Source organism: Prionailurus bengalensis, chromosome B1 (assembly GCF_016509475.1).
Source record: "Prionailurus bengalensis isolate Pbe53 chromosome B1, Fcat_Pben_1.1_paternal_pri, whole genome shotgun sequence".
In the NCBI taxonomy this organism is placed as follows: Eukaryota; Metazoa; Chordata; class Mammalia; order Carnivora; family Felidae; genus Prionailurus; species Prionailurus bengalensis.
In genome coordinates, this window is record NC_057344.1 from 117,270,560 (window position 1) to 117,808,311 (window position 537,752).

The following is a 537,752-nucleotide window of genomic DNA, read 5'->3' on the forward strand; positions in this document are numbered from 1 at the left end:
GTTATTAATTTACTCCTGTTACATTGGTGAGGCCTGAGGAAGCTTGAGTTACAGGAGGAATGGAAATTGTTTTTAGTGTATGATTTAGCATATTGAAAATTTTGATGATTTCACCTCTCTCTGATATATAAACACAAAGCAGAGAAAAATCTTGGCCTGGATTTAAAAGCACAGAAGGGTCACCCTTCCCCCTGTGCAACCCTCATACCTAGACACGCATGCCTGTAAGTACGCACGCATAACACTCTGTCTCCCCATCTCCCGCTCGCACACACATGTGACTGCATGGCAAATAGCAGTGGATAATTACTGAGGAGGTTCTGGCTGACGGTGAAAGCCTGGCTGCCTGAGCATCAATCAGATCCACAGCCTCTCCTGATGATTACCCCATCAGCTTCAGCCTCAGTAAAATAAACGAGCCATTCATAGGTTTCTGGAAGCTTCAGCCCCAGCACTACCTTCTCAGATACAGCGGTTTGGCAATTGGGGATCTCCTTGGGCTCTCACAAAGGGTATCACATTTCTGACCACTTTCCCTGTGGTTGGATTTATTCTTCCTCCTTTGAAGGTCATAATTTCTGAAATGCCAACGTCTCCCTTTTCTTCCCTATTTCTTTACCCTCTTGTAATTTGAAGGCAATGAGGCCCAAGTCATGGAAATTGTTAATTGCACCCTTTAATTTCATTGAGCAAAAGAACGGGTGATGGCTTTGGCTGGGTCTGCTAGGAAGTTCATGTCCTGTTTATTTGGCCAGGCATGGCTGGAGTCCACACTAAAAATCTGCTCCTCTTATGGAGATGCCTCCTTCCCAGGATGTCAGCTTAATACTCATATTTTTATTTTTTAAGCCACTGGGCATCTGGGCATTTCATTGTCCAGAAAGTTTTTCTAGAAAACTAACTTAGGGTTGGGGTGGGGGAGGGGGAGGGGTATCATGTGTTATATTAATTCATTCCAGACACCAACAGTTTGAAAGTGAAATCTCTGGGCATTTGTCAGCACTGGTTCCTAGTGAGTGTATCATTTCCCCCAGGGCATCAAGAGATCAGACCCAGTGAGACAAGGATACTAAAATTCTTGTCAATGGCTCCATGCCCACTATTTCTTGTCCCCTGTGGCTTTGTGCCACTGAGTCCTGTAATACAAACCTTGTCTTGCCGGCTATCTTTCCTTACCAACTCACAACTGAATTTCCTGCACCAAGTAACAGGAAAGTCAAAGAACACAAATCTTTTCCAATGCCAGGATCTGTTTAAAGCCCTGTTCCCAATGCATTCAGTCTCAAGGACATAACTCTCTCCCCTCAGCCCTTTCCAACTGCCCACCTGCCAGACAACCCAAAGTAAAAAGTCCCCTTCTTGTTGTCTGACTTTCTGTCATTTCTGTGAGAGGGACTTAGTGCTGGAAAAGTGACTCAAGGAAGTGGAGCCAGAGGGAGAGAGTAAGTGAGCCATGACCTCACAAACTCCACGGTAAACCCCCGAAGACCCCAGAGCTGTAGTTACCAGCAAAGGCCACCCCAATGGCCTTTGCACCAATGGGTGCAGCCTATGCCACGTGTAGTGGAGAGCCCACATCCAAGCACGGGGTTGGCAGAGAGTGTGTGCTGTCTAGGTACCTCTGTGTCAGGACAGACTGCTTTAGTTCCGCCATGGAAACAACCCTCCACACTGGGATCAGGTATCTTCTGTTGAGGCCAAAATGGAGTTGATAACAATGGCTTCTTTGGTGTTCTGGAAAGAGAAGGCTGTTGGCATGGCTCACCCATCTCCTCTGGTGAGGGACACAGCTCCATGTTCCCTGTTTCCCTTTCCTCCCTCCCGGCATCCAGTGTGATAAACAAATGGAATAGCATCATCCATTTCACCTTGAATGAGCTCTCTTATCCTCCCATATCGATGTCACTGACATTTGATTCTGAGGTATTACGATAGATGATAAACGACTTTACCTTTTATAGAGGACCTAAGAAGAAAGGATGGGAAAAATAAGTAGGCTCATTGTTGACAGAAAGGCAGCCTATTCACCAGCATACTTTTCCTTCCTTACAAATAAATGGCCTCGATAATCTGGCAAAGCACAGTGATAAAGGTTGGGGGTGGGGGCAGGTTGGGGAGTATCTTAGAGTTTGAGAGACTTTATTTAAATCGTCTAATGTGGTGCCCCTAAGCTGAAAGGTTTTCTGGCCTAGTGTCAATAGTGGTAATGTTAATTAATGGGTGAGGTTCCTATTTCATGTTTCTCTTCCTAATCAGTCTTAATCATATTTTGCTCATTCATGATCTCATGTAACCTAGTGGTGAGATACACAATATTCTTTGTTTTCAGACTAATAGTGAAAACAGTTACCAAGTTATGGATATTTCCAGTTATGGCTTCCCTTGCCTTATTTTGTGGAAACTGGTCTAGAATTTTTCCTGGGACAGAGAAGTTACCTCATAAATAAAGAAGTGAGCTCTGAGCCCAGAAGATGCCATGATCCTCCCGTCTAAACGAATTGTTTGAGCAGGAGGCTTTATAGGGTCATAGGAAGGAACGGGGTTCCAGAGTTAGCCCGGCCAGGCTGCATTTCGCAGCTCTACAACTCACTGACTCTGTGACTCTGGGCAAGTCATTTGACCTCTTTTGAAAGTCAGTTTCCCCGTCCATAAAATAGAGGCAATAACACCTCTCTTGTGAAGATTTAATATCTAATTTAGGATAAATTCCAGATACTCCCTTCCTAACAACTGCACTTCCTAAACATTTATTCTATTCTGTACTGTTCTCTGTTTCATATTTTAAACTCAGTTTTGTCATGAGCACTGAACAGACAGGATAGCTATGTGCTTAGAAACATTTTCTACAAAATTCCCAAGGTTAAGAGAGAGGACGGTTAAATATACCCCTCCCCAAATTGAATTGATAATATTAGGTTTCTCTCCATTTGCTCTCAGATGACTGCTATATGTATGTACTTTATGTCCAAACTGCACTTATCCTCTAAATGCCAGATTCAGTATATCCAATAGTCTCTTTGACATCTCAATGGGATGTCTAATTGGCATCTCAAACCTAAATAGCCAATAAAGACACTTCTGATCTTCCCTCTTAAACATGCCCCTCCCCCTGCCTTTCCCATCTCAGTTACTAGCAACTTCATTCCTCTATTGCTCAGGCCTAAAATCTTAGATTTGTTCTGGATGCCCCTTTTCCTCTCACCCCACATGCAATCCATCAGCAGGTTCTTTTGGCAATCCCAAAAGAATATACCTGAACAATATTCCCAGATCTAATGACCTCTCACACCTTCGTTGCTATGATCCTAATTTAAGCCACCATCCTCCACTCGCTGGATTATTGCCTCCTAACATATCTTCCTGCTTCCACACTGTGCAATTGTTCTCAACACCACCGTCAGAGGAATCCTTTTAAAGCCCAGGTCATCTCATGGCATGCTAAGCGGCTTCCATCTCACTCAATGCAAGCCAAAGTCATTGCAAATAGCTCTTAATGTCCCGTTTGATGTGGCCCCTCAGTATGGCTCATTCTGCTCCAGCTGACACTGGCTTCCTACCATTTCTCAAAACTCACTGGCACACTCCCATGTCAAGACCCTTGTACTAAGCAGTCCATCTGCCTGAAGTATCTTCACCAGATATGTGCATGCCTCATTCCTTCACCCCTTTAGGTCTTTACTCAAATACCACATTCTCAATCAGACTTCCCTACCCACTCTACTTAAAATTGTAGCCTCACTCTTATTTCTGGAACCCCTTTCCTGCCTCTTCCCTTCCTCATTTTTTCCATAGCCTTCATCACCATGTGAAGACGATATATTTGATTTCTCTATTATCTGTCTCCTTCCATTAGAATGTTAGCTCCCTGAGGGCAAAGATACTCTGTTCAACCCTGTGTCCTCATCACATATTAGGCATTCACTAAATTGTTTAAACCGTTGAATTGATGAATGAAACCCCCAGGATTTCTTCCTCTCTCATTCCATACCTATTTTTTTCTTTATCCCATTCTATACTTACCCACCAGACTTTTACTTCTGGCCAAAATGGGGTAACAGGAGCCTAATTTACACTTCCAATTTGTAAGAGGTTGGATATCTACCCAAAGGTATCAAGTCCTAATCCCTCGACTAGTAAATGTTACCTTACTTGGAAAAATAGTCTCTGTACCTGTAATTAAATTAGAATTTTGAGATGAGGAGATCACCCTGGATTATCTGGGTGGGCCCTAAATCCCATCACAAGTGTCCTTATAAAAGAGAGGCCAAGGGAGTTACCACAGGCACACAGAGGAAAAGGTGCTGTGCAAACAGACACACAGATTGAAGTGAGGTGGTCCAGAAACGACAGGACGTCCACCAGAAGCTGGAAGAGATAAGCACTAGATTCTCCACTGGAACCTTCAGAGACATTGCAGTCCTGCGTTTCGGATTTCTGGCCTCCAAACTGTGCAAGAATAAATTGCTGTTGTTTTAAGCCACCTAGTTTGTGGTGATGTGTTACACTGGTCCTAGGAAACTAATACACACCTCAGACTAACACACTGAACAAAAATATGTGAAAAAATGGCTTTCAGATATTGGTCAATGGACAATGCAGGACATTGATTACTGAGAGAAGGTAATCAATTGCCCCCACTTACTTCCTAGAGGTTCCTGGACTGCAACACAGGGAGAAGAAACAGTGGCTTCCCTGAGTTCAGGAGTCAGAATTGAGAATTTGGGGAGGCATAGGCTAGAATTCATAAGGCAGCAAAGACAACAGGAGAGAGCTTCACAGAGACTCCAGAGATGTGCAGAGGTTTCACTTGCAGTCTTCAGCTGAATGCTAATCAGCATGTGCTTTTAAGAAAACTACCAAAGCCAGGAAAAAAAAAATCAGAAAGAAAAGTGGCACAATTCCTTGAGCTCATAAAGGTTACAAACAGTTCATGTTCCCACCAGCCAATGGAAAACCTCATAACTAATGGGGCATCGGGCAGAGTACTCAGAAAGTTATTACTCAGTAGTAAAGGCAAACTCAGCCCTAGATGAAAGGCTGCTCTCTGGTACCACCTAAAAAACTTGAAAGCAAGCCTCAAAAGGATCAGGATCTTTCTAAGTAACTTAACTAAGTCCTAGAACAAAGCTCAACACTATATAAAGGAGTATAAAAATATCCAGCACCCATAAAAAGGTAAAATTTACAATGTTTGGCATCCAGTAAAAAAAGAAAAAAAAAACAGCATAAGAAAAGCAGAATTTTGTACCCATAATGAGAAATATCAGTGACTTGAGATGATTCCAGAAATGATACAGATGATAGAATTAGTGCACAGAGAAATTAAAACACCATTTTTAAAAATTTAGTTGTAGTTATTAATATGTTGCTATGGTTCATATGTTTAAGAAAATAGAGAAAAGTATGAGCATGTTAAGGAAAGATATGGAAGATATACAAAAAATACAATACTGAGATGGAATATATACCATATAAAAGCAAACTAGGCACTGTATAATAAAAAATTAACGATCTCAAAGGCAACAACAGAAACTATTTAAAATGAAACACAGCAAGAAAATAAGACTAAAAAAACGATAGCAACTCGAAGAAGTCTGATATACATGTAATCCCAAAAAGACAGAGTAGGAGAGTGCAGGGGGGAAAAATGCATTTAAGGAGACAATAAACAAATGTATTCAAACGTAATAGGTGCTCTTGGGTGGCTCAGTCCGTTAAGTGTCAACTTTGGCTCAGGTCATGATCTCACATAGTTCATGGCTTTGAGCCCTGTGTCAGGCTCTGTACTGACAGCTCAGAGCTTGCAGCTTGCTTCAGATGCTGTGTCTCCCTCTCTCTCTCTGTTCCTCCCCCACTTGCACTCTGTCTGTCTCTCTCAAAAATAAATAAGCATTAAAAAAAATTAAAAATTCAAATGTAATGAAAACCATAAGCCCACAGATCCAAGACGCTCAACAAACACAAAACACAAGAACTGTGAAGAAACATATGTCAGGCACACAGAATCAAATTCCTTAAAACCACTGGTAAAGAGAAAATATTAAGAGCAGTCAGAGGAAAAAAGACATGTACAGAGGACAAAAATATGGATGACAGTAGATTTCTGTTTGGTACAGCACAAGCCAAAGGTCAGTGGGTGACCTTCTTTAAAGTACTGAAAGGAAAAAACAACAACAACAAAAAAAAACTTGAATTCTATATCCAGTAAATATATCTTCTGAAAACAAAGGCAAAATAAAGACTCTTAAAATATATAAAGCCTGAAAGAAAAAATACACTAAGCCTAAAAGGATTCATTATTGGCAGTCCTGCTCTACAAAAAGTGTTAAAGGAAGTCTTACAGGCAACAGGAAAACAATACCAGAGGGAAGTCTGGATCTAAATAATGGAATTAAAAGTGCTAGATGGTAAGTAAATGGATAAAGTATAAAATACTTTTTCTTCATTGAAAAGATGTCTTTTAAATATGGTTGTTTAAATCAAAGATAATATAGTGTGGGATAGATGACATTTGTAGAAGTAAAATGTAGGACAGCAATAGCACAAGGGCAGGGAGAGGGAAATGGAAGTATCCTCTTATAATTTCTTAAACTATATACTATGTAATATATTGCTTAAAGTTAGACTATGATAAGATATATGCTATAAACTCTAAAGCATCCACACACACACCACAACGAAAGCCAATGAAATACAACTAAGAAGCCACCAAAGAAGATAAAATGGAATAATAAAAAATCCTCAACTAATCTAAACTAAGGCAGATAAAAAAAGGAAAGAACAAAGAAGGTATGGGTAAAACAGACAACAAATGGTGAGATGGTGGATTTAAATCCTGCCAGATCAAAAATCAGTTTAAATTTAAATAGTCTAAATGCCCCAATCAAAAGAGAAGTTTAGGGACACGTGGGTGGCTCACTCGGTTGAACGTCTGACTTCGGCTCAGGTCGTGATCCCATGGTCTGTGAGTTCGAGCCCCGTGTCGGGCTCTGGGCTGACAGTTTGGAGCCTGGAGCCTGCTTTGGATTCTGTGTGTGTGTCTCTCTCTCTCCCTCCCCTGCTTATGCTCTGTCTCTCTCTCTCTCTCTCTCTCTGTCAAAAATAAACACTAAAAAAAAAAAAAAAAAAGGAGGTTAGTTGAGATAACTGTGTGTTACCTACAGAAACCTCTCTTCATAATTTTTTTTTTAAATGTTTATTTATTTTTGGGAGAGAGACAGAGACAGAGACAGAATGTGAGCTGGGGAGAGACAGACACAGAATCTGAAGCAGGCTCCAGGCTCAAAGCTGTCACAGAGCCTGATTCAGGACTCGAACCCACAACTGTGAGATCATGACCTGAGACTAAGCTGGAGGCTTAACCAACTGAGCCAGCCAGGTGCCCCCAGAAACCTCTCTTTAAATAGAAAGACACAAATGGCCTGAATATGAAAGGATGGACAAAGATACACTAGGATCTATTTCCCACTGTGCCATCCCAGATTCTAGCCCTGGAACAATCACTGGTCTATTTCTTGGTGTCATCTGAATCTGGGACAGAGAGGGATCTAGAAAGATGTAGTTTGGAATCTCCTTGCTCAATTTTGGCCTGGAATGCACACATCAGAATGCACTCAGTATCTGCATCTTTACAGCACTTTCCATATTTATCACGTGAGGGTCCTCTTTCCTCAAAGCGTATTGAGTTATGGGCTCTCTCAGGTGACAGGGCACAGGGGCACACTCCAGTATGTTGTAAGGATGCCAAGAAAAGTAAGAGCGAGCAGAAACAGACACAATTGACACACTGGCTGCTTTCAAGAAAACTAGAATGTCTTCTAGAACAAATTGGAAATTGTAAAATTAAAAGTCTTGGAGAACATAATTACTCATTAGAAGAGAATACAGCCTGGTCTGCTAGGCATCTCTGGCTGCCTCTTCTGATGCTCTGCTTTTCTCTGCCTTTCCTTCTACTGTGCTGCTAATTCTGCATCTCTGTTCCAGCTCCTCAAGGGAGAGGCTCTGGTTGGATAATACAAGTCACCATCTGTGTAAAGTTCTATGTCAGTCAGGGCCCAGGAAAGAAAAAATGCAACCCATGCCACATGGGGCAATAGAGAACAGTTAATAATATGGGGAACTAGTTATAGAGCGACTGGAAAACCCCAAAAGGCAAAAAGGGACAATGAGACAATACTGAGAGCTGTTAGAGACTTAAAGGAAAAAGAGGTGTTTCCAGAGTCCAAAAGCCCAGGTTCAGGCTGCCTAGAAAATGCAGTTGCCCAGGTCAGTCCCATATGATGCAGAGCCGAGAATGGGACAAACAGGGGTGGATCCAAGAGCAAACACAAACAGACATATGAGCAACCAAGTTGCCCTTATTGGGCAGACTTCTTACACTGACCAACCCATAATGGATTTTCTGTGGATCACATGCCTGTCCCCCGGGTTTTGGTGAGGAGGGATTTGAAATCATGGCTTGACATTGGAAATTTGTATATTTAAAGTAATCGTTGATGTGGAAACGAGGCTACATTTGTTTAAAATCCCATCTTTTTCTTAGGAATTATTGGTATTTATGAAAAGCAGTAGGCATTTTTTTTTTTAAGATTCTCAGTGGGGCTCATTGTTAGAACTTTATTTTTCATCACTTCCTGCCATGATGCAGGTTATCTGGGCAACTGTAGCTCAATCACTTCCTCTTGGCTCTATGCCTCAGGCAGTACCTGCAGGGCAGAGCACTACCACGGTCATGTGATGTCTGACACACCAGCACCTTTGGAGAGGGATTTTGTGATGTGGAGGCTGTGGCATTCTGAGTTCGGCCATGCAGCGAGGGGGGCATTTGTGTGGAAGGGCTGGGTTCTTCTCCCAGTGTCCTCATCTGACAAGATGGTTATTATATAATCTCTCTGAAGGATCTCCTTTTGTTTGTTTGTTTGTTTGTTTGTTTGTTGGGATGGTTTTTGAACTAAAAAAAAATTTAGTTTATCATTTTCGTAGACTGTGAATCTTAACTTCAGTTTGTGTGAAATTCTGGCAGTTTTTCAAAGGGAAAGATAAAGAGTTTCTTCCTGAGTTCCTCTTGCAGAGTTTCTTTTTGTTCTGTTCTTGATTAATAGGTCTATAAACACATTCATTGGTATGTTCCTTTCACGCAATGGAAAGAGCTTTTAACCTCCAGCGTTGAATATATTCCTTGCTTTGGGGCATGAAGTCTCCTCATCTGTACTGTTTTGCTGTTGTTGTTGTTCCCTGGTAGAATACACATTCCCTAAGGGTGGGGATATGATGTTATTTGCTGCCGTACTCCCAGTGTCTAGACTAATTCCTGGCACATAGTGATTTCCCGTATTTGTTAACTAGATTAAGTGATTAATATCAGTTACTTTATGGAAATAAGCCCTGTGTGGTTCCTGAGACAGGAGCCCCAAAATGAGAAGATGTTGGCTTCCTGAGGACGATGGCACAGTGCATTAGTCAGCTGGTATTGCCATAATAAAATGTCACAGTTTAGGTCACTTAACAGAAATTTATTTTCTCACAGTTCTGGAGGCAGGAAATCCAAGATCAAGGTGCTAAAATATTTAGTTTCTGGTGAGGCCTCTCCTCCTGGCTTGCAGATGGCTGCCTTCTGGCCTTGTCCCCAGGTGGCTTTTTCTCTCTCTGTGCATTTGGGCAAGGAGAAAGTTCTCTGGTGTCTCTTTTTAAAAGGACACCAGTCCTATCAGATTAGGATAATATATAATCTCATTTAATTACCTTCTTAAAGGCCCCATCTCCAAATATAGTCACATTGGGTGCTGGGCTTCAACACATGAATTTTGTTATATTTGGAATAGTGCAAACATATGAATTGTTTGACATTCAGACCATAACACACACACGTGTGTGTGTATGTGTGTGTGTGGGTGTTTCCTAGTAAATGTCCAAACCAACATACATCTGATCTACAACACCTCAGAAAAACGGAACACTTTTTTACACAAAGTTAATAATAGTTTACATATCAGGCAGTATTCAAATTTCTCTGGTAGTCTTACTGTTTTATGTTATAGTTGATACATTAAATTAGAATCCACACAAGCTCTATAAATGACATTTGGTTGATATGTTCTAAAGTCTTTTCCAATTTAAAGTCCCACTTTCTGATTATTCTTCTTTTTTTATGAAGTTATTTGTCGGAGAAGCCGAGTTGCTTGATCAGTAGTTTCTCAGATTCTGGGTCTTGCTGAGTGTATTCCCATGGTGTTGATTAATGTGTTTCTTTGGTATCCTTATTTCCTGCAAACTGTCACTTAGGTCTGGTGCTTGAGAGAAATGAAACATTTAATTCCTAAATTAATTTCTTGGAATTAAGTATTTCTTTGTTAAGTGTTTATAGTGCTCTTATAAAACTGCACTTAATGAAAATGCAGGCCAAATGCAGCATAAATGTCATAAATGCAGCAATTCATATGAGACAGAAGGAGACTTGAAAAAAACTTCAGAGGTTTGTGGGAAGACATTGCAGTATACGTGTGGTTGCCTTGATGCCAATAGAGCTTCATTACAGTCGCACATTTACCCCACAAGCATGAGGCCCCCAAGAACACAGGGATCAGCCTAGCAGGAAATGGAAAATGGGAAGCATCAGGCACAATGAAAAGCTGTCAAATAAAGCCATTATCTTCTCAATTTGTATAATCAGACATTGGATAAGGAAAGTCTGCTCTAACATGGATGTTCCCATCTTGCCCAACCAGAATCCCAGGAACAATTTTGTATCAGAGTTCTTTTCACTCTCAGAATAACCAACTTCAATCCAAAGAGTGAATTTTACATGAGCACTGAACAAGTTTTGGAATCGCTGGACACAGGGATCTAAACTGACTTTTACTTGCGGATACCTCTACTCAGTTCCAAAGCTGTGGGGGAAATTTTAACTTCCTATGCCTAGAAATGTTTTCTATGTACCCACAGACTGACTTCAACCCCCCGGTTAAACAACAGCTCCCATTTGCCTCTGTGAAGTATTCTGAAACACTCTAGCTTTTTCGTGAGTGTTGATTCACCTGACATAGAAACTCAAACAGAAGGAATCTCCACTGCTAAACATACACCTGCTTTAGAAAGCAAAGTTCAATTGAATGGAAACACAGATGATGAGTACTGGTTTTGAAAACACGGGAAGCCCATTCTTCACTAGCACTGAAACTCAAACAGCAATGGATGCCTTTTCTTGGCTGACTTGATCTGGAAAACACTGTAGTGTCAGTTCTGTAGAAACTCAGAAACGTGCAGACAACAAGCTGTCTCCTGCTTCTAAAAGATGAGTCTACCTGTGTGGTGACATTTACGATTTTCTTCTAAAATTGAAGAACAGAACAGGAACAACAATATCTATACTGAATATAGTTTATAATGCAGTTGCTTTTATTCTTTGTGGTTCTTTGTCTTTTGTATTTGTAAATATGAAATTTGTATATAATGTGAGTAGGTCATAAAGTGTAAAATGGTGATCTCTCTATATTTTTTAAAGACTCTGAATGGAGTAATTCCAATAATCAATAACCTGTGCCTGAAAATTTCTATCCACATAAACTCATAAAGCCCCGGGGTCCTTAATGAGACCAATAAAAAATGTACGGCACTTTAGGTAGACTATAGCTCATCCTATTGTTCATTTACTTTTGTTTTTTATTTTGTTTTATGTGTTTAATAGATTTTGGAATATAGAAGAGTTTGAAACTCCAGGCACACGTCAGGTTTTATTCCTAATCTACACAAGTTAGAAGCAAAACATAATCCGTTGGGCTGCCCTCCTGGGGGGATCCTGGTTAATGTTTCCAAGTTTGTCTAGAAACAATTAGCCTCATTGCAGAACACACTGGCTTTCTAGTCTATACCAGATCTTACCAGTTTTGTTAACAAGCAACAGGTTATCAAAGAGGAAAAATCTCCCCTCCAGTGCCCCAACATGCTTCTCAGAGAGTTAGAGCCAGCTTATCTGATATATCCGGAAAGAAGTCTTTCCTGGTTATAGCAAAACCAGTGTCCAAAGGTCTTGTATTTAGAGATAAATTAGGCCCCTAACAGAGGCTCTTTGGGGAAAATTTTCTCTTTGAACATCCATTAGAGAATGATTTTATTAATGATTTGCTCTATAGGCCACTGTTTTTTCCAGAAGGTCACAGAAAATTTTTTTATGTTTTTTAAGTACAGAAAAGTGATAAAACATAAGTGTATAGTTAATAGATAATCATAAAACAAACACCCACATCACATTTCTCAGATCAAGCAATAGACCACTGCAAGACCCCAGAGGCTCCCGGTGTGTCCTTTCCTAGTCAGAGAGCCCTCCGTCCCCACTATCCTGACATTTATTATGATTACTTCTTTGGTTTTTGTTAGGGTTTCACCACCTATGTGTTCAGGCATTCCTGAAATCATAACTTAGCATGCCTTAGTTTAGAACTTTATATAAATGTAATCACAAGATATGTATTATTTTGAACTTCCTTCTTTTGTACATTATATTTATAAAATCCACATTGTTGCCTATAACTATAATGCATTATTTCCTCATTGCTATATAGCAATCCGTTGTCTATAGCACCACGTATTTATCCATTCTACTTTGGGCAGAGACATTTAGATTGCTTCTAGCATTGAGCAATCATGAACAACACTGCTTCAAACATTCCTATACATATATTCTGGGGCATGTGTGATCTGTGTCCCTGGGACATGAAATTCTCTAGAAGGAAAACTAATAGAAGGCACAGAAGATATGTATCTTCACCTCTGCCAGACAATCCATTGTACTAAGTAATTGTACTAACTTACACTTTAACCAGCAGTGGCTGAGAGCTCATTTTTGCCAACAGTGGCTCATGAGATTTGCTTTTTCTAAAAGCTTCCACCTTAACTTTTAATAAAACAAGATTATAAAGCTTAGTATAGTGTCCTCACTGTATACCTTCTTTGCATAGACTAACAGAGCACACAGCTGCATTAATACAATAGTACTAATGCCCTCTCCATACAAGTGACAAAGTGGTCCAGCTCCTGATTTCATTTAACATGGTTCCAAAGCTCTTCACCTTCTGAGACCTTCTCCTGTACACATTCCTCGCTTTGTTCATGTCTCTCTTCAAATGTTAGTCTCAGAACTCAATACTGTCTTTTCCTAATGAGCCAGCGGGTATGAAGAATCGAGTTCAAGGAGAAATTCCAAAGCACCATGGAGATATTTCAAAATGCAGGCTCTTTGTCAAGTGAGCAGAAGAAGCGAGACATGGTGACGCCAGTCTTTGTCTGCAGGTGAATATCATCTGATTGCTTAACTATTAGGAAGTTCTAGGTTTTCCCTTCCTTTCAGAGGAACTAAAAAGTATTGGAGCTGCTGGTGAAGGCAGCTGTGAATGTGCTCCTGCAGGCCCAGCAAACTGCCAGTCTTTGCCACCTTCACTCGGTAAAGTCTTACCCTGCCTGCCACTCACCGTCTCTGAAGAAGGGGAGAATGGCATCTGTTCTACTGCTGCTCAGGGGACTTCGAGCAGAGTATGATTGTGCTTCTTATATAAAATAATGCTGGTGAGACTCAGAAAACTGCTTGAGAGTTAATGGGGAACATTCACTCTGAAGTTGGAAATACAAATAGAAAAATGTATATATTTCAAGTGTTCTAGCAGTAAGGAAATGACTACTCTTTCTCGAGCACATGCAATTGCTGGGCACTGTGTTAAGCAGTTAATACACGTTCTATTTCACCTTCCCAACAATCTGAGACCTGAATGCTCTTTCCCCTCTCTGTTTTCCCATGATCACTTCAACCTGGATCACTCCTACTCATGAGTTCACCTTAAAGTCTCTTCCTCCACGGAACCCTCTTGCCCTGTTGGTGGGAATGCAAACTGGTGCAGCCACTCTGAAAAACAGTGTGGAAGTTCCTCAAAAAATTGAAAACAGAATTACCTACGACCCAGCAATAGCACTACTTAGGAGTTTATCCAAAGGATACATGAGTGCCCCACTGTTCGAAGGGGCACATGCACCTCAATGTTTATAGCAGCAGTATTGACAATAGCCAATGTATGGAAAGAGCCCAAATGTCCATCAACTGATGAATGGCTAAAGAAGATGTGGTATATATATACAATGGAATACTACTTGGTGATGAAAAAGAATGAAATGTTGCCATTTGCAACAGTGTGAATGGAACTGGAGGGTATTATGCAAGTGAAATAAATCAGTTAGAGAAAGACAGATATCATATGATTTCACTCACATATGGAAGTTGAGAAACTTAGCAGATGACCATAGGGGAAGGGAAGGAAAAATAAGATACAAACAGAGAGGGAGGCAAACCATAAGAGACTCTTAAATACAGAGAACAAACTGAGGGTTGATGGGGGTGGGGGGTTTGGTGGGTGTGGAATATGGATGATGGGCATCAAAGAGGGCTCTTGTTGGGATGAGCATGTGACGAACCACAGGAATCTACTCCTAAAGCCAAGACTACATTGTATGTTAGCTAACTTAACAATAAAAAAGAAGAAAAAATTATAGACCCAAACATCACATCAAAAATAAAAATGCTGGGGCGCCTGGGTGGCGCAGTCGGTTAAGCGTCCGGCTTCAGCCAGGTCACGATCTCATGGTCCGTGAGTTCGAGCCCCGCGTCGGGCTCTGGGCTGATGGCTCAGAGCCTGGAGCCTGTTTCCGATTCTGTGTCTCCCTCTCTCTCTCTGCCCCTCCCCTGTTCATGCTCTGTCTCTCTCTGTCCCAAAAATAAATAAACGTTGAAAAAAAAAAAATTTAAAAATAAAAAAAAAAAAAAATAAAAATAAAAATAAAAATGCTGGCTTAAAAAGTAAATAAATAAGTAAAAATAAAAGCCTCTTCCTCCAGGAAGTCTCCCTGACCCATAAGCCCAGGTTGAATCTAACTCTCATGCATTTCCATCGTACCCTGTGCTTCTCCGCTATAGAACTTCACATACCATATTACAAGTTCCCCTTTGTCTATGCTTCTCGGCTAGATTGTAATTTCCAAGGTAATGGAGACTATAATTTGTTTATAGTTGTAAGTCAGCATTATCTCAGTCTACGGTCCATAATGGAGGCCAAAATACAGATGGGTTGAATAAATAAATAATTTTCTCTCATCTTAGAACATAGGAAGCTAAGGCAAGATGGGAGTACTGCTCATCCTGAGTTCCCAAGCCTGTGCTCCTTACAAGCACAGGAGCAAGTCTCCCAGCAAGTAGCTTCTCTGCGACAGGCTAGGTACTATACTGAGTACTTTACCCACTGTATCTCTCTTAACCCATACACTAACTGGGAACTAGGTCTCTCCTACCCCCCCGTACAGATGAGGAAACTGAGGCTCAACGAGTTTAATGCTTTTCCCAAGATCTCACAGCCATTAAGTCTAGAGCCAGGAGTTGAACTTCTGAGGTTGCCTCCTACCCATCACTGCCCCCACCCCTACCCCCACCCACCCCACCCACCTCACCCACTCCACCACATCCACCCCTACCCCCCACCCCCAACCTATCCCCACCCTCGCCCCCCCACCATTCCCACCCCCAGCCCACCCCCACACCCACCACCCCCACCAACATCTCCCCTGGACAAACTGGTTGCAGAGTTTGGCTTTTGCAGAGGAGACCGGTGTACATGGAGTAGGGAGTATGCTTTGGAATCGTGGCTGGAATTACCCTCAAATTCTTTCTTTTCATTTACTAAGAACTCTTAGATAAAATATACCAACTGAGCAATCTGACAAGTCACCAAACAGTAAATCAGAAATGTGAATAGAACCACAGTGAGTGGCTCAGAGTGGGGCTCTCCCAGTCAGCCAGTCTGTGTTCAAACACAAAGCTGTCCCTCCGGGGTTGTGTAAGGTGGGCATGTTCCTAAACCTCCCCAGGCTGCTGTTCCCGGTTTTCCAACAAGGGATGACAATGGTATGCCTGTCATGAGGTTCTGTGAGGATCAAGTGAAGTAACACACATAGAGCCATTTACACAATGCCTGGCACATACATGGACTCATTAAATGTGGGTGGATTCCTTAAGGATGCTTTCATTGCCCGTAACGGAAAACTTTGATTCAACTAGTTTAAAGAGCAGAGAAACTTAACAGAAACCATGGGGGAGGGGAAGGAAAAAAAAAAAAAGAGGTTAGAGTGGGAGAGAGCCAAAGCATAAGAGACTCTTAAAAACTGAGAACAAACTGAGGGTTGATGGGGGGTGAGAGGGAGGGGAGGGTGAGTGATGGGTATTGAGGAGGGCACCTTTTGAGATGAGCATTGGGTGTTGTATGGAAACCAATTTGACAATACATTTCATATATTGAAAAAAAAACAGGAGAAAGTACCACGTCAAATAATAAGACCAAAGCTCAGGAGGCTCCACTGTTAATTCAGGGTTAATTCCCCGAGGGCTATACCCACTCCAGCCTCCACCTTGACACCTCCCAATGGGTCACTTCCTCCCAGAGGTTAATCCCTGCCCTGAGCCCCCATACTCCAGATAGTTCTGAACCTAAATCCAGTGTTTGACTTTACCAGAAGGCTAAAGAGATGCTCTCACTTACGCAAACTTCATTAGCCCTGTAACACTGGCTCAGACGGATTACTGAGACAGCCCCACGTCCCTGTGGATTCAACCACCTGTTTATGAGGTCACCCTCCCTCTCATCACCAAGAGCAGGCACTACAAAACATCCTCCTACTTCCCCTTCCCATCTCTTTTTACCCCCTTCTGAGATCCTAGAGTTTATGCTTCTCGGGCCCATCAGGGAAGTTCAATCTTCCCCGAGATCAGCTCCTGTGTATGATGCAAATGTGAATTTCCTACAGGGCCCTGGTCTAGGTGTTTCTAGGGAACTTACTCATCTGTCTCTCAGCCAGGGTGTGTGAGAGCGAGAGTTAGTGGCACTGTACCCAAAACTTACATCTTTTGAAATAGTTTTCATCAAAAAAAAAAAAAAAGAAGAAGAATGGTAGAAATGTCACACATTGACACAAATCAATAGGATGGACATCTTAGCAGAGGTAAAGTCTTAGCTTTTTCTGTAGACTTTATCTTTCCCTTGCTTCCTTTTTTGTTTTGTTTTGATTTTTAATTCTTATTTCAAAAGCAAAATCTCAAACCCAAAAAAATTAAAGAGAGAAAAACAGAAACAGGGAAGCATAAAAACATCCACAATTACTAATAATCCTGTAGCATGCATATATATATGTATATATATATATATACACACACACACATATATGTGGAGATATATATATATATATATATATATATATATATATGTCAATGGGGGTTTTTTGTTATGCAAATCCCTTTTATTAAGAAACCGAAAATCTTACCCTATATTCAGTTGGGTGACTGCTTTTCTAACTAAGTGATATGGTATTCATTTTTTTATGTTAATAGATACAGGCCCTCAAAATAGATTTCAATGGCTGCAGAGTATTGCATTATACAGATGTACCATAAGGTTAGTTCAGAGAACTCCAGCTGTGGGACAACGTTTTGCCATTACGAAGAGCCTCTTGGTATACATGACGAGTCAGATGCATTCTTGGGTTTGTTCTTAAATCCCAAGATATAAATGGGCACCAGCACTTCCAGCTATGTGACTTTGAATAAGGAATCTCCTTTCTCTGACACTTGTTTTGCTCATCTTAAAATGGAAATGGAGCTTATCCCTCGGTGTCACAGGACTGACATCCACGAAGGAATATAAAAAACCACAAGGCGTTTCAGAAATGGAGCTGGTGTTATTATTTTGATGATTACCTCTGCACGTATGTGAGAATATAAATTAAGATGATGACCTTGAGGGCCTCTCTGTTCACTTGTGTCAACTTCAAAACTGATCTGTCACTTCATCTAGACGAGTGAATTTGCTGTGTTTTGAAGACATCTCACTCATATGGTTTCTCCCCCGTATTTCTAGTGCTTCAGGTCCAAGATATCTCATTTTACGGGCCCAGACTGTGTTCACTGACCAAGCTCATGCCTTTTCCTCTAGAAATCTCAGTGTGTGAGCTGCCTAGGGCACCCTTGACTAATATTTAACCTAGCAGTACAAGTCATAAGTCATTGTCAGAGGCTGCGTGGATTGATCTGGAATGTAAAGGTTTATTTATTTACTGGCTCCCTAACGTGGAGGTTATGTTACCGGTGATGTTGTCTTGCCATGCGGGAAATGTGCACACTCTTTGAGGCTGAGGCTTAAGTCAGGGCCATGATATTCTGACCCCAGTGAGGGGTGATTTTCCACAGCAGCAAAAAAAGCTTTAAAGATACAATAGCTGCAGGAGTCCTGGCTTACCCAACCAGAAGCTAAAGCAGAGCAGAGCCTCCAACATGAGATTTTGTCACTCCCTGAGCCTTCCTTCACACCACACATGTGCGCGTGCACACACGCATACACGCACAAGCACACACACAAACATGCACACACATGTGCGTGCACACACACAGGCATGCACACATCTGTGTGGCACTCTTTTTAAAGACTTCGTCTTCCATGAACCTCTGGCCTCTTCCATCCTCTCCGTTATCCCAGCCCCCTAAGTTCTTTTAGCACCTCAGTCTGTGCCATACACATTGCTAATTCACTGTGAACTGTCATCTCTGTTACTATTTCGTGTACTTTGGGTTAGTTTCCACAAACAGATACGCTCTCTGAGGTGAGGGCTGGATATACTTCAGTCTCCCCACCCTGAGCCGGAGTAAAGCACAGAGGTAGCATTGCTCAAGCAATTCTTTGGATAGGTTGATTCAAACAGAACTGGCTGCTCCCTTATGGCTTCAATTTCATTCAGCCAACACTTATGAAGGGCCCATGTGCTCCAGGCTCAGAAAAGACATTTGTGGACGAGGGCAATTCCAATCACTTCTGAGTCCCTTGGAGAAACCACCACCAAATGCTCAAAATGCTCTACTGTGTTTAGTCAGCATCTAAACATCACAAAGACAGAGAGCTTTGCTGGGACCCACTTTCTCATCTCACAGTGGAAGGTCTGGCCCAGAGAAACTAAATGATCTGCTCAAGGTGACACAGGTATTGTTCAGGAATTGAAATCGCAGCCCTTTATGCAAAAAGCTATGAGAGCTTTTGTGTTCCTCGGTGATGGGCACTGCAAAAAATACATTGTTCAGTAAAATAGTCACATGTGAAGATTCCATCAGTAGAGACTCTAAGCATTTAACTTCTTCAGTTGTGTAGAAAATCCTAATTAGTCAGAACTTTCTCAGGGAATTCTTTTTCATGGCAACGTAAGGGAAGAGAATCCCTCAGGTAAATAAAAATTGACTTCTAGCTTTCTCTGGGTGGTCACAGTGGTGCTTGATGGAGAGCAAAAATAATTCCTGTTTAGGGCAACAATACACAGCTCACAAATCTCACTTTAATTATACGTTTTCTACCTGCAGCACGCGGCATGTGTTGGCAAGCTAAATATTTTCAGCCTTGTCGTGCCAGCTTAGTGTCGCAGGTCTGGCTCCGAACAATATCTTGTGCTTTGGGAACTCCGTAAAAGCAACAGCAACATGGGCCAATTTCCCAGGAGCACTGAGTTACGAATAATGAAATATTTTTATTTGCCAAAGTGTGTTTACTAAGCACGTAGTGTGAGCAAAGCACACAGTCAGCAGATACAGGGGAAGACAAAGAGGTCACAGGAGACATCCTCAGGAACAGGGCTCTACCACAGGGAGAGAAAACTGGCTTAGACCTTGAACATACTTGTCTGACTCACGCAACTCAAAGGTCAAGAGAGAATTCTGGCTTTAAGTGAGGCTTGATCTAGTGGCTCAACCAAGTCTCTAAGGATCTACATTCTCTCTTTCTCTCTGTTTTCCACAGGGTCAAGTTTATCCATGGGTTCCAAAGTGCTTTGAAAGCTTCAGATGTCCCTCTGATGATGGCAAGTGGTGGCCACAGCTGCAAGACTGTCACTCTCATGCTGTACCATCCAGGGAAGGGAAAGTCTTTGTGTTAACTCTCTTGGCAATAACCTGGAGGTCGACAGGGTTTGACTAGCTTGGGTGGAGGGCCCACATTTGGAGCAGTCACCGAGGCAAGGGGAAGACTCTGCTTGGCCTGGGTCTGTGGTAACAGGTTGGGTCTGAACCACTAACTACTTACTAATTGATTAGGTAAGTGATCAGCATCTATCCTGGAGCTAGGGTGGACTAAGCCCCACCCAAAGCACGTGTCAAGAAAGGGGAAAGAGTGTTCCACCTAATTAGCAACAGGCTTCTGTTGTCTGGAGGAGGAGAAACCGGAAAGGAGGAAGCAGGAACAAATGCCTCCCCCACCTCAACACAAACAAGTGCCCAAGAGGAAGCATGAGGTGAGATCAACATGAAGGTGCCCCTGACCAGGAGCTGTTTGTGGCCCCATAGACGATGCCATCACTGGCCTTGTGCAAGCAGCCCGCAGTGCCACATCGGGCATGGTGAGGGTATTCGCTTGTGACAGGGTGGCCTCAGCTTTGGTCAGAGGAGTAATTTTGCAGGAAGGCAGCTGGGCTACAAAAGATGCGGTCAACTCTCACTGAAGTGGTCGAGGCTAGGAACTAAAGAGCAAGCTGGTCAGAGCTGTCTGAGGACACTCAGATTTGGGGGCCATTAGCAGGGTCAGAACCCAATTGTTCTACATCTCACAGCACCTGCCTTGGCTCCTATTCTTCAGTACACATTAATAGCAAATTCATAATGTTGGCTCCTAGGTGTGTTAGGAAAAGGTGACATTGTGTGCAGTTCGTCTTAGGGAGGGAAGCAGCATAAAAACTGGAAAGAGCTTTGAAGTGGAAGCTGAAAGGCTCAGCTTCTAGTCTGGCTTACCTACTAATTCACTTGAGGCAATATCAGCATGTGGGGTCTGGAGTCAGGGACTTCACAGTTTCTGTTAGACCTTGGGCAAATTACTTAACCTCTCTGATCCCAAATTTCCTCCTCTATGAAAAAGAAATAATAATCCTTATTGTTGGTGTGGAACCTTGCTACATCTCAGTTTGTTCTCATGTAAACAAATGAACGCATGTTTGAAATGACAGTTGTTAACTGCCTGGTGGATATCAGAGAGGTGGCATTATATCTGTGGAACAGAGAACCACTGGGAAGTGAGCGTACTTAACTGAAGTTAAGTGGGGAAGGTGTGGAGGCAAACCCAAGCCTCTAGTTCCTCGGGCAGGTGGGCAGGCTGCCCCCTCATCCTGGGAGGACAGGACAGGCTATGGCATAAGGCTGTGTGCTGACCTGACAGGATCCAGGGCTGGCAGGGGAACCGAGGGGATCTCCTTGCTATTATGTGAAGATTTCCTGCTTCATTACTGGCTACTGTTTTACTCTAAGAGTTTGAAAGTCAGATGCATCAGCTCCTGTGTGGAGTGAAACTTTTCTCAGGAAATTTTTCAAACAATGACCAGGAAAAGTCCTCCCAGGCTCTGGTGTATTTGTCCTACAGGAGGTTCTTGCCCCGCCTAGGAGCACACCAATCCCTTCCGCACAAAGTGTGGCATGTGGCTGGTGCAGTAGAACCCACGGTTTGGGCGTAATTTCAGGTTCCTCCTTCCCTGTGGCTTTGGACAAGTTATTGAAGCTCTCTGAGCATCAGTTTGTTTCCTCATCCACAGAGGAGGGTGTGTGCAGCAATCCCTGGCAGGGTGGTTGTGGGGATCAGCTCGATGGAAAGTACTTCTCTCCCTTCCTGGAACACAAGGTCGGGGAGCGGGGCGTTATTTGCACAAGCTCTGAGAGGTGAGGCGTTAAATGGGGATGTTTCAGGCAGAAAGAACCATTGCTGTCTTTAGAATTTGGGCTCCAAAAATTATACTACTTTTTTCTTCCTACACTTTAAAAATATTTTATTTATTTTTGAGAGACATAGAAACAGAGTGTGAGCAGGGGAGGGGCAGACAGAGAGAGGGAGACACAGAATCCGAAACAGGCTCCAGGCTCTGAGCTGTCAGCACAGAGCCCGACGCGGGGCTCAAACTCACGGACCCCGAGATCATGACCTGAGCCGAAGTCAGCTACTTAACCGACTGAGCCACCCAGGTTCCCCTATACTATCTTTTAAATAAGAAATTTCTTTAAACTGAGAAATATTTAGTGTTGCTGTTGCTTGATAGGTGTCAATTTGTCAGAGAGCACGGGTAGTATTTTGAGACATGGCCGATGGGTTGGTGGTCAACAAGACATACTTGCTGGTGAAAACATGGTTTACAAGATCCATCACAGGATTACTAAGAGGGGAGAATCCCAAGGAGTCATTTGAATGCCTTGTCCACAAGGCTTCCCTACCCCTCCCATTCGACACTGCCTTGATTACTGAGCTTTAAAGCAGCATTGTCTGTACAACTGACTAGAACTGTCATGGCATTATCGTGGTTTATTCAAAAGAATTTGAACTTTAGAGCCCAATGCCACTTACTAATCAGTGTGATTCTGGGCAAGTTGTTTAAAGTCTCTGGGCCTCAATTATTTCACCTATAGAATCAGGATAAAAATATGTCTTTAAAGACTGTGCGATGTTTAAATAAAACAGTGTATCTCAGCAGCTTGGACCACAGTGAGTGCTCCGTAATCAGTTATTATTCTTTTTTTTTTTTTTTGCATTCTTGTGGCTTCCTAACTTTTTCATAACTTTTCTCTGGTTCTTTGCCAGGGTGTTGGGTGTATTCAGTTTGTCCCTGTGTCACCTTTTCTAGAGTCACACAACATGAAAAATGTGTAACTCATTTCGAACACGGTGTCTTACCCTATTGGTTAATTAATGATTTTAGTTAGTTTGGGTGCCAAAGGTTTATACTCTTTAGGAATCTGAGGCTGTCATCCAGGATGTGGTTTGAATTCCCCATGCCTTTTGACTCATGGGTATGTTAAGATGACTGAATGTTCCAAGGTAAACAGTCATGGTCTCATAACCACCAGTCAGTGGGTTTCTTTGCCCTAGCTCTGTCTCCTGAAGAGAATGTGTCATGCAGTGCTGTTTCTACTTACATTGCTTTGTCCATCTTGAAGGACCCCCAAATCCTTTGCTGGCCAGATCTATATCTAAGGTAGAGACAGCTGAACGTGTCTACCAGGGGCTGAATTGTGTCCCCCCAAAAAGCATGTGGTTAAGAAGCCCTAACCCTCCAGTGTGATGGTATTTGGAGGTAATTAGGTTTAGAGGAGGTCATAAGGGTGGGGCCCTCATAATGGGATTTGTGTCCTTATACGAAGAGACACCAGAGAGCTTTGCCATGAGATGATACGATGAGAAGGTGACCATCCACAAGCCAGGAAGTGGGCCTTCCTCAGGGAACCCAACTGGCTGGCACCTTGATCTCGAACTTCTCAGTTTCCATAACTGAGAAATAAATTTCTATTGTTTAAGCTACATAGTCTATGGTATTTTGTTAGAGCAGCCTGATCAGACTAAGACAATGGCAATCCATATTTCTCCCCAAGCCAACTGTATGATGAAAATGAGGAACTGAAACCCAAATACTGTTCTTTTATCCCAAAATTGGCTGTTGGAATAAAATTTCATTGCATATTGATCCTGTTGCCCTCAAAATAAGAGACATATTTTACATTTAAAATACATGTGCTATGCCTCATAAAGTAAATGCTACACATTCAAGGCCCTTAGTGTTTGGAATCAGAAACTGGTATAAGACACCAGTAATAATAACAATAATAATATAACAATGATAACATTGGTAATAACAGTAACAATGATAATACCGATAATAATAGTAATAATGGCTTCTATTTCTTGGATGACTGTTATGGCCAGAGGCTGTGTTAAGTGCTATACAAATATTATACTATTCAAATTAATCTGCACATAAATCCTGAAGGAAGATACTTAAGATAAGGAAACCTAGGATCAGAAAGACTAATTTGCCCAAGGTCACACAGCTGGTAATAGGCAGACATGGGCATTACTGCGTTGTGAAAAAAGGCTGTGACAATGATGATTATGAGAAGCCACTTGGAGGACCTGGGTGGCAGGATGAGGATGAGGCACCATCAAGTAGAGATGAATGAGCACATGGTTAGTGCCAGTGGGGGCTGCTGTCCCCGTAGCCACTTCTCCCTGAATCCGTCCACATTACGCTCCCTGAGGCAAATGCAGGCCTACAGGAGAAAGGACCAGGCTTGACAGAGAGTAGACAATGTGGGCTTTGTATATGTGCAGCTACTGCTCATGATGGCATCATCGTGGTGACAGGACCCAGTGATTCCGCCATTGCTCTGGAGCTTATAGAGGTCTCACTGAAGCACTCGGGGCAGACACTTCATTTCCTTCAGCCTGAGGCATCTCATTCAATAAACTTGTTCCATCACCAAAGAGGCAATAATAAATATGCCTTTTCTTCCTCTGCCTGCCCAAGAAACTTGGCTTTGTGAAGCCAAAACCACAACCAATAACAGAAGGTTGGAGGGGAGTTCTTTTTGATGTGCACTTGAAGTGCAGCAGGACATTTCAGATTCTATGTGGATAGTCCTCTACATCATGCCATTGGCCATACCACATTCCTGGTCTATAGGGTCTCCCCTTCTTTGTAATGGGATCTGTGAGGTCCAATATAGAAATATGGTCACCTTATGAAGTCTGAGTCGGTCAAAGTCATGATTCTTCATTTGAGGATAGCAATGTGGGGACATACTGCTCCTCCTGCCCCAAACAGGCTGGAAATGACCATACAGACACTGAGTCAGCACTGCTCCCCTCAGAGGCCATGACCGGCCACCCTTTTCTGTCAGCATGACTCACTGAGGGTGTCCATCTTTTGGGTCTCCTGACCTGTGCCCGGGGCACTTGCCAGGCATGTTTTTAGCAGGTTTGTCAAGTCTGGCTTCCTGCCCAGAGTCTCCACTGAAACTTTGTCTCACCTCCTATGATCTGGCTGGAATCAGGAAGAGCTAAACTTGGCTTGGTGGCCCAGATCCCAAGTGCCCTCATTTCACAGGACATCCGGCTTTTTGTCTGCCTTCCTGCCCATGCCCTGTGAAGTTGTTCACAAGCTCTGCTGCCCAAAAAACTCCCATTCCCTTCCCTCCAGGCTCTCTCCCTATGAGCTAAAGGAGAGGGCAGAGCCAGGTTGATAGCACTTTATTGTAGTTGAGGACATTAATTCATAGCATCCCTCTCTCCTCTAGATGAGGAATAAACTAAAAAGATCCAGTCATCAGATAGAGACCAAAACACCAGTTGTTTCACTGCAAAAGTAAGAATTGAGAAGACAGCTTGGACCTGCAACCCAAATGACTCCCTCTTCATTGAGCCAAGAGATGTTCCTAGCCAGAGCAGCTGGACATGACAGGACTGCGTCAATCTCCCCTTCCCAGGGACAAGGTCTCCTCCGAGGGGCCTACAAGATGGAGAAAGACATGAAGGAGGCAAAAAGAGGAGCCCTGTTAATGTCCTCCAAAAGGCAATTGTGGACTGGAAGTCTGGCCTGACACCAGACAGAGGGAAGGGAGAAGAAAGAAGAGAAAATGTAGTGACTTCCTTTCTACTTCAAAGAGCACAGAAGTTCCTAAATTGGTGGCTGGTTGGAACCCAGGGAAGGGGGAACAGCAATCACCATCACCCCCTATGTCCCTACACATGCCCAAGAGTTGTATGGACAGGCAGTGAAAAGGAAGGCTCTGGAGGCAAATGAAAGTGACAAGGACCAAAAAAAAAAAAAAAAAAAAAAAAAAAAAGAATAGAGGAAAGAATAGAAGAAGATATGAAGGAAAATATTAGGAATATGTAACATCCTAGAAAATAAGTCAAAGATCCAAACATCTGCTACCTTGTAGACAGTTTTTAGATTACTGAACATTGTACACCGTGACCTAAATGCACTAAGGTCACAGAGCAAGGAGGAAAGGGGAAGAATGGTTGACACTCTCAAGAAACAAATTGTGTCCTCAAAACTATACCTTTCATGAATTTTGTTGAGACTGGAATATTTTTTTTAATTTTTTTTTAATGTTTATTTACTTTTGAGACAGAGAGAGACAGAGCATGAACGGGGGAGGGTCAGAGAGAGGGAGACACAGAATCTGAAACAGGCTCCAGGCTCTGAGCTGTCAGCACAGAGCCCGATGCGGGGCTCGAACTCACGGACCCCGAGATCATGACCTGAGCCAAAGTCGGCCGCTTAACCGACTGAGCCACCCAGGCTCCCCGAGACTGGAATATTTTTTTAATGAATGATGCTTTTTGTTAAAACAGTTAAGAGCCTCTTAGAATATAAACTAAGATCGTATTTTCATTATTCAATTAGTTTGGGATTTTAAAATTGCTAAAATAACCAGATTAACCATTTTTTTCCATATGGCACTTTTCATTTCCTTTGAAAACGCTGGGAGTTTGAAGTGGCATTGTCAGGTCAAAGGGAAATCATACACCTTGTACAAAATAGCCAGTGATCTCATATCAGGAGCTGCCAACCACTCCCACCAATGAGAGGATTTCCTTCATGCCCAAGGAAATCACAGATTTTGTATAGTAGGAGAACAGGAGAGTGGGAATCGAGCCAGTATTTAACAGTGTGTGCTCACAGGCCTCCCCAGAGCTGTTCTAATAAGGCCACACAAACTTTGGAGCTAAAATGAACTTGTTTAGGACAGCTGGCTAATCTTCTTGGATTAATCAAGTTGGAACCAACTTGAAAAGATACAGACCTGGTAAGAATAGCAATGCACACTTGACAGAATGGCCCATTAATACTGTTTTTAAAAATACCTAGAGACTTAAGATTTTTATAAAAATAACTTGGTATTCTTTGCATACAAGTGTGATCCATTAAAGGAGAAATTTATGGCAGCTCAGTTCCGCAGTGATCTCATAAACATGTGAATAGAAAGACATTTGCTTTTGAATATAAAGTAAAATCTAGCACATCAAAGTGGAAACACTTTGCAAAGTTTTCCTCCCAGAATTAGCACAGCACTTTGTGAATGTGTTGTATGCAGAGGGACTTTCTTACAATCTTAAAAGAGAGCAAGAATTCAAGGTTTTTGATTCCCCTCAAGTACTGCAGACACAAAGTACATTTAAGCATATTAAAAGGGCAAGGCTCAGGATATTCTTTGTGCGTTGCTAAGTAGATGGGTTCAAGTGGACCACTGGATTACACATACATGATTACATTGCATACAAATTTATTTATTTTTATTTTCTTTCTTTCTTTTTTTACATTGTATAAGATTTTAGTACCCACATCGCTGGGGTCTCTCTGTCCTTTGATAGCTTTGAGGAAGCAAGCAGTCATCTGGGGGAGCCCCCTGCCCCAAGGAACCATAGGATGCCTCAAAGAGTTGAGGGCAGCGTTCAGCCAGCAAGAAAATGAGGCAGATTCAAGGAATTGCATTCTGCCAACAACTAAAGGAGATTGGAAGTAGATCCTTCCACAGCTGAGTCTTGGATGAGAACACAACCCTGGCTGACCCCTTGATTGCCACCTTGTAAGACCTTATAGCAGAGAATGCAGTTACTCCATGCCTACATTCTTAACACAGAAACTGAGATTAAAAATGTGAGTTCTTTTGGGGCGCCTGGGTGGCGCAGTCGGTTAAGCGTCCGACTTCAGCCAGGTCACGATCTCGCGGTCCTTGAGTTCGAGCCCCGCGTCAGGCTCTGGGCTGATGGCTCGGAGCCTGGAGCCTGTTTCCAATTCTGTGTCTCCCTCTCTCTCTCTGCCCCTCCCTCGTTCATGCTCTGTCTCTCTCTGTCCCAAAAATGAATAAAAACGTTGAAAAAAAATTAAAAAAAAAATGTGAGTTCTTTTAAGCTGCCAAGTTTGTGGAAATGCTGTTAAATGGCAACAAAAAAACCCTGATAGAATCTATTTTGTACAGTGGAATAACTGTCAGTCATTGGTGTCAGAGGATATCTTTAAGGATGTCCATGAAAAAGTCAAATGAGCAGTTACAGTTACAGTGATGCCCAAGTATCTAACTCAAACTGGGACCTGGGGCCCCTGGGTAGCTCCATTGTTTAAGCATCCAACTCTTGATAATAGGCTCAGATAATGATCTCAAGGTTTGTGGGATTGAGCTGACAGCACCGAGCTTGCTTGGGATTCTCTCTCTCTCCCTCTCTCTCTCTGACCCTCCCCTATTCACACAAATGCATGTGTGTGCACTCTCTTTCTCCTCTCTCAAAATAAATAAACAAACATTTAAAAAAAGACTGGGACCTATTCATTGCATAGACTGTGAGAAGGCTAGGCACTGGAAGGTCTTCAGACTCTTGTGACAATATCCACCTTGGAGACACAGAGCTCTATACACCCTGAAAGACCACACAATAGACCCTACTATATGTTCTCAGCAAGCTTGGCAATGTCATAGAGAAAGTCCACTTTCAACATAGTTCTTATTAGACCAAAAAGACACCTTGAAAAATTAACCGTAATGCAAATGTAGAAACAGTTGGTACATCTTATTCCTTGAAACAAAGAACAGAGTTCGAAAAACGGAGAGGTTCAAAGGCTATTACTTTTCTTCTTTGTTAGCAGCTAAATATGATGTGAGGAAATGAAAGTAAATGGAGAAGATAATATTACTTAAAGCAACTTTTCTTCATATTTTGTTTTCTGCCTCTGGAGCATGACCTCTCCACATTACTGGCACTGCGAGAGCAAGAGGCCCTTTGCAGCAATCCGGTACAGCTGAAACAGCTGTGAAGAGCCACCCATGACAGGGAGAGCAAGGGCAGAGGCCCAGAGAGCCCCTAATCTCACTTTCCCTGGGGGAAAATAACCAGACATATGGCCAGACTTCTCTTCTGACCTGAGGGGAGATATGTTACAAAGCTTGACTGCATTCAATTTCCAAAGAAGAACCAGGACCTTTGATTTGTAAAGCTACTCTCCTTGGAGAAGATCAAACTGTATGTAATGTGAGGCAGAGTCGGGGGAACTAACTGGGATCACCGTGAATCACAAACAGTGCTAAAGGTTGGGACGAGCACTGTTTTGAGCATTGTTGGGAAACCCAAGTACAACCTCTAGCTCTAGGATGGCTAATAGGTCTCCGTGTTTCATGCTACCTCAAGCCTACTGGGAAGGATGGCCTGACTGTGCTCTAGGGAAGGAGCCTAGAGTTGAAACTGCTAAGGGAGAATCCAGGGATGCAAGAGTGTTGGAGAGGGGCTGGGGCGGACCCCGTGCTTGGAAAGCCAAGGGTGCAGGGAGCCAGGGGTGCAGATCTAACCCAAGTATCCACTCGACACAGGACTGCTCACTAAAGTAGCCCTTCAAGAAGGGACCAAACTACCTCCCAAATGATGTTAACGTCTGTTGAAAAGCCCTCTTTTATTTAATGAACACTGTCCAGGCTAAACATGGACCCCTTTCCAAGCACAATAAGGCAAGATGTTTTTGTGTTTACCCAGAAGTCCCTGGACATTTGTGATATTTATGAGGCATTCTCTCAGCCTTTAATTCTAAGCAACACAACTGTCACTAACATTTAGCAGTTTTAGGTAGCAGTTGGAATAAAGTGCCGTTTTAAAGCAAACCCAAAGTAGAAAATAATACACCATGTTTTGTGCATCAGAAGGACTGCACGGTTATTTAGGGATAAAATTGCAAGTTATTTTTCCAACATTGACATTGGTCTGGCCACAAATTTACCAGATTGCCCACCTCCTATATTGCTCATAGGCATTTTGTCTTCTGTGGTAAGCTTCCAGAACAAAGCTGAGTTATCCACGACGGCATCTAAACTTTGACTTTAGCCCCACTGTGATAATGTTTTAATTACCAAAAACATAGAAAAACAACCCACTGATATGAACTGCATGTCCCCCCAATTCTAGGACTCCTGTTAACGCCCACTGCTAATTCCCCTTCAGGCACCCCCAGAGCAACTGGGAGGGAGCAGCAAACTTTGTTGCCCTTTTTCTTATATTGTTGTTGTTTTTTTTTAATGTTTATTTATTTTTGAGAGAGAGAGAGAGAGACAAAGAGAGATAGAGGGAAACACAGAATGCGAAGCAGGCTCCAGGCTCTGAGCCTTCAGCACAGCGAACTCCCAAACTGTGAGATCATGACTTGAGTGGAAGTCAGATGCTCAACCAACTAAGCCACCCAGGTGCCCCTTCTTATGTTATTTATACATGAAATGTTTTGTGTAAAGAAAGATTCCTATATGTTTGTAATGGAAATGTACATGATTTCTTTCCTATATGTATTTCGAAAGGACTACCAACTACTCAAGTCTGGCTTTTCTGGGAACCTAACCTTGTGCATTACAACCCAAGCCTCCAGGGAATGTTTCCATGGTTCAGTGGAGCAAGTGAAAGAAAGGCAAGAGGCCAGCAATTACAAACGGATTGTGAATCATTTCCTGCAGCATAATTAGGCTTCTGGAGTCCCTAGAGGGCTGGTCTCCAGAGGCAGTCCAAAGTCCGGGAGAATCAGTGTTTATGGTTTATCCATTCAATAGAATACTATGCAGAAGGTAGTAAGAGTATGTTCCACTTCAGGGAAAGCTATTCATTAAGCGATGTTAATTATAAGCCTTTGCCTTTATAGGTTTGGACAGCAAAGGTACAGATAAGACGAAAATCTGTGAGGTTGTATAACAGAGTAGGCAGTGATGTCTACTTCCAGGTTGAGATAGGAGTCTTCCTTTCTTCTCTCCATTCCTTCCTCCTTCCTCCCTTTTTCCCTTCTTTTGGAATTTTCTCAATATTCCACAGTCAGCATTTATTATTCTGGCCATCTTAAAAAATGTTCAGTGAGTTCTCTGACCACAACTAAGTGCATGCTCAGACCCTGAAGACTCTTACTGCCCCTGGGCCGGCACCATGGCCCTGCAGAGTCTCTGCGACTTGCCCCTCTGGCTCTGCAGTAGATAAGAGAATTTTAAAGATCAGCCCTGGAGCTGAGTCACAGCACTGGTAGCTCCTATCCAAGCAACTTTCAGAAATTTGGTTACTCGATGACCCTCAGATTTCTTGTTTATAAAGTAATACTACCTACACTGGAGCACTGCAGTCAACTGAGGGAATCAAATACATCATGAGGCCAAGTGGGAGAGCAAATGCAGAAGTATTTGGCAGGCATAAACAATCTGCAGTTGTTAGCTCTTAGCATAATTTCCTTGCTGTCCACACAGGAATAGAAGTCAAGAGGACCCAAGCCGTGCGGCAGGTTGTTGGCTCCTTATGAGTGGGTTTGGGGCATGTGGAAGTGTAATCATTCATTTTTGATAGATGCTGTTATTTAAATCAGTTCTCCTACTTGTCTCAATAACATCTTTCGAGTTATTGTTCCCCAATCCAGTATTTAATCAAAAGGGCTTTCAGAAACACTAGCTGTGAAACGTGAGCATAGTGGTATGCATGTAGAAGAACATTGTATGAAATATCTGACATGTAGCCAAACATAGTCACTGGCAAGTGTTTGAGAATTCTAGCACCAGGGCAAAGCAGCACATTGAAAGCCAGATTCTCTGAAAATCCCCAGGACATCCCTGGGTGAAACTGGTCTTCTGCCTGGGATTAGACAGAACACAACCATGTTATGAAAAATCATGACTCAGAATTGCCCTTTGATGGTGAATGATTGACCCCAATAAAGAATATTAGCATAAATGACTAAGCTTCACTGCAAAAGGGAAAAGAATGTAAATGCATCTTGCTTCTTCCCCCTCTATTCCCTGCTCTCTCACAATGCAGAGGTAAGTTGTTTCATACTTAAAGCTATTGATGAAGTCCCGAAAACATACGCAAAGAGAGGTAAAGAAGTATAGTGTCTGTCTACTTGACCACACTGACAAATGTTGGCAGCTGTGGGGATGTCATTTTTAAAGAAAAATTATTTTAAAGAAAAGTGGCAGAAATTGTGCAATAACAACTCATAAATCCTTCACCTAGATTCACCAGATGTGAACATTTGACCTCATTTGCTTTCTCTCTCTATTCGATATATTTGCTATTGTAGCACTGTTCGAGAGGAAGTTGTGAATCTTATTTTTTATGAGTCATTCATTACCCTGAAATTTATTCCCCAAAAGGTAAAAAACACTTTGGAGTTTTCAGCAGCATTTGAAACTTCTTCAGTTACCTTTTCAAACAGCTGGTAGAAGATCTCTTTACAATGGTGCTTTTAGGTTCAAAGACTAAGCCAGCCTGTTAATATACCCTAAAAAAAGTTGCTTAATCTTTCTCAAACACAGTTTCCTCATCTGTTGCAGGAGGCAATTATATCTACATCCTTGTTTTGCATTGAGGATTAAGTTAAATACCATGGAAAACACTTCATAAACTTTAAATTTTCTATGTATTCCCAAATGTTATGATTCACAATACCAGTAGAATAACATCAACTCAGGTTCTCCTAGTTATGAATTAACCCTAAAACCATGTTGAACCTTTTTAGGTGTTTGATGTTGCCTGCAACAGTGCTGGTGTCTGTGGGTACTCAGTAAACCATTAGGGAAGTCAGGGAACCTCTGAATTTCTGTGATCCAGAACTGCCATCTATAAAGCAGTGGTTCTCAAACATTAGTCAGCGTCAGAATCACTGCAGGGCTGTTAAACCCCACCTCTAGCATTTGATTCACTAGACCTGGGGTGGACCTGAGAATCTGCATTTCTAACAAGTTCCCTGGTTATGCTGAAGCTTCTGGCTCCAGGACCACACTTTGAGAACCACTGCTCTAAAGCATAGTCAAGCTGGGCAGATATATTTCCAGGGGTTTGTATGGGGGTGAAAGCTAAACTCTATAGAAAACCTTTATTCTCTTAAGCAGTGCTTCAGAAAACTTAATGCATGTACAAATCACTTAGGGACTCCTGTTATATGTGGATTTTGCTTCATTGGGTTTTGGGCGGGCTCATGATTCTGCTTCAAAAAAGGCACAGGTGAAGCTTTTGCAGCTGGTCTGCTGACCATACTTTGAAAAACAAGGCTAAAAAGCACAGCTCACGGCTATGCATTTGATTTCTATTTAAAAGAGTAAGAAAGGATGTTCCCTATTTATCCCTAAATATCCCAAACTTCCTGCTCTCAGCCAGTGGCCCCTCTTCAGAGTACTCGGGCAGTGAGTTCAGCCCCAAAGAAACCAAGGTATGTTTTGGTGTTTTGTTTTAATCATGTTACTTGATAATAGATTTAAATGAGCTTACAAAAGCACATACAATATAAAAAGATAGGTGAAAAACTTCTGCTCTGCATTCGTGGCTCTTGTCTATAAAAGGGACAAAATGGGAGGAGTACTATTTTTTTAATGTTTATTTTATTTATTTATCTGGAAAGAGAGAACATGGGCAGGGGAGGCACAGAAAGAGAGGGAGACAGAATCCCAAGCAGGCTCCATGCTGTCATCAGAGAGCCCTATGTGGGGCTCGAACTCACGAACCTGGAGACCATGACTTGAGCCAAGAGTCAGATGCTTAGCTGAGTCACCCAGGTGTCACTGGAGGAGTACTATTGACCCATCATTTAAAATGCCATGTGAATTAAGTCGTCATTCTCTCTTCAAATATACATAAAAAAAAAAAGTCATCCCCTCAAATTTTGCTTTTTTTTTTTTTTTTTTTTTTGAGAGAGAGCTGGTGAGGGAAGGGCAGAGAGAGTGGGGGATTGAATGAAGCAGGCTCTGCGCTGATAGCAGTGAGCCCGATGCAGGCTGGAAATCATGAACTTCAGGATCACAATCTGAGCCAAAGTCAGAGCCAAAGTCAAACTTTAAAGTTTATTTATTTTTTTAATCTCTACACCCAGCATGGAGCTCAAACTCATGAGATCAAGAGTCCTATGCTCTTGATCTGAAGTGGGGCTCATGTTTTACCCAAAGTGGGGCTCAAGCTCACAAACCATGAGATCATGACCTGAGCCGAAGTCAGATGCTTAAAGACTGAGCCACCCAGGAGCCCCCAAATTTTGCATTTTTGATTGGTGTGGGATGGAGGCAGATCTATTTCAGAGGCAGGATTATTAAAATTTGTCAGTGATTCAAATACATAGAAATAAGTTTTTTTTTTTAATGTGGCATATTTTCAATGTGACCTTGATAAGATATTGCTTTTGTTCAGAGAAACAGTGATTGGCAATGGGGAGCAGGCTTCAGTAGAAGAGAGAAGGTGTGGGGAGGATTAATATCATACTGTAATTAATGCAGTTGGACTTGGTAAATGTGGGGCTCCTTGGGTTTTTCCCGTAATAGGTTGCAAATATGGGAGTGAGTGTGGGGCTCATGGAAGCCAAGGGAGAAGATTTCAAGGCAGTGGGTGCTGTGGTCACCGTTGCCAAGTGCCTGGTGTAACAATATGTGTGAACTGAATGATGGAATCATGTACAAAATGATGAGCGACCTTTGAAAGCAATCTTTGTAGACCAGTGATGTTGAAGTTCAGAATTAAGGAATGAGCTAGTAGTGGTAGGGAAGCATTGGAGGACTGGTCTCATGTACATCACTCTTTCTAGAGAGTGGAAATGGAAAGAGTAAGGAAGTTTAATCTCAAGCCAACACTGACCAGAATCACCTAGAGAGCTTGTTATAACACGGATTGCTGGGCTCCGCCTCCAGAGTTTCTGATTCTGTTGTTCAGACCTGGAGCCTGAGAAGCTGTGATTTTAGTGTGTTCCCAGAACTGATGCCGCTGGGTCTGTGGGGAGTGCTGTTTGGAAGTCCTCAATTCGGAATTGTTGATTTAGATCAGGCTTTTGCAACTTTGCCCTGTTGACATTCTAGGCCGGACAATTCTTGGTTGTATGGAGCCATCCTATGCTCAACAGGATGTTTAACAACATACCCGGCCTGTACCCACCAGATGCAAGTAGCACCCCCAATTTGTAACAACCAAAAATGTTTCTAGGTGTTATGAAAACGTCCCCCAAGGGTAAAAATTGCCCCCAGTTAGGAACGACTGCTTTAGATAATTTAACGCCTCTGAAAAACACTGTCTGCAGGTAAACCTAGAATATCTGAAGGGGTTAGGTCTGGAAAATGTGTGCATGAGACAGTGGAACAGAGCCTCCAGGCTAGTAATCTGTGCTCTTTCAAGTTGAATTCCAGATTATAAATGAGGGCTCGATTATTATTTTTTAGTGAATTAATCCCAGAAAATCAACTTGGGACCAATCTGTACTGTAATCCCAAGTTGTTTTCAGGTTTCTGCATCCTGGAGCCCTGAAAATCATATCTAATAAATTATCCCCAACTCATGAATGTGCCTCTGTCTTCTAAAATACAGGCTTCCTGGATCACTGCCTCAGCTTTATTTAAGTGCCCTCAATTAAGACTTCCTTATTCTGAAGGCCCTGCCATTTGCTAGACAAAGCAATGTTCTGTATCAGGTTAGCAGATTTAAATATTCCACACCCATAAATTTTGCTTTGTTTTGTTTCTTATGTGTGTCTTATAGGCGGCATATAATTCACTCTTGCTTTTTTATCTAATCCGACAATTTCTTTTTAATTGGGGTATTTAGACTATTTATATATAATGATTATCGTTAAGTTTGGTTTAAATTTATCATCTTGCTCTTTGTTCTCTATTTGTCTCATCTGTTTATTGTTCTTTCTCCTTTTTTTCCCCCTGATACATTATTTGAACATTAAAAGAAATATTTTATTAAGATGAAACACACCTTGGCACCTGGGTGGCTCAGTCAGTTAAGTGTCTGGCTTCAGCTTAGGTCATGATCTTACAGTTGGTGAGTTCAAGCCTCTCATCCGGCTCTGTGCTGGCAGCGTGGAGCCTGCTTCAGATCCTCTGTCTCTCTCTCTCTCTCTCTGCCCTGCCCACGTGTGTTCTCTCTCTCTCTCAAAAATAAAAATACACTTAAAAAAAAAAAAAAAGATGACGGGCGCCTGGTTGGCTCAGTCATTGAGCGTCTGACTTCGGCTCAGGTCATGATCTCATGTGCGTGGGTTTGGAGCCTGGAGCCTGCTTTCGATTTTATGTCTCCCTCTCTCTCTGCCACTCCCTTGCTCTTGCTCTCTCTCTTTCTCAAAAATAAATAAACATTAAAAAAAAAAGATGAAACATACCTGACCTAAAAGTACTCATTCGCAAGTGAGCAATTCAGTTGTATCAGCTGCACTCAGAGTCGTGCAGCCACTACATCTATTTCCAAAACGTTTTAATCACCCAAAAGAGATCCTTTACCCATTAAGCAGTTATTCTCTGTGTCCCCTCTGTCAACCACCGATTTACTTTCTGTTTCCATTGATTTACCTATTCTGGATATTTCATATAAGTGGAATAACAGAATCTGTGACCTTTGGTGTGTGACCTCTCTCACTTAACATCATGTTTTTGAGGTTCATCAACATTGTGGAATGTATAACAGTGCTTCATTCCATTTAATAGCTGAATAATATTCTGTGTATGGATGCACCCTAATTTGCTTATCTATTTGTTAATGAACACCGTGGCTATTTCCACCTTCTGCTATTAGTGAATATTGCTGCTATGAAAATTTGTACATGTATTTGTTTAAATACCTGTTTTTCAATATTTTGGGTATATGCTAGGAATGGAATTTTGGGGTTGCAGTCATTCTATGTGTTTAACTTTTTGAGAAATTGCCAAACCATTTTCCACAGTGGTTGTACTATTTTGCATTCTCACCAGCAATATCCAACTTCTTTTTTTTTTTTTTTTAATTTTTTTTTTCAACGTTTATTTATTTTGGGGACAGAGAGAGAGACAGAGCATGAACAGGCGAGGGGCAGAGAGAGAGGGAGACACAGAATCGGAAACAGGCTCCAGGCTCTGAGCCATCAGCCCAGAGCCCGACGCGGGGCTCGAACTCACGGACCGCGAGATCGTGACCTGGCTGAAGTCGGACGCTTAACCGACTGCGCCACCCAGGCGCCCCTCCAACTTCTTTATATCCTCACTAACACTTGTAACTTTCCATTTTCTTTATTATCACTTAGGTAGTGGGTGTGAAGTGGTATCAGTTGTGTTTTAATGTGGATTTCCCTAATGATTAATTGTGATATTGTGATTTATAATAAATATGTATCCAGTCTTCAGTCTGTTTCTGGCACAGACCTAAAACACTTAAGTTTCCCAAGTAATGAGAGTGATAAAGATGTCTTTTGTCATGTTAATGAGATGACTTTGGGACCCTGTCTAAGGATAGGGGCTGGTTGCCTGGAGAACCATCAGTGAAATTAGAGGGTTGGAAAGTTGTTCAGTCTCCTCTCCCTGATCTCCAGGGAGGGGAAAGGGGCTGGAAGTTGAAATGGTCACCAATGGCCAATGATTTAATAGGTCATGGCCATGTAATGGAGTCTTCATAGAAACTCAAAAGTACTTGATTTGGAGAGCTTCCAGGTTGGTGACCACAGGGAGGTGCTGTGGGGGCTGGGGAGGGGTTGCCGTTGGAAAGCCTGGAGAGGGAGGACCAAGAAACTCCACACCCTTTTCCTACACCTTGCCTTTGCATTTCTGCCAACTAGTTGTTTTTGAATTGTATCCTTTTATACTGACCTGGTGAACTAGTAAGTAAAATGTTTCTCTGAGTTCTGTGATCTACTCTAGCAAATTAATCAAACCTCAGGAGGAGGTTGTGAGAACCTCTAATTTGTAGCCAGTTGGTCAGAAACACAGGTAAAGAGCCTGGGTTTACAACTTGTGTCAGAAGTGAGGTTGGGAGGGCAGTCTTGTAAGACTGAACACTTAACCTGTGGAATCTGATGTATTCTCTGGGTAGGTAGCATCAGAATTAAGTTGAATTCTTGGACACCCTGCTGGTGTCTCAGAATACCAAAAGATTAATTATGCTGAGCATTTTTTTTCATGTGCATATTATTGATATTCAAATGGATTTTTTTTTTTAAGAAATGTCTATTCAAATCCATTTCCCATTTTCTAATTGGGTTGTTTGTCTTGGTGAATTATAAAAGTTCTTTACATATTCTGGATACTAAACCCTTATAAGATAAACAATTAGCAAATATCTTCTCCATTTTATGGGTTGTCTTTTCACTCTCGTGATTATGTCTTTTAATGTACAAAATGTTTTAATATTCACGGAGTCCATTTAATCTACTTTTTATTTCATTGCTCATACTTTTACTGTCATAGCTAAATTGCCACATCTGAAGGTCATGAAAATTTACCTGTATATTTTCTTCTGAGTCTTATGGTTTTAGCTCTGACATTTAGGGCTTGATCAATTTTTAGTTAAATTTTTTTAATGGTATGAGGTATGAATCCAATTTCATTCTTTTGCATGTGGATATCCAGTTGTCCCAGTACCATTTGTTTGAAGAGGCTATTCATTCCCCATTGAATGGTCTTGGAGCCCTGATTAAAAAGTGGTTAACCATTGCTATGGGTTTACTTCTGGACTCTCAATTTTCTTCCATTAGTCCATATGTCTGTCCTTATGCCAGTACCACACGTAGCTTTGTAGTAAGTTTTGAAAATGGGAAGTATGAATCTTCCAAATATGTATTTAGGATCACTTTGCTTATTCAGGGTTCCTTTAAATTTTATATCAATTTGAGCATTGGTGTTCCAATTTCTTAAAAAAAAATCATTGGAATTGTGATAGAGACTGCACTGAATACATAGATCACTTTTGGTAGCATTTCCATCTTAACAATATTATACCTTTTAGTCCATAAACCTAGGACACCTTTCTCTTTATTTAGATCTTATATTCTTTCAGCAATGTTTTGTACTTTCCAGTATATAAGTCTTTTATCTCCTTGGTTAAATTTATTTTTATTTTCTTCTTTTGGATGCTATTGAAAATGAAATTGTTTTAACTTTCTTTTCATATTGTTCATTGTTGATGCCTAAAAAATCTACTGATTTTTCAGTGTTGATCTTGTGGCCTGCAACTTTGCTGAATTCATTTACTAGCTTTAGTAGCTTTTCCGTAGATGCACAGGGTTTTCTATACAGAGGATCATGTCATCTACAAATATAGTATGTTTTATTTCTTCCTTTTCAATACTGGTTTTTTTTTTTTTGAGAGAGAGAGAGAGAGGAGAGAAAACACAAGTGGGAGAGGGGCAGAGAAAGAGGGAGACACAGAATCTGAAGCAGGCTTTACTTGTCCTATGTTTCTGAGCTGTCAGTGCAGAGCCTGATGTGGGGCTCAAACTCAGAAGCTGTGAGATCATGACCTGAGCCAAAAGTCGCATGCTTAACTGACTGAGCCACCCACATGCCCCTCAATACTTTTTATTTATTATCTAATTGCTTTAGCTAGAATATCCAGCAAAATGTTGAATGATTGATTTTTTTTTTTTTAAACCACCTTTGCATTCCTGTCATAAATCCCTGTCATGGTGTATAATTGTATAATGTTTTTAATGTGCTATTGGTTTTGATTCACTAGTATTTTGTCAAGGATATTTGTACCTGTATTTAGAAGGGGTATCAATCTATATATTTTTTTCATGATGTCTTTATCTAGTTTTGGTATCAGAATAATACTGGCCTCATAGAATGAGTTAGAAAGTGTTCCCTCATTTTTATTTCTTGGGGACTTTGAGAAGATTTTATGTCAATTCTTTTAATTGACATAAATTTAAATTTTAATTTTAATTTTAAATTCTTTAAATTTTTTTGTGAGGTTTTGATTATTACTTCAGTCTCTTTACTTGTCATATGTCTGTTGAGATTTTATTTTCTTGAGTTCTTTTTGGTAATTTGTTTGTAGAAATTTGTCCATTTCATTTCAGTTCTAATTTGTTGGCATACAATTGTTTATAGTATTCTCTTATCCTCTTTATTTCCATCAATTTGGTATGATGTCCCACTTTAATTTCTGATTTTAGTTGTTTGTGTCTTCTCTCTTTTTTTCGTTAGTCTAGCTAACTGTTCTTAAATTTTGTGGGTTTTTTTTTAAGTTTTTTATTTTGTTGATGCTGTGTGTTGTTTTTCTCTTATATTTTATATAGCTTTGCTTCAATCTTTATTTTCCTTCTGCTAGTTTTGGGTTTTATTTGAACTTATTTTTCTAGATTCTTCATGTAAATTCAGTTTCCTTTTCTTAATGTTTATTTATTTATTTTGAGAGAGAGAGCATGAACTAGGAAGGGGCAGAGAAAGAGAGAGGGAGAGAGAATACCAAGCAGGCTCTGCACTACCAGCACAGAGTCTGATGTGAGGCTTTAACTCACAACTGTGAGATCATGACCTGAGCTGAAACCAAGAGTTGGATGCTCAACAGACTGAGCCATGCAGGCACCCCTTTAGTTTCTTCATGTAAATTGACTTGGGATCTTTTAAAATATTTACTGTTGTTTTTTAATATATAACATTTACTGGTGAGATCTTTTAAAATATTTACTGCTATAAGTCCCTCTGACTACTGCCTTTGTTGTATCCCATGTTCATGAAAGGTAAGACTTAATATTGTTACAATGTCAATAATCTCCAAACTGTTTTTTTTTTTAACTGGTCTTATAGAATGAGTTGAGGAGTGTTTCTTTTCCCAATTATTTAAGAGTTTATAAAGACCTGATTTTAATTCTTCTTAAACATTTGGTAGACTTCACCATTGAAGCTATCTGGGCATTGGCTTTCTGTTGTGGAAAATTTGTAATTATAAGTTCAAACTATTTACTTGCAATTGGTATGTTCAGGTTTTCTATTTATTTCTTCTTGACTCAGTTTCAGTAGTTTGTGTCCAAGACTCTGTCCATATAACTAGGTTATCTTATTTGTTGGTATAAAATTGTGCAGAGTATTATAATCCTTTCTATTTCTGTAAGGTTAGTGATAATGTCCCCTCTCATTTTGATTTTTTTATTAAGTCCTTTTTTCTTGTTCAGTCTAGCTAGATACTTATCAATTTTCTTCATCAAAGAATCCACTTTTAGTTACATTCATTTTCTATATTATTTTTCTGTTCATTTTTTCAAATGTCCGAATCTTTATTTCCTTTCTTCTACATATTGTGATTTAATTTGCTCTTTTTTTTCTACTTTTATAAGGTTGAAGTTTATATTATTGATTTCACTTTCTTCTTTTTTAATATGGGCATTTAAGCAGTGTTTTAGCTGTATTCCATAAGTTTGGGCGCATTGTATTTTCATTTTTATTAATCTGAAAATACTTTTTCCATGATTTCTTCTTTTAGCCATTGATTATGAGCATGTTATTTAATTTCCATATATTTGTGAGTTTCCCAAATTTCCCCCTGTTACTAATTTCATTCCATTGTGGTTGAATGACATATTTTGTATAATTTCAGTACTTTTATACTTACTGATACTGTTTTATGGCCTAACTTATAGTCTGTCAACATCTCTATGCACCTGAGAAAAATGTATATTCTTGTGTTGTTGGGCAGAGCGTTCTATAGATCCATGTTAGGTCTGGTTGGTTGACAGAATTTTTCAAGTCTTCTATTTCCTTGTTGATCTTAAGTCTAGTTGTTTTCTCCTTATTGAAACTTTATCCTTCTGTTCCACAGAATGGATAATCTCAAGTGATCTCTTTTCACGTTGACTGTTTCTCCTGTGAGCTCAGATCTGCTGTTGAATATCTTAGTGAATTTTTCATTTTAGTAATAGTACTTATTATATTCAGAATTTATGTTCTTTTAAAATGCTGTCTACTTATTGATATTCTCTATTTATTGAGACCCAAAAGTTTCTTCAAAGAAAAAAGGCACTGGAATTTACTAAATTTTTGTGAATGTAGATCTTGCAACCGTGGAACTTTAGTCCTTCTAACAGTTAATGTTAACAGAGATAGAGGCCCCAGGTCCCTCAGTGTATTATCATTAAGTCCTTCTTACTCAAATGGGACCCTGGAACTTAGTGACCATCACCTTTTGAGATGGTTAGAAGTACAGAATCTCAAGTCCCACTCCAGATCACTGAATCAGAAGCTGCATTTCAATAAGATCTTTAGGTGATTCCCACGCACATCGGAGTTTAAAAAGTGGTGGGCCAAAAGTCCTGGAACCCACCATGTTTTCAGAGCCTTCAAGGTACCATATACTACTTTTCAGAATAGTAGTTTTGCATTTATTATACATGACTTGATAAATGTCCATCATCTCTAGATTACAAACGCATAGGGGAAGTCTGCTTCCTATTGTACACCACAGTCACACACATAGTTAAGTGCTATCAAATCTGTCCATAAAATCAGTGAAGTGGACCCTGGAATCTCATACTTACCTGCTTCCTCCAACCCTCACCTCAAATAGGTTTTGCAAGAGGTTTATCTTCTTAGTTAACCTACTCAGAAGACCTGAGATTTTTTTGGATCTCCTAGGGATGATTAGGAAGGATCTCTGAAATCAGGAAATATCTCTGAGACAAGGAAACTGTCGTTTTTCTTTCCCTTTTGCTAAAGTATGTACTTATCTAAAATTTGAGTTCCTTAGCTGATAAGCGTTCTCTGCATATTGGAAAGAAAGAAGCCATTGGGCACATTTTTTATAATTCTGCAGAATGAATTTTTTACTGATTTTTTTTTAAGACAAGTATAGTTGAAACACAAAGTTACATTAGTTTCAGGTATACAACAATGATTTGACAATTCTATATCCTATGCTATGCTCATCACAATATACCTACCATCTGTCACCATACAACACTATTAGAATACCATTGCCTATATTCCACATTCAGTAATTTTATCTCCACGACTTCTTCATTTCATGACTGGGAGTCTGTATCTCCCACTCCCCTTCACCCACTTTGCCCATCCCCACCTTTCCTCTGGCAACCACCACTTCTCTGTATTTACGAGTCCGATTCTGCTTTTGGTTTGTTTATTCATTTGTTTTCTAGAGTATACATATAAATGGAATCGTGATATTTGTCTCTGCCTTTTTTATAAGTTTATCTTGAGAGACACAGAGAAAGTGTGAGCAGGAGAGAGGCAGAGAGAGAAGGAGAGAGAGAATCTCAAACAGGCTCTGCACTTAAAAATTTTTAAACGTTTGTTTTTGAGAGAGAGAGCATGAGCGGTGTGTGTGTGGTGGGGGGGGGGTGTCTTGTTTTTTCATTTGGAGCATATTTCTCTATCTCTACATTTTGCTTGACTTTCTGTGTTTGTTTCTAGAAGTTAGGCAGAATAGCTACTTCTAAACTTGAAGGAATGGTTTGTGTATGGTCATTCTCTGTGTAGACTGTATATGCTTGGCAAGTTTGGCTGGCTTGAACTGTGGCTGGCATGGGCTGGGTGTCCCCGGGCACTTTGTGCTGGAGCTGCCCTGGTCGGATGGCCAGAGCTGAAGTCATGGGCTGGGGGAAGTCCCAGGGCTCTCCACACAGAGGGTTCCCTGGCAGGACGGCTGAACCTGAAGTGGGTACAAGCCAGTGTGTCCTGAGGCTTTTTGCAGAGAGAGCTCCCTGCCTGAGCAGCTGGAGCTGAGGTAAGGTATGGGGTACAGGGTCCTGGAGTGTTCAATGCATAGAGCCATCCTAGCAAGCGGTCTGGGGCCAATGCTGTATGGGTCTGGAGTATCCTGGGGTACATTTTGCCTGTTACTTTGGTGAAACAGCTAGGGCTGTAGTGAATGCTGACCAGGGGTGTCCCGGTGTGTGCTGTGCTAGGGCTGCCTCAGTGGGACTGCTAGGGCTGGTGTGGGCTAGGGGCCCAGGGCCCCTGAGGTGGTAAGCTGGCTTGGGCACTGGACTGCATTCATCCATGCTATCAATGTGAATGAGGAATGTTAGCCATGCCCTGACCTGCCCCTCTGACCTGGGGAGACTTTCAGTAGTTCTCCCACCATTTGACAGCTTTCTAAGGCTGGATCTTCTGTTATTTTTCTTTTGTTTTTATTTGAGTTCTAGTTAGTTAATATACAGTGTAATAGTTTTGGGTGTACAACTTAGTGATTCAATGTTTCCATACATCACCCAGGGCTCATCACAAGTGCCCTCCTTAATCCCCAGCACCTATTTCATCCATCCCCCCCCCCCCCACCTCCTCTTTTTCCCCCCATGGTTTTTCTTAAATTCCACCTATGACTAAAATCATATGGTATTTGTCTTTCTCTATTTCACTTAGCATCATACAGTCTAGCTCTATCCATGTCATTGCAAGTACCAAGAGTTCATTCTTTTATGGCTGAATAATATTCCATTGTATATACATACCACATCTTCATCCACTCATTTGTCTATAAACATTTGGGCTCTTTCCATAATTTGGCTATTGTTGATAATGCTGCTATAAATATTAGGGTGCATGTATCCCTTCAAGTTAGTACTTTTGTATTCTTTGGGTAAATAACCTAGTAGTGCAATTGCTGGATCATAGGGTAGTTCTATTTTTAACTTTCTGAGGAAGCTCCATACTGTTTTCCAGAGCGGCTGCACCATTTTGCATTCCCACCAATAGTTTCAGAGGGTTCCCTCTTCTCCACATCCTTGTCTAGGGCTGGATCTTTTGTATACTAATTGCTCTTTAAGTTTATTTTGAGATAGAGAGCAAGCGAGCACGAACAGGGGAGGGGCAGAGAGAGGGAGATCGAGAATCCCAAGCAGGCTCTGTGTTGTCTGTGCAGAGCCTGACCTGGGGCTCGATCCCACAGACTAGGAGATCAAGACCCGACCTGAAATCAAGAGCCAGACGCTTTAACTGACTGAGCCACCCGGGCACCCCTGCTAGGTGGCTCTTTTAAACGCCAGATTTTCCTCTTTGTCCTGCAACAGGGGAATTTGTTGAGGGGCCCCCAGGACTATCCCTCATTACATTTTGCAGTGCCAGGATGGGGGTTCATTACCTTGTCAGGAAAACTTTTAATCCTGAATGATGTCCTTAGTTTTGTTTCCTTATAGTTGTTTTCTCCATCAGGAAAGGTTATTGGAATACGAGTAAACTACCATAAACTAACAAAACCAACACTAGTAAAAAAAAAAAAGGCTTTTCACTTCTAATTCCTATATATTGATATATTCTAGTTTATCCTGCCTTCCTATAAAAGGACTTGAGGCTAATGTTGAAGTGAGATACAAGGGAATGTAACTAAAGCAATTTGCTAAGGTATGACGTGCCCTGTGCGTGCTGATGAAGAGGGTCTCCTGTTTCATAGCCCAGAAAGCATCCCGATGTGGGTCACTTCCAAGCAGTAAGAGGGGTTCTACGATAGATGGCCTTCGTGAAACCTCAGACTGCTCCAGTATTCTCCCAACTAAAAACAAAACAACACTCAAGCAATAACAGACAATAGGTATCATTAACAGTGCTTTTATTTACAAAGAATTATTTTTATTTGGCTGTTTGGAAAACCACTAACATTTTTCACTTTAGAAAACATTAAATAATAAACAAGATGTTATACAGTACTTTGGATAACTTCTGTCAGTTTAGTGCAATCCATTATTGGCACCTAAAAGTGACATTTTCAATTATTTCCCCCTTTCCTCTTGTGCAGTTAAATGACCACAAAGGAAATGAATCATTAAAAATGGATCTAAAGCCATACCATCTGGCCCCTATTCAAAGGCTCACAGATTTACATCCCTGCTCCCATCCTGCCTTCACCAAGTGAAATGACTAAAGATACTCTGTTGGTGATTTTTGTTTTTGGAAAAATAGGTAAATTTGTGGAACTTGGGAGATTCCCATTGACAAATGAAACTGAATTATAGTGGCTGGGTGAAGCAAGGATCCTGAAACTGGTGTTGAGCATAGCATAGCACTCTCTCTCAGTGGCCAATTTGTCACATACATTGCAGAGAGAATGCACCAGATTAAAACAAAACAAAACAAAAAACAACTCTCTAGCCTCTGTTCCTTGCTATGGTCTCTTTAAAAACCTGAACTATCATCCACTGAACAGGTGAAAGGGTTATACTTTTACCAAAAAAAGAAATGAACCCTACCACATTAGGGCATCATTGAGATAGGGAAAAAAACAAAAACAAAAACAAAAAACAATATTTTTAAAAGAGTATGATGGACAGATATTTTACTGTTTTAATCCTGTTAGGTTTGCCATGAAGGGAGAGATCTTTCAGTGAGCTCCCCATTTGATGGGGTTTCCCCCCCTTTTGATTCTCCTCCATTAGGAGGCTAAGAGGTAAATGCCTAAATTAGACCTTGGCCTCATCCGAATGAGTAAGTTCCGAAGATTTTCATTACCTAGTAATAGGATCAAAACAGCTTTTGGAAGATTCTGTAATCTGTCACTCTATCTTGATGTAAGAACATCTTTAACCATCTTAAATAAACACATTTTTATCTATTTTTAAACCTTCGAAGAGGGTGAGGGAGAAAGAGAAAAGAGAGGGAGAGAAAGAAGAGAGACAGGGAGAGGGAGAGAAAGAGGAGAGGGAGAGAGATTAACTTTTTTTTTTTTAACAAAGGATTCTAATTTAACAATTGTCCCTGCCAGGAAATGCCCCCTCACACTCCAGTCTAGGCCTGTTTCCTCTTGTTCTATTCTTAGCGCATATGGAGAACAGCTGGTCACCATCCTCTCTGTACCAACCATTCATACACTTGAAAACCAGCAATGGTTTGCCCCTCAGTCTTCTCTTCTCCACGCTGGATAATCCCAGTTCCTTTAATTTTTCATCATAGATCTTTTTTTCCAACCCTTTAATCATCTTTGTGATTCCTGGCAAAAACAGCAGAGAATATTTTGATTACTTAATCAGGAATGAAGTAAAAGTCTCAGGACTAAGTTGCCTTTTAAAAGTTAGGTATTTTTTTCATATATAGGTAAAATCGGCAGGGAGGAAATGTGATTGGGGGAGGGGGGTTCCCAGATTTTATTGCTCTATTGTGTGCGTGAATCCCATTCCGACACATCAATGCGTCCAGGCACAGGACCTGCTCCCTGACCCCTTCTGACAAGACGGCACATACGTTAGGAGCTAGACCTGCCTCCATGTATGCGGATCTAAAACCTGTATGAAAATCTGTCCCAACGGAGCTTCCCCCACACTTCCCCTCACCCTTCCATAAACAGGATCTTTTCTCTGAAACAAACAGAACTTTTACAACATGTTTTACTGATTACCAAAGAGAGCCATGTTATTATGGTAAAAACTGTTGGTTTTAAAGTATACCCTGGAACAGTGAGAGTTTTATATGTAAACTTCAGCTTCTTGTCCACATGAATGGTTCGCTATCCTGTATCGTGATCAAACTCAAGGCCATGAAAAAATTCATCCCTCCACTACCACACCTGACATCTCTTCCAATTTTCTCTTGCTGCCAAAATAAGGTCATGGAACTGGATGACATTTCACCGGGTATTTTTTAATTCAAGAGCTCGCAAGCTGCCTTTTCCCTTGCAACTAGAGTCTGTATATATTAGGAACACGTAACTACTTAATATCAATAGCACATTTACACGAAACACAATACTACTAACGAGGGATTACGTGTCCATTCTACGTCATGTCTTTAAAAGAAAAATACAGATAACGAGAATAAATGCATCTTGATAAGTTACACGCCCTTCTTTTATAAAGTGAATGGCAGTAAAAGTCAGAGTTCAGGTCAGGCCAGAGCTAACAAGCCAAGGGGAGAAACCAATTTCACAAGCACATTGTACAACATCTCTTAGGGGAAGTCAATACTACTCATGGTACAACACTGAACAGATAACAGAATGGCCATTTGCACAGATTTCCTTTGAAAACTTCTCCCATGGTTTGCTACTAGGAACACCTGTAACCAGAAGGAACGATGGCACAGGTCACATGCCAGGGCCCTTCCCAAAAAAGACACAGGATGGAAAGCAACACCGAAAGCTGGCTTGGATGTGTCTACAGGTGCCCCCTATATTCCAAGGAGGGTGTCACTATTCACCGGAATTGCACAAAAGCAGGCCAGCAAGGTGTGGGTCACCCACCAGACTTTCTCTTGACCCACTGACCCATTCTTCTCCTAGGCCTGATAAGAGGGAGGAGAGGACAGGAGGTGAAGATTGGAAAAAGAAAAGAGCCACAGGGGGAGTTCATTGCTAGTTCGGGAGTTGCTCGCGTTCTTCAGAGCAGTGGCCTTTTCTCAGGCTCACATCATCCAATCCAATCTCCCCAGTGTGGCCACGCCTTTTTTCACCTCTGAAGATGACCTAGGGAGAGAATGCACACACCAGTCAAGCCTCCTCTGCCCCTTCCCAATGCCCATTCGTTTCACAAAATAAAGGCAAACGTTCCCCCAAAACCAAACAGTAAACTTACTCGACAGAAGGAAAGACTAGAACATAGCCAGGGTCACCTGAGGCTTGCCTTTTGGTAGAAACTGAAATTATGAGTAAACTGTTAATCAGATACATGTCACTCTTTAAAAAGCCATTCTGAATGACAGACTACTTCAGTTTAGGAATGTTTATGAAGCGGACACTTTGTGAAAGATTACCAAGGACAGAAGTAAATGAGACAGACATAAAGATGTAGAAAGAAGAGCCAAAACTCTGGAAGATCATAATCATGCCGCCTATCGTGGACGTTTGCTATTTCCTCCTTGGGTTAGGCTGACTTTGTTGGCCTAAAATGGACTCAGACCAAACACCACACTGAAATCACAGTGTTGTTTTACCTACGTAAAGAACAAAAACTTTCTGGGGCGCCTGGGCGGCGCAGTCGGTTAAGCGTCCGACTTCAGCCAGGTCATGATCTCGCGGTCCGTGAGTTTGAGCCCCGCGTCGGGCTCTGGGCTGATGGCTCAGAGCCTGGAGCCTGTTTCCGATTCTGTGTCTCCCTCTCTCTCTGCCCCTCCCCCGTTCATGCTCTGTCTCTCTCTGTCTCAAAAATAAATAAAACGTTGAAAAAGAAAAAAAAATTTAAAATTTAAGTGAGAAATTGCTTGTAAAGCACTTTAAAAAAAAAAAGAAAAAAAAAAGAAAAAACCTTTCTTGTATTTTATCTTCTGTAGATCATCCTTGCTTTTTTAAAAACAGAAACCTTCCTGTGCTAGGATTTGAAATGCCTTTTTTTTTCCAGACAATGTTACACTTTTTTTTCAAAGAGTACAATAAATCTAAGACTGATAAAAGCTTATATAAATGGAGTCTATCCCTTTTAACATAGTTTCTCGAAACTGTATCTGTGGTCACCTACGCATAATCTCCTAATAGCAAGGTTTATGAATAGGAGCATAAAGATGCTCCTCCAAAAACATTATTTCGGCGGGATGCTATAGTGCATCTTATTGCCACCTATGACTTGATTACTTAAGATAAAACTTACATACTCAATCAAAGCTTTTCCCACATCCTCTCCTGAATAGGACTTCCCAAGCATATTGTTCTGGGTTCCCACCCAAGGCTGTTTAACTATGATCTCTGAGGCAAAGGGGGGGAAAAAAAAAGACTTTAAAGAAATACTTCAAAAAAGAAAAAAGAAACACTTTAGGGTAACTCTGAAAAATAAAGGAGTTGAAGAAAAAGGAAAAGCAGCAACAGTTAAGCTCACCCCCTCTGCCCTTTCAAGTTGCTGTTAACTTTTTTTTTTTTTTCCTTTTCGATTCCTGAATTTTCTTCACAAAAATAGGGGATTTTCACCAAGGCTGCTGGGGGGAGAGTGGCAGTGATCAGAGGTTGCAGCGAAGAACATAAGCAGCAGCAAAAGGGATTAAAGGAAGAGGCAATGAATGAACGGAGCTCTCACACCCAGAAAAACAAAGCTTTGTGCCTGAATTAATGAAGAGAACAAGGCTGCTTCAGATTCAGATCCTACAGTTCTCCTCTGAAAGGAAAACTTCCCAGGCTCTGCCTCCTTCGCGGTTCTACTTACGCTCTTGACGTCAGCCCCTCGCAAGGTGATCTGTGTGTGCCTCCAGCCACGGCCACCATTTCTTCCCCACAGGGCTGCTCCGTGGGCACCGTGTTTTCTCACAAACACCTGGAGCGTGCCGGAGTGCAGCCCAGTCACCTTGTGCCTGAACGACAGGCACAGGTCCCCTGAATGCATGAGGTGGCCGAGAGGTAGCACCAAGCGAGCGGCCTTTCCCCCTGGGCCTTTGGCTCCCGAGACTGTCAGATATTGTCCACCTGGAATGGGAAAAGCAGGGCTGTGTGTGTACGTGCCGACATCCCTTTCTAGCACAGACAGCATGGATGGCGAAACTTAAGTAAGATTTACTTTGCAGAAACTGCAAACTGGGATAGTCCCTTGTACAGAATTCCACATTTGCGGGGGTGGAGAGGGGGATCTTATTTCTATGCCTACTTTAAATTCTATGGTTTGTGTTTACAGAAAATACTTGGCTCCTGGAGAGTACAAATTATGGCAAGGACACGATAGATAATTAGTAATCCTAACACCATGAATATTTCCTGCTGAGTATGAGCAGACATACACGGGAAGACACAAGCTCCCCATCTCCTGATCCTCACCAGCGTCTGATTATGTTGTCAAGCTGGCTGGCTGGCTGACTCTAAACTGTCAGGGAGAATTTTCTATGTGGATAATTAACCTCCAGGCAGCAGAGCAGACGGTGATCTAAAGGGGCACTGGATCTGTTTATTCTCTCTTCTCTCCACTTTTTTTTTTTTTTAAATCTCTAAAGCAAGAAGGGTCCTTTGCAAAGGTCAGTTTTGCTGTTTTTCTTACATGGGAGTACGTCGAATCCCAGGAAGATGCAGAGGTGTTCTGGAAACCTCTACATCTTCCTGGAGCATCAATTTTTTTGTAGGTAAGTAGCTTAAGACATGTTTATATCAAAGCAAATCTGTAACATGATACATAATATATAGAATGTTTATTACATTTACATGTACACAAATTAATAAACACTTTCAATTTGGACAAATCAGTCTGATGATGTCCTCAGATCCCTAGGGCTACAGAGTTTGCTTCCCCCTATTGTTAGAGTAACCACAATAGTGGGGGGCGGGTAGTTTAAGGAGCAGTGAAGTGGGGGGATATTGCTTCCCAAGAGAGGGAAAGTTGCAAGTAGTATTTGGAAACAGTCCATATACAAATGACATCCCCCCACCAGCTGTTTTATTACAGCCAACTGAAAACCCTGTGTTTCAGCACTGATTTGTCCGTAAGAAATATGTGGTTGGAATGCTGACCACATGTACCTGTTTTGGTAGAGACACTACTTATTTCTCAGTTAAAAGATAAACCATCCTTTCTTATGCTTAATCTGTGTAAGACAAGATTATTTGGGGGATGTCCTATTCTTCAAGTGACTGCTCTACTAAGTTCCCTCTGAGCATTCAAAGGACCAAATAGGCAACTAGCATATACTTCCCGGTGCCAGGCTCTTTAAAGGGAACACCTTCAGCCCTGCTAACTGGTCTCTGAAGTGAACATGAATTTGGCTTGTTGTGCATCTGCAGAAACTAAGGCTTGGAGAGGTGAGGGCACCCAAGGGGTCATCTAGCCAGTGAGGGGCAGGGAAACACTTTGCGCTCAGAACTGCCTGGCCTCCTATGCAGCGCCTGCTGCTCTCAGACTGAAATCCCTGGTTTACGGGTTTCTGTCCCCCAGCAGACCATGAACTCGTTGATGTCAGGACCAACCTTTCCCCCAAACCACCCCATTTTACATTCCTGCCACATGGTAGGGCTTTGAGGTCATGTGTTGAATAAACGATATTCCAAGAACACAGCAAAAACCTGAGGGGAAATAGGTCCTTGAGGCATGTACTTGACTCAGCGAACACACACATATTTCTTTTCCTCCTGTCCCTGTGCCTTGCCAAATTAATACAAACAATATTTGGGGCCAAAACATTTAGCTGGGGCTTACATGTCTCCCCGTAAGTCAGCTTTGAATCATCACAGGTATTTGGGTTAAGACTAAGATATAAGGTTATTACAGTTAACCTGCAAATTTTAAGAAAACAAGGATTACCTTAAGACCCTGTGGAATGTTCGCTAATATCTCTATGCCAGACACTGCAGGCAAACCACAACATCCTGACGAGAGTCAACTAGTCCTTTTGCACAGGTATTTAAAGCTACAGCGTAAATCACGGTGAGCGAGGCCACCACTGCTCTTCCTCTATAGAGTTGCTCTGGGGGAACCAGGTTTTTGTTTTACGTTAAAGGATTCTTTCCCTTTTTAAAAGGAAATGTTACCAGGGTGCGGTGGTAGCTAAGGGAAAAATGGATCTCGTGCTTCAAACAAGTTACCTATTAGATAAAAATTTCACTTCTGATTCCAAAATACTGGTTTAAATATAAAACTATATTAGACACTTTCATGGTTTCAGTTTAAAGCATTATAGTATCGAAAGTGGTTTTTTTTTTTTTGAGAAACAATAAATGCTGCAGAACTTGCCAGAAAGTTAGGCGATAAAATTTGAATGTACTTATTTGTAACTACACTGGTTTGTGCCTTTACAACTTCAATTTACAAAGACAACAACATAATGTCCATTACCTTACCTATTAATTGTGTGGCCAAAAGAAAATGAGGGGGAGTTTGGCAGTTTTACTTATACATCATGGCCTTGCTGAGAAACCAGCCCAGCTAGACAACTAAGATCATTACAGTTTGCTGGGATTTACCTCTCAAATACAAAGGGCTTAATTTTTTTTTTTTAAATTTTTTTTTCAACGTTTATTTATTTTTGGGACAGAGAGAGACAGAGCATGAACAGGGGAGGGGCAGAGAGAGAGGGAGACACAGAATCGGAAACAGGCTCCAGGCTCTGAGCCATCAGCCCAGAGCCCGACGCGGGGCTCGAACTCGCGGACCATGAGATCGTGACCTGGCTGAAGTCGGACGCTCAACCGACTGCGCCACCCAGGCGCCCCAATTTTTTGTTTTTTAAAAAAAATTTTAACGTTTATTATTGAGAGAGACACAGAGCGTGAGCAGGGGAGGGGTAGAGAGGGGGAGACACAGAATCTGAAGTAGGCTCCAGGCTCTGAGCTGTCAGCACAGAGCCCCATGCAGGGCTTGAACTCATGAACGGTGAGATCGTGACCTGAGCCAAAGTCAGACACTTAACCGACTGAGCCACCCAGGCACTCCAATTTTTTGTTTTTTAAACAGAAGTAATACAGTAATGCCCACTGTAGGAAAAACAGAAGTACAAAAGCATAGAGAAAATTTAAATAAGCCATGATCCCAAAAGCCAGAGATAATTACTAACATTTTAACTTCTGAACATTGTCCTATGGAGATATATGAATGCTAATGCACATGAGTATAAACATTTTCCCAGTGTGGTAACTTCCTTTTTTTCATGAAATATATTAGCCATTTTTCTATGTCAACAAATAGGCATTCTTCATAGCTCCAAGCATGCCATTAAGAAGTTGGCCAGTTTCTTCGTGAAGAAAGTTTAAGTTTCAAATTTTTATTTAAAAGTTTTTTTTTTGTAATTTCAAGTTTTTATTTAAATTCTAGTTAGTTAACATACAGTATTAGTTTCAGGAGTAGACTTTAGTGATTCATCACTTACACCCGTGCTCATCATAGCAAATGCCCTCCAAATTTTTACTTTTAAGATAAAAATAGCACAAAACAGTAAGATGAGCAAAAAACAAAAAATCTGAAAAATATAAAAAGAACCAAGTTCCCTTTTTATCTAAAGAGCTTTACAAATCAAACATGCACAAAACAAAGGGCATCATAGAAAAAAAATTACTTAAATCCTGTGAAAAGTTGACCATCTTTTCCTATAAGAGAAAGTCAAATTAAAAGGGGAGGCCTTGTCACATTTAAATTTGGCAAGGATAAAAATAATTTAGGGGCAGCTGGGTGGCTCAGTCAGGTAAGTGTCCCCGTCTTGATTTTTGGCTCAGGTTGTGATCTCACGGTTTGTGGGATTGAGAGCCCCATCGGGATTCACACTGACAGTGTGGGGGCCTTAGAATTCTAACCCTCTCTCTCTGCCCCTCCCCTGCGTGCACGTGCTCTCTCTCAAACTTAAAAAAAAAAGTAGTTGGGTAAGATCTATTGGGAATGGTTCTTAAATATTATTGGCAGACGCATAAATTGCTACAACTCTTATGAAGGGCAATTTTGAGAACTTATCAAAATTCAAAATGCTAATTCCCTCTGACCTAGCCATTCCAATTTAGGAATTTATCCTACAGATATATTCAAGCGTATATGAAATGATACATGGACAATCTTCACTGGAGCACTGTTCTGCTGAAATGTGCCTCAGTGGATGGCTGGTTAAATACAGTGTGGTACATCGAAGAAGGAATGGAGTTAACAGCCATAAATAAGAATAAGGGTGTTCTGTTTACAGAACAATCTTCAACAATAGCTAATACTGTTTTATTGGTAACTGTGGGCCAGGCACTGCTTTAAATATTTTACATATGTTTAATAGATATTACCATCTCCACCTAAATAACTTGCTCCAAGTCAAAGCTAGTGAGTAGTGGCACTGGGTTTCAGCCCAAGCCTTTGGGCTTCAAAGTCCATGTGCCTCTAAACTCTTCAAAGACAGTATCTTCTGGGGTACCTGAGTGGCTCAGTCAGTTAAGCATTGGACTTTGGCTCAGGTCTTAAGCTCACAGTATGAGTTCAAGCCCTACCTCGGGCTCTCTGCTGCCAGAACTGAGCCCTACTTTGGATCCTCTGTCTTCCCCTCTCTTTGTCCCTCCCGGCTCATGCGTACTCACTGGCTGTCTCAAAAATAAGACATTAAAAAAACGAAAGGACACTATCTTCAAATGACAAAAGCAAGATGCTGTTGTATAGAAAAAGATCCCCCTGGAAAGATAAGCAAGAAACTAGTTGCATCTGGAGAGGGTAACTGGGAGCCAGGGCTGGGAGAGGGAGCTTGTATTTTCACTGTTGATTTGTTTTTCCATGTTTGTGTATTTCAAAATAATATTTAATGCTGCAACAGACATGCTTGCATGTACATGCTGGCTTACTTACTATATATTTAAGTGAGTAGTGATCAGTAGTAGAGCATTGAGTCAGCTTCCTTTAACCCTGATCCCCAGAGATTGGGGTTTCAGGAAAAGCCCCCACCCCCATCCCGGGGTCAAGCCTTGACATTTACAGAAGGGTGTGTCTTCAGGGCCACAGCCACATGCCTGCAGCACATCACATCAGTCAGCAGCACAATCTTCTCTGTCCCTTAGAGGCATGTATTAATTCCACTATCTCACAATTAGGTTGAAGACTGAATGTGATAAACAAAACCTAATGAGCACCAGGAAGAAGAGCCAGCAAATGAATTTACTTTGCAGCTGTTTCTCAAAGTTGTAAGTGTGTTTTAATTGAGGGTTTTCTTAGAGATATTAGCATATGAGAATATCTGCAGATCTGGATCTTGCATAAGAAATGCACATTAAAATCAGTCGTAACTGTGGAAATCCAAATATATATTCCTTTACAAATGGCATAATCTAGATAGAAGCAAGTAAACAATAAGCTTGGTAATTAGGCAATACAAAGGAATCATTTATTAAATTGGTTTTATTCTGCTCTGGTCTTAGCTTGTGATACACACACACTCACACCCCTGAACTTCCTAGAAGAAAAATAGGCATTTTTCATACTAAGCTTTAATAGTATTTCCATCAGTATTTGGTTAGATTTTCCCAACATATTCTAAAAAGTTTGTCTGCAATTCCACCATGACATATGCCACGCATTGCTGTCCCTTCTTTCACTCTGCCACCCTTTGGTCTTCCATCCACTTTCCAAGCCAGAGCCCTGCTGCTCAGTAATCTCTTTGGGATGACCTGGGGGCATTCGAATCTGAGTCAGAGGCTCTTGGAGGCTGTGTATGAGGTTTTCTAATTCAACCCTTATCCACTGCTCAAAACAACCTCTTGCTGTACGTCATCCGAACACCCCCACCAGGGGAGACCTCCCTATTTCCATGACATTCTGTTCTTTTTAGACAGCTCTGTTGATTGCAAAGTTCCGAGAGTGAACCAAAACTGATCTTCCTGTAGCTTTTACCTACTGATCTGACTTCTCATCCCCTTGTTGTTGGTCAAGTATTTGAAAAGCAGTCTTGCTCCATCACTTCTTCCCCAAGCTAAACATTTTGGTTCTTCACTTGTTTCCCATAGGCTTCAAGCTACCTTTCCATCTAGGTCATTTTCTTATGAGTGACCTACAATTATCTCTATTCTTTTCAGATGAGAAAGAACCCACCAAAGTGGATTTTCCACTCTGGAAAAAATATCCTATGTCTATGGAAATGACAGTGATGACACAGATTCCATTCAAAAAGGCTTTCACCTCTCTTATTTGAGTAACTTCCCTGTGCATCCTAGCTATCAACAGAAGGGAGGAGGGAAGGGACAAAAGCAGAGAAGGAACATGTTTTACCTGCTGGCCCCTTACATGAGCCAGTCTGAGCTGGACTGGAGATGAGGGCCTGAGAAGCTCCCCCTGATTGTCCTGAAGTTACCTGCAGCTCGTTATAATACTAAGATTTCTTCTTAGGGGCAGTTTTATGCCATCTTTTGAATATACGATGTATGCACCTGCATGCCTACATGCTAGGTGTGCACAGTTGAACCAAAAAATGCCTATGCAAGCCTCCTGCCCCTTCCCCCTAATACACTGAATGAAAGCTTCCTGTACTAACCCCACGGGGAGACAGTGCCTTGAAAGCTAGCTCCCTGTATCCTTCCTTGGAACAATAAAAAGTTCCTAATTTTCAACATTTCCTGAAGTTTTCAGTCTGACCCCTAGAATCTGTTTACACTAAGGCACTTCCTCCCCTTCCCACACGTGTGTAGTTGGTTTCTAGACCATGAGCCATACCTTGCACTCACTCTCCATATATTTCACCCTCTTAAATATCGCCTATTGATCTAATGTTTTAGAGCTAATTTTTTTCAGCACACACTGCCACTTTCTCCTTGGGCTCTGAGTCATTCTACTCCGTTTGGCTGGTATGCCTTCAATATGCAAGTTCAAGATCCAATTCATCCAAATTGGTAAAACCTGGAGCAACCCCAGAAGCTCATCCTCCAGGGGCCAGAATCAATCATCAAGAGCTACCCAGTCACCCAAACAGCCATCACTTCCTTTCAGTTTGTTCTGTTCTGTCATAGCCAAATGGCCATTCCAAACGTTTTTGTCTACCATTCTAATCTCCAATCCTCTCTCTCTCAGAGGGCAAGTGGAATTTGGGGCACAACAAATTTAAACATCAACATAGGTAATGACTAATAAAAAGTGTTTAAATACTATGCTTTAGAACCAATTTAGTATTTTAATTCTGAAAATCAAGTATTTTACATAGATTTTCTACATAGGATGCCTACATGGAAGTATAATGAATTCTTCTGAGTTTAGCATGAATTATTCTCACAATGTACCTTACTTGAAAGAGTTACTCGTTACGGCCATGAACGGTGTGTACCAGCCTGTCACACGTGACTGCTAAAGCTCCCTCATCCTGTAGCAAACTACTTCAGGTCAGTGGTCAGTCAAAACTACAGTCCTGACGTCTGCTGATCATAGACAGTGCACCTGCCGGAGAAGGCTGAGGCCACAGGAGGTACAGGGACACCTGGAGGGGAAGTCCCTTGTTTAGCTTTGTGGCCTGAGGAAATGTATACCACCTCTGGGCCTCAGGATCTCCTTTGTGAAACAGGACAATATTACCTGCTTCACAGGATAAGAGTAGATTAAACAGAACCAATGAGATGATGAATGAGTCAGGACTACAGTAGATATTAAATACATGGTTTCTCTCTTATTCACAGATATTTGTGACATTAATAATAACGTCATGCCCTGGGGTGCCTGGGTGGCTCAGTCGGTTGAGCATCCGACTCTTGGTTTCGGCTCAGGTCATGATCTAGAGGTTTGTGGGATCTGGCCCCACGCAGGACTCTGTGCTAACAGCAAGGAGCCTGCTTGGGATTCTCTCTCTGCCCCCTCCCCTGCTCTTATTCCAACTCTCTCAAAATAAACAAACAGATAACGTCTTGCTCAGAGTCACCTTAAATGAGAAGAGTGTTTGCGGGAGGCAGGCGGGTGGGGGTCACTAAAATTTATTTTATAGCTAAGAGAAATCTAAAAACCCATTTAAGCTTATTGAATATTCATATTTTAAAAGCTTACTTCAAATTTTCATTTAAAAAAAATCTGTTATATTGCTACTGTAGAGCTACTCAGGCACCCCAGGAAGCATGCAATTTAAAAGTCTTAATTTTCCAAGCAGCTATGTCTAACTCAACCTTTCTAATAACATTCTCTTGTGGAATAAATGGTAGTAATTTGTAATTAATTTCACCAGCATCTAAAGTAGACTGAAACTTTTTCCAGAGAAATATTCACAACTTCACAGAAATTTCCAGTGTCTCTTTCTGCAATGTGTCAAATCTTTAAAAAGACCTAATTGAGAAAATAACTAGGGACTACCACCATGGCTGATGTACCATGATATTACTTCTTTCATGCTCGGGAATGGGGCACTATAAATAACTTGAAAATTATATGTTAGAATGAGTCTAAATGTTTTACTTACCAACCTCTGTGAGGGAAATTAGCTGGCCTTTTAGTGAACTACTTGTCTTCCCATAATATTATTCTCGTTTGTTGCTAACAAGTTTAGTTCACTTAAAAAAATGGAATATGAAATGCTAAACGAAATCTTTCTTTACTGAATAAAGAGGGTAAACACAGAGGCATGTTACAGTGTTCTTGATTGTCAGAACCAGGACCCTCAGAGAGGATCAAACTGCTCTGTATTAACTGGTTTTACCTGCTGGATCTCTAACTGGTTCCCAGTGCAAGTCACTGTCTTTTTCTCTGATCCATCCACAAAGCCCATGGTCGAAATTACAACTGTGTATCAGAACACCTATGAGAAAATGACCAGAAAGATGAGTAGACCGCAAACCCAATGACTAACAATAAAAACAAATTTGTTCTCTGTCTGTACACATGTTCTCTTCCAGCCACATAGAACTACCCCACCAGATATTAAAGATCACACGAATCCTGACTTAGAACGATTGTGCCTGTGTGTTCAGCTGTAAGAACAGAACACGCCAATGTTGCCAAATTATGACCTTGTTACCTCATCAGTTACAAAACATGATTTCCTCCTCACGGTTGAAGTGCAGCTTTAATATTTTTTTTAAAAGAAGATAATGATGATATATCATGATTTTCACTTAACAATTGTGGCACCGCAAAGGAAACCGAGTTGTAAAAAATAAAGTATGTTTTTTCCCAGACATAACTAAATAATCTACAATTTAAAAGCCATTTTCATGAAATGGAAGGAGACACTAAAATGTCATTGTAACACTACAAAAATGTATCTACCTGGATCATCCTTCGCTTCATCGTCTGCACTGACTCCTCTTTCAATTTCAAATATTTCAAACAAGTCATTTGAAGGCTGCCGTGGAACTGCAGGAGAGAGAAGTTTGGTTTGGTTTGGGGAGGTATTGAGAAAGGGGCATGCCTTTAATCACAGCGTAGGGGGAGAAGACCTAGGCATTTCATTCATCAGAAGAATCCAAAATATTTAATTAAAAATATTACATGGCACGTTAAGATTCACGCGGTTTGTTCTACAGGCACTTCTACTAAATTTTTTTTTTCCACGTTTTTATTTATTTTTGGGACAGAGAGAGACAGAGCATGAACGGGGGAGGGGCAGAGAGAGAGGGAGACACAGAATCGGAAACAGGCTCCAGGCTCCGAGCCATCAGCCCAGAGCCCAACGCGGGGCTCGAACTCACGGACCGCGAGATCGTGACCTGGCTGAAGTCGGACGCTTAACCGACTGCGCCACCCAGGCGCCCCCAGGCACTTCTACTATAACACTTATCTGAGTACAATTTTTGAAAATGTTTTTCAAGTGTTTCTAAAAGTCAACGTAAAAAAATTAAAAAGTCTTTGCCTGAAGAATACGTTTTAAAAGAGCTACCCGTTTCTGGCAAAATATTCACCTCTGTCAAATTCTAGAATTTGTTTCTATGAAAAGATACATTATGAACTCTTAATTAAGGCTGTTTTTTAGTGGAAACTGCCTGCAACTGCAGTGAATGGTTTGATTTTCTAGCCACAGCATCAACTCGTCTCCAGTGAATGCTGCCCGCGGCTGAACTCCATCCACAATTCTTACCATCTCTAGGTTCCCTGGCTCCTTAAAGATCAGATCCAAACTCCCTGGGGAAGGATTCACAACTCACCCCCTAAAACACACATCACTGTCTAAACACACCATTCGTTTTCATATCTCTGACTCCATTCCCAGCTTGGGATCCTCTTGTTCCTACTAGTTGACCTGCCAAACTTCCCCCTCTTCCTGCAAAGACCCAATGCAAACATCCCTGTCTGGGTAAAAACGTTCATGCCTCAGACGAATCAAATTCTTTCCTTTTGTACCCCGCAAAGACTCATGTTCGCATCTCTATTACAACCTTCCATAGAGAACTGTAGTTCTTCACATATATGCACGTCTGTCCGAGGTCCAGGATGGCATCAGTCACGTCCTATTCATATGGCATTTCCAGGGCGTGACCTGGAGACAGGCCCTCAATAAGTGTTTACTGAATGAATGTGAAAATCTTATCAGAAACTCACATTTTGTCAACCCTTTTCCTCAAGTGAACCAACTGGGCCAGAGCTGAAGAATCCATTTTTAAAAAACGGAGTCATTTAAAGCATTAGTTATTATTCAATATACATTTGTCCCCCATATGCCAAGAACCATGGTAGCCAAGGGGACAGGCAATAGGGTGAACAAGACCGACAAGGACCTGGCCCTCAGGGAGACTGCATTCTAGCTAGACAGGCCAACATTAAACATGTAGCTAAATCCACACTGCAATTCTAAATTCTGATGAGGGCTGCAAAGGAAAACCACCAGAAGATGTCACGAAGAGTAACTGGGGTGGGGATGGAGGGGGTATGTGGGAATGTTGGTGGAGGGGAATTCCTGGCCAAAGACCAGGGCATACTCCCTTTTCTATGCCAGAACTTAGATTCATTAACTATATTTTTATAAGGCAGGGAGTAAAAGATGTAGAACACCAAGGAACAGACATTAGTCAGAAGGGTTCTTTTTCAACAATGTTCCTATTATTTTTAGCAAGAATTTTTTTTTTAATTAAGTAACTATCCCATAATATTCACACTGATGGTTTTTATTTTGCTTACTGCTTTTCAAGTTTTTCCCTTTTTGTTTCAAAAGTCCAAACAGCGGATACCCATCTCCTATCCACACACACACTCACATATACCCAGCCTGAAAGGGATGGGAGAGAAGCCAGTACATAGACCAGCTCTAGGGATATAACCTGATCACAGGTGCCCTGGGCTGAGGTAACTGGCTATCCTCTTAAGTTTTTTTTTTTTTAAACACTTATTTATTTTTGAGAGAGTGAGACAGGGCATGAGTCGGAGAGGGGCAGAGAGAGGGGGAGACACAGAATCCAAAGCAGGCTCCAGGCTCTGAGCTGTCAGCACAGAGCCCAACGCGGGGCTTGAACTCACAGACTGTGAGATCATGACCTGAGCTGAAGTCAGACACTCAACCAACGCTCCTGCTCCTTCTCCCCTCTCTGTCTCTCTCTCCCCTACGAGCCACCCTCTTTCATAGCCAAAGGACTAATAGCAACAATATCCATTTTATAGCTTTCCTTTCTTCCTTTGGGCCTCTAAGAGGGAGATTGCCTCTTATTTACTAGAAATATTATAAAGTTGTAAGCAATTATGCTTCATTTCTCATTATATAGAGAAAGTGTAAAAAATTCTATAGAACAATCATTTTTTGTCTCTTGTTGTAACTTACACAACTCATCTCTGGACTGGAATAGCTCAAATCTTCTAATACCGTATTATGGGACTGCTTTGTGGCTGTTTGTCAGCCCCCTTTTTTTCCTAGATGAAGGACACTCAAATGGTAAATAGAGTCTTGGTGTAGAGGGGGAGGCTGGTACAAAGGTTTCCTGGCACAAGGGGCCTATTTTTTGTTGTTCTTAGAAGCCTCTTTATTACATGTGATCTTAAAACTGTAATACATATATTACAACATGGGGATAACTTCTAGTCACTGATATAACACCTGTCATAGAAAGCTTGCAATTAGCTTTCTTATAATATAGATGTTTCTAAGTGAATTCATCAATTCATTCTTTTTTTTTTTTGAGTGTGTGTGTGTGTGTGTGTGTGTGTGTGTGTGTGTGTGTGTTTTACTCTGTTGATTGTTTTATTGATGATAGTCTTTGGATCAGGTACTCAATTCCCTCCATCACTTCATTCTTTATAGGATGGGTGTCACTGCATTCAATGCAGTTTGCCCTAGATAAAACTGTTCTCCATGGCACTTGCAAGGTGTATTCTTAGAAACCTCTGTATTGATAGGGTGCCTGGTTAAACATCTGACTCTTGACTCTTGATTTCGGCTCAGATCACGATCTCACAGTTCATGGGTTCTAGCCCTGTATCGGGTCCTGTACTGACAGCATGAAGCCTGCTTGGGATGGATTCATTCTCTCTCTCTCTCTCTGTTCCTCCCCTACTTGCTCGCTCTCTCTCAAAAATAAACCTTAAAAAAAAAGAAACCTCTGTATTACAAATGTACTTAAACACCTCAGGCTTATTTAGTGGGTATCACTTCCATCCCTGATATAACACCATGTGAACACAGCTTGCAAATATCTTTCTTAAAAATATATTAGAAGTGTTCTTTTTTTTTTAATTTTTTTTTTCAACGTTTATTTTTATTTTTGGGACAGAGAGAGACAGAGCATGAACGGGGGAGGGGCAGAGAGAGAGGGAGACACAGAATCGGAAACAGGCTCCAGGCTCTGAGCCATCAGCCCAGAGCCCGACGCGGGGCTCGAACTCACGGACCGCGAGATCGTGACCTGGCTGAAGTCGGACGCTTAACCGACTGCGCCACCCAGGCGCCCCATAGAAGTGTTCTTAAATGATTTGTTGCATGCATTAAATAATGAGGGTTATTTCCACTCTCAATAATAAACTGGTCATAAAGAGAGATCAAGGGGTTCCTCTCTAAGGAAGCACCATTTACACCAAGAAGGAAAGAATATGGAAACTTCCAAGCAAAAAGCAAAGTGGTGGTGTGGGGGAAGAGGGAGTGTTTCAGACAGCAGTTACAAAGAAGGCGCTCAGAATATCCAGAGAAAGGAGTTCATGGCGTCTGGAGGATGCTGAGAAGTGGGGGGATGTGACTTGGGATGAGGTTGAGGAGAAAGGAAGGGAGAAGATCACACATTTGGATGGTTCATTAATGTTCCATTAATGCCAGATGTCCATAAATAGTTCTTGGAAACCAAGTGCCAAAAACAGTAACTTCAGCAGGTGACCAAGCACACCTTCAGTGCAGGTCATTGGGAAACAGTCCAAGGAATTCAGAGACCTAAACACTCCGCGGCTATTAGTTCTCACAATTGTGTGTGCTCTTCTCTGTAACTCTGCCAAATTGTTAAACTATTTCTCCTTCCTGACACATACACATATGGATTGCTAAGAGTCAAGAGAAGGTTCACTACCCTGCTACCTGGTATTTTACGCTTTATGTGACAACACTAGGTGAAATAAGTTGTGGGACAAAATCACTCAAGCAGTATGATCTTAACGATGTACAAGAAAAAACAAGCAAACAAAAAACAGACTAGAAAATAAGAGAGACAAAACACGCCCTCCCAAGCACATATGGCCAATTAATTTACAATGAAAGAAGCCAAGAATATACAGTGGACAAATGGCAGTCTCTTCAAAAACATGGCATTGGGCAAACTGGATGGCCACAAGTAAAAGAATGAAACTGGATCCCTATTTTACATTATACACAAAAAGGAACTCAACACGGATTAAAGACTTAAATGTAAGATCTGCAAGCATAAAACTCCTAGAAGAAAATACAGGCAGTAAGTTCCTTGGCACTGGTCTTGGCAGTGATTTTTTTTTGGATCTGACTCCAAAAGCAAAAATAAGCAAGCAGAACGATACCAAACTAAAAACCTTCTGCACAGCAAAGAAAACCACCACCAAAATGAAAAGGCCAGCTACTAAATAGGAGAAAATATTTGCAAATCATATCCAATAAGAAGTTAATACCCAAAATATATAAAGTACTCAGACAATTCAATAGCAAAAGAAAAAAAATTCAATTACAAAATGAGCAGAAGATCTGAATCAACGTTTTTCCAAAGACATACAGGGGCCAGCAGTTACGTTAAAAGGTGCTCAATATCATCGATCAACAGGGAAATGCAAATAAAAACCTCACACCTGTTAGAATGGCTGTAATCAAAGAGACAAGAAATAACAAGTGTTGGCAGAGATGTGGAGAAAAGGGAACCTTTGTGCAATGGTAATGAGAATGCAAACTGGTGCGGTCACTAGGGAGGTTCCCCCAAAAATTAAAACTAGAAACACCATATGATCCAGCAATTCCACTTCTGAGTATCTATCTGAAGAAAATAAAAACAGTAATTCAAAAAGATATAAGCATTCTCATGCTCACTGCAGCATTATTCACAACAGCCAAGATATGGAAACAACCTCAGTGTCCACTGACTACTGAATGGATGAAGAGATGGCATATATACGCATATATACGCACAGAGTAATAATCAGCTATAAAAAGGAATGAAATCTTGCCACTTGTGAAAACATGGAAAGACCCTGAAGGCATTATGGTAAGTGAACTGAGTCAGAGTAAAACAAATACCACATGCTCTCACTCAAATGTGGAATCTTAAAAACAAAAACAAGCTCATAGATACAGACAACGGATTGGACAGATTGGTGGTTGCCAAAAACAGGTGAATGGGTGAAAGAGCTCCAAAGTTATAAATGTCCAGTTATAAAATAAGTAACTCTTGTGATGTAATGTAAAGCATGGTGACTACAATTAAAAACACTGCACTGCATATCTGAAAGTTGCTAACAGAGAAAATCTTAAAAGTTCTCATCACAAGAAAAGATTCTGTAATAAAGTATTATGATGGGTGCTAACTAGATTTATAGTGGTCATCATTTCAACACGCATTCAAGTATCTACTCATTGTGTGGTACATCTGAAACTAATATAAGGAAATATGTAACTAATATAAGGAAAACTGGCCATCCAGTTTTCCCAATACCATGTTTTTGAAGAGACTGCCATTTGTCCACTGTATATTCTTGGCTTCTTTTATTGTAAAGAATTGTTTATAAAAAGAAATGATTTCTGGGGGCACCTGGGTGGCTCAGTAGGTTAAGCATCCGACTTCAGCTCAGGTCATGATTTCAGGGTTTGTAGGTTCAAGCTCCGCATTGGGCTCTGTGCTGACAGCTCGGAGCCTGGAGCCTGCTTCAGATTCTGAGTCTCCCTCTCTCTGTCCCTCCCCTGCTCATGCTGTCTTTCTCTCTCAAAAATAAATAAATATTTTAACAAATTAAAAAAAAAGAGTTATATGAACATTCTTTAGTTTATGTTAATTTTGATCATATTTGCTCTCTCACGTCCACTTTCATGTCCCTCCCACTCATTCTCCATGCTACAGCCAGAATGGTGTACCTGATCTAAAATCTTCCAAAGGCTTCCAGCTTCCACCAGAATAAGGTCCGAAATTTTTACAGGGCTTTAAAAGGCACTGCATCTCTAGCTGCATTTGGTGCCCTTCCTCCCACACCCTGCTTTCCTACCTGTGAGTTCTAGAACTAGAAGGATGTTTTTGTTCCACACCCTTTCACTCCCTGGGGCACTCGCTCACAGTAATGCATCCTGTGTGTCACAGTGCGAGCATCACCTCTCAAGAGATTTTCACCCATCTGTCCTTCCCAGGAGAGCTTAGCCAGCCCCACGTCCTCACACAGCTTCCTCTATTCTCCTTTAAAGCATTCAGTACCTGGGGAAATTGTTAGATGTCTGTCTTCACCTCCAGGATGTAGATCCCATGAAGGCAAGAGTATGCTCATTGCTTTACAACAAGTTCTTAGCCCAGTGCCTTGTACTCAGTGGATTGCGTTTCTTGACTGATTGCGTTAAAGAGTGAATAGAATAGATGGAGGATGGATGGACAGAGGGTAGCAGAATTGTATTGTTAGCATTTCTCCTATCCTTTTTTTAATCTCTAAAATTATACCATTTTAATTCTAAAAATTAATGGTCCAACTAGAAAGTATCAGATACGTATTTGTTTTTATAAAATATATTACATATTTAGATTGACTATTAGCTAAAATACAAAGCAGGGAAAAATAATTAGAAAAATCATGTATAAGTGTCTATCCTGGTTATACTTTTATTTTTAGGCAAGGTTATTTATCATTTATTTTAATTAACGTTTTCTTCCTTGATTAAAATAACTCTCTTGAATCAAAGAACATGTTTAAATTCACAGATATATTTCAATTTCATAGCCTCGCATTTAATATGGGTACAAAGACTCTATTGAAAGTCCTCTTTGAACAATCAAAATACAAGTAACAGACATGTAGTTGCTATGGGGTAGGGGTTTGTATGTGTGCGTTCACAGAATTCTCTTTTCTTTCAATGTTTTAGGTACTTTTTTTCTTCCATAACAGAAATCCTTTTTTTAAAAATTTTTTAATGTTTTAATTTATATTTGAGACAGAGAGAGAGAGGGAAAGAGGGGGGGGAGGGGCAGAGAGGGAGACACAGAATCTGAAGGAGGCTCCAGGCTCTGAGTTGTCAGCAGAGAGCCTGACATAGGGCTCAAACCCACGAACCATGAGATCATGAACTGAGCCAAAGTTGGCCACTTAACCAACTGGGCCACCCAGGCACCCCAAGAATGTTCATATATTCTGTAAAAGACTCATTTCCTAAATTTTTCCCTTCCATTGACCAATGTTTTATTCACCAAAAAATATCACTTGCTCGGTGCTTCTTACAATCGTCGGCATGAACTGAAACAAAGGGGGTGTGCAGGTAGTGAAGCACACAGACAGCTGGATAAATACGTGGCTGGGTTGTGCCCAGCGACCTAGTACTCTTTCACAATGGCTGGAGAGCCCAGGAGCCTGTGAGAAGAATCGGCCACACAAATAAGCAGGAAATCTCTTAAAAGATACTTTGGCCCAGCACTTTCTATTAAATATATTTTCCCAAGGAATATGACATTAATGTATAACTTGCACTCATAAATGAGGTTTCCCAAATAGTCAAGTATACTGTTACCCCCCCCCCAAAAATGAAAAGTAAACACAGTGAAGTAAATGTAAATATTATCATACACACCTCCCACTGCCAGACTTCTTCCAAAGAGTGAACTATAGCAAAATGTAAGCACTATTTATTAAAGGTAGGTTTGCAAATTCCATTTCTGTACAATGGTGGCTACCATGACATTACCCAGGCCAGTTCTGGCATTTGTTGCGGGACAAAAAGATTGAAGATAACACGGTCTTAAATTCTTTCTATGGTGACGGGTTTCGTTCATTGGAAGAGAATGGTACATCTGTAACTTTCCTAATATTCTTTTTTCGTTTTTAAGGTTTATTTATTTTTGAGATAGTGAGAAACAGAGTGTGACTAGGACAGGGGCAGAGAGAGACGACACACAGAATCCGAAACAGGCTCCAGGCTCTGAGCTGTCAGCACAGAGCTTGACACGCGGCTCGAACTCAGGAACTGTGAGATCATGGCCTGAGCTAAAGTCGGATGCTTAAACTATTGAGCCCCCTAGGAGCCCCACTCTCCTAATACTCTGAAGTCTCGTTCTGGAGGCAAAACCTAGGGGATTTTTAGAGACTACAGAGTGGAGATGAGTGACGGGGGTTTTATGAAGCAGTCTCCTGCCTCTCTCCCCCCACCCGCCCCCTTTCTTTCCCTCTCCAGATGAAGAACATACACATTATAGCTTTAAATAACCAGAAAGAAGCAAATAAAAGGACTGGAAAGGAGTTTCTGAAATTTCCTTAACCACTTTAGAGAAAATTCTTAGCCATATAACTGATCACTAGCAAAAAGAAAAGAGTTTCTGGGATTCACAGAAATAAGCCCTTGTCTGCCAAAGCTTTCATCCATAGGAAGAATCTAAAATGTTCAAAACACAGCCCTTTGGGATGAGAGTAAAGAGCAGAATTGGGAAAAATTAAATCTCTCATGAAAGTGGAACATGGACACAGCGACAGCATTCAGCAAGGAGCCCAATTTACATGCCTCACTTATTTCTCCTTCAACAGTTTCAGAACACCTCAAAGCACTGCCTGGTGCAATCCAGGGAGAACAGAGTATCTAAAAGATGGTTCTTTTCTAAGTATGACCACAGGATGATAACACAACTTTTCCCGAGCAAGAGAAAGCATGACAGGTTCTGTTCTCTTTCCCTCTTCTGAGCCAAGGAAGCCATAAAGCATAGCCCTGTCAGGAACACTCCAGAGCAGGCAGTGAACAGACCCAGCGGTGGGTGAGCAGGCCACCCAATGAGTGAGAAGACCACCCGGTGGTTGATCAGGTTACCCGGTGGGTGAGCAGACTACCCGATAGGGCTGCTGGCACTGAGCACAGCACGAACACCCAGGGAGGTGCAGAATCCCACCTGCTCTGCGGGACAAGTGTCAATGCCCTCAGGCCAAAGAAATCACTTTAGAGGAAAAAAAAAAAAGCTTTTATTTTTGGTATGCATCAGACACGACACCTGTTTCCCACCCAGACAGACTCATCTCTCAAAAGGCTGTTGTCACTATATGCACAGCTAGGAAGTCGAGGGGATCCTGTCTCTCTTTTGACATCACAACTGTTCACCTGGTCACTATCAACACCTAAATGAAACAGGATATTCCAATTACTTGGTAAAAAGTAAAGGATATGCAAAGTAGCAGCTTTCCTTTTGTATTTTCTCTACTCACCTAATAGCTCTCACTTGCAAGCCAATTTGGTTCAAAATGATCCAGTTAGCCAAAAATAGTATTAAAATTATAACGAACCATAATAAAAGGCTTCAGAAAAATACAGACTCAGAACTGAAACAGAAAATAGGGCTGTATTTTTATGAATTAAGTAAATGGTATTATTATCATATAACTGAATTCAACAACATCAACAGAAGTAGTAAGAGCAATTATGTATTGAGTTCTTATTATATGCCAAGCACTATGGTATGAGTTTTACATGCACCCTGTCATCTAATTTTCTCAATGAGGTAGATACTATTATTGTCCCCATTTATAGGTGAGGAAACAAAGGCATGGGAAGATTTAGTGATATGCCCCAAATCACAGAGTGGCTGAACACAATACTTTTCATTACAACACTACAGGCAACTGTATATACAACTTAGCATTTTTTGATTTCTGACTTTGGTCACGTTCACCAAGAATTCATTTTGTCCCTTCCAGAGAGAACTATTTCTCCTTTACCAGCCACATAAAATCAAATTAAAATATAAATCAAAAATCTTGAAAACTTTCAGAATTCACAGCCCCAAATCCTGACCAGTAAGCAGTGACAACTCATTCCTTCAAAACACTAGCAGGAATTTAATCCTCAGGGAGATGTCAGGCATCTTCTCAGGGTCTCTGTGGGCCTTGCTGTTTACCAGACAGCAAACTAGTTTGAAGACCTTTTCGCCTCTCAGCAGAAACAATCTTTTTACTCATTACCACATAGAATCAGAAGAGAGATCCTATTTTCATAACTAAGAACAATGCGATGGCACCAGCCACAGACTCTGTAAAAACCCATAGAAGGAAGAGAAGGAAATGGTACACAGCAGGCAGCAAAACAGCAATCAAGAAAATGGAAACAATTTTCTTCTTACTGCATGGTACTTGGAATTTCAACACATTCTCATGGTCTAGGATAACATAGAAACAATGAGTCTGGCTCTCTGATAAGGCCACTCATAAGAGCAACTGATACACATTACATTATATTCTGTAATCTTTATTCTGCGACATTTTCCTTCTTTACGTGGCCCAGATGCTATATGCTACATTTTAGGCACAATTGCTATATTTGAAACATTCCACATCTGGCTAATTCTGTCTTGGTTCCACTGGCTGGAGCTACCATTAAGGCTTAGAGAGCCCTGTTATTCAGTGTGGTCAGCAGATCAACAGCATTACCTGCAAACTTGTTAAAAATGCAGAATCTCAGGTCCTCCCCTAGACCAAATAAACCCAAGTTTTCACTTTAACCAAGTTCCATGTGACTTATATACACATTGAGGACAGAGAAGTACTTCCTTAGAAAGTCTGATTTAGCAAATGTGTGGTGAGGATTAGGAATCTACATCTTAAATAAGCACCCTAGGTTACTCTGGTTCCAAGGAGCTTCTGACAACACTTTGAAAAAAAAATTTGCTTCCTGGTCCAACTGGTATCATATTCCTTGTGGTAATCCAAGCTTTCTAGCTAAAACTGGACATATCTGACACACTCAATTCTAAAGACAATTCTGAAAGGTTAAAAATAGAATAAAACGTTTAATGCATCTTTAAAAACCAGGATGTTCTAAATAAAATTATATGATTGAAAATGAGAATCCCATGGGGTATTTTTCCAAAACACATAACTCACTCTCTTGCTGGGGAGAGTGGATTCTATGACCACTGACACCTCTCTGAAGGAATCACTCTGGGAATACATTACAGCGACCAACAGCAGTGGGAATGGGACGATGAAACATCACTAAGGACAACAAAAAGATACGGAAAAGTGTGCCTGGGTGGCTCAGCTGGTTAAGAGTCCCACTCTTGATTTTGGCTCAGGTCATGATCTTACCACTCAGGAGATAGAGGCCCCCAACCCCCACCCCAGGCTGCTGATGGGCTTGAGCCTGCTTAAAATTCTCTCTCTCCCTCTTCCTCTCATCCTCCCAGGCAGGAGTGTGCACACACTCATTCATATACTCATATGTGTGTGTGTATGTGTATGTGTGTGTGTATATATATATACATGTATGTATACATATGTATGTATACATATGTATGTATACATATGTATGTATACATATGTATGTATACATATGTATGTATACATATGTATGTATACATATGTATGTATACATATGTATATATGTATACTTTTTAAAATATTTTTTAAAAGACAAGGAAAGTTACCCCAAATATCATAAACTGGATAGATTCACAATTACTAATTTGTTTTTCTTCCAAACTTTTATATTCATCCAGACATATGCAGACATGTATTTTATACCTAATTGGGGTCAAATGATATGTACACTTCTGTACATTCTTTTCACTTAAGCTTTTTATAACATCAGCATTTTCCCAAGGCATTAAATATTTCTCAAAAAAAAAACCACTGTTGCATAATAATTCATTGTATTACTAGACTAGAATGCATTTCCCCCTAAATTCCTTTACTTCAGGTTCTACATAGAGTTTTTATTTATTTTATTTATTTGTCTTTTGCTTTGGGATAGCTCCTACCTGCTCTGATACCAGATTTTTGTCTTTGGTGCTAGGTCTCCAACTTTCTAGAAATTCCCTGCAGCATATCTCTGGGTCCAAACAGGTGTCCCACCAATTAAATCTGCTTTTCTTGCTCTCAGTCTGCCCAGCATCTTGCTGTCTCCCCAACCCTCTCCCCAACCTCCACCAGGCTCTTCCAGAGTCAAAGATAAACCCATTGGTCTCAGAAACTATGCAGATGAGATAATGTACAGTAATTTGTCCAAAGGTGTCTAACTCATAAATAATAGAGGTAAGAATCGAAATCAGATCTTCTGATTCAATGTATATTCTCCTTAGCAGTAGTTAAAAACTCCTCAATTTCACATCTCAATCTTGTTTTCCTATTTCCTTTCAATCAATGCCTTTTCACTATTTCCCTACATCATACTCAAAAAGAGGTATATTAGAGTTTTCTAGACAATGTTTGTTTTCAATGACTATAGTAAGGTGTATCAGGGTAACAGAGAGACCATAATCTGAAATCAACTTTGATCATCTGGAGACAAACTATCAGAACCAACAAGTTAAATTTAGCTAGTTCAAGCATTTGAAGAATAACACAGATTGAAAAAAGTTGACTACAGCATAAAATTTTATTTCATTCCACTCAATAAATATTTTTGAGTGCCTACTATGTACCAGGCATCGTGTGACTATTTTTGAGGGATAAAACATCTGGGGATAAAACAGCTGCCCATAATCTGCACGACAACATACTTGGCAACAGAGGGAAATGATTTAGATTAGAAAAATATGGTTAAAGAAACTCTCCTTGCAATCAATATTGGGTCATATCTGACTATCTTTGGACCCCATAGTTTGAGACAGATTTGAGAAAGAAGGTTCAAAGGGCAACCCAAAAAGACTAAAAGTGGGTTGAAAAACAATATTTCTAAGAAAAGGTTTATGAAACAGAAATTACTGAGCCCAAAAAAGAAACAGCTGAGTCATTTCCTGAGCATGTTCTTTTAATACATGGAGTATGGGGTCTGGAGACATTGACCAGCTGTGTCCATCAGCCATAATTACCTGACAATACTGAAGTGGTGTGAACTGTAATTTCAAGAATTTATATTAAAGAGAGAATATCCCAACAGTAAGGCGGGTTACTGTGAGAGACTTTAGTTACCATTAGAGATTTTGAATGTAAGGGGGATGATTTGTTTTAAGCCTCCTAAGGATATCACTCTTGAGTAATTAACTGATATTCACCTAGCTGAAAGATTTTAGGCCCCAAATTAAAATGTGAAATGGCTATATTATAATTCTTCCATCCCGATTGCTTATTTGAAGTTAAAATTTTTCTTTTTATGTTTTGAACCTCTTTCTTTCTAGGAGTAGTAATGGGACAAAAATTCCAGCTTCAACGGTATTTTGTTTATATCTACAAGAAATGTTGTTTTTAAAAAATGTGTGTGCCCTCTTACAGGCCAACTTTCAAATAATAAAGGTATAAAGCAAAAATTATTTGAGCAAGTCTCAGAAGCTAGGAAATAAAGGCTTTGACTCATTATCTCTAAACTGACATCATCTTTCTTCTCAATTTGCATTCAATTTTCAGGTTTAATATTCCACTGAATAGAATTCCAATCCCTAAAATGAAAGGATGAAGGGAGGGAAGAAAGAGAGGGAAAAATGGTGGAAGCACCACGGCAAAAAAAAAAAAAAAAAAAAGAGAGAGAAAAAGGAAAGAAACAATGTTTTAATTCATAAATACAGATTAAACGTGTTGTTACACTAAACTAGCTTTTGTATGGATAACGCACAATGATTATTTCATGTTAAAATGCTATCAGTGATCAATTCATTCCTTTGTTCCACAAATGGTGTTCAAGTGTCAATTATGTGCCAGGCATCATTCTAGGTTCTTGAGATACACCAATGAACAAAACAGACAAAGATCCCTGTCCTCAAAAAGTTTGTATTCTAGTAGGGAGATACAATGGACATGATAAATAAGTAAATAATACGGGATAGTAGAAGGTGATAAATGCTACTAAAAAGAGAAAAACAGTAGAAAGCTGTGCTGGTGGTGGTTGGTAGAGGTCACAATTGAATACAGGGGTCAGGGTGGCTTCACTGATAAGCTGATACCTGCGTGAAGAAGTGAGAAAGTAAGCCGAGCTGAGGGCTAGGGGAAGAGTGTTCTAGGGAGAGGGATTGGTTGCAGCAAAAGTTCTCCAGTCTGAGGATCAGTGAGGAGGCACAAGTGGAGTCAATGAGGGCACAGTTGAGGAGATGAGAGCCTCTAGGACTCTGTGACACACTGGGAGGGCTTATGGTCTTATGGAACCAATTGCTTGCTGATGCAGAGCTTTGAATGACATCTCATTTATATTTAAATTTTTAAAATGTTTATTTTTGAGAGACAGAGAGAGAGAGAGAGAGAGAGAGAGAGAGAGACAGAACATGAGTGGGGTAGGGACAGAGAGAGAGGAAAACACAGAATCCAAAGCAGGCTCCAGGCTCTGAGCTGTGAGCACAGATCCTGACGCGGGGCTTGAACTCACAGACTGTGAGATCATGACCTGAGCCAAAGTCGGATGCTTAACTGCTTAACAGACTGAGCCATCCAGGTGCCGCATCATTTATATTTTAAAAGATCCCTCTAGCAAGGTACCAAGGGTGGCTCATTCAGTTAAGTGGTTCAGGTCATGATCGTGTGGTTTGTTAAGTCTGAGCCCTGTATAGGGCTCTCTGCTGTCAGCACAGAGCCTGCTTTGGATCCTCTGTCTCCTACTCTCTCTGCCCTTTCCCTACTCATATTCTCTTTCTCTCTCTCTCAAAAATAAACATTAAAAAATTAAATATAAAAGACCCCTCTAGGTGTTGGGTTGAGAGGAGACAATGGAGGGACCAGGGTAGAAGCAGGGAGACCTGTTGGAAGGCTCCGGTGGTGTAGGTCCATGCTTTCTCACCCATAAAGCTGAAATCCACAGACTGTTTCTGTAACTCATCAGGTGGCAGAAGTAACCTACACTTAAGCCAACTGTCTTTGGCAGCCAAATTAGTGTAAATATTCCTATGTTTCACTGTAGAAACATTAACCTGCCTTGGTATACATATGTACCTTATTACTTCTCTAAAATGTAAAAAAAAATCTGTATTCCACAAATCATCTAGATGAAGGAATTCAGACCTGTACTCCAGGGGAAGAATGGCTTGGGTTAGGGTGGCCGTGCTGGAGATGGTGAGAGGTGGTCCCACTTTAGATAGTATTTGAAGGTAAGGCTAACAGCATTACCATACAGATTGAATGTGGGTATACAAAGAGTAATTTAAGATGATTCTAAATTCTTTGGTCTTAGCAACTAGTAGGATGGAGGTGACATCTCCCGAGTGAGAAAGACCATGGGTAGAATGTATTTGGGCTGATGATCAGAAACAAGTAGATGTGCGGAATTTGACACATGCATTTCTGTCCAACTGGAAAGGTTAAACAGGCAGGTGGATATACAAATCTAGAGTTGGGGGAGAAGTTGGGCTACAGATGTATTTGTATTATAATTTTTTTCCTTGATTTCCTTTTAAAATATCTTTAGTCTTTTCTCAGGGGGAGAAAAGACACACACACACACACAGAATAAAGAAAAGCTCTGTTAAACAACCTTTTCCATTAAACAAATATATATCTTTCAATGTAAAGAAAAATACAATTGAAGTATAGGGCTGTTTGGAGATTGCCTAACAGCAGTTGTAAATAATATCACCTGACAATTTATGAAATGAGAAGAGCCAAATTCTATTCTCAGATCCGTGGAGAGAAGAAGGATGGTTTCAAGAAATTATTTTGCCAGATGTAAAGAAAATATTCAACGAAGAGATGGTGTTGAACTAAAACAGTGCTAAGGTTCCTCTCTGTTTTCACAGTGAATAAACACTAGTTGTTTGCCCTGAGTTAAAAACTTAGAATCCTCCCCTTTTTCAGAAAATATGCTATAATCACAAGAGAGCAAATTAAGAAGTGTCCAAAATACCCTCCTACGTGCTAACAGTAACCAGCAGCTATAGCTGAAGATGAAATGAGGGTGAAATCTAATTTGGGGCAATAGTGTCTAGAGGCAGCAATGCTATCTGTGGAATGCAACCACCTTGGCATCCGATCAAAGTAATTCTTTTCCAGGGCATGTCTTTAAGACCACACTCTCTTAGAACGAGTGCTCTCAAACATCATCAGAACCCATGTCTCCCTAATTTTATCCTGCTAAATTCAATCGGTGAACTCGATTGGATTGCTTATTTTTAATTCACATGTGTGTTGATACAGAGAGGAATAATGGAAAGAAAGACATACTTTTTAAAAAGAGAAAAAATTAAAGGCTCAGAAAGATGTTGATATCTATGTTATTACAATGTCTTTATATATTATGTAGCCAAGTTTTTACGACCCTACGTTAAGGCAACAGAATAATAGAAGTACTATATGTACTTTAAGCACCCACGAATAAAGATCCCACTGTATGATCTCAAAGAGATGAAAACAAAACAATGTAGAGGAGTAAAATAGAGATACTGCAGAGACAAAGAAAGAAAAAGAAGAAAGGAGGGCAAGAGAAAGGGAAAGAGTAGAAAAATTACAAATATATTATTTTCAAGTAAAAGATATGTGCATATTAGTAGATCTACCATCTGATTCCTCTAAAAATTATATTTATTGCCCAAAACACATACAATTACAACTACATCAGAATTAGAGAATTTCAATCTCTCTTTAAATGGACAATGACCTAGAAGGAAAATTTGAGAGTCACACACAAGCAAAGAGAAATGTCTTCTCTTTTAAAAAGATCATAAAGGCCAGTATTCTTTTCACCTGGTAAACAACTGCAAAAGTATTCACTATAAGGGAGCAAGGTCTGGTTCCATCACGGAGGAATGGGAAAAGGAAAAGAAGAAACTAGTACCGGGAGAGGAGAAGAGGAGACAGGAGGAGTGAACACAAAGGTGGCTAAGAATAAGCACAGTGAAACGTGACAAATGGATAAATACAGGGTGAATATTTCCAAGTGGTAAAATGGCACATTTTGGTCTGGTCATAAGGCAACCTCTTCCTTCTTCAGAACTTGTGGCTTTACCTGTAGCCTCTATCTTCATGGGTGACACCATCCTTTACCCACTTACCCCTGAAAATCTGGGAGAAAGATTTCAGATCCAACCACCGGTCACAGCGAACAGAAGGGGTAGCAGAAGGGGATTCTCCTCAATCCTTGACCCAACCCTCTGGTTTACTGGCACTTTATTGCCTATGCTAGGCTGCTTCCTACTCCTTTGCCTTTGGTGTGCTGTCTACATGAACTGCAGTGCCTCCCTTTTCTCACGCTCTTTGCCCCTTTTCACTCAGGAAGCCCTCCTCACCCCAAATACGCCCTCAATAAATATTTGATTAGGTGCCCCTTCTATTTCCATAAAGTGCTACACAAATCTCTCTCACCGACACACTACCCCAGTTATCCTCAGGGTGACCATCTTTTCCCAACAAGATTATACATTTTCTGTTTTATCTTTGTAAATCCAATGCCTAATACAGGGCCTGGGATTCTAAAACACACTCAAAAATGTTCACTGATTAAATGAACGATTAGATTAAAAGTTAAATGGCACTGATATAGCAAGCTTCCCATCTCAGAGTTTTTGAGGAGATCTGAACATGTTAGGAGAGTTCTCACACCGGATAGGAGCTATGACCCACTACATGACTTCATGATATTCCCTTCATTGCTACACACATTGTTAGTTACCCAGCTGATTGCCTTTTATACAGTTCTTTATAACATTTAACAATAAGGACACATGACTTATATTTTGTACAGCTAATTCTTTTTATAAGTTTCATTCTTATTCAAGGCATGGCCTATGATTGAAATGTCATTATAAAGGGCTGATTAAAAACGTGCTTAATACAAAAGCCCCTGAGTAGCCAAGGCAATCCTGAGAAAGAAGAACAAAGCAGGAGGCATCACTCTGCCTGATTTCAAGCTATACTATAAAGCTGCAGTCATCAAAACAGTGTGGTGTTGGCATAAAAACAGATGTACAGACCAATAGAACAAAATCAACAGTGCAGGAATAAACTGAAGCATATGGGATCAACTAATATTTGACAAGGGAACCAAGAATACTCAATGGAGAAAAGAGTCTTTTCGACAAATGGTGCTGGGAAAATTGGATGTTCACATGCAAAAGAATGAAACTGGACCCTTATCTTATACAACACACACAAATTAACTCAAAATTGATTAAATACTTGAATTTAAGGCCTGAAACTATGAAACTCTTAGAAGAAAACATAGGAAAAAGTTCCTTGACATGGGTCTTGGCAATGATTTTATTGGATATGACACCTAAAGCACAAGCAATAAAATAAAAAAACAAGTGGGACTACATCAAATTGAAAAGCTTCTGCACAGCAAAAAAAGACCATCAACAAAGTGAAGACAAACTACGGACTGGAGAAAAATACTTGCAAACAATGTATCTGGTAAGGGGTTAATATCTAAAATATACAGGGAACTCATACAACTCAACAGGAAAAAACCCCAAATGATCCAAATAAAAATGGGCATAGGTTGTGAATAGACATTTTTCCAAAAACGACACACACATGGGCAATGCCAAATGAAAAGAGAATCAACGTCCATAATTATCATGGAAATGCAACTTAAAACCTCCATGAGATACCACCTTGTGCCTGTTAGAATGGCTACCATCAAAAAAGACAAGAGATAACAAATGCTGGCAAAGAGGTGGAAAAAAAGAGAGCCCTCGGGGCACTGTTGGTGGGACTGTAAATTGGTGCAGCCCCCATGGAAAACAGTATGGAGGTTCCTCAAAAAATTAAAACTAGAATTACCATATGATCCAGCTATTCCACTTCTGGGTATTTATCCAAAGAAAATGAAAACACCATGTCAAAGAGATATCTCCACCCCCATGTTCACAGCAGCATTATTTGCAATAGCCACAACATGGAAACAACCTCAGTGTCTATCAATGGATGGATGGATAAAGGTGTGGTATAAATACACAATGGAATATATATACAATTCAGCCTTTAAAAAATGAGAAAATCTTGCCATGTAAGACAATATGGATGCACCTTGAGGCATTATGCTAAATCAGGTCAGAGAAAGACAAATACTATATGACCTCACATATTATACTTAGAATCTTAAAAAAAAAAAAAACTTACAAAAAATGATCAGATTTGTGGTTACCAGGTGTGGTGGGTAGGGGGGGAGAACTGGAGGAAAGTGGTCAAAAGGTACAAACCTCCAGTTATAAGATCAATAAGTACTAGGGATATAATGTACAATGTTAAGTTGTTATGAAAATAAATCCTAAGAGTTCTCATCACAGAAAAATTTTTTTCTTATGTACCTATATGAGATGATGGATGTTAACTAAACTTACTGTGGTAATCATTTCACGATCTATGTAAGTCAAGCCATTACACTGTATTCCTTAAACTTACATAGCACTGTATGTCAATTATAGTTCAATAAAACTGGAAAAAAACCCAATATGTGCTAACATTTATATGACTTACTGAACACATCTCCTCTGGGCTTCTGAGGATCTGTCTGTATCCTGTTGTCAACTGTAATCCATCTTGGAGATGTAGTGGCAATTGGCAGTACAGTTGTTAGTCTGGTGCTTGGTCTTTCCGGGGTTGTTATTGGTGATGTTCCGAATTCTGTGGGTGGCGGTGGGGTTGGCTGCGGTGTTGGCTCTGGTGTAGGTCTTATTGTTGGCTTAAAAGTGGGCCTGTTGGTAGCAGGAGGAATATATGGTGTCTTCAGAGGCCACCTAGTACTTCCAACATCAGGAATCCAATTACTGTGTCCTCCGTCACCCTTTGAAATAGTACCATTTCCCTTTGGTACATGAATTGGACCTGATGGCTCAATCATGACTTTTGGAATATCTGAAAGAGTCAAAGAATTTAAATTAGTGTGTGACCATCTGTCTCTAAAAGCTTAGTTGTGGAGGGGCGCCTGGGTGGCTCAGTTGCTTAAATGTCTGACTCTTGATTTCAACTCAAGTCATGATCGCACACTTTGTGAGTTCAAGCCCCATGTCGGGCTCTGAACTGACAGAGCAGAGCCTGCTTGGGATTCTCGCTCTCTGCCCCTCCCCCCGCTTCTCTCACATGTGTGCTTTCTCTCTTTCAAAATAAATAAACACTAAAAAAAAAAAAAAAGGTCACTTGTGGAATCAAATTGTGAAAAACACATTAGAATATCTAATGCCAACTAGGCTTACTTTTCACATTTAGAATATTCCCTTACTGTAAGTCATACTGTTTTCCAAATAACAACTGTGTGTATATGTATTTGATATATACATATGTATTCATACACACATATATCCATCCTGCAGATATATGCAGAAGTTATATTGGTATTTCTGTAAGGGATATGTATTATTTAAAACACAAAGAATTTCAAGTCTCTGTAAAATGGAAATAGACATCACTGAGATTTTTTTAAATGCAGAAACATTCTAAGTTTTTTAAAATATGAGAAATGTATGTTGAGAGTCTATGTTAAGTGTCCCTATAGCACACCCATATAATAAAATCATGTTTCAAACTGTCTAAAGACTAATACTTTTCCATACTCTATATAAATTCAACTCATGCAAAACATTTTCTTTTTTTTTTTTTTTTAATTTTTTTTTCAACGTTTATTTATTTTTGGGACAGAGAGAGACAGAGCATGAACGGGGGAGGGGCAGAGAGAGAGGGAGACACAGAATCGGAAACAGGCTCCAGGCTCTGAGCCATCAGCCCAGAGCCCGACGCGGGGCTCGAACTCCCGGACCGCAAGATCGTGACCTGGCTGAAGTCGGACACTCAACCGACTGCGCCACCCAGGCGCCCCCTCATTTTCTTCCTTCTTTCCTTCCTTCCTTCCTTCCTTCCTTCCTTCCTTCCTTCCTTCCTTCCTTCCTTATTTTTATTTAAATTTTAGTTAACATACAGGGCAATACTGGTTTCAGGAGTAGATTTAAGTGATTCAACACTTACATACGACACCCAGTGCTCATCACAAGTGCCCTCCTTGGTACCCATCACCCACCTAGCCCATTCCCCCACCCACTTCCCTCTGTCAACCTTCAGTTTATTCTCTATTACTAAGAATCTCTTGTGGTTAGTTTTCCTCTCTTCTCTTCCTACCCCTTCCCATATGTTCATCTGTTTTCATGCAAAATGTTTTCATTAAATGTTCTGTATATTTTTAAACTTGGTTTGCTTTCCCCCTTACTAATTTATACTATCACTTAAAAAAATTCAGAGGTCACTGTGATTATCTGTGGAATCTTTTTTTTTTTTTTGTGCTTATCTTCACCAAAAGGAATTAATAGTTAATCTTCCTGGAATGATACACTCATTCCAGGCTGGGAGTATGACTACATGACCCTTCAAAAATCCCTTAATCCCCATGATTTTATGGCTCATGATTTTCAGTAAATATTTTACTCCAAAAATTTAAAAATTATCTATTGTCACATGAACTATATACAAGATTATGGTCTTTGATTTGTAAAACTTGCATCTTGGAGGTTATTTTTTTCATGTTTATCAACTAACATAGCCATACTCCAAGCAGAACTTGTAAGAATTAAAAAGAAAAAACAGTTCTAAATTTAGAGTAAATATCAGAATGATTTTTTAATAGTATTTGGAGACATAAAACACAGGAACAAAAGACGTAGAATATATTCATATTTTCTCCCTGTCATAATCTAATGTTAATGACAAACTTTTATTTCTGATTATAACAATATCTGATTTTCAGAGAGAGCTCCATAATTTCTTGCCAGCCAAACAGAGGCTATTGAGAAGTTTTAGCTCAGGAATTGAATGCTTTTAAGATTAGAATGTATTACTGTGTTGGGGTGCCTGGGTGGCTCAGTCAGTTAAGTGTCTGACTCTTGATTTCAGCTCAGGTCATGATCTCATGGTTCATGGGATCAAACCCCATTGTGATTCTGTACTGACAGTGCAGAGCCTGCTTGGGATTCTCTCTCTCCTCTCTCTGACCCCTCCTCTGCTCCTGTTCTCTCTCTCTCTCTCTCCCTCTCTCAAAATAAATAAACGTTAAAAAAAAAAAGAATGTATTACTGAGTCATTATTTTTTTTAAATACCTGAGTAAAGTGATTTGATTGCAGAAAATAGATTATATTATTAGCTATACAAATTATACTTTCTTGATAATTAATCTAGTTCCTCATCTTCCCCAATAACTGCCTTTGTGCAATTCCATATATCCTGCTAGAATTGAAAGGTGGGAGATAAGCACTACTTACACACACAACTCAGTCCATCGCCCTGGTATCCATCTTTACATTTACACTTGTAGGACCCGTGCAAGTTGTAACATCGAGCGAAGCGGCTGCACTGATACTGACCAAGGGAACATTCATCTATATCTGCATCAGGAAGTGGGAAAAGAAGGGAGTTTATCCGGGAGAGGAGTATGATGGCAGCAAAACTATATAGAATCTCCAAAAAACATTTTTTTGAAAGGTCCGTGTAAAATCAGCAGATACACGGGAGTACCAGTGGTTGAACTGGACTTCTGCTTAATGTAAGGCCGGTACCCTCCCCTGCGTCTAACATCCCAATCACCACCCCAGTTAAGAAAGCTTTCCTCACCACAGGAAGAAACAAAACAAAATGACGGTCAGGGCTCATTACCGTGACATTGGTATTTGCCTGCAATGTACATGAGGTCGAAGCCTTTATGACACTTGCAGATGTAGCTCCCAAAAGTGTTGACACACTGCCTAAATCTAGGGCAGGACACTCTCCCGGTGGCACATTCATCAACATCTAGAAACATAAATCAATTGCGTCTCAGAGGAGCAGCATCGCCATGTTCAGATGCGATCGATTTTAAAATAAATGTCCGCACACAGCTGCCTGGAACAGAGTGGCTCATCATAAATGTTATCCAGCTGGTTGCCCTGACAGGCACCATAAATTCCACACCTCCAAATTTCCATGCATCCTCCTGACCAAAGCTGTCCTGCTCTCGCACCATAGCTCAGCAGAGATTGCACCTGTATCCACTAGTTGCTCCAACTGGAAACAGGAAGCATCCTTGACAACCCTATTTCCCATAACCTCAAATCATCAGGCCCAGTTAATTCTACCTCTGAAAAGTGATCGGGACTCATCTAGTCTTCTCTTCACCCACTACCTCTACTCTAGTCCAAGCTGCAATCTTCTTGGTTAGACTGTTGGAAGAGCCTCGGAACCAGTGTTTTCCCTGCCAATCTTACCCCCTCCAGAGCACTCCCACTCAACTGTCAAAATCTTTTATTAAAACATAAAATTGGGATATTACCATGCTTAAGACTCCTCAACTGTTTCCACTTGCTTCTTAAGTTAAATCCTCATTCTTCACAATGTCTGTGATCACCCTGCAATAACTATGTAGTCCTTATGTACCTCACCAGCTGTAACGCAAGCCACTGCCCCTCATGCTCACTCTGTACTGAAGCCACATTGGCCTTCTTGCTTTCTAAACCTCACACAGGTCAGCCTCTCTTCTTCCAGTGCAGTGCCCTGCATCATTTATACCATTATTTTCTACAATAGACCTTTTATGGTTTTAAAACCTCATATTAACATTTAGTGTTGTTTGTAATTTTGTTGGATATTTGTTTCTTTTCTGTCTTCCCATTAGATTATCAGCTTTGTGAGGACCAAAATCTTGTCTGCCGTGTCCCCTACTATATATCCTAACACTTGGCACAGGGCCTGAAATATAGAAAGTACTTAATAAATCTCTCTGGAATCACTCAATACCTCTATTCATTGAGAGCGTATTACATCCTAGGTACTCTGCTCAGCTCTTCGCATATATAATCCCATTCAATCCTTATAATGGTTCTACATGGCATTACTCCCATTTTAAAGAGGAGGAGATTCAAGCTCGAAGAAAGGAAGTCTCTTGCCTAAGGCTACATATCAAGCACACAGCAGAGCTAGGTTTGAAATCAAAGCCCAGATGGTTAACCACAATCCTATACTGTTTTCCTAATTTACAAGAAAAAAATCTAACTCTTTAGCACAGCATATATAACCTATCCTTGCCTACCTATTCAGCTTTATCACTCATTCCTTCTTAACATTCTAGAAACACTGAGCTCCTTTGCCTTTCCTGAATATTGTGCTCTCTTAAACTTCAAAGTCTTTGCACATGTGGTTTCCTCTGCCCGAAGCTTCCCCCCGTCCCTCATTTTTAGGGAAATAAGGTGTCCATTCTCCATTCATAGAGAGAGGTCCTCTCCTGAGACACATGCTATCTTCTGAAGGATAGCTAATTGCCTGATGTAGGTAACTGCCTCATTTCCTTACTCCATCACCTTTCCCTTTGTCCTTTTATCCTAGAGAGGCTGCTGACAGAGACGCTTGATTTTACAACTCACCCATACAGGTCCTCCCATCAGGAGCCAGCTGTAGGCCAGGAGAGGGGCACTGGCACCGTATCTGTCCTTTGACAACATCACAGCCATACTGACAGTTTGCCATGGAGCACGTCAGGGCACCTGGAAAGAGTGTGACTGGCTGACTCAGAGAGGCAGAGGACAAATTATATGACTTTTTTTAACTTGACACTGAATCAACAATGAAGACAAAAAGGCCTCAATTATCCAACAGTCCAAAGACAGTAGAAAACAGAGGGACGGAAAGACCTTACTCCCCCAGGGATCAAGAAGATTAAGAAGTGAACCAGCTCTGTTATCATCTGAGGAAGACCTTTAATGCATTTCAAAAATTAAAAGACAAAAGATGCTCAACATCGCTCATCAGGGAAATACAAAGCAAAACCACACTCAGATATCACCTCACGCCAGTCAGAGTGGCCAAAATGAACAAATCAGGAGACTATAGATGCTGGAGAGGATGTGGAGAAACGGGAACCCTCTTGCACTGTTGGTGGGAATGCAAACTGGTGAAGCCACTCTGGAAAACAGTGTGGAGGTTCCTCAGAAAATTAAAAATAGACCTACCCTATGACCCAGCAGTAGCACTGCTAGGGATTTACCCAAGGGATACAGGAGTACTGATGCATAGGGGCACTTGTACCCCAATGTTTATAGCAGCACTCTCAACAATAGCCAAATTGTGGAAAGAGCCTAAATGTCCATCAACTGATGAATGGATAAAGAAATTGTGGTTTATATACACCATGGAGTACTATGTGGCAATGAGAAAGAAGGAAATATGGCCCTTTGTAGCAACGTGGATGGAACTGGAGAGTGTGATGCTAAGTGAAATAAGCCATACAGAGAAACTTTCACTCTTATGTGGATCCTGAGCAACTTAACAGAAACCCATGGGGGGAGGGAAAAGGGAAAACAAAAACAAAAACCCAAAGAGGTTAGAGTGGGAGAGAGCCCAAAGCATAAGAGACTCTTAAAAACTGAGAACAAACTGAGGGTTGATGGGGGGTGGGAGGGAGGGGAAGGTGAGTGATGGGTATTGAAGAGGGCATCTTTTGGGATGAGCACTGGGTGTTGTATGGAAACCAATTTGACAATAAATTTCATATATGAAAAAAATAAAAAATTAAAAATTAAAAGACAAATCTAAAACTTTACCTCATGTAGATTATCTGGAAATTTTTCCAGTGGCCAAGGAAAAGTGGAAGATTGAGGTAATTTTCCAGATTACTCATGCTAAATGCCAGTCTTAACTAAAACATCCAATTAACTTTCTCAATCTCCCACTAAATTTTTCTAGGAACATAAAACATCCCACTGAGGTATACAATGTTGGAGGATTCCAGCATCACTGCCACATAGTATTAAACATGAATTCACCTAATTCTAAAGGTTCCATGCTAAATATGCAATGCTAACTAAGATTAGCTCAACTTTTCTAATAAAATGCAACCCAGTTCAAGAGAGATAACAGGTAATTAACTAATTTATAATTAGCTAATTTAACAGGTAACTCAGTAAAAATGAAAATCAAGTCGTCAATTGTCATTATATAGGTCATTGTCAGTATGGTATTATATAAACACCATCTCAATTCAATGTTCAGCCTACAGCCTTCGGGGCATTGTCCATCTTATAAACACATCCAAATGATAGTACGAAAACACGATACATTTCTCACAAAGACATGAAATCTACTTTCATGTTACTGTAATCATTTCTTTTTTTCAGTTGAAGTAGATTTTGTTTTTTAGAAAAGGGATATCTTAGTCTTTAGACTACTATAAAGAAATGTAAACGTGAAGTGAGAAGGTATTTATGAATGGTTTATACTCAATCAAGTGTTATTGGGTCCTCTGATGGATTCTCTACCATCTAACAGTTTAGTGTCTGTCCTTGTGAACAGCAACACAGTCCTCACATAGGTACGAATGCTCCTTTTCCGGCTAGAGCAGTTCTTTGCCCAGCTAGAAGACAGGCAAAAATGTGTTGGGGAAAAAACATTAGAAAACACATTTAAGTTTACGATTCTTGTTCTAAATACCACTTCCAAATCAGTTTAACGCGGACACCCATGGTAAAATAATGCTAGACACGTAAAAGGGCAATTTTTATTTTGATTTTCCATTCTTTAGGCACACATATAAATACATGCTCACATCCTGGTTAGGACAGCCTGGGAGGCTATTTTCACACACCCTATCAGAGCACCATGTGAAATCAAGCCAGAGCACTTATAAAACAGTTAAGATTCTTGACATACTTGAGCAGGACCCATCTGGCATGAGCATATATCCGTTGAGACAGTAGCACTTGTAGCTGCCGTAAGTGTTCATGCACCTGTGCTTGCAGGGTCGCGGCTTCAGGCCACACTCATTTAGATCTGGAAAGAATGGGGGTTGATGCAACAAAATGAGAAAACCTCAACACTAATATAAACCATTTAAAATACCTCTCTATATTAAAGAATAAATGAGAAAAGAAGGTCAAGCTACTGTAACCAGTAATTTCCATAAGAGATAGAGCTTCTTTACGCCATCTTAATTTTAAGGTTAATTTTACACTAGGGGTGGCCAAGAACTTTCCATCAGAAATGACCTTACAACAATGAGAGGGCTGTGTGAATTTCTGGAACTTTGATTACAGAGTACTTGTCCACAAAGGACAATTTGAAAAATTCTCACAGACACGTGCCTACCTGATCATCCCTAGAAAGAGCAGACGACTATCCGCCTCATGGGTAGAGGTGCCTACCACCTATCTGACTCCAATATCCTCCAAATATCTAGGTTTACTACCAGCTTCACTTCTGACTATGTGATCTTGCTCTTTCAATCTCTTTCTGTTTTAAAAGATACTCTGTGAGCCTTTCTTAGTTTACAGGAAGTATACAGATTTTAAAACATGAGACTGCTTTGGCCTTTCCAAAGGAAAGCTCTATTTTCAGAGGATAAGAGCTCCATGAATTACAGTGATCACTAATGTGGTTTCTCTTGTTCAGTTTTACAGATTCTCTACACTGATCTCAGATTAAAGAAGAAATTTCAGTTTCCTGCTTTACTGATGTATTCGGGTCACAAAATAAACAAAAAATCCTACCCTCCAACATGTTTTCATTGGACAGTTAAGAAAGGTATATGGAAATACTACTGGATGATACATGGCGGACTACTATGTATTTTAGGTTTGTCCATTTAAATATCAACATAAAATTAATAAACTTCACATTGTAAGAATTTTCTAGCCCAAGTTGAATATTGCTTCAAGTGAACATAAAACTCATAGTGACAAAGTGAAATACTAATGCCCAAAATACAGACTTCATTAAAAATAAATACGACCACATGTTTACTGTGTCTGGAACTATCAGCATAAGCACCTGATGAGATAAATTATCTATTAATTCATGTCATCAAATCAGAAATACAGGTATATCTAGTGACAAGGTGTTTTAAGCTAATTGAATTTAAATCTGATCTGCTCGTTTACTGGTAATTTATAGATTTCATTTAACTAAACCACCAAATTACACTGCTTTTAAAACCACCTAATAGTTGTTACATCTACAAATGTTTTCATATCTTACTAACTTTCCAACATGGTCTTTTTTCTAACCTTAACACGACAGTGAGCAGGTCCCCAGCTGGGCAAAGCCTAGGAAGGTTAAATAAGGAAACCAGATACCTTCATCATCTCCCATGCTTTCTTCAGTTTTCTACTTTATTGTCTCATGCCCGGTCAAGGGCATTCAAAACAGAATCATATTTTAAAATATATATTTTTTAAATTTCCTCAAGGAAGGTGCTTTGCAGATTATAGTATCAACCAAAAATTTGACTTCTCTGTTACATGAAGTAAACATTTTAAATGAAGGAAGAAAGAGAAAGAAATTCACTCTACCTCTAATATTCTTCTAACTTATATTTCCGTATTTACTAAAAATTAGAGTCAGGGAATCTTTTCTCATGTTTTAAGAGAAGTTAATTATCATTCCCAATATATCCATACATCCCTGCAGTTTCGCATCTGGATTTGATAAGTTCCTGGTTGGTATTAAATAGTATTTAGGGGCACCTGTGTATCTCAGTGGGTTAAGTGTCTGATTCTTGGTTTTGGCTCAGGTCATGATCTCACGGTTTGAGAGACCCAGCCCTCCACCAGGCTCTGTGCTGACAGCATGGAAATATGCTTGGGAGTCTCTCTCTCCCTCTCTCTGTCTCTGCCCCCTCTTCAAAATAAATAAATAAAAACATTTAAAATAAAATTTTAAATAGTATTTAAATCTGAGCACATTGTGAGAGAAAAGCTTTGTGTTTTAAATATTTTTTTGCACTAAGCAAATATAAAACAGAACAGTAGAGGGGTGCCTGGGTGACTCAGTCAGTTAAGCATCGCACTTCAGCTCAGGTCATGATCTTGCAGTTCTTGAGTTCAAGCCCCGCTTTGGGCGCTGTGCAGACAGCTCAGAGCCTGGAGCCTGCTTCAGATTCTGTGTCTTCCTCTCTCTCTCTCTCTCTGCCCCCCCCCACTTTCTTTCTCTCTTTCTCAAAAATAAACATTAAAAAAAAATGAACAGTACAATAAAGCCATAGATTAAGACTGAGTTCTATATTTCAAGGGAAAGTTATTGATGGATATAAAATGTGTCAATTAAGAACACTTAGGTTTATTTTTAAAGAGCCACAGAAACTTCTGTGGGTTCCTGATGGAAACTGGCCAGATGTCTGCAGCTCTAAGCAGCTTATACAAGGGATATTTATGCTGATGGAAATTTCTTTAGACACTGTCCATGAACTAAAGCTGAAGCCAAGTTATGGCAGCTCCACTCTTGACCAACAAAGGACCCCTCAAGATTGCTATGAGAGTTTTCATGATCCAGACTGGGGCTGCCAGTGGTCTTCAGTCCAAATTTATCCTTCCCTTCCCATGAGAAAAAGAGTACTCTTGGGTTAAGAATCATGAAGCCGAAAGGAAGTGAAAAACAAGATGTCATAATTCAAAAACAAACAAAAACAAATCCCCCACCTGGGAATCCGTATGAAATAATATGGAAGAGGAAATAAACATGCAGCATTCAATGGGTAAATGTAGAGACGTTTGTTGGCTACTTCACTATTATCAAATTGACACATAAATATCTAATACACTGAAAGCAATCTGAGAAAGCTGTACTCTAACAGCTGGTGATGGAGTGGCTGATACCCACTGACAGCTGGCTGGTGTCGATGTCTCCAGTGAATGCCATCATTGCTCCATCTGCTACAGGCATGTGCGTCCTAAAAACTTCACACTGACCCTTACAAAAACCACTGCAGAAATTATGAAATAGAATTCCACAATAATCCGTGTTATCAATATTTACCAAATATCAGACTTCTGCTAAAGCAGGGAGCTTCAAAAGATTAAAAGCATCTGGTGTCCTGGTGATGAACTTCTTTTTTTCTCAAATTTCTTCAGGGTTTCTAGTTTATGATTATTATAGCTTTATTTTCTTATTGACCAAATGCCTTACAAAATTGAGTTAATATGCGCTGCTTCCAAAACCTCTTAGACTACTGACCTAGTAACACATGTCTTACTATCAAGTCAGAAATTCAAAAACACCACTTCCAATTTGCAGCGAATTCTCCTATAATAACAAGTAGAACAGGGCACCTGGGTTGCTCAGTCAGTTGAGTGTCTGACTTTGGCTCAGGTCATCATCTCACAGCTCTTGAGTTTGAGCCCCACATTGGGCTCTGGGCTGACAGCTCAGAGCCTGGAGCCTGCTTCAGATTCTGTGTCTACCTCTCTCTTTGACCCACCCCCCAACTTGTACTCTGTCTCTGAAAAATAAATGTTAAAAAAATTTAACAAGTAGAACAATATAAATAACATGATCACACTTTCTCAAATCAGTTTTAAAGGTGATGAAAGAACCTAGGAAAGAAAACTTTAGTGTATTTACTTAAATTCACTTTAATCTTGTTCTTTCTCTAGAAGTTTGTAATATAAATTATAAGGAAACTCTACAATAAAAAAATTGTCATGTACCTATTTTATCACATCAAAAGACATCACTTTACAATTAAACCACTTACATTTCAAATGCTTCAATTATCACATATACATTCTTAAAGCACATCTATTACAGTGAGGCATATATTTAAGCAGGTTGATGGATTCAGGAGCTTGGGAAGGTAGGATGGGGGGGGTGGAGGGGAGAGTAAGAAGAGAGTCCAGAACAAAAATGCAAGCTGCACAGCATTATAATTACACCGTAGGAAAAAAAGAATCAGAAATTTTGTTAGCATGCAGACACTGAAAAATAGCCTAAAAAATCTAGAATAGATTCACTGAATAAGATAACCCAATGGATTTTAAGGAAAATAATCTTCCATTCAATACATTTAGACTTTTTTTTTTCTTCTTTGACCCTTAAACTTGGCAACGTCTCAGAAATTTAACCTTTTACATTTTATCTAACGTGGAAGTCATAGGCAAATAGATGTCATTCAACTGCCATAACTTTCATTGTTTAAAACTCAGTGACTGAAATTACTTCTATTGCCCTAATTCTTTATGCAGAAGATACACAAGTGCATTAAGTTGCTATCAGCAGAGAGAAACTAATTAATAATTTAAACTATTTTAATTCAGCCATTCTAAGTTTCTAAATTTAGGAGTGGGTAAAGGATACAGTCTTTTAGAAGAAAAACTGTAAAATCATGCTGCCACCGAACTTTCGTACAAAACTTCATCATGATGAAAACATGAGTATTTCTGGTATGCCTGTTCCCACACCAGCCCTACAGGTGAATAGGGCAAGAATTCTCTCCCCGTTACTAATTGGTTTGCTAAGACTCAGACACACTAAATGACTTGCTTATAATCACAGAGCCACTTAAAGGCTATACTGAACCAGAACCTAGGCTTTCTAATATCACAAAATGTACATCAAAAGAATGAAATTAATAATGTATGGTTTGATTTCCAGGTAACCTAAAACTCTATTCTCCAGATATGGTGGCAGGGGAGAGGACTTCATCATTTCTGATATCTACTTAGCAAAAGTCATCAAAATCCCAATCTCAGTTGCCTTGGAATTCCTGACTTCACCTATTAAAATTAAGGTTATTTTGCCATTTGACTTTTAGAAAACATTCGGAAGCCCAGAAAAGAAGAAGAGAAGCAATGATATTTCTAATGCAGTGAAAGGACAGTGGAGGCTCCAGGCTTTTTAGAGCACAGAGAATCAGCACCAGGTGACAATTCCTGTTGCTTGCTTCACATGCTCAGGATGCCGAAGGCTGGGTACTCCTGGGGCTAGTCTTCAGGATATTTGCAAAAAGTGACGAAACTGCAGGAAGCCGTGCAGGTGGGAGAGCAAACCACCTGAGATAATACACGCTCACCCCTTGAAGGTAAACTTGTGGCTTGATGATCCAGGGGTTGGAAAAGAGGCTGTTCACTGCCTTGGTCAAGAGGAGTTGGGTAGAAGTGTTCGTCTTCACACCAGGAAGAAGGTAATAAGAGTCAACTTTGAACTGATGTCATTTTTAGCCCTAAAAATCTTTATAAGTATATATTAAACAATTACATAAAGTTGGTGGATTTCAAAAAGGATACTGTACATGCTTTTTAAAAATAAGTTTCTAGTTCTTCTGGTTTTTTAATTTTAATTTCTATTTTCCTTAAAATTTATCACTGCCATCTTGCCTCCCAAGAACACAAGTACATTTTACACACACGCACACACACATACATCATTCCTACACCAATCTTTAGAGAAACCACTAAAAAAGAGATGGTCATTTTTTAAAGCCTGATTGTAGTCACTGACAAAGACAGAAAACTCGATTATACAAATACTGATTACAGTCTACCTGACACTGAAGTCTTAAATGTCCAATCAAGACTTTTCCTTATTATGTTGTCCAATAGTTTAAAATACTCCACAATTATGCACAAATTTATGATTTGCATAGAGCTTTTTTAAATAAATAGCATGACAGTTCACCAATGTTATTCACATGTAAGAACTCATGTTACATTTAGGTCACACTTAGTAGGAATATACAGTAAGCTTTCCACAAAAGAGGTTAACTCTTGCCATTATTAACTTACCAAAATAAGATGAGTAACTCGAAAGTAGAGTCAAAAAGGCAATCGCATCCTGTTTCAAGGCTTTCATACTATTAATAACCAGTTAATATTCCAAATTAAATGAACACTGGTTTCTGGGTTGAAACCACAGATCTTTTAAAAAGTAAGGCTATCTGGAATTACCTTACTACCCAGGGGTATAGCATTTAGACTGTTGTCCTAAGGAAGGCAATCAACTTTCAGATTTACCTAAGCCACCAAAATGCACTGTCTGGTTCTGTGCTACGAGATACTAGATCTTGGGGTGAGGAATTCAACATATGAAACATAAACTTTGTCAAAACATTAGGAACTGATTTTATAAACTGTTTCTTCTGAAATTATTATAAGCCCTTAATATAAGCCAGAATTGCATGGTACCATTTCCAGGGCCAGGATGGGGCTGCAGGGGGGTGATCAGGAGAACTTACCTAACCGTGGTCCATTCAATCTTCTGGCTCCTGATTCCAAACCCTAAGCCTGACCCATACCTGACCATGTGCCCTCAACTCAACCCTTCCAGGAGATCGCTGCACTGTGGGTGGTTCTGCCCATGGCACTTCCTGATTGCCAACCCTAACCCTAGCCATGGCTCTGGTTGTAAGGGGGCCCACCTCTTGCATTCAAGAACATAGATCTTTCATTTCTGAAAATATGCAATGATAGGACATATTACATGATAAAAATCATTCCCTAATTGGAAAGTTATAAAAAGATTATTACCTATAACAGTATCATTTTTTGGCTGAGGGGAAAGAGAATTGGTATGGGTACAGAGACTCAAGAGAAGAGTATGCATGGATAAAAATTACCAGAAAAATACGGTGGAGGAAAAGCAAACCAGAGTTAGGATTAGCATTTCATTACTGTGAAAGGTACCATGTGCCGTATAGAATGTGCTAATGATCAGGCCGAGACTATGATTTTATATGTGATCTAGCTATCACAAATCCAGAAGTGACTCAGAGGGAAAAGCAAGCCACCCACAGCAGATTCACACCAATCCTGCAACAAGGCTATTAACTTAAGCCAGTTGCAAAGTGGGCTTGCCCTGCTATTCTGGCTGCCCCCAGGTAGCTCTGAAAGCACTTGCTAAATGCTTGTCGTTCATACAAGCTGTTCACTCCACCAATCAAGTCTGCAGGAGGTTATTTCTTACATCACACAACTTGCAACAAATTTTTTAGCGAATACTTGCCTTACACAGAAACCTACTTTCAATGAAAAGCTAATTTCCAGTTCTATGAAATCATCTCAAATATACCTCTTCTTGACATTTCTCCTGAAGATAAAAGAAACCTGTTGGGAGTTCCAATATCTCTGAGGCATATTTGCCAGTTTATTAAAATGTATGTGCCAGATAAAAACAGTCTACATTAATTTGCTATGTAACAGATATAGACAATTTGCTCTAATATCATTTCCTTGTGTCTCTGGACAGTTCTCCCACTTAGCCAGCTCCTCCACAGCTGCCTCTCACCCTGACGAGGGCTCTCAGCCCACAGACTCAGAGACTGCCTACAGTGCTGGACCGGGCAACTGCACAACTGCATGGAGCCCTTACAAGTATGGTGTTCAGGACCAAGAGCCATTATATGAAACAATCATTCATTTAGCAAATATTAAATGTGCACTTAGCGTGTGCAAGTCATTTTAATAATAGTTTTCAGGAACCTAGAAATCAGAGACCAAAAAGGATTCTTGCTCTCAAACACCATAAACCATGCCATTGGGAACTTGTCACAATTGCTTTTTTGGTAAGGAAGGCAAAGAAAGAGATAATCAAAAACATATGTTTACTGTAAGCTGTGGTTTTATATTCAAGATTGGACTTGAAATTACATTTTCAGTGTCCGCACTATTTTTTGCGGGTGTAAAATCCCATTTTGCTACTAATGAAATCCTCTTCCCCCCTAAGGAATATAGTTTTAGGAGGCAAGATTTCAACTCAGTAAATTTCAACTTTTCTTTAGAGAAACAGGCATGTATTACAGTAAAAAGTACATGATAAACTGGTTTTTCTGAAAATAGGAGATACCCAGAGATAAATCCTTGTTACAATAATAGTTTCAGTGTCTTTGAAGCATATTAAAGTTGATGTAGTTCCTGAAAATAAATTTAAATGAATTTCTCTGCAATCTCAACAGTGGCTTCTTATAATAACCTCCTTTGTATAAATTCCTGGCATCAGGACAACAAAGTTTTATGGTACTGACATATTGTACCTATTGTACCATATTGAACATAAACCTCTGATAGTTTATGTTCACCATTTTAAAAAAGGAAGCATGTGGGAACTCTAAGATGAACACATTGAGAACTCAATAATCAGAACTGAACGTGGCACTACTTGCAAACTTAGACTGCGGAAGGAAAATTAAATGGATTTTTAAAAGAGTAAACTGAGATCATAAAAACTCCACTTACTTCAAAAAGACTATCCAGGTATGTTTGGTAAATTCCAAGTTAAAAAATATTATAAGACATAAAAGAAGCATTGGAAAAAAAGTTAATCAAATAACAGGTAATACAGAACATACTTTAGAATAACAGTTTCTCCTACCATTGGATATGTCACATTTCATTAGCATGGATTTCCTCTGACAGTTCAGGAATAATTACATATACTTTTAAACATAAGTTTTTCTGTACTGTTGTGGAAATTATGCCCATAAGTCACGAGTTTATATGAGGCATATCAAGGATTATCAGATATTGATGAACAGGAGTGTTTCAAAAATATCATTTCCATATCTGATGAGGTCAAGTAAGTTATCTATGAGACAGGCCCCATGTAACTGTTTCATTCAACACTAAAAAGGATAGAACATATTACTTACATTTAAGAAATAAGTAAAAATTGACTCTTATCCTTGTATCTCTCTGGTGAAATCTAACCCCAGCTTTTCTTACATGGCCAACAGTCCTAAATAGACATATACTGGATCTTTCACCAACTAATTCTGTGAACTTAGACACGATACTTAATATCCCTGATATCTCTTTAAGTGAAAAATAACAATAAGCTATTATTTATCATTTAATTATCATAAATAACACTTTACCTCCTGACACTGTAATAATGAAAATAGATAATATATGTAAACTACCTGAGCACTGTGCTAAGTAAACACCTGCTTTTATAAACAACTTAAAACAAAAACAAATTAGTCAAAATCTTTATTTCTCAGAGGAACTTTTGCAATCTGGTAACAGTTGAACGGAATTTAATCTCAAGAACCAAAGGGCTCAGAGTTTGAACAGACCTCAAACTCCTACCTAACTTTGAGTACTGAAGGTGTTTCATCTAACAGGGGTCCAAGGAGGCCAAAAATCAGCCAGAGCTTCCCAACTAGTTAGTGGAGAAACAAAGATGAGCAGAATGGAAGGCTTCTACATTACTGATGCTGTGCTTCTCTTCTTTAAATGTGTATTTTAATTAGTATCAATGAATAAGAGGATGAAATTCTTTTAATTGCCCTCTGATGCAATACATTTTAAGATTTCACATTACATTTTTATCTTTCAGAACATGGCAGCTCACACATTTAGAAACAGCAGTCGTGGAAAAGTGGTTTGGCATGAGAACCTCTAATTTTTATATTAGGCAGAAATAGAGGGGGTTTGTGATTGTAATTTATGTCTGTTTTCCTACCTTGACTGCAGGTTTTTCCAGCATATCCAGGATGGCACTTGCACTTGTTGGGTCCAATACATTCACCATGTTTGCACTGTGGTTGGCATACAGCTGTGAAGAGAGGATTTAATGCATTACTTCTAGGTCAGTTGAACATCAACTGTATAGCATCTATGTCATATAGTAGTCTGATAATAAAAGAGAAGACTAAGAACTTACAACAGAATAGCAGAAATATATAAATTCACTATGTCTGAGTGTGGTAAGCACTGTTAGACTAAATACTCTCACATACATGTAGGGTGTGTGTGTGTGTGTGTGTGTGTGTATCGCTTGGGTCTGGAAAACTGCCTAAACTTAAGTATAATGTTAAAGCAGTGAAAAAAAAAAAGAGGTAAAACTATGAATAAACACAACTGATACTTGTCAATAGTTGCAACTTTATAATAACCTGTACCTGTAATTTCAAACTCATTCCCCCCAAAGTGCTTCAAAAGTAGTTTTTAGTCCAAAGATATTGGGTATGTATGAACTCCAGATAAATTTCTCATTAAATAATATCTATTTTATTGGAAATGCTATTTCTAATATGAAATGGCTTGAAATAAAGTAAAAACTAAAAATTCAGTATTTCTGGAACTTCAACTTAAGATCCACTTCATCTTGATCTTTCTTAACCCTAGGTGTGTTGCAATTGCCTACATCCTTGCTGTGGTCTATCACAGCAAACAGGAAGTTCTATTTTACAATTACTATCTTCCATCAACTGAGTTGGTCTTTCCTCAAGATTCCAAAATGCTGTAAAACGTCACTCAAAGCTTTTTTACAGTCTTCCATTTCTGCCAAGACACTGGTCAGAATTTATTCTGTTTCCTCTATACCAGTGATTCTCACCTGAGGCTATCTTTGTCCCCTATGTAACATTTGGTATAAACAGAGACATTTTTGGTTGTCATACTGGGGGGAGGGTGCTACTGGCATCTATCAGGTAGAATACAGGGAGGCTCTAAGCACTCTACAATGCTCAGATAGTCCCCTACAAAAACAAATCATCCAACTCAAAATGTGATGGTGCCAGACTAAGAAACATTGCTCTATGCCCAATCTGCACACAGTGCTATGCGAGATGTTAAAATAGAAGAAAACTCGTTGTATAGCGTTGTCACTAGTCTCAAAGAGCTTACAATGTAGATGAAAAGACAAAACAATCACTTTTCATTTAGGGCAACATTTGTTTATGAGAAAAATGGGTGGCATGTATGAAATTTGTGAAGAAATCATCACACAATCATATCCACAGAGATTTGTACAGAAAGCCTCAGAAGAGACTTGAGTTGGTTCTTAAAGCATGGGTAGACAGAGAAGAGGAAGACTCTCCAAGGTAAGGAGAGTGATATAGCAAAATAAATTATCATTTACTCAGGGGATACTTGAGGCAGTGAAGAGATAGCTTAATGTCAATGGAAAAATGAGATGTAGACCATCACAGGTGAGTGCTATCAGATGATGATGTTCCCTAAATTTCAGACTGAGGAAAATACACTGTATCTACAGGAAATGGGAAGTTTCTGGAAGTTTATCATCATCATCATCATCATCAGGATAATTACCTAATGAAAATAAAAATTCTAAGGATATTAACCTGGTGATGTTATGTGGGATGGACTAGAAAGTCTAGTTGATAAGTGAAAGGCATGATTTGTTCGTGACAGAAAAAGAGGGGCTTCAGTGAGCACTGAGTGAGGAGTGGACACCTCTTGGAGACCAAGGGGAATGTAGTCAACAATGACCCTGCATTCTAAAGTCCCTGACACCTGTTACTTCCCATAGCAGCCAAGGTTGTGTCCATTCTGGGATATGCTCCTAGTTTCCTCCCTCACAATTCTCAAACATCACTTCCTTCAAAACTTGAACACTCCTGTAAAACCAATGTGCTAGTTATTTTTTGGTGTTTCCTCCAGTTCCTCACTCAGCCCTTGCTGACCTCTCCCTCATCTGGCACTCCACAGTGCTGATTTGCCAGTTTTACTTCAAACCTTTCCTGCTTGTCTGTCACCCCACCTGGTATCACTACTAATCCTAAGTGCTGCTCAGCAAGTATTAAAAAGCTTGCAGAGGGGCGCCTGGGTGGCGCAGTCGGTTAAGCGTCCGACTTCAGCCAGGTCACGATCTCGCGGTCCGTGAGTTCGAGCCCCGCGTCAGGCTCTGGGCTGATGGCTCAGAGCCTGGAGCCTGTTTCCGATTCTGTGTCTCCCTCTCTCTCTGCCCCTCCCCCGTTCATGCTCTGTCTCTCTCTGTCCCAAAAATAAATAAACGTTGAAAAAAAAATTAAAAAAATAAATAAATAAAAAGCTTGCAGAAAGAAGGGATGAGCAGAGTATAGAGTATAAATGGTAGAGAGCTGCACTTGGAAAATTCTTAAAACCTGATTTTAGACATGGCACGAAATTCAAGAGGAAGCAATTTTGTTCAGGTCTTTGAGAAGAAATGAACCGTCTAGGAGGGTCTTCGATATGATTCTACAGTCAACTGGACACGAGTGGATGGTTTATGTGCAGTTTTTAAAACAAGTCCCAGAAATAAACTATTCTTCATGTTATTTCCAGGTCCCATAACCAAGAAATGCATGTTAAAAATTTTTTCATATTAAAAGATTTTCCATAAATCTTAATGTTTATATATGAATACAACCTGAATGAATCAATTATCACTGAGGCACCCAGAGTGTCATAATTTAAAAAATAAAGTAAACGTCTCAAAATCAGTAAGTGTAAGTCGAAGTAATAATCCCCCCAAATAGCTGGAATTTGAAAATATCTCTAAAAAACATGAAAAAGTAGTTTGGGAAGTACCACTTAAAAACATGAAAAATGTATTTAGAAGAGGACACATTATCAAACAAACTTTAGGTGCCTAGGCTTATTGCCTTTGACCCCCTGAACAGCTTGATGACCATCCATTTATGGTACTTTCAGGTGCTGTACAGAAACAAAAGCTTTGATTGTACCCCCCCTTTCTCATTTTTTGTTCTCAGTGGAGTGCCCTAATCTTAGGCACATCACAAGCACACATTCCAAAAGGCCAAGACTGTTAATGTTTCTTACATGTTTACAGTGTCAGTAATTTTCAAACAAACTGCTGTTTGTACTTCCATCCAACAGACTATTCACTAAAGTAACTAATGACCTAAGTATTAGCCAACAGCTACCAATGGAATAGGATATTCATAATGCTGATGTAACCAATCATTTTCTCTCATAAAAAGAAAACACTCTGAAAAATATTGCACAAAAGGACCTTCTCCCATTCTCTTGCATCAGGTCTGTGGTGGAATTCGATTAACATGCATTGGACATTTGTTATATACATGTATTATACTAGGTGAGTGTCAGGGAGGATGAGAGAGTCACTGAGGATATGAAAAATTAACTGTGGAACTGGAATATACTGGCCAAAACTTACCAAGAATTCAGAGAGAGGAGATGCAAGAAGAAAGGGGGGAGGGGCAGGACGGTCATAATCTATTATAGTCACAGCTATGATTGCAGATCCTGGAAAGGCCCCCTGTAGGAAATCGTGATCTGAAGAAATCCTTAGAGGTTAAGAGGCTGAGAGTTGGGATGGAAGACAAAAGCCTTTCATGTTTCTTGAGATAGACCTGGATTGCAATGTATTTTCCTCTCAGGACTGCCTTTGCTGCATCCCAAAGCATTTGGATTGTTGTATTTTCATTTTCATTTGTTTCCATATATTTTTTAATTTCTTCTCTAATAGCCTGGTTGACCCATTCATTCTTTAGTAGGGTGTTCATTAACCTCCATGCTTTTGGAGGTTTTCCAGACTTTTTCCTGTGGTTGATTTCAAGCTTCATAGCATTGTGGTCCGAAAGTATGCATGGTATGATCTCAATTCTTGTATACTTATGAAGGGCTGTTTTGTGACCCAGTATGTGATCTATCTTGGAGAATGTTCCATGTGCACTCGAGAAGAAAGTGTATTCTGTTGCTTTGGGATGCAGAGTTCTAAATATATGTCAAGTCCATCTGATCCAATGTATCATTCAGGGCCCTTGTTTCTTTATTGGCCATGTGTCTAATGATCTATCCATTGTTGTAAGTGGGGTATTAAAGTCCCCTGCAATTACCACATTCTTGTCAATAAGGTTGCTTATGCTTGTGATTGTTTTATATATTTGGGGGCTCCCATATTCAGTGCATAGACATTTATAATTGTTAGTTCTTCTTGATGGATAGACCCTGTAATTATTATATAATTCCCTTCTTCATCTCTTGTTACAGCCTTTAGTTTAAAGTCTAGTTTGTTTGATAGACAAAAGCCTTTCAGAATATGCACAAAATACGGGGGAAGGGAAGTGAAGGGGTTCCCAGTGCCAAGTGTGCTAATGAAGCTCCACTCTCAAGTGCTTACAACAGCAGAGGAGCCAAAGGGTTAGGGCAGATCATAAAAGGCACCAGCGGCAGAAATCTTGCTGGGCGCTTGCAAATATCTATTTTTCCCTTCTTTTTAAAAAGAGAATGGCAGGGCACCTGGCTGGCTCAGTCAGGTAAGCAACTGACTCTTGGCGTAGGCTCAGGTCATGATCTCACTTCATAAATTGGAGCCCCCACATAGGCTCCATGCTGACAATGCAGAGCCTACTTGGGATTCTCTCTTTCTCGCTCTCTTTCTCTCTCTCCACCCCTCCCCTACTCACACGGTCTCTCTCTCTCAAAATAAATAAATAAGCATTTTTTTTAAAAAGTGAATGGCATTTCTGTTTGCTCATTTGGGGAGTGGGGAATGAGTCGGCTATGGAAAACAACATTCCCTATCTTCCCTAGTAGATATGGGTAGCCAAGTGACTAAATTCTGGCCAACTATAGGTAAACAGAAATTACTGCGTAGGGCTTTTGGAATGCTACTTCAAAAGGGGGCTGGCTAGTCATGGCTGAACTACACTGGCCACTTTATGACCATGAGGGGATCCTGAGAAGGGAGAAGAGTACAGAGCAAGAAGTCACAATATTAACCCTGAATAACCATGCTGGCACTGTTCTTTGTGCCCGTTATTTGCAGCCAAATACAATTCCTGATTATCCCTGAACACAAGGTTATGGAATCTGACTTTATCTGTGTTTATTAGCAAGCCAGCAAATGTTTTCTTTGGTACGCATTTAGGACAGAAATGTTATGAATAGATCCTAATAAAGGAATAACAACTTGTCAAATTTATTTTATACCTGTAATTTAACCAAATAATCATAGAAGTAGCTAAAGAACTTCATTCCTAAATCTAAAGAATTAGATCAAAAATACGTATTCATCTTGAGGCTAGAGAAACACTATTCCAACTTCTGCTAAACTGGTCCCCCTTTTGGTAACCCTCTCCACTGGAATGTGAGCTTTCAGGAGCCAGCAGACAACAACCCTTAAAATCTGCTGTGGACAGCAGGTCAGGGGTTAAAAAAAAAAAATCAAAAGAGTAAGTGGTCCACTTTAGAGTGATCTTCTAAACACATCAAAAATAGATGATACACTTGATTTGGAGGAAACTGGAATTTGGAAATTTGCAATTTGTGTCTGTTGGCGCTAAAGGTTAGGCAGAAAAAGCAGCATTGCTTTTCTGGCCTTCGTGTGAGTCAGAGACAAGAACTTGGGCCATATTTGGAGGTCTACTCTCCTCTGGTATCACATATGGTATAGCAGCTCAGTAAATGAAAGTCAGGTGAGGATCAGACAACCAATGAATGACAGGTTTTTCCCCCCAAAACTGGATGGCAGAATGAAGCCCAAATGGGCAACCACTCTCAAAATGTACTAGCATTCTTGCAGCATAATCTCCAAAGTGCCCTTAAAATAACCTCTCTGTCATTGTTTTAACTAGAAAAAGAAGCACGACTCAACTGGCAAAGCAGACATAGGTCTTTCATGTCACATGCCCCCATGCCTTCTGTGTGACTGCAATCTACAATTTTCTCTTAGAAATTCATCCTAACAGATATAGCTGGGCTCCTGAGAATTGAACAGTTTTCTGACACTGCTATGTAATGAGTTTTCAAATAAGTCAGGGGACAATTAAACTCCCACATCAGTTCTATATAATATTTCTTATGTAAACTAATCACGCAGGGAGTCAAGTATCAACATGTGAAAACCTGAGGACCTGTTGAGATGCCCAAGCAAGCGGTGGGGATGGAGAGACAAGGGGAACAACCAACTCAACCTCAGGTGTTGTTGGTAACTTGAGAAGGATTTTCTAATGTAACTAAGATTGTCTTCAGGGTCCTAAGAATCATTTGTAATTTTTGCCATCGACATCGTGTTGCTGGTCAGATACAGCACTATTCAAAGCAGAACAAAGAACCTTGTCCTCCAGGATATGTAATTTAGAAACAAAGGTGACACAGAGGTATGTAAGGGTAGGCAACAGAATGACTGGCTACAAAACAGGGAGATCGCAGAGAGCTCTCATTACACCTAAAGCTTCAGAGAACCCAGCTATGGAAAAACTCATTGTTCTGAGAACAGGAACATATGATGAGGAGTATCTTTTACAAAAAGCAAGTGGCCTTGGAAGAGAGAGAATTGCTGAAAGAAGCGGGAAACAGCTCGGTGCTGTACTTATTCATGAGACCTGAAGAAATGGAGGCAGAATTTCACAGGACTCCACTGGAAAGGACCTTGTGCTACTCCCTAGGGCAGGTACAACAAAATCCAGAAGAAAGAATCCTCCAGATTTTAAGATCTCTAGAGAAAAACAACTCTGCGGGCTTCCTAATATCCTGTATCCTAGTGTCCACTATCCGATTTCCAAATCCCAATTCCTGGTGTAGTAAAAACTGAAATAAAAATGTCCCTGATTGTTATCACTATAAAATACTACGTATTAAATGTTCTCAGGAATACAGAACTCATTTTATATGACTGGTTAAATTCACCCTCACAATATCCATATGTGGCAGGAAAGAGACAGACTTTATCCTCATGTTACCAGCACAAAAGTGGAGGCATGGAATGTTCAATGACTTGCCCAATACCAGAAAAGAACTCTTACCCCAGTTTCATGGTCAATCCACCAGTTCTTATATTAAGAAAAAAGCCAGAAAACCTAACATTTTGAGGGGCTTTAGAAGAGGAGAGGAAAAACACCATGCAGGAAAGGATGAGAGGGGTAAAAGTGTCAAAGTGATTAAAGATGTAAAGGTATTTTAGTTACATTTTCAGGAAAGAAATTTACAGTTAAGAACGCGATCTATAATTTAAGAAAATTAAAGTAACCAGAATATTTTGCCATAATCCCACTCCATTGCTTGTTCTGTAACAGATCCCAGATTCTGAATCACTAATGAAGTATATAACTGCTATCTCTTCTGAAGGAGTGCTACCTCTACGATTTTCTTTTGCTCTTGCATTTTATCTAACATTATTTTTACTAAGAACTTAATCAGGAACTATAGTCAAACATTAAGTCAGCCAATCAATTTATCATTTAGGGCATGAAGTTAAAATATACAAATGTTTCTGGTCTATGCAATGTCATCTTCCAAGAGCTATCTGACAATCTTATTTTATTTTGGCCTTTGGGAATATCCAACTCACACATATTTACCCATTACCTATTTCCTCTATTTAACTTTTAATTCCTGAAGTAGACCAGAGAAAGTGCCTGCATCTGCACCTTTGTATCTCAAACCAGTTTCTATTTAACATAGTTAAGCACTATTGCTGACCACTTAAAAAATCTTCTAAAGGTTGCTATCATTTTGAGTTTACTTAGAATTCTAATTTTCCTGTTCTCTAATGCGATATAAGAGTGAAATTTAGATTAATACCAAATGATACTTTACGAACACATAAGAAATTGTTGCTACTTATTTGGAAGTGTGAAATAGGTTTTACTTTTTCTCTTTTCTTAGGTTAACAGCAACAATCAGCACACCTAGCCCCCCAGATCTTTGTTTCTAAATACCATTCCACAATAAAGGAATCAGGGCTGGGTCAGGGAAGCTGGAATATTTTGCTGAGACAAAAAACATGGATGTACTCAAAGAATGGTGGAAACAAGTGAAAAGGACATAGGAGATTGCTTGGGGGTGTTCCCACTGGCCAAATTTGGAATGATTTGAGCACAAAGAAAAATAGGAATCGTAACTGATAACAAATAATGAAAGAACCCATATGTCCAAAGTGATTCTAAAAAAGGAGACAGAGTTCTTTACAGAAGAATGCCAGCTAGGGGCGCCTGGATGGCTCAGTAGGTTAAGTGTCCGACTTTGGCTCAGGTCATGATCTCATGGTTCGTGGGTTCAAGCCCTGCATTGGGCTCTGTGCTGATGGCTCAGAGCCTGGAGCCTGCTTCAGATTATGTGTCTCCTCTCTCTGTCCCTCTCTTGCTTGCTCTCTGTCTCTCTCAAAAATAATAAACATTAAAAAAAATTAAAAAAAAAAAAAAGAATGACAGCTAACCCGCAGAAGGAATAACAGAATCCAAAAAATTTTGCAACAACCACTGAAATAACTAATTTGGAAATAACTATCCATAGATATTAAAGCTTTCATGGGCTAGAAGTTTGTTAGGAAACAGAACAGTCAAAACAGTTTCAATGTATCATCCAACAGGTTACTAATTATAAAAAGAAGATATGTTTCAGTGGCAAATCTGAGGACCTTAATCAAGTGATCAAACTTAGCATCACCAAAAATAGAACTACATTGTGTGCAATGGGAGTATCGTAATAAATGACCACCTATGTAATATTCTTGCATAAAAGGTTTAGTTTAAATCAATTGTGGAACATTCTACCAATCAGCTGGTGTACACTCAAAAAAACGTCATTGTCAAAAAGCAAAAAAAAAAAAAAAAAAAAGACAAAGTGACAGAACTATTCTAAATTAAAGGAGACCAAAAGGGAATGCCACTAGATATACTATGTGATCCTTGATTGGCTCTGAATGCAAAAGGAAAAAAATCCATAAAAAATCATTTTTGAGATAATTGGAGAAATCTAGACTGCTTATTACAGGATAGTACTGTATCTATGTTAAATTTCTTAAATATGATAATGATACTGTGATTTGTAGGTAAAATGTCATGGTTTTCAGGAGATGCATGCTGAAATATTTAGGCATGAAGTGCCATTATGTCTCCAAGGTACTTTCAAATGGTTTAAATAGAGAGCAAAAAAATGTACAATATGTTAATAATTGTAGAAGAAGAATATATGGGTGTTCTTATACTGTCAAAACTTCTGTGGAGTTGAAAATTTTCAAACACAAAAGTGGGAAAAATTTATAAACACCAATAGAATAATATGCACACCTTGACAAATAGTATTACTTCACTTGTGAACCACTGTTCACTTACCAGTGCACTCTTGAGGAGGGTTTAAGAGTACAGGTGTTAGAGTTAGACCCCTGGGGTCCCAACTCTATCACTATGACCTATGCAGATTACCCACCTTCTCTCTGCTATAAAATGCAGATCATAGGTTGAATCTGACAAAGTTGCCAGAATTCCCATTTTTTATTGAATAGGAAACCCACATGGTACATGTAGAACTTATCCATAGAGTTCCTGGAACAGCCAACTGAGAAAAATCCAAATAAAGTGCTTAGGACAGTACCCATCTCACAGTAAGAGCTTAATATAATGGTAGCTATAATGAGGTTAAGGATGGCAAAGAGGAAAGGCTCCCATGTCTGAGACATTGTATTAAGAACTGAGGGAATACAGATCAATGAGATGCCAAGTCCTCATCCTCAGGAGGCTAAGTCCAGTAAGGAAAGACAGAAGTAAGCAAAGATGTCTTAATAACAGATGCATTTTTAAAGGATACAGAAGAGGAAATGATCAATTATACAGATTTAAGAGAGTCAGAAAAGGTTTTGGGAAGGAGTAAAATAAATCTATAAGATAACTGATTTCATAACGTAATAATTCTTTAGGATATAAGGAAACATTAAAGTATTTGTGTTCATTGAAAATACTTATATTTGTCTTAGCTGAGGAGATGATGCTGTAATTTTGAGGTTTACTGAGCGATCACTGCAAAAAGCCAGAAAATTTTAATGTAACCATTATCACTTCTTTCAACCATCAGAATTCCTGTGTTTAAAAGAGTTATGGACATAGTTAAGCATCCAAGTCTAGGTTTCAGTTCAGGTCATGGTTTCACGGTTTGGTTCGTGGGTTTGCGTCCCATGTCAGGCTCCATCCTGCTGGTGTAGAAGCTGCTTGGAATTCTCTCTCTCTCCCTCCCTCACTGCCCCTCCCTTTCTCATGCTCTCTCTTGCGCTCGCTCTCTCAAAACAGATGAATAAATGTACAAAGAACTATTTTTAAAAAATGGAATCACTTTTGTGACGGTGCATAGACTTGATGGGAGGCGCATTTGTGTTTTTAAAGAAAACATTAGTTTATTTACTGTTCCAAATTTATCTGATGAAAAATCCTAAACAGAAATTTAGAAACAACCTAAATGACCATCAGTGAAGGACTGGGTAAATAAGTGGTGGCATAGTGGCCTTCCTGCCTCCAGTACCATGGACTTCAATCCAGGCCTGATCTACCAATAGAGGGACCTCACTAACCCATGATTTCACCATGATATTCTCCTCCTTACACTCACTCACTCACCGACTCCTCGTCATGTTTACCCAGCTCATTGTAGTAGTTCAAGCTCCAACACCACGTTTCTGATTTGACCCCTGCCTACCCCACTAGCCTCATCTGCAATCACACCCACAAAAGTACCAACTAATTGCAGTTCCAGGAAACAACACACTCTGAGACTTCCATTCTTTTCTATGCAATGTGCTTCTTTCCATTGTCTGCTGGACTAATATCTACTCAGGCGTCACTACTACTCAGATTAAACATTACCATCTCCACTTTGCTTTAGACCCTCATTCTGAGTTTGGAGCCCTTGCTTTCATAAGCCTCTGCACATACCTCTATCATAAGTTATTTATGTATCATCATTAGCTATTTTCCTTATCTAGTTCCATTAGACTTGGAGCTCTTTAAATACACAGTACCTTCTCTGAACCAGCATACAGTCTCCCAACAAAGACGGATATGACAGGTGTACAAGGTGTTAAGAGAATACAGAAAAAAAAGATTTCTCTGTAAAGAGGGAGGGGTAGCAAAAACTGTCAGGAAAAGCTTACAAGAGGAAATGTGAACTGAATCTTAAAGGACGAGTAGGAATTCACCACATGGATGGGTGAAGTGCCTTTCATGCAGAGCCAGCAGCGTAAGAGAATCCAGAGATACAAGAAGCAGCAGACAGTCTGGAAATACAATAGCAGTCCACTCTCACAGTGCCTATACAGCAGAAAATAATCCTTTAAAATTAAGGCAGTTGTCAGCCTGGAGGGCCTTACACTCAAAGAATCAGGAGTCCATCCATAATTGCAAACCATCAATGGATTGTAAACAGCAGATGCCACAATCAGACTATATTTTATGTGTTTTCAATTTCTTTTTTTGGAACCTTCATAAAGAATTAAGATCTATGATATGTAACAAGGTCATAAGACAGGCAAATTCAATATATTCATTTTTTCCAGTAAATTGTCCTTCCTGAAAACCACAATCTAGTTCTTGAGATTATGTCTTGTGTATCTTTTTCGTCCCTTGTTCACAGAGGTCCTGGTCCTTACACCTTCACAAGTGTGCCGAGCTGAGCTGAACTGCACAAGACACAGTGGAAGTTACCGCACTGGCTATAAAAATACGTGAGACACAGACAGTAGCTTCATGGAACTAACGGTCTAGCAGAATGAATGACACAGATCTACAAATAACCACTGGGCAGGGCAGTGTGAGACAAGCTCCAGGCATATGTTACAGCTAAATGCACAGAAAGGAAAGGAGAATTCCCACTGCTAAGGTAAGGAAGGCAGAGAAGAGAAGGTAGCATCTAAGCTAGAACTTGAGGCAGGGCTGATTTTCAGAACGTTTGCAAAGAAAACAAGAATTAAGAAAGAATACAAACTTCCAAAATAAGCGTGGCCATTTATTCCTAACAATGATTCACTTTGAGTTGAATGTTTGCCTAGAATTAGGAGTCACCGTGATGTAAAAGAGAAAAAGCCAACCGAAAGGGGGAAAAAGGATGTAACGTTTGTACAGGGTGATTTTTTTCCCTGGTCAAAATGGTTTTCAAAAACTTAAAACTAGTAGATAACATTTCAACCAACATGCAATGTACTATTTTCCCTCTCCCACATTCTTCATACACCGTTTAAGTTGATCCTCTATGGACACAGTAGCGATGACTATCGATGCTGACTGAAGAAGCTGACGGAGGGGAGGGAAGCTTTGTGTAAGACTCTGGTGAAGAGATCACCAGATGACAGCTTGGGTCCCGCTCAGATCTCGCCCCTGAGCTCTAGACCAATCACATACCACACCCTCCACTGCAAAGTCTCACCAAGCCCTCCGAACATAGCACATTGAACATGGAAGTCATCACCTGCACTTTCTTCAATGTTCTCTAGGTCACGGACTAACACACCAGAAACGGGCATCATCCTTGATTCCATCTTCTACATTCCTCACAACCATCATCATCAGCCACCATTTTACTGAATGCGAATTAACATATGCTGCAGTTACTGAGCCAAGTGCTTTGTAAGCATTTTTTTCATTTGATCCTCATAAAAACCTATGAGGTAGGGCTCTCACCTACACTTTACCAAAAAAGAAGCTGTTGTTAAGAAAGGTGAAGCACGTTTCTCAAAAACACAGTTCACAGTGGCGGTAGCTGCCACACCAGCAGTGGGTGTCTGCAAACCCCGAGCTCCCCACCACTGTCCTAATGCTACATGCCTCTCCCTCCTTTTGTAAAAGTATCTTTCAATCCCTATCCTTCTCTGTGTTCTCACCACCACTACTTAAGATAAAACCTAACTGCTCACCAGGTTTACTGTAATCGCCTCTAATCCTGAGCCTCAAACGGCTGTTCTCTAAACTACCAATCAGGAAAACATTCAGAAATTAGCCCCAGAACCTCAAATGCCTATAGGTCCCAGGCATTTGCCCTGAAGGAGTAAGCCACGTGGCAAAATGGAGTATATGCTTTTGCCAAGCAGGACAGCCACTAAGCAACCAACCCCAGCCCACCAATTCCCTGCAGCAATACAGGACTCCCGATTTTGCAACAAAATCTGATGCTGACAACCATTTTTCCTGTGAAACACTGGCAACTATTTCAAGAAATGTTAAAATACTCTGAAAGGGAAACCAAGTTCACCTGTATGCAAAATCTGACCTATTAGCACAGCTAATACAGCTTTTGCTGTACCCTATAGCAAAACACACCTCTCACCCAGTATTGTCCTAATATGTGCACCTTCAACACTGACAATGAACAACATGGATGCCTAGAGCTTCATCCCATTGCAAAGATATCTGCAGTGCAGAGACATCAAGCAGGTAATAGCACTCAGCATATTTCTGTACAATGAATAAATCAACTAAACACCACCCAGTCCATAATATCTTCCTGAATCCTCTCCAGCAAGAAGTGTCTCTTCCTCTGAACAGTCTCAACTCTTTGTTCCAAACTCTTTCCTACTTTAGAATCCTAGCAGGAATAAGAGACAATCATCTTACCAAATTAGCTCCTCACAAAGGAGAGTCTATGTTTTACTAATCCTTCAATCTCTCCCAGCACCTAACTTAGGTCCTTGCTTCCACTAAGTTCTCAAATGTTTGTCAAATAAGTCATAGCAACTCTAAATGTAATTCTACAATTGAATTCTAGTTTCTTCCGGTTCCTTTTCCTTTGGTTAGCTAACCAAATCCATACTCCCCTCTGAGGTTTGCAAATGGATATTATTAGAGACGTGGAAAAAGAATGGTTCAGAAACACGGACAGCTATTCGATGAAAATTTTATTTTTAGAAATGAATAATATGAGAAATCCACTTCCAGTTGATTGCTTTCAAAAAATGGGCATAAAAACAAATGTATTTAAAAACATGCTAATCTGTGGATATTAGGAAGGACCCTAGTCAAACACTAAGGTGTTCAAAGTATTCCATATATAGTTATATATTATTACACTCTATATGTTCTACATATTGACCACACACTAATAACAGCAAACATTTATCAAGAATTGTTCTGCATGAGGCACTCATAGCCAGTGACAATTTGCAAAGTAGATCTAGTGATTAGGAAATTGTGGCTCAGAAAAGTTAAATAAAATGTCTATTATCTTATAATTGGTAAGTCACAGGAATAGGTCCTGAACCTAGGTCTGTTGGTGACACATTCTACAGTTCACTCTTAAACAACACAGGGGTTAGGGGTGCCAACCGCCTTGCACTCAAAATTCTGTGTATAACTTTGGACTCCCCAAGAACTTAACTACTGATAGCCTATTTTTGACTGGAAGCATTACCGATAACATAAACAGTTGATTAACACCTATTTTATGCTATATATATTACATACTGTATTCTTACAATAAAGCAAGCTAGGGAAAATAAAATGTTATTAAGAAAGTAAGGAGAATACTTTATCGTACTGTACTGTATTTTTAACAAATCCATGCATAAGTGTACCGGTGCATTCAAACCTCTATTGTTCAAGGCTCAACAGCACTTTCTCTGGCATTGCTTCCTTAACTTCAGCTGTAGTTCTGCTAGTTAAACCTATTAACTCTTACTAAGTATAAAACACATACACTGTGATTATTTTTAAATCCCTCTGAACAAAGAAACCCTTTAACTTTTACTTCTAGCACTATCAAATTTTCCCCAAAATGTTTTTATTAAAATCCTCTCTTAAAAACATTTTCTATGACATGTGCTAGTGTCTTTTATCTATCAGTTTAAAGTACATTGCCTTCTTGGCCCCAATTCCACTAAAGAGAATTTCACCTGTTTCACTAGAATCTTCCACTAAAGTGTCATAAGGGTGATTTGTTAAGTGACATTATTCACTTCCAAAAATATTTTAAATGAGGAACCTTTTTTGTACCAAAACAACATGAACACTGCTAAGTCCTATTATAACATCTTTTATATTTTACGCAATAAAAATATTTCTTACCTGAATTCTTCCACGGAGAATTAATGATATGAGATACAATTCCCTCAGGTTAATGATAGGCTGGTGTTAGTAATTTCATTTGGTGCACTTTTTTAAAATTTGCTTCTTTAAGTATTAAAAATATAAACTGTCCTTTAAGTTAGAATGGAGGTCAATTTATTAGATTCATAAGACAGGAGAAAGGAATTATAAACTGAAAGGGAAAAGTTTAATGTAATAACTGAAATAAAATTAACTTACATAATTATGAAGAGTAAGTACATCTCTAAAAAATATAGTTTTCCCCAAAAAAGGCAACTCAAAAACACAACTAAGGTTAAGTTTTATTGATAGCTTTGTAAAGTTATTATTTAGAGGTTATGCCTTTCAAGACATAGATTAGCCAAAATTATTTCAAGAAATATGTTCATCTAACCTTTGAGCTGGCACCTTATCCTGGCTATTCTCTGCCTTAAGACGTAGAAAGCTGCAAAACAAATGTCCAAAAAAAGAAATTCCAGATCTTTTCTCTGTAAGGAGGCTGGACTTGGGTATTTAGCAACTTGTTACATTCCCGGAGACTTACACATATTCAACTCTCAGTGCTTTTCTGAAACAAAAAAAAAAAATCTAGGACATGTTTAAAATAGTAATATTTTAGTCACCATTTTGTCATTAAAAAACATTTTGTAACAAAAATATTAACCAAGTGAAGTTGTGCTATTCTTTCATAGTCCAAATTCTAAATTAGAAGATTTCAGACCGCTCACGGCACTGTACCTTTCCAATCCAATTTTTCATTTTCAGAATATTAATTTTTGGTCCCAAGAGACAGTATCCTTTTATTTAAATGAGTGTTGGACAAAATATCTGAAAAAAATTAGAACTGTGAATCAATTAGTAACCAAGGCTGGTAGTTTTTAAATGGATAGATCTTTACTTACCTGTTTCTTACATATTTTGTGCTCCCTTCTCTCTCCAACTTTGGGGAGGAAATATTAAGGTTTGTTTTTTCTTTCCTTCCACAGCATTTTCTTCTTGCATGGCTGCTTTGGTTGTCAATAGCAACAAGAATTACCGTGAAAGCTCAGCCATTTCACTTGAAGATACATAAATAACCCGGTTTAATGAAAGTAAACGGAAGAAACTTGAAACAATACTAATAATGGTTAGGATTTGACCAGCCTAGAGGTCCTGGAGGTAAGGGAAGAGAGGATTTTTTACTTCTTTGTGGATTAATACCTTCCCTCTTTAAGGTGTAAAATATTGGCTTTAACTTTTGATTTATATACTTATTTTCATAAATTAAAATTCAGTGAATGGAGCCTTTTTTACGGTAATACCAGATGAAAAATCTTCTAAGCCCAATTTGACACAATAATTTAACTATTGATCCAGAATGATTGTTCTGTATTTTTAAAGGCACATATTTTTTCATATATATATATATATATATACACACATGTATATATATACATATATCTCAAATCTCAATATATACACACACACACACATATATATATATACATATACATACAGACACACATATGCATATATGTGTGTCTATATATACATATATGCTTGTTAGAGATATTTTTCATATTGGTCAGGTTCATAATAAATTAGTGTTTTGTATCTTATTGTTGTTGATGTTAACTTTAAAAGAACTCACCATATCTTGATGTTGACACATTTCTTAAAATAGAATAATGAATATATCAGGTACAATTTTAGCAAAAGGCTGAAAATAAATCAAAGCATAAATTGCAAATTACATTCTGGATCACATATTAAGGACAATTGTTTATGCCTATGGTTATGTATTATAAGGAAAAAATATAAAAGGATACCGTTTCTTTAATACTCTTTAATTGCCAATTGTAAATAATCAAATTTATCGAGAAAAATAAAATGATTTTAAATAAAGGTAAACAATAAAGAATAGCAAACATCATTACTTTCTAAATCATTATATTAGTACAAAGCAGCCAAACAGTTCTGTATAGTTTACTTTTGTCTTCTAATATCTTAAGTTGGGTCACATTTCTCCTACTTTATGTAAGTCAGCCTTGACACACATAGATTAGTAAAATGTATGGTATCGATATGTATATCCATTAAATAAGGCTTCTGGCATGAGATTTTAGCCCATGTTTTAAAATTTGCATTTTGAAAACTATACAAAACTGCATTTTAAGTCAAAGCAATGTTAAACCCGGAGTAGACTGTTTCCAAGAAGTTTCTGGGGTCTAGCCTCTACTGATGCACAAGGAAATTTTCACAAGCAACTGTCGCCACAATTTTTGTGAAAGCCGCCAAAAATAAATGCCCTACATGTATTTTTTGTGATATAAAGACCACTGTGAGAAGCACTAAAATAGGATTCATTAGCAGCACATAGTATGGAAATATCTGCCCCATCTTCTCCCGCTAATCTGTTTCTCCACAGCCATTGTAAAACAGCCACGGTAGCAAATACATGCAACCTGACAGCAAAGCCAAGCCACTCATAGTTTACAAGTCTAGAACTTTCCTGTGACCTGCCCAAGAACCACTGCTTCATTTCACCTGAGTGTTGCTATGATGAACTTTGTTGAGAGCTCTCGGTGATATGAGGCATGGTTAAAAATAATAAGCACACTGATGATTTTATGAAATTGTGACCAACATAATCCAGAGAAACTAAACTATTTGGAGATTAGTTTTTCTGTCCTGCAAAATGCAGGTTTACAGATATGAAGTCAATCCTAGGTTTTGAATATTAAAAAAAAAATGAGGGATGAGAAACCCTAAAGAACTGAGCCTATTATCCAAATGTATGCCTATTTTCTAGTGTATGGTTTACTTCACTGTAAATTAATTACAAAATGCACAAATGCTAGGTTAAGCATAACCTTAGAAAAGCAAATGATGAAATGCCCCAGCCTAAGACTGATAAAATTACCACATGCTCCAGACAGGAGTCGCACAGCCTCTTAAGCAAAGAGCACAGCATGACATATGCACATTTTACAGGTGACAAGTGCCAGGTACATGCATGAAAGGAAAAGGTCCTCCCTGACACTGCACTTCTACCTCTCAACCCTAATCTGCAGCTAGAAAAAGTAGTAAATCTAAAAACTTCTCTACAACGTAACCTTAAATTTCACACTACATTTCTCATTGTCAAAAAAATTTATATTATATATGAGCCTGGCAAACTCTATTCATAGACAACAATCCAACACTGGACATTTAAAGCATCAATATCCAGGACAACAGATCCCATGAACAGCATATTTTGAGTAATTTGGATGATCCCAACTTTCAGCCCACTACTTTGTAAGTCTTAGAGCTACAGAATTCATCAGAATCCAACAGAAGATTAGAGAACAGAACATTTAACAAAGCTACAAATCATTTCTTTATAGTTTTCCCCCAACTCCCCCAATTGTTTCAAAAAAAAATTTTTCTGCCTTAGTTGGGAAAAGAAACTATACATGGGAATGTCTTAGTTCTTGACTGTACACAGACACTAAGATACGATGAATCTTTTAATTCATCGATGATTTTAAAACTCAATCCAAGGGACAAAGGACCTTAAACAGCCATTATATATGTGAAACACCATGAAATCTTTATGTAAACCGTATTGAACAGGGGACAATTTATCCATTAAAAGCTATTACCATAGTAAGTGTATATAAAATCAACTCTAAGCACCCATGCATGTTTAAAAAAAAAACACAGTAAGGTAAGAGCTACAATTTGTGTTTACCTATTTGCTATTTGTGGGCATGCAAACATTTGACTAAGTACCTACAAATTTTAACACTGAAATAAAACAGGAGGTACCAAAGGCTTTAGAAAAATATTTTGGGTGGCAGGAAGCTTATATTTGGATGTCGGTCTACGGAGGTAATTTCCATAAATGTCACAACACATACCTTTGGCCATTTAGGGATCTCTCTTAGAAACTGAATTTGGGAACTCTAAGAACTCTAGAAAATAAGGCTAAAGATTTTTGGGAAAGAAACATTGTTTTTGGCAAAGTAAGCATAAATCCAGAAATTTCCAATTGTTTCTTCCTTTGTGTACATCAGTGCAAATTTAAACCATGACATATTTCCTAAAATTTCACCAGAAATCAATAATATGTACAAAAGGCAACCCTAATCTTGTGATCTGATGATGCTACTTTAGGAAAACACATCAGTTCTGGAGAATTTATATCATTAATCTACAGAAAGGTTAAAAAGGTACTGACCAAATGAAATGTTCAGTTTGAAAATTTAATTGACTCTAGGTGCACCTGGGGGGCTCAGTCAGTTGGGCATCCAACTCTTGACTTCGGCTCAGGTAATGATCTCATGGGTTCATTGGGCTTGACCCTGACAGTGCAGAGCCTCCTTCAGACTCTCTCTCCCTCTCTCTCTCTCTCTCTGTCTCCTGCATGCACTCGCCACAGGAGCATGTGTTCTCTCTAAAAACAAACGAACTTTTAAAAAAAATAAAATTTAACTGACTCTAGATTATCCACATGCAAGTAACTAGTGGCAAATTGACTCTCTCCTGACACCTAGTACCTACCAAGGAGATCTCTCCAGCTTTCAATCAATGTACGGCAGAAAATGAGGGTTTCTAATAAAATATAACTAAAAAAAAATTTTTTTCCCCCAAAGTCAACTACTATATTCTAAAGCTAAGAAACTGCCTGGCCTATTGATAAATTTCCCCTCCATAGTAACAAGTTCACTTAACATTGTTTCATCAGACTAAGTTATACTAAAATTCTTAAGAAATCTATGAAAGAAAATTGAAAGAACACATAAATATCTGTCACTCTTTTACCACACATAATAAAACTTTATCCTATCTGGGCTTCAATGTTAATGCATTCCTTTATGCTGGCTTTATTAGTAATTTTATTAGAAATTCTATTATGACCATTATTATCTAATTATGCACTACTATTAATTAAGTGATGAAATCAGAAAAGTTAAAAGCTATGGAGTGTTAAAATGGAAAATTTCTTTAATTTGGTATTATTTAACTGAACTCTATAGTTAGTAACAAATCAATTTTTAGTAACTAGGTATACATTTTGCAACTAATTTGCCCTGATAGATCCCCAAGGATGCACCGTCAATCACATTAGGCCTATGCTACTGATATTTTTCTATGGTTGTAGTGACTGATATCACTTTGAAATGTTTTCAAGCCACATTATTTTGGCTGCATTGTATGATTTTTGAGAACCGATCATTTACTTGTTCCCATTAAAAAAAAGATAAGGTCTTGGCCCGAGCAATGTAAACTTCTTAGCTCCCTTCTAGGTTGACTGACACAGGTAACCATTCTCAGGTTAGAGTCTTGGTTGGTATTGACCTCTGAGGAAAGGCATTCAAAGCTCCTTTCTCTGCTTCTCCTGAGGAGATGGGGTACTGACTGATTGGTGCCCTCTTAAGCCACACACTGAGCTATCTTCCTTTGAGAGAGAGAGATTCTCTGAGGACCTGTGTGCACTAGGGTTCTAGGCTCCATTGCCCCCTGGGGCTTGAGGACTGCAGGAGAATCAGTTCTTCCTCACACCCCAGTGAAAAGGAGTCAAGTTTGAGTCTGGTTAGGAATATGAAGAGTACTTACCACAGATTCCGCTTTGAGTCTATTCAGGCCTAAGTGACTTACTTATAGCAGCCCTTCATGAGATCCAGGGAAACTGGGATAAAAACTAAGGGTCATTTTGGCTCCTTTGAACATCTGCAACAATCAGGAGCTTTGGGGAAATGAGCACTGGTCAAGGAGTTTGATGTTCCTGGGTTCACTGGCCCTATCTCATTTAACAGCTCATGTAGGATAAATGATGCCTGGAAGCAATGTTTGTGCCTCATCTTTTATCCCAACCCATAATTGCTTAGAAATGAATTAAGCCATAGCAAAATGTTGATGAGCTTTTGTGCTGATGTCCAATGAATACAAAAGTAACTCATACAAAATTGATAAAAAAAAAATTCTTCCACTGACTTATTTGCAGAACCCCTCTATACTGGTTAATAGAAGACATCTATCTGCACTCCATTTACAATGCCTCTGGATACCAACTCTATAAACTGTTGACTGATCTTTAAAATAGGAAGGAAGGAAGGAAGGAAGGAAGGAAGGAAGGAAGGAAGGAAGGAAGGAAGGAGGGAAGGAAGGAGGGAAGGAGGGAAGGAAGGAGGGAAGGAGGGAAGGAAGGAGGGAAGGGGAGAGAGAGAGCAAGCCAGCAAACAAGCAAGCAGTATGGAATAGACTTTGATAATACAGCAAACTTCAGCACACTGAGAGAGATCCTAACTTCAAACTGTCTTTTCTAACCTGGAATTGTCCTGAAAGTCCTAAAGAGTTCACAAATCACGCTATTCTGGGCTGGACTGAGGTACCAGAAACTAAATATGTAGATAATGCTTCTTAAACTTCCCATGAACTGCGCTTTTAAAGTTCTCGGGGCGTCTGAGTGGCTCAGTCGGTTGAGCGTCTGACTTTGGCTCAGGTCATGATCTCACAGTTTGTGGGTTTGAGCCCCGCATTGGGCTCTGTGCTGACAGCTCAAAGCCTGGAGCCTGCTTCGGATTCTGTGTCTCCCCCTCTCTCTCCTTCAAAAATAAATGAAAACATTAAAAAAAATTAGAGTAAAGTCCTCATCTTAGATCAGAGGATCTTCTAGGAAATAGCTTTGTAAAACCACCACCAGGTGCACCCGGGTGGATCAGTCAGTTGAGAGTCTGACTCCACCTCTTGATTTCAGCAGTTCAGCTGTCGTGATCTCCAGGTTCCTGAGATCAAGCCCTGCGCCAGGCTCTCCTTCTCTCTCCCTCTCCCTCCCCCTCTCCCTTCAGGACAGAAATGTTGCTATGGCCCCTTCCACTCCACCATTCACTACTGCTCTGTGAGGGACCACATGAAAGTTTACATGTGGGAAAAGCCATAATTTCCCCCAAATAACTCATCTAATTATCCTGTAACAAACATCATGAATTGTATGAAAATAACACTTTTCTTTTTCCTTTGGCTACCGGAAGCTAAGAGCCAAATTAGAAGACATATTTAGGACCCAAGTCTTACATATCTATATTTTAATAATAACTCTCCTCCCAACAACTTATCTTTCACTGTATCCTTTTTTTCCTTCCCCTAGCCCTTGTTAATTCTGTTTTTCTATTGCATGCATTCCTGGAAGCCATCTTCATATCCTTCCCCAAACAAGGTAGAACATAAACAAATAGAAACAAAGAAACCAATTCTATTATTTTTAAACTCTCTTCTAAGGAATCAAAAATAAGAAGTGGCTAAAAGGAAGGTTTCCACTGTGTAATATTATGCAAATTTGAATCTCCTTTAAGTTACATATTTTTATCAGATAATTTATAAAAGTAAAATGAGAGTTCTTCGATTACTGTACTTACATAAGAGTGGGATGTCCCTGTAACTCTCCCAAATCTAAATGTATGTAACAGTGATGATACATATGTAAAGATACTGACTGCAACACATTTCATAAAACCAAAATACTGAAAATCACCTAAATGTGCATAGATAGGGATTTTTAAGTTAATTAGGTACAGCCATATAATGGTAAACTGTACAACCATTTAAAAGAATGAGTCATGGGGGCGCCTGGGTGGCTTGGTCGGTTAAGCGTCCGACTTCGGCTCAGGTCACGATCTCGCGGTCCGTGAGTTCGAGCCCCGCGTCGGGCTCTGTGCTGACCGCTCAGAGCCTGGAGCCTGTTTCAGATTCTGTGTCTCCCTCTCTCTCTGCCCCTCCCCGTTCATGCGCTGTCTCTCTCTGTCTCAAAAATAAATAAACGTTAAAAAAAAATTAAAAAAAAAAAAGAATGAGTCATGCTTACATGAACTGATAAGGACTGATCTCCAAAATGCAATATATGAGAAAAGAAGATAGAGAATAATCCTATTTTGTGTTATCAATTTATGAACAAAGATAATTTTGCAATTGCTTAGAAATCTCTGCAAATATCACTAAGAAACAGTTCCTGGGGGTTGGAACTAGGTGTCAGAAAAATAAGGAAGTTAGAAAGGCTTACTTTCACTACCCTCTCCCTGTCTTCGAGTCTTTTAATATTTGACTTAGGCATGCATTTAATTTTTAAAATAAAATGATTTAAGTTTACAATTAAGATAAAGGTTAGAATAACTAATAGAAAAGTTACACCTCTATGGTTTTAAAGTCACTTTTAAATCCTGGTGGAAATCCTGGCAAACAGACAAACCTCACTCCATCCTCACAATATCAGACAGTTGCCTCTGGTGAAGAAGAAACAGATGAAAAAAGGGGACAAAGCGTCCTTCGCTGACTTATCAGAGGGGTTTTGGAGGGAAAGAGCAGGGATCAGAGTAGCCTGGAATCAAGCAACATATCAGGTTCTGGATACAGAATTGCCAGAGCCTTAAGTCAGCAGTGCAATCCAGTCTTTTCCATCACCTACTAACTACCATGTAAGAAACCTTTGATCCATTAGTCAAAACTACAAACGCATATGTAGAAAATACTAGGACACATCCAAAACAATATTTCTTCACTGTATATTCAGGGTTACTTATTTTAGAATTGTATTAGTAAAAGATTAGAATCAACACAAATGTCCATCAAGAAGAAACTGATTAATAAATTATGATACAGCCATGTAATAGAGTATTACAAATCCATTTAAAAAAAAAAAAGTGACCAGGCTCTTCATATACTGATAATAAAGAAAGCTTTCCAAGATATATTGTTAAGGGAAAGAAGCAAGGTGCAGAACAATGTATACAGTATGCCTTTCATTTGGACAAAAGAGATGGGGTAGAGAAGATATAGGAATTTGTCCGTAAGTACGTAAAATCTTTCTGAAAGGTACACAAAAAGCTGATAATATTCATTGCTCTTGAGGAGGGATATATAAAAAAAAAATAAGTGCATTTTCTCTGACAAAATAAATATTTTTAGAAGATTGATGGGGAAAACATTTTAACCTGCATCAAACTGGTGGGAAAGGGGTGACAATATCTATGTGTGGTGGTGAGGAAGGAAGGGGGAGTAATGAGGATTAGGCTGTCAGAACCTTCCTCTCCCTCCCTTTCATCTTCAGCATGACGAAGGCCCAGCCCCTGTGATAGATATCTTCCATTACTCACCAAGGGATGCTGCATGGACTCCCTCAACATCACTGGATTATCGCTTTAAAAGCATTCAGTTGATTCAAAGGACTCAAAATGCATACAACCTGAATTCTACAGATAAAATGCACCCTTGAAAAATGCTATTACATTTGCTGTAACAGGGAATGAGGGAGGAAAACACCTGTATTTTTCAAAGCTTATCCACAAGTTCTCATGCAGAAACACAGTGTTGTTTCTGGGGCCAGAAGTGCCTCCTTGGTACCAGTGTGGACTTGTACATGCACTCTGAAGCAGCTGACTGTGCAGCGACGAGAGTGCTTCCCTTTACGTGGCCTGACGTCCCAGCTTGTGAAGCACTAACATTTCCAATCCATAAAGGTTAAGGCCTTTCCAGATTAACTCTATGAAGGGATCTTAGGAAATCAGTAAATCTTAAAAGTATTATATAAAGATCAGAAGAGAATGAAAAAACAAAGTCATTTCTGGGAAACTTAACTTTCAAGACTCCACATACTCAAAAACTACCTGTTTGAAAAGGTCAAACTTCTTCAACACTGATTTTAGTCTGGAATCTGCATTCCAAGACCACTTGAAGTCACTCAAAGTACATGATGTTCTTAAATAACCTTTTCACGGAAAGTGGTAGTTGAATAATCTTAAAAACTCCACTTCCTGAGGATTTGGAGATGCGGGTTTCGTGCTGAAAAGTAGTTATAAGATTGCCCACTGAATTGCTTTTACTCCTACCACAAAAACAAAACAAAACAACCCCCAAAAAACCCAAAAGCAAAGAACCAAAAATATGCATACCCACCCCCAAAATAGAGGAGGACGCTAACAACTTTAAAATAGTGAAGTGTGCCCAGCTCCATTAAACTGGACCCAGGACCTGCTGGCCATTTTCAACACAGCTCCCACCTGAGACTCCCAGTTTCTCCTGCACATATGACTGTATGAGCATAAAAAGGTTTATCTCTCACATTCAATGGAGGTTGCTATCGCTGTTGACTAAACATGGAAAGGCACTCACTAGGAATAACCTCTCTTTGGGGGAGCACTATGTGTGACCTTCAAAGCCAATTCCAGTATTTCTCATTCACTCTTGATTATTTCAAAGAAAAATGTTCAAAATCTCAATAATCAAAGAAAGGTGTAATCTATATAATTATGTGACTGAGGACAGGAAACCAGTATAGGGAACAAAAATCAATAAATCACGTTCCATTTCAAGTTTCTCAACCTAGATACAAGTAACAAATGAAATATGAAATCTACATGTTTCACTAAATCAAAATCTCTACTAAAACTAATAACCTTTTCATTTGAAGTACAGAAAGAATTTAACAATTTGCTCTTCAGTCTTTCCGGTGGTCCACAATCCTTAGCCAGTAATATATATTATCCAGCAAAATTATTTGACAACTCCAAAATAGTTTCAGAATAAATTACTGTTTCTTGGTCCCTATGTCACACTAGCCTATAAATTTATTTAACGTTGATAAGAATTCAAAAGTTTCACTTTCCAGGACAATTGTACAGTTTTAGCCTTTGCTAACCTCAGGGAGGAGGTGGGAAGAAATGAGGTTTAGAACTAATAAAGTCAACCTCTAGGTATAGGTTTTATATCGTTCCAAAAACCTTCAGAAAAACATAACAGAACATCTGCATTTTGCCTCGTTTTAAGGAAAAATGATACAAAACCACCCGAATTCACGTAATTGCCTTCAGAAACCACAAAATGCTCAGTGACCGCCAAGGAACTCAGAAACTGACGATCTTTGTTGAAACACAGAACTTGTATTTTGGATTTTTCTTCACACCTCTAAAGAATGCTTTCAACGGAAACACTACTGTCATAGCTACGTATACAACCAAATGTCTAAGTAAAGTAAACCAAAAGACAACCACGTAGAAATACAATATTTAGAACCTCCACACTTAAGGAAGCTCTCAGATGGAGTTCAGAGCTGCAACGCATCTGAGAAATCTACTTGTAAAATAAAAAGACTGCAGCTGAGAAAAGTTAACTAGCTAACCAGGTATAAAAGTCAGAGACACTCAGGTGTCCCAAACCATCTGGTGCTTTCAGTTAAGAGCTGGTTCCACAGCATACGAGGTTGTTTTAAATAAAATACACAGCCCCTGAGAAATCTTTTGTACAGAGATCTCCACTTGTCAGGAGAAATTGTTGAAATCACTAAAACGAAGTATACCATTAATATGATGGGAAAGTGAAGGAATAGATTAATTACAGAACAAGAAACAAGTATTTTGTGACACATCTAATTAAGGTACTGTGTGCTATACATATAGAACTATCAGTGTGTTGTGATTAAGAAAATTTCCCTTTACCATAAAGAGTCACAATCAATAGTCGATGAAGATAAAGCCCAAGACAATTAGAAGTCAAGTTTTGAATTCTCAATATGTACATACCTGTTTAAGAGTCAAGAACGGAGGTAGGTGGAGGGATAGGTTACATAGATGATGGGGATTAAAGAGGGCACCAGTCGTGATGAGCACCAGGTACTGTATGGAAATGTTGAATCACTATATTGTACACCTGAAATATTACACTGTATGTTAACTAACTGGAAGTTAAATAAAAACTTCTTTAAAAGAATATAAAACAAAGAATCAAAGGATAGAGAGAAGGCAAGGGTATGCCCTCTCAAAGGACTATGAAAACACAATCTGCCTGTTTCTGGACTAGGTCTTACTTTCCACAGCCAGGCAAGAACGTTGGGATAGAATGTCAGGTGGCACGGGCAGGAAGCAGGAAGACAGCTCCTCTGCCTATCTGGGTAGCATCCTTCCTTCCTCAGTCCCTGCAGGAAGGATGAGAAGTCTGCCTGACGGAGGCTTGGTGGCTAGACGCCGTGACCTGGGGCAGAGGCTGAGCAACACTAGCACCCTGCAAAGTCAACTGGCCTCTCCAAACAAGCCCATGTAAAGGAAAGTAGCAAGTAAACATGAAAAGCAGCATGTTCTATGTAAATACATATATTTGACTCACATGAATAGAGTCAAAATGGCTTACATATGCTCAACCAAGTGGATTAAACACCAAAGGGTCACCGAACTAGACCGTGAGAGCTGATAAGAAACATAATGAGGGCATGGCTTCCCCCCACTTCCACACATCGTCTAAGGGATAAATCTGGAGGTTCTGTGTCTAGGTAAGAATAGTTTCCTTTTGCTTTGCTGTGCTAATTTGAAGGAAAATTCCTAACTGAATCATTCAGAAACACAAGAACCAGGGGACCTTGGATAAGGAAAGGAGAACGGTCCTCATGGTTAAGAACTCTAAAATTATCCGGGCGCCTGGGTGGCGCAGTTGGTTAAGCGTCCGACTTCAGCCAGGTCACGATCTCGCGCTCCGTGAGTTCGAGCCCCGCATCAGGCTCTGGGCTGATGGCTCAGAGCCTGGAGCCTGTTTCTGATTCTGTGTCTCCCTCTCTCTCTGCCCATCCCCCGTTCATGCTCTGTCTCTCTCTGTCCCAAAAATAAATAAAGGTTGAAAAAAAAATTTTTTTTTAATTAAAAAAATAAATAAAATTATCGAAGGATCAGAGAGGCAAAAACATTTTTCACAGTAAATTTCCCAGAAGCTCTCTGGAAGTTTTGTAGGTAATCCATTACCTACAAGTCTAAGTGTTTAAAGAACAGCAAGGCATTTTTTTTCCTTGAATAAATGTAGTGACAAAAACATTTAATTCTTTTAAATTAAAAGTTTCCTTTAAAAACTAATCAGGAGCTTTCTGTTTGTCCCCAGCAAGCCTCTCTTTGGTGCTCTTCTTCCTACTTTGAGCTGACCTCTGGCCCCCACATTCCTCCACCTGTTTATAGCAAAACAAAGATGGGGGGAACTCTAAGCTGACAAGAGACATTTGGACCATCTGGGATTCTGGAAAAACAAAATTTACACAAGGAAACATCCATCTTTGAATTTGTTTTTTTGTTTTTTCTTTTCTTTTTTTTTTTTTTTTTTTTTTTTTTACAAGTTTGCCATCTATAATATTAATGGTAAAGATCCATCTGGCCCTTTTTAATTTAAAGGCTTTTTATTTTATTGTATCACTGAGAATCTTAGAATCATTTTTTAAATTTTGGCAGTATAAATGCAAAAATACATTTATCATGCCTAGAAAACAAAGAATCTGATAGCATGGGTGTGTCCCATCCCACAAAACTGTTTGAATAGCCGTATTACTTTATACTTCTTTACTTTTATCGAACACATACATAGTATTTACTCTGTGCCAGGAATTGTTTTATGTGCTTTACAAATAACTCATTTACACCTCAGGTATGGTCCTATGAGGTGTTGTACTCAAACACAGAGGTCACACAGCTAATAAGCAGTGGAATTGAAATTTAAACCCAGGCAGTCTAGCTCCAGAGTCCATGTTCCCCTCCATTATGCTGCCTCTCAAACTTCCACCAATTCTCCGTTAAGGTAAGGCTGTGATTTGTGCAGGATCTATACATTTTTATAACATTATCATTTCAATAATTGACTCATGTCATTGTAGCAGCTTCCGCAGATTCTCAAGGAATAGGCAGAAAGATAAATACTATCAAATGCTACACTTCACCACTTTACACTCTGTTAGAAACAAAACGACGGTATAGAAAAAAATAAAATGGTGGCTCATTTCTGCTGGGAAAAATACTCTGCTAGGAACTTCCTCGGATGTTGGATGCTTAAATTCGGTAATGCCACTGAAACTGTGCAAGGTCTTTACCTTCATTTAAATTCAGAATCACCAAGCTGGTGTATACTAGAGAAAACGTAACTACATGTAAAAAGGCAAAACAGCTCTTAGAAGCTCTTTCCGGGGAACTCCACGGTTGATGAACCTCTAAGACACAGAGGAATTTTCTCCTTGGAATTCCTTTAGCACATCTGGCAGAGTGCGCATGGACTCCTCCGCCTCTGCCGGCCGTCCACTCTGGCACTCTGTCTGCAGGGACAATGCGCTCCACTTTGCTCGGGGCACTCTGCCAGAACAGCCTTGTCCTCCGTAGGGCTGGGGGACCCTGCACACCCCAAAGCACTTTAATAATCCTGACAATTAAGGCAGCAAAGGGGGAAATTACCTCCATTCCCGCAAAGAAACTACTCATGTTTTTTTATTTGGGGACGGTGTGGTATGTGTGTTGAGCCCATCCTCTCTTCACGCTTTGATTATCAAAAGCGGATTGCTCTTCAATTTCCACACCTGTGGCCTCCAGCTGTGCAAATGCTTCTTGACACTGTGGTATAATGGGCAGAAGACTATTCCACCAGGCACCATTCTTCTTTTTGACCATCTTCCCTTAAAAACAACTAACCAGTGGAGAGGCGCTTGGGTGGCTCAGTCAGTTAAGCATCCGACTTCAGCTCAGGTCATGCATGATCTCGCGGTTCATGAGGTCAAGCCCCATTTCGGGCTCTGTGCTGACAGCTCAGAGCCTGAAGCCTGCTTCAGATTCTGTGTCTCCCTCTCTCTCTGCACTCCCCACCACCACCCAAACCCGCTCATGCTCTGTCTCTCAAAAATGAATAAATGTTTAAAAAAATTAAAAAAAACTAACCTGTCAGGCACAGCAGCTTTGCCTAGTTCTTTTGTTTACTGGAAACTGGAGTTACCATCATCTCCCTTAATTAAAAGACGCAATGGCCCAACAGTGCAAGAAGTCTAGCCCAGTGCCTTGCAGGTAACAGAAAAACCTTAGTCCCCTTTTACCTTTCCATCTCCAACCAGAGATGTCAACCTGTTAATATTACTCTCCCTCCTTCGCAAAGTTAAGGGTAGATATCATGCACAATTCTCAAAGATGGACATAGCTGTGGGAACTCCTAGCTTCCCTGAATTTAAATTTATTCCTCCCACGGCCAACACATCTGTAGGGTTCTTCCCTGTCTGGCTCCAGCCTTCCTCACTTCACTTCTCTATTCCTCTAAGCTCCTTTCTCGTGAGCACTGGGATATGAGGAATCCAACTGTGTTCCCATCATCCCACCAGACATGACAGATGCCCAGAAATTTACTTGATCATTTGCGGAGTTTCTTGTAGGGGAATAGAATACAATTTTGAGATCCCAATACAGTTGCTGGGAACCAATTTCTCAAACTTCCATGATGTGGTTCTAATTTCTACTATTAAAATATCCATGGAAAAGGTAAAAAATCAGTACTCTGATGTGGCACTTATTCCATGATGTTGATTACTTACAGAAAATAAAAACTATGCTTTTTCAGAGGTGTTATTTGATTACAGTGGGTGGTCTATTTAGAATAGTCAATACAATCTAACTTCAAAAAAAAAAAAAGGCTTTACAAATAGGCTACCTTCCACAACAGGTATGGTAAGGATTATATTAGTGCTATAAGGTTCAGAGACTGTTTAGTGTAAATACAGTCTAGACTCATTATCTTACCTCCATCTCAGAGTCTGGAGCACAGAAAAGAAAAAGCCTGATGAGAAAACAGGAGCTGGGGATATTGGGGACAAATGCTAAAGCATCATACGTGGCTCTTCTGTGACTGACAAAGCTGGCCCCTTGCTACGTACAGCTGGCTCCGGTTGAAAGAGGCAAGATAAGGAGTCAGGAACTGAAAACTCCCGTGTCAGAACCACACCACCAAGTCTTACTCAGTAATGAGCCCACTGATGTGCAGAGTGAAGCCATGAATAATGGTGGAAAGCCGCACCCCATAGGGAGCTGAAGTTCCCAGAGAGGATACTCACGCTGACACTGTCCCCAGGACCGGCGGGCCCAGCCCCAGCAGCAGTCAATCCTCCCACCATAACGACACAGGCCAATGGATGACACTATTTGCCTGGGCCACCTACCAAACAAAAAGATTCAAAATAAATAAAGATACTTTTGAAATTAAAAATTATTTCCTCTGGCATTACTTTTAAAAAAGAATTTAAATCACACCCAACAATCTACTATGAACTCCTTCCTGCCGGCAGAAATTTAAGGATAAAACTCAGGAAAATAGTTCTGCTGTGATCTAGTTCCAAATTTCAGACAGTTAAACATATGTACTACACACAGGAGGACGGTGAAAAGGAGGGGAAGATCCTTTGTAATATGGAAATAGCATCAGCTAAAACCAAGAATTCTCAAGGCTGACACTCACAGGGTGGTTTCTGAAGCTTGAAATAAAACAGATTCCTCAAAGACCCACACCTGTTATTTGGGGGAAAACCAGTTTTGACTGATTTATCATAAACTGAAAAGTATTAAATAATATGACATGTCAAAGCAGAAAGAAAAAAAAATTTGCCTTACATTTTCTGCCTTGGAAAGGAGAAGATGTGGGAAGGGGCAGAAAGATGGGAGTCCTCAAAATCAAATGAAACAGATCTCTTTTCGAGATAGGACTCTTTGGCAGAAAATGTTCCCAGAAAATAAAGAAGTATTAGAAAAAGAAGTCTAAATAAAACCTGGAAGAGTTTAAAGTGTAGCTAACATCTCAAGTGTCCCTGTGGTTTGAAATTTTCCTGCATCAACAATCCCCGTTATCTTCCTCATTAATGTAAATAAGGACTAAAAGTATTCAATTTCAAGGATACGAATTTATCCACCAGGTTCCACTTTGACACCTTCTTTGGTAAATCGTTTCTTTTAGATTCACACCTGACTTTTTACTCCCACAGGCTCAATATTTTAATTGGCTGTTTTAAACTTAAAGCCGCCTTAAAAATCTTAACGCAAAACCATGTGATGTATTTCTTATTGCAAATGTGTGCGTGCCAGAAATGCACAACACGTGGGCAAAGAATTGCTTTAATAAAATAAAACAGCCTCTGGCCGCTACCCACATTTTCTTAAACACTCCTAATCTTTTCAATTCCCGTTTCTTTTATCTCCCCTTATGCCCGCGAGCACAAAGCACAAAATAACCTCGAACTTTCTATTTCCTCCAACCAGGTGGTAAACAAGCGGTAGCTCTTCTAAGCGCTCCACTGGTTCTCCTCGGTTCCTGTTCCCCTCCAGGTACAAGAAAGCCAATCAATCGTGGAATTGATTCGTTCCAAGATTACAAGGAAAACAGGTGCGGCTGTCTTTGGAGCTGCTCAGAAGGCTACCTGGAGGGGTTGGGGAGGGGGGGGTCTCTGAAAGAGGAAGACTAGATGGCGGTGTGACCCAGGTTAAAATCTCTCCCGGCTGCTCCAGCCGGGTTTGTGCACCGGCCGCAGCGCTCGGCGTTCGGGGCGGGTCTGGTCTACAATTGCAAGGAGGTGGGATAACCAAGCACGCCCTCCTGGCCGATAGACACACACAAACACACACACCCGCCAGAGCGGATCCCGCGGCGGGGAGAGAGCGCCGCGCGCCGCCGCCAGGGGAGCGGCTGAGTGACAGCGGCGACGAAGCCGGGGGTTGTTGGAACCTGTCAGAGCACGCTGCAGCCCGGCTCGCCCGAGGTCTCGTGAGCTGTGTGTGCGTGCGTACACATACACAAACACACACGTAGCGCTCCCCGCCTTTCAGTCCTTATTTCGAGTCCTCCTCCCGCAAGCAAGCCAAGTGCGGAGGCAAACGGGTCCTCCCTGGAAGCCCAATCGCTTCCTCGCCCCTACCCTTTGTGTGAGCGGCTCTGACAGCTTCAGGCCGGGATCTGGCCCGGGCACCTGGAAGTTTCCCCGCGGACGGGTCGTAGGGAAATCTAAATCACGAGCCAGAGTTTCCTGACCAAAGGTGTCCCGCGCATCACCTCGGCTTAGGAGCTAGCCCGCGCCCTCCGAGCCCCGGGGACGAGCTCCAGCCTTCCTCCTTCCCTAGCCCTGATTCCCGAGCCGGGAGCTGGGAGCCGCGGCTGGGTTCCGGGACTCGAAGGGGTCACCCTCCCCAGCCTCGGGCAGCCACCGGTCTGGACAGCGGTTCGACGGCTCTCCTCCTGCCGACGCCGTGCGGTGGCCCAACTTCTGGCCGGGTAGACTCCTCTCTGACCTCGCAGCCGGGCGGGGAGAGGGAACCCCAGCACCGCGCGCGCGAAATTAGCGCTGGAAGGAGGAGAAGAGGGAGCCCCGGGGCCCAACCCACCTCACGTCGAACTCGGCAGCCGCCTGCAGGTAGAGCGAGGAGCCGAGCACCAGAGCCAGGAGGAAATCCATGTCGGGCGGCGAATGCACCGCTGCGCGCGGGGAACAGGTTGGGGGTGCTGGGAGCGGAGGAGAGGCGCGCTCGTCCCCTCGGCTCCAGGGAGGAGCTGCGGGCGCCGCGGCGACTGCTGCAGCTGTCGGAAGAGAGCGGCGCGGCGAGCAGCCGGAGCAGGTCTGCGGCGCGGCGCCCGGAGCCCCCTCTCGCTCCCTCCCCGCGAGGGGAGGTGCTGCAGGGGGAGCTGCGCCGCCCGCGGGGAGGGGCGCAGGGGGCGGAGGGGGGTGGGGGTGGGCGCGTGCGCCCTCCTCACCGCCCTCCCAGGCCGGGGCCGGGGGTGTGGGCGCTTGGCCCCTCCGCGGAAAGCTCGGGAGCTGGAGCGCTGAGGGAAGCAGCGTCTGTTGAGGGCCAGCCAAGTGGGGCAGGCGCCAGGCTGCGAGGAAAGTTGCAAGCCCGGCCTGGGCGAGGGAACGCAGGGCGCTCCGCAGGGAAGGGTGAGCCGGGGAGGGAAAGGACCCGGGGCGAAGGTGCGCGCTTCGCGGGTTCCGCCTGAACAGGTGGTGACCGCAGGGGCTAGCAGCAGCTTCCGCCGGGGGCGGAGAAGCCCAAGACGGGAGACGTTTGTGGGGCTGGAGCTGAGCAGTGTCTGCAGTGAGTGAAACCACAGCACGACTGCACGACTTGGACAAATTAGCAAAGGCAAACTCCGGGAGTTTGCTTCTCCCGCAGAGTTGGCAAAGGCATATTTTTTTATTTTGTAACCAACCGAAAGAAATGTTTGGCTCTCCAGTCGAGTTTTGTAGAAGAAACGTGCAGGCTGTTTTCTATCTTTGCCAGCTCAACTTCGAGCACGTTAGAACGATAGCAACGGCTGCCCTTCCAGGGGCACGTGCAGGCCAGAGAGGGAGGGCTGTTACTTCTTAGCAGCCTGTGGTGCCTGATCATGGGGAGATCATTTAGAAACCATTTTAAACAATCTTTGTTCTGCTGTTGCAGAGTAAAAAATAATGTACTAAAAGACTGTTCAAATGAAAACACACAACGATCATTCTAAAATGCACGTAAAAACATACATCCTTTGAGTCATCCCTCTTCTCAAACCCTGCCCCAATGACTCCATCTCTCATACCTCTCAGGCCTAATCTCCTAGTCTCTCTCTTTCCCTAGCCCATGACTTCCATGTGTTCCTCGCACACCTCAGGCGTGTCCCTGCCTTTGGGCCATTGACTGGCAGATACTTTGCCTGGATATCTACATGGTTCACTTTCTCACTTCAGGCTTTGATTAAAAGTTACCTCTTGGAGGAATTCAGCTTTTAAATTTGCTAATTTAAAGCTGCAAATCGGCCCCCTCAGGATGCCCCATGATTTGTTCTACCTTGTTCTTTTCTCCATAGCACTCACCTTCCGGTGTCCTGTATAACTTATTTCTTGTTTGTATGTCTGTCTTTCTAGTAGAATGCAAACTCTTCAAGGGAAAGTTTCTTCTTTAGTGCCCAGAACAGTGCCTGGCACGTACTAGGTGCTCATAAATGTTTGTTGAATGAATTTGTCATATTACAAACTTTTTCTACCGTTATTTTCTTTTTGAGGTTTCTCCAACTTCAGTTTTTTAATGGAAAGTTCTGTGGCAGTGTGAGCTCACTATCCTGATTTCTTAGTGTGTATAAAAACAGGAATTTTATGCAAGAAAAGGAAAAATAACGGTCTCAACTTAAACGACTCTTTGATTTCCAAGTTGTTTTCTGTTAGCAAAACAAGTTTCTATTTTAATCTCGGGAAATATCCATGCCAATTCAGTCTTGGGACATTATTTTAGGCAAACAGCTTGGTGTCATCTATTTCAGATCTTTCTAATGAAGTCCAAAAATGTAGGAGTCAAAATATTTTTTCTGCAGAAAATCAAATTTTTGTAAGTGTAATGTAGGCTCGGTTCCAGGCTACTTCTTAGCCGTTTTCTTTGTTTATTGGTTCCTGGATTGGATTTGCAAATAAACCTCCCCAGAGCAATGGATGGTTATTGAGAAGGGGCTAACCTATAGGCTAAAAGCTAGAGATAGAAGGAAAGAAGGACATGACAGGTGAAAATAGGACAATATCTGGAAAAAATGTGTAATGCCTCATCAGCATGCCTTTAAAAATTTTTTTCCATATCTTTTTCTTTGGCCTAGAAAACACTCCATTCATCTTCCTTCTTCATTTGGATACTCTCCACTTGCCCTTTGGGTCCAAGTTTAGCTGACATTTACCCAGGAAGCCTTTTCTGACTTTTTGCTTGGCTGAGACTCCTGTGGTGTAATTACACCACCACGCATCCCATATTGTAACTTGTAATGCAGTGTGTTTAATGCACTGCTTTTCTACCACTCTGAGTTCTGTGAGACATTAACAAATAGGAGGGCAAGGGCACAAGGCTTCAGTAAATATTAAATGTTGGGTCAGATGGAACTGAATTCTTCCTGGCGAACTTGAGCTTCTCCCTTGAGTAAGTAGTAGCTAATTATATCAGTCTTTGTTGAATCGTGGAATGAGGAGACCCCACAGGAATTCCAAGGTCTAACTGGTTGGTATGCTACAATTATGACCACCATTCCAGAAACAAGGTGAAATTCCCATGGGGGTGACATTTCACTATCTCAGTCTTAAAAACAAGACAGAACCAGATGAAAACAGTTTGCTTTTAGCAATACCTGTACTTTTCCAAGAGGACAACTTTCTGGTTAGGTTTCCTACCCGATAATGTCACCTTGCAAGTAGTAATCCCAATGTTCTCACAAATAATTATCACCGATCACAATGTGATACAGGTAAGTAACAAAACAGGACCAAACAAACACAACTTCAAACACTTGGACATTAGAAGCTCTTAATTGTTTCATCTTTTTTTTTTTTCCAACAAATATTTATTGAGAGCCTACAATGTACTGGCCATTTCTTGGTACTAGGACTTCAGCTGGGAAACAGACAAGTTGTGCCCTGAGAGAGTTTATACTGGGGGGTGGAGGGGTGGGGAATAAAAGGGGACAAGCAAGGAGGAGTAAGTGCTATGAAGAGAGGGTAAAGGTGTAAAGAGAGAGTAAAGGAACAGTAAGGTGGTAAGAGATGGGGTGTGATTTTAAGTAGAGTGATTTGGTCCCCTCTGGGGAGGTGACATTTAAGCAGAGACTGAATGAAGTGAGGATGTGTGGTAGGGGTAGTGTCCAGGCAGAGGGTAGAGAAAATGTGTTTTCTCTATCAGGTTCTCATAGTCGCTGTCAGCAAGCTCTTTCTCCCCCTATCCCATAAACAGTGGTGCCATAGGGACAGGATAACTGCTTTAAAAACTCCTACTAAGGGGGTGCCCGGGTGACTTAACTGGGTAAGCATTTGACTTTAGCTCAGGTCATGATCTTGCGGTTTGCGTGTTCCGGCCCTGAACTGGGCTTTCTGCTGTCAGTGAGTCTGCTTGGAATCCTGTCTCCCTCTCTCTCTGCTCCTCTGTGCATGCACACGCGTACTCTCTCTCTCTCAAAAATAAACATTAAAAAAAAAAAAAAGAACTGGTAAGAAAAGAGAAGGATGAGGAACACACGGCTACTTACTGCAGTTTTGACTCCAAGCTAAGCAAGAATTATGGAGATTCTGTGCTCCAGCAGTGGAAGAATTGTCTTGGTCAGACAGTCACCTCACCTCCGCTTCTACAACCTTGTCCATTCATCTTTCATAGCCACCCACATCAGAAGGGACCCTTGGAGCATGTGTCTTCCTTGGGGGCTCTTACATCACTTACGGCTCTTTTTCTACTGGTACAACTTAAGGGTCTGAGTGCTGCTTTCAGGAGCTAGCAGAAACAGATATTCTCAGGCCAGACTCATGGTTTCTGTGGCTACAAGATTTCTTTAAAAACCCTAATCTAATTGTTTCCAGTCAGTTCCTTGTACCAACAGCAATAACCAAAATCTTTAGTCCTCTTTCTTAGGCCTGCTTTATTTCTTTGCTTCCTTATATCCATACCTTACTCTTTCATCCTAATGGAAGCCACCTTGAAGCTAGCTGAAATAATAGATTTGATTGGGAAGGTAACACCCTTATTCTGATCCTTGCCACAGGCTTAGATCCCTTTACTGATATTAATGTTTGGGGGTATCCAAGCAGTTGTCTTTTTCAATCCTAGGAGGCCCCACATTTCTGGACGTTCTCATTTCTTTCTATTCCTGCTTGCAAAGCAGCCAGTTTTTGGCTGAGCTCATCTCTTTCTTAAGATACCTTAGAAAAGCAACAAGGAGCAGTGAAATACACTAACATCTTCATTTTTTACAATGATACTCACTTTTGTTTTTATTAGCACCCACAAACAGGGGAGAAGGGTAGAGGCGGGGAGAGAGAGAGAGAAAGAGAGAGATTCTTAGGCAGGCTCCACCCTCAGTGTGGAGCCCCACATGGAGCCTGATCCCACAACCCTGGATCATGACCCCAGCTGAAATCGAGAGTCAGACGCTCAACCAATTGAGCCACGCAGGTGTTCCTACAATGATATTCCCTTAATCTGGATGTGTGTTCTGTCCTTCATAGGTAATGATCATGGGTAAGGTCTAGAGCCTTTCCAGCAGCTCTAGTTACACCACAGAGTATATCATCCCTTCTAAGAGTGATTAATTCCAATACTACTTAAACTCTGTTATGGAGCTAATATATGTGCTTACACATATTCCTAAGGTGTCACTGATATTTCAGTCTGGAAAAAATAGCTTTCTCACGTGTATACAAACATGCATATGCATAGCTCATCACTGATATAAATGTAAATGCAAAAGCCCTAAAAAATGACTACAAGTATAATCTATTAACATATTAAAAGAATCCATTACAATCAAGTTGACAGAAAACCTCTATGTAGGTAAAGGGTTAACAAAATCCTTTTCCCTTCCTCGTGCCAATTTGACCTTATGTTAACTTTCTAGCTCCGTTTCCCGGGCAACCTGATAAGGTGGTTTGTGAACTCTGTTGCCATGTTGCTGGTAAAAATGGACCCCTGATTGATAAACTGCCTTTAGACAGAACAAAATATGCCTGGTAGCAAACCATAGCACTGAACAAACCTGGGTTCAGTGGTTCTTATAACTGGGTATGTCTCTTGAAGAGATAGATGTTGGACACTATGCCGATGAGATTGTGGCTTCAGAGGGGGCTTAAGGATGTTAAGCCAGAGCAGTTTCACAGCTGTGTAAAGTGTCTTTGGGAACCTGAGCTGTTCTGCAGTGTGAGGGGTTCCACTGAAGAGGAGCACTTGATACAATTGTGCAGGCAAACTGTGCTCCCTGCTCCCCATCCTTCTGAGTAATTAAGTGCCAAATGTGACCATTACAGTCTTGCAGGCCTAAATGTTTTGAATGTTGACTTAAACGTAAGGAGACCTGAGGTTGCTGCAGCCTCTATGAATCAATGCTATTGACTCCTGACTTTAATTTTTTAATGTTTATTTATTTTTGAGAGAGTGCGAGCGGGTGAGAGGCATAGAGAGAGGGAGACACAGAATCCGAAGCAGGCTCCAGGCTCTGAGCTGTCAGCACAGAGCCTGACACAGGGCTCGAACTCTGGAACTGTGAGATCATGACCTGAGCTGAAGTCAGACGCTTACCTGAGCCACCCAGGTACTCCATTGATTCCCCCTCCCCCCCCCCCAAAAAAAATTGTGTTGTATGGAAACCAATTTGACAATAAATTTCATATTAAAAATAAATAAGTAACGAACTATTAATAAAATAATAAAAACTAAAAGTCAGTATAACATAGAATGTGAATATTGGGAGAGTTCCGATTAATGTCAGGAATGACATGAGAATGCCCACATCACTACTTTCATTTCATGATATTCTAGAACTACAACTTGATGCAGAGAAGGGAAAATATGACTTACTGTAAACAAGGGGCAACATTCTCATTAAGATGATATGATTAAGTGGGGCACCTGGCTGGCTCAGTCAGGTAAGCGTCACACTTTGGCTCAGGTCATGATCTCACCGTTCATGAGCCCCGCCTCAGTGCAGAGCCTGCTTCAGACCCTCTGTTCCCCCTTCTCTCTGCCCCTCCACCTCTTGTGCTTTCTCTCTCTCTCTAAAAAATAAACATTAAAAACAAGATTTAAAAAGATGATATGATTAAGTAACTAGAACAGCCAGATAGTATTTTTAAAATGTGTTGGAAAAAATAAAAATACAGTAACGCCTTGTTTTGCAAGGATAATTAGTTCCAGAAACATGCTTGTAATCCAAAGCATTTGTATATCAAAGCGAATTTCAAGAACCATTGGCTTAGTTGTGATCTGTGACATTCAGCATCACGGACTACGGACTACTCATATTTACTCCTATTGTAAGACATGGCTCCTTTATCAAGTTAAAATGTATCAGAAATGTTTGCTTATTTTGTGGAACACTGGCAGAACAAGTTACTCACAATCCACGGTTTTAGTCTATTTGGTAACATAGGTTTTAAAAATGTAATTTAAATATATAAACACACAGCTATGTGAAAAGTTAAAATGTAATTTTAAATTACCAACTTAGAAAGCTTGAGGTCTGGGACAACTGGGCGGCTCAGTTGGTTAAGTGCCCATCTTCAGCTCAGGTCATAATCTTGCAGCTTGAGAGTTCAAACCCCGTGTCAGGCTCTGTGCTGACAGCTCAGAGCCTGGGGCCTGCTTCAGCTTCTGTGTCTCCCTCTCTCTGCCCCTCCCCTTCTCGTGCTCTGTCTCTCTCTCTCTCTCCCAAAAATAAATAAACATCAAAAAAAAAAAAAAAAAAAAAGCTTGAGGTCCAAAATTTTATGCCAGCATTCTCTTTACAAACTGAAGGCATTGGTCTTTGGTCTAATATAGCACACATGAGAAAGCAATAAGCTTCAGGCATGACTATTACTGTTGATGTTTTTTATCCACCTTCACGTAATTCTGCCAAAGACAATGGAAGACTTTATTGGATAGGCCTTTAAATTCTATTTGAATATCACTGGAGGAATTGAAATGGGCACAAATGGCTGACCAAATTAGAAAGCAGTTTCAATAGTTACAGAGTTATGTTTTAGCCTTCTACTTTTCAGCCTTTAAAAAATTGTTACTTAGTGATCTGATACAAATTTTAAAGCAATTTTGATTCATGTTTTTATGTGTAAAAACGGAAAGATTCTTTTATGTTGAGGATGAATTTTTAAGATCAGAAAATCAGGAATGGTAACATGAGTCAGCTTCTCTAGCACATCACCTCCAATACCTTTGGCTTGACACAATAAATACTCCTTTCATTAGTGCAAAACTTAATGCAGGTTGGACATTCTCCTAAGCGATCCTTGACAAGTGGCTATTCAAGGATGTGGGCTCCTTCCATTCTGTGGTTTTGTCTTCCTAGAGTTTTCCTCAAGGAGCCACATGGATAAAGGGGAGAGAGAGTGTGAGCAAGCATACTTGGGGATTTTGGGCATTCCATTGGCCACTACCTGGTCACGTGGCTTCAAGCATAACTGCAAGAAAAATTGGAAAATGTATTTTTCCTGTATGCCAAGGAGGAAAATGAAAATATTTTTTTAAGTTTATTTATTTATTTTGAGAGATGGAGAGTGTATGTGTTCAAGAGAGGGGAGAGAGAGAGAGAGAGAGAGAGAGAGAGAATGAATGAATCCCAAGCAGGCTCCCAGCTATCAGCACAGAGCCCAACTTGAGGCTGGAACTCACCAACTGTGAGATCATGGCCTGAGCCTAAATCAAGAGTCAGATGCTTAATGGATTGAACCACCCAGGTGCCCCCAAAATGAAAATTTTAAATTGATTACCTGACATTGTCTTTGTCCTGGCCTCAAGAAGCTAGTGAACTTAGTATTTACTGCCAGAAAGAAAACCTGACATTAACTATGACATCACTAAAAAAAAAAAAAAAAAAAAAAAAAAAGTCATCGTGTTCAAAAATCATTCTCTAAAATTCATTTAATCAGTGATTTTCATCACACAACAAGTCAATAGATTTGGGATCCTGAACATCTAATTCACCCAATTAAATTAGGTAAATTGTATAAATTACTTAGGCCAGCAACTACGACAAGTAGTACAAGCTGACAAGTATCAATTGCCTCAAGGAAAGGTTTTACTTCCGGGAATGAAATGCTTCTCTACTAAGATTTTTCTATGTCCAAAGGCAGGCAACTGGAAACATTTGCATTAACAGTTCCCCTGCCTAAACCAACTCTGACACACTGTGTTGTGAATATCTAGCCTCAACTGAGCTTTTATCAAAATATTTGAGTAAATTCAAAGTTGCCTAAAATACTCTTGCATCCCGCTGCCACATGGGGGAAATACTGGTTAAGCTTTTCACCTTTCATAATAAATGATCAGCCTTCTGGTCTCTAAACATGGATCTGTTTGTTCTCAAACAACACAGAAGACCAGTTCTTTAGGCATAATTTTAGTGCTTATAAAAGTCCTTGTTAAAATAAATGATATTTATGGAAGGCAGTCTTGATAGGGGACATGCTATATACAACTCTGGATTTCCCAAATATTAACCTTGGATCAAGTTAATCTCTTGGAACTTAACTTAGAGCCTGGAAGACTCTTACTGAGTTGGACTTTCAGCTTTTGTGAGTTTATTTCAAAATAGAGTTAAATAAGATCTGCACCTGCAGTTTCTGGAAGACCCTTGTCGATATTATCCAAGGTATCTATCTTGATTCCTTAAGGTAACTAGTTTCATACAGAAGTTAGGACCAAGAAAAAATTTTGTCTTTCTTGAGAAAATTTTACATCTTCTATTTTCTGATGAAAACTTACTGTATCAAGTGTCTCTTTTAAAAGTGGCTGCCAGAAAACTATGGAAACAGTGAAAAAAAAAAATCAGTGGTTGCCAGGGGTTAATGAGGAGAGAAGGATGAGTGGGCAGAGCACAGAGGATCTTTAGGGCAGGGGAATTGTTCTGTATGATACTATAATGGTGGGTACATGTCATTATACATTATCAAAATGTATAGAATATACAACGCTAAGAGTGAACCCTAATGTGAAACCGTGGACTTTGGGTGATTACAGTACGTCAATGTAAATGCATTAGCTGTAACAAATGAACCATTCCAGTGGGGAATGTGGATAATGGGGGAGGCGATGCATGTGTGGGGGCAGGTAGTATATGAGAAATCTTTGTGCCTTCCACTCAGTTTTTCTGTGAACCTAAAACTACTCTAAAAAAATAAAATCTATAATAAAGTATTATTTTCTTAAAAATGAAAGAGCATATATATTTTGCCAGGAATGTTCCCCCATAATTTAAATTGTGTACTATAGTTATGTTTACTGTTTACTTAAAATTGTGGACAATTAAAATTCTCATATAAACTTAGAAGAATATATATATATGTTGTATATATATATAAATATATATAAAATATACATACATTAAAAAATAAGTGGGGCGCCTGGATGGTCAGTCGGTTAAGCGTCTGACTTTGGTTCGGGTCATGATCTCGCGGTCCGTGAGTTCGAGCCCCGCATCGGGGCTGACAGCTGACATCTGAGCTGACAGCTCAGAGCCTGGAGCCTGTTTCAGATTCTGTGTCTCCCTCTTTCTCTCTCCTTCCCCGCTCATGCTATGTCTCTCTCTTCTCAAAAATAAATAAATGTTAAAAAAAAGTTAAAAAAAATAAGTATATAGATATAGATAGATACATTTTAAAAAATCCCCCAGGAAGCCCAGAGTTAAAATTCTACCATAAGAGTCATTTTAACTTTTAGGATGGGTTAGCATGTACGCTCTTTTCCTGCTTTCACTGGTCCTCATTTTCCCTTTCTCTTTTATCTGCGATGTTATGATATAATAAGAAATACATATTTGGTCTTCATCATCCTGGTTCCTGGCACAGAGCTTCTAAAACCCCTATCTGTTGCCCAAATGTTAAGGGTGAGAGGAGCATCTTTGTTATTCATAATAAGTTCCCATCAGCCATACCTGAGTTTAAGTTAAGAGGTGACCCCTGCTGGTCCCTTGAAACTTTCAGCCCCACCCCTGAATGTCTGAGGAAGGGAAGGGGGTTGGAGATTGAGTACAATCACCAATAGCCAGTGATTTAATCAATCATGTCTGCACAAGGAAGCCTCCATAAAAACCCTAAAGGAGTGCACCCAGAGAGATTCCAGGTTGGTGAGCACATCCACAAGCCAGGAGGGTGGCAGCCTGGAGAGGGTACCCCTTCCCACATGTTGCCCTTTGCATCATTTCCATCTGGCCTTTCCTAACTTGTATCCCTCACAATAAGCTGGCAGTAGTGTTTCCCTGAGTTCTGTGGGCCATTCTAGCAAAGTATTGAACCCAAGGAAAGGGTTGTGGGAACCCCGGATTTATACCTGGTCAGTCACAAGTGCCATTGACCACCTGGGACTGGTCGCTGGTGTCCAAAGGGGAGCAATCTGTGGGACAGTGCCCTTAACTTGTGGGGTCTACTCTAACTCTGGGCGGTAGGTTATCATAATGAATTAAACTGTAAGACATGCAGCTGGTATCCACAGAGAAGTGGAGAATTACCTGATATGGTACCCACACATTTGGCATTGGGAGAGTTGTAAGTAAGAAAAAACAGAGTTTCCTTTTATGACCCTTGTTTTATACTGTAATTTCTTGAGGCTTTTCTCTGAGTTCATTTTGGAAAGAAACAGGACTACAGTAAATTTAATATATAAAAAGATAAAGATATAGTCTCCCAACTATTAATATTTAGGCTTGATCTAAAAGCTGTAGCTTAGGTGTTTGTTTCTTGTTCTAACATTTCCCATAAAAGCGTTTTTTTTTGTTTGTTTGTTTGTTTCTGACACTGAGTTCTGTTCTCCATAAAATCTTTAAATTTCTAATTGTACTATCTTTCCTATATATAGGTAGTTCACACTCTTTGTAAATTTTCTTTTGATGTTTATTTATTTCTGAGACAGAGAGAGACAGAGCATGAACAGGGGAGGGGCAGAGAGGGAGACACAGAATCTGAAGCAGGCTCCAGGCTCTGAGCTGTCAGCACAGAGCCCGACACGGGGCTCAAACTCACAGACCATGAGATCATGACCTGAGCCGAAGTCGGATGCTCAACCGACTGAGCCACCCAGGCGCCCCATAGTTCACATTCTTTATAACAGTTTTGCCCCCTCTGTTTAAACCATAAAATCTGTCTCCCATAGAATAGATTGTTTTTCCTAAGTGGAGATACAAAATGCAATTCTAAGACCTCATAGCTCCTTGTTAAAAAGCTCCTTATGTATAACCTTTTACTTGTTCTGTCACAGGTGGAAAAAAACTACACACCATACAGTCTACAGCTCAAGCCATATGGTTTATTCAATGAGCAAAGCCTTATTCCCCAGTGCAAATAAACTGAAATGTAAAATTCACCGAAATCAAACCGTTGGAGGATATTGGTAGATTAATGTTTTTAATAACAGAGTGTCTCCAAACTCTGGTAATGTGCATATTAACTAAAATTAATCTGCAAAATAACCCACCAAAGAAATCAAAACATTTTAGAGGCATGATCTCATTTTTCTAAATGCTTGTCTAGAAATACAGTATGAGTTGGAAAAACTTTACTTAAGGAAAAATTAATGCAGGATTAGCACTTAGAGTCAGTCACACTTCAGATTTAATCCCATTCTGATAAATACTAGCTGAGCTCTGACTGAACCTCCCTGAACCTCAGTTTCCTTTTACTATACAGGAATACTAATGTATTGTGTGTTAACTTCCTGCATATTGTTTTGACATCATGGGAGACCATTGTGGCTGGAGAGAGACTACCTTTCTTTAGGCTAGCTGATTCTAAGAGATAGCAAAAGGGCCCAGCCTGGAGCATGACTTTGATATGCAAACCAAGAGTCCAGAACCATACTCTTCTATCTGGCCTGTGCATCCTAAAAGTAACGCTAACTCTGCCTCATCCCAGGGCCAGGTGCCGGGCAACTAGGGACCAGCCCGATAGACCAAAACCCACCAAAATTATTCAAATTAGTCAATCCTAAACTCATAATCTTGTCCTACCTCGCCTTTCCCACAGAAACCCCAATAAATGCCATGGGCCTAAGCCCTCCTCCCTACTCCTGTCTTCTGCTTCCTGATGACCCTAGTGTTTTCCATGTGGCCCCACTTTGCATGCCACCTGTCTCTAGGACCTGGATCTATAGTAAACTTTGTTTTTTTTTTTTTCTGAGCCTCTCTTTTGTCACCTCTTGTGGCCACACTTGACTGACCATCTCATAAAGACTATTAAACAACCAACATGTATCTGGTTGTTTAATGTTGATTTAATTTTCACAGTTACTGTGAAACTATAGAGCTAAAAGATAATGCCATCATTACGGTGTTTGGTACATAGAAAACACTCAAGTAATGGTAGCTTGAGGAAAAGTAAGGAAAAGTAAGTCTAACATAGGATGCATAACCCCAACATTTATGATTGAGATGACACTCCCTACTCTGGCATATCTGAATATAAAGCTATGGGGTGTCTGCACATCTGTCTCTTTCCACAGCATCTGAGAATCTGAGATAGAAAGGAATGCTGGACTGTTTCTGCATTCTTATGAGCACGTCTTTTTTTTTTTTTTTTTTTTGCCACAGGGATTTCCTGTGTCTTACTGCAATAGAGGTTGGAAACAGAGGCTCCTGTCTTTCAACAACAGGTATGAATTCTGCCAACAGCACAGCCAATTTAAGCTTCCAGAGAGGGAGGGATTCACCTGCACTGGAGACATAAAGACTTTGTTATTTTTAATGAAATAAAGATGAAAGTGATACATACCAACTCAGAAGAAGGAAAAGAAAGCACTGACGGGATTTGATATCCAGGTTCGGTTTCTAGGAATTGTGCCAAATGCTCCCTGCCAGGCCGGAGATGTCCTCTCAGCTCATGTCGACCCTTGTTGCAATCAGCTCGAATTTCTTTATAGACAAGAAGAAAGATTTTTTTTTCAATAAATAATTTAACAGGTTATCTATTGCGTAACTCTTATGTGCAGTACACTGCGTTACATCTAAGTCCTACCCAACCTTTCAAGCTGCAACTGAAGTCAGCTTTGTCCCTTGTAGTCACTGAGTTTGGTTTTGTTTTCTTAAAAACAACAACAACAGCAGCAGCAGCACGTATAACAGATTATCTTCGCTAGGAAGTTGCCTTTTTTATGGTAATAAACCAATCCTTTTTTTACTCCTCAAAAGTAACCCTGGGATAGTGGACTAGGGGAAAGAAGATGAAAACCTAAAAGGTCAGGAATAATGACTCTCAAGGACTTTAGTAACATCCTGGGAGCTGAAGGGGCTTCCACAGGAGATTCCTCAAGGTGAGGATGATGTGATTTATAACATAAAATAATATATATAGTAACCATTGGATTTACCATCTGTGGTAAAGATTCGGATCTCCTTAGGGATGTTTCCAATTTTTCCCATTTACCATGTCTTCAAAACCCATTTTCTCCACTAAAAGCTTGTTTGGCAACACTTTAGAACTCTATCACTGATTTTCTTAGAAATCTGCCTGCTGCTTGAAATCTGAAGGGTAAAGTCATCAGATATAGAACAAAAACAGGCAAGAGTTCTGCTTCTAGCAATGGTGGACTAGGATGTTTTGAACCAACCCTCTCTTTGAGGACCAGAAGAGCTGTCTGTTTGTAAGGAACTGGGTTCATGGAGAGACGCCCTCTGTTGCCACCATCTCCCCAAACAGGATCAAGGTTTCAGAGCCAAATACTAGCCCCGCTCAGACTTGGGGGCCAGACAGCAGGAATGTCAAGGAATATAATCAACTGGATTGACTTTCAACTTTGCAGGGCCATCTTTGTAGGATGAGAATTTATTTCTGGCAGTGGGATAGTTTGATGGCACAATATTCTCATTTTTATAAAATATTTTATAAAATACCAAATTATTTTTAACAGTTTTTCAATTAAAATGTAGGATATGCAACCTTTTAAATATTAAAGTGTTTACCTTGGTTTTTAACATAAATGATTGTTTATTTTATTCGAGCAAAAAAAAAATCGTTTGTTTGATCCTATAGTTGCAAACCTTTTTGGAAGGTTTTGAAATTTGGATTTTCTTTTTTTAGTTTTTCAGATATAATTAAAAATTAAATTTTAATTTTTATCATTTTGATTTTGTATTCTGTTTGAAGCAATCATGATTGATTTATTTTTCTTTTGAAATCCAGTTTCTGTGTCACTAGGTCACTGCATTGTTTTCAGTTTGGATCTTTTAGTATTAAACTTTTGTGTGTAACCGAGTGGTTATTCTCAGCCTAAAGCTAAAAAAAGTTCGATCTTTCCTATGGTTCTAACACTTAAGGATGTCTTAATGTAAATCCAACTATAATTTTTAATGGAAGACTATTTTCCCAGAGGGGAAAGAAAATGCATCTGTAACTGATTGGATATTAACTCTTGGCGGACACTTAATCCTTGGCCTTTATTTGCTGAGAGGTAAAGGAAGATGGACAACTAAGCAGAATTTTTCAGTTGCTTTTCCAGGAAAAACAACAGTTCTGGTAGGTCAGTATCATTCCTGGTTTTCAAATAAGGAACCTGAGATCTTGAGAGGTTAAGTAACTTTCCCAAGGTCACACAGCTAGTAAGTAAGCGGTAGAGTCTGGTTTCTAATTTGGAGATGCCTGATTCCAAAACCATGTTCTGTCTGTTGCACCCCCGGCTTGGTGTTTCACAGACTATAGATTCACAGCATGCACTGTTAGGGCAGAAGAAATGTATGTTTGAATTAGTTATAGCACAATTCAGTTTAAAAGTTCCATTTTGAAAGTATGCACACGTAGGAGCATGCTGAGGTGGTAGGAACGTGATTATCTCACCTCATCACTACAAAATTACACTCTCTGTGACCTTATGAGAACCTAATTTCCCCCCAAAAAGAGAAGAAAATAGCTGATAATATATTGGCTATAAAGCCTAGTGCAGGAAACTCTCATTAGGTTTGAATTACAGCTAAAGTAGGTAGACCCGTAGACATTGCAGCGTGATTACATGAAAATAGCAAAGTAAAAGCTATTCTACTTCTGAATGTTCTAAGGTTGATAGTATTAAAGTTATGGTTAAAGGAACATCGTTTTCTATTTTGGGATTCTGGAGATGTTCTTACGAGGAAAATGCCTCACAGTCATTTACCCATAGCTGAGTGGGTAAAGACTAAGGACCAAGAGAAATAGGTATGTCACAGCATCTTTTAGAAGTTAAAGAGTCACAGAAGGAACTAGTTAGAATGAGGATGTTGTTATGGCCTCTCAACCAAAATGAAACATGTAAGTGACAGCGAAAGTAGTGTATCTGACCCAGGGGCTGGAGCCAGGAGATGCCTTACTCAACACACTGCCTACAGAATCTCTTGTGCTGGGGACTCTCGTTCTTCTTCCTGATCTCTGCTCAGAGCCCAGCTCTAGGATCCTCAGCTCTCCTCCTCCTTGCAAGTGAATCCCCCAGAGGGAGGGCGTATGCATGTCTGCTTTTGTTAAATGACAAAAAGTGGAGCTGAGAAAGACAGTGATGTAGAAGGTGCGTGGAGTCTAAATAAATTTTTTCCTCCAATGTTGAAAAAATATTTTAAGTTAATCAATCTATAATTTTGTATTTGCAATTTTAAGTCATAAGGGTATCTAAAGGAGTTAATAAAGCAAATATTCTAAATAGATTCATGGTTATTTTATCTATCTCCCTAAAAGTTGATAAGCACACGTGGGACAAAAAAATGAGAGAAGGAATAGCTCATGGAAAAATGGAGATCCTACCATTTGACCGTAAGTGATTTTTGGTTTTATTTTTTTGCCTATTTATTTATTTTTTTTTTTGGAGAGAGAAAGCATATGTGCGTGAGGTGGGGAGGGGCAGAGGGAGAGGGAGAGAGAGAATCCTAAGTACCCTCCACATCAGGGGGGAGGGGGTGGAGGGGGGAGGGTGAGACGTGGGTCTCAATCTCACTCCTGTAAGATCATGACCTGAGCTGAAATCAAGAATTGGATGCTCAACCAGCTGAGCCACCCAGGCACCAGATGCTATTAAATGATTTTTTAATCTCTCCATTTGTTCAAATGTTTGTTTCTATTTCTCAGTAAATCTTAAATAGGGAGTAATATGATCACAAAGTTCTTCAAGAAAGATTAATATAATAGCACTAGATACATCCATTGGAGAAGAAAAGATCTGAGAAAAAGGGTACTGTAGTTATGAGAGTACAAGGAATTGCAAAAGAAGTGAGATTTTCAAGAACTTTAAGAAAAATTCAACAGGTCTTAGCATTATAAATACATGAAGTAAATGGGATCCTGAAATGAAGGACTGTTATATGGGAAGTAACATAGTAGTGGCAGTTAGTAAGACTGGCTTTGCTCCAATTCTCTTGATCCTGATTCTTCACCCTGTATCCACCTAACGTGAATATTGCTGATGAGGTCAGGGATGTCAACTTTTTATGATACAGTAGTTTGTCATTTCTCTGTGCGGTAGCATTAGAGTACCAAGTTCTGTTCAATTCCTATAACCACATTTCACCTATGCCAGAAGCCTGAGACGTGAAAGCCTAGGGAAGTGGGAAGGAGGTAGCAAACCTAGACCCTGGCAAACCTAGACCCTGAAATCCTGCACAAGTACATTCCAAATGGGGATTATAAACTTTCTCATAGACCAATAGTTGTTAGGGGTGCCTGGTGGCCCAGTTTGTAAAGCGTCTGACTCTTGATCTCCACTCTGGTTTTCACCTCAGGGTCGTGAGCTCAAGCCCCGTGTTGGGCTCCATGCTGAGTGTGGAGCCTACTTAAATAAACTTTTTAAAAAAGACCAATAGTTGTTAAGTTGATGAAAACATTGATTGGGCTATAGAAAGACACAGGTCCTTCCTTGGAGAAACTCTGAAGAGCACATTAGCTGACATTTCCTGAAACTTCACCCTTCTTCCTCATGGTCAATGAAGGTCAATGTATCTATCTACCTGCTAGAAATATCGACTGGCTCATATTGGGCCCAGCTAGTGGATACAATTGTTCATTCACATTCTTACTTCAGAAAGAAACTGTGGGGTCTGAATAAATCACAACAGGCACACTAAACGTCTCCCCTACAAACTTATGCTAGTGAGATTCCTTACACTGCACTGTTTGGGAGACGTGCAAATGCTCACACGCAGTTTGGAGAGAAGAAAAATTTGATGTTGAAATTCAAATTAGCTCAAATATTCCTAGTGATAATACATGTGTATAATGTTGGTGTGAAGAGTGCCTGAGTATAAATTGTGGGCTAAGAAGTAAAGGTGCTGTTTGGAACATTATGACTCTCAGTTTTCCCCCAAATTAATGAATCAGTTGTTTAGAAATGCAAAGGGGCATCTGGGTGGCTCCATCAACTAAGCGTTCGACTTTGGCTCAGATCATGATCTCACAGTGCGTGAGTTCCAGCCCCACATTGGGCTCTGCGCTGACATTGTGAAGCCTGCTTGGGATTCTCTCTCTCTGCCTCTCTCCCTACTCCTTCACCACTTGTGCTCCGTCTCTCAAAATAAATAAATAAGCGTAAAATAAAAAAAAAGAAATGCAGTTGAAAAAAATTAACACAGTTGCTTTCTAGTGTTGAAAGTATTGCCCATACATGATAAAACAAAGCAACTCAAAAAGACATGCAATTAAAAGTAAGCCTCTGTTTTCTCTTCCTGTGCTTTCGTTTCTACTCCCCAGAAGTGAGTAGCTCTGTCAGTAAAAACATCATGGATGCTTTGGCTGCAAGTAACAAAACCCCCTACTAATCCTGGCTAAGTTACATGAAGTTTGCTCCGTAATTTGTGACACAATCAGGGAGCCACCTTTCATTCACAATATCACACCTCATGGTCCCAAGGTTGCTAACACACCTCTAGGCAGTACACTTTCAAAATTTTGTTTCTTTTTGAGAGACAGAGACAGAGTGCAAGCAGGGGAGGGGCAGAGAGAGAGGGAGACACAGAATCTGAAGCAGGCTCCAGGCTCTAAGCGGTCAGCACAGAGCCTGACACAGGGCTTGAACTCATGAACCGTGAGGTCATGACCTGATCCGAAGTTGGATACTTAACCAATTGAGCCACCCTGGTGCCCCGAGGCAGTACACTTTCAAATAAAAGGCTCCTAAACAGGAAGGAAAGGGGTACATGCAAGAAGAGTGTTCTCATGAACATCTTTCGTTTTCTGAGGAGGAAAATTCTTCCAGAAGTCCTATGTAGACTTGCCCTTATCTCTCAATCCCCAGGCAAGAACTGAGTCACTTGCCTATCCCTAGATCACCATAAGCAAAAGAAAATGAGATTTCTGTGGCTGGTTTGGGTCAATCAGAACTTACCCCATGAGTGAGGCTGCCTAAGTGAAACTGTTCTGTTGTGTTGGCAAGAACGAAGGGGAATGGGTATGGGTAGGCTACCACCAGTGATCCCCAAAATGAAAATGATTAACTGTGTCTTAATATCTGCCCAGAGATTTTCTATATACGTTTAATATTTAAGTAAAAAAAAGTAGATATGCCATATATATGCTCACATATATATATATATATATGCATACACACACAAATATTCATACATTATACTTCCCTAAGTATCTTACCTTTTTTAGATGAAGTACTCTATGCATGTTTAACACATAACTAGTACATAGTAAGTGCTTTATCAATGCTAATTACTATTATTATTTTATCATTGCTTTGAGATGTCTATCATGTCTTTGAGATGATATGCAATCTTTTACAAAGATTTATAGTCTTTGAGACAATATACACCCTTAAAAAAAAGGTTGAGGATCATTTTCCAGAAGATACTAAATTTTACTTTACCAGTATTAAAAAAAAAATTATGCCAGCACTTTTATTTTGGGATATTAAATACTCTTGAAGGTTTTAGCTACACAACTCCTTTAAAGAGAGACAAGAGTTACTGTGGTTAGCAGTGAATTCCATTTAAACATAGTGAAATAATTTTGTGAATAACAGCTAGGTGACTAAATATTTACTTTCTGATGACTATCTAGCCACAAATATTTTCTAATCATGTTAATATGCAGGCAGAAGAAGGTTGGGTATTAAACATTTTTTTGTATATTTGCACAAAATATCATGTTAGCAAGTGAATTTTACATTATGGACGGATTTTTTTTTTTTTTGGGGAAGGAAAAATAACTTCACTACTATTTGCCTAATTCATGATGCATGGAGAAGATGAGAATTATTTGAGAAATTCTCATGGATGAGAAGGCCAATGTAGATACTGCAAGTATTTGGCATAACTGGTCGAAAGCCTGTGGGAGGGAGGGGTACAGGGCAGAACAGTCTCCTTAGTTAGCCCTGACATAGGATCCTGACCAAGAGTCTAAGGTAGGCATGTGCCGTAATAAGTCCAGCGTCAGACTGTACAAGCTGACCTCTCATAGTCCTTAAGGCCAAGTTGCAAAATGATCTCTCTTTAAGGTAAAAATTACTGTTGAGTCTCATTTTCTCTGTCTCATCCTTTTTCCTAAAATGTGTGGCTAAGTCTGAAAGTATTATGATTATATATGACAAGATATTTAATCACTCAAACTTCATGTTCTTCCATTTCCAAAACAAGCGAGTTAAATTAGATGATGACTAAGACCTCCTTCAGATCTGGAACTCTAAGTTAAAAATCAGTGCTTCTGGAAGTGATCAGTCATCAGAATCACCTGCGGGCAATTCTAAAAATTCAGATTCCTAGAACTTAACCTTCAGACATTCTGATCCATTCATTCCACACATGATTATAAGGGCCTTGTGTTACATTCTGTGGACACAATGATAAATGCAACATAGTCCCATCATGCCCCAGTCTCTATAGAAACTGAGATGCAACCCAGTAATCTATGTTTTTAAAATGCTCTCCAAACAATTCTGATAACCAGACTGTTTAGAGAAGTAATGTTTGAGACCAAATGTACAAACACACACACACACACATATAAAGTAGATGGAAACATAAATGTTAACAAGAAGAAAACACAGACTTAACATATAGTTACAGTATGCTGGTATTGGGTGAGGATTTAACAAATTAACATTGATGGTTGATAACATTACAGACATCTGTACAAGTGAAAAGAAAATATTTGATTTGAAAAGTTGAGAGTTAAAGTTCAGATTGCTTATATAAATGCTTGAGCTATTTATTTTGAATTTTATTATTTACTTTGATTTGCTCTTTGAGGAATTTTAAAATCTCACCTACTTTAATGTGTAACAGTTTGAAACTTGCTGAAGTGTTTGACTTTATGACCTATGAATGCTGAGATTTATAAACAGACATTCTACACTTGCTAGGGTTATACAACTCTATTTTCCTTTAAATAATACCAGATTGAGAATTTACCAAAATGAAATAGATGAAAGAATCCCACTTGTATGCTATCAAATTACAAACACAGACAATTTGACCTAAGTCCACGCAGTGTAACTCTAGGAGACCAAGGGGATAAATGTTAACAACAGAGCTATAAATAGCCAGCCCTTAATTGTTAAAATCTGTAAATTAGTCAGATCCTTTAGCACAAGTGTCCCCCCTGTCAACACCTACATTCCAATATAGTCAATGAAAAATGAAAAAATGCCTTTCAAAGCAGTCCACCTCTATTCATTTTTAGTCTCTGTATCAATTAGGATTGCAGCAGGTGGTTCAAAAGAGACTTGACTGCAGAGCCTAGGTCAGGTGCAGACGGGGTGAAGGGAATAAAGAAGGAATGTGAGATCCTAAGCGACCAGAAAAATGGGAAGCAGGTAAACAGTTTTGAGTGTAAAGGGAGGAGAGGAGGAAATCACAGCCCAGCCTGGAACCACAAGGAAGAGCAAAGGCCCCTCAGAAGAAGCTATAGTTGTTAAGGCACACAGAGTACCAGAGAGAGAGCCCTTCTCAGAAGCAGAGGGCGGAGAGTAATACCCTTACCTCTCTCTTTCCTTCTACCTTTGACTTTTCTGCGCATGCTTCTGCAGTGTCTGTTTCCTGGGGGCCCCTGCGGGCAGAAGGTGGATATGGGATGTGCGGACAATTTATGGAAAACCTCCGGACTCTAAACTGGCAGACCCTCCAAAAGACTATTTATAGTGGGCATTTAAAACTATGCTCTATTCTTTTTTTTTTTATGTTTATTTATTTTTGAGAGAGAGACCGAGCATGAGTGGAGGAGGGGCAGAGAGAGGGGGAGACACAGAATCTGAAGCAGACTCCAGGCTCTGAGCTGTCCACACAGACCCCAACTCGGGGCTCGAACTCACGGACCACGAAATCAAGACCTGAGGCAAAGTCGGATGCTTAACTGACTGAGCCACCCAGGCATCCCCCACCCCTTAAAACAATTTTTTTTGTAATGTTTATTTTTGAGAAAGAGAGAGACAGAGCGGGAGTGAGAGTGGGTCAGAGAGAGAGAGGGAGACACAGAAACCATGCTCTATTCTTTATACAAAGACTATTTGTGGATTCATGACTATTTTCAAATCTAAACCCTGTTTTGGGTTGCAAACAAGTTTTTATTTTCTATTTTTTAACTAAGTTCTAGCTGCGAGACTTAACATGCTTTTATGTTGCCTCCCCCTCTGATCAGTTATTATATTATGAGTAGTAAATTTTAAGCAAGGAGCCAAATCTAATACAAAAAAAAAGGTATTTTGGGTTAGCTGTAAATTGCTCCACTAATTTAGTAAGAATAATGGAGACTCTTACTCTGGTGATTAAAATAATAGGATTAAAAAACTGATTCAGCATATGTGCTGAATATTCCCTTATTAATGGGAGTTGACTGTATGGTCACAGGACCTCTATCATCAGCACGGCGGTGGGCCTGAGTCAACACTCACACAAAAGCTTGTCTTCTTGAATATGTGGGTAATTGAAAATGCCAAGATACATTTTATAAAGTCAGCAAGAAAACAGTCATCGTCGTTAATGCTGCTGAAAACCTGGATGAGTAATTGGCTTTGAGATTGTGTGATGAAACAGCAGCGGCTCAAATGTCATTGCCTAGAGGATGACAAGCAGTGTTAGTCCATGTGATTTCACAAAAGGTTACCCAGAAGGGATGTTACCCACTTTAGGAAGCACAAATGTCATTGCCAAGACCTTACGTTCTTCCAGCGCAGTGGTATAAAAAGACCAAAGGCAATTTAATACAGAATGATAGATTGAACATCGTATAAATGATTTGTACATCCAGGAAGCAGGATGCCTTTCTTGAAACGCATGCCTAACTTGGAAAGGTAGCATTGGAACATAGTATCACAAAGAAATATACTAGTTATCCTTTTCAAAGCGTAGTTTAATACATTAGTGATTTTATAGTGGAAAAGCTACATTTTCCAATTTTCATTTATCTTTCTCATGCACAAAGGTGTAGGCAGGGGATGGACACTGGGAAAACCCATTCAACTCCATTCCATTTGCAAGTTGCAGTTTAAGGGCAATGTTGGCCACCTGTGTATTTGCAATTGTTTTCAAGTAATCAAATTTTACTTCATAATAATTTCAGCATTCACCATAGACATAAAATTTGTGTACTTTGAAGATGAAGAAAAAATGGTGGATTGAAACCAAGTGAAAAATATGCTTTCCCCATTAGGTTCCTGCTTTGCCTTTATAATCCCTGTTGCCTGATAAAATCCCCACTTGTCTAAGTCTGGATATTCATTACGTAATCTGTTTTACCTGTCTTAATTTGCTTCAGCCCATGTATTCCAGCCAAAAGTAGCAAGATCTCTGGAAGTACCACTTCCTGCTGCTTGTGAGGTAGTCTATGTTACGTTGTGAGAAGGCCAAACCTTGATTCTAAGCAAATGCATGAGTTTCCCATTTCTTAAAGCAGTGCTCCCATCCATCACTTTCCCCCACGAAGAACTGAATGGCATTTCACTGCCAGTAAGGCTACCATAACATAATGTATTTAAAAAATTCATTTGTGGCTTGGTTCTCTTTACCCACCCCCATTAATTACCCCCACTCCTGCCCCCCCACACACAAAATGAGCAAGCTTGTAGTTTTTGTTTTTAAGGGAGAGAGAATGAGTGAAGGAGAGAGGCAGAGGGAGAAAGAGAGAGAGAGAATTTTAAGCAGGCTCCATGGAGCCTGACTTGGGACTCAATCTCAGGACTCTGGGATCATGACCTAAATCAAGTTGGTTGAATGCTCAACCAACTGAGCCACCCAGGTGCCCCTGTATTTTTTTTTTTTACATAAGGGTCTGTTCAGTGTCTTAAACAGGAGCAACTTGAAAGCAACTATCCTTTTTGTAAGCCTGTATTCATTGCTAAGGCAAGGCTATGTGTCAGGGACGAGGAGCAGAGAGAAAGGGATGACTCTGAGGAAGGCCACAGGCAAGAAGAAAATTTTCCCTAGACTATGGAAAGTCAGTGAGTTCTTCGGTCTGAGTTCAGGGAAAGAGCTGTGTAACATATCCAGTGGGAATGGACCTTGAGGACTGGGGTTCTCAGTGGAGCAACAATGGAAGATTTTTCTCAAATTAAAACTGGCATTAAATTCCTTAATTACATGTCATAGACAATTCTGATAATTTACGAGTCTTTGGTGAGCAGGGTGTGTGATGCACAGTGTGTTAAGAATCATACTCCAATTCACATCTTTACTATTACTCGCTGTTGTTTAGAATAAATCATGTATCCTGTCAGCTGTAGTTCATGTATCTGTAAACCAAGAGATGAATACTCATCAGGAAATGTTGTGAAAATAAGACACGAACAGTATGTGGCACACAGTCGATAGAAATAAATGACTTAGAGTTAACTCTAGAGAGTTATAAAAAGTTTTTCACACACACACACACACACACACCCCTTAGATAACATTATTTACCAACTTTCCCATCCTTTCAAAAAAAACCTTGGGTCAGGTTTTTTCTTGTGATGAGAACACTTATGAAACCTACCCTTCAACAATATTTAAGTGCATGATAGAGTATTGTTAACTATAGGCACAGTATATACAACAGATTTCGAGAACCTGTTCATCTTGCAGAACTGAAACTCTATACCTGTTGAACAGCAACTCCCAGGTTCCCTCTTGCCCCCAGCCCCTAACAACCACCATTCTGCATTGTTTCTGTGAATTTGGCTATTTTAGATAACCCATGTATGTGGAATCATTTAGTATTTGTCCTTCTGTGACTGGCTTATTTCCACTTAGCACAACATCCTCAGGTTCATCCGTGTAGTCATATATGATAAGTGTTCTTTCATTTTAAAGGAGAAATAATTGTATATTGTACATTTGTATATTCATGTACCATTGCATATGTATTATGTACCATTGTATCTTGACTGCTGTGAATAATGCTACAATGAACATGGGTGTGCAAACATCCCTCTGAGATAGTGGATTTTGTTTCCCTCAGGTATATTCCTAGAAGTGGGATTGTCGGATCATACGGTAGCTCTATTTTAATTTTTGGAGGAATCTCCATACTGTTTTCCATAGGGGTTGAATCATTTCACATTCCCACCAATAGGGTAAAAGGTTTCCAATTTCTCCACATCCTTACCAATCCTTCTGTCTTTTGGGTGATAGCCATCCTAACAGGTACAAAGTGATATCTCCTTGTGTTGGGTCAGTTTTATGAAGTTCTTTTTCTTCTAGCCCATTTCACAGCTTTCCAAAGAACAAAAAAGCAATATTCACCTGAAACATTAGTTCTTAATACATTTTGGGTCACAAGACCACTTAGAGAACTTGATGAAAGACTTGGGACCCTGTAACCAGTAAAATGCACATATACAATAAATAACACAAACTGTTTCTTGGAATGATGGACCCCAGATACCTATTTATAAACCCTAGTTTAAGATCACTTGCTCTATATTAAGCTATTCTCTGGATTTTTTGACAGCTAATGATTTAATTCATGGAAAGGCAAGCTTTTTCTCTAAAGAGCAAGAGATTACATATTATTGACTTTGGAGGGGCAGCCTCTATTGAAACTACTGCATTTTACTGAAAAAAAAAAAAAAACCATACAAAATACATAAACAAAAGAGTATGGCAGTGTTCCAATAAAACTTTATTTGTAATAACAGGCAAAAGGCTGGCTTTGGTCTTTGGCTGCAATCTGGCAATGCATGAAATAATTCTTTCAAAAAAATTGAGTGAATTATAATAGTTATGAACTAGGAAACTCTTGAACACACACACACACACACACACACACACACACACTATGAAAGCCATACAAATCCACTGTAAAACAGCAGCAGCTGCTATATCTCCTTTCCTCTGGAATGCCTAGGGTGGGGTAAGAAACCATTGAGATGATCCTCCTCTCCCATCATATTTGATAATAATCTTTTAATTTGCTTCTGATGGCAGCTGGTGTCTTTCAGTTGTTTTGGAACATCATCAGAGCCATCCATTAATGCTTCTCACCAGTGACATAAATTTATAGTACATTTTAATTTGTGACTGGGGAGATAGGAAAACAGGATTTTGTATCCATTTCTCTTTACCTACATTCCACATGTCTTCTTAAGGACAACGTGCCTCTTTAAGGAACCTATTCAAGATTCCATTCTATTGTCTGTTTTTTTTAAATTTTTTTTTTAACGTTTATTTATTTTTGAGACAGAGAGAGACAGAGCATGAATGGGGGAGAGTCAGAGAGAGGTAGACACAGAATCGGAAGCAGGCTCCAGGCTCCGAGCTGTCAGCACAGAGCCCGACGCGGGGCTCGAACCCACGGACCGCGAGATCATGACCTGAGCCGAAGTCGGCCGCTTAGCCGACTGAGCCACCCAGGCGCCCCATCTATTGTCTGTTTTTTATTACTGTGTTTCTAAAATTTGTTCTTGGAAAGCACACTTGATGTTATTCACAGTAAAGACCTCCAAAAACTATAGCAATGTGAGTATAAATTCTATACAGTAAACATACATTTAAAAATCATTGAAAGAAAAAACTTGCAAGCACCTTGCTGATAGCTGCCAGCAAGTCTTCATGAAGAATAAATACTGTCAGACTAACCTGATCTATTAGGATAAAATTCCCAGGTAGATCAAGAAAAAGAGATAGTTCTAATTTATCTTGGCTCTAGGAAGTTTAGCTGATTCAGTTGCATGAAGCAATAAATTTAAAAAACGTGGTCCAGACAGCATAACTGTTAGGTGAGAAAACAAATTGCTAGAGGGTCAAAAAGTAATACAAGGTGTTTTTCAAAGTCAGTTAGAAGCCTAGATTTTTCTTTTTAAGTTTTCATCACCAGCCTAGCTAATGAAATAAAGAGGCTAACTCAGACAGTATCTTCAAACAACACACCTTGAAAAAGCAATTCAAGAAGAGATGGAAAATATGAATATACCAATAATCATCAAAGAAATGTAATGAGCATGTCCTCCCATTATTTTGTCCCCAAATATACTATGTGGTTTTATAAGCCAATGAGCCAAGCATTCAAAAAAGACTATCCCTATTTTATAAAAACAGTCCTAGAGAATATAAAAAAATATTTTTCATGTATCAGTTAATGGTGTTAGAGTAGCCTTGACCTTCCTACCCAAACCAGATCAGGATAACATCAGAACACGATAATCATTTGACAATAGCACTTATGAACAAAGATGACCAAATTAAAAATAAAACGTTAGAGGGGTGTCTAGGTGGCTCAGTTGGTTGAGCATCCAACTCTTGATTTCAGTTCAGGTCATGATCCCAGGGTTGTGGGATTGAGCCCTGCGTCAGGCTCCATACTGAGTGTGGAGCCTGCTTAGGATTCTCTCTCTCTCTCTTCCCTCTGCCCCTCTCCCCCGCTTGTGTTCTCTCTTCCCTCTCTCTCTAAAATAAAAAATAAGCAAAAAATAGATAAAATATTAGTAACTGCAAAAATACTTACCTTGAGCTAAAATTCGATTTTTTTCCCAGGAATACAAGGACATTTTAACATTAAAAAATATATTACTGGAATTAGTCTCATTAATATATTAAAAAGAGAAAAACCAGATGGCTACCTCGGTAGATATAGAAAAAATAATTGCTAAAATCAGCAATCTGTATATGATAAAGTTGGAATTGAAGGTAACTACCTTTGTTCATATGTAGCACCATGTTCAGAAATGAGAAGACTAGATATTGTTGAGATGTTAATTCTTCTCTAAGCGATCTCTAAATTCAATGCAGCTCCAATAAGTCTTTTTCATGGACCGTGACAAGCAGATCTTAAATTTTAGATGAAAGAGCAAAAGGGCAGGAATAGCCAAGACTATTTTAAGGAAGAAGAACAAGGCAAGGCCTTCCTCTGCCAAAAACATCAAGACTTAGGAAGCTTTAGATAATTAAGAGAGTAATTGGCATTAATTATCCTGTTCATATTACTTCTTTCTGTAATGCATCCAAGATTTACAGCCATGGAGGAGGTGGACATTGGGCGAGGTTTGGAAGGGAGCCTTAGAAATATTGAAAGATTTAGGAAATAAGACTCAAAAGTTAAAATTAGGACTCTTCAGTCTGATGTTAATTCTGACAATGCCATACAAACAATAATAAAGAAAACACGGGTTCAAAGTCACACTTTTGAAGTATATTCAAATTTAAAACAAGGACAGTGTAGTTCACAGCTGTTGTTTTTCACTGACATAAACACCTGAGATGCACTTTAAGTGCAGCATGAAGAATTTGGCTAAAATGAATTTCCTTGAGGTGAGATATGGAAAATACACTAAAGATTTATTGAGAGAGAAGGTAAGATCTCTTGCTCTGGATGTTTTTACAAATCAGACTGACTCCAGTACGAATCAGATCTGTTAGAAACTTTGGGAATTTAATTTACTAAAGTTGCCGGAATTCATAATTTGGCCACATAAACTATTTCTAGTTGTCTAATTCTGGAAATAAGGTGCAGATGCTCTCGTATGGTGAGACCGAGGGGAAACCCAGCTATCTTCATTTACATGCATTGTTTCCTCTCTCCCCACCAGCTCCTTTCACGTCCCCAAACACACAGATGCTTTCCCGAAGTGACTGCTCTTCATTCAGCAGTGCACATGCCGTCGAGTAGTCCGCTAGAAGTCTACCCAGAGTATCACTGCCATCTCTCCGCACTGCGGGAGTTCTAAACTCAAAATGCGATGAGGAAAGAGCAGTTGCCATTTAGCCAGAAATGTACGATGTATTTTTAGTCTCATTAAATTCAAAGAAAACTGTGGGTGATTTATGAAGAATCTAAGAAATGATTAAATCCAAGAAATACAAGATGACCGTTTAAAATTTGTAGTGAAGTAAATTTGATCATGCATAAAATTCACCTTTATTCCTATTGTAGTCAGCTCCTAGTTGATTAAGTATAGACACCACGGTTTTAACTATGGCAAAATTTTACCCCTACGCTGGATTTCCTTTCCTATCCAAGAAGTTCTAGCTTACTTTTTCCTAATTCTTGAGAGCTTCTTATGGAATATGGTTGTCGTTCTCAACAAAATATGTGCTGCATTCCAAAATTATACCAGACTATCCATTATTCTCAGATAATTGAGTGAGCTATTGTATACCCAGGAGTAAGCATCGTACAGCAAAAAGAGTCTGTGGGACTCCAAGGCTTTGCATATGCTCCGTTTTAGACTGAAATGCAGACAGATGGTGAGAAATGATCTGTGACTGAGCCCTGTTGTCAGATGTGTGAAGAGCAAGCTTCCCTTTTCTCATTGAAGCAGCTCTAGTGACAGAGATGGCATCTCCCTCCAGATTGCACATTCCACTGTTTTCTTTCTGTATGGTCATTCAGTATCACACACTTCACAGATATTTATGAAGCGCCTCATTTGAGCCATGCTCTAATGCTGGGGCAGGTGCATCATGGAAAATATCAAACTAACATTTGTTGAGCACTTCATCTCCTTACTTTAGCTTAAGCACATTCCCTTTTGCCTTTTGCTCCGTGGACAGGGAAATAACTTCTTCATAAAAACTATTCAGATGGCATAGGCAGTAACTGTCACTTCTTACTCATCATTAGCATTGGATTTGCTAAATGTATCTTAGGATATCACACAAAATAAAGACAACACAAACCAAAAAACAATACAAAAGTCCCACATGCCTGATGCCTGGATATATGTCTGCAGAGAGGAAGGGAAGCCTCATACATATTTTTAGCCCACGTGGAAAGTGTTAAAATATAATACTCATTCTATAAGTATTTACTGAATTTTTACTGTGTGCCTGACTTTGGAGTAAATGCTGAAGGTGTATAATGACGGATAGAACAGACTGCTTGGAGCTTAGATTCTACTGAGGAACATGTAACAGATACACACAGATGTATTATGGGGAGCCAGAGGAAGTAGGAGAGGCCACTTCAGATTAGTTGGGCAGAAAGCCTTCTTCTAGGAAGTGACAGACGCTGACACAGTATCTGACTCATATCACAGAAATTTTCAGGGCCCTTCAGATCAGTCATCCAGTAATATTCTCTGCTGTGTGTTGCTAGATTTTGTTTTTACTTGCTTGATTATAAACTGTTGTTACTTGGGTCACGTAAACTAGACGTAAAAGTGAACGAACACAAATGAATAAAACCTAGCTTCTTTAAGAGCGCCATGAAAAAGTAAATAATGATTCTTTTATTGTAAATATTGAAAAAAGATTCTAATGTGTGGCTAATTCTTTAGTGCAGAACACTGAATTCTATTACATTTCCCCTTCCATTAGATCAGTGATACTTACTGTTATTTGTGGTCATGTATCCTTTTGAAAATCTAATTAAAACTATGGTCCCCCTCTTTAGGAAAATGTGTATCTATTTTGAACTACAGGGTATAATTTCAGAAGAAGTTCACAACTTTCTCTGTGTCTCAGGTCATAAACCTTTTATATGGCCATCCAAAATGAAATTTACCTTATTATGTCAAAATGTATTATACAGCTATAATAATTTAGTGAGCATGATTCTGGTACAAGAATTCAATAGACAATAATAAAAGTGAAAAATATCCCAAGTATACTTAGTATGCAAAACGTTTCTCAAATCAATGGTAAAAGTTGGATTTGTATAATGATATGTGAAAGTAACTAATATGAAAATATTAGATTTTGACCTCAAACCACCCATCAGAAGAAATACTTGCTGGGTTTCAGATTTAAGTGTAAAAACTAAAACTATTAAAGAATTAGAATACCAAAAATACAGCTGGCTATTTTTAAATCACTGGGTGGGAAAAATCTTTCTAACCAGAAATCACAAGGAAAAGAGTGACATATGTGACCAAATGTGTATTTAAAATTTTTGTTTATTTTATTTTATTTTTATTTTTATTTATTTTTGAAGGAGAGGTAGAGGAAGAGAGAATGAGCAGGGGAGGGGCAGAGGAAGAAGGAGACACAGAATGTGAAGCAGGCTCCAGGCTCTGAGGTGTCAGCACAGAGGGGCTTGAATCTAGAAACATCATGACCTGAGCTGAAAGTCAGACACTCAACTGACTGAGACACCCAGGTGTTCCTGTATTTTGAAATCTTAGTAGCAAAACAAAAACAATACCTTTCTCCATAAAGGCCAATTTAAAAAAATGGAATGCAATTAACAAAAAGTCTTTAATCTATTAATAAACCTTTACTAATTTTTATATGAAAGATTAAAGTACCAGATGAAAAATGAGTAAGAAATATAGATGCAAGGGTGCATGGGGGGCTCAGTTGGTTAAGCACCTGACTTCAGCTTAGGTCATGATTTCACAGTTCTGGAGTTCGGGCCCCACTTTGGGTGAGTTTGTGCCCACATTGGGTGAGCACGAGCCCTGCTTCGGGTGAAATCACAAGCCCTGCTTTGAGTGAGCCTCGCTTCTCTCTCTCTTTCTCTCTCTGCCTCTTGTGGGGTTCTCTCTTTCTCTCTCTCTCTCTCTCTCTCTCTATGCCCCTGGCTTGCTTGCACTCTCTCTCTCTGTCTCTCAAAAAACAAAAAACAAAAAACAAAAAACAAAAAACAACATACACACACAAAAGAAATATGGATGCAATACTTGGCCTCAAAGCAAGAGATCAATAGATGTGTTGATTAATTTAATGAATTGATGAATAGCCAATTCACAAAATATAAATTGTCAATAACCATGTGAAAAGTATGCAATCACATGAAAGATTTCAAGGATGAATATCAAAACAAAATAGCATTTTTGCCCATCTAATTGGCCGAGATTAAAGCAAAAATCTGATAATGCCTGGTTAAGGGTGTAGGAATACGAATCATCATACATTCGTAGGAATAAATCTCATACCTACCTAAAGGAATAGTTGGCATTACAGATCAAGCACTTTGATATATGATGCAGAATTTGCAAATCTGAAACTCCAGTTAATAAAAGTTTCTCCAATCTTGTATAATAATAGAAAATAACTCCTTTCAGTGTTTTTCTGGAAATTTCTTTTCCAAAAGTAAGTGTGAAAGGTCCACAGAACAAGGCGTGTAGTACATGTCTTTTTTCTTTGATGGGTTCAATAAAATGCCCTACTCCAAGTCAATTGCATTCAGAATCTCTATTTCCAAACTGGAAGATGCAATGGCCTTTTCTTTCTGTTCCTCTTTTCCTTTTCCTCCTCTTCTCTTCCTCCTTCAACTACACTGTTGGTGGTACATTACATTATTGTTTGCAATTATCTGTAACCAGCCTCAACCAAGGTTGTGCATCCCCACTCTGTAAAATGCTGGAGGGGCTGTGTAGTTTGCTTTAGTCAACAAAATGAGGGAAGTGAAGTATATCACATCTGAGCAGAATCTGAGCAGTAGCTAGCTGGTAGTTTGCCACGTCTGTTTTCTTTTTCCATGAGACCAGCTACTTTCCTAAAAGTCTTCTTGGTCAGGTGTAAAGATAACATGGTGCAGAGTGATAGCTGACTTGGATGGATATATAGTACAAGTGAAAAATACATCTTTCTTACGTAGAAATTCAAAAGGCAGAGGGATATTGTTACTATAGCATATCTCAGCCAATCCCAATAGGATTGCTAAAGAGCCTGAAATAGATTCTAAGCTCTGCCAATTACTAGCTGAGTTCATATCTGGGTCTGCTCTTCCCATGAAACATTAGCCTTAGTTTCTATAAAATGAGATCATTAATGGTATCTAGCTCTTAGTGTCATTATGAGGATTCCAAATGAGTTATTATTAACACAGGACTTCGAAAATTGCCTAGCAAATATTAAATACTGAATTAGTGTTTGTTACATCTCTCTGTGTGTCTGTGTGTGTATAGAGCAAAGTCTACGAAGATATAAAGCAAAGTAGTAACAGTGATGTAAAAATTTTTCCTTTTGTTTAGCCGTGTCTTCTAAAGACATGTATTTCTGGTGTATAAAAAAATATCTATTCAAAAATGCCTAACTACTGGGGCACCTGGGTGGCTCAATCACTTCAGCTCATGTCAAGATCTCATGGTTCATGAGTGTGAGCCTGTGATGTTGGGCTTTGTGCTGACAGTGTGGAGCCTGCTTTGGATTTTGTCTCCCTATCTCTCTCTCTGCTCATCGCCCACTTGCTCTCTCTCTCTCTCTCTTTCTCAAAAATAAACATGAAAAAAATGCCTAACTACTTTGTATTGGGAATCTGTTTTTAAAAATTTTTTTAATGTTTATATATTTTTGAGAGACAGAGAGACAGAGTACGAGTGGGGAAGGGGCAGAGAGCGAGGGAGACACAGAATCTTAAGCAGGTTCCTGGCTCTGAGCTGTCAGCACAGAGCCCGACGCAGGGCTTGAACTCATGAACTGTGAGATCATGATCTGAGCCAAAGTGGGACGTTTAACTGACTGAGCCACCCAGGCACCCCAAGAATCTGTTTTTTAAAAATTATAACTTAAAAAAAAGTATTGCTTCCTTTTTAATGATTTAATTATATTGCTTCCACAGGAACATATCTCTAACTTTATTATGAAAGCCAATAGAAAAACATGTATATGTGGAAATTCTATTAATGGCAATTTTCTTGAACCATGGAGAGGATAACACCTGCAGTGAAAATCTTGAGAATGAGATGAAATGTTTAATTATTGCTATTCACATGCTATTTTGCATGTGTGCTCTGAAAACATTTTGGTTTCTAGTATGTCTGAAATGTCTCCCTAAATAAGATAAAATTGTTTAGTCATTAATAATTATACATCTCTATCTCTGAGCCAGGCTTGAAAGTCAATGAAAGATGATCTCTGGCTTCTAATATTACAACTGTGGGGGAGAGAGATCAGTGAGGAGCAGCTTTGCTTTTGATCGACAAGTGTAGGGGTGAAACCAGGTCACTTGCTGGGATTGTTGTCATTGCAACAACCTTCCTGCTGCCAGCATCCAACCTCTTTTATTTGCCCTGGCTGAGAAGGAGCCTTGGAAAGGATTTACACAGAAAACTCATGCCCTAAGGGCAATCATTAATACCCATATCTATGACTAGCCACAGCCATCACAGTTGGAGAATTCCACGCCTGAGAACAAGGGTGGGAAAACAGTGGAGTCACTTCCTTTTTTATTCTCCATACTTAACATATGGTCTTTGGGAGGGGGGTGCTTTGAGTCAATTGGGGTGGGTGAAGAAGACTCCTCCAGATGGCACACATTCTGTAACAGGTACCTAACTCCAGGGAAGTTAGGAAAGGCTTCCCTTGGGAGGTCAGGTCTAAGAGCAGAAAGGTGAATGAGCCTAAGTTAATGGGAGGGATAAGAGGAGGCTATTCTGAGTAGTGGCACAACACGTAAAAAACTTAGGTAACAGCATCAAAACTATCAAATAATAATAAATAAAACATATATATTGAAAATTATAAAATATTAGTGGACATAAGTAAAGAAGATCTAAATATATGGCAAGATATATTAGGTTTATAGATCGTAAGACTCAGTATTGTTAATATGTTCATTTCCCCTAAACTGATCTAAAGATCCAGACAATACCAAAATTCTCAGCAGGCTATTTTTGTTTTAAGGAAATTGATAAGCCAATTAAAAAAAATTATATGGAAACACAATGGATCTAGAACAACAAAACAATATGGACAATGAAAAATAAAATGGGTGGGGCGCCTGGCTGGCTCAGTCAGTAGAGGGTGCAACTCTTGATCTCTGGGTTGTAAGTTTGAGCCCCACACTGGGTATTGAGATAACTTAAAATTAAAATCTTTAAAAAAAGAAAAAGAAAACTGGTATTCAAGACTTACTATAAAGCTACAGTAATCAAAAAAATTAATGGAACAGACTAAAGACTTCATAGACTCATACGTATATATTAATTGATTTTCAACTGAGTTGCCAAGTCAATCCAATGGGAAAAGAAAAGGTTTTTAAATAAATGGTGCTAAAACAAATGTATATTCCTCAAAACTTACTTACCTCTATGTGAATATTGATTTGAGATGGGTCATAGACATAAATGTATAAAGCTAAAACCGTAACATTTCTATAAGAAAACACAGGAAAAATCTTCATTATGCCAGAGTAGGTAAAGATTTATTATAGAAGACACAGAAAATATTAACCAGTAAAAACACTTAAATTAGGATTCCTCAAAATTAAAACAATCATTATGAAAATGAGTAGATAAGCCACAGACTGGGAGAAACATTTTCAATACATATATCTGACAAAGAACTCTTAACCAGAATATATAAAGCACTCTTTATAAACCACCAATAAAAAATGACAAATGACCTAATTTTAAAAATGAGTAAAAGACTTAAACATTAACTTTACAAATGATGCTTAATGTCACTAAGTCATCTGAGAAATGAAAATTAAAACCACAATGAGATACTATTTTATGTCCACTAGAATGGTTAAAGTAAAAAAGACTGAAATATCAAATGTTATGAGGATGTGGGGAACTAGAATTTTTATACATTGCTGGTGGGAATATAAAATGGTACAACCACTTTGGAAAATTGTTTGGTAATTGGCACTCATTTATTTAATGACACAGCAATTCTACTACTAGGTATTTATCCAAGAGAAATGAAAACATATGTCCACAAAAAGTCTTGTACAAAAATATTCATAGGCCTTATTTGTAATATTTTCAAAGTGAAAATAATCCAAATAAATACCAATAGGAGAATGAATAAATACATTCTGATAAATTTATATAATAGAGTATTACTTAAGAATAAGAAGAAACTATTGATATACATAACAATGTGGGTATTTCCCAAAAAATACCATGTTGGGCAAAAGCAGCCAGACACAAAAGACTACATACTAAATGATTTAATTTATATGAAAGACGAAAATAGACAGAAAAAATAGAGGGTGACAGAAATCAGAAAGAGGTTGTCTGTGGGGTAGGTGAAACTGAACAGAAAGGGATGTCAGAGAGCTTTCTGGGCTGGTGGAAATACTCTATATCTTATTTCTGGTGGCAGTTGCATGGCAGTTTGTTAAAACTTCTCAAACTAGACACTTAAAATCTGTTATTTTATTGTCTGTAAATTATAACTTCATTTAAAAAAGAAAGCCCAGGATAAAAGAGCATGGTGTGTCTATAGGTAAAAATGACTAAAATACTCAGGGCTGATGATTAACTCTTTTCTTAAATTTTATCTCAGAAAACAAGAACTCATCCCTCCCTCCTCTGCGTAAATTATTCCTACATTTTAGCCCACACTGAGGAAAGAGTTGTTTATTAGAGTTCTTTTTCCTTTTGGTATGTGTCATACAGGGGTTGAAAACATCAAAATCAATGAAATAAATCTCATCTCAGATGGAATAACCTAGGACATGTAAAAGTTAAATAATTAACAGCATGTGAGAAAGGACATGCCATCTGTCTTTCAAAACTTTGGCTAGTGGAATAGGAGAATGTGAGAAGGGAGAAATACTCAAATAAGCTTCCAAATTCTGCCCTCCTCCCACCTCCAATCTATATTCAATATGTCTTACCAAAATAATGTAACTAAAAGATATGATACCTGGAAAACAAATCTTGTGACCATACATTATATTATGATATACAGAACTTAACTAATTCGTTAATTTTTCTTTTCCATGGTTATTCCATAGACAAGGCATCATGTTTCTTGCAACTCATCTTTGTACCCTTAGAAGAATGTCGGCCAGGTCTTGAAAATAATGGATCCTCAATAATTATTTATAAATTTGAAACAATCGATCAATGTGTTTACTGATTAGTTAGAATTTATGTCCAAGTTACATGTTTCCATAATGGGAGATTTGCTGCTATTATTTTATGTCTTCATATAAAATGCTTGAACCAGTGATGATCTCATTTGGTAATGTATGAGAAATATATTCAAGGAAGTGTATGAAATGAGATACAAATCCAACTCACCCTAGCTTAAAAAGTTAACCATACTGTAATTGCCTGATGAGATATTTTTTAAAATTATAGAAAAAGACCAGTTGTTAAAAATACAACCAGCCAACCAGCAAACCCCACTGAGTCTAGTTGTGGCCTCCATTTGAATATCTAAATGGTTACAAAGGCTGCAATGATTATAAAGGCTTCGATTCATTGTTTTGAATTGAACATCACATTGGCAAGATCAGAAAAGCTGTGAGCTGAGAAGGAAATTGTTATTCTAGGGATGGAACCTCCACTACCGAGTATTATTCTGTTGGCAGCTGGGACTTCAGGGGATTCTCACTATGAAAACCAGCGGTCCTTTAATCATACATTACAAGAGCATTTGTGATGCTTTGCAGGCAGCCTTTCTTCCATGATTTTCCTGCTGCTCTCCTTCCTGAGCACAATAAGTTCAAGATGGCTAATGCTGTTTTCTAGTTATGCCAAGAACCTCCTAAATGCCACTGGGCTTTCATCATGAAAACGGATGGCAAAACATCAAATGGGAATATCTCCTTCTAAATGGGGACTCCCACGATCATGTTATTTTTGGGAGAGCAGCTCTCCGGCTCCATGGATATTACTTGAACGGAGTAACCACGTTCTTCTGCAGCTCTTGCTCGATCCAGATCCACCAGGCACATGCACTGTTTTCCTGAAATACAGAAAAATGGTATCATGAGACACCCTACATCAAACAGTGCAATTTCAGTTTGTCTAAGGGACTCTACACAGTGATAAAATCCACAAGTACATGGGGAATGCTATTTGTTCCCAAGCCCCATTTGGTCTCTTTCAACTTCATTCTTGATCGGTATGGATGCAAGACAATCACATATGACATTTCACAGATTTGTGTCTGCTAATGGTTTAGAGAATGCTCACTTTTTAATATGTATTCATAAATAAATCTAAATATAGACTACAGATCTTATTTCCCACTTTGGTTAAAAGTACACTTAAAGACCTGGTCTCTGCATTCCCTATGAAAATATATTACCTGTAATATTAAGGAAAACTAACATCTATCTTTAATAATATTTGAAGTATTATGCTAACAATGAGACATCTGAAAGACATACTACATTTGAACCTGGAATTTTTAGGGCAAGGAAAATGAGAAATGGAAAATATTTGCGAAAATTCTTAGTGTGTTGGTTATTTCAGGTTGAGTGTAATATAATCAATTTTCAGAACTCCTGCATCCCTGTAAAATAGTAGTATTCAATTTTCTGTGTAATCTTTGGAAAACAAAAAAGAAAACCTGCCTGGCAGGCAAAGCAGCTAATTTGTGTTCCTTTGGCCAATGCTAACTTCTATGTTACAGGTAGGTCTGGAAATAAAAATGATTTGAAGTTGAATATATTCAAAGCTAAGGTTTACTTTTATTCTTTCAATTCCTCTAAATTCAATATATGAACTTCATCCTCCAAAAGGTTACTGACTATGCAGAACTTCATTCCATTTTCCCTCCTAATTATAATAATGACTGAACATTATTTTTAAATAATTTACTTGAATGTCTGCAGAAACTGCTAGACTTACACAGCTTCAGAAGTGAAGCCAGATAACTGAAACAGAGAAGTTCTATGGAAGACAGAAGAACCTTGTCTATGGAAGACAGAAAAACAGTGGAAGGTAAAATGTGTAGGTAAGAATTGGCAACAAGACACTCAGGTTTAAAATATTTATTTTGTACTTTTTCCTTAAAAGCCCCTATGCCAAAAAGGATGAGCTATGTTAGAAATGAAATGATATAAAGAGAGATGTCTTGAATTCCATTCAGGTGAAATCACCCTCTGTTCATCAACATCCGTGTGGCTGACGTTTCTCTTAAAATACTGTTTGTCCTTTAAGACATCTGTAAAGGTTCCCCCCACGCCCATCTACTCTTAAGTTTAAAATGAAACATTCTCTGTCAGAATAGATGCCCTGCATTCCTTCAGTACCCACCCTGGACTTACACTGCAGTTCATTTATCCTTGGCTTGGATCCCAGTCCAGTTAATTTTTCCTTTTTTATTACGTAGAAGAATCTCATGTTTTCACATGTTGAAGTATCTTTACAACTGAAACTCAGTTGTTGGTAGTCTACCTTTTGGGGCGTGGGAAGCCTCCTAAAATGTTCATAGAACAAAAGTATGGCCCGTGCAAAGTACAGAGGCTGAAGTTTGACGGAGTCTATGACTTTGAACCTGACTTTCCCTCCCCTCATGCCAGTGATTATGCCAGATGCTACTCCTCCTGTTCAACTCCAGCAACTTCCCTTCCAGCGCTCCCTGAACATTCAAATGTACACTCAATGAACTCAAAGTGTTGGGAATAGGGAGCGGAGGAGGAGAAAAAGAGTGGGAAACGGACAGAGGTTGCATGCAGGAAAGAGGAAGAGATTTTTCCATATGTTTATGCTCCAGAGTGTGAGAAAGAGAAAGAAATCACTTCTTCCTTCAGCCTCAGGTCTCAAATGCCTCTCTCACTGTGTGTATCTTGCTATGCTGACTTTGACTTTAGAGTTTAAAGATAACTACTTCTCATACAATACAGTCCCTGGATGTAAGCTAATTACCACATTTGGTGGTCAAAGAAATAGCCATCTGTTTTCCAATATACTATGATGGCCTTCAATGTGGGGCTTTATTTTTGACTCCACTCAATCATCTCAAGCCCTAATTTTGGAATCCAGCCTTCCAGTGATGTGACTCCACAACTGGGGGGCATTGCAAAAGTGGATAGGAGCTTCATGTCTGGAATCAAATAATTTGGGTTCACAGTGTGGCTCCATCATCTACTGGACAGACTTTTGTCCTAGTTCCTTCATCTGTAAAGTCTAAATAAAAGTACATATCCCATAAGTATTTTCATTAGAATTTACTGAGATGATGGGTAAGGGCATTTAGCTCAATGCTTAAATGTGCACTGTTAGTCGCTGTTGTCCATCTAAATGCGATTTCTTTTTCTAAAGCGAAGTCTTGGATAAGACTTTAAATTCATTATTTAAACTTGAAATGTTATTGTAGGTCTTCCAATTCCAAGGTAATGCTTACTATTACAGATGTCAAATAAACTGGTGTATGATTAATAATACACAAGTATACATTTACCAAGAAAGAAAACGTTATCATCCTTGCTTACATATTTTTTAATGCATTAATTTTGGCATGCGTAGTTGATTTTCCCATCTTTATTATTTTCCTCTGTGGCTTTTGACAGATCCTTCAGTTTGTTCATAACAGTAAGAACATAATTCTACGCAATGTACAAATATTGAAAATGAATTTAAAAGTATTAATGTTAACAAAAATGGGATAAAATACTCTTACAGTTACAAAGCTCTTTTCAATATGGATTGCCTTTTCTGGGAAAAACAAACTTTAGTTCCTTGTTGATAAATGGACCAGTTTCCCCCATATAGAGCCAGTCCATTCATTCCTAGGCATATTGTATATAATCTACTTACCAGCTGCTCTGTGAAAACACATACCTATGAGCCTTCGCTGGGCTGGAAGCTGGACAGCTGTCTGATCCGCAAATCTGCACAGAATCATGTGTTCCTAAAAGATAAAGCAATAGGATGTGAGTCTATTTTATTTTTCTGCTTCAAAATTGTGAAAATTATAAAAACCACTCATTTTTAATTGAATAAAGTACTGCATACATGATACTTCTAAAAGAAACACATTTTCAGAAAATGGCAGTCAGTAACTTTTTCCCTTCAAGCAGACTGTTCCTCAGATGCAGTTCTTAGGAACAGGTGCAAGGAAAATCCTCAGGGCCATTTCACTAGTTGCTCTTAGCTCAAATATAGTTACAATTTGTGATTATCATGTGTTAAACTAAAAGACCTAAAATTCACTTGTATTTTTCCTGTAATAAAATTGAATCTCAGGAACGTGGGGCTAGGGTTAGGGTTAGGGTTGGGGTTCGGGTTAGTGGCTCCAAGAAGACAGTCTCAGTGGTTTTTCTTCCTACTAACATACTGTAGAAGATCATCACTGTCTGTGGTTTCTGTAGTTCTCTGGGATACCCAGCAAAGTGCTGGCTACTCCTACGCTTTTCTAGATTCTTCCTTTGTCCCTTTGGAGGAGAGGAGGCTGGCTCACTCTGTCTCCTCTCACTCCCAAAGGCTTCTGGGGCTGTATCGATTTCGGGTTTCAGGCCAACCATAACAATGACTTGAGAGAGTGGGAGAAAGAGTTGTTCTGCTTAATTTTAGGAAAGACTGCCTTAATGCAAAAAAGAACAAGGCTGTATAGCGACAGAGAGCTGATGAGTCTGTAAGGCACTATGAAATCTGCAAGCAGCCACAGGTGAGTGATCAGGCGGAGTGGCGATGATTTCAATGTCCCATGACAACTGTTCATTCAGAACAGCTGCAGTTTCCAAGGGTGTAAATGATCTCACCTGTCAACTTAGCAAACGGTTGAACTCCGATCCCTCTTTGTTCCCTTAGTCTTTTGTACATTCAATCGAGGCCTCCATTTTTTAATAAGGTAATTGAAGTGACTGTGTGATGTTAGGTCTTTTTGAGGGGTTACCTCTGTCTCAAATTTTATGCATTATTAAAAAAAAACACTGTAATGCTCACTATAAAATTTCATGGCCAATGGGTAGGACACTAATAAAATAGTTCAAGTGAATAATTTTTATTAAGCAGCCATGAACTGGCATCAAAAACGGGGCACAAGAAGGATTTAGAATGATGTAATTTGAAGAAAAGGCAAGAAAAAGCATGCCCTTTGTCTTGATGGCATTTGAAAATTAAAAGTCATTTAATGGTGAGGCAATCATCTCAGATGGGGTTTGTTTCTCTTGTCCTTATAAGCATCACCAGATTTTACTGGAATTATTTGTGTATGTGTTCTCCCCAATAGAATTTAAACTCTGAAAGGGGACAGCACATAGTAGGAAGTCAGTAAAGGTTTGCTGGTGAACTGAACTGTGGAGAAAAACGCGGCCAGAGTGACTCTCAATATATGTGGGCACTACCTGCATTTAATTCTGGCTGGCAGGCCACCCATCATGGTTAAGTCAAGAAATACTGAGGTACCATCTTGCCACAGTATCCAAGAAGCTGAGACTTCTCTCCAGAGCTTTTATACCTGAGACCCTCAAAAGGGCTGGTGGCCAAGCAGCTTTTGGGGGTGTGGGAGAAAGGGGAGACAAAGATGAACTAGGTACTATCGAGTTTTCTGTTCTTTGGAAGAGACTGGGTGCCCTGTCTCTATTATTTAGAAATTTTGTATTCTTTTCTAGCCAGCGAGACTGTGGCACCTTGTGTCTTCACTGCCCTAGGTTTTTCCACACATCCTCTCAGTTTGCTTTTAGCTATCATCCCTCAAAGATGGATTAAAAACAGGGACCTAATTTGTGTTTATTTTTCAACTCATTGTCTATTTTACTGGCAGGCTGGCAGGGCCTTGTAAGAGAAAGGTAAGGTGTTTTGAGTCTTATGAAAATAAAGTTCCTGGGGTCCTAATGTCTCCCTCAAAACCCTATAGTTCCCTAAGACATACAAACTTTAAATCCAATAGGGAAAGACCAGAAAAGTCTGGTTCTGGATGAAAGCATGAACACTCAAGTTCCTCTCCCCTCCATAGGTATCTGTGTATGCTCAGATGTGGGGGTGGGAGGGGAAAGGAGAGGGTGGGAGACAGAGGTGAAGGAGATAAATGTGCCAAGGTGGTACAAGTAGTCCCTCACTACTTCACTGTTGGATGGAGAACGAAAAATCTTGAAAGATGCGTGCTGGCACACAAAATGAGACTATATATTTTTATACATGTGCAAGAAGTGAACTAAGAATCTAAAGTAATTTATCAAGTTCTAATAGGATTATTTATTTATTTCTGGCAAATTTCATCCCCATTTCTTGTATTGCATCATGCCATGTTATGGACCAATTAGTTAGCCCGTGATATTTAGAAAGCTGGAAAACTGTTTTGCTCAGAGTGGTGACTCAAAACTATGTAATGTTCTGACTACTGTTGAGAGACAATTCTCCATGGGTCTCTTGTGTTTCTTCATGCCTTCTTCGTGCCCTTGGTTCCAGACCAGGGGGTGGCAAATGGTGGCCCGCAGGCCAAATCCAGCCTATGACCTCTTCTGGTATGGCTTTCAACTTAAAAATGGTCTTTACAATTTTAAAGGATTGTAAACCACCAACAACAAAAGCAACAACAATGACCAGGACAAAGTATAATTGGTGGGAGATTATTAAGTGGCCGACAAAACCCAAAATATTTATAACTATCTGACCTTTTACAGAAAAATTTGCCTGTGTTCTAGATCCTCTTCTCAAAGATGTTTATATAGGGAGCAGCTTTGGAAACTACATACTGTCTCCCTCTGGAGCAAAGGGCTTAAAGATTAAATCTTAAGACATCTGGCTTTCTAAGCTCAGTTTTCCTCTCCTGTAATGCAACTCACTGTGTGTGAGGGTGTCACTGGGCCCTTTTTGTGCTGCCCAGTGGGAACTGGGTCTCAGGAGGTCAATGCAAAAATGATGATAGTCTGGCTGCTACTCTGTGTTTCTGACTCAGAAGTCTCCTATCTGTCAGCATCCATGAAACTGTGGCAGGCTAACATGTTAGCTTGCAGGGTAAACTCTCAGACCCTTCACGAATCTTGCCACCTATTTGGACATTAATCTTGATTTGCAAAACAAAAAAAAAGCCACCCCAAAAGAAAGCAACCCCCCCACCCCGACACCGTATTAGATGTTAATGAGTAATTCTAAGGTAACTATAGATTACATATCCCATTAGAAATTTGAGAGAGGAAAAACATAAAGAAGGAATAAAAAGTATATTAGAAAGACATCTAGAAATTTTTGAGGTTACCTTGTACGATAAAGTTTTCTTGAATTGTTCACTGAAATAGAAAAGAAAAAAGAGTCATTATTTTAAATAGTAGAGAAACCAAAGATTAGGAATAGAATCATCTATATTTCTACATAGAAGAAAATATAAACAAAAATACATATTTTATCTGAGGAGTACATAATGCTATCCTAAACTAAAAACTATACCAGTTTGAAATGTCTTTAAGAAAAGCCAAAGGCATGCTATCAGTATGTTATTAATTTTAAAGAACTTTTCAAAGATTGTTTAGACTATTAGAGACACACAACCATTTTGTTTTTCTCTTTCCCACATGGGTGCACACAGATCCAGGTGTTTTCTTTTTAATTAATGTTTATTTATTTTGGGAGAGAAGGAGAGCACACGCGCACAAGTGAGCATGTGTGCCCACTCGCACAAGCTGGGGAGGGCAGAGAGAGAGGGAGAGGGAGACAGAGGGCCTGAAGCAGGCAGCACAGAGAGCTGGATGTGGGGCTTGAACTCACAAACCATGAGATCACGACCTGAGGTGAAGTCAGATGCTTAACTGAGCCATCTAGGCGCCCCAGATCCAGGTGCTTTAAAACGTAGGTTTTACTGCTATTCAGGGGTGCTGAAGCCAACAGATGAGGGGATGATTGCCATGGGAAAGATAGTTTTTTCCTCACAGTTCCCAAGAGGAGAAGGTATCCCACACAGGGCCACATGGGAAAGTACCAGGCTGGTTAGAAGGCAGAGGGAGTGGGATAAAATGTGGGCAGGAGCCTTTATCAGGGAATTCCACAGGAAGGGATGGCAAGGCAGGATGGGCAAGCTTAGGACTGGCTAGCTTGAATAATGTCAGTGGCTTTGGAGATCAGGACTGTCTCTACTTGTCTGGTACCTGACCTTGGGGTGATTAGGGGAGGGGGATAATGGCCGAGGAGTAGTTTTCCAATGACGAAAGGAGAAAGTATCAATAAATTTACAGAGATATGAAAATGTTGACAGACACTAAAGTAAGATTTTAAAATTAAGTGAAACCACGGGCTGAATAACTCAAACTAGCATTCTTAAGAATCTTTATAGTGCTAGACTTACAGATTTCTTGATGGGTTGTAAAACAAACATTTTATCTGTATAGGTTCAGAATAAAGAGACATTTCAGCTATTGCATAAACCTTAAGTTATATTTTATTATTTGCTTTTCCAAAATTCTTTGGTTTTCTCTCAACTAGTAGCAAATTGTGGTAAACAACAAAATAATGAAATACAGAAAAAAATTCAAAAAGTAAAAGAAAGCTATTTTTTTGTATTTTGTTACTTTACTCAGAGCCTATAAGTATAAATTCTGATGGAAATTTTCCAATATTTTTAAAAGTAATCATGCAAATGATCAAGAAGGTTTTTTTTTTTTGACACATTATGGGATAGAATTTTCAAAATGAACGTATTTAATCTATTCTATCTTAAAAATGCTCAGGGGCACCTGGGTGACTCAGTCAGTGAAGTGTCTGACTTCAGCTCAGGTCATGATCTCATGGATTATGAGTTGGAGCCCCTCATGTGGCTCTCTGTTGTCAGCACAGAGCCCACTTCGGATCCTCTGTCTCCCTCACTTTCTGCCCCTCCACTGCTTGCTGTCTAGCTCTCTCTCAAAATAAGTAAAGACATTAGCTTAAAAAAATAAAATAGGGGGGATGGGTTAAATGGACACTAAGGAGGGCACTTATTGAGATGAGCACTGGGTGTCAGAGGTAAGAAATGAATCACTGGGTTCTACTCCTGAAGCTCAGAGTATACTGTATGTTATCTAACTTGGATTTAAATATAAATAAATAAATAAATAAATAAATACTATTGCTGCTACTGTAACTGGCCACAGCTCACATTTTATTGAATGCTTACTCTATGCTGCTTCTAAGTGCTTTACACATAGATCATCCAATTCTTACATAAACCGTGAGGACGTTGCTGTTATGACCTCCATTTTGTAGATAGAAAACATAAGCAAAAAGAGTTGAAGAAAAATTGCCTGAGGTGAAACAACGTGTAAAGGTCTGAGGAGCCGATTTTTGCACCCAGGCAGAAGACTGCCAGGTCCTACGCACTCAACCACTACAACTACTGCCTCTCGCAGGTGACGAGAAGTGCCGAAGCCATCAGATTCCTAGTCGGCTCACCCTTAGACTTGCTTCTAAATGCGTTCTCTGGAGGCGGATCCAGAGAAAAGTCAAGGAGAAGCCATAGAGGAGATCGTCTTTTCCCTATATAATTTATAAATAATACCTGCCTTTGGGGAAAGACGAAATGAGCTCAAAACTGAAATTTCACTGCAGCTTCGTATCGAATGAGTTTTGTATGTTACTTTATTCCCCATGTTGGTGCCTTAGGTAGAACACTAAAATTCACCTTTTTGGAAAATTAAACTTTGAGGTGTTCTGAATGAAACCGTAACAGCAAGGACATGTGACAAAGGCAGCCCGCGTTTTGATGCAGTGCTCAATCACCATGTCTGTTGCCACTCCACAAGCATGCAATGCCACCTGGAAAACAAAACCGGACACAGGGACTAAGTTCTTTCTTGACCAACAGGGCTATATTGTGCCTTCTTTTTTTTTTTTTAACTTTGTTTAAAAAAATTCTTCAATGTTTTTACTTATTTATCTTTTTGAGAGAGAGAGAAACAGAGCATAAGCAGGAGAGGGGCAGAGAGAGACACACAATATAAAGCAGGCTCCAGGCTCTGAGCTGTCCGCACAGAATCTGTGGCAGGGCTTGAACTCACAGACTGAGAAATCCTCAGTGGCTTAACCCACTGAGCCACCCAGGACCCACCCACCCCCGCCTTTTTTTTTTTTTTTTAACTTTTTGTGAGGACTGATCCTCTGAGAGTTTCAAGTTACCAGAATCTTATTCCATAATATTTTAAATAGTTCTCATTTGGACATACCAAAGGACTAGTTAATATCCATAAGAAAACTAAGCAAGAAAACTAAGCAAGGTTACAAATGGAATATTGCAAATGAAGTACAAGATTCATTCAATGGAAAACCTGCCATTACGTTAACTATGGAAAATTTAATATGTATGCATGTCTAAACCTAATGCTTTTGCTAATTATGAACTTAGTTTGGTTGTAGCACTGTGGCAAGAACACTAGATTGAAATCTGAATTTCTAGTCTCAAACTGTAGTTGTCTGGGAAATCCTGGGCCATTTAAAATATAACTTCTTTGGGCTTCAGTATAAATAAGCTATGTTAACAATATTGACATATAACAATGCTGTCGCAAAAATTAAATAAAAATGTATTTGAAAACACTCAAATGCTGCATGAATATAATCTAACAATGTTGTGTGAAAACTGATCAAATTATTTTTAGTAGTGCCTTTTCATATTCATATAACAGTTCTTAACATTGATGAATGCATAAAACTACTTTAAATGAGTTTATTTTAAAAGAAAGGAATAAAATTATGAATTAAAGTCTGATTAGGGCTTCAATAATTCATTTTAAAAACTTCAAAAATGATTTTGAAATGTTTTCCAAACAAACTCCTTAAATACATCTATATTGTATCACAATCTAAAATAGACATTTGTGAAATTAAGCTAAATAAAGCAAAATAGGACTTTATGAAAGAAAATCTGATATGGGGATCTTAAAAAATAAAGCATTTTGTCAGAAAAATTCTCAGATATCCATCTCACTCTGGACAGAACCAAACTGTATTGGATTATAATTATATTTTCTAAAGACAGATCTCTCGACTTCAGGGTAGGTAGGGGCTTTCAAGATGAAGAGGAGATTTTCTGGAAATTGTATCATAAGCCAGATTCCTCTCTTGAACTGGAAAACCAAAAGCAATGTTGTATTGAGAAGAGAAAAGCCAGATCTCTGTTCTCACTCCTTCTCTGGAATCTCCCCTCCCTCCAGGCTTACATTAGTTTAGAAGTCAGAAATCCCTGTGGTTGTTGTCAATCCACCTTTCCTGTTTCACTCTGAAAGTAGAGCCTGGGAAGGCTGCTGTCCAGTGAAGGCAGCAATTACAGAGGTATTGGAAGTAAAGAACCTTGATTTCTCATCTACCCCTTTTATTTAATCAGTTTTGCAGAGTAAAAATAAGACCGGTTCTTATTTTCATGAGTAGCCAGAGAAAACCTCACCATAAAAATTATAGACGTATTTTCCCCTGAAGGGAAAGAAAAGAGAAACAACACTCCCTGAATGCCCTTTATGTGGGGGCACTAGGCTGGGTGATGGCACGCAGATCCTTCTGTGCTCACGACAACCCTCAAAGATTTTATTATTTCCGTTTCTGAAGTAAGGAAACCAAGGCTCAGAGAAATTAAGAACATGCCCACAACAAAGCAGGTCCTGAGGGGCAGGATCTTGACCCCAGAGATTGAACTCATGCATTAATTACATCAGGCTGCTTCCTGACAAAACCCTCTTAAGTCTCTTAAGAAAAGTTTAGACAATTTGCTTTTATGAATCTCTCTTTATTTAGGTTCACATTTTCTTTGCTACACACAAATGAATGAATTGCTTTCCCCCATTTAAACAAAGCAACTAAACCTACAAACTATTGGGGTGCCTGGGTGGCTCAGTTGGTTAAGCATCTGACCTCAGCTCAGGTCATGATCTCATAGTTTGTGAGTTCAAGCCCTGCATTGGGCTCCATGCTGACCACTCAGAGCCTGGAGTCTGCTTTAGATTCTGTGTCTCCTCTCTCTGCCCCTCCCCTGCTCACGCTTTGTCTGTCTCTCTCTTTCAAAATAAATAAACATTAAAAAAAAATCTAAGAACTATTTACATAATAGATTTTAGTCCTAAAAGGTTTTATGGCTTCATATGCTCCTAATTTCCATTGTTATCAAATGCAGGTCAGAAATAACAGGCAAATAATAAAAGAGAGATATAGATCGATGTAACAATTTGAATATGAATATTTGTATAAAATACATTTAGCATAAAACAAAGGTGGCACTTCAGATTACTGGGGAAAAGATGGACTTTTTATTTACTTAATTTATTTTACGTTTTATTTTTGAGTAATCTCTACACCCAATGTGGGGCTAGAATTTAGAACCCTCAGGTCAAGAGTCACATGTTCCACTGACTGAGCCAGCCTGACACCCCAAAGATGGACTTTTTAATAAGTGATAGTGGGTTAACCCTACAGCCATATGAAAAATAAAATTAGATCCTTTCCTCTCACCATACCTAGTACATTCCAAATGGACTGGAGATTTAAAATGCAAGACAACAATAACCATGAGTGAATTCCTCTATAACCTAGAGGGGTGGAAATTTTACCTTTGACAAGGTAAAAATGAAAAAAAAAAATTTAAATGGCACAAAAAAAAACCACCACACCAAAAACCACATATAAAAAGACAAATGAGAAAATGAGAAAAAAATTGGCAACTTATAGCATAAACAAAGGGTTACTATCCCTAATACGTAGGAAGCTTCTGAAAATAAAGCACAATAATCTGATAGTAAAATGGACAAGAGATTTGGACAATTCAGAAATATGCAAATATATCTTAAACCAAAGCTATTCAATATTGCTCAAAATAAGAAAAATAAGTATTTAAACTACATTAAGATAACACTTATCACCTATTAGAGTAGCAAAAATTTTAAATTTGATGACAGTCTATGGGCCAGGGTATATAGGAAAACACTGTCATACAATGATGGTGGGAACACAAAAATGTCAAAATCCCTTGGAGGAGGAATTTAGCAATATCCAGCAAAATTACGTGTGTAATTTGTGATCTCGCTTCTAAAAATCTGTTCAAGGGATACACTGGCCAAAACATAAAAAGACTTATTCATTGAGGCAATATTGGAAATAACAACAAAATGGAAACAAGCCAATTTTCCATTGACAGAGGACTGGTAGCTTACTCTGCAGCTCTAAAAAGGAATGAAAAATATTTCTCTACATGGCCATGGTAGATATTATTAGATGAAAAATAATGTCAAAAAATTCTTGAACTATTTTCAGTAATCATCATTGGTGGTTGTATTTTTGTCTTAGAACTCAAACGTGTATATTGTGAGACAAAACAAATAAGACATCTGCTGATGTCATTATGAAACAACAAAAAGCTTTTTTAATTTTTTTTTAACGTTTATTTATTTTTGAGACAGAGAGAGACAGAGCATGAACAGGGGAGGGGCAGAGAGAGAGGGAGACACAGAATCTGAAACAGGCTCCAGGCTCTGAGCTGTCAGCACAGAGCCTGATGCAGGGCTCGAACTCACGAGCTGTGAGATCATGACCTGAGCCGAAGTCGGACGCTCAACTGACTGAGCCACCCAGGCACCCCAACAAAAAGTTTTTTTAAGCCTAGGAGAAAGAAGAAAAACATAGGAGATAAATAAATGAGGCTAAGTTAAAATCCCATAGTCCTGAATTTAAGTTGGATGTGTCAGTATGAAACCACAATGATTTTTTTTTTTAATTGCCTAGCTCAGACCACAGTAAAGCCTGGAAACAAAGACCAAACCAATAGCAATGACTATCCCCAGTACCTAAATTGTGGTACTCTAAATACCATGTTCCTTTAAAGGAATGTGAAGCTTCGTGGAGAAATAGTTGCTGCTGGATAGGAGGCAGGAAATGCACAAGATGAGCTGGGATGTCTTGTTATACTGAAAGCACAGACACTATCAAATTCTATTGAAGTCCTATCAAAAGGACTCAGGAGCCAACCTCAAGGGGCTCCCACCGAACAAATATGGGAATATTTGAGCATCAATGAGAATGATAACTGCAATGGATTGAAGTATTTCAAACATGAAATTGATGAGTTAGTAATCATATTGAAAAAAAACAAAAACAAAAACCTGGTCACTTTTGGTAGATAACCAACTCACTTTGAAAACCAGAAAATACAGGGGAAGAATCTAGTTTTACCCAGCCTTTCCTATAACCAAACAGTTAATCAAGTAAATGAAGATGGAATGATAAAATTAGAAGAATGTCACCATTTTGAAATCCTTGCTGAAATAATAGGGCTAGGGGTTGATGATCTCGAACGCTGCTAACACTGTCCAAGAGAAAAACCAGACAAGTGTCTACAGATTGAACCCACTACCACCTATGCTGTAGTCTTACCCCAAAGTAAACCTGATCTGATTATGTCTTTACAATCTAAATCTAATTTCTAGGCAATACAGGGAACAGGATACTATGTGAAACAACACCAGGGGGATATGATCAGCAAACTACAAATTGTGGGAAATTCTACAGGAGAAACGACATCACTATACAAACTTTAAGGGCGAAGAAGAGACGGGATGGTGTAGTAGGTGGAATTAGCCTCCAAAGATGTCCACATGCTAATACCTGCAACCTGTCAACATGGCAAAAAGGAGTGTTTGCAGATGTAATTAAGATTAAGAACCTTAAATGCCAAGATTTTTCTGGATTTACATGGGTGGGCTCAATAGAATCACATGAGGCCTTAAAAGTGGAGAACTTTCTCAGGTGGGAAGAGAGCTGAGACACGAGGAAAAGTTAAAGAGATCTGAAGCATGAGAATGACTTGAACCACAATTGCTTGTTTTCACAGCTAGCTCTAGAACCTAAGAATGAATCCTGGTGGAGCCAGCAAGGGAGCAGGAACCTTAATCCCTCAACAGCATGGAACTAAATTCTACAAACAACCTGAATAATCTGCCTTAGAGCCTTCAGATAAGAGCCAAACCAAGCTAACAGCTGACTTTGACCTAATGACACCTGGACTGGAGAAACCAGTTGAACCCAACTGGATTTCTGACATATAGAACTCTAAGATAATAAATTGTGTTATTTTATGTTAAGCTTATTTATTTTGAGAGAGAGAGAGAGAGCATGTGTACAAGCAGGGGAAGGGCAGAGAAAGAGGGAGAGAGAGAATCCCAAGCTGGTTCTATGCTGTCAGTTCAGAAGACACAGAGCTCAAACTCACGAACTGTGAGATTATGACTTGAACGGAAATCAAGAGTTGGACACTTAAATGACTGAGCCACTCAGGTGCCCCAAATTTGTGTTATTTTAACCTGTCATATTTGTGGTAAATTTTTACAAGAAAAATGGAAAATGAATGCAGATAAAAACCTATAAATTTTAAGCCTTAAGATTCACATTAACCATTTCAATTTTTGCATCTTATTTCAATCCTTATTAAAATACACTGTAAAAAAAACATGAGACAGCTGAGGTAGAGAGTTTCTACAGCAACATGAAGGAAAAGTGATCTTGTTAACTAATTTGCTATTCTTTGTTATTAATCATTAAAGGCCTAGAATTATTACTTGCAGTTATAGAAATCGCACAATTCATTCATTCATCATTCTTTCATTCATTCAACAATTACTAGGCATTTTGTATATACTGGTATCATGGTAGTGGCTGGGAATACAAAGATCAGAAATATGATCCCTTTTCTATGCTCTGGAGATAGTAACAACTGGATCCAAACTATTTAATACATTAATCAACTCAATCTGGGAATCATACAGGTTGAAACAACTCATAAAGTTCTGGTTATTTTACGTCTCTAACATTGTGATTCACAGGGGATACAAAGAAGAGTAAAACACAAACATTACACAAATCTGTCTAATACAAGATAGATTAAGTTAAGTGCCATTAAAAAAGCACAAATAAAAATCAAAGGAGGGACAGGGGATATTCAGATAGGGAAAATTTAGGAAGGGTGTCCTGGAGGAGGTGGGATTTGAGGAGGGCCTTATAGGATAGAAAGGAGTTTAGAAAGCAAAGAAGTCACAGGCACAGAGGAAAGAACAAGTGGCATTTTCATGAAATAGGGAGTGATATTAACATCAATAATATAAAATTTAACACTTATTGAGAAAGGTGCTATGTTAAGTGCTTTCCATGTATTTAGTTGTTTAACACAACAATGCTATGAAGTAGAACAACTATTTTATTTATCTTTTTTATTGTCGTAAAAAACACATAAGATTTACCATCTTAACCATTTTTTAATGTTCATTTATTTTTGAGAGAAAGAGAGACAAAGTGCGAGTGGGGGAGGGACAGAGATAGAGGAAGATGCAGAATCTGAGGCAGGCTTTAGGCTCTGAGCTGTCAGCACAGAGCCCGATGGTGGGCTCTAACCCACGAACAGCGATCATGATCTGAGCCAAGGTCGGATGCTTAATCGACTCAGCCACCCAGGCGCTTCCCATCTTAACCATTTTTAAGTATACACATTGTGGTGAATCAGATCTCCAAAACTTTTTCATCTTGTAAAACTGAAATTCCATACTATTGAACAACTTCCCTTTGCCCCCTCCCATCAGCCCCTGGGAACCACCAGTCTACTTTCTATTTCTATGCATGTGACTACCTTACATTCCTCGTATAAGAGAAATCATACAGTATTTGTCTTTTTGTACTGGCTTATTTCACTCAGCATAACATCCTCAAGGTTCATCCATGCTGTAGCAGGACAGGATTTCCTTCTTTTTTAAGGCTGGATATATGTATTTATCACATTGTTTGTCCATTCACCTGTCTATGGACATTTGACTTACTTCCAACTCTTGGTTACCGGGAATAGTGTTGCTGTGAACATGGGTGCACAAATAACTAAGTAGGTACTATTTTAAGATGAGAAAGGCCAAGAAAGGGTAAATAAATAAAGGGAATAAGTTTATTCCAGGTCACACAACAAATTAAGAACCCTAACTCAGACATTTCAGGGTGTCCATCCTAGATAACTACTCTTTACAAATACATTCCCGTTCATTTTATTAATTTCATTGGTCCTACAATCTTGTGAAATTATAAAACCATACAGAATTAGCATGTATTCAGTATTTGTTAGATGACAAAATTTCACATTGATTATTTTCTTGATGTAATCATTTAATTATTTTCTTAATTTAATACGTTAAGTAGCTCTTATCTCCATTTTCAATAGCATGTCTAAGGCCACCTCGCTAGTGAAACCTGGTCTAAGGTCACAAGTGATGAAGCCATGATTTAAACTCAAACTGACACCAAACTTTGTTGTAGTTCTCGACGTTCCCATTTGCTCCTTTCTGAGATGTGGGGAGTGAACAAGAAGTCACAGACTGGACTCCAGTCCAGTTCTCGCACTGACTTGCTACATTCCTCAACTTCTCTATCTGTAAAATGAGAAGGCTGAACTGGATGATCTCTAAATTCTCCCAGCCCAATTAGGCTCTGCACCTTCTCTTCTCAAAGGATTCTTAACCAGATATTTTATATGTAAGCAGGTTTGGTCTCAACTGTGCACCCATGTTCCTCCTCTTTCAAAACTTTTGTTCAATTACATTATAATTGGTTTTAAAATTCAAATAATACTAAAAAGCAGGTACAGTAATAACAGAAGTTCCCTTGTTCTATATACTCTTCTACTCCTGAATGAACGTCTGGCAACCGAAGCCCATGCTTCTCAACTCACTGGTGTTCTTTCCTGAAATCTGTATCTTTTTCCATATAACAAATGTACATTGCTATCTCTTGATTTATAAATATTAGGACTTATTTATTGATTTTTTTATGGGAGATGAGGTTCTTTTCTGTTTGGTTTTATTTTTTTACATTTACACCTTTTTTCCCTTTTACCATTCTCTTAATATTATCCCCAATTTGGGGCACCTGGGTGGCTCAGTCAGATGAGCGTCCAACTTAGGCACAGGTCATGATCTCGCAGTTCGTGGGTTGGAGCCCTGCGCGGGGCTCGCTGCTGTCAGTGAAGGGTCCACTTCAGATCCTCTGTCCCCCCCCCGTCTCTCTCCAGCTCATTCTCTCTCTCCCTCTCTCTCTCTCTCTCTCACTCTCCCCCCAAAAATAATAAACTTAAAAAAATATTAACTCCAATTTTTAGTTAAGTGTTTATGCAATGTTTTTATTATTATTGCTTTGTGTATATATACTGTTCACTACTGAGCTAAAGTGTGCTGTACAATTTGAAAACCTCTGTAAAATGCCCTATTGTTTAACTTTCCACTATATGAAAACTGCCAAGTAATCAATCAGTTCCATTTTTCTTTCCTGGGCTTTCTGACCTTTAGCTAATGATCAGTGCTCTCTAGGCCTTCTACCTAGCTCTGGTCCCGAGAGTCCCTTTGCCAGCATACCAAGAACTCTCTTCAGCCCCTTTTGTGTTGGATACCACTTATTCCTTTTTCCTATTTACTCTCTTGTGTTAGTGAAGCATATCTTCCAGGAGTTTCCTGAGGTACATTTCTTGAGACCTTGAAATTTTCTTTATTACTTTCACATTTGATTGATGGATTGATAAGGTATAAAATCTTAGGTTGGAAATTGTTCTTTAGATTTTGAAGGTATTGCTTCACTGTCTTCTAGCTTTCTAAGTTGCTACTGAGATATGTGATGGCATCAAAATGCCAAATTCCAAATTTTTGGTATATGGCTCCTTTTTTTCTCTCTCTGGAAACTGTTAGGAACTTCTTTTCATCCTTGGTGTAGTAAAATTTCAAAACAATATGCCTTGGTTTGGGTCATTTTTCAAGTGGGCTTATTTTTTTTTATTGGAGTATAATTAATGTACAGTGTTATCTTTATTTCAGGTGTATAATATAATGATTCAACAATTCTATACATTATTCAGTGCTCATCAAGATAAGTGAACCCTTGATCACCTTTATCTATTTCACACCCTGCCCTCTGGGAAACCACCAGTTTGTTCTCTGTATTTAAGAGTCTGTTGTTTTGTTTGTCTGTTTTGTCTTTTTTGTTCATTTGTTTTGTTTCTTAAATTCCACATATGAGTGAAATCATGGTTTTTGTCTTTCTCTGACTTATTTCACTTATTATAATACCCTCTAGGTCCATCCATGTTATCGCAAATGGCAAGATCTCATTCTTTTTTATAGCTGGGTAATATTCCAGTGTGTGTGTGTGTGTGTGTGTGTGTGTGTGTGTGTGTGTGTGTGTATCTTTATGCATTCATCTATGGATGGACACTTGGGTTGCTTCCATATATTGCCTAGTGTAAATTATGCTGCAATAAACATATGGGCGCATATGAAACATATATCGTTTCAAAACAGTGTTTTCATTTTCTTTGGGCAAATACCTAGCAGTAAAATTTTACTAGATCATATGGTAATTCTATTTTTAATTTTTTGAGGAAACTCCATACTGTTTTCCACAGTAACTGCACCAATTTACATTCCCACCAACAGTGCATGTGGGTTCCTTCTACTCCACATCCTTACTAACACTTGTTATTTCTTGTCTTCCTGATTTCAGCCATTCTGACAGGCATAAGATGATATCTGATTGTGGCTTTGATTTGCATTTCCCTGATTAGTGATGTTGAGCATCTTTTCATGTGTCTGTTGGCCATCGCTATGTTTTCTTTGGATAAATGTCTATTCAGGTTCTCTGCCCATTTTTAATCAGATTTTTTTGTTTGTTTTTGTTTTTGGTATTGTGTTTTATAAGGTCTTCATATATTTTGGATATTAACCCCTTATCAGATATATCATTTGCAAATATTTTCTCCCATTTAGGAGATTGCCATTTTGTTTTGTTGATGGTTTCCTTCCCTGTGCATAAGCTTTATTTTGGTGTACTCCTATTAGTTTATTTTTTCTATTGTTTTCCTTGCCTAACAAGACATATCTAGAAGAATGTTTCTATGACTAATGTCAAAGAGATTATTGCCTATGTTATGATAGGCATAATCTATGATAATAGATTAGGTTGTTTTTTTTTTAAATTTTTTTTTCAACGTTTATTTATTTTTGGGACAGAGAGAGACAGAGCATCAATGGGGGAGGGGCAGAGAGAGAGGGAGACACAGAATCGGAAACAGGCTCCAGGCTCTGAGCCATCAGCCCAGAGCCCGACGCGGGGCTCGAACTCAGGGACCGCGAGATCGTGACCTGGCTGAAGTCGAACGCTTAACCGACTGCGCCACCCAGGCGCCCCTAGATTAGGTTTTTAATCTATTTTGAGTTTATTTTTACATGTGGTGTAAGAAAGTGGTCCAGTTTCATTTTTTTGCATGTAGCTGTCCAGTATTCCCTACCCCATTTATTGAAGAGGTTGTTTTTCCCCATTGTATATTCTTGCCTCTTGTTGTAGTACAATTGACCATTCAAATGTGGGTTTATTTCTAGGCTCTCTTTCTGTTCCATTGATCTATGTGCCTATTTCTGTGCCAGCACCATACTGTTTTGATTGCTATAGCTTTGTAGTAGTGGGCTTTTTAAATCAAGAGAAATGGATTCTTCATTATTGACACATTTTCTTCTATTAGTTTTTTTATATTTTCCTTTCCACTATTTTATCTGTTTTCTCTTTCTAGTTCTATTCTTGAGGTATTGGGTTTCACGAACTGAATCTTTAATATTTTTTTAAAAAATGCTTATATCAGTTTCTATTTCTTTGTCTTTTTTTCTTGCATTTTCTCAGGTGATGTCCTATACGTCATCTTTAAGATTTTCTTCTTTTTCTTTTTTAAGTTTATTTATTTATTTTGAGAGAGGGAAAGAGTGAGCAGGGGAGGGGCAGAGAGAGAGAGAGAGAGAGAGAGAGAGAGAGAGAGAGAGAGAAAGAGAATCCCAAGAAGGTTCCACCCTCTCAGCTTGGAGCCCCATGTGGGGCTTGATATAATGAGGTGTGAGATCATGACCTGAGCTTAAATTAAGAGTCAGAGACTTAATGGACTGAGCCACCCAAATGCCCCTGTTGTTGTTGTTGTTGTTATTGTTTTATGGGTTAACATATTTTTAGTTTCCAAGAAGTTACTTCTTGTTCTTTGTTGGTTCTTTTTTTTTTTTTCCTTTTTCATTCTATCCTTGTTTTATTCACTAAAGAGTGAATGACTAAAAAGCTGATTGGAAGTACTGAATCAAAGGCTTGAACACTGGTGGGCTTCACTAGTGACTGAGTGATCAGGTGGCTAGTTCCCCCCACTTTTTTTTTTTAATTACAGCTACAGTATCTGTAGTTATTTTCTCTGGGGGCAGTTGATTCTAAAAAGAAATATTTTTTTTTATTTCTTTGGGAACATAATTCTAGCTTCCAAATTTCTGGAATCAAGGGCAAATGGGGGTGAGGGGGAAGAGATCCGTTATTCAGTGTGCAGATTCTGAGTTCTTGTTTTCAATATGGCACATCACCCTTACCCTCCTCTGTGAACAGTATCCCTGTATTTTGAGCATCTCTGGCTCAGTTTCTTCACAGAATAAACTTCTAGTCTCTCGCAGGAGTCAGGGAGTCTACTCAAGATAAGGGTAGGAATTTGGGTCTCTAAATAATATTTTTAATTAAAGATGATTTCAGCTCCTCCTTATCCCCTTCCTCTGAGGTTTCTGGTATCCTACATTCTTGAAATATTCTGGGATCCTGTGAGAGCAAATTGACTTGCTTCCTGATAGTCACTCCCTATCCTCATGCTTTTAAGTTTGATCCTCCTCTTTTCTACTCAATCCTTTACTATTTTTCTTTAATCTGCTTTCTGCCTTCATATATAGTAGTCCAAGTTACAGAATCTTGAACACAGGTTCATCACAGATGGAGTATGATTCTTCTGGTTTTTGTTCTTGTTATTGGGAAGTCTGATCTTTCTTGGGGAGAAGGGGGTTGAAATACTTCTATACACTCTCTTGGCCTGGGAAATCCTCCACTGAAAAATGATTTTTTAAAATTGTGTTTGCAGACTATGTAGTTCCTCAAGTTCCTTTTCTTTTAAAACAAGGATTACATAAATTACTCATCAAAAGTGTAGGTGAATTACATTGTATAATTGCATATGCATCTAATTGTACACTAACATATATAACTAGAAACGAGCTTGTAATTAAGCACTCAGCACTGATAAATCCTAAACTATAATATTAAAATTGTTATGGGTATGATAGATAAACTGTTTTGAGATATAGATATATATATTGGCAATATAGAAAATATTCACCAACACTCTTAGAAAAAGTATCTATCACTTGGTTCAGAAGACTCTGTTACTATTGGAATTAGTCAGTTAAAACATTTCGGTGGGAAAGTTAGTTAGCACTGACACAGTTTTTGTTTTTTAATGCAGTGTGTTTTTCCATAGTCACGGTCCTTTCTGTAATACTGTTTGAGAGCATGCATATTAATACACATGGTAAATTAGGTCTTAAAAAGCATAATCTTTTAAAGTAAGTTTTCACAATAATGCAGATTATTTATCCTGCATCAAACAAAAAGGCAATAATAAGCTTCTTTAAAAAAAGCCTTGGGGTACCTATATGGCTATTGATTGAGTGCCTGACTCTTGATTTCGGCTCAGGTCAAGATCTCACAGTTCGTTGGATTGAGACCTGTGACGGCTCTGTGCTGACAGAACGGAGCCTGCTTGGGATTCTCTCTCTCCCTATTGCTCTCTCTCTGCCCCTCCCCTATGCACGTGTACACGCATGCTCTCTCTTTCAAAATAAATAAATAAACTTTTTTTTTAAAGCTTTAAAATGTCTGCTTTTGAAGCAATTTTTTGTAAGTTTCCCTTTAAGGGATGGTAATCAATACATATCTTAGTTTGTGTTGTTATGGAAAAAAAAAATCACCCTACAGTGGGTAGCTTAAACAGCAAACATTTATCTCTCACAGCTCTGGAGGTTGAGAAGTCCAAGATCAGGGTGCTGGCAGATCTAATGTCTGGTGAGGGGTCCCTTCCTGGTTTGCAGGTAGAGAGCTAGAGAGGAAGCAAACTCTCTTTTCTCAGGGGGTACTAATTCCATTCAAGAGGTCTCCACCTTTATGACCTAATTACCTCCCAAAGGCCCACCTCCTAATACCATCACGTTAAAGGTTAGGAATTTAACATATGAAGCTTTGAGGGAGGCAAACATTCAACCCTTAACACATACTTAATTCAGGGTCATACAGCTGGATATATTGAAACCAGGAGGAAAAAATACCTTCTTGGATGTTTCTTATTTTTGAAAAGATTTTATATATTCCTCAGGACACCAATATTCATTATAATCAAAATCAGAATAAGCCAACCAAAAGGTATTTCTCTAATAATCAAATACTTTTTTTGAAAGAAAAAAATATTTTATATGTACAGAATTCTTTTAGATGCCTTGCAGTAATCCTTAAGGACCTATTAGCCTCTCTTGGCTAAATAAGCTATCTATCTGTAAAAATATTAAACACAAATATTTATTCTTCAATCTTTACTGCTTACATTATTATAAATATAAAAATGACACATTGAATTTGAGGTATTTTGAAAATATGGAAAATAATAAAGAAAAAAATGTTACCACATAGCATATAGAGATAGCTATCTTTAAAAAATCCATATTAGCATATTCTTCCCGTCCTTTTTTTCTTTTTTAAGGTGTTTTTTTTTAAGTTTGTTTCCTTATTTTGAGAGAGAGAGAGAGAGAGAGAGCATGGGAGGGGCAGAGAGAGACAGAGAGAGAGAGAATCCCAAGCAGGCTCTTCACTGTCAGTGCTGAGCCTGATGTAGGGCTTAAATCCACATACTGTGATATCATGACCTGAGCCAAAATCAAGAGTCAGACGCTTAACCAACTGAGCCACCCAGGGGTCCCACCTCCCATCCTTTTTTAAATCAGTTTTTACATGGTTAAGATCATACTGCACAGAGTAAGATGAGGCCCAATTTATTGAGTACTCCTAAATGGCAGACAACCTGCTAAGTGCTTCACATACATTGTATCAATATCCTATGAGCCAGATATTTTATGCCTAATATATGGAAAATATGAGGATATATGGAAAAACTGAAGATTAGTGAGTTTAAATAAGTTGCCTAGGGCCATCCAGCCAGTAAGCAGCCAAGCTGAGATTTTAGCACAAGCTTGGCCAGTATCAAAATCCATACTTTTTACCATTATGTTTATTTTCTTTGTTTACCACTGTAACTAATTTTTATGTCATTAACAAATCATTGCAAATATCATGTAAAGTAAAAATCTAAAACTCCTGTATGATTAGGCTTATCTCGCTGAAGCCCTGCAGTCAATGAGCAATCGTATTTTTGAAAAATCTTTAGAAATATTAAGAGCATGAATGGAATATCATTGTTGTTCAAGTTGAAATGTATTGACACTTTAAATATTTTTATAAGCTTATCAGGCATTTGTATTTCTAAGGATTATATATTTCTCAAGTAAATACAGTGTGAGCCAGAAATTACAAAATGACCCTTTGGAACAAATAATATTACCTCACTGATTCTGGTTATGTTGGGCAGGTACAGTAGGTGGAAGATACACACACACACACACACACACACACACACACACACACACACACATATATGATTTGTTTAAAGTTCCTAAACATAGCTGGTTCTAAGACTTTAAGATTCTCTCCTTAAAATCTAGTTTACATCATTATTTTTATATCTAAAGAAAAATGGTAAAAGGAAAAGGTATTTACTAAGCAAAGATAAATGCTAACTAAACCCTTATTGAAAATATCACCAGATCATGGATTAATGCAGTTTTAATGCATTTCCAATACCTAGTTATTCTGATTTCCTCTTTGGCTACACTATTTTCACTGTAATCTATTTAAGAGTTGGAGCCACTGATGCATTCAGTTTGATTTATCTGGTGACAATACCTCAATTATCCTCCTGGGGAAAATTATTTTCTTGTGAGTAAATCTAATTTTGGTTTAATCTTCCAAGTAATTTTAATTAATTTTCTATATATTTTGAGAAAAGTAATTATGAAAGAAAAAGGCCATTATGACTATATTATTATGAAATGTAGAGAAAATATCACATCAAAAAAGACATAAACATTTTCAGTTGGTGTTAGTGAATTATGACCTTGCAAGTTACAAGAATATGCCAGAATGTTTTAGCACCCGTAAGCCACAGAAGGCTAAAGAGACATGTGGCTGATAAGATGCGAATTTTGTAATTTGAGAGTTGAGTAAATGGGTAGCAATATCTTGCCACCTTAAATATTCTGCCTGGTGTACTGGTAACATGGGCATTGGCTTAATGGCTCATTTTGTGGGAGAATTTTTAACCTTTACATCAACATTTACGTAAAATTTAGGTTGCACAGAAATATATAATCAATTTGAATTTGCTGTTTCGGATATCTGCATTTTCCTGAATTTCCTTATTAATAGCTTACTTCTCTTCCTATAGGCTTGGCTTGACATAACCAATCTGGATCATGTCTACAAAGGAAACAAACTGCATACATTTTTGCTGCAAAAGATAACAAACCCCACAAATTTTCAGTAGTGGATATCTAAGAAATGAACCTCACTGGACAAAAATTATAAGAACTACAAAAGTCTGAGTTTCTGAAATTGAAGAAGAGTTCCAGCTAGACCTTCCTATTGTGTATGTTGTGTGAACATACACAGTCGGGAATGCAGATTAGCACAATTTTCCTAGAAAGTGATTTGGCAAACGTATCAAAGTCTTAACGCATAAGCTATCCATCATAGTAATAATTACACATTATAACAACATGAAGAAAAAGAAACATTATTGATGAGTAGGGGAAAGATTTATGACAATGTTCAGTAAACCAAGACCTATGTAATATGATGTCAATGATAGTAATGTATGTATAAACATGCATTTGTATGTGTGCAAGAATATATAAAGACCAAAGGTTTTTGATGGTATTCATTTTTTCAGTAGTTGAAATACTGGTGATTCTTCTTTATATTATTATGTATTTTTCTGTATTGAGCATATTGTTCATTAATAATAAGAAAAAAGTATTTAAAAGAAATACAAGGAGGTGTGCCTAGGTGCTTCAGTCTGTTGAGCTTCTGACTTTGGCTCAAGTCATGATCTCAAGGTTCATGGGTTCCAGCCCGTGTTGCGCTCTGTGCTCACAGCTCAGAGCCTGGAGCCTGTTTCAGATTCTGTGTCTCCCTTTTCTCTGCCCTTCCCCTGTTCCTGCTCTGTCTCTCTTTCTCTCAAAAATAAACATTAAAAAATTAAAAAAAAATAAAACAAATACAAGGAATAACAGTAACATTTCTTTGTTTTTCTTTCATTATCTTTTAAAAATGTAAAGTAAACCAAGGGAAGTCATTGTCATTAGAAATCATTCATTCATTCCATTGATAACTATTTTTAAGCACTTGCTACATGTCAAACATAGTTTTAGGCACTGGGGATTCTGCAGTGAAGAAAATTAAGTTCATATCTGGGAGAGGAACAAATGTTACCTCGGTCACATAATGGTGAAGTGCTATGAATGAAATCATACTCATTAATGTGCTATACTTCATAAATAGTAGAAAACACAAGTTATAAACTTGCTAGCAAAGAATATAAAAGTATCTCCTTTATTTAGTCTAAGGCATATAATTTTTCTTAATTAACTGAAGAAATTGAAATTGTTTGATTACTTACCCCAATATTAAACATCCCTGTAAAATATTCCATATTTGCTTGAATGAACCAAATGTTGCTTAAACCTAGTTCATCACTTCTCTTCTTAGCACGAATTAATGATAGTTCCTTGTTTTCTATTAACGTAACCTAGATTTCATCCAGGAAACAAAAGTACATTCAGTAACATAATTCAGACATTAGGGCAAAATATTATTACTGCATTTAAGCTTTCACGTAGAACATATCCATTGATCCTTGTCCTGTGCCAGGAAGTACACCAGATAGTGTGTTACAAAACTGAACAAGGTCCTTGATTTCTTGCACCTTATGGATGGAGTGATAGAAGAGAAACAGGCAATTACAATACAGTGATAAGTGTTTAACGAAAGACATATCATGTGTCATCACAGCACTCAGACTTGATGACTAAGGAAGGTTTCAGCCATTTAACATGGAAAATAATATAGAAGCTGAGGCCTGAACAATGAATAGAAACTAGCTGGAGCAATGAAGGAGTGTTTCAAGCAGAGAGAGAAACATGCATGAAGTGGGAAGTGAGACAGACATGGGGTGTTTGAAGAACTGAGAACATTGGTGTCTCTGGGCACGGTGCGTGGTGGTGATGCAGAGTGGGGGACAGGGTGTGGAGGGTAGAATTGAGTCTGGAGAGGTAACAGGAGCCAGATCATGTGATAAAAGAAGGTTCTGTTGCTGCAACGTGTAGTATGGATTGGTGGGGGTGAGGCAGAAGGAAGGGTAACCAGTTAGGAGTCTCTAGGAATGCAGGCCAATGTAAATTGGAAAGGATTACTGGTCTAGAGAGAGAAAAGTGGGCAGAATTAAGTCCCTTTCATCACTATCATCTCTAATTCTACCATTATTTTGTCCTTATGCTTGTCTTCACAGAAACATCCTGGGTCCCTTTGTATAAAAAAACCTGTCAGAGTATACTTGGTTTAAGGCTTTCTGGCCATTCATTATTCTATCCAAGATTTCCCCCCTCCAGCCTCAATGTCTCTAAGTTTCCAGAACTGTTGGGAAGGGGGGAAAGACCCCATATCTCTGCCTCTGTTTCTCCAGGATTCTACGCTATGAGCTTTCTTCCTCTAACTCCAACCAAGAAAATTGTTACTTTCCTTGATAATGAAACAGACACCTGCTATTTTTTCCCAGGATTCCTTGTTCATTTTGCCTCTTACTTTCTAAGGAAGGGAAAGAATAATACCCTTCTATTCCCCGTCTTTCTGTTACATGTCTTTCTGGCCAGTCTATGCTCATTTTTCCCTTCTGCAAGGAATCACTATGATTATTTTACACCTTCTAGAGAGTTCACAAGCAAAGAATCTGCCCCATTTGATTTGTATTTTTTTAAAATATAATCTATTGTTAAATTGGCTTCCATACAACACCCAGTGCTCATCCCAATAAGTGCCCTCCTCAATGCCCATCTCCGATTTTCCCCTCACCCCCACCGGCTGATTTGTATTTTTTTAAATACATTAAATTCTAGACTTCTTTGCTAAAAGATGGTCATTGTGAGGAAATGATTTCATATGGCAGAAGACTAAAAATAACAAACTTCTAACAAATAGTGGCAACCACTGCATAAACTGTGGTACATTTACTTAAAAACATGCTATGTAGTCACATTTTAGTGATATTTTAATAATGATATTTGAAACTATTTGTAAATGGGAAAAACATACTGAGTGAAAGCTGGTGACTAAAATTGTTTTTGCATTTTTTTAGAATCTGCAGTACGAAGCACCCTCATGGACAATGATGATAAGAATATGGGGAGAAAAGCATTTGATGGATGAGTGTGGTAAATTTAGAGTTTATTTTTTTCTTTGACAAATTTTGTTATTGCTGTTACAATTTTGATACAATGGATAAAAATCAAGATACTGAAAGGATATGCTTAACAAGGGTCAGAAGCTAGTATTTCCAGTATAAAATTATGTTGACAGTTAAACTAGTTTCATCATTCATTATTTTATTTAACCACAGAATCATTATTTCTTCTATAAATTATTTAAAAATATAACCCTTTCAGGGGCCCCTGTGTGGCTCAGTTGGTTAAGCTTCTGACTCTTGGTTTTGGCTCAGGTCATGATCTCACGGTTGGTGAGTTCGAGCCCTACGTCAGGCTCTGCTGGGCTCTGCAGCTGGGCTCTGCCCCTCCCCCACTCATGCTGTCTCGGTCTCTTTCAAAATAAATAAACTTTAAGGAAATATATAACCCTTTTATAAAAGTTAAAACTGTACTGTGGTCCTACTTTACTTTTTTAAAGATTCTTAGAAGTTTAGTTCAAAGACAAAAAAAAAAAAATATCTGTGCCACAGATGTGACCTGAACGAATGCTTATAAATTCAAAGGGAAGGGGTAAGACTCAGCTAACTGAATTGCATAGTTTTCCAATGTTTCCCTTTATCTGTTATTCAGATTTTTACCTGGCATGATGGCAGCATGTGAGCAAGGACAATGCCAACATGGCCCTGGAGAAGGCAGAAAAAGAAACAAGTTAACTCAGGTCCTTAATGCTTTCTTCTCATTCTGAGACAGCAGTCTTGCCAAATAAAAACATGACTCTGAATGTAATACAGTAAAGTCACATAGTCAGGGGAAGGCTAAAGAGAATAAGAGGAGAGACATAATACCCCGCCGCTGCAGAAATCCACAATTCTGTCACCGGGTTTGGCCTGACTTGTCACCACATAAACAAGGTTGTTTAACTGCTGTTGCTTCCTTAAAGCTCGATCACTGGACATTTTGCCTGGGGAAGACAAGAAGTGAAGACAATGAAATGGTAGGCATTGTGAGAGAGTGAGAAGGCACTCAGAATGGATGGCTGGCGTCCAGGAAGAGGGGTGAATATATAAATGAGTTACAAATTCCACATAATCCATGAGGAGAGGACCAGAGACCTGGAACCCAGAAATGAAATCTCTCTATGCATATTTTTACTTTTATTCACATCCAATTTTTCTTTCGATTGTCATTGAAAAAACATCTTCTAGAGAGGAAACAATAAGTGAAATATTAATCGCAGAGTCATACACAAAGTGCTGAGTAAATGTTTACTGGATGAATAAAAGTTAACAGTCACAGTCCCTTCCCTCTATCCCTACCAGAGACATATTGCAAAGATTACCTAATTCTAGCTCATTGTTTAAATCTCCTTGGACAAAAGAGATCTATAATAAATAAAAACATTCTTACTATTTAATCAGCATGTCCTTGAACTCTTAGTTATTTTGGTGAGGATACTTGGGACATAGGTGTCACATTGTCGGAAATGTATCAATGCTTAGTGTATTTAGAGAGAAATTAGATTTTACCATTTCAGCTTTGAAGCTTCCTTTCTTCATGAGTCAGACACAGAAATCTAATGCAATAGAGATTAAAGATAGGGCATTTCCAAGTATGAAATGCCTTGGGCCTAACAGCATGAAAATATCTTAACTTTCCTTCAAAGCTACTAGTTAAGTCCATGAAAATAACTTCAGAAGAATGAATGAAATTATTTGTTTTTACATGTTTCAAATGCACTTTTTGTAAGAGCAAGATTAAGAAAATATAGAGAGCAGATTTCATTGATATAGATAAAAGGAAAAACCCAGATAATCTTTTGGCTTGATCAAAAGTTATTTACAGATACCAAGGTTTCCCTGCTCTATTTTCACAGAAAAATAGCCTGGCTTTTTTTTCTTTTATGCTCTTTTCTGTTTTCCTTCTTTCTTATGTTACTAAAATAAAAATACTGGAAAATCTTTATTCTAGGAAAAAATAAAAAATATATGAAAAAAATATGTGTATGAGAGAAAAGATCCATAATCTAATAATTCAGAGCAAATATCTTTGTATACACATACTTCCAGGTGTGTCTAGAAATTCATAATATTGAAGATAGTATATAAAACATTATAACTCTTTCCATGTCAGTGCATTTATTTCTGTACCATAAGTTTTTTTTTTTTTAATATTTCTTTTTCAACTTTTTAAAATTTATTTTTGGGACAGAGAGAGACAGAGCATGAACGGGGGAGGGGCAGAGAGAGAGGGAGACACAGAATCGGAAACAGGCTCCAGGCTCCAAGCCATCAGCCCAGAGCCTGATGCGGGGCTCGAACTCCCGGACCGCGAGATCGTGACCTGGCTGAAGTTGGACACCTAACCGACTGCGCCACCCAGGCGCCCCTCTGTACCATAAGTTTTAATGGCTGCATAGTATTTCATTGACTACATATGCCATACTTATATAACCAATCTCCTATTGTAATAATGTGATCATCATCATACAGCTAAATCACTGTACACATTCTTAATTGTTTAGTGTGCCCTAATGTGAATTTCAAACATAAAGGGCCTTTAAGCCAATAGTCTGGTGATTTCATTTGTGAAGACAGTTTCATGTAGCTTTATTTTCATTTTTCTCTAATGATATAACTGTGAAAAATTTAAACAAAATATGTGAAAGCTCCTGTCAGCCTATCCTTCCTGGATAACCACCCCTAAAAGATTATGACAATTTTCAACACGGCATAGTTGAAAGAATCTTACAGTGATTGCCTTTATAACCTCCACCTAGATTCTACCATTAACAACTTACTATATTTGGTTTAACACACTCTTTTTTAAAAAATTTTTAAAAGTTTATTTATTTTGAGAGAGAGTGTGTGAGCAGGGGAGGGGCAGAGAGAGAGAGAGAGAGAGAGAGAGAGAGAGAAAGAGAAAATCCCAAGCAGGGTCCACACTGTTAGTGCAGAGCCTCTTGAGAGGCTTGAACTCACAAACTGCAAGATCATGACTGATCTGAAATCAAGAATCCAACACCTAACCGACTAAACCACCCAGGTGCCCCTGGTTTATCACACTTTTATTCATCTATCCATCCATTCATAAATCCACTTAATTTTTTTTAATGTTTATTTATTTTTGACAGAGAGAGAGACAGCGCATGAGTGGGAGAAGGGCAGAGAAAGAGGGAGACACAGAATCCAAAGCAGGCTCCAGGCTCTGAGCTGTCAGCACAGAGCCCGACATGGAGCTTGAACTCACAGACTGCGAGATAATGACCTGAGCCGAAGTCGGACGGTCAACCAACTGAGCCACCCAGGCGCTCCAATCCACCTAATTTTTTTTAAGTAGGTTCCACACCCAGTGTGGAGCACAACATGGGGTCTGAACCCATGATCCTGAGATCAAGACCCGAGCTGAGATCAAGAGTTAGACATTCAACCAACTGAGGCACCCAGGCACCTCTCCACCTAATTTCTTTTAGCAATGCAGTTCTAATTTGGAAGAGGGAGAGCAACAAGAGGAAGCAGGGGAGTTAGAGGGCAAAAAGGGAAAAATATTTCTGAGCCCTGTGGGAAAGCTAGTCACAAATGCTACCTTTTGAGGAAACCACCAAGAGGCAAGAAATGAGCACAAACATTTTAGTCTCAGCTTTGTGGATTTCTTAACATTTCTTAGCCAAAGGATTTTTCATAAAGTCAAAAGAAATTACCTTTGTTAAGAACAAGGAGAAAAAAACCATTTATTTAATGGAATAACTAATTAACATCCAGTTTGGTACCATTATTTCTACTAGATGTTTAGAATTATCTAACTTTCCTAGGTTTGTTTCAAAAGCAAATGTTGATGAAGATCTGTTTTTCTTGTTGAGATTCCATCTTTGCATATAAAGAATTCATGCTGAAATGAAGTTTGAAGGCAAAGGGGTAATTTTCAGGGTTGTGTTTAAATAGACACTATTAGGGAGCCAGGGTGGCTCAGTCAAGCATCAGACTCTTGATTTCGACTCAGGTCACAATCTCAAGTTTCATGGGTTTGAGTCCCACGTTGGGTTCTGTACTGACAGTGTGAAGCCTGCTTTGGATTCTCTCTTTCCCTCTCTCTCTGCCCCCACCCCCATAAATAAATATTAAATAAATAAATAGGCACTATTAAGCTGCACATACTCTCACAGATTGAGTTAAAAATACAGTACCATTGGGGCGCCTGGGTGGCGCAGTCGTTAAGCGTCCGACTTCAGCCAGGTCACGATCTCGCGGTCCGGGAGTTCGAGCCCCGCGTCGGGCTCTGGGCTGATGGCTCAGAGCCTGGAGCCTGTTTCCGATTCTGTGTCTCCCTCTCTCTCTGCCCCTCCCCCGTTCATGCTCTGTCTCTCTCTGTCCCAAAAATAAATAAACGTTGAAAAAAAAATTAAAAAAAAAATACAGTAGCATAATGCCCAGATGCTTTATGGAAAAGCCACCTCTAAAAAAGCATTCCTCCTCCCCGTTCCAGTTTTGAAGCTCCTGGAAACATGAACAGGATCTCAAATACATTGAACGAGGTTAGAAAGTGGTATTTTGAGACATGGCATTAATTTAAAAATCAAATCCCACTTTCTATTTATAGCTAACATTCTTCTGCCTAAGACACCATTTATAAGCATAAATTTACAATCTATTTTTAGTTTGACTAAAAATGCTGGTTCTTTAAGTGTCATCACTGAAAAAGAAAGTCAAGAATCAAATGATCAGGTGTTTTAATACAAATGATGTCATTTGTTCTGTGATGTAATTCTCCCACAGTGAAAGTCAAGTCTTTTCCTTGTCTAATTCAAGGTAGGAGGAACCTGATTATTTAGACAACTTCAGTGTTGTTTGCAGTGCCCAAAAAGAAAATACAAAGATAAAAGAGTCAATTTTTAAGTGAAGGAAGAGCTTTATTGGAACACCAGTCCAAAGCATCAAATAAGGAAAATAAAATTTAAAACAATATCCTGGATAGGAAATGTGCACATTTGTAGCCCAGATACCTGCTCAGTCTAAAATTATGCTCAAGATCATGCTGTTCTTGATTTTTTATTTCTTAGTCCAAAGCAACAAAGCATCCTAACTGTCATGACTTCCTGGTAAAAGGAAAGCGGTTGGGCGCCTGGATACACGTTTGACTTCTTTACTAAAGATTCATTTGCTGCTTTGTTTTCAAAGTATTTTCTTTGAGCTAGAGCACACTAACCACATTCTATAAGTTTTGTTTTTTTTTTTTTTCTTCAACTTTTTTTTTTTTTTAATTTATTTTTGGGACAGAGAGAGACAGAGCATGAACGGGGGAGGGTCAGAGAGAGAGGGAGACACAGAATCGGAAACAGGCTCCAGGCTCCGAGCCATCAGCCCAGAGCCCGACGCGGGGCTCGAACTCACGGACCGCGAGATCATGACCTGGCTGAAGTCGGACGCCTAACCGACTGCGCCACCCAGGCGCCCCAAGTTTTTAAAAATTTTATCATTAAATATGAAGACAAAAAAGGCTAAAACTAATGATGTAGAGATTTTTAAAAACATGCTTTTTGTTTGGAAAGTTATAAAATCAAAAGAGCAAATTTCTTTAACAGTCATGGATGTAGCAGAGCTATTCTATTCTAGAGAAGGCACAAGACAACTGAATAGACAAAGTGGCACTGACAGGACCTCTGGTCAGAGGAAAGGGGCAACCGCAAATTTTACTGTTTTGGGGGAGGCTTTAAGACAAGCTGATGAATGGTCACTTATGTTGTACAAGGCCCTAGACAGTGAAACCCAGGTCCTAGCCCCAGGGTAGCCTATGGTTTTCATGCTTGGAATAGTCACTTAGGCACCTACTATGCTCAGCACCTGTCTGTAAGCTGAGGACATATCTCAGAGTGACTAAGACATAGTCCCTGTCCTTAGGGAACAGTATCTAAAAAGAAGGGATAGGTGTTCATTATGTGCAAATATATGTGCACTGAAAATAAAGGACTATAAAAAGGACTATGTAAAGGAAAATAAATGTATGTGCATTGAAAATAATTGAGACTTCACAGAGGGCCTTACAGACACTTGGGGCATTTCAGCTGAGTCTTTAAGGAGGAACAGAAACTCACCAGATAGGATGGCAAGGAAAGCATGCTAAGAACGGTATGGCATATTTAGGGGAAAACCTCAATTAGCTCATGCGCTTAAAAATGAGGATCAATGAAAAAGTGGCAGAACGTAAGTAGATCTGAAATTACAGGCAGGACCAGATGGGAAAGAGCATTGCTTGTTATTTTGCCTGTCTGTGCTGTAGAGAAAACATGGCCTCACTTTAATATTTAATGTGCTTAGAGCTCCTTAGAGACAAGTTCTACTCGAATAGACAGCACTGCTATTTTTACATTGTTATATATTAAAGATGGTCTCTTATAATGCTAGCCTGCATCATTTTTATCCAGGATAGAGTATATCCTCCAATCAGATCGTATTATTAATAAAATTCTCTGAAGCATTCAACCTCAACTAATGCTAGTTGTCATTAAGTAACTTAATTAAGAAAATGAAATAGAATTAACTCATTGAAACTCACTGACTCATTTTGAACCCTGGTGTTCTAGATCAAGAAAGCACTTGGACTCCTTATAGGATTCTCCTTCTCACTCTCCTTCCCAGGCTCCCTTCCCTTGGCATTGCTCTGAAATGTTATGCTCATTAGGTCCTATCTTTCGTGCCATACCTCATCATGAAGTATGCTCTTCCTGTGTATATTAACTAAAGTCCCTTCCAAATTTACCCATTAAAATATCTCTTCTCTCTTAAAATACCTTTAAAGTCACCTCGTTGGGTTAAGAAAAAAAAATTGACTTCTTAAGAAAATAAGGTCTCTAGTGATCTGGGCCCCATTACTTTGCCAAACTCATCTTCTGGAACTTTCTTACATATCCCCCCATATTCCAGCCTTTCTAAACAATGGTGAGTTCCTTGAATTTATCAAGGTCAGTGAGGTGGTGGCTTTAAAAATTTGTTCCCTCTGCTTGAAACCTATTTTCTTGCTTTAGAACCCAGGGACCCTACCAGTTTTCCTTGCTCCTGACAATTAGTACTTTTGTAATAATTGTTTTTAAAGACAAAGAGAAAATGGAACTTTTTAAAACTCTTTGTTACTACCCAAAAGAACTAATCTTTTATACTAAAAAGCACTACTATTGTTAACTAGTGAAAAAAAAATTTTATCATACGCTTCTGGGTATTCATCTGAAGAAAATGAGAACACTAACTGAAAAAGACACATGCACTACCTAGGGTGCCTGTGTGGCTCAGCTGGTTAAGTGTCTGACTTCAGTCAGTGTTGATCTGGCTGTTTGTGAGTTCGAGCCTGGTGTCGGGCTCTGTGCTGACAACTCAGAGCCTGGAGTCTGCTTCGGATTCTGTGTCTTCCTCTTTCTCTGCCCCTCCTCTGCTCACACTCTGTGTCTCTCTCTCAAAAATAAATAAACATTAAAAAAAAAAAGATATATGCACCACTATGTTCATTGCAGCTTTATTTATAATAGTCAAAATATGGAAACCACCTAAGTGTCCATCAACAGATGATGGATTAAATGTGGTATACAGACATACAATTGAATATTATTCAGTTATCCAAAAGAATGCAGTCTTGCCATTTTGAGACAAAAAGGATGGACCTTGAGGGCACTTGTTAAATGAAATATGTCAGACAAATATCATATGATCTCATTTATATGTGGAATCTAAAGAATAGCTTGGTAGTTGCCAGAGGTGGGGGTGGGAGGAGGCAAAATGCGTGAAGGGAGTCAAAAGGTACAAACTTCCAGCTACAAAATAAATAAGCATGAGGATGTAATGTATAGCATGGCAACTACACCTAATAAAACTGTATTGTCTATCTGGAAGTTGCTAATAGAGTAGATCCTAGAAGTTCTCATCACCAGAAAAAAAAAAAAATTCTATAACTATGTATGGTGATGCATGTTAACTCGACTTATTGTGGTGATCATTTTACCACACATACCAATATTGAATCATTATGTTGCACACCTGAAACTAAAATAATGTATGTCAATTATATCTCAAAAAAAATTTTAAATGGTATATAGGCATAATTAATTATATTAACTATCAAAAGAACCATTAGCTAAAATTGCTTCTATTTCTCTGAAGTAGATACAGATGATTTTTCCAGAGTAGATGAACTTGGGTGCAATTAAATGGAAAGAGTGTTAGGAGACTGATAGGCACATAACAGGTGATAAATAAAAGTTTAATGAATTCATTTTGTGTAGAATTAAGACAAGTTAGATTTTAAGGTCACATGCTGACTTCTGCAGGTACTAAGCATGAAAACAAGTTAGCTATCAATGCTATGCTGATATTTGTTGAAATAGTAAAAGAAGTCAACTACAAAACAGTTTTAGATGGGAATGGAAAAGTTTCTGAGACCTTTGGTGAAGGAATAAGAAAGCAGCTATTTAAAGCTATATCAGAAGCTAGACAAAAATTTAAAATGGATTAAAGGCCTAAATGTGAGACATGAAACCATTACAATACTAAAGGAGAACATAGGCAATAATCTCTTTAACTTTGTCCGGAGCAACTTCTTACTACATATGTCTCCTGAGGCAAGGAAAACACAAGCAAATATAAACTTGAGACTTTATCAAAATAAAAATCTTCTGCACAGTGACAGAAATAATCAAACTAAAAGGCAACCTATGAGATAGGAGAAGTTATTTGCAAATGACATATCTGACACATCGAAAATGAATAAACCAATTAAAAAATGGACAGAAGATATGAATAGACATTTTTCCAAAGAAGACATCCAGATGGCCAAGAGACACATGAAAAGATGCTCAATTATCATTCATCATCAAGGAAATACAAACCAAAGGTACAATGAGTATCACCTCACACCTGTCAGAATGGCTAAAATCAACAACACAAGAAACAGGTGTTAGCAAGGATATGGAGAAAAAGGAACCCTCATACATTGTTGGTAGGAATGCAAATTGGTGCAGTGACTGTGGAAAACAGTGTGGAAGTTCCTCAAAAAGTTAAAAATAGAACCACACTATGCTCCAGCAAAATTGCACTACTGGGTATTTACCAAAGCATACAAAAATACTAATTCAAAGGACTATATGCACCCTGATGTTTATAGCAGCATTATCTACAATAGTCAAACCATGGAAACAACACAAATGTCCATTGACTGTTGTGTATAAACACAACAGTGTTTGATAAAGACGTTGTGTGTGTATATATATATATATATATATATATATACACACACACACACACACATATATATGTATGTATATACATATATATACATATATATATATATACACACGATGGGATATATATTATATATAATATATATAATGGGATATATATATATATATATATATATATATATATATATATAATGGAATACTACTCAGACATAAAAAAAAAGAAATCCTGCCATTTGCAATGATGTGGATGGAGCTAGACAGTATTATGCTAAGTGAAATAAGTCAGAGAAAGACAAACACCATATGATTTCACTCATAGGTGGAATTTAAGAAACAAATGAGCATGGGAAAAAAAGAGAGGCAAACTAACAAACAGACTTTTAACTGTAGAGAACAAACTGAAGGTTACCAGAGGGGAGGCAAGTGGGGGGGGGGCGGGAATGGGTCAAGTAGGTGATGAAGATTAAAAAGTGCACTTGTGATGAACACCAGGTGTTGTATGTAGGTGTTGAATCACTAAATTGTATACCTGAAACTAGTATTACACTGTATATTAACTAACTGGAATTTAAAGAAAAACTGGAAAGAGCTAGAAAGGCAGGAATGAAATTCCTAAAGAAACTCATGTGTTGGTGCATGAAAATAAGCAGCAACATAAAATTTACACTTTAGGTTAGCATGATTTTGCTCTAAATTTTGGAGATTACTTACTGGAAACACTAAACATTTAGAAAAGCCCTTTGATTTACATTTTTCAAAGTTAGTTGCAGGCTAGCATCATGAATCCTCTTAGTCATGCTAACCCCACAGTGACAACTTTCTTGCAACAAGGGATACTAATGATCTGATAACCTTCTTCCTCTTTCCCCACCCCAACCCATTCACACACACCACAGTGTAGCCTATGAAGACAACAATCGTGCAACAACAGTGTGATGGTTATTTTCACTCTCATAATTTTGTTACACACAGTATTAGAGCATTCAATAATTACTAATTAGAAATTCAAAATGTTAAAAAAGGCCAATTTATTCCTCTCTAAATTGAGGAATAATGACCTCATACATAATCTTAGTCAATCATTGACCAATGAATCAACCAACCAACCAGATCTACATAGAACTAACTGGTCTAGACAATGTTAGGAACACAAAGATGTGTAACATTTGGTTTCTGTCCTTAATAAAGTTGTCCTGGGGCATCTGGGTGGCTTAGTTGGTTAAACATCTGACTCTTGATTTCAGCTCAGGTCATGATCTCATGGTTTATGAGATGGAGCCCTGAGTCAAGCTCCAAACTGACAGGGTGGAGTCTGTTTGGGGTTCTCTCTCTCCCTCCCACCCCTTCCTGCTCCTCCCCTGCTCATGCTGTCTCTCTCTCTCTCTCAAAATAAATAAACTTTAAAAAAAAAGTTATGTCTTGTTTAATTAGTTCAAAGCATTTTATTTGAGCTTAGAAAATATATTGTATTAACCACATTGTACAATATATTTTTAATGAAATTTTAAGCTACAACTTACAAAAATCCATATATATTTCATCAAAGTTTCTAAAATGGTTGGTAACACTTCCCGTTTTTAAGATGCTTTGCAATTTATTAAGCACTTGCATATTTGATATATAATCTAACCTCCAAACTGTCAGGTTGTCAGAGTGGATGACATTTTCCTTATTTTAGAAATGAGGACACTGAGCCCTAATGAGGTTGCTCAAACTTAGCACTTGCTCAAAGACACACAACTGGTAAGTAGTAAAGCTGGGACTCTAACCAAGAATTTCTATACATCAGGTTCAGTCTTCTTTCCACTATGACTTACTATCTCTTAAACAGATGATTTTGACTAATTGTGATATCAAAATTTCAGCATTGATACTTTTTTCTATGTGTGAGTTCAAGGAAATGAGGTGCTTTCTAGGAAGAAAATGAGGGATTTCCCTAGTAATTGCATCTTAGGGGAAAAATGTAGTTCTTCAGAAACTTCATAAAATGCAGTTTATTTCAGATTTTTCTCTAAGTAAAATTTCCAAGAGCAGGCTTACCAGTAAAAAAGATCAATTTAAGTTTTGGACCCAACGTTTTAGAATATATCACCAAGACATTATTCGGAGGTCTCATAAGTCACTCTGTTTAATGAATTGACCTTTGAGTGTCACCTTTCCCAGAAAGAGACGATTTCCTCGCCGTGGGACTGTAGCAACCTTTTTGATTTTATAGAAAAGTGACATGGGGAGGTTGAGCAATCAATTTGTTGCAAAATCGGATTATCCACGAGGAAAGAAATGAAAATAGATGTGGGAGATCTTTCATGTTAGGCAGATCTGCAGATGCTGCCTAAACACAGCACGCACCTTTATCCTCCCATATCCAATTTTAGAGCATCTTTAAAAATCTAATAACTAAAAAATACTTAAGCAAGATGCTGGGTTGAGGGAGAAAGTTGGAGAAAATATAGTCGCATTATTTGTCAGGTCAAAACTTGTTTTGTCTATAGAAGGGCTTAAATACAATAAACAGTAGACATTTTAAAACCTTCTGATTCCTGCAGTATTTTCTCGAAGATGCATAAAACATTTTGATTTAAGAATACCAGATCCCAGAGTTAATTGAACATATATATTTTCATTCCATTTAAACGCTATTTACACCACACAAAGTAAACATTACTTTGCCCTGGAATGTAGTTAAAAAAAAAAAGCCACAATATCTTCCAAATTGCCCACAAAACTACGATGAAATGCTTTAGAACAACAACAAAAAAACATGAACTCTAAAAAATAGTTTAGGTATTTATTTATTCGCCCTCTTTCAGAGGCCTAAGTTAACAACAGCAAGGTATGTTAATAGTTTTATTAACTTTTTGATATCATTCAAGTAATCCTCAATTTGGCTTCCAGTGTGGTATGTTTCAAAGTATTTAGGTTAAGTGATACTCTAGTATAGCTTCAAGTGTTGAGTGTTAACTTTCCCAGAGTCAAGCAATTTCAAAAAAATGGCTTCTTTTGTGTGTAGTATTCGAATTTCTACTATGATCTGACCTACTGATTTTCTTGTTTGATTTGTTCACTATATTTAATTTTGATTAAAAAATGATGGGCCACCTGGTTGGCTGAGTCGATTAAGCGGCCAACTAAGGCTCAGGTCATGATCTCATGGTTCATGAGTTCGAGCCCCATGTCAGGCTCTGTGCTGACAGCTCAGAGCCTGGAGCCTCCTTCAGATTCGGTGTCTCCTCCTCTCTCTGCCCCTCCCCTGTTCATGCTCTGTCTCTCTCTGTCTTTCAAAACTGAATAAACATTAAAAAAATAAAAATGGTGAATATATAAGGTGACATAATCCCAAATTCTCTAATAATATTAATGCTATATTGATAAATAGTATTCCCATCAAGAGGTGGTTTCTTTGTCTGTTCCCTTGAATATGAGCTCTATGATTGCTTGACCAGTGTAATACAGAAACAAAACTGTGTCCATTTCTGGCAGCTTCCACTTTCTGTCTTTTGAGTCATTTGCTCTTGGAACACAGCACCGTACTTTAGGAAGCCAAGCCCCCCTCCCCCAGCTGATACTGTGTAAGTAGACAAGCTCTCCCACCAAGCCATACTAAATCCCAGGTTTGTGAATAAAATCAATAATTGTTATTTAAAGGCATTAAGCTTTGAGGTGATTATTTGTGCAGCAATAGATGACCAGAATGACATCCTAACATTGGGCTTTTAAGGATTATCATCATTGAATACTATTATGAAGGCACCTAACTACATGTGAAATGGCGCTAGGTGTTATGACAATAACCAAAATAAAGAATGGTTCTTAAACTGGGCTGCCTGAGTGGCTTAGTTGGTTAAATATCTGACTCTTGATTTTGGCTCAGGTCATAATCTCATAGTGATGATCTCATGGTCGTGAGATCAAGCCCCACATTGGGCTCCACACTGGGCATGGAGCCTGCTTAAGATTCTCTCTCTTCCTCTTCCTCCTCCCCGGCTTGTGCTGTCTCTCAAAAAAAAAAAAAAAAAAAAAAAAAGGTCATTCTGCCTAAAAGTGAACACTCCAAGGCAGTGGTAGTTATTACAAGTTACATAGGGACCACATAAACTCAAAGAAAGTCTTACATTTCAATCCTACTCTTTTCTGTTTCTGATGGTCTCAAATCTTGTGAGCCTAACTTATAAAAATAGAACATTAAAGAATGCTGGGACCTCAACAGTAAGAGAGGATGGAGAGAAAAAGAGCATGGGGACTAACCCAGCAATAGGCATGGGTAGGGACTGGGGAAAGTGATCCAAATTCGTATTCAAAAGGAACTAAATCTGGACAAGTATTGATATTCACATAGGTCTAGCAACAGTAGTGTTTAGAAGTGGTCTAGCCAGTAGGATTGAGGAAAAGGGAGAAATACAAAAGACTAGGAAGGGGAAGGACATACCATGGGAGACATGTTGGTGGTCAGGCCCTGTCCTCAATCACAAGAGATGACAGATCTAAAAGAGCAAAGCCACACTGAAACTGAGTCATATGGGAGACCTGAGTTTACTGACACACAGATATAATAGTTCAGGGCTTCGGTAGGGCAGTGGAAAGCAGGAACTGACATTCTTTCCTAAACTGGAATTTTGAATCTCCCTCTTTTTTCCTGAAATTTTTTCATGATAATCTCTACAGAGTAGTTTATTAATTTAGCACATATTTTTAAAACACTTACCAAGGTGTTAGGACCTTAGACAATGGAGAACATAGGAGACTCTTAGACTCCAGTGAAAGGAGTTTGACAAAAATTAAATCAAGTGATAAATGATGTGGAGAAAATTAAAATCATATATGGTTGAAATTAACTTGGTGAATATTTAGATTAGATAGTCCAGAAAAGCTTCATTGAGCAGTTAACAAAACTCAGATCAAAATGAAAAGCAGCAGCTATGGGAAACAAAAGAAAAAGCATTCCATAAGGGAACTGTTTAAGCAGTCTTCAGGTGGAGAGGAGGTAGGGATGTTTGAGAAAGATAATTACAATTATATATATTTATTCTCATCGTGTGTGTGTGTGTGTGTGTGTGTGTGTGTGTGTAGTCACGGAACGGATGTTCTCTTTTTTTTTCAATATAATTTATTGTCAAATTGGCTAACATACAGTGTATACAGTGTGCTCTTGGTTTTGGGGGTAGATTCCCATTATTTTTTGGTTACATACAATACCCAGTGCTCATCCCAACAAGTGCCCTCCTCAATGCCCATCACCCATTTTCCCCTCTCCCCCACTCCTCCATCCACCCTCAGTTTGTTTCCTGTATTTAATAGTCTCTTATGGTTTGCCTCCCTCCCTCACTGTTTGTAACTATTTTCCCCCCTCCCTTCCCCCATGGTCTTCTGTTAAGTTTCATATGATATCTGTCCTTCTCTGACTGACTTATTTCACTCAGCATAATACCTTCCAGTTCCATCCACGTTGCTGTAGATGGCATGATTTCATTCCTGCTCATTGCCAATAGTACTGAATGGATATTCTTATTTGCGGGTATTAGCACTACCGAATGATTACAGTATGCTAAGTATGTTTTTATTTACTATTTCAATCCTTTGTCACGATGTTGGTGCTGTTACTATAATGTCAGATGAATAAATTTGAACTAAAATAATAAAGTAACTTGCTTTGGTCACATAGCATACTGGAGCCAGGGTTTGAATTTTGCTAAGTCTCCCTGCAGGGCCTTTCTATCTATTACTGATAGTAAAATAGTTTTGAACAGGACCCAAATATATAGGATTGCCAGTTTGTCTGTTAAATATTAATACAGTTTATTGTCTGTTTTAGAAAAATAAATAGAAAGTTTTCTACATCACTATGTATGCAGAACATACTGTCTCCCCCACGTGGTATAGATATGCTTCATCTGTATTTCTGACACCAGAGAAATTCTCCTCATTATTGAACATCATTCTTTTGTATTTTGGTAATATACTTAATTCTAATCTCAAAATCAGCATGAAAGTCATGCTAAAGTCAAATTTTCAGAAAAATGTCAAACAGTAGGAGTGCTGGACTTGAAGCATGTGTATAAATGGCTTTGATTTAGTAAAGAAAAAAATTATGCAGGACTTATCTTGGTGGTTGTAGGACATTCAAGGCAAGTGTTCTGAGAGAGAGAGAGAGAGAGAGAGAGAGAGAGAGAGAGAAGAGAGAAGTTACATCTTTCTAAAAAGAAAAGTTCACCTATCCCAAATTCAAATTTACTTCCAGGTTCTTCTGCTCTGAATTTCTGAAAATTGTTTTTAATGGTTATCTGAATCTTGGAAGTATTGCTTGACCAAGTGAATGTCAAGATGGCTGTGATTATTTTGGCTTTTTGTTTGTTTGTTTGGTTGGTTTTGTGTATATACAATTGTGTATACACAATTGTGAAACTATAGTTTCCGATCAGCTACTGACCATTATTTTTGCACCTAAAAGTCTAAGCTGTGAAGACATAGAAGTATTAACATTTATTAAACTTTGGTTGTGGAACACTAGTATGTCAAGATATTAAGAGATATTGGGAGGGAGAAAAAGTGGCTTCCACCATCAGGTACTCTTAGGAAATTCATACATTATCCAATTTTTTGGAGAATCACAATGCCTGCTGGCATAATAAAGGCTCTAAGGAGTCTCAGTGTAAAAAATAGTTTTTCCCCAAATCATCTGACAACAAATCATCTGTTTTTACTATCTTTTTTTAAATTCTTTTTTTAATGTTTTTATTTATTTTTGAAGGAGAGAGAGAGAACATGAGCGTGGGAGGAGCAGAGAGAGAGGGAGACACAGAATCAGAATCAGAATCTAAGCTGTCAGCACAGAGCCCGATGTGGGCTCGAACCCACAAACTGTGAGATCATGACCTGAGCGGAAGCCGGACACTCAACCGACTGAGCCACCCAGGTGCCCCTGTTTTTACTACCTAATTATCCTTAGGAACTATTTTAGGAACCCACTTCAGAAAATACTGCTTTATCCCTCCTCTGCTTAGAAATGATTACTCATCCTTCAAATTCAGTTCTAGTGAATGCAGTGAGTCAACAAAGACACAAATCAGACTCTTTAGACTACAAAACCTCCTATCTCAGGACAACTGTATCTCTAGGAACCTCCAGAAATTACACAGCATAACCACAAAACCCAGTCACATGCTAGTTAGGCACAAGTGACTGAGTCATCAATAAAAAGGAACAAAAGGCACCAAAAACATTTTTCTTGAACATGAGAGTCATACAAGCTAGGCTTAAAAGCTTGAAGACATTAGCCTTCATAATATTTCTTCTCAAATATTAATTTAGACAAGAAAGTGATGTAACATTTTTTTTTAAATTTTTTTAACGTTTTATTTATTTTTGAGACAGAGAGAGACAGAGCATGAACGGGGGAGGGCCAGAGAGAGAGGGAAACACAGAATCTGAAACAGGCTCCAGGCTCTGAGCTGTCAGCACAGAGCCTGATGCGGGGCTCAAACTCACGGACCGCGAGATCGTGACCTGAGCCGAAGTCGGCCGCTTAACCGACTGAGCCACCCAGGCGCCCCGTGATGTAACATTTTTAATGTAAACTTTTGAAATACTCTGATAGTGTTGATCACAGTTAAAATAGGTGCATTGTTTAATTATATGCACTGAAATAGCTAAATGTTTATGCAAACTTGAGAATGAGGCTTAAAATTTAACATTTCTAGATACTCAATACAAACATCAAAATGTCCTCCCTAACGAATAGCCCTAAAATCTATCATCTGATGTTCAAGGTACAGACATGGTAGCATGAGAACATTTATGAGTAACACCTATATAGCTGCATATACACACAACGGGCATGCAATATCCTTATTCTCTAAAAGAAGATGCATATCTTGATCACTTCCAAGAACCGCTAAAATCACATTTGAAGTCTTAGGTATTTCTGCATTATTTAAATACCACATTAGGATACACAGAAAAAAAAAACATATAGAACAATAACAACAACAATAACAACAACAATAAAACACGAGGAGATGGTGGTTCATCAAAAATTTTCCATCAATTTCCATTAGTCTACTCTAATCTTATAACACGTGATTAGTTTTTACTTTCAAGTTAATAAAAGAAGCCAGACCTTTCTCCCTTCATGAACTAATAGAAAACAGGTAGACTCCTAGAGAATTATGCAGAACATTAAATAAACACTGTTGTACTGATGGGCTTTAAAATCCATAAATGAGTGACCTAGTAAAAGACTTTGTACTTTCACTTATTATAAAAAACAAACAGTAATAGGCTAACATATGAGAATTTTAGTTGTCTTTTAAGGAATCGTATCCAAACACTGAGAGAAAACATACCACAATTAGTAATTACAAAGAGCAAAATTATAAATAACCAATTAATTTATACAATTCACACAAACATAATTTCTTTGCTAAGGTATACTTTAAAACATTGCAAACAATGTTTTGAAAGGAAAAAAGAGCAGTTATAAAACTAAAACTTTCACTGAAGGTGAGGGAAAAACCCATTTTCTCTCTATCAATAATAGAAGAGTAAAAGGAATTCTAACAGCCAACTAACAAATATTTATTATGTGCCTACTGTGTGCTAAGCATTGCTCTGAGGGTTGGGGACATAGCAGTCCCTGTTTCCATGGAACACACATTCCAGTGGTGGGTAGACAGATGATATACACAAAACAAAAAAGCATATACTACATCAGGAGTTAAGAGGAAAAGTAAACAGAAGAGGGGGACAACGAGTGGAGGAGAGACTTAGTTTAGATGGAAAAATATGACAGGGCCTCACCGATAAGGTGATATTTGAGATCTGAATGAAGTGATGAAGTATATGAATTATCTGAAGGAAGAGTTTTCCAGACAAGGGGGATAACAAATAGGAGGCTGACAGAGGAGAAGATGAAACAAGTAGCCAAGGGCCAAAATATATAAAGCTTTATAATCTATGTACGAATTTTGGATTTTATTTTGAATTAGATGGATTTTGTGACATTATTTGACTTTAAAAGCATTTCTTTAGGCAAGAAAGGGTAGAAGCAGGGAGTCTGACTAGGTTACTACTGCAAATATAGTCAAGGCCAGTTATGATAGTTGCTGAGACTACAGATAGAGTAATGGACATGGGGATAGGTGATTAGGTTAGGTTATATATTTTAAAGATATAGATGACAGAATTTGCTAATGAATTGGATGAAGAGGATAAAAGAAAGAGTCAAGTATGACTCCAGAATTTTGGGCCTGAGCAACTAGAATAATCATACTGCCATGCTGTGTTGTAGTAGAGGTATGAAGACTAAATCCTGAGGTTTTTTTTATTCATGTCTAAAGGTTTGGAAGCTAAATAAGAACCAGAAAAGAAGATTGATAAGGAGTCATTCTAGTGGCTTCTCAGAGGCCAATTAAAGAAAGTATTTCAAGGAGAAGGGAATGATTAACTTTGTCAAATGCAGTTGATATGAAAGGAAAATAAGGATTGAGACTTTTTCCTTGTATTTGGTCAATGGAAGTCCTTGGCGACCTTGGCAATAGCAGTTTTGTTGAAGTGATGGGGCAGAAGACTGATTTTTGTGGGTTCAAGAGAGAAGAAGGACAACTAAGAAGTGGATAAGGCATAACGGAAATTCAAAAATCACCATTTTACCATGACCACAGTGATAACTGATTTGGGTAAGAATCATCAATGGACACTAAAACCATTGACAAAAAACTACTGGGGAACAAGACAGCTCAAAGTAGCTTCCCAGAGATTATTTATTATTACAAAGGGAAGCCAGGATCTTTACAATTGAGAAATGTTAAGAGAACCCATTTTTACCAAGTGATCAAACTTATCATAAATAATGTGTCAAACTGTTATGTGCTTGCGGTTGTGGTGCACTCAGAGAGATATAACATCAACTCTGTGATACACCTGCCAAAAATGTTTGGGAGTCATTATATTGTAGACTTGCCAATGGTTTAGCTTCCATCTGAAGGAGGTAATAGATAAATCCAAATTGAGAATATGCCACAATATAACTGGCCTAGATTCTTCAAAAAGGAAAAAGTCAATGTCATACAAAACAAGAAGAATTAAACATTTTTTTAATGTTTATTTATTTTTGAGAGAGAGAGAGAGAGAGAGAGAGAGAGCGAGCGAGCATGAGTGCAGGAGGGTCAGAGAGAGAGGGAGACACAGAATCTGAAGCAGGATCCAGGGTCTGAGCTGTCAGCACAGAGCCCGAAGTGGGGCTTGAACCCACAAACTGTGAGATCATGACCTGAGCTCAAGTCGGATGCTTAACTGACTGAGCTACCCATGTGTCCCAAAACAAGAAAAATTTTAAAGGCCAGTGTTCTAGGTTAAAAAACACTAAAGATAACATGACAACTAAAAGCAATGTATAATCTTTGATTAGAAACTGGATATTAGAGAATAAGAGTGTTATTGAACAATTGGTAGTATTTGAATATGGTCAGTAAACTTTGATTGTATTGTATTAATGCTAAATTTCCTGTGTGTAATTATTGGATGGTGGTTATGTAAGAGAATGCTCTTGTAGGAGATACATGAGAAAACATTTTGGGGTGAAGTGTCACAAAGTCTATAAGGAATACTCAAATGATTCAGGAAAAATGAATGCATGAAAGAGATAATGTAAGTAAGACAAAATAGTAGAAATGGCCTTCATAAAAAATACGAAGGCTACATGGGTATTCAGTCCTGGGTCTATCTGTGCAATTAAAAAAAAAAAAAACAAAAACAGGTTAGCAATTTTTTTAACAACAGATTGGCAAAGAAGTGGAGGAAGAGGAAATGAAAGCATCGCAGGTAAGAAGAGTGGTAGCTGTAGGGCTAAGTAGGGGAAGAGAGGACTTAAAAAACTGGGGAATACTTCATTCAGCATTTTTGTTATCTGATGGGCAGGATCCAGGAGAACAAACACACAGGGTGTAAGGGGAGGAGGTACAGTGCAAGGTGCTTAGTGCAAGGCGTGGGCTTAAACAACAATACAGCGGGAGGACCTATAGTGGATGGCTACAGAGGCCGGTGTGTTGGTACAGTTGTTGGGGGAAGCATGTAGAAAGTCTTCTGGAGGTTTTTATTTTTAATCTGTCAATTAAGAGAAAAGGGGAAGAGGGGCGCCTGGGTGGCGCAGTCGGTTAAGCGTCCGACTTCAGCCAGGTCACGATCTCGCCGTCCGTGAGTTCGAGCCCCACGTCAGGCTCTGGGCTGATGGCTCGGAGCCTGGAGTCTGCTTCCGATTCTGTGTCTCCCTCTCTCTCTGCCCCTCCCCCGTTCATGCTCTGTCTCTCCCCCAAAAAATAAATAAACGTTGAAAAAAAATTTTTTTTAAAAAAAGAGAAAAGGGGAAGAAGCACTGAAAGTTTGAAGAGGGAAGATGATATGAAATAGTTATTATATCAAGCTGACTTGGGAAGTCTTATAGAAGGAGTATGAGTATGAAGGACTTACGTCCTTAAACAAAGATCATATGATTACAAAGATGGAAGAAACTCTAGAATTTATCATCTAATCCAGTCATTTTATAGGCAAGGAAGTGGAGATGTAAAGAAAAACATATAATGTAGAGATGATGAACATGATTAACTGGCCAAATAAAACAATAGTACTAAGAATATAAAGCAGTTATTGGAATCCTCCTACATGGCAGTACCATGATAAGAACTTTGTATGGGTTACGGAAGGGAAAAGAAGATAAAAACAGAGAGGGAGGGAAACCATAAGAGACTCTTAAATACAGAGAACAAACTGAAGGCTGCTGGATGGGAAGTGGGTGGGGGGAAGGGCTACATGGGTGATGTGCATTAGGGAGGGCACTTATTGGCATGAGCACTGGGTATTGTATGTAAGTCATAAATCACTGGGTTCTACTCCTGAAACCAATACCACACTGTATGTTAACTAACTTGGATTAAAATTAAAAAAAAAAAAAAAGAACTTTGTATCTGTTAACTCCTATATTGAAAACTACTTAGATAAAACTATATACAAAGGCACGTATTTTAACTTCTATATCCCATGAAAATAAAAGAGGTTCAGAATGTTTAAATGCCACCCCAAGAGTCAGACAACTATTTTCATGAACAAATGGAGTTTACATTTGGATCGTACTTATCATAGTCTTACTTTGAGGGATTCTCAATGACACTTCCAATTCTTACATCTCACACAACTCTACACTGACTCTATACCTCCTTGTATCTAGTAGGTTTCCAAATATGTTTATTGACTCAAACACTTCAGTCACCTGAAGCCTGTTAAGAGCCATAAGAAGATTCAGGGCAAAGTGCTGATCATCAGATACTTAAGGCAAAAGGAGAGGTGAAGAAGGAAGCAGAGCAGAAACTGAGGAAATGAATACTATGCAAAATCAATCTAAGTTTCTTCATTGACTAAATACACAGATGAAGCAAGATGGACTCAGTGCAGAGTGATATTAAAAAAATTTTCTAACAGATGCAATGGGAAAATTTCCGAGAAAACAATGTTTCATGCATATATGAACAATAAGGGCTTACATATGGAGAGACAAGGAAGAGGAGGCAGAAGGAAGAGGTCTGAATTAACTGGTAATTTATGAATTCTCACATAACAAGGGAAAGCTTAAAGAGTAAAACTTTCATTGCTTCACTTTAGTGCTGTGCCAGTCTTTTAATCCCTTCCTGACCTATTTTTATTCGGCACTGAAAAGGGTACATTGTTTGATTTGGGTATTAGCTTTTAAGGAGATTAGTTTCCAGGAAAAGTGAAGCATTTTGCATATAAAGAGGGACCCTCTTGATACAAGGCATCATAGTATGCTCTGTTCCCAAACCACCTGTTAAAAAGAAATTAAAAAAAACAAAATTCAATATCCATTCCCTCCCAAAATTAAAGACGAAATTAAAAATAATTTTGTGTAAAATTTTTTCTCAAGGAAATTTTTTTTTTCAAAATATGTATGTGCCTTCTAGAGTTTTAACCAGAGGGAAGCTGAATCTTTCACTTCTAAGAGGTGAAAATTAATAGGTTTTTCTTCTTAATCATGGATGTCAATCTGTATTACATTATTAATTATGAATTATAGTACAATTAAAATACAAGTACCATGGGAAAATACGTAAATAAAACTTCCTAAATCTTCATACAATTTAATTTTTTCTTGCAGGCTTCTGGCTTTATCTTAACCCTGCAGATAAGTCTGTCCATATGATCCAAGTGGATACAGATTATTTCTCAGCTCTAACAGTTCTGACACCCCTCCCATAACAAATATTTTGTAATATTCCCCTTAACGATACTGAAATGAAATTCAAAGATAACTTATGTAATCCAAATAAAAATAATTGTTAAGCTATAATATAGAGTAAAATAAATTGTTTTATAATAGAAGAGTAATATACCAAGTAGACACTCAGTCATGATTATTAGAGAAACAAAATGTCCCATGAAAGTCTCAGGCTTAATATTAAATATCATGACATGTAAAAATCTCTGAAGTAGGTGACATTCTCTCTAAAACTTAATGCAATGTTTGGTTACTGGAATTGTGTTCTGAAGCAAACCAAAGCACAATAACATTTAGAAGACAGAAAACATAAAATTTAGGGGATTTGACTTTTATTTAAAAATTTTCCTTTTATAAGAACTGCCTTATGTACACTAGTACCCAACATTCCAATGTAAAGAACTTTCTTTAGGTAAATAAAGAGATGTTGTTTTTGAAATGAGCTCCTTGATACACTACTGTATATTTTTGTGTTTCTTTTGTAATAGTAACAATAATGAATCATCTATCTTATATCTTTGGAAATATTTCTCATAACTAAAAATTTCTAGATAACTAAAATATAACCTTCTTAAGAAACAAATTTTTGTTGTTGTTAAATTATTTGTACATACAAATGTATTTTATACATATACAACTTATAAATAATAACACCGATGATAAAATTAATACTAGGGTATCCAACACCCAGCTTAAGAAATAAGATATTACTTACACTTTTGAAGTCCTGTATATATGTCCCTACCCAACTGTACCTCACTTTCTTGGCCCTGAGGCACCACTATCCTGAATTTGTGGTTACCATTATATTGGTTTTTAGTTTTGCCACATAAATATATACCCCTGATACTATATTACTTAGCTTTGAATATTTCTACACTTCAGAAAGGTGGAATTATATTATACTTTATTTTTTGCAAACTGAATTTTTCACTATTTGCAAGATTCATTCACATAGATACATGAATCTGGACTTTATTTTCACTATTCTAAGTATTCACTGTAAAAGGCGAAAGATTTATGCGATCTGAAAAGAAACGAGAGCATTAAGTATCCCATTGTAGAGCCATAATATAATTTATCTATTTTCCTGTTGATAGTCATTTGGAATGTTTCCTTTTGTGTTTTTTTTTTCAATTATAAACAACTGAAAACATTTCTATGATTTTGAAATTACTTAAGATGGATGCACATTTTCTAGCCTTCTTAAAAACTTGAATATAATTTAATTTTTCCTTAATTAATCTAAGACACATTTATGAATTTCAATTATATACCATACAGCATTATAGTAATGTCCTCAGAGGTATAGAGATGTATATTCTCATTTTTACTAGAATTAGTAAGTTTAGTTTGCTTTTTATAGTTCTTTCTCATTCTCCAGCTATTGCCAAGAAACTTCTCGCTGCTACAATGTTTATTCTAACATTCTCTATTTTCAATTTCCTCCTTGTAGACCTGGAGCCCAGCCAATGAAATTTGAGTATAGTGCCAACAAAAAGAAAAAATAGATTATGACTGAAAGACCAAATAGGAGCTTTTCTAGGGGAAATGTGTACTACCATGAGATAAAATGGTATTATAGAAGGAACAAAGGTTTTGGTATTTCAAGTCTGGCTCGGGCATTTGTTAGCTGTCTAACCTTGTCAAGTTACCAAATCTTTCTGAGTATTTGCTTTCTCATCTGTAAATGTACGTATCAATCCTATCTGATTGGACTCTTGTGAGAAATAAATAGCACCACAGCATAGTCCCAGCTTAGCCACTGGCCTTTAGTAAATGTAGGTTGTCTTTCCTTCATATCTACCCACTTCCCATTAGAGAATGGTGACGAACTACCTCAAGGGACCAGGGACTTTTTGGCTTACCTCCTGGTTCACAGATGTGTTCTACATGGTTCCAGATATATGACCTTCATGTCATATATCTGGAGGTATTATTGCTTCAAAAATCATAAGTACCTTATTATAAATTTAAGAAGCAGGATTTCTACTACAGAAAAACTGGACTATGACTTAAAAAAACTTCTCAAAGGAAAAAAAGAAGGGCAAAGAAAAAGAGTTAAAGAGATGAGAAATATGTGGAATGTGGTGAAGAAACAAGGAAAAGTCAAGTTATGGATAGCCAGTGCTCCTGAAGAGAAGATCAAATTAGATGGAATGAACATTTTATTCAATGAACTATTTTCTTGAGGGAAGGAAACTTCCCCAGACAGAAAATAGACATGAATTATATTTGAAAACTCACCTGCCACAGCAAAATTAGTGAAAAGATATGGATTTCCCTGAGAAAAAACTGAAATTACATAGAATATGATCAGATGAAATACCTTTAAGCATTAAAGCATGAAGGCAGGGTAACTAGTTATCTTCTTAAAGAGAAAAGACAGGTTGGCCTCAGATTTCTCTACAGAAATACATGCCACAAAATGGAGCAATATATAAAAAGGCTTGACAGAAGATAGTTGTGGCTCAAGAATGCTTTACATAGCTATGTTTACCTATGAAGGCAATAGACTCATCTTCTCTAAGAGGTGAGTGTTTAAAGAGAATATTCACCCTCCCTGAGGAAATGAAACAAAGCAAACTGTATCATTAGTTGACAGGCCTTAGCTAGTCTAAATGGTTTTTATGGCTTATATATAGTTTTTATAGTCTATATAGTTTTAATTTCATCCCTTGACATTGCCTTCATTTTACACTGAGGATAAATCAAATCCCTCATGATTGTCTTTTTTTACAACTGGGGTATCCTTCCTTATTCCCATTTTACAGCTCAGGAAATAGTATGCTCAGAAAAGTTTATTAACTTGTCCAAAGTCACATAGCCAATAAGTACAAAAAAGAGGGACTAGAGGAGTGCCTGGGTGGCTCAGTTGGCTAAGCGTCCAACTCCTAGCTTTGGCTTAGGTCATGATCTCACTGTTCAAGCCCTGCATCCTGAGTTTGAGACCTGCGTAGGGCTCTGCACTGACAGTGCAGAGCCTGCTTGGGATTCTCTGTCTCTCCCTTGCTCTGCCCCTCCCCTGCTCATTCTCGCTCGCTCTCTCTCCCTCAAAATAAATAAATAAATAAATAAATAAATAAATAAATAAATAAATAAATAAATCTTTAAAAAATATTAAAAAAAGAGGGACTAGAAACCATGTCTGTCAGACTCCATAAATTTGGCCTTCTAAGCACCTATACAATGGCCCTTGAAAGAAAAAAATTTAAAAAGAGAAGATAGAAAAGAAACATACATCACTACAAGAAAATGGCAGGTGGTTTTGTGTAGCCTTGGTGTAAATAGCCTTTCTAAATCTGGCATCAGAAGCTTCCTTCTAATTTTATTTACTTTTAATTTTTGTTCTTGACATAATTATTCATTTTTCTCTTTGTTAAAGTCAGAGAATATTACAGGCTCACTACAGCACAAAAGTAAATAAAGTAGTATATGGATGAACTTCATACAGAAGTCCTTCTACCCATAATAGGTAACTATTGGCTTCTTTAATTCAATTTTATAAAATTAGATCAGAGTTTTAAATTGACATTTTAAGTCATTTTATTACATTAAATCAATTTCTAAGATTAAAAAAAAAAACACTTTTTATCCCTTAGCCCCAAAATCCTAACAGAATTCACTTAACAAGGTCTGTACTCATTCATCTTGATATCTCCAAGACCTAGAGGAGAATGAAAAAATGAAATACAATTGATCCTTGTTATTCAGATTCTGCATTTGTGAATTTGTTTACTCACTAAAATTTATTTGTAACCTCAGGATCAATATTTGAAGTGTTTTTGTAGTCATTTACGGACATGCACAGGGCAGCAAAAAATTTGAGTGGCTTGAAACACATGTTCTCAGCTGAGGTTGAACAAGGCAATGCTCTGCCTTCTGATTTCAGGTCTTATACTGTAAACAAGTATCCTTTTCATGGTCTATTTAGTGCCATAGTTTTTCATATGTTGGTGCTATTTTAAGTTTGTTTATTTATTGAGAGAGAGAGAGAGAGAGAGAGAGAGAGAGAGAGAAAATCCCAAGCAGGCTCTGCACTGTCAGCTCTGAGCCTGACGTGGAGCTTGATCTCACAACCATGAGATCATGACCTGAGCCAAGGTTAAGAGCTGGATGCTTAACTGACTGAGCCACCTAAGCCCCCATATGTTGGTACGTTTTTGTTGGTGATTTTCTGTTTAAAATGATCCCCAAGCATAGTGCTGAAGTATTGTCTAGTGTTCCTAAGTGCAAGAAGATTGTAATGTGCCTTATAGAGAAAATGTGTCACATAAGCTTTGTTCAGGTACATGGTGTAGTGCTCTTGGCTGTGAGTTCAGTATTATTGAATCAACAAAGCATATTAAATAAGGTGTCTTTAGACAGAAACACACATAAAGTTACATATGGTTTGGTTGACGAAAATGTGACCAGAGTCTTGTGAAAACATAATCCTTTATTTCCTGAGAAGTAATGGTTCAGTATTTGCTACTTCAATGTTCCCAATGATTTTAGAATATAACTACCATGAATAATGGAACTGACCATTTTTTACTGGGCAACTATTATGTATCAATAGCAACTGACACCATTTTTTTAATATTCTCTTCCATGCTTTGCCTCTGTGTAGAAAAATTCAAAATATTTTAGCATTTTGTGCCATGTGAATTTATAAAAATCATTATTTTACTCTAAAAAATAAAAATGATACTTCTCACGTTTTCTCATGTCTATACCTGGAAAAAATTCCAGGCTGACAATTCTTAAAGCCCAAAAAAGTCCCCAAGAAATCATAGTGACATCTGGTAAAACTTCCTAAATAGTATTTGTAAATTTGTATATAAGGTCAACAAAATAGATCATACAGCCTTCTGCAAACCAATTTCAATAGTTTATATCTCTTGCTTCTAATTTAAATGTATTGCATAAGCATTCATCTTATTTCTACTATGGACCAGGCACTGTGCTACATCTTGGAGGTCACAGAGATCAACATCACTATCCTTAGGGATCTCAAAGTGTAGGGAAGGCAGCACACAGAACAAGCAGGCAAACAGACCATTATAAAACACAGTGAAAAGTCTTAAAACACAGCTACACATTGAGTGCTAGGAAGCACATCTGAGAACTCCCCTCTGTGTGTGTGTGTGGGGGGGGGGCTTGAAGGGATGAGAGAAAAAGAGGGACGTCTTGGAATGACTTCTGAGGGTGATTAAACCTGAGCAAGTGATAGCTAGACAGAAAAGTGGTAGAAGGGAGAGCAAAGAGATGAAGAATTTGAGAAATATTTAGAAAGCAGAGGGTTGAATGAGGAAGAGGGAAGAACTGAAGAGGACTCCTATATTTCTAACTTGGGAATTTTAGGAGATATTGATACTGTTCTCTCAATTAAGATAAAAGGGAAACAGTTTTGAGAAGGAGAGAACCTGGGAAAGGAACGGGCCATATGGGAAAAAGAAAGGATGAGTTTAGCTTTGGGCATATCCCATTTTTGGTACAATGGGACCTCTAGCTAGAGACACCAAAACACTCTTGAAAATATAGGTGAGGAGCTCAGGACAGGAATTTGGGGGTTATCAGCACATAAGCAGCGACCGAAGCCATGCAAGTAAGATGAAGTGACCCGGGGAGAATGTTGGATTTAGAAGAGAAGAGAATGGAAGACAGAACCTTGGGAATATCAATATTTAAAAAGGAGGGAGAGGAAAAGAAGTCACCAAAGAAGACTAAGGGAAAGTCACAACCAGAAGAGCATGCTAATAACAGATGTAAGAGCAAGAGCTCGGATTGCTTCCCAGGAAGGGCTGAATAATAGCGATACACTGTGCAGAGGAAGCTTGGCGACTTAAAGACTGAAACACATTCAATGAATTTGACAGAGGGAAGGTCACCCTAGAGAGATGTCTCCAGGCAACTCAGCTCCAGTGAAGCGATCCAGACAGCAGGCAGACTGAAGAGAGTTAACAGTAAATAAAACGTGAGGAAGTAGAGACACACTTTCAAAGAGCTAAGCTTTGAAGCCAAAGGGGAGACGTGGGAGAGAAGAGGTTTGATGGTAAGATGCCCAGAAAATGAAAGTCATCATGAGCCTACTCCATGGGATTAGCATGGGACAGGAGAGACACTGTTTTTGAGTGAGGAATGACAGGAAGGTGAGAGAGTTCCTGTTTTTCAACATGTTAATGTCATGTTCTGCACCCTTAGCAAACTTTCTTTAGAATCTCATTCCTTTCTGAGGAGCCTGAGTGGCTCAGTCAATTAAGCGTCTGACTTCGGCTCAGGTCATGATCTTGCGGTTCATGAGTTCCATCCCCGCATCGGGCTCTATGCAGAGCCTGGAGCCTCCTTTGGATTCTGTGTCTCCCTCTCTCTGCCCCTCTCTCTGTCTCTCAAAAGTGAATAAATGTTAAAAAAAATCTCATTCCTTTCTACAGTATGTTAATACAACTATCCTCACATGCTATTACAATTATTTATTTACATATCTCAAAGGAGAGGAGAGGGTAAGAAAGTAAAAACCAAGAAATAAAGTTGTGGTGGGAAAGAATAGAGAGTTAGGTTCTCTGAAAAACTCAGCAGGAGTACCAAACTCTCAAATGTGTCCTGATGCCTGTGAATATACACTGACAAACTCGGCCTCTTTTGCTCCATTTCAAAACATACACAAGCACGTGCATCTCCCTTCTCTTACCACCCCTCCTCTACCTTCCTCGGCACCCCAACTGATCTTTTTGAAGTGCTGGAAACTTTCTTGCCTAGAAAGGAATGGAGTCAGCACAGTGGGCTGTAGACACTTCTTGGAAGCCAATCCTCACTGGTATGGCTGGCAAGAACTTAACTCTATGCAAAACTGACCATAAGCTAGGGGTGCCTGGGTGGCTTAGTCGGCTGAGTGAATGATAGGATTCAATTCAGCCTCAGGTCATGATCTCACAGTTCGTGGGTTCAAGCCCCACATAGGGCTTCACACTGATGGTGCAGAGCCCACTTGGGATTCTGTCTTCCTCTCTCTGCCCCTCCCCTGCTCGCTCTCTACCACTCTCTCTCTCTCAAAATAAATAAACATTAAAAAAAAAAGTGACCATAAGTCACATAAATAAAGCCCTCAAATCCAAACTAAATGTATATGCAATCCAACTTCCTCTTAGCCAGTTCCAAAAACTATCCATATATAAATGTGTAATTTTTAAAAAGTTGGCAAGTGATTTTTAAAATGTTTTAGTGGTGTAGAGGCCAAGCAATATAAGTGTGTTGTTACGTGTCCTAAGGGCCACTGATTTGTGGCCTTCACATGAGCCAAAAGAATAAAGGGAGGGGGAGGGCGCAAGAAAATGTGATCAATCTAGCAAAATTCAGAAAAGGAGAAAACCAAACATAATAAGAAACCATGATGAATAAAAGAAAAAGATAGAGAGCCTATAAATAAGATCAAACATTGTAAATTGTGTATTTGGCTAATATAATATACATTTTATAATTCAATCAACAAAATGTAAGTAAGGGGACTGAGTGCTAAATAACGAACTACTGTAAATGGTCATAAGTGTGTGTGTATATACAGTCAATCGGCTGGATCTGAGGAGCTGATGGCTCCTGATCTAAATGTCTGTGTGGGCAGGCTTCCTGCTCAGTAACAAGCAGCTATTGAGAGGGAGGCTTCTAGAACTAATATTTCCATGTGTTTTGAAAGAATCTTAAGATATTTTATTTATGAACACATATACATACACATATATAAACTTTGTGCCCAGCATAAATTGAACACACAGTTTTAAATGAACATTTTACAAAAGTGGTCATACACTGGATTAGAAATTCTGATCACAAATGCAATAAAACCTGCCATAAAACCACCAAAAGAAAGAAACAAACACTAAGCATCTAGAAATTTAAAATACTCCATAAATAACTCTAGGATGAACGTATTAACCAAAATGGAACCACATACTATTCAGAAATGAATAATGGTGAGAACACTGTGTCAAAACTTATGAAATACAGCCAAAGCAGGTCTCAGAAAAAAAGTTCAGAGCTTTTATTTGAAATACATCTATTGGGAAAGAAAAACCATGCAAATATAGATCACTTAGGCATTTGACCCAAGAAATCAAGTAAATAATGACCACAATATATAAGGAAGAAAATAACAAGACAAAAGGAGAAAAACTAAGCTAAAAAAAGTAAATAGGGTGAAATAAAAAGAAAAATCCAATTCAAATTCTGGATGTGTGAAATATTCCAATAAAACGTTTCCATATATGAATAAACTTTGCTGGTGAGGATATATTTAATAATAGAATACAATCTATAGAGCACAGAGTTAAACATTTGGGAAATTTAGGAAAATACACACTAAAGATAGTAAAATGAGTGTTTTTTATAGACTGTTTTTTAGAGTAGTTTTAGGTTCACAGAAAAATTGAGCAGAAACTACAGAGTTCCCATACACCCTCTGCCCCTCGGCACGCACAACCTCCCCAACTATCAACATCCCACACCAGAGGGCACATTTGTTACAACTAATGAACCTACATTGATACGTCATTATCATCCCAAGTCAATAGTTTACATTAGGGCTCATTCTCGGTGTCCTACAACCTATCGGTTTTGGCAAATGTATGAAGACACATATCTACCGTTGTAGGGTCATACAGACTAGTTTCACTGCTCTAAAAATCCTCTCTGTTCTACCGACTCATCCTTCCCTACATCCCCACCTCTTGACAACCACCCATCTCTTTATTATCTCTGTAGCTTTGCCTTTTCCAGAATGTCACATAGTTAAGAAGCATTTTTAATGTTTTATTTCAAGAACATGAACAAGAAAACATTATTAACGAGATGCTAATTTTCTGTATATTTTTCAAATCCCCAGAGTAGAAACAAACAGATCTTTTTTGGACACTGGGGGGAAAGCAGTTCATCCCTTTCATGCCAAATTTACCCAGAAACAGTTTTACAGGAACATAACGTATGTTCTCAAACTCCTTCATAGTAGAGCTAATCCTATTAAACCCCAAAATATCGATGGTACGTGTTTCCAGGATTCAAGCTTTACAACATTATAATTTAGCAGGCACACCCTGCTTAGTGAGCTCTTAATCCAACTTCAAAAAGAGCACAGCATAGTTCTGTCAGGGTGGGCTTCATGCTACTCACATAATTTATACAGATAAAAAATATCCAGAAACCCATTAATCCATTTTACTGGCTTGTGGAAAAGAGGCAGATTTTGGCTGGGGTGGCGGGGCAGGGAGAATGAGAAACAAGATGATGTAGTATGCTAGGATTTGAGATAGAAGATGCACATTGTAAAGTGCAGCCCCTTTATTATGTGTGCAAAAATATAGGTATGGTATTAGGAAGAGTAAATGTGAAATAGACGTTGAATTTAAAATCAAGGCAAGGGGCGCCTGGGTGGCGCAGTCGGTTAAGCGTCCGACTTCAGCTCAGGTCACGATCTCGCGGTCCGTGAGTTCGAGCCCCGCATCAGGCTCTGGGCTGATGGCTCAGAGCCTGGAGCCTGTTTCCGATTCTGTGTCTCCCTCTCTCTCTGCCCCTTGCCCGTTCATGCTCTGTCTCTCTCTGTCCCAAAAAATAAATAAACGTTGAAAAAAAAATTAAAAAATAAAATAAAATCAAGGCAAAATTTATTTGCAACTCAATTCAGTAACACCAAAACAGCACATGTGTTAGAATGAATTCTGTTGTTTTTCTTCTCCCCTCCCTCCTTTACTTTTTCCTTCCAATATTTATTAAGCTCTTAACCAGTAAGACAGGCACTGTCCCTGATCATGGTGCTTACAGTCTTGATGAGGGGCACTGACAAGTAAACATATAATGAAAATACACGGTACTTACAACTATGGTAACGAAAATCCCTAGAACAGTGGGAGCTTCTAGGAGAATCAAACCTAAGGATATGGTGAAGGGGGAGAAGGAATGGTTTAGGTAGTGGAGCCAAAAACAGCTTACTACTGAGAGAGTCAGAAAATGGTGACAGAGTTAGACAGGAGCAATACACAGAAGCCAGGAAGGAAGTGGAACTTTATCTACAATACAATGGAAAGGTATTGAAGAATTTAAAAGTGGAAGAAAGATATACCCATATTCGTGTTTTTAAGAAGCATTCTAGGGGTTCCTGAGTGGCTCAGGCGGTTGAGCGTCTGGTTTCAGCTTAGGTCATGATCTCATGGTTTGTGAGTTGGAGCCTTGCCTCAGGTTCTCTGCTGTCAGCATGGAGTCTGCTTCGAATAATCCTCTGTCCCCCACTCTCTCTGCCCCTCCTCTGATTGCCGTCTCTCTCTCAAAAATAAATAAACATTAAAAAATGAAGCATTCTAGATGTGAAGTAGAGAACAGACTACAGGCAGAGAAACCTAGTAGCAGCCTGTTGCAATAATCCATATGAAACACAATGGTGACCTTTAACAAGGTAGTGACAGAGGATATGGGGTGTGAATGGATATGAGACATATAATTTAAAGACAACAAAACCATAAGATTTGGTGACTAATTGGATAGGAGCAGAATGAAATGAGGGGCAAAGGGGAAATTGACAGTAATGGTTATCATTTCTCTAGTATTCACTGTATGCCAAGAGTTGTGTGTTCTATGTGCATTATCTCATGTCAACCTCATAGCAGTCTTATGAGGTGGCTGGGATTATTAGTCTCATTTTTCACAGGCTCACAACTTGTCCAGGATCAAACAGCTAAGTAGTTGAGACAAAACTGAACCTGGGTTTGATAGACTCCCAAGCTTGTGTCCTGACCACTAGGATTCTGGCATGCTCAGGTGGAATAGTGATTTACAGAATCAGGGGCCATGGAAGAGCTGTTTTGGTAGAAGACCAGCGAGAAATTCACTGTGGCAACTGGATATTTGGTCCAGGGTTCGAAGATCTGGTTGAAAATATATTTTTCAGAGATTGATGAATTGAAACTATGAAGTGAGAGAGAGAGGAGAAAGAGAGGAGAGAGAGATTAGGATGAGAAGCAAAGAAGGCTAAGGACAGCACCCTACAGGGAAGGAGCCAGCAAGGGACTACCAAGAGGCAATAGAAAAATCAGGACAATCTGACACCACTAGAGAAAAAGGACAACACCTTTCCAATGAGTCATTATGTTTTTGAAAAGTCAGGTATAATTTACTTTTTTTTGGTTGTGGTGAGAACAATTTTGGTACAAATTCTTATTTTCAGGTCAAAGGTCTATTAAAGAGAAGAGAAAGAAAAACTTTTATACAGTATTCTTAGATATAAGAAAGCTATATTTTGGTACATTTATGGGCAGCCTAATTTTCATGAGACTTGTTTAATTTTTTTAAGATTCCCTTTTTTAAATATTTATTTTTGAAAGAGAGAGAGAGAGAGAACAAGCAAGGTAGGGGCAGAGAGAGAGGGGGACAGAGGATCTGAAGTGGGCTTTGCATTGACAGCAGCGAGCCTGATGCAGGTCTCGAACTCACAAACTGGGAGATCACGACCTGAGCCAAAGTCGGAGGCTCAACCGACAGAGTCACCTAGGTGCCCCTCATGAAACTTGTTTTAATGAGACAGGCTCTTTCAGAGTGGGGCTGATGTGTAACTTTGAGGTGTGGACAAATATGCAGTGCAGAGTTCCTTTCCGAGGGTTTTAGTAAGTTAAGCTAAGAAAGAATATTTCATTTAGAATTTTTAATCAAGAGAAAACAATATATGTCTTTAAAACCATAACTGGGATGGGGAAGGGGGATGTAGCTCTCATGATTAAGGGATAACTTAGAATCAAAAGACAAAGAATTTTGTCTTTACTTTTTCTCACCACAATTCCTACTTCCTCTTTTGTCTCTTCTTTGGCAGTAATCACTACTTGAATACTTTTCATGGCTCCACAGGGTTCTTTTTACAACTGTGAACAAGTAATGTTCCAAAGATGAGATGGGTAGTGGTCTTCAATATGAAAAAGAAGGCAGTTGCTATTGTGGGGAATTTACCTTCTTCTTACCCAGAGCTGACCAAGGCAAATCTCAAATGTGGATCACTGAGTTGTGAATCACGCCATTGGTTTCAGTGATATCTCCAGGTAAGCAAGCCATTTGAACTATGCAATGTATTTAGGAGGGGTTTATCTCATGCAGGAGTACTGGAACGAAACCTTTCTAACTATAAATCAGCCTAAGAAGTGAACATGTCAAAGCACAACACTTGGTGCACAAAATGGAGTCCAATTCCACAGATTCCACCTTCTTCTTTTTGATCTTCCCTCTGTATTGCTCTTGCTAATGCACATATCCCATTTTAAGCAATATATTTATTTATTTTGAGAAAGAGAGAGAGAGCACATGTGCGCATGAGCAGGGGAGGAGCAGAGAGAGAAGGAGAGAGAGAATCCTAAGCAGGCTCCTTGCTGTCAGCACAGAGCTCAATGTAAGGCTGGAACTCACAAACCATGAGATCATGACCTGAGCAGAAATCAAGTTGGACACTTAACAGACTGAACCACCCAGGTGCCCCTAAGCAAATATATTTTATATGAATTGGGTGTCAGAGTTAGTCCTAATAAAATATATTTAAGGGAACTAAAAACAAACAAACAAACAAAAAAAACGGGTAATTATTCTTTAATACCCAAAGCATAATTAGAACTTCTGAGAATATGTCCTTGTTACTGTATTCATGAACAAAAGAGACTTTTCAGAGAGTCTGTGAGATTACAAAGGATTTGAGAATTAAATATGAAAGATGTTAATTAAATAACTTTATGTGAAAAAAAGTCAGACCATTATTCTGTCTGTATCTGCATCATATACAAATCAAAAGACTGGAAAGAGTGATATACAAATGATTCTGGTTGTTGGATTTGTATAGTATGTCTCTTTTCAAAAGCTTTCTGTTATACTATTATGTCACTTTCATAATTTTAAAATAAAACCTGAAATATCCTCTTTTTAGAAAAGGAAATATTTTGTTTGGAAAGATGGAAAGCAGCAGCTCAGCTTATTTTTTGAGTTGACTGAAGAAGGTCTTGGGTAATATTTTCCACAATATTTTTTATCATATGTCTATAGTTTTACTATACATGAAATTAGCCCCTTTATGGGAATTTTCTTACTTGAAAATATGGTTACATTTGGTTCTGGTCAGTGATACCTTGTGCAATTTAATTCCCTTTCATCATACATCCCCATCTGTTCTTGCTTTCCTCTCCACATGTTAACTATAACTTTGCTTATTGTTTATTTTGTTCCCGTCTTAGCCAAATTAAACTTGAAGATAAAAAGATTATGGAGAGATATAGCTTTTGAAAACTTACTTAATAGATGGGAAGACATTTTCACACAGAGCTGATAGTCAAGATTTTGATTCTACTCTTTACCAAGAACACGGGGCTCTTAAAGAAAAAAACTAGACATTTTCCACAACAGAATGCTGTAGAAAATCTGAGACAAGATTCTTTAACTCTAAAACCATCCAGTGGCATAATTAACTTTGCAGCTGATAATCACCAATGACCATGATCAGTTATTTTGCTGGGAGAAAGTGGCTGACATTCTCTTAATTTTTTAAAAATTTAATATGGGAATTTGAGGGGCGCCTGGGTGGCGCAGTCGGTTAAGCGTCCGACTTCAGCCAGGTCACGATCTCGCGGTCCGTGAGTTCGAGCCCCGCGTCAGGCTCTGGGCTGATGGCTCAGAGCCTGGAGCCTGTTTCCGATTCTGTGTCTCCCTCTCTCTCTGCCCCTCGCCCGTTCATGCTCTGTCTCTCTCTGTCCCCAAAATAAATAAACGTTGAAAAAAAAAAAAAATTTAATATGGGAATTTGAAAAATATGCAAAAGTAGAGAAAATAGTATAATGAAATTCTACATTACTTATCACCTGGCTTCAACACATAGCATCATTTTGCAAATCTTGTTCCATCTATCCCCATACCTGAATATTTCCCCTGAGGCAATCATAAAGAAAACCTCAAAAAATTATATTAGTTCACCTCTAAATATTTCAGTATGGATCACTAACACATAAAGCCTTTCTTTTTTCTACCATAATCAGGATATCACACCCAACAAAATTAGTAATAATTTCTTAATATCGCCTAACTAATCAGTTTGTGTGGAAATTCCTCAGCTATCTCAAAAATATCCTTCTACAATGGATTTACTGGGGTCAAGATTGAAATGGGTTCTTTTTATTGGCTGTCGTCAATATGTCTCATATCTTTTGTTCTTTAACTGTTACCCCTTCTTGTCTCCTTTTTTATTCCCTCACGTAAGTGGCTAAACTTTTGCTACTTATTTTCTTTCTGGATATTTTTCATTTATTTCAAATAAAAGTGAATTACTGCTGAGAGGAACCAACTGACAAGACATCTCTTGATTTGGCCATTCAGGCTCTCTGGTTGTCTACCCTCCCAGTAACTTAGCAGTTATTCTTCCACGGAGTTCAGTAATCACTTGGCATCCAACTGATTTATCACTTAGAGAAGAAATCAAGGCAAAATTTCAGAGCATGATTAGATTCTCTTACCTTTTTTCTTTGTTTTCCAGGGGATGACAATGGAGGTACCATTCAGAAATTTTCTCAAAAGACAGTGGGATTGAGGATTAGGGCTCTGAATTCCCAAGTATAAGAAGATGTGTGGAGGAAAGCTGCTACGTTTCAACCTCTCTCCATCTTTTGTTGCCTTATTTTACCAAGCTACCAGGTGGCTAGAAAAAATAATGCCCAAGGACTCAGGTAAAAAAAAAAACAAAACACTCAAAATATATTTGTATGCTTGAATACATTTTGATCAGAGATAGAGCTTAGTCAATAAGCTTAGAGAATATAAGGAGCCCTAAGGTCTTGCTAAAATTATATAAGTCTGGTGTTAGCGCATAGTAAATATACTAATGAGCAGCTAATTGTTATAAGTTGCTACAGATTAGGAATGTTTCAACTCCAATTAATGGGTTGTGGCTGATTAGAGGAGGGTTAAGAGGTAGATAACAATTATAAAGCCTAGCATATGGTAAGAATTTAATACATATGAGTTAGCAGTGCTCTTATGCTGTTACAAAAAATATTTATCATCAGCTTGGCTATTTTAACAAATTCTAACTTAGGTTTATATACATTAAGATTACAGATTGGGGGCACCTGGGTGGCTCAGTCAGTTGGCTATTTGACTTAGGCTCAAGTCATGATCTCATGGCTCGGCTCATGAGTTCAAGCCCCGCGTTGGACTCTATGCTGACAGCTCAGAGCCTTGGAGCCTGCTTTGGATTCTGTGTCTCCCTCTCTCTCTGCCCTTCTCCTGTTCGTGCTCTGTCTCTCTCTCTCAAAAAGGAAATAAACATTAAAAAAAAAAAAAGATTACAGATCTTATTACACCGTTGATCTCGACATTAAAAAGCTTTATACCATGAAAACTGTAGGCTTTTCTTATTCATAAAACCAAGCTTTTTGAATTTCAGAATGAGTGTTTTCCCTTTGCACATAAAACCCACTGCTGGGCTGAGCATCATAAAAACTAGAATAATGTAGAGGACATTTAAGGAGATGATTTCTAAATTTCCTTCCAGGAGTAAAAGTTCATAAGTCTAAAAATAGTGCTATTTTATGTAGCTCATTTTACAAGGGATCTTATGGGTCATCTGGCCCATTTCCAATGCAGGGGAGTACTGCTCAACATGATAATAATACCTTGTAGTTAAGACTACAGTTTTGATACTAAAGTCATCTCTTGCACTCATGCAAGCCAACTCTGGTATAGTTTACAAGACGTTATTCCCAACAATTACTCCCAATAGTTCTATGAGAATAGTATTAGCAAGTCCATTTTAGAGATACGAAACTGAGGCTAAGCAAGATTAATGTGGCTAGCTTGAATTACAAAGTAAGTGGAAAAGAATGTCACTTCTCAAATGCTTCTAAAATCATATTCTATGTTCTTTATACAACACAGCTAAAACTTTAAAAAAGAGTATTAAAATAATCCTGTGAAGGCAGGAAAACTGTCCTTAATTTTCATAAATGAGAAAAATTATGCAAGTTTACAGTCATGCCCAAGGTTATGCCACTAATGAGCAACAGAGATGAACTAGGACATGGATTTTCTGTCTTCTACAACATTCTTTCTACCATACCAGTGTGCATCTGTCTGGAAATTATAATTTTGGAAGTTCTTTTTTTCCTAGAAAAATATATTTATAACTTGACTCTGGGAAAGAGTTAAAATTATTTTACTTGTCTTGACTCAGTGCAATTGAATCTTTAAAATACTACATATTTATGGATCATATTTTATCCTTAGAAAAGTTAAGATATACATTAACTTTAAGTTAATACAGATAAATTAGTATAATTATTAAGATATACATTAATATAACCTTTAAAGACACTTCAGCAATTAAACTGTTAGAAGGGAAAGAAATGAAACTATAGATAGCTTAAAGTACTTTGAGTACAAAGCTGAATATTTATTTGACATTTTATTAAAGCCTGAAAGTTGAATAGAGGCAACAAATGTCTTGAAATGCATTTGGTGTAGCAGTGTTTAGCAGTGTTTGGTATAGAGTGTTTAGAAATAAAAGCTATATAATTCTTATGTTTTATAAGCAATTTTAATCTGTTTCTGTATTAATCTTTACCCCAAAGCAAGATCTTGTGCAGAACCAGCAGGGGCTGAATAATCTGGGGTGAAATATACAAAAAGAGGGAAGAAAAGACCCACAAGGAAATGAAGTGCTGGGCCTTCCTCAGCCACTGAATGAAAAAACAAATAAGCCCAGAAGTATCTTTGTTGCATATATTGACTCTACTTTAGTATTTTTTAATATGTCCTGATTCTAACTTAAGAATTTACTATGATTGATTCTTTCAGTTGGATGCTTCTGACCCTGTTCTGCTAACGATTCTGATGCTGGATTGTTCCCTATGCCTCACATCTTCACAGGAAGAGACTGAGCCTCTTCCCTGAACATCCAGGCTTTCAATTGATAGGATTAAACAAATACATTATTTAGATTATGGTTCCCCAGGGAGCTATAGCAAACTCACAGGAGTACTGAAGGATATTTTAAATTTTCAAAGGAAATGCAGCTATATGAACATCTATTGGACACCACACAAACTACTAGATAAGATCATACTTTCAACAGTAAATCATGCTATGTTCATTTCATGGGTCTAAGGGTCCTATGGAAAAAACTCAAAGAAACATGCTAAAGTCAAAAGTTTGCCATTCCAAAGCATTTTTTAAGAAGTATGTTTTACTTATCAACAACCAAATAGTTCTATATCTTAACATTTCTTTTCTTTTTTTCTTAGCAGACTTCACAGCCTGTATCAGAGAAATGGGTGTCTTCTACTTGTCATGGACTGTTTTTTAGGCCATGAGAAAGATCACTCCACTTTTTCCTAAATGAGAAAATGGAATGTGAGCAAAGACATAACAAATCATTCTTTGCTAGGTGTATATTAGCTACCCATGCTTTATTACAGTGATAAAACAATAAGAATGGCTGGATATTGACTCTTATAACTTCTTTTTGAACAAGTGCTCTAAGAACATAAAATTAAGAAGGCAGCAGTGATAATCTGTCTTGCTTATTTCCTTGTACATCCTTTTTCCAAACCACCACTTGGGTGTGCCCTCTTTTGTTCTCCAGTCCCTACGACTCCAGAATGTTTATTTCCTAGTATTTGATGGCAAAAGCACCACTGCATCCAAGTACAGCATTAATGAAGTCTTTCACATATTAAAACCATGTTAGTGCCTCTACTTAGCATCAACATACTTTATTTGTACCATAATGTAATTTATATAAGACTTGTGGAGCACACTAATGTTATATCTATCATTTTCTGTAAAAATGTGAGTTTATTATAGACACACCCAACTAAGAACGCTGGGCCTGGAGTTTTGAAGGCTTAGCTGGGAGATCTCCACATTCTCTCTTAAAAATTTGCTTCTATACTTGGCACAGATTTCTACTGAGTAGGAAAGCAAAATCACTAATGATATTATGCTATGCTTCCCTCTCTTTATCTTTCCCCCATTGCAATATTATACATAATCCCATGGGTTGGAGGAAGTTAAAAGCAATTTTTGCTCTCAAAGAGAAAGGGTTATTATGTCACCAACTCCTTTTTCATGACTAAAATGTGAAAGCAGAGTGGACTGAAAATTGAGACATCAGACAGTTGGCTCTGCTTTGCCACTGAAAAATGTATGTATGACTTTGGGTACTTCACTTATCTGGGTCTCGGGTCTCTGGTCTCTGGTCTCTGGCCTAGGCAACTTCCAAGATGGCTCTCAATAATCCCCCATCCTGGTATTCATACCTTTGTATAATCCCCTTCCATTGATTGTGGGCTGAAACTAGTGACTCAGTTGTAACGAACAGAATACAGTGAAGATAATGGTATGTTATTTCTTTTTTTTTTTTAACCTTTAATTTTTTTTTTTTTAATTTTTGAGAGACAGAACACGAGCAGGGGAGGGGCAGAGAGAGAGAGAGAAGGAGAGGGAATCCCAAGAAAGCTCTGAGCTGTCAGCACAGAGCCCAATGTGGGGCTTGAACCCACTAACTGTGAGATCATGACCTGAGCCGAAGTCTAACGCTCAACTAACTGAGCCACCCAGGTGCCCTGGTATGTTATTTCAAAGTTTAAGTCCTATAGAGGCTGATTTCCTTCTTTAGCTTGCTTTCTTCCTGGCTCACTCTGAGAGAAGTCAGCTGCCATGCTATAAGCTGCCCTATAGAGATGCCTATAGAATCTAATGCTTCCAGCCAAGAGCCAATGAGGACTCCAGACCCTCATTCCATCAGCACTTGAGAAATGAATCCTGCCAACAGACATACAAATGGGCTTGGAGGAGAAACCTTTCCAAATGGAGCTTAAGGTGAGACCACAGCCTCACTGACACTGCGGCTGTAGGCCTATGAGAGGCTCTGAGCCAGAGGACCCAACTAAACCTCGTCAGTATTCTAGAACCACAGAAACTGATATAATAAATGTTAGCTCTTTTAAGCCACAAAGTTTTGGGGTACAGCAATAAATAAATAGCAGTACAATCCATTTTTTTTCCTCTGTTAAAAAAAGTTTAAATGATTTTTTTGAGTTCCTTTCTAGCTCTAAATTTTAATGACTATATTATGTTGATAGTAAATGCATAAAAAGAGAAATCACACATAGACATACAAACTCCAATTTAATGTTCTTATGCTAGAATTCACAGTTCAACAATCCATGGTAGTTTTGAAATAACATTCAATATTTGTTCATTTGTCCTTGGATAGGCTATGGCCCAAGTCTGCTTTATTAGCAACACTGCAATTAAGAAGAAAAACTTGAAAAACATTTTCCTTATAAAGTATGTATTATTAACGGGATGTCTATAAAGGCTAATTAAATATTCCAAAATTCATGTTTGTGCACTTCAGAAATTTGAAATATTTGGGTTAAGGAATACAACAGGCTTGGTAGCCTTTGCATTTAAAAAACATCAGTAATTATGTAAGAAATATATTTATTTTATATTATAAATGTCAACAACATACAAAATGTCTTATATCTATGCCAAATCAACAAGATGTATTCTGTTGAAACTATGTGTGTGTTATGTGCCTGAATTTATGTTATTCTAAAGCACTTTCTGAAAATAGTATTTGCAGGTGGACTGTGATAAACTAAAGGTGTATATTTTAAACCTTAGGGAAACTATGAACATTTTTGAAAAGGTAGGATATAACCATCAAGCCAATCAAGTCTAATAGAGATAAGATGTAATCATAAAAAATACTCAGAATATCTAAAAACAAGTAGAAAAAAAAGGAAAAGGAAAAAAGATCAGATGATAGACAGCAAATGACTAGCAAAGTGATAGATTTAAATCTAACGCTCTTTCTAGTCAACTTTAAAGTACTAAAGAAAATATACAACACAGTGAAATAATTAGTAGAATAAAGGGGAAAAGGGGTTTTAGCCTTTTCTCTACCACTTATTAACTTTGTGACTTTGGGAAAGTCAGTTTAATCATCTCTAAAATGGGAAAGTTGAAATCAACTCTGGCAACATCCAATTATAATATTCTCTGAATCTGATGAAAATGTATACACTATAACTCCTAAATATCTGAAAATATAAAATAAATGGTGGTACAACTGTAATCCAATAGGTTATGTTTATAATGTATTCATAAAACTACAGGGAATTAATTTATGACCAATAAATAATTCAGGGGGAAAAGAAAATAAGTTGCATACACAATTTCATTACTAAGAGTAAAGAAACCAAGAAATCAGTAATAGCAACACAACTCTGCATTAAAAAACAAAGAAACAAATGAAAACACTGTCAAGAAATTCAGAAGGTTTACAAGGCTAGTGAGACCAAGGATGAATAATTTTCCTCCTTTTATTTTGCCAGCGCTTTGCACTTACTCATGTCTGTTCTTTAAATGTCCTTTAAAAGGGAAAAATGTCACACAAGAGCCAATGCTGTTCCCCCCTGCCTGACACTGGCATCCCATCACCGTACTTTGTAAGCCCCAGAGCAGTGTTTCTCACAAAGTGATGACCCTGAGGCTCAGTGAGAATCACCTGTACTGCTGTTAGTGCAAAATTGGAAGCCCAGCCCTGGCCTACTGCCATAATGTCTAGGGATGGGGCCCGAAAAACAAGTACTTTAGCAAGCCTCCTGGGTAAGCTTCACTATCATAAAAGACAACAAACTAAGTTCTCAAATCATGGCCCCTGGACCAGCAGCACTGGTGTTACCTAGAAATTGGTTAGATGCACATTTTCAGGCCTCATCCTAGACTTACTGAACTAGAAACTCTGAGGCTGGGGCCCAGAAATCTATGTTATAACAAACATCCTTGTGTTAAACCTGGTGCATGCAAAAGTATGAGAACCATTGTTCTAAAGCCATGGTCTCCAAACCTTTTTGAACGCTTTAATCCCTTACCAGTAAAAAAATATTTTGAGCAAGTTCCCGGTTCTCAGTATAGACATATATACATATATACATATATGTATATACATACATACAAGTACATAAATACATTACTGTTAATCCATATGTTGTATATCACACACACATGAACATTCATTGTATTAGTTTTCATACGGATATATATTTTCATTTCCCTTGGGGATATACATTAGAGTGGAATTGCTGGGTCATATGATCATGTTTACCCTTTCCAGGAACTGCCAAACTGCTTACCAGAGTAGTTGCACCATTTTACATTTCCAACAGCAAATGAAGAGGATCCCAATTTCTCCATGTATAGCTGACACTCAACACGAGTTTGAACTGCACTGGTACACTTATACATGGATTTTGTCTTGACGAATATAGCAGTACTATAAATGTATTTTCTTTTCCTTTTGATCCTTTTTTTACTTAAAGAAAAAAAAATTTTTTAAGATTTTATTTTAGGGGCACCTGGGTGGCTCAGCTGGTTAAGTATCCGACTCTTGATTTCGGCTCAGGGCATGATCTCACAGTTCATGAGTTCCAGCCCTGACAGCGTATAGCCTGCTTGGGATCCTCTCTCTACCTCTCGGCCCCTCCCCCATGTGCTCTCTCTCTCTCTCTCTCTCAAAATAAATATACATTAAAAAATATTTTTTTAAAAAAGGATTTTGTTTTTAAGTAATCTCTATATCCAACGTGGGGCTCAAACTTACAACCCCAAGATCAAGAGTTTCATGTTTTATTGAATGAGCCAGCTAAATATGCCCCCTTCCTTCTGATTTTCTTAATAACATTTTTTTCTCTAGCTTACTTTATTATAAGAATAGATTATATAATACATATACGAAATATGTGTTACTCGATGGTTTATGTTATTAGTAAGGCTTCCAGTCTACAGTAGGCTATTAATAGTTAAGTTTTGGGGGAATCAAAAATTATACATGGATTTTGACTGTGTGGGCAGGGGGGTAGGGCACACAGATGATCTGTGCTCCCAATTACCCATATTGTCAAGGGTCAACTGTACTTTGCAACATTTGCTGTTATGTCTTTTTGTTTGTAGCCATTCTATTAGGTGGATAGTGGTGTCTCATTGTGATTTTGACTCGCATTTCCCTAATGACTAATGATGTTGAGTATATATTTTTATGTGCTTATTATCCATGTATCTTCTTTGAAGAAATGTCTACTCAGATTCTTTGCCTATTTGTTTTTCCTTTGCCCACTTTTAATTGGGTTATTTATCTTTTTGTTATGAAGAAAATAGTTCTTTATATATTCTGGATATAAGTCCCTTATCAAATACATTGTTTGCAATAATATTTTCCCATTATGTCTCACATTATGTAGGTTATCTTTTTATTTTTATTTTATTTTATTTTTTGATGATGTTCTTAGTAGCACAGAAGTTTTTAAATTCTGATTAAGTCCAATTTATCCACTTTTTCTTTTGTTGCTTGTGATTTTGGTGTTGTATCTCAGAAGGCTTTATGTAATCCAGGGTTGTGAGTATTTATGCCCATGGAACAATTTATGGTGACAGAAATTAATGAAGTGCTCCAGGAAAGATGGGAACATGTCAAAAGGATGTAGGAGTCAGTTAGAAGGGACTCCTGCTGGCCAAATCTAAGACAATTTGGGTATCAAAATTAATAATGATAATAATAGAATGTAACCCATTGAAAAACAGGAATCCAGGAACTTATACTGATATAAAGAGAATAATAAATAAATAAGTAAATTCCTCAATTTGCTAATTAATAAATACAGAAGGAATGATGAATGCTAGAAAATCACCATCTTGTAAACATTATAATAATTAATAGCAATTGATTCAGGCAAGAATCACTGATGAATATTACATGAAATGTAGTGAGGAATAAGATACATAGTCTCAAAGTACTGCCCCTCAAATTATTATTAATTACAAAGGGAAAAATAGGAACTTTAGAGCAGAGAAATCTGGTATGTGCCATCTTAACCAGGCAATCAACATCACCATTACCAATAACAGCATAAACTGACATCATGTATCTTTTCTGTGGCATACCACTTCTGTGGCATTCTTGCCCCGAATCTCTAATCTGAGTCTAATTATAAAAAAATGTCAAACAAACTTAGTGATGGAAGTATTCTTCAAAATAACTTGCTTGTACTCTTCAAAAATGTCTCTTCAAAAAAAAAATATCAAGGTCATAAATGACAAAGAAAAGCCTAGTAATCATTGCAGATTAAAGGAAACTAAAAAAAACATGAAAACTAAATACAGTATGATCCTGGACTGCATTCCTGGACCAGATAAAAAAATAAGTATAAAAAACAATATTGGAACAACTGATGAAATTTTAATATAGGTTATGGAGATAATAGTATAGTATTGATATAAAAATTCCTAATTTTTAGGAATTTTTTTCCTGATGTAAAAGAACATAATAGCTAAAGGGGCAAAACATTTATAATTTACTTTTAACTGGTTCAAGAAAAACTGTGTATATGTTTATATACATATATATGCACATACACATATATATGTATAGATATATACACACACACACATATATAAATGTAAACCTTGATGAATTAGGATTTTTTGCACTATTTTTGCAATTTTCTGTAAGTTTGACTTACATTAAAATAACAAAGGTTTTAAAACATACATGTCAAAACAATATAAAACAAAAACAAAAATACATTGATTTTATCAAGAACATACCAGGAAATTTAGTCTCAGAAAGTGTATATATCATATTGCTAAAGCAATAGGAAACTATTTTTTTTTGTAAAACTAAAAGATTCTATGCAACAGAGTAAAGTTAAAAAAAAAATAAAAAAAGCTAACACTGTCCCTAACATATTCATTTCAGAAAGCTGTTTGTTCTAAAGGGTAAAAAGAAAAGTTCAATTTCCTGAAGATGTAATCTAGTATTATCCACACCAGGTGCAATATCCAATCTTATCCAAATAAATCAGTCCCAACTTATGCCTCTAAGAGTAGGAAAGGTCAAAATTCGAACAAATTGTCCATCTCAAACAGAAGGAAAGAATGTGAAAAGTGCTCTGTACAAATAAGGTGAACTTATGTTCTGGCACAGTTGTTATTAACAACGAGATGACTTTGACATTAAAAAAAATTACTTGAGGGTAAGCCAAACTGGTAGAGTCCTTTTTAAATACACAATATACACACAAAAACCCAGTAATTCTTTTCATATAACTTGAAATGAAAAATCTGAAATAAATTCTTTGTATATTTATTAAAACAAAAGATCAGAGGTGATTATTAAGAATTCTGAAGCAATCATAATTCCTATTGAGAGGCCTGAGAAAATTGAAACTTAAAAGCTTAAGTTATGGGAAACTGAAACCTAACCAAGCTTAACCAGCTTGTTCCGCTTCTGTACAATTGCTTGGCGCGCCCATGTATTCCTGATCAATCATTATTGCCTGGCACATCCGTATATTCTTGATCAACCATTGTTACTTGGCACATCCGTGTACTCCTGATCAATCATTGTTGCTTGGCACATCCGTGTATTCCTGATCAATCATTGTGATACCCGTACCCCCGGTTGTGGTCTGACCTAAAGGCAGGAACCAATCGAATACTGTTAAGTGTCCAACTTTAAACACCAACCAATCGCAGCTCTGTAACTGTGGAAAATTCCTGATTTCCCCATGACTTGTTTGTACCTGTCTATAAAAGGGGTGTAAAAACCTCTCTCAGGGCCTCTTGGCGTCACCGGCAACGGGGGCGCAGAGGTCCAGGTTCGAACCTGCAATAAATGACCCTTGCTGCTTAGCTTTGACTCTGGACTCTGGTGGTTCGTTTTGGGGGTCTCTTAGACTCTGGGCGTTTCACTATGTATTCTGAAGCCATGAATGACTTTTTTGTCTGTATCCTTTTTATTTCTCTTTCTCTTCCCCTGTTCTTTATATTCTCCTCTTCCTTTCTTTTATCTTTCAACTACTCTCTGCTTGTGCAAGCTACCCATAACCATTGCTTAGTGTTGCCAAGGGCAATTAGAGTTATGGGGGTTGCTGACCTTGTACAACGCCAGTACAAGAAGTGGCATATTTATTCTGACAAGGAGTTTAAATGAAGGAAAAACATCTTTCAAGGCATCCCACTGAAAAACAATTCCTTCTGGAAAGCATTTCTGGGCTTCAGAATGTGAAAACTGCCCCCACCGCCCCCCACTGAGATGCTACACACCTTTCACTATGGCAATCCCAGGCAGCTGTGGGGAGGGGCTCATTTTGACTTCTAGCTGCTTCTCCCAAACCTGTATTATCGTTATCAAAGCAAAACATAGTTTCAGAAACTAAGAGACAGGATTATAAATGACCAAAAAAAAAAAAAAAAATCTGAAAGTTTAGATTTCATCTTTAAAAACCTTACCAAATATATGTTCATGCTTTAGTTCTTCCTTCCCTAAGTTATAGAAATCTTTTCACCTTTCCCTGCTCACTTGTTCAACTTCTCTTCTACTGCAGAATATTCCCCAACAATGTTAATAGATCCATAAAGCGATTTTTGTTTCAAAAGGAAGAAAAGTTAAATTTCAGAACTTCAAGGAAAAACAAAATCTCATGATAAAATAAAATACCAGGTAGTGTTAACATTTCTTTCCCATTCTCTGCATCTTGACAGAAAGATCAAAGTCCTGGGTGAGAGGAAAAAGTAAAAGTAGGCACTGTGCAAGATAGTTACATATTATTTTTCTTAATGATGGGAGGTAAATATTATAATTCTCTGAGCTGATCTGCATGGGATTGTATAGTTAGGAGATGGCTTCACATTCAGGCCTCTCGCCTGCCTCCCTGGAATTTTTCTACTAAATACAAAGGAACATAAGAATATCTTGACTTCTCACATAAACCACAAGGAAAATAATTCTAAACATAAAAATTTCTGAAATGAATTTTAGCAACATAATATACACTGTACTTTCAGACTCCCTGCCAGATTACTCTATGTATAATTTGGCTAATTGACCAATTTCATACGTCAATGAAAATTATGTTAATTCTTCTTCTTGGGAAAAAAAAAACTGTTCAGAGGTGTTAACTGTATGAATCACTAAGAAACTAATTTGTAAAAGCTTTGAAAAAAGGATTGGAGGTGATAACATTTTCTCCTTTGATCTTCCTTGGTCTCTCATAATGCTAGGCTCTCTCATAATGACTTCTTAAGTATGTCATCCATTTGTCTCTGTCCAATCAGCTTTCATATGGCTCAGACTTCCTGTTACCAGCTGGGGAACAGAACCTAGCAAAATTTCCTAGCAGCTTTATCCTAGCAATCTGGTTGCTAGCCAAATACAGTAGCACATACGTTAACTTAGCCAGGAAAAATTTTCCAGAGCATCATGAAGAGAGGCCTTAGGGGAAACCAGTGAGCCAATGAACACAGAAATTGAATATTGCAAGGCAGCCTGAAAAGCTCAGATCAAACTCCCTGTGGGGCTCATCAATTTCACACTTCATCATCTAGAGCAGGTTGTTGTTAATAAGCCATGGGCCACCAATGTGGTGAGGACACCATCTTTGAAGCACCCCTGGGTCTATCCATCATGGGAAATGGCAGAAACACATTTTGCACTGCTCTTATTAAGCAAGGTTGATTATTCATTATTATTAACATGTATTTGTTGGCAAGGAACAATATGAAACATGTAATTAGATACAACATCTGTGCAGCAGGTTTTGTACTCAGGCAGTACTTTTTTCTCTGCAGAGGGGAAAATCAGTAAAAAAGAAAGATCAGGTTTAAAGTCTGAGTGTTATGTATCTATCTACATAAAGAGCACTGCTGATTTAAAATTAATTCTGACCTAACAGAAAAAAACTTTCCTTTGCTGTCTGAAAAGCTAACCCATACCAAGTTAATGTTAATCGGAAATGTCTCAATTATTTTCTCTTTCAGTGGTCCCAGACTTTGGTGGCAAATTTTGACAAAAGTAAATCTCTCAAACCAATTACTTAGTTCAAATGCTTAGTTTATATCCATCAAAAAGAAACAAACAAAAAAGTGTCATAATGCTCTATTTCATATCAAATTCATGTCAGCATTTACTGGCGTAAATACTAAATTTCTTAGTAAAGAGTTTCTTCCTGTACTTATCTTCATTTAACAATAAATATACTTGGCAAACTGCAATGATTTGACAGAAAACACTGCAGAGAAAGTGCTATTCCTTACTGAATATTTTACCTAATAGGCTGAAAAATGAAAAACAAAAAATAAAAATAAAAGAACTGAGAAATATAAATTAGCAAATATTCTAAATAATTATGATAGTGTTTCTTTTTCAAACTAATACTCATCTATTAAGATTTTCATTGTCCTCTTGACATAATGCACTGAGAAGAGAATAATATCACTTCTGCAATATTCTTGCTTAAAGTATATTGCCTGAATCTAAACATTAATTGTAACTAATTTACATATCCAAATTGAGGGACATTCTTCAAAGTAACTGCCCTATGTCCTTTAAAATGTCAAGCTCAGGGCGCCTGGGTGGCTCAGTCGGTTGAGCGTCCGACTTTGGCCAGGTCACGGTCTCGCGGTCCGTGAGTTCGAGCCCCGCATCAGGCTCTGTGCTGACAGCTCAGAGCTTGGAGCCTGTTTCAGATTCTGTGTCTCCCTCTCTCTCTGACCCTCCCCCGTTCATGCTCTGTCTCTCTCTGTCTCAAAAATAAATAAACGTTAAAAACAATTTTAAAAATAAAAAATAAAAAAAAAATAAAATGTCAAGCTCAAGAAAGACAAAGACTGAGAAGTGACAGATATGACAACTAAATGCAATCCACAATATGGGATTTTTCTGTTGCTTTCAAGGATATTATTGGGACAAAAGGCAAAATCTGAATAAGGCCTGTAGTATTGTATCAATGTTAACTTTATAATTTTGATAATTAGTTTTCTGTTATTTAAGGAAATATCCTTGTTTTTTTGTTTTTGTTTTGTTTTTGTTTTTGTTTTTAGGAAACACATGCTTACATATTCAAGAATAAATAATGGGTATCATGTCTGCAAAAATCTCAAACAGTCAAGAGAGGGCACCTGGGTGGCTTAGTTGGTTGAGCTTCTGACTTCAGCTCAGGTTATGATCTTGCAGTTGGTGAATTCAAGCCCTGGGTTGGGTTCTGTGCTGACAGCTCAGAGCCTGGAGCCTGCTTCAGATTCTTTGTCTCCTCCTCTCCCTGCCCCTTCCCTGCTCATTCTCTGCTAATCTCTCTTTCAAAAATACATAAATGGTAAAAACAAAGCAAAACAAAACAAAAAAAAACAAAACAAAAACAAAAAAACAAAAAACAAAACAGTCAAGAGAAAATGAAAGAGAGATGAGGAAGAGAGGGCAGGAAGAAATAAAGTAAATATAGCAAAATGTTAACATTGGGTAAAGGGTATATGAGAATTCTTAGTATTATTCTTGCAACTTTTCTAAGTCTGAAAAAGTATACCAAAATAAAAAGTTTAAAGAGAATATGACCAAAAAAGTCTTAGTTACATTGCTATAGAAAATACTATAAATTCAAGACTTGTATTTAATTTAAAAAAAGTAACCTCGGACTTCACATAACATACATCCCTTGATTGTTTTCACATATCAAGCAGTTGCAGCTGTTATAGGCTGTCACTTAAATCGTTTTCTCTCAACTTTAGGTAAACCAGTGAGAAACAATGGCATGATAATCCCTAACAGCTGATAACTTGAAAACCATTTGCAAAGTACTGTCTCACCAAAGCAAACAGAAAGGATAAAACGTAGCTGAAATAAACAATATTTTTAAAAATAAATGCTATCTTGTTACTTTCTAACAGGTATTGCGAACAGCAATATTAAGGAAATGTTGCCATACAAAGGTCCTTCAAGCTAATGTGGAAGAATATGTGTCACATACACATACACAGGCACACACACACACGAGTTTTTCTCATTACTTAACATATAATCTATGTATGAATTGCTACAACAGTTAATATTACAGCATTCTTACTATGCCGGTTATTCTCCAAAAAAAAAAAAAAAAAAACAAAACCCTACGAAGTAGGTTCTATTATTAGTGTTTAGCCAAGACAGCACTTTTCTCTGAAATTGCTGCTATTCTCCTGGCTTCAAATGCCCCTTTTTTCTCATTTCTACCTGTCAAAATCATACCTCAGCTGTGAAAATTCAAACGCCAATGACAACCAAGTCTTCCTCAATCCCATGATCAGAATTAATTACTCCCTCTTCTGAGTTCCTATAACCCTTTATTCAACAACATTTATCAAAGTTTTTCTAAAATATGTATTAAACACTACATGAGTAATAAGTTATTTGCAAAAGGTCACAGGTTAGAAAGAGGGATTATTAATATAGTTTCAATTATATAATAAAACAATGGTGTTATTAAGGATGCATTGAATTTACCGGACACTGATCAATGTGCCAAGCAAGGTACTAAGTACTTCACAAATATTATCTCATTTAAGCCTTACTGTCGCCCTGTAAAGAAGTCATTATTAACATCCTCTTTTCACAACTAAGGAAACTAAGCCTCAGAGAAGACAAGTAGCTTATCTAAGTAGGCTAACTGGTAAATGTGTGTGGTCTGACTCTAAAGCCTATGCTTTTAAACTACTTCTTGCCTTTGAGGGTGACAGTCTAATGGAGTAGAACACACACACCTAAATACAGTACAAGGTGAAAAAGTAATTTGCTATACAAAGAGAAGGAGAGAGTTGAGTAAAAGTTTTTTGGTAACATCTGAGTATTGAAAGATAAATATGTGAGAGAGGAGGGAACGCCGCTACAAACTGGAGGTGATGGAGAAGTGTTGGCAATGAACACGAGAAAAAGAAACTAGTTCTGCTTGGAAGATCCGTATTCTTTTTCTTTTTCTTTTTCTAATATGAAATGTATTGTCAAATTGGTTTCCATACAACACCCAGTGCTCATCCCAAAAGGTGCCCTCCTCAATACCCCTCACCCACCCTTCCCTCCCTCCCACCCCCCATCAACCCTCAGTTTGTTCTCGGTTCTTAAGATTCTCTTACGTTTTGGCTCCCTCCCTCTCTAACCTTTTTTTTTTTTTCCTTCCCCTACCCCATGGTCTTCTGTTAAGTTTCTCAGGATCCATATAAGAGTGAAAACATATGGTATCTGTCTTTCTCTCTATGACTTATTTCACTTAGCATAACACTCTCCAGTTCCATCCATGTTGCTATAAAGGGCCATATTTCATTCTTTCTCATTGCCACGTAGTACTCCATTGTGTATATAAACCACAATTTCTTTATCCTTCATCAGTTGATGGACATTTAGGCCCCTTCCATAATTTGGCTATTGTTGAGAGTGCTGCTATAAACATTGGAGTACAAGTGCCATATTCTGCATAAGGAAAATTAACATTAGAAGAAAAGTATACATGGGCTGCCTGGAGGGCTCAGTCGGTTAAGCATCCGACTTCAGTTCAGATCATGATTTCGTGGTTTGTGGGTTTGAGCCCTGTGTCAGGTTCTGTGCTGACAGTTCAGAGCCTGAAGCCTACTTCAGATTCTGTGTCTCCCTCTCTCTCTGTCTCTCCCCTGCTCATGCTCTCTCTCTCCCAAAAATAAACATTAAAAAAATTAAAAAAAAAAGAAGATAAGTATATTTATCAGCTAAGGTTAAATATAAAATTGTAAGATTCGAACTTCCCCATTAGTGTGAGATGCATAAATTTGGAATCAATTCAGTATCCCTAGTTCTAAGAATGTATCAGACATAAAAATATATTAATACATTTAAATTAATGCATTTAAAAGCCTGCTAAATAGTTGTTAAACAAAAATGTATTAATACATTTTATTAGTAATACAAAATTATTGATATGTATTAATAAAAATGTATTAATACATTTTTGTTTAACAGCTATTTAGTAGCCTTTTAATAAATGATAATCCACAATAATCCCATTTTAGTATTTGCCACTCCAGAAAAGGTTAGATTTGATCAGTTATACATCATGAAGATTAATCTGGTAACAATTTTAGAATGGGCTGGAGGCAAGTAGAGAATGGAGATTAGGAAGCAGTTATAGAGCAATAACCTAAATCACACTGTAGCATATTAGATATAGATGGCCCCATAAAGATCATCCAACAAGATTTCTTTATCCTAGGGATGAAAAAACTGAAACAAGATAAATAAAATTAGAATCCTTAAAATTAGCAGTGGCAGATGGTTAATTTTTGTTAAGCAAAATTCTCTGCAAGGTACTATGTGGGGAAATGCTAAAATAGAATATACTCAGCATGAAGGCTGTGTACAAGAAAACTATAAAAAATAGCACAGAGAAAGAACAGATACACACGCACTGAACGTTTAAGACCTGCTTGAGCTTCATATTCAGTTTGCTACTCTGAGGTTAATTTAAAATGGGCTTTTCACAAGTTTTTTCCTTTTGGCAATCTCTGTTATGCTTCTTAAAAATATAGATGGTGGGTATAAACAAACAAACAAATAAAATCTGTTTTCTGATTGTAAAAGTTACATATACATATCAATGATAGAAAATCTGAAAAACCAACCAATTAGAGAATGAGGGAATCAGCTATAAAATTCACCAGCCAAAGACAGACTATTAAAGATTTAGCTTGAAGAATTGATAACAATTCTGGGGGGTCGAGGAAGAAAAATCAGCAGCTGCAAAGGCATAGAGACAAAAAAATTGTATGAGACCTTTAAGGATCTTAAAATACCAACTTAAAATACAAATCTGGGAAAGACAGGAGATGGTTAGAAAATGAGTCTGCAATGGGTCACAAACTGCACCTTTTTTTTCAATTGTGGATTTGTAAAATGTGGCCACAGAGGGTTCATTAATTTCACTCATGCATTACTGGCTACTTCCTTCATCATTAAACGACCATTAGTTCACAAAGTCAGCCCCTCTGTGGACCTGGACTTATGATGGCTGTCTGTCCTCAGGGCACGGAGTGACCATTGCTTAGCATAGTGTATTTTAAAAAATAATTGCTTCTTTTTTTAATTAAATAGGAAAGATTTATAATGAATTGTGTTTCATAATATTTAAACATGATTTTTGATTAGTTGGTATAAATGCTCTCAAATGTATTTAGTAAATGTAAAATAATTTCCTCATTTAAACTAAAACATTTTAGAAAATATGTATATATACTTTGTGTTTTTTGCTCTGTACTTGTTTTATAGAATAGATTATACGAGCATAATACAAATCCTTAATAATTTTCTGAACATAAAGATAAGTTATAAGGAATACTTTATGATAGTTAATAGGAAATCAATCTTAACCATGTTACATTTGGGTAAAAATCAGCACATCCTTAGCCAGTCATATTATATATCTTGTGAGTTCTAATTAAATAATTATTGTGAATTTAAAGTATGCAGTCTAATGTTTTCAAAGGAAAGAAATTAAAATGTGTGCAAAGACATCAATTAAGACCTTTATTGTTGTAAGCCCTGAGTATAAGAAAGATGTTTTGTTTTTATTTTAAAACTGTTAAGATATTTCCCCATGTTAGCAAATATATAAAGAATAAAAGTAGGGTTGAAAATCTCTAAGATCCTTCCTAAATCTAAAAGAAAATTTTCACTTACAGAATACTAAGAACTAATTTTCAAAAGCATACTATGTATAAAAATATATACATACAGATTTAAGTATACAAAAACTATTATGCTATTTCATGTCAAAACACATTGTTTCATTTTTGAATAAATGTTTTAAGTGAAAACATATTTATGTTTTGTTTATGCTAAACAAAAAAGGTAAAGAACTATAAAATGCTCTCATGAAAAAGAAAAGGAAAAGTTTGATCATTTTCTCTGAGGTTAGTAATGTGTTCAAGTGTTTGTAAAATAGAAGACTAAACTTCAAGCAATTAACTGCTTGGTTTTTGAAAAAGGGACCACTTCCTAATCCCCAGTTAAGGATAAAGAAGGGAGAGACAAAGGATGCTCTAATTGTGAACTGCAGTGGGAACCAATCAGGCTGGATGATTTAGGAGTCTTTAAAGGACTTTTCAGAATGTTTTATTCTAGTCCCCCCTTGGCTACATGACCTAAGGATGAACACAAGGCTTGTAGTTTTTGTTTTGTTTTGTTTTGTTTTTCATGTTAAACTGTTTTCTGGCTTCTTCACTCCTAGCCTTGTAAGCAAACTTGTTAGAAGAACATGCAAGAATGTGAATAATCTATTCACAAAATACAAAATGCCTCTAGTTAATAAACATGTGAAAAGTATATTCAACATCCTAATAATCAGAGTCAACAATTGAAAACCAGTGATACTAATCACCAACTAAATTGGGCAAAAAGAGTTTTTAATGACACTATTCCAATGTAGACAAGTCACTAAAATTGGTTCTGTCGTACGTTGATGCTGATACATTGGAAGAATGCTCTAGAAAAGCAAACTGGTGGGGCACCTGTGTGGCTCAGTCAGTCAAACATCCGACTTCAGCTCAGGTCATGATCTCACAGTCCGTGAGTTCAAGCCCCACGTCAGGCTCTGTGCTGACAGCTCAGAGCCTGGAGCCTGCTTTGGATTCTGTGTCTCCCTCTCTCTCTGACCCTCCCCTGCTCATGCTCTGTCTCTCTCTGTCTCAAAAATAAATAAAAACATTAAAAAAAATTAAAAAGAAAAGAAAACCGGTAATAAATAACAAGAGCCATAAATCTGTTCATGCTTTCGGCACAGTAACACATCTTCTGGGTATATAACTTTTAAAATAATAGTTTAAACAATATGGAAGAAAGGGCATACGCATGAACATAGTCACTGCAGAGTAATTTACAATGGTAAAATATCAAATGTTCAACAAGAAGAAAACAGTTAAATTAATCATAGCACATCTATGCAATGAGAATGAGAGAAAGGTAGGTTTTCCAAAATCCTAAAACTCAATCTATGAATCTATAGGCATGAATGTGATTTACAACAGTGAATCGTTATGTATCATGAATAAAATGAAATTAATCCAATAAGAATCAACAAATGAGTCTCAGTATCTGTGCCAATCATTTGTTTCTTTTACCTCAGATCCAGTCCCTATCTCTCTTGGCTCTGATCTGTATGGTAAGGAATTATATTTCTGTTTCACCTGTTCTCTGGCTTCCAGCAATTTTAACCGATGGGTGGCATTTGCAGAAGACTCGATGGTAGGAGGAAGAGAGAAACTGGAGTATTTCTCTTCTCCCTTCTCTGCTTTTGATAGTGTCTCCCTAGCAGCAGATGAATCTCTGTGGCTTTAACTCACTCAGACAATCCTTCTCTCCATGGTTCCAGCTTTTGCCAGGTGATCCCAGCTCCTGGGTTCTAGTAACACAGCAGCTTCCTGTCTCCGGGATGAGTCACCACCCCCTTGTTTGGCTTCTCGAGCTTTTATCACCCATACAACTAACACCTTGTATTAAATTATCCTCGTATAAAATACTTAGAATGGTTTCTATTTTCTGAAAGGACCTTGACTAAAACAGTGAATCCAATTAATGTAAAAAGGATACAGATGGTTGATGACAATGAGTATATCAAGATTTTTTGTATCTCTGTTCATTTACACCTGATCCTTATGAGACTCTGGCTTGCTAGGGACCCAACGCCAACAATGTTCTATCTATGCACCAACAATGGATCTCTTATTTGAGTTGTTTCAAGATTTGGAAGAAACTAGGTTACCCTCTAAATGAAAGGTTACACTTTCTAGTGAATTTTCCTCTAGCTGCTGAGTACTTGGGAGTAGTCAATAACTGCATAGCCAAACTCTTTGTTAAAAATATAATATGTAATTACTGGCTAAGTAAGTTATTAGAATTGCACAGTCAACAACATGCCACTTCTGAGAGAATACTGGTCATATAAGAGTTTTTACCTCTTGGTTTTTCAAATTGACGGTAGCAACCCATAAGTCAACTTAGTGGGTCAAAACAATTGAGTGGATCATGAGTATCGTTTAAAAAAAATGAATGGGAAAACAGAATATAAGGATGGAAAAGAACAGAAAGTATGACAGTGCATTGTTTATAAGAGGGTGGGATTTATGACATAAGCTCTTATTTCAGCTACACAGTGTATGTGTATATGCGATTGTGGGTGCGTGGGAATTGGTTTGTGATAGACAATCTGTGTCTCTACATAAGTCAAGTTTAAAAATTTTTGAAAGCTATCCCAGTTGTATACCTCATCCCTAAACCTAAAAGATACGAAGTGATTACAAAACACCTCACAATTTCAGTGGGCTAGGTTAAAGCAAAATGTGTTAAAATTACAATATGATTAGTAGAACCTGGCAGATCACCCATGTTATTGATGCTAAAAGTTGTACTGAATTGTGTCCTCTCACAATTCATATGCCAAAGGCTTAACCCCCAATGTGACTGTACTGGGAGGTAGGGCCTTTAAGTGGTATTTAAGGTTAAATAAGGTCATAAAGTGGGGCTCTAATCCGATAGGACTAGTGTTTGTAGCACTAGAAATGTGAATACAGAGGGGAGGCCATGTGACAACACAGTGAGGAGGCTGTCTACACACCAGGAAGGCAGGCCTCCCCAGAAACCAATCCTGCTGGCACCTTAAACTCGGACTTCTAATATCCAGAAATGTGAGAATATAAATGTTATTAAAGCCACCCAGTCTGTGGCATTTTGTTATGGCAGCTTAAGGAGACTAATAACACTAATTATAAACACATCTTTCTCTAACCCTGCTATAACCACTCATGAACGAACAAATTATTACAGTTTAAAATAAGAATTGTCAACTGGAGAGATGTGCTATAGTATAAATTAGCGGTTGTACAAGATTACGTTTAGCACATCTGAAATAGATATGCAACAGCAGTGGAAGAGTTTGAAAGATATTAAAAGTATGTTGTTTTATTTTTTGAAACATCAATAGCTTATTTTTCTATAAAACTTGCTTCATTTTTTGTTGCTAATAAACACATATATAAGTAAATACTTCATGTATAAATACAGTAAATACATTATTGGCTGGTTGATATTATATGTATAATTTAGAGGCACATTGTTAAACTAGATATGAGTTTCTGACCTAGTTTTGTTTTTATTATAACCCACCCCTTTTTAACATTTATCACTTCTAGAGAAAAAAGTTTTTTGAGTGATGAGATACTGAAGAATATGTGTATGAAAGAAAGCAGCCAAATCCAAAATAAAACTGCAAAAACGTGAAGTTTTTTTTAATTCTTTTTTTGGCCAATAATGATTCTAAGATGACTTTATTGGTGACCCATGGAAGTGACACAACTAGCTCTGAGGAAAAATCAAATTACTACTGAACAAATATTTTTGATTCAATATAAAAACCTTGGAATGGTTTGCAATGGGAGAAATATGATCAGAAAACTCAGAAGAGTACACGTTTGATTCTAAATTTTAATGTAATGTATAATTCTCTGGTACATCTCAGACACATCCTTCATATTTCTACTAATACTGAAATAACTGTTATGTTTATAATCGTGCCTTTGGTAAAGTATGACAAAATGCATGATATAGGAGAACACTGAAAATTGGTATGCAGTCTCTTTCTTGCAAACATGCGGCATAAGTACCTGGTTAAGATGGTCTGGCTCCAGAGGCCATGCTTTATTTAAATCACAATCTGGCTTTAAATCCCCCTTTGCATTTTGCTAGTTGTGGGGTCTTTTGCAAATAACCTAATTTCTTTGTACCTAAACTTCTTTATCTGAAGATAATATAGCACTGAGCTGCTATGTGGATTATATGAGATAATATTAAGACAATGTCTTGCACAATTGAGTACTTTATAAATATTTTTAAAAAGACATATGCAAAGGCTGAGAAGAAAAATGTTCAACTCTTAAAATCTTGTTTTTGTTTGTTTCAGAAAGAGAGAGAGAGTGTGTGTGTATGCATGAATTGGGGAAGGGCAGAGGGAGGGGGGAGAGAGAGAGAAAGGGAGGGAGAGAATCTTAAGCATGCTCTGCACTCAGTGTGGAACAGATGTGGAGCTCCATCCCACAACCCTGGATCATGACCTGAACCGAAATCAAGAGTTGGATGCTCAATAAAATGAGCCACCCAGGTGCTCCAACACCTCTTAAATTCTTAAGTATAATCATTCCCGTTTTGCTTTTCCTTTTTTTTTTTTCTGTTTTGCTTCATCCTTATAAGAATGTCTCTTATGGTGACTAACAATGAAGGAAGGGCTTCATATAAAACAAATTTTTAGGAGGAATCTTAATATCCTCTGTACTCTTAAATTTTGATCTGCTATGTGAAATTTCCAAGTTGAGGAACCTTCTACAATAAAAGAAGAAATCGTGACAGGTTTCATAAGGTATTAACATTTTGAAGTTCATCCATATGTTTGTCTTGTTCATTATGTAAATAAGGGAGTTGTCATTGTAGATATTCAGCAAACAGTTATTCTTAAAGTCACTTAACTTTAGCATATATATTTTTTTAATGAGAGACACTGTGTTTGGGATGAATTAAGTCTATTCTTAACTGAAAACAGCTAAATTAACTAATCAATCTTTCAAAATGTAAAATTTCTTTTTACTTAGAAACATTCAGGAAGGAGTGAAATGGAAGCACTCCTCAATAGATATTATACCCAAAAATAAAGATAGACAAACGCAAACAATTTTGTCTGAAATAAAGGCATGAGTCAGTTTAAAACTGAGAATCAATTTTTAAAAGCTATGTGGGTCTGTAAATAAAAAAAAGCACAAAGTTCATCAATAGAAACCAGTCACTGTAAATGGCAACCTGGAACTCTGAAATGTCAATTTCACACTGCACTAAGCATATCCTACCAAACATGACCAAACTGATGTTTGGAAAAATATCAACACCTGTTACTACATTCCTTGAAGTAATAGGTCAGTCATATTAGCCAGGTCAGGGACAAAACTGTATCCAGTTGGACTTACCTACTTGGGAATCATTTTCCATCTGTTTCAGTGTTTATTACTTTAAATCTGACGTGCTAATTGCCCTAGAAAAATCAGCTAACTCCACAAATAAACTGTAGCTTGGTGTGGTATAAGTAAATGCTAAGAATATCCTTAAAAAGCAGGTAAGGGGAATCTAAGAGTTAGAACACGTTTATCTAGGATTTCAGGTTGACAGCCAAAATGCATAACCTATTGCATATGAGATGCCACTCATGTGCCCCTTTCAGTCAGGTGCCCACCATAGTGCTGACAGTATCAATCTAAATCATTTATTAGGTGATAAAAATTATTCAGGGGAGGACTATTTTCCATATGAGAAGTTCCCTTGGGAAAACACCTGAAATCTGGCCTCAGGGACTAAAGGCAAAAACATTTCCAATCTGACAACAAAGCATAAGAACGTATTTCTGTCTTACTCAGAACCTCTGGGGAATTTTCTCTCTCAGGGAGAGTGGGGTTAGGGGCTACCCAGTACTACCCAGGTCCTCCCAGACATGAGTAAATGAGGTCTTTCAGTAATGTGCAAATAAAGAGCAATTCCAGAAATAGAATTTTCAAATTCAAGCAGATTTAATCGAGGGTGATAAAGCACAGACACAATAGGCGACTTAGATTTAAGGATTACAAAGAGGCTAATGAATCCTTGACAAAAGTAACAGGTAGAATTTTCTCCATGTGCTTTTGGTCAAGTTTCTTTGCATGGTATCTGCCCACATTGCTATACTTTGGAAGAAAATGACAAAATAAGCCAGCTAGCAGTAAACTGCACTAAAATACCAGGTTTTTATTATATTCTGAACAAAATGGTGGTCAAAGAGAGGTCCATAAAAAAGGCTGTAGCCTTTGATGAAAGCCAAAAACAGAGTTAAATAAAAGTCTGCAGAATCAAGAAGTCAAACACTGCTTTATATTCAATAAATACAGTAAATGTACGACAGCTTTTTCTCAAGGAAAGATGATCTATTCTGCTATCTTAATAGAGAAGCACTGACCAGTCTCTGATACTCACATTCTACACTGGCACTTAGGGTCAGAAAATCAATAGATTACATCAGTAACAATACCTCTATTCCCTCTAGAAAGTTCATTTTTAGGAAAAGAACATGTAAAAGTATAAAGGTTTATATATAAAATAGTTGTTATCTGTCCTTATGAAGAGGTAGGAAACAATGGAAAGTGTTTTTGAAATCAAAAGAAAATAATATCCTTAACCTGCCCCCCACCACACACACACACACACACACACACACACACACACACACACCCCTCTACAAAACTTGGTCTTTATTACAGAAGAGAAAAAAGTATACATTATGACATTAAAAGTTCTCAATGAGCTGATCCCACTTTACCAATTAATCCATAGCTGGCATTACTTTATAAAACTAGTTTTCTAACATTCACTTGAAATTCCCTTTCCACACCTATTGTCTCTACTCTTGTTAATGCTATTTCCTCTCCCTAAAATCCTTTACATTCTTCTTTCTCTTAATCTAAAGTTTACTCTGTTTCAAGGCCAAATTCAAGACCTGCTTGACCTGCTTGAAATCTTTTCCAACCAAAAATCAATATCCTTCCTTTCTGGCCTTTTACAATTACCTGCTGCTTCAGTCTTTCCAATTCAGCAATCCCCTAACAACCACAGAAGTTATGTTCCTAAAATGTAATATAGTTGGCAAAACCTAGTGGTAAAATCAAAGTCTCATACAAAATAAGGGATTAAGGAAAAAAATAATGCTTTTAAATCTGTTTTCCTTAAAAAGAAAGTTCGAGAAGGCATTTATTACAGAACAATATAGATTTATTGGAGTTATCTTTTCCTATGGGCTTCCAATAGGAAATCCTGCTGCTGAAGCAGATTCTCTAAGTTAAATATTAGGAGGCAGCCCGCCCTCACTGACTTAGAATTCATTGTATTTTTTTATCCCTGAATTCTCCCTTGTTTCTTTCTTCCTTTCTTTTCTTTTTTCTTTCTTTTCTTTCCTTTCCTTTTCCTTTCTTTCTTACTTTCTTTTACTTTTTTCCCCCAAATCTTAGCAAAATGCTTGCACCATTAACTGACTCAATTACTAGGTTGCATAACACAGTTTTCTGAACCAGTCTTCTTCATACTGTGAAGGCAGAGAACACACAGGTTTCCTACTTCAGCACTGTTTCACAGGCCCAGTGAGATGGCCTACCGAGGAAGATATGCAAAAACTATCATGCTCTGCTATTTGGGGACACAATTGTAAGACTGAGTTATCTCAAAACACTGGTTTTGATGAATTAGTATATTTCATTTCACTAACCACCCCATTAAAAAACAAGAGTCACAATCTAATAATGGAAAAAAAATCTCCTTTTTTGTTTGGAGTCCATATAAATGTTTGCAGACATTGTTGTTACTTTCAGTAACATTTTATTTATTGTTTTATATTTATTTATTTTGAGAGAGAGAAAGAGACAGAGAGAGAGAGAGAGAGAGAGAGAGAGAAGGAGAAACAATCTCAATCAGGCTCTGAGCCATCAGCATAGAGCGCGATGTGGGGCTTGAATTCATGAACTATGAGATCATGACCTGGGCCAAGATCAAGAGTAGGAAACTTAACCGACTGCACTACCCAGGCGGCCCTCTTTCAGTAATATTTAAAAAATCAGACCTTAGAATTTTAATTTATCATTTTCTTCCACTGAGGACACTCAGTGGTCAGATTTCAGTAATATATATATTTTCAACTCCAACTGCCTCGCATACTATATTTCCTCCCTACAATTCATTATTTCATTCAAGTATTCATGACATCTCTGTCTTCTTTGTGCTGGTCGCTCAGGGAGGCATAAGAGTCACAAACACAAATACCTGCTCCCAGCCTCACGGAGCTCAGCCTGGATGAGGGAGATAGCAACTGGCAGGGGATTCTCCTTTATTACTGAGACTAAAAACAACTGCTGTGGTTTAACTGTCCAGGAGTAAGAGACAACTGGACCAAGAAGCCTCAACTCTGTCCCCTTAAACTTCACCTTTCAAGTGGGGTTCACTTGAACTTCCAGCACCACCTTCATGCTGCCTTCTAAGGACATGTTATTCTCTCAATAAACAAACAAAACTTAAACTTACTTGGGCTCCCATTAGTACAATGGAGACGGATGGCATTAAAAAAAAAAAAAAAAAGACTTTGCTAAAGAGTTAAGGTAGAGCAAATAGAAAATTAAAAAAAAAAAAACTTAAAAAATCTCAGCTTAAAAAATCTCAGATTTCTGATCTCACATCGCTAGGTGACTTCTAGAGCTTACAGGCTCCATGCTACTGTTTAGCCTGAGATTGTCACACTCTTTAAGAACCTACAGAAACTGCCCATTTCCACTACAGTTTCCTATATACAAAACGGAACTAAAACACAGAACCTGCGGCATTTCTTAGCTTTAAGAAAAACATATCACTAATTAAAATGATAAAGGCAACAATATCCTGAGAAAAATATCTTTAGCAAATAAACATAAGATTAACATATTTATTATATTAAGGAACTCATTCAGATTGACAAGAAGCAGGTATTAAGAGAAATAAATACAAATATCCAACCATGTTATGAGAAAATAGCAAATGAACAAGTCTGACAAATGAACAAGTTTTGTAACAAAATGAAACAAGTTGTCCCTATTAGCCTGTAAAAATTACAAAAAAAAAAAAAGAAAAAAAAAAGGTGACAAACTAATGCCTGGGAAGGTGGGAGTGAAGCAGGGGCTCCTGAACATTGCTGATGGCAACATAAATTAGTTAAAGCCCTTTTAGAAAATAATTAACAATATGTATCATTAAGTAACAAAACTGTTCACACACTTTCATTCGGTCAACTTCTGAGAAAAAATTCAAAGAATAGGAAAAGCTATGCGCAGGATGTTTTTCATTGTTGTGCTATTTGTAGTGTGATAGTGGTGAGCAACTTTATACTCAATAGCAGATAATTAAGCAAAATACATTCAATACTAGGTGAAATATTATGGAATCATTAAAAATTACCAGCTCTATTAGCAGATGGTTGTATTATGCTTCAAAATTCTTAAATTAATTTTCTAAAAGCAAACACTATACCTATATGAAATAGCTGAATTCTTTACTATATTTGGACAACAAATGGCACGTGCTGTCACACTGCCTGGTAAAAAGGAAAGGATGAACAGAAATGTTTAAAGGTTCACTAAAAGTATTTATAAAGTTAGAATACTCTTTCACTAATTATAGTTGATTGTTTTCTAATAAAGAGAAAATGTTGCATTTATATTGAGATGGTCTTTTTTTTTTTTTTTTTTTGGTACTAGAACCTTTTATATGCAACAGGCATTCAAATCTAACAAGAGCCTCTCACTAGTAGAAAATCAAGGGAATGTATTTCTTTGTGGAGTAGGTTGGGTACATGCAATATTTGCAATAAAATATTATCATCACAGATGCAGCAGAAAAACTCAGCTGACATTGACCATTTCTACTCCTTGATACAGTGATATAAAAGACCTGAGGAGTAAGCTACATAAATATAACTATTTTGGTTTAAGAGTTTGTTCATAATTGCTAACCATTCAAGTTCTATGAGAAAGGAGGGGAGATCTAGAATGCAAGGAGACCATTTATGTCAGACGTGGCACAAAAATTGTTGTTCATGAGCAAGATCTTTGATTTCAGAGTGAGCATTGTGATCAAGTGTTTCCAGAATGCGAGCAGAGTTTGAAGATATGCTCCATAATTTGCAACCCTTACTCCTGATAGAACACAAGTGCATTCAACAAGTGGGAAATTAATTGGTATAATATGACCAGATGGTATTAATAGAATAGTGAAAAGAATAAGGTAAGAAAACAGCTGAACATGTTAACAGTAACCATATTTTAACAACGAAGGGTAGAATTCATCTTGGGAATGGAAATTCTTAATATATTAAGAGTTTTACTGCTTTTAATTTTAACCAAATAAGTTCCAAATTTTTTTAAATTTTTTTTCAACGTTTATTTATTTTTGGGACAGAGAAAGACAGAGCATGAACGGGGGATGGGCAGAGAGAGAGGGAGACACAGAATCGGAAACAGGCTCCAGGCTCTGAGCCATCAGCCCAGAGCCTGATGCGGGGCTCGAACTCACGGACCGCGAGATCGTGACCTGGCTGAAGTCGGACGCTTAACCGACTGCGCCACCCAGGCGCCCCAATAAGTTCCAAATTTTAAGCCACTTCAGCAAAGACTCCTATAGTCAGGGGGTTATTATAATTCCCCTTTTCACTGTACCCCACATCTGTAGGACTTAAAAATCACAAAAAAATAGCAATTTTCTATAACATGTTTGGTCACTAAAAGTAATTTTCAGGAAGTTATAGTATGGACTGAAATAAGTTTTGTGAGATGAAATACTATTCCAAAACATTCCTAATGTGGGCAAACACCAATCCCCAGCTAATAAATTCCCAACATTATTAATTTTGGTAAGATAACAATACAAACTGGTGTAATTTCACACACAAGACCTGTACATATGCTGTAAGGGTAAGTATGGGATACTTATGAAGCATAGTGGATGCAGAGATGGAGTTCTAGTCTCAGCTGACTGACGACGTGTCACGATTGTATGTTACATGATGTATGTTGCTTAATACCCCCATGAGGCTCAAATGTGATCACTAGTGTGTCTCTAGTGAATTTTTGCAATTTCTTTGCCTGATATCTTAGTTTGGCCCTCCAAATTGAACCGGTTCTCCGCCTTGGAGGTTGACTTGAGTGGGCTGTATCAACAGATTTCCTTGCCCACCGGCATTCAGATGGGTTTGGTCAATGAGAAGCCCCAGCAGATCAGACATATGGTAATGGGAAAGGAGAACAAGGGCAGGGTATTTTTCCTCTGGCTGTCACCACTACAGTCACCTGAGGCTGCCTCTTCTTTTGCCTGAAAGTTCCTGCCCCTCTCCAAGCAGCTTGCTGTATGGGACGTTCCTCTGCGTCCTCTCCAGGCCTACAGGTGGAAACAGCTCTACAGCTACTGACCCTGGGTTTCTTCCCTTTCTTTTCATGGTTCAGGATACCCTGTCCACAACTTTGTAATCAATCCCTTTACATATAAATTTCTTCCTAAATGATCCCAATATGAAAGTGCCATCTTTTCCTACTGGGAATCTGACTCATACAATCACTTTTTAAAAAGCGTGATCGTGGGTGTAAACCAGAATCTAATGTCTAATGAAAAGTAGCTGTGTAAATTTGAATATTACTTTTAATGAGCTTTAAGGTCACTTGAAAGAAACTTCTCAAAAGCACTTATTTTATAAATGAAGAAAATTATTTTAAAACATCTTTTTGGCTAGATCATAGTCCAAATAATCCAACAATTACCTAATTTTACAGTAAACCATCTAGACCTGATGAAAGCAGATAGGCATGACTGGAAAGCAAATCTCTAAGTCATTTTCTTTAATACTGCCTTTGGCAGCTTGGTTTTCTTTTCTTTCCTTGTTTTGTTGAAAAAAATTAAGTGTGAATATGTCCCCAAGGGAATGAGAGTATTTAGTCAATGAAGTTGTTTAAAATAAACAAGAGGACTTGGCTCTATCTAATCTTTCCCCATCAAAAAACCCCACAAATAGTTTTTCATGCCTAGTTTGCTAAATGTGCACACTATGTACAAAAATACCTTTATTTTCTTACTGCAAGAGACAAGTCAAAGTAAAACCTTCATATAAAGTAACTTATTTTTAAGATAAGGAGTTGTCCTGGGAATTGACTTTACCTAGTTTCGTAAATTTTTGCTATGTAATCATATGCAAAAATTCCTAGGTACAAAAGTTTGCACTTACAGCCAACTTTCTAATGTAATCACTGGTTTCAACATAAAAACTAATTTAGTAATTTTCCTCAAATAAGTACATAAAATTCACATCTAGAAACATTATGCTCTGGGTTACTAATACTGTACTCTTCTGCCATTTAAATAATGACAGCTTTCTGTTTATGACTACACTTTTGTCCTATGGTTAAGGATAATTTTTTTTTTTAATTCTTCTGATGATTCAATCTTTAGCAATTAAATTATTGCAGAGCCTGTGAGCTATTGTGATTGTAATAGCTATTAGGGACATCTCCTTGCTTCAAGTATCTCTCCAATGTGAATTAGGCCTAATTAAATAAAAATAATGAATGGGTTTCAGTGGTAAGAAGAGCTGGTTCAAAGTGCAGAAAAAAATAGTTCATTGTGTTGTTGAGCTGATTTTAATCATAAATGTCTGGGACCAGCACAGAGAATGCCAATTAAAGCTGAAATGAATAATACTAATTAGTTTCCATCAGCAGAAAAATAAAGATCCACATCATTAGTTTTCCCTCTGTCTTCTAAACGTGATTATAAACATTTAACCTTTTTAAAACATAATTCTTGAAAGTTAAGCAATATCAAGAATTTTTAACCTTAAAAACTAAGTTATTTAGTGTGAAATATTCAGACGAAATCTGGAAAGGCAATCCAGGAACTAAATTATATGAGGAAGTACTTTTTTGCCAATGTATGTAATAGTATTAATACAGTGCTGGTTTTGCATTAATTATAAACAGAAGTTGTCATTGCTTTCAGAGCAACGTTACATATAGTTTACATATGACTGCAAATAACTCTGCAAGTGTTCAGGGTTGCTTTTTCATTTGTCTTCATTAGAAATGATGTTCAACACTGAAACAAAATACTGCAGATGTTTGTTTTATGGGAAAGATTCTTCCCTACTTTCATTGCTTCTGGATGACACTAACAGTAAGTTTTGCTCCACTTAAAATGGGTGCTCACTGAAAATTTGTCCATTAATAATAAATGCAACATTCCTGGAAGTTTCATCCAAATATGCCTTGTTCTAAAATATCAAAGCCGGTCATTACAGTACCCATTATCAGTGACCATTGGAAAAACTCTTAAAGGAAAACCTGGAAGAAACTCTTAGGAAAAGTCTTATCTTGAAGTGGGTACAAATCTCCAGTCCTAAGAGAACTCAGGTTCTGCTGGAAACATAGCAGGACTAGTACAATGCTCCACATCTGTTTATCAGAAAGGTCTTCCTGAATTACTGTGGTCCCGCTCCAACCATATTTCAACACAAACTGAAGAGATTAGAACACTTGCCTCGGACTAGTTTTCAGAAATAAGCATTTCATTACTCACATAAATCCTATCTCAACCTTTTGAAGCAACTCAATTTCTGAAACATAATCAGTTTTAACAATATTCCCTCAAATAGATAATCTATGGTTTCTTATTAGTGAATCTATAATATTCCAAAAACAAACCACAATAACTTTTAAAATTGCCTAGTGCCATTGTAAACGACTTTAGTGGAGGGGCGCCTGGGTGGCTCAGTCGGTTAAGCATCCAACTCTTGATTTCGGCTTAGGTCATGATCACACATTTCATGAGTTCGAGCCCCACATCGGGCTCCATGCTGACGGTGTGGAGCCTGCTTGGAAGTCTCTCTCTTCCTCTATCTCTGCCCCTTCCCCACTTTGCTCTCTCTGTTTCTCTCAAAATGAATAAACTTAAAAAATAAATAAATAAATAAATGACTTAGTGGACTTAGGAATGGACACAAATCTCAATTGTTCAATAAATTCTCAATTTGCTCATTTCTACACAAACAAAAAAGTTTCTAAGTAATTTTTACATTCTACATATGACCTAATCAAATTAAAATCAGATAATTTTGTTTAATCACAGAGATACTACATGTCAAATACTTTTATTTCAAAAAGCAATACTCTCAGAAGATCCTATATAATCTATCCTAGATGAACTGGCCATTAAAACCTTTCTTGGTAATCAATCATCATAGGCTCTGCTTGCAAAATACTAAAAAACATGGTATATACATAGGGTTCATGAAGTCTAACCCTAGAGAATAGAACAAAGCATAACATAATACTGGGAAGAATTATAGCAAATCTAGTTCCAAGAGAAAAAAAGACTTTTAACTTTTTTTCTTTAATCACATGCCATGGTTAAGTACACTTAAAAAAAAAAGCATTGTATTTTCCTAAAAACAGAAAAAGAAAAGAAGAGATAAAAAACCCAGCAAGCTCGATGCTATGTGGATTTAAGGTACCAAAGCTAAGAGCACATTTTATCACTGTTACCCTAGCTAAAGAATTGTTGCCTCAATGGTAGTGGCCCGGTACTTATTATGGTTGAGGACTTTGAAGCAATAAAACTTGAATTTAATCTTGTGACTCTTTTTCAGGCCTTGTTTACAAAAAGTGGTTCCAGAGATTTTAGTTAGTAGCACAATGTTTTACAACTGTGTCATTTGCACATGTGACTGAGCTGATTTAAAGTTCAAAATAAACTTATTCACTCAACCATTTTGACAGTCAAAACAAAACTCAGTCCCATTTTTCAGTACTTTGAAATGCAAATGTATAATTGAAATTGGACACTGCTAAGCTTTCATTATGAAAGAACTTTCTCTACTTCTCATGAAGGTAACATCTGTAAACCTATAACGTATATGACACAAAGACATCCTCAAGGAACCTTGAAGTTTTCTGGTGGCAGGGCAGGAGCCCCAGTGCAAACTCAGCCAGGATTAATACTTGAGCTATTCCTAGACCATACTAATCACTATTTTGGAGCAATATTGAAATAAAGAAGCTCAAATTATGCTATGACAATTTGGCTTTCTCCAAAGCTCTGGGAGCTTGAGAATAGCAACCTGTGATACAGGACTGTCAAAGTTAAAGTCAATGTTTATGTGTGTATATTAGCATTGCATTGCACTCCTTTTTAAAGGAAATACACTAAGATGTCTTTGCAGTTTGAGCCTTTTATCAAACTATCATCTGTCTTATAAATGACCTCCAGAAGTTTTCTGAAAAATATTTTTGAAAAAGATGAGCTGAGAAATATTTCAATCATCTTTATTTCTTTATCTTTTCCAATATTTTTACTTAAATTACATTTTTAACTTTTTATTTTAAAATAACTGCAGATTCACAGGAAGTTGCAAAAATAGTATATAGAGTCCCATGAACATTTCACCCAACTTTCTCAGTGGTGACATCTTATATAATTATAGTATAATATTAAAACTAGGAAGGTGTTGGGGCATCTGGGTGGTTCAGTAAGTTGAGCGTCCGACTTCGGCTCAGGTCATGACCTCGCGGTTTGTGAGTTCCAGCCCGGCTTCAGGCTCTGTGCTGACAGCTTGGAGCCTGGAGCCTGCTTCAGATTCTGTGTCTCCCTCTCTCTCTGACCCTCCCCTGCTTGTGCTCTGTCTCTCAAAAATGAATAAATGTAAAAAAAAAAAAATTAAAACTAGGAAGCTGTTCTGTTGCAATACTGTTAACTACAGACCTTGCTCAGCTTTTATATGCATTCATTTGTGAATGTATGCATAGTTTTATGCAATATGATCCAATATATAGATTGATGTAACTACCTTATCACAAGGGAACTCCCTTTACAAGCAGCACTGTGCTGTGCCAATCTCTCTTCCCTACCAACCATTAATCTGTTCTTCATCTCCCTGGTTTTATCATTTTGAGAATGTTTAATAAATTCAATCACATAGTATAGGTAACTTTTTGAGAGGGGCCTTTTTCATTAACTAATGAATTCTTGAGATTCATCCAAGTATCAATAGTCCAGTGCTTTCTAATGCAGAGTGATCTTCTATACATAGACGCATCAGAATTTGTTTAATCATTCACCCACTGAAGAACACTTGGATTGTTTGCAGTCTGGGATTATTAAGGATAAAGTTGCTATGAATATTCATATGCAGGTTTTTGCATGAATATAAGGTTTCATTTCTTTGGGATAAATGCCCAACAGTATAACTGTTGAGTTTTGTGGTAACTATATGTGTAGTTTTGTAAAAACAAACAAACAAACAAACAAACAAAAACGACAAATGATTCTCCAGAGGGGCTGTACCATTTTATATTCATAGCCGGCAATGCATGAATGATTCAGTTTCTCCACACCCTCCTTAACATTTGGTGCTGTTACTTTTTTTTTTTTTAGTCATTCTGAGAGGTGTATAATGATAGCTCATATGCATATATGCCAACTGCATAGATCCTCTTTGGTAAAATGTCTGTTCATCTCTTTTGCCCATTTTCTAATTTCCTAAAAAAAGAATTTTTTGTTTGTTTTTTACTGTCAAGTTTTGAGAGTTCTTTATGTATTCCGTATCTAAGTTCTGTGTCAGATTTATTTTTTCAGTTTGCAAATATTTTCTTCTAGTCTTCAGTTTGTTTTATTATGCTTTTAACAGAGTTTTTGGCAGAGCAAACATTTTTAATTTTAATGAAGTCCAATTTATCAAAAAAAAATTTTATGGATCATGCTTTTGGTGTCATGCGTAAGAGTTCTTTTTCTTTCTTTCTTTCTTTTTTTAGAGAGAGAGTGTGTGAGCATGGGAGAGGGGCTGAGGGGGAGAAAGAGAGAGAATCTTAAGCAGATTCCATGCTCAGCACAGTGCCTGATATGGGGCTTGATCCCACAGCCCTGGGAACATGACCTGAGCCAAAATCAAGAGTCAGACACTCAACCAACGGAGCCACCCAGGTACCCCAAGACTAACATTTTTATATAAGGAATGTCTAATGCTATTATAATTGGAAGAATTTGCCTAGTAAAATTTTACCCACCTCTCTCCCACTTCAATGACTTCTTTATTACTCTAGCTGACTTCTCTAACTTTATACTAGAAAAGGAGATGAATTTAACACATGGTCCGCTCTAAATCATTCATATACATACTATGTAACTTATACATATGTGATTTATCTCTTTCTATCTCAGTCTCTACACCTATATATTAGTGTTTGGCACTAATCAAAAGAGTACTACTAAGCAAATAACAAACCTGTTCTTTTCAACCTTGTTATATTTTAAACTACTTAATATAAATTCTTTCTATATTTATATATACTACCTTCTAGGGGCTTTTAGTTTCAGATTAAATCGCACTTTAAATAAAAGTTGTGTTACTTTTGGTAAAGCACCAAAATGCTTGTTGAGAACCTTACCCTTGAAAGAAGAGAAAATAGTTACAAATTTGTAGGCTTCTGAGGCAAACATGGTCAGGTTTTGGATTTCACAGCTAAGTATAACTTAGAAAAATGAAAAACATTTATGTTAGGAAAATTTTTTCCCAGAAAATAGAAAAAAAAAACAACAAAAAACCTTTGATCTCATTCTCTTGGTGTGCTTTTAGTATGTTAAATGCCAAGAAGTTCAAAATGTAATAGCTATTATTAATCTAAAACTATTCAATATAAACAATAAATGTTGGGAGGAATATATTCTTACATTCTAAAAGTAAGAAAACAAATATGCTAATTTTATCTAGTGTAAATCTAAGATTAATATTTTGGGAAAAAATTCTTAAAAGAGACAGCTATTTCTACATAATAAGATACATCTACTTTCACTTAAATTTGTTAGTATAATTTTAGTATACCTGGCCTAAAGTAGAACTTTTCATAGCTACCAAATAGTTCAGAGGTTTGTACCAACTCTTATATTTGATGTAATGCATGCTAAAAACAGAAAATTAATTTTTTAGTTTGTAAAGAAAAAATTTAGACAGCTTTGACCTCGTTGTTCATCTTATTTTGGTGGCAAAAGTTGAAATCAAAGCAGCTAATGCATGTACTATTTCAGTTATCTATAGTAATTACTTCACAGTGTGGGCCCCAGAGCAGCAGAAGCAGCATTAGTTGGATACTTCTTAGAAATGCAAATTATACGGCCCCATCTGAGAACTGTATGAGAAACTCAGGGTTAGTTGCCAGCAGTCTGTTTTAATAAGCCTTCTAAATGATTTTGATGGATGCCCTAGTTTGAAAAGCAATGGCTTAGGACAATGAAGCTTCTATATACCTTGCCTAGAGGCCCTAAAACAAGCTTGTATGTTTTAGATTCCCCCAAGGAGAGCACTACTTATACTGTAGCATAAGGGTGAGACAATTCTTTGAAATGGTGAAGTTTAAGCATCCCTGACCATCTGACAAAACAACAAGTCATGCTATTTGCCATGTCCCCTGGGGTTGGTAAGAACCTGGTTAAGAATCACTGATAGGGGCAAAGGTTATTTAGTCCTTCCTTTCTCCACCTTGGATCCAACTCTCTCCAAAGACCAACCATGATGGGTTACAACTTATTTAATAAAAGAATTCCTGAGTCGATACTGATAATAGATACATAGATGATAGATAGATGGGAAAATGTTCTTACAGTTGGGTGGCAACTAATACATACAGAAGGATGATAAAGCTGAAAAAGCACCATTTTGTAACTGTCACAGGAAAAGCATCAAATGAATGTAAACTAGTGAATGAAATTTTAAAAACGACATTATATAGTCTCAAACATCTCCCCACAAACTACTTATTAATTCAATAGAGCAAAATGATAACATGACAGTAGAGATACCTGGAAGATACCACCTTAACCGAGTGATTAAAGTTACCATCGCTGGGCCCACACTGATGTAATGTGCTTTCTGTTATGATGCACTGAGAAGGCCACCACTTCACTCCTGTGGTGTTCCTGCCAAAATGCAGAACCTGAATCTAAGCATGAGGAAACTAGACAAATCAAATTTGAGAAATGTTCTACAAAAAAACTGGCCTGAACTCTTCAAAACAGTCCATGTTGAAAGATAAAGAAAGGCTAGGAAACTACTTCACATTAAAGGAACTAAACTGCTGGGGTGCCTGGGTGCTTAAAGTGACATATCAATTACACATACTACAACCAACTGGACTTTGGATTAGATAATAGCATGTACTGAATTATATATCCTGTTTCGATAATTGTGCTATGGCTATGAGAAAAGGACTAAGAAAATGTCTTTGTTCTTAAAGCAGATAGTTAAGTTTTTAGAAGAAAAGTAGTGTAATCTACAACTGATTTCCAAACAGTCCGTAAAATAGAATAATAATAGCAGTAGTAGTTATAATAATAATGACAACGGTAATAATGATGGTATAAATTAAATCTCAGTTCTCTTTCCTTCAAACTAAATAATCTCAATTATTTTAGCCCTTTAAGAGACAATGAGACAAAAGGATTCAAAGTCGCCTGGTTTAAGCAGGAATTTGGGAAGTTAACAAAAACGGATCTGTAGTCTCAATTCAATTGAAATTAATAAAAAAATATTGAGTAGTCATCCTATATTCAAAGAGCTCACAGTCTATTAGAGAAGGAAAACATGCATATAAATAGAGTGTAAGAGAAGCATACTATATGTACCAAAAATGAAGCATAAGAAAGTACTAAGGAATGTTGACAGGGAATGACTAATTCTGTCTAATATATTGTACTAAGTGCTTTATATATTCATTCATTAAATGTACCAACAATCTCATTAAGGTAAATACTATTTTATCCCCATTCTGCAGATGAGGCAATTGAAGCACAGAGAAGTTGAAAATCTGGCCATAGATTATCCAGTTAGTTAGAAGTACAGGTATGAAACTCAGACAGGCTGACTCCATAGCCCATGCAAAAGGCTTAATGGAGGAAGCAGCATTTGAGTTGATCTTTAAAAAATAAGTATAATTTCAATAGGATGCGAAGTGGGAAGAGGAATATTTAAGACTGAAGGAAAAACAAAAGTGAAGGCATGGAGACAATAGATACAAGTCATATAAGGGAAACTGAAAAGTTCAGGGAATGGTATGTAAGATGTGGGGAGAGAAATGGGTAAGAACAGAGGTTGGGAGATTAGACAGGCTTAAGAAACAAATTAGACTCCATCATGATTATTAGGCTATATAATTATTAAGTATATAGGCTATATAATTATTAATATAGGCTATATAATTATTATATAGGCTATATAATTATTAATATAGCCTTTGTTAGTAAAGAGAATGATTCTTATAATATGTACCATAATCTTGATGTAATTCAGCAGATTCCACATAAGGAGTCGGCCTTTGTGACATCCAAATGTACCTAGTACTAATAAAATCTTATTACAATTCAATCTCTTCTAAAAATACCAGACCACAAATCATGAGAACACTTTCACAGTGACCTCCACACCCATATATATAATAATTTCATTTCACAATGATCCTATTACCATGCAATATGGAAATTGCCAGAACTGAAAACAGAAAATCTACAGTGCAACATTTCTGCCTTACTTTAACACAAACTATATAAAGCTCTTAAGAAACAGTGAATGAAATGTAAATAAATCATGTAGCTCTGCTGTTACAGCTCATTGTTTGTCATAATATTTATGAAAACTAGGTGATCCAATTAAAGGGATATAATGAGTAATATATTCCATGAACTCTGTTAGATATGCAGTTCCAACCAGTAAAACAACCAGACTTGAATGCTTAATGCTAGATCTCTGAGTTGGTAGCAGGTATAATTGATTGCTCAATTAATAACTGAAAATAATATTTTGGCTTCATAGTAAATTAATTATGGGTAAAGCAAAGCATGTGGCACTTAGAAATCTCTTTATTCATTTCTTAGTAAATATAAATATTCGTGAAAATCTGATTTTCATTTACTACAGTTTTAGCCTGTTCAAAATCTATACTGTAACCAGAGTACATGAAACAATCCAAGGTCAATAAAAACAAACATTTAAAATTTTCAGAATTTCAGAAAATATTTAAAACTAAACCATTAACAAATTCATTAGTGACTATTTTTCATATATTTAACAAAGAATAAAAAATGAACTTAATTTCTATAAAACATCTTCGAGCCAGAGTTCTTAATGCCCAACAAAATCTTATTCTATCCTGGAAAAATCCTAACTTATGTCCCTGACTGACAGAATAGAATTGATTAGTGAGATATAGGCAATATTTAGGAAGCATCACAGAAGAAAAGAATATGAAAAAGGCAGACAAACAATTTCAAAGAGCATTTGGAAATCAAAAGTTCTATTTGGCTTAGTCTAAAACTAAAACATAAGTGGACAATTAAAGAAATAGAACAATGAGGTATAAAAAAATTCTCTCACCTAAAAACACCTAAAATGGTATGTAAAACTCAACAATCATCCTTTGCCTGTCTAAATGGATTCTGAGAATAAAGGGAAATACACAGGGCGTTAACAAGGAGGAAAGGAACTAAAAAGCAGTGTAATAATCTTGAACAGACATTACAGCTGCTGGGAGGGGTATTTGCTAATAGGGATTTAAGCTTTAATAGCAAGACAAAGAAGAGAGGGTGGTCCTGGATCCCTAACATTGTGGAAAGTGGGAACTAATATCACTACATGAAGGCAGAAACCTTGAAAAGCTACATTCCCTATGAAAAGGTGCATTAAAAAAAATTGTATTTAATAGCAAAGGGAGATGATAAAAGGTAACTTGTCTGTTTAAACCTCAGCTCCAAATGAAAAGGTTAAAGGAATCTCATGCTTAAAAACTAATGTTAACTGGCCTTAAGTTCTAGTATCATGAGTTGTCTGACATCAGCAAGAAATTCCAAAGAAATGTGGAAAAAATTTTTTTAAATGTTTATTTTTGAGAGAGACAGAGAGAGAGAGAGAGAGAGAGACAGACAGACAGACAGAACTCAAGCAGGGGAGGGGCAGGGAGAGAAGGAGACACAGAATCCGAAGCTGAGCTGTCAGCACAGAGTCTGACGTGGGGCTCGAACCTATGAGTGACCATGGGATCACTACCTGAGCTGAAGTCAGAAGCTTAACCAACTGAGCCACCCAGGCGCCCCCTTTGTGTGGAAATTTACTCTTAACCCAGGCCCCACAAGATTCCCACAGATTTAACTTCCCAAAATGAATTCACAATATAAGATTACAAAACTATTAGGGAAATAAAACACCAGGAGTGAAGTCAACAGAAAAAACAAACAAAATTAGATCTAAATGGACATCGAATATTAGAAATAACAAATACAGAATATAAAATAACTATGCTTAAAAAATTATGAAGAGGAAATTAAAACACGAGCAAGAAAAAGTTTTTATAACAACCCAAATATAATTTCTAGCAATGAAAAATATAATTATTTAACTAAAACCCTAACTATAAAAATATTTTTTCCAACAATACTTTAAACAATTAGGGGAAAATGATTATGGACTGGTTATGAAAGGATCAAGGAATTCTTGATAATTTTTATTAGGTATGATAAGAACATGGTGATTATTTAAGATGTCAGTATTTCTTAGATGTATGTAGGGCATGTTACCTGGAATTTCCTTCAAAATACTTCAGCAAAGAAAGAGAAAGGAATAGATAAAGCAAATGTAGGAAATGTTAGAAATGTTGAATCTGAACAATGTATATATGTGAAATTTTTATAATATAAATAAAACGAAAACTTTACTCAGATGTGGAATTTAAGAAACAAAACAGACAAGGAAAGGGAAAAAAATAAGAGAGAGAGAGAGACAAAAGAAGAAACAAACTCTTGGGGTGCCTGAGTGGCTCAGTTGGTTAAGTGTTTGACTCCTGATTTTGGCTCAGGTCATGATCTCACAGTTCATGAGTTCGAGCCCCACATGGGGCTCTGTGCCAATAGCATGGAGCTTGCTTGGGACACTCTCTCTCTGCCCCTCCCCTGCTTGTACACACACACACTCTCTCTCAACCTCTCAAAATAAATAAACATTAAAAAAAAAAAAACCAAACAGACTCTTAATTATAGAGAACTGATGATTACCAGAGGGGAGGGGAGTGGGGGCATATGTTAAACACAAGATGGGGATTAAGGAGTGCACTTGTCCTGATGAGCATAGGGTGATGAAGGAAGCGTTGAATTACCATATTGCAAACCTGAATCTAGAATAATACTGTATGTTAACTAATTGTAATTAAAATAAGTACTTAAAAAAAAGAATTAGAAGAAAAATAAAGAAAACTCAATGGATAGTATAATCAAAATATTAGACAAAACCAAAAAGGAAATTAGAGAATTGGAAGATGGATCTGAAAAGACCATCTAGATTATGATTAAAACTTAAAGGAGAGAAGAAAAAACAACTCACCTTCCTTTGGGCTCACTGCTGCAGGAAGACTATTCCAATCAAGGGTCCAAGTAGGGCAAGGGTGGGGAGAAAACATCACTTCAATGCCTTTTTCCTAGAAATAGGAAATAGACTCTTTCTGAATTAATGAATTAATAAAACTCTGTTGTGTTTTAGAAGATCAAATTTCTATTTTCTACACTAACAAGAAGAAACATAAATATTAACAACCATTAAGTGTTCCTCAAAATATTTAGTTACATAGAAAATATGATGTTGTTTTTTGAGAGCACACTTTCCTATTTTTTATACTAAGATAACAAAAAAAATGCTATTTTTAAATTATTACCTAAAACTACATAGAATAAGCTACCTAGAAATAAATTAGGTGTCAAAAAGAAAAGTTACCTGAGGATAAAAATTTTTTCAAAAACGCTCCACACAGAGATAATAAAAAACTGATTCTGCATATGTCCATTAAGACCTGTCTTCACATATATGAAAGTTGCTGCCACCTAGGAGTTACATTTACATGACAAAAAGCACCCACTTCAACATAGTACCCCAAAACATCATCCATACCAGTCTTTTACAAGTGCTTATAATGCTCTAAAAAAAGATTCCTCTGTTGTAACCAAATGGTTCCCAACATTTTCAAAAATGAGGACCACTTTCCAGTATACAACAAACTTCTCAGGCTCTTTCCCCTGAGGAGGAAGTTAAAAGTTATGCATTTACTTATTTGATCTGCTGATAGTTACATGGCATACATACGGACTCCCAGACCCCTTGCAATCACATTCTGGGTATGTGGCCCACAGGATAGATATCCATGGTTCAGGTATTTTTATCTTCAGAAATATTATATTCAAAAGAAAAATTTCTGAGAATCTATCACTAGTTTGAATCAATTAGTTCATGAGATTACTTTCCATTATGAAAACCAGACGAATTCTGGTCCCAAAGGGAATAGTATAAAGATTCTTATTTGAGATAGAGATATATCTTTAGATCTAGAGGCCTAGAGAACTTATCTGCTCCCAGAAAAATAAACACATCTCTCTGACATCATCTACCTCTATTCTATACCCCTTATTTTAGCCTAGCCATACTGAACTTGTTATCCCTCATTTCACCAAATTTAACCTTACCTTAGAGTCTTTTCAAAAATACTATATGAGATATCATTTATATACCATTACATTTATAACATACAATTCAATACTTTTTATAATATTCACAGTCAATACTAATTTTAGAAATTTTTCATCATCTCAACAAGAAATTCCATGTCTATTAGTAGATACTTTCTATCCTGTCCCCTCCCCCCGCCCCCCAGCTCCTTGACCTAGGTAACTACTAATCTACCTTCTGTCTCTATAGATTTGCTCAGGGTCTGTTCAGTAGCTGGACCCTCTGCCTAGAACACTTCTTCCAAATCTTCAATTCATTCAGGTCATTTGCTCAACGTCTTTACCTTGTCAGATAAGCCTTCCCGACCACTCCATCTACAAAGGACCCCAACCCACATAACCTCCACCCCCTTACCCCACATTATCTTTTTATAGCACTTATCATTACCTAATGTGTTCACACATTAAATTGTGTTTTTTCCTTATTTACCTTCCTTCTCAGAATATAAGGCCCATGAAGGCAGTCCAATTTGTTTTTCATATATCCCACATTCAAAACAATGACTAAATATATACATTTTTTGGACTAACAGAATAAATAAATTTCAAACCTTTGGAGAATAAGGGAAATTTTGTAGGTAAGAGTATACCAAAGAAAAAAGAAGAGGGAAAAGTGAGATGTGAGTGTTCCTAAGAAATACTTCACTATTTTATACTACCACTTGGCACCAATTTCATTTGTCCTCATGTAACTGGCACAAAATACTGTGACTACACAAAAATTAAAAGTTACTATATAAATAAAATTAATACATTCATATATTATTTTGATATAATATTTACTATTTTTCAAAATGTATGTCAATAATTCACTAGTAAGTAGCAAATACTATGTCCTGCTAAAAAGGAACATTTATTGTATCTAATACATACTACCAAGTTAGAATTAAATGAAAATAGAAATTTTAACTTATTTTCAGGTTTGGATTTTCTTTTTTAAATTTGTAATTTTTATTTTAGAGAGAGAAAGAGAACACAAGAGTAGGGGTGACGGGGAGAGGGAGAGAGGGAGAGAGAGAGGGAGAAAGAATCTTAAGCAGGCTCTATGCTCAGTGAGGAGTCTTATGCAGGACTTGATCCCACGATCCTGGGATCACGATCTGAGCCAAAATCAAGAGTCAGACCTCAACCAACTGAGCCCCCAGCTATCGTTTTTAAATTGTTGATGTAATGTCCCAATCATTTTTTATATAACCATAAGATTTGAAATCAGAAAGAATCCTATAGAATAGCTACTACACTCTCCTAATTTATAAATGGAGAAATTAAGGCCCTTAGGTTAAATAACATACTGAAGATCGGAATGTTAGCTTAGTTACAAAGCTAGGACTAGAATTCAAGTTACCTGGTCCATAGTAGTCTTCCCACGGGCTGCTCCCAAGCCAATGAGTGAGACTGGTTAAGATACTATGTTAGGCCTATTCCTGAGAAACATGGAACTCTCAGACAGATGATTTGGGCTCAAGGATTCCCAAAGTTTGGCTTGCCAAAACTTTCTCAGACCTCCACTAAACTCTAAAACTTCTCTAACCCAGTCTTCCTTCCTTTCCTGACTCATGTACAAGGGTCAAACCTGCATCCCAGACTGAAGGCTCTCCCAGCCTCCTCTGTCTCCTTCCCCACTTTACCTCACAGATTTCCCTCAGTAGATCTCTTCCACATTTAACCCCATCTTGGAGTCTGCTCAGGGGACCTGAACTAACACATTCTCTGTAAATTAAAAAGTCAGGATTCCTTTATATTTTTTATGTTATTATAAGACAGCTTATTTTTACAATTGCTTGTTAACTTTTCCTGAATTTAAATTTGTTCTTCATTTCTCACTGTTTAAATATTTTTAAGATGTATAAAATACAAATGTTTTTCCTAATGTCATTTTATTGCTAGAAAAGCATAGGTAGAAAAATCTGAATCACCAATTTTTCATTTAAGACTCTGTGTAACTATGAATTACAAGCAGATTTTTGGGGGCGCCTGGGTGGCTCAGTCGATTGAGCTTCTGACTTCAGCTCAGGTCATGATCTCACAGTCTGTGAGTTGGAGCCTCTGGTTTGCTCTATGCTGACGGCTCAGAGCCTGCAGACTGCTTTGGATTCTGTGTCTCCCTCTTTCTCTGCACCTTCCCTGCTCACACCCTGTCTCTCTCTCTCTCAAAAAAAATAAATAAAAAATAAAAAATAAAAAACAAATAAAAGCAGACTTTTGGTTTGTTGAAACTTTAAAAATTTGTATTTTATTTGCTTAATTTTATTGAAATTTTTTTTAATGTTTATTTATTTTTGAGAGAGAGAGGAAGAGTGCAAGCGGGGGAGGGGCAGAGAGAGAGGGAGACAGAGGGTGTGAATTGGGCTCCACGCTGACAGCAGTGAGCCTGATATGGGGCTCAAACTCACGAGCTGGAGATCATGACCTGAGCTGAAGTCAGACACTTAATCGACTGAGTCACCCAGGTGCCCTAAATATTAGTATTTTAATACAAAGCAAGTTACTCTCCTGCTGATCATTTAAAGAAACTCAGGAGGTGAACCTGAGATCCCGACATGGTACTGCCATCTGATCAAGACCACATCACACTTTGGACATGCCTTGATATCTTCTAAAATCAACTAAATAATCTTATTTCATTGTTTCATCATGAAGCTAACAAAACTGAGAAGGTAAGGGGCTGGGGTCACTAATACAATCCTGTTCTTTTCTAATTGAGCAAACTCTATTAATGATAGAATTCAAATGCTTCCTAACCCAAGTGGGGAAATATGACTATTTTTCCAGTACAACTCAGATGAACATCTCAAATTACTTCCTGATTTTTCCTCTATTCAAATAAATCTTCAAATAGCTGAAGTCAAAGGCAAAACATTTTTGTAAATTGTTTAGAATGACAGAGAAAAGAAAGTCTATTGGGGAGAACTTGTACAATTAATATTATTAGAAACAAATTTTGCTTCAAAGAGAGAAATATAGATCATATGTGTTATTCTATAAAAAGGCTTTAAAACAGGGGTGCCTGGGTGGCTCAGTCAGTTGAGCACCTGGCTATTGATTTCAGCTCAGGCCGTGATCTCACAGTCTGTGAGATGGGGCCACGTGTTGGGCTTTGTGCTGACAGTGCAGAGCCTGCCAGGGATTCTCTTTCTCACTCTCTCCCTCTCTCCTGCCCCTCCCCTACTTGTGCTCACTCACTCTCTCTCAAAATACATAAATAAACATTTAAAAAGTTATTAAAGTAAAAAGTAAAAACAAAATGCAAAGAACTAAAAAATGTAGGCAAAAACCTTAGAAAGTAAATTGATATATTCATTTTCATATTCTTTAACTTCAAACTACCATGTCAAAATTTAAAAACTGAGGCCAAATCCTTGCAACAGAAAAACACCAGGTTAAAACAATACATTTGACCAGATGTGATATGACCTTGGTCAATGTCTTGAATATAAAAAAAACAAGTTTCGAGAAAAATACTTTTTTTATTAAAAAATATTTTTTAATGTTTATTTATTTTTGAGAAGAGACAGAGTGCAAGAGGAGGAAGGGCAGAGAGAGAGGGAGACGCAGACTCCAGGCTCTAAGCTGTCAGCAGAGCCTGAAATGGGGCTCGAACTCACAGACCAGACTGCGAGATCATGACCTGAGCCGGAGTCGGACACTCAACCGACTGAGCCACCCAGGCACCCTGAGAAAAATATTTTTAAAAAATATATATTCTGACTTACTTGGCTCCAAAGACACATACTATTAAAAATCTTCAATTTACTATACCCCACTTACATGCAAAAGACATGGAAATATTAACTGGTCAAGGGTGATGTAAAACAACTACAAATAAAATTTAAAACAAAAGTAATGTCAATAAATGATTATAATCTGGGGTAGAATGCTCAACAACATTATCACATGGAATTTTTCAAAGAAAATGTTAATGAAAACATTTTAAGTACCATTAACTTGGTCATAGTGGGTCTTGGTCCTCCTAAAAATGAAGCATCATTTTGCTCCTCCACACCTGGGACCTCACTTAAGTTTGCATCTTGTTCCTTCAAGGTGGTCAGCAACTCTGGTAAGTGGAGAAATTGGATCCCACACTGAGAAGCTGCTGTTTTTACTCTGGGCACTTCCTGAATCCTTTGGTACCAAGCAGCCAGCAGTGGAAATTCTATCAGCTTTTCAGAAAGTTTCTTGCAGATAATTGCCTAGGCAGACAAAGAACAAAACACACTATTCTATATTTTTTGTGTTTAACAGCCATATTGAGGTAACTTTACATACCATAAAATTCGCACATTTTAAGCATACAGCTCAAACAATGAGTTTTAGTAAATTTATACAGTTGGGCAACTATCACCACAATCCAGGATTAGAGCGCTTATATCACACCAGAAATTTCCATTATGACCACCTGTAGTCAATCTCTGCTTCCCCAGTTAGTTGTAAGCGACCACTGATCTCCTTTCCATGTCTATAATTTGCCTTTTCTAGTATTTCATATAAGTAGAACCAGAAAACGTGTCTTTTTTCACTTAGCATTAATTTTTTGAGGTTCATGTATGTAGTTGCATTTACTAGTAGTTTGTTTCTTCTTATTATAAGTAGTAGTCATTGTGTGGAATAATATATTTTGTTCATCCATTTACCAGTTCATAGACATTGCATTGTTTCCAGTTTTTGGTAATTATAAATAATGTTGCTATACAAACTCATGCACCAGTGTTTGTATGGGAATGTTTTTCATTTCTTAGGAGTAGATACTAGGAGCCACGTTGCTAGGTTATATGGAAACTATGCTTAAGTTTCCACGAAACTGCCTAACACTTCTCCCTGATGGCTGTGCCATTTTATATCCTCACTAGCAATGCACGGAGGTCCTAATTTCTCCAAATCTTGCCAATGATTGGTATTGTCAGTCTCTTTTATTTTCACTATTCTAGTGGATGTGCGGCAGTATCTCATTGTGATTTTAATTTGCATTTCCCTATGATTTGATGATGTTGAGCACCATGTGCTTGTTTGCCATTCAAATATCTCTGGTGAAAGTATGAGAGTCATGTAATTGGCAGTTATATATATGGCAAAGAAGTTACAGAGATGGCAAACAAGTACATGAAAAAACGTACATCATTTATACCATTAAAGAATTGCAAATTAAAACAAGGAGACACCACTGCACACCTATTAGAATGGGGAAGAGGCAAAACCCTGACAAAAGCAAATGATGGCAAGGATGGGGAGCAACAGGAACTCTCATTTGCTGCTGGTGGGAATGCAAAATGGAACAGCCACTAAGAAAGGCAATTTGGTGACTCCTTGCAAAGCTGAACAACTCACCATATGATCCAGCAATTGCACTCCAAATAAGTTAAAGACTTATGTCCATGTAAAAACCTGCACTTGGATGTTTATAGCCAAAACTTGGAAGCAATCAAGATGTTCTTCAGTAGGTGATTAGATACACAATCTGTGGTACATCCAAACAATAGAATATTATTCAGCACTAAAAAGAAATGAACTCATCAAGCCATGAAAAGACACAGATGAACACTAAGAGCATATTACTAAGTGAAAGAAGCCAACCTGTATACCATATAATTCGAAGTATGTGACATTCTGGAAAAGGTAAAACTATGAAGACAGTAAAAGAATCAGTGGTGGTCAGGGGTTAGGACAGAGGATGAATAGGTGGAATACAGATTTTTAGGGCAGTAAAACTATTCTGTGTGATACAATAATGACAGATGCATGTCATACATTTGTCGAAACCCACAGAATGTACAACCGAAAGAGTGAACCCTATTATAAACTATGGATTGGGTTATAGTAATGTTTTAATGTAGGTTCATCAGTTTTAATAAATGTACCACTCTGGTGCAGGATTTTGATAGTAGAGGAGACTGTGTGTATGGGGACAGAGAATATTGGGAACTTTCTGTACTTTCTGCTTTATTTTACTGTGAACCTGGAACTACCCTAAGAAAGAAAGTCTATTTTTTTAAAGATATATTTAAAATCAAAACATACTATTTAGATAAGATATAAGACTGACAAAGGACTAATGTCTTACAAAGAATAAGAGGCCCAAAAGGTATTTGTGAATTACTTGAATACTACTACTACTACTAATAATAATAATAAACATTATATACAGACAAACTAAGAATATATTCACATACTGACTATACTATAAGTAAAAAAAAAAGTAATGGAAAAGACCAATACATAGCAGAAAAAGGACAAAAAATGTGAATGGATTATTCCAAGAGAATCAATAAAAATAACATGACAACATTTGAAATGTCTATAAATGCTACAATTGAAAATCATCTTGTAAAATTTTGTACCTTGTATTCCAGTTTCTATCATCTTTCATTGGTAGTATATTTTTATGCCCCTCTAAAAACTTTTCCTTAATCAACTTCCTTCAAACTTAGAAACCCCTTCCCCTATAATTCACCGGCAAGAACACATTCCACTGTCCCAGACCATCATCATATTTCATAAGTTCTCAACACCCTGAATATAGAGAGTAAAAGGACACTGCTTAGTCAAAAACCTGAGATACTTAATATATACTTACTTATGAAAATTAGTTTAAGTGGTCAATGGAGGAAGGATTAAAATGTGTTGAAGTGTTGACTTCTTCAAAGTTTATTATGTAATACTTTTAAATGATTATAACTTGATGTCTATATAGAGTTTATAATCACTGGTGTATTTTGAGGAATCTCAGTGGAAATTATGCACTCACTGGATAAGTGTGGAGATGAGAGAAATGGAGAGGCTGTACTCTTATTTTAATGGTGATTTAAAGTTTGGTTTTTTTGTTGTTGTTGTTTTTAAGCGAAGCCTTCTTCCCTAAATGTATGAACTGTAACACAGACTCAAGACAATATTACTTTATAATAATGTAAGAAGCACTGTCAGGACTATATTCTCTACAAAAGACTTGATGGAGTAAGGAGGAAATTTCACTAAAGTAAAATAGTAAAAAGATAAAAGTTACAATTATAAATATATAGAAGTAAAAAGATAACTAGCATCATTTACAGCGCAATTTTTATCACACAACACTTAAAGTAAGGCTTTTATTTAAATTAGAAAATGTGAAATCATTCCTCCTGATTTAAATTATCTTTTTGTTTTCTTTTGGCCAGATGCTTTCTCCCTACCATCACAACCAAACTTCAATTTCTTTAAAAAATAGAATGTTCTTGCTTCTTTTTGAGGCACTGAATGTTGTTTCCATAGAAACAGTAATAATATCACAGATTATGACTGGTGACTATGAACAAATAGATAAATAAAAAGGTCAAATCAAGAAAACCTTGACACATATATCTAGCAATAATCAGTACCAAAGCCGAAGCCAGAAAGGACAGAAAAGTAATAAAAAATTCACATGCATATACATTTCAGTCTATTTTAACTGGACTTTAAATAAGCACAAGTAATTGATTATAAGGGCAGGGCTTATGTCTAAGTCTTTTTGTATATAACAAGGACTTAAAACACTGCCTTGCAAATAATAGTCACTCTGTTGAGTGAATAAATGATCAAGAAACTACATATTAGCTTCAAAGAATAATTTCCTAAATTAGTGTTTTTCAAACAGCTGTTTATGACCCTTGAGTAACTTGCAACATCAGCACAGTTTTAAAAATGACATATAAATGGATAAAGAAATTGTGGTTTATATACACAATGGAGTACTACGTGGCAATGAGAAAGAATGAAATATGGCCCTTTGTAGCAACATGGATGGAACTGGAGAGTGTGATGCTAAGTGAAATAAGCCATACAGAGAAAGACAGATACCATATGTTTTCACTCTTATGTGGATCCTGAGAAACTTAACAGAAACCCATGGGGGAGGGGAAAGAAAAAAAAAGAGGTTAGAGTGGAAGAGAGCCAAAGCATAAGAGACTCTTAAAAACTGAGAACAAACTGAGGGTTGATGGGGGGTGGGAGGGAGGGAGGGTGGGTGATGGGTATTGAGGAGGGCACCTTTTGGGATGAGCACTGGGTGTTGTATGGAAACCAATTTGACAATAAATTTCATATATTGAAAAAAATAAAAAAAATAAAACTTAAAAAAAATGACATACAATAGAAAATATCAGAGTAAGCAGTGTGTAGTAAGATGGGTTACTTTATATAATACTTAGAAGTATATTTAATGTATAGAAGATATATATTTATATAAGTATGTTTTCCCACCTTGTAAAATGCATTTTTTACTGTGAATTAAAGCAAAAAAAAGTTTGAAATATACTTTCTAAATGTCACTCTGGGAGCCAGTTTATAATTCTCATCAAAATTCTTAATTGCCTGGAAATAGCTTATGTGCTAAGGGAACTGAGCTTAAGTCATGATAAATTAATCACATAAGAAATGTTCTCATTTCTTCACCTTTCCTTTCCTCTCCTTGGTAATGATTTATTGTTATTTGTTAGATGCATACGGCATCTTTCCTTCTGTTTGAAAATAAGTTGTGACTAAGTAACAATAATTCATGTTTAAAAGAAATTGAGAAGTTTTACTCTGCATGACAAGTTATCCCATTTAATCAACATGCCAGGCTGCCCTGCTAATATCCAGACAGCTCAGGAGGTACTGAAGCACATTCATTACACTCAAGAAGATATATTTAAGGAAGTGGCTAGTGAAAAATGTGTGAGATGAAAATTATATTTGTTCCTAAGAAATTATTTAAAAAGTTACCTGCCTGATAAGATCAAAACCATTATAAATATCATAATTACTTAAAGACAAGAAAATAAGATCATTTATTCTTAAACTCATAAATAAAAAACTACTGCTACCAAGAGCACAAAATGAAACGCTAATGGCTTTGTAGTTAATTATAATAAAGGAGAGCAAAACTTGTCTGGAGAGAAGCAAGATGTTACATCTATCTAAAGTATCTCCTCCACTGCATCACTTTCCAATCACCTATTATATAAAATGTTTTGTATTTTATATCATTCTTTAGCCATGTTTACTCTTTTGAAAATAAATGTTTAGGTGAGCAATGTAACCAGTAAATGATCTGTCTAAATGGAAATATAATCCCAATTCTGTCTTTTTTACTTATAGATTAGAACTGGTGGGTTATTAAAACTGAAAACTCTTGGGGTGCCTGGGTGGCTCACTTGGTTAAGTGTCCAACTTTGGCTCAGGTCATAACCTCACAGCTCGTGAGTTCGAGCCCTGTGTCAAGCTCTCTGCTGTCAGCACAGAGCCTGCTTCAGATCCTTTGTCTCCCTCTCTCTCTGCCCTTCCCTCCCTCTCTCTCTTTCAAAATCAAATAAACATTAAAAAAAAAAAAAACCAAAAACCTGAAAACTCTTAAGGACCTAATGCATGGGAGAGGATATAGAATATACACATTAACCACTAAATAAGCAGCCTCCATGTTGTTTGCAATATGCTGGCTGATAGTAAGATTCCCACTTTATTCCTAATTTTATGTCAATGGGGATGGTGAAAGAGACATTTAGTATAGGTACTTTTGCTTAAAAATCAATTTCTACAATAATTTTACGTTAGCAATACGTGTCATACTTTTTAAAAACTCAATTCAAAGCATTAGAAGTTAACATGTAAAAGGTTAAATCGTGTTCAAATTACGAAAATATTTTATGAAATGGCAAATTTTGTCTTAAAGGAGAATATGTTTTTTGAGAGAGACAGAGGGAGAGAGTGAGTGCAAGTGAATGAGGGGCAGAAAGAGAAAGAGAATCTAAGACAGGGCAGAGGAAGAAAGAGAGAGAGAGAAAAGGGGCTCACCCGAAGTGGGGCTCGTGTTTTACCCAAAGCGGGGCTCATGCTCACCCCATGCAGGACACAAGATTACTGGATGTGGGACTTGAACTCACAAACCATTAGATTGTGAACTGAGCTGAAGTCATATGCTTAACAAATGAGCCACCCAGGTGCCCAGGAGTAGAATAATCTTGTAGATAGTCCTATCAAAGTATACTTGCTTACCAGTAGCAACTTAAAAATAACTATATAATTTTCTATTATCAGGGAACAGCAGGATTTTGCCCCAGTGTTGCTATTCATTGCTATTCCTCCCATATGGTTGCTATCCTAACTACTAGAAGATGCTGGAAAATGACTTAAAGAAGGGAAATCATAAGAGGTGTGCATTTTAATTTATTTCTTTCAAGATGAATTCCTAAACTTTCTGGACAGGGCTTTATCAGGCACCTTCCATGACGAAGCACTGGGCTATTGGGTTAGCTTTGCAAACTAATATGCACTGAGAAGGAAAAGCTTGGAGCAGGATGGCCACTCTATTTACTACTGTTTGCATCTTTGACTTTATACTGTTCAATAGAACAGTGTATTTTCCCAAGCTCTTCTAATTTTGACCTCTGGTATTCCAAAACTTGAGTTAGCAAAATTGGCTTCTCTTTTATATTGTTGGCCTTATTCCTTTGGCTAAATATCCCTGCTCTAGGTTCGGCTCTATGTTTCTGATTCAAGCCTAGTAACTTAACTTTCATTCCTGACCATGAACTTGATTGTGATTTTTGTCATTTGAAATGCCACTCCATCACCTCAATGTTTGGTAATGCAAGCATAAATGTTCTGCATCATAGTCACTACCTGAACTGCTTCATAACCAAGATGACTTAAGGGAGCAAAATAAACATAAACAGAAATAATATCAAGGCTTTGGAAAAGAAAGATTAAACCCTAAAAGAAACCGCAGATCCAAGAAAAATACAAAGGAAAATATTGTGAGAATTAGTTTACATGTAAATGCCAAAAGAGAAAAATGGAATCATAGAATATGGGTAATAAAAAAAGGCTGAATATACAAGTTTTCCCCTATTTTAAACTAAGAACAGAATTCTTCAGTAGTATTAGGTAAACTTACTCAGTAGTAGTTAATAGATGTCCTGCCTGAATGGAGAGGGCGGAAAAAAAAATCCCTCTCAATTAAAAATACTTCAGCATCAATTGATCCTAATTAGGTAAATAGCATGTAAATTAAACTAAAATCAAACACAAACTAGCTGAAACTAGATGTTTGGACAATGCTCTAAAATCAGCTTCATACAGGTAAATCCAACTTTATATTTGTTTTGTTGAGTTTGAAAGCAGGTACTCATCTTCTCTATCACTTTGTTTTATTTTCTTTGTACCATTATTATTTTATTTATATATGTATGTATATATATGTGTGTGTATATGTATATATACATATATATGTGTGTGTATATATACACACACACATATATATGTATGTGTATGTGTGTGTGTATATATATGTATATATATATATATATATATATATATATATATATATATATAATTTGTTTACTTGTTCATTTCCATCTTCCCCTAGTAGAATATTAACTCCATGAGGTCCGGGACTTTATCTGTTTTGTTCACCACTCTATCTCCAGTGCTTATAACAGTGCCTGATATATACAGTAGGCTTTCAATAAGTTTCTCAAATGAATAAATGAATGATGTGGCATTTTGATTCCATTCTTACAAAATTAAAAACAAAGTTATCTGAGAGGACCAAGAAGCCACAAGTACCAACAGTATTTCATCATATGTATCAAATGACTGGTCTAATGACTGGCATTGTTAATAAAGGGGAGGGTCAGGAGCAAGAGAATTTAGAAATCTAAATTAGAAATCTAGAAATCTAGTCTAATGACTAGAAAAAAAAAAGTTGATGTTTTCTCCCCACTGAGCTCTGTGGATAGTATGCACACATATGACATTTAAAATGTTAATCAACATCTAAAGTTACTTTGGTTTCTAATCTTACCTTTAAGAAAATGCCAATTAATACCACCTAACTTACTGGTGGAGCACTGACCTCCAAATAGATTTTCATTAGAAATCTTTTCTCAAAAAAAAAAAAAAAAAAAAAAGAAATCTTTTCTCATTTGTCAGTAGAGATACCTGAAGTCTTGATGATACATGAGAACGAAATCTGATATCTGATTCTTTTTAGGGGGAAGGGTGAAACACTTCCAAGCAAGAAAAATGCAGCTCTTGAAAGCCAAGTGGAAAGCTGAGGAGAGCTATAGCTTCCCATGTTCACTCTAATATTATTTTCACCTTGTTCTTTTTTCCTCCACAAAGAGAAAAATACACACACACACACACACACACACACACACACATTCATACTAGGAAAGAAAATTTTCCATTTATATTCTCCCACAACACTGAATAGCTACCTTCCATAATCTTATAAGGAACAGAGAAGCACAGACATAATGATAAAATATTTTTGACTTAATAATACCCAACATAATGTAATTAGTATCTTAAGTGGCTATTTAATTCTAAAATATAGCTGGCAAGATTTTTTAGTGTTTTAATACTGGAACTTCTAATATTTGAAGGGAATCACAGGAGCAATTTGAAATTAATCATAATAACGACTGCTAAATTTTAGCAACTCAAAATTAAAAGTCCTAATAATTACGAACACTTAATGAGAGCTCACCATGTGCCCAACACTGCTCACAGTTCACACAAATTGTCACTTATTCCTCATACTGATCCTACTAGATAGGTAGTATTATCTCTATTTCACAGATAAGAAGATGCAGACAGATATTAATTACTCACCCAGGAGCATGATAGTAAGAAATGGAATAGGAATGCAAGCCTAGGCAATTTCACAGACTGAAACTTACAGTAACATATACAGTCTCGATAACCCTTACCAAAAAATGATGGATACAGGGCAAGAGCACGATATCTGCCAGAGTGAAGTACAGGCCTTCTGCAAACACATGCTCCAGAGGCGGAAGGTCAGACACTTTTGCTTTTCTGATGTGAGAAGGCTCCCTGTTGGTAGTAGCTGGTTCTTCGTACACTGCGAGCTTTGAGAATGCCACTTGCAGTTCCAGGCTCTTGGATGAAGAGTCCAACTCTTCAGACGTTTCTTGTCTAAGGACCTTGCTCTTAGCATGGGCAGGCCCAACCCCAGCAGCCTTCTGTTGCTTCAGCTTCTGGCGACGGAGTTTGTCATCATTATGCACTCTAACAGGCTCACTGAGCTTTCTCTCCAGCTGCAGTATTTCTGCAGGGATAGTTGGGTGCTGGTCAGAAGACTCTTTGAGAAAATTCTCAATAGCTAAAGGGATGGTGAGTTCGCATAGCCTGGTCCACTGACTAACCTGCAAGACAAAACAAAACAAGAGATTAAAGGATTCTTTACTGTCAACATAGCTTGAAGAAAACTTTCTGTTGGGAAATAAGACTGGTTTTGACAATTTAAGCCTTGAGCTAAACCATCCCTGGGCTAGGCTTTTATGCTAGTACAGTGCTTCAAAAGTGACAACACTAAACAATGGTCATGCATTCCTATACCTAGGAATACATGCTCACCTCGAGCATCCTCTTACTGAATAAATCCTTCCTTCTCAAAGCCTTCAAAGTCCATCCATCCCTAAAAAGCACAATTTTCAAAGCAGTGGTACTAGAGCTCCTGTTCATGTGTAAAGTTTCATTTAAAAATTCTCAATATAAAAAAAAAAAAAAGAGAGAGGTTAGAGTGGGAGAGAGCTGAAGCATAAGAGACTCTTCAAAACTGAAAACAAACTGAGGGCTGATGGGGGGTGGGAGGGAGAAGAGGGCATCTTTTGGGATGAGCACTGGATGTTGTACAGAAACCAATTTGACAATAAATTTCATATATTTAAAAAAATAAATAAATAATAAATAAACATTAAAAAATAAAACAAAAAATAAAAATTCTCAATGTAATTAAAACAAAAGATTTTTTTTAAAAATCATTCTCTAGAAATAATGTCTCCAAACCTCACAAATTAAATCTTAAATTCTTATTTCTCAACATTGCACTGAAATATTGGCATACATGAAGGGCTACTTTACTTCCTTGCTTACTATAGGTTTTATTAAATAAACGCAATTTTAGCCTCCTACAGAAAGTTAAAATAAATGCTCGACTGAATGTGTTATCGTTTTATGGCTTTAAATAACAGAAAGGGCATTATACTTACTTCAGCACAGGCTTTCAAGCAAGTCTTCTTAAAACCCAGAAGTTCCAAAATTTCCTTCTTTGAGGGGTCAGCTTCATATGATTTCTGGATTATGTGTCTCAGGACAACAGCAAGTCCTGCTCTACAGAAATTGTCTGGTTTTTCTACTACTGCAGGTAAACAGCAATTCTGGACTATTGCTGGAAGTTCTTGCTTTGAAATAATCTGTATTTCAACATCCTGGGGCACTACATTTTTTAGTGAAATATCTGTGCTTTCTTTTGTGAGGACTAAGCCAACTTTGAAGATTTTGCAGTCACAGTATGATAACAAAAATAAAGTTACAGATGTATGAAGAGGAAAGATGCATCCTTCCATTTGGTGAGAAAAGTCCAAGTACAGATATTCTTCTGTAAGACTTTTCTTAATGCCTTTCATTTTCCTCTTTCATTGGGTCACCTGAAGCATAAATAAAAGTGGTTAATAGACCTTAGAATATAGTAATTTAGAAGCTGAAATAACAGACGAATATTTTAAAACTTTTTCTAGAAATCAGCAAGGATTTGTGATAGGTACGATTCTACAAGAATTTGTTCCTGGACTGAATAAATCGCTTCCAAAAGAAAGATTTCCACCCGTGCAATTAACTAGTCTTAGAGGTGATTTTACACCCCTCTAAAATAAGCATACCCCAGGTGCTCTGCAGTAGAACCCTCCCAATCAAGTACTTTGGGGTCTCACTACAGGTAAGAACAAGAAATGAATAGAATAGGAAATAAGAAGTAACCAAGAATACTGGGAGCTGTCTGGAGAAGCTTTGGCCATGCTGGGCCTCCAAATAGCTGCTGTTTTATGACTCTACCATATAATAATTGGAGAGGGGGGATAGATATTCATTCCCTCATGAGAAATAAATTCTCCTAAAGTAAGTGAGTTTTGACTATGATGAGCGTGCTGAATCACAACAGAAAAAGATTTGAAGTTTCCCCATAACTCAGATGTTGACAACCAAGATATCTCAAAGTTAACATGTCCAAAATCATTCACCCCCACACCCTAAACCTGCTCCTCATGTATCCTCCCCGTCTCAGTTAATGGAGCACCATCCTTCTAGTGGTTCAGCCAAACACCTGAAATCATTCTTAATTACTCTTTTCTTTAACACCTCCATAACCAATCCATTAAAAACTTACTTTGGTTCCTCAACATATATCTCAAATCTGTTTATTTCCACACCATCTTCATTGTTTCCACTGTGATCCAAGCCACAATCACCTCTCTTCTGTATTACAGCAACTATCTTCTAACCTTGCTTTCCATCCCACCTCCCCCTCTGTTCTATTCTCAACATAGTATCCAAAGTGATCCTGTTAAAAATGGAGTAAGATCATGTCACTACTCAACTCAAACACTCCATAGCTTCCCATCCTATTCAGAAAAAAGGCAAAGCTCCTTACAATGGCCTACAAAGATCTCCTTGATCTGATCACTCAATGCCCCAGCCAGAGTGGCTTGTTATTCCTTTAAAACCCTAGATACACTCCCACCTTTCCAGTGGGTTCCAGTGCCTGGAATACTCCCTCATCTCCTTCAAGTATTTACTTAAATGTCAACTTCTTATTGAGATGATCTCTGGCTGCTGTATTTAAATTGAAAACCCCAACCCCCATCCTCCCTGAAAAAAACCTTTCTGTGCTTTTCTCCACACTTAGCACTGTGGTAGTATACTATATATTTTGTTTCCCACAGAGAGAATGTTCCATGAGAGAAGAAATTTTGTTTTGTGTACTGCTCTGCCTAAAACAGAACCTGAAGATAGATAGATTAGATAGATAGATAGATAGATAGATAGATAGATAGATAGATAAAATCAAGAAGTATTTGTTGAATGAATGCATGGATACATACACACACTGGTTATTTTAAAGATGCAAACATACACAATCTTGAGATCAAATTATTGATGGGTGTTTTCAAGTCATACCCTTTAAGAATATTGTCAATTATGATGACTCTTTGTTTGATTTCTACATTTCCTGGGTCTAAAATTCCCGTGTTCTAATCCATAAATCACAATTCCAAACTTAACGCTAGATGGCACTCTTTAAAAGCATTCACGATGGAAGGCTGTCATAGGAAGATGGTAGAGGAAAAATTATTTTAAAAGCCTTTAAAGAGTACACCTGAAACTTTCTTTTAAGTGTACTCTGAAATATTAGTGTACTCTGAAATTTAGGAAATCTTAAAAAATACTAAATTTCCTTTATATTCTAAATTCCTTAGTTTTTTTTAATTGAAAGCAAAACAAATACTTTTAAGTGCCTTGGTCCTCAGCTTTTTTGTTAAAGAGCTAATAATTCATTATAACAAAGCAATATAGTAAGTAAAGTGTTGTCTTGGAGAAACTTTTGATAATGCAAGTAATCACTACTATTTTATTTTGTATTTCTTTTATTAAAACATAACAGATCTGCACAATGTTTTGTTACTTCTTTAAAAGATTATCTAGGGAAAAATTATTTCATGTGATTTAGAAGCAACAACTTTTTAACCCATGGAAACCATTTTCTCCCAAGCTTAATTAGCTTTTTTTTATTTTAATTTTTTTTTTTTGCACCTGCAGTTTGCTTTAAAACAAACTATTAAAGGGTGCTTATTAAATCTCACAGGCAAAAGAAACCACCTTTTCTAGGAAACTAATCATTTCTTTAAGGAGTTTGTTCCTGTAAATCTACCGCTGGTAATTTACTGATCTTCTTAATTCTCTCTGCTGATAGTGTGATACTATACAGAAGATCCCTAAATGCTTCAAGAAGCAGATTTGAAAGAAAACATGATTGATTTCCTCATTTGCCCAGCAGTCTAGGAAATAGTAATTATGAGACTAGTCCCACTCTTTAAAAAATAAAAATAAAAACAAAACTGAAAACAATGTCATGCTCTTTTACAACTTGTGATTTAGAAATTAAAAAATTAGAGTACTTGAATTATTTGCTACTTTCCAAGGCATATAGAATAAGTACCTTGAGAATAGGCTTTTTTACATATTTTATAAACTTTTGTCACTGTGAGCACTTAATAAATGCTAAATGTCAACAAAACAGAATAGCAATAACCTGCCCATGGAGATATCTAAAAATTAATGAGATGCCGGAGAGAAAATGCAAAGTACTGTTGATTCTTAACATAATTTATTTTTCCAATATAGATGTTGGTGTGTTGTGGTTTTTTTTCCCCCCCTGGGAGATTAAAAATGTTACTTAATGATCTTGGAGTTAAAAAATTACTCTCCCTGGGCAATTTCTTCCCATTAAGTACTAACGTAATTTCTAAAATAAATATTAAGTATTAGCAAACCTGTACAAATTTGATATATGTTTTTGGCTTGTACTATGTGTTTTTCAAGACAGTGGAACACAGTTTTTAAGTTTGCAAACATCATAGGCAAGAGAAAACCCTCTTCTCTTTTTTTCTTCTCCATTTCTACCTAGAGATTCCTTACATAATTATTTTTATGTCATGAGCTTTAAAAAGGTAGGTACTATAGAATCATCTTTGGGGTTTCCGGGGTTCCTGGGGCAGCTCCTGTTACTCCGTATTACGTTCCTGCCAAGCACAGAAGTAGTGTCATTTGCTCAGCCTTGACAGGTGCCACACTCTAACTACTCCTGAGACAGAGAGAGAAAATAGATGACAAAAACCACAGACTTGGCTGCTAAACAGAGCTGATGGAGGGTACATCTCTTCCCTGGATATGCCAGTTTGTTTGGGAATGCTGCTGAGGAAATAAAAAGGGAAAAGAAAATATTTAAGCCTGATTTTGTTACTTGTGACTCTTCATAGATATTTTTAAACATAACTGAAGCAGTCACAGGTTTAACATTTTAGGCATTTACCTTTTTTTTTTTTTTTTGCATTCTCATTCTAATTAACATATCGTGGTCTTGATAAATTGAAGTATGTCACATATCAAAAGGTAAATGAGTTTCATGGGGTTTTTAAACTCTAAAAGCATTTTACTACTTCACTTCATGCATGTGTATATATAAAGAGAAAGAAAAAATATAATAAATGTATTGAAAATAAGCATACTTGTTCAGAAGCTGAAAAAAAGTTTGAAAGTTTTGTGCTCAAAATTCAAGACTGGATCTATGGCAACTAAATAGTACATAATGGATACATAGGTAAGTTATGTATTACATAATAGGTAAAGACCAAAAGTACACCACTGTAACAAAATATTGTTTTTTTCATATAAGAAATTATCACTATGCATGGAATTTGATAGCTTAATAAATGTTAAATGAGTGAACAAAGAATATAATTCTAAATAATCCTACATACATTTGATTGTCCACCAACTATGTGCTAAACACATACACCTTTTATACATTACTTCTAATCTTCACAATCCTTACAAGTACATTTTAGTTCCAACACATGGATAAGAACTATCCATCAATTCAAAAGCATTAATTGAATCTACAAAGGGATCTTATCTGCAAACATTCAGGAATAGCCATTTTTCTAATATAAATAGAACTGTTTTATACATTTAAAATTTCATAAAGTGAAGCATATGCCTACTTTATTGCAGCAACAATTCCACCAAAGTGAAGCTCATCAGAAATTGTTATTCTAAGCAATTGTGCTGGTCTCAGTAATCCTTGATAAAAACCTGTTCTAATTTTTTTTTTTATGTTTATTTATTTATTTCTGAGAGAGAGGGAGACAGAGTGCAAGCAGGGAGGGGAAGAGAGAGGGAAACACAGATCCTAAGCAGGCTCCAGGCTATGAGCTGTCAGCACAGAGCCTGACGTGGGGCTCGAACCCCCAAGAAACTTGAGATCGTGACCTGAGCCAAGGTTGGATGCTCAACCAACTGAGCCACCCAGGTGCCCCTAAAAACCCAGGTGCCCCTAAAGGCAAGCATTTGACAAGATTTTTGGTAGTTCCTTCCTAATTCTCTTTTTTGGATCCTCCACAGACCTTAGTAATTTGTGGTTCAGTACTTTGGCCTATTCTTAGCTATACTCACTCCTTTGATTATTGGCTTTCAAAGTCGTTTTTATTTTTTTTTATTTTTTTTAACATTTATTTATTTTTGAGAGACAGAGAGAGGCAGAGCATGAGCAGGGGAGAGGGAAAGAGAGAGAGATACAGAATCTGAAGAAGGCTCCAGGCTCTGAGCTATTTGTCAGCACAAAGCCCAACACGGGGCTCAAACCCACGAACTGCAAGACCATAACCTGAGCTGAAATCCCACACTCAACCGACCGAGCCACCCAGGCACCCCACTGGCTTTCAAAGTTTTAATTATGCCACACAATAAGACTTTTTTTTAATGCAACTCATTATACACTGAATAAAACTGAAACAAAAGAATCACAAAGAAATACCCTACTACATGGGATGTATCTGATATTTTTAATTCTGTGCTTTTCTTCCTTCCTTTCATCCTTTTTTTTTTTTTTTTTAAATTTTGGTTAGTATTCAGTAAATTGACTTCACGATCCATTAATGGGCCACAACTGACAATATAACAGTACTATTATTCTAGGTGACCTCCAGCACCATAGGTATAAATATCATCTATGACTCCCAATTTTTATCTCAGGGACACCCTTTCCCCTGAACTTCAGATTCCTATATTGTACTTGACATCTTCCCTTAGACATTTTTCTAAACCTGTTCTTCTCCCATTAGCAGTCCCTTATTGATAAAATGGCAACACCATTCACCCAGATGCTCAGGCCCTTAATTCTGAAGTCTCACTCAACTTGTTTTTTCACTCTAACCTACCATTTCTACTTTTGAAATATATGCTAAATCCAACTTCTTAGCACCTCTACCACTATCAACTAACCTAAGACATCACCAGCTCTTATAAAGACTACTACAAACATCTATTAACTATTTTCTTCCACTCTCCACACATCAGTCCACTCTCCAATTGTCAGAATGATCCTTTAAACACATAAATCAGATCACACCCCTGCTCACAACCATCCAGTGGCTCCCCAAAACACTTGAAATCCAAATTTCCTATCATGGCCTATAGTGTGCCATGACCCTAACTATCCTTTTTCTGACCTGATCCCTTACCTCTGCTCCCTCTTGCCCACCCACTCCTCTCCAGTTCTCCCTGCTGTTCTTGAAAGAAGCCAGGAATGCTCCACTGGAGAATTTTTTTGTGTCTGCTATTCCTTAGGCCTAGTTTGCTCCTTCACTTCATTGAGGTGTCTGAATATTAATTCAAGAACAGACCTTCCCTGACAACCTGAATTGAAAAAGGACTCCCATTACCTCCTAGCCCCTTACCCTTTTCCTTTTTGTAATTTAATTTTTTTTAGAGAGAGCAAGCTAGTGCCTGAGTTGGGGAGAGGGGCAGAGGGACAGCAAGAGAATCTTAAGCAGGCTCCACGCTCAGCACAGACCCAACACGTGGGGCTCGGTCATGAGATTGAGAGGCTTGATCTCAGGACCCTAAGATCATGACCTAAAGCCCAAATCAAGAGTTAGGACACTCAACAGAGCCACCCAGGTGCCCCCCCCCTTTTTTTTTTTGCTTTATAGCACTTATTACCTGACCTTCTATCTCCAATGCTTATCAGTACTCAAACTTTAGTTTAAGAAATGAATGAGTGTACATAAATGAGTATCAGTAATCGTTGTAATGACAATGCTATTAAGAACTTTAGTCTTGGTACATGAGCCTCATTCTTCTTGACACCATTAAATCGAAATGAAGAAACAAGAGGACCTTGGTGAGCTGAACTGGAATAAGTGTAACTAGAATCCATCCAAACTTACAGCTTTTGTGTATACTGCTACTCAGTCAAGAGAGCTAGGAGCTGAAATGGATTCTATACACTTAATAAGTAGAATATTTATACACCAAGAAATATAAAGTAATGGATAAGAGCCTAGACTCTCTGGAGGTGACTAACGGGGTTCAAATCCTGGTTCTGATATTTAATAGCAATATAACTTTTCTGTGCCTTTGCTTCCTCATTTATAAAATGGGGGCAATAACATCAGATTTACCGTATAGTGTGCTGTGAGAACCTAACAATGCCTATCACATTAGTAAGCCTGTAAATAAATACCAGCTATTATTATTCATTTGTAATTTATCTCAAAATTTCTTATCCACTGATACTATTAAAAAACAAATTTTGGGGGCGCCTGGGTGGCGCAGTCGGTTAAGCGTCCGACTTCAGCCAGGTCACGATCTCGCGGTCCGGGAGTTCGAGCCCCGCGTCAGGCTCTGGGCTGATGGCTCAGAGCCTGGAGCCTGTTTCCGATTCTGTGTTTCCCTCTCTCTCTCTGCCCCTTCCCCGTTCATGCTCTGTCTCGCTCTGTCCCAAAAATAAATAAAAACGTTGAAAAAAAAATTAAAAAAAAACAACAACAACAAATTTTGACTGGCAATCCACAAATTATACTTTATACTTCCAAACTTCTCAAGAAAGGTAAGGGATTTTTATTGAATTGAAAAGTTTCCCCTCCTCCACCCTCCCATAAAAAATCTGTTACTGAGGCTAAAAGCCACAAAGTCACAAAATGGTTGAATGTGTAATACCCTAACTTGCATGTTAACTGTTTATATTGTACAAAATAAATAGTTCACCACAGTTTACAGGTATGAAATTACAAATTCATTTTTCTTAAAGATTAAAATTTAAACCCTTTTAATTCCTTACTACATCAAATGTTCAACATTATGAATATTAGAGCTTGGCTTGTGTTTTATGCATTTCACAAAATAACACAATTTGGTTGCAAATCCTATCCCATTTTCTTACTATCTATATGTATAAAAAAGCTTGCTCGGGGCGCCTGGGTGGCGCAGTCGGTTAAGCGTCCGACTTCAGCCAGGTCACGATCTCGCGGTCCGTGAGTTCGAGCCCCGCGTCAGGCTCTGGGCTGATGGCTCAGAGCCTGGAGCCGGTTTCCAATTCTGTGTCTCCCTCTCTCTCTGCCCCTCCCCCATTCATGCTCTGTCTCTCTCTGTCCCAAAAATAAATAAACGTTAAAAAAAAAAAAATTAAAAAAAAAAAAAAGCTTGCTCATACAGGGTTAGACAGCAGCTAATTACCTTAGATACTAAAGGTTAAAAAAGGAAAGAAAAAACCCAAGCTGCTTCAGTCCTCATTACATTATGTACCATGGGGATACATATAGTTAAGTCCTAGAGGACAAAGTTCAATAATTAAAATTAGCTGTTTTCTTATCTGGGTAAGAAGTGCAGAAAAACTGTTGAAAAGTGAAAAAGCTTACTGTAACTTTAGCCATAAGGGAAGTATGTCAGCTCTCTGGTGAATCAGGGAATCATCTTCTGCTACAGAATCATAATGCTTGCAGCTATGTCTGACCTCATAATTAAGGGAGATCACAGCATAAAATACAAGCCTGGGGCGCTTTGGGTGACTCAGTCGGTTGAGCGTCTGACTTTGGGTCAGGTCATGATCTCACAGTTCGTGGGTTCCAGCCCAGCATAGGGCTATGTGCTGACAGCTCAGAACCTGGAGACTGCTTCAGATTCTGTGTCTCACTCTCCCTCTCTGCCCTTCCCCGACTTGTGTTCTCTCTTTCTCTCTCAAAAAATAAGTAAACATCAAAACAAACAAACAAACAAAAAAGCCAGCAAGCCTGAAATAAAATTACTGAATCCCCACAGCAAACAATATCTAGGCTTGTTATGATCTAAATGGTTTAAAACCTTGTATTCTAAGTACTAATCATAACAGGATTCAGTGGGCTACTTTAAATACCTGAAGATAAAAACTTATACTAAGGAATTGTGTATACTACAGATGTTTTAGTTGACTGGTCTATAGAATTTGTTAAGTTTCAAGGTCTGCTAAATTGTTCCTTTTATAGAAAGGCTGATTGGATACTCAGTACTTATTATTTCAAATCAAGGGTAATAACCAAAGCTACATACTAAACACAGGGTTGTTGTTTTTAAACTGTGACAGGCCCACTATTACAGAAGTTCAAGTTTGAGCTTTGCTTAAAGCAGGTAAACATGTAGAAGTGTAAAAAAATAAATAGAAGAACTGATAAAGCAATTCTCAAATCTCATTGATTTCTTCTCAGACTTATTTTTAAAGTTAGACATTTTAGGGGCACCTGGGTGGCGCAGTCGGTTAAGCGTCCGACTTGGGCCAGGTCACGATCTTGCGGTCCGTGAGTTCGAGCCCCGCGTCAGGCTCTGGGCTGATGACTCGGAGCCTGGAGCCTGTTTCCGATTCTGTGTCTCCCTTTCTCTCTGCCCCTCCCCTGTTCATGCTCTGCCTCTCTCTGTCCCAAAAATAAAATAAAAACGTTGAAAAAAAGTTAAAAACAATAATAAAGTTAGACCTTTTAAAATAATGTCTTCAGGTATAACTCAAACATAATTTCACATGAGTATGCTTAAAGCAATCCTTAGTAAACTCCCCACCAGGCATTAAAAAAAAAAAAAAAACTCACATAGCTTAAAGTTTGATTTATTAAATATGACAGCAAATCATTCGGTTGTATTTACAACAAAGAATTTATTTTCACAATATTTAAATGACCATGTTTACAATTGCCACGTCACTAACTCGTGCCAGCTTTTTTTCTCCTTTAATACTGTTTCTATAGATAAGCTTGGAAAAGCAGTATTTTGTTAAATCATTAATTTAGCACAAGATATACTATTAAATGCTGGAATTTCCTTGACATTCAAGAATTTATAACAAGAAATGGAATCCTGGGATTAAGAATAAAAGGAAAAAGACAAGGCACCTAATCTCAAACCAGGTAGTTGGATGGGAAGTACGGGCGTTTCTAAAGCCAAAGCAATTTCCGTGCCAGTTAAACTCAAACTTTCCACACAGAAGTTTAAAACCGAACTGAAACAGTTTTGCTAGTGTAACAGAAACAAATGCCCCCCCATTCACCCCCCCCCCCCCCAGCAAATCCTTTGGAGCAACTGTTAGGCAGTATTCACATACAACTGCTTTCTCCAACCAGGAAGGCATGGAATGGAAAACAAAGTGCCAAAGAGAAAAAAAAGTTAGAGCGTGCCAAAAGGGCTTAAAACTACACTTCGCAGCAAAAGGCAAACGACTCCACAGACTGCTGCAAACAGAAGCTGCTCCATTCCCCCATCAGCAGAGGAAGCCACGTGAATGGCCCTGGGAAATCTGAGAAGGGGCCCGGAACCTCCACCAGCACCCTCACAAGCTGTGGCTGTCAAAGAGGTTGAGGGACCCCAGCACTGGAGAGACATCGGACACTAATTCCACGCCCTTGCCCTTCCCACCACCTCCTCTCCATCCCGCATCGTCAGCCCAGTCGCCTCCGGATGCAAAGAGTAGTCAGGGGGATCGGGGGACTGCGAAGCCGGCGGCCTGAGCGCCCTCTTTACCTGGTCGCAGAGGCGCGGCCAGGCACGGAGGGTGAGCGTGTCAGCGACACGAGCCGCCTGCGCCTTCCCGCCCCGCGCGAGCCAGGTTTCCGAGGCCGCTTCTGCGAGTCTTCGCCCAAGAGGCCACCGGCTGCCAGAGAGGCCGGGGGAGAAACAACAGGCACAGTGTCTTGGAAACAGCCCTGCCGGCCGTCATTCATAATCCGGCGGACCGGAAACCGGGGGTAACGTCACTTCCTGCCGTCGCACAGCCAAAAAGTTTCCCTCCTCACACTGCTGCAGGAACCTTGTTTTCCCCCTCCTCGGAGCCGGCTAGTTCCGGGACCGGTTCGGAAGGGGCCTCCGGGAACGGACGGAGTAGCGGGGCGGAGCGGTGAGTCGTGACGAGCTGCCCGGCTCCCAGCCGCCTCTGGGAGGCTCGAGACCTCCGCGAGGGGCGAGGTGGGAGAGTAGTTCCCGTGGAGTCTTAGTTTCCTCGCTTTTTAGGGGGAAACTTCGTAATTTGCGGGCGGTCGCGTGCCGCAGGCTGACCGCTCTCTCCCTTCGGTGAGGGCTGTGCTTCTTCCGAGTCTGTTGCGGGTTCGCCTATCTAGGGCACGGCCCCAGGGACTAGGTCTCCAGAACCCCGTCTCGGACCTTCCTCGGAAGGTTTTGGCGACTTCTCTATGCAGCTCCCTCTTTCCGCCTCCCCCCTTCCTCGGGCTCCCTCAAAGACCTTCCCTCCGTGCTAGGCCTTCGGTGTGTCATGCTTTGATCAAAGGATTGAGATTCTTTTTTCTGAGTGTCCGCTGTCGCTTTTCAGCTAGTCCGTCACTTGGTTGGTTTGGAATCGTGGTCTTTCCGCTTTCCCTGCATTTCCAGACGTGTCCCTAAGATATCAGTATAACTCAAGGCCAAGAATTCAGTAGAGGAATGAAACGGACAGCATCTTTAAAAAGATTTTTAGTAGAAGGTTGCAAGAGCCTCCAAAGACATAAAAAGGGCAAAGCAGTTTAGGAGATGGCAGCCCTAATATTGCACTCGGTGTGAATGAGTTCAGTTTCCTTTATCTTGTGCACGTGCAGATGATCAACTTTGGATGTGTGTGTGTGTGTGTGTGTGTGTTAAGATTGGCATGTAGGGTAAGAAATGAATATCCAATTTGGGTTGGAGAGATAACAGACGCCCTAGAAAATGACATTTAAACAAAACCTAGTTCATTCAATAAATATTTTTGAGAGTCTAAGTTTCAAACTATGTTAACTGCATAAGACCCTGCCCTCATGGAGTTACAGTCTAGCAGGATTAATGAATTTAAGCCAGGTAAAGGAGTAGGAAGAGAGTATTGCAGGTAGGAACACTGTACAGGTCTCTAGTCAAGACCGAGGTGGTTTTGTTTATTTTGCTTTTTTGATGCTTGTGGGGCTTAGGGGGTTAGGTGCATGGAAGATGGATTTGAGTTTCTTGTTGCTCTTTTTGTAAAGGGACTTTGTAAGTGGTTAGAATTGTGTAGAAGGAGAGAAAAGACCATTACACTTTACTTTGATCCCTAATAATTCTATAGCCATTATTTTTGGTACTTTGCAAAGTAGCAAAGTGATAGGCAAAAAGATAAATGTAGACTCTCCCTCATAAGGTGCTCAGAGTTTTATAGGGAATATAACACTTGTGAGGGAAAAAAAAAGAGTATGATTCAAGGTAGAAAGTCCTAGTACCATGAGAAAGCACTACCAGATATCCTAGGAGGGAGAGATTATTAGTATTTGGGGTGGAGAAGGACATACCAGCCGAGAATAGAGTCCTCATGAGAAGTAATATTTGAACATAGAATTTGGACATCTAAAAATAGGTAAAAAGCTTCCCAGACAGAAAAAGTGAGTAGAGGTGTCAAGGCCAGCTAATGGCTCTGCTGTAAAGAGAATCTGTATATGAAGATTTAAAGTTTTTGTGCCAGTTAGTGAATTGTCTTTTTTAAATGGTAGGCCAAGAGATTAGGCTTTATTTTGAAGGCAGTAGGGAGTTTTAATTTTTGAAGAAGAAAAATAAGAAGGAAAGGAAAATATGTTTCAGGAACATTAATATGTGATTTAGGCCTCAGACCAGATTAACAGAAAGTTGTGTCGTTCATTGAAAAAAGTGCAGGACAAGGAACTTTCGGAGGAAGGTATTCATAATATCGATTTTAGTCATAACTAAATTGGGCAACCAGGTAGACATACCTACTCAGCAATTGGAAATGTGGGATTTGAGTTTAAGTGAGATTGGAGTGGTGAAAAATGTGAAACCATCTGCCTAAAGATGACAGTTAAAAACATGATAAATAGAAGATAACCAAGGAAGAAAGTGGAAGCAGAACTAAAAAAGATAGGTGAGAACAGATACTTGGGCAATACCAAGAGTGACAGGGCTGAAAAGATGAACCAGAGTAAGAGTAGCCAGAGATAGATAGAAGAGAAGAACCAGAAAAGTTAAGCGTAATCGAAATCACGGAGGAGAAAGTTTTTGAAAGAGGAAATGAGTACTATGTATTCACTTGGCCAGCATTTAATGAATACCCACTACCTGCCAGGTACTCTGCTAGGCACACAGTTAACAGCAGCAGGTAAGATCAATCCTGTGCTCATCCTCAGGGAATTTACATTCTAGTGAGAAAGACTGTTTACATAATTAACAGTATAGTAACTATTCCAAACTTCCAGGATGTTTGGGAACAGAATAACAGTAAGACTTCTTATTGTATTTGGGAAGTGTGGGGAAAAAATACTGAGATGTGAAGGATGAATAAGATGGGTATGGGACACTTTCTACTGATGTGCTGAGGTGAGAGCGTATGATATGTTGAAAGACTTAAACTAAATTATGTGACTACAACAGCGAGTGAGGAGTGGGAATAGTCTGAGATACTAGATAGTATTTAATGAGTGTGTACTCTGTGCCAGGTACTCTTGTAACTATTTTACATGTACTACCAGATCATGTAGGGCATTAGAGACCTCGTTAAGGATCTTGTTCTTTAACCTTTGGACAGCAAGAAGTGCAAAGGGCATTTTAACCCAGTGAATAATACAGAAAGATGTGGAGAGGGACAAGAGTGATTGTGGGGAGATTGATCAAGCTAATATGGTAGGCCAGATAATAGGTGGTGATAGCTTGGTCTAGGGTGGTGGTAGCAAGGATTGAAAAAAGTAGATGAATTTGAGGAATATTTAGGAAGTTTGGTGACTGAACACAAGGGTGTAGGGTGAGGGTTCAGGAAGTAGGAAGAGTAGCTGATACTCAGGTTCTGGCTTGAGCAGTGGGGTTAAGTATCATTTGAGAGAGGGAATGCTAGAAGATCTGGTTGGGAGACAGAAGAAGAGGTTATGAGTGGCTCTGTTAGGGACATGTTGAATAGGAGGCACCAGTGAGATACCCATTTAAAGCTGGCATTTGGATCTTGGAAGAGATAGATGGGCCATAGAGATAAATTTATAATTCGTGGCAAAAGAGTATAGATCAAATTGTCTAGCACAGTAATTCTCAAGCTTTTAGAGTGGATCAGAATAACTTTGAAGGCTTAATACAGATTTCTGGGCCCAGAGTTTTTTCTTCAGTTGGTCTCATGGTAGAGACCAAGAGTTTGCATTTCTAACAGGTTCCCAGGTAATGCCTGTGCTTCTGATCCAGATGTCACATTTTGAGAGAAAGGTGTAGAGTGAGACAAGAAGAGACCCAGAACTCACTTAAGTTGAAGTGGAATAGGAACCTACCAAAAGGCTAAGAAAGAAGTAGGAGGAAAAAACAATATCTGTTTACCTAAAGCTATGAATACGGTGGTGAGAACATTTTCACGGATGGAATGGTGGGACAAACGCCAGATTGCAGGATTAAATGCAGCATAAGTAGAAGAATGAAAAAAGGGAGTATAGAATGAAGATGACTTTCTGAAGGAAGTTTTGCTATGAAATGAGGAAGACCGGATAGAAGAGGCTTGAATATATTTAAATGTAAATGAAAAGATGCCAGTAGAATGAGAGAGAGGGCGATGGAGAGGACATAGTAAATAATCCGTAGTTCAGGGTCCAGATGGGGAAGGAAAAGGTAGAATCCAGTTACAGGTAGCATTACATGGAGAGCCACCTCTTCATTTATCAGGTGGGAAAAAGGAAAGGATGGGTGCAGGTAAGTTTGTAGATGTAGTGGCAGGATGTTGATTTAGTTTCTCTCTGACAGCTTTTGTCTTCTCTCTGAAATTGGTGAAGACATCTACTGAGATACTGTAGCAGTTTCAAGGAAAATAGAGAAAGTGTAACTGATCTTGGCAGAAAGTAGGGAAGTGAGTAGAAGCATGATAGGATTGCTAAATTGTATTGAGTGCCTAGATGAGATTGGTGACTCTACAGATGCAGAGTATGTATTCCTCTCAGCTGCATTTAAGAGTTTGGGTGCAGGCAGGGAGAAGATAAATAACAGGATGGATGGCTACAAAGTAGATGAAATTATAGGACTGTAGAACACAGGTGTTTAGAGAAGAGAGTCTTTGAAAACCTGGACCATGAAATATAGGACAGGAAGTAAAATGACATACTGTAGGGGTGTCTGGGTGGCTCTGTTGGTTAAGAGTCCAACTTTGTCTCAGGTCATGATCTCACAGTTCGTGGGTTTGAGCCCTGCGTTGGGTTCTGTGCTGACAGCGCAGAGCCTGGAGCCTGCTATGAGTTCTCTGTCTCCCTCTTTCTCTCCCCCTCTGCCACTCATGCTCTGTCCTCTGTCTCAAAAATAAATAAGCATTAAAAAATTTTTAATGACAGGGGCGCCTGGGTGGCGCAGTCGGTTAAGCGTCCGACTTCAGCCAGGTCACGATCTCGCAATCTGTGGGTTCGAGCCCCGCGTCAGGCTCTGGGCTGATGGCTCAGAGCCTGGAGCCTGTTTCCGATTCTGTGTCTCCCTCTCTCTCTGCCCCTCCCCCCGTTCATGCTCTGTCTCTCTCTGTCCCAAAAATAAATAAACGTTGAAAAAAAAAAAAAAAGTTAAAAAAATTTTTTTTAATGACATACTGCAAATAAATCTAGATGGATAGAAAGAGGTAGGAAAAAGAGATCACTGTTTAGTGGGAATTTCTGTGCTATATGCGTTTGCCATAGATGATTCCTATCATGAGCTAAGAATTCTCACTGAGGATTGGAATTCTAAAAAACAAGTCCTAGGTGTGTATATATATGTAAATAGATATATACAGATACAGATACATGAAAGAAACTTAATGCTTTAAATGTAGAATTAATTTAAAGTCTAGGTGTTGCTTTAAAAAAAAGAATGTCAGAAAATTAGTAATTACTACTTTAAAAAATGTCAATAACCTAGGAATGGGATAATAGTGGTATTGGTGGGAGTGAATTCTTAGCTCTAATCCTCAATAAGAATGATATATGGCTCTTTTCCAGTCTGTTTTGGTCATGGATTTTGGAATATACAGGGAAGGAACTATATAAAAGTTAACATAATTTGGTACAACTCCAGGAAAATATTTTTGGTTATAATAATAAAGGAGATAAATTGAGAAATTAGTTGCTGACCTCTTTAAGGACTTCAGTAGCTGAAAAATAAATTTTACTATGTGTGCATTTGTCCATAAGAAAGGAGAAGTAATAGAAACTAGAGAAAGCAATATAAAAGGGTGAGGAGGGGCACCTGGGTGGCTTAGTCGGTTGAGCATCCAACTCTTGATTTCAGCTCAGGTCATGATCTCACTGTTTTGTGGGTTTGAGTCCTGCATCCTGCTCTGTGCTGATGGTGCAAAGCCTGCTTGGGATTCTCTCTCTCTTCCTCTCTCTCTGCCTCTACCCGACTTGCACTGTCTCTGTCTCTCTCAAAATAAATAAATAAACTGTAAAAAAAAAAAAAAAGTGAGGAAAAGTAAGATAGAAAACTAAAATATATAGGATAAAACATGTAACTGAGTGTTTTATTTTAGGCCCAAATACTGTTTTCTGTTTGATGTGGGAAAGAAGTTGAGGCAAGGAGGTGCCAATAAGGAGAAAGCAGAGGGAACTAAGAAACTGGAGGCCTCTATAAATTCAAAATGCAGGTGGAACGCAAGGAAAGAAATGGGGGACAGGGGGAGGAGACAAAATAAAGGAAGGTTGAGGTTGACCTGGTACCTTGAAGAGGTTCCTTAGTGAAAACAGTGGAAGAGATAAAAAGATACAAGATTGTAGTCAAAAAAAGGAGAATAATTGTGGCTACTTTCAGGCTTTGGTGGCTGAAGATGAAGCTCTTCGGGATTGAAGGTCTAAGTAAACTAGGAAGCTGGAGAAGATCATCAATATAGATGCTAAAATTGCCAGAGATGACAGTGGGGAGAAGTAAGAAGATGAGCCTAGTGCAAATGTTCCATACCTTAGCAACCAGGAAGGTATAGGTATAGATTTCAAGGGAAGATGTTGATAAATGGTGGCCATGGAATGTTTCTCCAAAAGCAGCTATATGGAATAAGGTCTCTGTAGACCTCTTTGCTCTTTGAGTAGGAAGTCGAAGGAGTACCACTTGGGAGACCATGGTAAAAAGGAGATGTAGCGGGGGAAATAGTAAAGGTAAAGAGATGCAAGGAGTGCTTGAAAAACAAGGTAGAAAATATAGGGGAATATGTAGATAATGAGTAGGGACTAGAAGATTATGGGCAGCCAGCAGTGAAGTTATTGTGGAGGGAGGGAAGGGCTTAGCTGAATGAAAGTACTGGAAGGCCTTTCTACGGAAAGGTAGTTTGTACCTTAAGCAGCCTTGATGTATACATAATAGGGAAAGGAAAACTAGCAGTTGCTGGATAGACTAAAGCAGTGGCCTCCAAACTTGTCTCATCATTCCCTGAGCACACTTCATTATATGTGTTATCAATTGTATGTCTACACTGCTATCACTCTGTGTATTAATAGCGTATTTTTAATAAAAAATTAAAAATAGAAATTCTTATATTTTTTCCCTATATTCCACTATTAAGACCTTTGAGACATGTTAGTAATTTAGGGCATGGGTACAAAGCCTATTCAGTTTTATAACTGCGGGATCATATAAAAAGAATGGATTCCAAGGTTCCAGTTGGAATGTTGGTGTTGATGACATGACTTCTGTAGTCTTATAAGCTAGGCACTGACTCTTGTCACCTAATCTGTAATGCAAACCTTTTGTCTGTGATTATGGAAATACGTAACAGTAAATACCTTGCTTCTGGTTTCCAGCATAGAAATTTCAAGTAATTGTTTTTCTAGTATATTGGAAGGATTCTTCTCTATATTAGCCCTTTGGTCAGCACCTCGTAAAACAGATTGTTCTGGATAAGTAAATGCTGTGCTTTTTAACTATAAAAAGTTTGGTCAATAAAAAGGTTAGGCCATATTCCCCTTGAGCACTCAGGAGGAATGGCAGGTTTACTCTTTTCATCATGGACATTTTAATGAGATATTTTCTCCAGAAAATATGTATAGTAATCAGCCTATACCATGAGTAAATTTAAAAAAAACCTTTCTGTACCTATCGTCTACATAGATGATGTATGTAATAATATAGTCTTAAGTGACAGATTGCTTCTCAGTTTTCATTAAATTACTAATACAACTGTTTGAGGTAGATAATTGTCCTTTTAGTATTGGCTTTGGGATTCATGGATGATTCAGGTGTTTCATTAGAGTACGGAATTTGACAATAATTTTGAGGCTATCAGAAAGGTATCTAATACCGTCTTGAAAACTAAAAAAAAAAAAAAAAAAAAAGCCTGTAGGTGTGGGGGTGTGTTGCCTGTCAAAGTTGGAAAGGGACTGGGGAGAAGTAGATGGGGAAGGAACAAACAAAATTCATCTTTAGTCTGAACTTTCATATGCCAAGATTCAACCTACAGCAAGCTTTAATGGCTTTATAAACCCCTAAAAATGAGAGATTACTGTGGAATTGCTGATAGATCTTTAACTCTAACAGTACATGTGTGTTGCATTATTACAATATTAACCTCAAGGATAGAAGACAATTTCAAGCCCTAGAATATTGACCAAAGGATTGAACACAAAGTATACATTTTTATTTTAATAATTCCTTGCCTGCAATAATATTTGAAAAAGTGACACAAGAATTAGAACCACATGATAGCATTGGTATTAGCTGAAAACAAAATTTTTTAATGTTTTGGAATTTCATAAGCCTTTGATGTACATCTTCAGTGTATTTTAAGCTAATGACACGGAGCATTATCACAGGCCCTATGGGAGAGATGTTATATTATGTATATAAATTATATTATGTATATATAATTTTTTGGTAGTAACTATGGCACCATTCCTCAGAGACCTTGCTTTTTAAAAGTAGGTTAATGCATGAGATACCACAATCTAAATGTAGTCCAGTAGATTATCTTAGTATGTTTTCTGAGGCATTCAAGAATGGAGTTGAGGATTAAGGAGATTTAAAAAAGGTAGTTGAAGTAAAAGTTGCAGCAATGACCTTTAGCTCATCACCTGATGTTTCCTTTAACCATTGTTCTTGGGCCATGCCTTGCCGCCTCAAATCTTTTTTTTTTTTTTTTTTTTTTTTTTTTTTTTGGTAATGGAAATAAGGTTTGAGAGAAGAAATTTTGACATATGGTAAACCTGACCTAAACACATCAAGTTCCTGTACACTGAACTGTAAGCGTATATTTTAAAACCCTGAGGAAGGTGCTCTGTGGCAGGGAGGAGCTTATCTGCATTTCAAATTCAGGATTTGAATTTGAATTTGAATTCAGGGTCTGGATACACACAACACTGATAAAGTTCTTGCTTCAGGGGAAACGAATTTGGTAGGAATAACAAGGAAATTTACTTTTCTTCTGATGTTTCAGATTTTGTATAATGGGCACAGTATTACCTATTCTAAATAAAAGAACCTGATAGATAAACTTTAACATTGATAATTGCTCATTGTCTCTAAATTAATCCCCCCTCTTTCTTATTTTCTTCAGGTGTTTGCAATGGCTGCTGCTGTGAACTTGGAACTTGATCCCATTTTTTTGAAAGCACTTGGCTTCTTACATTCAAAAAGTAAAGATTCTGCAGAAAAGCTAAAGGCACTGCTTGATGAATCTTTGGCTCGGGGCATTGATTCAAGTTACCGTCCATCTCAAAAGGTACCTGCAAGAATTAAAAGCTTGGGGGGAGTTTTGTTAAGGCCTGCAGTAGAACAGTGTTAATATTTAGACCATCTTAAAACAGTCTCCCTGCCAAAATAATCTTTCATTGTGGCATGAAGAAATTATATTCTTTAGTGTTCTATTCTTCCTTCATGTTTTCAGAGAACTTTTACTCTACATGGAAAAGTTAGCTGGGTGTGAGGGATACTCTGTTCTACTTTATGTGTAGGGAAACCTACTTATTTATGATTTAATTTCTAATTGTTTCTCATCCCCCCAAATTTTAAGCTACTGGATGAAACCGTGACTTGTAATTATTCTCTAATGTTTTAATGTTTAATGAAGTAAAAGGACAAATTTTGCAATGAAGTAGATTGAATATGGATAGGATACTTTAAGGGGAAAAGGAGGTATGTGGATAAATTATGACAACTATGTGGCTCCAACTTTGATAATGACAAAGCAGCCAAACAACTTTATGTGAAAAGAATATACAGTTTGAAACCAGACAAACCTGTTTTGAATCCCAGTTTGCCTCTTACTAGTTGTGTAGTAATAGATAATGTATCTTGAACATTTATTGTGTTTCAGGTATTTTTCTGCTTGGTGTATGTGTATAATTAATTTTAATTGTGATAATGATCTTTTGAAATAGGTGTTATTTATTTTCATTTAAAAATAAGGAAACCGAGGTGCACAGTAACTTCATTTCTCCCAGCCTCTATTTCTTCATTAGTAGAATGGAGGTAATAAGGATTACCTTGCAAAATTGTGAAAATTAAATGAGATAAAGCATGTAAGCCACCTAGTGCAGTATCTACCCGGTACATAATAGGCTCTTAGTGAATGGCAGCATTTATTATATTTGTAATACCTGAGACATTCTTTCAAACCTTTCCAAAGCTCTAGAGCCCTGAAACTCCAAAGTCATTCAGGTCTTTGGACCCAGATAACAAGATGAGAAAAGGAAGACAGGATTACATCACTAGCTCAGTCTAACCCACAATCTCAAATTAAAGACAGGCCCAAGTCCCAGACTCAGTGCCCAAGTAAACAGTGGTATTTTGTCCCCAGTCTTCTTTTAACACTAGCTCTAGTATTCTCAAGCCTTTTTATTGCCCTTTGAATAGTAGCGCCATTGTGTCCTCATTTCTTCTACCATTCTCATTCTGGTAAATTCAGTGAGTTCAAACTGGCCAAATTATACAGCTCTACAAAACACACTAGTAAGTTCATTCTGGTCTGAATGTTGATAATATCCCAATAGGTAAAACCTATTATTACTAAAGAAGCAGTACTGTATTTTGAGATTCTCAAACAGAAGGAAGTTCATCTATTAAAGTACATGAAAAATTTGTTTTGATTAAAAAGCCTCCTGCCCTTAGATTTCTAACTAGAGTTACTTCTTATTGATCAGTTTAGAGAAAATACTGTCAGGTATTTAAAAACCGTGGATTCATTACATTTTAGCCTTCAGCTGCCATTTACATTTCTAGAGAGAGAATCACCGGGAGGCAGTGGTATGCTTATAAACATTAACAGCTGGCTCTCCAAGTGTAATTGCAACATAAAAATCAGTTGATATCTTCATTTACATCATTCAGTAAGTCCTACGTGAAATAATGAACTTAATTGGGACACAGTCAGTTAAATGTCTGACTCAGGATTTCATCCCAGGTCTTGATCTCCTTGTTCGTCAGTTCTAGCCCCATGTTGGGGTTTTCTTTCTCCCTCTCTCTGCCCCTCCCCCTCTTGCTCCTAACCTCTCTCAAAATAAACTTAAAAAAAAAAACAAACAAACCTAGAACTTAACTCCTCCGCCAATGACTTGTAACTTTTTTGCTGAATTAGATAATAGTTTTCAAATGCTACAAGATTATGTTTTTCGTTTTTTATGTTACACTTTTAAATTAATCTGCATTACTAACATTTTTTCCATCACTTTCCTAAGTCTATATGAATGGTCACCAAACTTTCTGTAAAGTATCAAATAGTAAATATTTTAGGCTTTGTGGGCCACATGGTCTCTGGCACAACAATCTAATTCTGCCATGGTTGCATGCAAGTGCCACAGATAATACATAAAATGAATGAGTATTGCTGTGTTCTAATGTAACGTTATTTATAAAAAACAGGCAATAGGCCAGATTTGGCCTCCAGGCCTCAGTTTCCCAACACCTCCTCCAGACAGCACAATAAATCAAGTGCAACTACCAAGAAATCGAAAGCCCCATTCTTTATCCCTTCCCCATTTCTTCCTCCTTGGAGGTTACTACTGTTCTGAATCTAATGTATATCGTTCCTATTTGTATTTTTCTACATTTATCTGCTGTCTCAAAAAAGTAGACTGCACTCAGATGTGCTAGTTTTATTTAGAATGGTAGGAAATGCCCTCCTTTTTTGAAGGGCGATTCCAAGAGGTATCTTATACATAAACTTTTTATACTATTAGTAATACATAGCAAGTATAAATATCTGCAAAGTGGTAATATAAGAACAAGCATTGGAAGCATAAAACAGAATAAGAAGACAAGCCAGGGGTGTCTGGGTAGCTCAGTCCATTAAGCATCCGACTTCGGCTCAGGTTATGATCTCGTGTTTCATGTGTCCAAGTCCCACATCAGGCTCTGTGCTGACAGCTCATAGCCTACAGCCTGCTTCGTGGATTCTGTCTCCCTGTCTGCCCCTCCCCTGCTCGTACTCTGTCTCTCTCTCTCTCTCTCTCAAAAACTAATCAAATGTTAAAAAGAAAAAAAATTTTTTTGAATAAAAAAAAAGACAAGCCAGAGACTGGGTGAAAATATTTGTAAATTATGTGTATGATGAAGGACTTGTATCCAGAACCTATAGAGAACTTTTTAGAGTCATTAATAAAACAAACAAGTCCATTTTTTAAAAAGGACAAAACATTTTAATAAAAACTTCCAAACAAAATAACGTATGGTAGACAAGCACTTGAAAAACAATTCAACATCATTAGACATTAGGTAAATGGAAATTGAATCCACAGTAATATACTACTATATACCTATTAGAATGTCTAAAAGTGAAAAGAGGATGTGTTGATGAGGATGTGAAGGAACTAAGACTCTCATATACAACTGGTGGAAATGGAAAATGGCATAACACTTTGGACAATGGTTTGGCAGTTTTTTAAAAAGTTAAACATACACCTCATATAATCCAGCCATTTCACTCCTAGACATTAATTGTAGAAGAAATGGAAGTAAATGTCCATACAAAGATTTGTACATGAATGGTCATAATAATGTTATTTGTAATAGCCCCAAACTATAAACAAGTATCCACCAATGGATAAATGGATAAACAAGTGGTATATCCATTCAGTAGAATATTACTCAGCAATATGTAAGGAATGAACTATTGATATACTGCACAATATGAATCAATATCAAAATAAGTAGACTGAGTGAAAGAAGCCAGAAAAAGGAGTATACACTGTATGATTCTGTTCATATAAATTTCTAGGAAATGGAAATTAATTTGTAGTTCCAGAAAGCATGGTTGCCTGAGGATGGGGGGACATAGTTTCTCTAGGATGTATGCCTCTAAGAGTAATAATAGTGGGCCACAAGGATACTTTGGGGGATGATGGATATGTTTATTATGTTGATTATAGTGCTGGTTTCACATGAAACTTAGCAAATTTTATACTTTAATAGATGCGGTTTGTATATCAATTATTTCTCAATAAATCTGTTTAAAGAAATGGATGTTACATTGGCCAAACATGATAATTTTTAACTGAAAATCGTTTACATTTGTGGTCTACTTTCTACAATTGGTTAGAACAGTTGATTATTGGTATCTTTTTATTTCATCTCTTAGGATGTGGAGCCACCCAAAATTTCAAGTGCAAAAGCTATTTCTGTTAAGCAAGAGCCCAAAACATCCTCCAGTCTTCCTTCTGGCAATAATAATGGCAAAGTCCTCACAACTGAAAAAGTAAAGAAGGAAGCTGAAAAGAGACCAGCTGATAAAGTAAGAATTTAATCTAGTTTTTAAAAAAGGAAATCAATTGTGCTTATAGGCAGGAACAATTCTTTGGTGTTCACTTCTTTTATATAATAGTAGGTACAAGTACACAATAATTACCCAGTAAACATATTTGGATAATTATAGATGTCGATTTTTTGAAAAATAAGTAAAACTTAGAAACTTTTTTTTTTTTTTTTTTTTTTAAATATTTTTTTTTTCAACGTTTATTTATTTTTGGGACAGAGAGAGACAGAGCATGAACGGGGGAGGGGCAGAGAGAGAGGGAGACACAGAATCGGAAACAGGCTCCAGGCTCTGAGCCATCAGCCCAGAGCCTGACGCGGGGCTCGAACTCACGGACCGCGAGATCGTGACCTGGCTGAAGTCGGACGCTTAACCGACTGCGCCACCCAGGCGCCCCAGAAACTTTTTTTTTTAACCATTTATTGAAGTCATTGGCAACACGCAGTTGAGCCCTAGGCGATGTGCTAATTTCAAGTATAAACTTTAATCCATAACTTAAATAGTAAATATTCTAAATGGAACAGTTGCTGAGAAGAAAAGATAGGAAGGAATAAGTGACTAAATGTGAAATTTGTTACAAGATGATGTGTACCTTAACAGAGCTGCAAATAAGTCTTGGATTGCCTATTTTGAATGATTTTTGCACATAGTCAATTATTGAGATTTTAGCACTTCGTAAAAAATACATAAAAAAAATCTTTAGTAATCCCTGCCCTTAAAGTGGAGTATATTAGTCCCAAATGTTTTCATACTTGTGATAAATATTGGCTATTCGTACACTATATTGTTTTCTGTGCTTTTAAATTTATATAAATGGTATCATATTGTACATGTATATCTTTTGGCAACTTTTTCATCACTCAGAAATGTGCTTTTGAAATTCATCTGTGTTGATACATGAAGATCTATTTCTTTCAGCTACCATGTAACATTTATTCAGTAAGTAAATCAGTTTATCCATTTCCCTACTGATGAGGAGTTAGTTTATTTCTCTTTTTTTTCTAGTACAATGGAGCTTCAGTGAGCTGCTTTAAAGATAAATTCTTTGTGCACATGGTGATAGTTTCTATTGGATGCATATCCGTAAATGGATGTAATAGGATAGGCACCTCTTCAACATTACTAGACATTGCCAATTACTATCCAAAGTGCATGTACTAAATTTATATTCTCACGAATAAAGTATAAGAATTGCAAATTCTCCATGTCTTCCCAGACTTTTTAATTGTTGCCAATCTGACAGATACATCTATAACATTTATATCTTAAAGAGAGGAGCCAGAATTTGCTTTGAAGTAAATATGGCACTATCTGGATAACTGGTAGATGGTTTGCTATTTACTTCTTTTCAATATGTTTTAAATATCGGTAGTTTATAATTTAAAATATTTAAAATAAAAAGTACCCTTAAAAATAGCCTTGTTAGTGCTGCGGCTTCTCAGGGCATATAAGTAAATCCATTGAGCTTCCAAAATTCTTTTTTTTTTTTAATTTTTTTTTTTTTTCCAACGTTTATTTATTTTGGGGACAGAGAGAGACAGAGCATGAACGGGCAAGGGGCAGAGAGAGAGGGAGACACAGATTCGGAAACAGGCTCCAGGCTCCGAGCCATCAGCCCAGAGCCCGACGCGGGGCTCGAACTCACAGACTGTGAGATCGTGACCTGGCTGAAGTCGGACGCTTAACCGACTGCGCCACCCAGGCGCCCCGCTTCCAAAATTCTTTAATGGATAAAAGAATAAAAAGACAAATACAGTTACATGCTAAAATGTTCTGATTTTTATTTCTACCTTGCTGGTTTCTTTTAATGTCTTGATGATGAATTTATTATAAGTCTTCTACAGATCTTTAGTGTTTATATCTGCCCCTAACTATCTATGTCAAAATATCTATCAAGTGGACTTGGTCATTGTGCAGTGTCTATCTTATCCATTTCAGTGATTTAAAGTTTATTCTAACATGTTACTTACGAATTGGGTGCTTTTTATAGATGAAATCAGACATCACTGAAGGAGTTGATATTCCAAAGAAACCTAGATTGGAGAAACCAGAGACACGGTCCTCTCCTATTACTGTCCAAACTAGCAAGGATTTAGCTATGGCTGACCTTTCCAGTTTTGAGGAGACCAGTGCTGATGATTTTGCCATGGAGATGGGATTGGCCTGTGTTGTTTGTAGGTAAGTTTTCACAGGTTCTTTTGTTTTCATGAAGAACAAACAAAAAGAAAAAAAAGTCAGACCAATTGTTGGGTGTTTTTCTTTTGTTTTTATTATTTGGTGGTGGGTAGTAGATAGATGAGTAAATTATTCTCTGTGAACTGCCCCATATAACAATTTAACATCTTGAAAACTATTAAATATTTTATCTTTCTTACTGTGGCATCTTTAATCTATTATGTCATAGCAGCATTTTCTGCATTCTTGGGTTCTAGAGGGAAACCAATTATTGTGTTATTCTTTAGTGATGAAGAGTATTTAGCAGAGTCAATTATTTCTGTTATTTTTAAGAAGTCTGTGTTGCTTTAATTTTCCTTCTGAATTGTTGATAGTACTTATAAAATAGGCTGTTACACATCATTTTCTAAACACCATAAAATCATTTCCTAGAAATAATGGAAAAGAAGTAAATGAATCACGTAGATTATTCTGAGTGTTGTTTTAAAACATGGATACATAATTATAAAAACATGAATAATTTTGCTTATTAGAAGATGCACTGTAGAAATCTGAATAACTGAATTTGAAACTCCTTGATGCAAAGGGCTATATTTTTAATTGTTAATGGTTTTTACTGCCTAGCACAACAGAAAAGATTACCATCTTTGTTGCTGTTTTCTTCATGAAAATGTTAGATTCTGGTGCATTGGAACTGAGTAAATAACTAAGTTTTTGTGAGCCTTGTAGAGAATGAGTTAATGTATTTCTGAATAGAAACATTTGTTACAGCTTCATTGTTTTCACATATATTTATTTCAACCTTCATCTACCATAAAGTTTATCACTTTTAAATAAGAAATAAATGGTATAGTAATAATGGAAAGAGAACTAGTAACTGTAACCTTCCATTTGGAGAGTTCTTATGATAGTCTAAGTCTGTGGTGATTGCTTTTTGAGCTGTTGGAATTCATATATATATATATATGTATATGTACATATACATGTACATATGTATATGTACATATGTATATGTACATATACATATATATATATATATTTAAGTATTTATTTATTTAGAGAGAGAGAGTGGGGGAGGGACAGAGAGAAGGTGAGAGAGAATTCCAAGCAGGCTTCACACTGTCAGTGCAGACCCTGACACAGGACTTGATATGACAAACCACAAGAACATGACTTGAACCGAAATCAAGAGTCAGCCACCCAGGCGCCCTAGAATGTATATTTTATTGATACACGTCCTATTCAGCTGATAACACATGTATTTATTGAACACCCATATTTGCACAGCAATATGCTAAACACTGTAGATAATTGGGTCCTATTTCCACCTTTATATATAAATCAATTTAAATATATAGACAACTTATTTTTAATGAACTTGTATGTTAATGAAGAAGAAAGAACAGCATGTAGGTAACAAATATAAAGGAATATAATAGAAGTATAGAGAAAATATTATGAGACTGTTGGACAACTAGCCAAAGTCTACTTTCTGGGAAAAAGAAAAAAATTACAATGTGAAATGGCAAAGAGAATATAGCCAAATTCAGTTACTGAGGCACCTTGTATTCATAGTTGAGCAGAAGCTTTAAAAACTCTAACATGTGCAGGCTACATGTTAGAGCTTATTATTTTCTTGTTTGGTGTTCACCTTCTTTAATATATCACATTTACAAAATCAACCCTAAAATGGCTTCAAATTGTTGCATTCAAATAAGTGCAGTGTTTAATGGTTATTTTCTTAGGCAAATGACGGTGGCATCTGGAAATCAATTAGTAGAATGTCAGGAGTGCCATAATCTCTACCACCAAGACTGCCATAAGCCTCAGGTGACAGACAAGGAAGTGAATGACCCTCGCCTTGTGTGGTATTGTGCCCGATGTACCAGACAAATGAAAAGAATGGTAAGAATCTTTTTTTTCTCTATTTTAAATGGTCTCTGTCATTTTTTTGCTGATAATTGCTTTCAAAATAAACATTTGAACCTTTAAGTTAGTTGAAAAAAAATTACAAATACTGATTATTTAAGTGTTTGTATGTATAGTGTGTATGTATGATTTATGTATCTATGCCTAAACTCTTAGACCATGTTATATCCATTTTTCTCTGTTCAGCTTTTACCTTATTCTATTATAGATAAACAAGATTAGAGACTCACATAATATTAATGTTTGTTACTAGTATGTCAGTGTATTTACAAACATTTAGAAATACTACAAACCACTGTGGGAAATGGTGAAATATAAAGCCCTGGTCTTTGGTGAGTCTGGTAAGGACATTTTGAAAATGTTCCTGCGTGGCTGAAACCATCAAACTCACAAGCTGTTTACAGAGACATTATTTATATATGCATCTGTGTCTTTCCATGTGTGTTTCTCTATTCTTCTGTCTTTTCCTTCTCATTGTCTTTGAGTGACCATTTATCTCATTTTCCCAATGTACTTTCTCTTTCTACTGCTCACTAACATAACTGCCTTTAACATCATACTGAAATGCGTTTCCGTGTGTTATATTGGATAGCATTGTAACTTTTATTCATTTAAAAAATAGATAAGTGAACTTCATTTTCCTTTAAAGAAATCCAGTGACTTATTTGCTTCTCTTCTTCCTTCCCTTAGAGTAGGGATTCTTGATAGAAGAATTTTCGTGTCTGTTAACCAAATAAATTTCTACATAGACTTTTCTGGTCAAATGTATCTTTTTTAAAGTTAGGAATATTTAGTTAAAAGTAAAAATTCAGGATACCTATTTTTACTTTTCAATCAGTTAAATCAGAAATAGGAAATGTTTGGGGCACCTGGGTTGTTCAGTCGGTTGAGTGTCTGACTTCGGCTCAGGTCATGATCTCGCAGTTTGTGGGTTCAAATCCTGCGTCAGGCTCTGTGCTCACAGCTTGGAGCCTGGAGCCTGCTTCAGATTCTGTGTCTCCCTCTCTCTGACCCTCACCACTCAGCTCTGCCTTTTTCTCTGTCTCAAAAAATAAACATTAAATATATATATAATATGAAATGTTGTTATTTCCTATTAATCTCACTAGTATGTATACTTTCAGTTTGTAACAGGGATTTTCTGTGACAAGGTATAATTTTTCTTAGTCTGATTTTTATTTAGTTTATTGTTTAAACTAGTCTTCCAGGACCTCAACCAAATGATTATGGGTGAACAATATAGTGCATTCCAGGGCACTGACAGAAGTAGTCACTAAGAATTGATAATAGTAAAAATAAATAATTTGTGATCATAATGTCTTTCTTTAGTATACTTTCAAAGTTTTTTTTTTACTGTTATTTTATTGTAAAGTCTCAAGTAAGTAAACACTACTCTCAAAGTATTTTCTCCTCCATTTTATATGACTTAGTTTGTACCAAATGTATGTTTATGGTTCTGACCCTGTTTCTGGAATGAACTTCAGCAGCTGACCCAATATCCTACAGTAACTTTAAGTTTAACATCTTTAAAATTGAAATTTTCTTCTCCACTCAGTTTTTCCCCCAGTTGCCTGAATGAGAAAACATTATCCTTGATGCCTCTCAATTCCATATTACTTTGTTCACCAAATTTGCTGGTTCTTCCTCTTATCCATTTCTTGACTCTGTTCATTTTGCCCATTATTACCTTGTTCCACAAATCCCTCACTTCTTGTCTGTTGCTTTAGCCTCTTAAGGAGGCTCCTCACTTCCTTTCAATCCACTTTATTCACTTCAGTTAAAACAATTAGAATTATTCTTCTAAAGTACTTACCTAATTTTATCTACTTACATATGCCCAATGGCTCTCAATTACTTATATAATGAGATTATACACATTAGGGGGAATTTACAGACCTTCTCTCTTTGACCCAAGTCTGTCTTTGTATTCCTTTCTCCCACCAATTCACCGTATACACCCGTACACTCTGGCCATGCCAGGCTAAGTGTATCATTCCCTGATTATGTGGTGAGCTTTCCTGTTCCATTCTCCGCTTTTCTTCATCTCAGGTATCCTTTATTCTTTATCTGCTTTACAAATTAAATGTGTAATTAATTTGATCAGTAAGACCATGTCTCATTCATTGGCATAGCACCAGAGCAGAGCTCAGGACTAGACATGTGCTACATTCTGTTGTTCTCAGTTTAAGGTATGTAAAATGGAGGAAATGTGGGTTAGTACCAGAAATAGTAAGTTTAGTCCATATGTCCAACGGTTAAAGTACTGAATGGAGAGCCATAACTAATGTTAAAACATGATTAGAATTCACTAAGAATAGACTTGGAGAAATACCAAAAGCCATGATCTGAAGTGAGCCTAAAGATCAGGATCCAGTAAACACAAAATAATGAGAGAAAGGAATTTGGAAATAGTGTGGGTGCTACACCTAGTCATTCTAACTATAATTGCTTTCAGTGAGGTTCCGAGACATGCATTGGTTATTGCTCCAAGGAATTTTAGAGATACTATAAATAGCATCTTATATCCCCATTCTCCTCACACTAATTTCTCCAACTAGGCCAGGTTCCACAGTACACATTATTATAGGAAGACCTAGTTAAGAATATTGTGATAGTGTGTGGCAGGCTCCAAGATCGTTCTTCAGTTCTATAATGTTCTCTTTACCACGTAATGGGTTTTGCCCCAGTGCTGTGTTGGAGATTCATATAACTTACTGAATTGGTTTTCAATCTAGGGTAGTAACACACCTACTCAGCAGCATTTAGCAATACATGGTATTTTTGATTGCTGCCATACTGGCAGTTATTGTCCTGAGTGGGGAATTTCATACATTCTGCAATGTGTGAAGCAGTCACCCAATGAAAAATTATAGTACCTTGTTGAGCAGCACCAAGTCAGTGATAATATCCTAGTTCCCAAAACTAGTATTTACCATCAAAGAACCAAGGGCTTTGGGTGTTTCTTACTCAACTTCTAAGATGGCTAGGTGATATAGAGGAACCAGAAGATCCAAACATGATCTTCTATGTAGAGGCCTTTTCTTGGCCGCATTATAATGAATCTTCATCTGCTAATGCATACAAGTTAGGTCAGTCTTCAGAGTTTAACCTCTGGAAGATGTGGGTTGAAGGAAATGTAAGCATGAAAGCCATGGTTATGGAACCATGTATTTTTTATTTACTCTGAGGGCTGCATTCTCATAACATGGTTTTGTAATAGAGGATAATATGGCCCTTCTTTACTGCTGGTTGAGATATTTTACCACAGGTAGTCTTCTAGCATCCTTAATAATATTCTTGATCTGAATGTTGCTTTATAAGTGATGTTTGAAAGTAGGTACACTTTCATATGGAAAGCATGTAATATTAAAAAATGGGATGAATTGAAACTTAAGGATCAAAATCATATGGTAAAGTGAACCATAACACGAGAAGATTACACAAGAATGCCCAGACAAAACAGGCTGCATTCCAATTTCCAGAAATGGGAACGGACTATTTATAAATTTCCTGATATAGTCCCACATGATCTTCTTAGGATTGTCAAAGACAATGGACTGGCTCGGAGCATCTTTCCCCATCCAGGATGCATGGGTTCTTCCAGATTCAGTTGTCTAATTAACTATGACTGTCAGCAGTCAACATGTGCCAGACACTGTACTAGACTCTTACATAACATAAATCATCTTCATAACCCACTTTATTTGGAAGAGAATGTAATAAAATACCAAGTTACAAAAAAAAAAGGAAAAAATCAATTATTGGTCAAAATAAAAACCAAAAATGCTTATAAAGGAATGGGGAGTATAGATTCATCTTTGATAACATAGAAAGTTGTATTTGTGAACTTTCTCAAAGAGTTTAATATGCTTAGTTCTGCAGTGTGGAAAAACTTCAGAAAGATACTTATTTATCAACAATAGTTCTTTATCCACATTCTGTATTTTCTGTATTTAAAACTGCATAATTGATCCAAAGTACCTTTCAACTCACCCTCAGTTACTTAGAGACATGTATCTGAATATCAAGAAAAACACTCTTCTAAGTCTTATTGACCAACTATAATAGATAAATACCCTTCATTACAAGTGAAGCTAACTGGTTACAAATAGTTTGTGATTTTCTTTTTTTAAAGAAACAATTTGTTTTGCCTTGTTAAAATGGTATTTAATCAGCCCTCATCTGCATGATTTCTAAAGCTTAATGTTATCTTTACTGTTCAGAAATGAATAAAATATATAAAACCATTCATAGGATAATGATAAAAAATAATTTGTCCAAGAATCTGTATTTTCAGTGTCACCACAATATTTTGTAAACGTTCAACTATACTTCTATTCAATGAGGAGTCCTGTGACAGATTTTTAGTCTTTTTTTTGTGTGTGTGCATTCAGTTAATATTTTGTATCTAATTTGATCCACCGATTTTTTTCAGGCTCAAAAAACTCAGAAACCACCCCAGAAACCAGCCCCCACAGTTGTTTCTGTAGCTCCAGCTGTCAAAGATCCATTGGTTAAGAAACCAGAAACTAAACTCAAACAAGAGACAACTTTTCTAGCATTTAAGAGAACAGAGGTCAAGGTACAGTACATTCCATTTTTTTCTAAGATTGGATTTTAATTGACTAAAAAATACTTACTTGAGGGACGCCTGGGTGGCTCAGTTGGCTGAGCATCCGTCCTCGGCTCAGATCATGATCTCAGGGTTTATGGGTTCAAGCCCCGCGTCAGGCTCTGTGCTGACAGCTCAGAGCCTGGCGCTCCTTCAGATTCTGTGTCTCCCTCTCCCTCTGCCCTTCTCTCTCTCTCTCTCTCTCTCTCTCTCTCTCTCTCTCTCTCTCAGAAATAAATAAACAGTTGAAAAAAAAATCAACATGAAATCATTTTATGGCAAATAAGTTAAGGCCTTGGCTGTCATGTTGATTCTGATTTAAAGGTTTTGGTATTTTTATGATAAAAGTTAATACATTTTTTACTATGGAAAAAAAATGGTTCCATTCACATATTAAAAAGCAAATTGCTTTCTAACTAAGATAATGGGTAGTTTTTACTTACAGTAAAAATTGAGGAATAGTTGAGAAATTTATTTTCTTTACTGAAAGACTAAGAAATTACTTGGTCTGGATTATTGGTGTTGTTTTTACTTTTGCTTGTCCTGATAGTATTATAAGCCATCTGTCATTCTGTGGAAAAGCAATACCAGTAACAGCAAGCCATTAAACTAAAATGCTATGAACACAGAACTTGCTTTCTGTTTGTACTTCATAAGTGTTGGTCTTTTTAATTACTTCAGATGGGTTTTCTTTTGTGATGTTTGTTGAAAGATCATTTAGCCATATGGCAGACAGTTTTGTGTTTAATAGAAAAGGAAAAAATTAGATTTTTTCATAACTGAAAATTAAGTTTACCGCACTTGTGTCCTTTTGCTTTCTTTACTAACTTTTTCTCATTACCTGTGTGCATTCCTCTAGGAATTTGTAATTTATGTGTGGTTTATCTTCTCTGGATAATCTTACGAGAAAGTTACTGTGTAATGTATAATGTGAAAAAATCCTATTGTTTTTCAGAGAACGTGAACAAAAATCTGGGCTTTTCCTCTTATAAATATCTCAGCACTCTATTCTGATTACTTTTCACAAAGTACATTTTTGGCCAGTGTGAAGGTGAAAAAAATTTGTCCTCGTGTGAATGAGAGCAATATTTATTTATATAGTGACGCTGGTATCACTGTTAGCTTTTGATTGGCCAGTGAAGTTAATTAGAGAAACTAAGGTGTTAAATCTTTAAGAAATTCATCTGGGAGTGAGTCAGACCTGCCTAAATGTCACTGTGCAGCTCTTGAGGCAGTTAATAAAATCCTTTATACAGAGCAGGGATCTCTTCTTATGTGATAGTTTCAATGGAAACCTGAACAAATTGTGGAAATAAAGTTATGAAACCTTTTTAATATATCACCAGAGCTGTATAATTACAAATAGTTAACATTGCAAATCTGTATATATTTTGCAGTGCAGGAGCTATTTACTCAAAATTGGTATTGGAACATTTTTTAAAAAAACAGATTCTAGGGCACCTGGGTGGCTCAGTTGGTTAAGTGTCTGACTCTTGACTTTGGCTCACGTCATGATCTCACAGTTTGTGACTTTGAGCCCCACGGCAGGCTCTTGTATGGATAGCGAGGAACCTGCTTAAGATTCTGATTCCCTCTCTCTGTCCCTTCCCGAATTGCTCGCTCTCAAAATAAACAAAAATAAACCTAAAAAAATTATTGAAAAAATGAATTCAGAATCTGACACATTTACTCAATAAGTAATTATCAAATAAATCTGTTTATCTCAGACATCTTCTAAATTTCCTGGGTTATGAGCATTTTTATTCATTAAGAGTGGATTCTGTTTTTGAAATGATCCACAAGCTATTTGGAGCAAAGTCTAAAGAATAAGGTGCTTTACTGAGCTAGATATTACTTTATTTAGGTGAAAAACAAGTTAAAGCATTAAATCTGATTTTTCTGATAGAGCTTATAACTGAATCTAAAAGCAATTCCCAAAAAGGAATTTCATACGTTTCTTTTTCAGAATCATTAGAACAAGAATATGGCATCCCAGAATTTCTGCTTTGGAAGTGGTAGCATCCATTAGCTATGAATAAGTTTAATGTTTGTGTTTTTTGGTTTTTGGTTTTTGTTGTTTGTTTTTTTTTTTTCAGATCAGTTTCATAAGAACTTAATTTGGTGGTGTGATTTAAATTTCCCAAACCAAAAGTCCAAAATTAAACTTGTTATATATTTAAGAATATTACATTATGTATTAATTATACTTGGCTCTAAAGCAATATTTATCTTGTTTTTTAGACATCCACGGCTATTTCAGGAAATTCTTCTAGTACCAGTGTTTCTTCTTCAGTAACTAGTGGCCTAACTGGATGGGCAGCTTTTGCAGCTAAAACTTCTTCTGCTGGTCCATCAACAGCAAAGTTGAGTTCAACAACCCAAAACAATAGTGGGAAACCAGCTACCTCATCAACTAACCAGAAGCCTGTGGGTTTGACTGGTCTGGCGACATCATCTAAAGGTGGAATAGGTTCCAAAATAGGTTCCAATAACAACACTGCACCCACTGTACCCTTGAAACCACCTCCACCTCTAACTTTGGGCAAAACTGGCCTTAGTCGCTCCGTTAGTTGTGACAATGTTAGCAAAGTGGGTCTTCCTAGTCCGAGTAGTTTAGTTCCAGGAAGCACCAGCCAACTCAGTGGGAATGGAAATAGTGGGACATCAGGGTCCAGTGGAAATACCACTAGCAAAACCACTTCAGAATCAAGCAGCTCTCCCTTAGCATCCCTTAAAGGTCCAACTTCACAAGAATCACAGCTCAATGCCATGAAGCGATTACAGATGGTCAAGAAGAAAGCTGCCCAGAAGAAACTCAAGAAGTAATCTGGCCAAGTAGGTTTTTATTTGACATTACCCTAAAATCTTATTATTAGGACATAAACTGTAATATACTATAATTTAATAAAAATTTTCACAATGAAATTTCTATTATTTCTTACCTTAAAATGCTAAATGTTATTTAACAAAATTTGGAAATCTTTTTATTTTAAATCTGTTTACCATTTTTAAGTTTCCATAGTGTGTGAAAACACTGACTAGCATGATTAATTCTTTGGGTTCCTGGGTGGCTCAGTCAGTTGAGCATCTGACTCTTGATCTCAACTTACGGTCATGATCTCACAGTTCATGAGTTCAAGCCCCATCACAGCATGGAGCCTGCTTGAGATTCTCTCTCTCCCTCTTTCTGCCCTTCCCTGTTCACACTCGTTCTTTGTCTCTCTCTCTCTCTCTCTCTCTCTCTCTCAATAAATAAATAAATAAATAAATAAATAAATAAATAAATGAAAAAAAAACCACAAAGTAATTCTTGATGAGAACTTCTAGAATCCCAAGAGACTGGTAGTATATGTGAATTTTTTTAAAAAAAGGAATAGGTCATCTTCTAGCAAAGCCCTAAGAATTAGGGTTTTGAATTAGGTGCCTTATAAGATGGCAGGAATGACACTTTATTATAAAGTTTTCTACTTTCCCCTCAATATTCCAAATAGTCATTGTTAGTCCCCAGCCTCATTTCATGATTCTCCCTCTCACCCCAAATATTTCATCTCCCCATTTTCAAAATTAAATTTTCATAAATGATTTCTCATATTTCTGTATTATACCTTTTTTATCACTTCATATAATCATTTAGGGATGTATCTCTTCTGTAGATTGTGAACTCCCATGCCCTTTTAATGCAATATTTTTCTCCCATTGCCCACTTTTCCTCACATTGCCAGTCTAACATCTGCACATAGTTAGTACCTAATAAATGTTGAGTTTTAATTTACCCTGATTATACACACACCTGAGAATTCTTGAGCAAAATATCCACTCCAAAATAATTCCCGACTTGCTTACATGCTGGTAGTTTCTTCCTATACCATGAAAAGAAAAAGGGCTGCTTTATTTCTATTGCCCAAAAGTATTGTAACGTTTCAATTTTAGTTACCTTTGTATAAAAGAAGCTCCTATATCATGATTAAATCTTGAAATTATTTTGATGTGTGTGTACATTGTTAAATCACAAAATGTGGGGAGTCTGAGCAGTAGCCTTATTTGTAAATTAACAAATTAGCCTACTGTTGTTTTACATATAGTTTTTCACAGAAGATATGAGGCTTTCTGGCCCAGAGAAACAGTTTATTACTCACAGGAAAATTCAACAGCCATTTCATACTTCATGAATACCTCATTTCATCCAGAAACTGGAAGTCCAAAATTTCCTTCATTCATTAGACTATGAGCAGCCTTATTTCTTCAACTTTGATATGTGCTACTAAATCTTTAAAACCTCTAATCTCAAGCCCAGTCCCTTAATCTCTAGCTTTTTCTAACAATTTCTAAAATATATTGATACGAGATTTCTGTGACAATAAAAGGAAAGCTACTATTTTAAACGACCCTTAAATAATGGCACTAAATTATTCATAGTAAAATAGAATCCAAGATTGAGATAATCCCATTACTTACATGTGGAGTAAACATCTATTTACATGTTGAAAATCTGCCTACAGATGTTTCTGTTTTGAGAAACAGATTTCTGTGGATTAAACATAATTTGGCATGAGCCCCAAATCCCCATTAGGGTCAAAAAGACTAAAAAAAAAAAAAAAAGGAAAACCCATAAAATCATCATATTTGTTTATAGGTCAGGGCTAGTTTGACCTAAACTGGACAAAACTATCTGATACAAGCTAAGCTCGAATTAACAGTTTGTGTGACTGCAGTACCTATGAAAACTTAAAGCCGTAATGTACAGTTTGCTCACTGGCACTTGAAGGGGAAAATTTTATCCCATCACAGCCAGAACACATGTACTGGAAAGAGTTGAGAAGAGATGCAACTTTTTTTTTGTTTTTTAATTTTTTTTTAACGTTTATTTATCTTTGAGACAGAGAGAGCATGAACAGGGGAGGGTCAGAGAAAGGGAGACACAGAATCAGAAGCAGGCTCCAGGCTCTGAGCTGTCAGCACAGAGCCCGACGCGGGGCTCAAACTCACGGACCGTGAGATCATGACCTGAGCCGAAGTCGGACGCTTAACCGACTGAGCCACCGAGATGCCCCAGACGCAACTTTTAATTTCTGTAGTATTTCAGAGAGGATGTTAGAGCCTTTTTAGGAAGTTATTTTTCATTGAGCATGGCTCTTTGTATAGGTTGTATGTGCATAAATATATATTTGGAATCTGTACATATGTGTAAGTATGCATACATTCTAGTACTGTATATAATTCAGTTTGATATTTCATACAGGTATTTTTATATTAAAGTTTTCTTCAGGTAGATCTTAGACTTTGATTTTTTCCATACCATTTTTTTTTCCAAAGGTCATGCTTTTATTTATTTTTTTAAATATAATTTGTCCAGCTGGCTTACATATAACATCCAGTGCTCATCCCAACAAGTGCTCTCCTCAATCTCTATCACCCATTTTCCCCTCTCCCCCACCTCCCCCTATCCACCCTCAGTTCGTTCCCTGTATTTAAAGAGTCTCTTGTGGTTTGCCTTCTTCCCTCTCTGTTACTATTTTTTCCCCTTTCCCTTCCCCCATGGTCTTCTGTTAAGTTTTTCAAGATCCACATATGAATGAAAACAAATGATATCTGTCCTTTTCTGACTTAATTCACTCAGCATACCTTCCAGTTCCATCCACATTGCTACAAATGGCATGATTTCATTCCTTCTCATTGCCAAGTAATATTCTATTGTATATATAAACCACATCTTTATCCATTCATCAGTTCCATACCATTAAGTGAGCTACAAAGCTTTTTAACTGACCATGTGATGAAAGTCACCAGCTTTATATTAATAGTATTTATCATTTAATTTATTTTGTTACACATAGGTTTCCCCACCACCACCACTAGATTTTAAATTGGATGAAGACAGAGATCTTGTTTGATTTGCACACCATTAGCACACCATTGCACAGCATCCCACTGTAATTCTCAATAAATATTATGCCAGTGAATGAATAGACCTATAAGTAGGTGAGCCAAAGTAAGCTTTTAGGATTGTAAGCTCAAATCATATTTTAGTAGAAATTTGGTCAATATCACTTTATGCACATTGTGCTTTGTTAGATTTTGGTGACTTAACAAAAAAACCCACTAAATGAACACTGGCTTAAAGTCAGAAGACCTGGTTTTGAATCCCAGTCCCTCCATATATGAGCTGTGTAATCTTTGGTTTCCTCCTCTATAAAATATAGATGATAATTAATGAGATAAAATGGAAGGCATCTAACATTCTAAGGTTAGGTTTCTGATTCTGATACCTCACAAGGATGTCATGGTACTGTTTATTAGTAATAGATTATTTAATTATACTGTGATGATCACAGGTTGTATAGAAAATACATCATTTTATAAAAAATATATTAATACAATAATCATAAAAACTATATAAAGAATTAGAGAAAGCCATAAATACATTTGCGCACCATAGTATTGTTTTCTTGTAAGATAAACTTGACCAAGAATATATCCCCTACATTTTTGAACAAGAGCTACTCATTCTGCTATATGCTAACGGGTGACTTATTTTACTGAAAAACCGAAGCAAATCTTGCCTATATCAAGAGTGTAATAACAGGAAAGAAGTAGCTGGCCTTCAGAGACACAGGTTGAATTCCAATGGTCCTGGTGTGAAGATGCGTTATATTGGATAATTTTATAGATAACAGATAATTTAATGACTAAGTTTTTATATAATTTAGTGTATAGAAGGAAGTAACAGAAAAAATTAGTCTTTAAAAATAGTAACATTCTATAAATAGTAGAATTTCCCCAGAGAATGTAAAGTTGAGTGTCCTTCCAGTCAATGAAATTTAATTACTTCTTCATCAACTATAATGTAAATTTATAGGCTTAATTTGGCTTGAATTTTGTGAGGGCTAGATGTATTCAGTATTGGGCACTACACTGAGTACCTTACGAAGCCATAGTTAGGACAAACAGGATTTCAGTAAAGTAGTTTCCCCGCCATCTTAGAATATAAAGATTTTATCTCTGTTCACATGGCTTTGAGAGTGTTTTGCAGTAGACAAAAATCTAAGAAGCTTATGGGCAGTTTTTAATTTCATATTTCAGTAATAAAAACACTGATTTTTGTACATCATCTGAACTATTCATCACAAATAGTGACAGGCAGTTAATAGCCATCTCTAAAAGTCCAAATTATATTTCAGGCAAAATATGAAATACATCAGCACTTAAAAGTATTTCATGCAGTGCTGCATTTATATGATTAACAATGTGCGCTGTATCTCTTCTGCACAGCTCAACCTTCATAGAATTGTTTTATACTAATAGCAAAAAAGAATATTTTTCTAAAGTACAAGGAATGTTCAGATAGTGGCTTTGTGACTTTTTCACATGATTTAAGTACCCATGGTAATTTGTATTACTGGATCTTTTATAATTCCGAACATTATTATGTATATTAGAACATCTGTATTTAAAAATAAATACTAAATAAAATGTTTACGTACACTTGTTTATTTGTTTTACAAAGGAAAACAGCCACAGAAATTTCTCCTTCATTCTTGGTAAAAATACCCATTTCAGAGAATTCTATATTTTACAATGACATTTAAAATTTAAAATACAAAGAAATAATTGTTTCTTCATGCCTTAATTGTAATGATGTCACCAATAGTTTTATCTTTTTAAACTTCTTAAAGACTTAATACATAATAACTATCTGAGTTTCATTTCCCCTATGTTCAACAAAATAATGTCTGACCTCAAAATTATAATTACTTGATTCTTAACAACATATCAAGAAAATGAAGGTATCGTATAACGTTAAAAAAACAAAGCCTAAATGGCCTATGAAATGTAGGTATATTTTTAAAATAGCAACTACATAGTTTTAGAGTAATGTATGTTCATTACAATAGTGAGGGACTACAGGAGATGGCTTCATTACACTTGCTCAGCAGCTAACTGCAGCTCTGATTTTAGTGGTGTGGTTTCTAAAAAGGTGAGACAGGAGGCATCAACCTAGGACCACACAAGCAGACAAAGCTTCTATACATCTAGTGACTTATTTCAGCCAAAACAGCAAATATGAGCTGTTTCTATCAATCTTCATTTTAAGGGGAGTATTGAAGTCACAGCTAATTTAAATACATGCATTTAATATATATTAAGTTATATATTAAACATATATATACTTTTATATATTAAAAGTATAAATATCATATATAAAAAATACATTACATATAGTTTCCCCACCAGTTTGGTTGTTGGGCATGTTAATAGTTACCACAAGTAGCAAGTTTGGATTTCCTTTTGTTTTGCCCTATGCAAACTGGAATTATGTTTTCACCGTTGGGTACAAAGCACCATTTAAAAGACATAAAAAGTCTCTGTATGTCTAAAAGAGAATCTTCTTTTAGTATCCAAACTCAAAACAAGAAAATGTTATGCAAAAACAACTTACCATTAGAACCTTATAAAACTATCTTTAGATTAAGTATTTCAGGTACAATATTATGAAATGCAAATTATTCTGTCATGGAAATGTCTTAATTTCTATGGTTGTACATGTCATATGCATACTTAAAACAGCCCTCTGAAAATCACTGTTCATTTTGTTATTTGTATTCTTCAGTAATGTATGTTACAGTATACGTTCTAGAGATCAAATCTTTCAAAGTAACAATTAAATCTTTAATGTCATTATTAGCACATTCTATGTGGGAAATGAAAGTCCACTTTATGTTGGTGTTTAAAGGAAACCACTAAGTCAAACTTTAAATCTTTTTACTGTCCTAAGGGAGTATCAACAAGTCAATAAAATGTCTTGACAAAATATCCTGAAATCTTAGGGGACAATTTTGAGCTATTCCCAAGTGAAAGTTCAGTGTCCCAGGACATTGTGTTTCAGCAAATGTTATCCTTAATGCCTTCTTTGTCTAAGTACAATCGGCAACTAAAAATATTTACATCTTGGCTCAGAACATGGAGCACACATTCCACATTCATCATCCAAATGATTGAGCGATCCAAAAATATTTCCTTATTCAAGTAACATTAGTGATCACGTAGCATCGTTTTTAAACAATTATACTTTAAAAAATGTTTAAGCAAAACAAAACAAAAAAAATAAAAATAGATACGTCATTTTCTCTAGACTAATATCATGGAAATCCTCCTAGCCCTTGATTTTGAAAAACTTCTCAATACTTAAATATGACCTGAGAGAAAAATGGTCCTTATCAATGTCCATTATGTGCATCATTAAGTGCTTTGCTGACAGCAAATGTATACTCCTGGAGGGTTGGTACAGCATAGTGGTTAGGAGTGTAGATCCCAGAACCAGACCTAGGTTTGAGTCCCAGCCCTTACTAGCAGTGTACCTGGGCTAAATTACTTCATCCATGTGGGCCACAGTTTCTTCATAATGTTGTGAGTATCAAATAAGTTACCACATGGGGCACCTGGGTGGCTCAGTCGGTTCAGCGTCCAACTTCGGCTCAGGTCATGATCTCACAGTCCGTGAGTTCTAGCCCCACGTCGGGCTCTGTGCTGACAGCTCAGAGCCTGGAGCCTGTTTCAGATTCTGTGTCTCCATCTCTCTCTGAACCTCCCCCGTTCATGCTCTCTCTCTCTGTCTCAAAAATCAATAAAGGTTAAAAAAAAAAAATAAGTTACCACATAAGAAACATATAGAACAATTTTTGTCATTAGTATGCATTCAGTAAATGTTAGATATTATAAGGTCATTCAGGGTTTTTTTTTTCATTTAAAACTTACAGTAAAGAGATGTTCCACAACAAAGATTTCTAGCTGGCTGTTAATTCCTATTATGTATATTTAGTATATGCCTGGTTTATGCATAACAGTGAATAATCTATATCACATAGTATACATAACCATATAATGAATATAATTACATGTGTGTGAGTGTATATGTGCACACACACACAAAAGAGAATGAGAGAAACAAAAACATTTGAGGCAAAATACATAATACAATACATTGAAAAAAATCTTATCCTTAGATCCAGCCTTTCATGCTGATAAAGGATACATTTATCTTTTCAAAGATCTCCATTTTTAAGTAGTTGGTAGTTGGAGCTTTAGCTGTTTGTTTTGCTGTTTCTGTTTGTTTCCCTCAACATTTATTCTTCAAAATACATTTCGAAATAATATTGTTAGGAAGCAGTCTTCCTTAAAACTTGATACGGTATCAGTTCATGTAGTATGGAGGTTTCTTGATTTCTAGACCAACATTTTGTAAGTTTTATGAGGTAGTCCATCAATAACCTGCCAGAAAACAGAAGTCAAGGGCTTCTTTTCTTAAGCATAAGTCATCTTCCCAAGGTAGTTAGCTGGCACATATCCTTTCTGCCCTTGAACTTCAGCCAACCACCACTCTTTATTGCCACTTAGGTCACAAAATCTAAGTATGTGGACTCTTTGGTACTCCTGAAGGCTGAGTTCATGGTCACTTCGTGCTTGAAAAGCATGAACTGCATAGAAAATCTAGACAGAAGGAAATGCCATTATTGGAAGTAGAACCAATATTTAGAAATATTTAGAGAAACATTACAAAGATTTCCAAGCTTTTAGAAAGAACGCTGTTCTTCTTTTTTCAAAGTCACATTCCCCAATTCCTTCTGATGGATTTACTTTGCTAAACCTTGACCCAGATGAGAATAGTTCAATAGGCATTCTTACTGTTCTTTTGGGAGGAGTCTAAACTGTCCATGCTTGAAGGCAAGTTCCCAGCTTCTATTAAATGATTATTTTATTTATTTTTTTTATTTGTTTTTTTAAGTAGGCTCCACACCCAACATGGGGTTTGAACTCATGACCCTGAGATCAAGAGTCGCATGCTCTACTGACTATAAGCCAAGCAGGGGCCCCTAAAAGATTTTTTTTTAATGTTAATTCTTTTTTTTTTTTATCCAGTAATTGCTCTAAGAATCTCTTCCACAGAAATAGAGACATTAGCAGAGATTTTTATGTAATAATATTACTGCAATCCCCACTTGTAAGGTGAAAGTGAGGGAAATGGAAGTAGCACTGAATGTTCAGTAAGAGGAGAACAGTTAAGTCTATTCTGTACCTTTATACTAAGGAAATTTGTGACCTTTACAGTAAGTAAATTTAGTCATTAAAAATGCTGTTTTCTGAGACTAATAGCATGGAGCAAATGCTTTATGATGAAACGGTAAGCCAAAAGAAAAGAAAAAGGATATAAAATCAGTTGTATAAGTCTAAAACTGTTAGTTTCTTTGGTAGAATTAGAGGTGATTTTCATTTTTACTTGTTTCTTTATATTCTAAGCCTTTATAATGACAATGCATTAAATTTATAATTTTTAAATAATTTTAAGTGGCCTAGAAGAAATTAATAAAACATGCTTCAGTCAAAAGAATTTTTCTCTAACCCACCTGGGTGGCTCAGTCGGTTAAGCAAGTCCGACTCTTGGTTTTGGTTCAGGTCATGATCTCATGGTTCATGGGTTCAAACCCCACATTGGGCTCTGTGCTGACAGAGCAGAGCCTGCTTGGGATTCCATCTCTCTCTGCTCCTCCCCCACTTTCTCTCTATATATAAAAATAATCATTAAATATTTTTTTCTCTAACCTCAAAAGAGTACTTCAGAATTATTAGATGCATAAGAAGCCCCTACATGTTTAGTCCTTTTCCACTAAAATTGTAAGAATGATAACAGAAATGTTTATTTACATCATAAAATTAAGCAATTGACTAACATTTTATTTATTCATTCAATCAAAATTTATTAAGTGCCTATCAATTGCCAGATATTGTCAGAAAACTTACAACCCAGCTCGGGAAAAATGTGCCCCACAGAATGTACACACATACCAAACAAAAAACACCCTACGCACATGAGAGATATATTAACTAATTGTGAGCTAGTTTTTGAAAGAGGTAACCTTTTGTAGGTGACAAAGTTGATAAAGGGTTGGATATGTCATATTTCAAAGTACAGGGAATATGTGAAAACAGTATATGGGAAAGGCAAGCAGATTAACTTTCTCAAAATTGAGAGTCAATGTTAAAAGAAAATGATAAATAAGATGACTTCATTGAACGGGAAAGGAGACTGGGGAGTGTAGGGAGGGGACTATATAGTTAACAGCATAAGTTATTCTTGTAGATGTTGAACTATTATTTAACTTCTGATGAAGATTTGATATCATTGATTTTATATCATCTCAACAACTCCAGCATGAGTTCCACTTCAAAGAGAGGAGCATTAATGGAGTGCTTGGTTGGCTTAGTCAGTAGAGCATGTGACTCTTGATCTCAGGGTTGAGTTCAAGTCCCAGCTGAGTGTAAAGCTTACTTAAAAAAGAGAGAGAGAGAGAGGAACACTTAAACTTTACTGACCACATCATGGTACACAGTAGGAATTCAAATATATGTTAATTTGACTTAAAAGTTGAGTTGAAAGGCTTGGATATTCTACAAGAATATACAAGAGATCGCCTTGCATCATATAAGATACACACAAGACAGATTGTTGGGCATGGATTATTTTGTAATTTAAAAATTAAGAAAATAAAAGGGAAGATGCTATAAGGTCTTGAGCAATGGAGTGGCAGCAATAACCGCCATCTTTTCTAGCACTCATGAGTTTACATGTCAAATGTGCTTCATCCTCAACAACCCTGTGAGCTGTGAATTGGAGTAGTACAATGCATTAGTCATAGAGTTAGTCCGTGCTGCTGGGACTGTATTTTCTAACTCCAGTGCTTGGTCCATTTCTCATACTACTTTAGGAACCAAACTCTTGTTCTAGGAAGGATGAGCAGAGTATATTCTTGTGGAAAGGGATGGAGGTCTCTAATATGTTGCTGCTGATGTTTTTGTTGTTGATGAGGAAATGAAGATATTGATTAGATTCACAAGAGAAGAGTGGAGGATTTGGTGGGCAAAAGCTTTCAGGAATCTGATGCACCATAGTACAGTTTCTGAAATTATCAGTTAAGAGCCTGTGTTAGCAGTTACTAGCCAACTTGTATAATTTTTACTTGTTTCCTTGGTAAAACATATATGCTTTACCAATGCAGCTATAGATTGGTTAGCAGATTGAATTACCTACTAATATATGATTCCTAAATAGTTGTGGTGGTTTTTCACTTTGGCACACATTCTCTCAAAAGGAATATAAAATCTTCCACCTAGATCTATTTGGTATGACATTACAGCAGAGGTTATATTTTATACACTAAATATAGATTTTCATGAAATTGTAAATTTAAAGTACAAAATTATATAATTTAAGTGATCGTGGTCCAGAATTAATTTAGGATAAATATATTTCAGTTTTATATGTTTATGCCTCCTCTGGAAGTAAGTCCACTTTTAAAGAGAAAGCAGTTGATAACATTAGACTACAAGTTAGAAGTTTTCAGCCTGTTCTAGATAAAAGCTGAAGAATTTCTCATTTTTTGGAATATTTTAGTTGTTCCAAACTAATAACTTTCTAGCTTGCAATGTTAATGTTTGGTCCAGATGCATTAATTACATTTTATTAATTTAATCCATAGTCATCTGATCCTTCTCTCTTTTTCCTCAGCATTTATTAAAATATATTTTATTCGCTGCTTCTTTGTACTCTGTAAAGCTCTGGCTCATTGTATGTACTCTATTCTATGAATACAACCCAGTTCTCCACGACATTTCCTTTTTTAAATAACACTGTGTACCGAATTATTGACTCATACTCAATGTATTATCCACTGTTTATTAACCACCAGATTTCTCCCTGTAGTAGCATTGCCAGCTAGGCATTCCCCTATTCTATATTTGTGCATTTAATTATTCCTCCCTTAGTGGCCACATTAGCTGTCTCCACTGAATCTCATTTTATTGATTTCTTCCCAGTTCTTCAATTAACAACAACAACAATAATAATTTATTTTAATCTTCCTTTCCAAAACTAAAAAGCTGCAAACCCAGTATTTACAGTATATATCATATGTAGTTCAGGAAGCCGAGATGGTTATATTGCATGAAAAATGCTCTTTCTTCTCTTCCCTCCAGGAACAAGCTTTCACATTCTTCAGTGAACAATTATATATTGTTATTATGCAAGCAATTTTTATAAAGAAATAATTTTAAAGAAAGGTAAGAAAGAATCATCCAACTGCTATTAATATCTTGTATTTCTTCCCTTCTTTCCTTCCTTCCATCCTTCCTTCCTCCCCTCATTCCTTCTCTTCGTCCTTTCTTTTCTTTCTACCAACCTGAAGTAACAATAAACATGGAATTGTAGTATACATAATTTTTGCAGCCTGCTTTTTACTTTAAAATATATTTGAAAATCTTCATGTCAATAAATAGTTCTCTAATGCCTCATTTTAATGACTGCTTATATACATTATATTACAGCTTGATGGCTCATTTTGAAACACTTTCTAAACAATGACATACTACACATGTAACATTATCATCAAAAATAGTTGAAACATGTAAAGATGAAGGCCCAGAGAGTGAATTTAGGATTATCTGCAAAACAACTAACTTTTCCTAAGTTTCTAATTCAAGATTTATGTTGTCAGTATGATTTATGTGAAAAAAAGGAAACTGCACTGATTCTCAGACATTGAACATCCCTTTAAAACTGGGTTTAGCCATTATCAAACCTGGTCCACTTTGAGAAGTGCTGAAGATTGCATCACATTCGTCCTCTACCTTGCTTACCAAGCAAGGCATCTTAGATATTATGATAGACAGACTTCTAAAATGGACACCTTCTGTTGAACATGTCCTGCATAATAAGTTCCCTAATACACTGACTGTGAGTTAGCCAAAGATTATCCTGAGTGTGCCTGATGTAAATAAGTGAGCCCTTTAAGAGAGAGTTCAGACCATTTCTGAAGGGAGAACTTTAAAACCAGAGAGATGCTCATCTGCTAGCCTTGAAGAGGCAGCCATATTGCAAACTGCCTACAGACGTAGCCACATGGCAAGGGTCTGAGAGCAGCCTCCAGTTATTGAAAGTGGTTCTCAGCTGATGGCCAGCAAGAAAATGGAGGCCTCGGTCCTACCAGGACAAAGAGCTGAGTTTTGCCAACAACCACAAGCTTGGAAGAGAACTCTGAGTTTCAGGGAGGAACACAGCCCCAAAACCATCTGGATTGCAGCTATGTGACATGCTAAGCAGAGCACACAGCTAAGCTATGCCTGGACTTCTGATCTTGGAAATGGTGAGATAATCCATTTATGTTGTTTTAAGCCACTTTGTGATCATTTGTTGTGCATCATAGAAAACTAAGTCAATCATGTCATTACTATTTGACAGGCAAAAGGGGAAAATACATTAGGATAGGAAGGCATATTTGTTTGACTGTTTTTGTGATATTTTTTGATCTAGCATAAAGTAGTGAGTCAAGAGATTAAAGATTAAGTCCTTTAGTATAAATCAGTACTGTCAGGTTGTGAATATCCATTAACTCCTCCCCATTATTCTTACAGAGTCTCTGGACCATAATTTAGGGAGCTTCTAAAACATTAGGAGAAAGTCCATGCTTTCTGTGTGGGATGTGCATGGAGGAATCTGAATGGATTGGTTCTTCAGTCCCAATAAGGGACCAATAAGGACAGTGACCATATCCCTCAATTATACCGGTCACAGTTATCTCATCTTGTAGACACTCTCTTTCATTAACAAAAGTGTCTTATTATAGATAATAAGTTATATTTTCACCTTACTCATAAGACTTCTGATCCATCTAGAAAATGTGGGAGGCTTTTAACCCAACAATTTTTTTCCTGAGTGGCTGGGAGAATGCATAAGCAAGTTAAGTCTTTAGAGCAGTGGTTTCTAACCTTTTAAAATAGAATTTCCCTTTGAAAATATGTTGAAAGCTATGGACTTCTTTTACCCTAATTATTTATGCTCATATGCACAAAATTTCCAACATATTTGAGGTGATTTATAAATCCTTCCAAAGCCCATTCATAGATCCCTTTTATTCTTGGAGTTCACATTAAAAACTTAGCTTGAGTATAAAAACTGCAGAGCCACTAGTCTGAAGTCAGTCTGAACATGCCTATTTATGATTAATTTTTAGGATCCCAGTGATGCCTCCTGAATATCAGGTATAGGGCAAAGCTCCCTCTCTACCTGTCTTTCTTGTCAGGGCCCACTGGAGCCATTAATAAGAGTAGATTACAGTCTACAACACCAATGGCAATATGATATTTCAATTCTGGAAGAAAGCAAAAAAAAAAAAAAAAAGTGTACTGCCACAGTAGGAAAGGATAGGGAAAGAAACGGTGAGTCAAAGTGTCATCTTGTTAAACCAAAACAAGTTTCAGTTGATGTTCCTGATGATAAAATAAAATCAAGAACATAAGTTTAAATAGCTGCACAGAAAATTGCTTTGCAGGACATCTCAAATGTGCATATTACAATATGCAATGTATTCTCACTGTTCACACACACACAAAAAGATACAATTAACTCTCACTTTTCAGTCACCTTCTAGGGACCTCTATAATGCATTGTTCTCTTGGACTGTCACACCACAAATATGGGGGTTAACCATTCTCTTCTCTCCACACTTTCTAAGAGTCAAGAAAATGAAAACATCAGCCCTCTGGTAAGGATTAGGAAGATCATACAAGGTTTTCCTTCTGTTTCTGAGGGCTAAACAGTAGTTGCATAACTGGAAAAGTCTAAGAACTACTAGCCCATGTACCTCTATTGACTAGAATTAAGACATTAAGGGAAATATTCCTGTGTAGTCTTTCCTTCTGTCGCTTGTGCTAGGGTTTCTAACAGGTACATTGTCTTCAAATCATAGTAAATTTACCGGGACAGACTTTGTCCTACACAGGAGAGGCCTGCAACTTGAGCTGAATTATTTTAACACAGAGGGAGGTATTCAGGGATCCTATGTGCCACTGATCCAAGCTGCATTTTCTAATCCGGTTTTGTTAGGAATAAAGCTTTCATATATATATATATATATATATATATATATATATAAATATTATATATATTATTATATAACATATTAATATATGTTATATTATATATATTATATTTCATATATATTATATATATTATATTATATTTCATATATATATAATATATTATATAATATATATATATATCCCTGACACCAAGGTCTATTTTGAATCAGTTCCAAACTCAGAGGAAAAGGAGTACAAATTGCACTTTATGAAGAGATATTATCAATATACTTTGTTTTGAGTAAAAAGAAATTATCTCATTTTTTTTTTTCCTCTCTTGGTAATGGAAACTTCTAATGGACCTAATTCACATGAAACATATTGATAGGATTACTCAAAGAGAATTACTTTGCAGTAGTGGCTATTAGGAACTAGACTACAAATCCCATGTGGAAAGAGCCTAAGTGAGGTGCTTACTCCAAAAGCCCCTGTAAAAGCCAATAAGAACTGGAGCTCAACATTAAGCCAGCTTTAGGGTGTCTTGACAAATTTGGCCCTCAGATTTCTGTCCTTCTAGGTTATTGGGATAAGTTAAAAGTCTGCCAGGACATTTAATCATGACTATACATTTCACTGATAAAATTTCATTAATCTATTGGTATTACAATGTAATTTTGTTTTCTAGAAACTTTGAATAAACTAAGAGAATGAACAAGGAATAGAAAAACAGTGTTTTGAAACTTCAAGAGAGAAGAGTGATAGAAACATATAGTAATGTCTAGATGAGTTAAGAATCAGTTATGACTGGGAGAAATTATTTGCAAATTATACCTGATAAAGAACTTGCATCCAAAGTATATAAAGAACTCTTGCAAGTGGATAATAAGAAGGAAAATGATCCAATTTTTAAAACGGGCATATATTTAAATGGACATTTCACTAGAGAAAATACAAGAATGGCCAATAAGTACATGAAAGATATTCAACAGCATTAGTCAAATGCAAATTAAAACCACAGTGAGATACACTTCACACCCATTGGAGTGGCTATCCTAATAATTTTAAAAAGGCAGTAAGGTGAGGATATGGAAAAACTGCAGTCCACAAGCCCCATGCACTGCCAGTGGGTATGTAAAATGGTGCAGCTACTTTGAAAAACAGTCTGGCAGTTTCTTTAAACAAGTTAAACATATATTCACCGTAACAACAAGCAATTCTACTCCTAGGTATCTACTCAAAATAAATGAAATCCTCACAAAGACTTGTACATAAATGTTTATAGCCGCATTATTCATAATAGAAATTACCCAAAATGTCTATCAACTGGTGAATGGATAAACAAAATATGCTATATCCATAGAATGAAATACTATCAGGTGATAAAAAGCAACAAAGTACATATATGTACTGCAACATGGATGAATCTCAAAAACATTATGCTAAGTGAAAGAAACCAGCTGCAAAGTCCCACTTGTATGATTTCATTAATACAAAATATACCAAAAAGTCAAATATAGAGAGAAAGAAAGCAAATCAGTCATTTCCTGAAGCTAGGGTGGGAAAGAGAACTGACTGCAAAAGAGTGCAAAGGATTTTGGGGGGTGAAGGGAATGTGCTAGAATTGGATTGGGGTGATAGTTGCACAGCTCAGAAAATATACTCAGTCATTGAATTATACGCTTAAAATGATGGATTTTATGATGTGTAAATAAGTCCTTAATAAAGATTTTTTTAAAAAGTTATGAATTGGACAAGAATCAGTGTTATCATTGATGAAAGAAACTAAACTATTTTGAAGGGCAGTATGGCAATGTCTATTAAGGCTTTAGATATATATACCCTTTGACTCTCCAGTATTCTCCTATGTATATATTTATATATACTCATATTCTCCAATATATATACCCTTTGACTCTCCAATTTATCCTGTGTATATACTCATGTAAGTGCACACAGATGGATGACGAAGATCTTGAGTGAGGTAGTTTGAAATTCTAAAACCCCCCCAAATATTCTAAATGCCTATTATTAGAGTACTAGTTACATAAATAACACAAAATAAATTACTATGAAGAATTTTTTAAGGAATAAGGTAGTATTTAGGTACTGTTGTGTGTAAGATACATTGTTAAGTGGAAAAAAATAACCAAATTATGTTAACACGTATATGTTCCCACTTGTAAAATTATGTGTTTGTACATGCACAGAAAATGTCTGAAAACATAAACCCTAATACTTGTCTCTGAAGAGTAGAGTTGGGGGAGAAGGGAATAAAGATCTTTGCTTCTAATTTATGTATACCTTTATACCATTTTAACTTTTCACAGATAACATGTATTACCCTTATAGAAACACAAATTTAAATGAATTAATAAAAAGCCACTAAAGAAAAAAGCAAGTTAAAAAAAGAGAAGCAGTTAGTTGGTCGCCACTTGAGGTTTAACAGTTAAATATATTTAAACTTTCTGATGTAGGAAAAAGGAGTGCTACATTATAGGTAACTTACAAATTTGCAAAAGAATTATCCCAATAGTCTCTGCTTTGGTGCAGTGCGGGGAAAAGTAGCTCTTAAAGGTTTCAGGATATGGTACAAGAGATTAAAAATGGCCAATTACTAGATAGCTCGATGATGTTACTGCTCTTAGAGGAATCACGGACAATTTTCCACATGCTGCTTATGGCGGCAATCTGTTCAGGATTGAACTGTTTTTCTCTGATGGAGGAATATAAAAAGGCCATCTTTGCTTTACTCCGAGTACATAACAGCAGGATAGTAATAGTAACAGTTTCTATTTACTGAGTGTCTACTCTGTGCTGGGTACTTTACATATATACGTTTTCTCTAATCCTCACATCAAGTCTGCAAAGTAGGAATTATTGTCCTCTTTTCCTCACTTGAGAAACAGGCTCAGAGAATTAAATTCCTTGCAGAAAGGTGCACAGAAAATAAGTGTTCATAGAGCTGGGTCTCCTTGCTATCAAAGCTGACACCCTTTCACCAAGGCTTGCAGCAAGATAGAGCGCTGTTAGAGAGAACATCTTTCATGATTTGAACAGCCAAGCAGTTTTACATCAAGGTTCAAATTCTTACCTGTTCATCTACCTCTTGAGAACTGTCAGCGTCAGTGCCGTTTGTTTCAAACTTTCCATATGTGCCACTAAGAGATGAGCTGCTATCACTTACGCTACTTTCTGGGGTGCCTGTGACACTGTCACTAGCTGGCCGTGAGGACACAAAGAGGCTGATGTTATCAAAATCGTCATCACAGAACCTGTTCTCAGCATCCACCTTCTGCACTTTTGCAGGATTGTAGGGTTTTAAGAAGGAGGAATACACATATCCTTTTATAACTGGATAGGAAACAGAAAGAAAGAAAGAAAGAAAAAAAACAAGGTCATTTGTGTACCCTCACCAAACATTTGTGTTTAGAGAAGCACAGAGTGGCCCGTGGGGAAATCTTCACCTGAAAAGAGGGGGTAGTTTTGTGCATTTTATGCAAAAAAAAAAAAAAAAAACCCTTACTTCCTGTGTCAACGAGCCACCTGCTGGTACTCCCCAGTGGATCTTTCTGTTCCATCACAGCCACCAATTCCCCTCCTAGAAGATTGATGTCATATTCTTGTGTAGCATTGCACTTCCGCTTTGCCTGGTAGAGTTCTTCTTTACTGTACGTGGACAGAAGTTTGGAGCGGTGAACATCGGTTTGACGTGGCACTTCAGGCTGGGAGAAGTAAGGAGAAATTTTGGTTTACATAGATGTATAATAAAATCCTCACTGAACTGGTAAATACTCCTTCTTTGGAGATTTTTTGTTAATGTTGAAGCCATCCACTGATTTGGGATTATTTCAACACTAAGGCATTGTTGGAATTATTGTGAAGCATCCAGCTGAGTTCTGCAGTGAAAAATTCTCCAGTTAGCACATGAGGGCAGTGTTGCAGAGAGGAAAGAAAATCCAACTGAGCATAAGGAGGCAGAGGTTCTAATCCCTCTTGGATAGAACAATTTTTAATTTTTTGCCATACTGTAGACAACCCCTTGTGTATTAAGCACTTGAAAAACACTATTTAATTAAGTAAATTGTATATGTGCATGTCTTTTTCTGGGAAACAATATCAGTAAATTAGGCAGGAGTCAAAAGGCTCTGCCTCTAGTGATTTTGAGAAAGCCACTTTATCTTCAGTGCCTGGGATTCCTTATCTAGAAAAATGAAGAAGTTGGACTATATGATTTTGCTCTATAAAATTCTATTCATTCATTCAGGAGATATTTATATCTGTTGTCAGGCACCATTTTAGCATCTTGGAATACGTCATGTATAAAACAGGCAAAAATCTAGGACCTTACAGAACTCATAGTATAGAAAGTAGAAATAGACAAGAAATCCTAAATATAATAGGTAGGTAAGTTACAGGATACTAGGATGAGATAAGTGATATGAAAAATAATACACTGTGATTTGAACAAGGAAAAGAAGTGATAGTCATTGTCACGAACCCTACCAAACTCACCAGAATTTGCACAGGCTTCTTCTTTTCAAAACTAAGTTTCCTCTCAATAAAGGTGGCACTGTTGTCCTTTACAAAATTAAGATTTTGAATGTCTTCTAGTACTCGATTCTGAATTTCAGAGATGCTCGAGGCCAGCAGTGGTACCTATAGGTAGAAATGATATGGCATTCTTCTCAGACAACTATTTAACCATATTAGATATTGAATTTAGTAGAGTTGTGACAAGCAAAGAAAGTGTAAGCTCCACAGCAAGAGATTGGGACAATGTTAGAAGATTTAGATAAAAATGGTCTAAATAAACTTTTTTAAAAAAAAGTCTAATTTAGTTTGCTGTCTCTGGAAACCTCACTAAAATGATAGGGATAGTTTTTTTAAAGGTTCAAGCCTAAATAAAAGAACACAAGAGAAATAAAAAACACAATGGAATTTTGGAAGAAGGGCTCAGGAATTGATGGCAAGAGGGTCTTCCAATGTGGTAGGGTGGGATAGGGGGAAAGAGAAAGAAGCTAAAACAAGAAGCATTGGTCAAGAGCCTGTGGCAGCTTTAAAGCAAATCAGCAAATTCTTTGACATGCCTCTCCTCAGGAAGTGGAGTGGAGTCCATGCCCTCTCCCCTCAAAAATGGGTGGGTTTTTTTAATTGCCTCCATGAACAGAATGGAAATGAATGGAACGACAGAAGTGATGCTATCTGACTTTCAAGATTAGGCTAAAAAAGACTGTATAGCCTCTGCTGGTTTCTTTTGTGACACTCACTCTGGGAGACTTAATATTAACCATGGAAGAAGGCCAGTTGCACTGTGGCCGCCATATCAAAAGACCGTGTTGAAAGATCGGAGCAGGGTGAGAGGTCTATGGAGCCCCAACTGTCCTAGTCGCCAACTGTTTGAGTCTTCTGTCATCACCCCATCTCCCACCTCAGACATGGGCCTGAGGAAGTCTTCGAGATGACTCTAGCCCCAGCCATTATCAGACTACAACCTTATAAGGGACACTGAGAATGACTTCCTTGAGCCCAGTGAACCTCTAGAACCATGAGAGACTATAGTAATAAATGACTATTGGTTTTACATGCTGCCATATTTGGTGTAATTTGTTACGCAGCTATAGGCAACTGGAATCATCCAAATATCCTTCCATAGGAACAGGTTAATACACAAAGCTATACATACCATATGATTCCATTTTCATGAAATACAAACCAGGCATAACAGTCTACGATATATATGTAAGAAAAATGGTTACCTTTGAGGGACTGTAGCCAAGGAGTGGTCATGAGTGGCTCTTAAGGGGAACTGGAAAGGGCTAATGTCTAGATTTTGATGGTGGTTACACAGATGTATGTATTTGCAAATATTCACTGAGATGGGCACTTCAGACTGATGCACTTTACCATACATAAGTTATACTTCAATTTAAAAAGTTTAAAATAAGGAAATGATCAAGGAAATGCAAATCAAAACCATAATGAGATATCACTTCACACCCACTGGGATGGCTATAAAAAAAAACAAAAAACTAAGGACAGGTAGATGTAAGGAATGGGAACCTCAGTTATCACTGTTACGAATGTAAAATAGTGCGGCCACTTGGGAAAAGTCTGGCAGTTCTTGAAAAGGTTAAACACAAGAGTTAGCATATGATCTAGGAGAGTGACTCCTAGATATGTACCCAAAAGAAATGAAAACATACATCCACTAACATACATTCACTAAGATCTCAAATGTTCATAGCAGCAGTATTCATAGTTGGCCAAAAGTGGAAATAACCCAAATGTCCATCCACTGGTGATGGATAAATAAAATGTGGCATATCTCTACAATGAAATATTATTTGTCAATAAAAAGAATTAAGTACTGAAACATGCCACAACATGGATGAAACTTGAAAACATTATGCTAAGTGAAAGAAGCCAGTCACAAAAAACCACATTTTATAGAATTCTATTTATATGAAATGTCCAGAATAGGTAAATCTATAGAGACAGAAAATAGATTGGTGATTGCCTAGGGCTGGGAGGTTGGGCAGAAATGTGGATTCACTGCTAATGGCACAGGGTTTATTTTGGGGGTGATGATGATGTTCCAAAATTGATCGTGGTGATGGCTGCACAACTCTTGTGAAAATACTAAAAACTGTGGAATCGCATACTTTAAATGGGTGGAATATATGGTATGTGAATGATATCTCAATAAAGTCGTTATCCAGAAAATAGGGGGTTGGTTGTACACTATTGTATAGCTATGCAGTAGACTAGTATGAAGCTATAGAAGAGAAGAGAAAGCTCTCTGTGTACTGACATGGATGCATCCCCAGAAGGTTAAATTGCAGAATGCTGCCATAATTTCCTAGTTTTATATAGGGAAAATATATACAGAAAAATATATACATATTTGCACTTCTAATGGCATGAAGAAACCATAAACGGATAAATTAGTAACAGCGGGGGTGGAGTCGGGGATGAGTCATTAGGGGACAGGAGTCTATGTGAGGCTGCTTATACATTTTTATGTAGTTTTGCCTTTTGAACCATATAAGTATAGCACCTGTTTATTCACCTTAATTTAATTCAAAGGATAAGCTAAAAGTTAATTAAATACACAGTGAAAAATAAAGTCAGGACAATTAATTTTCCTCCAAATGTTGCCCATTAAATATCTACCCAGCTGAATGAGAACTAATTGAAATGAGGGGCAAAGAAACCACACTGATTTTTTCAAGTTGATATTAGGTTGTAAATATCTTTCTTCTCCGTCAGGGAAATAGTCATAAAATCATATCCTAATGGAAAGCTAAATTACACACACACGCGTGCACACACACACACACACACACACCCTAGGCCTTTTTTTTTTTCCATAGAGGAAAACAGAAGCAAAAGTGACTGGTTTGACAGTTAACCTATTTCTGTCATTACATTGAGATGGCCTTCTTTTAGGATCCATATCTTACACAGTCATGGTTAGCATTGAAGAACTGTTGAATAGGAAGAGAATACAAAATAAATATTGATAAACTTCAGCAAAACATCAAGCAGGTGGAGCTACCCTGGCTTCACTGATGAGTGGAACAAAGCTAAAAGGTGTTTGGTATTCAAAGAGGAACCTCCAAAAAGAAATACACGTGTGCAGGTCACAACAAACCTGAACTAGGAAATTTTCCTATGGAGGAAAGAGAAAGAAATAGACTATATGACTGGCTTCAGTTAAAATACAGCCCCTGCCCCAGGCACACACATGCACCACACACATACCCACTGTGAACAGGGCCACTTGACATAGCTGTGGGTTTCTTTTCTTTTCTTTCTTTCTTTTTTTTTTTTAATGTTTATCCATTTTTGAGAGGGGTGGGACACAAAGTCCAAAGCAGGCTCCAGGCTATGAGCTGACAGCACAGAGCCCAATGAGGGGCTCGAACTCATGAACCCTGAGATCATGACCTGAGCCGAAGTCAGGCACTTAACTGACTGAGCCACCTAGGCACCCCTTCATGGCTGTGGTTTCTAGTAGATCTCACAGGCCAGGGTAGCAGGAGCTGGTACTGAGCTTACCGGTGCCACCGTGGAATAAACCTGCTGAGCCACAAGTGTCAGGTCCCCAAGGAGAGTGACGAAGCTACACAGACAGTTCCACAGAATCTTCCGGGCAGCCTGGTTGAACACCTGGAGCTCCTCCACAAGCTGGGCATTGAGGGCCTCATACTCCTTTTTGGCCAAGTCTGACTCATCTCCTGCTGCCCGTCGTAGGTTGCTGTTGCAGTCCAGCAATTTGTCATAGCGCTTTTGGATGAGCTTCTGAGGCCCGGGGAACAAGGACAGCAGGGCTGACAGGGGCATCAGGACAAGCCTCTGTAAATGGGCTGCCTGCCAAAAGAGAAAAACAATGCTGTCGCAGAGTAAGCAACAACCAGTACATGTCCTGCACTATCACCAGTAGGCTTACGTCCTCCCTGAAGGAGCACAAAGAAAGGCAGGAAAGTATCGAGCCAAGTTAAGAGAGGATGTGATCTTTTTTTCTGTCTAGCTAAACCCGCTCAAGGACTTAAAAGAGGGACTGTAGGAGGAGGAATAGAGGAATACAAAAATTAAAGCCTGCACACCCAAAATACACTCAACTTTTCCCTCTACAGCCACTAGTTTTGTCATTGGTGTCATCTCCTTCAACTCTTTCTCTTCCCTTTCTTTCTAATCCCAGAGCCAAACAGAGCTACTCCAGTCCATGGGGTGGGAAGCAAACTCTAGTCTTTGACCCCTAAGACTGCAAATGACTCACCATATCATTTCCTTCCTTTGCAGGCAACAAAAGGAAGATAGTCTTAGAAGAGACTATATCCTGTTCCTCCCACATCCGTCTCAATTCCTTGGCTACCCTGGTAACTCATTGTGGGTAGTGGAATTGTATTCCCTATATAGATAAGTACCTCCTTATTATAGGTATTTTGCTCCTGTGATAGAAATGACAACAGAATTACTGCTTTCTCTTTAAATACATTGAAAGACTAAACTGATGCTGGTTTTGTCTGGGTCATTGAAAATGAACTTCATGAGGCACCTGGTTCGTTCAGCAGGTTAAGCGTCCAACTCTGGATTTTGGCTTAGGTCATAATCTCACAGTTCGTGAGATCAAGCCCCATGTCGGGCTCTGTGCTGACAGCGTGGAGCCTGCTTGGGATTCTCTCTCTCCCTCTCTCTCTGCTCCTCCCCCTGCTCTCTCTCCCTCTTCTTCTGTCAAATAAATAAATAAAAAAGAATTAAAAGAAAAGGAAAATTAACTTCATATTAGCCCCCAACCCCATGCCAGCTCCTGGGCACCCTGAATTTAATTTCTGATAGTTCTCTTTCCTCCCCCTCTCTTCTGAAGTGCAAATAGTCTCCTATCTGCTGACTGCCAATTTTACCCTTTATCATATATGCTTGGGTTACATGATTATGTCATAGCAATTTGGAAGTAGGTTTCTCCTTTGTACCCTGAAAGATGTCCTAGGGAATCAGCATCTGAGCAGTAAACAGCCTCTGGTAACTTTGTCTGAACTCACGGGAAATCTACAGAGAGGGGAAACCAATCTCTTACTGGTACTAGCAATAGACTACACAGATTAAATTTGATGTCTAGTTTATAAGATAATCAATATACACCAGCAGACTATTTAATGAGTCCTTTGACTAAATGAAGAATCTGTTTACTGTTCTTGGATAAATTACTATATTTGTAACTTGACTGGATTCTACAGGTAATATAATTACAATATCACAACATAATTACTATATATATATCCTGTGGACCGTAGACATAAACTGATTCACCCAGATGTAGGAATTATGGTTGGAACAAATAAGAATCAGATTTTCTTCTAATACTTTGTCCTATACAAAACATGTAGGCAAGTATTAGTCAAGGTTAGATAAAAACACAGCTCTGCCTTTAGATAGATTTGTGAGCTCTTATTAATATTTGGTTTTTTAAAAAGCTTAATATACTTTATTCATAAGTTAAAAAGTTACTTTTATATTGATGTCTCTCGATTATTTTAATTTAGCCGAATTTATCATCTTGTGGTCTCATGCAAGGTAGAGAAGAACACTGCTCTTCTTTTATCAAATTCTGGACATTCTTGCTGAGGGAGAAGCTGTACACCCTGCTCTGACAGCTCAATAAATACTCATCTACTTAATACATTGGAATTAAGCTAAAGAGCAAACCCTTAAGGACTTTTCTAAAATGTATTCTCTGTAATTAAGCCCAGAAATTTATAAAGAACTAGCCACACTTTTTCCATTTCACATGCATCAGAAAAACTTCTCTCTTGCTCTCATATTTATCTCATCGATTGTCTTAATTCACATGTGATCCTGATTTTCCATTCCCCAGTGCCAGGAAAGAGAGATGCTTCTGAGTGTTTTTTTTTCCTGGGGGGTGGGGCTGCATCATCTCCTAGGATTTGGAACTACTATGTGAGAGTATTCACTGGATGACTCGGGGGCATTACTGAGATCTAGAGCCTGCTACACCAGAAATGCTACACATCCCCCAACACGAGGGCCTCAGTGAAGAACTGTGTGACCGCAAATGCCAATAATGCCAACATAAAATGCCACTTTCAAGGACCTTCAAGATGATGCAGAAATCTATTATAGCTTCTATATAATACTTGAAATGCTACTATGCTATATTAATACCTATGGGACAAAAGATACTAAATTAAAATTTGTATTACTCAAACTAATTTACCAGACAAATATTTTCTTGGCCTTAGCATGTTTTTATGATGCTCTAGCTATGTTTTATAATTCTTTATATTTTAAAGAACTCATAAAAAGCACATATTTTACTGCAGAACAGAAGTTGTATGACTCAACGGTAAAATCCCTTTCTCAATAAGGCTTTACTTTACAATATATACTGTGTTAATAAAAGTCACATCTTCAGAGAGTATCATTGCTCCTCCTGAAAAGACTGGACTTTTCCAGAGACTCCTTTAAGAAAATCACAGCTTTCTGGGATGTCTGGGTGACTGATTGGTTAAGCGTCGGGCTTTGGATTTCGGCTTTGGCCATATCTCACAGTTCATGAGTTCAAGCCCCATGTCGGGCTCTGCACTGACAGTGCAGAACCTGCTTGGGATTCCCTGTCTCCCTCCCTCTCTGCCCCTCCCCTGTTCACACTCCCTCTCTCTCTCTGCTCTTTCTCTCTAAATAAATAAATAAATAAATAAATAAATAAATAAAACATTAAAAAAAAAAAGAAAATCACAGTGTTCCAACTTAATAAATTGATGACCTATCACATGCAGGCTTAAACTAAATGTTGACTTTAACATTTATTTATTTTTGAGAGACAGAGTGAGACAGAGCACAAGCAGGGGAGGAGGGGCAGAGAGAGAAGGAGACACAGAATCCGAAGCAGGCTCCAGGCTCTGAGCAAGTGTTCAGCACAGAGCCTGACACGGGGCTCGAACCCACGAACTGTGAGATCATGACCTGAGCCAAAGTCGGTCACCCAACCAACTGAGCCACCCAGGCACCCCTAAATGTTGACTTTAAAAGCGACACAGACACTGACTACTCTTAGAAATACAGTCTGGGACGCTCTTAAATTTTGATTATAGTAAAATCTTCACTAATCCACTTTAAAATAGTTAATAATAATAATAATAATAATACCCTCCTATTTAAATCTATTAATTTTGACATTAGTGTTTGCTTTAGTGCATGTTTTTTCTAACTCTAGCAAAACAAATAAAAAGCAACTTTTCTTTTAACCCTACTTTCTAATTTATCGGTGAATATAAATAACTTACAAAGTCACCACAGGGTTGTGGGGCGTTACTCGGGGTCTCTGAATGGCTCCTCTCCTCCTTATCTCTGTTGCAAGAGATGTCCTGGAGCTCCATTACACTCTGCAGTGCTAAGGGCATGGCATCCTGGAACCCAAGGACAAAGTCACAAAATGGGCAAAGTTCTGAAGTTCAGTACATTTAAATGTGCCGCAAGTGTGCACTTCATCATTATAACCCTCCATTACCACCGAGGGACAAATAGAAAAAAAAGGAAGGAAAAATTTCATGAATGCTCTGTACGATGAATGAGACTACTTGTAACGATCTATTTTCTTACTTTCCCTCTGTCACTTCCTCATACTGCTCTGTATGACACCTTCTTTCTTAAGGGGACTCCATCTTAAGTTCCCTCATTGGCCATTATTCAGCATTCAGTTCTTACAGATCCCTTATTTTAGAAGTCACTTCTCTTTGATTTATGTCTTCAGCTTTCTTTAGAGAATGTAATGCTGTCTTTAAAAGAAGATGTTCATGTTTTGGTTGAATCAGCTAGTGGAAACAGAAGACTTTCCTGAGGATGTTCCCAAGATACATTTACTTCATGAAATGTTTAAGAAGGACAGGTTCCCAGTGCTCTCTGGCTATTATAATTAAGTTTTAGTTTTCTTTTCACATAAAGCAGAGCTTTAGGAAGAGATTAGCAAAACTGGTGGTAAAATCAGGCTTTGTGTCAGTTAATAAATGAGAAAAGATTGTGGCTTGTTGGTTACTTAACATAGAACCTGTCTCCAAATCATAATGCCTGTTAACATAATCCTCTGTTGGTATGATAATTTATCTAGCTTCCAAAAATAGATATCCAAGATAAAAACTGGGAAATGGGAAGGGGGTCATTTGTTAACTGAGTTACATGTAATTCTACTAGCTGTCTATGTCTCAAAGTCATGACCATTATCAAGATGTTGAGGACACTATGTCTTCTTTATGAGATCAATTCTTTCTCTACTGAATATAATTATACTGCACTTCAATGGGTTTGGTTAAGTCAGTGATTCTCAACAAGGGCAGGAAAACCTCCTGAGGGACTGGAAATTTGGGGGGGGGGGCGGGTATTTTTGTCTTCTACTATGGTTGTGTGGGAGCATTTGCATGTTGTAGTTCTTAGTATTTTGTTAGAGTTTATTTTCTTTTACATAAACCTACCTACCTTGGGTTGAATTACTGGTGAATTTCATTCAGAACTGTAAAGGGAGCATTATGAAACACTGGTTATAAAATAAATAGAGGTGCTCAGTTCATCCAGAGTTGTGTGATCACATGTCCTTTCTTAAGTTGGCTTCTCAGAAGGTTACAGCTAAATTTGAGACCCAGTTTCTGTGGTTTTTATATGGCCTTTATGTTATGTACTTTTCACTCTGTAACTTCTCTAATTTCATTTTATGCCCCCTCTTTGATTTACTTTTTTCTTTCAGTCCTACTTTTAAATTTGCAAATATGTGTTCTAGGTACTAGAAAGGGATGTGTTAGTATAATACAACAAATAAAGAAAATTTCTGCTAAATTCATTTTGCATTAATGAATTCATCTCAATTGTAGGGAAAGCATGCTGATGGCCCAGCACCACGTGGTCAAGCATCATGTGAGCACATGTTCCACAACATGGCGACTTCGATTGGGAGAAGAAATAGGGCAGGTAAGGGAACAAAGAGCAAAATCTAAATGTTTCTACTGGCTTCCCTCACCTGCAGTTGGCAGCCTCCCAAATCTGATACAATGAATTTTATCATATAAATTCGATCATATAAACAAATGAACATTCACATTTACTCTTTGTAATAACCATGGACATTAAGATCTTCTTACAGAAACTTCAAAAACAGTTGTCTCACCTACCTGTATGTGTTGAAGACAGAGCGAAATGTTCTTCACACAATGCCTCACCGTCTTTTCTAAAGATCTAAATAGCTTTTCTTCCCTATTAAAGGTATTGTCTTTTACCTAAAATAGAAATGAAATTATTTCTATAACTCAAACAAATCTGGTGTTTTGAAAAAATAGCATGGACTGTATTAGCCTAGCACATGATAAAAAAAAACCAAAAACTCCTTGTTGAGATGAAAACCGTTCATGTCATGCTGACCGTCTCAGCACGGCACTTGCTGTGTACCAGCACACAGCACGACTGATGTTCAATTAGTGGAGCAAAGTCACATGGTGAGGTTAATCTGCTCTCAGCTTTCACATAGCTTCTTCATCTATGCGATGGTAGCTGTAGGAGGTAAAACTTTTCTCTGCAGTTTTTAATGGCATATATTATGTATGTACTTAAATTATGCTACATTCGTGTGTTTGTAAAATAATTAATAGACAAGGCATTTGGAGTTACCTATAAATAAGGGTAGAACCTGAGAATAAACATGGGGGAAGGGAAGCAGGGGTGGGGGGATGAGGAGTGGGGGTGGTTAGGGTTAAAACCTTGTGAAACAAAGACCCTTGTCTATAGTCAGGGGCATTCACTTTCGAATGCCCCCTCTCTGTAAAGAGAGCTTTCATACTATTCTTATTTTCTCATACTCTAACAAACTTTTGCCTGCTGCTCATTTTATTCTGTGTCCACCTCTTTATTCTTCGAAGCGGCAAGACAGGGAATCCAGATATTAAGGTAAAAAAATCCCACAACAGTAGTAACCATAGCTGTTCTCTGTTCATAGGTTTGTTGATTTAAGATGGTTGACCTTAGAACTGAATGTATAGAAAATGGTTTCATTTTTATTTTATTTTTAAACCCCTTAATATTATTTATCTAGAAAGCTTTTGATTAAATGGGCAGTTCTTTGTAATTCACACAACATTCAGTACCCCCTAGCTTAGGATCTCTATGCTCTAACCCCATTTGATGTAAAGAACAATATGCCAGGGCAGATTATTTTATTTTTTTTTTTAATTTTTTTTTTCAACGTTTATTTATTTTTGGGACAGAGATAGACAGAGCATGAACGGGGGAGGGGCAGAGAGAGAGGGAGACACAGAATCGGAAACAGGCTCCAGGCTCTGAGCCATCAGCCCAGAGCCCGACGCGGGGCTCGAACTAACGGACCGCGAGATTGTGACCTGGCTGAAGTCGGACGCTTAACCGACTGCGCCACCCAGGCGCCACATAGGGCAGATTATTTTAAATGCAATTTTCAAGGACCCATTGCCAGCTATTTTATTTTGTGTATCTTGGCTGGGATCCAGATGATTCAAAAATAAGAGATTCCAAGGATCACAGTATGAGAAATATTGCCCAGTTTTATGTTCCTATACCCAAGTCTTTTTCATGCTACTTTATTTTGCTGGAATATGCTGCTGTCCTTTTTTTGCCTTGCAGGATTCTGTTTAATTTTCTTAAGGACTCAACTGTCACCCCTTCTGTGAATCCCCCCTTGAATTCCTATTCTTTCCACTGTAGAAAATTAATTGCTCCCCCATGTGCTCTCACAGCTCTAGTTAATTATTTAAGTGATTCTCTCCACTGATGAATTACAAGCATTTGAGATTAAGTATTTTTTTCTTAATAATAATAATAATAATAGCTAACATTTATTAAACACCATATTCCAGACACTGTGCTTAAAACCTGTCTTCCATTTTTCTCATTTTAATTCTTATATAACTCAATGGCCTAGGTGCCACTATTAATCCCATTTTAGAGATAAAGAAATAGAAGCTTGAGAGGTGTGGCAGATATAGTTGATGTTCCCTGTTGTCCTTTTGCTGATAGGATCTGCACCCTGGGTTAAGTGGGACATGTGGCTGCTCTTTCCAGGCTCCCCTGCAGCTGGCTCTGCCCTTTGTAACTGGTTTGGGCAAATAGGATGTGAGCTAAAGGATGTGTGTCATTTCTGAATTTTGGCCTTGTAACATTGTCCTTGGGACTTGACTGAAGACACAGCAGTGACCTAGCTTCAACCAAGCCAATGAAGACAGTATGTTTAGGGGAAGGCACAGCACAAACTGGGGATAACCGGGTTCCTAAAGAATTTTGTGCAGCAGAGCTCATCTGAATTCACATCTCAGGACTATGGTAAGAGAGAGAAATAAATGACTATCTGGCTTAAGCTACTTTGTTTTGGAATCTTTTTGTGTTAGAAGCTTGGCCTTTACCCTAAATAATATAGGAAGTTAAAGAAATGTACTCATGTTAATAAGTAGAGCCAGGATTCAAACCCAAGGAGTCTGAATGCAGAATTTCTTTGTATTCCCAATCTCTAACATAGTGTCTGGTACATAGTTCAATACATGTGTGATGAATTGAATGGAATCTTCCTCTTGGGTAATAGTTTTATACCCTAACTCCACCAAATATTTCACTTGAGCTGCTGACAAGTGCAAAATTGACTGATTTGAGATTTATCTCTTCTGCAGTTCAGCCTATGCAGCTGATTTTCTGATTAACAGTGAAATGCTTCATTGCTGACAGGACATCTTCTCAAAAGATTAAGGGGAAAATCTAATTAATATCCCTTCAGGCCACTTTACCTACAATTCACTTTTAGTTCACAATTGGAAAATATCAGAAGCTGATGATAAATATGTTAAAGAATGTAACTGCTTCTACAAAAACCTGCCCAGAATTAAACCTTCCTATTGTTCTTCAATAGAATTGTCTTAAGCCAGAAGCAGCATCTTAAAGACTAGGGGAGAATTGTGTGCATGACATTTACACATGCCTGTGGAGGCTACAGTCTCTTCTCAAACTGAATTCCCAGTCCGATTTTATTATTTTTGTTTTTAGTTCAGATGTCTTGATTTTCCTTTCCCTGACCTATGGCCACACACCACGATGTCCCAAACTTCTCACATTATAGTTTCACATTAAGAGAGGGGCCTGGAGTGATTGTCTGCATGCAATGGACTCAGTGAGGCCCTAGGAGAACATGAAGAAAGTACTAGCATGAATGGTACATGCCACGGACTCCGAAAATATCCCTGTTGGCTATGAAATGGTAAAGTAGGTGCAGCCACACAGGAAAACAAAAACAAGGCTTGGAAGAAGTTGATTATATTGACAAGTCCTAGAGAGGAAGTCACTGCATGCCATGCAGGGTCACAGGACAATCACTAGGTTTCAGTCAGGTGGCAGAAAGGAGTAAGGGGAAAGTCAAGGCCAGAGCCTTTATTGTGGTTTCTGTGGGAAACCCTATAGAAACAGCTGGGTAAGGATAAACAGTTCAGGACTGACCAGTTTAGAGAATTCCCATGGGCTTTGGGCAATAGGGATTGTCTCTAGTTGCCTGGTAGCTGGCCCTAGGATGATTTAAGGCAAAGGAATACAGGCTTACTGGGTGAGACATAGATAAACAGGTGTTTGGAGCTATAGACTCAGGATTGGTTGGTTTGCATATGAAGAGAAGTGATCCCAGCTGAGCCCTTTGCTATCCTTAAGAATGGATTAGCCCTGGGAGGAGCCTCTCTCGCGGCCAGCAGCTTTTCCAAGGCGTTAAAAACATCATAAAATATAGAAAATAAAAGACCTGATTAATACACCATGCATAAAGGAGTTTATATCCACAGGAGAAGTAAGTCTGTACATTAAAAGGTAAATAATAAGACAAGGTAATTGTGAGAAATGAGATGATTCATTTCCCGAAATACCAAATAAAAGCTGTGCTGTCTAGTTAATGGTTTACAACCTATTGGAAGTATGTGCGAACCCGTCCTTCCACAGTGGAGCCCCAAACCCTTAGATACTTCACTTCCTGGTTCTTCTTCCCCTCTCCATTTTGCAGGCTTATTTTTTGTGGGCTTTGTAATAAGCCTCTGCCAAAGAACTGAAGTCTCCGCATCACCTCAAGGAATGTACATTTGTTCCAATCAGACTGCTTTTTGCCTTAAAAGGGCATAGGCGATGTCCGGATAAGGCTGTAACCTTTGTAGTACTCAGCCAATGAGGAATCAGGGGACGGATTTGCATGCTAGGAAATAAATTGCCTACCGTAACTGCCCGGAGTGTGCCTGTCCATCAGACACCCACTCTTGCAAGAACATTGATTAAAGCCTCGCTTCACTGTGCTCTGAGTCTCTGCGTCCCTCTTTGATTGGGTCAGTGGGCTTATTTCTCACAATAATGATATAAAATAATGATGATGATGATGATAATGATGATGATCATGATCATGACAGCTAATATATATTGAGTGCTTACCCACTGTGTTAGGTATTTTCTTCATGAGCATCACCTCATTTAATCCTTACAACCACTCCATGAGTTAGGTCCTATTATAATCTTTATGAATGCTTTGAATTTAAGTTATGTGCCCAAAGGCAAATATTTATTAAGTGGAAGAGGTGAGGTTCAAAGCCAGATCTGGATGACTTTGCTCTTAATTTCTGCCCTGCGCTGACTCCTGCAAATATTTATGGTGCCGAGATTGGAAACACTCAGTAAGCTTTTTAGGCATTCAGAAGAAGAAGAGGGTCTTAGGGCCAGAAAGCTGCAGACTTAACAGAAAAAGGAAAGACTCTGGCAGCTAGCAAGTGAAGTAGATAGGACAAGCCATCTAAAACCAATGCTGAACCATCATACGGTTGGTTGCCTCTAGTTCACACTAAAAACCTTAGAGATGTTAACATAATAAGGGTTGAAATCAGGCAAATGAGAAGGAATAAAAGTGCTATATGGTATTTTAAGAACTGCCCTGCCTACTTTTGGTTAGAACGCCACTGAATTATTATCTCCAGGCTGTGAACTTTCCATCTTGTGATTCTCAAAGTGTGTTCCATTGGTCACTTATTTTGAGGTCATTTAGGTTCAAAACACCCGGAGTTTTTGTAAAACATACAGACTCCTAGGTTGTGCCTTCAACCAGATGGAACCCTGGTAGCTCCTCGGGTAATTGTTGTGTACATTAAAGTCTGAGAGTCTTTGCTAGTCCATCCATTATTTGTTAGAAGTCAAGATGAAAGTGGTTCAAACCAGGCTAAGCAGCTGACACAGAACAATTATCCAGTAATTTAATGTGCATAGGAGTGGGGAGAAAGGAAGAGGATAAGTGTAGGGAAAAAAAATCATGTAAGGTGTGCACCTACACCCTTTTTTTAAAAAAAAATATAAGTGAAATAAAGATAAGATGAAAGGAGGACTTTGCCTTGGGCGAGACTACACTGGTTGATGATGAGTGTCAGCACTTCTGGGACATCCTTGTTGAGCCCTGTCCTCACACCCTTATCTCTCCTTTCCTTCTTGAGTGGAAGGAAGCACCACAGCTAAAATAACATCAAAACCACCCCCACTCGACTTCATCCAAAAGAATAAGTGGGGCGCCTGGGTGGCTCAGTCAGTTGAGTGTCCGACTTCAGCTCAGGTCATGATCTCACGGTACGTGAGTTTGAGACCTGCATTGGGCTCTGTGCTGACAACTCAGAGCCTGGAGCCTACTTCGGATTCTGTGTCTCCCTCTCTCTCTGCCCTTCCCCCACTCATGTTCTGTCTTTCTCTGCCTCTCAAAAATAAACTTAATTAAAAAAAAAAGAGTTTTAAAAGAAGGAGAAAGAAAGGAACAGCATCAGGCAATTAGTTTGATTCTCAGTATTCTAGAAACAACTCTGATAACAACCAAACAAAACCTTACACAAATATCAGCACTCATGCTCCCCAGGAGAATGTATGTGACCCCGAAAGAAAAGTTACCTGCGATTCTCCTCTGGTCAGAATCTTTAGATGATTTGTCACTCTTTTTGATTTCTTACTAATTGAATGAATATTTAGTTTAGACAATTTGTCTTTAAGTGATTCATCCTCATCATTCTTCTTGTATTTTAGAACTGAAATGGAAGAATGCAATCACAGATCTGAACACATGCAACATGGAAAGAGCGTGTTTCATCCAAAGTACGTAAGATCAATATTTAAGATAGAAATCTCGATGATTTTTGACCCTCTGATGCAGATGCAATATGTTCCAGTGCTACTGCCCAGTCATAACCCCAGCTGCCCAACCTGCTGACCAGAAACTCAGCTATCCAAGGGCTTGAGCACCTCAAAGCTCAAGGTGCATTTACCTCCCACATTAAAGAAATCCCTGAAAAGCTTTCTCTCTCCTCAAATAATACATTTATTATCTTCAGTCTCTAGGATGAAGCATCATGACCTAGGTAAGAAAACTGGATCCAACACAAGGAGACCTCAGACCCTAGAGTGGCTCTCCACTAGCTGAGAGATTTGGGGTAAGTTGAGTCACTTCTCTGAGCTTTACTTTTTTATCTTTGAAATAAATTTCATCTCTCATATTGTTCAAAATGTTAAATATTTCTTTTTGTTTTCTAAATGTTTATTGTTGAGAGAGAGAGAAAAAAATCTTAGGTGGGGGAGGGGCAGAGGGGGGAACAGAGGATCCAAAGCACGCCCTGTGGTGACAGCAGAGAGCATGATGCGGGGCTGGAGATCCTGACCTGAGCCAAAGTCAGATGCTTAACTGACTGAGCCACCCAGGTGCCCTAAGATGTTAAATATTTCTAACATTCAGTTTTGGTAAGGGTGTGGAGAGATGGGCAATCTTAATACACTGTTGGTGAGGATTAAACCAATGCAGTTTTGTGGAGAACAATTTGGCAGAATCTTCTAAAAGTGTCGTCTATGATCAGAAAGTCATGCAGAGAATCTGTTTTCCATAGTCAAGCATACAAAGTTTTGTTTACTACAGCATTTTTTCCTAATAGCACAATGTTGGAAACAATCAAAAGGTTTATTCATAAAGGAATAGTTTAATAAATTATGACACACTCAGAAATAGAATACTAGAGAACCAGTAAAAAGAAGGCCAATATTAATTAGAAACGTGTCCATGATATTTACGTTTATGATCAAAAGGTTCATGATAATTAAATTTAAAAACAAATCCCAGCAAACTGTAGTGCCATGCATGTTGCAGGAAAGAAGAAGGAGAAGAAGGAGAAAGAAGAAAGAAAATAGAAGGAAAAAAAACACAAAGAGGAGCACCTGATTGGCTTAGTCGGTTAAGCGTCCGACTTCAGCTCAGGCCATGATCTCACGGTTCACGAGTTCAAGCCCTGCATCAGCCTCTGTGCTGACAGCTCAGAGCCAGGAGCCCCTTCAGATTCTGTGCCTCCCTCTCTCTCTCTGCCCTTCCTCCACTCATGCTAGGTCTCTGTCTCTCAAAAATAAACAAACATTAAAAAAACTTTTTCTAAGGAAAATTAAATAAATTAAAATGTATTGTTCCCCTGAAAAAAAATAATAATTTATTCTTCTTTCTGAATTGCTTACTTTTATTATTAATCCTTTTTGCATTAAAATGTTTTTATTAATGATTTAATATCAGTAATTGTACATTCTAGATAGTAATCCTTTGCCTATGGACTGTCTTTTAATTTTCTTTATGGTGTCTCTTCCTCTACAACTTCCACTTTTTTATTCTGGGCCCTTCTTTATAATTTTAATTTATTAATATACATACATTTTTTTTGAATAAAAATTAGAAAATAAAAACAATAAAAATAAATGAAGTTGTTGGAGCAGTTAGCTCCAAAGTCCTACCATTACTTTAATGTTGAATTGAGCTTTATTTTATTTTAATTTTTTTTTAATGTCTATTTATTTTTGAGACAGAGGGAGACAGAGCGTGAGCGGGGTAGGGGCAGAGAGAGAGGGAGACATAGAATATGAAACAGGCTCCAGGCTCGGGGGTCGAACCCATGAACCGTGAAATCATGACCTGAGCCAAAGTCGGACGCTTAACCGACTGAGCCACCCAGGCACTCCTTGAATTGAGCTTTAATGTTAGAAGCACAAATCCATTTGTGAACTTATGGACACAAATTACACTACGAGAGGACCTACAATCTATCCCAATGTATTACTATATCCAGGATGATAGAAACCATATAACTGTGCCTCCTGTTCTGAAATCTACATTCCACTTCAGACACAAATTTTACATCTTAGCTAACAAATGCTTAGCAATAATTTGTTAATTTGAGAAAGAAATATACTTGTTCACTTCAGTGAAACAATTATTGCTACAAAATCTCCATTCCTAATGTTCCAGAACCAGATGAGCTCTATGTAGCAGCAGCTGGACCTGTTTCACCATCCGTTTCACCAAGCTCTAGATTCCCACGGCTCCAGCTACTTGGCCACGCCATCTCTCCTTGCCACACATACCGCCAGTGACAGGAGGACGACGCGCTATGGTTTCTTCAGGCCACAGTATGTCACCAGGCATGCAGTGGGCAACAGAGGTTGAGTATAGGGCTGCTTAATTTTTAAAAATTTGTCATTTTTTTTGTGTGTGTGTGTGTGCGTGTGTGTGTGCCTCATGATCTCCTGAACCCAGACAAAATCACACTTTCCTCCCTGGCCTCTAACTCTAGATATCAGATGACCATGATCACCACAACTGCTGTAAACTACTTAGATATTCTGATTCTCAGAAGCAGAACACTCCAGTCACAGAAAACACTCAATTCATCATGTCTCCTCTTACCTAAATCTTTCCGTCTTTTAAGTTCATTGATGTTCACATTAATGTCTTTCACTGCAGTGAAGGCATCCCCGAGCGCCCTGAAGTCTGGGTGAGAGGGAGGGGTGGAGCCCTGGAGTTCACAGAGCAGTAGTGGGTATTTCATTACACGCTGGATTGGTTTGATCATCAAAGAGCCCATGTCCAGTAAGTTTGGCTTGCCTCTATAATAGAGATAAATAATATCAGTTTCACAGACATTTGTCTTATTAACTCCTTTTCATTTTTGTGATTTTTATCATTAATCCTGAAACTGTTTTTCTCCTTTATTTTTCCTCCATTTGACTGCATACAATTTTATTTTTAAATGTTTATTTATTTTTTGAGAGAGAGAGAGAGAGGGAATGAGCAGGGGAGAGGCAGAGAGGATCCAAAGCAGGCTCTGCACTGATAGCAGAGAGCCCGATGTGGGGCTTAAACTCATGAACTGTGAGATCATGACCTGAGCTGAAGTTGGACGCTTAACCAACTAAGCCACCCAGGTGACCCTGTACACAATTTCTAAAAATAAAGCAGGAGCAATGGATAACAGAAAGAAGCCAGACTGAAACATCCTACTACTAAAAACCTAAAAGAAAACACATGAGTATATCTGTCCACCAAAAAGGACTCAAAGCAGGATTTCCATCCATGTTCCACTTACCTTTTTTGTTTTTTTTTTAATGACAAGATTCATAATAATAGTGGGAAACAATTCAGAATTCCTTTTTTGCAAAGACAACCAAGAAAACTACATCTTCCTGGAGATATTTTTGTGATTATTAGCAAGGAAAATAAATTCATTATTTAAAACATGACTTGCCAAGTATAGACGAAAGAAATCATTGTCTTCTCTCTTCTACCAAATTGAATAGTTGAATTTATAATGTTTCAGAGGTTCTACCACAGTTCCCAGAAGACATTTCTAATAAATGCAACAGTTCTCTGAATATTATTAATGCCACCACTGTCACTAATCATTGCTATCACATGACTTTGCATGATTTTCCACATGGAATTCTTCTTAACCAACAGATCTTCAAATGGCTACATACAAGTGAGCACACATGGCTGACTCTCTCTTTCGGAGTTCTTTTTTTTTTTTTTTTTTTTAAATTTTTTTTTTTTCAACGTTTTTATTTATTTTTGGGACAGAGAGAGACAGAGCATGAACGGGGGAGGGGCAGAGAGAGAGGGAGACACAGAATCGGAAACAGGCTCCAGGCTCTGAGCCATCAGCCCAGAGCCCGACGCGGGGCTCAAACTCTTTCGGAGTTCTGACATGAGAATAGAGTCATTCCAATTGGCCAAGCAGTTCACAGGAAGCAAAAAAGCTGAAAGCTTGGTCATGTCATTGCCCAACCCACTGTCATGCATTTTTTAGTGAGAAGTCAGGTTTCTAAAAGCCTTTTTATGTCAAGAGGCAAATAAAGAGACACTGTAAATAGGCATGGACAGAAATTGTGCTTTGAATCCCTTCTGGTGGACAGATAAACCTATTGGTTTTCCTTTAGGTTTTTTGTTTGTTTGGTTTCAGTTTTGGGGGTTTTGTTTTTGTTTTTGTCTGTTTGTGTATTTGTTTTTGGTAGGTAAGAATATAGACAGCTTTCCAATCTTAATAGGTGAATTTTTTATTCTTTAATTATTATTTCTAAATATTAATAGGGACAGACAACACACCACATCACTAGAATAGTGAAATGGATCTAAAAAACTCTGGATAAAATTAGAAAAGTTTATCATTAGAAAAGGCCTGAAAACACCTTAGAGATCATCTAACTAAACTCTTCATTTGAAAAATGAGAAACTAGGGAACTTTGATTATCATGTGTATGTGCACACATACACACACCAGTCACTCTCTGACACATCTCCCCATTTTCATTTTTATTGTAGCACTTATCAACTATCTGCAATCATTTTGTTTCCCTATTTATCAGTTTATGCTCAATTTCTCTGTCATCACTCTATCTCCAGCCTGACATACATATTTTCTCAATGAATATTTGTAGATTGAAATGATAGATTTCAGATTTTCTGTAATGTGCTTTTATTTTACATTGAATTTTTTTCCAAAAAAATTGCACAGTGGTCATGAATACTAGACTGAGGAGCTTTATCACATGCTGAGAAAATGATGATACTATAATAAAGACAAAGACAGAAGCAAACCAAGTGGCAACATTTTTCTTTTCTTTTGAGGAAATTCAAAGTAAATATTAAAGGTTTGCAAGGGGGTAAAGAGCTGCTTTAGTGCGATTTATCTTGCACTTTCTACCCATTTACACAAAATCCATTAAGGACGGGAGGAAGGGATGTAAGGAGACAGGATGGTAAGGAGGGAGTGAGGGAGAAAGGGAAAGAGAGATATTGTTGGTTTCCAAGAGGACGGGGTGAAGTGGATGGGAAAAAAATGTAAATCTATTATGAATACTGAGAAAAGTAACTAGGGGTGCCTGGGTGGCTTGGTCAGTTGAGCGTATGACTTGATTTCAGCTCAGATCATGATCCCAGGGTCATGGAATCAAGCCCCGTGTCGGGCTCTGCACTGAGCATGGAGCCTACTTGAGATTCTCTCCCTCTGTCCCTCTGCCCCTCTCCTCTGCTTATGTGCTCTCTTTCTCTCTCTCTCTAAAATAAAAAATAAATAAAAAAGCAACTAAAAATATATTTTCTAACTGATGGTATATCAAAAGCAAAACATCTGAATATGAAATACAGCATTTATATGTATCTTAACAGAGATTCTTCAACAATACAACAGTTTAGACACTTAAGTAAAAATAATTCCCTTAAATAAGAACAAGTCAGGAATATGGAAGGTATTAACTTGATTGAGAAGAAATCATTTTATCTGTGTGAATATGATCAGAATTTCTTCTGAGGTTTTCCTTTGACTATCACCAAATATTAGTTTATTTAATCCTCTAAAAATCACTGAAAATGCCATCAAAATATGAATATAATCAAACAACTCAATCAAAGAAAACCCAATTTTAATAAGATAGTTTATTAGTGTGGTCTATTGTTATGTACATATTTAACATTTTTAATCACAGGGAAAAAAAAACCCAGATGTGTGGCCTTTAGGCCATACTTGTAACTCTGAGCTTAAGATCTTTCAAAAAAGCCAACCTCAGCCCTTTAGAGTGTCCACATCTTATCATTACTTCTTTTTCCATTACTTTCTGATATCAAAGTTCTATTCTCTCTCGTTTATGTTTCAAGGGGCAATAATAACAATTATTAATTATTACTCTTTCTCTTAAAAGTGTCACAATGCAATTATTTAAAAAGGCTTTCTCAAAAATGAGAAATCTCTCAGACACTTTTGTCTCCAGACACGTACTTTGGACAGTTGCCCAAGTGATGAGCAATGATGTTCTGATATCTGCATCACACAGACAAGCAATATGGTAGAAAAGATAGAGGATGTCTTTTAAGATAATGACACTCCAGGCATTCACCCCACCTAATCCTTTCCAGTAAGATTAAGTTCTGATAACTATGAGAGGCAAATGAGTCCTATGTGTGATATAACTCAGCTCAGCCAAACACCCAATTATCACATGCATCCCCAACAGAAAGTAACCAAATGCATAACAATTTCCCATACGCACTGGGCTAAAAACCAAGGTAGTCATTCATTTGTAATTCTGTTTCTTCTTCTTCTGTCTTATCATGAATACTTTGGCAAGCATTTAGTACATAAGGAGCTACGCTAATCTCATTGTGAATTATTAGGACTTTACAAAGTCCAGTAAACACAGCTGGCTTTGTTTTAGCAGCATCCAGTTTGGCTGTAAAGAGCTTCACAACAAACACAAGAAAACAGTGGCACAATGAAAATAAAAATGATGTTTAAACATTGTAAAAACTGTGGTGACAGATAAAAAAAATCAGACATATGAGACTGAGGTACACCAATATATCTTAATTAGAGGGAGAAAACAAGAGGAAGGGAAAATAATCATTTAACTATCGATCATATTACTTTGAATTTCCTCTGTTTTATGATCACAAGTATCCTAAATTTAATATTTATTTTACAGTAGCCACAAACCATGTGTACTATTATTGAATTTATTTTCATTCACTCTCCTTTTAAAACACCTTAAGTCAATTTTAGAAAAAAGCTGTACATTGCTATACAAATAATAACGAAATAGCATTTGACATAAATAAAAAATTGTTGTAAAAATAAATACGCACTATTAAGTATTAGAAGATGTGAAGAAGGGGTGCCTGGGTGGCTCATTGGTTGAGCATCTGACTTTGGCTCAGGTCATGATCTCACAGCTCAGAGCTTGGAACCTGCTTCAGATTCTGTGTCTCCCTCTCTGTCTCTGGCCCTCCCCCACTTGCAGTCTGCCGTCTCTCTCTCTCAAAAATAAATAAACATTAAAAAAATTTTTCTTAAAGGAAGATGTAAAGAAAATGAATTAATGGTAATTGATTCATTACCAGAGAGTTTCAAACCAGAGAGAGCCAGTAATATGGAGAGGCAATAAGTTAATCATTCCTCCAAAGATTCATTAATTAGACTCCCTGAGAACCTGTGGAAGTGGAGAGAGGGAGAGGTGGGGCTTAGAATAAGAAGGACTAGTTGCAAACCTGTTTAAGAAACAGCCTAGGGGTGTCTGGGTGGCTCAGTTGGTTAAGCATCCGACTTCAGCTCAGGTCATGATCTCACAGTTCATGAGTTTGAGCCCCAAATGGGGCTCTCAGCACAGAGCCCACTTTGGATCCTCTATTTCCCTCTCTCTCTGCCCCTCCCCTGCTCATGCACTCGCTCTCACTCTCTCAAAAATAAACATTAAAATAAGAAACAGCCTAATTTTTAGGGTGCTATACAAATAAGTCAGATCATTTGAAGAACTAAGAAAGAGCTCTTGGAAATTAAAAGGATAATAGCTGAAATAAAATCTCACAAGTGTTGGAGAAAATGTTCAGGAACTTTCCAGAAAGAAGAACAAAAAATACAAAGGGATAGAAAAGAGAAGAAAAAAATTAAAAAAAAAAAAAAGAGAGAAGACTGGTTTAAAAGATCCAATATTGAAATAATTAGAGTCCCAGAAACCAAGAACAGAGCAAATATGGGGAAGAAATCATCAGTAAAATAATTCAAGAACAGGACATGAGTTAGCATGTTGAAAGAACTTGGTGAGGATCCAGCATAATGGATGAGATGGATTCACACTTGGGAATTCATGAAACTTAAGACTATTGGAGACAAAAAGAAGACCCTCCAATCCTTTAGAGAAACATACAAGCAAATGGGTACAAACATACAATTAAGAATCAGAAGAAGCTTCAGATTTTAGTAGCGACACTGACAGCTAGAAAATGATGAAGAATTACCCTTAAATTCTGAAGATGAAGGATTTTCTATTTAGAATCCTATACTTGATCAAATTATAAATCATGTGTAAGGGTAAAATAAAGATTTGGGGAGATATAAAATTTCCTAAAATTTTACTTTCTTGGCAAACATAGAAAACTATTGAAGGAGGTACTAAAAATAAGGGAGAGGCAAAGATTCTCCAGGATGACAGGAGTGGAGTTCCTTAAAGACGGCTGTGCCCAGTCACCCAGTCCAGACTCAATAAGTCAGAAGGACTCTAGGAGAGGCTTTTTTAGGGAAATGAAGTTGATAGCATGCATAATATATCTGGCTGTCTTAAGAGATGACTGGCTGTGAGTGTGTGGCATTAATGATCAGAACAAGGAAAACAAAAAAAATTAAAAAAAAAATAGAGACAATTTTTTGTTTTCCCAGGAAAACAAGTAATCAGTTTCTTCCAAGGTTTAGCTTTGAACAGAAATTTATTCAGATATACTCACATATAAGAAATCAAATACTGATGATGGCTCTAATCCAAATGACAATGTAACTTCATTCTTCCTATGAAGAATAACTTCATAGGAAGAATGAAGAGATGTGGAGGGTGTGTGTGTGTGTGTGTGTGTGTGTGTGTGTGTGTAGTAGAGATGGCATAGGAAGAGAGATAAATTCTTGTCTTCTACAGGGGAAGACAAAACATAATACTTAAAAAAAGAAAAACCAGGGACACCTGGGTGTCTCAGTTGGTTAAGCAACCAACTCTTGATCTCTGCTCAGGTCGTGATCTCATGGTTTGTGGGATGGAGTCCCCCCTCATTGGGCTCTGTGCTATCAGCACAGAGCCTGCTTGGGAGTCTCTCTCTCCGCCCCTCTCTGCTAGCATGTGCACACACACATACACTCTCTCCCCCCAAATAAATAAATATACTTAAAAAAAAGGGGAAACCAAACATGTTTTTAGATTGATGAAGATAAGTACCAAAATATTAATTAAAAGATGTGAAAATACTTATGTCCTTAAGAAGCAGGTAAGTGAAGAGAGGACAATTTTTCTTAAATCCTGTAGAACTATTTGGCTTTTCCAACCACGGCACATATAATTTTAACAAAAGGACAAACATTTTAAAAAAAGGACACATTCAAGAATATCCAAGAAAATTCTGAAAAGGAAGAGTACTGGGCTGGGATTGCAGTTGACCCCTGGAACACCACAAATTTGAACTGTGAGTGTTCACTTATACATGAATTTTTTAAATATACAGTACAGTACTGAGTGTATTTTCTCTTCCTTATGATTTTCTTAATTACATTTTCTTTCCTCTAGCTTACTTTATTATAAGAACACAGTATATAATACATGTAATGGACAAAATATGTGTTAATTGACTATGTTCCCAGTAAGGCTTCTGGCCAACAGTAAGCTACTAGCAGTTAAGTTCTGGGGGAGTCAAAGGTTGTGCATGGATTTTCAATTGCATGGGGTTAGCACCCCAATCTCTATGCTGTTTAAGGGTCAACTTTAGTTATATCTTATATTAAAATATAAAGCTGCAAAACTGAAAGCATTTGGTAGTACATATATGGATGAAAGAATAGCACAAAATGGAAAATCAAGAAAAAAATACAAGTATGTATAAAAATTAAGTACATGGTAAATATGACATTCCTACTCTGTGGAAAAAAAAGAAATTATTCAATATCAGGTGTTGTGATAATTTCTAGCTATGTAGAAAAAAATTACGAAATTAATGGATTCTTTATACCGAAACAATTTCCATATAGATCAAAGGTCTAAATGTTAAAAATGAAACTTATAAGAATTTGAAGGAAACAGGGGATTACACTTTAAAACAATCTTGGAGTTTTTAAGCACAAGACAAAATCTGAAAGCCATGGTAGAAAAAAGTGATAAATCTATTTTAAAATTTAGCTCTGCAATACTATACAGATAAAAATGAAAACAGAAGCTGCCATAAACCATGTTAAAAGTCAGATGATAAGCTAGAAGAATTATTTATAGCACATCAAACAGAAAAAGTGTTAATACACTTGCTAATTAAAGAGCCACTATCAATTTATTAGGAAAAGATGAACATCTCAATAAAAGTAATCAATAAAAAGATAATTTATTAGATGAGTACAAATAATTAACCATACATGAAAAATTCTAAAGATTATTACTAATTAAAGTTAAAACAGTATAATACTATTTGGAGCCTCCTACGTTGCCACAAGTTATAAAGATAACACATATTAATTGTTTCTAGTGCTGGCTAATAGGAGATAAATGGACAATTCATACACAGGTAGTGGGAATGTAAATTATTTCAGCTTTTCTTAAATTTTCTGGCAGTAAGTATGAAAAGCCCTTTGATCTAGCAATTCCGCTTTTAGAAACTCATTCTAAGAAAATCAAATCATTGTACAAATATCATTTATAAGAATGAACACATAACATCAATCTTTATAAGACAAATAGACATAATTCAAGTATCTATAAGGGTTTGGTAAACTAAACTGTGGTGTATACATCAGATAAAATATTATGCAGTCATAAAGCAATGTGGATTTATATTTACTGACATAGAAAGGTGTCCATGATACACTGATGAATGAGGTAGTAAGTTGACATACAGGAAATATATAGCAGTCCTATGTTAGTCAGTGTGTGTGTGTGTGTGTGTGTAGAAAAAACTTCAGTGAAGTAAGGGACTCCTGAAATGCTCAAGAGTTAACTCTCTGGAATGTGACTACCAATTGTCTCTACTATCTTCATTTTGATTTTCTACTTTTTCCAGGGTTTCTTTAATAATTAAAAAATGTAAAACCTAAGAAAGATGAAAATAATCTACAACATTTTGAGATTGATGGAAATCCTGAATCTAAAGGTAAGAATACACAGTCAGACAGAGGATGCATATAAAAAAGTGGAAAAACATAAAGATAAAACATTGCATTTCTGGAGATTGTTAAATTTAGAATAGTTATGTTTTTCTTGCTTTAGAACATGGGATTTGGATCAAATGCTTTGGGGGCATTTTTTTGGTGCAGGATTCTATGATTCTTGTCACTTTAATACTGTCTTTGAAGTTTGCGTAAGATTATAATTCAAAATAAACATGTTAGAAGTTATAAACATCTTTATCTTTTTTCTGTATTTTTAAATATGTCGATTGTAAAAAAAGAACCCAGACACAATTTTCCATTTCCATAGGTAAGAAATTTTTCTGAAGCATCTAAAAACCTACATTTCCTAAATGCACTCTTGGCTGCAATATTCTTGGCCTTAGCTGCTAAGGAGCCAAACAATTACAAAGCACTTGACATTGCCTTTTACCCTTTTATGTAGCAGCATGTGTGCCTCATGACCAGAGTGAGAGAAACAGGAAGGAAAATAACTCATGGCGAATGTGCCTTTGATGTTCATCCAGCCACATGCTGGGATTGCTCGTCCTCTTTTCCAGTTCTTGATGTATAGAATAGGCTAGGGGGAGGCATACAAAGCCTGCTAACTCCCACGCAGCAGGACTGTCCTAAAAGCTAGAGTGATTTTTAAGCAAGTATTTCAATACAATGTACTGTTTGTTGTAAGTATTCTGTATGTGGGAGCCTGTGCATGTGAACTGTATTAAAAGAATCTCTCACTCTCCTCTGAATCTTTCTCTCCCTCTCTTCTCTCTCTTTCTCTCTCTCTCTCTCTCTCTCTCTTTTTGGTCTTTATAACCACAGGAGAAAAACTTTAGGAAAAGAAACCTGAGCAGAATTTGTAGCATAGGAAGTTCTTGTGTAATTCACATAGTTCTTCTATGTGAATCTCTAGTCCTAGGCACAATGCTGGAGCAAAAGCCTTCTTAAGGAGACAGCAATTTTCCCACCCATCCAAATGCATCAACTATCATTGAAGAGAAGCCAGGAGGATCACAGTGTGTGAAAGGACAAAGGCCCCCTTCCATCATGCACCTTTTCATGAGATGATCTCAGAATTAGGAACTCATTGAACAACACTACTCACATCTGTTTGCATGCTATATATATATATATCCCCCCCCCTTTTGAAAAAAAAGACTTATAAAGTGAGAGAAAACTGGGTGCCTGTTTGGTATGTCAAAAACTAACATCTCAATTTGGCCAAGACAGGAACACAAGGCCTTAGTTTAAGGTTCCCTGTCCGATGCCTGGTTCTTCCACCTCACTTCTGAAATTCTGTCTTTCCTCATGATCACTCTGCACCAAAGCATAAATGACAGGTATTTACAGCTTAAGTTAATATAATTTTTATTTTATAGATTTTTGTATTTCCTGAGGTACAGTTTCATAAGTTTAGAACACACACACACACACACACACACGTACACAAGTACACACGTGTACACAAGTACACACACAGACTAGGAACTCAGGCCTTTAGATAATTAACTAACCATGCTAAAGCAAACATGCTTTTTTATTAATTTTTTTAAACGTTTATTTATTTTTGAGACAGAGAGGGACAGAGCATGAATGGGGGGAAGGTCAGAGAGAGAGGGAGACACAGAATCACAAACAGTCTCCAGGTTCCGAGCTGTCAGCACAGAGCCCGATGCGGGGCTCTAACTCACAGACCGTGAGATCACGACCTGAGCCGAAGTCGGACGCTAAACCGACTGAGCCACCCAGGCGACCCGCAAACATGGTTTTTTAGGGGCCCCTGGGTGGCTCAGTCAGTTAAGCGTCCAACTTCGGCTCAGGTCGTGATCTCTCCGTTCGAGTCCAGCATTGGGCTCTGTGCTGACAGCTAGGAGCCTGGAGCCTTCATTGGATTCTGTATCCCTCTCTCTGCTCCCCCCACTAACCCGCCCCCCACCCCCACCCCCACCCCCACCCCCGCACTGCCTGCTCACACTCTGTCTCTCTCTCTCAAAAATAAAATAAACATTAAAAAAAATGAAAGTAAATGTACTTTTTAAAAGTCCTGGTAGATCTGTGTTTGTATTTAAGCCAATATCATCCTTCAGTATTAGACTAGACATGTTTTTTCCTTCTATAAAAATGGACATCTTCCAAAGTGTTGTGTATATGTTGTGTTATTTTGATAAGATGACTTCTATACTGTCCTAGTGACAAACTATTTGATCTTAATATTTTATGTATATTAAATATATTTTATATGTGTGTTTGATTTTTTCTCTGTAAATCATATGAGTCCAAATTGGAAGAAACCCAATATTTACTACAATGCATAAAGATCTTTTCTTTTGTACATTAATCTATAGAAACTTCAAAAACATTGTGGTATTAATCTGAGGTTTTTTTGTTTTGTTTTGTTTTGTTTTTAAAGACTAATGTTGTTCTTAGGAAGGTATGTTTTGGACACAATAAGTTCCTAAATATACATGTGATGAGCAGTTCCTAAAGAGTTCCTGGAACCAGCAAAGTTGTGATTTATTAAATATTATACCCCAGGATTCTTTTAATACATTTTGTAAAATATATGAGATAATTTAATATGTAGGTTTACCTCAGGCAAATTGGAAATAATGTATCAGAAGCAATAAACATAATTGTAAAAAACAAAAATTCTAATTTTTGGAAATACTCAATAGCATTTTCCCCATGAGCTTTACATTTGGTTTCTATTATTAAAACAAATGTACTTACTCTTGCATGTATATTTTCCTATAAGAGAGAAGGAGAAAAGTAAATTAATGTAAATCTACATACTTAAGGCAATATGCAAACATTATAAAACCCTTAAATTTTTATTACATAAAATGAAGTGATGTTATTTTCATGAATGTTTTATAGAATTAGTCTCATTATTTTATAATCACATCCCTCAAATTTTACCTGTATCTTGTCTACACCAACTTTGTTTCACACTCTATATAAGATTGAAAACTATTGATTCAGATTGTAATCAGTAAATTTTGATCATGTGAAAATGGATTTAAACATCGATTTTTTTACATTATGAGAAGAGAGAATAGAATTGGTTAAACATAGTGACAGGAGAAATTGAGATTATAACACTACAAAGTAAACTGTAATTGACTTGTAGAAAGCTACCCTCAAGTGCTACATAATATTTCTGTATACAGTGTTACCCAGGTTATAAACCATTCACCTATTCGATATGACAATTCACTAATTATCAAAATTCACAAAAACTTTCACTAGCCATTGCTAATTTTGTGGCTTACATCTAGCTCAGGAAAAATGGAAGTCCTTCAAGGCAATGTGATCTGCCTCTCCTTCCACTTCCTCTCTACCTCATTTCCTGTTGTTCCCAAACTTCCTCCAAACTATGTCTTCCAAACACAGGACTCTTTTTATAGTCTTTATAGTCTTAAGACAAGCTTCTGCCTCCAGGTCTGGGCACTTGCTGTTCTTCTGCCTGGTTGCTCTTGGCTCAGGTATCTCCTTCAGGTCTTTGCTCAAATGTTTCTTCCTAGTGAAACCTTCCTAGTGAAACCTTCCTCAAGTTCCTTTAAAACAAACTTTTAAAAATTGTGCCATGCCTCCTACTCTACGTTTTACCCTCTTTTTCTGCTTTATTTGTCTTCATAACACTGTCACTTTCTAATATACCATACAGTTATTTCATTTGTTGTCTATCTCTCTGCTCCCCATCTGAATGAGGGCAAGAATGTGTGCTTGCTCTGTTCTCTGCTGTAGCCCCAGTACCTGAAAAAGTGACTGGCATCAGGTAGGAGTACAAGACATATTTGTCAAATTAATTAATTAACAAGAAAAGAAGTGGGAATCATTCAAGTTAAATTTCAGGCAGAAAGGAGATAGAAATTTTTCTCCAAAAGCTTCATATAGCTATAAAGAAATAAAGCAGTAAACTGTGTTCATAACCTGATCACCTCGACCTCTGGTTTCCAGTCTTTTGGAATACAATGAATATTTTTAATATGAAAAATTTTTGTGACCTCATCTCATAACAATAGATAGTCTTTTCATATTCTATGATTGAGAAGAAAATCTATGATAAATACCCATGTTGAATTTCACAGATTTAATGGATTTAAAAGGTTTGAAAAAATTAATCCCAGTACTCTACATATGTGGAAAACAATGGTATACATATATGTAAAACAGTTTGTCCTTCTCTCTTCACACATCTTCTTATGAATGGATTCCTAGACATCTTGAAATAACTGGGTTCTGCTGAATCTAAGATTTCCTTGTTGTAATCAAGCGGAGAATCATAAGTTTTTTTTTTTTAAATCAGCAACTGTTATCATTTTAGGCAATTATTAAATGCTATTTGAAGAATGCTTCTACTTGAATGAAAGAAATTGCACTATTACCCACCCCCCATGCAGCATTTCCTTCCATTTATTTGAATTCACATTTTAATCTCAATTTCTGTCCCCTTCTAATGAGGAATTTCATTTTCTCAGTATGCTCTATGGATCATAGATCAGAAAATTTGGGGGAAAAGTTGAATAAAAATATAAATGCATTTTTCTACGGGGCAAACAACTGAACAACATGATAATTTTGGAACCAAACAGAAAATTTGAAGTTGAAATAAAAGATTGTTCTTTTAACTCCTAAAGAAGACATAGAAATTTTTTTCTCTATTTCATTTATTTCAACCAAATAAAACAAATATTATAACATAAATTAAACACTGTATTTAATGTCAGTATAGCATTTTATAAAAAGGAACCTGAGAGATTTTCCAACAGGGAAAACCTGTAATAATAGTACTACCTTATAATGTCTCCTTTTTATTTGCTCCTCATTTTAAAAATTCTCCCCTTTAGACTAAAACTTTCCAGAAGTTCACCCCAGCCAAAGACAATTCAGGAAGGAGGAAGTTAAATTGTGTCCATTTACCCTTTTATGGGATAAAAGTAATTTAATACAACCCTCACCACACCTCTTACCCTCATGGCCTCATTATAATTTGACTTAAAATTAACAGAAGTTTTTATGTGGCTGTTTCATAATTATAATAGTCTTTGTTCAAACATGGTGCCATACAACAAGGAATTGAAAAAAATTTCAAAAATGATTAAAAATATTTTTCATGTTTACTTTATTATTTATTTTGAGAGAGAGAGAGAGAGAGAGAGAGAGAGAGAGAGAGAGAGAGAGAGAGAAAACAAACAGGGAAAGGGCAGAGAGAGAGGGAAAGAGAGAATCCCAAACAGGCTCCGCACTGTCATCTCAGAGCCTGACATGGGGCTCAAACTTGCAAACTGTGAGATCATGACCTGAGCTGAAATCAAAAGTCAGATGCTTAACCGACTGAGCCAACCAGGCACCCCTCAAAAATGATTTTAATTTTTACTTGGAACGTTTTTTAGAATATCATTAAGAAGTATAAAATATGGTGAACAAATTAAGCTCTATTCCTTTAGATTCTGCATTGCACAAGCTTTTAGCTTCCTCTCTGAATGGAGAAACTGTAGTAGTATTACAAACAGCCAAAACACCCACATGACTAGAAGTTAGTTTTCCTCCCAAGGATGGTGGCTTTGGTTAGGAAGAAGAAAAATATATACAAATTTATAACAACTAGACATAAAGCTAGGAATGTGTCTTCCAACTACCAAAAAACTTGGAAAAGCCCCTTCATTCTTTATCTATTACAAAATAAACAGATCTCTAGCGCCTCTGAAAGGCAGCAGGGATTTGGTGGTATTTATAGCTAGAAAAACAGAATAAGGAGGTAGCAGACAGGCTATTCTAATTATAGTTACACTTGCATTTATAGCTATTCTATTTTTCATTTTCCGCATACAGATCAGAAGCCTTAAATAACCCCAAAGAGGCTAAGTAACCAGAGCTTTAGCAAATGACTTCCATAAATTTAGAGACAGTATTAATAGCATTTCATGCAATCTTACGGGTCACTAATGAGATTCTGTAAATATTCCTTGTTGAATAAATAAAAATTTGCAGATTTCCAATTTGTAAGTTACAGATGTAGATGTGATACTGCACTCCCAGAAAGTTTTAGCCTTTCTTTCTTAAGGTCCCCAAACCCTGAAATTACTGCTTAGATGGTGTCTATAGTTATGAAGAAAGTCTGTATGCTTCAGGGAAAGCAGCTAGTAAGTACTGATTTCTCCTTCTGAAGTGGTTCTTAACCTGAGTATGTATCCACAATCACCTGAGGATGCTAGTTAATCCATAGCTTCTTGGACTGGACCCCCAGCAGTCCTATTTATGTATGTATGTATGTATGTATGTATGTATGTCTGGAGCAGAGCCTAGGAATGTGCAGTTTTAATACACATCCCTGTGGATCTGACACAGGGGAAATCATACACCAGGAAATGCTGTCCTAATGTTTCAAAGGGATTCAAAATTATTTTCTAGATACAAATATTATTTTCTTTTTTGAAAGATAATGGGCTTCAAAGAATAGCCAAGGGTTATGAGCTCAAGTCTGTTACAGAACCAGGAAATCTCTCTACCCTCCTTTTGGAAATTAGTCTTTAACCTTACCGTGACAGCTTCTGGTGTGTTATTTAAATTAACTTTGGTATTGTTATTAAACTTTCCAGATGGTTTTGTTTATCTACCCAAGTAGAAAGTGTGATCCTAGGAGGCAAGAACTATGCATATATATGTGGGTTTTTTTCAACATTATCTAGTACTTTTATAAATATTTATTAGGCCCTCAATAAACATATTTTAATTTTAGTTCAAATGCAGCCTAAGTTGCTTAAAATCTGCTTTAACTTCTGAGACCTGAAGCCACCTCTCTCATGGATATTGCTTCAATATCCCCTTGCACGGTAGAAATGAAGGCCACACCTAATATTCATTAGAAATTGGCAACTGTGCACTTGGGCTCTGTTATTTAGCCACAAGGAGAAGGCAGAGCCCCAGTAATAGCGTTGACTGATTACTTGGCAAGGGAAACCAAGCCCTTGGGGTGTTCCAGACTCTCTTTGGCCTATAAACCTGTTTAAAAACCTGTTTCTCAGAATTTAAAGCTTAGCTCAATTGAAGCCAGTATTATAGTAATGTCAATAATTCTGCTCTCAGCTTTTGGGCAGACCAGTACAATTCATCATCAACTTTATTTTCATGGAAAGGCAACTTTTGGGAAAATAGCTCTAACTTAAGCTATTTTATTTTGATTTTTCTTTCCCTTAAGAAATAGTAGTGTCAATATTACTTTGCTTGGATTTTTGTGCTTTCTAAGCCTTAGCACCTTCCAGTGCCTGAAATTACTCCCTAGAATCAGAGTAGTGCTGAATACACAAGATTTGGGACATCCACCAGGGCAATAACTCAAGGCTTTCAGAAAAAGATCAAATAAGTCATTGGGTCTGAAAGTCATTTTTAGTAATTGATACTTCATGATGTTTCAAAATTACTTCTGCCTTTTAGCTGCTTTTAGGGGGTATGATACTGAACTACACTGCCTAATGGAGTATTCTGGCAGGGTCCATTTCTTTCTCTTAGGAGTCAAAAGCCTTAATAATGAATAAACTAGTGTTCACCCCACTCTGAACAGACAGCCCCACTTCTAGTCAGCTGTTAGGAGCACACGCCAAAGTAAATTAGCTACATCCGTTCCTGGTATGGACCTCCATTCCTGAGGTTGTAGTTGGAGCAATAGTTAAAGGTCCTAGTTGTTCACTTGCTGTGAGATTTTTATTTCTAGAAATTGAAGGAGAGTGACTCAAGTAAGACATTTGCTGATAAGATCTTGCCACTAGTATAAGGTAGGAAAAATAGATATTCACACCCCGGATAACACCATTATTTCTCCATACATATTTAGACGATGTTGCTTTTAATATATGAATTTATTTACATGGATACAACTTCGAACTTCAAGGTTTCTCCGAATTGATTTCTAACACTGAACTAAAATGCAAATAGTGGAAAAATACTCAACTGGAGCTACACGTCACATATTATCTTTAAGAGTTACCTGAATTCTCATTTATTATTATTATTTTTTTTATTTTCAGCACCCAGAGCTATGCTGGGTATAGTATAAGCACTACATAAATGCTTGTGATTTTGCGACTTGAATATAGTCTTTCCATGATATGAAAAATGGGTAAAGAACTGCAACAACTTAATGACCAATAGAGGGCAGTAATGTTAATTTTTAAAAATTATTTGGCTCCTGTTTAAACCCACTTTCAATCCCAGCTCTCCCTTGGAAAGACATTTTCCAGAGACCAGTAATTCCCCTATCCATGGGTTCATTTCTCGGGGTTTCTGTTACTACGGAAAAACCGTGATCCGAAAGCAGATGGTCCTCCTTCTGATGACTGATCCTAAGCAGGTCCATAGTAGCCTAACACTACTTCTCAAGGCCTATGTCATTCACCTAACTTCATCGCATCATCATGGAGGCATGTTATCATCTCTCATTATCACAAGAAGAAGGGTGAGTATAGTACAACAAGATATTTTGAGAGACAGACCATATAACTTTTATTGCAGTATATTGTTATAATTGTTCAATTTTAGTTATTATTGTTAAATTCTTACTATGCCTAATTTATAAATTAAACTTTATCATAGGTATAGGTATGAATGTATACAAAAAAAAATAGTATATATAGGGTTTGGTACTATCCAAGTTTTCAGAAATCCAGTGTTGGGGGGGGGGGTCTTGGAATGTATCTCCCATGGATAAGATGGGGGATTACTGTAGTCTCATGATTTCATTTTCATAATGGGGGAATATGCTAGAGGCTCAGACTGCTGAGTATGCTTTGATTAAGATATCACAACTCTCTCTGGCTAATTCTTTGACAATGGGTAATCCTTAGAAATGAAACACCACAGTAGAACCACTAGGTAAGATGTGGAGTAGGGCAGAAATGTCGGCTTTAGCTTCATGTGGTAGAACACTGCATACAAAATAAGATACCAATTCCATTTAGGAGAATCAACCCAAACACATATCCATATTTATGCATATAAATAAAATCAGAAAAAATGCAAGCTGTGGTTAATACATGGTCTAGCAATGAGTTAATACCTGGAATCGCAAGTGTTTTTATCTTATTTGTACTTCCTTATATTTTTTAGATTTTTATGGTGAATAATTTCCTCCAGATTAAAAAAAAATGTATATTAGGTAGCACCAAAACTTTAAGGATAAAGAAGGAAGGCATAACTAACTCCTGAAACTAACTTGAACAGGGTCTGACTGAACCTGGTCTAGTGAATCTGGGGAAAAGTGAGAGCCATCAGAGAACCATGGAACATTCCACTAACTTTATTATTCCACATGCTGCAGTGGTCACGGTGCCCCATGCTGTCTCATGGTGGGGGGTGGGCAGGGAGGTAACAACAGCTTTAAGAAGGGCCTTTTCTTCCACATTTCATTTTTTGATATTGCATTTTTCTATCTCTACAGAGCCCTGAATCTTCTCCCATGTTATTTTTAGTCATGCTCACAGGGGGGAGAAAAGAGTCAATCAGGGTTTCTGGCATGTCAGCTTTTCATAAAGAGAACACAAAGTGGAGCTCCCAGCAAGCCTCATCAAATATAGGATTTATGTGAGAACTTTCATCTACATCCAGTTAAAATGTTCCCTGCTAGGCATGGAAATCATCATTTGAAAAGGCCTTACTTTAAGGACTGGATACAGTGGCTCAAATGTTGCTTCAGCTCTTCTTCCTTTTCATAGGATTCCAGTACACTGTGCGCCTCATCATGGTGGTAGCAGTAGATTTTATAAATATCTTCCAGGGGCCCTTTAATCTGCAAGAATACTTCTCCTGAAAAATGTAAAACAAAGGCAAAATGACATCAAGTCAACCAAACTGACATTCCACATATTTACTATTTGGCAACGGTGACAGTGTTAAGAAGTTGGATAGGTCCCACTTCATCCCCAGGTTACTCAGGAGGGGTGGAAGACGTTCCTTTCCTTTTTCCTTTCCTTCCCCTTCCCCTTTCCCTTCCCCTTCCCCTTCCCTTCCTCTTTCCTTTCCTTTCCTTTCCTTTCCTTTCCTTTCCTTTCCTTTCCCTTTCCCTTTCCCTTCCTCTTCCCCTTCCCCTTCCTTTCCTTTCCTTTCCTTTCCTTTCCTTTCCTTTCCTTTCCTTTCCTTTCCTTTCCTTTCCTTTCCTTCCCTTCCCTTCCCTTGCCCTTGCCCTTCCCCTTCCTTTCCTTCCCCTTCCTTTCCTTCCCCTTTCTTTCCTTTCCTTTCCTTTCCTTTCCTTTCCTTTCTTTTCCTTTCCTTTCCCCCTTATTCTTCCCTCCCTCCTTTTTTCTTCCCTTCCTTCCTCTCATTTATAAAATGCAGGATAAAGAGCTTAATGGAGATAGGCAGCAAAAGAAGGTTGGTTTTCTCAAAGGTGACTATGCATTTGACTGACCTGGAGGATCCCAGTTAAGGAAAACACTTTAGAATCAGTCTGTATGGGTTTGAATCAGGCTGTGTTACAGACTTGGACAGGTAACGACTTGGACAAGTTACTTTGGCTCTCTGAATCTGATTCCTCCCAGAATCAGATTATTATTTTTATTATTATAGGCACAATAATGGATCCAATTTTATATGCTCATTATAAAAATTAAAGAGGTAGTGTGTAGAGTACAGTTCATACATAGTAAATGCTCAAAATGGAGCAATTATTGCTAATTTTTTAGAGGTAAGGAAAGTGAAATTTCAGGTTCAATGTAAATTATTTTCTTTTAATATTTATTCAGCTAACATTTCCCTTGGTATCTGAAAGACAAGCAATAGAGTTTAGGGATATAAAATATTTCCTTATATGTGATAGTAGAAGAATTGGCCATTATTCCTGTTAAAACTCAGTTGGATACTACTATAAACCAGAGTTTTATCACTGTATCTTCATATAACAACTTGGGCTAATTGTGTCCAAGCATTTAAAGCATCCTTTTTGATATTATGATAAAATTGGGTCTGTAACTGATGGCTCAAGCAGATATTGAATAGTTGGATTTAATGACCCACTCCATCACTTGAAAATATATATTAAGTATCCACTACATAATCCAGCACTGTGTTAAGATGATTTGGGAGACAGAAGAAATACGTGCTAGCATCTGCTCCCAAAGATACTGCAAATGTGGTCTTGACAATGATTTGGGATTGAACTGATTGAGAGTTACATGGACCTACCAATCTGCAGCTATTACAGTAACAACAGTAAGTCATTCTTCCTATGGAAATAGAATGCCCTTTGTATTTTCAGCATGCTTTGCGCATATTAACTGCTTAATTCCCTATATGTGTAAGGAAATAAGAGGTTATTTATCCCTATTAAACAAGGATGGACAAATCTGAGTTTGAAACACATGTATGATTTTCCAAAGTCCGGTAGAGGCAAAGTCAGGATTAGAGGCTATCTTCGCCTCAGTTTTTCCTCAGATGTCAGTCCCCAACACATTAGAGCTTTGCTGGACACTACACAAAGTGGTGTGGTTGGAAAGAACACTGAACTCAGAATCAGAAATCATTGTTGTTTAGGGTTTGGGTGGTAACTGAGTATCTCAGTTCTCATCACCCCTGAGGATGAATTTGAGAATTAAATGGAACATAGATGTAAAAAAAAACCAAACATCTGGAACTAACTAGTTGCTCAATAAGTATCACTTGTCTCTTAATGCTATTCTACTATCTCTAGAATTAAAACACTAGTACTTTTAAAGTATCACATTCTGTTCTAATTTATATCCAGCCAGTAAAAGACTTTCCTTCCCTTTCCATTAGATCGGATTTCAGACTGTGTGTGTGTGCACGTGTGCACATATGCATGTGCAGGTGTGTGGGTGTGTGTCTTGTTTGTTTTTTAGTAGCACTTTTTCTGGACTTGTATGGAAACTCAGTGTCTGTGAGCATCTTTGGAACTGAAGGGATGAGGGATTTTTATTTTGTTCCTGGGATTTTCCTGAATTCATCCTTCCACCAGTGTAATTTTGGCAGATTTGGTCTTCAAGACAGCAACACAAACAGTAAGAAATAGAGTAGTTCCAAGAAGAGAAAATAAAATAGTATAGTAACTAAATGTAGGCTTGGGAACGAGAGTAACAGTGCAGGGTAGAGCAAGGACTTTGGCTGCCGAAAGGAATAATGACCCAGAAGTGGGAGCGAGTGACAGGCCCGGGTGAAACTCAGCGGCAAGTCCAGAAAGGATCTGGATACAGACAGCCCAACCCAAGATAGGATTACAAATATGTGTTCACTACAAAGCAGTTTAGAGTAAAGACAAAGAAAGGAAGAGGTAAGGACAACCTCATAAATCTGCAATAGGATCAAGTCAGAAAGTCAAAAAACAAGGGACAAAGACATTTATTTTACACACAATGAAACCATTAATTGTAAAGTCTCGTGCACGTGCACGCCCACACTCACATATATTTTTAACAGAAGTGGTGTAGTTTGAAAGAATTTATAGCTCTCTCCTTACTAGCAGAGTCAAATTTTTTACTCTTTTCCAAGTAAAATTCTGTTGGGGATCTAAGAACAATTATTAAAGTTAAAAGATATTTAAGCACTCTAATTGAAAGTCATTTATTCACCCAAAGGCCAAGTACAACACTGGCGGGCAGAATATTTGATTCCCCTTCCAGCCCTACCAATGTATTCTGCTTCATAATAATGCAGATAAAGCGATGTGTCTTGCAGCAAAAAAGTGATTCTGTTTCCACGGTAACATAACTCTGGGCTGCGTTTCTTTAGTGGTGAAGGACAGCTGCTCTGTCTAATGGATGTGGGTTTGAAGGGATGATTAGGAGTGGAGGGAGGACTGAGCCAAGACCAGTGAAGGTAATTTCACTTCAGGCTGCCTGTCACAAAAGCACCAGAACGCTATAAAATAAATATAACTTTCGTGTGCTTTTTAAAAAGATTCTAAAACCCAAGAATTTCTGCATTGGCTTTCCCCAAAAGCAATCTCCATGCAGAGGAGAAAAAGTTATCTCCTCTACAAACAACTCCCCAAAATATCGACCATATTTTATGTCCTGGTATCATTTTTCCAGTGTTGCAAATTGTTGCCTTCACTAATGTAAATATATTCATGCTTCTTGGTCCACCTCATCTTTATGTCCAGACCCTCATGTCCATCCCCAAGATATACCATACCATACAATTTGGCCTCTCTATTATTCTGACCCCACTCCAAGATGAATTTCCCCTGCAGGGCAGTAAACCAAGGTAAAGGCAGTGACACTCAAGAGATCTCCTTGTCCAAGGCTTTGGCTTAGGAAAATAGCATAAAAGGGAATGAAGTAGTTACTCCATCCTGGTTTTACAATTTAATGAGTGACTATTTCACACCACGCACTTTGGTAGGTACTGCAGGTACAGAGAACCAAGGCTTCCCTCAAGAAACTTATAAAGGCCAGTGAAAGTAAACTCCCATTTGCCAGACTTTGTATAAAACACAGGGGGACACCTATTCTGCTCTTGAGCAATTTCCATAACAGCCTGCCCCTGAAATAGGAGCTCTGAATGAGTACAAAGCATAGAGACACGCTGAGGGAGTAAGGTCTGTTCACAAGCTGCAAGTGGTTCTCAGATGGCTGGACAGGGCCATAGAACTTAGGCAAAGTTCCAGAAGAGGCTGTATTTTTAGGCAGGAGCTAAATCATGAAAGACTGTGTGTGTCATGAAGCAGCTGGAACTTTAGTCTGCAGGTGATGGAGAAGCACAGATGATTGATATTAAGTGGCAGTAATATTCTAGAAAGATTACTCTGGTAATTAGTCATATGAAAGATGGAATTTGAGGGAGGAGTTAGTGAGACTGGAAAAGAGAATCCAATTAAAAGGCTTCCATAGAAATACAACAAATAAATAATGAGGGCTAACACAGGAAGTTAGAGCCCTAAGAAAGAGTGCTCTAAAATCAATTGTGTGTTTTCAAATCCTGGTTTTACCATTTACCCCTGTGACATTTGGGAGAGTTACTTGACTTCTCTGTTCTTTAATTTCCTGATCTATAATATGGACAAATAATAGTAATAGTAGGGTTGTTTGAAGATTAAATGAATTCAAAACATGTAATATATCAGTAGTTGGGATGTGCAAATGTCCAATAGATGTTAGCTATAACCACTAAAGCAAAACAGGGAGGATGGAGAAGAGGGCAAGAGACATTGACGTATATGAGAGATGAAGAGGTTAATTCCGAGCATATCTCAGGATTCTAGTTTCAGTAAGCATGTGGATGGACAATGATAATAAGATATGGAGTTTATGTGGAAAGATGGAAAGATGTTGAGTTTAATTTTAGATATACTGAATTTGAGTCATCCAAAATATATTTAAGTAGAGAAGTCCCTTATGGAATTTGATATATGAATCTGAGATTGAAGAAAAAAAATTCTGCCTATGACCCAGCAATTTCACTACTAGGTATTTATCCAAGGGATACAGGTATGCTGTTTTGAAGGGGCACATGCACCCCAATGTTTATAGCAGCACTATTAACCATAGCCAAAGTATGGAAGGAGCCCAAATGTCCATCAATGGATGAATGGATAAAGAAGATGTGGGGTATATATATATATATATATATATGTGTATATATATATATATATGTATATATATATATATATACACATATATATACAAACGCACAATGGAGCATTACTCAGCAATCAAAAAGAATGAAATCTTGCCATTTGCTACTATGTGGTTGGAACTAGATGGTATTATGCTAAGCGAAATTAGTCAGAGAAAGACAAATATCGATGACTTCACTCATATGAGGACTTTAAGATACAAAACAGATGAAAATAAGGGAAGGGAAACAAAAATAATATAAAAACAGGGAGGGGGACAAAAATAAGAGACTCTTAAATGTGGAGAACAAACAGGGTTACTGGAGGGGTTGTGGGAGGGGGGATGGGCTAAATGGGTAAGGGGCATTAAGGAATCTACTCCTGAAATCATTGTTGCACTATATGCTAACTAACTTGGATGTAAGTTAAAAAAAAAAATTTAAGAAAATGGTAAAAAAAAAAAAAAAAGTGTCCTGAAAAAGAGGTGTAAGAATGTAAAGCTCGGGAAACAGAAGCCATAACTTTGCTATGACCATGCAAGAAAGTCTACAGAGTGAGAGGAGGGCTTCAGGACCAAATGCTGGGGCACACTAACATTGAGGGAGCCCAGAGGGAAAAGAGTCTGCAGAAGAGCTTGAGGAGTCTGGAGAAGAAAGGAAAATTCTGATTGGTGTCAGCCAGGCCAAGGATAAAATAGAAATACGGCAGAGAGATTGCATAAGTTTGTGGATGACAGAGCTGCCATTGTCCCCCAGTATGAGTACTCACCGTGAAGCAATAACATTTTTGGCTACAGCAGAATAAAAACTAAATTTCCTAGCCTCCCTTGAAATAGGGGTGGCCATATAACGAAATCTGCAAAAAGTTGTCCTGTGACAATATCCAGGAACTTCAAGAGGCAGATAGCTCATTATTAACCCCTTCTTCACCATATTTTCCTTTGTTCTGCTACCTGGAACTTGAACATTACCTGTACATGAAGATATGGGTAAGGAAGAAGCTTGTATCCCAGAGGACTTTGCAGAGCAGAGATGCTGTATAGATATAAAATATGTGCCTTGAGACTATTACACCAAAGAGAAATGAACATCTCTTAATTAAGCTGGTAATGTTTTGTTTTGTTTGCTGTTTCTACCAGCTGACCTTAATTCTAATCAACACACTGTTTCTTCTTCTTCCATAAGAAAATATTTTGGGAGGAATCATGACAGTTGAAGGGACCCTCTTTACTGCCCATAAAATATAACTCAAAAATTCTATGAAAATATTACTTAAATTGTTACTTATGAAGAGTTTAATGGACTGGATGTTTATTTCCCCCTAAAATCCATATGTTGAAGCTTTAACCCTCAGTGTGATGGTTTTGGAGGTGGGACTTTTGGGAGATACCCGGGTTAAGGTTAGATAGTGGGTGTGGAGCTCACATGATGGGGTTAGTGCCTTGTGAGAAGAGGAAGAGACATCAGCGCTTTCTCTATCCACCATGTGAGGATATAGTGAGGAGATAGCTGTTTGCAAAGTAGGAAGGGGGCTCTCACCAGGAATCAGACACCTTGACCTGGACTTCTCACCCTCCAGAACAGTGAGAAATAAATATCTATTTTTAAAGCAACAAGTCTAAGGTTATTTGTTATGGCGGCCTGAGATGACCAAGACACAGAGATTAAAGTACAAAGTTACTGGGGTACCTGAGTGGCTCAGTTAGTTGAGCATCTGACTCTTGATTTCAGCTTGGTCATGATCTCACAGTTTGTGAGATCGAGCCCTACGTCTACTCCCATGTCTAGTTCTGCGTCGGGATCTGTGCTGACAGAGCAGAGCTTGCTTGGAATTCTCTCTCCCTCTCTCTGCTCTCTCCATCTGCCCACACCTCTCCTTTATCTAAATAAATAAATAAATAAATTAATTAATTAATGAAAAACCTTAAAAAAAAGTACAGGGGTGGCTCAGTTGGTTGAGCGTTGGACTCTTGATCTTGGCTCAAGGCATGATCTTATGGTTCGTGAGTTTGGTTGGTAAGTTTGAGCTCATTCATCAGGCTCCACTATCAGTATATTCTCTCTTCCTCTCTCTTTGCTCCTCCCCTGCTCACACTTGCATATGCGCGCTCTCTCTCTCTCTTTCTAAAAATAAATAAATATACTTTTTAAAAGTACAAAGTTACTCCTATTAGCAAGAAAAAAATATGTAATAAGTTCAACTCTAAAAACCAACTACATACAGTGATGTTAAAAGAGAATTTTAGTTAAAATCTTAAGCATAAATTATGGTCTAAGATATATCCCAAAAGAAATTTCTGCAGTTCTAAGTAAAACTGGTTTGTCAAGGCAGAGTATACACAACACAGAGAAGGGAGTGAAAAGGCTTTGAGGACAAAGGGTAGATATGACCTACTCCCTAGAAAGAATGCCTAAGAACTGGGTGAGATAATATGAGCCTCTGGCTGTCACTCCCCTGAGGGACACACAGCTAAGTAAACCTGCCACCCCCAAATGAAAGAGCTTTGCTTGCAGCTTTTACCCAGGAGATGCAATGAGAGCTCCCCAGTCTGCTTAGCCTCCTTGGAGGAGAGCCCAGCTGTTGGGACTGAACAAGGCAGTAGATTAGCCAGCCAAAATGCCAGATCATGTATATGTTTCCTTCCTTTCCTTCCTAGTCCCCTTCTGTTCTCCAGAAGAGGGTAAAGTGAGGAGGGGAGATGAGAAGAAAGAGATTGTAAGAGTATATGCTGCTTACAGAAACCATCACCTTTGGCCTTGAGTCTCACTTAGTTCCTACCTAGCCTGGAAATAAAACTGACAACTACGCATACCCTAGTGACCCTGGTTAGGGTTATGAAGTTTAAACCAAATACAGGTGCCAGGTGGTGCATGCAACCATGGGATTAAAGCAATCAAATCCCTTGAGTATCAATTTTAAGAAGACATTTGTGAAAAAATCATTTTCATAGAAAAGAAGGCAATGGAAAATTTTTGTGAATTCTTTTTTTGTTTTTTTTTTTCATGAATTCTTAAGATAAAATGAAACTTCAAAGTTGTTTCATGTCTGTGGCAGTGGCTTTGGGTAATAATTCGACATTCCTTGGTGCTCATATTTCTCTTCTGGTATCAGGAATATGTTGGTAAAAAATTTTCAGAAGCTCTGGAGTAAGATAAGTTCAGAAAAATGAATTTGGCAATTAGATTTGACAATTCTGAGCTCTCTGGTGACATGGTAACAGCAATTTCAGAGGCATCATGCGAGGCAGGATGGAGAGGTGAGGAAGTGGGACCAGTAAGGCTAGCTAAACTGTGAAGAGAAAAAAGAGAAAGGAGGGGGAGCCACAATGGGGTTGTGGGGTCCTGTTCCATGGCCATTGCCGCGTCTAGTGCTGGGAGGACAGTGATCATTGTGAAGGGGTCTATCAAAGGAGAAGCAATTCTACAGCTGAGGCAGCATCCACCCAACATACCTGGCAGTTGGAAGTTCCTAGATGCAGGGCAAGACAAACAGGAGCATTAGCGGGCATGGAGATGGACTGTGTATAATACGTAATAGGACTTGTATAAGGAAGAATTAGGATCTCCTTCTGGCTGTGTCCAGAGTTAGTGACGGCATTTGGGGCAAATCAGGCTCTTGCAGTGAGGTGGTTGAATGCTTCTTAAGTATTTCTCCAATGCTAACATTCAAGAATATTGCTATTTATTTTGATGATAACTCATGGTCTCTTCCCGAACCTTTTTGACTTCCTGGATACTTTAACTCTAGGTGGGCATTTTTATAAAAAGTGGCACATTAAGAAAACACTAGCTCTCTGAGACTTGAAAGTGAAAACATTTCTACTGGCTGGATGAGGAAGAGATACATTAACTTTTCCCCCCTCAAGGTGGATAGCACCGATGACTCTGTTCTTCGACTAATCCAAGACTCTCCATTTCTCTCACCTTAGTAAATACCTCTCTCGAGTGCTAGCCTCTGCTACAGCTAGCTGCACTCTAGTACCCACCAGCCTCTGAAGATGCCACAGGACAAACCACAGGCAGACTTGGTAACAAAAGCAACAACGATCACTGTGTTCCTTCTGTGGGCCAGCCACCGTACCGAACACTTCTCATTCTCTCCATCATTTATTTCATTCACTCAGTGCTACTGAGGACACTGTTCTAGGTGCTGGTGAAGCAACAGTAACAATACAGGTAAGAATTCCTCCCCTCATGGAGCTTACATTCTAATGGGAGTATTCCTCATGTCTTGTACCCGTACGCCATGAAGGACTTGCTGTTCCCATTCGAAATACGAACAAATGAAGGTGGCATCTATTGCTAATTGCTTATCCATTCTTCCTTGTTCTAAACAAACAATATTTATTTAAAAAAAATTTTTTTAACGTTTATTTATTTTTGAGACAGAGAGAGACAGAGCATGAACAGGGGAGGGGCAGAGAGAGAGGGAGACAGAGAACCAGAAGCAGGCTCCAGGCTCTGAGCCATCAGCCCAGAGCCCGACGTGGGCTCAAACTCACCCACCGCGAGATTGTGACCTGAGCTGAAGTCGGACGCTTAACCGACTGAGCCACCCAGGCGCCCCGAAACAATATTTAGACCAGCAACACACCCAATGAAAAATACCGACCTTTCTCCGATCTCTGGTAGTTAGGGGTGGCCAAGCATGTGTGTGAGTATGTATTTACGTGTGCATGTATACGTGTAAGAAATGAAATGTGTGTGTGTGAAATGAAATCATGACATATAGGCTGAAGTCCCTGGGAAGGCTTGGAAACAAGCCTTGGGAGGAGGCGGTTTTGCTTTGATTGCTTGCAGGAAGGAATACTTGGCAGTGGAGGAGCCATCGTGAGTCCAGGAGGCCAAACACCACACAAGGACTATGAAGGAAAACGCTGCAAGGAGCCAGCATGTAGTCACCCCAGTTTTGAACTACTGAATTATGGATTTCTTGTTATGGGAGGAGAACGGCCCCTTTTCAGTTAAGTTCTTTGGTGAGGTCTCTATTCCAGGTAGGCAAGTGCAATCTTAACTGACCCCAGTGTCTTGGCCCCAGCCATAGGTCTAGTGGTGACAGAGTCAGCATGAAAGCACAGACTTGTCTCCCCCCAAATGCCATGTTCTCTCTGGGCTACCATGTACCTATAAGGCTTTTGCCTCTGCAAACGCCTTCTCATGTTCACCCCCTGCCTATTGGGAAAGTGTTCAGGGGCTCATAGAACTCTGGACTTGGCACTGTATTTCTATGTGTATTCTGCACAATATTTGGTTTTTCCACGCTCCATTCAGATCTGACTGCACAACTAAGCCACGGACCTTCGTGAGCCGGCTCCCCAGTGCAGGTTCCTAGAACTTAACATTCTCTTCAGAGAACAGAACTGTAGAGCTTGTTACTAAGCCACTCTGGCTTTATTTTTCTTACAAGAAATAAGTCCTTGTAGCCCTAGGAAGCCAGCTTGACCACACTCAGGAGATTGGAAGCCCAACCCCACATCGTACCCTGCTGACAGCTTCCTGCTGATTTTTCCTTTCATGTATGGATTTGCTTATTCTTGACCTCCTCCCCACCCCCAAAAAAACCTTTTTTCCAATAGGCACACTGTCTGATAGCTTTTCTGTTACTGCTGACATTTAGAATAAAATGCCCTGATCTGTCAGCTGCTGCATCTGGGACTTGCCCCTACTGGCCTCACATTCAGTATGTGGGTCTGGGATGTTCCCGGGCTGTCCCAGCTGGCCAGAATTAACTAAGTTGAGCCTACCTGTGTCCTGAGTACCACACACACACACACACACACACACACACACACACTGTAGAAGAATTATTCAGGTGAGCCACTTTGTGGCATTTCCCATATGGCAACATGACGTGAATTATCAGTGACTAATGTTCTTCTCACAAAATCACTGCTAAAGGCACAGATTCCTGCTTCAGGGACATACAAGAGACACTGCTTTAGGAGAACAAAGTACTGCCGTAGAACAACAGTGCATCACCCACTACACCTTCAAAGAACAGAAAGCTCTAAATTGTCTTTCTCTCAAAGGAGAAACTCACCCTCAGGAAAAAGCATATGAGAAAGTGCAATTCCTTTACCACAAGCTTCTTTCAGCTCTGGTTCTCACTATAGTGTGCCCGAGGTAAGCACAGAAGATAGACTCAAACATATTCAAAACTCAGTCTTTCTTTTAATTCTTTGAAACATTACAGCATTGTTGCAAATGTATATAAGAGGAAGCAAACTCTGTTTTGGTTATCTATCTATGTAACAACCACCTCAACACTTAGAACCTTAAAACAGCGACTGTTTTGATTTTCTCTTACAATTCTGTGGGTTGGCTGGAATCAGGCATGTGGTTCTTCTGCCCGCCCCCCTCCCGATGCCTGCTGGGGCTGCAGTCATCCCAGGGCTTAACTGACTGGTTGGTCCAAGATGGTTCATTCACAACTCTGGTGCCTTGGCAGGGACAGATGGAAGGCTGGCACCAGCCAGGATTCTGGGACAGCTGAGCCACTTTCTCACCCTATATAGTCTCAGGTCTAATCTCTTTCCATATGACCTCTCCATGTGGTATTTCCAGCAGGGTAACTGGACTTCTTAAATGGCAGGTTCCTCACAAAAGAAGAAACTTCCAGGCTTTCTTAAGGCTTAGGCTCAGTACCTGACACAGTGTCACTTCCATTTCATCGTATGAGTTAGTGAGTCTCAGGGCCAGTCCAGAGTCAATATGGGACTAGACTGCATAGCAGCATGAGAGGCATGGTCTATTGAGAGCCATCTTGGGAAAGTGACTACTGCATTGATATTCACTCTATAGAATGTGGAAATGACATTTGATATGTTAAATCATGCTTTGTGGAAGAAAACATGTTGCCTTATTAGCTCTGTGAATCATCAAGATGCATAGATATTGGGAGCATCTAGAAGCTACACATATCCAGTGAATCTAAGTGTTTCAAAAACATGATCAGGACCTCTAGGGGGGAAAATCACATTTTATTCAATGGTTGCATACACAAGAAATAAAGCTCGGTAAATAGATGGGTAAATTTAATATTCTCAGTATAGCAAGTTAGTAATATCATGTATTGGATATTTATTAAGAATAGGCACTGGGCCATCATTATTTATACATGATTTTACTTAATCTTTACAAATACTCTATGGGGCGAGTAGTATTACCTCAAATTTCCACATGAGAAACTAAAGTTCCATGAGATTTTCAAACTTGCCTAAGATTGAACATGTAGTAATTGGATGAGTCAAGATGTATACCTAAGTTGACCTGATATTGAAACCCTTGCGTTTTTAAACTCTATCATTTTACTTGTTTTGTCTTCGCTCACTGTTTTCTTAAATTGTTACAGAATAATCGTCCTTTTAAGTGGAAACAAGAGCCACATCTCATATTCCCATCTCTAAAGATTTAGAACCCATTTCCTACTTAGACAGCCTGCTGAAGTCAAGATTTTAAAATCCAGTTTTTATCTTGGCATGATAGTCCAGACCATTTCCCAGAGCTCTCATATCTACAAACATATGCCTCTGTGCTTAAACTTGAACTTCATCCAAACCCCAAGGTTATTAGTGAGTAAAATCCTCCTTCTGGTTTTATCTAGGTATCTGGAAAGTTTCCCTTTGGCACTAGAGCCGTGAATCACAACTTCTCACTCGTGCCATCTAAGGACAGAGAAATGGAATACCTGTGCTTGGATTTTGTGGTAACGTGATTTTGGAAACATCTCACCAAAAATCAGGTTATCCTGGTGAAAGATTTAGTAGTAGAAATTGCTGTTGGTGGCATGGGATAGAAATTGCCAGTGAACTCTGTATTGATTCGGCTACTATGTATGGATCATGGAGGGCCTCCTTGCCACTATGCTCCAGACACATTAGGTTGTTGTCCTTTACGAGAATTTCCTATACTCTCCTGCCTTGGGGCCTCTATGCCATTTGTCATTTAGAAAGTCATTTCCTTCAATCTCCACCTTTCTAAATCCTTCAAGTCCAAGCTCAAAATCCACTTTCCAGATCAAGGTTTTTTTCATCTAAGTTGAATTAATCTCTATGAATGTGTATTAGCTATTGCTGCAGGAAAAAAAAAATCACCCCAAAACTTAAAGGTTTAAAACAACACTATTTGCTCACAATTCTCTGCATTGACAATTTGAGTGAGGCTCAGCTGGGATGGCTTGTCTCCAGGTGTCGTTGATGGGGTTACTCACGTGTTTGCAATCTGTAACCAGGGACCAGCTGGCTGAGGAGGCTGCACTCACATGTCCAAGGCCTTGACTGTGTTGATTGAAATGTTGGGTAGTTTGAGCCTGCTCTATCCCTGAGTGGAGAGTGGATGTCACAAGGCTGTTGTAGAACATCATTTTGCCACATTTTATTGGTCAAAGCAAACCATACTGCTAACCCAGATGTAAAGGGTACGGAAACTAAAATATGAATCCAACTCTTTCTTTTTCAAATATGGCCTTACTGTTTTATTTTTTTAATTTATTTTTCTATAATCTTCCTCAAAGTTGCGATTTATGATTGGTAAATGAAATTGTGTGAGGCGAACATGATAACCACTACACTATGGAAACGGTAAATGAAATTGTGAACACATTCAGTTGAGCTTTCTCTCTAAACCATAGTATTTTTAGTTTCTAATTAACTAATTTTATACTTAACAGAAAATTGCAAAAATAGTACAGGTAGTTTCCAGGTGTCCCTCACTCAGCTTCCCCAGGGTTAACATCTTGGATAACCACAGTACAATTGTCAGAAAAGGAAATGAACTCCGAGTGCTTTGGTACTGTTAACTAAACACCGTATTTGAACGTCAACACTACATTCTTTTACTGTTCTAGAATCTATCCAGGCTTTCCCTTGCATTTATTTGTTACTCCTCTTTAGTCTGCTGCAGTCTTAAATTACAGCAGTTCCTCCGTCTCACCTTATCTTTAATTAATTTGACATTTTAGAAGAATATCAATCCATTATTTTGTCAAGTGTCCCTTACATGAGTTTGCTAATGTCTAGTGTTTTCTCGTGATCAAACACAATTGCACATATTTGGGGCAAAAGTGCTACAGGTATGATGTTGTGTCCCCCTCAGTGCATTGTACTGAAGGTTTATGATGTGAATGCATGTTATTTCCTGGCATCGTTGACTTTGGGTTAGGTGGTCTTTGCTGGTTTCTCACTGTAAAATTACCATCTTTCCCTTTAAGGTTAATAGTCACTTAGGAGAAACTTTGAAACTATGGAAAGTATATTTCTCTTCAAACTTTCAGGCACTAAATCAAACACTGATCAGTGGATTCTGTCTGCAACAATGACGGCACTGTTTGGCTAATGGGGGGTTTCGATTTTCCTCTTTCCTTCTATATCATTGAAATCTACTATAAAAAAGACCTTTCCTTTCTCCTCACTTATTTATATCAGTATGAACTCAATATTTATTTTATTCTATGGGTTAAAATCCAATACTACCATTATATATGTTGCTGCTCAAAAACGTAGGCCATATTTTTTTTAAGTGGGAAAATACTCTTCTATAAGTGCAGAGGCACTTAATAAGCTTAAAGAAAATTCTGATAAATGGAAAATATTAAAATTATGATTACATATCTCTTTATATTGAAATATATAAATATTTGGGCTGAAATATTTCCAAAAGTACTGACTTTTAGCCTCCATTTGGATTCTTTTCTTTATTTTTGCAAAATAAGCTCACCAAAAAGGTGTTTCTATTTGTGATTTTTGAATATTTTTCCAAATATCGATCTTGTAAAATCTGGTACAGGATAAAACTTTATCCTATTTAGTAGGAATTCCATCAACACTTCTTTCCATAAGTCAAGTTTTCTAAAATAGAATTATAGAGTTTTAAAATGAAATCTTTTACATAATAGAAACTCTCATTTTTAAAGCTAATTCCGGGGCGCCTGGGTGGCGCAGTCGGTTAGGTGTCCGACTTCAGCCAGGTCACGATCTCGCGGTCCGTGAGTTCGAGCCCCGAGTCGGGCTCTGGGCTGATGGCTCAGAGCCTGGAGCCTGTTTCCGATTCTGTGTCTCCCTCTGTCTCTGCCCCTCCCCCGTTCATGCTCCGTCTCTCTCTGTCCCCCCCCCAAAAAAAAAATAAATAAAGCTATTTCCTTGTTTCAGTAGGGATAAATTTCAATGTTTTCCCATTTGCAATTTTGTGCTTAATAACAGATTAAAAAGCTGATGTTACTTTCCCCCTTTCTTTGTTGAATATTTTAACTAAAGACTCCTAACTAATTTTGAACAGAATGTCTATTTCTAAAAGTTGATCAGTGGCACTAGAAGCAAATAAAGTGTTAGTCATGCATAAGATTGTTTTTTAAAGACATCAACTTTATCCTCCAAATATTACATGTATGTAGCTTACTCTAACTTTGTATATTTAAACTACTTGTGAATTTTGACTACAGTCACCATGTCAATTTACAGAATATCACAGCTTTTGTACATAATCACCATGATCAATCTCAAGTAAATTTCTGCTCCATATTTTTCTTACTTTGGTAAAAACATTATTTTACTGAGTTGCTGTGCTACTCGCAAATATATATTCACATTATCACGTGCATTCACTAGTTTACTTTTAAAAATAACACTAACATTTACAATAAGTTCAGAAAATTCCCCTTTGACACAATAAACTTCCAAAAGCTTTTCTTCAGTTCTCTGAATTGGTTAAACATTTTTAAATCATTATTGGAATTAATTAATTTTTTTTTATTTAACTCATCTGCTCACACTGTTATAAAAGTGTCATAATTTAACGGTTTGTAAACTCTTCTGCTATTGGTGTCAACTCATTAATAGCCATTGCTTTACATTCTCACAGGCCCGAGGAAACTCAGAACTAAAACTGAGAGAAATTAACTTAGGAGAACTGTTCTTTGACCTAATGAAGCCCTGCTGCATGAAGTGCTATGGAAACACATCTTCCGCAGCCGCAAGTGCTAAACCACACGCACCTGGGCTCAAAAGTATAGGTAAGATTTCAACAAGTGGGAAGGAGGTCAAGAAGAAGTTTCCAAGTGAAGTAGTGGCATGAACAGAAGCACGGTCAGGAAATGCCAAATGCCAAGGTGTTAAAATAATGGGCACAAGGGTGCCTGGGTGGCTCAGTTGGTTAAATGTCTGACTTCAGCTGAGGTCATGATCTCGCTGTTTGTGAGTTCGAGCCCCATGTCTGTACTGACAGCTCAGAGCCTGGAGCCTGCTTCAGATTCTGTGTCTGTCTCTCTCTCTGCCCCTCCCCTACTCATGGTCTGTCTCTGTCTCTCTCAAAAATAAATAAACATTAAAAAAATTAAAAAAAATAAAATAATAGGCCCAATCTTCTTAAAACAATAACTAACGTTTGATGTAGGTGTTGCTGTTCCTTCAGCAGATTTCTGTCTTCTGATTGTCTTATGGTCAGCAATAGCATTTAGGACCCTGTGGTGGATGGCAAGTATCCTGTGTGTTATGGGTTCGTCATCAACTTTCTTGAGAAACAGAAGATCAATACTGAATTTTTATAAAATATGCATAGATTAAACGCTTGCTTCTGAAAGGGTTTATTGCAAAATAAAATAAGCATAACCAGATAATTAAAAAGTTATGGATTCATATCATAAGATAAATTACCAGACTATTGTAGCAACAGTATCTGGATACTCTCTGTGGCAGGACTGCTAAGCCTCTACTTCCCACACATTTTTCACTTACAAATAATCTTTAATTCCCTATATGTTTCACTAAAACCCACTGACTATTATCCTGGTGGCTTCATGGCTCTTACAGGTTATGGCATGGGCCACCCATCATGGGCCACCCATCACAGGCCATGACAGACTAAGTGCTCTACCCAGTGGCAGCAGGATCTGTAGAATCAGATACATCTCCCGCTACCACCAGAAAATGTTACTAGCTGCTCGTGTCCAAATGCCATCTTTTTATCAGACAACATTGTGCATGTTGCACTTCATAAGGTTGGGAAAGGGGAGATGAGCTGTCTTTCGGAGTTTAGCATGTGCTATGGTGAGAACTATGTCAAGTGCCCCTGCCTCTTATATTCTATTAGGAGAGACTGGTTAGAAATTGAAGTACAATGAAGAGGTCTTACCAACTCTCTTGTAGTGCAGCTATTAATAATGATCCTCTTTAAAAAGGAGAAAATCCAGGACAAATGCTCAACTGGACTGGCTGCTAGAAGAGAAGGCTAAAACCAGAATGTTCTAGGTAAATCAGGATACTTCTCTTCTTAAACCTGGAATTGTCTTTGACTCCAGCACATGCAACCAACCCCTAAGTCTTGTTTATGTTTTATCTGACATTTCTCTTGAATTTGACCCCCAGTTTTTATTCTCACTGTATCCACTTTAGCCTAGATAATTGTTACCACACAACTGTGTTATTTATAACAACCTATTTACAGATTCTCTTCAACTTACCGCAGTTTTCTTTCTCCAGAAACTTGTGTGTCTCATCACACCCTTGCTGAAAAAATCTTTTAATGGCTCCTCAGTACCTGCAGAGTGAATTCCAAATTTGATTCGAAGTATAGTCCGCCCCTATTCTATACTGACAGATTCATTCCTTACTCCTTCCTTCCATGAATCCTTCACTCCTGCTTGGCTTGATCTCTCACCATTTCCCAAAAATGCTTGGCATTTGGCATTTGCTGTCCATGCTTGTGTTCATGCTGTTGCTTCTACTTAGTCTTCGGGACCTGGACCTCACTTGTTGAAATCTGACCTGTAAGTCCAAGTAACATCTTCAAGAATCCTTTTGTGACTCCCCATCTAGAAATACTTTTTATCCCCTGAAGTTCCGCAATAGTGTAGAAAATAGTCTGAGGGTGTATTATACAAACACCTTCAATTCAAAGAGCTTTTCAGTGGCAAACTCTTGAAGGACAGAGATGATCTCTTTCATCTTTTGATACCCAACAATGCCACACAGTACCTTTGAACATGCTGCTACTTACTAAATATTCACTGAGTGAGATAGTAAATGAATGGCCAATGAGTCCACACTGAGGTAATAATGAATAGAGTCCTTTCTTGAGAAAATATATTTACAACTTGATGGAAACTGTTCGTCAGTTTGGTCTGCCATAACAAAATACCACAGACTGGGGGGAGGAAGGGCTTAAACAACAGACATTTATTTCTCACAGTTCTGGAGGCTGAGAAGTCCATGACCAAGGTGCCAGCAGATTCAGTTCCTAGTGGAGACCTCTTCCTGGGTTGCAGACAGCTCCCTTCTTGTGTCCTCACGTGGTGAAGAGGGAGAGAGAGGACTCTGGTCTCTCTCTCTTTCCTTATAAGGATACTAATCCCACCATGGGGGGACCCATGATTCATCTAAACCTAAATTATCTCCCAAAGGCCTCACCTCCAAATACGGTTACATTGAGGGTTAAGGCTTCAGCATATGAATTTTGGGGAACACAAACATTCAGTACATAACAGGGACATTCAGTCACAAGTAATGATTAAACATAAACCTGTCAGTAGGAGAATCTTTTTGAGTGAGCTGACCTTTTGGTCTGTAAAACACTACAAATAGGTTGATTCACCTTTGCATAGTCTCAGCCTCGCTTATTAAACTTTGAGTCTTCCGTAAATACTAAACAAGATCAATTTCATTTTTTATAACTCTGATTTCCATTAACAAAGACATTATGAATAAAGATATAAGGTGCGAGTGTGGGTTTGTGTCTCTGTATATATCTCAAAGAAAGGATCTACATCAAACTGATAACAGTGGTTACTTACAGGGAAGATAGTGGCATTGGAGGGGTGTATTATTCTTGTACTCCTGATATGTTTCAATAATTCTGTAGTGAACATACATTGCATGTTATGTGTAAAATAAAAAAATAAGAAAAAATTTAAAGAAGTCTTAGCCTCCATGGCACTATGTGTATGATCTCTCAGAAGTGTGACCTGCCTTCAAAAAGTTCACAACACAGTATTCCCTTTGAAACTCCCAAGAAATGAGGGGAATAAAAATTTGGCTCAATGCTTTTTCAATGACAAATCTTACCAGAGTAAGAAAATAATCTATGACTGAAAGTAAAAATCTATTTGGCAAGTAAATAATATAGAGAAAAAAGAGAAAAGCATGGGAAAGTAGAACTCGTGTGTTTTATATATTATAAAATCCCTTTACGCAAAAAATTTTACAATCCCAAAGTCAATGGATTCATAGGCCTAAGATCTGAAAAACACTGTGACTAAAATCATTAAAGCTATTAAAGTATTTAAATATTTAATTCTTTAAGGATCAAGTAAGTGTTAGCCATAAAACAAAATGAGAGAACATCTGGAAGGCAAAGAGGTTGAAAGATTGAAAATTAAAAAGCAAATGGTGTGCTTAGTGCTACTGTGGGTCCTCGGCAAATGGATATAAACCCATTTGAAGATAAATACAGAGTTTGTGTAATTACAATGAGCCTGAAGATGGGTTTAGCATTTATACATCTCCCGGGAAGCTTAGTGAGTCAGAAACATAAAACCAAAGCAAAGGGAGGTTATTAAAATATTATTTCCTGTTGTATTGTAGAACTCGAGAAGAGAATAAACATACCGATTACTTGCATGGCCGGTTCCACGTCTGTTGTGGCCTCTTCCAACAATGACAGCAGCTTGGCTGATATCTGATGCACGGATTCAATGTTGCTAAATAAGCTATCCACGTCCAGCCGATCAATCTGAAGAAACACAAACACTGAGCACCAGCTGATGGAGAGAGACGCACTGTATTTAGGACATTTTCTCCTGCTAAACAGTAAGCATTTTCTGTGTCAGCCCATGCTGCTTCCATCAACCGTTGCTGTAAACATTCTTATTTGGTATTTCTAGAGTAAATGTGCAGTGTTTCATGCAAAAAAAAAAAAAAAAAAGGATGGTGCATCTGTTACCTTTTTCTTTATTTTGACCAAGTTTTAATGAGTTGGATGTACATGTGCATATTCCTATAAGAACCAGAGTATGAAGAAGACGTAAGCCACCTAATCAGTATTTTTATTAACTGCCATCTATGAGGGTATTGTACCAGTGTGTATGAATTTAGAACATTTTAATGCTTATACAGCAGAAGTCAGACCTCACTCTAGGCAAGTAACTATTTTCAAAGCTGTTCTAAAACCACAGATGTTCTAAAAGCGATGACAAGTAGATGTACTGAATTGCTTCCTGCTTTTTTTCTTAAAAGAAATGTGAATGGAAATTTCACCAAACATGTTCTACTAATTAAAGTTTCATCATATTTTGTAACTTCATGCACCCCCTCAAAAACCAGTATAATCATTCCTAGATCTTAGAGCCGGTGCTTATAATATTTTATTTATTCATTCATCTCTCCTTCATTAAGTATTTCCTGAGGGTCTTCTGTGTCTCAAGAATTATAATGAAACCAAACTCTGTCAGAGGCATTGGGTGATTAGTAGAGGGATGACCAATCATCCTAAGCTATCTAAGTAGAATTTGGTGAGATATGTGCCCTGATATTGCTGGATCTTACTCTAAATCTTTCTCTTGAGTTTAAGTCTGATCTCCTTTCATAATCAGATAGCATCTAATTGGCTCATGAGCAGATTGATACAGGCTTCACTGGGCTACCACTGGGAATAGGAGTAGGAGTAGGAGTACATGAGGTCATAGGTGGGGAATCAAGTCATCAATCACCAAGTAAGTCATGGAAGAGCTTCAAAGGTAGAAACCAGAGCTGCTGGTTCACAACCAGGTCAGCAAATTAGGGATGAGACCCAAGGAATTCACCTAAGGATCAAAAAGGAGGCCAAGAAACTTAGGGAAATTGGGACAAAGGGTATAGGGTTAGAGGCCGATGTGGAGGAATTCTGTAGATGAAAAGTCAAGACTGCAGCTGTTTTCTCACGTTCTCAGCGTTGGTTTCTCTAGATGTGCTAGGTCTATGGCGGAGGGAGAGGAGGAGGGAGACAATCTGCTCATCTTTTTATCTCATCCGTTTTCGACGTTGACTCATCTGTTATTCCCCATACCAGACAGAGATATTATTTTGATATAGATACTCTGTTATTAAACATGGAAGCATTGCTTCACATTCCACCTTGTTTAAAATTTGGTGACTACGTCAGTTATTTCTTATGCAATATCATCTAGCTGTCCGCATTCCTCTGAACCATTATGGGAAATTCCTCACCTTCCTATCATCAGTCTTGTCTTCAAGAAAACTCCCAGCCTTACGTGTTATCAAATTCCATGTGATTCTATGTAGTGGGTTTATTTCAATATTTTAATTATTATTTGATTTTATTTTTAAAATTTTAAATTTAAGTTTTTTATGTATTTAAAAATAATCTGTATTTCCATGATTACATTGCAATCATTATTAGCTCTTAAGGTATCTAAGTATCTCACAAAATGTTCCTTTAAGTACTTTTTTTAATAAGATAGGGCACATACGGTTGTTCTGCCTGAAATCTTTGGATACTTAAGACTTTCAATTTCTATTTTACAAAGTATATTTAATATTATGCAAAATATCTAAAAGGTAGGTAGCAGTTACATGACTTTTTTTGTAAATGAGAATTTTTTTTTTAAATTTTTTTTTCCACGTTTTTATTTATTTTTGGGACAGAGAGAGACAGAGCATGAACGGGGCAGGGGCAGAGAGAGAGGGAGACACAGAATCGGAAACAGGCTCCAGGCTCCGAGCCATCAGCCCAGAGCCTGACGTGGGGCTCGAACTCACGGACCGCGAGATCGTGACCTGGCTGAAGTCGGACGCTTAACCGACTGCGCCACCCAGGCGCCCCTGTAAATGAGAATTTTAAATGGCTAAAAATGTCACATATTTCTGAGTACCACTGATTTAACACATATTTATTCTAAGGAATTGCTTTATGCATTGGGTATTAATTAAATAACAATGGGGTAACTTTGCATAGTGCAAAATATGTTTTCTAAAAGTTGTGTATGAATTAAATTTTTGTAGATTGATTCACTTTATTTTTAAAAGTTTTTTTTTTAATGTGTATTTTTTGAGAGAGCGCGCGCGAGAGAGAATGAGAGAGCATGAGCAGGAGAGGGGCAGAGAGAGAGAGAGGGACAGAGGATCCAAAATGGGTTCTGCCCTGACAGCAGCAAGCCTCAGGAGGGCTCAAACTCACAAACTGTGAGAACATGATCTGAGCCGAAGTCAGAGGCTCAACCGACTGAGCCACCCAGGTGTCTCTAGATTGGTTCGCTTTAGATGTACCATTGAACACTTCTTAAAATCATATTTTGAAATGAATCTTTCTAACATAAAATTTCATTCCCAGTTTACTTGCTTTATATGATAAAAAATCAGATGTAATTGATAGAGTGTACCCTATTATTATTTCATTTTGTGAAATAATGTGAAAAGGTTCTTCTGAAAAGTTTAAAGGTTTAAAGATTTATTTCATAGATCATTGCAACTTTTCTGTAAGATATGAATTAGTTTGAAGATAGAAAAGCTCATGTGGAGTGAAAAGAGGTACCATGTTCAAAATTATGAAGTTCAGGGCGGATTTGGAACTGGAAATTCATCTTTTAATCCTTTTCTTTAGTCCAATACCTGACTAATGCTGACAGAATATCTTGCCATCTCTGGATTTTTTGATGTCTTCCTGAGGTTTTCACAAAGTTGTTACTTCTGCAATTTATTTCTCAAGGTCAGAATTCTGTCTATCTGTCTAATTTAGATTTCAAATTCATTTTTGTAAGGATTTAATTCTATATTCTATCTGTAATCTTAGCCCAATGTAGCAAATACTAAGTAACAAAAATATAGAATTTAATTTTATTTCTTTTTGAAGGACAGAAAGGATTAAAACATCAATTGGCCTGGTTTCAATCGTCTGTATCACCATGGGCCCATGGGGATTCTGTGAATCATAAATTAAATTCACATTCAGTCATTGCTTTGCCAAGGAACAAACAAATGTCTGATCCAAATAGGCTTTTAAAACTGGTAGATGACTTTATAATTATTGATATAAATTCAAAGAAGCATTTATATACATTTATTAATCATTTACTAGAAATGGGCAATGCTCTAAAAGCTTAAGTTATATTTTAAATGGATTAAAAATTTATTTTTGGAAAAAAAAAGCTTTAGTCTTAAGTATACATTATCCTAAGCAAAGTCAATACATAATAACTCAAATGTACAAAACAGAAAAATTAAAGGTTAGTGTTTCTGGTGCCAATTTAACTCTTTGCTTTACAAACATATTCATCACAGGATATACTTCATGTGGCAAGTTCGCATTACACTTAAATAACGTTAACCTTACAGTTCCATGTATGCAAAACTCCCAGGTATAAATATCTAAGTAAAGGAAAACAGACCTATAACATTTCATCAATTGGGTGACTATAATCATTGGTGTAGAGTTACTTTGGACTGCACAAGCACTTTAAACGCACTGTGTTTAAAGCATTTCTTGCATTGCCCTGCACTCATATCCTTGTCTGAGCTCTTTGTTTCGCTCACAGATGCTTTGCCCTCATATTACCTTACAACATTCTACTTGTCTGAAATGAAGATGGCAATGATAGTGTTTGTCCAGTAGTTTTGCCCATCTCTCTCTCCTTTCTGTTGCTTTCTGGGGGGGAAGCCAGAGCTCCCCAACTCTGATTGGGTGGAATTGTCAGTCATGGTACCCTGACTCCCTCACCACTCCCTACAAGGTGGACATGTGACCTAACTGGCCACAGTGATTGGCCCAGGATGTGCAGGTTTCCCAAGTAGAACCAATGAGGATCCTCCCAGATTTTTAATGAATAGAAGGGTCTGGATTGTAAGCGCTAAGTATATAAGTTTCTATCTTCGGCAGTCATCTTTGTGGAGAGTTTGATTGCCATAAATTTGATACAGAGAGGGAAGCTAAGTCTGGGTCTACCTTGCCTAAGGCAAGATATCTTTATTACAGAAGCTAATAAATTGCCTTTTTATTTAAGCTAGTTTGAATTTTATTTGTTACTTATAACTAAATGGGGACTAATACACTTTATTTCTAACCAAAAATCTCACTTCCTTTTAAGTAACTTTCCTGTTCCCTTGATTAGAATGAACCTCTCCCTCTCCTTGCCTCCATGACTCTGGCTTTGTATTACTCAATGCTTCTGCTGAAACCCACTATATAGTGAATATCAGGGGTATTCATTAATTTATCTGTCTTTATGTCAAAACTGTGAGCTCCTTCAGGACATTTGTCTTTGTGAGTTGTTTGAATACCCCACTGGATCTAATATACTACTGGGCCCATACCTAGTTACTCAATAAAAGTTTGATAATTTAAATCGAATTTAATCCCTACAATTGAAATGATCTATTTACTCTGTGGGAGCCATCAATAAATGTTCCTTGCAATCACTCTACTGGGCTCTGAATAACAAGTACAGTAGATAAAGATCCAAAATGGCTTGAAAAAGCAAAAGCAAAATTACCTAATTTGGTTGTTAAAAATATCACCTTAACTGGATATTTTATAAGTTTCTACTTAACTTTAGCTACAAAGACAAACCGTTGTGCTCAGTTTGTCTATTAGTAAACCTGGACAGTTTGCTGACAGAGGCCAAGTTTCCTTAGTTTACACTTGGGAAACGCCTGTTTATTTAGTTTTCTGTTTAATGAGCCCTGGGACACTCAGCCTTAACCCACAGGGAAGAAGAACTAACCATGCTTAGATATCACACAGACCTCAATCACAGACACCTTTAAAAGTGAACATTGAAAAGAAGGCTAGGAACAAACTCTTAAAAAAAAAACAACCTATTATCATAAAAGTAGTTCGTGTTCATTGTAGAAAATTAAAGATGGGCAGAAAAGTAAAAGAAAGGAAATACAATCACCTGTGCTTCTACCACACAGCAATAACCACTGATATTCTGAGGTCTATCCTGCCAATTTTTTTTTCTCTCTCTCTGAGTATATGCAACTGTACAAAAGATTTATGTATTTCAAATAATGTTTTAAAATGGAACATTTTTTCATATCATTAATTTTCCTGAGTTGCACCATTTTTAATGTCAACACTATGTAGAAATACTTTAGTTTACATAACCAGTCACTAAATCTCTGAAATCTAAATAGAATGTCATTTTCACTCTTACAACCAGCTCTCCTGGCGAAAACCTGGTTTACATGCATGATTATTTCCATGTGATAAATTTCATAACTACTGAACTAAAGTTGTTGGTATTGTTTTCTTTTCTTTCTTTTCTTTTTTTCTTTTTTTTAGAGAAAGAGAGAGAGAGTGTGTGAGCAGGGGTGGAGGCAGAGGGAGAGAGAGGGAGAGAGAATCGTAAGCAGGCTCCACACTTAGTGCAGAACCCAACATGGAGCTCGATCCCACGACCCTGGGGGCATGACCTAAGCCAAAATAGTCAGGTGCTCAACCAACTGCGCCAATCAGGAGACCTATGAAGTTAATATTTCTTAAGGCTTTTAACAAGTTCTGGCAAATTATAGTAGCAATTACAAACATTGTTTTTCTTTTAATAACCAATGGATTAAAAGCCCCCAATTGGATATTATTGTCCTGACCTCAATTTAAAAATATATGTTTTAGGCTTCTAATTTGAGATCAAAATCACACAACTTTAAAGTTACACACACACACACACACGCACATACCAATTATAGAAGAAGGAAGACAATAAATAGCATTGACTTTGAGGGTTGCAGTGATTGTCATCAATCAAATGCTTCTCTGGAAATGGTTTCTGGAAAAGACTTCAGTTTTCTATTTAGTGTGGCTTGGCAGCAAATCTATGTTCAACACAGGGCCCCAAAGTGGGCCCTTAATTAGAATTCATACTGGTGAAATCTACCTTGAACATCATCTGGCTCAGTCCAACAGGACTTTGGTCCCATCTACGCCTTCTGCAAGGCATTTCCATGTACAACATTATGGGGAGGGCTAGGTGTGTTCCCTAAATTAGTCTGCCCCATTATTAATCTTTGCTCCTTTAAGTGCAATAATATTAAGACTAATTGTAAAAAGTAAGAGGAGCATGGAGGGAAGCTGGAAATGTATAAAAAACTAGAATAAGTGGAAATGCAGTAGGGACATTCTGAGAGGAAAGAACCAGGTCTTGTTTTATTTTTTAGTGAGGCAATTGAGAAGGAAAGGTTTGTGAGACAGAAATTGCAGCAAGTGGAAAAGAGGATGTTGGCAGAAGGCCCTGGCAACCACAGGGTTAGGATAATTATCTAATTACTAGGGCATTTACTCAGACAGTTGGCTTCTAGATTACAAAGCTTTTCAGGGTAAGCTAGCCATTATTTCATCAGGTTTCTCAAAACTACTGATTTGTATGTGTGAAATTTCCTGCTGTGAAACTAGATTCTAAACTGGCTAATTGAGTTGAACTACAAATTGAATCAATATCATGGCTAGACAGCAAGTCTTAACTAATCTTGCAGCTAAATGCCCAACTTACCCGATAGCTGCCAGGAAACATCCCAGGCCAGAAGACATAAGGTGGACAGACCTGTATCAGGGCAGAGATGTCAGTCCCTTTGCTGAAAGTCAGGTTGGGATTCTGGGACAGACATCTCACTCAGCTTGTGCACGAGGGAAAGCAGAGCCAACAGAGGTGAGTGAAGGCCAGACCAGAGACTGTGGTCAAATTTAAGAAATTCCCGAGTCCTCTGAGAAAAGAAGAGGATTGAGAAGTCCATTCCAAGCTTTGTTTTGACTACTAATAGAAAAGTAAATTGCTGATATTGATATCCTTGGATAAAAGTGGATAGTTGACCAAGGGTCCCTGGCTTTGTTTCTCTTATCTGCCTTGGCACAGGGACAGGCAGAAAAGAAGTCATCTGGGGTTGGAGGTAGTCTTCAGGTTTGCTCTTCTTTCCTACTTAAAATTTTATGTGAATGCTTGAGGACAAATAGTACTGCTAGGAATAGCCCTTCTAAGCTGAAGATCCAGTAAATTTTGTGACTCTTTGGAAATTCTTTAAGAAAGTATAGAATAAACATGTGAGTTATATTGTCAAAATACCAGGGCAGATGTTTGGGCACTGCATGTAGTAACTGCACCACCAAGTTCCAGACTCCAAACCCCAGGGTCATGACAAGTTTGCTCCTGTGTCACCTGGACCTTAGATATCAATAGTTTAACCACACAATCTCCAGCATCCATGAGCCTTTTATGTGACTCCATAAAACTCTATTGGGTCCCCTTTTGTGTCTCTGAAAAGGCTTCTAAACTCTTCTTTGTTCCTGGTTCCCCAAATCAGCTTGCCTAGTACTTTCAGTCTTTTTATAAACATAAGTTTAATGGGGTTCACAATACAATGATGAACTCCCCTCCTTTAAAACATTCAGTTCTCCCCCAGTTGCCTATAGAGAAGACCCCAAATTCCCCAGACTGACAGTTTTTTCTGGCCAAGACCTACCTTGTCTTACTCCAATTATTTTTATTTTATAAGAACTGTCTGCTCCAATCAAAAGGGATGGCTTATCCTCACACTTGTCACATGTTAGCTCACTTACAACTTCTGTGCCTGCAGCTCTCCACTCATGGTCTCTTGTACTACTCTCCTGACCATGCCTTTGCCTAACCAGTGTTTATTTGACAAAGATTCTATCCCTTCTCCAGGACTTCCTAGACCATTCACCCAGTCTGAAATCATTCATTAACAATCAATAAGCGATTATTTCTGTTCATGTCCCAGTCACTGTATTAGGTGTTGGGGAATATGGCAATGAGCAAATGAGACAAAAATTCATGCCTCATAAAAGAGACAGGTAAATGATATAAATAAGTAAAATATATACATGTAAATAGAGGTAAATGTTATAGTCATAAAGTAGAGCAGAGAAAAGGAAATGGAGAAGTTGGGGGAAGCTATAGCCCTGGTAATGCCTCACCCAATCCCCTTTGTCCTAGTGTTCCTTTACACATTGAAGGGCTTCCTACTGCTAGTGTCTTTGATTCTGTATCTAAAGGCTTTCTCCTACCAGAGATTCCTGCCCTGTCTACACACAAGGAAGTCCAGAGTGTCTGGAATGAACACTCTCAGGAGTATCCCTCAAACATTGTTTAACGGGAATTGGTGGATCAATACCCTTCACATGGCACAACTCTGAGATGTGTTGTGTATAGTGCCCTGGAGTCCCCAGTGGGATATGAGCCTCAGTGGGTTGCAGAGGCAATCTGCTCCTGAATGTACGCTAGATTGTCTTCTTTTCCTTCTCTGTCTCATTTCCCTATTCCTTGACTGCTGTTCCAGGGGATCATCTCTCAAATAAATGACTTGCTCTAAAATGCTTTTTATCTGGATCTGATTCTAAGGGAACCCAGTGTAAGACAGAGTGAGGTGGAGGTCAAGGAGTGAGTTGCTGAGTGAAGACTTGATGACAGTAAAAGAGCAAGCCATCGAGTTTTCTAGGGGAAGGACATTTGAGGCAAAGAAAACAACAAGAGCTTGAAACAGTAGTGTTCCTGGCTTGTTCACTGAACACAGAGAAGGCCAGAATGTAGAAATAGGTGAGGTCAGAGAGAATGAGGAATCATGTACGACATCAGAGGTCATCATAAGAATGTGAGGTTTAATAAGAATGAGATGAGAAGCCATTGAAAGGTTTTGAGAGGAAAAGGGACATGATCTGACTGATATTTTTAGAAGAATCACACTGACTGCTTGGTTGAGACAAGGATGGAAAAAGAGAGATGGGTCATGAGGCAGGTGTAATAATCTAGGTGGCTATTGAAGCGTTCTTGAATCAGAGTGAAAGTAATGGAGGAGGTGAGAAGTGGTCTAATTCTGGGTAAATTTTGAAGGTAGAGCTAATAGAATTTGCTGGTAGATCCAATATGGGTTTTAAGAGAAAGAAAAGTCCAGGATGACACTAGGGTTTTTTGCCCAAGCATCTAGAAAAACAGAGCTGCCATTTTTTAAGGTGAGAAAGACTGTAAGGGAGTAAATCCTAAAAGGAAAATTAGGAGCTCAGATTTGGATTAATATTAATTGGAGATGCCTCATAGACGACCACATAGAGATTTGACTGGGGAGTTGTATATAAGCAAAGCAAGCTTTCAGGGATGATGTCTAGGGTAGAGATAAACATTTGTCAACCATTAGCATGTAGATAGGATTTAAAGGCATGAAACCAGATCAGATACTCAACAGAGTGAATGTAGACAAAAGAGAGAAAAAACCCACAGCCTGAGCCTTGATCTACTTTGGTGTTTAGAGAAGTTAGAGTAGTAGGGGGAAACCAGGTGCATGTGGAGTTGTAGTTGACAGAAAAAGGAAATTATTCTGTCAAATGCTATTAAGAGGTCAGGAAAGTGAGTGTCTTCTGCTAATGTCTAAAGTAATTGTTTGCTGCATACCTAATTAGCATAACTAATCACGAACCGCCTTCTGTCGTGATCACTTCCAGCATTGCCTTGAAATATATCTTTGATTGTTATTTGGCTTTTTATGTGTTTCTAAGTCATTTTCTTGACCAGGTTATAAACTCTTCTAGGGCTGGACTATGATATAAATTTCCATTATTCCTATGCAGAATTCAGCAGAGGGCATTGTACGCAATAGACACTTGACAAACATTTAATCTTTTAATTTGCATATTCCACTAAAATATCACATTCTCCATGAAATATTGCCTAGTTAATCTGTCTGGAAGTGATCTGTCCCTTCTGTGAACTCCAATAGCACTTATTGTCTACACTTAGCAATTATTGTTTTGCATTATGCATTATCTTTTCATAGCTATGAGTCTTGTCACCTCTAACTAGGGATCCTTAGTCTTTGAGAGCAAGTATGAGTTTCACATGTCTTTAAATATTCCAAATGGCCTAAAATTAATTAATTAACTCATGTAATCACTAACATTGTCTGTATTCAAAGTGCTTTAAATAAGTGTTTCTTAATAAATATGTATTTCCCCAATATGCGTTTTCTTTCTGACCCAGCACTATTTGGTCTTTGGAGTCCAAGATTTATGGTCCTGCACTTATTTACACAGCTATATTGATCTCTTCCTGAGCAAAGCTGCCCCAACATCTCTGGCTTGTCATTTGAGAGGTTCATAGCAACATTATAATAATTACAACCACTGAAATTTTGTCACCGATTCTCGCAAATAAAATGGCAAATAAAAGAAAATGAAAATAGTATTTTATGCAGCTCATTTCTGAGAAGTGAGATGATGAGCACAAGATCATGTTACCCAGGCTGAAGAGATGACTTTCCTAGATACTGAAACAGATCTATGCATCACATCTCTCTCTCTCTGTCTCTCTCTCTTTTCAATTCTGGGCATTCCAAGCCCTGCTCTGAACTGGCAAATGCATTCATTTATCCCTTCACTGGTCCCAGCAGGTTCTGGTCTGGAATATAGATAATAAAAATTAGAGAAAACTGATGTTTCCCTAAAATTGAGCTTATGAGGTGCTTATAAATGTAACAACACTGTGGAGAGCTTCCATCATAAAGCTGTAATACAAGGATTAAAAAAAAAATCCCTCATTTTTTGAGCAGAGGCTTTTTTTGAAAAAGCAAAGATAAGAGATTTCCTACCCATACAAAGAATTTTCACATTCTAGCCTATTGATATATCAGTTCCATACCCAACTAAATCTGAAGCCAATCTGACGGCAAACTATGTGCCTTCTAAGATGACAAAACAGAAAAGTCCCTCCCGGGGAAAATGGGAAAGTGAACAGCAATGACTCTGTCAGTACTTGAAAAAGAGGCCGGTAACATATTCTATAGTAATGCAGTCACTTTGTGGTTGGCAGCACCATTTACTTGTGTGATTTTTATTTTTAAATGTAACATTACATAACTATAGACTCTAGCACATAAGAACCGCCCTTATTTTTTAAACTATTTCTTAATGTTTATTTACTTATTGAGAGAGAGAGGGCACAAGTGAGGGAGGGGCAGAAAAGGAGAGAGAGAGAGAGAGAGAGAGAGAGAGAATCCTAATCCAAGCAGGCTTCACGCTGTCAGCACAGAACCCACCAAGGGCCCGATCCCACGAACTGTGAGATCACAGTTTTGACCTGAGTCAAAATCAAGAGTTGGACACTTAACCAACTGAACCACCCAGGTTCCCCTAAAACTATTTTTTTTTTTAACGTTTATTTATTTTTGGGACAGAGAGAGACAGAGCATGAATGGGGGAGGGGCAGAGAGAGAGGGAGACACAGAATTGGAAACAGGCTCCAGGCTCTGAGCCATCAGCCCAGAGCCTGACGCGGGGCTCGAACTCACGGACCGCAAGATCGTGACCTGGCCGAAGCCGGACGCTTAACCGACTGCGCCACCAGGCGCCCCTAAAACTATTTTTTTAAGTAAACATTAACATGGAGCTTAAACTCACCAACGCAACATCTAGAGTTGCATGCTCTACTGACTAAGCCAGCCCCATGCCTCAAGAACAGCCCTTATTAATGTTCTAAAAAGTGTGTGTGTGGGGGGGAAGTCATTATATTTTTTTTCTGACTTTTCTAATATGACTTCAAGTATCTGACCTTATAATGGAGGACCAATGGCCCAGATTTGTAATAAATGTTGGAATTTTGCAAAGGGGGTGAAAATTAAGTTAAAAAATAAAGGTGTGGCCATGTAGACCATGGAATTCTTCATTGTGATGTGATCTTAGTAACCATGAAAATCAGTACTTTTAATTGATTGAAGAATATATGCATTGATATTTAAATAAGTCTTCCAGGAAGAATATTAAAGTAAGCACATTAGCTCAGAAAGCCAGTAAGAAGAAGAATCAGGAATTCAAAAGTATTTCTTTGAGTAATTGGTTCCAGCATTTTAAGTACAGTTAGCATGAATTGCCTTGATTTTCTCAGATTTTTATTCAATATAATGACCAGAATTCCTGTTTGTGCTCAGCTTTCTATATGAGCAGCTTTTGTTTTCATGCTATCAGCCTAGCTTTGATCTTTGCACTCTGAAGTCTGTGAAGTCTCGTGACTGAGGAGGTTGACCTCAGGAACTGCTAAACTCTATGGGAGAAGGGACTAGATTGGGTAGATGTGGAAGTGAGAGAGGCCTTTAGCTGGCTTTTCCCCATGTTTGTTTTGTAATCTAGAAGGACTTCTAGTGTTCCAAATATACCATGGGAAAGAGCCAAGATACACAGGAATTTATTGTATGCTATACAGTTTCCTTTAAACAACCTAATGTGTGCCCTTACCCTAAAAATGTAGTCTCTATCTTTCTGAAACAACAAGAAAAAGAGAATTAATTGAAAGGTTTGGCAGAGAAATCTAGGTAAAGAGTCAGAGGAAAAGATTTTGTTTTGATATATATAATTTTACATGTTCACTTAAAAGGGTAATATAGGGGTGCCTGGGTGTCTTGGTTAAGCATTCAACTCTTGATCTCACATTTCATGGGAATGAGCCCAACGTTGGGCTCTGCACTGTCAGTGCCGACCCTACTTGGAATTTTCTGTCTCCCTCTCTGTCTGCCCCTCCCCTGCTTGCTCTCTCTCAAAATAAATATATAAACATTAAAAAAAATAAAATAAACAAAAGGATAATGCAGTTAAAGAGACAAAGGAAGAGAGAAAGAAAATAAGGGAATTATATTTTTAATTAAACTTTTAATTTTTAAATATAACTGTTGATTCATATGCATTTAAAAAATAATATGGATGGACGCTGTATACCCCTTACCCAGCTTCCCCTATTATAATATCTTACAAAAGTACATATGCATTGGATTTTGATATGCTATGGTAGAATACACCTTGAATGGAGTAGGGTGACTATTTGTACAAATAAGACATGTCTATAAGAAATTAACATCTTGATTCCACTTAGTTCAGGGTAATTTTATGGAGAAGACAGGGTTTTAGAAAGTAGTTGGCTTTAAGAAATTTATGGTCAGTGTGCCAAGATGAAATATTTTTGAGGCCCAGAATACAATCTGAAAATTTTGAAAGTTAATAGAGATATGAAAAGTAGCTGGGTGATTATATGAGACCAGAATTAACCTCATACCAAAATCAGACAATTACATTATAGGAAAATGGACCTGTAATTATGGACTAATATCTCTCATGAATACAGATGCAAAATGCTCCACAAAATATTAACAAATCAAATCCAACAATCTATATGAAAAATTATACAGAATGACTGAGTGGGATTTATTCCAGGTATGCAAGGCTGGTTCAACATTCAAACATTAATTAATGTAATCAATCACATCAAAAAATTAAAAAAGAAGACTGACATGATCATATCAGCAGATACAGAAAAAGCATTTGACAAAATCCAATACCCATTTATGATAATAACTCCCAATAAACTAGGAATAGAAAATTTCCTCAACTTGATAAAGAATATCTACAAAAACCCAGCAGCTAATATAATGGTGAGAAACTTTGAACTTTCTTAGGAATGTCAGGTACAAGGCAAGGATGTGTCCTCTTACCACACCTTTTCAACATTGTACTGGAAGTTCTAGCTAATGCAATAAGACAAGAAAGAAAATAAAAGTTCTACGGTTTGAGCAGGAAGATATAAAACTGTCCTTGCACACAGGTGACATGATGTCTATGTAGAAAATCCAAAAGAATCCAGAAAAACCCTCCTGGAACTAATAAATGATTATAAAAAGTTTGCAAAATTGTACAAAAGTCAATTGTTTTTCTGTATACTAGCAATGAACAAGTGGAATTTGAAATTGAAGACACAATACCCTTTGCATTACCACTCCAAAAATTGGCATACTTAGATATAAATCTATCAAAATATGTACAGGACTGAGAGGAGGGAACTATAAACTTCTGATGAACAAAATTAAAGAACTTAATAAATGGAGAGATATTTCAACTTTATGGATAGGAAGACTCACTATTGTCAAGATGTCACTTCTTACCAACCTGATCTATAGATTCAGTGCAATACTAATTAAAGTCCCAGCAAGTTATTTTGTCGATATTGACAAACTGATTCTAAAGTTTATATGGAGAGGCAAAAGACCCAGAATAGCCAACTCAGTTTTGAAAGAGAAGAACGAAGTTGGAAGACTGACACTACCTGACTTCAAGACTTACTATTAAGCTGCAGTAATTAAGCGTATTGGCAAAATAATAGGCAAATAGTTCAATGGAACAGAATAGGGAGCTCAGAAATAGACCCATAGTCAACTGATTCTTGACAAAGGAGCAAAAGCAATACAATGGAGCAAAGGTAGCGTTCTCAAAAAATGATGGTGGAAAACCTGGACATCTACATGTAAAAAAGTGAATCTACGCACAGACGTTATATCCTTGACAAAATTTCAAAACAGATCACAGACCTAAATGTAAAATGCAAAATTAAAAATGCCTAGAGGATAAAATAGAAGAAAACCTAGATGACTTTGGGTACAGTGATGACTTTTTAAGTACAACACCAAAGGCATGATCCATGAAAGAAATAATTGATAAGTTGGACTTTATTAAGATTAAAAACTTCTCTGTGAAAAACAGGATCAAGAGAATGAGAAGACAAAGCACAGAGTGAGGGGATATCAGACATATCTGATAAAGGACTATTATTCAAAATATGCAAAGAACTCTCAAAATTTGACAATAAGAAAACAACACGATATAAAAATAAGCCAAAGACCTTAATGGACATCTCAACAAAGAAGATATACACATGGCAAATAAGTATATGAAAAGATTCCACATCATAAGTCATGAGAAAAATGCAAACCAAAACAACCATGAGATACCACTACACATCTATTTGAATGGCCAATATCTGAACACTCACAACACCAAAGGCTGCAGAGGATGTGAAGCAACAGGAACTCTTACTGCTGGGGGAATGCAAAATAATACAGCCATTTCAGAAGACAGCTTGATAGCTTTTTATGAAACTAAATATATTCTTACCGTACAATCCAACAGTTGTACCCTTTCGCTTTTGCCCAAATGAACTTATGTCCACACAAAATTCAGTACATGGATGTTTATAGAAGCTTTACTCATAATTGCCTAAGCTTGGAAGCAACCAAGATGTCCTTCAGTAGGTGAATGCATAAATCCAGGCAATGGAATAATATTCAGCCTTGAAAAGAGATGAGCTATTAAGCCATGAAAAGATGTGAAGGAAACTAAAATGAATATTACTAAGTGTAAGTAAACTGTGGTACATCCAGACAATGGAATAATATTCATCCCTAAAACAAAATGAGCTATTAAGCCATGAAAAGACATGAAGCTAACTAAAATGAACGTTACTAAGTGAAAGAAGCCTGAAAAGTATACAAGAATATCTCAGAGATGTTCCAGGTTTGGTTCTTTCCAGACTACCACAACAAAGTGAATATCACAATAAAATGAGTCAAATGGATTTTCTGATTCCCCAGTGCATATAAAAGTTATGGTTTACACTATACTACAGTGTATTAAGTATGCAATACAATTATGTCAATTGTATTCATTAAAACAATGAACATACCTTAGCTTAAAAATACCTTATTGCTAATAGAATGCTAAACATAATCTGAGCTTGCAGTGAGTCATAATCACTGATCACAGATAACCATAACAAAAACAATAATAATGAAAAAATTTGAAATATTGCAAGAATTACCAAAATGTGATATAGAGACATGAAGTGAGCAAATGCTGATAGAAAAATAACATCCATAGACTTGCCTGACCCAGGGTTGCCACAAACCTTTAACTTATAAAAAAAAAAAACAAACAACAGCATTATCTGTAAAGTACAATAAAGGAAAGCATAATAAAATGAGGTATACCTGGACATACTGTATGATTTCAACTTTATGACATTCTGGAAAAGGCAAAACCATGGAGATAGTAAAAAGATCAGTGACTGCCATTGACTGGGACTGAGGATGGATGAACAGGTAAAGCACAGAGGATTTTTAGAGCAGTAAAAATACTCTTCATGATACCATAATGATGGATATACGTCATCATATATCTGTCAAAACCCATAGACAATACCAACAATGAACCATAAACTGTGGACTGTCGGTGATAATGATGTATCAGTGTAGGTTCATCAGCTGTAACAAATGGGACACTCTCATGGGGGATGTTGATAATGGGGGAAGTTATGCATATGTAGGGCTAGGGATTATATGGGAAATCTCTGTACCTTCTCTCTCAACTCTGCTATGAACCTAAAATTGCTCTAAAAAGTTAGGTAAAAAAAAAAAGTAGCTGGGTGATAGAGAAAAAGTAAGAGGAAAAAAGATTGCATGGTTGCCTAGTAAGCAACAATGAATGACCATGACTTCTGGCAACAGTACAAGTCATTTAGTGAAGGCGACAGCTAGAGAAGACGATTTGGCAAGAGTCCTTCTAGGACACTTAAAAATTCATGACAAAACAGATTTGCTCACCTATGGTTTCCTCTATTTGTTATGCAGCCAAAGTTTTAGGAAATAGCTTTAAGAAGCTCTAATTAACTATCATCTCTATCATCTCTCTATTTATGGAAAGCTGAGTATATTTTAATAGTTACTAGATAAAATATTTCTGTCTTGGTTCTTTTATCTTGTGCTCCAGTGAACTAACTGTAGTTCACCACTGTAATTCTGTCCTTTGTTCAGGGAGAGTAGCAAAATTTCATTACATTGCTTGAATTCTTCTCTTGGGGAAGTGGGAAGTTTGGTTTCCTCTGTTTGGAGCTGGGTTGGGGTGGGGAGGATGTAGAGGGGATTCAGACAGAATTGAGTATAATCTCTGAGAGTGAGTCCGGGGAACAAAACTACAACTGAGAGCCAAGCAGGCAGTCCTCTGGAACTGCTGCACAGCATCTGGGTGCTTTGTAACTCAACAGGAGCACTGTTCACATAGCGAGGCAGCCAGAGGCTAGAAACTGCTGGGGTAGAAGCCAGCTTTGAGCTGTCAAGACAGACACCAGGAATGTCCAACTAGAAACCTCAAAGAAGAGAGAGCAGGAAATGGAAGGAAGCCTGAATGATTTCCAGAACATGTGCTGAAGCTACAATCCCCTTTATATAGAACAGCAATATATGGGCTCACTCTGGTGAGGTGGGGGTCATTACAAACACAGCAAACGCCAAAGGGATATAAAAACCATTTACCAAACTAAAACGTAGTGACTATAGCTTAAATTCATACAACACAAATTGGGCCATGGCCATCTTTTTGTTGTATATAGGTTTTTATGATAACACAACATTTGAACAGTATTTCATGATTATAATGCATTTATGCCCCCTCCTCCAGTCTCCTTTCTGAGATGCTTTGATCTACATTGGGCTCTGGGAACTTGGCAAGCCCCCTTCCTGCATAAGTTTCTGAATCAGGGCTGACATCATAGTTTAAACTACAGCAACCTCACTGGGGTGGGAAGCAGAGCAGGAAGCTGAATGCCATGGGCCTTGGGACCCTTTCCTTTCCCTGCCCCTTTGGGAAAAAAAAGGCAAGTTGGGGATTTGTCCTTTCTAATTCCCTGTCTTTTATGTTTCCCTATTTTAAGACCTGCCTTATCCTCTTCAGACCCTGAGAGAGAAGTATGATAGTATGTCAAAACAGTGTGCTAAATGTCACATATGTCATACAAGACAATTGCTAGATGTAAGATAGTCCCTGCCATCATGACACTGAACACCCCATTGCTCACCTAGACCTGCAGGATAATACTGGTGGGCACCATTTTCCAAGTGGGGGCTCTGCATCCAGAGAGAGCATTGACATTGTTCTCCTCAAATTTATGGTCCCCCAATAAATAAAAGAATAATGTTGTCCATTTAAATTAATATTTGTTATCTGTGGTTAAAAATATAACATGTAAATATATTTTCCAGGGAGAAGGGATTCCATAATGGTATATGTGGTATGATTCCAATTTCACAAACTATTTGGGTATGTCTGTATATGCCTAGTCAGTAAACAAAAATATTGTATTTATAGTACTTATTTCTAAGTGGTAGAGCTATAGGTGATTATTTTCACCTATATATTCTGCCTAATAAAAATTATGTACAGGGCACATCGGTGGCTCATTCGCTTAAGCATCCAACTCTTGATTTTGGCTCACCATTTCAGGTCATGATTTCATGGTTTTGTGAGTTTGAGTCCTGCGTCAGACTCTGCGCTGGTAGCTCAGAGCCTGCTTGGGATTCTCTTTCTTTCTCTGCCCCTCCCCCACTCGCATTCTCTCTGTCTCTCTCAAAATAAATAAATAAACTTTAATGGGGCACCTGGGTGGTGCAGTTGATTAAGCGTCCGACTCTCAATTTCTACTCAGGTTACTGAGATACTCAGGTATCTCACGGTTCATGAGATACAGCCCTACGTCCAGCTCGATGCTCTGAGCAAGGACCCTGCTTGGGATTCTCTTCCTCTCTCTGCCCCTCCCCTGCTCATGCTCACACTCTCTTTCTCTCAAAATAAAAACAGTTAAAAAAAATTATTTACAAACTTACTGCTATGTGGGGTATCCAAATTTTAACAGAAAATTCCAATTGAACCCTTGTCAACACAAAATTATAGATTATTTTTGTCCTTTCTGAGAACGCAAAATTTCATAATTCAAAGGTTAGGTGATATGAGCAAATCCAAAATAAATAAATATAAGACTACATATATAAAAACCTACTAAACGTGCATCCAAATATATGTTTATACCCTTGGAAGGGTAAAAAGAAGCTAGTAATGGTGTTTGCCTCTAGAGAAGGAAATTGAGTACTATAAGATACTAATGTGTCTTTGAGATCTTTGGAATTTTTTTATTATGTAAATTTTTTAAATTAAAGAAATAATTGAAAACGAATAAAAATTAAAACATGTGTTTAGATTCTTCCAACTACTCTGTCCAATCACTTTTTGGTCCTTTCCTTACACACAAAACTCTTTTCCATTGTTAGATTAGTTTGCCCAGATTTTGATTTATTTTGACTTACTGCCAAAAATGTACAGTCTCGCCTCTTGCCCTGTTTGGATAATAAGTAATCAGAACCTGTTTTCCCACTAAATGTTTCAACACTGAATGTTGTCAATAATTTTTGCCTTCTTTGCAAAACCTCTCACAATGCTGCTATTAAGGAAGATGTAACTGTTGAGTTTGATACTGATTTCAGTTAGGTGACGTTTTATGTATAGAAAAGGTTCGACATTAAAATTAAGATTTGTACCCAAGATCGTCACTCAAGGGCTGGGTCTAGACATTCATTAGTACACTGACTCATTCGTGCAAGTTCACTCAAATAACCTAGTGCTTTTCTCAGTTTTCAACTTCCTCCTTCCAATTTTCATTCTCCTAGGCTAACTTGTGTCTTCCTGGACTGAAAAGACATGAATCAGATGTAGAGAAAGAAATCATGGAGGAGGTACAATAGAGCAAAGATAGCCTTCTCACCAAGAGGAAAGACACGGACCAGATGACTTCCCAAAGTTCTCTTCCACTCTAACTTGTACATGTATAATATTTATTTACGTTGCCTCAGGTTTCTCAGCATGGTTTGCAGATCATTCCCCTGGTTACATAAACACTGTCTATATTAATTTATAAATTTTGACACTAACTGGTGACAAACGGTTTGCATGCAAAGACTTTGGTATTTAAACGGTTAGAAAGGAAGCGAGGACACGAAGGAGCTAATGAACATTGAAAAGGTGGCAAATACACTCATGGCATAAATTAACTACCTTGGCATTCATAGATGTTTCGTCTGAATTCCTGAGCATCTATTTAAAGTTTTTTGTTTTTGTTTTTTTTTTTAGAGAGAGAGAAAGAGAGGGCACAAACAGGGGAAGGGCAGAAAGAGAGGGAGAGAGAAATCTAAGCAGGCTCTACACTGTCAGCGCTGAGCCTGTTGTGGGGCTTGAACCCACAAACCATGAGATCATGACATGAACTGAAATCAAGAATCAGATGCTTAACTGACTGAGCCACCCAGGCACCCCTTGAGCATCTATTTACTTAGTCAAGGTTAAAGCATTAAGAAGTGAGGGGAAAGGTGGGTCTGACATGAGAATTCTGAAAAACCTCTGAATAACTAGTATTTCAACATTAGTAGGACAAAGTGACCACTAGACTGAAACCAATGTCCACAATGAGACCAGACAGAGAGCACTGAAAAGATATTTAAACAAAGAGACAAGTACCAGATGTGAAAAATGAGCAAGCTATAAACAATCTGAATAGAATAACAAGGGGAAAATAGGAGTTCGAAGTGCGAGAACAGTAATTCAAAGTATTGAAGAGTAAGTTAAACATGCTAAATAAACTACATGTCACCACGACGGAAACATTTTATTTTACATGGTTGAAACACCAATTCTGAGAACTGCTTGTAAAGGTTACACAAGAAGCAAAAAATAAGAAAAACAACAAAAGTCAAAACACAAAGATTGGAATGCATATAAAAGATTACAGCTGAGCAATGGCATATATATTGGTGGGGCCAGTTTAATTCACCAGGGTGGTAGATGGTTTAAAGTTGAGAACATTTGCACATTAAATAAACTTCTTATTCCATTTGATACAAAAATATGTTATGAATTAAAAGGTGGGCATTTCTTATATATTGTCTTCTTTTATATTAATCATTAACTCATCACAGGGACAGATTCTTGGTACATTGAGTTTATTTTGAAATGTCTGAATCACACATGGTTTTACACATATTAAATATTTCACATCCAACTTAAACAATTTTTTTTAAGTTTTTTTACTTCTGAGAGAGACAGAGACAGCACACCTGGGGGAGGGGGCAGAGAGAGAGGGAGATGGAGAATACCAAGCAGGTTCTGCACTGTCAGCAGCATTATCAGCGCGGAGCTCGACATGGGGCTTGAACTCACAAGATCATGAGACCATGACCTGAACCAAAACCTAGAGTTGGACGCTTAACCGACTGAGCCACCCAGGTGCCCTTCATGTCCAACTTTATTTATTTTTTTTTATTTTATAACGTTTTATTTATTTTTGAGACAGGGAGAGACAGAGCATGAACAGGGGAGGGTCAGAGAGAGGGCAACACAGAATCTGAAACAGGCTCCAGGCTCTGAGCTGTCAGCACAGAGCCCGACGCAGGGCTCGAACTCACAGACCGTGAGATCATGACCTGAGCTGAAGTCAGCCGCTCAACCGACTGAGCCACCCAGGCGCTATCCAACTTTAAAAGAGAAGGACAGAGAATATAGCCAATTCTTTTAGAGTCAAGTGAGAGTTTTTCTTTCTTTCTTTTTTTTTTTTTTTTTAGGACAGCAGGTAATGCTGATGAGAATGATCCAATGTGGAGATAAAGTCAATATACAGAAAAGAGAGGACACCGGCAGGAATGATATCCTTGAGGAAGCCTGAGGGGATAGAAGGTTGTCCTTAATTAGAAGCAGAACCATTAGCCAGGCTACAAGGATAGAAATGCAGGTAGGTTGATAAGCGTGGTGTTGGGACAGTGTGCATCTTCTTATTGTGCCTATTTTCTCAATGAAATGGTGAGAAAGGATATTAGCTAAGAGTTGGGACAGAAGAGGGAGTGTCTGAGATGTGAGGAGAAAGATGTGAGAGTCCCTTCAGAGACATTACTGGGCACCCCACCGGAAGAAAATGGTCATGAACTGTAGAAGAAATTGGTTCCAGCTGCATGGGTCAAGATGTAAAGTAGGCAGAAAATTGAACTTCATCAAGGGTAGTTGTTTTTTGGTTTGGGGTTTTTTTTCCAGGCAAGTAAATGGAAAGAGAGGGAGGAGAGGGAATTGAGTTCATCTGCAAGCAGTGATTATAATGGAGGGCCTGTGTTAATGAAATCAGGTGTAGGCTATCGATGAAGGGTGAAAAGGTGGTGAGGTCAATAGCATGGACGTCAGATGGCATCAGGAACTTGTCAGGGAGAGGAAACCAGTGGGAGTGTGCTGGGAGACAGGACGTGAGAGTTAGAAAATGCTAAGTCTGAAATTCCGGTTCTGAAGGGATGAAGTAAAGGTAAGGGCAGCTCTAGGGGATGGGCCTGGAGTGAAAGGCTGACATGGGGTTGAGGCAAAGATCCCAGAATGTGAGCAAGAAACTGGGGGAGAGGCCCCAAGGTTTGTGTGCGTCATTTGCCTGAATATTGAAATCATCTGACATTGATGTCGGGCTAGGCTCTAAGTTTTTCAGAGAATGGGAGTGATGGTAAAAGCTCACCGTAAAAGAAGGTAGATAGTGGCAGAGTCTGATGCTAGGTGCATTTCAAATCAACATTTTAAGAGGTATGTAAATAAACATTTTATTAATAAGTATAAATTTCTGCTAGAACAGGGGTGCCTAGGTGGCTCAGTTGATTAAGCATCCAGTTCTTGGTTTTGGGTCAGGTTTGAGCCCCAAGTCAGTCACTGTGCTGACAGCACCTGAGCTTGCTTGGGATTCTCAGTCTCTCTCATGTTCTCCCTCCCCCTCCCCCACTTGCATGCACTCTCTCAAAATAAATAAGTAAACTTCAAAAAATATATAACTGCCAGAGCAGCAGTTATAGGAGACACAGCTAGTTTATATTAAAAGAAAAAAAAACTTCAAAAATATTTTTATAGAGTTAGCAATGTAACTAGAGAACAAATGTTGATCATGACCATTTTTGTTTGTTCCTACTCTTACAGAATAAATAAGAAATTTCCAGATTCAGACAGCCACCAGTTACCTTCCAACGTGACAACTGTGAGAGGATTAAATGAGCATACAAATGAGGCCTTTGGAACAGGGCCTGACAGATACTAAGTACCTATTGAAAGCCAGGAGGGAGTAAAACTAAAGGTAACTTTCTATGAAGGAAAAATTCCTTCTTCATACATTGTCTTAAATCAAAACAAAACCCAACTTCTATATCTAAGGTCACCTTGATCTACACTGCTTTTTCCTAATTTCTAGGCCAGATATTTTTTTCTAGTATTTCTTGGAGAAGTCTTATGTTAAGAAACAAATTCTGGGGCCGCTTTGGCTCAGGTCATGATCTCACGGTTTGTGGGTTTGAGCCCCACGTCGGGCTCTGTGCTGACAGCAGAGCCTGGAGCCTGCTTCGGATTCTGTGTCTCCCTTTCTCTCTCTCTGCCCCTCCCCTGCTCATGCTCTGTCTCTCTGTCTCAAAAATAAATTAAAAAAACATTTAAAAATTTTAGAAAGAAAAAGAAACATAAACTCTCCTTCTGCATATTGTAAGTACTGGGTGAAAGATGTAATAATTGAAGTTGAGACAACTGGCTGGCAATATTTTTATAATCATGGGGTACATGTTAAGATGCCATGCCCAGAATCCATAAAGTTAAATATATTCGATCACAGGGGCGCCTTGGTGGCGCAGTCGGTTAAGCATCCGACTTCAGCCAGGCCACGATCTCGCGGTCCGGGGGTTCGAGCCCCGCGTCAGGCTCTGGGCTGATGGCTCGGAGCCTGGAGCCTGTTTCCGATTCTGTGTCTCCCTCTCTCTCTGCCCCTCCCCCCTTCATGCTCTGTCTCTCTCTGTCCCAAAAATAAATAAACGTTGAAAAAAAAAATTTAAAAAATATATATATATTCGATCACTTAAACATGGCAAAATCAAATGAATAAACCTTAAACAAGGTTTTAACTTTTTAACCTTAAACAGTTTAGCAGGCAAAAGACAAACTGAAAAAATTAGTTGTAACATGCAGGATGAAAAAAGAACATCTCTAGTATATAAAGAGATTTTGTAAAACAATAAGAAAAAGACAAACCCTATATTTTTTTAAAAGGGAAAGAGACATGAATATGAATAAGGATTGAAGAGAATACAAAGGGCTAATGAATATATAAAAAGGTATTCTGACTTCTCAAGCACTGTTAATGAAAACGAAAATGAGAATGGTATGAACTTTTTGGTTGTCAGCTGGAAAATTTTTTGTCAAAATGCTACATGCGTATACCCTTTGATCTAGCAATTCCACTTCTAGGAATTTATTCTAAGGAGATAAGGTGACCACACCCAAAACATAAGTGTGTCTCAGCCTCAGTAACGGTAGAAAAACATTTATAAGTATCAGTAGTCATGGCCAGAAGCATCAAACAGATTGCTGAATGAGACAAGTATGCTATAAAATAGCATGTGTAGTTTTTGTTACATTTATGTAAATATATATGTGTGATTGTGTGTGTGTGTGTGTGTGTGTGTGTGTGTGTGTGTAAATGTCCCAACTGATGCCTGCAAGGATGTTCCCAACCATGTGAATGGTGATAATCTTTAAGTAGTGGAATTCTGATCATCTTTACTTGGTAGTTTATGCTTTTGTATATCAGTTCAATTGTGTGTGAGGACCATTTATCCCCCTCAGTGATCAGGTTATCACTCCTCAGGTTATCCTCTGCTTTGCTCTTGTTCTCCCTCAGCCTGGAGCACCTTTTCCCCTTTCAATTCTTTGCTGTAACGTCCCCCATTGGAAAGGTCTACATTTACGATGGTGTTTGAAATAGAAACATCACCCCTCTGTGCCCATGCCCCATCCCTCGTCCCCACATTAGTTTTCTCTGTTATACTTAACACCATCTATTATATCTTAATTTATATATATTTATTTATTTACTCATTCGTTCATTCATTTATTATTGACTGTCTGACTCTTCCTCTCCCCCACTAGAAAGCAAACCCCATAAGGGCAGAACTTTGTTTTCTACTGAACTGTAACCCCAGTGCTGGGAACAGTGCCAAGTACACATAAGGAACTTAATAAATGTGTTGAATGGATGAAAAGAGCCAGATATATGTGTGAGTTTATGTTCATGCAAATTGTGTGTGTGTATATACATGCACCTATATATGAATCAAATATCTTTGTACCTATACTCTAATTCCTTACAAGAAATTCCCTGAAAAGCCTTTGATTAAAAAGGAGGAGAATGATTAACTTATAAACACTTCAAGTGTTACCTTACATTCAGGTTGGTTTCTATGTTGAATTTTACTTTGCTGAATAATCGTAAGTTTAATTGAGCTCTCAATGTAAGGGGGGGAGGAAGGGACACAATATTTTTTTCTTCCAAATCCTGGATCATCTTTGAATCAGATCAAGTGCTTGGTTCCTGAACTGGAAACCTATTTGCTCACATTTTGTTATCAGTTCCATGAGAATCCAAGAAGGAACACAAAGAAATTTCAAAATGATGGAAACCATGAACTTCCTTTCCCCCATATTTTAGAATACAGTTTCCCTGGCCAAATGGAGGGAATCTGGGTGTCGCTCCGCTGACACAAGAAGTGTGGATCTGATGACACCCGGGATCACCCCAAACCGGGGACTCCAGGAAAAAGGCCCATCACTCCACCCGCCCTGCAGCAGATACTACCACTTGGGTGATTGGATTTCACGGTGCTGGTCATCCTATTTAGGATATGGTGCGGGGGGGGGGGGGGAGACCCTCAAAGTCGCATTTACCTGTTTATTTCTCAAGGGCTGAACCACTTCCCTAATGCACAGCTCTAGATCATTGAGGTAGTCTTTTTCCGTCTGAATCAGCTCCTTGATGATTTTCGAACGCTTTGCCATCATTCTCTGCATCTGATGCTCTTCTTCCTGAGCTAGGGTCTCCGGTGCAGAACACTCAGCCTGTGGAGTCATCTTTTCTGTTAAATAAAAACATGTATGTACAAGTCAGACATTCTGCTGAGGTTTCTTGTCCCTTCATTACAAACAATGCAGGGTTATTGTTAGCAAGGAAAAAGGCATGGGGTGTCTTCAGACTGTGTTCTCAGGAAGAAATGTGTGGTAGTTTGCCCTAAGGTTGGAATCCTATGAAACTATGAGCAACAAGGGACGTGAGAGTGGATACTTCTAACAAGTCGGTTGAATGACACTTGACTGTCATGGCTTGTCTTTAAAATATCCCATTGCCACTATATTAGGCTATAATCCTGGTCTTCAGGTTGCAGATAAAATGTATAAAAATCAGTTCAGAACTTCTTCTGGATACATTGGCTTTTAAATCAAAAGATGATTAAAAAAAATCAAGGGATGATGTTTAATTAGTAAGTGGAGCACCTTCCAATTTTGTTTGTAATAAAAAATTATTTAAAATAATTGCCCCTCATTCGTAGTGGGTGATATGCAAACCTCAATGAAATGGCAAACAATTGCATGTGATTGGGATTTTTCTCTCAGTTCGCAGTCTGAATCCATGGGAGTGAGGAACTGGTGGATTAAATACATTTCAACTAAGATTTTTCATTACCCATTTTCGGGATCATGTGTATCTTATTGTTTCAAAATTCTTGAACTGCCAAGTGGAAATTTTTAATTAAAAAAAATCACAGTGTTGATGAGATATTCAGATAAATGGGAAGCCTCACATATACCCAAAGTTTTATATAAAGTATAATGTAAGAAAGCTAAATATCTTTAAGAATGAGCTTCCCACAGCAGTGTAAAGTTTTGGAAGCCACAAACTAGGTCACAGATGAAATCAGAGCAGTGATAGATAGTAGGGCAGTGTGTGCGTGTGTGTGTAAATGAATTTGCTTCAAGCTGGAAGTCATCACAAACTTAATTTTCCTCTTAGTCTCTGCAGTTGCAGAAGTAATTTCATTTCCTTTAAAGCTAATATGATTCTAGCAACTGATATGTGAAACCTCTTCAATGCTGACACCACTTCCTGAGAATGTAGAGTTTTAAAAAAGGGCTTAAAAAGGGTCTGTATAAGGGGGAAAAAAGGACACAGGTCACAGTGTATGGAAATGGACATAAAGAGAGGATATTTTCTTGGCAGACTCCAGAAGCAAAGCTAAGACAACAGAAGAATCATTATAGTAGAGGGCTCAACATAATACTTTAAGGTGAAGAGACACTTTGGAAGTATGGAGAGCGCTCCTCTCTCCCTGGCTTGCTCGTTCCAGGGGTTCAGGCAGAAGCTCCATAATCAAACATCTGTGGAGGATGCTGTGAAGGTGATTCCAGTGTTAGTTTAGAAGGTGTGCTAGCCTGGTCTTTAAGCAACCCTGACTTGCAGGTGAATGTGCTTCCAGATCATTTGCCCAGTAACTATTCTTCCTTCATTGGGAAAGAAGATGGATTGGACAAATGGCATCTAAGAGCACACGGTGTTACAGGGCTTGGGACATTTGGTACCAAAGAAATAATCTACATAAGTTCTGTAAGAAGAGAAAAATCTATACAAGGAGAGAAAATGAATGCATGAGCTGGTCTGAAGCTTTCATATCGTGAGCTATGTTATGAGAAGTTTTGGATGCCTGTTAATATTTTTACTGGAAAGTAGAAGAAGCCTGCCTTTCGGCACCCCAAATTCAAAAGGACAAGTTATAATTAGGTGTCATTACTATGAATTGTTTGGGATATAAAAGAGGAAGGCAGGTTACTGATGAGGAGAGATGCAGTGAGCAGGTTGTATACACAACTTGACTTTGTAAGCCTTCTTGACAGGGCGGAGTGGAGAGCCATGGAGATTCTCCTGGGATATATGAATTGGCTTATAGAAAGAAACCTCACTAGTAGAGAGCTAACAAACCTGTTCAGATAGTATCCGCTTATTACTTATTACCTCCAAAATAAAAGGGACATTATTGAAAAACTATTCTGATATCTGCTTTTCAAAGTTCTAAACTTTTTGTGCCTTATAAAAATAATCTATCAACTATTTGGGGGCCTAGCAAGGAGAAAGGAGTCTTTCCTGAACATTGTCAAAGAGCCCTAAAATACATTCTCAGGTTCCTTTTAGTTCTAAATTCCACACTCAGTTACTATATCAATTTAACTTCACAGATTTTCCAGTTGCTGTGCTTTAAATGTCAAGTATCAGATTTTATCAATTAAACACTGCTTAGGGGCTCCTGGGTGGCTTAGTCAGTTAATTTTCTGATTCTTGTCTTTGGCTCAGGTCATTATCTCATGGTTCATGATCAAGCTCTGCACTGACAGCGCAGGGCCTGCTTGGGACTCTCTCTCTCCCTCTCGCTCTGCCCCTCCCCTGCTCATTCTCTCTCTCTCTCTCTCTCTCTCTCTCTCTCTGAAAAATGTAGAAAAAAATTTTTTAACTGCTTAGATTTTCTAATACTGCTCCACAGCTTGTTCAGAACAAAGTTAGGAGGTCATGGTGGTTGAAATAGGTCAAGATACTCATCTTCAGAAACTTCTACCTCAGGCATAAAAATCTCAGAGAATTTGCAGTTGAGGAAACTTATGAGATACTTTGTTTGCTCTTTTATTTTTTATTTTTTTTCTTTAAACAAGTTATTTCATCTATTCGAATCTTATAGACAATTTAGATATAATATAGAAAGAAAATAATTTTGATATGCCTTTGATGTATTCTTTATATTTTATTTTTCCCCATTTAAGTATTATTTTATTTATTTATTTATCTATTTATTTTTAATATGAAATTTATTGTCAAATTGGTTTCCATACAACACCCAGTGCTCATCCCAACAGGTGCCCTCCTCAATACCCATCACCCACTCTCTCCTCCCTCCCACCCCCCATCAGTTTGTTCTCAGTTTTTAAGAGTCTCTTATGTTTTGGCTCCCTCCCCCTTTAACCTTTTTTTTTTTTGTTTTTCCCCTTCCCCTCCCCCATGATCTTCTGTTAAGTTTCTCAGCATCCACATAAGAGTGAAAACATGTGGTATCTGTCTTTCTCTGTATGACTTATTTCACTTAGCATAACACTCTCCCGTTCCATCCATGTTGCTACAAAAGACCATATTTAATTCTTTCTCATTGCCACATAGTATTCCATTGTGTATATAAACCACAATTTCTTTATCCATTCATCAGTTGATGGACATTTAGGCTCTTTCCATAATTTGGCTATTGTTGAAAGTGCTGCTATAAACATTGGGGTACAAGTGCCCCTATGCATCAGTACTCCTGTATCCCTTGGGTAAATTCCTAGCAGTGCTACTGCTGGGTCATAGAGTAGACCTATTTTTAATTTTTTGAGGAGCCTCCTAACTGTTTTCCAAAGTAGCTTCCCACGAACAGTACAAGAGGGTTCCCGTTTCTCTACATCCTCTCCAGCATCTATAGTCTCCTGATTTGTTCATTTTAGCCATTCTGACTGGTGTGAGGTGGTATCTGAGTGTGGTTTTGATTTGTATTTCCCTGATGAGGAGTGACGTTGAGCATCTTTTCATATACCTGTTGACCATCTGGATGTCTTCTTTAAAGAAGTGTCTATTCATGTCTTCTGCCCATTTCTTCACTGGGTTATTTGTTTTTCGGGTGTGGAGTTTGGTGAGCTCTTTATAGATTTTGGATACTAGCCCTTTATCTGATAGGTCATTTGCAAATATCTTTTCCCATTCCATTGATTGCCTTTTAGTTTTGTTGATTGTTTCCTTTGCAGTGCAGAAGCTTGTTGTCTTCATGAGGTCCCAATAGCTCATTTTTGCTTTTAATTCCCTTGCCTTTGGAGATGTGTCAAGGAAGAAATTGCTGCAGCTGAGGTCAGAGAGGTTTTTCCTGCTTTCTCCTCTAGGGTTTTGATGGGTTCCTGTCTCACATTCAGGTCCTTCATCCATTTTGAGTTAATTTTTGTGAATGGTGTAAGAAAGTGGTCTAGTTTCATCCTTCTGCATGTTGCTGTCCAGTTCTCCCAGCACCATTTGTTAAAGAGACTGTCTTTTTTCCATTGGATATTCTTTCCTGCTTTGTCAAAGATGAGTTGGCCATACATTTGTGGGTCCAATTCTGGGGTTTCTATTCTATTCTATTGGTCTATGTGTCTGTTTTTGTGCCAATACCATGCTGTCTTGATGATGACAGCTTTGTAGTAGAGGCTAAAGTCTGGGATTGTGATGCCTTCTGCTTTGGTCTTCTTCAAAATTACTTTGGCTATTCAGGGCCTTTTGTGGTTCCATATGAATTTTAGGATTGCTTGTTCTAGGTTCGAGAAGAATGCTGATGCAATTTTGATTGGGATTGCATTGGATGTTTAGATAGCTTTGGTAGTATTGACATTTTAACAATATTTATTCTTCCAATCAATGAGCATGGAATGTTTTTCCATTTCTTTGTATCTTCTTCAATTTGCTTCATAAGCTTTCTATAGTTTTCAGCATACAGATCTTTTACATCTTTGGTTAGGTTTATTCCTAGGTATTTTATGCTTCTTGGTGCAGTTGTGAATGGGATCAGTTTCTTTATTTGTCTTTCTGTTGCTTCATTATTAGTGTATAAGAATGCAACTGATTTCTGTACATTGATTTTGTATCCTACGACTTTGCTGAATTCATGTATGAGTTCTAGCAGACTTTTGGTGGAGTCTGTTGGGTTTTCCATGTATAATATCATGTCATCTGCAAAAAGCGAAAGCTTGACTTCATCTTTGCCCATTTTGATGCCTTTGATTTCCTTTTGTTGTCTGATTGCTGACGCTAGCACTTCCAACACTATGTTAAACAACAGCGGTGAGAGTGGACATCCCTGTCATGTTCCTGATCTCAGGGAAAAAGCTTTCAGTTTTTCCCCATTGAGGATGATATTAGCTGTGGGCTTTTCATAAATGGCTTTTATGATGTTTAAGTATGTTCCTTCTATCCCAACTTTCTCGAGGGTTTTTATTAAGAAAGGATGCTGAATTTTGTCAAATGCTTTTTCTACATCGATTGACAGGATCATATGGTTCTTATCTTTTCTTTTATTGATGTGATGTATCACACTGATTGATTTGAAAATGTTGAACCAGCCCTGCATCCCAGGAATGAATGCCACTTGATCATGGTGAATAATTCTTTTTATATGCTGTTGAATTAGATTTTCTAGTATCTTATTGAGAATTTTTGCATCCATATTCATCAGGGATCTTGGCCTGTAGTTCTCTTTTTTTGCTGGGTCTCTGTCTGGTTTAGGAATCAAACTAATGTTGGCTTCATAGAATGAGTCTGGAAGTTTTCCTTCCCTTTCTATTTTTTGGAACAGCTTGAGAAGGATAGGTATTATCTCTGGTTTAAATGTCTGGTAGAATTCCCCAGGAAGTCATCTGGTCCTGGACTCTTACTTGTTGGGAGATTTTTGATAACTGATTCAATTTCTTCAGTGGTTATGGGTCTGTTCAAGTTTTCTATTTCTTCCTGTTTGAGTTTTGGAAGTGTGTGGGTGCTTAGGAATTTGTCCATTTCTTCCAGATTGTCCAGTTTGTTGGCATATAATTTTTCATAGTATTGCCTGATAATTGCTTGTATTTCTGAGAGATTAGTTGTAATAATTCCATTTTCATTTATGATTTTATCTATTTGGGTCATCTCCCTTTTCTTTTTGAGAAGTCTGGCTAGAGGTTTATCAATTTTGTTTATTTTTTCAAAAAACCAACTCTTGGTTTCGTTTATCTGCTCTACAGCTTTTTTTTTTAGATTCTATATTGTTTATTTCTCCTCTGATCTTTATTATTTCTCTTCTTCTGCTGGATTTAGGGTGTCTTTGCTGTTCTGCTTCTATTTCCTTTAGGTGTGCTGTTAGATTTTGTATTTAGGATTTTTCTTGTTTCTTGAGATAGGCCTGGATTGCCATGTATTTTCCTCTCAGGACTGCCTTTGCTGCATCCCAAAGCTTTTGGGTTGTTGTATTTTCATTTTCGTTTGTTTCCATATATATTTTTTAATTTCTTCTCTAATTGCCTGGTTGACCCATTCATTCTTTAGTAGGGTATTCTGTAACCTCCATGCTTTTGGAAGTTTCCCAGAGTTTTTCCTGTGGTTGATTTCAAGTTTCATAGCCTTGTGGTCTGAAAGTGTGCATGGTATGATCTCAATTCTTTTATACTTATGAAGGGCTGTTTTGTGACCCAGTATGTGATCTATCTTGGAGAATGTTCCATGTGCACTCGAGAAGAAAGTATATTCTGTTGCTTTGGGATGCAGAGTTCTAAATATATCTGTGAAGTCTATCTGCTCTAATGTATCTTTATTGATCCTGTGTCTAGTTGATCTATCCATTGTTGTAAGTGGTGTATTAAAGTCCCCTGCAATTACCACATTCTTATCAATAAGGTTGCTTATGTTTGTGATTAATTGTTTTATATATTTGGGGCTCCCGTATTTGGCACGTAGACATTTATCATTGTTAGCTCTTCCGGGTGGATAGTTGCTGTAATTATTATATAATGTCGTTCTTCATCTCTTGTTACAGCCTTTAAGTCTAGTTTGTCTGATATAAGTATGGCTACTCCAGCTTTCTTTTGACTTCCAGTAGCATGTTAGATAGTTCTCCATTCTCTCACTTTCAATCTGAAGGTGTCCTCAGGTCTGTAGACAGCAAATAGATGGGTCTTATTTTTGTATACATTCTGATACCCTGTGTCTTTTGGTTGGAGCATTTAGTCCATTTACATTCAGTGTTATTATTGAAAGATATGGGTTTAGAGTCATTGTGATGTCTGTAGGTTTCATGCTTGTAGTGATGTCTCTGGTACTTTGTGGTCCTTGCAACATTTCACTCACAAAATCCCCCTTAGGATCTCTTGTAGGGCTGGTTTAGTGGTGATGAATTCCTTCAGTTTTTGTTTGTTTGGGAAGACCTTTATCTCTCCTTCTATTCTGACTGACAGACTTGCTGGATAAAGTATTCTCGACTGCATATTTTTTCTGTTCGTCACATTGAAGATTTCCTGCCATTCCTTTCTGGCCTGCCAAGTTTCAGTAGATAGGTCTGCCACTAGTCTAATGGGTCTCCCTTTATATATTAGAGCGTGTTTATCCCTAGCTGCTTTCAGAATTTTGTCTTTATCCTTATATTTTGCCAGTTTCACTATGATATGTCATGCAGAATATCGATTCAAGTTATGTATGAAGGGAGTTCTCTGTGCCTCTTGGATTTCAATGCCTTTTTTCTTTCCCAGATCAGGGAAGTTCTCAGCTATGATTTGTTCAAGTACACTTTCAGCCCCTTTCTCTCTCTCTTCCTCTTCTGGAATTCCTATTATATGGATATTGTTCTGTTTGATTGCATCACTTAGTTCTCTAATTCTCCCCTCATACTTCTGGATTTTCTTATCTCTCTTTTTCTCAGGTTCCTCTTTTTCCATAGTTTTATCTTCTGATTTACCTATTCTCTCCTCTGCCTCTTCAATCCGAGCTGTGATCGCCGCCATTTTATTTTGCACCTCATTTATAACATTTTTAAATTCCTCATGACTATCTTTTAGTCTCTTGATCTCTGTAGCAATAGATTCTCCCTTGTCCTCGATGCCTTTTTTCAAGCCCAGCAATTAATTTTATGACTTTATTCTAAATTCTTGTTCTGTTATATTGCTTAAATCATTTTTGATCCATTCGTTTGCTGTCGCTACTTCCTGGAGTTTCTTTTGTGGAGAATTCTTCCATTTCCTCATTTTGGATAGTCCCTGCGTTTGCTCCAGACTGCAGAGCACTTCCCCTGTGCTGTCTGGAGTAACTCGTGTTGGTGGGAGGGGCTGCAGTCAGACCCAATGTCTGCTCCCAGCCCACCGCTGGGGCCACAGTCAGACTGGTGTGTACCTTACCTTCCCCTCTCCCAGGGTCAGGACTCACTATGGAGTGGTGTGGCCCCTGTCTGGGCTACTTTCATGCTGCCAGGCTTGTGGTGCTGCTTTGATGGGATCTGGTGTATTAGTGAGGGTGGAGGGGCGATCCGCAAGGTGCACAGGGGCGGGAGGGTCAGGCTTAGCTTGCTTTGTTGTTGGTGGTCTCCTGCGGGAGGGGCCCTGCAGCACCAGGAGGAAGGCAGGCAGACCTGTCAGAGGGATGGATCCACAGAAGCACAGTGTTGGGTGTTTGCACAGTGCAAGCAAGTTTGGTGAACTGGTTCCCTTTGGGATTTCGGCTGGGGGATGGGAGAGGGAGATGGCGCTTGCCAGCACCTTTGTTCCCCACTGAGCTGAGCTCTGTCTCCCAGGGCTCAACAACTCTCCCTCCCAGTGTCCTTTTGCCCTTCCCACTGTCTAAGAGCAGAGCTGTTGACTTTTAACATTCCAGATAGTAAGTCCCACTGGCTATCAGAAGTCACTCCGTCTGGCCCTTTGGCTTTTGCAAATCAGACTCAGAGGCTCTTCCTTGCTGGGAGGGCTGCCCCTCCACCGCCCCAGCTCCCTCCTGCCAGGCCGTGTAGCGTGCACCACCTCTCCGCCCTTCCTAACCTCTTCCGTGGGCCTTTTGTCTATGCATGGCTCTGGACAGTCCGTTCTGCTAGTCTTCTGGTGGTTTTCTGGGTTATTTAGGCAGGTGTGGGTGGAATCTAAGCAATCAGCAGGACGAGGTGAACCCAGCATCCTCCTTCCCTCCCAGCATCCATCTTCCCTCTGCAAGTTCTTTTTTTTTTTTTAATTAGATTCAACACCCAACATGTGGCTTGAACTCATAGCCCTGAGATCAAGGGTCACCTCTTCCACCAACTCAGCCAGCCTGGTGCCCCTATTTGCTCTTTTGATTCAAGTTTACTGCAGGAACAAAGACCTGACTTGCATCATTTTATGGTGGGAACTCTAAATACTTTGCCTGTTTGCATTTCTTAAACCAACAGTCTCCACAATGCACTGTGGTACAAATTTAGTTTTTATAAGGTCCTTTTCTACCTTTAAAACTTACAACTGTTATACTGTTTTTACTTACAAAACTATTTATAACTTTTGAATATTACCAATATTCACCTGTGATAACCTTTTATTTCTAGATAAAGCAGCAGAAGAGCTAAGTATTTAGGAAAGAAAGAAAAATACAGCTTTAGAAATGAATATTGTCCATCAATTAGCATAAAATAAAAGACTGTGTCAATGTGAAAGTAAAATTGAGGCTAAAAGACTATTTAGATGGTTTTAACCCAAATATACCACTGTGCATGCAAACAGTGACATGTAAGTGACGTTCCTTTCCTCTCTATTCCTTGCACCTCAAGCTTCATTTTTCCAGCAGTGATCATCAATTTTCACTATTCAAGTCACTGACTTCATTGGTAACGTATGTGGAAATTCCTGGCCAAGGAAGTTTGTGTAAAAGGAGGTGGCTGCAGTTTGGGGAAAGAATAATCAGACTTAGTATCAGCTCTGCCACTCTTAGCAGCAAGAACATGGTGGACAGGTTAGTTATCCTCACAGATCCTCTGTTTCCATATCTGTAAAATAGGAATGAAAACCTTCACAGTGTTACCATGAAGACTGAATTAAATGAGCAGCAGTATGTGGGAGATCCTTGGGACCTTTAAAACAATCTAAATATTAGTTGTGTCTCTAGATATTGGAATGCTAGGGTTCATTCCTCTATACTCTCAAACTTGTCCACCATTTGGGACAAACAATTATCCCATTATTTTATAGTTATCGACTTGTCCAGAGAACTGCAAGGCTCTGAAGTGCATGAACAGCCATGTTGAGAGGGGAGAGGAAGAGGAGAAAAAGTAGGGGTGCTGTTCTCTGGGGAAAGTCAGGATAGAGCTCAGGTTTGGAATTCTGAGCAGCTTCCTTGGGTTGGGTGTCCATGTAGGGAGAACCATGGTTTTTAGGAAAATGAAAAGGCACCCAAAGATAAGAGAACACTTGGGGAGAACTGACGACAAATCTGCAGTGACAGCCCAGGTTTTGCTCAGAGTTCATGGATGCTCTTTCTGCTCTATTGCTGTTGCTCTTGCTGCTGCTGCTTTGGGTGGATTTGAAGGAGAGGTAATTGCTTTATTATTTTCTTTTCAAATTATAAAATAATACATATCATAGGGATTAAGTGCCCAGACTGTGGACTGGACTTTCTGGGTTTAAACTCTATCTCTAATGTTTATTAGATCTGTGATCTTGGCAAGTTATTTAACTCTTTGCTTGTCAACTTCCTCATCTGTAAATTAAGGAAAACATTAGTGAAACTTTATAAAGTTATTATGAGGATAAAATGAGTTAATGTTTGTTAAATATAACAGCATGTGGCAGTATAACAGATATTGTGTGCGTTTGCTATTATTATTGGATGTAATCCCTATTTATTATCAGTAATATCATTTTCACTGTATCATTAGCTGTATTCCTGTTTAAGGTGTAACATTCCCCTAACATGCACATACAAACATACATACAGCAGTTAGTTTTGTTTTTTTGTCTTTGTTTTTTTATTTTTGTTTTGTAATAATGGATTCAAATGCATATTCTTCTGCAACTTGCTTTTTCAACTTTAACAGTATATTGTATTTTTCATATACACATGTATATCTTTATTCTTTTTTTTAATGTTTGTTTTTGAGAGAGAGAGAGGGTACACATGCGCACATGAGTGGGGGAGGAGCAGAGAGAGGGGGACAGAGGATCTGAAGAGGGCTGTGTGCTGACAGCAGAGAGCCCAATGTGGGTTTGAAGTCATAAACTATGAAATCATGACCTGAGCCGAATTCGGACTGTTAATCGACTGAGCCACCCAGGCATATATCTTTATTCTTTATAATAGCAGTATAGTTGTCAGGCACTGCCATTTGCCTGCTCAATATCGAATCTCCCATTTATCTTTCATAAATTGAATCCTGGATAGATAAAAATGCTTACTTGTTAGACTCTTCTTCAATCTATGATCCACCGTTGGCCAATGAGATATGAGCAGAAATCTTTGGGACAAGGAAAACCTGGGACTTGGGACAAGGAAAACTTCACTAGAATGCCTTTTCTTTCATCATCTACACCTCATGGTTCTTACCCAGCTATGCTGGGACTATGACACAATAGCCATGGGGATTAAGACACACAAAGGATGACAGTGTGGAAAGACATAAAGAGCCTTCCTACTCCTAGGCTTTTTGCCTGAGATACATAAATTTCTATGTGTTAAGCCACATTTTTCTACTACTCTTAAGGGAGAGTACGTTCCTATCTGATAGGGATTTTGCCATCGGGATGTACAAATGCTAGAAGTAATGTAACCTAAAATATGAAAATGGCCAGTAGGGGAGGAAGGATATTAGGAAGACATTTTATAGTCTAGAGAGTTGGTGGCCATCGCTATCCAATGTCAAAATATTTGGTAAATCTATATTTCTCCATACCAAGACATATAATTGGGGAAATGGTAGCAAAAATAAAAATGTTTGCAGATACTGATTATTTATTGCTTTTAGCACAATCATACATTTGAGATATTAACTCAGACCACAGTGAGTCAATATATAAGGAGAGATGGAAGAAAAAAAAGTAAAAAAGATATTCTGCTGGTGGCCTATAATCTAGACTGAGCACCCCAATTGGATTCAAAATGCCAACTGCTTCCATCCTTAAAGTGAAGCCCAAGAGATAGCTTTAGTAGGTGATGAGAACAGTGCCTCAGGCCTTCCTCTTCCACAAAGAATTCTTTGCCATTCCAGAGAAGGAAAACACACCAGCACAGATAAAGTTGAAGGTGGTACCTGAAAGACTACCAGTGGCCATTAGGCTAAAGAATGTCAAATCCTGCCTACTTGAGTCCTGGCCATTCATCTGACTCGTGGATCTCTGCTAATCTCCTGTTGTACTTCTTAGAGAAACTTCTGGGCTTTGGAAAACATCTCTGAACATTTGTGGTCCTGACTTACCTTTTCACTATTGATCTGCTTTCTCCTGGTTTCTACAAACTGGATTCTTGCCCACTGTAGTAGGCAGAATAATGGTCCCCCAAAAGAAGTCCACATTCTAATCCTCAGAACCTGTAAACTGTAGGTTATCTTACGTGGCAAAGGGGGCTTTGCTGATGTGATTAAGGTTACAGACTCTGAAATGAAGAAATATTCTGGATTATCTGTGTAGGTCCAATCTAATTACATTATTTCTTCAAATGTTTATTTTTGAGAGAGAGAGAGCATGATCAGGGGAAGGGTAGAGAGCGAGGGGGATAGAGGATCTGAAGTGAGCTCTGTGCTGACAGCAGAGAGCCTGATGTAGGGCTTGAACTCATGAACCATAGGATCATGACCTGAGTCGAAGTTGGGTACTTAACTGACTGAGCCACCAACATCCCCAAATTATTTCTTATTAGCAGAGGAGAACAAAAGAGAAGTTAAAGTGAGAGGGACTTGACCCACCATGGCTGGATTTGAAGACGGAGGAGGGGGCTAAGAGCCAAGGAATGTGGGTGGCCTTTGGAAGCTGACAACAGCCTTTGACTGATAGCCAGCAAGGAAATAGTTACCAACAATCTGAAAGAGTGAGGAACGGATTCTCCCCTTAGATCTCTAGAAAGGAGAACAACTCTACCCACACATTGATTTCAGCCTGTGAGATTCTAAAAGCCACTTTCTACTCAGCCACTCTGGTCTTCTGACTGAGGGAAACTGTGAGATAACACATTTGTGTGATTTTAAGCCATTAAATTTGCTATGACTTGTTACAGTAGGAAACTTGTATCCTCACATATGCTGATTCCTAAAAGATCATGTTCACCATGCTTAGGCTGCCCTTTTTAAGAACATTAAACTAGGGGCACCTGGGTGGCTCAGTCTGTTAAGTATCTGACTGCAGCTCAGGTCATGATCTCATGGTTCATGGGTTCGAGCCCCACATTAGGCTCTGTACTGACAGCTCATAGCTGGGAGTCTGCTTCAGATTCTGTGTCTCCCTCTTTTTCTCTGCCCCTGCCCTGCTCATGATCTGTCTCTCAAAAATAAATAAATGTTAAGAATTAAAAAAAAAAAAAAAGAACATTGAACTATATGCTTATAAGACTCCTTCCACCTTTCAGTGTTCTTCAGCAAGTTTTCCCAAACTGCTAGTCCAAGATGGCCTGTGCCACAGGAGCTTTGCAACTCAATGCAGGGATTTTGCCCGTTGGTGAGCATAACTAATAAGACCCGTTCAAGATTACGTTCAAGAAGGGAGAGTTTATTACTTGCAGCAAGCAAGGAGATCATTGGGGATAGCTCCCAAAGCAGTGTCTCCTGGAACAGTGTGCTTAGCTTGGTGATATTGAGCTTTTCTCATCTTGTGGTTACCAGGAAGTTTTACAAGCTGCTGTTTTCACCTTGCCATCTCCTGCTTCAGCTTTTTCAGGATGTTCTGCCAGTGTAACTAAATGAACATTAAGGCAATAGGTTCAAAATTTTCCACTGCTACCTTTTCCATTAAGAGGTAAAAATGGCCCCTGCTCTTTCAGATAGTTTAAACTTCTCTAATGAAAAACACAAGATTGTCTGTTGGACTTTTTCTTTCCGTCTACTTTTTAGCCTTTGTTCGATTTTGGTTTTAGTTTCTGGTGGGGGCCAGAAAATTCACACTTGGAAGGTTGGTGTAGAGTTGGACAAAAGTCTTCAGTTAGATAAACATTAACAATGAGCCAGTGAAGAGAAGAAATAGATCGCTATGGAAGAAAGGCAGGCCATACCAAGTATATTTCACAGAACAGGAAAAAGGAACCCCAAATTGCTGGACGGAGATTCAGAGACATTGGAAACATTAAAGATTCATTTAAAGTCAAATTTAAAAATTAGTCTGAAAATTAAATTTAAAATTCCTTTAAAAATATTTCCAATGAATGGATGAGCCTTCAAAAATGTAGAAGAAATCCTCTGAGGACAGGAGCAAACCTTATGCACAGTTCAGGGACTTCGGAGAGGCTAAAAACTGCCAAACCACCCGGAGGCATGTACAGATGCTGGCAGGCCAGGAAGATGAGAACTTGCATGTCTGTGTAAGGAGACAGAACTTGTGGAACTGGGGTCTGGGCAAGGAGCCTGATTAGAGAAACAGCATAAAGCCAGGAACAAAAAGGAAACACACTCAGGAAAAATTGAACTGGTACAAATAACGCTCCAAATGGAGAGCCCTCAATAGAAATCATCTGTCTCAGCCGTGGTTCTGAGTAGTGATAGAACAAAAAGAGTCGGGGGATCCCCCCAATAAATTGAGGACGTTGGTCAGCTCTCATCTGGGTTTTGGGCTTGGATTCATTAAATATAACAAATAGTTAAGGGCCTACTAGGAGCCTCTCAGTGTTCCAGGGGCTGGGATATGGCAGTTTAAAAAACATCAGAAAACAAATCCCTTTCCTCATGGAGTTTAGATTCTAGAGGAGGAAGTTATTTAGTATACTAAAAGGTGGTAAGTGGTATGGAGAAAAGTAAAGCAATGACGGCCTCTAGGAAGTGCTCAAAAGGTGTGCAATTATAAATAAGATGGCGGGTAAGGTGTCAAATCAAGCAGGCTCGAATGCTGAGAAACAGCCTCGCAGTTGTCTTGGGTATGGAGTTTTCAGCAGAGGAACCAGTCAGTGGGGAGTTTTCAGGTGAGAATGTGCGTGGCCTGTTCAGAAATCGGGCAGGAGGCCAGTGTGGCTGAAGAGGGATGGACGGGCGGCAGAAGGACAAGTGGGAGAAGGAGAGGAGGTGAGCAAATCGGAGGAGTGGGCAGCTTGGCAGAGGCTGTGGTGCTTAGTAAACATTTTCAATGTTTAAACGTCTTTGTAGTGTTGCGGAAAAGGTAAAGGCATTGATGAACTTTAGATGCTTTTTGATTAAGAATTCACGTTAAAATTTTAAAGCCAACCATTCAAATCATAGAAATAGGATGTGAATTTTCAAAACCTGTAGATACAAACATATAATGAGATAAAAAAGCAATTCAAAAGAAGAAAAGAGAAAACAGAGAGGAACAAATACGAGGTAGTAGAGCGAAACGTATGAGTAATCACAGGGAATCAAATAACCAGAATACCAAACTGGATTTTAAAAACCACCAGGGGTGCCTCAGTGGCTCAGTAGGTTAAGTGTCTGACTCTTGGTTTCAGCTCAGGTCATGATCTCATGGTTTGTGGGTTCGAGTCCCTCGTTGGCTCCATGCTGTGGAGCCTGTTTGGGATTTTCTCTCTCTCTCTCTCCCTCTCTGCCCCTACCCCACTTGTGTGCTCTTTCTCTCTCTCTCTCAAAATAAATAAACAAACTTAAAAAAAAATAGCTATGCATTGTTTACAAGAGAGAAAAAAATAAATACATAGAGAGGTTGAAAGTAAAAAGAGTTCCTGAGCCAATATTAATTAAAAGAAAGTGAAGCTGTTTTTATATCTGACAAAATAAACTTGAAGGCAAAAATAAAAGTGGGCACTATATAATGATGAATCGTTTTTCCCGACTGTGTCTTCCTGACGTGAACATTTTAATATTGCGTGTACTGAATCACATGGTTTCAAAACGTGATGCCAAAGTGAGGGAGCTGTAAGCAGATTTTGATAAATCATCTGAAATAATGGTTTTATAAACACAATTCAGTAACAGGCCAAATAGGATAGAAAAAATGTGTGCTCAATAATTAGAGATTTTATATTCTTCTAAAGGACACACATAACCTTTATGAAAATATACCACATTCTAAGCCATAAATTTAAAAGACTCAGTACTTACGAACCACAACTATAATGCAATTCGGTTAGAAATAAATATCCAGGGGCGCCTGGGTGGCTCAGTCGGTTAAGCAGCCGACTTCGGCTCAGGTCATGATCTCGCGGTCCGTGAGTTCGAGCCCCGCATCGGGCTCTGTGCAGACAGCTCAGAGCCTGGAACCCGTTTCAGATTCTGTGTCTCCCTCTCTCTGACCCTCCCCTGTTCATGCTCTGTCTCTCCCTGTCTCAAAAATAAAAAAAAAAAACGTTAAAAAAGAAAGAAAGAAATATCCAGAAAATCCTTCAGTTCTATTTGTTTTGGAATTAAATTTAAAAACTCCTAAGTAGGGGTGCCTGAGTGGCTCAGTCAGTTAAGCGTTCGACTTCAGCTCAGGTCATGATCTCACAGTTTGTGAGTTCAAGCCCCATGTTGGGCTCTGTGCTGACAGCTCAGAGCCTGGAGCCTGTTTCAGATTCTGTGTCTCCCTCTGTCTGCCCCTCAACCACTTGCACTCTGTCTCTTGCATTGTCTCAAAAGTAAACATTAAAAAAAAATTTTTTTTTAAAAACTCCTAAGTAACTGATGGGCCATAGAAGAAATCATAAAAATAAATAGAAGATATTTATTTCAAAAGATAAGAAATATTTACATATATGTAGCGAAAACATCACTTACAGAAAATGTGTAGCCTAAAATTCATGTATAAGGAGAGCAGCAAGACTGAAGATGAATGATTTAAGAATCTCAATAAGAAATAAAAAGGGGAGGAGAATACAATAAATAAAAGAAAATGCAAGAAAGAAAATGAAAAAAAAACAATGAAATTGAATAGAACTTCAATTCAGGTCTCACATAATTACCACAGATATTTTGCAGGGAATATGAGATCACACACACACAAAAATCCTAAAACACACAAGGAAACAAAGTACCGCGAGTCAGAGACAGGGAAAAAAATAGCACAATTATACCCACAAAGCTTAAGATATTAGAATTATGAGACAGAGATGTATTTAAAAAGTATATTTAATAGGCCAAACAAGCAAAAAGTGGTTTGAAATTATGAACAAGAAACAGGAAGCTATAAAAATTACCAAGTTGATTTATAAACAATGAAATATAGCTTTGAAAAATAAAATTCATAATGAAAATTTAAAAACTCAATGGAATCAAAACCTCAATGAAAAGATAAAATAGTAAATGATACAAAGCAGAATTAATGAATCAAGCCAAAGATGTTATACGGAATGTGACAGAGAGAGGTGATGTGATGTACAATATGCAATACAGGTAGAGGACATTGAGAATTGAAGAAGAGTGTCTACCAAACGCTTAACTGGAGTTTCGCGGGGTATAATAGAGAAGGAATAGAGGCAATATGTGAGGTAACAATTGCTGAGGACTTTTCAGAATTTTTGAAAGACATTAATCCTCAGAATCAGAAATTACAATGAATTTCAAACACAATAAAAAAAAAGAAAACTACACCTAGATATAGATAGCATTTGAAATTTCAACATAACGAGAGTGAATGGAAGATCTTAAGAACAGGCAGTGAAAAAGGACACATTACGTAAAAACGGGTAGCAGTTAGACTCATGGCTGCCTCCATAACAGCCATGACAGAGCTAGAAGATAGTAGAATAATACTTCAAAGGGTTGAGAGAAAATAAAAGACACCCTAGAGTTGTATGCCTCGTAAAAATTTCTCAAAATAAACATATTTTAGGAAAACAAGATTTTAGGTTACCACCAAAATATCTTCATTAAAAATAATTCCAAAAGATAGATGTACCTTACTCAGTAAATGGTCCCAAATGGAAGATTGAAATGCAGAAAGGAATAGGATGGAAATGAAGAAGGAAACATGTATCATATGGAAGATTAATCTAAGAAAGACATGGAAACCAGTGGAGAGAAAATAAACAAATATAAAATGTAACCCATGAAATGGACATTTGCTAGTCAATTTTAACTGCCTTTCACATTAAAAGGGAAACACATAGAGAGGAGCATACCTAAACATACTCAGGAGAAATTTCTAAATTCCAAGGATAAAAAGAAACTCTTACAAGCTTCTTGAATGAAAAAATTAGGAAGGCACTCTGAGTTGAATTACATTTCTTATGTGAAACGTTAGACACTGGAAGACATTGCAATATAATGTGTAACGAATTCTGAGAGAAAAAGACTTTGCTCTTGGCCCCCTTGTTATTTCTATTTTAGGACAAAAGACCATTGATTTCAATTATCATAGAACTTGGAAAGTAGCCACGCTTGTAATCTCTCTGAAAATGTTAACCTCAGTAAGAAGTCCAGTTAAACAAAAATAGGATCCAAACAACTCGGGGTAGTGGAAGACAAGATACAAAAGAAGCAGCTGTAGAGACTTCCTCTTTCCAAACTCCTGATGAAAACATTCAACGTATAACAGGATCCTGCTTGAAAGTTTAGAAATCTCAGTGCTTTGAGGCTAAGAGCTCTCTAGAGAGAGCAGGGATGTGCAGTATTCACTATTGTGCCTACAGAAAAAGCAAGGGCTTTGGAAATGCTTAGAGCAAAGACCAGAGATCGACAATTCCTCCCACTGTCCAGGAAGGTCTGGTGGAACTCAAGGGCGGGAGACGAAGGTGAATAATTAGAACTGGTATTATATTGAAGCAAAATGAGTGCAAGAATAAAAGAGAACTTCAGAAGTAGTGAAAATGTAATGAAACCATGAAACACACGCCGATAGAACAGACCTACATAAGGCCTTCTGAGTGTATCGAAATCGCTACCCACCCCAAATTTAACATTTATTATAGTAATTGAAAAAAAGAGGAAAAAAGTTTCAATGTCAAAAGCAAGTCATATTTTAAAGTTCACAATGGTTTTGACTTCGGTTGGGATGTAAGGCAGCTCTTTACAAAAAAGACTTTCTTTAAAAAAAAACTGGGGGCGGGGGGCTTATGGGAGTTTTAAAAATCACATAGAAAGGAAAGCTTATAAAAATGAGTTGAAGTATAAATAGAGTAAATAGCATAACTGAATACATCTTTGTTCCAAATATGATCCTGGTGATGGAGTGACCTTCATAGTTAATTATATCCTTGTATCTCCCAGGCTCTTGGGCTATATATCATGTGCGGCACACATGACTAATGTACTTTAGCTGGGCTGCTTCTATCATGCATCACATGTACGTTGCATCAAATTTCCTGGCAAAAATGTTATTTCAAGGTAATGTGTATAATAAAAATGTTCTCTTGGTGTCACAACAATATTATTTCTCCTCTGACAGTATTGTTAGAATATCTACATTGATTAATACTTACCTGCCAATTCAAAAAGGAACATATGTTGTGGGTAAAAATAGTCAAGCACACTTTATAAAATATAAAGACTAAAGTGACTTCTTGGTGGAATTCAACATAAAACATCACAAAATATGACTAGGGAAGCAGGAGCTGATCTCAAGATTATGATTTTTATTTCAATAATTTTAATAATAAAGTTTTCCTAGAAGGATATACTTTTTATTTTTTTAATGTAGTAAAATATACATAACACAAAATTTACCATGTTACCCATTTTTTAATGTTTATTTTTGAGAGAGAGAAAGAGAAAGTGGGGGAGGGGCAGAGAAAGAAGGAGACACAGAATCTGAAGCAGGCTCCAGGCTCTGAGCCATCAGCACAGAGCCCTATGCGGGGCTAGAACTCACGAATCATGAGACCATGATCTGAGCCGAAATCAGATCCTTAACCAACTGAGCTACCCAGGCGCCCCACCACGTTAACCATTTTTCAGTGTTCTGTTTGGCAGCATTAAGTATATTCACACTGCTGTGCAACCATTACCACCATCCATCTTCAGAACTTTTTCATCTTGCCAAACTGAAACTGCACACCCATTAAACACCAACTCACCATTTCCTCATCTCCCCAACCTTTGGCAACCACCATTTTACTTTTTGTCTCTATGAATTTGGCTACTCTAAGTACCTCATATGGAATTATATGGAATTATATGGAATTATAGAATATTGGTCCTTTTGTGAATGGATTACTTCACTTAGCATGTTTTCAAGGTTCATCCATATTGTAGCACGTGTCAGAATTTCCTTCCTTTTTAAGGCTGAATAGTGTTCCATTATATGCCACATTTATTTATAGGAGTATATATTCTGAAAAATTATTTTTGATGTTGGGCCGCCTGGGGGGCTGAGTCCCTTCAGTGTCCAACCCTTGGTTTTGGCTCAGGTTATGCTCTCACAGTTTCGGGAGTTCAAGCCTCACATCAGGCTTTGCACTGGCAGTGCAGAGACTGCTTGGGATTCTCTCTCTCCCTCTCTCTCTGCCCCCACCCCCACTTGTTCTGTCTCTGTCTCTCTCAAAATAAATAAATAAACAAGCTTAAAAAAATAAATAATTAAAAACTATTTTTGATGTTAAAACATTGTGCACTATTATTGAAACTCTGCTTGTTATAATACATTGTGATAGCCTTTAATAAGAGCAGCTATTATGAGCAAGTACCCATTACGTACCCATTTATCAAAATACACATTATCTATAATCTTCCTGACAACACTAAAAATGGGACACTACTCTGATTTTAGAGATGAGTAAACTAAACACAGCGAATGTGAGTGAAATTTATCCAGTGACTCACAGAGCGTGCGGAAATGCTGGGATTTGAACCGGATGTGCTTAGCTCTGAAGCCCCGGCTCTCTGCCCTCCACCACCTGACTGCTTACGTTGTGATCAGGGTACATTACATTACGTGTGGTAGAACTGTGCTGGACAGGTGGACACACAGTTCAGCACTGACTCTGCCAACCACTAGCTGTGTGACCATGGCCAAGTCATTTGGCCTCACTAAACTGCTTCATCTGCAGAAAGGGAATAACACCAGTAGTGATGGTAATGGCAGTAAGAGCTTACCTATATGTTTGAGCACTCCTGTTGTGCTAAATACTAAATTTGTCTTGTGTTAGCTCTTCAGTCCTCACGGAAACACTACAAGGTAGATTTTTTAATTCCCTTCCTTTTATTTACACATGAAGAAGCTGAAAGACACAGAGGTTAAGGCCCAAGGTCACACCTGAGCCAATCTGGCTCCTCAACCTGCACTGTAACCACTGCTCATTGCTAGGAAGTTTGAGAATGGAAATAAAGCATACAAATTGCTCAACTCAGTGTGTGACACACAGAAACCACTCAAAAAATGTGAGTCGTTATTTTTATGGCCATGATTTACTTGCCATTTTTCTATATCTGGTTCTGAATGGCTGCACCTGCTTTTCCTCCTTTGCCCCCCTCTGCTTTGGAAATGTTCCAAAGGTGGGGGTGGGGTGGGGATTGAGCATCCATCAGGAAATCACCTTCCTTCACTCTGGACCTATTCTAGGAAAAAGCACAATATGGCAAGGACTTCGACACAGTCAGTTCAGTACCAGGCCAAACATGCATTCTTATTACTTAGGCTGAATTCAAATGAGGTGGGAATATAGCCCTTGCATGCTATGCTGTTTGGCATAATATGAACCCTTGAATTTTAAAAGTCTAATTCTCTCCCATTTACCCTGAAGCTAAATCACCAATGTAAATGAGTTTCTGAGAAATTCACTGAAAATGTTGTGCTTCTTAAGAAAGTTGAAAGAGCAGGAAGATGACTAAAATAGGATATATGTCCTGCTAAAGTACACGTTATTCTTACTTTTAAAATCCTAGGTCCTTATTTATTTGGATTAAGGCTCCTAACTGATACTATTTATCAATGACTGAAAAACAATCATGGATTTTGATTTCTGTAATTATATTAAAATCTCATTTATCTCTTAATAAAGAAGAGTTGGAGCTAATACTTTCATACACCAAGTTTAAGGTTGTGCCTAATGCCTTAACACCACCCCCCACCCCATACCCTCAAGACCAGACTAGGCAGGCACATATACTTATTACCATTCAACACTTATTCACTGAGGAACCTACAGAGTCACTTGACTATGGAGAACACAGGATAATGTAACGCAAAAAGCTGACCCTGAATTAATTCATAATTTCGTTACAGCCATCAATATGTTTACAATTAAATAAGAATAAAAATTATCTTGGGGCACGTGGGTGGCTCAGTCCGTTAAGCATCTGACTCTTGATTTTGGCCCAGGACATGATCCCAGGGTTGTGTGATCAAGCCCTGAGATGGGCTCCACCCTGGGCCTGGAGCCTGCTTCAGATTCTCTCTCTCTCTTCCTCTGCCCTGCTTATGCATGCACATACTTCTTATTGTAATTACATTAATTTAATTACACTTATATAAACTGATGAAATATGAGAGTAAAAGAGTATGTGTGTTTCCATGAAAACTTCTCTGAGGCTTTGAAATGATTTGATAAAGTCAGGTTGCCAAAATATTTCTGCTATAATTAGGAGTTGAATGTGACAACTGTAAAAGATTTAAGAGAAAATTATTCTAGAAAGATTGTGCAAACAAATCACTTCATAATTTAAAATATCAATCAATGTTTTAAAACTGGCATACAGATATAATTACAATAAACTGTGACCTGTGCTGGACATAGCACAGCCTAGAGGTCAGGCCTGGGAAGAAGTGACAGAAATGAAATCTGAAAGAGTAGCACTAGTCAAGAAGAAGGGCTAGTGTCCTGAGCAAAGGGAGTAGCATGTCCAAAGGCTTGGCAGCAAAAGAAGATTAGAAAAAAAACTCAGCAAGGGGTGCCTGGGTGGCTCAGCCAGTTAAGCGTCTGACTTCAGCTTGGTGCTGACAGCTCAGAGCCTGGAGCCTGCTTTGGATTCTGTCTCCCTCTCTCTCTGCCCCTCCCCCGCTCATGCATGCTCTCTCTCAGAAAGAAATAAACATTAAAGAGAAATTTTTTTAAAAGAAAGAAGAAAAAAAGCTTAGTGTGACTGAGGGCAAATGTCAGAGAATGTGGTAAGGATGTGATAACGGGATGAGTCTAGAGAAATTATCAGGAGACTGATCTTGAAGGCCTACGTAAGGAATCTGGAGCTTTGTTGTTGTTGTTGTTGTTGTTGCTGTTGCTGTTTTTAAAGTTTATTTACTTTAAGGGGGGGGGGAGAGAGAGAGAGAGAAAGAGAGAGAGAGAGAGAGAAAGAGAACTCATGCAGGGGAGGGTCAGAGAGAGAGGGAGAGACAGAATCCCGAGCAGACTCTGCACTATCAGCATGGAGCCTGATATGGGGCTTGATCCCACGAACCATGAAATCATGACCTGAACCAAAATCAAGAGTCAGACACTTAACCGACTAAGCCACCCAGAAGCCTGGTTATTGTTCTTAAGTAGACTTCATACCCCGTGTGGGGCCCAACATGAGGCTTGAACTCACGACCATGAGATCAAGACCTGAGCTGAGATCAAGAGTCAGGTGCTTAACCAACTGAGCCACCCAGGTGCCACAGGAATCTGGAGTTTTAAGAACTCCTAATTCTAAGATTCTCTGCAAGATCATTTTGGCCTCAGTAGTATCAGATTTCAAGGAAGAGGATGGTGAGCAAGCCTGAAGGTAGGGAGATGGTGAGCTACCCATGAATCTAGCCAGTCTAGTTGTGAGGGGAGAGACTGGGGCAGTTATGTTTAGTCTGGTTATCAAGAAGATAGAATTTAACAGACCAAGAGAAATTTCTGAGGTAAACTGGGTGAGCAATCAGTGTATGGGGGAAAGGAGAAGAAACGTCAAAGCTCACTTTCAGATTTCTGACCGAGAACAGGGAATGATGCCATTTAAAGAAATAGGGAATAATGAAGGGGAAAGCAGGTACAGGAGATAAGGTGATAAAGTCTATCCAGTCCTATTTCATTATATAGAAAAGGAAAACTAATTTCTAAAGAAGAAAGTCTTTTACCTTAAGTAACAGAGTCATAAATTGAGTTCAGAGCTTCTGACCATCACCCCCTCCCTCCCTCCACCTGTCCAGCCCCTTCTCTACCCATCCAGTGTAAACACCACTCATAATTCTATCTAGGGTTTTATTCCAGACATATCATTACCAACCCCCCACATATGATTATGAATGTTCTTTCATCCCTCTCCAAACCATATTTCATGTCTGCCCCCATAAACCAAAAAAACCTTGGCTTAGCATTGCATTGAACCCTACTGACTTAAGTTTCACACAGTAAAATCTTTTATCAGTTTCAATGGAAATCTGACCCACAGGAAGATGAATGGAGCAGGTCTTCTGTGAAATAGGTTGAAAATAATTGCATGTCACACAGGTTTTGGAGAAAAGCCAGTGAAGTATTCAGCGAAAATGTGAAAGAGCAGACCCTCCACTGCTCTGAATTTGAAAGCTCAAACATTGGGGCAGGGAAATATTTTATTCTCATTCGAAGGGCATGTGATTTATTTTCTCTGACTGCTAATTGCTGCAGAAAGTAAAGGAGTGGGTTTCAAAAAGAAATTACAACAAAGCTTACCTAGCTTGAAAAATACTTAAGTAGCATTGGTTTGAATTTACAGGCTCCTACAGTGAGCAGCATAGTACAGCCAAAACAATTAGGAGCTAAATAAATGGGGACTTTCTGGGAATGTCTTTATTTAAAGTCTTTAGCAGGAGAAGATTAGTGAAAGAGGACAGGTTTTAAGCCCTGAATAGAAAGGGAACTTTACTTAGTAAAGTCTTCACTGTATTCAATTTTTCTGTTGTAATTGTTCTATTGTGAAAAATGTAAAATTTTGGCTGGACGAGAAAAACTGGTTTTACCCATCTGTTTGTTCATTCAACAAATATTTACTGAGTGCTCATCGTGTAAGGCATTATTCTAGATCAGTAGTTCTCAACCAGCAATGCTGATAAAATTTTGAACAATACTCAGAAACTTCAAGAGACTCTTAATTTCTACCTGCACGTTCAACTACAATTTACAAAAAAAAACAAATAATGTTTATTTTTGAGAGAGAGAGAGCGACAGAGTATGGGCAGGGGGAGTGGCAGAGAGAGAGTGGGACACAGAATTTGAAACAGACTCCAGGCTCTGAGCTGGCATCACAGAGCCTGAGGCAGGGCTTGAACTCACAAACTGTGAGATCATGACCTGAGCCAAAGTAGGATGCTTAACTGACTGAGCTACCCAGGCTCCCAGTTCATCTACATTCCTGAAGTAAACAGTGGCCAACAAGCAGATCCAGTGGCTGTATTGTTTTATTATTTTTAACAAAATGTTCCATGTGGAAGGAAGTTAGAAAGATGCACAACTGCAATGAATAAAGTATATACTCCATAGATTCACTAGAATATTCCACTCTAAGAATAAAAATCTGATAATTTGTATTATTTAGTTTTTGAAAACTCCTCATCATCACTAACAATGGGGCACACAGCAGGATGAGGATGTTTAATGAAAAACTGGGTTGGAATGTCAAACCATATTGCTCCTCTGGCTTAATTGTCCTTAGTGCTTTGCCATGTTCTATAGCAGTGGTATCCAAAGAGGTACAGATAGCCCAGGAGTTCTTTAAGACAATCCATTTGACATAATGCACCTATGTGCCTAGTACGCATGCTTAATTGGTGTTAGTACCTTCTTTTTCATTTATGAACCTTCAGACAGGGAGACCAGTTTTAGTCCCTGTTCCATGTTGTAGGACATATTTAATCCCTTTGTCTGGAATGCCCACTACCCCCTTGCCCTTAAATAATCCAAATTGGATTTCAAGATTCAGATTTCAATGTCTCTACTCTTGTTGCATGCTTAAACTCTTTTCCATCACAATTCTTTTTTTTTAATGAATATATATATATGTATATATATATAAACACACTTTTTAATGTTTATTTTTTTATTATTTAAAAAAATGTTTATTTATTTAGTTTGAGAGAGAGACATAGACCATGAGCGGGGGAGGGGCAGAGAGGGAGGGAGACACAGAATCTGAAGCAGGCTCCAGGCTCTGAGCTGTCAGCACAGAGCCTGACGCGGAGCTTGAACTCACGAACAGCAAGGTCATGACCTGAGCCGAAGTCAGATGCTTAACTGACTGAGCCACCCAGGCACCCCATTTTAATGTTTATTTTCGAGAGAGAGAGAGAGAGAGAGAGAGAGCATGAGTGGGGGAGGAGCAGAGAGACAAGGGGACAGAGGATCTAAAGCGGGCTCCATGCTGACAGCGGAGAGACCTTTGAGAGGCTTGAACTCACAAACCGTGAGATCATGACCAGAGCCGAAGTTGGATGCTCAACTGACTGAGCCACCCAGGTGCCCCTTTCCCATCACAATTCTTATATTGCTTTCTTATATCTCTAATATAAGAATAACCACTTGATAAGAGGTGGATGCTGTGATGAGCTGATCAGTTCCCCTTCAGGAACAAAAGACTTACTGCCCCAGCTGCAGGGAGTGCCACCTACAGACAGGCCTTCCTCAGGAACCTCCCCATCATACCTCCTTCCCAGGATGGCCCCAAGCCAGTAACTTGAAGGGCGATGTAAGGGTCCTTCATCCCACCGGCAACAACTCTAAAGGATCATCTTATCTTTAGGACTTGCCTTTAGAGTTGGCTAAGGCTTCCGTTGAGACCAGATCACAGCACAACTGGTTCTCTCTCAGTTCTGTGCCTTTCCCTTCTCTTCCACAGGTGGTGGTCACAAGCACATAATAAGCTCCTGCACCCTAATCTCCATCTCAGAACCTGCAACCCAGAAACCCAACCTGCAGGCACACCTCAGGCACGTACCCCATTGCTGCAATTATTGGTTCATTGCCTGTCACTCAGTGGACTGGGTTTGTTTCTGATGTATTTTTATATTCTCAGGATCTAGGCAGCATCTGGCACATATGAACACCTAGAAATCCTTGTGGAATAAATTCATTAAAACTGAGATCTCCTTTTTCTTTGGCCAAGAAATTATTTCTTTTCTTGTTTAATTAGATTTACTCATTTATATTCTCTCTCCCTTTATAGTAAAAGAATTTAGGGCAGTTTAAGCCAAAAGTTAACTGCAATTAAGTAATGGGGAAATAGGAATGACAGAATTATAAAGACAAGTATGTCAATGATATGGATCAATATACTTGTAATTAGTCATTTAATAACTTTTAGTCACTGAGCTGAGCATCTACTATATATCAGGCACTGCTTGAGTGTTAAAATAAGACTAAATCTCTATCCCCAAGGAGAACTACATTCATATGGAAAAGAGAGGTGAAAATGGAACAGTGTAGTTTTAGAGAGCAGTGGGTAAGTAATACAAAGGCTGCAGAAGGGCCTGAACACCTGAAAATATGCTACTTTGGCATATTGATTATTTAAGCTAAAGGCAATTGAGAAATGCCTTTAGGCAAAGTATAAATTTCTTGTGAGAAAGATGCCCTTCCAGCATCAGGATGAGGACATTCTTTTTTTTTTTTTTAAGATTTATTTTTAAGTAATCTCTATACCCAATGATCAGGAGTCACATACTCTTCTGACTGAGCCAGCCAGGTGCTCCAGAAAGAGAACATTCTTATTACCAGAGATGAGGAGCTGACACCAAGATGAGTCTGTAGAGACCTCACTAAACCAATCCTTATGTTCTATGAGCTCCCCCCACGTATTTCCTGTTTACTTTCCCACAATTTCACACCCCTGGTCCAAGTCCTTTTTCCCTTTGTCTTGTCACATCTCCACAACTTATCACTCTTTGTTAAAATGGTATATAACCATGGGCCTAGTTGCTCATTTGGGATTTTCCCTCCTTTCTGTGAAGCCCTCCATGTCATGTAAAAATATTAACATCAAATAACATGTATATGATTTTTTCCTGTTGGTCTGTCTTTAGTGAGTTCAACTCACTGGTTCCAGCCACAGAAGCTAGGAGAAAAAAGGAAATATCTTTCCTTCCCTATACCTCTTGAGGTAGGATGGTCAGAGAAGGACTCTCCCAGGTGAGCAAAGGCCTCAATGAGGAGAATCCTTCCCAGCTGAGATTTGAGGGAAGAAATGCTTAGGCAAGGAAAACAGCTACTCTAAAGGCCAAGCATTCAGTACAAATTGGACTCTAAGCCTCAGGAAGCTAAATGCAGTAAATTGCTTGTTTTTATCTGGGAAGGAGACATGTTTTAATTCTTAAGAAGAGCCAAAGCATTTCCTTGACTAAAACTGGATGGCACTGAGAGAGGTAAACAATGTCTTCATCAACTATTTCACAACAAAGAAAGAAGCAGAAATCTGTGACAGCTTTTTGTAGTGACATGGGAGACCTATCATTAAGAAGCATTCTGGAAAGACAATTCTGTAAGGGGCTGCAATGACTCAAAGTTCTTAGAGCAGTTGCTTGATGACATGACCTTTAAGTTCTCCTCTTTGAGTCAGGACTGGATGTCAGACAGTCAAGATTGCATTCTCTATCGAGGGGCTCAGCACAGGTATCCTAGAGTGTTCATTTATTCTCCGATTCATTAATCAGCAAAGAAATTGTTCAGAACAACCTAGGACAAAGGCTTTTAATCACAACACTATCTTCCTGCTGCATTTAAGACTCCCAATTTAGGCTGACTTCATAGAATTCTATGGAAATATCACCTACCAGATGATGAGCTGCTTGTTCCCAGTAACTAATTCCACTCTTTTTCACTTGCACATGCACACACCTCCACTCCTCCTACCCATCCCATCCCTGTGGCTGTAGACAAGGGTTCTCTGTGTTTTGGTTGTATATTAGTTTTGGAGATGCAAATAAACAAATGACGAGGGCCTAAAGTTAAAGAAATAATGTCAAGATAATCAAGGAAGTGGGAAATGGAGATCATCAAGCTATTACTACATGACAGGTTTGCTTAACCTAACTTTGTAATTCTGTTTCCTGACAATTAAACAAAAAGAGCATTTATTATACAGCAACACTCCTGCAGGGGAGTGTCACAATCGTTCCCCAAAAAGGATATGTATTCCAGAGTGAAACATTTAGTAGCCTTCATCATTGTAGCAGAGGAATGTTACCCCATTACAAAACATGTACCACAACCCTCAAATTGCTTTGACTTCTCGTTACTAATAAACCACCCAGATGAATACCTACTATGTCAAGGAACTAGATGCATCCTATTTGCAAATATTTAAAGCATCTGAGTTCAAAGCCAAGCTCTACCACCTGAAAGAGGTTAGGACATGACATCTTAAAATATGTTGCATTGGTTTATTAATGATTTTGAGCCAAAGGCACTTGATAAACAGCAGATGCAGGGAGAGGCTTTCTATGCGCTCTATTTGCCTAAAGACAGATCCTCCAAAAGGAACTCAACTGTCATAAATCTCCTCCTCAGGAGTTTCTTTTTCTTTTTCTTTTTCTTTTCAAGTTTATCTATTTATATTGAGAGGGGGAGGGGCAGAGACAGAGGGAGAGAAAATCTGAATCAGGCTCTGCACTGTCAGCATGGAGCTCAATGTGGGGCTTGAACTCACGAACTGTGAGATCATGACCTAAGCTGAAGTTGGACACTCAGCCAGCTGAGCCACCCAGGTGCCCCTCTAAGGAGTTTCATCAATTGGGGAACATTGACTCTTATCACAGGAGAGAAAACAAGACGTTGACACCACACCCAGGCAAACTGTCACAAACTGTTATGTCCCCATCTATTCTTCTCAAGACCCATTCATCTTTCATAAACGACTTACTCTCCCCTAAGTGGCCTACATTTCCTTTTCCTTCCCTATTATGGTGCTATATAAGCTCTCAAATCTCCCCATTGTGGGAACATGCATTTTTTTTCCTATGATGCTACCCAGCAGGTAATATTAAAAATTAGTACACTTGTATACCTTTTCTCCTGTTAATCTGCCTGTTGTCAGTTTATTTCATAGGTCCAGCTATTGAACCCAGGAGAGTAAAGTCTTTCCTCCCCTACACACTTATTTTTTTCAACTATGAAACCAGAACTGAAAAGGTGTTGGGATTAAATAATAATGTGTGAAAGTCCCTGGGCCAGCATGGTTGCTAGCAGATGACAGTCACTCAGTCTGTACCTTTCCTTCTCTCACTTTTCACACCTAGTACAGAATAAGGGCCACATCCCAAACATAGATTACAACCAAAAACCACTTATAAGCAGCCTCCCTTGAGTGTGCAAATAGAGGCCAACATATCACGTCTATACATTTAACACTTGTGAGTCAAGCTGGCAAACTGTTAAATACAATGTTATGTCTTTCTATATTGATAAATATACCTTCATAATAACCTGAAAGGCCAAGTTCAAATTTAGATTTTTCAGCTCCCTCAGAGGCAGGAGGCCTGGTCATGATCTCACAGTTCGTCAGTTCAAGCCCCGTGTCAGGCTCTGTGCTGACAGCTCAGAACCTGGAGCCTGCTTCACATTCTGTGTCTCCTTCTCTCTCTGCCCTGCCCCACTTGCACACACACTCTCTCTCTCTCTCAAAAATAAAAATAAACATTAAAACAAATTTAAAAAGAAAGTTATATCTACAGTCCCATAAGTAGAACACAGGAATACATTTTCTTACCACAATGTGATTGTGGTAGAATAGCTTAAACTTTCTTGATTTCTGGAACTCACCCTTTGCTTAATTCAAATTACTTCCAAAAACCATAAAATACCTTTATTAAAAAAGAAGGAAAGTAAAATATCATGCTTCTTTTTGGTTTCTATGCATGTGATGAGACAGAAGTTACCTAGATTTACAGGTGCCTTGCCTTTTATAAAGATTTACCCTTCAAACTATGAAATACACCTTATTTATGTTGGTGTTACATTACTGATCCAAGTACTTCCCACTTCACTAACGGGTGTATGAAGGCAGGTGAAAAAGGACTTAATACTCAAAGAAAAGGAGGAACACAAAGGTCTTGTAGCACTGAGATAGAAACGTGCACAGACAGCTGCACAATTGGTTTTATTCTACCCTTCACTAGGCCCAAAACAGAAATCACCAAATCTCCCAGGGTTAACTGCTCCTCCTTCTCACTTACAGATTGTCTGTATTCTTTTTTTTTTAATGTCTATTTATTTATTTATTTTGAGAGAGAGAGAGAGAGCGCGCGCACGTGTGAGCAGGGAAGGGGTAGAAAGAGAGGGAGAGAGAGATTCCCAAGCAGGTTCCGTGCTCTGTGTGGAGCCTGATGTGGGGCTTAATCTCCTGACTGTGAGATCACAACCTGAGCTGAAATCAAGAATTGGTTGCTTAACCATATGAGCCACCCAGACGCCCCAGATTGGTCTGTATTTTTAAAAATCACTACAAATTAAATGTTCCCATAATCTTACCACATCTAACTTATTATTTGAGCCATTTGTCCTCACACGACAATGTATGTTATTCTGTATATCATTCATGTAGTAGGTTGGTTCATCAGCATGGTAAGAACACCTTAGGCTTTTATAAAAACAACCAAGCAATCTTTTCTTAATGAGAATGATATGATAGTCTTTGCAAAAATAAGAAAGCACCATGGACCTATAATGAATTAGAGATACAAATTTGACTTGTGTTATCAGCAACAGTGATGGCATTTTACTCATCCACTTTTACTTTTTCACCTGATACTTGATAAGCAAGAATACACAGTGGCCAAAAAATTAACCAGAGTCTTAGGGTGGCCATATGGGATAAAAGTAACTGATCCACTGTCTTAGTCAGTTGGGGCTGCTATAACAAAAATACCATAGACTGGGTGGCTTAAACAACAAATATTTATTTCTCATAGTTCTGGAGGCTGGGAAGCCCAAGTTCAAGGCAGATCCAGTGTCTGCTAAGGGACCCCTTCCTAGCCGATAGATGGCTATCTTCCCAAACCCTCACACGGCAGAGAGCAGGAGCAAGGTCTTTCATGCCTCTTTTTATAAGGTACTAATCTCATTCAGCAGGGTTTTACCCTCATGACCTGATTACCTCCCTCAAACCCCACCTCCAAATAACATCACGCGGGCTTCAATATGTGAATTTGGAGGGGACATAAACATTCATCCCGTATCACCCACACCGAGAGGAAACATACAAAGTCAGTCATATCAATCATGTAGGGTTTTCAGTAAAAGCTGCTGAGTGTTAATCAATAAACTTTTCATAAAAAGTCTTAATCATTGCAGAGATCTGTCTCAAGTATACATACACAACTATACATAATCATAGATTAGATAGATAATCCACATGCATACAGGAACACTTGTACATAAACAAAGGAGGCACATTTCAAAGGTGGAGTTCACACATATAATCATACACAAAATCACTTCCCAAAGAAAAGAGTTTTAAGAAATCAGCTGGTGAGTTTCCCCAGCTTTGATCCCTCTCTGTGGTTCTCAGTAAAATGGCAATGAGGAACTGAGCTAGCTTGGAAGCTGAGGTGACATAGCTCTTGTGATGAATGCAAGAGGAGGAATGAGTGGACTTAGGGTCTGCTGTGCTCTAAAAGGTAGGGTCAGGAAAGAAGTAGGCTTCTACTAAGAATTATTTGTTATATAGGCAATTCTGTACATTTTCATCCCTAATATATTTCTTTCTACTGAAGGATCATCTTTATTAATGGCAACATGTACCCGCACATTCGAAGATACAAGGGTTATTAATTCAGGCTCTGATGCCTTTCCTTACACTGATTCCCTACCTAGACCACATCATTCAAGTCATTCATTCTATTTGAAAGTTACTGAGGGCTTACAGTGTGCTGGGCATGATTCTAAGTGCAAAAGTGGAAGAGTTACCAAGACAGATAGGGTCTCCCTCATGGACTGGGGGATGAGACACAGAAGAGGAAATGAGAGTCAATAGTAGGCAAGAAACAAGGAAACAGACTACATAATTTCAGATAGAGATAAGTACGATGAGAAAGTTAAAACACTCTTCTCTCCCCATTCTGTTCTTTCTCCAGGTGCCCACCTTATCAGCTCTTAACAACAACGTTTTCCAACAACCTCCCCTGCCCAAACCTGAATAGACAATTTCCTTCTTTTATGGACCCACCGATCCCACCTGTAGTCTGTCATGCTGCTTTATTGCATTTGTTTACCTGTCTTATCTTTCCCAATGAGACTTTAAGCCCCTTTGGAGTAAAGGTCATTTTTTTTTCTTAATGGTTTTGTAGTTGTAATCCCTGGCACATGTTCTGTTTTGCTCACCACATAACATATTCAATACATGCCAATTAACTGAACAAATCTGTTGAAGGCATAAAGAAGCCATTAACAGTAGGTGAGCAAAAAACTATTGTAAAACCTGAGGCTTAATGACTATGTTGTTGTGATCACAACCTTCTACAAAAATTTTATGATACTCTCATTAGGACCATGTTCTACTGTTTAATCTAGTAGCTCTCACCCAGTGTACCATTTTTAAAGAAAAAAAATTTTTTTAACGTTTTATTTATTTTTGAGACAGAGAGAGACAGAGCATGAACGGGGGAGGGGCAGAGAGAGAGGGAGACACAGAATCGGAAGCAGGCTCCAGGCTCTGAGCCATCAGCCCAGAGTCCGAGGCGGGGCTCGAACTCAGGGACTGCGAGATCGTGACCTGAGCTGAAGTCGGACGCTTAACCGACTGAGCCACCCAGGCGCCCCTCAGTCTACCATTTTTAAAGAAACTACAATTTAGGATTCTCACTGCTAAAGTGATGTCAGCCAGAAATTGAACTGAACAGGTTAGACTATCTAGTATGAGTTAAGAGGTTAGCCCACGGGCACCAAAGAAAGGCCTTAGGTTTCCCAAAACCCAGAGAGGATGCTCAAAGAGACAGAGCAGTGAACAGTATTACTCAACTAGCATCACAGCTGCTGAAGGACTCTGGCTAAATAATCCGAGGCCTCTTTCCAGTATTAAAAAGCACACTGTGACCTCACAATGGCTTTGGGCCATCCATCCAAGGGCTCTAACCAGCTCAGATCTTTATTCAGTGCTTCCTAGGGAACCACCAGTTCCAAAGTAGGCAGAGGGAAAATCTCTTGACATTGCGATAATAAAAAAATTCTAAAGTTCATTTAGGATCCATCTGCATGATAATGGGTATAATGCAGATCAGAGTGTAAACCCAACAGAACTGTCTTGAATGTTAACGAGAAAATATTTTCTATTGTTGCCAAAGCAGTTACAGAAGAATCACACTAAAAGCTCTAATAGGTATTACATAGCAGACTTGGATTTTATTAAAAGTTACATCTAAAAAATGTTGCTTATCAGGGGCCAGCCTATTTTTACAGCTCTGATGTTCTCCTCTACATTCCCTGATGATTTTTCTCCTACACAGACGATTCTAGGAACATGGGTTAACTTCTGGATCTTTTCTTCTACCTTCAAAAACAGGACCCGGGGCACCTAGGTGGCTCAGTCAGTTAAGCTTCCAACTTCAGCTCAGGTCATGAACTCGCAGTCTGTGAGTTTGAGCCCTACGTTGGGCTCTGTGCTGACAGCTCAGAGCCTGGAGCCTGCTTCAAATTCTGTGTCTCCCTCTCTCTCTCTGCCTCTCCCCTGCTCACACTCTGCCTCTCTGTGTCTCTCAAAAACAAATGTTGAAAAAAAAAAAGAAAACAGGATCCATCAGGGCACAGGGAAGTCACAAATCGAATGGAGGGGCTCCTGGGTGGCTCAGTCAGTTAAGCAGCCAACTTTGGCTCAGGTCATGATATCACAGTTTGTGGGTTTGGGTCCCACGTTGGGCTCTGTGCTGACAGCTCGGAGCCTGGAGCCTGCTTCAGATTCTGTGTCTCCCTCTCTCTCTGCCTCTCCCCCTGCTTGCACTCTGTCTCTGTCTCTCAAGAATAAGTAAATGTTAAAAAAACAAAAACAAAAACAAAAAACAAGTCTTCAACTCAAGAAGACTAAAAAACAAACAAACAAACAAACAAACAAACAAAAAAACAACACCAATCCAATGGAGTGCATAAGAAGCCTGAGGTCTTCTGCAAAGTAACCAGCAAACATTTGCTGTCTTCTGTGGTCGCAGAAGTTTTTTGGTATTTTTGGTTTTTTTTTAACTAAGTTTAGGAAGTGAAGAGCAAAAAATATTTTCCATTTTTATCTTGCTAATGGAAAATCTGGACCAAAAAGATGCTGAATTAGTGAATCTCAGGCAGAATAAATATGTTATAAGAGATAAAGCCATAGGCTTTTACTGAATTTGTATATGTGGTCTCTTCATCAGAGGACAGAAAAGAGTTGAAATAGATTAGTAGATTTGTAAATTTGATTAATAAAGGGAAAGTCCTACCCTATCATTATTATTCCAATTATTCCTAAAATAAAAAATAACACCATTTACTGAGCACCTACCATGTGTCAGCCAATATGCCAGGCGTTTTATGTTATTACCTGATTTCATTCTTTCAGCAATACTGTGGTAAGTCTCACTGTCCCACTTTCACAGATAGGGAAACTGAGGCTCAGAAATTTCAAGTAATTTGCTCAAAGTCTTATAGTTAGAAAGTTGGAAGAGCCAAGACTGCAAGACAAATGTATCTGACTTTAAAATTTGCACTTTCCAAAGTATCCATTGCTTTGAGTAAAGTGTCATTGCCTTTGAAAGTTTCAAAGATCAAATAATACCCTTCTTTCGTTTTTAGAAAGGCCCTTTAAGGGTAAGACTTGACTCTGCATTTTAATCCTGAATGATCAGGATTTTTTTTTTTAAAGCAGTAACTTGTAGCAGGCAGCTTTAAAGATTTCATTTAAATTAATTTAGTTTAATTAATTTGTGTAACTAAGCCTGAATACTTTTTTTTTTCCGGAAAGAGACCTACTAATACAAGGGTATTCTCTTGGTCTTTCTAGCCACATCATAATTTTTCAGTCCAGAATGACAGCTTGTGGTAGGATTATACGAGCTCGAACTCACAGTGTGCTCAAAGCAGGAGAGGCAGGGTCTGGGGATCACATTACAGGTACTGCAGTGGATGCTTAAAACATGGCACAATATCAACATCAAAATGAAGTTTACTAGAACAGGTGACCTTCAAGAGAAAGAGAGGAAAAAGGGTGGATGGAAAGGGATAGACATTCAGGGACTTAAACAGGATGTTTTATAATAACTGTGCCAAATTATCTTATGACTATCACAAAATAAACTGAAGTTATTTCCTCAAAAGTCATTCAATCTAAGCATGCTAAACATCTCTTACCATATTTGGATGCTATTCGATTCACTCTAAAGGAATGACCACCTATGTGATTTTCAGCAAATCCTATTATACCAACCCAGTGACTAACATTCCTCGTTTTTCACAGACATGATTGCAGTTTCATGCCCCTATTTAAGATAACCACAATCCCAGTTCAGTACAATTACTTAGATAGATCTCATGGTATGACATCCCACACCTATCTATTGAGAGAAACTATCTTTTGTTGGTTTCTAAATCATTTGCTTTCTAGTGCTTCCTACTTTTTAAATTGGCTGGAGGAGGGAGAAGGAAGAGAGAAAGACAGCAGGAAAAAATATTACTCTCCCCAGAAAAAAAAATATATTAATAATTCAGAATTGGCTCGTTAACGATTAAAGCACATGAAAAATTTTTCCTATAATTTATGAATGACATTTACTTTCATTTTCTTATTTGTTTTTTTGTTTCCTTATTTTCCTTATTTCCTTCCTTACAGAGAAGGTAATATTCGCTTTCCCCTTTGCCTTAAGTGATTTCCTTGCGAATGGAAGAGTAGGAGAAAGCAGCTGGGAGTGCAGTAGTCTAGGTCAATTGATTTGTTGGTGGTTACCTTGTAGTTTCTGGTTGTATTCGGTCCTGTCAGACTGACTCCTCCTCAAAGTACCAGAGTGGTCCCCAGAAATACTGCTGTCAACCACTGTGTCTGTCTTCCTTCTCTCCAGCATATAGAGCCTGGGCCTCAGGAAGGTCAGGTTCTTTTTCTTGCTGCCCATGTTTTCTTTCCCAGTGGTTTCTTTGGGATCCATCTGAGGCCAAGACAAGCTTTTGAGACTTGTAGGCAATGGCTGTTTGCTAAATTGCCTCAGGGCCGGGGTTGAAGGCACCAGAGTAAAGAGTTTAACAGCCCCCTTCTTACTAAAAGGCTTCCCTAAAAGCTGTGAAGGTTACCTGGCTGTGACTGCCACCTCTCCAGAGTCCCAGAGCCCCACCCCTATGAGGTCATTGGTTTTTATGCCTAGAATCCTACAGGGGAAGCTGCCACCTGTTACCAGAGAGACCTGCAGCACTGAGCTAGGCAAAGCAGGGACTGTGCTGTCACATGCTACCGGAGCAAACAAAAATCCCATTGTGTGTGGCGAGGCTGGGGGTTGGTTGGGGGAAACGGGAGAACAGGGTGGGGTAGGGCAGAAGGGAAGCACACACACGAGAGTAACCTGCAGCTTGTGGGTTTAATGTGTGCCTGTGGGTGTGTACAGGTGCACTGGGAGATTGCGCTGTGGTCTGCTGCCTGGAGGCAGACGTGGGCTTGCGTGTGACTTTTAGCTAGAGTCACCCACATGTGACCCACAGAGTTAGTGTGGTGCTATTAGAATTTTTTAAACCTTTATTGTTTCTTTTTGTTAATGCTTATTTCTGAGAGAGAGACAGAGAGAGAGAGAGAGAGAGAGAGAGAGAGAAAGAGAGAGAGAGAGAGTGAGTGCAGGGGAGGAGCAGAGAGAGAAGGGGACACAGAATCCAAAGCAGGCTCCAGGCTTCAAGCTGTCAGCACAGAGCCTGATGTGGGGCTCAAACCCATGAACCACAAGATCATGACCTGAGCCGAAGTGGAACTCCTTTTTTTTTTTTTTTTTTTTTTTTTAATTTTTTTTTCAACATTTATTTATTTTTGGGACAGAGAGAGACAGAGCATGAACGGGGGAGGGGCAGAGAGAGAGGGAGACACAGAATCGGAAACAGGCTCCAGGCTCTGAGCCATCAGCCCAGAGCCCGACGCAGGGCTCGAACTCACGGACCGCGAGATCGTGACCTGGCTGAAGTCGGACGCTTTACCGACTGCGCCACCCAGGCGCCCTCGAAGTGGAACTCCTTTAACTGACTGAGCCACCCAGTCTCCCCGGGGCTATTAGAATTTACATGTGCATCACAACAGTGGGGACAGAATCACTTTTAGGGATTACCGTGTGCACTCAAAAGTCATACTCCCGCCTTTACAAATATTCACAAACTGTTTACTAAAAACATATTTGCCAAACCCTGATCCACATTCTTGAGGAAAGGAGCATTCTCATTTGAGAGGCATCTGGCAGCAGGCACAAGACGAGGAGGAAATGTCCATAGACGCCTGGAGACTTTTGAGGTCTCTCTTCCACACATTGCCCTGCATTAAATTAACCCTCTCATGGTCCCAACCCTGTTCTTGGTTCTGGTGCTTAGGAAAAGAAGCACTGTGTCAGGGTGTAATTTCTGTGAGATCTTTTACCGGTCCTTTCACAGATGGAGTGCGGGAAACTCACCCCGGGAACAGAAGGGAAGGGAAAATGTTTGAAACTGAGAAGAGACATGAAGAATGTGGAAAGGACAGGGGCAGTGATTGGGAGGGAGTAAGGCAAATACTGATGTGCCTTTCATTAATTTTTTTGAAGTTGTTTTTCCTTGGAGTTACTGAGATTTCTCAAGGGGGAAATTCACGGAAGCCCTGGAGATGTACTGAATGTTCTGTATGCCCTCGTTAACGAAAAGAGGAAAGCAAATTCTCTTTTATCGTAAAGGTATTGCCAAAATCCAGCTTTGTGCTACCCATTCTGAATCATGGCTAAGTCTTGTTAGACAAGGTTGATAAACGAGGAAAAAAAGATAAATACCATTTTCCAATCAAGATGTGTGGGCTGAATATAGTTTGCATAATTACCTTAAAAGATAAATGACAAATCTTCACCCACTGTAGAGATATCTATATATAGCTTGGCATATTGAATGGTTTTTGTTTAATATAATTGATAATCTTTTTTATAACAAGCCAACAAGCCCTCCCAAGCATATATAATAAATGCTTTAAAAGGCACACTCACAAACATGTAAAATGAGCTTGATTTCTGTTAACAATGTCTCAATTATATTCTAATCTATATATATATTTTATATATATAATATAATTATATATATAATATATATATATATATATATATATATATATATATATATATATGATATGTTTGCATATGTGTACCTGGTAACTAACAGAGATATACTACTTAGGTATAGTGCTACTGAAAAGTTGTGCCATTAAAACTATAGGACTTATGAGAAATATGGGGTTAAGGATACAGCACTCAAGAACTTTGCCAGTGATCCATAAAAAACAGATAGAAAATTGAAAAAAAATGGTAACAGAGTTTAAATGTGATAAACGGTTAAGGAACACATTAATGGTACAATAGGGACGCTTGTGTGGCTCAATCAGTTGTGTATCCGATTATTGATTTCAGCTCAGGTCATGATCCCAGGGTCATGGGATTGAGCCCTGCATGGGCTCCACGCTGAGTACAGAGCCTGCTTAGGATTCTACACCCCCCCCCCCACCTCCCCTTCCCCTCTTGTGCTCTCTCTCTTACAAAAAAAGTGTAATAAATATGGTACTTTATGCTGAAAAAGAACTGAAGGAAACTTGTGGAAGTGGGCTTTTAGAAGGGTCACAGTTTATGGATCATGAAAGAAGAGGTATGTGAAATCAGATCGAAATGTATACCAGTAGATGTGGATGAGCATGGCTCATAGGCCAGGCAGTGAACTGAAATCACTGGTAATTTTGTGGGGTGCACATGCATGAATTTTGTGTATTCCTTTGTGGTTCGGGGCAGCTGGATACAGTTTTCTGCATTCACCTAATGTTTCAAGTGGATGAAATCACACATAAGCAAATATGAAGTTGTGTTATGCTCAGTTTCCTAAAATATCCATCTTGTTGGAACAAATTTGTGTTTTTACAACAAGCGTTATAGCAGAACTGACTCTGCTAGCTTTATTGTATTTTTAAATTTTATCAGTTGCAAAGATACATAATATAACTACTATGGATTCAGTAGTAAATATATCTTTTGTTTATTTTTTATTTTTATTTTTTATTTTATTTTTTTTTTAATTTTTTTTCAACGTTTATTTATTTTTGGGACAGAGAGAGACAGAGCATGAACAGGGGAGGGGCAGAGAGAGGGAGACACAGAATGGGAAACAGGCTCCAGGCTCTGAGCCATCAGCCCAGAGCCTGACGCGGGGCTCGAACTCACGGACCGTGAGATCGTGACCTGGCTGAAGTCGGACGCTTAACCGACTGCGCCACCCAGGCGCCCCTTATTTTTTATTTTTTTAAATATGAAATTTCTTGTCAAATTGGTTTCCGTACAACATCCAGTGCTCATCCCAGCAGGTACCTTCCTCAATGCCCATCACCCACTTTCCCCTCCCTCCCAGCCACCTCCCCCGTCAACCCTCAGTTTATTCTCAGAGTCTGTTATGGTTTGCCTCCTTCCCTCTCTGTAAGTGTTTTTTTCCCCTTCCCCTCCCCCATGATCTTCTGTTAAGTTTCTCAGGATCCACATAAGAGTGAAAACATGCAGTATCTGTCTTTCTCTGTATGACTTATTTCGCTTAGCATAACACTCTCCAGTTCCATCCATGTTGCTACAAAAGGCCAGATTTCATTCTTTCTCATTGCCAAGTAGTATTCCATTGTATATATAAACCACAATTTCTTTATCCATTCATCAGTTGATGGACAGTTAGGCTCTTTCCATAATTTGGCTATTGTTGAAAGTGCTGCTATAAACATTGGGGTACAAGTGCCCCTGTGCATCAGCACTCCTGTATCCCTTGGGTCAATTCCTAGCAGTGCTACTGCTGGGTCATAGGGTAGGTCTATTTTTAATTTTTTGAGGAACGTCCACACTGTTTTTCAGAGTGGCTGCACCAGTTTGCATTCACACCAATAGTGCAAGAGCATTCCTGTTTCTCCACATCCTCTCCAGCATCTATAGTCTCCTGATTTGTTCATTTTAGCCACTCTGACTGGCGTGAGGTGATATCTGAATGTGGTTTTGACTTGTATTTCCCTAATGAGGAGTTATGTTGAGCATCTTTTCATGTGCTTGTTGGCCATGTGGATGTCTTCTTTGGAGAAGTGTCTATTCATGTCTTCTGCCCATTTCTTCATTGGATTATTTGTTCTTCGGGTGTGGAATTTGGTGAGCTCTTTATAGATTTTGGATACTAGCCCTTTATCTGATAGGTCATTTGCAAATATCTTTTCCCATTCCATTGATTGCCTTTTAGTTTTGTTGATTGTTTCCTTTGCAGTGCAGAAGCTTGTTATCTTGATGAGGTCCCAATAGTTCATTTTTGCTTTTAATTCCCTTGCCTTTGGAGATGTGTCAAGTAAGAAATTGCTGCAGCTGAGGTCAGAGAGGTCTTTCCCTGCTTTCTCCTCTAGGGTTTTGATGGTTTCCTGTCTCACATTCAGGTCCTTTATCCATTTTGAGTTTATTTTTGTAAATGGTGTGAGAAAGTGGTCTAGTTTCAACCTTCTGCATGTTGCTGTCCAGTTCTCCCAGCACCATTTGTTAAAGAGACTGTCTTTTTCCATTGGATGTTCTTTCCTGCTTTGTCAAAGATGAGTTGGCCATACGTTTGTGGGTCTAGTTCTGGGGTTTCTATTCTATTCCATTGGTCTATGTGTCTGTTTTTGTGCCAGTACCATGCTGTCTTGATGATGACAGCTTTGTAGTAGAGGCTAAAGTCTGGGACTGTGATGCCTCCTGCTTTGGTCTTCTTCTTCAAAATTACCTTGCCTAGTTGGGGTCTTTTGTGGTTCCATATGAATTTTAGGATTGCTTGTTCTAGCTTTGAGAAGAATGCTGGTGCAATTTTAATTGGGATTGCATTGAATGTGTAGATAGCTTTGGTAGTATTGACATTTTAACAATATGTATTCTTCCAATCCATGAGCATGGAATGTTTTTCCATTTCTTTATGTCTTCTTCAATTTACTGCATAAGCTTTCTATAGTTTTCAGCATACAGATCTTTTACATCTTTGGTTCGGTTTATTCTTAGGTATTTTATGCTTCTTGGTGCAATTGTGAATGGGATCAGTTTCTTTATTTGTCTTTCTGTTGCTTCATTATTAGTGTATAAGAATGCAACTGATTTCTGTATATTGATATTGTATCCTGTGACTTTGCTGAATTCATGTATCAGTTCTAGTTTCTATGTCAACTGTAAAAATGATACTACCTTTTAATCAATCAACAAACAGGGCAGACATTGTTAGCTGTTTCCTTAATATTCATCCTAGCACGTCCTATCCCCTTGGGATTCCTTGAACATTTTTTGTTCAAGGCAGAATTAGGCTTTACCAATCATAATGATAATTTTGTTCCCTATTTTTCCACTCTATCCTGCTGGTAGGGGTGGCCATGTATTCCCAGGCCTGGCCAATGAGACCTCAGGGTCAGTCTGCTAGAATGGGGGTCAGTGTGTTGATTCTGGGAAGGCTTTTGCTTCTCTATTAAGAGGTGTCACAGCTGGCTTCCACCTTCCCCCTTCATCTATACTTGGTCTCATGGCATAGTTGCAACCACCTTGTGTCCATGAGAAAAGACCAAGAGAGCTATGAGCTTTGATACTACTGAGCTACTGAACCAACACTATCAGCCATCCACCTTTAGCCTTCTTGTTATGAGGGTGACATAAACCTCGCTTCCTAAAACCATTGGTCAGTTGAGTTTTTGTTGGAATACATTTCTAATGGACTCACCAGACAGAGAGTGTTTGGTATATATAGAGAGACACATACTTCTCTTGCTTATCTCTTTGCATTTTTTAAGCCAATGTGTTTAGAAAAACCAGCATAAAACATGATTTAATTTCTCTGGAAATGAGAGAAGACAGGATAAAGGGATGTTGAGTGTTTCATCACTGGAACACTTTGCCAGAACGTGAGGGAGAGTGAAGGACAGGCCCCTGACTTGTCTGTGTTTTATGTTTTACAGCAGAGGTAAAAAAGTATTTCAATGGAAGGATTTTATATTATGTAAATAAATAAAGCATTGATATTAAGAAATCCAGGGGAGCCTGGGTGGCTCAGTCAGTTAAGCATCCAACTTTGGCTCAAGTTTCGTGAGTTCGAGCTCCGCGTCAGGCTGTGTGCTGACCGCTCAGAGCCTGGAGCCTGCTTCAGATTCGGTGTCTACCTCTCCCTCTGCCCCTCCCCCACTTGTGCTCTGTCTGTCTGTTTGTCTGTCTGTCTCTCTCTCTCTCTCTCAAAAATAAACAATAAACATTAAAAAATTAAGAAAAAAGAAGTTTAAGTTAGTTTTATTGGGAGTAAGGAACAAGTCATTCCTGGTTCATTATTCTAAAAAGTACTGGACCGTGAATTCAAGTCTCAGTTTTAGTTTTGGCTATGACATCAATCACCCTGATATTACAAGTGACACAATTGCTCTAGACCCCAGTTTCTTCATCTATAAAATGCAAGGGTGGGTTAGTCATTAGTGCTATTCACTAAGTATTTTCATTTTTCCCTTTAGACACATGGAAGTATTGCACTGCCCTACACCCTTATAATTAAAGCATGGCCATGTAACTTGCTTTGGCCAAAGAAACTGATTAAAAGTGATATATGTCACTTCTGGGAAAGTGTTAAGGACCAGTGTGTTTTGCTATAGCTCTCTTTCTCTCATTTATGATGACTGGCAAGAGTCCAGGCAGTGGCTGCTCTATTAGGATAAGTCCGAGAATGAGGATAATTCAGAGCAGATACCCCAGGCACCCCATAATAATTGTGTAGTTTGAGCATGAAAGAACTCTGCTGTTTTAATCCACTGAGATTTGAGGCTTTTTTCGGAATTACTTCAGCATAACCTAGACTATCCTTATTGATGTAGGGTATAGATGAAATGAAACAGACACCTTTTTCAGGTCCAGCATTATATGACTTCTGGATTCCAATCCTAGAGTGCTATTAGGTTGGAAAAGTCCTAATTCCAAACCAGAAACATCTCTTGAATAATGTCATGCATAAACTGGATTGGAGGAAGGAAAGGAACTTATTATAAGTTAGGAACTCATTGTACGAGTCCAGATGAGAGATTTTCAGACCATGACAGTGGTGGTGGGGATGGAGAAAAATTGATTAATTCATTTTCTTAAATTTTTTAAATTTTGTATTCATTTCATTTTTTTAATAAACATTTTATTTTTTAAAATGTTTTTATTTATTATTTTGAGAGAGAGAGAGAGACAGAGCACAAGACAGGAGGGGCAGAGAGAGAGGGAGACACAGAATCTGAAGCAGGCTCCAGGCTCTGAGCTGCCAGCACAGAGCTGGACGCCGGCTTGAACCCACGAACCGTGAGATCATGACCTGAGCCAAAGTCCGATGCTCAACTGATTGAACCACCCAGGATCTCCTCCAATACATTTTAAAAGTTGAACTGACAGAACTTGTATGTGGTTAGATTGAGGTAGATGAATAAAAAGAGGAATGAAGGATAAATTCCAGGTTTTAAGATTAAATAACTGGGAAGATTTTGGTGCTGTGTGCTAACACAGGAAGAAAAAAGGACAAGAAGAGGGGTAAGTTTGGTGAGGTTGTCAGAAACTCCATTCAGGATGCATTAGGGTTAAATGCCTGTGAGATAGTCAAGGGAAATGTCAGATAGGTAGCCTTTGGATTTATAAATTTGGAAATACGATTTACATTATGATAAAAGAGAAAAATGATCATCAGAATACACATACTATTTAAAGTCAGGAATGGATGAGACCATTAAGAGAATATATCCAGAAAAGAAGAGCCAAATTCAAGCCCTGAAGAATAGTAAAGTTTAAAACTGGGGCTGGGGGGCGCCTGGGTGGCTCAGTCGGTTAAGTGGCCGACTTCGGCTCAGGTCATGATCTCGCGGTCTGTGAGTTCGAGCCCGGCGTCGGGCTCTGTGCTGACACCTCAGAGCCTGGAGCCTGTTTCAGATTCTGTGTCTCCCTCTCTCTGCCCCTCCCCCGTTCATGCTCTGTCTCTCTCTGTCTCAAAAATAAATAAACGTTAAAAAGAAAAAAGGAAAGATAAATAAATAAATAAAAGTGGGGCTGGAGAAAAACCCAGCACAAAAGGCAGAAGAGAGCAGCTACTGAGATGGGTGAAAAGTGGGAGAATGTGGCATTACAGGGCTGGAGGCAGCTTTTTCCAAAATCCAAGGGTGGTCGGTCTACTGAAAAGCCAGACAAGATGAAAATAGAATTCTTTAATTTGGCACAGAGTTGGTCATTTCTCAACTTTTCAGAAGGAGCTTCAGTAACGTGGTAAAGGTAGAGTTCAAATGAGGGCGGGTCTGTTAAAGCAGGTAGGGCAGTTGAGTGATGTGCGAATGACATTTCTGAGAAAGTGTGCAATAATGTATTATTCCTGAGCAGTTACTATATGTAAGGATTACACTAAGGCAAAATAGCAATGAAGGTAGACTCCTATCCCTGTGTTACGGATCCCGACACAGGTTCAGAGAAGCGAAGGGATTTTCCCTAGACCACATGACAGGCAAATGATGGAGTTAAGGACAGACTCAGGCCTCTCTTGTAGCAACGCCCATGGTCTTGGCCACTCTGCTGTACCCAAAGTACCTAGCAAACTGCCTGATATACAGCAAGTACACCACAAATGTGCTTTTCTGTTGTCTGTCTAAGGCATGTAGGAACAATTCCCCATTACTTATCTTTTTGGGGGGAGTTGAATCTGAGGGATCTGAAATTTTATCAACATCTCAAGTGATTTTTAGGTACAAAGTCAGAGAACTCCTGCAAGTGTGTTCCTTGTCTCCCGTGTCTCTCTACTCCAATTCATCTTGCCCAAGGCCTCTTGAATTTCCTTTCTAAACCGTAAATCAGATCATGTCATTCTCTAGATTAAAAAGCTTGATGGATTGTTTCCCACCACATGTAGAAGGGAATCCAAATATTCTCTAGGCCTCAGACTGTCCAGTTTCATTTCCAATTACTTGCTGTTCTAGTTATTGATCGCTGAATAACAAATCACCCCGGAAAAGTTAGTTGCTTAAAGCAATGATTATCATTGCAGTAGCTCTCACAGTCCCTGTGGATCAGGAACTCAGGAAAGGCTCAGCTAAGCAGTTCTGATTCAGGTCTCCCAGGTGGTTGTAGGTGGACGTTGGCTGAAGCTGAAATAGCTGCTGGTTGAGGCAGCTGCCTCTTTTCACACGCTTTCAGGGCCTCTTTGGTTTCTCCATGTGGGCTAGTTTGGGCCTCCTTCACAGTATGGCAGCCTTAGGGAAGTCAGACTGCTGAAATCATGGCTCAGGATACAAGGGGGAGGGTCTCAAGGGAACCAGGCAGAAACCACATCCTCTTTTATGGCCAATCCTATGAACTCACTTAGTATCACTTCCACCATAGTCTCAAAGCCTACCCAGATTGAAGGTAAGGGAAAACTGACCCCACCTTTTCAATGGGATGAGTATTAAAGTGACATTGTGGGGTGCCTGGGTGGTTCAGTGGGTTAAGTTTCCAACTCTTTATAATTTTTTTAATGTTTATTTCTTTGAGAGAGAGAGAGAGAGAGAGAGAGAGAGAGAGAGAGAGGCAGAGCATGAGCAGGGGAGGGGCAGAGAGAGGGAAACAGAATCTGAAGCAGGCTCCAGGCTCTTTGCTGTCAGCACAGAGCCTGAAACGGGGCTCCAACTCGTGAACAACAAGATCATGACCTGAGCCAAAGTCGGATGCTTAACCGAATGAGCCACCCAGGAGTCCCAAGTATCCAACTCTTGATATCGGCTCAGGTCATGGTCTGTTCATGAGTTCAAGCCCCAAGTCAATCTCTGTGCTGAGTGTGGAGTCTGCTTGGGATTTTGTCTCTCTCCCTCTCTCTCTGTCCCTCTACATGCTCTCTCTCTCACACACAATAAATAAATAAACTAAAAAAAAATGCCATTGTAAGAAGAGCTTATAGGATGGAAGAAATTGCTGTGACTATCTATGGAAAATGCAACCTCACTCATATACTCATCACATACTCCATATTCTCTTCTCTTTTAGGATTGATTTTATTCAAGCTGTTGCTTTTACTTGGAATACTGCTTCCCATCCTGTGAATTCCTACTCATCCTTCAAGACCCGCTTAAATGTCCCCTCTGAGACACTTACCTTCTGTCCCTGAGAACAATCATTCCCACCCTCCTCTGAGACCACATAGTGTCATACCTCTATCACAGCAGAGGGAGCTCTGTATATTCTGTGACTTGGTAGACTGTAAGCTCTCCAAGCTATTTGCCTTGAAACCCTCATGACTAGCAATACGAAATCAATAAATGTTGTGGGGGTCAGACACAGCAACTTAAGGTCTTATGCAGCCTACTAATTTATGGGGAGAGGCTGAGTTGCAAGCTGCAGTGTTCTTTTTGCTCTGTCTCTGATTAGGATCTCCTTTCCTGGGAAAGGAGGATATAGATCTGGAAGCAAAAGAGAAAAGCAGAGAATATTACTTCTCAAAGATGAAGTCATTAATGCTTCTGTGAAATGACCATAAAGCCAGCTTTGAGAGCTTCCTATTCAACTGCAAATTGTTCTTAGTGGCCCTGCTATCTTGTAGCTGTGTTTTTATATTTGCTGCTATGCTTCCTGAAAGCAACAATTTCTGTTAATGCACTGACCAAGCAGCAGCATAATAATCCTGTCAGCAAACAATGGATGGGAGCTGAGGTTTGGAAGGCGGTAAACCTTCTGATGTTTTTATCCCCTTGACTGAAGTAATTTTAGCAATGACGTATGATCATATTTGGGCCTTTGTCTCAGCTGTAATGAATCATCCATTACAAGATTTTCAAGGTTGTTGGGGTGTGGGGGGAAATTGATCTTCGGAAATGGAAGAACCCTTGTAAGTGCATGGGATAGTCTATGATCAAAACCAGCTACGTAAGCAAGAAAAGGTGCCATTGGAATCTTTGAAAACTATCTATTTAATGATGCTAATATACAAATCAGAGCATTGGATTCAATTTCTAAGAGTTCATGATCTTCCAGAACTCATTTGACAGTTATTCCAGTGGAACAGCAACTTGGGTCAAAACAATTGATACAGGAGATGAACTATTCTTATTTCCCAGGGAGAAATGAGAAGACTGTTTTCATTGCTCCCTCTCTCCGGTTTCTCTCAACTTTACTTCCCCAAATTTGGACCTCATTGTAGCTAACTGGCTCCTAAGTAGGAGATAGAACTAGGGGTACTTTTTATTTTAGTTGCAAGCAGCCAGCTTCTTATTTCTTTTATTGTACCTAGGAATAATTCAGAAACATTATTGAAAAATAAAATCTTAATATTACGGTTGAATATTTAAATTTGCGTGTCATTGTACCATGTTTTATATGCAAGACTATATGCTGCATTCTCATAATATACAGCCACTGAATGATCCTAGAGACTCAGTTAAAAGAATTAATCCTTTGTTCTTCTACCTCCAAGGCATTCTTTTCTCATTTTACTTGGTTTTCTTTTGCGCCGAAACTGTTTTGTCATAAGAGCTCAGCACGTTGACTCTAGGTAGATGTTTGTGCTTTTTGAGTCTGGAGATGGAATCACTAGTTGTAGAAGAAAGGGCGTGTTTTTCATGAGTGCCACAGGACTCGTGGGAATCACTTGAGCTAAGAAGCATATTTTACAGACTGAGTGACTCTGAAAAGCTTTGGCCACTCGGCTAATCAGAGATGTCAGCCTCGTTAATCTAAGATTTCTCTATGAATCTTCTGATTTCTCTCTTGGCACAGGATAGACCATTCGGCCTCTCTGATGCAGTTTTTTCACCTTTCAAGTCTGGGATTCAGATTGGGCTCAGCATTTTGTAGATCTGTATTACTACTCCTTCAGAGAATATTATTAAATTCAAAATTATGGTATCCATAGCAACCATAACTAGGTCAGTTTGCACTCAGTGTAACAAATAACAGCAGAGAATCTATATCCTTTTCCAACCATCCTCTGTGCTTGCAAAACTTTGTTATGCTGCTGAAAGTAAGTGGTTTTGCAGGAAAAGTGCCTGGTAGCATCTGGAAGAGGTATTTTCATATTTATTTGTTACCCACATTTAGAAAACTTAATGCAAATTAGACAATGAGTATATGATGTTACTTCACCCAAGCAACATGAATATTTTAATAATGGTTTTTAGTTGTGAAGCTTTACATGTTTCTTTTAAAATATTGTGAATAGGGGTGCCTGGGTGGCTCAGTCAGTTGGGCATCTGACTTTGGCTCAGGTCATGATTTTGTGGTTCATGAGTATGGGCCCCGTGTCGGGCTCTGTGCTGACAGCTCAGAGCCTGGAGCCTGCTTCAGATTCTGTGTCTCCTTCTCTCTCTGCCCCTCCCCAGCTTGCGCTCTGTCTCTTTCTCTCAAAAATAAATAAACATTAAAAAAATTTTAAAAAATATTATGAATAATGTCTAATAAAAATAATCCCAGAGAATTCTTGTAAAAAGAATTGGAGTAAAGTGGAGATGTCTCCTTTCCACTTTGTTCATAACTAATATTTTCCCGCAAAGCTGATTGTTTTCTTATTAAACCAAAGAATATTCATTGTTCCTTCCCACTCACCATTTAAATATTTTATCTAACAGTGTATATAACATGGTATGGCTTTTATTAGAGCAATTATATTTAGTGCATATGATTTCACACTTGGAAAAAATTTGGACAGAGACATACATAGCAGTGGTCCTGTAGGGTTGAAGAGGGGGATTTTCCCTTTTTGCTTTAAGCTTTTTGTATTGGACACTTTTTAACAAGACACCAGTTACTAAATTCTTTATTAGTATGTATATTAGTATACATATTAGTAGGTCTATGGCATTAGTTCACTGATTTCTCTTTCGAGTCACCCAAATGCTATCTCCTCCTCAAATCAGTAAGTAGAACAACAGCATTAGGAATAACCACCATTTACACACACACACACACACACACACACACACACACACACACACACACAATGGAGTATTACTCGGCAATCAAAAAGAATGGAATCTTGCCATTTGCAACTATGTGGATGGAATTAGAGGGTATTATGCTAAGTGAAATTAGTCAGAGAAAGGCAAATATCATATGATTTCACACATATGAGGACTTTAAGATACAAAACAGATGAACATAAGGGAAGGGAAACAAAAAATAATCTAAAAACAGGGAGGGGGACAAAACATGAGAGACTCTTAAATATGGAGAACAAACAGAGGGTTACTGGAGGGGTTGTGGGAGGGGGGATGGGCTAAACGGGTAATGAAAAGATTCATTAATGAATCTACCCCTGAAATCATGGTAGCACTATATGCTAACTAATTTGAATGTAAATTTAAAAAATAATACATTAAATAAAAATACCAAAAAATAAAAAATAAACAAACAGACAAACAAAAAGGAAAACTACCATTTATGGAGGATCTGCTATGCACATGTCACTTGCATACTGTCGCTCAACACTCAGAACCATCCTATGAGGCAAGCATTATCATTCTTGTTGTACAGGTGCACAACTGAGACTGAAAGAAGGTAAACAGCTTCACTCTAGATCAGCAGGTGGAGGGCAGAAATGAGATTGCAGCCCAGGCAGCAGGCTCTCAAGTCTGTGGCCTCCCCATCAAATCACACTTTCTTCATAAATGAATAGTCCCTGCCTTTTCCATAGTCTCTGAGTAGGTGATTCCCAAGAAAAATACTGTCTGAGTGTCAGAGCCAGTGAAGTTGAATTCAGTTTTCACCCTTCACCAATATATTTCCCGTTTTAGAAAACTGAGGTTCATAAAGCTTACATGACTGTGAAAACTCATCCAGTTGGTTGGTCACAAATCCAGAACAAAATGGAATCTCTTGAGGGATCAGTTGCTTAAACATCTGACTCTTGATCTCAGCTCAGGTCTTCATCTCAGGGTTGTGAGCTCAAACCCCATGTTGTGCTCCACACTGGGTGTGAAGCCTACTAATAAAAATAAAAATAAAAATAAAAATAAAAATAAAAATAAAAATAGAATGGATTCATTTGATGCCTAAACTTTTTTTGCCTTTCATAAGACATGTTTTTAATGCAGACACAATCTCCCCCCTAAATCACTGATGTAAGATGTGTCATCATTTGGCCAGACTCTTGATTGGAAATATTTATTTTGTGTATAATCTTTGCACAGCCATTTCCCTATTCCTCTCCTTGTGACAATGTAGATGTGGATTAGGAGTCATCCAGAGCCCTGGACACAAACTAAAGCCAAATATGGGGTTGGATTTCAAATGTACTAAATTTTAATATTTAGTACTAATTGCGCTAAATTAAATGTACTAAATTGTCCTAATATTAGTATAAACAGTGTATAAAAGATGTGCAGATCATTTTGGAGTGGGATTATAAGGCTGGAAATTCAGAATTGTAAGACAAAAAAAAAAGTTTTTAGAATATGAGTAGGTTGAGAAACTGGGAGGTTTTAGAAGGCAATAATGAGAGATTTAGTGACACCATAAAAGGCAAGAAAGGAGAAACAGCTCAGAGCCTCTGATCTAGGACTGTGTGTGCCTCAAAAGAGAAGTGTGCACAGAAATTCAGTAAGCAGACTATTCAACAGGATATTTAATCCAGTCTTGGGAAGACCATGGAATACCTGCTGCTTTAAACTAGAGAAAGAAGCTTACTCTAAACAGAAGGAATTTTGACTCCTCTGAAAAATTATTAAAGAAACACTTAGTATGTAATTAGGGCAAATGTGTGACTCCATGTGTGTCAGGATGTGGAGGAGGGGAGTGGGGCTGCTCATGGACAGATAGGAAGATGGGTGTAGCAATGATTTAGAAAAAGTCATAAGTAAGTCTAATGTAATTGTGAACTTGTGAAAAGGTGAATTCACCAGCATGTATATATGTGCCTTATCAGCATTGCTGAGATTCACTTTAGGGCCAAGAAATTATTTATGTCATTTAAATTATTTATTCTGAAGGTAAATCAAGATGACAGGTGAAGTCACTAAGTCAGTCAACAAATACTTACTGAGTGCCTGTGATTTACCATTCACAGTAGGAGTGTTCTCAGGCAAGGAACAGACCACAACCTTTGAGAATTCTGATCCAGTTGGGGGTTGTCAAAATGAGCTCAGTGAGCAGTGATACAGTGTAATACTCTGCATTTCTGCTGACTTTAGTGACATATGGTGAATGTCGTGGCTTCGGTTGTGTTGGTCATATATTTTTTTTAATAAACATGCATTATGTGTCAAAACCAAATTGGATCCAGACCATAACAAGACATTGCTTTTCATCATTAATCCATAAATTAAGCCTTATATGGCGATTCCAAAACTGTATTTTACTGAAAAGTGTGAATTGGAAACATACAATTTACTAATACTACGCCTTATCTAGTCTACCTCATTACCAAAGTACATCTCTAGCAGACTGATTCAGTGTTTCCTCCTTTGATAAGCACTAATTCCCATAAAAGTATAACAGAGTGCTAACAAAGAAGAAGAGGACTCTCTCAAATTATTTAAGGCCTATCCCCAGACCTATTCAGGTGCAGTCTAAGGTGATCTGAAATGCTCATGTTAAATTGTTTCTTTCTAGGTCCCCCTGGCCTACCTCCATAACAGATATGAAGTTTTCTTTAAAAATCATTTTTTCTGTATTTTCTACTAGTGACAACGATAATAATAGTTTACATTTTTCTATTGTTTTATGCTAAAAATTATGTTTTGATTAGAATTTTAGAGTTTCTCAATTAATAAATCACCCATTTATTGAGTATTTCTTGGGGTGAATTTACTCATATAACTATCTGATCTCATCTATTATTTATAGACTTTTCATAGTTTCAGTTTTAGTAATAACTTACCTCTGTGTTTTAGGAAGACTTTATATATCTCCCATATACTGACCGTAGCCTTAGAAATAAAAGGTGTAGAGATGCCTGACTGGCTTAGTCAGTAAGACCATGTGACTCTTCATCACAGGGTTGCAAATTCAAGCACCACGTTGAGTGTACAGATTACTTAAAAATAAAATCTTAAAAAAAAAGACAGAAAAGTTATAGTTTAAGCATTGAGGCTAAATGTTCTAAAAGCCACTACTTTTCACAATGAGCTGGCATGTCAAAGCAGGTGGGTGGATAGATGCACCTGCTCAATACAAGGAATGTCTGTGGTCAGGCTGCACCGAGAAACCCTGACCTGAACAGCCTGTGAGGAGGAAAAAGGAAAGAGAAATCACTTGCCCAGATTCTTCCCTTCTCATTTTCCTTTTGTCAAAATTTTCCACATGAGAATTAACTACTCTTTATTTCTGGATTTCATGACCTTCATTTGTCCCCCAAAGACATCTCAAGTTAGGTCACATCACATCAAATTTATTTAGCCACTATAATCTTTGGCCTAGATTACTGTTCTTGCTCCCACTCTGGGTCCTAACAATTTGTTCTTCATGGTGTTGCTGGAATGATCTGTCAAAAATGCAAATGACATACTATCAGTCCTCCACTTAAAACCAAACACTATTTGATCTGACCCCTGCCTACATCTCCAATTTTATCTCATGACACTCTTCCCCCAGATTTCTTTCAATCTGATGCACCTTAGTGGAATTTATTTTATTGATTGTGTTCAGAACTTATGCTCCCTGAATTTTGGGTACGTGTGTTTTTCATCATTTCGGAAAGACTCCAACATTATCTGTTCAAATATTATTTGTTCCTCAGTCTGTTTTCTCATTATCTAACTGCAGTGGGACACATACCAAATTAAGACAATCTATTTGTGCTGCATTTAATTTCTATTGCTTAATTTCTATTTGTGCAGCAGTCTGGCTAATTCTCCCTTCAGACACATCTAATTCGCTACCAAACTCATCCATTGAGTTTTGAGTGACTATTTCTTTAACTCTAATACATAATTTTGACCCTTTTCAAATCTTCTGCTCTTTCTTTTTAAAGTAAAGTCCTATTCTTTTCTCATGTTGTGAATCCTTTTTTTTAATAGTTGTAATAATTTTAAGTTTACTTATTTCTTTTCTACTTTTCAGCTTTTTCTACTACTTAACATTGTTAAGTCAGCTCTCACTCTCTTGGCTTATTTCTTTGTATGTTTTATAATTTTAGATTCTAAGCTTATTTTTAATGGCTTCTTTTCTGTAGAAACACTTGGTTGAAGGTGTGTCCTTTTGCTATTTCTAGGCTCCCCAGGGATGTCACAATTTGGGGTTACTTTTTCTGTTAATTTTTCATCTTGGAGTTTAGCAAACTTTACATATATTCTTAATTTCAACTCTAAGTGTTCAAATTCATGTGAAAGGAAGCCACTGGTTACAATTTACAGGGCACACTTTTTCTTCTTCACTTAGATCCCAGGCCAAGACATCAATTAATTCATTTAATAAACGTTTAGTATGTTTCTGGTATATGCCAGCATTGTGTTAAGGACTATGAATATAGCAGTAAATTAAAACACAAAGCCACTGCTCCCATGAAAGTTAGATTTTGGTAGAATGTCTTTGTGTTGCTGGTGGGAAAATCTTTCTAGTCTCCTAGCCAAAATCCATTTAAAATTAAACATGTAATATTATATTTATTATTTCTATGTGTTTGGTGGCAGAGAATTATAATATCTGGTCTCCCACATTGCACAAAGTGTTTCCCCTGATCACTAATGCCCCAGTCGAAAGTCTCCTTTCTTTTCCTGAACATGCCAAACTCACTTATGCCACAAATGGAAATTTATTTCTACTCTCCCTGAAATCCCATTTCCAAGCCCTCACTTTGCTGGCTTCTTCTTATCTTTCAGGCTGTGCTCAAATGCTACCTCTTCATAGAGACTTTCCTGGACCACCTTGAACAGTCTTTATCTCATTCACAAATTACCTTGTTTTATTTATAACTTTATTGTTACTTGAAATTATTGTATTTGTGTATTTTCTTTTCTTGTTTATCATACCTCTATCCCACTAGAATTAAGCTCCATAAGGGCAGGAATCTGTTTTGCTTTGTTTACCCTGATACTCTAGGGTCACACTGTCAGCCCCTTAATGCAGCCTTAGTGTCACAATTGGTAGAATGACCAAATATTAGGCCATAATTTTGCCTGCTTGCCAATAAATACTGTTTAAGAAAGTGTGTGTGTGTGTGTGTGTGTGTGTGTGTGTGTGTGTGATAGAATTTGGTGTAAGATGTGATACAAAAAGAAAACACAACATCACCAATGATAGCTTCTAACCGAAACTTTAGATTTGAATTCTAGATTATAGACTTGCAGGGATGAAAGCACAAAATAAATGACACCAGAAAGAGGATGTAAGACAAAATTTGGAAGGTGGGAGCACTCCACAGGATAAGTTTTCAAGCTTCTTCAGCAGGTAAGAACTTAGTAAATCCTATAGTAAGTATTGTTTGTGAGGTACTGACGCTTGACCTTTAGCTAGGACACATCTAGTCACTGGTTCTTAGCATTCTTCTTATTTTATGCAGATAATAAGTAAACTCAATCTTGCCCCTAGAATATGTGCATCTGCCTCCAGTAAACCTTTAATGTTTGTGTTTGGAGCACGTAAAGTAGAGATAAGGTGGCTGTACCCAATTTTATACTAGTTGTAATAGCTGTTCTTTGCCTGTTTGCTAATAAATTTTGTTTAATAAAATTTGAGTGTGTGTGTATGTGTGTGTGTGTGCGTGCGTGCGTGTGTGTGTGTGTGTGTGATAGAGTTTGGCTTAGGACCTGTTTTCATTATAAACCTCCCCACCCCTAGTTATTAGTAGCATAGAATCTAGGAGAATGAACCTCATGGTTTTAGATGATTAAATTTCCCTTATGTTATATTTTTAAAGTCACTTAAAATATTAGAAAAAACAGGGGCTCCTTGTGGTTCAGTTGGTTGCGTGTCCAACTCTTGATTGCGACTCAAGTCATGATCCCAGGATCATGGGATCGAGCCCCATGTTGGGCTCTGTGCTGAACATGGAGCCTGCTTAAGATTCTTTCTCTCTCCCTCTGCCCCTCACCCCTGCATGTACACCCTGTCTCATTCTCTCTCTAAAAGTAGTGTTACAATAAACAGACAAAATGGGGTACACCCAACTCTACCAGTGAATATGTATAACCTTCATAATAGTTATAACATCTCCAGAAGATGGAGTAAGTTGCTCATCTATAGTTGTAACATAATTATACACATAATTGTGAATGTATACATGTATATGTAATATAATTATATATTTATAATTAATATATTAAATACATATCAATAATTTTTTTCTTAGTCAATAAAAGGCTTCTCTTAAATATAATTGCTGAGTTACTCAATCTCGTTTCACATTAAAATATAACTTTTAATTTTAGGAATTCCTTTCTTTGGGATGATTTATTCCCCAGAGTAGTCACCAAGGTCTCTTTTTCTCCCTCTAGCAATGGAGGGGAAAGCACTGTTTTAACTGTAAACAGAAGGGAGAAGAAAATGGTTATCAGTCTGGTAACTTCTCTTTCTCTTCAACTAGTGACTTAGAACATGTACTCCACACAAGACACAGACTTAAATATGAACTCGAAAGAAAATTAAATATTATCTGAAATTCCATCTGACTTGAGTCCTGGACAGAAGCAGTGCTGGATATTAAGACAATTATGAAAGCTCAAGATAGAATGGAAATGAATAAAAGTTGGTGGCTCAGCTATCTAATTACGTCAAATCTGTGATTTAAAAAAAAAAAAAAAAAGCGCCTATCAGTAAAGCACATTCCAAAGCTCTCCTCCATTTGTCAGTTTAAGTGCTCCGAATAGAAGAGGACTATATCTCTACTGTGGCTTCAGGACCCCTAGAAAAATTATGGCTTCTAGTTGGCACCAAAAGTGCAATTTCTTGAACCAGGGTATTTATTTGTTTATTTATTTGTTTTTGGTGTGGAGTGGAGGTTAGGGTAAGTTGTGTTTTTTTTTTCCTCCAAAATAAAAGTCCTCACATACCTGATATATAAAAATAGATATAAGAATAGAATGGGTCTCTAAAGTAAGCTAAACTTTTAGTATTATTTTTTAATTGGTGGAAAAGATTACATCATGGCACAATCCTAGAAGAACATTCTCAGACCTCTGTGGCTTTTGTTCAACACTGTTACACATTGAGTAAGTTCAATTTGGATGGTTTGAAGGTATTGAATCTTTTAGCTCAGATTTAAGAACACCTGCTTGAGAAAAATTACTAGAGCTTTTAATATTTGCCACAGAAAGTTAATATCTTACCTTTTCTATTTATTACATTGTATTCAAAAGAATGAGAAAAGTTATCATGTAAGTAGATAATTGAATAAAAGAGAGTCAAAACATAAATGGGGGAGGGTATTCGATGGCAAAGATGCTATGGAAATGTATTACTAACATTTATTGAGCACTTACTATGTGCAAGGCACTCTGAGTGCTTCTCGTGGATCATCACACTTAATCCTCACAAGAACCTAGTGAGAGGAGTACGACTCTTGTTTTCCAGAGAGGGATACTTAGGTCAGGAAGATTATGGCACTTCCCAACATTACAAATAGCAAGTGATAGAGTCAGAATTCAAAGCCAGGTATAAGATTCTAACCATTACGTTACACGCACACAATGTTATTGAAGAAACCACTTATCCTTTTTTTTTTTTTTTTTTAATTTTTTTTTTTTCAACGTTTATTTATTTTTGGGACAGAGAGAGACAGAGCATGAACGGGGGAGGGGCAGAGAGCCAGGGAGACACAGAATCGGAAACAGGCTCCAGGCTCTGAGCCATCAGCCCAGAGCCTGACGCGGGGCTCGAACTCACGGACCGCGAGATCGTGACCTGGCTGAAGTCGGACGCTTAACCGACTGCGCCACCCAGGCGCCCCAGAAACCACTTATCCTTTTAAGGAAATTACATTTTAATTGTTTTGGCCTAATCAACTTCTCATAATTAGGGCACCTCCCTTACCATCTGTGTGACACTGGCAGATAGTCAATAGTGAAGAAATGCAGTTATTACTATGATTTTCAACAAATAAGTAAGTCATGTCCTCACTGATTACATATTTCTCATCTGTGAAAGAAAAAAAACTTTGAAAATGCTGGAACTTTACTTTTGAAATCAGAACAGGTACTATTACTAACAAAGACGAATTCTAATAGCCTATTTCTAAGCAACACTATTGACAGAGCAAAGGTCACCTTGATTGCTAAATGCCAGTCTATATTTGGCTGCTAACCCACGGTACAAAAGATTATGGTACAGAAAACAATTGTCCTTAAATAATAATGCAATCTCGATTCTCCATCACAGAAATCTCTTAAAGTTATATCTTAAAGTTCATACAAAGGTAAACATGTTTCATTCAAGATATGTGCTATGTTTTAAAAAGCTGTTTACTCAAAGTTGAAGGCAGCAAAATATTTGAAATTTTGATTTCGAGCAGAAGTATCTGAATTTGTATAACATTTTCACTTATTTCTTGAAAATGTTTATCCAACAGAATAAAATCCAATGGCATGGTCCTCCTTTATGAGACAACCAATTGTTCCTTGTACTTAGCTTCAACCTTTAATTTAGAAAACAAAAGTTGGAGTTGAAATATTGTAAGTTCATTAAACTATTAATGGATATATTTATTCCCCAAACCCTACTACTGAATATTACTGTGATTTTTGTGTGATTATAAAATGAGACACTTTCATTATAGACAGTATTGGAAATATGAGAAGAGATAATAATATGATAGGGAAAGATAGGATTCAGTAGGCAGAAAGCGAGAGGTTAGGACTTCAAGGTTCCTGGGTAGGGAAATACGCGTAGTTTAAAACATTTTTTCTGGGAAGGTCTGACCTCCAGCAAACTCCCTCAGGCATAAAGTTCCTCTTGAAAATGTGACAGTCACCACCTACTTCCCCTCCAATTTCTCTCAGGAATTTGACAAACAAGAGACCTGACTAAAAATAAGTAGACCATAAAAGGTATGACCCACACGGAAAGGTATGGCCATAGACCACGCCTCAAAAAGGGAAACGAGCCAATCAAAAAGGAATGACTAGGCATTTAGTGTCACCTACCCAATAAGGGTAGAACCTGAGAAGAAATAAGGGAGAAAGAAGTGTGTGTGTGTGTGTGTGTGTGTCCAAAACCTTATAAAACAAAGTCCCTTGCCTATAGTTGCAGGCATTCACTTTCAAAAGCCCCTCTCCTTTCCCTAAAGAGAGCTTTCATAATATTCTTCCTTTCTAATCTTATACTCTAATAAACTTTGCCTGCAGCTCATTTTATTGTGAGCCCATCTCTTTTATTTTTCGAAGCAGCAAAACAATGAACCCCAGGTATTGAGGTAAAGAATCCTGCAATAATAACATTAAAGTTATCTATAATTCCAAAACCTAGCAAGAATACTGTTGTTGTTTTTTTACAGATAGTATATCCTTGTGATGGTTTCTCTAATTGTATGTCTCTCTATATACATTTCTATACAAACATGAAACCATACTTTGCAGATTTTTGTAACTATCTCAATTAAGAATATGTAATGGGCATATCTCTGTATCAGATATTAATGTGTATAATTTCTATAACTAGTTGTCTCAAGTTAGAATTTAAATATTTCCATTTTTTCCTTCATTATAAATAATACGACGTTAAATATCCCTGCACATAAACCTTTGTGTCCATGATCTTCTTTCACCTTTCCATAGACTAATCTTTCTGAAAATTAAAATGTGGCTTGAGAAACACTAATCTGTTAACCCAGCGATATTTTATAAATTGCTCATAGTTATAGAGCATCCTTCCTCTCAGCATTTTGAGCAGTTTGGTATACATTAAAATTTACTTCCTGCTGTTTGATGGGTCAGTTTTTAAAAATGACAGACATGAAAGAAATGGGCAGAAAAGAGTTTATTGAGTGAGAAGACAGAGAAACAAAAACATGGGAAAAATCTTTTTGCACATTATTCTTTCACTCTTGCTATTTCCTTGCCCCTTCCTTGTCTATCTGAATAAACCTTAATTCAACCTTCTAAATTTATACTCAGCCGTAAGATCGCCTCCCTAGGGAGCTTTCCATCATCTCCTCCGGTGTTTGTCGTGGTTCTATGTGTGTACTCTCAGTCACTTTTTACAGAGCCTGGTTCTTTCCTTCGCGTAGATGTGTTTGACATCAGTGCGACAATGTTTTGTAGCTCTGACTTGTCCTCTAGAAGGGACTCAGAGGCAACGTCTGTTCATCTTTATCTCTGGTGACTAAAAGAGAACTAGCATATAAAAAGGATTCTCAGAACGTCTACAGAAAGAATGAGGAAGTGAATGGCAAAGTCTACCGTTTTCAAAAAGAGGTTATATTTACTGCTCTGATAATTAGGGACAAGGGGGAAAAGGTTAGGAGAACTTATTGCCGGGACTCCTGGAATGTTTTTGTTTTGCTTTTTTGTGGTTTTGTTTGTTTGGTTTTTGCCTGAAGAGAAAGAACTGTCAAGACGAAGAAGGAGGGGGAGGAGGAAGAAGAAAAAGAAGTTCTATCTATGTCCATAGTCATAAAAGCAGACTGCGATGGCTCTCACTGTGTCCCGGGAATTGATATACAATCTGCTCAACTAAATAGACAATGCAAACTTCGACAATACAAACACAAATCATCATAGAACATTTATGAAGGTTTTAAACCTAGGTAAAAACTTGTCGATCTGGTTCCTTTGAACAAATTTGTTTCCTCCTTTTCCTTTCAGAAACAAAACAAAGACCAGAAAATATTAGCAGCCTAGAGCTACCACATATTTGGCTTTGTGTGCCTGCCAAACTCAAGCTTTAGAATGTTCCCTTGATTGTAGAAAACAATGCATTGTATGGAAGTATAGACATTGTATGGAAGTATAGAAGTCGATGCTTTCTTGTGGAAATACATGTTTGATGGGTTTGTGTTTGTAGAGGAGATATATTAATAAAGCTTTATTAATTAAATGTATAATTTATAATTAAATAGTTTACATTTATAATTAAAGCTTTATTAATGCTAGTATACCTTTCCCTAATACTTTTTAAAGATTTTGTTCTTTGTTCTTATAGATGATTTATCAGATTTTGTCAGAAACAAAGGGTCAGTTCATATTGTCCCTTCAGTCACCAAAATATCTTGCCATACTTGCCATGGAAGTTCTAGAAAAGTATGACTTGAAATCAGTATATTTTCTTCTCAGAAATTAGTAATGTTTCCTCTCAGAATGTTGAGCTGAAGGGACACTAGGGATTCAATGGAGGAAACAAGCCTCCCTTTCTCTTCTTCAAATCCAAAACACACACATCCTAGAGAGATAAAAATCTCTTGAAAATACACGGATACATCATGCAATCTTAAAATGCTATAAACAGAGAAGGCATGAAAGGGGAAGATTTAAATACAGGATGATTTTTTTACACCGTGTTATCCCATCTTTTGCTTTATGTTTAATTCATGTCTGTACTTTTTGAATTTGTTATGGGGAATATCTACTACATTTGTAATAAAAACAAAGACCCAAGGATATAAAAATAAAATAAAATACAACTAATAAACTGGAAGAAAAATAATCACTAATGTGAAAAAGAAGTAAGATCTCTAATAATATCTTAATGGAAAGAATTCAAGCAAATTGACAAGGACACCCAACACCTTGGTAACAAAGTCTGGGCAAAGGTCACAAACACACAGCATTCACAGAAAAGGAAATGCAAATACGCAAATGGTCATTCTGATACAACTATGCTCCTTTTATCTTCCCAAGGGACAACAGAGTAATTTTTCTAAAACAGAATCATATTTACTTCACTGATGAAAACATTTTTATCTCCATTTCCTTTGAGATTAAGTACTTCCTACTTTTTTTTTTTTAAGAGGAAGGAAGTTATACTATGACAAGTTGGGAGAATGTTAATTAGAAAGCAGGAGGATTAGACATCATTTTCAGAAGACTGGAGTGACTTAAGCCAGATTTCAGGGGCTCAAGGAGAAAATTGTGAGAAACGGCTGCAGGATAAAACATAGACCACACGTTCAAGAAGCCTATCAATCAGCCTATCAACCGAAGATCATGAAATGGGACAATAGCTAGGAGGAGGAATGGTTATTAACCTATCCATGCTTCTAATAGATACTATTGATCTTGTTTAAACCACTTGCCTTTCACTTAGACTGTTTTTCTGTTTTTTTTGGAGAGGGCATCAGTGTAATTCACACCCATGGAAAATTTAAAAAATACAGACAAGAGTAAGGAAACAGGAAAAAAAGACATCACTTAGGATCCTACCACCCAGAAACAATAGTGATATTTTAGAGAATTCTCACCTCATACCTTTATTATTTTATATGTATGAGATGTCATTTTTCTCTAGAAAACCTCAACAAATTCAAGAAGATCTAAATCATACCATGCACCTTTTCTGGCTACAGCACTGTGAAACTAGAAGTCAACTACAAGAAAAAAATCCAGAAAGACCACAAATACATGGAGGTTAAATAACATGCTACTAAACAATGAATGGATCAACTAGGAAATAAAGGAAGAAATAACAAAGTACATGGAAACAAAGTAAAATAAAAACACAACAGACAAAAACATTTGGGATGCAGCAAACCAAAACCAAAACCAAAACCAAAAACCGTTCTAAGAGGGAAATTTATAACAGCACAGGCCTATCTCAAGAAGCAAGAAAAATATCATATAAACAACTTAATCTTACACCTCAAGTAACTAGAAAAGGAAGAAAAAACAAAAACCTAAAATCAGCAAAAGGAAGAAAATAATAAATATTAGAGCAGAAATAAATGATACAGAAACAAAACAAAACAAAACAAAACAATAGAACAAATCAGTGAAACCAGGATCTGGTCCTTGGAAAAAAATCAGTAAAATTGATTTTATCAATTTATCAAGAAGAAAAGAGAAAGGACCCAAACAAATAAAATCCCAGATGAGAGAGGAGAAATAAAACCAACATTACAGATACACAAACAATTGTAAGAGAATATAATAAAAAACTATATGCCAACAAATTGGACAATTTAGAAGAAAAGAATAAATTCCTAAAATTTATAACATACCAAAACTGAAATAGTAAGAAATAGAAAATTTGAACAGACTGATTACCAGCAAGGAAATTGAACCAGTAATCAAAAAACTCCCAACAAACAAGAGTCCAGGACCAGACGACTTCACAGGCAAATTCTATCAAACATTTAAAGAAGAGTTAATACCTATTCTTCTGAAACTATCCCAAGAAATAGAAAAGGAAGGAAATTTTCCAAATTCATTCTGTGAGGCCAGTATTATCCTGATACCAAAACTGGATGAAGATGCCACTGAAAAAAGAACTGTAGGCCAATATCTCTAATGAACATAGATTCAAAAATCCTCAATAAAATACTAGCAAACTGAATTTAACAATACATTTAAAAAATTACTCACCACGGTCGAGTGGAATTTATTCCAGGGCAGCAACTGTGGTTCAATACCTGCAAATCAGTCAATGTGATATATCACGTTAATAAAAGAAAGGATAAGAACCATATGATCATTTCAGTAGATGCAGAAAAAGCATTTGACAAAGTACAACATCCATCCATGATAAAAATCCTCAACAAAGTAGATTTAGAGGGAACATACCTCAACATAATAAATTCCTCAATGGGGAAAAACTGAGACATTTCCCCCTAAGATCAGGAGACAACAAGGATGTCCACTTTTATCACTCTTATTCAACATGGTACTGGAAGCCCTAGTCACAGCAATCAGACAACAAAAAGAAAGAAAAGGCATACAAATCCGTAAGAAAGGGAACCTGGGTGGCTCAGTCAGTTGAGCTTCCAACTCTTGATCTCAGTTCAGGTCTTGATGCCACAGTCGTGAGTTTAAGCCCCACATGGGTTCTGCATTGGGCATGAAGGCTACTTAAAAACAAAAACGAAGACAAACTGGTAAGGAAGAGGTGAAACTTTCACTATTTGCAGAAGACATGATACTAAATACAGAAAACCCAAAAGACTCTACCAGAAAGCTTCAAGGACTAATAAAGGAATTCAGTAAGTCACAGGATACAAAATCAACATACAGAAATCTGTTGCATTTGTATGCATCAATAATGAAGTCACAGAAAGAGAAATTAAGAAAACAATCCCATTTACAATTGCACCAAAAATAATAAGCTCCTGGGAATAAACCTAATCAAAGAGGTGAAAAAAACTATGCTTTGAAAACTATAAAACACTGATGAAAGGAATTGAAGAAGACACAAAGAAATGGACAAACATTCCATGCTCATGGATTGGAATTACAAATATTGTTAAAATGTCTATACTGCCCAAAGCAATCTACACATTTATTGCAATCCCTATCAAAATACCAACAGCATTTTTTCACAGAAGTAGAACAACAAATTCTAAACTTTGTATGGAACCACAAAAGACCCCAAATAACCCAAGCAATCTTGAGAAATAAAAGCAAAGCTGGAGGCATTATGATCGCAGACTTTGAATTATATTACAAAGCTGTAATAATCAAAACAGCATGATACTGGCACAAATATAGACACATAGCTCAATAGAACAGAATAGAAAACCCAGAAATGATCCCACAGCTATATAGTCAATTAGTTTTCAACAGAGCAGGAAAGAATATCCAATGGAAAAAAGGCAATCTCTTCAACAAATTGTGTTGGGAAAACTGGACAGGAATAGGCAAAAGAAAAACCAGACCACATAAAAAAATAAATTAAAAATTGATTAAAGACCTAAATGTGAGACCTGAAACCTTAAAAATCCTAGAAAAGAGCACAGGCAGAAATGTCTCTGACATCGGCTAGCAACTTTTTTCTAGATATGTCTCCTGAGGCAAGGGAAACAAAAACAAAAATAAACTATTGAGACTGTATCAAAATAAAAAGTTGTATAGCAAAAACAAAACAAAAACAAAAAAAATCAACAAAACTAATGGAATGGGAGAAGATGTTTGCAAATGACATATTCAATAAAGGGCTAGTAGTCAAAATCTATAAAGAACTTATAAAACTCATCACCCAAAAAATAAATAATCCAGTTAAAAATGGACAGAAGACATGAATGGACATTTTTGCAAAGAAGACATCCTAATGGCCAAAAAACATGTGAAAAGATATTCATCATCATTGACATTCAGGGAAATGCAAATCAAAATTGCAATGCTGTATCACGTCCCGCATCTGTCAGAATGGCTAAAATAAAAAATACAAAAAACAATAGGTGTTGGCAAGGATATGGAGAAACAGGAACCCAAATGTGCTGTTGGAGGGAATGCAAACCGGTTCAGCCATTATGGAAGACAGTATGGAAGTTACTCAAAAAAGTTAAAAAATGGAACTACCCTATGATCCAACAGTCACACTACTAGGTATTTACTAAAAGAATACAAAAACACTAATTCAAAGGGATACATACATCCCTATGTTTACAGCAGCATTATTTACAATAGCCAAATATGGAAGCAGTCCATGTGTCCATCAATTGATGAATGGATAAAGAAGATGTGAGATATATGTAATGGAATATTACTCATCCATAAAAAAGAACAAAGTCTTGCTATTTGCAATGACATGGATGGATCTAGAGAGCATAATGCTAAGCAAAATAAGTCAGAGAAAGGTAAATACCACATGATTTCACTCATATGTGGCATTTGAGAAACAAAACAAATGAGCAAAGGGAAAAAAAGAGAGACAGACAAACCAAGAAACAGACTCTTAACTATGGAGAACAAATTGATGGTTACTAGAGGGGAAGTGGGGGGGGGGGGAATGGGTGAAACAGGTGATGGGAATTAAGGAGTGCACTTGTTACAATGGGTGCCAGGTGATGTCTGGAAGTGTTGAATAGCTATATTGTATACCCGAAACTAATATAACAGTGTATGTTAACTAACTAGAATTAAAATAAAAAACCTTAAAAACCTTAAAAAAATGTAAGGGTAATTACTATAAGAACATCATTGAATATATATATATATATATATATATATATATGTTTGAGCCAATAAAGGGGAAAAGATTTAAAAGCTTTGATAATATAGCAGAAGGCAAGGGAAATTTTTTTAATGAAACAAAGAATAAATATAGTAAAGAGAAGAATAAAATAAATGGATAAAATTCCAAATATTCCAGTACTCAAATGGTATTAAAATAGAAATTTGTTTATTAAGGGTGGAGATTATTACCTAGTTACTAGAAAAAAAAAATGCTACAAGCTCCCTAGAAGATACATACTTGAGGGAAAAAATCAACAACAAAGGATGGTTGATTATAGAGGAATGGAAAATATATAATCAGCCAAATTCTAATCAAAAGAAAGGTGATGTACCTCTGTTTTTTTGGCATTATTTTTAGTTTAGATAACCCGCAAAAAGTTCTGCTACAAAATATCTGAAAATCCTAGACAAAGTGCTATAAACATCATTTAAAATATATAGCTCAGATTACAAGAAAATAAGAGAAATACTCAGGAGCTTAAAAAAAAAAAAGAATAAGAAATAAAAAGCTACATGGTAAAATATATGTCTGTCCCTGGACAAGTCGCCAATCTCCGTAACCAATAACCAAAGAACTTGGGTTTTAGTCAAGTAAACAGGTTAAATTCTGTAAAGAAGGAGAGCTGGCATGCAGATTTGAAGCCCAGTCGTCCACCCCACCATCTTACACAGAGCTAAGAAACTAGAAGAGCCACATCCATGGGCACAGGGAGACACCAAAAGCCTGATCTGTGTTGACCTGGACTCTGAGCTGGAGTTTCAAAGTCTCTTTCGAGAAACTGAACTCCCAGCTTCCCCTTAAGCAAAGCTGGGGTTAAAATGTGCTGCCAAACCGAGAAATTAACTTAAACCAGGGGTGCCTGGGTGGTTCAGTCAGTTGAGTGCCTGCTTCAGCCTAGGTCATGATCTTGCATTCATGAGTTCGAGCCCCGTGTCAGGCTCTGTGCTGACAGCTCAGAGCCTGGAGCCTGCTTCGGATTCTGTGTCTCCCTCTTTCTCTCTCTGCTCCTCCCCCACTTGCACTCACTGTCTGTCTCTTGCTCTCTCTCTCTCTGTGTCTCTGTCTCTCAAAAAGAAAATAAACATGAAAACAAACAAACATAAACTGGATCCAGGTGGCAATACCCTCAAATGGCCAAACAGGAGCAAATGTAAGACTTCTCTGGGAGTTCATGATACCAGTACTCCCCACACAAGACGGCCACAGAGATGCCCAAATTAAAATGAGGTCCATCTTTTCACTGCTTTCCAGTTCAAGTCTCTTTAGTAGCCAGAACCCAGCAATCCCTCAACCCCACCACGATCTCTGATCCATTGATCCTATCAGCTTTTATCACAACCCCTCATCCCTTGGTTATTCCAGTCACTCCTCTTCTTACCCAGCTTGAATCCTATGGGCAGACATTGCAATTACGTGTATACTGTAGACTCCACGGTTTCCTTCTACCTTTATGGTATTTGCTGGGCAGAACAGTGACCCTATTAGATCCACTTGTCTTCTCTACATCTGCACACTGCAGCTGAACATGGCTGAGAACAACACTGAAACACTGACTGGTCTCACTTTAAGTTCATGATCTAGAACCTGAAGTGGCCCTTAGTACTGCCAAGGAATCAAACCACACATCCTCGCCCATTCTCCATTCTTTCTCTCTCCTACACTAATGTAGGAGTGTAGGAGACCTTCTCTCTTCTAAAACCTTCCTTTCCTCTCCTCTCAGAAGATGACCTTGCTTCCTATTTCTCTGAAAGAGTTGAAGCAGTCAGAGAAACATTTCCACAAACTTTCATCATCATATCTATTCACACTTGTCACATTAGCAGCCTTCCTTCTTCTCTATGCAGAAGAAAGTTCTGTGCCTTGGTCCCAGACAAACCCTTCGAATTATGCACTAGACATCGTCTCCTTCTGATTAGTTGAAGGCATCACTTCAGTAATCTTTCCTTTCCTCTCCTACACACTAATTTTTCTCTCTTCAGAGCCAGTTTGAGTAGCAAATATGCTGCTATCACTCCCCTCTGAAAACACACATGCATGCACACATGAAAAGATCTCTTGAGCCCACTTACCCCTCCAGATCCTGACCCATTATTCTGAACGTTTGCAATTAAACTCCTAGAAAAAAGTTGCCTACGCTCACTGACTCCAATTCCCCTCTCAATCAGGCTTTCGCTCCATCTTTTCATTACATTTCCTTACAACTCTTGTGGTTACTTGTGATCTTCCTATAACTAAATCCAAGAGTCAATTTTCAATTCTCATCCTACATTTCATAACTACAACATTTGATGTGGCCATTCTCACCTGCTGGAAACATTGTCCACTTGACTCCAGGATTTCACTGCCTCTTGATTCCTCTCTTATCTTGTACCGCATGCTCTCTCTCTCTCTCTCTCTTTCTCAAAATGAATACCTAAACTTAAAATTTTTAAGGAGTAGAAAAAGAAAGAAAATTACCTTGGTTACAAAAGCTGTCTGGTTACAAAAAACTATCCAAAGATAATTCCAGAGAAAAAGACGATACAGCAATCTCAGTTACAAATGTAAATGCAAAATTCCTAAAGTATTAGGAAATAAATGTCACTGGCTTTAACTAATACATGATAATACATCATGGCCAAGCAGAGATTTCTGAGGGATGAAACGATATCTAAACATCAACGTTTATCCATATATCCCACCTCAATGATACATGAAAAGGAGAAAAGACAAAACAATCATTTTAATAAATGTAGGAAGATTATTAGTTGGACTAAATTGGATACTTGCTAATGCTAAACTAGAACTGGGAGAGAACTTCTTTCATTTGCTAAAAAGGTGTTTACCAAGAAACCACAAACACTGTGATTAATGGTGAAACCTTATAAGCATTTTTTTAAAACCAAAATGACAGAAAAATTATCCAAAACTCAGAAATAGGCAAAAGAGAATAGTAGATGTTCTTCCAGTGCAGTACTGGGTTCACACCTTTGGTTGATTTTTCTATTGGCTGTGCTATTCTACTGTGCTATTTTATAGTCATGTAGATACACAGATTAATTTGTAGATATTTGCCAAGTACAGATGAAAGTAATTTCTATGTAGCAAAAATTATAACCCCAAAGTATGGTTTATTGCTCTGTAGGAAGTTAACTAGTTTTAGATCTAACCCAGCATTCTTATCCTAAAATTCCTTTATTAAATTTTCCATAAGTAACTTAACTCTAAATATATTCTTTAATTTTAATATACTCCTCATTCATTAATGAGTTGGATAAAATCCTTGGCATGTATCCATTTTACATTTGCATGAGAGCCATGATTTACTCTTGTGACAAGTGCACTTTAACAAAAACAAGTCAAGGATAGCTGTTATCACTGCTTCTATTCACCATATGTTAGAAGATGTAAATAAATAACTAGGAAAATAAATAATATGTCTAAGTGTCAGGACAAAAGAGCAAAAAAAAATGTGATTTTCAGGTGGTATGGTTGTCTAAAAAATTTAAATTAACTTAATTTGCTGAATACAAAACTGATATAGAAAAAATTAATACTCTTATCATACATTTAGCAATAATGGCTATAAAAGGTAACTTGGAAAGACACAATTTACAAAAGCAGCAACAACCAAATGGATATGATCAGCAAGTCACTGAAGTAATAGAAAACGTATTTATTATTAAATATATAAAAAGATGGTTATGTCAGTAGTAATCTGCGCAACTATGTTGAAATTAAATGAAGAATCTTTTCACATGCATCAGATTAGCAAAAATGTAAATATTCTAATAATTCCAAATGTTAACAGTGATGTGGATTCTTTACTCTTTTAGATTGTTGGTGGAAGTATTACTTTGGGAAGCAATTTTATAATCCATACAAATTTGAAAATTTGCAGTCATTTTGGAGAGAAGAGAGTTTGGCAATATCCAGTACATTTGAAAATATACCTCCCCTGTATCTACCCAAGTTCTTATTTAGGCCTCTCATGAAAGAAGGCCTCTCACAGGAGGCATTGTCAGATGTTTATTGAAGTATTACTGAATAGCGAAAACTAGAACCAATGCAAATATCCACCAACAGATGACTGCATGAATAAGAGGTTGTATCTTTCCATGACCAAAACCTACGCAGGAGTTATGATGAATGAATACTGATAAACGTCAAGAACACACATGTTGCGTGTCAAAACGAGGCTGTCAAATGTTAAATACAGTACAATTATTTTTGCATACATTTCTAAAACCATACAAAACAATACTAAATTTTAAAAATTTGGCCTGCCTATTTGGTAGATAATGATAATATTTGTTTCTCAATAAAAAGAGAGGAAATTGGAGATTATGGGGAATATGCAATATAAATTGTTTATTACAGGTGGCATATATGTGGATCTGGGTATTTGGGGGTTTTTCATTTTAAAAAAGAATAAGTGAATGAAGGAAAACAGTGCATAATATGTTGATGTTAAGAAATCAGATAATGTAAGGTCTGCTGATAGCATAATTTCTTCTCATACTTTGAGCAAATATCTGAAGTGTCTAGACTTCCTTGGTATTAGACTGGGTAGGTATAGACAGGTATACAATATAGATCAAATTCTTGCTTGAAATTTAAAAAAGATACAGGCAAGTATAAATTGATAATCACACCACCACAAGAAAAGTGTCACTATAGACAGGTGTGTAGTATTTATGCAAGTATCTAAGAGGACCACTGTTGATTAGGATACCTTAGGGCATAAGTAACAGAAACTTGCTTAAATAATTGCAGGGATGTATTAATTCAAGTAACTGGTAAGTTTAAAGAGAGATCAGGATAGGTTTGATTCAGCAGCTAAGAAACATCACCCAATGGTAAATTTCTCTTCTTCAATTCTGCAATCCCTGGGGGTCAGCTCAATTTCATTCTTCTGTTGGCTCCCCCTGTGGTGTCGAATGGTTACTAAACACTCAAAGTTTAATGTTTCCCTTGTTCATGAACAAGGAGACACAGAAACCTTTTTGTAAGAAATGAGGAAGCTTCTTTCTTTAGAAGCCTCCAGCAGATCCCTTTTTCTGAGGGCCTTTGTACTGCTGGGCAAAGTGGAGGCCCTTTATTAAGATCTCTTCAACAGACACACTGCAGGATATCAAAAAGCCCAATCTTTATAAGGAACAAAATACTTTTTATAAATATTAGCAAATATATGATAATTTATTTACTTGTTTTCTAAATTTGCACCTTTTTTTCTGGAAGTATTGTCTTGAGTTCGCAGGTGTAGCTTTTAAATATTTCTCATTTTGAAAGTTACAATCACAAATTATATATTCTGTTATTATATTACTTGGAAATTTATAGTTATATAGAAATTAAATATGTAAGCAAGAATATTTTTATCATAAATATAAAATCATAATTAAATGAAGGATGAGAGAATAAAGTACTAGGGGGATATATGGTTAAATCATTTTATAACTTGATAAAATTATACCTAGGTCTGAAATAAAAATCAGAAACTGTGAAAAAGATAAATTTAAGTCCATAGAAATTGAAATATCTGTACAGTTAGCCCTTGAACAACATGAGGACTGGGAGCACTGGCCAATTGAAAATACACATATAATTTTTAACTCCCCTAAAACTTAACTACTAATAGCCTACTGTTGACCAGAAGTCTTACTGATAACATAAACAGTCAACTAACACATATTTTGTATGTTATATAATTATATACTGTATTCTTACAATAAGGTGAGCTAGAGAAAAGAAAATAAGTCATAAGGAAGAGAAAATACATTTACATTACCACGCTGTATTTGTTGAAAAAATCCATATATATGTGGACTCATGCAGTTCAAACCCATGTTTCCCAGTGGTCAACTGTACATAAAAAATACTATGAAAAAGGTAGATGTGGAAACAATGAACTTGGAATTAATATTTACTATATATATAATTGACAGGTTAATTGCCATAAATTACAAGAAGTACTATAAATCAATATCAAATAACTAATTGGAATAAGAAAAATGCAAAAGTCATAAAACATAATCCACTGAAAAAAGTGTAAATAACCAGAAACATATGAAAAAAAGATGTTCCACCTGACCCAAAAGAGAGAAATACAAATTCGAACAATGAGATATTTGTCTTGGAAAAGATTTAAATGAGTGATGATGCCAGTGATGGAAACAGACCATTTTAGGAGGTGGAAGTGTAAGTTAACACACTCTACTGAGAACAGTTGGAAATATCTATTTAAAGAAATGTCAATTTCAGAATTAAGCTATTGATAAATTTTGGATTCAGATACACCCTGTTTAAGAATTTTTCCTGAAGAAATAGCTGCACAAATGTAGGAAGATATATGTTTATAGGTTTTAATTGCACCTTTGTTTTCATTTAAAAAAATTGAAAACCACCTAATTGCCTATCACCTGAAATCTAGCTAAAAAGCATATAGCAGTTGTCTATTGACTATCACACAATTGCAGAAATGAATGGTAAGTTGTATCTATACATACTGACAAGGAAAGATAATTGATAAGTGATTTTTAATTGTCAAAACGTGTATGATCTGATCACATTTTTGTAAAATACATGGTATAAATCTTCAATGTGTATTTTAAAAAATCCAAAAGAGTACATATCAAAGAGAAACCTATGATGCTCTCTTGGGAGTGAAACTATGGAAAAGTAATCTTCAACTTCGTATATTCTATATTGCTTAGTTATTTTACAGTGGGCATGTAACACTTTTGTTACCAGAAAAATACATAAATTTACATAATTTTAGATGTATAAGTTTATATATTTTAAAATATATAATACATAATTTTTGAAGACAGAAATTAATGCTGTCAATTAATGTTGTTGAATAACTGTTATTGATATATTTACCAGACACCTCACTGACACCTGCTAGAGTAACTCAAAATTGTTTAAAAGTTCATTTCAAGTTATAAGCAAGGTGGTGTATTAGTAGACAATATGTGGAGCATTGGTAGAGAGTAGTAGAAAACTTTAAATGAAGGGATGAAGCAATAAAAATAGAATATTGAAGAATGGTAATTATTTGGGAAATTTTAATGGCTAGAGAATATGACATTCCAGGTTCTTTGTAACATCAGTGCTCAGTACACCACGTTTTGCTCTGTAGTTGCAATTATGCTTACTGATGATTCTCAAAATGTATAAAAAATCAGCACAAATCACCTTTGGTAGTTCTCTCTGATCATTACCAGGGATCCATACTTCTTGTATCAAATAGAAAAAAGCGTTCTACTTAATGCTAGATATCATAGGAAGCAAAGACTAGATGGGTACTGCTTCACCACCACCCCCCCCCCCCGCCAAAAAAAATTCCTTTTGTCTTTTTTCTTCTTTCATCAATCTTTGATTTCATGTCTGGGGCTGAGAATCCAGAGATAAATTACATGTGAATATGTCTTCTTGGGAACTTCAACTGTAGATGAAAAGCAAACAAATGAATGAAAACAAACAAAACACAAAACAGAAAGATAGATACGCACTTCAGTACGTTGAAGGTAGGTGTCAGTTAATGTCAGTTAAGGCAGAGTGTAGACAAGATTCTGTGTGTTGGGAGTGCTTAAAAATAAAACTGGCCTCCCCTATATTTAAGGGTGGAGATTACATGTCACTTTTAGGCAGAGTTTTATTTTGTGACGAAACACCCAATACAGTGGTCCCTTACTCCTATAAGTTAGAGTGAGTGCACTTGAAGAAACCGGAGTTTGGAATTTTTGGGGAAGGCCCAGAAAGACAATAGTGTACACAATGCAACAGTTAGGAGGACCGAGTACAGGAGTGATGTGGGAGTTCCCATGAGTGGTAGGACTGCAGGTAGCCCAGGTACAATGCCGTAGGTGACACTGTGAACTTCTATAGATCCAACACTTCTTCTTTTTTTTTTTTAAGTGTTTATTTATTTTTGAGAGAGGAAGGTGGGGAGAGGCAGAAAGAGGAAGACAGAGGATCCAAGTGGGCTCTACGTTGTCATGCTGTCAGCACAGAGTCTACCTAAGACAGAGCTCGAACTCATGAACCCTGAGATCATGACCTGAGCTGAAATCAAGAGTTGGCCACTTAACTGACTGAGCCACCCAGGTGCCCCAATCCAACAATTCTGAATTGTTGGACTTTGAGGAAAAATACCTGAGCCTGGATATAAACTAAAAAAATGATAACCTTGGTGCCCAGAGTTGACCCTACGGAGCCTGGCCATCAACCGGACCCAAGCAGGTTGTTCTTGCAGTATATGCCAAATTGGTAGGACAAATCTTCAAATGATAACAGCATGAGCTGATAAGAAGAAACAACATGAGTGACTTGGAGTAGACACACATCTCTGGAGCTTCTGGACATCTAGGGGTAAGGGAGGCTAATAGGCATGTGGAGACTCAGGGATTGATAGGAAAAATAAAACAATGTGACCACATTTGCAAACTGGTTACACATTGAAGAGCGTTCAGATAATGGCAGAAATGGGCAGCCAGAGAATAAGGAGAGAGCTGTGGGGTGAAAAGGGTTTTGAACTAGGAGTCAGGAGATTTGGGATTAAATATTGCTTTTTTCATTATCATTATGCCAGTTTTAAAGCTGAAGAAATAGAAGTTCAGAATGTTAACTAAGTCAGCCAAAGACCCCAGCTTCTGAATGGCAGGAGTGGGATTGAAATCCAAAGCGCTGAATAACTCAACTAGCATTTCTCGCTGCCTTTGTCCAACTGCCTTCTTGATATATCCCTTAGAAGTTTAACACATGCCTTAAACTGGACTGGACAAAAGAGAGCTTTGGTTTCTCTGTCAGTCCTCCATAGTGACTTTTCCACAGGTTTTCCCAGCCTCGATTATGTATCAACTTAACCATCAAGTTGCTTAGTCTCTAAACTTAAGAATCATACTGATTCCTCTCTTTATCACACAACTTCATTGAATTCATCAGTAGGTTTCACAAGTTCTACCTCCAAATATATCCTGTCATTAATATTGTTTAGCCATCATTTTTTGCCCAGACTATGGAAATAACCTCTAGATTGGTTTTCTAGCAGAACAAATTCAAAGAGTGACATCATGTGCTTCTGAGAACTCCTGCCTCCTTATAGTCCATCCTCCACACAGAAGTCAAAGTGAGCTTTCTGAAGTATGATTCAGATCATGCCACACTTCAGTTTAAAATCATCCATTGCCTTCTCTTTACAACCAGAAAAAAACCCCACTGTCCTTGTACTGCCCGTGAGCCCTATGTGATGTGATCTCTGCTGACTTATTTGTCCTCGTTCCCCTGCCCCTTGTTCTCCCCTTTGTTCCTTACTCTCCACCCACGTTGGCCTTTATACCTCTTAAACACATCAACTCCTTTTCATCCCAGGGCCTTGGTATTTGCTTTTCCTTATGCGTGGATTGCTCTTCCCCTGGATCTCCACATGTCTGCCTCCTCCTCCTCATTCAAGTCTAAGCTCAAATGTAACTACCTAGAGGTGACTACCTGTGTTAAAGCAACCCCCTCACTCACTTTGAATGCCATTTCCACATTTTATCTTCTTCTTAGCTCTTCTCACTTCTTGAAATCCCTACAAGAGATTAGAAGCTCATCGAAAATGTGGACTCTGTTTTATACCCTTCAATATTCCACTGCCTAGAATACTACCTGTGCATAATTGGTGTTTAGTAAATATTTGTTGAGTGTCTATATTAATGGGTTATTTGTATCCTATGATAGCCTTTCAGAAGTGATGAACAATCTAGTGAAACAACTGAAAGTTTCCTTTCTAAATAATGGTAAATCATGAGAAAACTCCTTTTGAACTAATATCTATGGGTATTCCACTTAGCTTGCCTGTGATTGTTAAAAACTAGGAAAAAACCAAACATGGGAACTATACCAAATTACTGCTTATATTACAACCATATCAATACTTAAACCTTATGTAAAGTCCCACAGCACCAAAAATAAATCACAACTTCATAGCAACATTCACTAATTGAAAGGTCAGCATCTTTCACTTCATTTCAGAGTCAGAGCCCAGAACACCAAGACTGAGAACTCTAGAAATTATTCTCTGGAATTTGAAATGAAATGCTCTGTTCACACTCTATAACAGTTTACTGAAGTTCATAATTTTTTTCCACACTTCACTCTCTCATGCGGTTAGGCTGAACAAGGAGTCACCAATTTTACTATTTCATTGAATTCAGAGAGAGTTGCGGCAAGATGGCGGCTTAGGAGGACGCTGGGCTCACCGCACGTCCTGCTGATCACTTAGATTCCATCTACACCTGCCTAAATAACCCAGAAAACCGCCAGAGGATTAGCAGAACAGAGTCGCCGGAGCCAAACGCAGACGAGAGGCCCACGGAAGAGGGTAGGAAGGGTGGCGAGGCGGTGCGCGCTCCACGGACTGGCGGGAGGGAGCCGGGGCGGAGGGGCGGCTCGCCGGCCAAGCAGAGCCCCCGAGTCGGGCTTGCAAAAGCGGAGGGGCCGGGCGGACTGTGTTCCGACAGCAAGCGCGACTTAGCGTCTGGAAGGTCAGAAATTAACAGCTCTGCTCGGAAAGCGGGAAGGCTGGAGGACAAAGGGAGGGAGAGCTGCTGAGCCCCCTGACAACAGAGCTCAGTTTGGTGGGGAACAAAGGCGCTCGCCAGCGCCATTTCCCCCGCCCATCCCCCAGCCGAAATCCCAAAGGGAACCGGTTCCTGCCAGGGAACTTGCTCGCTCCGCGCAAACACCCAACTCTGCGCTTCTGCGGAGCCAAACCTCCGGCAGCGGATCTGACTCCCTCCCGCTGCCACAGGGCCCCTCCTGAAGTGGATCACCTAAGGAGAAGCGATCTAAGCCTGCCCCTCCTGCCCCCGAGCACCTTGCCTACCCACCCCAGCTAATACGCCAGATCCCCAGCATCACAAGCCTGGCAGGGTGCAAGTAGCCCAGACGAGCCACACCACCCCACAGTGAATCCCGCCCCTAGGAGAGGGGAAGAGAAGGCACACACCAGTCTGACTGTGGCCCCAGCGGTGGGCTGGGGGCAGACATCAGGTCTGACTGCGGCCCCGCCCACCAACTCCAGGTATACACCACAGCACAGGGGAAGTGCCCTGCAGGTCCTCACCACGCCAGGGACTATCCAAAATGACCAAGCGGAAGAACTCCCCTCAGAAGAATCTCCAGGAAATAACAACAGCTAATGAGCTGATCAAAAAGGATTTAAATAATATAACAGAAAGTGAATTTAGAATAATAGTCATAAAATTAATCGCTGGGCTTGAAAACAGTATACAGGACAGCAGAGAATCTCTTGCTACAGAGATCAAGGGACTAAGGAACAGTCACGAGGAGCTGAAAAACGCTTTAAACGAAATGCATAACAAAATGGAAACCACCACAGCTCGGCTTGAAGAGGCAGAGGAGAGAATAGGTGAACTAGAAGATAAAGTTATGGAAAAAGAGGAAGCTGAGAAAAAGAGAGATAAAAAAATCCAGGAGTATGAGGGGAAAATTAGAGAATTAAGTGATACACTAAAAAGAAATAATATACGCATAATTGGTATCCCAGAGGAGGAAGAGAGAGGGAAAGGTGCTGAAGGGGTACTTGAAGAAATCATAGCTGAGAACTTCCCTGAACTGGGGAAGGAAAAAGGCATTGAAATCCAAGAGGCACAGAGAACTCCCTTCAGACGTAACTTGAATCGATCTTCTGCACGACATATCATAGTGAAACTGGCAAAATACAAGGATAAAGAGAAAATTCTGAAAGCAGCAAGGGGTAAACGTGCCCTCACATATAAAGGGAGACCTATAAGACTCGTGACTGATCTCTCTTTTGAAACTTGGCAGGCCAGAAAGAATTGGCACGAGATTTTCAGGGTGCTAGACAGAAAAAATATGCAGCCAAGAATCCTTTATCCAGCAAGTCTGTCATTTAGAATAGAAGGAGAGATAAAGGTCTTCCCAAACAAACAAAAACTGAAGGAATTTGTCACCACTAAACCAGCCCTACAAGAGATCCTAAGGGGGACCCTGTGAGACAAAGTCCCAGAGACATCACTATAAGCATAAAACATACAGACATCACAATGACTCTAAACCCGTATGTTTCTATAATAACACTGAATGTAAATGGATTAAATGCGCCAACCAAAAGACATAGGGTATCAGAATGGATAAAAAAACAAGACCCATCTATTTGCTGTCTACAAGAGACTCATTTTAGACCTGAGGACACCTTTAGATTGAGAGTGAGGGGATGGAGAACTATTTATCATGCGACTGGAAGCCAAAAGAAAGCTGGAGTAGCCATACTTATATCAGACAAACTAGACTTTAAATTAAAGGCTGTAACAAGAGATGAAGAAGGACATTATATAATAGTTACAGGGTCTATCCATCAGGAAGAGCTAACAATTATCAATGTCTATGCACCGAATACCGGAGCCCCCAAATAGATAAAACAATTACTCATAAACATAAGCAACCTTATTGATAAGAATGTGGTAATTGCAGGGGACTTTAATACACCACTTACAGAAATGGATAGATCAACTAGACACACGGTCAATAAAGAAACAAGGGCCCTGAATGAGACATTGGATGAGATGGACTTGACAGATATATTTAGAACTCTGCATCCCAAAGCAACAGAATATACTTTCTTCTCGAGTGCACATGGAACATTCTCCAAGATAGATCATATACTGGGTCACAAAACAGCCCTTCATAAGTTTACAAGAATTGAAATTATACCATGCTTACTTTCAGACCACAATGCCATGAAGCTTGAAATCAACCACAGGAAAAAGTCTGGAAAACCTCCAAAAGCATGGAGGTTAAAGAACACCCTACTAACGAATGAGTGGGTCAACCAGGCAATTAGAGAAGAAATTAAAAAATATATGGAAACAAACGAAAATGAAAATACAACAATCCAAACGCTTTGGGACGCAGCAAAGGCAGTCCTGAGAGGAAAATACATTGCAATCCAGGCCTATCTCAAGAAACAAGAAAAATCCCAAATACAAAATCTAACAGCACACCTAAAGGAACTAGAAGCAGAACAGCAAAGGCAGCCTAAGCCCAGCAGAAGAAGAGAAATAATAAAGATCAGAGCAGAAATAAACAATATAGAAACTAAAAAAACTGTAGAGCAGATCAACGAAACCAAGAGTTGGTTTTTTGAAAAAATAAACAAAATTGACAAACCTCTAGCCAGGCTTCTCAAAAAGAAAAGGGAGATGACCCAAATAGATAAAATCATGAATGAAAATGGAATTATTACAACCAATCCCTCAGAGATACAAACAATTATCAGGGAATACTATGAAAACTTATATGCCAACAAATTGGACAACCTGGAAGAAATGGACGAATTCCTGAACACCCACACGCTTCCAAAACTCAATCAGGAGGAAATAGAAAGCTTGAACAGACCCATAACCAGCGAAGAAATTGAATCGGTTATCAAAAATCTCCCAACAAATAAGAGTCCAGGACCAGATGGCTTCCCAGGGGAGTTCTACCAGACGTTTAAAGCAGAGATAATACCTATCCTTCTCAAACTATTCCAAGAAATAGAAAGGGAAGGAAAACTTCCAGACTCATTCTATGAAGCCAGTATTACTTTGATTCCTAAACCAGACAGAGACCCAGTAAAAAAAGAGAACTACAGGCCAATATCCCTGATGAATATGGATGCAAAAATTCTCAATAAGATACTAGCAAATCGAATTCAACGGCATATAAAAAGAATTATTCACCATGATCAAGTGGGATTCATTCCTGGGATGCAGGTCTGGTTCAACATTCGCAAATCAATCAACGTGATACATCACATTAACAAAAAAAGAGAGAAGAACCATATGATCCTGTCAATCGATGCAGAAAAGGCCTTCGACAAAATCCAGCACCCTTTCTTAATAAAAACCCTTGAGAAAGTCGGGATAGAAGGAACATACTTAAAGATCATAAAAGCCATTTATGAAAAGCCCACAGCTAACATCATCCTCAACGGGGAAAAACTGAAAGCTTTTTCCCTGAGATCAGGAACACGACAAGGATGCCCACTCTCACCGCTGCTGTTTAACATAGTGCTGGAAGTTCTAGCATCAGCAATCAGACAACAAAAGGAAATCAAAGGCATCCAAATTGGCAAAGATGAAGTCAAGCTTTCGCTTTTTGCAGATGACATGATATTATACATGGAAAATCCGATAGACTCCACCAAAAGTCTGCTAGAACTGATACATGAATTCAGCAAAGTTGCAGGCTACAAAATCAATGTACAGAAATCAGTTGCATTCTTATACACTAACAATGAAGCAACAGAAAGACAAATAAAGAAACTGATCCCATTCACAATTGCACCAAGAAGCATAAAATACCTAGGAATAAATCTAACCAAAGATGTAAAGGATCTGTATGCTGAAAACTATAGAAAGCTTCTGAAGGCAATTGAAGAAGATTTAAAGAAATGGAAAGACATTCCCTGCTCATGGATTGGAAAAATAAATATTGTCAAAATGTCAATACTACCCAAAGCTATCTACACATTCAATGCAATCCCAATCAAAATTGCACCAGCATTCTTCTCGAAACCAGAACAAGCAATCCTAAAATTCATATGGAACCACAAAAGGCCCCGAATAGCCAAAGGAATTTTGAAGAAGAAGACCAAAGCAGAAGGCATCACAATCCCAGACTTTAGCCTCTACTACAAAGCTGTCATCATCAAGACAGCATGGTATTGGCACCAAAACAGACACATAGACCAATGGAATAGAATAGAAACCCCAGAACTAGACCCACAAACGTATGGCCAACTCATCTTTGACAAAGCAGGAAAGAACATCCAATGGAAAAAAGACAGCCTCTTTAACAAATGGTGCTAGGAGAACTGGACAGCAACATGCAGAAGGTTGAAACTAGACCACTTTCTCACACCATTCACAAAAATAAACTCAAAATGGATAAAGGACCTAAATGTGAGACAGGAAACCATCAAAACCTTAGAGGAGAAAGCAGGAAAAGACCTCTCTGACCTCAGCCGTAGCAATCTCTTACTCGACACATCCCCAAAGGCAAGGGAATTAAAAGCAAAAGTGAATTACTGGGACCTTATGAAGATAAAAAGCTTCTGCACAGCAAAGGAAACAACCAACAAAACTAAAAGGCAACCAACGGAATGGGAAAAGATATTCGCAAATGACATATCGGACAAAGGGCTAGTATCCAAAATCTATAAAGAGCTCACCAAACTCCACACCCGAAAAACAAATAACCCAGTGAAGAAATGGGCAGAAAACATGAATAGACACTTCTCTAAAGAGGACATCCGGATGGCCAACAGGCACATGAAAAGATGTTCAGCGTCGCTCCTTATCAGGGAAATACAAATCAAAACCACACTCAGGTATCACCTCACGCCAGTCAGAGTGGCCAAAATGAACAAATCAGGAGACTATAGATGCTGGAGAGGATGTGGAGAAACGGGAACCCTCTTGCACTGTTGGTGGGAATGCAAATTGGTGCAGCCGCTCTGGAAAGCAGTGTGGAGGTTCCTCAGAAAATTAAAAATAGACCTACCCTATGACCCAGCAATAGCACTGCTAGGAATTTATCCAAGGGATACAGGAGCACTGATGCATAGGGCCACTTGTACCCCAATGTTCATAGCAGCACTCTCAACAATAGCCAAATTATGGAAAGAGCCTAAATGTCCATCAACTGATGAATGGATAAAGAAATTGTGGTTTATATACACAATGGAATATTACATGGCAATGAGAAAAAATGAAATATGGCCTTTTGTAGCAACGTGGATGGAACTGGAGAGTGTGATGCTAAGTGAAATAAGCCATACAGAGAAAGACAGATACCATATGGTCTCACTCTTATGTGGATCCTGAGAAACTTAACAGGAACCCATGGGGGAGGGGAAGGAAAAAAAAAAAAGAGGTTAGAATGGGAGAGAGCCAAAGCATAAGAGACTGTTAAAAACTGAGAACAAACTGAGGGTTGATGGGGGGTGGGAGGGAGGAGAGGGTGGGTGATGGGTATTGAGGAGGGCACCTTTTGGGATGAGCACTGGGTGTTGTATGGAAACCAATTTGTCAATAAATTTCAGAAAAAAAAATGAATTCAGAAATGAACTAATGGAAGTTGTTGCAGCAATTTCTACTGTAATGGATTAAGCCATTTTATATTTGAAATAGACTCTCTAGATTTTTGAGACACTCTCCTAATCTAGTTACATCATACTGTCTTCCTGCCTTCTTTACTATGGTGGTTTTCACAGCACCTGCTAGTAGTAGAAATACAAGATAGTGTTTAGGAGTGGTAGAAAGTGAGATGAAAAGGGCAAAGCTAGACAAAATCTTGAGGACTGAAGGATCTAGCCATGCTAAAGATCTTGGATTTATTGTGAGGCTTTATGTTGTCTGTGCAGGGGAGTGGGGGGTGGAGGAAACGAAGGATAAAAAGAAGAGAAGACAAAGAAAAGGAACTCTTGTTTGCCTGATGGTTCATTCTAGTCACTCTCTGATTTCTCTTCCTCTTTTTGTTGCCAGACTTTTCAAATGAATCCTCTATCCTGAGACATATGTAACAGGATGCTGAAGTCTTTTCTGTTTTGGGTGAGGCTCTAAACTTGAGAACAGAATGTCTTATTGTCCACAAAGTATAAAAATAAATACAGACTCTTTCTTCAAACCAAGGGGTGACTCAGAAGAGGCACCCTAAAATTAATTAGGTGATTCATTCTTAAGCCTTGAAAATTAATGGACATGGCTAAGTAGGACTTCTTCAGAGGAATAAATGTAACAGTTTGAGTATACAAATGGACAATGACCAAACCAAGTATGTCAGAAGAATTCTGACCCACATCCTCTGCAGCAACTGGAAGCCAAACCATAATCTCTGTAGCAATCGGATAGAACAGTTAGGATTTCGTCAATGAGTGCTGGCTTTCTTATCTTCCCCTCCACTTCCAACTCAGGACCGGCCAAAAAAAGTCAAATATGTTTCTCAAACCCATCATTTAAGATGCTCTGCTCTAGTTAGCTCTCTTCCTGCTTCCCCATCCCAACAACCAGAGCACACCTGAATGCTTTGCTTTCTTAATACTCAAGCTTTTCCATTCTCCTGACTCCCTTTGAGTCTCTGCCAACTGCAAGTGATGGTCCTGACTCCCTTCCCATAGCAGACTCTGAATACGGAGCCTCAGTTCTTACTTCAGTGATCTTCATTTATTTCCAGAGTGCTGTAACATTTCTTTCCCCCCTGCCTGGGGAACAGAACAAGGGTGTTGGCCCTTACCTATAACCAAAAGTCTTGGGGACTGACATTTTATTCAATTCCAACAAATGTTGAAAGGGGAGGCTGACCGAAGGAAACAGTGATAGAGGAAAAAAGACAGAGGTGGATGAGGCAATTTCATAGGGCAGGGATGTATGCAAATATCATGTGGGCCAAGTATGGATCACTTGGGCTGTCTTGAAAGGGACTCTCCCAAGATAACTTCCTAGGAAGGTGAGTTGAACCCAACAGAAGGTCTCTTAAAAACCCAAAACAATCACCCAATGAGAGAAAGCATCAGCTTTTTGACAGGCCAAATGGCAAAAAGTATATGAGCTGAATAACAGTGTTTCTGCCTTTCTTTCTTTTCCCTCTGACCATCACAGCTCTGGAGAAGCCATGGGTAGCATAGTGAGTAGGAGAGGAAGTAATAAAAGTTTCTTATCCCCTCATATTTGGATTATTTTTTCAAATAATATTATTATTGGATCATCATTTCTTTATGCAAACCTTTATTATTTCTTGATGCAATATATATGTATATATTTTGCCAAATCTTCTGAAAGAATCGGTCAAAAAATTACTCTGCATTTCTTCTGCTCAGACCATGACACTCTTCTTGGTTAAATAATGATTAAAGAAGTTTTCTATAGAATGTTAAAAGTTTAATATTAGAGATAAATTTGACCAGTCTGCTCTGTCCATTGAGTACTTCTAGTGCAAGACTCCTCTCAAACCATGAATCTGTTTTGAGGAGACCACAAATTAACTTCTAAGTTTGAACAGAGTTCTGTGATTGCTCACTGGGCCACTGCTATACCTCCCATTAGTCTCTGCTAATACCAGAAAAGAAAAAAAAACACGAGTTCCATTGGGAACCTTAGACCAGGTAGCCTGGCAAGGTTCCTTATTTTTCTGACCTTACATATCACCCAAAAGGCAGGCCTCCCGTTCTTCACTTCATCCTGTGTTCATGCCCCCATTCCTGTCTTTCCTGACCACTCTTCCCATTCTGTCCCTGGATCTTCCATCTCCATGTAACCACAAACCACCTACAACTCCAGATGTTTTACAAAACAGTCTCTCTACCTGCTTGCCTTAACTGATCCTGGCCATTTTCCCCAGCTACCCTCTTCATTATAGCTTTTTCAAGTTGAATGCTCTGCATTTCGCTACTTGCTCTATGCTTCAGAACTACTGGATTATTGGGCATTTTTCTTTCCTCCTTGCAATTTTCCACCGTTACCTTTACACTGGTGTGCTGTCTCATACAGTAGCCATATGCCACATGTGGCTATTAAGCACCTCTTCTCTGGCTCATCCAAATTGAGATGTGCTGGAAGTATACAGAACACCCTAGGTTTTGAACACCTAGTGTGAAAAAAGCATTAAAATATACCATTGACAATTTTTATGTTGATTGCATATTGAAATGAACATTACTTGGATATATTAAGTTAAATGAATGATATTATTTAAGTTAATTTTATTTCTTTTTAGTATTTAAAATGTGGCAATCAAAAAATTTTAAGTTACACATACAGCTCACATTATATTTCTCTTCGAAAGAGATGGGAATTAACAAAAAGAAGAGAACCTTGCATGATTACTTATCTCGTGTACTCTGCAGCTGCTGTGGACCAGGCATTGATCTTGGTACTGGTGAGGTAGCAGTGAGTGAAGTTCTTGTCATCATGGAGCTAACACTATCATGAGAGGAGACAGACAGTACATAAATTAACAAGTACATATAAAATCAGCGAGATATGAATAGTGCTATGGTAAAGAGAGGGGAAATGCTTATGGTCGGGGGAGGAGTTATAAAGAAGGAGCTCCAATGAGATAAGAGAGGTTGTACAGGGGCACATGTATGTCTATGCATGTGGTGGGTGTGGGGCATCGTATCACGTAGGGCATTGAAAGGACTTTGGCTTTTACTCTAGATGAGATGAAAAGCCAGTGGAGGAGATTGAAGAGAAGAGTACCTTCTCTTATGTCAATTTTAAAAGGATGACTCCTGCTGTTACATTGATAAGGGAATGGTGACAAATGAGGAATGACACAAAGGAGACAGATGCGGAGTGATGGGGGTTGAATTATGGATATGTGTTGAAGATAGAAATATTAGGATTTGCTGGAGGATTGGCTATGGAAAATGGGAGGTGAAAAGGAGCCAAAGAAGATTCCTAAGCATTGGCTTGGGCAACTGGCAGCCCATTTACTGAGAAAGAATATGTTGTGAGCAGTGGAGGAGGGAATTCATAGTTGGTAGTCCATATGAGGGGCAAACACTAGGTGCTAGTATTCATAAGAAAGAGGTACAGACTATTTGCCTAAATATGTCAGGGAAGGTTCCATAGGCTACATGTTTTAAGTTATGTCCTAATATATGGATGAAGTTTTCACATGAAAGAAAGAAAGAAACAAAGAAACAAAAAAAGAGAAAGAATGAGAGAAAGAATGAGAGAAAGAAAGAAAGAAAGAAATGCCCTGCCCTTTAAGTGGGAAGAGCAAAGGCAAAGGAAATGGAATAGCATGGGCTATTATTCACAATGGTGATTGTTGTGGTTTGCTTGCAACCTATGATACATGTAGTAGTGAAATGCAGAGAAATAAGCTCAGAAAAGCTGGATGAACAAGATGGTGATGGCCTTGGATGCTCAGTAAAGGAGTTTGGATTTGACTTGTTAGGCAACTAAGATATGCTAAAGAATTTTAAGCAAAAGAGAGAATGGTATTAGTGTCTACTTTCAGAAGATAACTATATAATGTAAGGTGGATTGATGTGGGGGAGTGGAGTTGAAAGCGGGAAAGTGATTAGGCACTGGTGCTGGACATTTTCCTTTTTCCCCTCCAGATTCACTGTCCATCCTTCTCCATTCTGTCCATCCTTCCATTCTGGAACCTGACTTTCATGAACTATTTAAAAGTTCTGCCTCTACCCTTTAATTTATTATTGAATTTGGCCAACAGAAGACATGGCAGGAGAAAAGAGAGCTGATAGAGAGTATGGACAGAATGACTGTTATCCTGAGTCACTTCAAGCATGTCTACTTAAAGACCAGAGCTCCTATCCGGAGGCCTAATTCTATAGCAACTGAGGTCCAATAATGGCCCCCTCCTTGATTTTTTAGGCATACATAGTGGCCAAACAGTCTTCCTTGTAGTTGGTAAACATGTTATTATGCCTTAATTCTGCCCTCACCCTTCAGTAAACTGTCCTCAGTAACTCTATTTGAGCCTGCCATCCATTTGCTACTAAAAACATAACTCTGTACCATAGAACAAAAAACTCCAATAATAGTATTTTAAACTCATTTGTTTACTTTTCTTTCAAGTAAAAAATTCAGAGAAATTGGCAGTCCAGGGTCAATGTGATGGTTTCTCCTTCACCATATCAGCGCTGGCTACTCACATGTTACCGGAACACTGACCATTACTTTCACTGTCTAAGCAGCAGGAAGGGGGCAAAAGGGCTTCAACTTCTCAGCAATTTCAAGACAACTTTCAGAAAGTCTCCTCCAACACTTTTGTATCAATCTCCTTGGCCAGAACTTCATCACATGGCTATGCCTAACTATAGAAGAGGCTGGGAAATGATTCATTTAGCTGAGCACATACAATGCCAAATAAATCTGGGTTTTTCTCATTAAGGAAGAACTGGAAATGGTTATTGTATAGGTAGTTACACGTCTCTACCACCAAAAGCTAGTTAAATAATTCAGAGGGATGCCTGGGTGGCTCAGTATGTTGTTAAGCATCTGACTGTTGATTTTGGCCTAGGTCATGATCTCATGGTCAGAGATGGAACCCCACATCAGGTTCAGTGGAAACTACTTGGGATTCTCTCTTTCTGCCCCTCCCCTGCTCATGTTCTCTCTCTCTCTCTCTTAAAATAAATAAACTTTATGGGGCGCCTGGGTGGTGCAGTCGGTTAAGCGTCCGACTTCAGCCAGGTCACGATCTCGCGGTCCATGAGTTGAAGCCCCGCGTCAGGCTCTGGGCTGATGGCTCGGAGCCTGGAGCCTGTTTCCGATTCTGTGTCTCCCTCTCTCTCTGCCCCTCCCCCGTTCATGCTCTGTCTCTCTCTGTCCCAAAAATAAAAACGTTGAAAAAAAATTTTTAAATAAAATAAATAAACTTTTAAAAAATCCAGAAAAATATAATAGATAATGAGACCCTGAGAATGGTGGGAAGGAATGATGGATGATAGATATTGTGAGAGATAGACAGAACTAGATGTTAACAGTGAAATAGGATACCTTAGTATCCTCTTTATTTAACAATATTTTACTTAGGTTCCTTCTGACCTAATAAAATATTATTTATCTGAATCTAGAACTTTCCTAAAAACTACTTGTTGAGGACTTCTACAGAGAATAACCAGCAAATCAAAACCACAATGAGGTATCATCTCACACCCATTAAAATGGCAATCATCAAGAAGACAAAAGACAACAGGTGCTGGTGAGGATGTGGTGAAAAGAGAACCCTTGTGCACTGTTAGTGGGAATATCAGTTGGTCCAGCCACTATGGAAAAAATATGGAGGTTCCTCAAAAAATTAAAAATAGATCTGCCATACAATTCCACAATTCTACTTCTGGATATATCCAAAGGAAATGAAAAAAGGATTTTGACAAGATATACCCACTTCCATGTTTATCCCAGCATTATTCACAATACCCAAGATATTGAAACAACCTAAATGCCCATCAATGGATGAATGGATAAAAAAGATGTGGTACAAATACACAAGGGAATATTATCTAGCCACAAGAAAGGAGGATATCCTTTGCGACAACATAAGTGGACCTCAAATACATTATGCTGAGATAAGTGAGACCAAGAAAGACAAGTACTATATGATATCACTTATATGTGGAAACTATAAATCAACAAACAAACAAAAAATAAATAACCAACTCATAGAAAAAGAGTTCAGATTCGTGGTTACCAGAGGCAGGTGGGTACAGGGAGAAGGAATTGGAGGAAGATAATCACTCAAAAGGTACAAACCTTCAGTCATGAGATAAATAAGTACTAGGGATGTAATGCACAGCATGCTCACTATAGCTAACACCGCTGTATGATACATAGGAAGGTTGTTAAAGGAGTAAATCTCGAGTTGGTGATTTAGATCATGAGGATTAACTGATATTTTTAAGTCATTCACCTAACATTCATTGGGCACTTTCTGTCGGGCAACAACTATTTGTCCATTATGATAGAAGCTGCTATTTGTCTCAAAGTATCTATTCTCCCCTTCTTTTTGTAATAGAACTCTGTAATTTTTGCTTGACACATTGCGATTTAGCTAAAGGACTATATTTCACGGTCTTCCTTATATCTAGGTATGATAATTTGAATTCTGGCCAATAAAATCTCAGTAGAGACTATGTGGGACTTCTAGAAAGTCTCCTTAAAAGAGAGGGCATGTATAGGGGTGCCTGGGTGGCTCAGTTGGTTAAGTGTCTGACTTCACCTCAGGTCATGATTTCATGGTTCATGGGTTCAAGCCCCACATCAGACTCTGTGCTGACAGCTCAGAGCCTGGATCCTGCTTTGGATTCTGTGTCTCCCTCTCTCTATGACCCTCCCTGCTTGCACTCACTGTCTCTCTCTCAAAAATAAACATTAAAAAAAATTTTTTTAGGGGCGCCTGGGTGGCTCAGTTGGTTGAGCGTCCGACTTCGGCTCAGCTCATGATCTCACAGTTCGTGAGTTCGGGCCCCGCATTGGGCTCTATGCTGACAGCTCAGAGCCTGGAGCCTGCTTCAAATTCTGTGTCTCCCTCTCTCTGCTCCTCCCCCACTCATGCTCTCTCTCTCTCTCTCTCTCCTTCAAAAATAAATAAAAACATTAATTTTTTTTTTAAAAGAGGGGGCATGTATAATATTTTGTTCTTTCCTACCTCATTCTTTTTCCTGAGTCTTGAATGCAGAAGCCCTAGGAGTAATTTTGGACCATTAAAACAAAGGCCATGTCCTAGGGATGGAGCGTAAGAAAGAGCCTAGTGACCTCATAGAATCGCTAAACTAGGTCTGAATTGCCTAACTCTAGACCAATTTTTCTAATAGAGAAGTAAAATTCAGTTTTGTTTCAGCCATTGTTACTTGAGGTTCTTCTATTACTATGCCTGTGAATCAAACTGCAACCAATACAATCATTTGAAAAAATAGTTTGAATATTCTACCTTTGCTAATTATGAGACTCTATTAGTTCTTTCACCAGAGTGATATTGTATAAAAGACGGTCCCTAATATCTCAGTGGCTTAAAACAGCAAAGTCTTTTCTCCCTCATGGGCCGGCACGTTAGCTGCTCTTCATCTGATCTGGGACATGGTGATGGCTTTGAGTGGGCTTTGGCTAAACTCCAGACGCCAGGTCAGGATTCAGGTGTGCTCGACATGTCATCATCTGGATCTAGAAGTTATCTGTAGTCTCTATTTCTAATGGTGAAGTAGCAAGAGTGCAAGAGAATAAACCAAATCCGACAAACACGTTTAAAGTGTCTGCTAACATGTCATTGGCAAGTCACATGACCAAGCTCAACATCAATTAGATGGAAAAATATACTTCCACCTACTCTACTGAGAGAAATGCAATGACACATGGTAATGTGTATGGATGAATAATTCAGGGAGAGAGTGAATCTGTTATGGAGATCTTGGAAAAGTTACAGAGATCATAGAAAGGTTACTTTAACCTCTCTGTGTCTCAGTTTTTTAATTTGTGAAACTAAAGTGTCTGGTTAAACTTATATGGCTGTAATTCTATATCATCTTGTTTCTTTCCTGGTTCTTAGAGAACAGAGATATACTGGAGCATAATACTAGAGAAGCTTTGTTGTTTTTTAAGTACTGATTAGAGTTATTGAACTGATTGAAGTGAGGAAAGGTAAAGGAGATGTCAGTGGATTTATCTGGGATTTTCCTCTATAAAATATTTTGTTTCTGCGATCTTATCCTACCCTTAAAAGAAATAAAGAGCACAGTCTATATAAATGTTCAGATTCAGATGGTCAATTTTGTTACAAGAAGGTGATTAACATCACATATCTTGACAGTCATATCCAGCCTGATGGTATGGATATGGTAAGAATCTTCTAAATTGGGATAAGGAGTGGAAATCCATGGGCAGAAGGAATCAATATTTTTTGTGTTCTTTTTTTCCTACTGCCCAATTCATAGAGCTCTTCTATTTTTTTAATGACTGTTTAAAGATTGCTTAATTCAATTAAATCTTATGACAATAGGCTAGAAAGAATTGATAAGGCTGTCAGAACACAAATTAGTCCCGAAGCCATTCCCCAGTGATTATGAATACTTTTATATATTATTGAATATTTTACTTTAACAGAAATTCTCAGCATAAAGACCATAGATACTTAGGTCAGCAAACCTCCTAACATTTTAAGCAGACTTTTATATGTATTGTGTGCTTTGTGGGAGGAAGGGTCTCTAGCTTCATCAGATTCTGAAATGGGTCTGTGACTCTGAAAAGACTGAACCCCACTAACTCTAAAACAAGACATATACAGCCTGATTTCTTTCCTTTTGGCCTCTTTTTGGCATTAAGAATTGTACACAGTCTTGAAACATTGAATTCATTCATTGCTACATTTTTATCGAGTCTACTATGTGTTAGAGACTGAAACACCAAGGATCTGGTACTTAAATGCCTTCTTCTCTGTACCTAGAATGCTTACGGAAATCAAAGGAAGTAGTTTCCAGTTATGTGGCGAGATGCTATAAGTTGCATGTCAAGTTTCTGATCACACATCAACAGAATGGAGAAAATATTATTACAAATGTGCAACAAGTGACTTCTGCAGTGAAACATAAAACAACGCTTTATGGAACACAGTTTGAAAAAAATCAAGCTCCTTTGGAGCAACACTGTTAATTCCTCATGAAGAGACTTAGCCATAAGTAGCCAGAATAAAGAGACCTACTTTTTTATAAATATTGGTACCTCCCTCTCTCCATCGTCAGCATTCTCCTGATCAATAAGGTTAATTCTGTACAAGTCAATGAGAGAGATAGCATTTGTGGTTTCCAGATTGCAAGATCAAATAGCAGTGTTGCTGGAAGACAGTATATTTGGAGACCTAAATTTGATACAGATATAATTTCATCCCTATCTCTACCTCCTTCATCCTCTGCCTTCTACTGCAAAATAAGCCCAAAACCCAGCAAGCAGAGTTGCAGGGATTGGGGATAAACAATTTCCTTTACACTTGGTCAGCAGGCTCCTCAGATAGTCTTGGGGCTCTAGAAGATAATTATTTCAAAAATATTTATTTTCTTCCCACAGGCATTCCTGTCTTAGAACCAAAAATCAAAAGACTGCTCATCTCTCTGAGGAGAATAAATGCTTATCCATTAGTTTTGTTTTTGGTGGTGACTGGTGTCTTACAGTCCATTCAGGCTGCTATAACAAAACACCACAGACTGGGTGGTTTGCAAACAACAGACTTTTACTTCTCACAGTTCTGGAAGCTGGGAAGTCCAAGACAGAGGCATTAGCATGGTCACATTCTGGTGAAATTCTTTTTCCTGGTTCAGAGCTGGCACTTTCTCACTGGGTTCTCACATGGAGGAAAGGGCTAGCCAGCTCTTTCTGTGGCTTCTTTTATAAGGGCACCAATCACATTCGTGAGGGCCTCACTCTCATGATCTAAGCACCTCCCAAAGGCCCTACCTCCTAATACCATTGCATCAGGCTTTGGGATTTCAACATAGGAATTTGGGGGGTGGGGAGGCAGGAGAACACAAGCATTTAGTCTGTGGCAACTGGTAACTTTTGAAAGAGTGCACGCAATCCTGAGAACTCTTCCAAAAAATTAAAGTCACTAAGCAAAGAAATGGTGAGAGGGCTGAAATAGAGAATAATTTCAACCCATTAGGGAAAAAAAAAAAAAAGAACTCAGTGGACAAATCATTCTCCTCTTCTGAAATAAGGAACTGATTATAGAAGGGGACTTTAGGATTCATGTTTGTTTACCATTGCAGGGTGGTTAGATATGGGAGGGCGATCGCTGATTTCACCTAGGGTGACAGAGGTTTAAAATGGTACCAGTTTTGGGCTCTGAATGGGCTAAACTCTCACATTGTTTGTTTGAATCAAAGGCAGCCACTTGCTTTCTAGGGAGTTAGGACTCTTGGTTGCAAGTGATGGCAATGTAACTGAACCATGAACAATAAAGAGGAGTTGTTAGAAGGGTACCAGTGAATCTCCCAAAGCCAATGTAAGATTTAACAACCACCTCTTGGAAAGACAGGGATTAGAGCAGCTCCAGGAATTTCAGCAACTAGAAATATAGATTTTAATGTCATTCACACTCCCTATGTACTTTTTGTTCTTTCTGCTTCTCACTGTTGCAGATGGGTTTCTCATATTATAGATTGGTGGGCATGGCTCTGGATGCATATATCTATTACTTACTGCTCCAGTTTTAACAATCCAAAGGAAGGCCTCTGACTGGCCTAGCTTGAGTTGACAGCCTGTGTTTAACTTTGCCTAACCATGGAGAAAAGACCACACAGCTTCCATTGGAAGCTATTACCATATGCTAGAGTGGGAGTGGGCACAGAAGAATCAGTCCTTAGAGAAGAGGAGCATCAGAGTCTGACTACTGGGGAGATCACTGTGAGCCAGGTGATCATACCAATTAATGTCTACTGTATGTATTTCCTGAAGAACCTCCAAAGTTTCTCTGACCGGAAGAACCTTTCCAGGTTTAGGTAATTCTAACAGGAAGGAAGGAAAAAAAAACTCTTTCAGGGTTCTAAATAAACACCTGAAGATATGATACCTATAAAACCTGAGCTTTAGACCATCCCAAAATGGTCCCCTCCAACTCTTAGTAAAAGAAGAATGGCAGGAGAGTTGGGTCCCACCTGAGCCACTGGCAACCTGACTACTACAATTCTGTTGGAGAGAACTAGCCAGGGTGACAAATATTTCCTTAGAGGAAGATGAGATTTGAAAACTGTTTGTTATTTATGACATCTAAACAGTAGGCAGGCGGGCTGGGAATGGAGTCTGATGGCTTGAGGGCCATTTGTTTTCTTGTTACTTTCATGGTTGGGAATACAGGAGTTTATCACTTGGGAACTTTCCTCACAACTGTTAAGTAAAACAAAAGGCAAGTTCCTTTCTTTTATTTTTTTAAGTATATTTTTGTGGAAAGACACATCTTCTAGTATACAGTCCATGTTATTGCAACATGTATAAATTCCCTTCTTCAGTAGGTGCACAGGCTGCTGAGTTAATTTAAATACAATACACAGAAGATACCATTTGCTAATTTCCCTTGTTTCTGTGATAAAATGGGCTTTAAGCCTGTATTAGGATTCTTCAGAGAAACAGAATTAATAGAATATATATAGAGAGAGATTTATTATGACGGGTTGGCTCATACAATTATGGAGGCAGAGAGGTGCCATGATATGCTATCTGCAAACTGGGCCCAGGAAAGCTGATAGTATAGTTCCAGTCCAAACCCAATGGCCTGAGATCCAGGGAAGAACCATGTGGCCAGTGGTGTAAGTCCTGGTCTGAGACTAAAGGCCTGAGAACCAGCAGCACCAACGTTCAAGGGCAGGAGAAGATGATGCCCCAGCTCAAACAGAGAAAGCAGATTCACCCTTCTCCTGCCTTTTGGTTCTACTTAAGCCCTCAACAGTTTGCATGATGCCCACCCACACCGATGAGGGCATCTGATTTACTCAGTCTGCTGATTCAAATGCTTATCTCTTTGGAAACACCCTCACAGACACACCCAGAAATAATATTTTACCAATTATCTGGGCACCCATTAGCCCAGGTTCACACATAAATTGACCATCATAAAGCCTATAAAGGAGATTTTGATCAAAGGTGTCTCAGAAAGGGAAGAAAACTCCCAAGGTTTCACTGACTTGTCAAATCATGTATTATCAGAGAAGGTCTATTAACATGCCATATAACACTTGAGGTGAAGATGAAAGTCAGTAGAAACTAACACTAGGATGCTCTGCAACCTCGGTTTATAAATTAGGCATGTGGATATTAGAATAATGTCTCAGTGATGATTACTGACAATTTTTGGGTCAGTCAAAAGATACTAATACAGGCTGCACTTTTACCATAAACTAGCCACCATGCTAAGTGATTTAGGTATATAGTGGCCATCTAAGGAATTGTTCTACCATTACTCCTGCCTGCTGTGGGTATAGTGCCCTTTCTAATGGAATCTACTATCCTCCTCTCTCTGCCGTGTGGTATATTTAAGAGCTACCATCCCACAGACCATGCCCCTGGCCATATGTGGTTGATTCAAGGTAGCTAACTTGACCCCAAAACAGCCAGTTAGAGCCCACCACTGAGAATTCTGAATTTAAGACCAGAGAGCGGGGGCGCCTGGGTGGCGCAGTCGGTTAAGCGTCCGACTTCAGCCAGGTCACGATCTCACGGACCGTGAGTTCGAGCCCCGCGTCAGGCTCTGGGCTGATGGCTCAGAGCCTGGAGCCTGTTTCCGATTCTGTGTCTCCCTCTCTCTCGGCCCCTCCCCCATTCATGCTCTGTCTCTCTCTGTCGCAAAAATAAATAAACGTTGAAAAAAAAAAAAATTAAAAAAAAAAAAAAGACCAGAGAGCATACGGTAGTAGGAAACACAGAATGTCAGATTTGGGAGCCGTTAGCAGCCATGGTTCTGCTTTACAAAGGAAATGCTAAGGAAGAATAATACTGACATGTCAAGAGGAATAGGTAAAATACATGGAAAAAGAACAAGAGAAAAAGAGTCCTCCAGTTACTTAAAGACCTGAGTTTCAGTTGTTTTTAAGGATCAGCTATGTCCTTGTGGTTCAGTTGTTAAATATTTCCTTCTTTATATGCAATATCTTATCAACTAATTTCCATTTGTTCTTAGTTTGGGTTGTATTCCTATCACTTGTCACAAAAGCATAGAACTAACACCACAGATTATCTCATTCAATTCTCTCACAATTTTTTGGAATAGGTACTATTATTCCCTTTAACCAAGTTTAGAGAGGCTTAAGTCTTGCCCAGATCAAGCAGCTTGTGAGTAGCAAAGACAGGAATCACAGCCCCACTAACCTCAGCCACACCTTCCAAAACATAGGACTGATGAATTATGACAATAAGATGAAGAATGATTTTTCAAACAACAAATTAGGACTTATGCATAATAATAAGTATTTTTCTTTCTTTTTGTTTGTCTAAAGAAGATATATATTTTTCAAAGGTTAGTATATGGGTTAACCATTGCTGTAAAATAAATCATCCCAAAATTCAATGGCTTGAAACAACAATAATTTATTATTTTTCATGCATCTGCAGATGGGTGAGGGTCAGCTGATCTAGGCTGCGCTCAGTTGAGGTAGCCTAGTCCATACGTCGTTTGTCCTCCTTGGACCAGTGGACTGGCCACAACAAGGTACAGTCTTCTCATGTTGACAGAGACACAGTGAACAAACCCAAACATTTAAGCTCATTTTATGTCCCTACTTGTGCTATAATTACAAATATCATTTAGTGCAAAGGGAGTCACATCGCTGAAATGACAGTCACAGAATGGTCAAATATACTCTGCCTCAAGGAGCTGCAACGATACATGGGAAGGGCATGGAGATAGGGAGGAATGAAGAATTCGGAGTGGTTAATGCAATCTACCACAGTTATCACAAATGTTTTGGATTTTTCTTAGTGACAGTGTTCTGGTTAATTATTACTATGGATTAGAAACTCAAAAAAGGCTCACCTAATGGTTCTGGATCACCTAATGCAGTTTGTCATACAGTTGCAGTCAGATAGATGATGGCTGGGGTCGGAACAGAAGGAATGCTAAAGAAGATGGGTGCTGCCTGGGTATCCAGCTCTCAGAGCCTTGCCATGTGGTCTTTTGACAGGGGTTAGTTTGGGCTTCCTGACAACATGCTGGCCTTAGGGCACATGGACTGCTAACTTTAAAAGACAAGGTTTAAGAGCAAGCTGTCTAGCTCATGAAGTTGAAGCAAACCTTGGAATTTATGTAACTTCACTTCTGCCACTTCTTTTTTTTGAAGTTTATTTATTTATTTTGATAGAGAGAATAAGTGGGGGAGCAGCACAGAGAGAGGGGGACAGAGGACCCAAAGTGGGCTCTGTGCTGATAGCAGAGAGCCCAATGCAGGACTCGAACTCACAAACCACAAGATCATGAGCTGAGCTGAAGTCAGACGCTTAACCAACTGAGCCAACAGGCACCCCAAATATTCCTTTAATTTTTTATTTCTTATTTTTAAATTTTTTTTTAGAGAGAGAGAGAGAGAGAGAGAGAGAGAGCATCTGACATTAATTCTATTAGTGACAAGTAAGTCACAGCCTACTCAGACTCAAAAGAAGGAGTATATTAGACTTCACTCCTTGATAGAGGTGTGGCAAACTTCTACGGCATACATAACAAAAGATTTTAGTTTAGAAAATCTTATCTGCCACAGGCCATATGATAGAGCAGAAGGTTGGACCTAGTGTCCTGGTTCTAGTCTGCCATTTACTAGCTATGTAACCTCAGACATGATCTGATCTGCCAGTGTTGGCCCATAGTAGGTATCACATAAATATCAAGTGAATGAGTGAATGGCATAGAATGACTTCTTCAGGCTTCAGTTTCTTTCTCTGTATGTGACTAATAATACCCATGGAAAATCATGAAGAAGTCAATGAGATGAGAGAGTTGAAGATGTTTTGAAAATTTAAAAGGCCAAACATATATGGGTTTTCTTATCCTTTTTGTTCAGAGCCCATGGCATTCCATTTGGACTGTTCTCAGTGATGCCAAATCTTTGTCCTCTGATAATTCGGTTTTTGGAAAGATGTGAAGGTCATTTGGAGCAGGAAAAGATGTATGATTTCACTGAGTAATAACATTTTGGGGTCTAAAATGAGATATCATTATAATATGATGAGACTGATATTTTTAAAGTGGCTGGTAACCTGGTCTGGATGACATTTCTAAGAAAAGGCTACTGAAAGTGTTTTGAGGGAAAGCAGGGGAATTGAAATAACGGTATGACAGCTGCAAATGAGGGATAAATACTCATTTGAATGTTTACGAATGAGATTAAATGCTTTATTATCTCCCTTGTCCAGTGTTTGAGAAAAGACTCAAGCTTCATTTCCAAGATGGGGAAATTTGAATTTTCCTGGTGATCAGTTAAAAGCAAAGCCAACAGGAATTAAGTGAGATAATTATATCGATAGCTAAGGACCCACTGTAGATTTCCAAAAGTCATAAGAAAAGCACTTTAGTTCAGTCACTTCTAGATTTATCTTTTAGGGATCAATTATCTATGTATTATTTTTTAATTGCATAGTTTTTCTTTTTGTAATCTTGGAGACAGCTAATGGGCATTTATTTTTAGGTATTATTTATGAAGTTATCTTTTCCTTTCAAAAAATAAATGATTTCTTACTCACGGAAACAAAAATAATAAGAAGGAAAGTGATTTCAGCAAATGGAGCTAGTCAGTTAACCAGAATTTTCTTTCTTAAAGACATATGGCAGTGGTGGTTTTTCTCTAGAGAAACCTCATGTGATAAAGTGGATGGCACTGTGACATCAAAGCTGGTGAAAAAGAGTCTTAGCTGACTAGTTAGGTAATTTTGATATTATTTTCACTTGGAGTAAAGCTTCGGGAAAAAAATGTTTGAAAGGAGAGAAAATGTAAAAGAATAAGATAAAATGAAATTACACATAATGAATAATATTCCACATAAGATATAGATAGTAGTTTAGATATATTTCATAAGTGTACATACTAGAATTAGATCAGAGCTTTAAAAAGCATATATAGGGGCACCTGGGTGGCTCAGTCGGTTGAGCGGCCCACTTCGGCTCAGGTCATGATCTCGCGGTCCGTGAGTTCGAGCCCCGCGTCGGACTCTGTGCTGACCGCTCAGAGCCTGGAGCCTGTTTCGGATTCTGTGTCTCCCTCTCTCTGACCCTCCCCTGTTCGTGCTCTGTCTCTCCCTGTCTCAAAAATAAATAAAACGTTTAAAAAAAAATTTTTTTTTTAATTAAAAATAAATAAATAAAAAGCATATATACTAGAATTATGCACTAGATTAACATTCTAGCTGATTGCATATTTTCCTAAAAAGATCACTAAAGGTCAGTACATACCCACTTCTTTCTTGTCAAACCTGAAAGCAGCTTTCTTGGGTGGCTTATGGTCTGCTTGACTTTGTGGGCAAGGCCTCCATTTTATTTCAGTTGCCCATTCCCCTTTGCCCTTCTTCAGATGGGGCCAGACTCAGTCCCAGACAGCTCAGCCAGCCCACATGTCACTGCTGATTGAGCCGCTGGCTTCTCCAGCAGATAAAGAGGATCTTGCTGGCTGCAGCCTTAGATAGGCAGTTGGTTTTTTTGTTTTTTGTTTTTTAAAGATTTTTTTTTCAATGTTTATTTATTTTTGGGACAGAGAGAGACAGAGCATGAACAGGGGAGGGGCAGAGAGAGAGGGAGACACAGAATCGGAAACAAGCTCCAGGCTCTGAGCCATCAGCCCAGAGCCTGACGCGGGGCTCGAACTCACGGACCGCGAGATCGTGACCTGGCTGAAGTCGGACGCTTAACCGACTGCGCCACCCAGGCGCCCCTAGATAGGGAGTTTTGAGCCCTGTTTGGTCTTGTATGAGAAGCTATGTTGAACATAGGACCCACGAATCACCTTGGTAAGCAAAGCTGGTTTTCATAGCATGATTAGGATGTTAATGGCTGCTGCCTCACTCCAGGTCCTTAGAGAGTACACATCCTAAGCGCTAGGAGACCTCTCCTTGGGGGACTTCTAACCTGAGAGCCAGATGGCTCTGAAGAGGATCATTTATTACACAAAATTTATTTCTCCAATTATAACCACTGCCATGAAAGTCTTTTGATTTAAAGTATGTTAATAAGGCATACTTCTTCCTGATAAACATAGTATCGTTTATCTCATTTGCAGTAGCCAAGTCCCTTTTCTTAAAGAATACAGTGTTATCTGTATGGGAAAAATATTTCAGAACCAACTAGCTTAGAAGGTAAGTCAAAAAAGACACAATAGCCTAGCTTCAGAAGCATTGTCCTAACTACAAAATTTGTTTAGATGTGTTGCATCACACCAGGCAACACTGGGCATATGAGTTATGTTATTTTTATATTTTAAAATGAAAGAGAAGCTCTTTAGCAAAAGGGAAATAAATGAAACATGCTTAAATATAGTGGAAGATTTTGGTTTTCCTAATAAACATTTTTAAAAAGATATAATATTTAGTTGCTTTGAAAGTATACAAACGGTTTAATTTTTCCTTAATTGCTGCTTCAAGATACAGACCACTACGATTTCATCGCCTCCAAATACAGCCCCACAGAGCTTCCTAACCTTATTTCCATTTTACTTTTAATTCATTCTTCCTCAGCTTCATGGTTCTTTTGTTTTGTTTTGTTTTTTCCATTACTAAATATTTATTTATTTTGGGGAGAAAGAGAGCAAGCACACATGCTGGAGGGGCAGAGAGAGAGGGAGAGAATGAATCCCAGGCAGGCTCTGGGTAGTCAGGGCAGAGCCCCATGTGGGGCTGGATCTCACAAACTCTGAGATCATAACCTGAGCTAAAATCAAAAGTTGAATGCTTAATCAACTGAGCCACCCAGGTGCCTCCACAGCTTTTCTTAATTCCTTTTCCCCCTCCATGTCCAGTATTCCTTGCCTTTCTTCCTCTTAGACTCTATCTTCTGATGTGCTGGATTTGTTCTTTCTACTCCTCCCTGGAAATCATTTTCTATCTCAGCTTCTCTACCATTCCTGTTAACTCCATGACCACAGGAGAGCCATCTGTTTTCTACCAGTTTTGCTGCCACTCAAATGGCTCAACATTGCTCCTCATCAGGGAAATACAAATCAAAACCACACTCAGATATCACCTCACGCCAGTCAGAGTGGCCAAAATGAACAAATCAGGAGACTATAGATGCTGGAGAGGATGTGGAGAAACGGGAACCCTCTTGCGCTGTTGGTGGGAATGCAAACTGGTGCAGCCGCTCTGGAAAACAGTGTGGAGGTTCCTCAAAAAATTAAAAATAGACCTACCCTATGACCCAGCAGTAGCACTGCTAGGGATTTACCCAAGAAATACAGGAGTACTGATGCATAGAGGCACTTGTACCCCAATGTTTATAGCAGCACTCTCAACAATAGCCAAATTATGGAAAGAGCCTAAATGTCCATCAACTGATGAATGGATAAAGAAATTGTGGTTTATATACACAATGGAGTACTACATGGCAATGAGAAAGAATGAAATCTGGCCTTTTGTAGCAACGTGGATGGAACTGGAGGGTGTTATGCTAAGTGAAACAAGCCATACAGAGAAAGACAGATACCATATGTATTCACTCTTATGTGGATCCTGAGAAACTTAACAGAAACCCATGGGGGAGGGGAAGGAAAAAAAAAAGGTTAGAGTGGAAGAGAGCCAAAGCATAAGAGACTCTTAAAAACTGAGAACAAACTGAGGGTTGAGGGGGGGTGGGAGGGAGGGGAGGGTGGGTGTTGGGTATTGAAGAGGGCATCTTTTGGGATGAGCACTGGGTGTTGTATGGAAACCAATTCGACAATAAATCTCATATATTAAAAAATAAAAAATAAATAAAGTTATCTGAAGAGAAAAAAAAAAAAAACTCTTATTGGGCTCCCATTCCCAAATTCTTAAAATCTCCCATAAGGCTCTATTTGATCTGTCTATTACTCTCCTTTGTAGTTATTCACTGTGATCCACCCAGGATGGACTGGATTTTTTTGTTTTGTTTTGTTTTTTAATCCTATCTTCCTTCTTTGTTTTTTTTCTTTTTCTAATTTTAATTTTTTTTTTTTTTTTTTTTTTTTTTTTGGACAGGGAGAAGGTCAGAGTGGTAGTTGATTCTTTTTTTTTTTTTAATTTTTTTTTCAATGTTTATTTATTTTTTGGGACAGAGAGAGACAGAGCATGAACGGGGGAGGGACAGAGAGAGAGGGAGACACAGAATCGGAAACAGGCTCCAGGCTCTGAGCCATCAGCCCAGAGCCTGACGCGGGGCTCGAACTCACGGACCGCGAGATCGTGACCTGGCTGAAGTCGGACGCTTAACCGACTGCGCCACCCAGGCGCCCCGGTAGTTGATTCTTAATGAATATCTAAGAGGAAGATGTCTAAGATGAAGTTCTGAAAATGATTAGTTATCTTAGAAGGCATCACTTTTGCTGGGAGATCATCTAAAGCCTTTTTAAAATTTTAAAATAATACATGGTAATTATAACAACAATAAAAAAACACTCAGAAGTAAGCTTCAAAAAAAATGTCCTTCCAGATTTTCCTCTGCATTTATTGGCATATATGTAAACACAGATAAGTTCTTTTTTGGACAAACAAACAAAAATTGTAACTCCTCTCCCTATAGAAATAGCTGAACCTCAAAATAGAAGGCTAGAACAAGAAACAATAGGTGTTGGCAAGAATGTGGAGAAAAAGTCATCTTAGTGCACAGGTGGTGGGGATGCAAACTGGTACACCCACTGTGGAGGATAGTATACAGTTTCCTCAAAAAATTAAAATTAGAACTACCCTTCAAGCCAGTAATTGTACGACTGGGTATTTATGCAAAGAATACAAAAACACTTCAAAAGGATATATGCACCCCTATGTTTATTGCAGCATTATTTATAGTAGCTAATCTATGGAAGTAGCCCAAGTGTCCATCAGTAGATGAATGGATAAAGAAGATGTGGTATACTCATATGTGTATATCATATATATATACACACATGATATATATGATACATATGATATTTATGGTATATATTTGTATATATATAGGAATATTACTCAGCCATAAAAAGGAATTAAATCTTGTCATTTGCAATGACATGGATGGAACTAGAGAGTATTACGCTAAGTGAAATAAGTCAGTCAGAGAAAGACAAATACCATATGACTTCACTCGTGTGGAATTTAAGAAACAAAGCAAACAAACAAAGAAAAAAAGAGACAACCAAAAACCAGATTCTTAACTACAGAGAAATAACCATCAGAGCCGAGGTGGGGGGAATGGAATAAAACGGGTGATGGGGATTAAAGAGTACACTTATCATGATGAGCACTGGATGATGCATGGAATTGTTGAATCACTATATTGTACACCTGAAATTAATATAACACTGTATGTTAACTATTCTGGAATTAAAATAAATAATTTTTAAAAACGTAGACCTGATTGCATACGGAAGCCAACTGAAAGCTCTAAAAGAGGGGAAAAGACTATTGACATCAACGAAGCGGTGCCTAAAAGGCAATTCCATCAGTGTGGACTTGCCTAAAATAATCTGATTCAAAGGAGCAACATTGTTAGCATCTTTCTTAAGCCCCTTGTATTATTAAAAAAATTTTTTTTGAAATTGAACAAAAAATAATAGAAAGCTGGAAATTGAGATGTATTTATAAAGAACCCCTGTAGAGTCTTATTTGCTTTTCCCATGGACTGTGTGGACATTCACATGAATCAGTCCATTTCAAAATTACTTTGATTTAGCCTCCTTCCCTCACCCAGTGTGGAAACTCCATCGTCGTTACTGCAAACTCTGATAGCTAGCTAACAGGGATGCTCCTGCACTGAGGAAGCTGTATCACATTGAGAGGGGCCATTGCCCAGGAATTCCAGGATGAGTGAGTGACAGTATAACAATACCTCCATCAACTACGGGTATTATCAGTCATTAAAGTTTTGCCAACGCAGTGCACAGCACAGCTAAAAGGCTTCTCATTCTAGTTTGTGTTTTCCTTATTGCTGACGGTGGTTGAGCATATTTTTATGTATTTACTGGTAACTTGTGATTTTTCTGTAAATTTTCACTCTGTTTGCTGTTGGGATAGTTTTCTTTTTATTGATTTGTAAGGCTTTTATAAAACTGAATATTGTGATATTCACGGAGAGGCGCCACTCAGACTCCCCTTCAAGGAGGGATTGGTTTCCTTAACTGCACGGAGCACTGTTAGCAGAGAGCCTTCAACTGTCAGTCTCTTCAGGGTTGGCATCAACTGCAGAGCCACCTTGCCCAAGGTCACACCCTCTACCAAAATGGCTTATATTCAGTAGAGGAAAGGTTATAAAGGTCCAGGGTGGCTCAGTCGGTTAAGCTTCCGACTTCGGCTCACTTAATGATCTCTCAGATGTTGAGTTTAAGCCCCGTGTGGGGCTCTGTGCTGACAGCTCAGACCCTGGAGCCTGCTTTAGATTCTGTGTCTCCCTCTCTCTCTGCCCCTCCCCTGCTCACACTCTGTCTCTGTCTCTCTCAAAAATAAATAAAGATAAAAAAAATTTTTTTAATTAAAAAAAAAAATAAAGTTCCAGTCATTCTGGCCCATTAGAAGGCAATTCTGACTGGCCCTGTGACCTCTAGTACTCCTGTGTGGTCAGCCAAAGCTGCTGTTTGGGTCTACATTGCATCTGAACTTTTCCCTCAGCCAAATCCTGAGTCCTTCCCCTGCCTTCCACAGAGATTGAGTCTAAGGGCACTTCCTAAAAAATATTCTGTCTCAGGTTCTGCTTCCTGGAGCATCCATCCTGTGGGGAAAAAATATTTTATATATCATGGCAAATATTTCCTTAGAAAAATTCCTTAGGCAAGTATTACCTCAGGATCTTTGCACATTCTTTTCCCTATGCCACTTTTCCCTTGGCTCTCTCCTACTTCTTTTTTTTTTATAATGTTTATTTATTTATTTTGAGAGAGAGAGAGAGAGAGAGAGCATGTGCAAGCAGGGGAGGGGCAGAGAGAGAGCGAGAGAGGGAGAGAGAGAATCCCAGGTAGGCTGTGTCAGTGCAGAACCTGACTAGGGCTTGATCCCATGAAGTGTGAAATCATGACCTGAGCTGAAATCAAAAGTCCAAAGCTTAACTGGCCGAGCCACCCAGGCACCTGGTTCTCTCTTACTTCTTTAGGTTTCAGCTAAAATGTTACATCCTTACCAAGGCTTCCCATGATCCTCAACCTAAATCAAGTCTTCCTATTATTTTCTGTCATGGCTTCCTATATTTTCCTTCACAGCATTTATCTCAGTTTTTAATCCTGTCAGATTTATGTGACTATTTGTTGAATGCCTGAACTACTTACTAGACTATAAACACCATGAGGGCAGATGTTTTAAAATTTTTTTCTGTCATTCTGTATTCAGTTACTATCATACTTCCTGACATGTAGTACATCTAACTAAATATTAGTTAGATGAAGGTATGAATAAAGGAATGAAGGCAAGAATAAGTTCTCTTTCTAGAAACGTGATTTTCAAACAAGGAAAATACCTCAGCTACTGAGTTTCTAACACAAACATTACCAACTGACCTTATAAAACCATTCTGCATTCTTTTTGGTGCCCTAAAATTCTTTTGTGGTGTAGGCAAGAGGTTTGATTATAAATTAATTCTGTCCATATTTTCTTGCAATGGATTATTTGAAATTTATTTCAAGGAATTGCCTTTGGAACACAGGGTTCTTTTGAATCCCATTTAAAACCATTATTCCATGTAATTAGAATAGTATAAATTCGGGGGGGGGGGGGCGGATAGGAGTTCTATGGTTAAACCATTTAAAACAAAATTAATTCCTACTGCTCAAGACCTAAAGGGAAAATCTAGAAAGTGGGCAGAGAAAATGGGTTGTCTCATTAGATTTTGTTCAGGACCTATTATTGCCAATTTAGTAGCTCACTCTGGAATTAGATTAGAGTATTACCATGATTACTATATTTATAATATTACAAGGAATTTATAATGTGTCATTTGCAGCTGAAATTTCTCATGATTATTTTAGCCTAGAAGCAGTAATAATACAATGAAGCAAAACTTTCTATTTTTTTGTGCCATTTAACAATGTGTAGTTAAATAACATGTGGTTCTTGGATGATGGATGAATTTTATTACATTCAATTCACTAACTAGCCAGAAAGACTGAAAGCTTAATACCAAATATATTCTGTATATCACTGGGACTTGGTTAAAAACAACTCGATTGTCCTCTTTTCTATTTTTAAGAGATGTATGGGCCTCAGAATATGGGCTTATTGTCACTTACATATCTACAATCATTCAGAAAAGAATTTCCACTAACAACAGCTTTTTTTTTCCCCAGACAAGGGGGAATAAAACTAATTTCTCATCTTTCATTCATTTATGTCTCTATTAGCTAGGCGAGTCTGCTTCCTTGGCCATTTGTTTCATTAAAACTTGGATCGAAATATCTTTTAAAATAGGGAAGAAAAACATTTAAAAAATAAGTAGAGGACAGACTCTTATCTGTTCTTCAACCATGACAGTCTTAAAGAGAAATCCGGAACACCAACCTACTTTTTTCTTTTCTTCTATTCTTCCACTCGCTTTTTAAAAATTTTTTTATTTTTTTAAATGTTTATTTATCTTTGAGAGAGAGGGAGAGAGCGTGAGCAGGGGAGAGCAGAGAGAGAGGGAAACACAGAATCCCAAGCAGGCTTCAGGCTCCAGGCTCCAAGCTGTCAAGCACAGAGCTGGACGCAGGGCTTGAAACCAAAAACTGTGCGATCATGACCTGAGCTGAAGTCGGACACCTAACTGACTGATCCACCCAGGCACCCCATCTTCTATTCAAGCTCTTAACCACTTCCACCAAAGGGGTTCTAAGGACAAAAGGGAAATAATATATACCCATTCCCTTTACTAATGCTTACCACCAGCGGTTCTGAGGTAGATTTTAGGGGGTGAGTAAACTTGGATTTTAAAAAAAGATTGCATCTTTATTTTCATTGACTTCTAACTAAAATTTAGCACTTATAAATGCAGACAACAAACCCTACATAGTGGGATCACTGTCTATGCTTTTCTTCTGCAGAAGTGATACATAATTGTGATATCATTTTTCTGATGGTACACATGTCTCTATCATTTACATCCATCACTACTTAGGAATTATGGTAGTGATTAGATCTGCTGCTGGATCCAGTCACTTCATGCCTCAGTGAAGAAGCAAGTGTGTTATTAGATCACCATTTTTTTTCCTAAAGTTTGTTTGTAGATATATTTCAATATAATTGGATTACTCATTAACAATGTATTTTAAATATTTACAAACATTATTTTGAGAAGAGTTTCATAGGCTTCCCAAGGCTACTTAGTAGGGTCCTTGGAACAGAAGAGGTTAAGAACTCCTAAGGCAGTTATTTTCAAACTTAATAGACATAACTTTTCCCTTTTTAAGAACTGAGGTGAAAGTAATATAATATGCAATTAACTATTTTAGAGTGTTCAATTCAGTGGCGTCCAGTGCGATTACAATATTGTGCAACCACCGCCTGTCTAGTTTCAAGACATTTTCATCACCCCGGAAGAACACCCCATATTCTTTAAGTAATCACTCCCTATTCCTCCCTCCCTCCATTCTTCTGACAACAGCTAATATTTTTTTGTCTTTATGGACTTGCCTGGTCTGGATATATCATATAAAAGGAATCATATGACATGTGACTCTTTGTGTCTGGCATCTTTTACTTAGCATTAATGCTTCTTTTTTTAAAGTTTATTTTGAGAGAGAGTGAGAGCACACAAACAGGGGAGGGGCAGAGAGAGAGGGAGAGAGAATCCCAAGCAGGCTCTGCACTAAAAGTGCTCAGCTCACAAACCATGAGATCATGACCTGTGCTGAGATCAAGAGTCACATTTAACTGACTGAGCCACCCAGGTGCCCCTAACATTAATGTTTTTGATGTTCATACAAGAATATATCTTGTATATTCTTACGGGTGAATGGATAAACTAAACTTTTTTTTAAATTTTCTTGTAACATTTAATTATTTTTGAGAGACAGAGAGACAGAGAATGAGCAGGGGAGGGTCAGAGAGAGAGGGAGACACAGAATCCAAAGCAGGCTCCAGGCTCTGAGCTGTCAGCACAGAGCCTGACGCAGGGCTCGAACTCACAAACCGCGAGATCATGACCTGAGCCAAAGTTGAATGCTTAACTGACTGAGCCACCCAGGCACCCCTAAACTTTTATTTTAATAAGAAGTCTTTTGTAACAATGTCTTTACTCTCTTGAAACAAAATTGATAGATGATAAAGCCTACTACATGGATAATTTCAAAAAAATTGATGTAATAGTTAACCATCTTATAAAGCAAACACAAAAGTAAAATAACTTGTAACAAAATTATATGTATTTCAATATGCAAATGCTTAGGCACTAATATTAAAGACATATCAAATGGTCATATGTTTGCATCCATATGTAGAATCACCATGAATTAAGAAGCTACAAATGCAGACTAGTACAGTATATAATATTAGAGTCTGAAATACCATGCACATCTTAAAACAATGCAATAAATACTTCGTGTTATATACAAAATATCATTATTTTTAGGCTGACATAATTTTTTAAAAAACAGGATTTGCACTTATACAAATGTCTGATGGGACATTTCAAAGCAATGAAGAACACAGGACAACACTTGATTGTATAAGGCTTTCTTAAAGCGTTGTAGCATGGACAGTATCCCTGGCCCCCATGCACTAAATGGCAGTAATGTTCCTCAATCACTGTAACATCAGAAAACACCCTGGCAATTTAAAAATGGCCTCTATGGGGGCATTGGTGACCCAAAGAGAACATGTGACCCAGGGCGCCTGAGTGGCTCAGGTGGTTAAGCCTTTGACTTCAGCTCAGGTCATGATCTCATGGTTTGTGGGTTCGAGCCTTGCATCAGGCTCCGTGCTGGTGGCTCAGAGCCTGGAGCCTGCTTCGGATTCTGTCTCCCTCTCTCTTTCTTCCTCCCCTGCTCACACACTATCCTCCCTCTCTTCTCTCTCTCTCTCTCAAAAATAAAGATTTAAAAAAATGCATGGGCCCTGGAATCTGCCCTTTGCAGCCCTGCCCAGGACCCTCCCCCCCTCCGCGCCTCCCCCCCCCCCCCCCCCCCCCCCCCCCCCCCCCCCCCCCCCCCCCGGTCCCCGCACTAAGTCCTGGCTTGTTCTGTTGTGCAAGCAGGTATGGTATTGATACCCACAGTTCTTTTCTCCAAGATTTGTTCCCAGGGACTCTTCTGATAGTGGAAAGTTAGGTAAAACTTGGACACAATGTCACTTCAGAAAACAAAATTTACACTTTGCTGTTCGGCATCCCAAAGGCTGAGCCACCAAGACTGAGGTTACAGAGACTTGTCTGCCACTTGCTCTCTGTCAGGTGATGAGAGGTGTCAGACCCTTTGGGAACTTCTTTTTCACTTGGACCAATTCTTTTTCACTTTCTTGATTTAAGGTACCAGAGCTATGTCCTAATATTTGAGTTGAACAATCCTTTTGAGAATTTTCATAAAAACATCCTGCTGAGTTATCATACAGGTATGGATCTGGCAGATATATATTTGTGAAATATGAAGAGAAAAATGATCACCAGTGAACTATTGCCTCATTCAGAAGCCTTCCTATCTACATTAAGAAGCCTTTGAAGTGAGAGCTGAAATTCGTTGCTATTTAATAGCTGTATGTGTGGGAAAATTTTTATATTTCAAAGTAAGTGTTCAGTAACTCATCAGAAAAGGACGTCTGATAATTTAAGCTTTTCTATCAAGCTACTGGAGTTGAGGGTGATGAAGGAGGTGGGTAAAATTGTGTGAAATAAAAATGAGGACATTCACTTAAAAATAAACAATACACAATTTTCTCAATAATAATAAGGAAGGGTATGTTAGAATTCTCTGGAAGAGCAAAATTGTCATGGAATGCCCTCAGGTGAACCTACTTCCACCTAATTTAAAATGATGAATGATTTTGCAGACTAGCCTGCAAACGTGATACGCCCATGCTAAAGCAACAGCAATTTAAGTTAAGAACAAATGTTATAAATACAGCATCTAAAGGTACTAGTGACACTCTAACAGGCACTATTAGTTAGGAAGTTAAAATAAAACATGATAGAAAAGAAAAGAAAAGAAATTATATATTTTCTAAATGTAAATGGCTATACTAAAAATTGTTTCAAAAGTTTTTGAGATGTAAAGTCTCTTGGAATCTTTTTTATTTTATTGATTTTTATTTTTCACAGCACTTTTAGGTTCACAGCAAAACTCAGCAGAAGGTACAGAGGCTTCCCTTATCCCTTCCACCCCACGCAAGTGCACAGTATCCCCCACTATCAATATTCCTCATCAGAGTGGTACATTTGTTACAATCAAACCTACATTGATGCATTATTGTCACTTAAATTCCTTCATTTACATTGGAATTCACTCTTGGTGCTGTATAATCTATAGATCTTGACGAATGTATGATTGTGCCCGAAATCCAAGTTTGGCTTCCTGTCACTCGAAAAGCCAACACTCAAGAGACAAGATTCCAACACTCAAGATTCCTTTGATGGGAAACGAATATGAGATTTATTCAGGAGGCTGGCCACCTGGGGAGAAGGCAGACTCTTGTCCAAAGGCCAACTCTGAGGTTTCTGCCTGACTCGGGAGCTTTTAAAGGAGTTTAGGGCAGTTAACATTTCTTGATTACATACAGACTAGATGGTACAGGCTACAGACATTATGTCAGTGTTCGGAGATTGTATTGATGAAATTTTGGGGTGATGGTGGGGTGGTTCAGAGCCGACAGCCAAGAAAGAATTCTTGAAGATGTCTTTGGTGCAAAAAAGTGATTTTATTAAAACATGGGGACAGGACCCATGGTTAGGAACAGCTGCACTGGGGTTGTGATGGGTAACTCATTATATACCCTCAGGTTGGGAGGGTGTCAGGGATACAGTAAATCTCGAAGGAATTTTGGAAGCAAGTTTTCCAGGACCTCAAGGGGCTAGCTGTTGCTAGGAAACACCATTTATTACCATTTAATAACACCTCAGTCATGAGATCCTTTAGATGTATATTGAGGGGCCATAAGCTTGGAGTATGATTGCCAGCATATGTCTTAGGGCAGTTGAGATAAAGGAAGTTGACTTACCTGATCCTCAAGTTTGGGATAATGTTAAGCTAAGGTTCTCTTTTGCCCCCAGCAAAGTGTTACCCTTGAGGCAGCTGAGCTCCTAGAGGGAGGTCACTCTGCTGGTCTCAAGGACTCGTCATTTCGATATAGGCAGTTAAGAGAATTTAATTTTTCATTTGTCTTAGTTTCCCACATTACCATGGCAAGCACTTAAACTCCTTTTCTTTGTTCTTGGATAGCCATGAGTGTCTGAGGAATAGCGCACAAAGTCCAACTGCTGGGGGGGTGGGGAGTGGGGAGGGGGGGATGTGCCAGCCTGTATTTTGCCCTCAGCTTGCCCCAAGATCCCTCCTCAGTATAAGAAAGTCTGTTCCTTAGTGCCTGGAGGTCTGGTTTCTGTTTCCTGATGTGCAGAGGTGTTCTGTTTTTTCTAGGAACGTATGAATGATCATAGATACACAAAGAAAAGTTAATCAGTCACGCAGGTTAAGGTTGTTTGCCAAGGCTTGAAGACTACTAGGTTGGCTGGAGGGCTGAGTTGGCTTCATAATGACATGTATCCATCATTATGGAATCACATAGAGCAGTTTCACTGCCTTAAAAATCCTCTGTGCTCTACCGGTTCATCCCTCCCTCCAACCCCAACCGCTGGCAACCACTGATCCTTTTATTGTCTCCACGGTTTTGTCTTTTCCAGAATTCGTACAGTTGGAATCATATAGTATGTAGCCTTTTACGATTGGTTTCTTTTACTTAGTAACATGCATTTAAAGTTTCTGCATGTCTCTTCATGGCTTGATAGCTCATTTCCTTTTTGGCACTGTCCTGATGGGCCACAGTTTATTTACCTATTACCTATTGAAGGACATATTGGTTGCTTCCCAGTTTGGGCAATTACGAATAAAGCTGCTATAAACATCCATCTGTAGGTTTTCATGTGGACATAAGTTTTCAGTTCATTTGATAAATACCAAGCAACATGACTACTGACATGTATAGTAAGACTATGTTCAGTTTTGTAAGAAACCGCCAAATTGTCTTCCAACGTAGCTGTAGCATTTTCTGTTCTTAATAGCAATTAATGAGATTTCCTGTTGCTCCACATCCTGGAAGCAGTTGGTGTTGTCAGTGTTTCGAATGTCAGCTATTCTGAGATAGTGGTATCTCATTGTGGATTTAATTTGTATTTCCCCAACGACTAACGATGTAGAGTATCTTTTCATATGCAAATTTCCACTGCATATCTTCTACAGTGATGTGTCTCTTTGGGGCTTTTCCCTATTTTTCATTTGGTTATTTGTTTTCTCATTTTGAGTTTTGAGTTTTTTGGGTATATTTTGGATACGATTCTTATTAGATACGTGTTTTGTAAAAATTTTCTGCCAACCTGCTTAAGATTTCAACTCAAATTCTCTTTTTTTTTTTTTTTAATTTTTTTTTTTCAACGTTTATTTATTTTTGGGACAGAGAGAGACAGAGCATGAACGGGGGAGGGGCAGAGAGAGAGGGAGACACAGAATGGGAAACAGGCTCCAGGCTCTGAGCCATCAGCCCAGAGCCTGACGCGGGGCTCGAACTCACGGACCGCGAGATCGTGACCTGGCTGAAGTCGGACGCTTAACGGACTGCGCCACCCAGGCGCCCCTAAAATTGTCTTTTTTTAAAAAAATGATGAATTAAGCAGAAATTTTTATTTCCAAGCTCATCAAAGATCATGACAAACACAAATAAAGTATCCTTTTAAAAGTGCCCCAGATTAAATCAAAGGCACATCATCAAAGTAAAACCTACCTGTGACATTAAAAATTCATTTAGGCTGTAGTATTTTCACATTATTTTGTTTTTAATCATTTGCAAAATGTGGCGAAGATCACATTTAAACATCTTTTTAAAGACATAATGTAGGGGTTTTTTTTTCCTCTTTAAAAAATTTTTTAAGTACAACCACAACTATAAAATAGAGGAACTTAAGAAGACAAAGACCAACTCTGCTTCACACACAGGATGGGGCAATCTAATACACAACCCAACATGAATCTTTCCATAACAAGTTTGCTAAGAAATAGCTCCTATGTTTAGTGTTACAAATAAAATAGTCTTCTCATTTAGAAAAATCAGACCATGGGGCGCTTGAGTGGCTCAGTCAGTTAAGCGTCTGACTTTGGCTCAGGTCATGATCTCACAGCTTGTGAGTTCTAGCCCTGAGTTGAGCTCTGTGCTGACAGCTCAGAGCCTGGAGCCTGCTTGGGATTCTGTGTCTCCCTCACTCTCTGCCCCTCCCCCACTCACACTCTGTCTCTCCTTCAAAAATAAACATTTAAAAAAAATAGAAAAATCAGACGTCATTTGATTGATAAAGCCTATTCTTCCTCCTCTTCTATACTTGTTTGTCTTCATGTAGAAACTGTAAATTCACAAGAAATGAACCAGTTTTGATATGCTATAAAAATCTTAAGAACAACAAATTATAAATATTCAATTTTTTAACAAACAAAAATGTTTTCCTTCCCAAAATGTAAACATCCAGTAAATAAAATGAACATAATATTCCAGGCATATAGAAACACCAGTAATTCGCTTATGAAAGAGGTGTGTTTGGTGGTAACATTTTTGTTTGTCTTACATATAAAAGAACTTTATTTTATAAAATAAAATGGCCTGAGAAGAACTCAGGCCATTATTACTTAAAGTCTACTCCTTCACCCAGTCTCCTTACCTGAGTGGAAAAATTCATCAATTTTTATAGAATTTTGGCTATAGCACCAGGCCACAGGAAGGTCTGAAATATCTAAAGTCATTTGGCTGGAGAAAAGTGTTTTCTTGTGACTTGGAGGCAGCTATTCATCACTTTGTGCTTAAAAGCATTCCTTGGGGCGCCTGGGTGGCGCAGTCGGTTAAGCGTCCGACTTCAGCCAGGTCACGATCTCGCGGTCTGTGAGTTCGAGCCCCGCGTCAGGCTCTGGGCTGATGGCTCAGAGCCTGGAGTCTGTTTCCGATTCTGTGTCTCCCTCTCTCTCTGCCCCTCCCCCGTTCATGCTCTGTCTCTCTCTGTCCCAAAAATAAATAAAAAACGTTAAAAAAAAAAATTTAAAAAGCATTCCTTAGTGAACTTCTTCCCTACAGCCTTTAGGATAAAGCACAGGATCTGGGCTCCTGGAAGGCGTTGCTTCCAGCTGGAACACGTACACTTACACCTTAAACTTCCAGGGCATCCTCGCAGGCATTGGGCGCACAGTTAACTGTTGAAGCTCTGCAGCTGCCTGTGAGCGCTTGACCCTCTCCACCAGCTTGAGCTGCTCCACCCAGTGTGGAAGGCTGTTCACGCAGGCCCCTGAAGACATGACGGCCGCGCCGGGCTCCGAGGGCCTAAGTTCTCTTGTAATATCATTTCATTTGGCTTTTAGAGTTGAAATCATTACATATTTTTTTTCCCTTAGTAATACAAGTAACTTATTTTAAATACTTGATAAGTAACAGTTCATGGAATATTTTCACAATATTTTGAATGAAATTAGATAGGTAGTAAAGTGGGGGTCGGTCTTCAATTAGTCTGAATTTCTCCTAACAAATTTTGTTTTGCAAAAAGAAGAAAATTAAGATGAGAATTAAATTCAGCTAGGAGAACCAGAAAACAGAAACAAAAAAAGAATATTGGTGGTTTAAATAAGATATTTATTTGTCTCTCATGTAGAAGTCCAGGGATATGTATTCTAGAGCTAATATGGTAGCTCTGCTCCACAAAGTCCTGTGGGGTACAAACAAGCTCCTTTCAGTTCACAGCTCCATTCCTCAAAGGTGTGACCCTTATCTTCATGGACAAGGGAGCATCCAAGTTCTAAGTAACAGAATGCAAGAAATGATGAAGAGGAAAAGGTAAAGGATGAACTACCTGCCTCCTTATTTTCCCCACCCTAGCTTTATTGAGCTATAATTGATATATAACATCGTGTAAGTTTAAGGTGTCTAGTGTGACGATTTGATACGTGTATATTGCATATATATATATATATACATGTGTATATTGCAAAATGATTACCAAAATAAGCTTAGTTAATAGCTTCATCTCCTGACATAATTATCTTTTTTTGTAAGTGTGTGTGGTGCAAACATTTAAGATCTCTTGCTATTCTCTTAGCAGTTTTCAAGTATATAATGATTATTAAGTATAGTCATCATACTGTACGTTGCATCCCTAGAACTTATAATTTGTACCTTTTGACCACCATCTTCCTATTTCCTCCACCTGCTAGTCTCTGGCAGCTACATTCTACTCTTCCTGAGTTTGCTCCACCTCCTTTTTAAAAATATTGCTCATATAAATGAGATCATGATGTATTTGTCTCTGCCTGGCTTATTTCACTTAGCATAATGCCTTCAAGGTCCATCCACGTTGCCACAAATTTCAGGATTCCCTTCTTTCTCATGACTGAATAATATTGTTATGTATATATGTACACCACATTTTACTGAAGAATGTTCCTAGATATCCCACTGGTGGACTTTAGTTACATGCTCATACCTATTGTAAGGGAAGCTGGAAAGTACAGTTCTTATTTGGAAAAGTAAAAAATTATTTTGTTATAAAAGAAGGGGAGTACTGATGTTGGGGGACTATTAGCCTCTACCACCCACAAACTTATTCAATCACTTTGCAGTATTTCTATTTTGTTCTTTTACCCATTTTTATTTTTATTTATTTGTTTTGTTTTTGACAGGGAGTGCAAGGGGGGAGGGGTAGAGGGAGAAAGAATATTAAGCAGGCTCCTTGCTCAGCACAGAGCCCAACATGGGACTCCGTCTCATGACCATGAGATCATAACCTGAGCGGAAATCAAGAGCCTGTTGCTTAACTGACTGAGCCACCCAAGCGCCCCTCTTTTACTCATTGTTAAAATTGTTTATTTTCTTATTTTTAAGAGTTCTTTGTGTGTGTGTGTGTGTGTGTGTATGTATTAAACCACTTTTTACAAAATTTATTTATTTATTTATTTATTTATTTATTTAGAGAGCATGTGTAGGGGAGGGACAGAGAGAGAGAGAGAGAGAGAGAGAGAGAGCATGTGTAGGGGAGAGACAGACAGAGAGAGAGAGAGAGAGAGAGAGAGAGAGAGAGAGAGAATCCCAAGCAGGCTCCACACTGTCAGCGCAGAGCCCAATGCAGGGCTTGAACTCACCAACCATGAGATAATGACCTGAGCTGAAACCAAGAGTCGGATGCTTAACATACTGAGCCACCCAGGGGCCCCTGTCATATTTTGATTGGCTCGCAAGCACGAGCAATGGCAACTGGTACATTTTTAAACTTGTTTATTTACCTGTTATAGGTAAGGATAATAATGAATTTGAGAGACATATGCTGCTTTTACAAAATATCACACATAAATGACTACTCCACAATTCCAAAATTCTTTTATTTCCCATTAGGATAATTCAGCATTTCAGAAAATGACAACTCTATCCAAGTTAGATTTTGTATTACACTTACCAATGCTAAAAGCAAAAACAGAACTGGGATCACTATCTCATTTTTCTCTAACTCCAACTCCTATCTCTTGCACAGTTTCACAGCTGTGGAAAATACTGGTTTTGTACCATCTTTAACGAAAGTCTTTCACTTTAGTTGTCAGCCTTCTTAGGGATGGCCTTAGCTGCTTCGCCCATGCCATACCCTTTCCAGGGAAGCCCATATCCAATTACTGGAGTATAAAGGCCCAGTCATTTTGGTTCTACTCTGACAACTCTAACTGGAGCCACTTAAGCTCCAGAATATTCTGTGGGGTTTAATCTTATTCTGAGAATCTATAGACCATTAGAAAATAGCCCACAATTTTGTCTCAGTGGGGTTTGTCTTGTTGAAACATCTGAACTTCAAAAGTTAATAGAACAATGAAGCTTTTTTTTCTACATGAGGAAACAATAAAATTATACAGCCACTGTGATGTATGCACAAAAGAAACTCCCCGCCGCGACCTTTTACGGGAGAGTCCGCCCTACAGATTAGCTTAAGGAAGCTGACACATTACAAAGCCACCACTGTTGACAAAAACATTTTATGATCTACAATCTAAGTAGAGAATCTAAATGGTTATTAACAATATCTTCTAGAGATCCTTTCTGGAAATTGGGTAGACCAGTCTTGTAATTTTAACTGTCCTGAAATAATTTGTGATATTGAAAGAACTCAGGTGCTCAGTAGCGAAGAACGTGAACTCAGTTCACAGTTGCAGTAGAAATATGTAGAATTCCCACAGACCTTTCCAAGGAAGTTGGACTGTTTGGAAAGAAAATGACATTTGTGGCAGACTGAAGTTTGTCCTCCATTATTCATTTTTCCCTTCGTCTGTAGTAGTATGGCTCCTACTTTGTATCCAGGCGTCTGATGACCCAGAAAAAAGGCTCCTAGTTTATAGTTAGTTGTGGCCCGTAGACTAAGTGCTGCTCAATGCAATGCAAGTAAAAGTAGTTATATAGTTTCTGGGATGTGTTCTTAGGGGAAGGGGCACACCCTTCTTTTTGTTTTTGTTTTTTTTCCTCCT

At 38.2% G+C, this 537,752-nt stretch overlaps 4 protein-coding genes and 1 pseudogene across 12 annotated transcripts; 1 reads left to right on the forward strand and 4 right to left on the reverse strand.

Moving 5' to 3' along the window:
- Nucleotides 1-45,123: 45,123 nt before the first annotated feature.
- NPNT (nephronectin) lies at nucleotides 45,124-128,941 on the reverse strand. Of its 6 annotated transcripts, none has more exons than XM_043571155.1 (14): nucleotides 128,639-128,936; nucleotides 126,328-126,428; nucleotides 110,887-110,937; nucleotides 95,423-95,515; nucleotides 91,038-91,130; nucleotides 85,907-86,026; nucleotides 83,626-83,745; nucleotides 81,887-82,021; nucleotides 81,496-81,618; nucleotides 78,730-79,107; nucleotides 59,095-59,181; nucleotides 58,526-58,624; nucleotides 49,645-49,901; nucleotides 45,124-47,981 (listed from the first exon to the last, which is right to left on the reverse strand). In XM_043571155.1, exons 1-14 carry the CDS (start codon nucleotides 128,707-128,709, stop codon nucleotides 47,871-47,873), a joined length of 1,839 nt encoding a protein of 612 aa, XP_043427090.1. In that variant the 5' UTR covers nucleotides 128,710-128,936; the 3' UTR covers nucleotides 45,124-47,870. The 6 variants fall into 6 exon arrangements, with proteins under 6 accessions (XP_043427090.1, XP_043427123.1, XP_043427100.1 ...); XM_043571182.1 differs by having other exon boundaries at nucleotides 46,489-46,514; nucleotides 128,639-128,939; XM_043571188.1 differs by lacking the exon at nucleotides 49,645-49,901 and having other exon boundaries at nucleotides 45,124-46,514; nucleotides 128,639-128,941.
- A 34,192-nt stretch (nucleotides 128,942-163,133) lies between these two features.
- GSTCD (glutathione S-transferase C-terminal domain containing) lies at nucleotides 163,134-297,068 on the reverse strand. The gene is made up of 12 exons (XM_043571203.1): nucleotides 296,959-297,068; nucleotides 286,575-287,012; nucleotides 285,273-285,728; nucleotides 276,507-276,758; nucleotides 271,397-271,490; nucleotides 193,863-193,978; nucleotides 193,656-193,700; nucleotides 191,220-191,348; nucleotides 174,234-174,367; nucleotides 171,843-171,873; nucleotides 168,485-168,554; nucleotides 163,134-165,659 (listed from the first exon to the last, which is right to left on the reverse strand). Exons 2-12 carry the CDS (start codon nucleotides 286,989-286,991, stop codon nucleotides 165,523-165,525), a joined length of 1,881 nt encoding a protein of 626 aa, XP_043427138.1. The 5' UTR covers nucleotides 286,992-287,012; nucleotides 296,959-297,068; the 3' UTR covers nucleotides 163,134-165,522.
- Nucleotides 297,069-297,226: 158 nt separating this feature from the next.
- INTS12 (integrator complex subunit 12) lies at nucleotides 297,227-333,072 on the forward strand. Of its 4 annotated transcripts, none has more exons than XM_043571216.1 (8): nucleotides 297,227-297,331; nucleotides 305,900-306,064; nucleotides 309,917-310,069; nucleotides 312,081-312,268; nucleotides 314,011-314,170; nucleotides 318,630-318,776; nucleotides 321,048-321,641; nucleotides 332,832-333,072. In XM_043571216.1, exons 2-7 carry the CDS (start codon nucleotides 305,909-305,911, stop codon nucleotides 321,630-321,632), a joined length of 1,389 nt encoding a protein of 462 aa, XP_043427151.1. In that variant the 5' UTR covers nucleotides 297,227-297,331; nucleotides 305,900-305,908; the 3' UTR covers nucleotides 321,633-321,641; nucleotides 332,832-333,072. The 4 variants fall into 4 exon arrangements, with proteins under 4 accessions (XP_043427151.1, XP_043427177.1, XP_043427168.1 ...); XM_043571233.1 differs by having other exon boundaries at nucleotides 297,308-297,399; XM_043571242.1 differs by lacking the exon at nucleotides 332,832-333,072 and having other exon boundaries at nucleotides 321,048-321,731.
- On the reverse strand, nucleotides 328,928-458,007 carry ARHGEF38 (Rho guanine nucleotide exchange factor 38). The gene is made up of 14 exons (XM_043571252.1): nucleotides 457,702-458,007; nucleotides 421,193-421,380; nucleotides 395,407-395,530; nucleotides 375,904-376,051; nucleotides 368,981-368,998; nucleotides 357,985-358,184; nucleotides 355,170-355,303; nucleotides 349,391-349,495; nucleotides 347,519-347,641; nucleotides 343,773-344,084; nucleotides 340,224-340,367; nucleotides 339,235-339,433; nucleotides 338,803-339,062; nucleotides 328,928-329,291 (listed from the first exon to the last, which is right to left on the reverse strand). Exons 1-14 carry the CDS (start codon nucleotides 457,895-457,897, stop codon nucleotides 329,106-329,108), a joined length of 2,337 nt encoding a protein of 778 aa, XP_043427187.1. The 5' UTR covers nucleotides 457,898-458,007; the 3' UTR covers nucleotides 328,928-329,105.
- Nucleotides 458,008-534,316: 76,309 nt separating this feature from the next.
- Nucleotides 534,317-534,557, reverse strand: LOC122477850 (annotated as a pseudogene).
- Nucleotides 534,558-537,752: the final 3,195 nt, after the last annotated feature.

Bases quoted from the DNA above. Each gene is read 5' to 3' on its own strand.
- NPNT (XM_043571155.1), bottom strand. From the start codon at position 128,709: ATGGATTTCCTCCTGGCTCTGGTGCTCGGCTCCTCGCTCTACCTGCAG. The intron at 110,938-126,327 runs GTGAGTATCCTC...TTTGTTTTGCAG, and splicing joins GTCCTGGGGACAGTGTCAGC to CTTTCTACGTCTTAAGGCAG. The intron at 49,902-58,525 runs GTAAAACCAGTT...TTCCCATTCCAG, and splicing joins ACCAGTTAGAGATCCAGCAG to GTGGACAATATCTGACAGTC.
- INTS12 (XM_043571216.1), top strand. From the start codon at position 305,909: ATGGCTGCTGCTGTGAACTTGGAACTTGATCCCATTTTTTTGAAAGCA. The intron at 306,065-309,916 runs GTACCTGCAAGA...TTCATCTCTTAG, and splicing joins GTTACCGTCCATCTCAAAAG to GATGTGGAGCCACCCAAAAT. The intron at 312,269-314,010 runs GTAAGTTTTCAC...TTATTTTCTTAG, and splicing joins TTGGCCTGTGTTGTTTGTAG to GCAAATGACGGTGGCATCTG.
- GSTCD (XM_043571203.1), bottom strand. From the start codon at position 286,991: ATGAAAGGCATTAAGAAAAGTCTTACAGAAGAATATCTGTACTTGGAC. The intron at 276,759-285,272 runs GTAAGGGTTATC...TTGTCTGCCTAG, and splicing joins CCTGTATCCATCATTTTTTG to GCAATTATCTGCAAGAAACT. The intron at 193,979-271,396 runs GTGAGTTGTTTT...TGTCTTCCCCAG, and splicing joins AGCAGTGAGCCCAAAGGAAG to GCAAAATGTCCAGTGATCGA.
- ARHGEF38 (XM_043571252.1), bottom strand. From the start codon at position 457,897: ATGGATCCCAAAGAAACCACTGGGAAAGAAAACATGGGCAGCAAGAAA. The intron at 395,531-421,192 runs GTAAATGCGACT...GTGTTTCTTCAG, and splicing joins AGCCCTTGAGAAATAAACAG to ATTGATCGGCTGGACGTGGA. The intron at 347,642-349,390 runs GTAGGTGAGACA...CTTGGGTTCCAG, and splicing joins TCTGTCTTCAACACATACAG to GATGCCATGCCCTTAGCACT.